General features: G+C 45.4%; 1 protein-coding gene and 1 non-coding gene across 3 annotated transcripts; both read right to left on the bottom strand.

Annotated features, from left to right (window-relative positions):
* Window positions 1–5513: 5513 nt before the first annotated feature.
* LOC135388686 (ras-specific guanine nucleotide-releasing factor 2-like) lies at window positions 5514–463046 on the bottom strand. Of its 2 annotated transcripts, none has more exons than XM_064618396.1 (31): window positions 462575–463046; window positions 145853–145894; window positions 113587–113693; window positions 110299–110446; window positions 109080–109163; window positions 107584–107687; window positions 84128–84277; window positions 80675–80754; window positions 60868–61061; window positions 57256–57366; window positions 45727–45844; window positions 44408–44568; window positions 41051–41132; window positions 33107–33318; window positions 29032–29114; window positions 28889–28964; window positions 27808–28007; window positions 27269–27546; window positions 26861–27074; window positions 26327–26551; window positions 25218–25477; window positions 23475–23837; window positions 22428–22567; window positions 22178–22357; window positions 21617–21714; window positions 21456–21540; window positions 19788–19985; window positions 19635–19714; window positions 19447–19564; window positions 16634–16702; window positions 5514–15369 (listed from the first exon to the last, which is right to left on the bottom strand). In XM_064618396.1, exons 1-31 carry the CDS (start codon window positions 462839–462841, stop codon window positions 15211–15213), a joined length of 4686 nt encoding a protein of 1561 aa, XP_064474466.1. In that variant the 5' UTR covers window positions 462842–463046; the 3' UTR covers window positions 5514–15210. The 2 variants fall into 2 exon arrangements, with proteins under 2 accessions (XP_064474466.1, XP_064474467.1); XM_064618397.1 differs by having other exon boundaries at window positions 26327–26548.
* Trnat-ggu (transfer RNA threonine (anticodon GGU)) lies at window positions 124396–124468 on the bottom strand. The gene has a single exon. It is a non-coding gene; the product is annotated as a tRNA-Thr (tRNA).
* Window positions 463047–488859: the final 25813 nt, after the last annotated feature.

Raw genomic sequence — 488859 nt, 5'->3', positions numbered from 1 at the left:
TCTGCGTTATATTATTGCAACTTAGGCAGTGAAAGCTCCTTGCAATTACTAGCGCTCAATATCAAAAGGCGCTTGCATACTGCACTGTACCCTTTTGCTTTTTAGCTCCGCCTTGCGCTCTAACTTTACGTCATTTTGACGCAGTGCTTTCCTCACTAATTACGATCAAGGGTTCCACATATGATTTTACTTGCAGAAATGGACTAGACGAATGTGAGTCTTCTTCTATTCAAAATCTAAACAGTTACAAGCTCAAACTGGACAAGAAATGCGTTCAATTTAGATATCACACGCGCGCTACGTTTGCCGCGCAGTAGCATGCAGCACACCGCGAGCGCGAATGAATATCTGGCGCTACAGTTCCGGAATCTGGGGTGCGCGACAGGTCATCTTCATCATCTTCGAATGGTTCCGACGACTGGGCTGCCGTACTTTGGTTTGAGCCACGCGGCATCGCGTCACCAGCTCGCGTGGCACAGTGGTCAGCGTGCTGGCCACGTCACGTCACGTGATTGGGAGGTACCCGGGTTTGAATCGCGTCGTTGATAGCAGCCCAGTTGTTGACGTTTGCGCCAGCCGAAGATGTTGGAGATGTCATGACGCTGAATTTCGGAACCATGGAGCACAATATGTAGTTCCACACACACATATGGAGCACTCTGCCTCACAGCTGATAATGAAGCCTGTCCATTGGCTGGTAATTTGAAACGTCATGTTTGGAGCTCGGGCCCCCTGATTGGATGGCGAAAGGCTATGTTGCCATGTGACGTATGCGTGGTGGAGAGAGGCGTGCTGGTTACTCATCTCTGAGAGCATTTATATGGGTCACTGAGCTGGCACGAGCCAAACTAAGTGTATATTTGGATATTATGGCCTGCGTGCTTTCATGGGGTACCATTATTTGTGAAATGGTTGGTGGCCTGTTTACGGCCCCTTTCAAGGGGCACTAAAATGCAAAAGCAGCTTGCTCTCAAATGAAAGTCTGTGTTTCAATTAGTACAAATAAAACAAAATTAGTTCACACAATGCTACCATTTAGAAGAAAAACGCCATGAAAACAGATCAGTCTTTGGCGGCAACGAATGGGATCCCCAGGAGGCAAAGATTGGCGGCATCCAATGAGACAGCAGAAGAAGCGCGTGTGGATTTGGAACTGGTCCGGTCGTAGTGTTCCGTATATGCGCGGCATGATGCACACCAGAGAGTCGAACCGAAACATTTATCGTTTCGGGTTTAGGTTCGACGATAAGATTTCAGTTCCGGTTCGGCTTCGGAAGGCAACTATAATGGTTGAAACCGTTTTTTTTTTTTCAAACGGGTGGGAATAAAGCACAACAGGCAGGTTAAATCACACTTCCGTGTGTGTGGTATAGTGCTTGAAGTGGACAGGAAGGTGTCAACAGTCTTTCAAGATTTTGAAAGATTTCGTGCGATATGAAAGACATTAGTAGTGGTTACGATAGGAGCATAGCCATGAATTACTGGTTTGGGTTGACTGCTACAGTACATAGCTCGTGCCGCGGTGGTTAACTAACCCACTGGGTTGTTTGCAGAATCTCGGCAGGAATATAACAGTCAATTAACCAAGCCTGCTACCTTAGCCTGTCTTTTAAGTCATTGAAATTATTGATTAGCAGTCAGTAGACGCGAATGCACGTTAAGCAGCAAATGACGCTTCATGACGTTTCATGACAGCCGGCTACTTTCGGTAGTCGTTACTTCATGACGCGACGTTTCATTCTTTCGACGCTTCATGGCAGTTGGATTGGCTCCTTTTAGCACCCCGGCATGGGGTGGACGTTTTTCTAATTAAGTTGGATTGAAAGGATGCGATTCTGAGCCCGGGGTCTTTATGTAAAAGGTGCGTTATAGTGTTATCACTGACTGCCGCTGTGCTGCCATGTCGCCGTAGAGTGAATAGTCTGTGGAACAAAGACAGAGCACGGGCAAGAGTACTGTAGAAGTGGTTTTTTTCGCGCGGAATTATTTTTGGTGTTTTTCGCGCACCACTCCGACGTCGCGAATTCAAGTTCCCGCGAATAATTTTTGACATATGAGTGCGGAAATCGTGCGGCATTCGACGCTGTGCCGCGACTCCCTTGGTACCCTTTCTACTCTATACAACGTCGGTAGTTTAAGCAAGTGCTAGAAGACTGTTTTAACACATGAGGCAAGACTTAGAGAATTGAAAATTGATCATGTTTTTATTACTCATATAGAACTGCACCAGTCATACGTACCACTACCACAAAGCCGCAACATGCCTTTCGATACCCGCCTTCTCAAAACCAGCTTGTATGACAGCCGGTCGCAGCTCAAGTGATTTGTAAACTTCCATCAGCCATGAGGCGTGCAGGGGCTTCAGAACACTTGCACGAATGTCCAACTTGGCTGTACTGGAGCTCGGCTGTTCCATCGCGTGCTGCACAGACCTGGCATACCAGCGTATGATACAGTCCATCTCTCTTTTGAACACACCATTGAACACCAGGTCATTTGGCTGGAGATCTCCTGTGCAGCTTGCTGGAACGAACACGTATTTTACATTGTGGGATGTCAGTTTCTGCAGCAAGCTCTTCGTCCGATACGCGGCGAAGACGTCAAAGATGCGAATTGCGGCTCGTCCAGCATCTCCTATTTTCCTCCGGCACTTTTCAACGTAAGGCACGATGACACTGTCCACAAACCGGAGCATCGTTTCCTCGTTACTCCAATGATTCGGGCTGTGGAAGATATCCCAGTCCGCAGGGAAGTCACACTTGGGATGGCATTTGTCAGTCTTTCCGGGATAAATGACTTGTGGAGGAAGAAGGTTCCCGGAGAGCGTCGTTGAAACCATGACTGTTATCTCTCTCTTGTCTTCCAAGCCAACTACGTCAACTTGCTTGGCACCGCTCGTTTCCATAGTCCACTGTCCCACATGAACAAGTTTGACTCCTGTCTGGTCCCAGTTGATCACCAGTTCATCAGGCACATTCAAATCCCTTCTCTTTCGTGTAATGTCCTCTAGGAACACTGATTTCAACTGCTCGAAATCCGTTGGAAGTTTGCGTGCGGCTCGTGTTGCCTTTCGTTTCACAAAACCCATGCGTCTAAGAAAGGACTTTGCCCAACTTCTGTCAATTTCCCAAGTACCACCATGTTCCTTTAGCAAATATGGCTTTCTTGCTCGAACAATCCCAAGTGCTGCGGCGATGCATATGGGGCCATTTACGATTCCTCCTGCCCTCCGAAGTTCATTAACGTACAACTGCACATCTTTGTCTAAATCGCCGAGAAGAAATTTTGCACCTCTTCGTTTCTTCGGTAACGAACAAAGGCTCTGCGATGGTTGCTCTTCCCGCGTCAACGACTCTAGGTACGATCGCTTCATTCCTCGCACGGTGCTTTCGTTGATCTGTCGTCCAAGTTCAGTAGAAAATTTCAACGCTGCTGGTCGATTTCCATTTTCGGTGGCGTACTTGACCTACTTGACGTACTTGACTTGACTTGACTTGACTTGACTTGACGTACCTTTACAGACTTCCAGCATCTCATGCTGACAAGCTCAAATCCTAATGCCCAAAGACAACAAACACACATTACAGTGCTTCTAGAATTTTCCTCAGCAGAATGGCACATCATCATTATTCAAAGGTTGTGTTCATAACATCAACGTAGCTGTAAAGTGTTAGGTCATAAGTAGTATGAGTTCATAGGGGTAATGGGAAAATAAAGCAATACACCGTGGGTCTGAAAAGCAAGGTCCGCTTGCGCTAGCATTCAGGCAATTCCTCAGTGCTGCCCTCGGTAGCTTCAGAAGTGCTTTCTGCACACGGTACTGTCCTCAATGCTTCTCTTATAGCACTGGCAAAGCTACCGAGGGCAGCACCGAGGAATCGCCTCAACATTCGTGCAAGTGGGCCCTGGTGCTTTAGTAACAAGAAACATGTTAAGAGGTATTTTCCCAACAACATACCTAGAGCTGCTGAGACTGCTAGTATCCTCCCTGAAGGTAATTTCTGCACCTGCTGCTGGCAAGATGGTGGTACTGCACCGTACTAATTGCATACGCTTTAGCCCCGTTCATATCTTGATGCCTTTCTGCCACCATGGTTCACACGCATCCTCATTATGGGATCTTAGATTACAAAGTCCATGAAAGTGACCTAGCTGTTCAGTGTTCACAGCAGTACGGGAATACAGCTGTCTGAAGCACACATATAAATGTATGGCTGCAAGTGTACCAATTTAGTGAGGGCGTTCAAATTAGCACATTGTACTTACGCAAATAATTCAAAGGTACATCACATGTACAGATCTAACAGCTCAAAAGGTCAGGCTGCAAAATTTGAGGCATGTGCCGAATGCCTCCGGGAAAGTGAGCCGGGAAAGCTGACTCCCATGCTCGAGAAAGTGATGATGACGACGGGTCTTCATGACCACTCGAGATATGATGTTGACATTTTGTCGCTTTAAAAGCTACAATATGTAGCTTTTATTTTCTTCAATTCCTACAGTGCTTTATTTTCTTCAACCACCATCATTCGCTTGAAACGCTGCCGTGCTACCATCCAGATTCATTGAACGCTTTTTAGGATTCTGGCTAAAAAATCCTTGGTCGTCGACTGGTGCACGTACGCAGCAATGGTTGCGCTAAGTAGGCACCCCTCTTTTGGCGCACTCAAATCAGGAGTACGAGACACTCGGAGTGGCCACTAAACGCGAAAAGCAACTTTTGAGCGCTACACTGCTCGCTCGCTGATGCCGCTTCCTGTTGTCTGCTCAAGCAGTGCACAGACGGAGGACACGTTGGCTGAGTTTGAACCTATATCAACGTTGGATGAGACGACGGTGGTTGTGAAGACTTCTCCTTGCAACAGCGAATGAAATGGAAAAGAGACAAATTTGTAACAGACTCCATGGAGCTGTTTACTGTGAAGATGACTGCATGGTGCGAAGGTGTCTGCATTAAAGCACTGCATTTCCTGCGAATAACCGCCGATATCCGTGTGGAAGTTGTACACTAATACAAAAGGATGGTAACAGTTATAAAAATACTACAGTTTTCTGAAATCAGAGCATTGGGTAACACAGAAGTCCGTACTTTGCTTCCAAGCCCAGACTTTCGAAGGTCGTCCTGCCGGCGCTCAACAGGAAGTAGGTCACGGAAAATCTCAAGCACTCGGGCACTTGTCGTCTGCTTCAAAGCCCCAATTTCAAAAGGGGTGCGCGGGGAGTGGCTCGGAGTCTCGCACTCCCAGGTGCGCGAGTGGTGCTTGTGTCGTGTTAAGTGAGTGGGGTCTGAAACAATCGCGCTCCTGGGCGCCTACTCAACGCAACCAATGTGATTGAAAGGTGCAACGATTGCTGGATGACCACACCACTTTCCTTCAGACACAGAAAAAATAGCAGCAATATAGTTTCCTACGATACTCATACGGTGCAGCGTGGAGTGTACTGCTACGTCATCTTCATAGAGATTTCTATTGGAATCTGGACGAAGAAAGTAGCCTCGAGCCAAGAACTGTACACTGGAGATGCTTTATTTTGTAGACATACATGCTGCATTATCGCAGGCATATCTACATGTCAACAAATCAGGTTCATGGGAAAACACACGAAAAGTAACGTCATAGCTTTGGAACCCACAGAGCTGGTGCCTGTACATTTTGTGAGACAAGATTATTGTCACCATTAGTTCAGAGAAACAGACACACAACTCTACTTGTACAGAGGACTGTTCAACTTTTATGGACCCTGGCTTTGGAAAACACAAAATATCTCAGCACTGCAATGTGAGTACACACGAGGTTCAAAGGAAGCCAATAGAAATGTTTGCAGTTGTGGTAGAGGAAGTTAAAGCAAGGGGTTGAAACTTCGCTACAGCTAACTTTGATACATCAGAAGCTTTGTTGCAACAGCAGGAACTCCAGCGACCCATCCCATTAATTACATTTTTGGGGTACCACCAAGGTTGTTGAAGTTACTTCCACAATGTGAATAATGTGATGCTTATTTGCCTTCATACATAAAAGGTTATGTAGAGACCGAAGTGACTCTCACGCAAAAAAGGTAATAGGAGAGCTAGTTTCGTCTGCGAGGGTGCACGTCCAAATATTTTTGTAGCTTCGCTCTCTTTGGTCCTTTTAAATGGAAGTCATTTCCATTAACTATGCTATAACTATTTATAACTATAGTCCACAGTGAAACCTCCCTATCTTGGACACCTGCACTGCAGCCGAAGTGTGTCCTACTTTTGGGAGGTGTCCCAGTTACAGAATACGAGGGAAACAAAAAATGGGAAAGATCACAGCCATGTTGCCAGAAATTTCCCCCTTCTTCAATTCATGGTCATTAGTGGTACCCGGTACCTCTCTACCCACTCTTCACTGATAATTATTACTGATTTTGGTAGATTCAATTCCGTGCAGATTACACTCAACGACATTACTTTTATAGCTTTTCGAGCAGCGTGCTGCCTGCTTGATAATTTAAACCCACTTGGAATTAAGCTCAAGGACTTGTCTCTGAACCGTCAGCCCACTTTTCATTGCCTTGGTGCAGTGCGAGTTCAAAGGCTCTAGACAAACCGAAGACAAATGCTCACACAAGGAATAGTTACGATGTAGACTGACAACACCCGTTTTTGGACTCGGAAAAACTAAAATAACAAAATGCTGAGACCAGCATAGGGGGAAAAAAGGGCAAAAGTCAAGGGCACTGGCTCAGCTTGGGTCTTTTAGGTGCAAAGATGAGCTGAGATTGAGGTGATTTGGCCAGGGTTTTGTCCGACTTAGCAGGGAAAACCCTGTCCTACTTCCGGGATGGGGAGGTGACTGACATAGAGAATTTTGTCCCCATGTAGTTTCAATCGGAGCCTGCCGGTGCAATTAAATCTTGTCCAACACGGGGAGGTGTCCGAGGTAGGGAGGTGTCAGACTTTGGAGGTTTTAATGTAGTTACTATAACGAGAATGACACAATAGAAGCATAATATATTTGGTATTATATCTTGTGTAGTTCTGATCAAACTGTGTTTGCGCTGTCTACTAGATAACTGTTCAAACGTTGTGCAAAGTTACGTCACATGCCTTGGTGCTTGTTCGTGGAAGTATGGAATGACCATGTCGATTAGGTAGTAAGCTCACTGAAAGTTCTGGGCCATATTAGCGTCGCAAGGCAAATCCTTCATAACGGCAGTCCAGCACTACTAGTTACAAAGCATGTTTCGTATGAAGAGTTCTCTCTAACCGTGTGCCCCGGTAGGGGCACTGGCAGGAATCCTGTGACTCAGCACACCTTGCATCGAACGGTTGGCCACAAGCCTTGCAGGACTGCTGCTACGACAAACAGCGACCCTGCTTTGTTGAAGTATATCTTTTGCGCTTGCGACATATCGTGTGCAGGGTTCCTTCATGCAACAGAGCTTCTTTAACCTTCTTTGTAGCGAGGTTTCATGTGTGACTTGAGCCTCAAGTCGTTTGAGTAGACAGATGACATATGCAACAGTTGAAAGAACCTGATTCAACTTTTAGGGTAGATTCTCAAAGAAAGGGGGGGTTTCATGCAATCTCCAGGCATATAAAACAAGCCAAACTCTCAGTGAAGGATATGGCAGTTGGGAAGTGGAATGATCACAATGGGAGCAGAGGGCATCGAGGGTCTGAAAACGGCGCAAGTGTTACAGAAGTGTATCAAAACGGCATCGAAGTAGTTTGAAATGCTATAGGTGGGGAAGTGGTGACCACACAGACTCTGCGTCAAGAAACACGGGAGACGAAAAAACTGCACCAAAAACAAAAACTCTTGGTGTGCATTTGGTTCACATACTTTACACATATGTATATATCGTATCATACACGTACGAAAAGGAGTCTTTCACGCAAACTGTGAGGAAGAGAAAAATATGCCATTTAGCTTGCCTGCCAATGCAAGCGATGCCGTGTTGCTCTGCTTCGATTATTTGTAGTCTGCTTACCATTTCGCTTTGTGAATCTGTGTACATATCTATACATCTGTGTAATGTGTAGTGTCTGTCCCCTTGTGTAGCGGTGCAGCATCAGGTAGCACTTATTGGCTTTGGGTACTTGGGGGGGGGGGGGAAACCTAGTGACTTTTAGGGCACGGGTATTTTGGGAGTAAATAAGTAAAAGTCGGTGGTAAAGCGAAACAGATGGAGCTTGCATTGGTTTTGCAACCGATTGAGCACAAAGGGTGTTAGAAATAGCGATATCTTCTAGCCATACGTAGGCAATAGGGAGTGACATGTGCGAGACATTTTGTTGATGATACCTTATCGTGTGAACCATCCTGCTAAAGAGAATTGAGGGGTGACTTCACGGAAAGAAAAAAAAGTAGCAGAAGCTCTTATGCTCACGTCATAAAATTATGGGGAACTCTCCAAGAAGAGAGCTTATGGTCATGTTATGAGACTGAGGTCATGGTTATTTGATTCATTTAAACATTACATAGCTTTGTTATTTAGTGCATACTCTGATATATTCTTTGTTTCTTTTCGTCCATGTTGGTGTTAATCACTCGAAGAATTTGTCTGGAAGAGACTATGAGAGATTTAATACTGCTTTCCGCGAGAATGCAAAGCCTTCTCTCACTAAGATCACCCTGTATAAAATATGTTTCTCACAATTCATGTGCATCCGTGTTGCTGTCTCTTGGTGCTTAATGGAGCGTTTTGGTTGTCCCCGTTAAAACGGGAGAAGCTGCAGGTGTATGTCGTCGTCACCCACTGCACTTTTCATCGGTCATAACAGGACGTATTTTATCAGATCAGGTATAACAAGAGATCACTTCCTGTGACAACTTCACTTTCAAAGATCTCTTCAAAATATGTGTCCTACAATGGGCTTTCCACAATTTGATGACTGCAGTAACCCAACAGTAGCCACAGCTTGTGGACTGGGCTTGCTGGCTACGTGCAGCATCGCAAAATACATGTCCTTTGGGAAATTTTATCAGTACTGTAGACAACTGTCTTGTGGTAGAAGTGTAGTGTAGTGTATCCAATTTTATGGGGATGCTTTCTGCAGAGAACAAAGAGGAATTTGAGTGCAAGAGGTTCAGTATTGGGAGATATTCTTTGAGTGAGCAAAGTAATCTGCATTTGGAGCAGTAAAATAGCATTAAAAACAGTAAAGAAAAAAAAAAACATTTGTTATTGCTACAGATCTTAGGCCAAGGAAGTCAAACTTGGGATACCTACAGTACAACCCAGTGCTAGGCAGACTAGAAATATGCAGATTATGTAATAAACTTGCTGTGCATGCTGGCAAGTTTTTGTGCTTTAAGCTGTATTGTTTAGTTGTACTTGATGGGAAGGGTGGTAATCTATAACTATGGTAGATATGCTGAATTCATTTTATATAACTGGCGGGTTAGCTTAAACTAAAGGTGACATGGTGAATACTAAACATTTATCAATGGGATCAAACGTTATTGAAGATAATACTGTTTCTGGTTGCTGTCGAGATGTCATCGTGATGTGCGACCCATCTGGTAACAAGAAAGCTCTTTATAGTTTTCGTTTAGTTGTGTGATTACAAGCCTAATTAAAACCAATTTTTGTATTATTTGAACTACAATGCAAGTAAACTTAGAAGTTTGTTTCATGTATATGAAACAGTGAATAACACTAATAATCTTCTAGCACAGACTGAGGTTTTCGGGTATGATCCTTTCCCCTAGGCCATGCCATTAACTACCTGCTTCTGTTTTCTGGTAAACACATAATGAATCCGAGGCTTGGCAATCCTGAGGGCCATTGATACCTTATATCCTGCTGATTGCCATGACGTGGCATTTTTAATCGATTTTAAAATTGAAATTCTATTTGAACTTAATTCGTGCAAGCACAGCAATCTGGTTACAAGGAGTCACGTAGCCACCTGCACAATCAAGTTCCGACGAGATAGACAATTTTCCTTGAATGCACGAACATTGTTTTGCCAACCGAACTTACAGTACGTTAGGTTACAAAATTTATTTTTCAGACCGTCCCAAAAACCACAGGCTTTTTGATATGCAGCATGATATGCAGCACAGTGGAATTAAGGACCAAATACCAGTTGTGCAGGTTCTAGGGGATATGCAATATACAAGCAAGTGCTGATATACTAGCGGCTGTCATCTAGAGTATGCTGTGACAAAGTTTGTTTCAACAATTTCCTGTGATGCCTTGTGCTTATTACTAGTATATACCTTTGACACGAAGAAATTTCTCTGCAGACTGTATAACATTACAATGTGCCCAACGGAAACATGGCAATCATATGATTACATTTTTGTTGCCTCAATAATACTTCTGCATTCTGAATAGCAGAATCCAACATATAATATGATGAGGCGGAATAACATCATAACTACATTAAAGGCACAATTTCATTTTGCTGGAATATGATTAGAGCCTGACGTTATCGGGAAATATTTTTTTTATTACATTTGGGGGGGGGGGGGTAAAAAATGGGAAAATGAAAATGTGGCTCAGTTACCCAAACTAACTGTACTGGTTTGGTACAAACAGTGATGTAACTACATTTGCTGCCAAACAAGTTAGTGTGCATTCCTACAGACGTTTCTGTGAGGACAATTTGCTGGGTAAAAATTGGGTTTCATCCTAAACAGGCAACCTTCAATTCAGGGTGCAAATTTTGGGAAGAATTGGGTTAAACCCGAAAACTTCAGGCTCTAAATATGATGTGTGATGTGAGTTACATAACAGCTTACGTATTCCTTCTTGCGGGTCATAAAGGTAGTTGACATAAAAAATTTGAATTCTATACCCCATGCTGTATGGTAAAGCTGATGAGCTTTTTTCTACAGTGCACCAGCTTGTTTGCACAGTTCTAATTTGTTCTTCTGGGCTTTTGGAAAAACCATCATATGTATTCTACTCTTTCCAGAATGTAATAGCCCGTCTTGGTTGTATTTCTTTTTAGCTAGCAAACAACAATAAGTCCCTACCACCTCACCACCTAATGGTGGCGATTTCACTCTCCCAGTTAAATACTTCCTGGTTGAATATTTCTGACTTGAAGTATGCTATACCCTGGTATCATATTACCACAGAGGACCATATCACTTTGTGGTAAGTCGGCTTCCTGGCTTTGAAATTTGTGGCTAGGCTTGTGAAGTAAAAGGACAGATTACGTGTGTTTTCGAACTTGTGAACTTAAAACGTGCAAACTTTTAAAGCTGAGTACTTTTAAGCACGGTTACGTCAGTGTAAAGTGTCCGTTGTCAAACACGAATCGCCTGTCATAGGCAATAGTGTGCCTCTTGTTTAGCAATTACCACAGTGAAGTAGATAGTCCAGTAATATGTTGGTACATACAAAATATCTGCTGCATATCAGGGAATTTTTATTAAATCTGTTCTTTTGTTGTTGTTTTTTTCGTTATGAAATTTTTTTGTGTAGCACATTCCTTAGTCTGCCATCCCCAGTTCAGGTCTGCGTTTCGATGGCAGTGAACACTTAGAATGATTCTACACATTAGGAAATAAGGACTTGTACAGCATGTGCAAGCATTTGCATTTCAGGCACTATTGCTCTACATGACGGGTCACCAGTTTGAGGAGCTGTTTTCCCATTATCTATTTCTTTGCATTGCAGATGAAAAAGGTGGTAATACTGCTGAAAAATAATACATTTTGTAATTGTAGCTAGCCTCAAAGGAACTTGAACCAAAACACATATTGGTACAGGGGTATGCAGAAGAAAGAAGCAGCAGGGACAGTTACTCGTAGCCATTTTGTAAGATATAATTGAGCTGGGCCTGCCATGTTTATGTACATGTTGTGGAGGGGAGGCGGCAGAGACAAAACGTTGCATTTAGTGAAAACGTCAGAGTTCACTTGGCTTTCACTGGATGAGGTGAAATGGAATGGGGATGAAGGTGTCAGATTAAATTAGTAATATGTACATATATACTATATGTTTCCGTTCAAACGCAACACAGTGTACGTTTGCCTGTGTGACTTAAAGAGGGAACAACAGTGTCCTGTGAGAATGAAAGTAAACGAGCAAAGAGAAACTGTGGTGTAGTAAGCGCTTGATTTGTGTTGAGCTTTGTGTCCTTACCGTGTCTAGTACAATGTACAGTACCTGTGGATTGTTTCAACTTGTTGTTTGTGTATACTGCAAAACGTTAGGTACCTGCATCGGAGAGTGTATTATGGCATTCGTCGTTTCATCCTAACACTTTAAGCTTTGTCCAGAGCTTTGAAAGGAGGGTAAGCACTTCGCTACCGGTGCTTCGATGCTTTAGGCAAAGCGTTTATCTGCGTAGTGTTTGAACAACAAAGCTGTGAGTCGGTGTAAAGCATCGTACAGTACAGTACACTGTGAGGTTGCGGTAGTGTCTACCACACTGTAAAATCACTCGGGGTGGGGTTTTCTGTGGTGGAATACATTGCTCTCGCGTTGTTTGTAGTCTTGAAAGAACAGAGAATGCTACAAAACTTGAGGATCTGTCAAGACAAGGTTACAGAGACCAACGATATTATATCAGCATGGTGTGCTCTAAGAGGGTTTAAGCTCTTTACTGGGTGTGTATTGTTTGTCGAGAGCCTTCAGAGTGAAATGAGGGTAACGATTATGACAAAGTATATATATACTGGCCGCTATACAGGTCGGCAGCTAGTTAGAAGCGAATCAAAGACGACGTTTAAAAATTACTCTTCGGTAGGATTTCTGACATTTAATGTGTGGCAGAACAGAAATGCAATTCCCTGTCGTAAGAAAAATGTGAGGGAGCACAAAATTTTTGCACGAGGAATGTCGTCGTTGTTGCAACCAGATGGGGCAGTAACATTTACTTATTTGTTTGCAGCCTATTCCAATCAAAGTCACCTCACTTCACAATAAGCTGTGTCTTGCAACTTCCGTGTCAGTGCATCACACTAAGTGAGGTGAACGGTAATCAACCCATACTTGTTTTAAGAACCTGGGATGTCGGATAACTTTATAATATGTTCCTACCTGCAGTCAAATAGCTTTTGAGAAGTAATTATCACCTGAATCAATCATGTGTACTTCGTATCAACAATGTGCTTTTGTTCGGGAAAAAAAAAATGCACCAGCAATGCCTGGTTTGTACGTGGCTTTGCTATCGGAGACGCCATAAGGTTTCCGTTCTATATTGTTGCAGCGTGTTGGGAGACACCCTGCCCTGTACTCAATTAGGTAAGCACAAATGAGGAAACACAAATCGGACTAGAATGGAAAGAGATATATATAATAAAGTATGCTCACTTTGAACATAAAGCCCGGTCAATGTAATTATAGGTTCAGAGAGAGACTTCGTGGGGCAGTTTGCAGAGTTGTAGTCCCAGTTTTGTGCACAATTGTTTTTCTTTCTTTCTTTCTTATTTTGCTTGGTCATTGTGGCGCATCTTAGAAAACGGGACAATTAGGCAAACTTCACAAATGAGTGTAGTAAACTTTGTATGCACCATGCATTGCCTCTTTGAGGCGGATTTGAACGTGCCACACGTCGTAACTAGCTCATGCTGCGTAGCTTGTCAACCGTGGGTCGTCACTACTTTGGCGCTTCTTCTCGCCTTCTCCGTACTAGGACTGGGATGAACTTTCAGGAGGTTCACGTAAAATCAGGTCAAAGGGAAATTTTGGGATGGGTGTTTGGATCCTGCAGCTGTTCAGCTGTTATGGGGGTTTCGTGAAGTCATGGGAACATGACGTTACCGTGGATTTCTTTTTGTAATGAACCTGACCTTCTGCATTCTGTGTGGGTTGGGACTTGACATGAATCTTTTGCTTAGACAGTTTTACACTTGGAAGTTGCGATTAAGGGGCTTTTTCCTATTTTCTGCCAGGTTTTTATGGCCAATTTTATTTGTAGTTTGTCTATCGTCCGTATTTGTTCTGGGGTAAGATCAGACAAATGCGACCGTAAGAGGGTGCACAGTGTTTTCTAATTCCTCTGGTGAAAAGTGCAAAGTATGTATCGCTACAAATTTGTCTGCACTCTCAATCTTTCTGTGGTTTGTCTCATATTGGTTTGATCAGTCAGTCAATAGTCCAATCTGACAGAGATAATACTGTGATTTTTTTTTTCTTTGCACAACGGTATCATCCATTGGTAACTTAGTTACCATGTGCTCTTTTTCCTGAGCAGACTGGTTCAGTCCTAACATACATGTGGTATATTGCACACTGTAGAACGTCAAACAATTTTGCCTCCTGCTATTACCAGATAGTATGCCAAACGTGACATATTAACCAAACACGTTTTCTTGTGTTATCTGCGCTAGCTAACAATCTTTACCTTTACACCACCATTCTGTCACCATTTTGAGCAATGTTGAGATTCTATCCTTCTAGTCGTGGGGCTTTTGGAAGGGGCGAGTTTGTCAGTGTTGTTTGCGTAGTTCACGGAGGGTACTCTTTCGGCTAGTGCCCAAAAGAGGAAACTAGGATGTGGCATTTGTCTCGTGTTGTACAATGTACCTTTTGTAGGATGGATATGTGGTATGGTGACGATGCAACTGGGTTGAGGTGGATGTGAATGTAGGTGAGGTCATTTTTTAATGTCAGGAGGAATGATGAGACCTCAGCATGCGTGACTGAGTTTCTGCATTGCAAGGCAGGGTACAATTCTCATAAGGGCTTTGTCCCTGCATTTGCGTGCCTGTCCTGTAAAACATGTTCATGGTGCATGAGCATGCGTCTCGTTCAATACTGCTGGAACTGAGAAGAAATAATGTTTTTGGACAGTCTTTAGGAATGGCAAGTTTGATGCAAACAATGCACTCAGTGTAATTTGCCAAACCATTTCTCATTATTGTTTCCTGTATTTTGTTTATATATTTATTTTTCTAGAGCAGTCATTCCAATATTTTAGAAGCGGGTACTTCTATGGGTACGTTTTAATGTAACTGTGCACCTGCGTTACTATCTAAAAAAAGAAATTATTTTTTCTCTGTGCAGTAGGAGGACTGATACGCGGTTATCCTCTGCTGCTTGTCGGGTCTCACCATTCCTGCAGTGAAACCTGTTGGACACTTCTTCCTGCCCCTGTAGCGGTTGCCAACAGTTGAAACGGGAATGTATCTCGCGGGAGCCGTTGTGAACAGCGAGTAGACGAGGCCGAAAGGGAGGCAGGGTCCCCTCGTATCTGCAGGTTCCACTGTACTAGCCACCCCACTGCAGATGCAGAGTCCAGTATTAGAGTTCCAGGTGAATGGGGGGGCGCTCTCACGAGGACGAAGTGGTGGCTGAGGCATATGTGGGGGCGAAGGGGGGTGCCGTGACCTTGGTGCCCAGCCGAGATAGCCGAGGCTCCAGGCACAGACTGAGCCGGTACAGTTCTTCGTCCGGCATTAGTCTTCCAGGGTCGAGAAGGTAGTTGAACACCTGCGTACGAGCAGACTATAAGCCCTCTGAATCGGGGATTTTGAGCAGGATTTTCATCTTGGGAGCGGCGTACGAATTCCATAGGGCGTGTGACACCTGGATCGACTGGTTATTCAAGCATTTTTGGCGTCCCCGGCAAGTATTTTGGGGGGTGCCATACGACCTTCGGGGAGGGAGGGAGGGAGGTGTGTGTGTGTGTGTGAGAGAGAAAGAGAGGGGAGGGAGGGAGGTGTGTGTGTGTGAGAGAGAAAGAGAGGGAGGGAGGGAGGTGTATGTGTGTGAGAGAGAAAGAGAGGGGAGGGAGGGAGGTGTGTGTGTGAGAGAGAGAAAGAGAGGGGAGGGGGAGGTGTGTGTGTGTGAGAGATAAAGAGAGGGAGGGAGCTGGGAAAAAGTGGCTGCTCTGTAGTTAGCATTTTACTTTTGTCCTTCAGACACTGATTGGCATTAATTTAGAGACACTGACAGGAAAAGAGAACAGAGAAGAGCTGAAATAATAACTCGTCCTCCCTCCAAGGAGATTCAGAAGAAAGGAACATCATATTTATTTGTCTAGGACATAGCAGTAAAGGGCATGCGGGGCAGTATAGGAAAATGTTTACGAGGTGCGATTGGATTGGTCCAACAAAATTGGTAAACAGGAGTGAGTCTCGAAGGATTCATCAGAGGTGGACTTGGAGGAGAGATTTGGATTAGGAGGAGTTGGACGATTAGTCAACAACAACAATAATAAAGAAAAAGCAAACATATTGTTTTAAATTAGGGAGGCACTGGGTGGGCGAGGGGGTGCTGCTAATGGCACGTTGAAATTCTGGAATGCCACCAAATAGGTGCATGCATTGATAAACGCACCGATAATTGCAAGTTAAGAAATATTTAAACAATATTTCACAATGCTAGTGGTCTGCTTTGTAGTACACATGCACACAACATGTGACATGTGTTGCACCTGCAATAGACATGCAGTGTAATCATGGTAAAAAGTATTGAACGTTATGTGCAAATTTTAGGAGCCGCATTCAGCGCGACTTGAAAAAAAAAAAAAAAAAGGAAACCGAATGTTGAATCCCCAGTTACTGGATGTCGGAACTTGCTCCATTTTTCTTGCATACCTAGTTACTTTAATTATTTTACGTCATTGCTCCTTGTATCTCACTGTTTCTTCATTTGCATTCACGACATCTTCCTTTTACATTTGTACATGTGCCGCACTACCATTCAGGCAAGGATTAACACCATTGTGCATAACTGTATGTGGCACACCTACCTTTGGGTTCATCTCAATCTTGTACGGAGTTTGCTGAAAGTGCCGTATCTCTCGAATCACGTGAGCAATCTGTGGAATAACAAGGTACGGTTGCAATTGGTATGCGTACGAGGCTTCTGCAACAATTATTTCCTCATTTCGATTAAGGGTTGTGACCAGTGTTGGGATCCGGAACATACAGAAAATGCCGGCAGTTTTCGACGTCCCAAAATCCCCGGATGGTAGAGCCCTGGACCGGTAATCCAGAAGGTGTAGGTTCGAGTCCTACAGCTGGCTAACCTTTTCAGCGACTCCCATCTTTCATCCGCGGATGTTTTTTTTCGAAAAAAGTACCCGTGATAGGAAACCTACCGTCGACGCAGGGGCGACGCAGAAATGTGGAGTAATGGACCTTTTTCACATATACGCGTCGCTATCTAGCGGCTCTCCAACGAACCCAGAACAAACCCAGAGCCGTATATTAAAAGGGAGTCCGGCCATTGGGAGGAGTCACAAAAAGAGGCTCGGCCTGTCAATCACAGTTTCGCTCCTCTGATTGGTTTGCTTTTTACCAAGGGGGTCGCCATGACACCATACTGCCACCCAAAATGGCGACGAAAACAAACCCTGTGAAGCGGGGATTTCGTTACAAAAAAATTTCACAGATTAACCTGATTTTACGCTGCAAATGTACATCCTAATATAAGTTTCTCGGAAATCAGTTTCATCTTATGCTCATCCACTGATATCTAACTGAAAATAATACGTTTTGTCGATGTGTTAGGCTTAGTGAACACGGCGATCACAATGAAACCATAACAAAAACGGCGCTGTGCTCTATAATCTTATATTTAATTGCTGGATTTCATGGATATAAACACTCTTGCCTTTTATATTCAAACTATTCATGTAGATTTGTTTAAAAAACATACCGACGACAGAATCTGTCCCAGGAGGTGGTTCTGCCGGCAGTGGTACAACGACGGAAGCAGACGACAGCTCCCGATGACGCTCCCTTGGTGGCGCACATCAAATTTGCACCAAAAATCCACTAGTTTTGCAGATTGCGAGAGGTATCCATTTCAATCCCATCCAATCCACTTGCCACCCAAAATGGCGCTGCCCATGTTGGATACGGGGACAAATAGTGAGGATACGTTGATTGATAGCGCCCCATATTTCAGAACTCTATTGGTCGCAAAGCTGAAAATGTGGGTGGAGCTTCAGGTATAGGTATGACCCATTAATGACCAGACTGCCTTTTAATATACGGCTCTGAACGAACCATGCTCGGTGCGCCATCTATAGTGAAGACGGAGATAATCCTCTCCGGCGCCTCAAAGTCATACGCATAGGTCATTGTGAAAAAGGTCCATTATAGTGACTGTTTAATCTGTAGTGCTGCTTTGGAATGATCTAGAACTCTTTGTCCTATATGCCGCCTGCAAAGCACCGTAATACTATTCGCATATTTGCTTCCTTGTGCGGTACCGGTAAATGGTGGGCTTCGAAATTCGATTGTTGACTTCTATTGCTACGTTCAGCAGTTGCAGGGCATCGAATGATCTTTGCGGGGAGGGAGGGGGATGATGATGATGAGGGAAGGTGCAGTCAGCCTGCTCAGGGATGGCGGCTCGGTGCACCCAGGGAGGGGAAAGATGCTGGATGATGGTGGCACTGGAGAGGGAGGAGTGTGCAGTACCTCTTGCTCTGGGATTTGGGTAGTCCAAGAGAGCTAGCTACCACAGGCAACATGCGAGCATCCCTCAGTAATCTTCATTGGGATGCTCCCTGTACCACCCAGGATGATTGGCTAAGTACGGCGAACGCGAGTTTGATACAGCACCCGCCGCGAAGCTGGAGGGTGTCGTGGAGCCACTCATCGACTTTGAACTCCGCACAGTATCGAGGCGTACCTTCTTGTCTTTAGAAAACATCGATTGCAATGTGGCAACATTCCCTCGCGAAAAATGCCAAGTCCGGCTTGACTGTAAAATACATTTCTCTGTTTACGTACAATACATTTGTATATTAGAAACAACACAGTTGAAAACTGTAGTACCATAGCGCAAAATTAGATAAACTGCGAAGGTAGCTAGACCAGAAATACACACTTATGGCGAATTCGGGTGGTCATTTCGTGGCAACTATTTTTGTCAGATCCCGTGCAGTCATGTTCGCTTGGTCAAAAGTTGGTCGTTTAAATATGTAGCAATCTCGCATGTTCGCGTGGCACTTTCCGGACCAGAATTTGCTAGCTAGCACATTTTTCGCCCGGTCTCGAAACACCCAAGCAGTGGGTTGTCCAACTATATCCGTTGTCGTCACATCAGCACTGCAACGGTGGCGAGTGCCCTCATTGGCCCGCACGTCGAAGTTCACGTGGTTTAGCAGACGTCGGAACCCGAAGACGGGCGACCGCGATGCCCCTAGCGTGATCCAAGCGGCTAAAACCGCTCTGGCACTCGTACTCGGGTGGCAACGGTCGCGTGATCCAGCTCGGGCGGCAACCGACAGCGCCACCAATTTGGTGAAGTTGAACTACACCCGAAGCTAGGGGGCGAACAATGTCGCGCCCGAAAGCCGCGGTCTTCAGGGGCTTACGATGGTCCTTGAAAGGGACCCGACCTTCGGTCCTACTTTTCTTTCAATAGGAGGCAGCGAACAAGTGCCCATTCGTGGAACCCAGCCCTCCCCTTCCGATTTGTTTCGGTTTCAGTCTGTCTACCAACGTCATAATGACGTTTCTCGGGTAGAGCTCTATTTCCGAGCGCTAGTCCGTGTTTCCATGAGATATGACAACCCGAATTCGCCATTAGGCGGTAGTGCCTCACCATTCTCATTTTTGAAAAGTTGAGCAGGCCTTCCTCTGTGAAGTTGGGCGTTCCCTCTTCAATGAACGACAAGTCCGTCAGGTACATACCCAGGTACGGGATGCACGGAGGGTCACACCTGGGAGAAAGAAGCAACATAGCTTTATTGATAAGAACGCTTTTAAATACCCGTATCTCTTCATACGTACCTGTGAAGGGCATCTCTCATATTGCGAAACCTCCCGTCTGCTGACACAAGCGCTTGTAGCTTGTCAATCGTTTGCTTCGTCTGCAACGGACGTCTTATATTCAGTTCACCATTGACAAGACATTGCATCACTTGGACGAGTGGTTATACGCACCGTTTTGGAGACCTTCTCCCAGGTTTTTTTGAGCCGAAACACGGAACTGTTCATGAAGGCGGCGCAGATTTGAAGGACTCCATTGAAGTTGTGCAAGCAACGGCAAATGTCGGCCACCGCGGCCCATTTCTCAATGATGGTCACTCGCTTGGACATCTCCGGACACCGCATAATCTCGGACACCACTATCCGGCTAACCTGCGTAGTGCACAGCCAGGCGAAAGAACAATTAGTTGCAGTACTATCAACAATTTGCAGATTTTTGTTTTCACGGGTAGTGCATTCCCTGACTCATCGAATCCCTACTACTTCGCTTTGAAGTGATCGTTCGCTCTTGACGGATCAGATCGTATGTTTTTGTTCGAAAGGGTAGTGCATTTCATACTTAATCAATGTCCTGCTTTATCTACGTGAAGTTGTATGGTACAATTTTATATCGGCATCGCAAAACACTGAAATTCACGCGATTTGAAACTACCGCGCATACGTCTCTACGTCATGTGACAACACTGTGACGTTAAGAGGCGTTCCCACTTGTGGCGAACAGACCTATCCCTGTTTGTAAAAAATGACGTCATAGTGTTTGACAGCGCCACCAATTTGGTAGACTTGAACTACGCCCGAAGCTAGGGGGCGAACAAGGTCGCGCCCAAAAGCCACGACCTTGAGGGGATAATGATAGCCCCTCAAAGGGACGTGACCTTCGGTCCTACTTTTCTTTCAATCGGAGGCAGCGAACAAGTGCCCACTCGTGGAACCCAGCCCTCCCCTTCCTATTTGTTTCGGTTTCAGTCTGTCTACCAACGTGCACTAAGAAAGAAACTCGTGCCCTTCAGGCTCCAGAAGATGGAAGAGCACGGTAGCCATCTTTAGAAAGGGCTACCGAAAGGATAGGGCTACCGGTAGAATGGAGCGGAACAAGGCCATACAGCTAATAATATGTAAGGAACTTAAAAAAAATCGAAAAACAAACAAACTCACAATATGAGAAGCCACATTTAAACGTGGCTCTCTTGTGACTTATCGATTTTTTGATATAGTAGTTCCAGTCTACCAAGTTGGCGGCGCTGCTGTACGATCTGACGTCATTTGTTTGTAAACAGAGAGAGGTCTATTGCTCATCTCGCGGCGTGCATCCAGGCGCAGCCAAACGCCGCCACGCCATCTGGCGGCGTATGGCGACACGTCATATGCGGTAAACATGTTCATCCGTGTCGCTGGAAAGCAAAGGGTTGGCGCTGCCGCAGACGATCTCACAGATAAAAAAAAAACGAAGAAAAATAAATAAGATATGATTCACGTTTGATATGACAACGTTTACCTTGTGATACGGGTAGCACTACTCAATTCTGCACGCACCCGAAAGGGTCGTACGTACTCAAGGCAATTGCACTGCTTGCCACGCTTCCTTTCACTAGACGTCGTTCCCTCCATTGGCCTGTTTCGCCGTTTGTTATACCACGTGACTGCGCAGGGTTGGTAACAAAGGGAGCAGCTGCGCTGTAGTTAGGAGGCAGGAATTCGTCTACTAACACTGTGCATGACCAACGGATTGGCTGCTCCGGGCGGTAACACTTGGGGACAGGATAATCCCATTGACGGCGCGCCAAGTCCGTTCTCTAGACCCCTCCTATATTAACTCTATTCATTGGCCAGTGGTTGACTCACGTCATTAAATCTCCTGGTCATCAGTAGAATGTGCGGTGCCTTGGTAGCCTTTTCGGGCTTCATCCAAGCTTGGCCCAAGAACTCCCTGAAAAAGGAAATACCTTAGGTGATGCTGGAACGCAAGAGCGGTAATAAAGAAGAAGGAGATGGTATGAACTCACTCGCTGCGTATTGCGATGAAAATCTTGTGATCCAAATATGTCATACCTTCCGCGATCTCTAGGGCCGACAGCGATTCGATCGTCTCCTTGCTAGGATTCTGTAGGGCATAAACCACTTTCTTGTTCAAATATGGTGCCTCAGCACAAGGAACTTCGCTCGAAACACCTCATCCCATAGCCATTCATGTAGTAGTTGTTACGTTCGACAAGCGCACCCCCATGCCTTTATTTTATTATTCCACTATCTTCTCTATGTTGCAGAAAGGTGTATGGAATGAGTTTAGTCACAAATGAAGTGAATTAAGTTCATTCAAATAGAGCTAGCCTTTATGAAATTGTAGGATAGTCAGTCAGAAATTTCTTGATGTGTAACTTTTCGACGGTGAATGAAAATATCTGTTAGCGATCGTCCTGCAACAATAACAGTATCCTGTATCAAGAGATACTGCGTGATACACCTACTATGATAAAAAAAAACAACAAAAAAACACACACATGCATTGGTGGGACCGCATAATCACATTCTGGGCGTTGAATACAATGAACAAGAGATGAACATACAATAGGTGGAGCCAGCAGAATGTCTAGGTCCACTTTGGTCTTGTCTTCGTCCTGCTTGGAGATCATATGCAGCAACTGCGCGGCTGCCTTGTGTTCAGTCGGCAAGAGACTGGTGTTGTGCACCAGCTCTTCTAGAAACTCCGTTGTTAATTGCAGCAACTTCGGGTCGTTCTCGAAGTCCTAGATGGAAGCAATAGGCCACAGAGCGTAAGCCAATGATTTACTATGGGGAGGAAGGAAAGTGCGGCACCTGTGAATGTTTGGAGACCCAGTGTCGAAGTACGTTGAGCACACGCATTGTAGCTGCTGTGCTGATCATGGACTCCCGTTTGGAGCGCAGTCCGGAAGGACCTGGTCCACCTGGCGGTCCACCAGCACCGCCAACGTTTCCTGTGACGTAGACAATATCCGTAAGCTACTGTCTCGATAGGCCTCTGGTTAATCAGTTAACTACTTCCTAAGCATGTGCGGAACATTCAGCATCGGCAGAAAGTTATACAACTGTAGTCAGAACACCATACAGACACGGACCAGTGGACATTATCTGGGCTTAGATGTGACCACTCAATAACTAGCAGCTTGCCAGCAGTTTTAGTCTACATAGCTGTGGACCATGACTACGAATATGAGGTCGGTCACCGATAGCATGGTCCGACCGGACCCAGATATCTGCATGGCAGAGAGAGGGGCATGGGAGATATAGGCATGGTTTCACCAACCCTGATTAACATTTGTCACTGAAACATTCATCACTTCACTAACTAACATTGCTAAAAAAGAACTGGGTGTTAACTTCAAGTTTTAGTTACCCTTGGTCTCGGTTCAAAGTTAACCAGCGTTGGTGAAACCGGGCCGTACGACCGTATCGAACAGTTCTGGAGCCGACACTTCCTAATGTTATCACTTTGTATTGCGTTCTGGACGAGGTAGGATCAATGGTTTAGCAAGAATGCCAAGCACGGAGGGGTGTTGGAAAAAATGGGGGGAGGTCATTATTGTATTTATGTTATTGCAGCTTAACAGATCATTACCGACATGTGTCTAAAGCTGAAATCGCAAGGGCACCCCCTGTAGGGGGTACACTGGTGAAAAAGTTAGAGGGGTGTCACTGAACATTTGGGGGGTGTTAGGGGTGTAGGGGGGTCTGGATAAATCACTGTGTAAGATTTGTTACTAATCGGGTCCTTGAGACATGCCATCACAGCCAATGACCACAGAATGAGCAACGTGATACAAACAGCGTTGCGCGAACTACATTTTTGTACTTGACGGGGACGATGAGGGTGCGGTTACTTACCGGGGATCTTGAGATCTGCTCCGACGGCGCTGGGAAGCCTGCTCCCAGCACGACTGGGCGGTTGAGATGTACCGGGGGCTCCGGGTGGCAAGTTGGGGACCTGCGCTAGGGGTTCAGGCGGGTTGGAGGATCCCGCCGTGGCAGCGGCAAAGGCCGCCGCGGCGCTGGCCGTCGAGGAACGCCGCGTAGAAGCCCTCGAGGAAGTGACGACAACGCCAGCCTTGCTGCTGTGCTGCGGGGAGTCGGGGTACTGGAAGCTGGACCTGGGCGTTGACAGAATGGTCGACTCTGTCTGGAAGCTGGATCTCGGGGTCACTGACACGCTGGAGCTTTCCGTATCGCTGCTGCCGCGTTTTCCCTGGGCTAGTGTACACAAAAGGGAGTGCATGTAAGCACTTGATAAACACCACAAACCCCTCCCTGTTTTTATGGTTTCATAAAGAAGGAAAAGAAAAACCAATCAGCAAACTATGAGTACTGAAGCATTTGCGGACACACTTAAAGTTGTGACAAATTGATGTCGGGCATGTGACACTTACTGGCACTTACAGTAGTTTTCAAATTGCACGATAGAAACTCTGCCGGTGTGACCCTTACCACGTGATTCATTGCTAGAAGCAAGCAAAAAAAAAAAAAAAAAAAAGAGGATGTCTCGAAGGCAAACAAGAAGGATTCTTGAAGACATAAGCTATACGTCTTCCTGTACCCTGACTACAACGCGAACCCTATCTTCTGTTCGTTCACACGTTTACAAGCCGGTGGTACATAGGGAACACGCTATATGATAACGATGACATAGTTGGACACACGAGGTTTGCTGTTTTGTATATATACAGGGTGCGTCACGTAACGTGTCATTTGACCTTTGTAAAAAAACGGCTCAACAGAAAAATATGGGGTAAGCGGCTACCTTCCGGGCATTCAATTTGCCACCTACTAAAATTACTTTCGACGACTTTTAATTGAAATAAATTAAATTTCTTGAATTGAAGTCGGAATTTGCCTAGTCAATGGAACGTTTTTCTTGCTAAATCAGATAGACCGTGGTTGACTTAGCCAAACCCACCGCAAAATACGTTACGTAGTACGGCGGTTATGTCCAGAAAAGTCCTCCGAAAATTGAGGTTTAGTTGCGCATATTTCAGCGACGCATTAAGTCTGCCGCATAATAGCGCCGTGAGGGGGTATACCACTCTCCACTTGATAGACAGAGCAGCTGAAAAATAAGGGAAGGGTAGCGACAATGTAGTTTGCTGCTGTCAACGGATATCACACATGGAGGTCACCGCCCTCATTATCGCTCTGTCAGGTGGCAAGTGATATTCCCTCCTCACGCCACTGTTCTGCGGCTGACTTCGTCGCTGACAAATATGCAACTAAACCTCAATTTTCGGGCGACTTTTCTGGACATAGCCACCGTACTACATAACGTATTTTGCAGTGGGTTTGGCTAATTCAACCACGGTCTATCTGATTTAGCAGGAAAAACGTCACATGGACTAGGCAAATTTCCGAGTTCAATTCGAAAAATTTAATATATTGCAATTAAAAGTCGACGAAAGTAATTTTAGTAGGTGGCAAATTGAATTCCCAGAAGGTAGCCGCTTACCCCATATTTTTTAGTTGAGCCGTTTTTTTACAAAGGCCAAATGACACGTTACGTGACGGTCTCTGTATATTCAAACTCAAAACGCTGTTCTCTTTCAGACCGTACAAGAAAGTACCGCGTGAGTGGTGGCATACCTCCGCGCACCCGCAGGTAGTTCATGACATTGGGCGCAGATTGGCTTGATGTCATGGGCGGCGGGAGTGCTCGAGTCACGGGTCGGCTCTCCTGGGTCGGTGGGACCTTTGCTGGGGATGCGGTCATTGGTTGGCCCTGTGGTGCCTGACTTGGTGCTAAGGGAGGGCTGATTGCAGCAGCGGGAGGCGTTGGCGGAGGTGTGTCCTCTTGGGTATTCTGCACGCTGTCCTGCGTTGGCAGCTTCGCGGGGACGGTTTTCCTGCGTATTAAACCGTCATTGTTAGTGATGTTTCACTACATGGACCACCCCACAGTCTTAGAGCCATCAGCACCCATGGTTAGAATCACGAAAACCGTCGATACTGTCCCCGTTTGATGTACCGCGTCAATCACAACCAATCGCAGCACAGTGTGACCCATGATCTGGTATGCTGACTGGCTGCTTCTGAAGTGGTACTTCGTCGGTGACGCTATGGATGATTGTTGTGTAATAGCGCAACGTATACATTAGCGAAATGCAGGGGTTCTCGAAACTTTTGCGGGCCCAGTGAATTACAAAACATTTGTTGGCATAACGAGTTCCATGCACACCTAGGGCATTTTGATTTGTTGTAGTGTTCGGGTTCCTCAAAGCTGCTTAGAGTCGCTAAAGGAGAGTTGAAGAAAAAGGACAAGTACGAACTCGCTTCGGGTGCGGTACGTGTACGTCCAGCGTGATAGGACGGTCACTTGAGCTGGTCAGACCCGCTGTTAACGTCACATGCATTGCGCGCGGCCATTGTGGAGGCAAAGGCAACGGGACTAGGGTGCCTCAATACTAGCTCCCTCAGAGGGAGCTAGTTGAGGGAGCTAGTATTCAGGCACCCTACACGGGACTGTTTCGTCAAATGGCGTCTTCTTCGTCATCATGCTAAATCACCAACTACCCTGACTTTGTACCTTAGTGAAGTGTCGCACACGTCAACATTAGTGAAATTGACAAAAAAAATTTCTGAAGCGCGAAAGGCCATTTGAAGGGCCATGAAGGGCCATTTGTTGGAAAACTGAAAACGGCGTACAGTGGCCTCTCTCTTGTCTAGGAAACTCTAGCCGGAAGTGACAGCAGTACCTGCTCGGACTGGATTTTGGGGATTCAGCGCTTCCTACGAGCGTAGACGAAGAGGCGGTGGAACTGAGCTGGGTGGGCGTCGGGGGTCCGCTCGCCTCAGCCATCTGGGTGTCCAAAGCCTTGGACGTCTTGGGAGAAGTTCCTAGGTGATTGACGTCTTCTACTGTCGCCGTCGGTGGGGCCATTGTGGGTTCAACCACCGCTGACGTCGTTGCTGTCATCCTGCTGCGTGAATGTAACGGGGACAGCATTTTAACTAAATATAATGGATTTATCTGTCTGTCTTTGTGCACTGTTTCGGTATCATGGTAAACAAAAAATCACTAATGTGCATGTGTGTGTGTTGGCAAACATTCAGTAGTTTATCCAGAACCAGAGCACGGGGGGGGGGGGGGGTTGGAAAAAGATGGAGGTCATTATTACAGTTACACTGTAGCAGGAGTACACAGGAAAAAGTTAGGGGGCAATGCCAAAGATTTGGGGGGTGTTTGTGGGGAGGTCTGGATAAACTACTGAACACACTGCGTATCTTACATGGCTGCAGCTTCGGAGGGCACTTGCAGTGCGGATGTGTAGGAAGGGCCTGCATGAACAAAACCTTCCTCTGCCGGGAGGATGTGGATGAGACCCCCGGTGGCAGGTTCGGGCGTCGGAGGCGGTGGGACCAGGATGGGCTCAGGGCTCGGGGACGCAGGGAGAACTTCGCGCAGTCGCTTTAGGCTTTGCTCCTTCAGCTGGTCCTCTTCAACTGTAAACAAATATTTTACACAGGTTATCATGCTGCTGTTTGGCGGGAACTTCCGGTTGACAAATTATAGCGACACATCTGGAACTCCTTGAAGAGAATTTCGTGGAAATCTACCTGCGCAGCCGTACAGACAATGTGAACCAAGGATACTATGCACACTATGGTATTAGCTAATTAGAGAGCAAAGCACGCACACTTCCTGTAGCTGAGCCGCCAGTGTTGTTGGTTTCTGGCTTGCGCAGCCTGCTGTGCCAGATGCAGGTGCTGCAGGGGCGATCCCTCGGCTCCCTGCTGCTGGCCTTCGCCGGCTTCTGAGAGCATACTGGCCGTGCTGATTCGTCGTGAATAGTCGTAATCGACGGCCAGGATGCTCAGGTCGGCACCGCCACCGCCTCCGCCGACACCGACGGTGCTGACGCCTCCACCGCCGCCGCCGCCGCCCATACCATCCATACCCACCGCGTCTAAGGACCTATAATATGGACCATATAATGTGTAATATCCTGTTCTGGGCATGTGTGTGTGGGGGGGGGGGGAGTAAGCAATGAAAACTGAACTGCCATGCTGATTGCACATGTCATGTCAAGAGGATGGCTGCGTGCAGGGCTGTCGGAAAGCGCTGAATTCAAGAGGTAGGATTGGGGAGAAGGATGTCACGTGATATTTATACGCTAATATGGAGGCAATTTCAGCACGAGTACCTGTTTTTCCTTCTATTGAATGCGAAACGTACCCTGTGGAGTCCTGTAGGGCGGACCCCATGGCGTTGATCTGTAGGTCCGGATTGTAGTGAACCTTCTTAAGTGCCTCGAGCACTTTGACTCCATCGGTAAACACGCGGTAAGTGAGCAAGAACGTGTTCAGGAAATCGATGCTCAAGAATCGCAGGTCCGTTAGACGCTCGAACAGCCGTTCTGGACTAGCATACCGGATCTGGAACACAGAGGAACGGGCTGCCTTCAAACCACCTTAGGCGATTAACCACGCTCAAGTCTTGCCCTTTAAAAGCAAAGTCTGTTGGTAACCTCTCTCCCATGCATCCTGGGTCGACTTCGTAGGGAATTGTGTCGACATGAAGTCGATCCAGGAGGCGCAGTGAAGAAATAACGCTTGGAATATTCTCTCACGGTGTGACTGACGGCAAACTTGCAAACTCTTAAAGCTAGTAGAATGGAGCAAGTGGCCTAACACGGACATGACGAAGCTAGGGAATGTCTGCCTTGTCATTTTGAACTACCCGGTTTCGCTGGAAAATCTGATCACGGTGGCGATTATTTAATGGGAAGTACAGTCGACGGATATGGAACATTTCATCTGAACCCCCGGAAGTCCTTGGAGGTGTCAATTGAGATGTAACCACATGCGGCAGTTTTATGTATTATGAATGAGACAATTTCATTGAATATAATGAATGGAATCTTAACGACAAAGAAACACGGCTGTTATCATGTTGTGTCCAGAGGTTGGCTGTCTTGGTTTTCAAGCTTTTTTGCTGTTCAAGCCTTTTCTTTCTTTTTTTTTTTTTTGTTGATGCGTACTCTCCCAGACAACACGTATTAGAGTGACCAATCCTGACGCCGTCGGGACTCATTATTTTATTTTTTTTTCGTTTTGTATCTAAACTAAACTAAACATGATCCCGTGCAGCTCAGAGCCCATACTAAACAAACCAGCGAACATGACATGAGGGCCGATGTTAATACCCCAATATTTTACAAATTTTATCACAATTCTCCAATAATATGCACACTGACAAGGACCCAAATAATCACGGCATGCAATTTACAGAAAAGAACGAGTAAGGTCCCTTTTACCTGAGGAAGTTTACAGGAATTGAGGGTGCGACTAAACCGTATGTCTACGTCATCTTTGAAGAGACGAGGATCATTTCTGCAGAAAACAAAAAAACGAACAAGTGTTTTTAATAGTACGAATCTGTTTACAAAAGTCGTCATACCTTATGGAATGTGGCATAGTAACCGAGGAAGCGTCACTCATGGTCCCGTGGAACAAATCGTTGAAATGAACATTGTCTATACACTGAAAGAGGGACGCATGATTCAGAAACCACATTGAGAAAAACTTTGGATGGCGACTTTGCATGGAGAATGCGGGGAGAATCTACAAGAACCGCGTGTCGAGGCTAAATCCACAATCGTTCGGTGTTTTCTAAAGGTTGGCGATATTTTTTTCAGCGTGATACCAGGTATCAAAAAACATAACACATTAGCAACACACATCGTAACACACATTCATTAGTTCCTGAAATGAAATTGAATTAGCCAACCTGACCCGTAACCATAACGTATAGTTCAAGACTATTGGGTAGAAATCCAGCGAACCGGTAGAGATGTAGGAAGGGAGTTGCCTCAGGACAGAAGCCGGCAGAGGCGGCTTCTGTCCTGAGGCAACTCCCTTCCTAGTTCAAGACTATTGGCTTTTTAATTGGAGCATGTTATACGCCTTAATGATGGACACGCGTCTCTGATCCTTTACCTGTTAGCAGGGTTTCGGAGAAGCATTGCATGTATTTGGCCATGACGAATATGACAAGTCACCTGTAAGCTGAGAAATTAACTGCCGCTTGTTCCTCTTCGACCTAACAGGTACAGTAGGCCGATTATACAAACCAGCATTCTATAACTGTACTCATCTTTATACAGGGTGTTCAAAATTAAGCTTTCACTAGCACTTTATAAATAGGCGAACAAAAGAAAACTGGTGCTATTTTTCACGTTCCTTGAGTAAGAAACAGGTGCTACATAATCAGCAGCGCCCGTTTCTTACACAAGTAGCGTAAAGTTATCATCCGGTTTCCTGTCATCGCTGTGTTTGCGTAGCGCTCGTGAAAGCTTAATTTTGAACACTCCATATAAGCTTTCTTCATACTCTCGAAGAGAATTCTGCAATAACTTATCGAGCACGGAAAGAGTTCGAGTATAAAAGCAAGTGTACATATAAGAAGTTGTGTTATAGTATTATGGTTCATTCTGATTTAGTTCGATTCACAATAATGGATTCGGACTGGTGGAGTTTTGGCAGATTCAAGAGAACTTTAAAAACACTTCGATCACATACAGGGTGCCCCAGAAAACGTGTCATTGAATTCTAATAAAAAAAAACTACGCCACCTAGAATCATGCGGCCAACGGCATTTGTTCTTACTAGGTTTTTGCCACCCCCTAATGTGCATGCCATGTAACCTAAGTTTAATTATGTAAATTTTTGCGAAGTGAACTCGGAAATTTGCCGAGTAAATGTCACTTTTTTACCCCACCAACATGAATAGCGTGCCGAATTTACTCCAATTCATGTAATTGACAGTGATATTCAGCATCTATCCTATCGGAAAAAATACCCGAACATATGCTTCTCGGGGCGCTTGAGTATAACGCGCAAGGACTTTTTGAGCGCAATCGCTGTCAGTCCGACGAAAGGAGGTTGGGAACCCAGCCCACAGAGTGATAGTAGAAAATGTGACAATTCCTGAAACTCGGAGAGGGAAGGTATGGTCCCAGCCGAAGCCGGACGCGATAAGCTATGTCTGTGTTATGTCTTCCTACCATGCCGGTGCGGGCTGGGTTTCCAAACCTCCTTTCGTCGGACTGACAATGATGAACCTCATATGAACCTCTTTGGAATGGGGTAGGGTCCTGCACTCAACGCAGGGAAACATCCCACATCATCATAATCCATTCATCTATGTTGTTGTTGTTGTTGTTGACAATGATTTCGCTGAAAAATTCGTCGCGCGCTATCCTCTGCGAGCTCCGTAGAGCACGATTTTTGGCTATTTTTTCCGATGCGATAGCTCCTCAATATTCCTGTCAATTATAATTAATTTGAGTAAATTCGGCACGCTCTTCACATCGGTGAGGTAAAAAAAGTGACATTTATTTGGCAAATATCCGAGTTCAGTTCGGAAAAATTTACATAACTAAAATTAGGTTACATGACATGCACATCAGGAGGTGGCAAAAACCTAGTAAGAACAAATGCCGTTGACCGCATGATTCTATGTGGCGTAGTTTTTTAATTAAAATTCAATGACACGTTTTCTGGGACACCCTGTATACTGTTCTAACAACGACTGAATTAAAATAATAAACAAGTAGAGTGTTGCAGAGGGTGTAGGGGCGAAAGCGGGAGACCTAAGCGCTTTTGGGGTTACCCACCAGACCTAGCAGAATGCTTTCTCCGCATAATTTATCTTCATGTGGTGAAGTACCCCTCCTGGCGGAACACCAGGCTATGAAGAATGCTTTCACCTCACATCTTCTCTGCACTCTGCATGTGGTGAAGTAGCCCCTATGGCTCCCAACCAGATTATGAAGAACGCGTTCACCTCACGGCTCCTGTGTGTGCGGTGAAGTACCCTTCGTGGCTACCCACGAGACTATAAAGAATGTTTTCTCCTCATAGTTTTTCTGCATGTGGTGAAGTATCCCTCTTGGCGACCCACCACACTATAAGGAATGTCTTTACCTCACAGCTTCTCGACATCTGGTGGAGTACCACATGTGGTTACCCACCTGACTATGAAGGATGCTCTCTCCTGATAGTTTATCTGCATGAAGTGAAGAACTCCTCGTGACTACCCATCAGAATATGAATAATGCTTTCACCTCACAGCTCATCGGCATGTGGTGGAATACCCCTTGTGCACTCTAAAAAGGGAACTTCACCGCATAGCACACTGTGCGAAAACCATTGCCACGAATGATATGGTTATCACTTCTGATTCCAAGAGAGAGGTGGGCGTACCCCTTTTTGTGTCAAATTGGATATATGAAAATTGCTATGCGGTGAAGTTCTGTTTTTGCAGTGTGGATACCTACCACAGATTCTGAAGAATGCGTTCACCCCACAGCTCCTCTGTGTGCGGTGAAGTATCCTTCGTGGCTACCCACCACAGTCTGAAGAATGTTTTCTCCTCATAGTGTCGCTGCATGTGGTGAGTACCCCTCGTGCATACGCAGCCGACAATGACGGATGCATTCACCTCACAACTTTTCTGCGTGTGGTGAGGTACCTGTTGGGGCTGCCCCTCACCTCCAGGGGTATTCAGAATGCTTTCACCTGATATTTCCTATTATGTGGCAAAGTACCCTATATACAGGCTGTAATCAGTTTTTGTATTTAGACAATAGGGCGCATGAACAGCTCACATCCTATGAAGTGATTCTAGGAAGTGGACTGTTCGAACATTTTAAGCATTATCCGTCATGTTTAACAGCCAATCCAATATGCCCTTATGCAGATCTAACTATAAAAAAGTGACATATACTCTTCTCTTTCCCAAATGGAACTTCGATATGAATTCAAGTACCTCATCCTGTGCTATACTGCAGAGAGGTGTCAAAAATAAAGTCACTTCCTCAATGGCGCACGCACAGTGAATATAGAACCACGAAGTTTTCTATGTTCATATTGCGCAAGCCTCTATGTATAGCGGTCTAAGCACCTTAACAAATATGGACCGCAATGTGAATGTTTGTGCATCATAAACATAGAAAGCTTCATTGTTTTATGATCCTTGCACTATATTCGCATATTTCTTTACTTACCGATGCCGGGAAATCTCGCCACGTCGCTCATCTTCACAGAGAAAACTTACTCTGCTCGCACGAAAAAAATACACGTCACAATAAACGGGCGACGTAAACAAAAAAGCGAAACCAAAACCCAAAAGCAGCTCACGACAGGTAGCACGCCAACTTGGATGCTCCTCCGCTAAGCGCTATGCTTTCACCTTTTTGCTTTTTTATTCTCATTTTCGCGCTCCTCAGGCAAACCCAACAGTATCATCCGGCGAATACTTGCATGCTCGTTCTAAATGAGCCGCTGTCACGACTGCCGGTTGCACGGAGGAACCGCAAAAACGAACGTCAAAACACGTCCGTCCTTCAGGAAGGCTTTTTCGACCGGCTGCCGTGCCGCCCGGGCAAGCCTAACCTCCGCGCTCAACGCTCGCTGAAGCTGAGAAATTCGAACGGGTGAGGTGACACGGGTTGGGGGGTGGGTGGCTGTACCTGGCTGATATCACTGGTCCAGGCGGCTTTTTCTTGCATGGTGGGTGCCACGAGGTGTATGGTGACAGGGGGCGCAGTCTTGAAGTCGACGATAATCTTGAAGTCTAGGCCGCCATAGTCCTTCTGCTGCCCGGATCCGCCGCCAGATGTCGCCGCTGTGTCGGCGCTGCCAACTCCGCTCGATTGACTCGATACGGAGCTCACGGAGCCTTCTGTGGATGGATGGGGGAGAAATGAAACATGAAGTGATGCTGTAGATTGTGGAGTGATGGAGGAAAAGGGTGGGTAGCAGCGAACATCCGTTTCGTTCCCTTCGCGCAAAGTAGGAGCAATTGTTACGCAGATTATTTTACAGCTCACTTCTTAAATACTCTCTTCTTCCACTTCACATACCCCGAGACACACTCGTTATCACTCCGGAAAGCGCGAAGCCTACGCCCCTGTTTGTGACGGCTAAAATAACTGCATAAGTGTCTCAAAAAGACGTATACGCCTCCCGTTTTCAACAAGTCATGGGAGAGAACGATCTCATGTGGTGCTGAAGGACTGGCTCACCCGACTCATATGCGACATGAGAACCACACTCTAAAAACAGAACTTCACCGCATAGCACGCTGTGCGCCAACCATTGCCGAGAGTGATAGAGTTATCGCTTCTGATTCGAAGAGAGAGAGAGGGGGCGTACGCCTTTTTGTGACAATTTTCATATATCCAAATGGCCACAAAAAGGCGTACGCCCACCTGTCTCTTCGAATCAGAAGCGATACCCCTATCATTCGTGGCTATGGTTGGCGCACAGCGTGCTATGCGGTGAAGTTCTGTCTCCCCTCGCTCCACCTCGGTCACGCTAGCGGACATCCTTTACCCCGCTGGTTCTTCTGCCGAACGCTCCGCAAGAAACCTCATTCTCTTCCTGCTGAAGACAGGCCTTGCTCATCGCCCCATCGAATACTCTACTCTCCCCGATGAACTCGTGCACCCTCACCGCATCCCCATATTTCAACCTCCTCTATCCTCCATCCGTCCGTCCTTCCTTTGCGTTTTGTTTTGCTTTGCGTTCTTTTTCTTTCTTTTTTTTTTGCTATAGTCGTGACGACGCCCACTTCTGTGTGGCCAACAACTGCGAGCCAATCCTGTCATTACCGCCCCCCCCTCAGTTTTTAGAGTGCAGATAGAATGGAGATAAGGTAAACAGACAACAGTAAGACATGCTAAAAAGAAATGTCCATCTTTGCGCCTGGGTTTCCCCCGTAATGGGTGTCTCTCCTGTCGTTTGCTTCCACTTCCCGCTTCTTCTACCCCTTCTGCTTTCGCCCTTTACACGTACACTCTTAGAAATAAACTTCACCGCATAGCACGCTCCTAGCCAACCATGATCTCGAATGATATCGTTATCTGCCCAGATTTGTTGAAAACGGGAGGCGTACGCCTTTTTGTTTTTGTTTTTGACAATTATGAACAGCATAAGTGTCACAAAAAAGGTGTACGCCTACCGTTTGCAACAAATCAGGGCAGATAACGATATCATTCGCAATCGTGGTTGGCTAGGGGCGTGCTGTGCGGTGAAGTTCATTTTTACGAGTATACTCTCTGGAGACGTTAGCCCTTAATGCACAAGCTGAGTTTTCTGTATCGTGCAGTCGGTCCACATAAACGAGTGATTTTTATGATGTTACGGTATTTATACTGTTTAGGGCAGGCTGCAAATACGTTATTGGGCGGAAGTGACCTACAGTTTGCAGTGACCTGTTCCGCTAGAGTACGGCTAGGCGAAAACTTGAGATTATTGGAGTTGGAGTTGGACGGACTAAAAATAATACGGAGAGGCTGAAATTGTCACGTGACAAGTTCTGCTACTCCGAGAAAACAAAACAAAAAGCAAAAAAAAAAAAAGAGAGAGAGAGAGAGAGAGAGAGATGACTAGGCTAGGCTGTACGGTGCAAACTTGAGATTATTCTTCCCTTATACCTGCATAGCGATATCAATATTGACTAGTTAGCAATTTAACTGAACGTCATGAATTAGACTACTTTTGCCTTTTAGTTGGACAATATGTTTCGTTCTGCTTGCTATATTTCCTTCTTGCTTATTTTTTTTATTTCTCCGCCTACGCGAGAACTTTAAACTTTTTTTCCCTTTGTCTATTGTTTCGATGGCACTGCCAAGTATAGCTAAATATGCTACACCTTAACAACGGGAACATAGCCTTGCGCTGCGGGAAAACGTAAACAAATGAATAAGAAACATAAATAAAAATAAATAACGCTTCCAAAAAGCCAAGGGAAAACAAAAAAATGAGTTCACTTTTGCAAAGCCACGGAATAGACGGCTCTAATTCCTTTCTTCTTCCTTTCCCTATTTTCTTTTACGCGGTGTACTGCCCATGCAATGACAGTACAGAAAATAAGCGAGACGAGGCTGCAATCAAGACGATAAAAGGCGACAGAAAAAAAAAAAAAAGAACTGGTAAGAGAAGGATAGAGTGGAAGCCCCGTCGGGAGAAGATATATGTAAAAAAAATAGAAAAAAAACACAGAAGAATTGCACAGAGGGGCAAACGATTAGAAAGGGAGCAGCTCCAACACGATCACTAAACGTTGTTGTGCAATGATCGTTGCCTCATCGACTCACTGCTCGTCGGCGCCAACTTCTACTAGATTCAGTTTACTTTAGAAAGAAGGTTACACTCACTTACGCATGCAACTCACTTACGCATTCTCAACTAAATTACTGTCACTTGGTTTGGGGAACTGATAGTAATCTAAATAGTTTATTGCGTGCACAGAAAAAGATACTTCGCATCATAGAAAACCTTCCATATTGTCATACTACCAGGGGACTGTTTAAGAAGCATAGGATTATTAATATCTGTATGCTATATGCACTCTTAAAAATCAATTTCACCGCATAGCACGTTCTTAGCCAACCATAATCTCGAATGATATCGTTATGTGCCCTGATTTGTCGAAAACGGGAGGCGTACGCCTTTTCTGTGACAATTATGAACAGCATAAGTGTCACAGAAAAGGCGTACGCCTACCGTTTTCAACAAATGAGGGCAGATAACGATATCATTCGAGATAATGGTTGGACAGGAGCGTGCTATGCGGTGAAGTTCATTTTTAAGAGTGTGGCTATAAGCTGTCTACTACATATCGAATAGCTGTTAAAGAAAATAATAAAACGTTCTTGTGACTATTCAAACTTTTACCCTCAGCGCCTCACTATCCGCTCCGGCTTGGTCCTAGCTGGGTTACGCCTCGCGTACGTACAAATTATGGCAAACAGACCTTAGACGTTACATTGTCTCGACTGTTAAATTGTACCGAAAATAAGATTGACATTGTTTGTGTAGGAAAAAAGATGTTCTGGAATATTTCATAAGTGATTGAACATGTGCGCACGGTGTGGTGATTTGTGCTTTGAAAGGGGCGTTACCATCCTTTTGTGTTTGAAAGTACTGTTCAGTGATGAAATTCTTTACCTTGTTAATGTGTATGCCTTTGCTGTTGTACTGTTGTAGCAGACGAGTCTCGTCAAGCTTCAAAGTGAAGCTTTTTGCTCGCTCCTTTTTACATCTTTGTGAATAAAGATATTATTATTATTATCGCTGCGGTGAGGGGGGGGGGGGCAGGGAATGGAATAGCAACTGTAGAAGAGCCAATCTGTTACAAAGGCAGGTTTTCTTAGATTTCTCCGCTTGTTATCTTTTCGAGCGCTTTACTTGACTTGCGTCGATCGCTCGTAAATTCAAAGGAAGAGCATAGTTGAGAGAAAATAATTCACGCGTCTTGGTCCTATACTGATCAGACCCGATGGACGTAGAATATACCTCAGCATGTCTACGTGTGGATTGCTGCATTGTTTCCGTGTTGGAATGTGAATTGAACTGTTGTATTGTATTATCAGGATATGATGGACGCAGGCGAATTCGACGTTCATTTGAATTTTTCAGTGCCATCACAAAATGGAAAGTGCATGACACTATCGCTGAGGCAATTGGGGAGCTTTCGTGAACCGTTTCCGCTCAAACGCTTCGGGAACGGTACTGCGAGTACACAAATGAGTGACAAACTACACACAAGTGACTCTTAACGCAGTCCAGTTCCTGGGCAGCAGCAAAGCCGCTGTCGAAACGTCTGAGTGAAAACGACTCGCTAAAACATCGTATTACCTTCGGAACGCCACAGAATTTGTGAACGTAGACGGGTAGAAATCCAGCGAACCGGTAGAGAAGTACGAAGGGAGTTGCCTCAGGACAGGAGGAGCCGATTTGCGAACAGTCTTTGTTCGAAATATCGCCGTTCCTGTCCTGAGGCAACTCCCTTCGTACAGAATTTGTGAATGTTACATAAAATGACGTGGCGTTCACAACAACCGAATCTTGCCAACGGCGGCCTAATGCTGTGAAACGTATTGTTCGCGCGTGTTGTTTTTCGTGAACTCTGAGGACACGCTGAAAATTTCGATCAACAATAGACCTTATATTACCACTAGACTTTGGATTGCCAACGGTAGGATGGGACAAGCGTGAGCTTGCCCACATCACGCTTCAGAAATAAAGCGCTACCTACGGCACGCAAGGGCTAATGGTGACGTATAGCGCCTCATATCGTTACGAGACAGCCAGAGGCAGAAGAAGAACAACGTCAACATTCCCGGTGTGCGCAGCAGCGGCGTCAGCCGGGGTAAACCATAACTGAAGCAGACGACGGAGCAGTGGCGCTCAAAGCTCTAATGCTGCTTTGCGCCGCGCGCTTGGCGGCGTGCGCATCTTTGTAAACTCGTCTATTGATACATCGAAAAAATGATAGAGTCGCAGACTTTACTTTGTCACTTGGTTGCTATTAAGCATTTGAGCTGATTCGTCGGACAGCGACGTGCAAAGTCCTTTAGTTAAATATAGTAAGGGCAATCTGAGGCGCTCCACAAAGTGAAGCAGATCAAGTCACGAGCTTTAGCATTCGCGAGATTTAGTGGCTGCGGATAAGTACATATACCATGTGTCCGATTCGCGGAAAATTGGGGTCGCGGAGCTAAAGGGTTTTACAGTTTGCGGTAGTCGGTGTCCTTTACAATTAACGTACCAGGTTTCGTGGGTCTGAGTTAAACAGCAGGTGATAAATCACAGTATATATCGTTTGGAGTTTTCCGTCGTGTGCATACTGGTGCAAACGTGAACGCCACTCTCGTTCGGTGAGGTACTTTAAAAGGGGGGTGCTAATGGAATAGCTATTTGGCAACATTGCTTCAGAAAATGAGGAAAACGAAACGTGGAAGTGCATTATTTGTTCCGAAAATGCGCTTCAGCCTATAGGCATCTGGAAACCGGCTGGTACGTCAATCTACGCGTGTTCTTTTGCGAGCGATGTGTAACGAAAGAAACGCAACGGTTGCATTACCTACGTAGTTGTTGCCATATCGCCAGCTCTACCCATGTGACACAAAGTACAAATGCTTCCGATACTGCTATTTGCATTGGCTTATGTGTTTGTGCCTTCCCTGAATCGGAGCTTGCGCCTCGGCAAGTTATCGTTGTGTATCAGTAATGTTTTCGTTTTTATGTCGAAGATCGTGCCCGCCCTCGGTGGCTCAGGCGGTAGCGTGTCGGTAGCGCCAAGTTGCTTAGACGCGAGTCTTCCGCGAGGGACGTTAAAATACGGGGTGCCATAGGGTGAGCTTTCATCGCACGTTAAAGAACCCTCAGATGGGCAAAAGCAATCCACCGCTGTGGATCACTCAGTCAGTTGTCAGTTGCGACGTAAACCCCCAATTACTGTTATTAAGATCGTGTCCTTGCGATTACTTTACTCGATATGAAACCTGCGCCCTTGACGTTTGTAACAGATTTAGTTTGATGTACAACGTCATAAGTTGTCAACATCGCAACGGACCTACTCCTTAGTTGTTTTAGCCAGGGTGTCGAACCGAACCCGAACCGAAAACCGTACCCGAACCGTTATTTTTGCCGGATCCGAACCCGAACCGAAATTTTAATGACAATGTTGAACCAGAACCGGACCAGAACCGTAAAATATAATAGCGGTAACCGGGTCGCAACGAAACGGTTCGGACATAAAATAAGTCAGCATAAGAGTTCTTCTCTATCCCCGCACGAAGACACATTGGAATCATCATCACGCGTCCATATCATAGATTTCGGAAATTTTCACCTAGCAGCGAGGACGTATAGTAAGTATACTTTATTCAGCGTCTTTTTAACACGTTGAAGCGCAGTTGTCCTGGTGAGCGCCGCGGCTAGCGTCCCATGCACGCGCTGTGGCGTCTATTCTTCAGAGACAAGGCGCCACGCAGACGAATGAAACAGGAATGGAGTAGGCCAGTTATGTAGCTCTATAGGACGAATATGTAATTAAGCAAGCGCCCAACATTTCCCTTTACACGTGAGCAGTAAAAATTAAACAAGTCAGAAATATGAGAAGTGGAGAAGGAGCGTACGCAGAACCGTGCCTGTTTGATTGGTCGTGGTTTGAAAAGTAAATGCAGTTCTCCTTATTGTAGCGCAGTTCTGTGCCTTTGTGTTGTGGATTAACTAGTAGACCGCTGTGAGCTCGGACAGACTAAAGCTGGCAGGCTTAGTTTCGACATGCTTCAGTACGGTTTCAGATAGATTCACGCTGCGAATGCAGTGTTCCGGCAAGTACTGTCGTCTATGGAACGCTGTCCATCTTATTAGGCTTCCTTTAAGTGTATCTTGCTGGCACTGTGCTTGTGAAAAAAGAGATTTTCGGAACAGAAAGTAGTAGGACTACACCGCTTCATCAACGTCGACTCTATTTGCAATAAGTGTTCATCCATTTCCCCTTTCTCTCGCTAAAGGGAGTACCTGACCGCTAAAAACGTCAATGCAGACAACAACAGTAAGCTATTAGCCACGCATGTCCTGATAAAAGCAGTCTTATGGAACATTTAATATGGAAGCGTTGAACCTGTTCGCTAACCGGACCGGGGCTGCGAACCGGTTCTATTTTGCGTGGCCGAACCGGAAATGAACTGGAACGAAATCAAAGCAACGCGAACCCGAACCCGAACCCGAACCGAACCCGTATTTTTTGCGGTGCGGCACCCTGGTTTTAGCATTCGTTCGTTCCGCCATTCTTAGCGAACTTTAAAAGAAAGAAAACCGCTCTCGCTCGTATAAAGTTTCATTAAAGACAGATTGCGAGGACAAAAAAAAGAAAAAAAAGAAAAGAAAAATGGAATAAGAAAAGAAAGGGACGCGGGCTCGCTCTCACATTCGACGCGCAAAATTAACTGTCCCAAGTAGCACAATGTACTGAAAACCGAGTGCAATAGGGGTGGACGGTATGTGTTTTATCAGTGTTCTTTACTTTCACGAACCTGTTCAAGGCCTTCCACCTACCCGTTCACCCCTGTTGCACTCGACTTTCAGTACATTGTGCTGCTTGGGGTAGGCCGCAAGAACACTAGGTTGTTTCGCATTCATAGCACTGCACGGGCTCGGGCTTGCACGATAGCCCGAGCCCGGCAAGGCCCGACGTGTAGGCCGGGTGAAGCATTCTCTTTGCGGGCTTGGGCTTGGCTCGAGTTTGACCATTATGGGCCCGGGCCCGTACATTGCCGGGGCTCGGTCGGGCTCGAGCCCGTGTTACCCCACTGTTAGTTAGCCACGGTCAACTTTTACAGCCCGCTACACTAGGCCGGGCTGGGCCAGGCAGCCTATAAATTCCTCGAGCTCGGGCCGGACCTGAGCCAGAAAACCTAGAAACTCTTGGGGCTTGGGCAGGGCCTGGGTCTAAGAATGTGGCCTGTGCAGTGGTCTACACGCATTATCTAGGGGTACATACGTCAGCTAACATCGTAATGCACTTTTCTTGCAGTTGTTCAATTGCTTTAAAGCTATACATTAGGAACCAGATGCTTCTGTACAGAAAAACACGAGCGAAAGAGTTGGGCACTTACCTCCATCGTCGACAATGAACTGGAACTGCTCGTTGGGGTCCTCAATGAGAGTGGCATCAGCGAGGGGAATTTTCCCGATGGCCTGCAGTGTGAGCGGAAGATGGGAAAACATGTAGCAAAGGCTCATGTGGCCTTCTGGTTGATAAGCAGCATAGCTAGCATAAAAATACTGTTAGTTAGTGATCACAGAGTACAATGGGCAACAGGACGAGAACAGTAGATCATGATCCCTTGCAATTCTAAGCATAGAAGCACCTTGAGGCTTAAAGGGGCTATGAACTCTACCAAGCTAGCCCGCAGACTGTGTCGGCTCCAAACGGCGATGTTAACTTGTTGGCTGTGACACCTTTTGTATAGATGAATCTGATAGGTCCGCATCTTCACCACATATAGCACGCTGTTAGCAAACCATCATCCCCAATGACGACGTTCTCGCTCCTGATTTGTTGATAACGGGAAGCGGAGCTATTATGCTCCATTATGTACTGTATTATGGCTACAAAATAGGCTCCACCTCTCGTTTTCAACAAATCAGGGACGAGGACATTGTCATTCGGGATGATGGTTGGCTAGGAGCGTGCTATGTGATGAAGTTCAGAAGACTGTAGAGCAGAACGTTTTGTGTACCTCCGCATTTGCGTCTGATTGGGTGCTACAATTATTCAAATGACGTAACAACAGGTAGATGTATCTGAATGGCGGTACGTCTACTGGCTCGTATCCGAAAAAAAAGTGCTTTTTTGTATTAATGCTGCACACGTTACGAACAAGAAGTGTTGAACGATAAATTGTAAATATGATTACGAAGCGTAGAAGAACAATATTACACCTATTACACCCGTAACCAAATACCTGCAGATAGGAGCTCTTACCTCCTTTAAGCCTCAAGGTTCCCTGTGAACATGAAAGAGAAGTTTCATAGTTGATCAGACAGGACGCGCACTCACGAGTGGCAACCAACTGTCTCACCAACGACCCAAAGGATCACAGTACTATTAGTTACTGTAGCGGCATTTTTGCTCCGAATGATTTGGAATATTACGCTGGAATAAGTGCAGGGAAGAACGCGTCTGTGTCGACGTGGCTGAGGATATACAGGGTGGTCCACCAACCATGATAGAAATTCGTAGTAAAAAACGTAGGCCCCGGAGAGACATACGGTCAAGGGATTTTTTTCTGCCAATAACTTTTGTCACACATTGGTCACATTATTCTTTCATTTCAATTGACGGAAAGTTAATTTCTTGAATTGAACTCCGAAATTTCCCAAGGCATCATAACGTTTTCTTTGCGGAAATGGGTTCCACGTGGTCAGTTTACTCAGTCTAGCCATAATCCCACTCGTAATGCAATGGCAATTGCTGAAATAAATTCGCCGAAAATCCGTGGAAACGAGCCCTTGGCTCCGCCTCTTTTGGACGGCTCGTAGTTTGAGCGCAAAGATGCGAAGAAGGGAGGTTACATTGACTCGCCACACGAGGGGGGAAAGGGTTACAAGCCGTCGGGTGACCTCATTTTTGATAAAATAGCTCTGATTCCCGCACTCACCGCGGGTGTTTGTTCGGTGGGTAAGGCTTGTAACCCTTTCCCCCCTCGTGTGGCGTGTCAATGTAACCTCCTTTCTTCGCAGCTTTGCGCTCAAACTACGAGCCGTCAAAAAAGAGGCGGTGCCAAGAGCTCATTTCCACGGACTTTCGGCGAATTTATTTCGGCAATTGCCATTGCATTACGAGTGGGATTATGTGCTATACTGAGTAAAATGACCACGGGGAACCCATTTCCGCAAAGAAAACGTTAGTTTGCCTTGGGAAATTTCGGAGTTCAATTCAAGAAATTAACTTTCCGTCAACTGAAATGAAATAAAAATGTGACCAATATGTGGCAAAAGTTATTGGCAGAAAAAAATCCCTTGACCGCATGTCTCTCCGGGGCCTACGTTTTTTACTATGAATTTCTATCATGGTTGGTGGACCCACCCTGTAGTACACCTCTTTTCACATCAAGTACACTATCACTATCGTACACTATCTGCATAACTGAAGTTTTGATTCTCTCCGCAATTTCCGGCCGATAACGCACGCGTTATGAACCGGAATTTATTGTTTGCCCCCCCTGCGCGCTATACGCCGGTGCATGTTATACGCGGTAGTTTTATCGGAACAGCAAAATCTGGGGCTACAAGGGAACATACACAGAAAGTGCCCACAACCAGACCGGTTTGGACGTCCCACTTTCGGGTCAGTCACGTCAGCGCTGACCTTTTAGCAGCGATTATCAGGTCCGGGTAAGTTGTGACTCACATTTCATTGCCTTGTTCCCACTTTTGACAGCTTGAGGGCTCAGGTCATTGGGCATTCATTACCAGCTCTGCTCTGTTGCGTTTTGCATGTTCGCGGCAGCAAGTCGACACGTAAAAGTTACACTGCCGAGTTTAAGTCGACGGTTGGGGATTGGTCGAAGCTTATTGGAAATGGAGCAGCTGCACGACTTTCGACATTGTCGGTGGACCATCCTGGTGCTTCCGCTTTATGCAGCGACACGACCTACGCCTGCGTCGCCAGACCACTGTTTGCGATGACCTGGCGCAGCACTTCCACAGTGATGACGTGGAGTCAGACTTGGAAGATTTTCAGCTAGGTATTTCCTCTGTTCTGGCGGTGCTTCTAGCTTGTTTAATAAATCTGCTCACGTAAATTCACTTTGCATAGTTGTCTCATTGTTTTTTCAACGCTAAGCGGCCGCGTGTTATACGCCGGTGCGTGTTGTACGTGGTATTTTAATTCTTAGATCGGAATTTTTAGTAGGTGCGCGTTATCAGCCGAAAATTACGTACTTCATTTGGTAATGAATAAATAAAAAGGTCTGTATCTTTGGGCATTATGCCAACAACAACGGATAGATGGATGATTATGAATGGGCAAATTCGCCACACGATGTGCGGCCCGCTACCCCAAGACACGATGGACGGAATAAGATGTGTCCTGATGATGAGACAATGAACGACGCTGAAGTGAGTGGTCGACACGCCAAACACGTTTAAATGCTGCAGCTACATAGGTTCAGTGCCATTGCAACTTCTTTCTTCTCTACTTGCCTCTCCGTAGCTGTTACAGGCAGATTCACACGACTGTCGACGTTGGTGGGCTCCATAAAACTATCGATTGAAAAGTCTGTCTTTTATGCACTACTTTAAAACGAGCATGCCTTTCTCGAACGCTCTCCTAACGGCTTATGAGAGAAACAAAATGTATCGAAAATATTAAACGCGATACAGGAGAGTGGAGAGAGAGCATTGGCTTCCTTCTCTATCGTGTGTTGTGGTCAGGGGAGTGCCGGTATAGGGGAGGTACACAATACCTCAACTAGGTGCAGTTTCCCGGCCGAAGTTCGGTTGCAGAGCAGCATGTGGTTCGTAAAGAGATAGCACTGGCGCACCACTTCTTTTTCTCCTTTCAGATTGGCAATCCGAGAGCGCTGAGACTTGGCCTTCTCTGATCCCATCACATGGATCACGCTGCCTACGCCCGTCCCACACACACAAAAAACAATGGATCAGTTGTGTACGAGCTGTGTAATGAATAATGATAGACGTCTGTCAGAAGACACAAAAGGTAGTTTGTACCACATTGAAAAGACGTAAACTACAGGGCGGCAGGTTACTGCGGAGCAACACGAGCATCAGAAAGTAACAACGCAATGTTCTGTAGGTCACTCAAACGCTGCTGCACATAAAGGATATTAGAATAATAAAAGCAAACAAAAAAAGATATATTTTTGTGATATGCCTGTATCAGTTATATGTTAAACAAAACAACAACAACAACAACAACAACAAAAAGATATCATTTCATGCGTCCCTGAGTCCTTTATTTGAGCCAAAACAATTTCCAGCGTTATGTCTGCTCGCTAAGAAAGACATATTGCTCGGTTGCTTCTCCTGCGTACACTGTAGCAATGCAGAAAAAGCACGCTTTACAGGAAACCACAAGGACCGGACGCAGGATTTTTCTGACATCAACCTCTGTTTGCTGGATGCACTCTGCTATTAGAGAATCCACTTGATCTGGAAGAAACTTTAAGCGAGAGGCTTTCGGGCGAAAGTGAGATAGCGGATTGGGAGACAATCCTGGTTGAGAAGCATTCTTTTTTTCTGTATCATGAAACGAGTACGTACGTTGGAATTCGTTTTTTCTCTTTCTTTTTCTTAATAAACATATCCCCCACATCGCCGAAGTTTGCTAACCAAATGAGCCAAAGCCGACACTGCGCCATTCTGGAGCGCAGGAAAAACAGTCCACTCATTTCATGTCAGAGGCCCACGTGCTTTGGAACCGGAAAGCTCCTCATTAATTAATTAGTTACATATCTCTTCGATAGAGTGTCCGCCTCGCCGTATCACACAACTGTAAAAACGCTATTTAAAGGTTATATAGGTTAAAAAGGTTATAGTTTTTCAACGCCAAGTATACACCAACACGCTTGCATATTACTCTTATAGTCATCGTAAACTTCTATATCTTATCGCGAGCGACAACTCCTAGCCATGGACGCACAAGATGAAGCGAACACAAGGGCTTAGAAATAAAACTGCTGTACAAACTTCTCCGATTTTTTTGTTGCTTATTCTGGACCTCACTTCACGCGTGAAAGGTACACCGTTTATAAATGCATGTTACCTTGCCGGACGAACACTTGGTTAACGTCAAGCAGAATATCGCAGCCCCCTATGATCATTCTTTCTATGGCCAAGTTCTTCCGGATGTTTTCGGTTTCGCTCACTTCGTCGTGCATTTGCTGTGGGGAAATAGAAAGAACACCAATTAGGACGTTACCGCACTTTGAAATAAGCACTGTTCTTGGAGCTGCCTTGTGTATATCTGAGGACAATTACCTCTTACAACTTCTATGCACGATTTTACATCCCATAAGAGAAAAGTTTTTTTTCCTCCGTACGTGTAGGACTTTATACTGAAACTGTCGCTATTTTTAACACCGAATCAACAAAGTTAAAAAATATCGCTATGCTGTAAATATTATAGAATTAGAATAACGTGAAAGGTATAAAAACACGGTAAAAAAAGAGATTACAACGTATTTGTAATGAAACCAAGCAACACTCCCGCATGCTGAACAGTGAACAAGACATAGGAAAGGTGGTAATTACCTCAGCACACGACGTTTGCATCTTTAACGTTAGACTTAAGATGACAGATGGGTGTCGCTCAAGGACACTTAGGACTCTTGATGGCAGGTAAAATGACATTTATTTGCAACTTGAGAAACACGATAAAACACTCACTTTGCAGTAATCTTGCAAGATACACAGGAGCGGTCTCATATTACATGACAAACAATTGAAGTACAGAGAAAGGACTTTCAACAAGTCTTGCGCTTCGTAACACATTGTTACATTATTTCTGCTTCTCCAAGGGTCAGAAGTAGCGTTCATCAATTAACGAAATGCAAAATTTGTCACTGCGTATCGGAAACATGTTTATACAGCGACATTCTTGAATGGAATAATATGGTCGGCAATATTTAGATGCAACTGTATTATACGATTTACATAAATAGTCATACATAATAGTTACATAGTTATAGCACGCTTGGAGTATATAGATAGATGATGATATCTGTTCCCTTAAGATTTCCCCGCCATGTACAGAGGCTAAACTATTCTGTAACTCACATGTGGGTTTTAAAGCACCGTGTCATATTGCTTTTATACAGCAATTTATTCCGTTATTTGGAAGGGAATTTTCTCCCCCGAGAACGGACCTACCTTTGTGCATAATATGTCATTGTCTTTCCTAACAGGCTCGACTGGGAACGTTGACTATAGCGATAACGAATTAAACAAATAGCGCAGTGTGTTTTCTAATCCGTTCTGCACGCGGAGAAAAATAGTCTCTTGAGAAACGGTGTAACGCCAGCACCAGAGACAAGAGGAGGGATTTGCAAACCTCCACTGTAAGTCTTCGCTCCTGAAAAGTTTGGATAGACGATGTTGGCGTAAAGTTCCTGCATACTGTCAACCCTCGGTTTATAAATGGTTGTCGTTCGTTAAAAATCCTTCATAAATTGAGGGATTCATAAATTGAGTATTGGAATGAGGACGGGGAAGTGCCTTGTCCCAGAGGGTGTCGTTTAAAAAGGTAAGGTATAAATCGAGGGTTCACCGTATGTAAACTACTACTTTTACCAGCTTCTACAGTTGCCTACGTCCGGATCTATTCTGAAATCATTGTTTTAATTCTGTCACGCAATGCAGTGTGCATTATTATGCACTCTTAAAAAAAGGGTGTACTTTAACTCCTTTTTTTGCCACATATATAACACCCTTTTGGAGAGTACAATTACGCTCAAAAGGGTGTCTCCTCACTCCCTCAAGGGAGTAGCATAACACCTTTCTCCCTACTGGAGAGTAATATTACTCCCCGGCAGGGAGAAGGTGTTATGCTATTCCCTTGAGGGAGTGAGGAGACACTCTTTTGAGCGTAATTGTACTCTCCAAAAGGGTGTTATATATGTGGCAAGGAAAGGAGTTAAAGTACACCCTTTTTTTTAAGAGTGTGCTTATTCGTTAACGCATTCCTTTTCCCAAGAAGAGTTACTGTGTGCGCGGAAAAAAAAAGCAAAAAAGATGATAGAAGCTGCTTGATATTAATCTCCGCAAGGACCACAGGGTTGTACAGAGGGACAGGTGCTTTTTGCCTTCCACAATCAACAATTGATTAATTTATCAATAATATAATCTGGTAACAACTTCTCGTAATGAGTGACATGACTAAAGAAACAGTAAAACCAAATATGCGTTATAGTTGTGGTACCACTACACAGTATGCGTTATAGTGGTACTAATAAGACACGTGCTTTCCTTTGGCGACAAAGCAGTCACATATAAATTTGGCAGGTGAAGGTTTAACTATTCGTAAATACGTAGCATGACTAACAAACCAATTTTCACCAATAAATAAATATGGCTGAATATAAGAACGAACATGTTATTACGAACGAGCGATATACATAACTAAAAGTAAATAAATAAATAAGAACAAACGATTACACAGCACACACAGTGCATGTCAAGTAAATGTCAAATAAATACCAAATAAATCTTCAGTATTAAAAATATATACACGTACAACGGTCAAATCTATAACTAATCGAATAAATCTCTCTCGCTACGCGCATATTTTTCCAGCGCCAATTGCCCCCCCCCCCCTTTTTTTTTTCGGCGCGCAATTATACCGGTGCCCGAGGAACACGCTTGTAACGCAAATGGAACAGCTGGAACAGCTAGTCGGCACCAGTTAGACCTACATTTTTTCTTTCTACTTCTATTCTATTCGATGCTGTAACGCAAATGGAGACATTACTCCGACTTCAACCGTGACTCAAGTCTGAGTTGACGATACTTTGAGCAATCGGATTATGCCCTATAAGGTTGGCCGTTCCTGTAATGCAGGGGCAACGACGGTTTAATGAGGTTGTGCTCAACCTAGATGGAATTACGTGCGAGCTACTAACCTAATTTTGTCGTGCGTGACTGTTTTTCTTTTATCCATGGCGCCAACGATACGTGCTTTTAGCCGTTGTTGTTCGTTTTGTTGATGTGCGCATTTGGGGGCGCTCTTTAAGTAATCCAGATGGGGGCAAGCTCGGTGATATGCGGTGGCTACTTCGTACTATATACTTCGGAGTGCTGTGCGATTCGATGGATTGTATCTTTCTGTCGCTACTAATATACAGGGTGTTTCACGAAATATGAGCTAAAGATTAAAAATGGAATGGTTCATTGCACACCAAAAAGACGAACTGCATAGTGTTACAAGCGGTGTGAGGATACTCAAACTATTTTTCGTTTTCTAATTAGTTGGTGAAATTAATTAGGCAGTTTTTAATAATAAAGATTAGAGCCGCAATGTCAATGAGAAAGTTGCAGCGGGCGATACAACGACACGAAACCCCTTGATTGCAACTTTGTACCTCTAACGGATCCTTTTTTTTCCCGGCTTCAAAAACTAATTTTCGGGTTTGCAAAAAAAAAAAAAAAAAAAGAAGAAAGTTGACGCGGGATCTCTCACAGACGCGCCAGGAGCCAATTGTCAAGCCAAAATGTCAAACTGTCAATGAGAACTGTGACTAGTTTTCGTTCAATAACAGGATGCTCGAGAGCGCGCTGTGATCCGTCACTCCTCGCGCGTGTCCGCCAGGTCCCGCGTCGATTTTTTGCAAACCCAAAAGTTAGTATTTGGAGCCGAAAAAAAAAAAAAAAGAGAGAGAGAGATTCGTTAGAGGTACAAAGTTGCAATAAACGGGTTTCGTATCGTTGTATCGCCCGCTACAACTTTCTCATTGGCATTTTGGCTCTAATCTTTAAAATTAAAAAAACTAATGAATTTCACTAATTAACTAATTAATTACAAAACAAAAATACTTTGAGTATCCTCACACCACTGGTAACACTATGGAGTCCGTCTTTTTGGTGTGCGATGAACCATTCTATTTTGAACTATGGCTCATTTTTCGTGAAACACACTGCATATACGCCGTGTGTCTCAGTTAAATAATTCGCGAACCGGTGCACCAATCGAAGAACTTTCTTTTTTACAAGTATCTGTCCGATACTTGTCCGTGCGCACAGTGTGAATGAGTGGGAGGCGCTCATTATTTAAATAAAAGTTCAAATGAGTTTCGTAAAAAAACATAACTGCTAAAGCAGGGCGCCGTCGGCATTGAAATGGGTACTACCCCTTTTGGGACCTTCAGTGGACACTTTGGACTTTTAGAGAAAAATCTGCCACCAAAGCGGGTCATTTGTTGCAGTAATTAATTGGTTTCGGTTTACATATTTCTGTCGCTGCTGGTCGCGGGGAAGCTCAAAAGGACGCTCTTCCACTCCCATGTCCACCAATGAATTACGTCCTCACACCAATGGATTACGTTTTACATACCCTGCTTTAGAAGTTATGTTTTTTTTTTCACGAAACTCCTTTGAGTTTTTATTTAAATAATGAGCGTCTCCTACTCATTCACAAGGTGCGCAGGTTGTAGGTAGTATCGGACAGATACTTGTAAAACAGAAATTTCATCTATTGGTGCACGGGTTCGCGAATTATTTAGCCCGGGGATTTAGCTGAGACACCCTGTATAAACAAACTGATCTTACCCACAAAAACATGGTTTTCCTGTTCCTCTCTGAGCGAGGGAATCTCTGGCTTCCAGCTTCCCTGTTCGTTCCGAGCAACATCGTTCTCTCCACTGATTTGTTGAAAACGAGAGCTGTACGCCTATTTGTGACACTTTCGCAGTTATGTTAATTGCCATAAAAAGGCGTACGCCCCACACTTTAGACAAATCAGGAGCGATAATGGTATCATTCTATGCAATGGTTGACCACCAACATAGCCGGGATTACGTGGACGTGACAGAAACGGGTCGAGTTAGTGTAGGTGATTGATGCAGTAAGCTGGCTTTGCTCCAGGAACGCTGGCCGGAACCAGCAGGGGTTGCATCTTGGTAAAAACAAAAACAAAAAAAAATCAGAAGAAAAGCGATGTGTTAAGCATCTACCCTGTGTAATTAAGCGTCATGTTATGCATGCCTGTTATGGGGAATGCGACATAACCAGTTTGTAGCGTACATCTTGGTTATGTCTGTTCGTGCTGCTCTTAATGCAATTCACTTGCGTTGCATTTGAAATGAACACTTGCTCTCCTCTGTAATGCCCACGGGCCCTGAGGATATGTAGATCTATAAATAAATAAACGCCGAGATAATTTCGTAGTCTTCATTTGGCTTTACGACGAGACGACGTTGGTCAATGTTATCACAGGTATGTATTTGTAGTGGATACGCATTTTACGATTTGTCTCGTTAAGTGTTGTTTCTATACAACCGCCGGAAGAAAAAAAAAAATATAATGCCGGAGATACCCGGATTCAAAATCATATGGTACGCTGTTAAAACAGAACTTCACCACATAGCACGCTCCTAACCAACCATCATACTGAATGATATCATTCTGTGTCATGATTTGTTCAAAACAGGGGGAGGCGCCTATCTGGGATAAGATAATCTGTCCCAGATTGGCGCCTCCCTCCTGTTTTGAACAAATCATGACACAGAATGATATCATTCGGTATGATGGTTGGTTAGGAGCGTGCTATGAGGTGAAGTTCTGTTTTAACAGTGTACATTGGGCGGTTGCTACAACGCCTACATTATGTGGAAAGGGACACCACTGCGGACAAATAGGAGCCTCGGATTTATTATCTGGAGCTGTAAGTATGTTGAAAATTCTGAACACTATTCGAGTTACTTCATTCTGATGCACAGGGTTGGCCAAAATACACTCTTAAAAATGAACTTCACCGCATAGCGTGCTCCTAGCCAACCATCATCTCGAATGATATCGTTATCTACTCTCATTTGTTGAAAACGGGAGGCGTACGCCTTTTTTGTGACAATTATGAACAGCATAAGTGTCACAAAAAAGGCGTACGCCTCCCGTTTTCACCAAATCATGACAGATAACGATATCATTCGAGATGATGGTTCACTCTTAAAAATGAACTTCACCGCATAGCACGCTGCTAGCCAACCATAATCTCGAATGATATCGTTATGTGACGTGATTTGTTGAAAACAGGAGGAGTACGCCTTTTTTGTGACAATTATGAACAGCATAAGTGTCACAAAAAGGCGGACGCCTCCCGTTTTCAACAAATCAGGTCACATAACGATATCATTCGAGATTATAGTTGGCTAGGAGCGTGCTATGCGGTGAAGTTCATTTTTACGAGTGTTGGCTAGGAGCGTGCTATGCGGTGAAGTTCATTTCTAAGAGTGTAGAGTAGCTTCTTGAGCTTCGTAAAATAAAGTAAAGAAAAGGAAAGCTGGCACGGCAGACGCCGCAACTTTCGTCAATCGTGTATGCATTGCTAAAAGGATCACGTGAAAATTTTTCAGCTTCCTGACCTGTTCCAGTGCATTACAAAAAATGATAAGTTGATAAGTAAATTTTAAAAATATGGATAAATTTAATTCTGCACCCGACCAATTCTGCAACTAAAAAAAGCGCTCGTTCGTATACATTGTCAATATACCCTATATTCCACCATCTTCTTGAACCGAGGCAATCTTCGGGGCTTTGCAATTAACTCAGGAAGGCATATTTACTAAAAGTGGTACAACAAAACTGCATATTACGCTTGAAAGGTGTTAAAAAATGCAAATTAAATCGTAACAAGGGTTTGGCTGCTACGAAATTACGCAAGTGCACGTACAAACAAGGCATAGCATGCGATACAGGGCATTGGGAATGTTATAAGAGGGCAGCAGTTCTTTTTTTTTTTACAGTTTTTCACAAATAATTTTAGCACATAATACGTCTTTCAATGTATAGCTCGGCTTCCAAACGTACTTTATTAATCGTTTTATCTTCATTACAAACTCCGTTCTTTTTTCTTAGCGAAAGAGTGATGTTCATTCAGAAAGATGTTACCCAGGAAAGAAAGCGCTGTGCAACGACAAGGGACAAAATGAGTTTCTATCACTATTTTAGATTGGCATTATCCCAGAAGAGGATTTCGAAATATTTATGTGGTCAGACCGCTGCTAGATATGAGGGCATTCCTCTCTGATTGCCACATAAAAAGCTCAAGACCTCAGACATGAAATTGTATTAATACAAACAAAAACAAAAACAAACAAAAAAGAGAGAAAGAGGAAGAGTTTCTATGTTGTCAGCAAAGCATGCAGATGACAGAAAAAGAGAAACTTGAACGGGAGCTCCTGGCATAAATGTGTGTTTGAAAACAGAAGTAGCAATAACACAATTACAAGAGGCAAAAATGAATACGTCAACGGAAATATAGAATTTCGAGAGAGTGCTGCGAAGTTTCTTTTTACAAAAAATAATCCGGAATGGATAATAAAACGCTCCTTCGTATAAAGCCTGTGCTCGGGACCAGAAGAGTCGACGTGGAAACGAAACTGTGCCTGTCAGTGTCCGAAGCTCATGTTTCTCAAAATATGGACTCTTCCTGTCGCCTGCAGTTTCATATAAAAAAAAAAAAAAAAAATGGAATGTAAGTAATAAGATATTTGATTCGAATGGTTTGGTGAAAAAAAGAGTAAGCTAGAGGTCGACTCGTGTTCAGAATGTTCAACATACGATCAGTCGTCTTTTTATTGCGAAGGTGGCTGTCCGTAATCTATGCAAACTGAATTGCACCCTATGGGTTGTACGGGGGCTATACACATACGGTTAAATGCATAGGTAACTACATCACTATTCTTCGATTTAACACGTCACGTTGTGTGAAGAAACTGTGCGGATGTATACTATGTGCAGACGTATCACAGCACAAAAGTACGCCATAGGCACCAGACGCGTCCTAAAGAGTGCGAAAAGCGAGTGTAAGTTATGTGCGCAAGTGTAGAAGAATTGCTATGCGGCTAAATGTTGACTGGAGAAGAAAAGTTAAGGTATACATATACAGGGTGCTTCACGAGAGGACGGTCACTCAATTCCTAACAAACAAACAACTTTATTTTTAAGATGGTGAATGGGGAGTTCCATCGCTAGGGGCGATACTCTACCCCATTGCTGATGGTGATGTGGGGAATGAAATAATGAGCCCCTTCGCAATAAGGTTCGAAGTCCTATGGTGTCCAAAAATAAAAGAGCTTCGAAGGCGTTGGTGGTCTGGATTTGGCCAGGGACCAAGCCTACCAAGCTGTTCCTCCATGATGATGAAGTAGTTTTATAATTTTTTGAAGTAAAACCTATTTTTTTTAGGAATTAAGTGACATCCTCTCGTCGAACACCCTGTATATAACGCGGGCTACACCTATATACATATATTGCAATCTGAGGTGATAGTCAAAAGATTGATTATTGTACGCAGAAAATATGTGCACGCCACAGAGGCTGTCCCAAATAACACGCACCAGGATTAAAACAAAAGACGGAACGCCTACAAATGAAACCCGCATTACAGACCACTAAATATCGTTAGCAGTCGTGCATTCTAGTCCCCAGTAGGTTTTGTCATTGTGCCTAATTAATTAATTGGATATGACTAATTAGGTATCTTTTCAGATATTGGGTCAAGGGCGGAGGTGTCAAGCTCTGAAGACGCTCGACAAACTTTTCAATTGACACATCGGCCGTTAAGCCGATGCTTTACAGTTAGCTAATCGATCGTGTCTAATTAATTAATTAGGCGCAATAAAAAATACTGATTGCAAATAATTAATATAGTTAAAAGTACTATGAAAATGAAAATACTGATTACAGATTACTGACACTGCGTAATTATCCTTAATAATTAGGCACAATGAAAGTACTAATTGATTGATTCCATTCATGAAGAGCGTTCTGTCTTCTTCAAAATCTTGATGCATTTTAGCTGTGACACCGTGGTACCATGTACCCTCTCGTTTCACGTGTACCGCCATGTTAACGTTTGTTCCTTACGCGACATCGCTTGCTTAAGTAAGCCTCGTGAGACTTACTTTCTACATACGCCCAGTAAGCAGCACATCACTTGCGTAAAAGAAATGCTGCTTTGAAGTGTCTGGACAACGGTGTGGAAGGAGCTAATTTCACAGTTTGGCACCTTACAACTGAACTGCTTTATGTCGTGGTACTTTGTGTGGTACCTTAGTACACTTCACATATTAGCTCAGTGCCTGTGATGTGCATGGCATCTCTTTTAGTCCTTGTTCACGCTTTATCTTGATGAAGTCATCCCTTTTAAGTTCTTCAATGACATGGGGTGACCACTCTGGCTGACCTCGACAGGAAGTTAATCGTAGTAGTCGTGATACATGAGTGTATTAAGATCACAAGAAATACTATCTTCGCAAAAACGCCTTCAAAGTATGCGCAAGAGCGAGCACAAGTGCGGCGATAGAAATAAGATAATTCCAACACTTTCTACATTGATGAAGCCAACATGTGGGATAACACACGAGCTATTGCCACTTTATTGTTAATTGAATCTGAGTTTAGTAAAAATCAGCGATTTAGCAATTTAATTTAATTTAATATGAAAGTAATTTAATGCAATGCAAGATCATCACACAGATTACGTGGCCGCTTCAATGCAGAAAGTGTTACGTACAGTACTTCACACTACACAGGATTGATTGATTGAAAACTACACGAGTATTCACAACACTCCACTGATTGACCAGAAGTTATAAAAATACGTAAGTGTTGCTAAAGTAAACAACGTCATTAACCGCTTCAGCGACTCTATTCGATAATTCTACAGTCATACATGATAGAAAATATTCAGGTGGTAATGGATCTACACTTAGTTTCGTGCCATTTTAGGCATGCATCTAGTCTATTCTCGTGTCGTTCAGTGGAGTGCTGTGGTTTTCACTGGACATCATTATCAGTAGAATGCCCTAGTTACACGAAAGCTGTTCTATGTGCTTTACATACAACCATACTTGTACGTACCTTGAGTACGTACTTAAAAAGAGTATTTAAAAACTTTTTCCGGTATTTTGGTACTCTACTCAACACTTCTTGCGACAAGTATTTTTTACACATTTAAAATACTTTTTTCGGTATTTCCTACTCAGTACACAAAATACTTTCCTTCCTCGTCAAGCACACTTCCCGCTGTGTCCAGATTTTCAGGTCACTGGAACTTAACACTCTTTTCTCTTTCTGTTTTCGGGAATTCGGGAATCCTCGTGTACAATAGTCTGGTCCCACACCGGGCCTTGTTGTCAATAACCAACTTTGTCAGAAAACGCTTCCTATTCATATTGCAAAGTGAATCCTCAGGGGATTAGGTACAAGAGAAATCCCGGCATTTATTTCCTTGGTCACCAAAGCAATAAACACGCGCCAGAGGTTGAAAGACCCGAGCTGACATATATGAGGGATTACGAAGCTTTGGGTCAGAACATATCAACAAAGTTTACTTGGGTTCATCAAAGTTCACCAAACATTACTTGACACCAAGACGTTGCAAATGAAAGCCATGATTAAGCATGACAGATGAAGTTTATTCCTTTCATTTGTACGGCCAAGTTCAGAATACGCGTTTCATTTACTGCTAATACTAAAGTAGTTTAAAGGGCATCTTAAATACTTCTTACAGCATTTAGTACTCTACTCAAATTACTTTCACTTTTGAGTATTTTGTACTCTATTTTAAATACTTCTGACGTGGAGTACTTAGTATCTTATTGTAAAATACTTTTGCGCTGTATTTTGTACATGTCTGCATACAACCACTTTAAAGTTGAACGAAGGGTCTATATAGGCCCTGTGCTGATAACAGTTTTCGAGCAGCAGAAATTGAGCTTGAGAGAGATGCACACACGAAGCATTTAACATTCCTCGACCAGCCTCAACACCCTTACTCCAGACACATATTTTAATTTTCATTTTATCGCTTCTTCCTCCCATTCGTATTATTCCGGTTTATTTCCCGAAGGCCATCTTTGTCCTCATGCTCAGTGTCTTCAAGGTTGAACGTTCCCACTATCGAACTTTTCCGGCGATATTATGAAGTTAGTTCAACTGCGCATTTCTGTTATTAATTTCATATGCGCGATGCGAGGGCAATGAAGCGCGTTCCGAATTTCTAGGCTGAATTTCCTTCCGCTTTCCCCTCCCCTCTTTTTATCCTCTTTTCCCACGCCCCATGACCGCGACGTCAGAAGTTTGACCAATCACGACAACCAGCATCTGATTTCTGTTTTCATAAGGAGCGACCGCGTGGAGTGGCGTCCGCTACCGGTGTCGCAGGTTCGGGGTGGCGTTGGATGCTCGTAGCGATGTGCCCCCCCCCCCCCCGTTATTTTTGTTTTGGTTGTGGTCCAATTTTTCATCACTTTTTAAGGGTTTTGAGAAACCTCCAATTAACAGGGCACATTATTTGTTACACGGTCACCACGTATGACTTGGACTTCAGGAATCGTACCTGGGACTTTAAACGTAAAAATAAAAGACTGACATCGTGTAACTAGGGCATTGCACATCAATGCGCGAGTATCATCGTCGAGCTCCGTACTTCTCCGCCGCTGTTTGAGGCAGCCCACCAATGACTGGGCGAGTTTCATTTGTCTCATCAGCCAATGTGTATGCTTACAGGTTGTACGGAGTTCGTGTCCGATACTGCGCTTTACATGGGAGGAGGGGGTACACAGAGGCGGAGACGTACGCGAGAGAGCTCCTCCAGTTTAGCTCTGGCGGTCTCCAGGCTTCTGCGTTCGACGTGGTTGTGCGGTGTGTGCGCCAAGAGCTCGTGCAGGGTGATGATGTAGCGGGGAACCTAAAAAAGAAGACACACAATCAGGCGATAGCGTCGCAAAGACGTCAAAATGCGCAGTACATTGAGGGTATTGTAAAATATATCCACGGCATTCAGGGATGTATACGAGTACTTAGCCAAGCAGCACAACAGCTTGACCCAATATTGGCAATACCGACCCAGTATCGGTATATTGGGCCGAGATGTTGTGCTGCTTGGGAAGTAGCTCTCTGTACCTTCCACAATAAAAGGTTTTAGCGAGTCGTACGCCATCGCTTTGCGTACGCATAAGATAGCGCTTTCGCCATTGCGCATGCGCAATGGTAGCGTACGCAATGACGGTGCGAGAGCGTGTACCCTATTTTTCAGTGATGACGTCCGGACGCCAAACTTTATTTGGGATCATCTCTGCATTCCGGAGAATCCTGGCTAGTATCGGCTACTCCTTGGTCCTTGGTCCTCAGCGTTTCATCCCTTAACGGGTTGCTTTGTGGGTTGCTTTGTAGTTCATTACATGAGGTAAGCACTGTACTGTGAACCACAATATTTAAGAAAAAATGTGTACGTGTCGTACTTGGCGAGATACAAATCCTTCAAAGCACGCACGCGTCAAGCTTTGACGTCAAAGGAGCACGAGGTTTCATCCAATGTATCGCCCCATAGAAGAAAGCGTGCTGGTCGAACGCAATGCATCCTGGACAGGTCTTGGTCACACGTCACAGCGGACGTCTATGCACACGAGACCTCAAAGATGGCCCCGCCAGTGATCGGCGGCCTAATCGTCTGTAAACATCGCATTTTTGTGTTTCTGTACGACGTTTTGGACGTATTTCAACCACGGTGACTATTTTTTTCCGATAATCTCAAACGCGCAGTTTTGTATATAAGGCCTCGTAGTGTTGAAGACTTCCTAAGATGGGATGACGACCCTGCGTTAAGAAACGCTGAGCCGATGCGGTATACTTAAACTGAGGGGAGATGGGCTACCATGTCGCGGAAGAAGCACCGCATAGTTTAGGCTGACAAAATACATACGTTCATCTCTTGGCTTTATGCCGACGGGAATATGTCGGCAAGCGCTAAAATGACATGTGCACAAAGTCATACGACCTGAATATGACGTTTTCTATGACGTGTGACCAGGACAAGGTGGCTGTTTTGCAAAAGGCACCCGCTTGAGGGTAGTTACAAAAATAGCGGATTTATGTCACCACTCTGCAGAGGAGCCAGAGCCATGGCAACGCTGCCTAGAAACAAAGCCTTATGGCTTAAAAGACGTGACGTAACAATTTAGATCCCGCCAATCACGACCGTGCTTCGGCAGCCGTAACAATGGAGACGAGCCGTCATCAGCTGCATAGGCAGCCACCGGTAGCCGCAGAAAGCCTGTGCTTGCAATTGTCTGTCACGATTGGTGACCGACACCACGACTTCATATGTCCACGACACTGACGTTCTATGCTGACGTTGGCTATGACCATTCTCATTGGTACTCGTAGGCACCGTAAGGTCAGCATAGGTGGGCATTTTCCTGCGACCTCACTCATCCCCACCTCACGAAGGACATACTTTATTGGCCTCACTCACCCTCACCAAATTTCCCTCAGCAGTAATGAAACCTCAGTCTCCCTCACTCTCACATTCCATTTTAAATTTTGCCCTCACAAACCCCACCTCAGGGCAGCGGGATCCCGAGAGGCCCCACCATCCTCATCCTCACATGCCTTCACCTCGTGAGGGCCCTCATCCTCACGTGTCCTTACCTCATGAGGGCCCTCATGTCCTCACGGCACCTCACGTACTTTCGCCTAATGAGGACCCACATGGCCTCACGAGTCCTCATCCTCACGTGCCCTCACCCCCACATTCCATTTTAAATTTTGCCCTCACAAACCTCGTTTGTGAGGACACGCTCTAGTTCGAGCCGAACTAGAACGTGAGGGGACGCTCATAGCCTCCCGTACCTTCTCCTCATGAGGACCCTCATGGCCTCACGACCCGTCATCCTCACGAGCCCTCGCCACGTGAATACCCTCATGGCATGATGTGTCTTCAAGTCACTAGAGGCACAAGAGCCTCAAAAAGAACTTTCCGTCATGTTCAGATAAGACGTCGGCGTTGAACTAGTGCGCCGGTAGTTGGTACTACTGATACTGCGCGGCATTAAACTGTTTATAGGGTTTCGCGCTGTGCTTGGATAAATTTGGCAACAGTTGTTAATACGAACAACGCTACCAACCAAACGCCAACGCTAACGTTAAACCTCGCTGTGACAGCTATCACAGTGAGGTTTAACGTTAGCGTTTGGCATCAGCAAAGAGGAGCCCGGACCCATCACCGCATAAGTGAGGCCCCTCATGAAAGGCCTCACGGCCTCATCTGTAAGGTTCCCCATGAAAGGCCTCACGGCCCCATCCGTGAGGTTCCCCACGAAAGGCGCCTCACGGCCTTATCCGTGAGGTTCCTCAAAAAGGGACTTACGGCCTCATCCGTGAGGCTCCTCACGGAATACGTTGTACCCTCACGTATTCATGGCCTCACGACGACTGGCTTCATGAGGGCCCTCACAGTGGGCCTCATGAGGGACAATGCCTCACGACTATCCTCGTGAGGAACATTCAACGTGGTCTGGACTCACTCACCCTCACCTCATCGTCATGAGGTGAGGGTGAGGCGTCTTCATGAGGGTCCTCATGAGTGAGGACTCCCAGCTATGAAGGTCAGTGAATACATTTCGGCCTCGCAAGTCTTGCGTTTGAGCTTTAGACGACCGCACTGCGACTCTTGCGTCGAGACCGTTCGCGGAAAGAGCTTGTGGGTGGGAACCCGGTATGGCTAAAATGTGTTTTTGCTCCGCCACTGAAACTACATTGAAGTGGCACCAGTGTGAATTCCATTTAATCCACGACACTGGCCTCAAGCATTGTCTTTGCATAATTCAATTCTGAGACCTGGGAAAATAAATGACGTGAGAGAAACCTTGGCTTCCCAGTCTCAAGGCTTCTTAGCTTTTATGGGGCATTATGCGGCTATAATCCACCTTTTCACACCTCGACCTGTAATTCAGGATTCATTTCATAAACATTTTTATTAGGTTTATTTTCTCTTGTTCTTTTTTTGTGTATTGCGCACTTCGAATAAACTATAGCCCGACCAATTCACATACGTTTGACAATTTGAAATCGAACGCGCTGTATCAACGTCACCTATGACTAAAGAAGGCCTCCACGTCTCCCTGCTTCGCTACGTTGTCATATAGGGTCGCGTCGTCGTCTGGTTCAGTCAATTATACGCTGACGACTTTAAAGACGAAACAATCTGACCACGAATGGATGCCTACACGGCTGAGTGTTCGTTGCCAGGACTGCGGCCGCTAAACGCTTGACTGCGATTGGCCGGACGCCCACTGACTACGTCACGTCGGTTCTGATAGGGCCTTCTTTATTCCAGGTGGCGTCGTTGACCATATTTGTAATAGAAAATCAAGTCAGACTAACAGCAAGATGCCATGGAAGGCGTTACCTGATGCATGGGGTATGTGAGGAAGGTCTCGAGTGTCCGACCCTGCAGCAAGGTCTTCTCTTCGAGCCTTTGAAGGATGGCGGCGAATTTCTCTCGCTGCTTGCACTCGGCCAATACTTGGAGACTGTAGTGATGGTTGCGAACGTATTCCTGGTAGATGGTCAGCATCGGAAGGAGCATATCGAAGAGATCTCCTGTGCGAATGAATGGCCAAGGGGGGACCCCGCATGTCTTGCACCCAATCTGTTCTCCTTGTACATATACTATGCTATCTGCTAAGACTCCCCTAAAATAAGAACTGCAGTTCCAAATCGTACAGGTAGACCTTTTTTTTTTCTTTCTGTTTAACAACGTCACCTCGTCATCTAATCAGCTTCGTATTAAAGGGATCTAGGTGCAGCGGTTCTCAACTTGAAAGGACAAAACTCGCTTGCACGGCAGAAGAGACTTGGAGGGACATTTACAGCGGACGGACGCATGCTTTTTCCGACTTCACTCCCTATATAATATGCACCCTAGCCTGGAAACATCAATCGTGGAAGCATCATGGCCAGGAGAATATCAATAGAACGTGAGGTAAGTCTGACGTAAGCAGAAGGCGACGCTATACCGTCCCAGTTTTTGCCATCATGTTTTATTCGCATATGTGCGAATAGTGTGCGTTTGCACAAGGCACTATGCTTTTAATATACCCCGTTAGAGAGCGAAATTAAACGATAAAATCATCGCATATACCGATCGGAAGAGATTTTCTTTCGTGGACCAGTCGACGGTGTTTACGGATGGTCTCAAGCCACACAGAGACATTTTTTCCCCTTTAGCCTCGGTAACAATGTGTGTTCCGCTTTACCCTTACTAGTTACCCCTCCTGCAATGATCGTGCTGACACTCTAGCTCGGCATGCCCACGAGACTGAGCAGCCAACTGCTCTTCCCCTTACGCTCTCTATATGCGCCATCTGAAAATTCGCCGCTTCATTGCCAAGTGCACGCAGCTCTTTCGGCAATAAGCCTTACGCACCAATACCTTCCTACGATCCACTGACCCGCTAATGGCAGATGCTGTGCATGGCCGCATCCCGCGCATCGATGCGGTATGCGGCTGAATGTGGCATGAACTCCACTCCTCCTGTGCAAGATGTGCCAACTGCCTTCACCTCTTTTCCCCATGTGTCATGTAGAAGCAGACGTGCAACACATCCTCCATGGCTGCCAGCGGCACGAAGGTCATCGATCCAGTCTCGGGCGCCGTCTCGCTCATCTGGGCTACCGAGAGCTTTCCCTGGCGGTGCTACTTGGCCCTACTGAGCACGCTGAAGTCACGTCTACGCTGATACGATTCCTTCGGGAAGCTGAACTCTTGGGCACACTCTTGGGGAATTCGCGCACATTTTTTTTAATTTTTTTGCGAGATTCCGAACAACGGTGTTCGCTTGGTCAATATGTAGCAACCTCGTGTGTTCTCGTGGCGCTTTTCGTGCGCCAGGAATTTGCCGGCTAGCACCTTTTCGGCCCGGTCTCGAAACGACTGGGCAGCGGATTCCCCAGCTATATCCAGTGTCGTCACATTCGCACTGCGAAGGTAGCGAGGGCCCTCATTGGCCCGCACGTCGAAGTGCACATGGGTTAGCAGAGGACGGAACCTGAAGACGAGCGATCGCGATGTCCCTAACGTGATCAAAGCGACCAAAACCGCTAGATACCTGGCGCTCATGTTCTGGTGGCAACGGTCACGTGATCCAGCGCGCGCGCCGACCTAGCAATTTCCGAGCGCTAGGCGGTGTTGCCAGTCCTCCTCAGGTAACCGAGGATGCGGCTGTAGAGTATGTACCACTACGCCAATCTACAATGTTGCAAGCTCATTGGCCTAGACTGTGCGCGCGCTCCGATTGGTCGACAATGTTTTGAAATCGCATTTTCTTCGCGCGCATCTGCGTGCAGCGTCCCGGCGGCAGTTTCAAGTTTCAGCATAGTTTCGAAATAGCTCGCATCGGCTGGCACGGCGTCCATCGTCTTGTGCTCCGTGTTTCGGTGATGTCAATCGGCAGAACAGTTTGTGATTCTACGCGTGTTGTGCTGTTCCTGGACACGACTATTACCCCACGTACAGTTTATCAACTGCTGGAATGCTTCGTGGGTTGGCGCGGTTGGAGAGTGAAGAACGCGTTCGGGCGCCGTTGGATTTTGAGGGCTGACAACAAAGACAGGATTACGATTACGTGCCATACAAGTGCCTTCTGCTCTGCAAGCAACGAAAGAAGATGCTCATTGGCCGGCACGGCGTCCTCTTGTGTTCCGTGTTTCAGTGATGTCAATCGGCAGAACAGTTTGTAGAAGTGTTCGCTGGTTTATTCATGCGTCGTTGTGACTCAACGTGTGTTCTGCTGTTCCTGGACACGACTATTATCCCACGAACAGTCTATCAACTTCGGAACTGGAATGCTTCGTGAGTTGGAACGGTTGGAGAGTGAAGAACACGCTCGGGCCATGTCGCATTTCGAAGGCTGTTCGTTTTGTTTCAAGTTCGAACTTAGTTACAGTGCGTCAACAACGCAGTGGAATTTGTATTCACAGTGCACCCATGTATTAGATCTTTGACTCAGTGCTTTGTGTCAAATAAATATTTCTTTTAGCCAAAAGAAGCTTCAGTTATTTTGAATATCGGGTAACGGCGGTAGGCGTGAAATCCGGTAGAAGTCGATGGTAGCCAGAACCGGCCGTAAGCTCAGCCAAAGTTAAGACCCCTGATTGGCCGACTGGCATTGCATAATTTCTACAACGTTGCACTCTCATTGGTCGTGTGCCCAGTGTTGTGTGAATTATCTCAAACTATGACGGCAAGCCCTTTCAACATCACCACCACCACCACCATCTCAAACTATGGGCTCTATGGGGAGCTGTTGGAGCCTGGTGTTGCCACGAAATCACGAAATGACCACCTGAACTCGCCATCTGATACCTCCTTCATGACTATCTGCACAGCGACTAGTGAAGGAGCTGTCTTTTTATGTCTTTCTTTATACTTTTTTTTGTGTCTCAGTTTCTTCTTCTTCCTTTCCTTTATGGAATAGCAAGCCTCCTTTTCCTTCATTTTTTTATCATCATTAAACATATCCTGCCCCTAGTAGTTACAAAGTGGTTCAGTCAGGTGCTCGTAATTCGCCCTCCCCATCTTTACTAGAATCTTTGTCACATCCTGCGCTTTCATAACACGGCATAGTGGCGACGTGGCAGTTATTGAAGCTGCATAGCCCGGGTCAGTGCTTTCTGCGGCTTCTTTATTTCATTTACGTTGCATTGACCGCCGTCTCTCTCACACACGCCTGAACACGAAAAAGGAGCGGCGCTGGTTAGTGGAACACAGGAAGACAAATCGCCCTCGAGCGTCGCAACTTGAACTAACGAACCGAAGCTGCAAACGCATTCGACCGTCGTTGAGAACCGCTGCCGTGATCCACTATGTAAAGCTATTCCCCACTGTCCAGTCAGCCGGAAGTACCGACCTGACAGCGTCAGCGTTAAGCCTTTTTTTCCCATCCCTCTTATTATTATTTTTTTTTTTTACACGAGCTTCGACACGACCGTACCAGCGCACTACACTTTCTTGCATCAGCCAATTCATCGTTCAAGACAACTTTTTTTTAAAGGGAGTTCCTGTCGCTTTCAAAGCATGCGTATTTTCTCTTCCTTTTTCTTTCTCCTTTTTTTTTTTTTTTTTTGTTCGCTCAGGTGGAATTTTCCTTCTTCGTTTTCTGCTGGAGAAGGTACCGGGGTACGCGTGACGAAAAGGAATATACCGCCTACTTTCGGGGAAGTCCAGGTGCCGAAGGGTTCCGCTTTGTAAGTACGTTCCAAAAGCGCAGTGAATAAATGGCCTTCCGCTGTGGTCCGACGGAAGGCCTTCGGGATAAGCACTACTTCCGCTGTCAAAACGACAATGTGGGAGTAAAAAGAAAAAAAGATGTCGAAAAAAAAAAAGATCCGTCCGGAAACGATCAGGTCAGTGTCACCATCGGTGTGTCGCGAATTTTAAATGAAAGACTGCGCATCGACAGTAAGGTAATTAAAAGGAGAAGAGCACTAGAGCATCGATACTACCAGAGTGCTTCCCTGCGGGACAAACATACGCACGAGGACCATACTTTCCAACGCCAATAAAAAAAAAAAAGTGAAACAGAATTAGTTCATACTGGAATAGGGAGCAAAATTTTTCTCGCTGATGGTGGCATACGTGGCATGGAACGTGGCATACCTGGATGACTTCAAAGTTCAAAGATGCCGAAACACAAGTGGACGATCTGCCGGATAAGATGACCATAAAAATTCGTTTTTGTCTAAAATTATATTCACTTAGTTGGAAAGTCGGCGAGTGGTTAGAAACTATTCTTTCCGAAATTTGGCATATTTAAATTTTGAAAATTGAGTAAGACGACTCTTAGTGAACTGAGTTACACTCGTATTTCATCCTAATTCAATTACTGTTACATTATAATTCAAATTTCCGTAGAAAATGAGTAATGTTGGTAAACTTGAGAAGGATCACGCAGGAGTATACTGTTGACTTCGAATGTTGCCTTATCTACGCATATTGTTGAATTCGACAGGAGCGGACGCTGTACTGCGTCGTCTTTAGCTTTCTTGCTTGGTGGCTTCGCTGTCTGTCATCCACATTGATGATTGATCACACTAGGCTAGTGGTATCACTACAGCTTCATTCCTTTTTTTGTTATCTTTGCTTTTCTGAAAATCTGGATACGCATTGGTGCCTTGAGAAGCTGCTTCCTAAGGAAATGTATTTATTCATCAAGAATACGATTCGTGACGTCATTTCCATACTTTCCTCTTCCATATACCACTACTGCTACTTCTTAGCATAATTTATCTTCTGCCCCCATTCGTATCCTTTATGCGTGGCGGTAGAGGTGCAGGCAGCAGGTCGGGTCGTGTCGTAAAAGCCTTTTACAACCGGCGTCGAGGCCACCGCGGCAGTGGCACCCATTGTTTGCGACCCCGTTGCGACAGTTTAAGGCCCTTTAAACTTTCATGCACCCTTTGGTGGTATCAATTTATGTGGAACCACAGTAAAAAGGGCACCACCACACTAAACAATGCAAAAACGAAGATGCGCATTCAGAAGCGCACAGCAGCTCACCGATGCTCTTCTCCAAAATGATACCCACGCTGCAGGTTCGCGTGAATAATTTGCGACTTCTGCGCGTTGCTCTGCTGATTATGTTCGCGGGAGGAAACATTTGGTCCACCGCAAGAAAAAAAGAAAGAAGTCTCGTCGTAGGATATAGGCGCTTAAAGCGGTAGGAATCAACTTAGCAACAAGATGAAAGGAGCAGCTACTAAATAGCCTAAGGGAAGGAGGACTTGATATTCTTTTTCTTAAGTTAAATTGTTAAAAGAACAAGGACTTCTGATTCTTTTCTTGCTATGCTGCATACACTGATTCTCGTCTGACCACTATTCGTTCTTTTTTTTTTTTTTTTGTAAACATAAGGTGTTCCACAATATAGAGACGACATGCCTGCATGCATTTGGGTTACAGCTATGACTTATAAGAAAACTGACTGTACATAGTTTTAAACTTAGGCCCAAAGAAATGCAACAGGGGTAATCGCTGATGGTGCTACTAGCCGTGGCATTTACTCTACTAAGGTAGGTTCTCATAACAATTAATAAATAAAGCATGGCTCTCCGGTGCCAGGCAACTATGATTCAATCTGAGATAGTGTGCCAGTTATACAGCTGTATGAAAGCGCACATATTGATCCCTAAGGTGGGAGGAAGAGCTGTTGCAGTCGCTGGCCTTTGGGCTAAGTTTCCAGACGGACCAAATCCATCAGAGATGCACATATTCATCATACTTCTTCATACTTCCTTTCTGGGTCTTATCCTCATTATGCTCACGCTGATAACGGATATTGAAAAGACTCCCATATTTCCAACCCTTCGCTTCGAGGCGCACATTCTGTCAACCTGCTTGCCTCCCATTTCGTAAACTTGCCCAAAACTTGCCCGGTCGACAACGATACATCAGAAGGGCTTTAAAGTTTAGTGCGAGGCCCACGAAGGAGATATCTGGTGAGAAATATCTGGGAAGAAAACGAAAAGTTGGCTTGAGTGTGATAGATTACAGGTGTAGCTGTGGAGAAGATGCGCTCTGCGTGCAGCAGACTGGGTCGATAGCAGATCCAGGCATCTCCTACTATCGCGCAGAAAAGAAAAAAAAAAAAAAAGACAGAAAAAATAAAGAGTTTGGGAGGAAAGCCACTGAAAATTGCGAGATGCTTCGACTCAAGGTTATTTTCAGCTCGCACTCACGCGGAGTTGCTGCTTCGGTATTGCTGCTTTCCTTTCCTCTTTTTCTCCTGTAACGGTCTCGCGGTGGTCATCCCGGCGATGGCCTTACACTTTATAAAAGAAAGGAGTAACTTTAGTACTTTTGGATGAATAGATGCATTGACACAATGGTTAGTCCCTGCCGGGACTAAATGCACGGAAGTTAATGCGAAATCTATGGGTGCAAGGCTACGGAGTAAATTTCAGGATCCATGGACCGAAATGGAGTGTAACTGCAATCTGGGGTACTCGAAGCCGTAACTGCTCCCCGAGTTTTTTTTTTTTTTTTGCAGTGTTCTTCAGTGTACGTTTACTAGCATTGAAGCAAAAAAACAGCACAACATCCCTACACGTACTAAAACGATGCACTCCTACCTACATTGGGAAGCTAATAAAAGAACTAATTTCCGACTTTGCAAAATGCGTTTGTTTACAGGTTGCAAGTAATTTCAAGTATTAGACCTAAGATTTAAAAAAAAATGTAGGAAGGGGATTCGAAATTCAGCGTTATTGGATGCTGTAAATGTACTTGCATAGCGCAATCAGTTCAAACTTACCGGCGGATTTGAATTTCTTCCGTAACAAACCCTGAATGATAAACCAGTCTGTGCATCTTAAACCTATCAAACCACTGAAATCGATCAAAACCAATGTACAAAAATTCCTTCTCTGTCCTACTTCAAGTTCATTACAGCCGACATTCTCTTCTTTAAAAACAAGCTAAACGTAATAGCCCCCTAACATCACGCAGGCAGGCATTTCCTACCTGCCCCATCTGAATAAGTGCTCCCGCAAAGCGCCGGACCAGCAATATTAAGTGAGCCTCACGGCATGTGCGAGGCAAGCGCTGACGCCTCTGCACTGGAGCGCCTGCCAGCAATAAGGCTTATGTTACAGCTCGCAGGACCTCGGCTTTGAATCTAATAAATGACAGTACATCTAATAAAGCTAATAAGCCGTTCTCGACGGCGACGCTGGGCGTAGAGGCACAGATGCCCACGTGTTCTTGCCTGCGTGGCTTCTGCGGAGCGATTGGTTGTGTTGTGTCGGCGCTGCGTTATTGATTCAGAAGGTCTGGGTTCGTCTGCCAAGATATTGACGTATTCTGCGCTGTGTCGTTTTGTCAGCGGGTGTGCGCTCTCCTGTTTGTCCTTGCCCACTGTTGGCAGACGAGGGATTTCATCTTCGTCGAATGATGGATACTTTTAGTTTCGCTTCTGCTTCTATAATGTAGATACTTTGTACAGAGAGCCGGACGAAATTGTGATTTTGGGCTTTCTTTTTACCTTCCTTCTGTATCGACTCGACCGCATCTGGACTGAATTGTTTCTTTGTTTTCTCTGAAGATATCAGACTCAGAAAACAACGCTGAAGCTTCCCGAGTTTAATATGTACAAGCTTTCGTGTGGTGGACCACGCCTTTCATTAGGTACAAGGGTACGGCCCAAACAGGTACAACATATACGTACCTGATGAAGCGTGGCCAGTGGTTTATCCAGAATGCCCAGCATGGAGGGGTGTTGAAACAAATTTGGGGGGGGGGGGGTCATTATTATAGTTACATCATTACAGCTTAATATATCATTACCGACATGTGTCTAAAGCTGAAATTGCAAGGGCACCCCTTGTAGGGGCTGCACAGGTGAACAAATTAGGGGGGAGGTGTTAGGGGTGTGTAGGGGGTCTGGATAAATTACTGAACGTCGTTATTACTGAACGTTATTGTTCTTGGATGACAATGACCTTGTCCTTTCCTTTACTGAATAAAAAACATTACGCGTCCTGGTCGTATGAAATCCTGTAATGTGTCTTGGGCCCAGCAGCAACACTTCTAACAGCAAAATTGTTGTAATACAGAGACCGTTGCTCTTCCATATTTATTATATTAGAATTTTTTTCCTATATTAAATATTAAACAGTGCTGATGTTATATAATTATACTCCAGGTCGATAATCCTTAGACCACGACGTCATTATCACCCTTAGCATTTTTTTTTCTTTTTGCTGCTATAAGCAAGTACCGTTTCATACTCACGAAGCCAAAGAAAAAAGAAAAAAAAGCGCACTTCAGTTCCGGGGGTTCGTTAACTTTGAAGGGCAACTTCAAAGGAGGATGAATAGCATACTCATACTTCGGGGTCACTTACAGAGGCCTCTCGAAGAAGGCTTTATGAGTGATAAAATCACGTCCGGGACAAAAAATGACTTCAATCTGTGCAGACTTTAATTAACTTGCGAACCGAGGTGGAAACTTCTGAAAATTTGTTGCCAAGAGACTGAGACCGAGACGATATAAACGACCTGCAGCTAATTGTTTGCGGCCCGCAGAACATTTTAGAATCTCATTCGTAACCGTCGCAGAACCCTCCTTTTGAGTCGAGCCACTGTTTTCTTTTTTCGACATCTTCAAGTTGCAAGGTTTGTTCAATCAGTCGCTTGTTTAGGAACCGCCGGTACTTGAAAATGACGGCGTAATCATGCTTTTTCTATTTTTTTTAATAAATAGGGTTGTTTTCCGTTCTTCGAGAGCATCTTTTTCATAAACTGCGGTGCCTGTATCGGACGTGCCGGCCAAGCGTGCAAAAGATGTGATTAATTCGGAAATTTGTCGTTTCCTTCTTTAAGATTACTTTCAATATTTGCGTATTCTATTTCCTGTACTTGCTGCGAATGATTATGCAGCAAACGTTCGTCGTACTCGTGTCACACGGAAACGCAAAATGACGTCAGGTGCTTAATGCAGCAAGTTTTGATGTCATTCGTGGAGTGTCACACGGGTAGTTTTAATAACATTTGTCTCAATGACATTTTCTGCTTAATGTGTTCGTCACAGCTCATTGGCCCATGTAATGCCTACACTAGCCGCATTTTCTGCATAGAGTCACCATTTTAGCTTCTATGAAACCACTTTGCCCTGTATATGACGCGAAGTAATTTCTTAAATTTTAGCACACTCGGGTATCTTTTCGGGAATGAAACATTGGAGCTGTTTTTTTCACCGAAATTTTCACCGACAACGACAAACACGTACGAAAACGCCAAAGGCTGAGGCAATCGTTTTGTGAACTGGCAACCTGTGTTGAAAGCCCTTGGTTACCAAAAGGTACCATACGCGAACCACCTGAGGCGCAATCTCATAAAATGAGTTCGTTCAATAGCGTAAGCCCTCAGGACTCTAACATCACAATTTTTTAGTACCAATCACACGCATCGTTTTCTTCTTCTTTTTTTTTAGAAAATAAAACTGAAGATTGAAACTGAACTGAAACTGAACTGAATTGAAACTGAAGAACTGAAACGAAAAATGATGGATACATGAGTGATAGTGTTGCCCGCTAGAGGGTTGTCTGGCACCAGAGGGTTTATCGCAATTTTGACCACATGTTAAAAAAAAAAGAAAAAACTGAAAAAAAAATAGAGCGACATGCCACGGGTGTGGTACTCTGCGAGCTACTTGTCAACAACAAGCTGTTAAATGGCTGCTTTCTTGTTACCCCCCCCCCCCCCCCATTGTGGTACCTTTAAGCCCTTTAAGACATATTAAAACAGGTCCATAAGAAAGTCATTTATTTTACTATTGTGAGCGGGCCATATCATCTCTATGACGTCTAATGTCACCAAGAAGGAACGTGTGGAACGAATCTCGTAAATAATGGCTTCGGATATCCGAGTGACAGTAGACGATAACGTCATTCATCTGCCTGTGTGGCACGGGCGTTAGTGATGCTGCAAGGCTAGTGGGCATACTCTACTCTCGAAACATTACGGAAAAAATCGACACGTTTATAATGAAGAGAAGCTCTCAACTATTCCGCGTTATTTATTTACGGCTGTATAATTTCTTTATTTGTCTATCTATTTGTTCATATTTATCTATTTAACTGTCTATTTTGCGATGTCAGGCGAATTGCTAACTCTATCTTAAACACCGTGCCAATGATGAGGACGGTGCAAAAATGAAGAACATACTTTGTTCAAAATATCGGCGGCACTCGTCCTGAGGTTCTTTCCTTAAAGGGGCACTGAAGAGTGCAGAACTTTATCTTTGCGCAATGAAAGATGGCGTTACCTTGACATCAATATAAAAGGAACGACATTCGTCCGTTGCGTCGTTCGTGATTTGTGGTGAGTGAAAGAAACCGCCACTTTAAACTTTTCCTTTCTCTCTCTCTCCTTCGTACGAAGCGCGACAATGCGGAGAAGCCTCCGATTGGTCTCAAATGATCTCCAACGATGATTGGACAAATAGTATGTGGAGGCCAATGAGAGCGCGCTCCGCACTGTCGACCTTCTTGAGAGGGAGAGGGAAAGCGGTTAGCTCTTCATGTCTCTGTTACTTTCATTTAAGTTTATCTGCTACGCATATACAAACGCCACAAAAAATCCTCGGCCTGATACGGCATTATGATATTTTTCATTTTCTGATTCATTATTTAAGTTTATGCGAGTCAATTTAATAGAATCTAGCGGGTTACGAGACAGCTAAACGCGAACGCGTTTGCCGCTCCACTTTCAAATATCGTCCTCCTTTCCTCAGTTTTCACTTACGAAATTATTTTTCCTCGAGAGCAACGGAAGAATTAGGATATTGCCGTGGCGCTAAACATCGCCAAGACGTGTTTCCGTCAAATGTCGGATGAAATTAAGGAAACGCAGCCCCGTCGACCGTAAAGGTTGTGTAATAATATGCAACGAAACAAACTTAGCCCAACATTAAAATTAAATTATTACCACGCTGCGTTTTCTCTCTCCCAAAACAATTATCAAACGGAGAATGAAACTCAATTCCGTCGCCGTTGTCTGCCAGTGGGTATCAAGTAGAGAAGAGCGTCGGCGGTAGTCGACGGTTTCTGGCTTTCGGTACTTGGACAGAATTCGACCAAGAAAATTAAACTTCAGCGAATCGAATGTGGTGTCGTCGAAGTTATAATAAAGATCGTTTTGCGTTCCAGATTTTGGTTGCTCCAACACCTCGTGCTGCGAGGACTTAGTTAACATTCCCTCGATATCACAACGAACATAAGACAATTAAGATACCTACTATTTTTTTGTTGAACGTTTCTCACAGTACGCGCTTACAGTAAAATTGCGTGTAAATTCAACAGACACCGGGGCAGTATTACATCTTTGTTTTATTGCTTCTGCAACGCCATAACGGCGACGCGTCTATACAGTCTTTCGGGACACAGGGCACGACACTGGACATGTCGATATCCGGCATTTACCTGCCTGCAGAAAGTTACAAGTTCATCGGGTCACATCCAAACATTAAAGATCACAAGACCCTTCACCTAAAAGCCGTCAATACTTTACGCAGATAATATTACGCGTGCTTTTTGTTGGCAATTTTCTGTTGGTATACCGAAAACCAGATCATCCACATCAAGACAGAACGTTATGCTGGACACGCGCTGGATAAAACACCACGGCAAGCGTTCATGCATGTATGCAACACTGTGTGTGTGTAGGCAGGCGGCATGAGCAGACACGATTCTGTTGGCAATGCGATGCGACAGTCATGCAAGCCAGCTAGGCGGAGGCGCGAGAAACGAAGGAAAAATAATAAAGTGTTTGGAGGTGGGAATGTGTTCTTGAAAGGATGGGCACAAAACGAAGAAAGGTGGTCAACACAAAAGAAAGGCAATGCTACTACTTCCTATAGCGGCAAAAAGCAACGTAGTGATTGCCACGAATACCGTTCCCTGAAGCGGTGGTCACGTCTCGAAGATTCTGCCGGGGAAGTGTTTTGTGTGTGTGTGTGTGTGCGTGTGTGTCTGGTGGTTCTATTTTGTACGACGTTAGGAAGGAACTGGTGTTAGTAGTTGTTAGGGCCTGTAGAGACGGCGCAAATTGAATTGCTGCATACATCGGCGGTGTAATATGGTTTACAACGTCGTGGTTCCTGCATTGTGGATGATGCCATATATGGGGCGCTTCTCAAGGTGATAGGGGGTGACACAGGGGCGTTTGAGTTTTTATCGGGCAGTACCAAAAGACTGCCTGATGAGCAACGGTGTTCAGTCACCGTTCCGTTACCGCCACACTGAACTATGGCACCGAGAAGTTACGTTGTAGGACCTTCATGTCGTTTGGAAGATTGAGCCAGTAGTGTAAAGCAAGAACAAGAACGTTCGACAAACTACAGAATGTCCTAAATAGCATTTGTGCTTTGAACGTACTTTTACATTCTGCATACAATGCACTTATATACTATAGTGTGACGATCACAAAGCATGCTCGCTAACACTTGGAAGTCCCGCCGGCACAAAATAATGTATCGCAATAAATGAAGAGGGGCATCTCGTTATACCCTATGCGGATGTATTAGGTTTGGGTTAACACCTCAATTTTTTTTAATACTTAGTTTAGCCAAATTTCGTGCGGCAATAAGCATTCGTTACAAGTTTGCCCATCTTTCGACGTTCGCATCAGTGTATTTCCAGTGTATTTAAATCTATCCCGGATATAGCGAAGTTCAGAGCGTGGCAGGAACATCAGTGTCTCGCTGTTGCTGAACTGTGGACTGAAAGTGGAGCTTGACGAAGCTGCAACCGAACGCTCAGTGGTGCGTTGTAATAGAATATCGTTGTAAGTGGACCCTACGTGTGTGACCTGTACAGCGGCCCCACTGTGTGTGTTGAGACTTTCCCGGCAACCTCTTGAGACGCGACGTCTTTTGCACACTCAACATGAAGACACTGGTACGGCGACACCGAACGAAAGCAGCCCGTTTCTTAGGAATACTGCACACTAAATAGCCTGCTAGGCTGTGGCTGCCGAGGGAGGCACCTGTGTTGAGGCCTGCGTGTTGTTTGTCGGTGTTGTGTCTCAGGTGTCGCCAGTGTATGTTCGTCAACAGAATATGTAGCGTGTGTATTTTACTATAAATGTGTAGCAATCGCTCCCTTTCTTTTTAATGCGTTGAAAATATATGTGTAAAGTACTGAACAAGACTTTCATTGATGAGCAGAAGCGGTTGGTAACACATCTCGTAGTTGACAATAAATCAGTCATCAATATCACGGGATGCTATTTTATTCGACTTAGTGAGATGGGAGGTTTCGGTAGGACGGCTGCGTACAACTTGATGCCGATTGAAATTCATGGTGATGAAAAGAACGTATCTGGGGTTCTGTCGTTCTTAATCACGTACCAGCTCGGCTGGGCCCTTGCCCTTTTGGCTCTGTGTCGAACTTCTCTCAATTCAGAACCACCGCCAGAACTTTTAGTCGCACTGAAATTTTCTACGATTTTTTTTGTATACTTGGGCATTGTGAAGAGAGCGCCGAATAAACATGATTGTATAAATAAAGGATCCGGCTTTGATATTACCCTTTTGTTCGGAGGCCTCCTCTTGAGGCACTATATCTCAAAATAGATGATGAAACGATTTCTTAGGCAACTTGAGGCCTTGTATGTGATTGTCCCTTGTATGTTGTTCCAGCCTCAGAACATCAGTTCTCTCATGTTCAAAATAGACGCAAGGAATGATGAAAGAGCTAAACGCTGCAGTATACTCCTGAGAAATGCAAAACGACAAACTGAAGGCTTAAAAAAAAGCCAGGGCAGGCAAGCTCTTGTCCTTACATTACCAGTCGAGAGCGTTCCATTACAAGAAAAGCTCATCGCACTTTAACGTACTTTACTTTCGATCGAAGGAAAAGAAAAGACGAATAACAACGCTGTTCCTCTGTCAAGACAGTTCATATCCAATACGTGCTTTCACGAGAATATTGAACACTTTCATTCGTTTGGAAAACCATAGAATTGCGCAGGAAGATGGCTACGTCGGAAATTTGAGCAATATTGATTTTTTGTCTATTTCGTTTGGTAGAAGAAAAGAACAACGTCTGTGAGAATGCGGGAAAATATGACGAAAAAAGTAGTCGCCGTGTTTGGAGACACGTTTCCGCAGCAATCACTGTGGATGTCAGATTACCTGTAAGTATAGTGTTTTCGAACGTCCCTGGAGTGAAGAAAAGATTATTCTGCTTATCGAGTGCAGAGTACCTACTGCCAGAGAGGAAATCGCTACGTAACGAAAAATAGGAAAAACACCGAAAGATTAGGCAGATGCATCGTCTCTAATCCATCCTGTTAGCTGTTGCGTACTGTTGTCTTTTTCCCCGCAGTTCTTAGTCTCCTAATCATTCTATTGCTTGCGTTTTTGGTCTCTCTGACTCTGGCGTGAAGACCTGGCCGTGTTGTATTAAGGATATCATTCCGCTAGTCTGAATCATTCTGGCACGAGAGAGGAGTTTCTTTTGTGTCTTTCTGGTCCCTTCTTTCCTTCTTCGGATTGTTTCTGTCGTGCGCATTGAAGCACGAAAAGATGAAGTTCGGTAGTGCCAGGATAACCATTATTATTTTCTTCACTTGGTGCGTGCGCTTTCTAGCCAACCAGAAAATCACTAGGAGGCTGGCTCCATGTTTTGTTCTGTTTTTAAACGAAGGTTAAATGATAGCAAAGTTTATCTTGACTGTCAATCTAGTAGAAAGCTTCGCATTCTCTTAAGGGCCGTGCTTATCACAAAGTGCCATCTTCATAATCGCGGCGATTTGAATTGTGTGCGAGGAGCCCCAATAAAATGTGTACTTTTGACGATGCATCTCCACGACAAGATTAGCGCTTCCTGTCTCTTATTATGCAGATATTATTGAATAGGAAAAGTCGATGTTTGTGTTTCAGATAAACATAAAGTTCTGTGTGGGTTCGAAACTTTCACCCTGTCCATTTTTCTGCTTTCCTCCTGCTTTCTATGTTTTTTATTCTCATTTTCTTTCAGTCTGGGTGACCAAAACCCAAGCAGCACAATGTACTGAAAGTCGAGTGCAATAGGGGTGGACGGGTAGGTGGAAGACCTTGAACAGACTCGTGATACTCAAGAACATTGATAAGACACATACCGTCCACCCCTATTGCACTCGACTTTCAGTACATTTTGCTGCTTGGGAACGGTCACCATGATCATAATCACCTCAAGCTCTTCGTTAATCTAGTGGAGGTATCACGGCCAATCTTGGTAACTCACATCCCCATTTTTTTTTCTTATCATCCTATGAACCTTGAGCCTGTCCTTTCCTTGAACCGATGACCATCATTATTCCGATGTCATCATTCCGATTTCATGTAACCGATGTCATCATTATTGTCATCATTCATTGAACGAGGGCGTCTTTCACGAACCACTGCTGCTCATACCATAGTATGCAGTTTCATGAGCTGCTGATCATAATGTTCTGCCTTGTGTCCATGTAGTGTGATCCTAAAGAGTATACGCTCCACAAGGCCGTTTAATACTATGAAAGCAGGGGTGGGCAGTAATGGTAATACTTTGTAGTATAACACTATTCCTGTAATACTTTTGAATATTTGTATTATGTACCATAATACTCATTTTTATGTATTTCTATCTGTAATACAATACTCAAATTGAAGTATTACATGCATTATAATACGGTAAAAGGTCTAATACTTGTTCAGAAATCTCGAATACCGGGTGAATAATCAAATTCAAACTCAAACTCTCTTTTGTAATCCGCAACAGTGTGTGTGCATCTACATAGAGTCACTAAATATTCCCCTGTTTAGTGACTCTATGTGCATCCAGTCAGTCGTGTAGGTCGTCGCACGAGTTTGAGCGGCCTATTTTTTGTCGTCCAAACTGGACCGAATATAGACAACGCCAGACAGAGAGCAAAGTGTCAATTGTGCTCGAAATTCATCGGCGCATCGAGACCCTCCACATCAAATTTGAAACTTCACCTCAAAGTATGGAACAATAAGTCGACGCCTGTTTTTACTTAGTTGGTGAACAATACAAGCATGACACCGTAAATGATCACCGTTGCCGGTCGTTGATGCATTATTGTGCACCAGCTATGACTGAGTGCATGAGCATCATTCCAACAGCGCTTTCTAGAGCACACTTGCAGGCCTTGCACTTCGTCCGTTTTTGTTAAGCCTATTGCAATATTCCAGAGAATGCACCTTTCTGCTCATCTGGAGTATGAAAGAAGCAGACGCGCACTGAAGGACGAGAAGATGCTCCCGTGAAGACGCACCTGTCTCCAATAAACAATGATTAAAGAAGACAATGAACGCCTCAAGTGGGCCGCAAGTTGTGTATATTTCCGCCTTTTCTTTCTTGTTATTCCGCATCTAAGGGTTGGGTTTGTAGAGCAGATATAAAATAGAAGACGCAGTCAAGAAGATAACCGGTGAAATGAAATATAGTAGAAGGTGTAGAATATACAAGGTTTCTGGCTGACCTTTCCTGTCAAAATAAATAGACCCCTCCCCTCCCCCGCCCCCTACGCTTCTTCATGAATATCTAAAGAAGCGTAGGGATAGCATTACCAGTATTACTCGTGTAATACACAGAACTATTAGTATTATGCATTATAATACCTTAGAATCAAAGTATTATATTATAATACTCACTTCTGGCAGTATTATGTATCTGTATTATAATACAAAACATGAGTATTACTGCCCACCCCTGCTATGAAAGCTGGATGAAAAGCTACGCCAAACAAAATTTGATGTAAATTTCTCTTCTTTAAGGCGTTCCAATCAAGAGCCTACTGGTTCTGCATTTGAAACGGATCCCTTCAATCACGTAATATATAAGAGTGTGAATCAGTACCTCACAATGTCTGCATAGGAGTGCTTGTCAATAAGTGCCTTCACCTCAGACTTGAGTAGGTCTAACGAGGGTCATCTTGTTACGTTGTGATATTTTATCAATGGCATATGCTTGGAAAGACGGGTGTGATCGCAGGTGATCTTCCGTGTCAGTGTTTTCTGTGTGGTATACAGTGTGGTATAGTACCTTCTCCGCTGTTTTTGCCACAATAAGCTCACAGAACACAGGAGGCAGCAGAAACGGGATTTCTTACCTGTACCTTCAAGAAAATGTGGAAGGGGATGGAGATAGGAATTACCAAAGACAAAGCGCAAGGTATCCACAACCTTTTGCCATCTTTTTCTTTTCTTTTTTTTTTTACTTTTGTGTGTCTCTAATCGGAACGAAACGTTCTACCAAGGACACCGAAACGTTGAAAGAAGTGCTGGAATCAAAGAAAACCAAAATGCTAAAAATAACAAAACGATAATGGAGGTGGGGATTGATCTGAAATAGTTGGGACAAAAGAAAAAAGAAGAAAAGGACAAACCTAAAATAAGAAGGACAACATCAAGTAATGTTCGTGTGTGTGAGGGTTGTAATAAATCAGGCTGAAATTAATCATGAATGTGGGAGTAGCGCTAACGCAGGACAAGGACAACACTCAGGACAGACAGAGAGACTAGCGCCTGCCTCGTCTGTGTTGCTGTCCTTGTCCCGCGTTAGCGCAACTCGTACATTCGTGGAATACCCACTAGGTCAAAGATCTACTCTTTTGAAATATATCTTCTCGCTCACAAGAAGCATGGGGTCTGTTAAAAAAGCCTTGCATCTTCCTTTTTGTTTTGCTTTTGGGAATAGCAAGTCTACATCATGCCTAACCTTTCCCTTCTTATTTTTTTCATCAGCATTAAACATATCCCTCCTTTACATTACGCGCGGCTGTTTTTACAGGTACTGCATCTATGATATATAATGAAACAGACAAGTTTAAGAAATTTCGCTCCACCGTGTTCACTAACGCAAAAGACTCTAGTAAACTAAGCCCCAGCTACATTGCTAATATGAGATCTCAAGAATATATTTTCTTCAGGTACATAGCAGGGATGATTGTGCAATAGAAACGCAGTGTGAGTCCCTGTGTTGTGAAAGAAAACTCAAAAACGCGAACTCAGGCGAGAAGAAACAAAACGCAGAACAACGAAATGAAACGGAATAAACGGCATGCTGCATTTTAGGGAAGGGAAATCTTTAGAACACGTTTAGATCATTGTTTATGAAACAAGCATTGTCTCATTTCAACACAGACCAAAGATACACGTATGAAAATATTTTAGCACAGTTTTTAGCATATTTTGGAACAGATAAAGATCAAGAGAGAAAAAGAAAGAAATGCATAGCATTGCCTTGTTTAGTGGACAAAAGTAGAAGTAGAGAAAGAGATGCAATGACCCACAAAAGTGGTCAAGAGTTTTTTTTTTTGTTTTCTTGGAGGAATTCAAAAAGGTATAGAAGTGAAAAATATATACACACGCACAGAAAAATGATCAGTGCTGAGAGAAAAAAGCTACATGTGCTGCACTACGGGATCTAAGTCCGAAAAAAAAAAGGTGCTGTGAAAGGCAGCGGTGAAATGGAGAATGTGCACTGGCATCGTGAAAGGGAGAGAGAAAAAAAAAAACAGCGAGCGTTGTGCTGTGGAAAACGTGCTGCCTCGCTTTCTCCCAAAAGAGTATGTCTTTCAAAAAACTGTTTTCACGTAACGGTGTAAACTTTCTGAAAACTTTTGAAAAATCAATGCGTGTGTATACGTTCGTCTTCGGCCGAACTTCAAGCCCCCCCCCCCCCCCCCGAAAAATAAAATAAGAACGATTGAGGATGACAATATTCCGACCTAGAAAACAAATTGACCAGAGAGAAGCAACACTCGCTGGTCGAACCGTTCTTAGTTTATCGATTCACGGTTAGAACGCTTAATGTGTAGTCATTGCCTGTTTTGATCAGTGCTTGCAGATCGCGACATTTCTTATTCTTAAATAAGGTTCAAATCCGTGCGGGTTGGTAGAACATTCTAAAATCGTTAAAACCTTATTATCTTAATCTTACCCCGACTGTTGTATTACCAACCCCCGCTTATAATATTCGCGGCTACTATCGATTAGCTATCGACTAACTATCGATTACGTTAACGATGTAAGTATGAATATTATTTAGTTACTATGCAAATATGTAGTTGCTTATTACCTAGCAGATCTTTTCCAATTTTATCTACGAGCCTACGAATAGGAATGTTCCCATGTGGGGAACATTACATTATACAAGTTACGTTATGGTGTGCAGCCAAACACACCATAAGCAGTTGTAGCCTGAAATTCCGCTTCGTTGCGTTTGAGCCAGTTCAAGCCATATACGCGTAGAACAGATTGAATGCTCTATGTATGCAATTCTTCAGAACGTTTGCTCTTACAAGAACTCTTATGCAATCAATCATGTGAATTCTATGCCACCTAGACCTCAAACGAAGGCGACTGCATATGCTAAAATACTTAAAGACCGGGACTACTCATTACCATTTCCATCCATTTTCCATTTCCGTTTCCATCTTTTTTCTTTCTATTTCTAATCTAATCTAATCAAATCATTACAGCAGCGTGAAACTCGGCCGAAGAACTACGACCACCACAAGAGAACAAAAAGTTCGAAATCTATCTGAGTGACGCCATCGGGGATAACGATGCGTCACAGTTAGTTTGACCAATGACAAGAAAAGGAATGCAAATACAGAGATGAGAAAGGCAGAAGAAAAAAAAAAGTGCAAAGGAAGACGCTTACCCAGAACTAACGTTGGCCAGCTCTCCATTCTGGCTGTGAGACCTTTCAGAAAGATTTGGTGGAGGAACATGAGAGTCTCACTGAAAAAGGAAAGAAGATGGTTGATGGATGCTGTTGTATAGGGAAGCCTCTTAGAGTAGATGAACGGTGTCGGTAAAGCGTTCTTTTTGTTAACATTCTCACTTTCCTGTTCTCATTTCGTGGTGTAGGCTATACTGGAAGCAATTTGCTCGACGGGCATCGAAATGCTAAGTAGACGCTGCAGATTACTTGTGCGGATGAATTTAATAATAATGGTGATTATGTCCACAGTTTGATCGTCCCATGCTTGGGAATACGTGCACATAGAAAGCACACAAAATAGATCAAAGCACTGAAATTACGAGCGAAGTATTTGCGAGTGAAGAATCGAGATCAGATTCCTTTTACTGAAAGGTTTAAAGGAACTGTAAAGTGAGTGGGAAACCTGTAGAGACTGTATGCTTTTTCGAGAGCTTGAACTTTGGACGCTTCAGACACGTAATAGTTCTACTGTATAGTGAGCATTTTTTTCGGCAATCGAATTTCAAATATTGATGCGCAAAGCGAAGCTTGCGGACTCCAGACGCGCGCCAACCCTGAGGCGACTCCCGCGCCATCTATTGAGAACGCAAGCAACTAGACTAGAAATGAGCTCATATCGGCTCACTGCAGCAATAGACGCGGACGCAGCAGCTGCAGTAAGCCGATATGAACTTGTACCAACTACCCCGCTTTGTCCCTCTTCTCTTCCCTTCCCTTCTCTCTTTTTTTTTTTTGCTTTGCATTAAACATATCCCCTCCCCCCCCCCCCTCTTGTGCACTAGACATGAGGCCAGATCGTGCGTTTCTCGCGAGTGCAGTACGCATTTCATTGTCGAAGGTGCACGGATTGTGTAACCCGGAACACAAGAACGCAAACCAGACATCGTATAAATAACTTGGATGCGCAAACAGTAGCGATACAGCGAGCGGACGCCACTTGAGACATGGAGAGAGGGCAAGGCCAAAAGATGGCGCATATCGCACAGATTTTTCTCACACGCACGGAAATCGAACGTTAGAGCCGTTAACAGTTTATAAACCGAACTTCTCAAGAGTACCTGTTGTTCTTAAAAAAAGTGTAACGGTAATTAGTAAGCTGTCTTAAATGCGTTACGTTGTGCTTCAATGTCACGTGATGCCAATCCGGGGCAGACGCCGACTTTGTCCTTTGCGAACGTCCAGGGTCGCCTCCTTTCCGTTTCTAAAAGTGTCTAAAATTAATTAGTGCGAAAAGTAGGAAGACCTGAGAAGTGATGAGTGGTGTGTGTGTGTGTGTGACCACACAGCCGAGTTCTACGTGACGGTTTCTTGAAACATTTTAGTTCTATTTCACTTCACAGTTCCTATAACCACCGATTCTCCTATATCTAAGCACCTCTATACATAACGTCAAAGCAGTTGTGTCACCTTCATATGCGTGGTTCACGTTATACCTTCCAGGCATCGTACTGCACCACTGGGGTGCGCAGTACTCGGGGTAAGAATTATTTTTCCGTGTGCTGCAGGAGGCAAGATACAAGCCCTTCAACAAACTCCGACGTCGGACCGAGAGGCGGCGCAGGGGAAACGGGAGTTTCAGTCATTCCTACCGGTTCCCGTAAGAACGTGACTCTCCCGAGACTGCATCACAGGTGGAGATGGCTGCCGTTATGGCACAGCTGAATGAGTTCTGGAACTCAAATTTCGAAGCGCCTATTACTCCCTCTGCAGTAAAACTTGCAATGAAGGTTCACATCAATGCAAGCAAGCGCCGTTACGTTTATCTGGCGTAACACGCGTTACGCGAGTCAGATGGTGTGCAGGTCACGTTTAGCCAGCCACCCCAGTGACATGTTCGTTTCAGTACGCTCTGTCTTGGTTCACTATTACAACGCAATTACAAATTGGTTCACTACCACGATGGGCAGTTAAGTGTGGCAACTAGAGATGTAACCGCTTGGAAAAAAAAGAAAAGAAAAATGAGGAGACTGCAACATTGGGGAAAAGACCTGTTTATTTATTTTCTTCAATGAGCTCAAAGTGGAAAGACACCTGCAAATATTTTCGGACGGCATTTTTTGCGATATCATGATGGTCACTGTTAGCTTCGGTTTTGTTTTCTGAAGGCAATAATGTAGCTTGCGGCAACGTTAACTTCAACGAGGCGGCGGCTGGCCGGGCAGTGGGAGGGCCACCATATCGGCGCTAAACATAACTATATAGGGAAAGAGCATTGTCGGCTGTCCCACTGGTGCTTGGGGGTGTCTGTCGAGAAGCCTCCTCCTCACAATAACCCTCCTCCGCGTATTCGAAGCGGAGCGTCTTCTTCTCGACGAACACCCACCAAGCGTGAGTGAGATAGCCCACAACGCTCTCTCCATATACTTCTATTTAGCTCAGGTAGGATGGCTCTCCAACCGTTAAAATTAACGCTCCGCCGTGTTCAAGTTAACATTGCAGCAAGCTGTACCTCAGGGCGCAGCAGCCAAACATAACCATCACCATTTTCGGATGGCACTTATGTGTGTGTGTGTGTGTGCGCGCGCTTTTCGCACTTTCCATGTGATTATAACGAACTTTTGCAAATCGAATCGTCCACAGGGCACTATAGGACAATTGGAAAGATTTCACCATGTGGCAAACATTAACTCCAGGCAAAAGGCGAGCGCTTTTCCATATCCCCCGAGCAATATGCTGCCAGCATAGGCAGGTAGACCGCTCGTCTACCCAACGTTACACCCCACCCCCACCCCCCCATGCCGGACTACGCAACTTGGTCGCTGGGGAGGCGGGCGAAGACTATAGGGCACGCGCATCCCAAACTCAATCAGGGAAAACCAGCGAACGATTTACATTGGGAAACGTCTCCTCGCCTAGTGGTGCGCACTCAGAGTGACACAGCGCTTCGAGCCGGTGCCGCTGGATGCGAGGTGCTATATCCCTGTCCTGAAAATTTTGCAGCAGCTCAGCTCTTTCGTTTTCGTTGTTTCAATGACCTGCAACGTTACGGGGTAGATGTACGAACAAAGTAAAAGAGTGCACGGGAATGCAAGCTGGCCGGTGCAGACCAGAGCAAGGCAATATTTCCTTGAGTCTGAGAAGACAGGGATGGCCAGCACACGCTCAACACCGGAATGGACCATTCAATCGTTGCTAGTTTTCAGACTGTCACCTCAAATTCCAGGAAATGCTGCTTTTCTGACAAGAATAAGTGTGCCTGACGGCACGTTTTGTGTTTTCCCCAAATTAATTTTTTTTCTAAAAAAACGCGAAGAAAACAATTTTTTCTTCAAGCCTTCGAAAATTTCTGGAAATTTTACATCTCTAGTCAAAACCCTTAAATTTTTTTTTCTCGGGTGCAAGATGCTGGAAGCTTCATTATTGAATACAAGTATAGGTAGGTCATTTTACCTGTTCAGGAATATAGAGTTGACTTCGTCATGTGTGCAGGGAGGCTTCTGAGAACTTGCAGCCATCTTAAATGGCCTTAGGAAGCAGGACACTAGCAGCTGGAGTTGCTCCACGTATTCCTCTTCAGCCTCCACCATTCGGAATACAAGACTGCATTACAAAGACAATGTAGCCATTATTATACGAGTGTACTTTCACGTCGCTATATCGATTAGCCGTTATCACTTCTGTTGACTTTGGTTCCGATCGATCGAGGAGGAAGGAAGCAATAAAGGTTAATCGGAATCATGCAAATCCTGTCATGCAATCCAAATGCTGCTCTGAGCTAGTGGATCATAATATGCGTAGCACGCCGTACTAAGGGCGTAATCGAGATAAATACCCACCCGGTGGCTCATAAAAAGCAGCAATGTATTTACGTTTTTCATGAGCACCCTCTAAGCACATTGCATTAGGGAAGTACAATACCTGCGACGCTAAAAAATCCCGTTACGCAAACTTATCCTAGCACAGGCGCAAGGTGAACAAGTATCGAAGACAGCGAAATCGTGAACAACAACAACAACAACAACAAACACATTATGAAGGTGCCTGAGCTATGGACATTTTAACGTTCAAAAACAACAACAGCAAATATATGTGGTGACAATAATTGAGAAAATTTAACACTTTCATTTGTGACTCATTACAATTTGGTCACTATGAAACGATGAGGTCATAGGTGGACACTGAGACTACATCCAATACCTTGGTATGATAACACCTGTCCATGCACGTGATTCTCAAGACTACATACGCCGCGAAACATCCACAGCACATGTAACGTTTTCTTCAACTGCCACCATTCAATCCATAGCATATTCTTCTTTTATTTATTTTTCTTTTTTCTTTGCGGAATAGCAAGACGACGTACCGTTTGGCTGACATTTCCTCCCGTTTTTTCTTTGTTGTTCTAATAAATATGTCCCCCCCCCCCCCCATAGCACAGCCCTAACAGTCAACACATTACTGACGCTAAGCATCTCGTGACCAGATAATACCATGTCACTGTACGAAGGCATGAAAGTCCATAAAAGTCATAAGTCCAGTTCAGCCAGACCCAGTTCAAAAGTGCTTGATAGTGAGTATTCTTCACGACTCAGATAATTTAAATTTGAAACCCGACAAGCGTGTGCATGAAAGGCAGGAACCACCTGTGTCACATCAAAGTTATTTCGAAAAAAGTTGCTTTAATCAATGATATCGATCAGCGCGCATACTCCACGGGCAATAGCACGATTATGGCGATGCCAGATAACAGAAAGCTTGGAAGCTCTTATCACGTTTCCAGGAACAGTTACATTTCATCACCAACGGACGTAAACGCTATGGAAACTAAGGTAAGGTGGGGCAAGATGAGACAGAGATTTTCACTTGATTATGAGACTTTTATTTTTCGCGTTTTTCAAAAATCTAGCCACTCGCACATTCTCAGGGATCTAGAGCTTCTGACCTGTAAATGCAGAACGGACGTAGCCGGTCTAAAATAAGCACAGAACAAGAGATTCAAAAATACAGATTGTCTCATCTTGCCCCATCCCTCGGGGCAAGATGAGACACGCCGTGCTAATGTACTATACAAATAAATTTTTGCAATCCAAGCAGAAAAAGTAAAGCCCGTTGGTCCCTACGCAACTCCCATGAGTCCACCGCCCACGTGGTGTGCATGCAATAAAACCACACAGAACCCGGTACGAACAAGACACCGCCAGTCTGATGTGTCGCTGGTCGCTCGCTTTTGCGTGCGCTGGAAATATCCTCGGAAACAGGAAAATTTGCTGGAAAATCCCAAGCAATATGCAAAAAAGAAATTTCTGAGGGACTAGCATAAAGCCACCTAATAGTTGACTTATCAGTTTCTAAATTGCATTACATTTAATTACATTAAATTGTCGCGTCTTCCCCCGTGCATATCGTCGGATGCATTATTTTTTCTGTTCAACACCGGATAACCAAGAGTGCCCATATTTTGCATATATCTAGCAGAATGAATAAATAAATAGGATGTGGGCTTACATTGACAAGAAAAAGGACTACAGAAAATCGCGCCTTTTTTGCGGGTATTTACATTCCAGGCGGAAGAAACCGATTTTCTTTTTCTCTTCAACGCACCCACCAATTCCCATAATTCTCACATGCAATAAAGCAGACATGCAGGACCACCCATGAGAAAAGTTTCAAGCGCATGAAGCAACGCGTCTCTGAGACAGGCGGCGTAGAGGAAAAAATGTCGCACCTTATCCTATATGGGTCTATGAAAAGTGCCTCTCCTGAGCTGCTGTTGTTCCTTTCAGGGTACCAAGCCCAAATTTTGTTACGATTTATGCCCCAACTATCCCCGGTCAACGCGAACGTCAACCGGTCACGTGCCGCGCGCTTTACCATAACAAATACTTTCCGCTTAACGGCGTCAGCAGAATGCTTTCAATGTACATGCCTACTGCAGGGAAGCGATAACAAATCCTTGTTGCCTACATTATGGCTAACCTTTCCCTCCCCTATTTTTTTATCAGCATTAAACATATTCCCCTTATTGCCTGCCGGCTGGCGCGTGGCATTAGAGCTCACACCGAAGAGGGGTTCCATGTTAACCCTGTTTGAGTTTGCATCAGTGAAACGTACACGCCTCTGCCGCCGCAAATGGCGTTAGTGGAATTGTCGATTCCTTCTTGATTCCTGCGAACCCCGTTCCAGGTCTGTGTACCTTTCGAAATATCTTTCGCGTCCGCCGGCAGAAATCCACCATCGTGTAAATATTCGGGCTTACTGTTTACGGAGGGAACATTGTAAGCATACGTCTTTCGGCACGGAGAATTTTCGCCGTGCGGCTCTATCTGTAGACGAGGCTCTCAATTCTTTTCCAGCGGAAGCGAGGCTCAGTGAAACCCATTTCGCACTATCGAAATAGTTTCTCCGTCAGGATGAGCTGGCGCGATGTTCTCTTTTGGAGCCACCTTTCCTCCCTTTCTTTAAAAAAAAAAAGACATATCCTCCCCCTTCTGAGACCGTATGTTATGCGCGAACCGATTCAAAGCTCGGTCTCTGATCTGTTGGATATTTGGTTTGCGTCTGTTCCCGTGCCATCAGCTTGTTTACCATTCCTATACGTGCACGTTCTCCGCGTATGAGCCGGATTTGTGTACGAACGTGTGATGTTTCGCACGACAGGGGCTGGTACGAACCGGTACAATCTAAGGAAATGTACACGGGCAACACCACCTAAATAGAGAAAGCCTGCGCATTACCTCCTCTCCCTCCTTCGCTACCGTGGACATATACAGGGTGCTTCAGGAAAATCCCCCGGCTGAATAATTCGTGAACAGGTGGCGCCATTCAAGAAATTTCTTTTTGGTAAAGATCCTTGGGACATGAGCTATGAACTGAGTAGTGAACGGCTCATTTGCATACACTCTTAAAAATGATGATGGTGGTGGTGGTGGTGGTGATAGGGCTTAAAAATGAACTTCACCACATAGCATGCTCCTAGCCAACCATCACCCCGAATGACAACGTTCTCGCCCCAGATTTGTTGAAAACGGGAGGAGGAGCCTATTTTGTGCCGTGCATAATGAGCACAAAATAGGCTCCTCCTCCCGTTTTCAACAAATCAGGGTCGAGAACGTTGTCATTCGGGGTGATGGTTGGCTAGGAGCGTGCTATGTGGTGAAGTTCATTTCTAAGAGTGTACGCTCACTAATTAAATAAACATCATAACTTTTAAATTTTACTTCGCACGCTTACGGAACCTCTGTTTTACGCATCGGGACCTTCAGAGAAAAATACTGCGAGAAAAAAACCGCGTCGACACTTAGTAATTTTTCCGAGTAATTAATTGGTTTCGGTTTACATATTTCTTGCGAGGAGCAGTGCACCAATGCGCTCTTTGAATCGGCTATCCGGCTGTCAATTTCGTGTTCATCCGCCTGGTTGACACACAGGGGTGACGGAAGATAAGGAACAGCCGCAAGACCGCAGGAGACTGTTTTTGTGTTCCTTCTCCTTCTCTACAGGCTCCACCTCCCGTTTTCAACAAATTGGGCGAGAACGTTGTCATTCGGGATGATGGTTGGCTAGGAGCGTGCTATGTGGTGTAGTTAATTTTTAAGAGTGTACCCCACTAGTTCACAGTGCTCGCGGCGCATTCGTCATCATCCATGATACGAGCACGATATCTCACCCATACGGAACGACAGAACCGCCAGGGCTGTTTACCAGTCGCTTGATAAGGAATATTAAAGCATCTCTTGCGGCTCTTCCTAGTCTTCCATCAACCCCGTGCGTGAAACAGGCGGACAAACAGGAAATTGACAGCCGGGTAGCTCATCTAAAGAGCGCATTGGTGCACTGCTCCGCGCAAGAAATATGTAAACCGAAACCGATTAATTACTCTGAAAAATCACTAAGTGTCGATGCGTTTTTTTTTTTCCTCGCAATATTTGAATATTTGAATATCTGAAGGTCCCGATGCGTAAAACAGAGGTTCCGTAAGCGTGCGAAGTAAAATTTAAAAGTTAGGATGTTTTTTTAATTAGTCAGCGTATGCAAATGAGACGCTCACTATTCAGTTCATAGCCGATGTCCCAAGGATCTTTACCAAAAATAAATTTCTTCGATGGCGCCATCTGTTCACGAATTATTCAGCCAGGGGATTTTTGTGAAACACCCGGTATAGTCAGAATTCGTCTGCTACTGCGATTCACGGTTCTGCGAATTCAAGAACCCGCAAATGATTGCAGCTCACCCGGAACCTGCAGACCTAAATATTTAGACAAAAAGTGCAATACACTTTCCAGAAAATCGCTTTGGAGAAAGATTGAGACCGTTTTGCGCTTTATTTCCAAATTTTTCCCATTTAGTACGCGGGGACGTTCAATCACAACTCGCAGACGACGGTAGTTCTTCTCCATGGCCACGACCGCTGAAAGCACGTTCGTGATTGGCTACGGCCGTTGAAAAGACGATCTTGATTGGCTGACTCTTAATTGCTACGTCAAGTCGACGAGCGCGCGAGTCCCGATGCCGGCTGTGCTGTCTGGGGTTTTTCCTGGGTTTTCCTCAGACGCTTTCAGACATATGTCGGCACAGTTCCCCTAGAAGTCGGCCCAGGACGCGCATTTCCCCAGGGCGTCAGTCGTGACGTTGCCCATATACGTGAGGCCGACAACGGCAAGCCCTTTCACCACCACCACCACCACCACCACCACCGACGAGCGCGCAGACTTTCTGTATCTAGGTGGTGTGACACGGGGCGGTCTGCACACGTTTAGAAGTCAAACAAGTTAAAGGGACTATAGCATCCGTCGCGGTCGATTCCGAAACTACAGTGCCATTTTACCCCCTCGTTCATCACCGACAATAACGCCAAAAATCCGACGCGAATTAATGGAGTTGTTTCTGGGCAATTTGGTGCAATGCATGTCAAGAGCAGCGGATGTTGAGAGTATTCCGGAATTCCCTGTCTGCAAAACGTAATTGGGGCAAGGCTAATCAGTGAGCACCCTTTGGCGCGGACAAGGTCCAGGGAGCGGCAGAGAGACCTTGCCGTCCGACGGCCGGGCGGGAGTGATGGTGTCTGTATGTCGAGCAGAAGTTTGAGATCGGCTCGTGGAATGCTGTTTCTGGTTAGCGTCGTACGTGTTTGTACAGCCAGGTGGGGGAATGTGTGCGCTGGGGCTTCACTGAGCGGGATCTTCTTGTGCTCCACAAAACTCTGGTTCGCGGCTCACTGCTATACAGCTTGCCCGTATTGCACGGTATATCAACCACGTCTGAACACAAGCTTCGGTGTACACTGGCGCGCAGCATGCGGACGTGCCTTGGTGTCCCGCGCAGCACTGAGACGCTGATGGTGATCGCCGACGCCGAAGAAATACCTATCGATGTCCTCAGCCGAAGAGAAGCCATTCGACTGTTGCTCGCTCACCACCGGCTCCACCCTCCGGTTCAAAAGCTACGGAGGCGGAAGAACAGTAAACTCTCGCTATGTGTTACAGCGGCATCTGGCAACTTCCTTGGTTTTACTGTTGCCCCGACCGCCCCTTCAGTGTCACCATGGACACTGCCGAGCACATCCGTCTCGACATACATCCCTGGCCTCCTGGGGCCGAAGAGTCGGATTCGCGTTCCGGTTCTCAAGGATTCAATTTTGGAAATGATGAATACAAAGTACAGACGCCGCACGGATGTGTTCACAGATGGTTCGTCTACGTCGGGTGGCTGCTTCGCTGCTTTTGTCATACCGGACGAGTCAACATCATGTGGGTTTTGCTTGGCTCATCGCACTTCGTCGACCTCTGCAGAGCTGTATGCCATCTTGCTACTTCTAAAGTCTGTCTTGAACTGCCCTCCTCGCTCCTGGATGATATGCACTGACTCAATATCAGCCCTGCAATGTATAGGAAGCATGAGAATCCGCGGCTCTTTGGTCCCGTGGTAGTGAGTATCCTGACGACGCTCAAGGTTCTTGGGAAGCAGGGACACCGGTTGACCCCACAGTGGGTCTCCGGCCACAGTGGCATTCAGGGCGACGAGGAGGCAGACTTGGCGGCTGTTGCGGCCCACCGTATCTTCAGTGCTGTGCCCATTATCCTCGCCAAGAAGAGATAGATGCTTCTACTTGTCTGCGTTGATGTCAGCCTTGGCCCGCCAGCAGTGACGCCACGACATCATTCAATGATCACTCATCCAGGCAGTGGACCGTCATTCTCATTCGAGATGCCAGGTGGCTTCCCTCGCAGCTTAACGTCACTTCTGCGGAGTCTACGATTCAGCGACGCCTTCACCCCTGTGTTCCGGGTTAAGCCGGGTTACAGTAACACGGCGCTGTGCCCAACTTGACACACCACAATACTTCATATCACCGAGGAATGTGACCGGTACACGTGTGAAAGCCGGGTGCTTCGACGCCAACTTGAGATCCTTTATCATAGACCATACAGCTTGTCCAAATTAACGATGAAAGAAGAAAGTCGCTGAAAAGGTTAGCCAGCTGTAGGACTCGAACCCACATCTTCTGGATTGCCGGTCCAGGTCTCTACCAATTGAGCTAAGCTAACACACCTCCTCAGCAACTTCCAAGGGTGCGTCATCTGAAGGGACAAACCAGCCACTCTCTCTCACTCATCCTCCTTTCACTCTTACATTTTTGCTCACTCATACACACATTCATACGACGGGATCGACGCAAGCAGCAACTGTTGAACATCAGTTCTCTCATGTTGTTCAAATTAAATAAGATAAGATAAGTTTAACTGGATTGTGGTATATTGGAGCTAGGTGGCTGTCCTAAGGGCGCCTGCAGCTCCAGTTCTTACGCGTTAAAATATAATAATTGGGAGTGATGGAATTTAGAAGCGGTCTTTTATACCGCTGTCTTTTAAGAAAGCGCAGAGCGCTTTCAGTGCTTTGGATTGTTGATGCCTTGTGGGCCACCTTCCGATAATCTTGCAAAAGGAGAAAGGCCTGTTGTCCAGTGCCTCTAGTGTCTGCTGGAGTTTAAGTCTGGCGTGGCTATACTCTGGGCAGTGCATGATTATGTGGTGTGTATCCTCTGGTGTGTATTACTTGGTCCGTCCATGGAGCTCCCCTGCGCATCGGTGCCGGGTTCTTCGCTCCCTTTTTGCTTTCATGCAAGCCACTGGACTCCTCGAACAGCTCTAAACAGAACTCCGACCTGCCCTCACTTCGCGTTCACCATAATTCATCCTCTCATATTGACCTCTGTCAAGTGGGGCATAGGGTCCTCTGGCTACCACGGGGAAACATCCCATGACATCATCACTTCTCCTTCATTTATTGTTGTTGTTGTTGTTGTACAGCAAGGAGCGTAACACCGTGTTCCACGGAACATGGTGACGTCAGCACTGACATCGGTATGCGAAAGTCGGCGTATTTACCGAAGTCTTTTCACTTAGTATATATATCGGTGCGAACGTCAAGCAGACGACCTCGGAGACAATCACATGCGCTGCGCTCCCATTCGTGTGCCCGGCTTACGTCATTCTGGCTTAGCTGCGGAGGGAGTGCGAATCTTTAAAAGTCGTTTATTTAATACGTAAGCTGTTTTCGGAAGAGAAACTTGGTCAAGTAGATTGTGGAACCATGCCGAACATTACCGTATCCGTATCATACACACCTTTCCGGATGCGATAGTCCCTTTAAAGCTCTGTGCAACGTTACTTCGGTATCTGATAAATTGGAAGGATGTCTACGAAGGTTAATTCCCGCGGTACATGTAAATGACCTTGAAACGATTTGAAAGAAACGGCTGTTATACAGAGAATTTGTAACAAATAATGCGCATTGTGTGGTTACATGCAGGGTGCCCGTACAAATCTAGAATTTCATAGGGGAATGCATATTTCTTTTCTTTTAGCAATTAGAATATGCCGCCATCTATCCTCGGTCACGTGGGCCTCCTTATGGCAGCACTAGCAACCTCTTGGGGCGTTGTCCTGCTTTTTAATTATGAAAGATAAACGTTCGGTGCAGCGGCAGCATTTCCTTGTTATTGGCGCGTTGATGCCGTTGGCGCTTTCAGAAAAAAAAAAAAAAGAAAAACTAGAAGAAGACTCTCGAGCCTGTATACCGCGAGGAAAATGGCCCCCGAAAATATGGCAGATTTGGAGGCCACTTTTGGCGCTCCGCTAGAAGGGCACTCTCTGCGTGTACGAGCTAAAGGCGTATTAGCTAAAAAACAGTAACAGACGTCTTAGCTAAATCAAAATGGAACAGAAATAAAATCACTCTTTCAAGGCAGAATCCATACAACCACGGAAGATCGCCGTGTACCTACGACTGATAGCAGAACATTTCACATTTACAGGAAGCCATTTCTCCAGTCACAATCCGCTAATTAGTTCTTATTATCCGGAACGCAGGCAGAAGTTCATTAGTGACGAATCACGGCCATCGTATCGCAAAGTAAAGAGGCCAGTGTGGCAACAACACAGCGTTCCTCCAGATGTAACAGATGCTGCCAGGTCCCTTTATTTGTTACAGCTCTAGACCTTAGGGTGACCGTCGACCGTCCTTCTTCTGATCGCAAACAGACAGGCGAAAGAAAAAGACATGTCGTCTATTGCGAATTAGAAAGAAGAACAGGAGGAACAGCGTAGTACATTAACTTCACTCTGGGCGGGGGAAACGGTATATAAAGATGAAAGGGCAAGGGGGAGATGGTGCTGCGTTTGTCTTGCTTCCTCGGGTTATATCTTTCCAGGGATGGGCATAAATACATTTTTTGAGTATTTAAATATAAATACAAAATACTTTGTTGACAGGGGCATTTAAATACTCTTCATAAATAGTTTTCAACATGAGTATTTAAATACAAAATATAAATACTGTATTTAAATACCGTAACTACTACCATAAATACTGTGAGGAAGATGTCACCTGGAATTATAGAAATAATTATGATCATAAGGACAAATCAGCAAGAAAGAATAGCATTTATTTGTTAGATTATCATGGCGATTTTAATATTAGAAATTTCTCGAAGACTGCTTCTTTTAGGCATCTTCTGTTCGGCCGTACAATCAGATTCGCAAAGGAGAACAGCATCTCCACAGGTGCCGATGAACAAATGCTTGTATTAAATTTGACGACGATGCTTCGTAGAACAATGTAATCGGGTAGTCACGACCGTTGTCCGCAACAACAGTGAAAAACGCGCCATCTAAAATGGTTTGTCGCATGCGCATGCTAGCGCAAACCCGGCATAATTGCGCCCTAAACTTGCCCTTCTTCCCGAAAGGTCAAATGCGGGCAAAGATATGAGTCAGTATATTCTGTATTTAAGAGTATTTATAAAGTATTTAAAAGAATAAATACCCGAAAATTGGTATTTAAATATCATTATAAATACATTTTTCAAGTCTGTATTTAAATACAAAATATGAATACATGTATTTATATTTTAAAATGTATTTTAATTACAATGTATTTAAATACTGCCCATCCCTGCTTTCAACACAATGGTGAATATCTGTTGCTGGTCTAGGGCCATGCCGTGCATATAGATGTCGTCATAGTTTATCGCTATACAAATGAGAAATGTAGGAATTGTATGTGTAGTTACTGTCAGCTCACGGTTACAGTTCTACGTCATCTACTGCTGCGGAGCTCCATGCAATGGCACTGGTTGCTGAGCTTCATAGAAGCTTTCGCTAGTGCCAGATCACGGATAATGTGTAGTGATTCTAAGAGTGGCTTAAAAGCTGTACAAAGTATGTCCGTGTCCGACTCTTTCCGCATCTGTGCAGGACGTGATTGTAACTGGCAACTCTTGCGTCTCGTTCAGGCATAACGTTATGGCGTCGCCCACTTGTTCGGACTGTGGTGTACTTGAAGACACAGAAGGTGTTCTCATCTCGTATGCGCGGTTTTGTGTCGCACTGGTGCATTCAGACATCTCTCGCGGCTCTGGATAACCGCCCTGTCAACATTTTCACTGTTCTGGGCAACGTGTGCTGCACGCCCTGGTGTCTTTTATGAGGGATAAGGGGGGGCGAAGCGGAGAACCTCGGGCCCAGATCTTCAACTTGCCCTTATCCCATAACGCGCGTTAAATGCATCACTTCGGCCCGTGATTCGCCACGAGCTCTTGCGTGAGCCTACCAAAGCGGCTTTGGAGCGCGCGAACTTTAAATATAACGATAACGATTACTATCGCGGCCCAGGTTTTGACTGATTCACAGTGGGTGATGACTATTGTCTATATTGATTTTACTCCTCTTCGTGCCTGGGTACCTTTTCGTACGTTTTTTGTCACCGTTCAGCGACATGTGAGCTATGATTTTCGTATGCGGTGTGGAGTAAATAATGGTACCGTGATGTTACACGTAGGGTTTGTCTGCGCAGTGTGGCGACATGGTTGCACGTGCCGCAGGGTGTGGAGTAGCCGGTGTCCACATTGGTGGAGCCAACTTCTCCATCAAATTTCCCCCTTCTTTTATCATCATCATCATCATCTTCGACTTAAAAAGAAGAATGAAAGAAGTATATCGACGAACATTATAGCGTTTACCACACAGCTCGTAGCGTCTCAAGAACCGGCCACTACGAGTGCGTCTGAGGTCAGATGCCACTAAGCCGTGCTGTGTCATGAAGCAATCAATTACGCAACGTGAAGTGCACCGCATTTTGACACTGCAAATACAAAAAAAAAGCTTTGTTTTGTGAGGCAGAAACATCAGTTACGGACGTGCCGTTATCCGTAAGTGAACTCGGCGTATTTGTTGCGTGCGTCCTTGCCATTCTTCACTGTCGATCGGCTAAGCTGATTGATTGCGTAGCCCTTCGCTGCTTCCGGGCTCAATCTACTATTTTTGTGGACGGGGGAAGTGTATGGCGCCATTACTGACAACGCAAAGGGAAGTAATGCATGGCAACAGTAATAAATCGGACAACGATTCTCCAGTGGCACTCCGAATCGAAAATAATCTTTGTGCAGCTTTGTCACTATGCATGTTCCGAACGTCTTATTTTCGGCTTCTTCTTCGATTGCTCTTTTCTGGGAAAAATATGATACATACAGAGGAACAGGCAATTGAAACTGAAGTTAAACTTAGCCGTCAAAGAGAACGAATGATGTAAGCGAATGAAGGGTCCGTGGACACTGAGTCCGCTCGTTCACGGCCGCGTTAGGGTGTTAACCAAATTAATGCAATACACCTCACCAATTAAAGGAAATGTGGCGTGCAACACCCTAAGAAGAAAATTCACTGCATCTCTGTATCAAACTGTGGTAGCCGAGCTGCTGCAGGTAACGTTAACTTGTACTCAGCCTCCGTCCCACCAGTATCGCTCATCCTGCCTTTGGCTCACTTTGAAATCGTCAACTCTCTTCTCCCCCCCTTATTATTTTTTTTGTTTTTGTTTGCAATAGTCGTGACGATGCCCACTTGAGTGTGGCCAACAACGGCAAGCTACTTCGACAACCCCCGCTTTGTAGATGTTGTGTTGTGGATGGGTCCCATTTAGAGGAGCAACACCGTAACCTCTCTTGTTGTTGTATTATAAGTGACTGTTCAGGAAATTAAAGGTGAAAAAAAAAAGAAAAAGAAAACTGTGGTAGCTCATTCGGTAACGTGTTGGCTTGCTGAGCTCAAGATCGCGGGTTCGATTCCGGCCGAGGACGGTAGCAACGTGGGGGAGGTAAACATTGCTGTGTGTCGGTGATTTCCGGCGCACGTCGAAAGAACCCCAGGTGGTCCAAATTACCCGCAGTGCAGCATGTAGCAACACAAATAGGCTGACTCACCTTACGTGTAAATCTATTCCCAATTACACATACTTGTTATACTATATTTGTACCAAACTTGTGTCAAACACGACGCAATGACTCACTCAAACTCACGTTTGAATGCGATAGCTTTCTAGGGCCATCGTTTGCGGTTAATCTTCGCAAATGCAGCTAGTCTCCACACCCTAAAAACAGAACTTCACCACATAGCACGCTCTTAGCCAATCACCATCCCGAATTACATCGTTCTGCCCCCTGATTGGTTAAAAACGGGAGGCGTACGCCCCACGCTTTTCATAAACCGGGAGCGATAAAGGTATCATTCTGTACAGTGGTTGGCCTTCACCGTGCTATGTGGTCAAGTTCTGTTTTTAGAGTGCAGAAGACCTAAAATCACTTTTTTTTCTTGCCGTGCACAGCAGCCGTACGATATTATTGATGCGTTGATTGACAGCCAAGTTGCGAAGTTCTCAGTAAGCCGTGTCATGGAGCACACGACCGCTACATAATACACACAGACTGTAGCCGAGGAGTACATACTTCGTTTTTGGCATCTTGGATGAGGCTGTTCTCCTTCAGCGTAAGTCTTCGATGCCCGGTACACAATGAACACCAAGCGCTCGACACGAAACGCGTCGCACTTGTGTTGAAAAATCACTTGGTAAAATATGCGTGTGGCAGTCTAATTAACCGGTACCGTTCCAGGCATGCTAGTCCTTTCTTTACGTAAAATTTACGTCTTTCCGACCCTGGCTGACGCTGACGAAATTCCATGTAGCATTCTGGAGTTAGGAAACATAGCGTGGCGGAGAGCACAGAACCAGAAAATCTGCAGAGCCACCCTTTGGTGTCGATAACACAGCATTAAAGCTTCCACCTGGTTGGTACAACGGATGACTTAAAATCGCTAAAAGAGTTCAGGACATTTCGCAGCCCACGTGCGAAGAAGTAACAACGATAGCTATGTCGTGCACGCGCAGTAAGGGCGAGATGAGGCTCACGATTGTATTGCGCACGCACATGTAGACAAGTTTTTTTTTTCCGTGAAGTTTTTCACACATTCTGCCGTGAACTCCCTGGCCAACGGTTGGCGGTGTTGCGCGTGTGCGGGCGCCACGTCGGTGCGAAACCACAGCCCATCACAAACGTCACAAACATGTCCAAACCAGTTCTTGAAAAACTTCTCTGCAAAATCCGCGTCGGCCTGTGCAAACTCCGACGGACGCGCACTCATTTCACGTGCACACGTCTGGGACAGTTTACGACAGTGCGTTCCCTCACTGCTGGGTCATGGGGTGGTGGTGGTGGTGGTGGGGTCATAAAGTGGGAAGGTGCGGTCAGCCTGCTCTGGAGTGTCGGCTCGGTGCACCCAGGGGAGGGAGAAGAGCGGAGGGTGAAAGAGGAGGGGAGAGACGACGGTGGCACAGGAGAGGGAGAGGTGTGCTAACCCTCTTGCTCTGGGATTTGGGTAGTCCAAGAGAACTACACACCACAGAAAACATGCGAGCATCCCTCAGTAGCCTTCATTGAGATGCTCCCTGTACCACGGTATCTACGAGGATTATTGGCAAAGTTACCCCATTGCCCGACCACTGCTGTGTCATGTCGTCGTGCAACCAATGCGCGCCTGGTTGCTTGTCCCCTTGTTGTGCTACACCGTTTGCGTTCTACAGCGGCGTGTCGAGCTCTTGTATCTGTGTGTGTGTTTGTCTTCCCTAAGCGCTTCTAGTATACTAGTCATGTTTTACCAACAGGCCCAGGCGGACGTGTTAAGCACCAAGCAACGGGAGTCAACGTAGTCTGCGAGAAGCTCTCCAGCTGTTTCTGAAATGTCAGCTGGTGCTGCGACTTACCATTCAATGTCATGAACTCATTAAGACAGTCATCGCCACGAATGTCACGAAAGTAAATCTACGACCACAACCTCGCGGACCCCTCTAACGGAGAGAGCCCCCATTTTTTTAAATAATCAATCACATTTTCTTCTTTCGATCATTTCTCCCAAGCATCACCCGACCGGTGAGGTCCAGTGGTACTATACCTGGCTTACACCCTTGAAGCACGAGTAGAGCCCTACCCGGCCCGGCACGAGTAGAGCCCTACCATCGAAAAATGACACGGCCCGGCCCTGGCCGGGAACCAGACGTGTGAGCCTTCCCCTTCCCCCCTTTCATCCCTTCCCCGAGCAATGTGCCGCCAATGTAGGCAGACAGACCGCTCGAATCCTCCCGTCCCCCCCCCCCCGGGCCCGGGCATTCCAGTTCTTGAGCCGCCCTGCCCGGTCCGGTGGCCCAGTGAGTAGAGCACGGCCTGGCATCTCCAGCTATGACTTACGCCTTTCTAGCGATAACCAAACAAATTTATTAGTAAATTTATCAGAAGAGAACATACTACAACAAAATATATCCTTCTGTGTCACTGTACTCTCAAAAAAAAACAAAAACAAAAAAAACACACACACACACACACAGTGTACCCAACTCTTGTGCAGTTCCAATGTCTTGCAATTCCTGAACAAATTTTCGAAATGGGAAGACTACGAAAGGAAATCTCGGAAGGGTAAGTTAGATCAATGAGGTGTAAGAGACGAGTATATACGAAAAGAGATGCTTAGGAGAGTAGCGGTTCCTGTCTCTTTATCTTTACGCTGGCTATCATTTACGCCCTTTGATGTATACGGTCTAACCAGAATCTTAGCAGGGCAAACTCAGTCTCGGAAGAGTAAGGCGAGATGATCGGAGTAGAAACCAGCAGAAAAGAGTAGAGAGAGAGGGAGAATAAAAGTCGTTGTTACACTTCATTTACTCTTTTTTCTTAGAGTGTGCACGCCTGTGGCTCCTACATAACTCGGACGATGCGCTGCCACTATGTCTACTCTTTCGCCCACTAGCAGAACCAGCAGGTTTTAGTCGCCCGCTTCTCGGAAGCATTAGCTCTATAGTGATGGTCATTCTCACAGGTAATGCGCGTACTGTAATTAAATCGCCCAATTCCGCACACTGTGCCCAGGGGTGAACAACAACGAACATTTCAACATCCCCCGTCCGAAAGCATCCTCTCTTTCAAGAGTCGAAAATGGCACACAATGCCGAATCACTCACGATAACAACAAGCAAGCACCACTCCCCGGATGCTTTCACACTTGCGGAGCGTGGAAGCGCCATAACAACTGCCCAGCCCAACTTTACGACCCCATAACGTGCGCAAGTTAACCTCGCATTAACACGTGTACATCCCTCCTGCTAGGACAACACCATTGCCTCTACAGGCCATCTTCAGTCTCACATTGCCATACACACATAATCTTCAAAAGTAGCGAGTTGTAACGGGGCACGCTGCTTAATCTCTTTATAGGATCCCATGTCCTCCAGGTTGCGTGGGTTAGAGCTTAACGCACGAACCTTACGGGGGGGAGGGGGGGGGGAGAGGTCTCGCGTGCCTTGGATCCCTTTGAACGTTATAATCCTATTTTGTAACGTCGTCTCGCACGGTACTGGAACGGTACTTGGTCTCATTTATGGAGGCAGACTCGGATAATTGGGTAATGCAATATTTGAGTCGGACGATGCAATAAGGGGAGGAGCATTTTTCCGTTTGCGCGGCATTTGCAACCCTGTTGAAGTGAGTTAAGGCAGGAAACCCAAACGTTTTGATGGAAGGGGATTAAGGATTATTCATGAGAGGTGGGAAGGTATTAACATAGTTTGCTGGCAGCCCTGTTGAAGTAAGTGTTCATTGGATAGGATGATCCAGACGGCGGCGTCACACTTCGAGGGTTTGGCACAAAATACGTTAACGTAATGGATGTAATTGGTGATAAAGTCGATGAGTGTCGACATCAATGGCCGATCATGGACAGTCCAGCTTGGGACAAAAGTGTACAATAGACCGGAGTCTGGCATTTCTCCATTGGAGCGACCCCCTGGTAGCAAGCAGGAGTGAACACACACACTAAGAGATGAATGGAATAGCCGGTCATCCGTTTCTTATCCCATCTGCTCCCAATAGCTAAGCAGGCTGCAGCTCTGATGAAGAAATACGCCAGCGCCGCATTCCATAACCTTTTATCCCAAGCCGTACAATCGGGGCAGGCCTCCTGTATGTGACCACATTCCTGATCTTCTGAAGAAAAACTCTGTACCTCCCGTTGTTGCTCACCAACTTACACTGGAGCACCTTAACTCCGCGTACTATCAACGACTCCCTGTGTACACTGATGGATGAGTGTCTCAAGGCGGATCTACTGCAGCCTTTTATAAGCCACATGAAAACCTTGAAGTGGCGCACAAGCTCCCCTACGAAACGTCATCTACGGAGTCCGAGCTCTTCGCCATACTGACCGCGTTGAACCACATAGCGGTATCACCGCCTGGCGCTTGGGTTGTGTTCACGGACAGTAAGGTGGCGCTAGAATTTCTAGCAAATTATTGTTCCAGAACAATCGGCGGCCTAGACACCATGATAGTCGCAATATACAACCGACTTCTATCCTTTGGTCATAGCCTGTGTTTCCAATGGGTACCCAGTCACACCGGCCTGCACGGAAACACACGCGCAGACGCCTTAGCACGTCGGGCACATGGGGACGGCACCTTCAATAACTGTCTCCTACCACTTTCATCCTCATCGTGTCGGTTACAGAAACTGCGACTCCGTCATAACGGCACTTGGCAGTTTCAAGAGGACGCTGTCTGACTGAACGACCATCTCCGGTCTATCGACCCGTCGATGGATTTCGTTGCCAAACACCACTGCTCGCGTCAAGAAACGTCCATTCTACGCCGACTACGCCTTAATGCCGCCAGGACACCTCTACTCCTCTGTAAAATGGGCCTTCTCCAGACGCCCAAATGCCCCACTTGCGCTGTTGAAGCTGATGTTCCACACCTTCTCCTCGACTGTCACAGATTCGACACCCCTCGAGCCACGCTGAGACGACGCCTACTCGAGCCGCGTTGCACGCGCTTTTCTCTGGCCACTCTGCTCGGCCCAGTACGAGATCACACACAGCGGTCTGTGACCAAAGCAGTTCTGACTTTCTTGAGAGATTCAGGTCTTATGAACAGCCTGTGAACTCAGTCGTGCAATCTCATTCTTCTGTGCCCCACTCTCACCCTCAACGCATTAACCTCATGCTTTCCTTATAAAGTCATCTTCTGTGATCCATCTCATCATTCTTTCGCCGTTTGTTAGTCATCTTTTTTTTTTGTTGTTGCCATCTTTGTCTTTAATCTACCTCATCCTTCTTTCATCATTTGTTAGTTTATCCTTTATTTGCTAATTCTTTTTCTTTTTATTTATTTCCTCTGTCTTAATTTTATTTATTTATTTATTTCTTATTCCTTCCTATTTCTTTCTTTAATTCTTTTCTTTCCTTTTTATTTATTTATTATTTATTAATTCTCTTCCTGTATTTATTTATTTCTGGAATAGCAAGCCGACGTCTCGTTTGGCTGCCTTTCCCCCGTTTTTTTTTTCCTTTTCGTCTAATAAACATATCCCCCCCCCCCGTACAATCGGGTTTCATTGCAAAAAGTGCTAACTATGCTGAGATCGGGCGATATCGGGTGAAAAAGTAGATTTTGGAGTGAAAAATAAAGTTTCTCGCATGTCACATCAGGACGAGATGCCGAGCGGCTACGCTCAATGCGGCGTGCTCAGCGTTCTCCAGTGTCCATATTGGTGGCTAGATATGCTACGTGGCAAGTCCCTTTTCGGGGTTTCTCGGTTTTAACCGAATGATGCATATTATTACCCTGTACCTTACTCGATGATGCATACCAGACGGTGTTTGAAGCGTCAGTATTGCTGTTTCTCCTGGAAGGGTATGCGATGTCTGTTGGCGTGTCCCCAGAAAGGATGCAGATTGCTAGAGTATCAGATTTGCACACAGGCGGGTGGATATCGAATTATCGCCCTATATCTATGCTCGCGGTATTTTCCAAAGCGTCGGAAAGGGTGGTACATAATAGGCTATTATCATTCTTCGAACTTCATTTATCGTAAATTCGCACTATGGTTTTCGTAAACATAGATCCACAGAACTTTCTCTGTTGAAATATAAGGAAATAATTATTAATGATTTTGAGAATCAGAAACTTACAGTTATGACTGACAGTTCAAACTGACAGTTCATTCGTTGACTTCACAAGGGCTTCTGATTCATTGATTCGTAATATGACGCAATCAATAAAAAAAAAAGAAGAGGAGGAGAAGAAGAAGAACACGTAAGATTCATAATATTCTGAAAGCGAAAATGACCTACACTCTCAGAAAAAAGGGTAGAGCAGTTATTTCCAGGAGGTAATATTTGTCGTATATGTTGTGCCTAAAAGGTTGCAAAGTTCCACCTGTTACCTCACTCTCTGCCATGAGTGATAGGGTTACCACTTCTGATTCGGTGAGAGAGAGAGAGAGAGGGGGGGGGGCGTACGCCATTTTGTAGCTTTTACCACCCTGTTACACCCTTTCTCAGACGCTATGTTGATCTAGACAGTACAGACTTTCCACACACTTTTTTCCTACAGGGATTACGGTGTGCCGCGATGTTCTTCTTTCTCTTATCAGCTCGTATCTTGGACACCGAAAATAGTGTATAGTGATAAATAATATTTGCAGTGATGGCCACTAACTACTTCTACAGTAGTTTAACCATAACTACTAACTACTTTGTGATTGAGTAGTTTAACTAGTAGTTCAACTACTTTTCAGGGGAGTAGTTAAAACTACTTTTTTAACTACTGCAATGTAGTTTAACTACATTCATAACTACTTAACGTTGTCCACCAACACCAATCCCATGTAGTGTTCTTGGACACCTAAATATGAATCACAAGCAATAATAAACTTTGGCTAAAGCCATTGCTACGGTCGTCAAATACAAAGCTTGCAGCGGGATTCCTTCTGTGCCTACGCGATAAATTAAGTTGCAGAATTATTTCACAGCAAATGATGCTTCACTAGACAAGCATTAAATACACATGCACGACACAATTGCTCTGCACCTCCGTTCTCATCAAACAAGTAGCTCAAGGTAAAGGTCGGAAGCACAATCGTGCCGTAAAGCTTGCGGCAAAATCGGAAGTAGTTGGCGCCTTCAGTAACCTAACTACTGTAGTTAACTACTTAAAATAGTAGTTTAACTAGTAGTTGCCACTACATTTCTGCAAGTAGTTGATAACTACTTTTTAACTACAAGCAGGTAGTTTAACTAGTAGTTTAACTACATGTAGTTAACTACTGTTCTTAAGTTTAATAAATTTTCCTTTAACAACTACTGGCCATCACTGAATATTTGTTCTTCACTGAAAGACATCAAGCGTGGTGTGCCTCAAGGGTGTATATCGGTATCCTTACTGTTCATTATGTGCATTAATGACATTGCTAGCTTAAGTCCGGAAACGAAATTGGCAACTTAGGCTGACGATACCATGTTCTTCACTGGTACAACTGGCACGAGATTGTTCACTAATGCGAACATTGTAGTGCGAAGACTTTTTGTGTGGTCTGTCAGCGATCTGTTAAAAATTAATGTACGTAAAATTATAGACGATTTATTCCAACAAAAAAAAAAAAACATAAACATAAACATGTTCCAATATTTGTTCCAATTTACCTGCGGCATGAGAAAGTGGAGATCGTTGACACTGTTAAATCGTTAGGTGTTAATTTTTCTGCAACGATGACTCTGAGTAACCACATTTGTTCAGCACGGTCCAAAATATCAACTGCAACGCGTATAATATAGAGGAACAAGGACAACTTACCAGTGAAAGTGTGACATTTCTGTTCACGCTTTATTATGTATTCGTACTATCTCACATAAATTCTTGTTTCCATGTACTGGGTACAGCGGCAAAGAGTGCTTTTGATAATATTCTTGTAGCTCAAAGAAGAAAAGAAAGCTCTTCCGTCTCGTGGAGGGTTTACCGTATAATCATACAACTACAGTACTCTTTAATAAGTATAACTTCATTCCCATCCATCACATATACCAATATAGCTTATCACTGATCTATAGAAAAGCCACTTTTGTAAAATAGCACACTGTTCCTTGAGATAGCCAGCCACGATCTTGTTACACATATTTTCATCGTCACGCGCAATCCTGTATTATCACAAAATGTAGAACAACATATGGTGAACAAATCGTGAAATATACACTCCGTACTTTGCTCATATTGCTTTGATATAGATGTACTGAAATCATCCAAAAGATTAGTTACAGAATTCTTCTAAATTAAAATTGTTTTCAATTGCCCTGCCTAAGTGCTATGAGCAACGCTACAATGGCCGGTCCGTGGATTAATTTCTACAATAACATTCTCAATATTGACACTTCTGTTACCACGAGGATTCAAAACTTTCTTAGCAGCCGCAAGCAACACGTTGAGGCCAATTCCACTTGGCAAAAAAAGAAAAGAGATTGATTTTTTAATTTTTTTAAATCAATCAATCATTTAATCTTCATTTGTACCCGTTTCTTCAGGCATTCCCAAAGGACAGTCAACAAGGCTCGTTTTTGGGCTAGTTTGTGTAGCATCATGGATTGTACTGCGCTAGCTGGAGAAGGACAAGACAGACGAACACAGTCCTCCAAGACTGTCCTCCACTCTAACTTTCGTTGGTCTTGTCCTTCTCCCACCTAGCGCAGTACAATCCATGAAGACTCAAGGATAGGTCCGCTTCTCTTTTTAATTTTCATTAACGAACCGCCTGATGGCTTATCTTCTTGTACGCGAGTGTTCGCAGACGACTGTGTCGTCTATCGCACTATCCGTAATTATTCCGCTCTATCACGCTCTTCAAAACGACTTGATATGAAACTGGTGCTCGACACGGCAGCTACCGATTAATATAGATAAGACCACGTTCTCCTGCGAGTACTATCATACAAATATCTTGGTTTACACTTTTCACACGAATATGTGTTGGTCTAAGCACCTCTCGTAAGCCATCTCCAATATACACTCTGGGATCCTTACGCCGTATGTTTGGTCAATGTCCACTAACTGTTAAAATGACCGCCTACACCGCTCTGGTAAGACAACGGTTGGAATATGTCTCGGCTTTATGGGACCCGTACCATGTCACCTATAGGAACGCCATTGACGCTGTTCGGAATCGGGCTGTTCCTCATATTTTGAACAATTACTTTTACAATTGAAAGCATTTCAGCTTTGAAGGGTCGGCACTCCTTACACACCCTAGACCTGCGCCGTAGGATATCCGGTCTTTGCCTTTTTCACGGCATTTTTCACAACTCTGAGCTCTCAAGAACTCTCTCAACAAGCTCCTAGTTCCAAACCTACATCTTAGCATGTAGTAGGTTTATGTGCAATATTTTTCTTTCTTTCTTTTTCTATTATAATGTTGATCATCTGTTCTGTATTGGGCATGTGTATTTAGTGTGTTCTGCTTTCAAGCCCGCCACAATGTCTCGGTGTGCGACTTTGATAGAGTTAGTTAGGTTGTTACATGCTCTATCCTGTGCACATTTTTTTCCTGCACAGGTGGCTTGTGCCCTCTTCGTTATGTAGTGCCCTCACGGGCTTTTGACGTAAAAAATAATAATTTGACCCACATGCATAGGTGGGGAAGTTACTTTTATTTTGTAGTGCACTACCGTTACTCACTACTTTTTCGAAAAGTAACGTGTTACGTTATTCGTTACTGTTGCGGTAGTAGGTAACGCGTTACTAACGCCGTTACTTCTGATAAGTAATGCCGTTACTTTTGCATTACTTCACCAGTTGTCCTTGTAATATGTACAATTTTTGGTTGAGTCACATAAGTGCATTCCGCAAATCAATACAAGCAATGTTGGGCACAAACAAGGGTCACGCATGTACACAACTTACATGTACGATTTACTGCAACGCAGAAGTAGTTGATGTTCAAAATTTTCATCGGTGAGCTTCGCCCGTTGGGCTGAGAGGACGCCTAATGACCAGTGAGTGCTCCTTGTCAAGGTTGATAGAGACAGTGACCTTTTATCTCATACAGTACAAATCCAAACAGCCAATTCCTTGGTACTTTGTTACTTGTTCAGAGGGTAGAGGCTATTTTTCTGCCGCTTTTGCCCCATTCATCCGAAAAATACCAGAGGGAGTGAAAAACAGAGGTGGTAAACAAAGGTGACACCTACCAGGGTAGGTCAACAACCCTTCTTTTGCGTTCTTCGTGGGTGTCGATGTGTCCTTCTTGTCATTGTTGAAGGTGAATAGAAAAAATCGGGGACTTTCCCGGATTCTGCAGGCACGGTCCTCGCTCAAGCTTTCAAGTTCCCGAACACGCAGTAACGCATAACGCCGTTACGCGTTAGTTGTTAAAAATGTAATGACGTTACGTTACTCATTACTTTTCTCCCAAATGTCATGCGTTACCATATTTCAGTACTCGAATGTAACGCGTTACCGGTAACGCACTACTTTGTAACGCGTTACTCCCCACCTATGCCCACATGACGGTTCGCCAACGCGCGCCGAAATCTCAGCACACGATACACGGTGTTTAACGTTCTTCGCGGAAGCCTGCCACCAAGTTACTGGCGTCCCCAGCTGGGATCGAACCTGCATCCTCGGGATCGAACCCGCATCCTCGGGGTCAATACGTGGACACGCTAACAACTTATCCTTCGAGGCTGATTTCAGAAAAGAAAAAAGAAAGGAAAGAACGGAAGGTCGACCCCAAGAAAAACGATTTTGATTAAAAAGAAACGAACGGAGTAGCCCTTGAAACTGGTACAATTACCGTGGCATGTTTTTCGTTGCCAGACAACGCTTTTTCAGTGGTTATGCGGCGTGCAATTATTGTGATTTGATTCGATTTGACGAAAGGAAAAATAAAATGTTGACCCAATTATGCTGGTCCATTAAACATACGTTCCTTTGCCGCTGTGTTGCCTCTTGTATTGGTCAAGATAATTCTCCAACTTCAAATTTTCGTTTGTTGTTTCAAATTTATTGTTTCTAGTTTTCCTGTCATAATGCACATTCAAACCATTTTTCAAACAATACAACAAGGATATGAAAAGGAGGGGGGCATGATTGGCGAACCCACTGATGTTTTGTGACGGCGCCATTTATTAAGTGGCGCCATCGTAGCGGTTAAGCGGCGGTAGTACAGGTGAAGACAGGAAAAGGCTGAACTAGATGTTGAATGCACTTGCCTGTTTCTTTTCCTCATGTTCTCTGCGTGTGGAGAGCTGATGTATTCGGCTACGATTTGCTTCCATCGGCGTCGACAGAGCCACCCGCGGAAGAAGCTTTGCACCTTTAGGATGAAAACAATGGCGCAAGTAAAAGGCATGCTCTAAGCTTTGCGCTGCTTTTTCACATCGCCTATAAGCTGTCTGCAACATCATCTGATTACATCAGCCTCAACCTCACACGTGAACAAGTGTGGGTACACTTGTGAGAAACGACGTATACTTCGAGCAGGTCTGCCTGCTTTTAAAGCTATCACATTAAATATTCGCGTACAACATGTAAACAACTGCAAACACGTAACTATCAGCCAGCAACACAAAATGCATTTGCGTTAACAAAACATGTCAATATAGGCTCCCCCGCCAGTCTTGCGTTCGCCGCGTTCTCGCATGCCCCACTCCCAACGTGCGGACTACATTATCCCCTGGCGGAGATAGACCTCTGTGATTGTAGCTCTTATCTTCCCTAGAAATATAGTACGGCGAACATCGCGCGTCTAGCATGTCAGTAAACCTATTGTCACTGAGAAACATCGAATCATCCGTAGATGTATTTAAAATGGCAGCCACTATTGGTACTTCGAGGCAGGGGATCAGATAGTACACCACAGGAATTGATGGTAAATACAGTGTCCCCGCAGATAACACAGTATCGCCTGTGCCTTCTCAACTGCTTTAAGTTCCTACAAGGGGCCCCGTCAAAGTTTTATTTTATCGGTCCCTCTATTAATTTTCATTGTGAAATCTAAACCAATAAAAGGGCCATTCTGCCTGCGGTTCACTCTCTATAAAATAGACGCGAACTTACATTCGTAGTGGTTCTCTCACTTTCTTCGGGTACATATTTCCAAATTTGCAATAATACTTTCAGTGTTTTACGAAGCTCGTTTGCCGGTCGGAACAGCCCTTACGACCCCCAGGGGCTATTATTAAAGCGCTTTCACCGTCTCCGCCGTTCCCGCACTTTACATTAAGCAGGTTGCTGGCTGCACAAAACCAGGCTCACTCGTTCAATACAGCGCAAGCTGCAGCTACGTGCGTTACCAACAGCGAGAATCAAGAGGGAGAAGAAAAAGGGGACGAGTCTGGCACCGGGGCCGAGCAAAGACGGAAAAAAAGGTAGCTTCTGCCTTGCACATGGACTTGAAGAACTAAAAGACAGAACGCAGCGTATAGCAGGGATAATGCGATAATAAGAATGAAGAAGAAGCGTAGGTTAGAAAGACAGCAGAGAAAAAGAAAGAATGCTGGAAGCCAACGATCGAGCAGGCAGGCAGAGAGAAACAGAAACAAAGGCATAGAGAGAAATAAAATAAGAAAGGGGGAAAGAAACTGGGAGGACTCACAAAAAGGTAACGCGCGCGTTTCCCGCTGACCGCTATAAATATAGATAGCTAGATAATGGCAAAAAGGAAGAGAAAGAACGAAAGAAAAAAAAAAGTACAAGCCCTACGTACCTTTTTTATTTTCTTTATTTCTTCGCTATCTTCGTCTTCGCTGCGGTTCGGGGTCAGCCTCCATTCTTTCTTGAGAGCGCACAGCTGCGAAGAAAGAGACAAAATGAAAGATTCCGAATGACTTCTTTTTCCGTGCGCTTTTCTACGTTTGGCGTAAGTACTGAATTCTGTAGCAGCCCATTTTCAAAGTTTGTTTCGAGCCCTCTTGTTGTTCGGAAACGTCGGGTCGAAAAAGAAAAATAGTAAAACAGACAAATCCGTAATTTAAGGTTGGAGAAGGTCCCCAGTGGATCCGAAATTTTAAAGCGGGCACCATTGGAAACAATATAGAGCAAATAGAGAGCAGATCCAGGCGTGCCGCATCGTTCGTGAAAAGTTTGCTAGTTCCGTAAATTGTCTTATCAAAGAGGGAGTCGTGGAAGGTGTATGATAGCGGGAGAGCGCAAGGGTGCAATATTTTGGTTACTTTTATTTTAGTTAAGCCCAATTTTAAATCGAAGGCGTAGCAATTGCGCATGCCGATGTCGGCCGCGTCTCGATGTTATGTAGATTGCGTCAGTTTTTGATAATATGCAAGAAACGAAGCAGAACTTTTTAAAGCGTCATGAAGCAAGAGAATGTGCTGCGTATTCGCTGAAATTTGCGTAAAAAATGAACGAAAGTTCTGTAATGATCAAGTACCGGTTCTCAAGTTCAGAGTTTTGCTCCGTTTCCTCAAACAAATGAAAAGTGTCTGCCCTGCTACATTTTGAGTGAGATGTTCTAAGGTAGCGTTCGGCTATATGCAAGGGGAGAGGTGCATCTATCTTTTTTTTTTCTTTACGTGAGTCATTGACACAATGCTGCTCACGGACCGGCCTCGCTAGCTCCGTCGGTAACGTGTTGGCTTGCTGGGTGCAAGATCGCGGGTTCGATCACAGCCGAGGACAGCATGAATGTAGGGAGGACAAACATTGCTTCCAGCACCGTGTGTCGCCATTATCTGGAGTCCTAGCCTGCGGCGCGTACAGCGTGTCGCCACACTAGGCTGACACACCTTGCGTGTAAATACACCCTTGTGCTCCTGCCAATGATGATAATAATAACAATAATAAAAAAAAACAGAAAAAGAAAACGTTTGTTGTACGTTTTATTGGAGACTAGCTGGTCGACATCGCTTTCACTGCTCCGTACGTCCATGTTCTATGACAAGTGGATAGCTCTGGATAATCTCACATACCTCGGCTCGGAGCTTCTTAATTTCGATGGTGAGTTCCTCGCACTGCTGAGTGTACTGCCATTTCGCTGTTTTCTCGCTTTCCACGATTTGCACCAGGTGCAAATGCTTCTGTTCTAGTTCTTCTTTCTGCAGTACCATTTTGCTGAAGCTGGAACAACAAGACAATGGCCTAGATATAGCTTGGATCGTTAAGTGTTCAACGTTTACACAGGGAGGGAAAAGCGACGGCGGTAACCGGGTCGCAGGTTTATATTCCAAGCTGCCATGCACCGTGGCAGCGAAACGAAGACATGACATATATGGCACTCAAGACCTGCATTAACTCATTCCACGCGCCGAAGGATTTTAATTTAACGGTGCGTTCCTGCAAAGCAGGGATGCAGTGCCCCGTGTGACAGGTCGGTATGTCATCACTGAATATTTTGCATAAGGATAAGTAGGTCAAAGAAACGTTTGTCTTATAGGAGAAGGAATGAATATGCTTCACGCCTACACGGCACGTGGAAGACGCTCTTCGCGATACACACACTCTATTGGGCCTTAGGCAGGGCGCTTCACAGATGTCAGAGCTTAATGCGGAAGCAAGCGTTTCTACCTCCCCAACCATGACAGTTTGAAGAATCAGTTCTGTTTTCCTGGACGCTCTGCCGTGCAATACGATTGCGTGCATGATGTAACGAAGCGCATCTATCAAACTCACACAACCAATTTAAAATACGCAAGGAAACACTGCCCGCACACATCAGTCATTTCTTCCGTACCGTTTCGACCGCTTCTGTTCGCAGAAGACGTAACTCCTTCTTCGCCAGTGCAACACTATATCACCACACTCGGGAACAAGGAGGGTACGAGATCGACTTTAATTAGCCTCCAAGACCTCCGACAGTGGACATCCTTCTGCTTCCTATCCCCTGGACGTCCACACGCTAGACGGACACGTGTGGCGGCTGCAACTGACAGCTTGCTGTCGCGAAGTTCTTTCACCGGAGTTCTCTCGCCCGCCCAGCGTAGTGTCCACACGATTGAATTTTGATACCTTCTTTGTACGTGCGCTGGGATGAAGACGGGTTTTCTTTTTCGGTTGAAAGTTAAGGTGTAGTTTGGGAACTGTCTTTGGTCGGCACGATTTATCAGGTGGAATTGTTTTGGAGCATGTTAGAATAGACTGTAGAATAATAGCAAGCAGTGAGTTGTTGCGTGCAGTCGATTGTGGAGACGGTAAGTTCAGAGATTTGTGATGTGGAGCACGTTTACGTACACGAGAGATAAGTACGGCTTTTCTCCCTTCCATGATTTCAAAATCGGAACTTGTTGATTTAAGAAACCTTACTACAGAGACGCCGCTCGTGTACAGCTATAATTTTGATCATTTCATATTCCATATTATTATGTCAGACATTACTGCTTTGAGTTGAACGTTTTTCCCTAATTCGAGCAGCAAGCATTAGATGTTACTTATCGTAGGTGTTGTTGGGGACGAGGCGACTAAACATAGAAGTACAACACAAACAGCCCTCGCAACGCCAAGTTGAATACTTCAAGGAGCGGGATGAAGTCAGGTGCGACCACGTGCAGATGCATCATGCATAATGTCAATGTGCATTCATGCGCTATCGGGGTGACGGATGTTCTCAGTCTTCATTACGCACATTTACGAAAATGTTTGTTTTGAGCGATGTTTATATTTTCCAACGTATGATATCTTACAGTGACAGCAGGTTTTCTTTCAAACGCGTCATGTCAGCATGTTGGCGAACTAACTACTACTACTGATGGTTTTGTACTTACGAGGTGCCCTGGTCGTTGAAAGAAAATTCCGGAAATAATCAAGTCGAACAGGCGTTTTTGTTGCAACTATCATCAGCGTTTTGGTGCTTATTTGTGGGTGTCAGACAATAGCAAATTGCCTCCATGTATCCGTCCCCATTTCTCAACGTGGAGATGCCATCATCACAGAGACAAAGACACTGGGTGGAGCCCCGGAGCGGCGCGTCAACGGAACCAGGGTGGGTGATTAATAGCCGCGTTGCACGAGATTATAAGAGCCCTCGACAACACTATCTCCGTGACTTCTGTTCTTTCTCCTGCCACTGCAGAGGTTGTACACGAACACCTAGAAAGCAACATAACTATGGCTAGCTCAAGAATGACAAACGCAAAACTTCCTTCATGTGTATAGTGCAATCGATGAGAATACGCGAAATGCTTCGAGCGCTCTTCAGCCGTACGTGTGCGTTTGTGATCCGCGTTTCCCTGCCAAACTTTTATGTAGAAAGCGTGTCTATTTGAGTGTGCGTGTGCATACGGCAGCTAAGGGAAAAGGACAGAACCGGAGTCGTAGTCCCGGAGGGAACGCGTGGATCGGTCCGGCCGCAAGTCCTTCGATTACTGCCTCAGCGGCAACAGCAACGCAACGGCAACACATCGGCGAGGTCGTTGCGTTAGGTAGGAATTGCCGCCACTGGAACGTCTCGGCACTCTTTTGTGCCCTTTCACTCTCTCACATTGGGGTTGAAGGAAAGAGGGGTCTCTGAAAATGCGCAATGAACAAAACAAAAAAAAGTGTTCCTTCACGAATTTTTTGCGGACGATGTACTGAACGGATTTTTGTTCTGAAAACGGCTACGATATCAGATATCCGAAAGGAGCAGATGTTCTCATTGGGACAACTTCGTAGCTTTTATAAATAAAAAGTTAATTAACGATTTTTAGGTAATTAGTCATTTGAGGGTCGAGGAACATATGGCCAAGAACGTCCGCCGGCCCAGAGATGATGGAAGTGAAAACATGATGTCTATAGCCCTTATAGTTTTTAAATAAAAAATTCGTATCGAAAAAAAATATACCCTGTATTAAGCACACACAGAAAAAATATTGAACGTCATAACCTAAACATAACAAGTACTTGGCAACTTTTCGAGTCGTGAAACATATGCTACCGCTTCTGAGAACTGCCGCAAACATTTTGGAATATTCTGAACCAAAGTTCGAATTTCGCGAACTTTTGCGAACTCGAAACTCGAAAGGTTCGCTACATCACTGGTCATGAGGCATATTGATTGGTCGTTTCACCTGCCTACATAGTGCCGGTGCAGTGAAAGCACGCTTTACAGGGGACCGCCACGGACGAAGAGACATGCTCTTTCTTTGTCTTCATTCCCTATATTCGTGGAACGCACCCTGCATTAACACGTTTCCCTTTTGCGCTGCCGTATTATACAACATGGATGCGTCGTTACGCGTAGCAATAGTGTCATTCATTTTATGCCCAACGTAAAACCCGCTCACCTGGCGGTGTCGATGGCCTGGACCCAGTTGTTGCATTCGGCTTCGGTTTCGGCTTTGAGCTCGTACTGCCGGGCCCCTTCCCGCCGGTAGCTGATCGTAAAGCTGTACTGTGGGAGATGAAACGTTAACATTGAGAGAAGTTTACGTACGTAATTTCTAACGGCTGATCGATAAAGAAACAAAAATCAAGAATGCACGAAACCTTATTTTTTCTTTCTAGTGAAAGAATATACGTAACAGAAGCAGCACCGCAAAATTCGTCCGGATTATAGCTGGTGACAATCGTAAAATCATCTCTAAATACCACCACACGTCTGATTTCTTTATTACCTGCACATGTTCTCAATTGGACACATAGAACTATAGACGATTCGCAGCAGAATATTGCTTGTTTGAATATTACAAATCGTACTGGTAAACACTGATGTGTTAACAAGCGCACATGTGATTTATAATTGAATAATTGCGCAGGATTCCCATTCCGTGTAATAGCATCAAAGTAGCTTTAATGTCGTTCATCAACAAGACTACTTAGAGCGCTGAGAATTAAAGTGAGACGACAATGGACAGCAGTGTACCGCGAGGCGAACATTCTCACGAAAAGCGCACGTAGCTACTATACAGGGTGTTTTTTACCCTTTACAGATAAGAAAAAAGAAAAAGGCTGTGACAGCAGCACTGACGCTATTTTTCGGGCAGGTTGAATTGGGGAAATAATCCCTAATTCATCAAGGAACAGTGATCTATGCACACGAGTTATCCGGAATGATTTGCTGTTTTTGATGGCGACGTTGCCGACGCGTAGCCGACACGTCTCTTATAAAAATGACTGTTGTTTTTCTCTTAGCATCGTATGCATTTTCTATGTACTCTATCGTCTTCGTATTCTTATTTACTTGCATACCATAGAGGTTCAATAAGGACACAATAATCGTGTTGCAACGCAGGCTTAATATAAAATCTATAGACCCTGTCGCAATAAAAGCTCTACAAGAAATCAGTGGCCAATTCGCAACATATTTTTTACGGGATGTTGATACAGGGCGTATAAATTTCTTATTGATTGCATGAAAGCTTCGTGTTGATTGTATATAGAGGTTCTCCAACCATTTGTTTGTAGATTTTCCACGATAAGGGCTCAATAATAAATCAGTGACCAATTCCCAAAAGACTTGCTGAGGAGGTCCATACAGCACTTATAAATTCTTTATTGGATTCGTCTTTATTTATCGTACAGCTATTGCTACAGCTATGGGCTACAGCTATTGCTACAGCTATGGGCGAATGTCAATAGACATTTTATACAGTAGCGATACATTTTTTTATACGGATCATAGCCAAATGTTATTTGTTTGTTTTTTTAATTTTGCGCCCAGTGTTACGCGCGTGGAATGTAATTTTTGCGCCAAACTTGAGAACTAACGCGTCTTTGGTGGGAACTTCGGCACAGCGTTTCCCGTATTTTTCCAAGTGCATTTGGGACGAAAATTGACGTTCTCAGATTGCACATCTGCTGTTTTCCGTACCTTTAAAAACCCGCGCCTGCAGCCCATAATTTTCGACACCGTTCATTCGCGCATCCTGCCCAGTACACTGACGTGAACACCGTCGTAACACCGGTCAAATTTTCTTCCTTCCTTCCTTCCTTTGCTCTTCTTGGTCTTTCCTCTTTATCTGACACGTCAAAGTCTCGCTCCTTCCTGAGACACGACCGCCTAGTCTTCCTCCATCATCCCCAATTTAGATAGTGCCATCTCTCCAAGTTAAGACTTGGCTCTATGCAACCATAAAGGTGCCTGTCCCTTCCGCTTTTGCCGCGAGGAATCTATACAAACCAGCCGCGCTCTTCCATGTGTATAACTATCGACCGTCATCTTGATCCCATGTACGTTGTTTCCGCGCAAAGCCGATTACAGAGCCCGTCGAGAGTATGTAGTGCAGCCTTTTACCAACTCCTTCTCCTGATTCCCCTGCGCACTTCCCCTTTTTCAGGTTCGGTTCTTTGTCTCGCTTGCCACGAAAGAACAGAGCTCTGTTATTGTTCCCACGACGTTCTTTTTTCGTCTTCTTGTTCTTACTTCGTCTTTGTCTCTGAAAGTTATAACGGCTTTGAACCATACCTAGTCCGCTCCGGTACGCATTATTTCGGCAGGATAGAATAGAGTTTTTTATAGCTTGCATAGGTTTTGTTATGCACGCTTTTATTTTTGTTCGCTTTTATTTTGCGTGGATTCCTGGTTCAGGAGATGTCTTGCTGTTAGCGGCTTTCAAACGTCGTCGCGGTCGGATACGTTTCTCTCTGACGTTGTTGTCGTTCTTGGGCTTAACGGCATCGGCTGGGGCAAACGGCTTGGGCATCGTAGTGTTGAAATAACTCGTGAGATGGTGCGAGAAAATATCATCTATATCACCTTCGTCTAATCGCACGGGAGCGAGAACATGGAGACACGGTAGACAGTTTGCAAGGATGTATTAAAGACACATTCTCGTGAAATATTTTATATGAAACGCCGGAGGAGCTTTCATGCTGCTAGCGTCGCCATCGCAACCTGCGCCGGCGGGGCTGCTAAATTTACGTCTCGGAAGTGACGTCACGATAGCCATCCATTGCGACTGGATGTCTTCGCGGTAAGAGCCAAATGATGGCAGCAGCTCCCCTTGAAGTCGGTCCAGGGCCCACACTCTTAAAAATTGACTTCACCGCATAGCACGCTTTTAGCCAACCATAATCTCAAATGATATCGTTATCTGCTCCGATTTGTTGAAAACGGGAGGCGTACGCCTTTTTTGTGACACTTATGCTGTTCATAATTGTCACAAGAAGAAAAAAAAGGGAGGGGGGCGGCGCACACCTCCAGTTTTCAACAAATCAGGGCAGATAACGATATCATTTGAGATTATGGTTGGCTAAAAGCGTGCTATGCGGTGAAGTCCATTTTTAAGCGTGCAGAACCCGTAAAAGTCGCATCATGTGAATATACCCTTACGGCGCATTCCATTGGCAGAGCTGGGTGACCAGCTCGTGGTCCAGCGTGGACCAGCGTGGATGAGTGGTTGGCGTGCTGACCATGTCACGTCGAGACTGGGAGGTACCCGGGTACGAATCCCGACACCGGCTGTGCTGTGTGGGGTATTTCCTGGGTTTTCCTCAGACGTTATCAGGCATATGTCGGCACGGTTCCCTCAGAAGTCGGGCCTGGACGCACATTCCCCCAGAGCGTTAGTCGTGACGTTGCCCACCTCTGTGAGGCCGACAACGGCGAGCTCTTTCATTAGCACCAGCGCAGAGTTGGGCGAATATGTTTCGCCCTGGGAAGGGGCAAAAACTGTTCTATTGGCGGAATCGGAGCACGCCTTGCATTGGCGCATTGGCGGAGCGGGGGCAAAAACTTTGCTCTAAGGAGCAATGGTTTTTGAGTAATTTCCTTGGGGCAAAGCAAATTTCAAAAGCTCGCGAAATGTTTTCTACTAACTTTATTAAAACATGCGTTCATTAAGAGCGCTCGATGCTGTGCGTGTCTTGTGTTTGTCCTCTTTTTAGCGCTTTTACGTTATGGAAGTTTTCTACTAAATATCACTGTAAGAGGAAAACGAGGAAAACAGGGAACAATTACGGTTTCTAGTCCCCTGTAGACCGAAATTACTAACTTGCTATTTTAGTCGCAATACTCTGGTATTTTGTCATAGGAAAATTTAATGAGACAGGTATGAGACAGGTATGGTCACATGTTCAGGGGCTGCAGGATGACGCAACGATTATGTACAACGGTTATTTACAACATGGTGATCGATGAAATGATATGATATAGTTCACGGCGGCGTGCCCTTGATCGTAACGCAGCCACCTCGGGCTGAAAGCGACGGATGGAAGCGCCATCGACGAAGAAACCTGTCATCTCCAATAGCGAACAGTTCCCGCTGCAACTCAGTAGTGAGCAGTATGCGCGCTCTCCGCACCAAACAAAAAATGGGCACATCTCGACGACGTTGCGCGACTGCCTTACAACGAGCCTCCCAAAGCACAACCGCGCCGCAAGCTGTGAGAAGTACACTAAGGCGGTGTGGGTGACGTTGGTTAAAGCGCACTGGGCATACTATGTTCGTGCTTCGTCGGACAAGGTTCCAAAAGACGCGAGCAATGCGGCAGGCAAACAACACGTGCATGTTTGTCTCACGTTCACTGCAGTAAGGGCACAAATCTGTCGCTGTTACGTGCCACGAGTACAGGCGGTCCCGTGTGGGTTGCACGCCCCACGCGAAAGACCACATGGTGTCCCGCAGAAATCCAGGGAGCCATGTAAACACCGTCCATGCTATGTTTGACGCCTGCTCAACACGCACTCGAAGGCTCTCGCTCGCTGACACGGAGTCCAGCAACAGCGCACCAGCCATCGAAGAGGGGGAAGCCGCAACGAGGCTGCCATCAGGAACAAGGGGCGAGAGCTGTTGGTAGTACGTATGAACCGCGGCGTGAAACCCCAATGGTGCTACCGCCCGTGAACCACTGACAGGGTTTGGCCCGAGGAGTTCCACCCAGTAGGTGAGCAGCACTTTCGCCGGCGAGTCTTCCTCAGCGTGCACAATTCGCAACGTGGTGCTGAGAGCGATGCCCCGATTCATAAGCCCGATATCTGGAAGGCTCATCCCGCCCTTAGAATTCGTAAATGCCAGCATGGTCCGTAGGACAGGGCCTCTCCGCTTTCTCCAGAACAATGACAAGAGGCAAGAGTGCACCCGAACGACGACTGCACGTGGGGCAATAGAAACGTGACTAAGATGCCACAAGCGTCCCGGTAAGACAGTACGTGCGAGGAACGATCGTTCACAGTACGACAGGTCAAATGCCTGTGTCGCATCACACTTCGTCTGGAGCTCCTCCAGCGCCCTGAACCAGTTATCGACCTTTGGGCCGCGGCAGTCGAACACAATGCCCAGTATTTTTAGTGACGCGCTGAACTGGAAAGGCAGTGATGAATACGGAGAAAAGCTCCCGAGTGGCATCAACTTGGTCTTGGCGAAGTTGAGCATCCCACCGGAAAGTGCAGCATAGGACTCGTAGACTCGAAGGACCTCAGACGCAGAGCTTGCATCCCGCAGAAGAACCGTGATGTCATCAGCGTACGCACTGACCTTCCATTCCCCGGATCTGGGAAGCGGAAAACCGCGAATGCACGGGTTGGTCTCAATGTTCCATAACAGGGGATCAATTGCCAAGGTGAACAGAGCTGGAGAGAGTGGGCAGCCTTGCCGTACGCCCCTGGAGACTGGGAACTCTCTAGACAACTGCTGCATCATGTACAGGCTGCTGCGATGATTGCGGTACAGCTTGGCGATGGCACTGATGAGCCATCCAGGGAACCCGTACTCTCTGAGGACAGCGAACATGTAACTATGCACCACACGGTCGAATGCTTTCTTCTGGTCAAGTGAAAGTAAGCAACCATCCGGTACACGTGGAGTGGCGTAGCTCAGTGCGTCTCTCAGCCCTGACAGCGCGGTGTACATCGTGCGGCCTGGCACTGAACAAGTCTGAGAATGGTGGATTACTGCCGGGAGAGCATTTTGGATTCTATTGGTCAATACGGAAGTCACTATCTTGTAATCGCTGTTCAGCAGCGTTATTGGCCTCCAGTGTTCGGGACTACCAAGGTCGCCGCTTGTCTTCGGGAGCAAGACTATATGTCCATAACCAAACGACTCCGGGAAGTCGGCACCTTCGAAAGCCCTTCGAACAACGTCGAAGAGGAACTCCCGAATGCAAGGCCAAAACGTAGCATAGAATTCGGAAGAAAGCCCATCAGGTCCTGGACTCTTGCCAACTGCCGCACATCGGACCGCCATGTCCAGCTCTTCCAAACGCAGAGGATGTTCTAAAGCGTCGTGGTCGATCCGGGGAAGGACCGGAAGGCCCTCGAAGAATGAGCTTCGCGAACTGCTGACAGACTCGTCAGTGTACAAGTTCCGAAAAAAGTTTTCAAAGCCGGCGAGCACCTCCCCGGGGTCTTCAGTCACACTGCCGTCTGGTCTTCGGAAACGAGGAAGCTCACGCTGTTCGGTGCGGCGCACGGAATCCAGGTACCGGACCACGCCAGGGCCAGCAAGCGCCTGAGACCTGAAGTAATTTTGTCGCGCCCGTCCAGAAGAATCTTGAAGCAGTAGACGGTAGCGGTGCTGCAGCGTCGCGAGATACTCCTCCATCATGGGTGTCAACGGCGCTCCTCTGCTCACAATACGTATTTTGGCAGCTAAACGCGCAAGCATGGCTGTTCGCGCCCGCGCTTTCCGGCGTCCCCACGTCTGAAAGAGGTCGCGCACCCAGACTTTGAACTTTTGAACTCATCCCACTCTGCTGGAGTTGGCGACCGACTTGCTAGGTACTCTGCGATTTTACCCTTGATCTCCGAAACAACATAGTCGTCATGGAGAAGCGAAGAGTCGAGACGCCAACGCACTGCTGCCGGGCTGCCGGGACGGACTGCTGCCGGGAAGAACCAGTGCTGCCGGGAAGCTGTGAAACATCTAGAATCAAGATCACAGCATGATGATCACTAACATGAGCGCCGAGCTGGGCAGTGCTGATTACGCTGCAGCCAGTAACGTACGGCTGAAGGTCCCCAGGTATGTAGAAACGGTCCAGACGGGACGCAGAGCCTGCACGTGACCACATTGCCACGAATGTATCCCCATGCACCATCGTCCAGGCGTCGCGCAGACGGTGCTCTTGCAGCAACCGACGGAGCTCACGCGCGTTCCAAGTTGGGCGTCCGCGCCCGGGGCCACGAACGTCACAGTCAGAATCCACCACACAGTTAAAGTCACCACACAGGACGGCACCACTAGGTGGTATGAAACTCGTACGGAGGTGATAAAAGAAGGTGTTGGTGTCACTTGTGCGGGATGGAGCATACACGGTGATGAACGATAGCTTCTTCCCCTGGATAATGAAGTCGAAGCGAAGGGCGCGACCTTCCGCATCATGCCTCGCAAAGCAATGAGATTCTAGGCTCGGGTTGAGAACCACAACGCCCACACCACTCCGATGTACAGTCCCGAAGCTGAAAAACGCGCGGACGTTGCACCTCGCAGTAAAGCCAAAGACGTCAGCATACCTTGTGAAGTGCGTTTCTTGCAAGAAAAGTAGATCGCAGCTCAGGCTGCGAGCGAACTGAATAACGGAGACCTGTTTGGCGGGCGACCGGAACCCTTGGACATTTAAGGACATGACGCGGAGAGCCATAACAGTGAGGATGAAAGAGCTGGATACACTCATCATGATTCGCCGTCAGACGCAGGCGGCATGTGGACGCTAGGCGGGGAGCCCGTACGTGACTTCGTCCGACCACACTTCTTACGCTTCGGCATGGGAGCAGCAGCCGCGTCCCCAGACGAAGACAAATGCTGATGTTTTGCGGCTCGAGGCTCAGAGGAGTTCTCATCGACGTCCGAACTCGCGATGGAGTAGAGGGACGTTGAAGAATCATCCATCCCGTCATCATCAAGCACTGGCCAGGCCTCTGGGCCCAACAGATTGCAGTTTTCTTCCGTGCCTGCTTCAGAGCCACTGAGCTGGGGAAGACCGCCAGCCGCAATTACTGGCACTGTGATGTCGGGCAGCTTGTGAGTGCATGACGTGTCCAAGCCCACAGAATCAGGTACCGACTTAGGAGAAACAGCATTGTCCGTCACCCCAGCCGCCGATGCCAAAGCCGGGAAGTCGGAAACGCTATCCACAAAAGTAGGGGTAGCTGTAGCAGCAGTATCGTGGGCATGATCTCCGGTATCAGGCACTGCCGGTTCCAAAACTGGGAAGCCAGCAACACTGTCCACAAGAGCACGGGCACGACCTCTATTATCGGGAGACGGGGTCTTGGGCCTTGAGTGTTCCCCTTTCGCTGCTGAGGAATAGGACCGACGCAGAACGCAGTCGACTGTGGCATGGCTCTCACCACATCGAAGACAGGGGGCTCGGCAGCCCACAGTTGGATGACCAAAGACTCCGCATCTCTCACAGCGTGATACCTTACAGTCGCCTCGGAAGTGGCCTTCCGGGCCACACCTACCGCACACTTTCTTTAACCCTTTGTAGTCTACCATAGCACGGTCCAACCCAACCAGAAGGAAGTTTGGGACCGGCTTCCTCATATCGAACTTGACTACTCGGATTCCGTTGCGTATAGTTGGGCGGTCTTTGTAGACCGGGAACGAAAGATCCTTCACTATTCCATACGGTGCAAGGGCCCGCACAAGTGCGTCATCCGACACGTATTCTGGTAACCTTTTGACTGTCAAATACGTGATCCTTGAGCTTGAAACTGGGTCAAGAGAGACTTCCTTGTCTTCATACACCACCTTTGCGGCTTCGAGAAGAGTATCACGGGCTCGCCTATTTTTGGCAAGAACTTGGAAAGACAGACCACCCTGGTGTTGAATGGAGTGTACATTGTCGTGACCTACCAGGTCACAGACGGCATCCATGACGCCATCTACGGAAGCCTCGTCGGGCACGGTGAAGTTGAAAGCATGGTCCTTTGGGGGCCTTACGGTGCTTAGCGCGCAGGACAGTGCGGCGGACATCGTGAAGAACCCTGGGGTGGACTACAAGAAGTCAAACCCCAGGCAAGCGAAGTTAGGCTTAGTATAGCAGCAGGAGCAGAATGAGCGAACGTCTGTACAGATCAACGTCGTCGTCGTCGTTTACTGGTATTTACTCCCCAAGCAAAGCAAATAGTCGCTAAACTCTGCATAAATCGGCGTCATTAGTTTCGAGGGGGGGGGGGGTAGCCAGTTTGACTTCGTCGAAACTCACATCCCCATTTTTTTCTTCATTCACATCACATTACATCACGCGGGGGGGGGGGGAGGATATGTTTAATGTTCGGAAAAAAGGAAAGAGAAAGGTAAGCCATACAAGGAGATTGCTACTCAAAAAAAGAAAAAGAAAACGACAAGAGAAAAAAAAATAAAAAACACACACACAGAAAACTATACAGAAATATAGGGGGCTAATGGCTGTGGACACGCATTTAGTCCTCCTTTTCAATTTTCAGTTTTATCTTTAGAGTGTAGGTTGGAGAAGAGAGTATCGGGAACGAAGGGAATAGAGCTTGAGAAGGAAAGCCTGGCGATAATGAATGTTACCAGACCTTTCCCTACAATCCGAAGTCGATGCATATAGGTCTGCACTGGTATTACGAAACGCTTCCGTTCAGTCACAACATAGTGTCGACTTCAATACCAATACCAATATACTGAGTCGCGTATAAGACGTCATAGTGCCTCGTTAGCTTGCGCTTTATTGAAGAGCATCCGCTTATTACTTGATCCACAGGCAATATCTGTTCGGAGGCAACTATAGGAGGCAGACAAATTGAATGTGGAGGAATGAGTGTTATGTTCCGAAATGAACACCATACTGGGGTGGGATTTGTTGTCTCTACATATGGAAACTTGCGACTTAAATATCTATACAGTACTTATCACACACTCTTAGAAATGAACTTCACCGCAAAGCACACTCCTAGCCAACCATGATCTCTAATGATACCGTTATCTGCCCTGATTTGTTTAAAGCGGGAAGCGTACACCTTTTTTTTGTGACAATTATGAACAGCATAAGCGTCACAGAAAAGGCGTACGCCTCCCGTTTTCAACAAATCAGGGCAGATAACGATATCATTTGAGATTATGGTTGGCTAGGAGCGTGCTATACGGTGAAGTTGATTTTTAAGTGTGCAGTCAAACTGCCCCTTAGATCGTTCCAAATATTTATTTCCACCTGCCATGCGTATCATCTAGGATAGATCACATGAAGAAAATTTCTGAATGTAGAACAAGGACCGAGGTATTTAAATATTCATTTTCCCCGTGGGCAATATCTCAGTGGTACCCCCTGTAAGCTCTGCACTGTACCATGGGATGGAGCTTTCTCGCTCCACTGGTGTGTGACGTCCTCAGGTCTGCCATCACACAGGGTCATACCATCAATTTGCAGTGGATCCCAGGTCACTGTCGCGCCCCAGGGAATGAAGATGCCGACCTAGTTGCAAGACCGGCTATGTGGCGCATGGTGTACCGACGCGTACGACGTAGTTTACCCAAGGACGAGAAAATGTCAATCTGTGCACTTACAAGACGTGTGCAGCGAACACTGGTGAACAAGTGTCCCTGCTACGTCATTCCTGCGCCAGGTGGACTCAGATCTCCGCTTTTATATGCCGTCAGCGGTTCCTCGACCCATCACATCGCTGATCTACAGGCTACGCCTCAACGTGCCATACAGCGGCCGACTATTGTTTAAGCTCGGCAGGGTTTGTTCCCGTTGTTCCGTGTTGCTTTTATGTTCAACGATTTCCCTAATACATGTTTTCGATATTTGGAAACATTGATAATTTATCGGTACGTGCAGCGGGATTAATATCCATATTTTATCGATTCGTGTATTGATATAAATGTGCATTCACACGATACCGATATTCGTTTACACGAATCTCGATAGCTACATAAAAATATTGATAAAATATCGTTATTTTATACAACTTTCTCGCGAATATTGTTATATAGCTAGCGCATATCGTTATTCTAATCCATATTTTTCATTGTCTTGTTTCAGCGATATTTATTGATATTCAAAGTTCTGGTGCTGTTGCAGTTCTGTGAGCGAATATAGCATGCTATGCAGACAATGATATCTATTGAACACGAGAAATTGATGATCTGAGGCTGGGGGAACACATAGAAAGAACAAATACATACAAAGCCTCAAAGTGCCTAAGAAATTAATGATGAAAGATGGCAGTCACTGAAAAGGTTAGCCAGCTGTAGGACTCGAACCCACATCATCTGGATTACCGGTCCAGGGCTCTACCAATTGAGCTAAGCTAACACACCTCCCCAGCGACTTCCAACGGCGCGTCATCTGATGGGACAGACCAACCACTGTCTCACTCATCCCCCTTTCACTCTTACATTTTTCTCACTCATACACACATTCATACGACGGGAACGACGCAAGCGGCATCTGTTGAACATGAGAAAGTGATGTTCTGGGGCTGGGGGGGGGGGGGGAACACATAGAAAGGACAAATACATACAAAGCCTCAAAATGCCTAAGAAATTAATGATGATTGGTAGAGCCCTGGACCGGTAATCCAGAAGATGTGGGTTCGAGTCCTACAGCCTGGCTAACCTTTTCAGTGACTTCCATCTTTCATCAATGATATCTATGTCACGCATTTAACTCGATATTTATTGACATTCAAAGTTCCGATACTGTTGCACCTCTAACAGCGAGTTATGCTGACACGTGCATTTACGCTACGTTCTACGCAGATTTGAATGGAGGTTCGCGCGAGAACCAAGTTTGTGCCGTTACGTTGTGCTTCCGGGACATAGTCGTGTGTATCTGAAACTGAGATGGTTCGGAGGAGAAGCATGTTCGTGACGTGACTGACTAACTGTCGGATGTGGACGATACATTCGTCCTCGGAAACGCTATTATATTTAACGAGGTATATTATGCACAAGTGGCCCTGGAACGATAAATACACGAATGGCACGGATAGCGCTTCCAGAAATGGCATGTCCGTCAAGTGTAGTAGGGCAAGGACGACAACTTTCGCATCGAACCTCATGAACAGCTTCAGAACACTATGCCATTCTATTCTTTCTATAGTGCATAGTCGATTTTAGCCCGCGAGAATGGACGGTGTGCACCGACTCAAAATCTGCGCTGCAAGCTATTGAGAACGCAGGCGTAGGGGCTCGTCCGCACATTTTGACGGATGTGTTCGTGACTTACCAGCATGTGTACGAAGCGCGACACAGACTGGTTCTCTAGTGGATTCCATCCCATTGTGGTGTCGTTGAGAATGAACAGGCTGACAGCGCCGCAGAAGCAACTCTCTCATCTAGGAGACGAACGAGTAATGCACTGCTGAGAGGAGACCGTCATACAACTCTTCGACGTCTAGTAGCACCCCTGGCTTCCCGCCAATGGACAACTGACATTTCCAAGAGTTGATCAACGCTCGCTTTCTGGACGCTACGAAACGCCCCTCGTCACGACTCTACATTAATGCATCGGATGCGACTGAATGTGGCTTTTACAGCTCAGCGGCGTTACCGCTTGCGACGAGTTGACTCTCCAAGATGCCGTCACTGCGGTGCTCTAGGAGGTCTGGAGCACATTCTTCTCCATTACCCGCACTATCAACCTTTCAGAACCACACTTTCAGTGTCTCTAAATCAGTTGGACTCTCGCCCTCTCACTATCTCGAAATTGCTGGGTCCATGACCAAATCCAGCCCACCAACGCTCTGCTATAAGAGCACTTCTAAACTTTTTCGACACCGTAGAACTTCGGTCCGCACTGAGAGACGTTACATAATTTCATTTCACCACATTACCGCCAGCAATAGGGTAGAGCATCGCCCATGGCGATGAAACTCCCCAACCATCATAGTTAAAATAAAATTGTTGTTGTTGTTGTTATAAACTTTGCCGTTACCATACTTGTGTGTGTCAATAGGGAGACTCTTTTTGACTCCGACTCGTTATCACCACGAGCCAATCAGAGCGCAACGGGTTGAAGGATACAGACGTACGACTACGGTAGCTAAAGCGGGTTCCTTTTACCGACTCCTTAATCAAATGTAATGCCGCCTCGAGTGTAGAGGCTTTGCAGGAAAGCTTCTTCTATGTAAAAATACGAAGCGATTTTTTCGCTTCTTTCCTGATCGTTTCAAGATCTTTTCACTGTCTTTTTTAGAATATCAAGCAGCTGTTTCGATTATATCGAACTCATGCTGCAATTAAAGGTGCTTGCTCGTTTATATTCAATTAAGACTACAGGATTATGTTATGCATTAATTGCTCCGTCTGTCCACGAACCGATGAGATCGATACTACTGGCTTCATGTATAGAAGCAAAATCGTTAGCGAAACTCTAGTTAGATGGAAAGCAAGCTTCTGCCACGGTCTTTTGTTAAGAAGGTAGAAAAAAAGCAATTTCCCGTTAACCAAATAGAAACATCTGAAAGCTCTCGACCAAATACTTTGGCGCGGTGGGAGGAATATAACTTGGGTGCTTCTCCTGCCTACACTGTTTCAGTGCAGTGAAAGCACACCCTACAGGAGACCGCAAACGAACACACGGACACAGGCTTTGTCTGATTTCACTCCGTATGCATACTACATTAAATACATAAACAGTAGGCATGACAGTCACACATGATATAACAAGCAGAGTATCAGTAACCAGATCAAGCTGTATTGAATATCATCCATGTTCCAACAGCAGAGTCTCCGTATGAAGTCACTGTCGTAGAGTAATCCTGTTTGGTTGGTTGGTTGGCATAAAAAACAAAAATATTGAGACGTTGCTGGAGATGGAGTAATCCTAATGCAGCTTCTTCTGATAGCTAGTTCAGGTAAACGTGACCGACAATTTTTTATCTAGAATAGAATAGAACAGAAGTAGAAATAAAAAAATGGGAACGTAGGACGCACTGGTGAGACCAGCTGTTCCATGATGCTTGATGTGTGAAAGCAATGAAAGACATAACTTTTACCTACGCAACAACGATATAATTCCTTTATGCCATTATAATTATAACAGCGAACGTTTTCTTGCCCCAGCAACTTGCAACCAACCTAAGCGTGTGCGTAGCGATTCAATTATACATTCTTGCGCGTGCTACACAGCAACGAGTGACGTCACAAGACATCGATCTTTAAATTGGCCACTGGTTGGCTGTCGCTATGCCGTGCGCCCAAGTGCTACAAATCGCGACGAAACTTTACGGAACACCAGCGGAACACCAGAGAATGGGAGTGCACGGAACACACTTACTGAGAGGTGCACGGAATACCCAGTCACCTGCCTGTAACTCTATATCTACTCCCGTTTGCTGCAAGGTATCGCTTCGATGACGATATGCATCACTCCGGTGTTCCGTAGGCTTTTGTCAGGACCTGTACAAAACTATTGGCGTCCTGGGTAGATTTCGGACTCGCATCATCCTCGTCGATTAATAGCTTATCAATATCGACCATGAGCTGAACTTTTTACTTATACCTAACGTACGTGACCAATGTAAACGGTTTTAACGTGCCGTCGCGTGACGTTTGGAGCATTCCAACCAACAAATAAAAAAATAAAGGATTGGCAGCATCATTTTGCATTGCGCCAAACGACGTTTCAAGGCGGCAGTTTTATTTGGCGATATACAGGGTGTTTCTTTTATCTGCAACAAATTTTAATAAAAATAGGAGTTGCCTTAGGAGGCTCTTACTTTGTCATTGGATTACTCGACAGGGCTGCTACTAGGAAACCATATTTGTTCTCAATTAGGGGACTAATTAACAGATATATTTTCATCAACTTTTTAATTATTGACTTTAGGGGGCATATTGCAATTGCGATATTAAAGCCTGATGTGCGCATGATGTGCTCGAGGCACTGATGAAGCACAAAAGTAATCGCAGCGCGCGCTGCGGACCTAAGTATTTGACCACTGTCGTCTACTGTAAACCGCAAGTGGTCGACAAAAGAGCGCCAGGGATGTTGATATCTCCGCCCTCACTCAAGGTCACAGGAACGTCATACGCGATGTAGGGAACCCTTATCGACGTATGTTTCACTATCTTTGGTTTGTATTTCTTTTTTTTTCTTTTCTTCCTTCATGTGTTCTGAGTCGCTCGCCGTATCACTCCTTCCTTTTCTTTTTCGTTTCCCCCCTTTTTTCTTTCCTACTTTTTTGTTTCCCCCTTTTCCTGTTTCATTTCCCTTTCCTTCCTTGTCTCCCCATCTTTTTGGAATAGCAAGCGGGCTCTCTGCCTGGCTAACCTTTCCTTTCTTTTTTTCATAATAAACATATACCCCTCCTCCTCTCATTCTCACACGGCTCTCACCCTTCCCCGATACGATATGCGCTGATACGTAGCGGTGATGAACAAAGCTCCTTACAGGCAAAAAAAAAAAAAAAAAAAAAAATGAAACAAGAAAACAAAGATCGTGAAACATACCACGAAAAGGGTTTCCCTGGATTGCGTGTGACGTCTTTCTGTGACGTAATGTGAGGGCGGAGATATCGACCTCACTGTCGCTCTTTTGCAGACTACTTGCGGTACGTGCCAGACAACGGAAGTAAAATACTTAGGTCTGTAGCACGCGCGCTGTGATTACTTTTGTGCATCATAAGTGCTTCGAGCGCATCATGTGGAGGTCAGGCTTTAATATCGCAATTGCAATGTGCTCCCTAAAGTCCATAATTAAAAAGTTTATCAAAATATTTTCGTTAATTAGTCCCTTCATTGAGAAAAAATACGGTTTCCTAGTAGCAGCCCCGTCGACTAATCCAATGAGAAAAAGTAAAAGCGTCCTGAGGCAACTCCCCTTTTATGAAAACTCGTTGCAGCTAAAAAGAAACACCCTGTATAGCTCATGCGGTGGATATAATTACAATGGTCGCAGTTTCAGCGATGACGTGGTGCTGGCACCGTCACGTGGTGTCACGTAGCCCTAACGTTAGCAACGGACGGAGCTACACGGTTTTGAGCTATCCGATTTCAGATAGTGACGATAACGCTCACCGTACGGAATTTCATGCTTCGGGCCCCATAGCGCGATCAAAGACCGCCGCCATGGAATAATAATTATATCAAACTCCAAATGTATATTTTTTTACAAGCACTGCAATCCCCCCCCCCCCCCCCCCAGCACTGCACAACACTGACGCGCCACTTCTCCCTTAATCCCACCTTTCCGAACCCGCGTCATCTCATGTATATCTTCCCCTTCCACGTATCTGCATCAACGACCCGTTCCATACTCGGATCTTCGTCGGTGACAACGACGTTTCGTTAATAACGCTTCACTACCTTCGACGTAATTAGCACGCTCATCCGTTAGAAGAACTGATGTAGCCACCACACGAAATCTCGCTACCGTTTCAATAGGCGCTCTCTCTCTCTCTCTCTCCTTTTTCCCCCCTGTTCGCCTTTTGGGCGTGCATATTTTTCGGCGGTCGAAGCAGAGTTGGAAAAGGGGCTGGAGGTATGGTGGGTCGAGATACGGAGATGTCAGGGCGTTCCTAGCGCTAATTTGCGCGAGCGAGCACTTGTTTGGCGTACCATCTCATTAGCTAGGCCTTACCCGCAATTACGCGGTGCTCTGCGCATACGCTACATGAAGGCTACATTGTTTTCACTGTAGACGGATAAAGCGACAAGTCGAGCAGAGAGAAAAGAGAAGGAAAACGCGGGCTTCGTTTGATAGGTCGATCGTATCTATAATAACTTGGCGTGACAAGTGAGGGATGATGATGATGATGATGATGATGGTAGGAGAAAAAAAATGGAGATGTGAGCCCGCTCGCCGCCGGAAAAGCTACTCCAGATCTAGTAGAGAAAAAAGAAGAGAATAAAAAAAAAACGTCTGAAAAGACGAGAGCTCTGCTATGCTCTTAACGAAGGTAATTATGAGTGAGCGCCGTGCTCCCCGACGATGAATCGCAGGCCATTCGCCCAGCACTTTCACGACGTCAAAGGGTCGGCCATCAAGACGGTCCAGGGACCTCTGAAGTTGCGAACGGGCAGTGTGAAACCGCGCATATTCGATAAGAATATGTTCCGAATCTTCACGAACACCACATGCTGAACACAATTACGAAGGTTGAGAGCCTATATTGAACAGAAATGCGTTGGTCAATGGGACATTGAGTCGAAGGCTGCGAAGCAAAGTTTACGAGTGGCCAAAGGGAAACGACCCATATGATTTGTTGCAGTAATTTGATAACATCGTCCACAGTTTGGCCCCCGGCTAAAATTCGAGTAGTCACGAAGAGGCAAAAGCTCATGAAACGCCGCGACTTGTACTCCTGTCAGACGGGCAGTCTTCAATGATGATTGAAACAATGGCCATTGAAAATGGGCGCAACGCCACCAAGCGTGTAACGTGTCAACTTCCCAAAGAGCATTGAATCCAATCCTTCCTGACTGGTTGACAGGCTGACGCTTGGTGGCGCTACGCGTTTGTTCAATATAGGGTGCTTGAATACTAGCTCCCTCTGTGTAGGCTGGAGTCACCCTTTGTGGAAACGAATGCCGCAAAGCCGCTTTGTTGACGCCCACGCTTACCATGCATGAATGCTGTGTACCGAATTCATCCACCCTCCCCTGCTATGTATTTACTCAACTTCAAAGGGTAGTCTGTCGCTAACTTTACAGCTACACTTTTCTGAACGAGCGGACTACGCAGTTGTCTTCGCCCTATGCAGAGGGAGCTAGTATCGAAACACCTTAGTTCAATGGCAATTGGTTTCAATGAATGATCATTGAAGACTGCCCGCCTGACAGTCTTAATCATCATTGAACCAAGTGCAACGTGCGCAGCGCCACCAAGAGTAACGTGTGAGACTCTCTAATGAAGGATTGAGGCATACACTGGCTTAACATAACATAAGGACACGTTTACTGTGACGTTTCAACGCCCATGCGGGCACCATCATCAGACGAAGAACAAACGGTAAGCAATCCGAGACTTCTTGGTCCGATTCCAGTTTGCTATGGCGAGGGGAAAGAAGGATTTTTTAAAATAATTTGTGCGGAACCTATACTGCTTATAGAATGCCTGGAATGATTCAGTCGAGGGCTGGCCCGTTCCGATGAATGGATGAAGTTTCCTGTGTGAAGGCAGCTTTTGTTATTGATGATCAGCCAAAATAATTTAAAGGAGCTATAAACTCTACCAAGCTAGCCCGACGACTGTGTCGGCTCCAAACGGCGATCTTAACTTGTTTGCTGTGACACCTTTTGTACTGATGACCATGGTCATGATTTAGTTGTTGTTGTTGTTGTTGTTTTGTACTGATGAATCCTATAGGTCAGTATCTTCACCACATATAGCACGCTCCTAGGCAACCATCATCCCGAATGACAGCGTTCTCGCCCATGGTGCTGGTGGTGGTGGTGACGAAAAACCGGCTTGCCGTTGTTGGCCTCACGTATGTGGGCTGCGTCACCACTGTAGCCAGGATGAGATGAGATGGTGTGATAACAGATGAACGAATGATTTGTTTATAACATCAGGCGGAGGCCATTATGTACCATTATGTACTGCTACAAAATGGGCTCCTCCTCCTCCTGTTTTCAACAAATCAGGGACGAGAACGTTGTCATTCAGCATGATGGCTGGCTAGGAGCGTGCTATGTGGTGATGTTCATTTTTAAGAGTGTAGAGCAGGACGTTATGTGTACCTCCGCGTTGGCGTTTGATTGGGTGCCACAATTCTTCAAATGACGTAACAGTGGATAGAGGTATCTGGATGACGGTACGTCTACTCGCCCGTATCCGAAAAAAAAATGCGTTTCTGTATTAACGCTGCACATCTAATGAAGGAGAAATATTGAACAATACATTGGGTAAATAGAATTACGAAGCGTAGAACAACAATATTACACCTATTACACCCGTAAATAAATACCTGCAGATAGGAGTTCTTACCTCCTTTAAGTCACTGCACCCTATTTCTAAGGCTAAGCTGAGGAAGGCCACTTTGCAAGAGAAGTTCTGATGGAGACTCGTACCGAGAATATTTGTTGTGGACGAAACGTAGATGATAGAAGGTCGAAAAAAAAGTGGTCGGGAAAAAAGAGGCGGAATCTTTTTTTTTCTTTTTGTCGCTTATCAACGTATGGTGGAATGTCACCCGCCTTGTTATTTGCGCGTCTTGTGCTGCACGCCGGTCCGGCGATAAATTGTTCTAGCTTCATGGGGGTAGAGCATGTCCTCCTCTTCGCGCATCTTTGCGACTAATTTGGTGCGCCGTTGAATACCCGAAACTTTGAAGCCTCAATTTCGGGACTTTTTTTGGGGCAGTTCCATTTGCAATATCGAGCGGATTTCTTGGTGGATCTGACTAAGTTCGCTAGGGGCGCTCTAATTCTGTTAAAAAAACGGTAGGTTGACTTGGGAAATTTTGGAGTTCAATTACAGAAATTCAATTTCTTTTAATTAAAATAAAATGAAAATATTTTTGCAAGGTGGCAAATTTAGTTGCCACACAAATGCCGTTTACCCCGTATTTTTCCGTCGCCCCATTTTTTTTATAAAGTCCGAATGACACGTTTTGTGAAACACCCGGAGCGAAGCTGGCGGAGGCTATCTGCCTGAGCGAGCTGTACAGGAGACTCTTTAGTCTACATTCATTTACTCCTCTAGGTTGTAGAAAGGGAGCCGTAGCAAAAACTCATGCATAGAGTTCAGACCCGCCTCGTGGACTGAGTTCAAAAGCTGTGAGAGGGTCAAGCCCGGTTCGGGGGGCATCCCGGACCGCTGGGCAACGGGCCAGCATGCCCCATGTCACCCTTTTAATTGCATATTGCAGGAAAGATATCGACCATCGTGGAGGACAGTACCAGTCGCTCAGTGCAACATGGGTCCTGCAGGCACCTGTGGTGCAGGTCAAAGCGCTTGGCCACCACTCGAAGATGTCTGCCACACTACTTGTCCTTCCATGATAGTGATAATCTGGGCTTTTTGGTGGCGATCCATGATTAAAAGTGGTAAAAACTTATACAGTGCAGTAGTAAAAACAGAAGAATACGAAGGGGACGAACACCCAGAGCTGTGTGCGGTGTTCGTCCCCTTCGTTTTCTTCTGTTTTTATGTTGATGTTCATGAAGAAAAAATACTAGAAATACGTACAAGAAAAATACTAGAAAAATACTGTTTTTAGTACTGCACTGTAAAGGTTTTTACCGCTTTTAATCATGACTCGTCCTTCGTTCGCTCAGTCTGGATAAGCTTCATTGCACTGAGGGGAAAACAGACATCTAGCACACATATATACATTCTGGCTCCACTTGCTCTTGGTAGTCCCAGACACGTCGATCGAAATACGTCGGCAATTTGTGGCGTTTTTGGCCTTCCTGGCCTGTACTTTTTTCTGGAGGGGGGCGGGGGTACTTGCAAGATTTTTGGGGTTTTTGGGGGTGCGGGGGGGGCGCTGGGAAAATCCCTGCTTGTCGTGGAATTACCCACATGTAATCGGTAGGATCTTGCTGTAATTGCAGTGAACCGGCTTACGTACCGACCTTCGTTACTAGTTAGATTAGCACGTTATACTCCACGAGCAGCAAAAGGTAAACTGGTATTCAGCCAGTACATGCCCAGAGGTGCTTTAATATGATGTTGATATTAGAGAAAAAAATTTAAAGAGAATACTGAGAGAGGTGCTTTGGTTTAGTTCGATGGCAACAGAACGTAAGTTTTGCGAAACGAATCTTCCGCAAAACGCACGTGAACCCTCACCTCAACCGTACCTCACCTTGAACCCTTCAACTCTCTTCTCCCCCCACCCCCTTTTTTTGTGGCTATTGTCGTGACGACGCCCACTCGTGTGCGGCCAACAACGGCAAGCTATTTCGGCACCCCCTCCCCCTACTCACGTGACTGCATTGCACAGGGTTTAACGGGTTTCCTAGCGCTACTGGCGAGAAAATTAAAAACTGATTTTCTCGGTAATTACAAGTTATCCTCACACCAAAACTCAGAAGGCGGAACAAGTATGTGTTACAAACAAGCCATGCTATTTGGAATGGAGTCTACAATAAAATATAAATAGAAGTACATTTTAACCCATAATACCCTGTCCTTTTAAATGTACTGCCAGTGATGAGGACTTTGCCCATAGAAGAACAGTACCTGTTCGAAATATCGGCATCTCCCGAGGGCTTTGTTGCAGTCTCCTTTCACCGAATAGCTGGTGCTTTCACTTTTCAATATCCTTCAAGAGTGTCTCAAGTACTGCGTCCCCATTCACCATCATCCTTATATTTGTTGTTGTTGTTGTTATTAAGTACTGCGAGCATCATCCAGCTTTGAAGGCGTCGTTGGACTGCCACGATTCCAAGTCTTTCAACATAAAAAAGTGCAATTGGTTTGGTTTGGTTGGGCTGGGTTGGATTTGGGCTGTGCATCACCAACTGCCTGCCATGAATGCAGACGTGCATCTAATCTCACTGATATCTTGTGACCTTATTTCCATCACTGCTTTTGCGCAGCAACTGACCATAAGTTGTCATAAGTTGCGTGTTGGCGTCGGATATCAACAGATGGGTCTCCCCCCCCCCCCCCCCCACCTTCCCTCATCCGATTATGTCGTCAGAACTCCTCCTTTCAATTTTTAAGGCATTGACAGTTGTTTGTTCTTGAGTCTAGATTACCGTGTCGAAGTGTGCTGTTCAAGTTGTTTTTCTTTTTTTCTTGTTGTTGTTTTTCTTTTTGTTGTCGGTGCCGCAGCATATCTTTCTAGACTAGCAGTTCTGGGGTAGGCATTATTGACGGCGTCGGGACTCACGACTCCGCAGTTTTCCCTTTAAACTAAACTGACGAGAACAGTGTTTTGACCGTACATAGCCGGCAGCAATGGGGATGTGTGTCACCCGTGGCGAAGAAACTCCACAATCATCGCCATTAAATTAAAGTTGTTCTTTGCTTGATATATCACGAGTGCTGAGAGCGAGCAGTAAAGAAGGTAGAAGATCTGTCTTGTTTGCGCGACAGTATCATGTGATACGAAGCGCAGAACTTGTGACAACAGACAGAAGAACAGGGTGTGGGATATGTTTATTAAGAAAAAGATAGGAAAGGTCAGCCAGACGGAGGCCGGCTTGCTATTCCAAAAAGAAGAAAAGGAAAGGAAAAGAAAAAGAAAAACAGAACATGCAGGTGCTTATGCGTATATTGCTGTTCTTTGCCTACTGTCATAAATTCTGAATCTCGTGAATCTCTGAGTGCAGTCATTTTCAATCTCACCCTAAAGGCCACCATTGCACAAGGCCGTTGTGCACAACGAAACTAATACCCTAGCCACAATGCAAACTTAGTACATTAAACGGAATTACATTTACTTCATCTCCTAACCATCATCTCTAATGACATCGTCCTCTCCCCCGATTTGATGAAAACAGGGGGCGTACGCCTTTTTTTTTTTGTGAGAACTATGCACAACATAATTGCGACAGAAAAGGCGTACGCCACCTGTTTTCAACATACCAGGGGAGAGGACGATGTCATTCGAGATGATGGTTGGCTAGGAGGTGAAGTAAATGCCATTACGTTTAATCCATTAAGCTTGCCGTGTGGCTAGAGTTATAAACCGACGCATACAGAAGTAGAATTTTGCTGTGAAACACGTCTGTCGTGTTCACATTTTGCTGCGTTCTGCAGCGTTTGCTGAGGCAGCAACCATCGAACAACTTATCGCACAGGTGCAGGAGGTTATAAGGCCGTGCAGAAGTGACAGCTTAATGGAAGTTTACTTTCATGGTTCCCCCGAGCGCAGGGCCAGGCAATGGTTCCTGTTTTATTTGCATTGCGAGGACCAGGAGTTGGAAAAAGCTCGGTCTCTTGGTCCGTATGGTAGTATAAATAAGGGAATTAGTCACTTTACTGCGTTCTCTCATGTAGAGAAGTTCCTTTCTGCTGAACTGTTTAAGTGTGCTATTTGCGCAACTGATTGCGCTTCCTGTCCATGTGGTGGCGACGGTATGTGTATTTGGGTCTTCGTCGTTAGGTGGATCTTTTCCTATTCCGATTTCTGAGTCGAAGCCGACAACTGAGTCGTTCTGTCGCTGACTGCGGCGGTCGTAATTCTATACAATGTCTTACATTGTAACTCCTGTAAAGTTTGCTTTTCAACAATAGCCAGCCTTCATGAGGGGAAGCCATTGTCTAAACAAATGTAGGAGTAGTGTTAGAAGAGCCGGAAGAAAGACGAGCAGAATCAGACCTTCATCTACATGTACCTGCTGGTACATGTACATCATACCTGCATTTGTTGGTATATTACTTGGTCTGTTTGTCCCGTGTTTTTATTTAGCGCTGCCAACGCTTCCGTGGTCATTGCCTACAATCAGCGTTGTTATAACGCACTAATATTGTTCTTTGCAACGCTCCCCTCCCTCTGTCATATATGTGCGCTGTGACAAAACAATGTTGTACTACAGCTTATGTTCGAAATATCGAGATGAAACCATCGTATCATATATCGCTCGAGTTCTCTCGATGCAGGTAATATCCTCTGTTATGAACCAACGTCTACTCGCAACGTTGGCTATGAACATATAACTGGCGGTAACGTTGTTCAGGGTCTATGGATACCCCCAGACTCAAGGAAATGTTAGCATGAAATAGCTTACGCTTAGCTTGCTTGCTTGCATTCCGGTATGTCCTACGCGCCACGGAATAGAATGTCTCAGTTAACTGTATAGCGTTTGGAGAAAGTTTGAATTCGTTGTTAAAATTGAGTTCTGTTCAGAATATATTTAATGCATTATGCACATACAAGCATCTGCGTGTACACATGTGTATTGAGGTCTATTCGTACATTTCTGCACCAAGCTCACATTTTGTCCCATATCGCTCGGTGTTTTGAAGCAGCCTTACCAATACTAGAATGCATAATCAAAGGCCATTTGTCAAAAATGCTTAGGTAGTTCTTAAATCGATATATCTTGTTACGTTCAAAGGCAATAAGAGTCCCTTATTAACAGTAAAAGATCCAGAAAGTTAGCAACTACTGTCTTTATACTGTGCTGCAAGTACATAATAGCAAACGATTACTGTACTATAATATTAAGACATGTAATGTACTCAACATTTGAAGACATGGTATACGTCATTTTTGAGGCACTATAAGAACAGAACTTCACAGCATAACATGCTCTGCTCCAACCATTGCGCCGAATGATACCGTTATTGATTGTGCTTTGAGGAGAGAGCGGTGCATAAGCCTTCTTGTGGGGATTACGGCAAGCTAGCATCGTAGCAGTAGCCAGCTGTAGCAAGCCATTTACATGTCACAAGTCGGCATCGTCACCACCACTTTGCCTTGTCGCGGCGAACACGTAGCCCACTTACCGCAAAAAGGCGTATGGCAACCACAACCACACACACACACACAAAAAAAGGAAAAGAAGACCAGGAAAGAGGACAATATTATTTCGTACGGCTATCGGATTTGATTGGAGGCAAACATAATACGCAGATCGTGGCTCCACGAGTGTGGATCCAGGTACCTCAGCTCACGTTTATCACTAACGGGTGATTTGTATAGCACACACCTCCAATGATTGCTAGGGTTAATGATTATGTTACGACACAACAACAACAATAAATGAATGAAAGAAAACTGATGATGATCAAATAACCGAAAATTCAGCTCCATCTGAGTCCTCGGCTAAACACTAGGGTGGATTAATCCCACACGCATCTGCACCACGTGTGCGCGGATGTGCTGTCTCCGCTCACTTTGCAATTACCTTGCAGAGGTATTAAGGGTCTTCCATTGTCGTCACTAAATCGCCTCAGGAAATTGAAGACGTTGAACGGACATTTTGATATTGTAATGTGTTGACGCACTGGAAGAGCCGACGACGAGGGTTCGGAGCCTATCCGGGGAGCTCGTATCGAACGCGATCCGCGCTTGCTATTCCGGTTGCACTCCGCGCTTCCAGGTAATCGATTTCTGGAGAGCAAGCAAGTAACAGCACCCTCTTTCAGAGCCGCTCAATCAGCCCTCTGTGGCCAGATGCATCTCTAGCCCTTTTTAAGTTGTATTGATTAGCGACCATGTGGTCGTTAGTTCCTATTAAGGGAAGTCAATTTTAGGGCACATTGGTGAGCTCCGCGTATGCGTTATCGATGTAAAGTTTGTGCTTCTCAGAAACTTCGGGATATCTGCGTAAATTACATTTGCGCGCTCTAAACCTTTGTTTATGGTCCTCGGAACCGGAGGATTATCTCCAAATGACAGTGACGGGAACACTGTCGCCTACTCCAGAAACCCGTGAGAGGCGCCAAGTGACTGGTTACCCCATCTTCCTTTCTACACTCGTAGGTCGTGCTGAAGACTGGGAGGTGCTCCATTCAAATTCTACCACCGGCTGTGCTGTTTGAGACTTTCGCTGGGTTTTCGGGTAGACATTCCAGACGAATGACAGCACAGTTTCTCCTGAGGTCGGCCCAGGACGCATGCTAACCACTTCTTCCGTACTCCTTCCTGCTGTCCTCTTTCCATCTGCCCACATCTCTACACCGCTCATAGCCATAGTTGCTTCGCAGCGCTAACACGAAATCACAAAAAAAAATCTACGCTCTTAGAAAAGAATTTTACCGCATACAGCGCTGAAGGCCAATGATTGCACAGAATGACATCCTTATCCCCCCCCCCCCCCCCGATTTGCAGAAAGCGAAGGGCTCGAGCCTTTTTTGTGTGCGGCGCACGTTTTGTGCGCACGTGTCTTCCCGTACACTGCTAATCGTGGGGAATACCCTGTGACACAGCCACAAGACATTCTGCGGCAGACGACAGGAAGCGACGCAGACGGTGTCATCTGCTAAGTTTCGTCTGCTAAGTGTCATCTGGTAAGTGTTGGCTGCTAAGTGCGCAGTACGCCATTTCCGATATTCCGGCACCGTGTGAATGCTGAACATTACACGGGACGCAACTTCGGCTCTGTGAACAGTGATTTCGCTTTTAAATGCGATGGCATTTCCTTAACGCACTTTTGGGCGTCGGAAGTGTGAAGTGAAGTGAATGAAAAAAGAAAAAAATTGAGAAAATTGGCACCACCAACGCGTCGGAAGTGTAGCGTCATTGTAGAGGGACACTTTCACTCTTGCGATGCGTTATCTCCCCCTTCGTTTGTTTCTTTATTGGCCTCGGCTGATAACAAACACTTCGGCGGGCGGGGATTTAGGAGATTGGAAGGACTCTTCATGATAGCGGTTCCTAAAACACGATAAGCCCTTATTTCTTTGAAGCGGCTGGCACCATCTTAAGGATTTTTGTTTTGACAGCTAACTTTATTTTATCGTTTTCGTATACTGCTTGGCGACCTGCTGAAACTCCCTGACTGCGTGACTTCGCTGTGTCATCAATATCGCCCGACACCACGGAGTTACAGTGCAAACGACGTGACAACGGCAAATGTGGATGTGCAAGACGGCATCGTTATTCGTTCGATGGGGACTCTCAAAATCACCGAAAACGATGGAGTAGGTCGTATCGTCCGTCTATGGCTCCGGTGTGTTGGCGTCGTAACGGGTCGCACCGCTAAAATCAAGGCCGCCTCGCTACGTGCCATCAACCCTTGTCTCAGTACGGACGGGGTTCCCATCAACCTGAGGACGGTCACCATCGTAATGTAAAAAAAAAGAAGAAAAATTAAAAATAAAAAGAACGCCTGCAACCGTATTCACTTCCCTCCCGTCTAGGCCAACACCATGACCATTCATAAACTGCAAGGTGCTATCTACAACAAGGTAGTGCACACCTATAGCAAGTCACAACTGCAACACCTCGTCTAAGTTGCTTTGTCACAAGTGTCTAGCATTGATGTCCTGTACATCATTAATGTTTACGGAGACTTCATGTTCTATCACGCCTTGCGCAACGCAGACAAGCATCTACACGACGAGTTTCGAAGACTGGAGCGCCAGAGGCTCGATACCGTCACGCGATGCGCAGAGAAGAAGTTCCTCGAGTCGGTCGAAGATGCCGAAAACAAGCTCTCCTGGCATGATCGTCACTCTGAGCATGGCCGTAGCGAACGTTCAGATTTTGTGGGCACGCATAATGGACGTTCAGGGTAATGCAATTCTTACGAAGGTGCGCGTGCTGGGGTTGACGGAAACGTGGACTGATGATTCGTGTGAGATAGGCGGATGCGGGTGCGTGTCGTTCCGCATCCGCCAAGAGAGCAGAGCGGCTGGTGTCGTACTTTACGGGAAGCAAGGGAACAGTGCGGTCACTCCATGGCATCTCCCCATCAAAACGAATGGAGAAGCGGGAGACGTGTGCACAATCGAGAGCACTATCAATGGTCGTAAAACCACCATTGTCGCTGTCTGCCTCTCGCCAAACGTTTCACGAGACGACATCAAATTCTTCCTCACTTGGAATCTCCTGCCGCGAGCTCCTAAAACGCAACTAAACTTTACCGAGGTAAAAACGGTGCACCGTACCGACGTGACGCTCATTGTGCGTGGAGACTTTAACATTAACGTCAGGGACGACAACAATGGGTTGGATATCGACTATATGAAGGAGACGTTCAACTTGGACATCGTGGGTGATGTGAATGTGCCGACCACACGCAACGGCGCAACGACAGACCGCGTGTTCGCGAGAAGTACATGCTAGTTTGCGCTAGATGGACTACATATCCTACTGCAGTATCTACGAACCCATCATCTGCATTGCTAGACTTGAAATCACCCAGACGACGAGGAATCGTCCGAGTGATCGTGTAATGGTGGTGCGTTCAGGTTCTTATGGCCTGAGGAATGAATACCGAGTTTTAGCAGGTGGGAAGTTCTCACGTTAACGCTTGGGAAAATATGATAAGTCAATCGATTTACATTGCGTTGCTGATCTTTGATTTGACAGCTTCATTTGTCGTGTCGTTTCCATAGAGTGTTCAACATGAAAGAATTGATGTTCTGAGGCTGCAACAACATAGAAGGGACAAATACATACAGAGACTCAATCTGCCTAGGAAATTAACGATGAAAGATGAAAGTCACTGAAAAGGTTAGCTAGCTGTAGGACTCGAACCCACATCTTCTGGATTGCCGGTCCAGGGATCTACCAATTGAGCTATGCTAACACGCCTTCTCATCGACTTCCAGGGTGCGTCATCTGAAGGGACAAACCAGCCACTCTTAGCTCAATTGGTAGAGCCCTGGACCGGCAATGCAGAAGATGTGGGTTTGAGTCCTACAGCTAGCTAACCTTTTCAGTGACTTTCATCTTTCACCATAGACTGTTGCCGATCTGCTAAAGCTCCCGAAAGTATGCTTCTTTCGTATCCAAACTGAATTCGCCTTCCTTCATCTGCTGCAATGCTATAGTACTGGCGTTTGGCAGTGCGCCAAAGAGCAGCCACGTTTTTCCTCCACTAGAACCGGCCTCGATGGCTCAGTCGGTAGCGTGTTCGCCAACTGATTCCGAGATCGCAGGTTCGAACCCGGCCGAGGACGCCAGCAACTTGGTGGCAGGGTACAAGTTGCTTAGACACGCCGTCTTCCGCGAGGAACGTTAAATACGGGGTGCCGTGTGATGAGCTTTCATCGCACGTTAAAGAACCCTCAGGTGGGCAAAAGCAATCCACAGCCCGACCGCTGTGGCGTCGCTCATGATCTCAGTTGTCTCACGACGGAAACTCCAAATTCTTTCTTTCTTTCTTCCACTAGAATCTGAAGAAGAACGCAACGCAAGGCTCACGAAGCCTTATATGCCTTCGGTACCAGCGAAAATAATGAATCCCACGACAGTTGGACAGTCGACTCTGGAGCAAGTAGTCACAGGACAGGACCCCTGAACGTGCTTTGGAATTACAACGAGCAGAGTAAAGTCGCACTCGCAGACGGACGACTAATGGAAACACTGGGGGTCGGCGACGTTAAAGTCGAAGTCACGATTGGAAGGAGAGTGAACTCCTTGACAGCGAGGAGCGTGCTCCATGTACCAGGGATGGCTGATAACCTTATCTCTGTGTCCAAACTGGCGCAATATGGGTTTACGGGTCCCTTTCGCGACGGCCTGCGCAAAGTCTATTGCGAAGAGCAGCTTCTTTTCAGCGCTGAAGACAGATACGGCATTTACAAGTTGCACGCGAAGGTTATCGCGGCCCGGAGCATGCCCGCACATGTAAAGAAGGCTTGAAGAATTTGTCGCACAAGCGTATGGGACACGTCAACTACTCGACGTTGAGTGAGATGCAACGCATGAATACTGTTAGGGGACTCCCAAACATGACTGGAGATATCATTCCCTGCATCAATTGCCTCCACGGAAAACAACCGCGCAGCTCATTCTCGAACGTAGGAGATCGACGAGACGAGACGCTGGAACTTGTTCACATGGATATTTGCGGTCCTTTTCACGAAGCTTCTATAGGTGGGAACAGATTTTTTCTCACAATCGTCGACGACCACAGCCGAAAAATATTTGTTCGTTTTCTCAAGCACAAGGACGAGGCAGCTGAAGAGATATAAGCCTTAGTCGCACCAGTGCGTCCTACGTTTCCATTTTTGTTCTTTCTATTTCTATTCTATTCTATTCTAAGTCTTGGTACGCATGGCAGAACCCCAAACTGGGCACAAGGCCAAATGAATACGAACAGATAGGGCGGAGAATTCATAGGCAAGCAATTACAATAGTTCTTCAGGAAGGAAGGCATTGTGCATGAAAGGACCGTTACCTATTCTCCAAAACAAAATGGTGTTGCTTAGCTGGCTGAACCGTTCTTGAAACGGGACGGACGCTACTACGTCACTCAAACTCGCCCGAAAAATTCTGGGCTGAAGCAATGAAGTGTCCGTTAAAAATCGTTGCGCTAAGCAAATACTAAATGGCATGGTACCCGAGGAAATTTGGTCCGGGCCAAAACAGTTTTTGAGTTACTTCAAAGGCTTCGGTTGTATCGCCAACGCATCGGTGCCCTCACAGCTGCGATGCAGGATTCACGAAGCAAGTCCTGCATCTTTATAGGCTACAGTGATGACCGACAGGGCTCTTTTGTATCGCTTAGATACAAAAGAACACAGCCAAAGACGAGGGACGAAGACTTGACGCTACAACTGCTTACTGACAACTGACAGAAAGCCTGAGGGAATAATACCTATTCGAGTTTCTTGCATCCACAGGCTCGGGTACAATTTAAAATAGGTTGCAACAAGATACGAGGTACCAGTTGTGTTTACAGCGCCTACATAAAACTCGTCTTCCTCTACGCAACAACAACAGATAAACTAATGATGATGAAAGGGGAAATACGCCACATGAGGTGCGGCCCACTACCCCAAGGCACAATGGGCAGGATGAGATGTGTGTGCGCAAAAGTGAACCAGGACTGCGAAAAGAGAGGGTGTAATGTTAACCACAAGAACAATTATGTTGACTGCAAGGAGGCTGTGGTTTATAACGTTCCGCTATCGTGCGATAGGACATATGTTGGTCAGACAGGTAGATGCGTAAAGGACCGCCTTCGCGAACACGCTCGCTTAGTGAAGAACACTACACCCGTGGACACTTGGCAATACATTGTAAAACCTGTGGGTTCTCTCCCATGTTTCAGAGAACAACTATAGAAGCAATGTTTGCGAAACAAAGTACGCGTGAGATAGTCGAGGCTTGCATGATATCAACACTTGGGAAGGCGTGAGCCAACCTTCAATTGACTTATCGCCACAAGAGATTAGCTCTGTGTGCTACACGCGCTGTTAGACCGCCCTAAGAAGTCAAGGAGTGAGTTTTCTTGTCACCTCTCCTTGTGTGTGTGTGTTTTTTCCCTGCCCTTTCGCATTAAAATTTCTGTCAGTTGCCAGTAAGCAGTTGTAGCATCAAGTCTTCGTCCCTCGTCTTCGGCTGTGTTCGTTTGTATCTAATATATACCAACTACCCCACATGAGCACGTCAGTGGGGTATAGCTCTCAAAAGTCAAAGTGTTCTTCAGAAGAAAACCTTTCTTTTGGGAAGACAGACGAGGATTAGAACTTCGGCAACAAAGTGTCGTTGAGGATTCGAATACGATTCCATTGACAATATGCCACGAAGAACTACAAACTGTCACCCGGAAGAAAACCGCATTTCAAACGGAGTACTATCTCCAGGGCAATCGAATAGATAAAGTAGACCGCTATAAATACTTGGGTGTTGTTATCTCTAGCGACCTTAGGTGGAATCACCATGTACAACATGTCACTACAAAAGCTAGAAACAAACTGTTTTACCTAAGGAGGTCACAGAGTCTTGCGACGGCTGAAGTGCGTTTATTGTCTTATAGGACACTTGTTTTGCCTGTGTTATTGTACGCAAAAGTCATCTGGGATCCCCATTTAGTAACCTTAAAACAAGAGCTAGAAAAAATACAGCGCCTTGCTGCTCGGTTCATTTTTAACAGATATAGAAGAGCAGAATCTCCAACAATTATGTGCCAACAGGCAAAGTTAGAGTCAATTGAGATCCGTAGCTCAAAGGAGAGGCTAAAGTTCTTATATTTAATACTTCGTAATGAAGTTCAAAGCTCTTTGAAATCCAAAATTCAGCTTCAAGACCCATTCTCGCTTCGTGACCGGCATCCTTTGACATTGAAAGAGATCAGATGCAGAACTGACACATTTAAGTTCTCCTTTTTACCAAACACGATAGCTGACTGGAATAAATTGCCAGCTGACATTTGTAACGCGGATAAATATGATAAGTTCGCAAACATGTTAGATCATTACTTTAAAAGTGACTAATACATCCCAGCTGGCTCTGCAACTTTTCATCTATTTCTCTACTGCCTTTGATGTTGTGTTATTATGCGTCTAGTTCTCTATATATTGTTGCACAGGTGTGTAGTTTTCTTTTATTCTAGTGTGTGTTCTAATTCAAGTGTGTAGTGTTTTTATGATTGTGCGAAATTTATTACACCTACTCTGAGCACCGTAAAATTGCGTACTTGTATCCCACTCCTGCTATGGCGCCTGGTGGCGCCCGCAGTATTCAGAAATAAATAAATAAATAAATAAACCGCATCCGAATGCGACATCAGGGACCCGTAAAACGACATTGAGGGTCGAAAGTCCAAGAACCTGCGTAAAAAATCAGACCGGTTGGCCATAGATCCAATAAAGCCGGACTACTGTCGCCAAGCTAACGAAACCCCAAATGAACCGCAGCGTTTCGTAGAGGCCGTATCCTCACCAGACCGCAAGAAATGACAACGAGCCATTGAATGAAGAGTTAAGCTACCATGAAGAAATGTGCACATGGGAAAGAGTTCCCAGAAAAGAAGGGATGAAAGTGGTGAAAAGCAAATGGGTCTTTCGTATAAAGAACGAAAGTAACGGAAGTAAAAGGTATAAGGCCAGACTAGTAGTACATGGATTTACCCGAGAACAAGTTCTTCTTTTCTAGTTTATCTAGTTACATTCTGGTGAAAATACACCGCAAGGGAACTAAATGCAAATGTAGGAACTTTCATCACGTGTATTCCCAGATATCGTCTACCATTTACCTTCTTGTATTCAGTGTTTCTGTAGAATTAGATGTAACATGAGAGAAAAATCTACAATTTGATTTTTTTTTTTTTGTATTCTTCATTCGAGTCGCCGTTACCTCCGTTCATTATACCGTATAAGGCGACTGTGAACGGAGTCTCATTGGGGGGGGGGGGGGGGGGGGGGTTGTGAGCGAGTGAAGAGACTTACCTTGACTCGTTCTGGCGTGGAAGCTCCTCCTCCCCGCAGCGGCTTTCATCCAAAAGAAGGAAAAAGAAGAGAAGTGTTACAAACCAATACAAATGACACACAACCAATGCACTAAATACCCCTTCATGCTTGGAGAGTAGGCATACCACACAGAACCACAGAGAAAACAGAACTACAGTTCTTTGTGTCCATTATGGGGTGTTCCACCTAACGTGATAAAAAATCGTATTAAATATCTACTTGTCTGAACATGAAGGGGTCAACGCTATTTGTGCCAGGGAGATTTCGCCATTACTTCTCAAAATTTAATTCGCGAGAATTTCAATTTTCCTAGTATAACTCCGAAATTTGCCAAGCCAACCTCACGTTTTTTTGACGGAAGCAGAGAGAGCATGCCGGATTTACCCCATTCTAGATTAGATTAGAAGTAGAAAAAAAAAATGGAAACGCAGATGGCACTGGTGCGACCAGCTGTTGCATGACGCTTGATGTGTGAAAGCATCGAGTGATTTGAAAGATTACTTCAGCACGTATGTCCTTGAGGTAGTTCGCCAGGGTGCACAGCGCAGGTTGTTGGTGCTGTTTTGGCCAGCTCCCCAGTACCTTCTCAACACTAAAAGGTCGGTCGTCAAATTTAGCAAGGGTGTTCTTCAGTCTTTGCCGACTAGAGTCGAAGCGTCGGCAGGCGACCAGCACGTGCTCCGTGTTCCCCACGGTTCCGCAAGTTGGACAGTTCGGCGATCCAACGACACCTATCTTATGAAGTAACCCTACTGCTAGCGGGACGTTGAGTTGCAGGGGATGGATGACGGACTCTAAGGGCATTTGCATCTTCGATGGGAGACAGTGGGTGCAGCTGGGGTCGATTCGCACGAGGAACGAGTGATTCATGACGTGGCCTGTCCACATGGTCTTAGAGAAGCGTTACGTAGGGTGGCAAGTAAGTAATTTGCGTCAGATTGCGTGAAGTAGATTTCATGAGCCTTTCTGTTATGGTGAGCAATTCGAGCAGCCTGGCCCGCCTTCTCATTTCCACCGATACCGCAGTGCCCTGGGATTCACTGGATGATCGACTTTTTGTTTCTGCAGAATTGTGTGCTGTGACAACACAGTAGACGACATGCGCAAGTGAGGATTTCGTTGAACCTTGCATTGTTTTGAGGCCAGAGTCAGAGAAAACAACCCCTGAAGTCGGGGTTTCTTTTGATGCTATGTATAGGAGAGCTTCCTCGATGGCGTAGAGCTGTGACGCAGTTAAGGACGTCCTGTGAGAGAGATGGATCACACGGTGATCTCCCGAGGACGGAACGACGAATGCGCAAGGCGACAACTCTTGTGATGTGGACGCATCTGTAAATATATGTTGGAGTACGGAGTACTGAGCTACCACCATCCCGTGCGAGCTGAATTACAACAGGCGCTGTAGTGTCCTTCTTTGACTTGGGAATGGGAGATGTAGGCAGAGGCTTGAACAGAGGTATTTCATGGAAGTAGGGCCTCAGAGCTTGGTGAATGCTCGACCTTGATCGCGTACGAATTCAGCGGGCCAGCGGGTGCTTGACATGTCGAGACAGCAAACGTGTATAATGCCTGAGGGATTCGGTCATCCACTACACAGATATAGGTGGCTCTCTAGCTTCAGCAATAGCTGCGAGGTTGGAGGTTGCCGGCGGGACGCCGAGGCAGAGCTGAACACTTTTCGCTGCTGCAAAATACATATTTTGCTGCAAAAAACACTATTACAATGATAATATTTAAAAGCAATTGCGAAAACCGTCGTTTCGTGGCGCGCAAATAGACGATTTCAGGAAATCCCAGCGCTCCTTGCGCACGCGTTGCTTCCTGGGAGATTACTGTCATTAGGAAGGGAGAACAGTCCTTTACGTTTCACCAAGGTAGAAATTTGGGGTAGTTGGTACATAGCCACGAGTAAAAACTTGCAGCCAAAGAGAGGACGGAAACACAACAGTTCCGACACAACACTGCAGTTCCCGCTGTTGTGTTGTTGTGTCTCCGCCCTCTCTTTGGCTGCAAGTTTTTACTCATGGCTTTACGTTCCGTTTTTGCTGATCTTGACACCTCGTGGATAATGGGCCGACAGAGGAGAAATCGAAATCGTTGGGAAACCTTCCCTTCCTTTCTGATATGCAAGTTCCCATAGTTCAAGGCGGCGCTAAGCTCTCTGGGATTTTCTGAAGTCGTCTATTTGCAGCCGCGCCCAGATCTCGAGAAGCGATGCGAGGAGGCCATGTACCTGCCCTCACACTTTCCCCTTTTGCCCACTTTCCCTTTTCCCAGCAGCGTGGTTGCAACGCAAAGTTATTTGAAAGAAGAGCGAGAGGGAAACAGGAAGGGGCGGGTGACCGTTTTGCCTCCGCCGCATGTTGCATTAACTTGACGGGGAACTGAGCTTGCTCGACAATTTCCGCGCCTCGAAACGATATTTCCCCCCCCCCCTTTTTTTAGCTATTACCAAAGTAGCAGGAAATATATTTCGCAATGCAATGGGGTAAATCCGAAGTGTGCTTCCGATTTCTGTAATAAAAAAAAAGAAAAAAAAAAAGAAACGTGAGGTTGTCATGGCAAATTTCGGAGATCAATTGGGGCAACTCAGTTTAACGCGAATTAAATTTGATAAAGGTAACGAGAAGTCAGGGCAAAATTTCCCCCGAGATAATTAGCTTTTACCCCATAACGTTCAGACAAGTAGATATTTTAATACGATTTTTTATCACGTAAAGTGAAACGTCCTGTTTATCATAATTGCATCCGAATGTATCTATGTGCATTTATTCAAAGCGGTGGTTGATCACCGAGGAAGGTGCTTGCTCCTACCAGTACTTAGGTATAAGCAGCTCTGACTTAGTGTTGAGCACTATGTGCAATGGAGAAGCCTGTTGTAATGCACCTTCTTTTGATTTACACATACTTCTACACGCAATATTTTGCAAGACAAGTTAATGCTCCCTAACAGCTAATACATCATCTCGCGTTTTTATTGCTTTCATTGTGTTCCATTTTGATGTGTATTCGCTAATGTACCTGCCGTTGAAAAGCTAATCTGTGACCCGCTGTACAAGTCGCTTTCTCCTGGTATAATGCCAAGCGGCGCTGTAGGGTATTCAAACAGATAAATTACCTTTACCAAGCACCTTGTTTTTGCCTCCGTATAGCATGCAGAACATTGGGCTCTTACACATCGAATATATTATAATATCGCTCAGTGGATGCAGCGAACGAAAAAAAAGAAAAGAAAATGAAAGACAGCACTTTCTCTTGAGATTCCTACCTCTTTTGACGTAGAACTTGCGTCTTTCCGATCGTTCATGTAGGTTTAAACTAATGAAGTCAACGCAATTAACCTATATTTTTATTACTAGTTCAGTAATATTTGACTGGTAAACTAAAACAAGTAAATTAGATTACGTTCAATGTAATCAAAGTTAGATTCTACACCCAAAACCTCCTTGACCTCTACACCGGAGAGATCCCCCTAAGTTTTTTTCTCGTGTTTTAAGACCGTTACGAGGGCATCCCTCCTCCCATTGCCGCTTGCAGAACATAATTCTCTGACTGTTGTCTCCAAAGTCGAAGTTTGTGAAACGGAAATTGTCCCTTGATGACCCATTTGATACACAACAGTCTACGTGCTTTTGTCTCGTGCCTGTCACACAGAAGCGAAGCAGGTGTATAACGCTCTCCTTTCTGATCATGGTCAAGCGTAGCTCGTGAAGCTAACTCTGAAGTCGGAACAATGGTTACTCTAAACCAGGAGTTATACAGCGCTGTTTTCTTTATCTCGACAGAAGGTGGGGGGAATATGTTTATTAAAAAAGGAGGAAAGGTTAGTCAGGCGTAGGCCGACTTGCTATTCCTTCAAGAACAAAGAAAAGAAAGAAAGAAAAGAACACACACACACACGCACACACACACACACACACACAAAAAGCCTTAGAGGCTGGTCGAGAGGTCGGTGGCACGAAGAAAGCTCAAGAGGGTAGTCGTAACGGCCCCCTGGTTGTGCAGTACCGGGCCGAGCAGGGTGGCCAAAGTGACGTTAGGGTAGCCAAGTTGTCGCAAGTGGTGTTGGAGGATGAGTCTTTGTGAGCGGTACTGGTTGCAGGATAATAGGGAATGCCGCACTGCCATAGTCGTGTACACCTTGTTTTTGTTATTAATATTGCGCATGTCCCTATTACTTCGGAGACGTAAGAAACTTTCTCGGGTAAGTCTTGATATTCCTTGCAGAGCCCGGCAGGTCTTACCCGAATTGTCAGGGCTCACCGTACATCGCCTTGTCAATTACGACGGGCTACTCCATCTTTCCTTCCGTGCTAAACGCGAAGAAAAGAAGAGAAAAAGAAGAGAGAGAGAGAGGAACGTTTTGCGGCAGCGCTACAATTTTTTAAAGAGAATCTTGTGCATCGCGGCTGCTACAGGCTAGGATACATTAAATTCCCATTAAAGTCTCTCGTCGGTGGCTTCTGCCTCCTCATTTTTCATCAGATTTCATATACTCTTACAGCTGCCAGTCCGCATTTATTACAGTGGATACCATATCAGCGACTAGACGGGCGTAGAAGCCATTTTCGGGCCTTTAAAAAGGGACCGGAAAGTTTTTACGTGTGTTTGCAAATGGCGCATATTTTTTTAGCAAATCGGCGAAAGTAATAAAAGGAATAGCTCGCAACGGCCTGTTGAAGGAGCCGTCAGTGAGAGGATTTCTTCCACGGTGTGCCCTTACCACGCATCGGTCGGTAGACGATAGCGTACCAGACGAACTCGATGCTGGACAGGTGCTTATAACACGTCATTGCAAACGTCGACATGCACGTGACCATAACCAGCGGCATGTCCGAGCGGATTAAGGCATCCCGCTCGTCCGTGGTAGCCAATGTTGTGCTGAAGAGGCAGGTGGTGTGTTCGAATCCTACCACCGGCTGTGTTGTCTGGGGTTTTCCCTGGGTTTTCCAAAGACCTTCAAGACGAATGTCGGCACAATTCCCCTTAAAGTCGGCCCAGGACGCAAACTAACCCCTTCTGCCCCCCTCTCACTCCTTTCTGCTGTCCTCTCTCCATCTCTGCATATCTGTACGCCGCTCATAGCCACAGTTGCTTCGCGGCGCTAACACGGAATAAAAAAAGTGACCATAAGATCTGCGGCGTCCATGATCAGCAATCAGACCTTCTCTAAACAGCGGAATTGCTGTTTCTGGGCGTCGTTTTGTAACTTATTTCGACTGGAGTACTTCGTTGGATCCGATATTCTCGCAGTAAAACACGTAGATTTGAGAATGACGCGTACATCCTACCGCTGGCCACTCTCGAAGGTGTTCATAACGACGCTGATGCTAAGGATCATTGATGATGATGATGATGATTGAAAGAAAAAAAATGAGGATCATTCAGTCGATGCGAATGCACTCATATATCAGTGGAATACAATAGGCTGCCATGTCACGTAAGAATAACTCCATAAATTACATTGGTAAAATACGTTCCACTGTTGACTTTATGCCGAATGGAACATGTCAGAAAGCGCTAAAACGAAATATAAGAAAAATCGCATATCGCCCTATGGCATGTAACCTCGGACAAGATGTTGATTTTGCCACAACCGATCGCTTGAGGGTAGCCACAACAGTGGCTGGTATAGGGGATACCTGTGGCGTTCATTTGCATCGCTGAAAACATGAACCAATTGTGTGTTGAGTTCATTGTGCGGTTCCTCCCACGTTCTAATGACTCGGTGCTTTCCCGCATTGTTTCGTCCACTGCAGCACGCAGCACAGAACGTTCTAACCGGTCCTAACGTTAAGTGGATGCCGCCGTTTTTGCTTGGAAACGAGTTCGATCATCCATGTTTACGATGCGAAGATTTGCATGCACGCAAAGTACGCACATGAACACTGCTAGCGACATACTTCGCTCAAATCACAGTGTTCAACCCACGCTATTTTGTCGCGACGTACGAACGTCACATGTAAATGACATGGTTGTGAATTGTCAATATACATCTAGACACATCGTAGACGTCTCTGCAGCAAAAAGAGCGTCGGTAGCGGGTAAAAATATGTAGGATTCCATGAGTATGTGTCGGGAAGAGTCGGTTCCGTAGTAGGACACCCGAGAAATGGAGATTAGTGGGCGTATTTTTCTATTGAAGACTAGAGGATGGGCGAACGGGCAATGCTCAAACATATTGCGCATTAATATTCCAGTTAATATTATAACATTAACTCTCTCTGTCTTTTTTAGTTCATAAATCATTCCGATTACAGTAATCACTTCTTGTAAACCCAGATGATTTGACGAAGGTGTTCCCGCATATTTCGTCGGGTACAAGACAAAGAAAGAATATGAGTGGGAAAACACACCCAAAAAAAGGAAAAGCGTAAAAGAAACCAAGAGAGGTGGACGTGCGAAGAGTAGCCTATATGAGACACGACATGGGCGTAGTATTCGATCTGGCATCATGATTCCTTCGTGCAAACTGCAGATGTTCTCTGGGAATCAAGAAGTCGTTCTTCTATCATCGGGCTTTCTCTCTCTTGCATAATACGCGGACGAAGGTTATTTTTATTAGGTTTATCCGGAATATTTTGTTCCACGTGGCGACAGGGACACGCGACGAACGAAAGAGCCCTCTTTCATTCCGAGCTGCAGTTTATCAGGTAATCCGGGCGTGTTTTCATGAGAATGCGTTATGGGATGTTCTTTGACGTAATCCGGGGGAAGGGGGGGGGGGGGGCAGTAGTGCGCATCTTATCTGTTGTCGCGCAGGCAGACCTCGCGCTTTCTTCAGTACGACCCCCCCCCCCTTCCCCCGTTATCTGTTGTATTGGTCGAGAAGAACTTCGTATTACCAGAAAGCGTTCCGTTTACCGATGCTGATATCGAAAAAAGGACTCACGTGAAGGTCGACATGGTGTATCGGTGAGCTCGACCATGCCGTATATTAGTGCACTCACCGGATAACATCACACTTGTAAACAGAGCGGGTGTGATGCTATCTGGTCAATACGCTAATGTGCGGCATGATCGAACTCTCCGAGAACGCGCCTTATCAGATGATTGTGATCGTGAGTTTCGAAGGCACGAAACGCCGAGCTATGCCTGACATTCCGTCTAAAATGAGCAGGCCTTTTGCTTTTCTGAGATGCTGCGGGACTTATTGCATTTGTATCGACGTCTGTGTTGTGATATTACAGCGTAAGCTGTTAAGGGCAGATCCGCCCGAGATCGCGGGGTCGGCGTCCGCAGGAAACGTGCGTCACGTGACCCCAGCAATGTGTTATCGTCGCCTCTCCAACTAGCTGCTCGCCACCTGGCGGGCCCCAGCGCAATCAATGAATGATAGTAATAGAACACGACAGGTATATTTCGCGCTGATCCGAAACTGCCGCAACTTGCCTTCGTATGCGATGGAGTTTCCCGGCTTACAGAACTCAAACAACAACAGCACGCCTCAATTCCACAGCGCAAAACTACGGCGGAGAAGAATATTCAGTGTCGAGAAGGGGAAGATGAAAAATATACTATCACAGGAGCGGCGTGAATGAAAATAACGAAGACAGCGGGAAGCCACGCGCGAATTATGTTATTTGTACAATTCTTGAAGCGTGTGTCGTGGAAGGAGGCATGAAGCGGGTTAATTTATTCGCCGGCAATCATTCTTTTCTCCGCCATCTTGAGGACGACGCAAGCGCCTCTACAGATAGTTGGAGAGGAGTTTCTTAAGATTTATCGCTTTTATCGCTTTTAGAGGAGTTTCTCGCTGACTTCTTGCTGTAGGCAGAGGCCAACTTGGTACGCTGATAAAATATGCTCCTGGCTCTGGCCTCGTCGACCGGCATGGACGCGCTACGTTTAAAATTGTGAACGGCACCCCGTTCTATGTAACGTCCATAAAATCTTGGCCGTGAAGCGGCCACAAATGCTATCTTGTCGTCGAACGATAGAAAATTTATTCCTCTGCCATGTATTAAAATATCACGTGCGTATCCCAATTTACGCGGGAGCTATCGTTCGAAATCTGGACGCGGGTGACATTTTACAGCGTCAGCTGAAACCGCGCATCACGTGACCCCCGCCAAGTGCAATCCAACCAGCAATACAAAGCGGTTTAACTCGCACTCGTATGGTAAAGCACTTGGGAAAAGAACAGGTACGCCCATCATACCCCGTGTGCCAAAACATATGAGCTGAAAGACCGGAAAGTGCAGAGAGACCCTATTGGTGGCAAGACAGCGTATTGTGCGCGGGGTGACATTACGAAGGCTCGACCGAGTGGGCCTATAGACATCACACGATGATGAATGATTTCAACCATTGTATTGTAAGAACCATTAGGCGTTGATTCACACACAGCTGACGCTGAAAATCGCGTTACAATTGCGTATCCCGCCCTTTCAATTTTTTAATGAACAGCTTGTACCAACGATTCAACAACAATAGCATTTAACCACTCAACTCGTACATAATAATATTGAATGTTACATGAGACATACTTACATTACATCCACACGTTGTGCACGTTACTCGAAAAAAGTAATTGATTACAATTACTTTTACTACTGCGCGAAAAGTAATTCTTTACCGTTACAAATTACTTCGTCCAAAATGTAATACGTTACCGATTAAAAATGTAACGCGTTACTTTTCCCGTTACTTTTAAATTGTGGGCCATAGCAAAGCCAACAAGCCCGCAGTGAATGCAACCATGCAGCTCTTGTTGCAAATTCTAATATGAGACACCAACATACATGATAAGTGAAATTCACAAATACATTTGAAAGCAACATAGAAAACATATACACGCGTTTATTACAGATTTATATACACATTTAAAACAACATCGAAACATCCGCTCCGTTTTGTTACTGTTGTTATTTTTTGCCCGCGCAATTTATCAATACAGTCACCTATCTTACTTTTGCTCTAGTGGGTCGCGGTTGCAAGAGATTATCGTTACTGTGGTGTGCATGGAACACGTGTGGACTAGAGACGGCCGTCACAGTGACCTCTGCGTCATTGCTTCAGTCGAACTCGTGGTGGAACAGAACAGATTTGCTAGCTGAAAAGGGTTGCCATTGTTGACAGAAGGTTAAAAAAGTAATCGATTACACAGTAATTGATTACCGAAAATGATAGTCACATTACTTGGAAAATTACTTGTTCACAAAATTAATTGATTACGTTAAAAAATTACTGAAAAAAGTAATTGATTACTAGTAACGCGTTACGTACAACTCTGATTACATCTTATCACATACATTGGTTCTCGTTAAAGGTAAACACAGTCATTTTTATCCTCGTGTTTCATTTTTACATTGAATGTGATGCGCGAAGAGCCTTATTCCCCCCCCCCCCCCTAATCGGGTCTCTAGTGTCTCATCCATTCCGTGGTCAATGTTTCTTATCACTAACAGAGGCAGCGACGTGACTCAAAGCTTCATCCAGACGGCCGGCGGGACTTACACCGTACACCATGTAAATAACAATATTCGCGGATGATATCTGCTTTCCCAGAAGTCAAGAGAACAAGAAGAGAATCCTTGACTCCGTGGAAATTGTGCTTCTTGCAATGAAGAACACCTTGTCTTCAGGAGGGCTGAAGCTAACACCTGGATATCCCTTGTTTGTATCCCCCAAGGAAAACACGTTGGAAGGCTTTCGAAAGCTTAGCCTCAATGGCATTCCAATCCCAAACGGATACGGCCGATTGCAGTTGACAGGAGTGGAAGAAGTGAAATAAACTTTTAGGTTGAACGGCATCTCGAGGGCAAAGACATTAGCCACTCTAAACGTAGTTAGTGATACAGCCTGAGGATTCCACTACACAGATGGCACTCTCGCATTGGGCACCGCACAGCGACCATATTCAATCTAGGATCAGGACATGGTGGATAACCGACACTCCTATCTGCTACACGCCTTTGCTAACAATTAATACAAGATGGAAAGTGTAAAACAAAAACAAAAAGGAAGAAGAAGGCCGCCTCCCATTTTCGAGCGAACGCCAGGGACACTTCTTTATTATTATTGTTATTATTATTATTATTAAACCCCACATTACTTCCCCACATTATTATTACTAAACGTCATCCCCCTTCCCCCAAGAGCGAACCTACCAGAACAAGTGGAGAGAGAACTTGGCTAGAAGCGCGTTATGTGGTGAAGTTTACATTCTAAGGGTACATTTATGCTGCAGCATCGCTGCTCGCTGCTCGCTGCAGCTTCAAGCACATCGCTGCTCGCATAACCGCTAGGGTGCGTTTACCCTGCAGATTGCTCAAGATGCTGCTCGCTTTCGCTATATCAGTCGCCTAGCAGCGTTCACTGTGGAAGGATGGAAACGAGGAAAAGTGGGAAGGAGGAAACCGACTTCATCACAACCAATCGCAGGTCAGATTTCAAGACGCCAGTCATCAATGATACCAGGAAGACAAACATGTTTACATTCCTAGGTGCAGCGAGCAGAGCGGCAAGCAGCGGCGAGGATAAGCGAGCAGCCAGGCTGCAGGGTAAATGCACCAACAGAAAGCTCTGTGCTTGACCTGTCATCGCCAGAAGTCAGGTAGTCCCCGGGCATGTTCAAACATGTTTGGCAGCATTGTTGTGGCGATGATCATGGCGTGCATCTTTGGCAAGCAGCGATGCTGCAGCATGAACGCGCCCACAGAGATACATGTGTTTGTTTCGTCATCGCCAAACAGCGATGTGCCATGTGCCAGCAGCGATGCTGCAGCATAAATGTACCCTAAGAGTGCAAAGATACAAAGAGTGCACAGCTCCTGGATCAAAGTCTGCAGATGAATCTACCATCAATCACACATTGTGGAACTTTTAACGGGACACTTGCAATTTGCACGTCTGCGGAAAATGTAATAAAGTCCTTAAAACATGAGAATACAGAAGTACACTCCGACACACTGCGCACGAGACATAGGTTAAAGCTAGTGGCGATATCGGTAAGGAATCCTGTGCGCGGCGCACTGAAAACCCAACATTTGTAAGATTTCCTCAAGTTTTATAATCGTTTAGACGTGATGGTTTGCTTAGAGAAAGAGAGAGAGAAAGAGAGAGAGAAAAAAAAAGGATAGACAAGCGATACCTTATATGTTTTTTTCTTTATTTTTGGTACTCCAAAGTAAAACGCACGCGAACTTTCTTGTCTTCCTTGTCTTTGCATTTCTTCCGACTTGCCTGTTCTAATCAAAGTTGAACATCCCTGCCTCCTAATACGCGCACGCTGTTCAACAGTGTCTCCCTACTAGCGCTAAATGAGGAGCCTACACTGTTGATTGCTTTGAACAAGGAAGGGTGACTTATTCATCTGCATGCCGAAACGATTTTTATTTTTCTCCGACCAACACAGAAGTGCGCCGTTTTATTGAACCTCATTGTCAATACAAGACTTGAAAGAAAACTCTAAAAGGACACTCATACAGTAATGATACGGAAGAGCCAGATTAAACATGAAAACGTTTGACAACATCTCTGCTCTATTAATTTCAACAGGCGCTAATATCATGTTGTGCCTTTTGGTATTTTTTTTTTCGAAGATGTGCTTCACAGTGATTAGGAGAAACATCAAAAGAAAAGATCAAAGGATAGCGAAACAAACTGTGTATCTTACTTTCGGAAGTTCTATAGGCAGTTGGGATTCAAAGCCGGGTGAAATTAGCACAGAAGGAAAGTTCAGGCTATAGATTAAAAAGTAACTCTTATGCGGATTTTTGACAGAGAACCTTACTGCGTAACTCCACACAGACTGAAAGCGGCGTGTTTTAATCTTCTCGACAAAGATAATTGGAGAATTCATCTTTGCGGGCCTGGTTATAGCACCAGTGTGTTTCTCTGTGTCACAATCGGTAGGCGCTGACTGTACGCGCCAAAGTTCACTAGTTGATTGAACTAAGAGGATATGACACGGGGCATGCGAGAGCTCTTACCCATACCGCTCTCTCTACTTCTGTCGCATTCGGTGCACTTTGCGGAGGAAACTCTATACGTAACGGCGGATTGCCGGTGGAATTCGGAGTGATGTCTCAAAATACAGTAAACAATCTAAAACCAACAAGAAAACGAAATCCATATTTCTACGTCGGCGCTGACAAAGCAACGGCAACCTAGACACGCTAGCGGAGAATCTACAGCGAATGCTTTGCGGGACATAGGAAACATAGGATAAGCAACTGGAAGTTTCCTCCTGACGAGCAAACAGGAAAGAGCGAAGGACGGAGCGGTGACCCGCATCCCGTAAAAAAAAATAAAAATAAGAATTAGCTGGACTAGTTTAGTTCTATCGTTATGTGTAGCAAACGTGGGGCACACATTCTTCTCTGTTTTTGTATTTTACGTCAGAAGTAACTGTAACTAAGTTGTACAGAAAAAAAAAAGACTTCACGCACGAACAGAAATAAATGTAGGGACTAAGAGCTCGCTGCGCACAATAAACTTAAAACAAAACACGCGTACGACTGAAAAACTGAGCGTTGCTAGCTGAACACGAAAAGCGAGGAGCTTGCAATCTCCCACGCCATTAACAACAGCAGCGACAACTACTACTTGTGAATGATGTGCCAAGCACAAGCGCCTTTAACAGGTGTTCCCTTGTAAGTTGTAAAGTAAACGATAAAGCTCTGCTCCTCCAATGCATCTTTCTAGCAAGTACTACCCAATATAAAAACGTTTCAACGAGCCTCTTTAGTCATCAGAGTACACACTATCATAAATAGACAAAAATAAAAACACACTCAAACCAACAAAGAAGGTAGAACGAATTGAGTTCAAACGGTTAGGACCTTGTAGTTTTTTTGATGAGCTTTTGTGCAGCTTTATCACTGCGCTCCACCAGTGATGAAGTGCAGACTTTGTACGAAAGTTCGTCAATAAAACGAGATGCTCCCAACCCTCTGAACTCTATTCTGACAATAGTATCATACATTACTGCGATTATTTTTTTTCTACGACAGCAAACAAACTACCAAACGAGAAAATGTTAACCAGGCGTATAATTTTGCAGTTTCATTTTGTGCCTGTAAAACTGCAGTAAGGATTAAAGAATCGACCGAAACAACCGAAATACCTGAGCACACCATTGCCATGACCTCATCTGTCATAATATTGGTGCTTCAAAAGAGCGGTCGATCCATCAAGCCACGGGCTCAGAAGGGAAGACGTCAAAAACAGCAAGACGTCAGTTACCACACTCTACACTGCAACGGCGAGTAAGGGTACATAAACACTCGATGCGTTAGCTGCAACGACGAGAAAGAAAAAGAGCAGGCTGACTCAATGAAGCTATACAGAGCATACATGCATGATGATGATGGTGTAGGACTGTCAAGAGGCTATACAGAAAGGTTTCAAGTCAGTACGCGCTAGCTGGAATAGAAGTGCAGGGCCAATTTCTTTCTTACACCCTATAAAAGAAAAACGGAACAACAGAAAGCATGGGAAATCGCTGCAAGCGTTACGTTGGGGACCGTAACATCTTTTTTAATGCATTAACCTTAGAAATATTAACATTTTCCTCCTCCTTACACTTCGTCGAGGACATTATAAAAAAACTGAAAAAGTCTGTAGTTTTACGCCATTTCTGTCCTATACTCAGGACATTCGAATATCCAGCCTTAGAGTTATGATGTGGGTTACCCATATTCTACCAGTGCTTTCCTTCGATCCAACCGAAACACGACCGATTCTTTCTTGGAGTCAGCGAACGTGCGGGGCATCGCATAATGTGTTCTGGCGTCGTATAATAGATCAGCGGAGCTAAGCATTCCAGCGCGCATCATTCCTCTGCCGGCCGCGCTCTTTATATGGTACGGCCAACCCTTCTGCATTCTTTGCCGCATTCGGAGGCGCAAAAGCACCGTATTATACTGCGTATTTCAGCATGCCATTCAGACTTTCGGACAGCTATAGTTTTCTACCGAAGTTCGCTAACAGCTTGTGCTGACTGATTATTTTAAAGGAGCTCGGAAAGCACTTTAAACACTACATTTTTTTTTTAACCACGCGGTTCGTAAGCTTATTAAAACGCACCGTGCGAAGTAATTCTATCAACAGGTGCACAAATATCGCAGAATTCGATTTTGAAAATCGCGACCGTCCGCAACGGTGGCGATGCCCGGAACGAGCTGTCGAGCCGCTTGCGTCATTTTGACGTCGGAAAAGTGGAGCTGCTGATTGGTATCAAAGAACGTCGTCTGCTATTTTTCACTCGGAACCCCGCTGCAACGGTGGAAGCAGTTTCTTTTTGCTTTTTCTTTGGTTTATCAGATACAGTAAACGAAGATTCCCCTGCAGACACTGTTCAAGGTTAGGCCGTGAGATTGTAGTGGCCATCCTCATTGAACTCCCCGAGCAAGGTCAACCAAAAATCGGTCAACATCTCCCCTCTCGACATTGCTTTCCCTAAAGCGACCTTCCGGAGTAGGTGGATTATGAAAATAAACTTCAGGTGCTAGTTGAACGCTGTTCTGTCCGTGTCTGTGTCTTGTATGCTGTTCGTTATCGTGGTGACTGTTTGTTGTTGTGTTGTAGGTGGCAATATGTATAAACACAGTGCAGCACTAAGCGCTGCTTCAGTTCACGCCTCAAAATGATCGCTGCATCGCTATGATCACTAATTCCGTTCGCAATGTCACTATATCAATATTCGCTATATCACTAATTCGCTATGATCACTAGTGCCCGTCACTTCGACTAGCAACTTTGTTAGCCATTCAGTTAATTCCTTATTCAGCTGGAGGAGTGTTCTTGCCCATACGTTGTCAGATACAATCCAGTTAAATTTGTCGCAATATGCCGTCGCCGGCACATCGTGGCATCAGGAGTTGAACATTCATTGCCTGAGTTAAACACCAAGCAGTGTCATAAGACCACCACAACCTATGGTCAACTTACCAATCATCGAGCTAAACGAGAATTGGCCGATGCAGACTGCAAATGTGGACGACGCAGACACGCAAGTTTGGGTTCACCCGTGCTCGGCGCTATTTGTTTTGTCACCATATAGTGCATCAGTTTTATCCATCATATAGTGACCGACAACGCCGGTTAAAACAACACGTGACTAGCGTAAATTTTAGCTGACTATAAAATGCACATGTCGCGCGCGGAAAACTGCCAACGGCAAACTGTGACTAACCCAGCCATAATATTGCAAGCACACAACTAACTAACCAACATGACGCCCTGCTAAGCCAAATTGCTGCTAAAATGTGTCTTTCGTTCGCTAAGACGACTTGGACACATATAGAAAACCCCTGAATTCGAGTGGTTAAATAGTGATATTATTTTCTTAATCGCGGCATATCATCTTACGAAGGAGCATTTCCCCTGGTTTTCCTACACTCTTAGAAATGAACTTCACCACATAGCACGTTCCTAGCCAACCATCACCCCGAATGACAACGTTCTCGCCCTAGATTTGTTGAAAACGTGGTCATTCGGGATGATGGTTGGCTAGGAGCGTGCTATGTGGTGAAGTTCATTTCTAAGAGTGTAGTTTCCAGAACATGAATTTCGAGAACGGGGGTTTCACGACCAGGAATATCGAGGTCCTCCCTTATTCATCGCTTGACACGGAGAAAGCAGGGGGAAAGAAAACGGAAAGAAAGAAAAGAAAACCACCCTTTAAAAACAGAACTTCACCGCATAGCACGCTGAGCTCCAACCATTGCCAAGAATGATAGGGTTGACTAGAGTAGCTTGATGGGCTTGTTGGTACATGACTCGGAGAACAAGGAGCAGTCAAAAACAGGGACAACGACACAAGAAGACACACAAACAGAGGCTCCACTATCAACAAGTTTTTACTGAACTACACAAGCACATTTATAACCAATGGTGTAGAGGGGAAAAAAGGGGGCAAAAACGGAACACACGTGGGGGCCATAAAAACACGAGGAACAACCGGATCTAACTACTCAACTCCAGCTTTTAGTCTGCATTCCAAGAACCCAAACTCTTCCCTTGTTAGCGATATCGACGGCTCACTAACACATTTATCAGACCCATACTTCATTATCAAAAAGGCCTCGAAAATTTCCCTTTCATTCTTGGATTTGAATCGTCCTCTAATCTTTGTTCTCGGAAACTCTGGAACGCAACCGCAGACCCTAACGTGTTCATGCAGGGTACCCCCACCCGTTTTATTTACACAATTCTTATGTTCCATTAAACGTTCATTTAGGCACCGGCCAGATTGGCCGACATAAACCTTATCACACGAAAGTGGGATTTCATAAACAATAGACCTTTTACATTCCACAAGAGGACACCTATGCTTCTTCTCGCACTCTAGTGATACCTGTTCTTGATTCGTTAACCTAACGAGAGAAGATAGCCTAGAAAAAGACTTAAAAACTACAGGTACACCGAACCTTCCTGCCAATTTTTTTAAATGATGCGACGTTTTATGAATATATGGAATCACCCCCGGTCTACCTTCCAATCTTACATGGGACCTCTTTAGACCCTTAACCTCTGTAAGCAACCTATGGAGGATCATCAGCAGTACCTGCCGAGGAAAACCAGCTTCTTCAAGGCGGTTCAACTGTAGCACAACGCTTTCAGACATGGTATGCACACAAGATTTCTGGAGGGCCTTCCTGACACAGGTCAATCCTATCCCATTTTTTCCTACTTTTGAATGGTTCGACCCAAAGGGTAACACAGGTTTCCTTGACCTTTGTTTGTACAGCCAACAAGTATGTTCTGAACCTTCAGAAATACATAGGTCAAGAAACTGGAGTTTGCCACCCACAGGTTTCTCATGTGTAAATTCCAAACCCTGTCCAAAAGAGTAAAACACATTCAGAACTGCATTCTCTTCCAACTCACTATCAAAAAACAGAAGAAAATCATCTACAAATCTAAAAACCTTCTTTACACCTAAATTCTGCAAAGATTCATTAATGCTAACATCAAATTGCCCCAAAAAAATATCTGACAGAAGCGGAGCAATGCTGGAACCAATACACACCCCTGATTTCTGAGTATAAATCTGCTCGCCAAAAGAGACCCTTAACGACTTTAAGTACAGCATGAGTAACTCTACAAAGTCATCAACACTAACGCCGCACTCATTTTGAAAGCCGACAACACCACTCTGTTCAATGCAAAGCTTTACACAGTGCTTCAAACCTTCAGTAGGAAGGGAGTAATATAAGTCCTTTACATCAACCGACATAAATTTGAAAGCGACCCCTTCATTTTCCTTCAAAAATTTCGCAACTTCCATGGAGTCACGTACTCTAAACGGATCCACAATCTGTAAACTACGTAGCCCTTTCTGAATGTAAGCACCAAGCTCCTTCTGCCAGGTCCCTCTTTCAGAGACTATAGGTCTGAACGGAACGAGAGGCTTATGAATCTTAGCAGTGAAAAACACGTCCAAAACATCCTTCTTTACATTACCAATTGTTTTTGCTAGAGAAAACAACGTTAGGTCCTTGCATCTATGTATAACGGTTTTTCTAACCCCTTCTTCCTTAGATACTTTAAAGTTTGGTACTAAAGCCTGACCTGCTTTTTCCTGATACATCCCTGTAGTCAATAAGACAAAGCAACCATCCTTATCCGCTTCCAACAATCTCAGGTCGTCTTGCCTCAGCTTTTCCGGAATACTTCTGAAGTCCACTTTCATTCCAGTCCTCCTTTTGTCCTCAGTCTTCACTAGGCACGCAACACCCTCTTTTACGAACCTGGTCCTCTCAAGGTCTGGTACCGAGAGGCATAGCTCCCTGATCATAGACACTTTCTTGACAGCCGGCACACTGGGGACAAAACTTAGGCCCTAAGCCCAACTGTTCCACGATGTCATCTGAAACAGACGCTCCTTCCATACATCTAACACCTACATGCGTAGTCTCCCGCTTCCTTCCGCCTTTTGGAAGATATGGGACCACTTGACCCCACATGATCTCAGTGACACATTTAGTCAACTTGCTTAAATTTTCTTCTGTTTTTTGATAGTGAGTTGGAAGAGAATGCAGTTCTGAATGTGTTTTACTCTTTTGGACAGGGTTTGGAATTTACACATGAGAAACCTGTGGGTGGCAAACTCCAGTTTCTTGACCTATGTATTTCTGAAGGTTCAGAACATACTTGTTGGCAGTACAAACAAAGGTCAAGAAAACCTGTGTTACCCTTTGGGTCGAACCATTCAAAAGTAGTAAAAAATGGGATAGGATTGACCTGTGTCAGGAAGGCCCTCCAGAAATCTTGTGTGCATACCATGTCTGAAAGCGTTGTGCTACAGTTGAACCGCCTTGAAGAAGCTGGTTTTCCTCGGCAGGTACTGCTGATGATCCTCCATAGGTTGCTTACAGAGGTTAAGGGTCTAAAGAGGTCCCATGTAAGATTGGAAGGTAGACCGGGGGTGATTCCATATATTCATAAAACGTCGCATCATTTAAAAAATTGGCAGGAAGGTTCGGTGTACCTGTAGTTTTTAAGTCTTTTTCTAGGCTATCTTCTCTCGTTAGGTTAACGAATCAAGAACAGGTATCACTAGAGTGCGAGAAGAAGCATAGGTGTCCTCTTGTGGAATGTAAAAGGTCATTGTTTATGAAATCCCACTTTCGTGTGATAAGGTTTATGTCGGCCAATCTGGCCGGTGCCTAAATGAACGTTTAATGGAACATAAGAATTGTGTAAATAAAACGGGTGGGGGTACCCTGCATGAACACGTTAGGGTCTGCGGTTGCGTTCCAGAGTTTCCGAGAACAAAGATTAGAGGACGATTCAAATCCAAGAATGAAAGGGAAATTTTCGAGGCCTTTTTGATAATGAAGTATGGGTCTGATAAATGTGTTAGTGAGCCGTCGATATCGCTAACAAGGGAAGAGTTTGGGTTCTTGGAATGCAGACTAAAAGCTGGAGTTGAGTAGTTAGATCCGGTTGTTCCTCGTGTTTTTATGGCCCCCACGTGTGTTCCGTTTTTGCCCCCCTTTTTCCCCTCTACACCATTGGTTATAAATGTGCTTGTGTAGTTCAGTAAAAACTTGTTGATAGTGGAGCCTCTGTTTGTGTGTCTTCTTGTGTCGTTGTCCCTGTTTTTGACTGCTCCTTGTTCTGCGAGAGAATGATAGGGTTATCGCTTCTGTTTCGAAGAGAGAGGGGGGCGTACGCCTTTTTGTGGCAATTTTCATATCCAAATTGCCACAAAAAGACGTACGCCCACATTTGTCTTCGAATCAGAAGCGATGACCATATAATTCGTGGCAATGGTTGGCGCACAGCGTGCTATACGTTGAAGTTGAACAACGGCAAGCTACCTCGACCCCCCCCCCCCCCCCCTCTGTTTTTAGAGTGCAGTCAGCAGTGACCTGGATAGAAGCGCGGTCGCCGCTTTCAACTTTTATTACGTCACCAATGATGTTTTTTTCATTCTCCTCCTCGTTTGACCCGGAGGAGCGAGTCGAGTGGGAACACGCGCGGCGATGTTCAAGTGTCGTTTTTTCTAGGAAAAACATCGCCTACAGAGAGAATTTTCGTGTTCATCATCAAGTTGAGTTACCTGCTTCCACAACGCTTTCGGAACGGAAAATTTTTGAGATAGCTTTCAGAGCTCCTTTAAATATCAGCCCATCTCTCTTTGACGTCAGCGAGGTCTTCGACGTCGAAGTAGTTTTGAAATCTGTTCACTAACTGACAACGGGATGCTGGGCCAATCAAACTATTGGAGATGACAACGTCAATGTGTACTGATTCGAAAAGTCGTATCTATGCCAATATGATTGATTTGCGTGTCACTAAAAAAGGAGGGAAGGAATTGGATTCCTGATCCTCCCGAGCGACATAACGCTACCTCTGCAGGCAGACCATACGGCGATAATACTCGTATAGCAAAAACCAACCAACCTATGGGGAACGACGCGAGAGAACTGTCAGTTTCTACCGAATATTTCGAACCTATCTATCAGTGAACCAATGAAATAAGTAATCACTGCACAGGAGAAACCTGCCTAATTCGGACCACGGCATAAAATTGATTGATGCTATTTATCGACAACCCTGCGCGATTATATATAGCGCCAGGTAATAAAAGTAATTGGAGTATAGATTTACGCGTAAAGTGGGTCCGCCTATTTGTGTGCCAACATGCTGCACGTGCCGGAGCGTAGGACTACGGGTAATTTCGACCTCCTGCGGTTCTTTTGACGTGCGCCGGAAATCTCCGACACATATGGTGCTCGAAGTTTACCTCCTGGACATGATTGAGAACGTGGAGGGACAAATACGAAGCACACACGGAGGCGTTCAAATAGCAACTGATTTTATTTGGACACACAACTCTAGTCAGGAAAGCCCCTGGCAACAAAGGTGACCTCTAGCGGTGACAGGTTGACTGACCTCTGACTCACGTTGTTGGAAGACTATAGGGCTGCCACCAGGCCGGTATTATACCGGCAAGGCCGGTTATTTGCTCACTCTGCCGGTTGCCGGTAGGAAGGTGATTACCGGCAGCCTTTTGCCGGTATTTGTGGCTCAAGACCTTTCACAGGGGCTTTTGCAAAGTTTTCGCTTCAACATTCCACTACAGCTTGAATAAATCAGAAGCAAAGTCCCAACTCCGCAGTCAACAGTCGTTTTCTTAGTTATTCATCATCATTATTATTATCATTGTTATTGTCATCATTATTATTATTATCATCATTGTTATCCACCAAGTCTTGTGTTCGGAGGGGACAAGATCAGTGGCTGTGCCAATCTATTAGTGGTTGTGTGGAGCCATATAGAACTTATGCCGTATACAACCATCATGAGATCTCCTCCTGCAAAGAAGTGTTTGTTTGCATCAATGCGTTTTTCAGAGTAAATAACAATCCGGATGCTCCAATATGATCCAGTGTACCGTTCATGCCTGTTTATAGCAGTTTCTAACATCAATGATTCAGCCACACACAGGAACTTATTTTTCCTCGTATTATCTCTCTGTCTCTGTGTGTCTTCATCCACCCCTCACATACTTTCCCTTTCCCGCGAGCATTTCCCCTTTCCCTCTATACCACCTCCTCTCCCTCAGCCGGTATTTTTCACTACGAAAGGTGGCAACCCTATGGAAGACTGATGTATGAGGTCGCTTCTAATATCTCGCGTCCAAGCCTAGAATGGTGTCTGTGAAGAACAGAGGCACTGTGGTAGAGAGGAGTGCATGTAGGGCAGGAGCGTAGGCGGTCTTCTAGCCTTAAAGGCATGTCATGTGACTGAGCTCGAATTTTCGCCCTGTGTGGGAGGAGCCGAACATTTAGACATTGTGACGATTGGCAGATATATTGTGCCCTGCAGGATAGCGGGAGGGAGTATATGACACCTCTTTTGCATGGAACAAATCTGTTGCCGTGATTGGAGTTGGAGTTGGACGGACTAAAAATCATACTGCCGTGATTAACTTGACATTCTGCATTGGTTCTTGGTCTATTTACCGCGGGGATCATTCCGGCCAGTTTAATGGCGCAGCGAAAAACAATTTGTACGGGAAAGGACTTTTTTTTAACCCTGTGAGCAAATCTATGGGAGTAGGGAATGCTCACAACCCGCTTCTTTTCCTCAGGAGAAAGCAAGGCCCTATACCCACCGAAAGAAAAAAAACGCTTTGGCCCTCCGCGTTCTCAATCATGTTCAGTCTCGTCCAACACGCTCAACACATTCTCGCCCTCATGTTTACCTCTCCCACATTGCTGCCGCCCTCTGTCGGGATCGAAGCCGCGATCTTGAACTCAGCAAGCCAACACGTTACGGAATGAGTTGCCGAGGCCGGTCCATATAGCAGCTGCTGTCACCACGTAGATGAGGTTCAGGAGCAGTGGTGGGGTTGGGCGCCGGCGCGTTAAGTCCCGCGGGGCACACTTGAGTTGACCACTGAGCCACGCGAGCTGGCCATGTCACGTCGAGGCTGGGAGGTAGCCGGGTTTGAATCCCGGTGCCGACTGTGCTGTCTGGGGTTTTTCCTGGGTTTTCCTCAGACGCTTTCAGACATATATCGGCACAGTTCCCTTAGAAGTCGGCCCAAGACGCACATTCCCGCAGAGCGTCAGTCGTGACGTTGCCCACCTTATGTGAGGCCGACAACGGCGAGCCCTTTCAGACCAGCACCACCACCACCACCGCACACGTGAGTTGAGTTTTCTTTCTGTTACTCCTGCACGTAATTTTCTGCCTTGTCATCTAATGTATTCTGCGTTCTGTGATGCTGGTGTTTACACTGGGATGTCCACTGCTGGGAAGTATACATAGTACATCAAGAGTAGTTACACATATGGGTGTACCAGCGTGCAGGGGCGCACTCATGTACGTTTTACGTTAGTGTTAGCAAACGAGAGTGTTTGCTAATGTTGGTCCATTACGCGTGTCTTATATTGCAACGCGATGCTTTTGCTACATGCAAACAGGACATGTAGACCACTTATATCCAGTGCACGTGAAAGTTGGTACAGCTCAGAGAACGTTGCCTAACTTTGACCACCACATCCTCACTGACTTGACGACACGTATTGCGCACTGCTCTGCGACCTCACCCCTTATGTGTTATTTTTTTTTTCCTGTGCCCAAGTGATATACTCCGCCACAGAAGTTTCAATATATATATTTTCAGATTTAGGCCACTTCTCGTGACAGTCGGCGAACCTTTGAGTCGTAATGTAAGAAGAAGAGGAAGAAGAAGGAAAAAAAGACGTCTTCTCTGTAGAAAGTCCAATTTAGGGACGTCAAGGTTCCAGTTTTGGAAGCGGCTTTCTTTATTGGACAACTAAGCCAAATCTTGAAAAAGAAGAAGAAGAAGAAGAAGAAAATACAAGAGCACCTATCCATAGTACATTTAACGAGGTATCAGAGACCTATGTCGTTCTGATCTGGGGCTTAACCTTTCAGGCTGCACCCCAGGTTTTCCTTAGGGGTTCCAATTTAGGCAAGCGTACCCTATGCCACGCGGTTGTAGTATTTTTTCTAACGCCCAGGAGAAGTTGGTATGGTAACTGCACAGGTAGGGTTGCTGATGTTGTTTCTCGTAGTCAGCATATATGTGCGGTTTTGTGACTATGGGAGGCAGTGCCACTCACGATTAAAATGGTTACATCATTTTCCTTTCAAGGATTCATGCTTCATAAACTTTATCCGCGATTTTCATCTCCAGTTCAAAAGATCCAGATAACCATTCAGCGATAAGAAATTGCCGATACAGAGAGTCTAAAAGACAAAGGAAAGCTTGCAAGGTTTACTTACGCGCACAGTAGGATATGAAAGCGCCATTTCACGTGAACCCCCAAATTAATAACTCACCATACTTTGTACAGGTCATGTTTTCTTTAATTACGAACAAAGATTATCGTTCCCTGATTTCTTGGGCGATAGAACTTTTCAATCTGAATCCAGCGCTTTTTTTTTTTGTCTTTCTTTCAATAGAATACATCGCAAGCTTAGTTTCCTTACTTACGTTTCGTCTCATATTGCAGAGATAATGAAAATTTCAATGAATATGCAACTCGTTTCTTTTCTTATGTTCTTGTGGTATCGTTTTCCTTTTTTTCTTTTGCGTCTTCTTTTTCATGCTAACAGAAGACGTACAAGGAAATGAGTATAATATTCCATGTACGCGGTTCTTCACTCGTTAGCTACGTGGAAACCTGATTGCCGAAGTAAATCATTATGTTCCCATAATAGTTTCGTAAAACAACATAGGAGGCGCTGAACAAACTTCCTTTACGCAAAAGTTCTACAAGTGCTGTCCGGTTGCTCTTGTGGTTCACATGACTCTCAACATCTTTTCCTCTTCGATAACCTTACTGTGCTTGCTGTTACACAAGAAATGTATAGCAGATAATATACTAGACCTGAATGCAATTGAATACAATTGAATACAATTTGATCAACGGCATCTGTTAGCGCACAATAATGGTCTGTTATCATCATCATCATCATCCCTCCGTTGTTTCGTATTTCGTAGTTCGCCGAAAGTTGTCGACACCTGACAACTTCGTTTAGTGACGACCTGAGTTTGATCCTCCAGGTTCAAGGGCGTGAAAGAAGAGACAGCCTTCAAGCAAGCTCGTTTAGTGAATAGAGGAGTAGCAAGAGTTTTGAGTCAGCAGGGTCGGCGACTACTTTTCGCCTTTGGCGGGACACGTGATAAATTAGCGCCCCCCCCCCCCCCGTATTCTTGCTGCCCGAAAGATGTCGTTTTGGCGCCCCTTTAGGTGGGCTCGGGGGGAGGGGTGCAACCGCCTCCCCCTTTCGTAGACACTGGCCCTATGAGGAAGGTTAATGGCGGAAGGCAAGACAACACATGGGCGCATAGGTCACTCACTGCTTGGGTCTGCGGAACATCATAGAGAGGGATTGCGAGTTCAAAGCCTCACGAACAGTAACCGATTAATTACTAGTAGTGGTAGTAGTAAACGATTTACAAACCAGAATAAATGTCGCCTGGTGTGATCAAGACAGAACGGTCCGCGGTGCATATACCTTTCTTAATTATTATTATTATTTGCATTTTCTTCCTGCAGGGGCTAAGTACAAGGGGTCTATCATTATAAGCAGTCGTCGTGCCTTCACTGTGCCTGTTTCAAGGCTTTCGGTTTGCAAGGCCACCTGCACAAAATGATAAACGAAATCTGATTTGTCCCGAACGGTCGTGCCCGTTGTGCTGTCGAGCATCGACAGGATGTTAACTCCTGTCTACGATGGTTCAGTCATTCGCTCGGCAGCAATGGTGTCGGGACATCGCAGAAGGATCTCTCATGGGCACTCGGTGGATCCGACTTTGTCATTTTCCGTTCGAGACCGTTTACGGCGCAAGCACATGGTCAGATGCCAGATGCGGCGAATGTTGATCACGTCCTCCTAGAACGGGAGCTACACGAAACGTACAGGCGGATACCTCGTGCTTAGTTGTATAGTACAAGCGGGAAACCATTCCACACGGCTGCAGCCACGGGATCTTGCGAGAAACCCTTGCAAACACCGCCGGGGTCTTTAAATATTTATGGAGTTTCTGACGATCACCGGCTTGCTCCAGACGCTTTCTTTCCACGTTCATTCGTTCTGTTTCATTCTTTTGGTATTTCTATATTTATCGTGATCTGTTTTCTAATGACCTTTGGTGCTGCTCATTTTTCGTTTCCTCCTCTTACTGTTCTGTACTGCACCTGAGGACGTCTCGGTTGTCCTGTGAAACTGCCCAACTATGTTCTACTTGATTCCCATATCTCTCATGTAACGTCTCTCCAGAAATAGGGTAGTATGCCGCACTCCTGCGGTGGAACACCCCATGTGGCCTTCATCATATATTGCACGTTGTTGTTCATTTACGTTCTCCGTGTTTTTTTGTCGTTGTTGTTTTGGTTGCGTAAATATGTTCGATTTTTCTTCGTTGTCGCATCGGCAAATTAAAATGACCGGTCCTTTTGTAGCACTGAGCATCAAAGTACCATACTAAAAAACATCTCTGCTGCGTCCGGTTACATTTGGTTATCGTAATTTGATGATGCATTCTTTATTTAAAGTTTAATTTCGCTGAATCAAATAAAAAAACTGGCTTGCATTCACTTGCTTTGTGCACTGGCACAGAAGTATTTCCCTAAGGGATCTAATTTTTTGCGGATGCCATTCAAGGACTCCGCCCCGTAAACTTGAGGGAGTGTCAAACATAAATTAGGACGTTCAAACTTCGTATTTGATTGATTGATTGACTGAAAAATAAAAATATGGAGACGTCATATTTGAAACTGTGGAAGGAGTGAGCAAAATTTCGTGTCACTTTACGTACCGCAATAAAATGGAGAAGAAGCTGACCGCAGCCACCGCTAACGTTTGACAACTACGGCTTCTTCAACTTTCCACGAAAAGTGCGAATAATTCTGCATATCCCATTTGCTCAGCCACGCAGCATGACTACTCTGTTTGAGGGTTCCTGCACAGTAGCTACGACAAATTTCAAAATCGCTGACAGTAAGCCCCACCGCGATTCGTCCAATTTTACCCGTTTGCCCCTCATCTCACTACAAATCAGACGTCCCATTTCATTATGAAGGAAAACGACGGCATAAATTTGAATTATCACATCGCGGCAGCACATAAGAATGCTAATGCGCTTCCCCCGGATGTTACGCCCGTTGGTGGCTGTCTGCTCGCGTGCGCCGAAGGTATTTTTGAAACGCTTGTCGAATTCGCGCTATTACGTCGCTGCCATCGCATGGTACCGCCAACGGCACTGTTCTGTCATCTGCTTGTTCACAAAAAAAAAAAAAAAAGATAGAGGCACATATCTTTTCTGAAACACTTTACAGGTACGCAGTGTTACAAAATTGGCGTACACTGTTAAAGCAGAACTTCACCACATAGCACGCTCCTATCCAACAATCATTCCGAATGATATCATTCTGTGTCCTGGTTTGTTCAAAACAGGAGGGAGGCGCCTATCTGGGACAAACATAATGTGTGTGTCTCAGATAGGCGCCTCCTCCCATTTTCAGGAAATCAGTGCACAGAATAATATCGTTCGGAATGATGGTTGGCTAGGAGCGTGCTATCAGGTGAAGTTCTGTTTTAACAGTGTACGGCACTTCGTCCTCAGTAAATCAGGGGATTGAGCGATAAAGCTCGTTGGTTTTTAGAGCATTATACCTAGGGCCGACGAGAGAAAATACGGGCCCCGAGGATGAGTCCTGCCCGAGCCCCTTTCCTCATGTCTCGATAACATAGTCGAAGTTTGTTTGTAGTTTGTTTGTAACGAAAAAAAAAGCGAAAAAAAATAGTCGAAGTATTTCTTCTTCATATGATCCTTAACCATTTTACCAACTCCAAGAGGATATGCAAGCAGCGTATTCCTTGAGTACGAGGAGAAATAGGAAACGTGTTGCGTTTTCTTGGTGTTGCGTTTTCTGTTTCCTCTCGTACCCAAGAAATATGTTGCCTACAAGTTCGTTACACCAGCTTGCTTATGTCCTACTGCTGTGTTAGTGCTGTGGCTATCTATGGCTGGGTTTCTGATGACTTGACGAGTTATGCCATCTGCACCTGGCTCGAAATGGCACCTGTAACCATAGGTGACTGTTTCCAGTTCACCTATTGTAAACTCTGCATTCAGGGACTCCTCAACTGCTCAAGCGTTTGAAGGCAGGGTTGTTAGTACGAATCCATGTTGTGTAGACAGCAAAACGACGCGGAAGGAAAGAACGACGACACAGACGACTATTAACTCTCAACTGATAGACTTTATTGGACGAAACGAGTTTAAATACACGTGAAACATCAGTTTGTATACAAATAATTGATAGCGATCAACCTTGGAGCCCGTCACTGCTCTACACAAGCCCGTCACTGTTCTGCAGAAGACATTGTGTAGAACAGTGACAGGCTGTTGTGTCCGCTATCAATTCTTTGTATACAAACTGATGTGTCACGTGTATTTAAACTCGTTTCGTCCAATAAAGTCTATCAGTTGAGAGTTAGCAGTCGTACGTGTCGTCGTTCTTCTGTCCGCCTCTTTTTGGTGTCTGCATACCACACTCTCAGAAAAAAGGGTGGAGCAGTTACACCTTTTAGGAGGTAGTTGTCGCATATGTTGTGCCTAAAAGGTTGCAAAGTTCTACCTGCTACCTCACCCTCTGCCACGAATGATAGGGTTACCGCTTCTGATTCGGTGAGCGAGGGGGGCGTACGCCTTTTTGTAGCAATTTGGGTATATGATCATTGAATTTGCCACCCTGTTACACCCTTTATCAGACGCTATGTTGACCTAGGTGGGAACTATAGAAGTTACCCCCTTTTCACACCCTTTTTTCTTAGAGTGCATGGATCCTCAACTGCTGCCAGGCGGAAGTCAACTGTAGCTGCCTTGCGGAGCTCGCTTCGGCTGTTGTGGTCGCCATAGCCAATGCACCCAAAGCATCAGACGGATGAAGTTTCGTTCATGTGAGCCTCTCTTCGTGATTTGGTATAATTTCCTTACGAAATGTTCTTTGATTTGTTTTGGTTTCGCAAACGTAGTGGAACGATTGACTCGCTGTCTCTTTAAATAGTAATGCTACAGAAGAGGCTTGTGACAGCAAATATTTCACCTTTTCGCGGACCGGCAACCGTTTCTGATTTCTTTCGGTTCAGCAGTACAAAATATAATTTCGTTGTAGTTCCAGTTGAACCAAAATTAACGGTTGATACCGGTCTTCTGTTCCGGTCCCTGCTCACGAATGAGCGTCGTTTGCTGTGGACACCCAACTCCAACGTATCGTTTCCCGTGTTCCACGAAAGCGTCGTGCATGTTTGAGTCTCTCAGCTACATATCCCTTCCATCGCATCACTGTCCTCGCTGTGTTTCTCGAGGCCTGCATCCTATAACCTCATCAGAAGACGCAAGTCGATAACGCTGTTACTGACAGGAGGAGCCGTCGTGCTCTCGGCGTTGGGTATTAAATCTTGTCAGTCAGGTGATACATGAAGCAGCGTGATGCCACTGCTGTGTCTTTGTATCCATGTCGGCGGCGACACATTTGACACCATGTGCGCACGTGTCGTGATTGAATCTTGTGAGCTACTCTCGTGTCAACCATACGGGAGAAGGAACATGTGGCAGGCTTGCAAGAAGACGTATCGCAACATCGCAAGCGGATATAGTGTGAGTAGCTCCAGTTTTCTTGTTGATCTTTTATGCGGAATTGGTAACGCATGATGAACGCAGCTGATAACAATGTGCATAAGAGTTGGTGAGAGCAGTGTCCTTCTGGTGTCGCGGTGTCCATGGACGCTTAGCAACCTCTTGTAGCTCTCCTCGGAAGATGCGAGGGACGCTATGTCGCTTGTCTCGGGAACTCTCCTCCTGGTTTTAACTATACTGTGGTACGAGTAGCACGGAAGTCAAGCTTTATGCTGCTCGTCTCTTCGATGAAAGGCAGATAAGCACCAGCTACGTCTTCCACGAGGAGGACTTTGATGTGCCCACGGTCTGCCAAATACAGCCGAAAGTTGCTTATATACTAACCGTGTTGACGCCAGAATTCATCCAAAAGTGTTAATATTATTCAGCAGAAAACTCACCAGCTCGTTTTGCTTGGTTGCGAAAGAACTGCGTTCGAAATGATATGTGAGCAATCTCCTCGACGAATGCCACGAGATGTTGCCGTCAGTAAGCTTCGCGTGCTTGCGTTCACATACGCAATAAATGTGGAACTATTTAACACCCTGCCCTCTCCGTGTTTTAAAATTCCATGGAGACGATTTGTCTCAGAGAAAGCCGATTTTCCGCCGCATGATGCGACGAAGTTGGAAGCTTAGTCTCCGCGACATCTCGGTTTTTAAATATTCACCGTTAAGTTCGGACCTGACTGCAAGCATTTTCGAGTCTAGTGCCCCCGCGGAGACAGTTGCATACGCTTACATGGCCAGTCGATATCGCACTTTCAGAGCACATTATTCTCTAATTCGATCAGCCATATAGATAAACTTATTCCATGTGTATATCTTTCTTTTTTTTACTCCGATTTCTCCAGCGAAAGTGCGTCACCGGTTTCCCAGGGGAAACATCGATCCTCGGAAAGTCGTGCTGGGGATATCGTGATGAATAAGTGATGCAGAATTCGACAGACGGACCAGGCAGAATCTTCTTTAGGGGCTGTTGGATAGTTCATGCTTTCGAAGTTCTACCTTAGGTGGTTTTTCAACATTCGATATCTCATAATTAGCACATGGTGAGCTTACGACGGTGGTTCAATAAATAACATAAGATAATTTATTGACCAACAATGAAGATGATTTTTCTGGGAAGCAGTGTATCATTTTTCTACGTAGTACCCTCGCTTTTCGCCGTATAGGTGCGGCATCGTTTTGGAAGCGCCTGTAGTCCAGCAGAGAAAAAGTCTTTTGTATTGGGGGAGGAGGGGGGGGCGAAATGATGTGAAATACTAATAAAAAAGACAGAGGTGTAAGGTCTGCCGGCTCAGTCAAGGCGGCAAGCGGGCGTGTAGCGCTTCTGTCGTAAACTTAACGACCACCAAGATCATCCTTGAGACGGCCAAATTTGTGGTAGTCCGATGGTACAATGGCAGGCGAATATGGGGAATGTGGAAGGAAATCAATTCGAAGATCGCATATGGCTGAAATATATAGTCATACTAGACCTGTGCGGGCGGGCAACGGCGTGTTGGAGAAGAACACATTGCTGAGCAGTCCACGGCGCTTTGTTCCTATATAGCGGGCTTCAGATGCGTCCCTAGCAGAGCTCAACACGTTTTGGCGTTCACCGTAATGCTCCCTATGGGCATATGATACTCAACACTCAACGCTACTGGGCCCCCTGCCACGCCCCCTTCAGTGGCGCGTCGGAAGGGAACTCGTGCGCCTTCTGACTGACACAGGGCTCGCGCTGAGCCTGTGACTGCGCCTCTTTTCTTTCGTTTTTCTTTTTTTTTTACGCGGGAATAGCAAGTCGGCTTTTGGAGCCAGGCTAACCTTTCCCCTCGTTCTTTGTTTTTTCTTTGCAATAAACCTATATTCCCCCCACCCCAACCCCACCCCACCCTCCACTCAACGCTTCTTGCACTCGCCAGACTTCGAAACTTCTTCAGATACGGTGACGAGCTGCGACGCTATTCTGTGGCTGCTCTTTTGGGCTATAGTTGAAAGTAATAGATGCACTTTTTGCACATAGCTGATTATTCGGCTCAAAAATTGCCCCCCCCCCCCCTTCATCCTCGTATAGCATCTGAGAAGCGATGTACGTGGGTCGACACGGCGTTCCTTCAGTTCATGTGAAACACTCCTGGGAACCTATCTTGCGGACACTTTTGCATACTACGTCTTCCCCTGCATGATGAAATTGGCTGATCCAACACTCACACTCAATAACTCGGCCAGCTCTGTGACAGTGAACACTCTGTCTTGACGAATAAGGTCATCTGCGGTACCAACAGTTTTGGCTGTTACAGTAGTGTGTGGACGGACATGTCGTGGTGATTCGAGCACGTTTGTTTCTCCCTTGACAACTTACAAGCCCATTCATACGTTTGTTGTAGTGATATGCAGGCACTACCGCATTGTGCTTTCATTCGATGATGGGTGCCGATGGGTTTCTTTTTACGCATAAGACAACGGATGTCCGATGGTGGTGCTAGTGAAGGAGCTCGCCGTTGTCGGCCTCCCAGATGTGGGCAACGTCACGAGTAACGCTCTGGGGGAATGTGCGTCCTGGGGCCAACTTCTAAGGGACCTGTGCGACATGTGTCTGAGAGCGTCTGAGGAAAACCGAGAAGAACCTCAGACAGCACAGCCGGCACCGGGACTCGAACCAGGGTACCTCCCAGTCTCGACGTGACATGGCCGACCGACAGTTGTTCCTCCCCGGTGCAAACAGCGGACCAATCACTTTTGATCAGTTGTCGCGTGGTTGTACATGCCAGGATGATGCCCCATACCACGACATACGAGTACAGAGTAGAAGATTGCACTACCACCCGCAGCAAGAATATTAAGCATGAGATAGATTTCGAAATGTTAAGGTTATTTCTCGAACCATCCTCCTAACTTCGAGAACAGAGCTTCTTAGACATATCCAGAATTTCGACGCGAGACAAACAACAACTTTATTGTGAGATGATAAATGGGGAGTTAGATCGCAAGGGACGACATTGCTGGTGGTGATGTGGGGAATGAAATAATCAGCCCATTCACAATAAGGATCGAAGTTCTATGGCGTCCAAAAGGGTCAAAAGAGCTTTGAGGGCAGAGCGTTGGTGGGCTGGGTTTGGACAGGGACCAAGCAATTTTGAGAGTGAGGGTGGTGGACGAGAGTCCAGCTGATGAAGAGATCCGGGGAGTGCGGTTCGGGAAGGTTGGTAGTGCGGGCAACGAAGAAGAATGTGCTCTAGATCTTCTAGAGCACCACAGTGACAGAATCCGCATGGGAGAGTAAACTTGTCTCAAGCGGTAACGCCACTGAGCTGTAAAAGCCACATCGAGTCGCATTCGATGAACTAATGCAGCATCTTGACGAGAGGTGTTTCGTGGCATGCGGAAAGCGAGCGTTGGATCAACTCTTCTCAGCATAGATGGGGGGAGAATGTCAGTTGTCCATTGGCGGGAAGCCAGGGGAGACACGAGGCGTCGACGGAACGACGGTCTCCTCTCAGCAGCGCAATACTCTTCCGTCTCCGAGACGAGAGAGAGCTGCTTCCGCGGCGCTGTCGGTCCGTTCATTACCCACGACACCACAATGGGCTGGAACCCACTGGAGAACCAGCCTGTGTCCTGCTTCGTAGACAAGGTGGTAAGCCATTAACACATCCATCACTAGGGTGCGGATGAGCCACGTATGCCAGAATTTTCAATAGCTTGCAGTACAGATTTTGAGTCAGTGAACACTGCCCATTCCCGCGGGGTAAAATCAACGATGTGCTGCAGAAAGAAAAGTATGGCATAGATTCCGCAGCTGTTGATGAGGTGTGATGCGAAATGCGTCGTCCCTGTACTACGGCTTCGGATGGTATGACGAATGCCGAGGCAGACTTGCCATTTCTGGATACGCCATCTGTATATGCTGCTGCAGACGTAGAAAACTTGTCGTCTACCATAGGACGTCTGCAAAGAGTGCCACTCCTGCCGCTGGGTCTACCGGTCTGCCGAGGTGTGCCCAGGATAAGCCACAGGACCGGGATCTCGACGGCTCGTTTCCACAGTAAGGTTTGTGTTTACAACCCTATAGGACATTTGCAAAAGTTCGAGGGAGCAGCGCGGATGCCGGGAAATGCTGTGCAAAACGACAGCGACGGCGCATGCGCCAGTACGGCGACGACGACGATCGGAGACGGTAGCAAATCGCTGTCGTTTTGCACAGCATTTCCCGGCACGCCCTGCCAGAGCGCGCTGCTCCCTGGAACTTTTTCAAATGGCCTATTCGTCTCCGTCCCATACTATCTTCTGTCTGACTAACACTGAGGGCTCTGGCGTCCCCGTCCAGTGTAGGCACTGTGAACCGACCCGCTGTCGCGTAGGTTGACTCACAGATCGCTGCATCACAAATTTCGACGCGATATTTCAAGAACGGTGTTTATTTCGTCGACTACACACCACTCTGATCTTTTCCCTTGGTATCGCCTCATTGTGGTACTTTCGTTGCAGTACCTGGAATGCCCAACTGATAGTTCGTCTCTTGGTGATGCGTGCGAAATTAGTGAGCCTGAAAATGTTCGCGTTAGCCGTGGGCGCGGTCAATGAGTCAAAGTATTCTGGAGGCCAGCATCGCGAAAGTGACCATCTGTCTTCGCGTTCGTTCGGAGTGTGGGAGATGTGCATGTAAAAGGAGTATAGTGAGCCTGCTAGAAATCGCCGCCTTCGTGCACCAGAAGGATGGGACGTTCCAAAGCATGAGGAGTTTGACAAGCGCACGAGCGCTATTAAAAGTGGCAAATCTCTTGTACAAAATAAAATGAAAAAGTACGATATAATTTGACATTATATGTAGGGTAAAGGAAGCCTATTTTTACGCTTTCTGGCATAGAACCAGACGCTTATGTGGACTTAGTATGTGGAAGTGACCAGAGGGAAATTTGAAGGGTTTAGATGTTATTTACCGATCATCTAGCACACATGTATTGGAACTGAAATTACGTTAGTTGAATTATTCGAAATGTGGACCGAAATTATGAGTCCATGTTCTGCCACTTTCTACTGTGAGTCTGTATGCTGTGAATTTCTCCAAGAAATCGCAATTCTACCGCGGACTCACGCTACACAAATATTGGGACGCGCAAAAATACCACAGCAGCACCACCGCCAACAAGTACACTGATGGTGATGAATGGGGAAATTCGCCACCTGAGTTGTGACCACTACCCTAGTGCCGACGGGACTGCATGAGATGTAAAATGACAATGAGGTGATGGACAGAGACGGTAGGAAGGCTGCACATCAGCATCTGCGGAGTAAGGCCCCCGTAAAGGAAGGAATTCACAGAAGGTGGAGAGGCGTACTAAAAGACACAAAGGAGACCGGTGCCCTGCAGAAAATCCAGGAAAATCTGCAGAGCGCGACGGTACCACAGCATGCATATTGAGAAGACATTGTTTTATGTTGTCAGATCAACGCCCGCGCGGTTGTGATGCTAGAAGATTGGCAAAGAAATTGATCCACATTATAATGCAAGTAGAAATATACTAGATATGATAGGGCAGTGTTACTCGACAAGTTGCAGAGCACTCCCCTGGAGGAGTGTTGAGGGGTTCGCGTGTGCCAACAGGTCCACCAACAGCCCCTCATCGACAAAGAGAGAGAGAGAGAGTTTGACTTGTGAGGCATGTCCCACCGTACACCCCAAGAAAAATGTAACAGTTAAGAGTAATAATAAAGCGTTTTAATAAGAGTATACTTAGTACATTTGTGGACTAAGTGCATTACCACAACCAGTAGCCCTTTTCTGAATGTGCACAGAAGTTTATGCCACGTTAAAAGGACAGTCTACAGTGATGGGGAGTAAATTTCAGGGTAGGGGACTAAAATTTGGAGTATTTGCAACTATGGGACTACTTGCTGCCCAATATCCCCTTTATGTGCTGGAGTGCAGTCGGACATTTTGCATCGGAGAAGCTAGCTTCTGCTGCTGAAGTGCTTTTATTCAGACATGCAGTGCTTTAGTCTGCAGGGTTTCTTCCGTGCTGTATCTAACGTCTTCAACGTACATGTTTACTCGCATACCTCCAGGAAAATAAGAAGAATAAGAAAAAAAAATGCAAAAGACAAAGAGGCACGGATACGCCTCGTGCCACACAGGTTGTGCTTCTGATGTACCGTTTCGACTGTTCTAGGGTTTTAACGGGTCCCTCTGGTTTCCTATTATCTTTCGCGCCAAGGGCACAGACAGACAAAAAACTTATTTACGTCTGTACGGGATTAAGGGATTTGATGAAGCACGAACTCCAGGAAGCATACAAAAACGCAGATAAACCCTCAACTGATTCTTGGAAATGGAACTCACAGTCAGAATACAGAGAGAGCGAGTCAGGTAATCCATCCAAATATAGTCATGATATAATTTCTCTACGCAGAAGAGATGTCCTCTAGGCAAATTAAATTCTATCCTGCAGCGCATGCCCAATCAGCTTATTGTCTGTTTTTTTATACGTGGGTCGAATTAAAGGATTGACAACGGCTGAATCTGGGGACTTGGAAGTTCCAAACTTAGCAACAGTGCATTCAAGGTACATTGTTCGTGGGCCTACGCGAAGTCATTCGCTGGCCCTGTGATCCTTCTACTGTTGACCGTACAATACGGCGGGTCACAGATTGAAATGTCAAAGCTCCAGCGCTGCAGGGAAGGATTTTGTATTCTACTTGCGTGTGTTACGCGAATTTAGCGCACCTGAAATTAGCCTAGCCCGGAGCACAGCCCGTGTTGTTTGTATTGGAGGACAGCGTAGACTTACTTTCGTCGATTTTGTTTCTCTCTTTGTGAGTTGAGGTTAAGGTTACGAAAATACACACTGATAACAAGCTAATGAAGTTACTGCGCACTTACTTGTGTAATTAGATAGTTATGTTAATAAAATATTCTGAACAGCTGATGAAGAGAGTAACCGAACGAGTGAAAGATGATTATTCGTATATATCAATATACAATTATCCTTGCGGTGCCATTAGATGACAATGGGGGAATGTGAAAACTTTGAGTGAAATATGGTCAACACAAGTGATAAAGAGATAAAGACACTGAGATCAGTGTTTATTAGCGTACAAGCTTTCACGCAGTGGACTACATATCATCAGGCACAAGAGGATATTAATAAACAGTAGCGTCGGTGTCTTTACCTTCTTATCACTTGGTCACTCTAAACTTGGTTCCATTAAACTTGGTTCCATTAGATACAGTCAAAAAGCAGAACTCCACCGCATAACACTCTAAAAGCAAAGGAGCCTTCAGAAATATATCGCTCTGTCTCTGAGTCTCTCTGAGTCTCTCTCTCTCTGTCTCTCGAACCGAGTCTCGGGGCTTCAAAATGGAACTTCAGCGCAAATCACGCTCAGAATCAAACCGCATTTCACAAAGATGTCGTTCTCTTTCCTGACCTGTTAAAAAATGGGAGGCGTACGCCTTTTTGTGGTTTTGGTGTGTACAGCGCTTTCTGATCTACTAAATCTCCCCTATTATTCGTCTTCCCTGTTGCCCACATCATGCATAATTCACTGGCGCATAAACACGAAGCCTTTTATCTAGCCCAGTCTTCTTTTGTGGCCGCCTCAGCAACCACCTCCACACCACGGCCAGATCAATTACCATCATTGCCTACAGCGTATTTACTCCCGATCTGGAGCCCAGCAACAGCGAAGGCCTCACCACAATCGCTGTATACTATACCGTTGCAACCCTGAAAAAAGAAGCAAACACGCACAAGTGCACAGCCTCATAGTTCCCTGAAGGAAGAAACCAACCTTAGTGCACCCCCCATTGATTCGCACCTTCCTGCCTTCCGCGGATGCTGTTAAGATAACGAGGACTTGTCTGCTGCAGCTGCAACAGGAGGAGCGGAGATGAGGAGGGAGGGGCGGCACTCCAGTGCTGGCGTCTGGCACTGCCGTTGAGAAATCGTGTCGCGTTTTGGTGTCGGCGTAGGGGAAGAGGCGAGAACGAAAAGAGGCACAGAAACGATCAGTGATGATGTCTCGACTGTCTACGTGCTCCGGGATTAAAGAGCTGGAAATGAGATAGATTGTGATTGGATGTCGTCGGGGGTCCTCGTTACGATCAATGCAGAGCTGTGATTCGTGTGTGTGCGCACAGTAGCTTGTACAGTATAGTAGCTTATTTCACAACGATGGAGTAGTAAGAAAAAAAAAAAAAGTCGAATAAAGAGTGTTTGGAGGATGTTCAGGCGTGGAGGAGAAGAAACAGAAAAAAATTACGGACGAAATTTGCGGAGCTCCTGGACGCCACTGAAGCAGAAATAATAATAATAATAAAAGAGAGAAAAAAAAACGTTGTTAAAAAAAACAATGTCCCGTACTGTTAATAAAACTGTTTCGCCTTTTTTCAAGGAACATTTGATTGGCAGGAAAATGAACTCTTCGTGAGCTGTTTGTATCCGCCCCTTTAGAGAGTCCCAGCTATCTTAGTGTTTATCTACATCTCAGTGGCATAAATAGCTAGCAGTGTGCCCACCTTCTTGTCCTCAGGACGAGGGAAACTGTACGTCACTATTTACGCGTTATAGCTCATCACCGCCGTCACCCATTGGTAGCAAAAGTTTATTGGCGCAAGCCGAGCAACCCATACAAAATCATTGCGGAAGCAAAGCCTAAATTGACCCGTTTGTAGTAAAGCCAACAGTGTCTTCGTCTTCCCCGTGGTCTCTGTCACTGCCCTCGATCCCCACCGGCATTCCGGGACTCAACGTTAAAAAAAATAACAAATAAAATCAAGTGCCACCGTCAGTCCTTTGCCAGATGTCATTGACATGATGTTAAGCGTTTACGCTGAGCACACTGCCATCTACACCAACGGGTCCTCTACACCTGTAAGTTTCTTCTTGTAAGCCTTCGTTATTCCATCGCGGGTATCGCGTCTCACGGGTATCGCCTGGCGCACTGCACTTCCTCTACATCCGCAGAGCTTTACGACATCTTGTCGTTCCTGCGGTATGCTCTGCACGAGGCTCCGCGAATGTGGTTTGTTGTTGCGTAATGTTATTCGCAGTGCATAAAGGAATGTATGGTCAGTCCTTCGCCAGATGTCATTGGACATTATGTTAATCGTCTACCCTGAGCACACTGCCGTCTACACCGACGGGTCCTTTACACCTGTAAGTTCATCGGCCGCCTTCGTTATTCCATCGGTCCAGGTGTCTCACGCGTATCGCCTGGCATTCAACACGTCCTCATCGACTGCCCTCAATACAGCTCCGAGAGAGCAATGCTCCAGTCCCCACTGACCCGTATCAACGACAAGCCGCTCAGCCTTGCAGCAATCTCCGGTCCTCGTTCTAACCCTGTGCAGCACCGTCAATGCCTGCACTCATTCTATCTGTTCTTGACATCTACTAGCCTGCTTGAACTCCTATGACCTGAGAGCTGTTGCCATGAATGCGGAGATGTGTTCTTCACAGCATTTCATCTCCGGTAGCCGACCGGATGAACTACTATCCCATCAGTTACGGTGCACCCACGTGTGTGATATCTCATTTGCGTATGCCATGTGTGTGTGCGAGTGTGTATGCTTCATCGTCATCGCACTCGTATATTAACCCACATGCACTGAGGTATGGTACTGCAATTGTTGAGGAAATCACCTCATCTCATTGTCATTCACGTAGTTGTTCACGTTGTCGTTGTTCTTGTTATTTTGATTTCGTCACTGGCTATATTATCTCCCATACTGCAGCCATTCAAGTCTTCTTTGCCTCCTGAAGACGGAATCAGTACTGGTGCTATAACGTCGGCTTATTAGGGAATCCTTCATAAAAAAGACTTTCTTTAACGTGTAAAAGAACCTGCTTATGTATGTCCTTCTAAGACCCAGTTAGTCAGTCTCTTACACATTGTATATTAAATGCGCAAGACTAATGCGTGTATTTCATGCGTAATATTACCTATAACAGAAGGGCAAGAAGGTGTAGAGCGTGTTGGTTGTTGGCGTGTCCGTCAGAAGCATCAGAAAGGCGCTTTTATGAGTACACAATAGCACTTTTTAAATGCAACGTCTATACTGCGGCGGTGTGGCCAACTCAATCTGACAAGATGACTTTCCTAGGGAGCTCCGGAAATAAGCCCAGTTACAAAAGGATAAAGAACGTGACTTTAAAAAAATAGGAAGGGCTTATTGACAGAGTTTTCAAAAGAAAAAGAAAGAATTCGATCTAGTCACGTCGCTGCACTAATATTTTGTTAACGAAGCACCTCGTAGAATGACGCAGTTTATGATATTGCACGACAGGTCCACAAACACTGAAAAAAAAGAAAAGGAAAGAAAAAGGTGGCTTGTAGAAACCTAATTTCCTCTGTTTCGTTTTTGTTTTCTTTCCTAGAAGGCGTACCAAGCGGTTCATTACGAAGGCAAACGATTAACGCCATGCATTAACGGCATGATTCTGCATGTTAGCAGAGAAGGTCATTTTATTTTTTAGGCTAAGGGTTTCAGGACTCGCGTCTCATTAGCGTCGTGTTTATAATTATTGTTTGCTTATTCAAGTTAGGACGCGCGTACGCTAGCTGAAACAAAACACAATAATTAAATCATGAATGATTATATATAGCTTAGCTTATCAGAGTGGGGCAGTTGGGAAAAGAAATGAGTGGACCATGAAACGAATCGGGGCTGCGCGATACCATAGTGCAATCTGGCGGAAAATAACGTGTCATTAATGCGTTAAGCAAATCAAGCTGTAGTAACAACTGCGCGAAAGTGTGTAGAAAACAACAACAAAAAGCAAACCCGAGACAGTTTCCTACGGGTATCTTTTACCTGTGCCGTTGTCCTCACGGCATTGTGCGGTGGGTGTGATTCCCCCCCCCCCCCCCCATCGTTAGCCAGTTCATTTACCACGGAGCTTCCGTCTCTAAGAATTGCACTGATATACGAATCGCTATGTGTGGGTCATGTGTATATTCTCAACGACGTGCAGTGTTCGCTCCCCAACACAGAGGGATACTTAGTGCCCGCATTTACCGCTCACTCTTAAAACGGCCACCTCTAATAGAGGTGAAAAATATATATGCGTTTTTACCTAACTAGAGTAACCGAGGATTGACCCCATTGCACAACGTCGCGTAATACCGGGACGTGTTTGACTTCGAAAGTATATGCCGAAAACACACTGCAATTAATTCTCAAATCTGCTCTTTCTCTGCACAGAGGTTTTATGAAATAGGGTGTGACTATTTCGTCTTGTGGCAGAAGCCTGAAAGTATTCCGCTGACACAGTGCACACAGAACCGTCAAAAGCATTACCTGTTTACGAGTAACAGTTTGTTTACGGGTTACATCGAGCGCATTGTGATCGTGTAAGCCCTGCGCGTGATCCTAACGCTGCCTGTAACCTCTGGCCACCAGAGAGTTTCGTCTAAGTTCGTTACCGATTATATAACTTCTACAGCAGGAGTTTTCCGTTCTCAGAGGTAACGTGAGAACTGACCGTTTTAAGAGTGCACCTTTTACTTTTAGAGGTAAAAACGCATATACATTTTTTACCTCTATTAGAAGTGACCGTTTTAAGAGTGTACAGATAGAGTACGAACGGCACGAGCAATATAGCGAAATGATCAAACGATTGGGAACCGTCTCCACCAACTAAAGGAAATAACAAAAACTTGACGTTGAACGTTAAGAAAAGAAGGAAATTCAAGGAAAGTCCTTGAAGGCCGCTTTTCGGGTCTAGTGCATGTCATTATGGGACGTTGTCATCGTCGCATATGCCACTTAATTCAAGAAGATGAAGATGGATAACGGTAAAGTAATCTCCGAGGCCCAACGACACCAGAAGGGAAAGGGAAAAAAATAAAGGGGATCATTTATCCCGACTCAAATTAAAAATGATCATTTACTGAGCAATATAGCCGCTCAGCCCGATGTCATTTAAAAACGCGTGGCTCGAGTGCATTTCTGCGTCCTCCCTTAATTGGTACGACCGGTCGCTGTTTTCGTTCACCTCGCCAGGATAGTTTCTTAATTGATCCGTCTCGTCGAGACCTTAATGCTTTTACGCGTTTCTTCCGTTCCTGCAGCTGTCAGCAAGTGGGACAGGCTTTCTCGCCGTGTATTTATTTCTCGCGCTGGAATCTTCGTGTTTGAAAACGGCACCATTGACAGGCTTCATTGGCGGTTTTATTTGATGTTTGAAGCGTGCTAATTGCTCGCGACTGAGGGCCGATCGAGGATCTATAGGGCGTATCTGTGGCCATGTCGTGATTTCGCCGCGGCCTTTTCTCATTGAAAGGTTTTCCGTGGTTTTACGTGCCAGGGTTGTGGAATGGGGTCACCCGTTCCACTCAAATTCCATTCCTTTGAATTCCTCGGAATGAAATGGTATGACCAATTTCCACTCCTGAAATGGCTTGGCAACCCCATTCCATTCATTTAATTCCATCATGAAAGAAAGGGGGCCGGTAACCGTACGGGCTAGCCCAGCAGCGCTAAAGGAGATTGGCATTACCCAGCAAGGAAAAAGCACAAAAGACTAGGTTATTTCGCTCTTGAACGTGTGCAGGTGTGGTGCGTGTTTGCAAAGGGCGCGACGGAAGAAACCGGCGGGTTGAAACCAAAACTGCCACCGAGGCACCCCGGACCATTCCATTCCAATTCCATTCCGGCGAAAAAATGTATAATTTCATTCCTGTTCCATTCCTAGGATAGTTTCCGTCGTTCCATTCCCATTCCGGATTCTGCTAAACAACTCTGGAGTGGCAACTTCCCAACCCTGTGAGAGGCACACTCTTAAAACAGAACACTGAAGGCCATCATTGCACAGAAGGACACCGTTGTTACTCCGGATTTGTGGAAAGCTCGGGGCGTACGCCTTTTTGTAGACGGCATCACTTATCGGGCCATCCGAAATCCTTGCGATTCGGGTATTTCCTGTCTGCTCCATGTCTACAACACCACATGGAGAAACGGGGAAGTGCCGGCGAGCTGCAAAGATGCGTTAGTTGTCCCTCTGTTAAAGCCGAGCAAGCAACCTTCTGATCTCTCCTCCTTTCGTCCTGTTAGCCTGACAAGTTGTCTCGGTAAAGTTTTGGAGCGAATGGCGCTACATAGGCTAGCATGGTGGCTTGAGGGACATGGAGCTTTTCCTGCAGAGATGAATGTGTGAATAGGCATATACCCCCGTCGCCATTTGCCATGGATTCGGTTCTGGACCTTGTCACCTCCGTCGAACAAGCCAAGAGCCAGAAGAAAATTGTCATGGCGGTTTTCCTGGACCCAGCCGTACGCCGTCGTCTTCAGCTTTCGCTGGATAGGATTTAACGGTATCTCACTGAAGCAGGGCATGGATATCTCGGCTGAAAAAACAGCAGCGCTAGCCTTTACTAAGAAGGATATTTGCCAGTGCCAGCTTTCCATTGGTAATACGTCGCTCAGACAAGTTAAACACCACAGATTTCTGGGCGTCATACTGGACTCCAACCTGTCCTGGAAGAAGCATGTCGACCACTTAGACACCAAGGCCCACCGGTGGATATCTGTCATCCGTCACTTTACCGGAGCTAAGTGGGGAATGGATGAGAAGTCCCTTCTGGCCCTCCATAACGCTTTAGTTCGTGGCACACTTCTGTACAGCCTCCCTGTCCTGCATGGCGTTTCCCATACTCAAGAACAGCGACTTCAGCTTTCATTATGCCGGGGCATTAATATCAACCCGACGATCTGTGAATGGATACGTGCATTTTTGAGTAACCGGACCCAGCCAGTCATTGTTAACACTGTACCCTCCCTTCCAGCCTCTGTAAAGTCCGGTGTGCCGCAAACGTCCGTCCTTAGTCCCGCCTTCTTTTTCATTTACATAAATGATTTGCACCGGTCCATTCTTTCACACGTCAGGTTATATGCTGACGACTGCGTCATATACCATAAGATCCGACACTCAGAGGACTGTGCTCTGCTCCAAGAAGACCTAAATAAGTTACATACGTGGTGCTTCAACTGGCAGATGAAAGTTAACACTGAAAAAACAAAGTGCATGTCCTTCACAACGTTAAAGTCCCCAGTATCGTTTGTCTATGAGATAAATTCAACACCATTAGAGAAGTTTTTTTCCTCATTTCCTCGTTTCAGTACCTGGGTGTTATCCTTCGCGCTAACCAGTCTTGGAAGGAACACATTGAAAAACTAAGTAGTACCAAGCCCAACAAAACCCTAGGGTTCCTACGCCGCCACCTCCGCCTAGCACCGCCAGATATAAAAAAGCTCGCGTATTCCACTCTTGTCCGTCCGCAGCTGGAGTATGCCAGCATCATCTGGAACCCGCAACAACAGTACCTAATTGGTAAACTTGAGTCTGTACAAAACAAAGCCGCTCGCTTCATCGCCAGGGAATACTCGCCGTACTGCAGCATAACTCAACTAAAACAGGAACTTCATCTCTCTAATCTCGACGCTCGCAGAAAGGTTGCCTGCATGTCATTCTTTCACAAGCTTGTCTACTCACCTACTGCATCTCATCGTACACTGTACTGTTCCACACCAGGCCGTCAAACCCTGCGTCACACTCAATCATGTAAATTTTTTGCTTCACATGTCCGCACTAACAGATTCCTACATTAACGGCATCAACGCATGATCACGTTGTGGAATAGCTTACCGTGCGATATCACGTGCACCGGGGACGCAAACGATTTCACACGAAAATGTAACATGTACTTAGCTCCTTCTTGAAATCATTGGTCCTTCATAAGTGATGTATTTCTACCCATGTTGTACTGTCCATCAAAGTGTCTCTCTGTTTTGTTTATTTTGTAAGTATTGTACCCCCCACCTTATGTAATGCCCTGCACCGGGGCCTTTAAGGTTAAATAAAATGAAATGAAAACGAAATATATCCCTGCAGTGGATTCCAGGTCACTGCGGTCTAAGAGGCAATGAGGAGGCTGACAGAGTAGCCACGGCTACCCACGAGTCCCCGACAGCCATGCCCATTGTGCTGTCGAGAGGTGACAGATGGACCCTACTAACTGCGTGGTTTCAACCCTTGGCTCTGCAGCAATGGCTCCGGGACATCACGGCTCCATCTCTCATGTATTCGGTAGACCCAAATTTGTCGTTTTCTTTCCCTGCCCGTCTATTACGCCATTTTACCTCCCTCCTGCGTAGACTCCGGCTCAATGTGGCTTTTACCCCGCAATTCAAGTGCATGATCAGATGCTGTGACACAAGCTGTCTTAAATTGTCTTAAATTCTCGGGCCATGGTCGGACCCCTCACATCTGATGCAAGGCCTACGAACTGTTGCTGAGTTCCTCTCCAGCACTGGACTAATGGACGAACTCTAATAGGACACCTTTCCATCATCATCACTTTCTCATCCTTTCCACAAGCGCAATCGGGCAGTGTACCGCCATAACGGCGGAGGATGACCCACCACATCATCATCCTATGTATGTATGTATGTATGTATGTATGTATGTATGTATGTATGTATGTATGTATGTATGTATGTATGTATGTATGTATGTATGTATGTATGTATGTATGTATGTATGTATGTATGTATGTATGTATGTATGTATGTATGTATGTATGTATGTATGTATGTATGTATGTATGTATGTATGTATGTATGTATGTATGTATGTATGTATGTATGTATGTATGTATGTATGTATGTATGTATGTATGTATGTATGTATGTATGTATGTATGTATGTATGTATGTATGTATGTATGTATGTATGTATGTATGTATGTATGTATGTATGTATGTATGTATGTATGTATGTATGTATGTATGTATGTATGTATGTATGTATGTATGTATGTATGTATGTATGTATGTATGTATGTATGTATGTATGTATGTATGTATGTATGTATGTATGTATGTATGTATGTATGTATGTATGTATGTATGTATGTATGTGCGTGTGTGTGTGTGTGTGCGCGCGCGTGTGCGTGTGCGTGTGTGTGTGTGTGTGTGTGCGCGCGCGCGGCACAAGCCTCTGTTCCACCTGCAGTGCAAGTGCAGTGCAAGTGTGTCGCGCGCGACACAAGCCTCTGTTCCACCTGCAGTGTCGTGGCAACCGCCCAGCACATTCTTATGCACTCTACTGCCCGCAAAGGCGGATATTGTGTGATGAGCTTGCCCGTATCAGTAAGATGCCGCTCACCTAAGCTGCACTCATTGGCCGCTATGAAGATCCTGTGCACCATCGTAGGGTTCTTCACCTGTTTATGGACTTTCTGTCGTCCTCTGGATTGCTCCAGACGCTTTAGTTCTTTCTTGTATTGTCATCCTTCCTTCATCATTTTCACATAATGTTCCACGTGCAATGGGGTAGGGTACCGCACCACCGCAGTGAAACACCCCATCGCATGTCATCATTTATTGTTGTTGTTGTTCCCTTTTCGCAACAATTCCCATAGTAGCTCCACGAGTGTCAGAAAAACGCGTATACCTCCGGTTTTAAATAGAATAGTACAGATAAGATGTCATTCGGGATGATGGTTGACTTCGAGCGTGTCAAGAGTGCGATAGGATATCATCGTGATAAACAAGTAAAATAAATATTCTATTCAGATATGATCATGAGCGTCCCCGAGTGGTTGGTCTGTAGATTAATTCTGCCCACCTGAGGGCTCTTTAACTGGCACTGAAATTTCAACACACGGCACACCGTATTTAACGCTCCTCGCGGAGGACGGCGTATCTAAGCAACTTGTACGTATCCACCAAGTTGCTGGCGTCCTCCGCGGAGATCCAACCCGCAACCTCGGGATCAGTAGGCGGACAGGCTACCAACTGACCACCGAGGCCGGTAAAGAGTGTGATAGATAAGGAGCGCGTTACGCGGTGAAGGTTTAAGAGTGCGGGTCTCGCGTGGTGTATAGTGTGCGTAAAACTCAAGTACCCCATGTCGTGTCAGTACTGTCTTAAACGCTCGAAATGATTTCTGCCGTCGAATTCACGTTTGGGTGGGTTGACAACAAGCTGGTTGGGAGCTGATCTTTGTTTGGACTTTGTCTTGCTGGAGCTAGAGTTTGTGTGCATCCTGAAGATAGGTGGTGATGGTGAAAGGGATCGCCGTTGTCGGCCTCACAGAAGTGGGCAACGTCACGACTGACGCCCCGGGGGAATGTGTGTCCTGGGCCGACTTCTGAGGGAACTGTGACGACATATGTCTGAAAGCGTCTCAGGGAAACCCCGGGAAAAAGACAGAGCTTCACCACATAACACAGTCCCAACCAACAACAACAACACTGACGTGAATGGGAGGGGTACGAATTTTTTTGAGACACTTTATGAAAGTTACGATTATGAACCCCACTCATCATCATATAAATAAAGTTGTATTATGGTTATGGAGCGCCACCACCACCATCTGCTTTCAGAGTGCGCCCTTTAGTTTCTGTCTTGGTGAATAGCATAGTTGTTGTACAACGACACATAAAGCACTCTATGAGCATTCCTCTGTTATTTTTTTTTTTTTCCTATGGTTCTTAATTTATGATAATGGCCACAGTCATAAGCGCTGTGTCCGCTGTGGTCTTTCTTTACCGCTGCTCCCTTGCAAAACCTTAAATTATGAGACTTTCAGTTCTTTTTTTCTTTTTTCCTTGGCCTCATTTATGTTTCATTTGTCCTCTAGGTTCCTTTATCTGGGATCTCCCAAGTTTTTATTCTTATTTTTGCACTTACTGCGTTTTCCCATCCTTCAAGTGTAGGACTAATGTGTCCGTATTCTTCATCCTGATGTAATCTAATCTAGTCTAATCTTGCAGTGTCTTTACTAAATTCCTATCGAAGTCAAAACAATAGCGCAGGACGTCCGAGAGAATGGTGCCCAGAGCTGGGTACCATCAAGCCTGCAGCATTATTCGGACCCTCCTTTCGACGTCACGTGACACACATCCCACAACCACACACACACACACGTCCCTTATGGGCACCGGACAGAAAATAAAGAAACTTATAATTACTCTGCATCCTTCTTTCCAGCTTTATTTAGAACGAGTATGTTACCTGTCCTGCTCGAGCCCGTCCGCTCCCGAAAAACGTACGGTGTTTACTCAAAGCATGATCCCTGTTACATATAGCATCACAGAGCAGGAAAAGTTTATGGATGAAGCAATATTATGGCGTTATTTATGACTGCAGGAGCCCTCTCCGTTACTAATCCTGCATTCGCCGAACTTCTTGGCAAAGTGATACGCGAACGTTCATGTTCGGCATACGTTAACAATTTATTACCGCCCTCCTACACTCCGTATGTTGATATTCCGAACGGAGTAAAGCTTGCTCGCACCGCTGATGACGTAAAGGCTCTGATGACTGATTTTCTTATTTCATTTCCCGTTTTATTACGTCGACGACGTCCCGAAGAGGAACTTGCACGACGATGTGGCTTAAGTTTCGCGATCGAAGAGATGAAGCTGGTGAATCCCGCGTTTACGAGGAAGTTTAGAGTAGCAATGAGAGTGGGAACATGGCGATGTATTGTGCAGTTCTGGCACCAGCAGCATTTTTTTTTTTTGTGCACGAAAGAAAAATAATACGAATGAGAACGCGCTACAAATCGCCTTCGTGAATGAAAGACATTGAACTATATCACCGAACAATCTTAGGCATGTCGTTTAACGTAGAGATCTGCAGGGCCAACACACACTCTTAAAATAGTGGGAGCGTGGGGATGTCGATATCGGATCGCCGCTGGGCGTCGCGACTGGGCGTCGTCACGACTATTAGCCAGGATGGAGAAACCACACACGCGTCTTGGAGTAGCCGGTCCTGACTGAGTCGGGACTTACCTCTCCATATTTTTATTTTATATCCAATCCAATTAAATAAACATCGGAGTAATTTTCCGAATAACGTATCGGCTTCGGTTTACATATTTCTTGCGCGGAGCAGTGCACCAATGCGCTCTTTGGATCGCTGTCAATTTCGTGTTCATCCGCCTGATTCACGCACGAGGGCGACGGAAGGTCACATTCTTAGAAATGGACTTCACAGCATAGCACGCTCCTAGTCAACCATCATCTCGAATCATATCGTTATCTGCACTGATTTGTTGAAAACGGGAGGCGTACGCCTTTTTGTTGTTTGAGAAAATTTATTCAACGATTCACATTATAGAGCACACTACGCCTTTTTGGTAACACTTATGCTGTTCATAATTGTCACAAAAAAGCCGTACGTCTTCCGTTTTCAACACATTAGGGCAGATAACGATATCATTCGAGATGACGGTTGGCTAGTATCGTGCTATGCGGTGAAGTTCATTTTTAAGAGTGTAGGAGCACCCGCAAGAGATGTGGTATTCCTTCTCAAAGCGACTGGTGAGCAGCGCTGGCGGTTTTGTCGTTCCGTAGCTGAGATAGCGTGAGAAAGACGGGACAACAGACAGCACAAGACATCTGCTGCGCAAGCAGATGTGTTGTGCTGTCTGTCGTCCCGGCTCTGGCTGCTTGAACATCGTTATGACTACGCGATACCAACAACCCCATTTTAACACAATTGCATACAGTATGTATACGCGATAAATTCATACCAATCAGAATATGAAGCAGCGCTCGCTTTTAGCTTTCCTTTATTTTTATATATATATATATTTTTGCCCACTCTTGCGGTCATACGGGTGCAGTTTCGGAACCATTCGAATACGTATACTCGGCTGTGAAGAAACATCGATTCGATTCGAAACTCGAACATAGAAGTCTGTACGGAAACTTCTAATATTGCCGCACATGCCTAAACCTCCTTTCTCTGCTCTGTTTGTCAGCGTAAGACGTTTTGCCTTAGTTATTCCTTACAGGTACAGAAGTTGGACCATCAGCAACGCATCAGTTTATCCACGGGTTTCCCCGGGGGCGAAACACATTTGGTGCTTCCTTTTCCAGCACGAGAAGATAAAAAAACAAAAACAAAATTCCTGTTCGACGTAACAAGGAAGTATGGTGACACCCGTAATGAGAAAGAAACCCGTTATTTGCCCGGACACGAGGCGAGAGGATGCTTCTTCATCGGACATATGCTGTTCAGATTACAGAACCTGTCACATTTCTGTAACGACCCTCGGCCCGTTTTGATTCAGCCCTGATAATGTGCTCCGTTAAAAGTTCCTTGCCCAGCGGTAGCAATACTTTGATGCTAGTTAGAGGCACGCATTTAGCTGCGTGTGCAGGGAGAAAGTTTTGGGATGATATTGGCGAAAAAGAAATAAAAGAGAGAAATGGGGACTTATTAGCAGAAAAAGAAAGATAAAAGGGAAATGACAGCCATGCAGCTATTCCCTAAAAAAAAGGAAAGTTTTAGCAGTTACGACTGTGTCACATTGATTGGTTGAAAGGTGAAGAAGGGTGTTTCGGCTTAGGGATCCTGTCTTAGGAACGCTGTGAGTATACTTATGTCGTGATGAAGATATGCAACTTGGTACTCGTGAAATACAACAACAACAATAAATGGAGAAGTGATGATGACACGGGATGTTTTCCCAAGAGACACTCGTGAAATAACAAAGCATGCATTCATAAAAAAAATCGCTCCTTTGGGACAAATGACCAATCGTCTTGCGTATACATACTGATTCTGTGAGCATGTATACGACAAAGCTGTCGACGCGAGCCAAAGGAATTTGGCAGTGAACTATGGAGAGCGGGAACACAATGTGAGTTCGCCATAGGCGTGCATCCGTCGAGCTGTGACGTCGCCGAACATCTGGCCAATGACGTTACCGCACGAAGGAGGGCGAGCGCAAGGTGGAGCGGTTAATCGAGAGAGAAAAGCTGAGAGTGATGTGAAAGCTAATGGCTCCCTCGTGTTAGGCCTGCTGCGCTACAGCCTCCCGGTGTTGCACGGCCTGAGTAGGACTGGCGAGCATGAGCTCCTAAATATCCAGGCCCGCAGCCTTCGAGTGTGTCTGGGCTTGCCTAAGACGACCGAAACATACTCAGTCCTCGCGGAGGCACGTGAACCACCTGCAAACATCCTGCGTGACAGGGAGACCCTTCGAGTCTACACGCGGATCCTAACGCAGCACCCCTTCCACTATCTCCGACTCATAGGAAGTGACTGCCCCGACTCTGCCTTTGGTGGCGCTGTCGACCGCCTGCGGGTGGTTGTACCCCAGCCCTCTTCTACCGTGTCCTTTGCCCCTCCTCTGTGGGCCCTCGACCGGCCCTTCGTGTGCTCCACTATCCCCGGCCTTGGGCGAAAGAATGACACTCCTTCCGTTGTCGCACGTCAGCTTGCCCTGGAGCACCTCTCCACGCTACATGACCAGCGGCTAGCAGTTTACACCGACGGGTCGGTCGTACCTGACAGAGCGAGCGCAGCATTTTATGTGCCCCACGAGGACATCGAGCGCACCTTTAAACTTGCAAACGAGACGTCATCCACGGAGGCTGAACTCTTTGCCGTGTACGCGGCGCTTGAGCACATTTCCATCTCGCCACAGGGAAACTGGTCCATCTTTACAGATAGTAAGGCAGCGTTGGAGGTCATCAGCTCACACGGATCCCAGACGATCAACGACCTCCACGCAATGACTATCTCGTCATACAACTCCGTTCTCGCCTCCGGTCATACCGTCTGGCTCCAGTGGGTTCCCAGCCACATAGGCCTCCCTGGGAATACCCGTGCCGACGCTGCTGCAAGGCGCGCACATAGCTGTGACAGCCCCATCGCAAACCTACCGCTCACGGCATCAGCTTGTCACCTTAAAATCCGTCGATGGTCTGCCTCTGAAACCCGCCACTTCATTGCAGACGCTATTCGATGCAACACATTTCTCCGAGCCATCGACCCCGCGATGCAACTTTACCCCTCCCAACACCTTACCAGGGCCGAGGAAACCCTCCTTCATCGCCTCCGCCTTAACGTCGCCTACACTCCGTCACTCCTGCACAAGATGGGCAGACGCGGCAACGCAAACTGCGATGCCTGCGGCGCCATCGCTGACGTAGCCCACCTCCTGCTAACGTGCCCGACGTTCTCGGCGCCCCGTGCCGCCCTCGCCCGACGCCTCCAAGCCTTGGGCCACCACCCCCTCTCGCTCGCTACACTCCTCGGGCCTGTCCCGCGCCCTGGGCAACGGGATGTTACCAAGGCACTCTTCGAGTACCTCAAGGCCACAGAAATGATGACCGCCCTCTGAAGCACAGGCGGCAAGCCTCACCGCCCGCAGCACATCGTTCCCATCGCGGCTTCTCCCGCACCTGTTTTTTCCTCTTTCTCTTTCCTTTTTTTTAAGGAGTAGCAAGCCGGCACTTGCCTGGCTGACATCTCCCCTGTGTGAATAAACATATACCCCCCCCCCCCCCTAATGGCTTCATTAGAGAAGAATGTAATAAATGCATGTGACGTATAGGCCTGGGCAACACCATCCATGGTCATTGTGTCGTGTGTAGATTGGTGTGCTTAATGGTACTGTGCGTGGGTCAAGCAAGTAGAGATTCTTTCATTTACTTATTCTTGGCCCATTATAGCTATATGCTTTTCAAACTGAACTTCGCCAGGTAACACGCTCGATTCCAAGCATTTGGACAGAATGATACCGTTACCACTCTGGATTTGAGGTGAGAGCAGGCGGCACGCCTTCTTTTTTTTCGTCACAATTAGAGGGGTTGCAACACGACATTCCAGAATATTCTAGATAAGCGTAAAAGACGGTTCTGTGCACCGATGCGAGTCCAAGTTTTGCAGCGAAGAGGGCCATAGAAGCTTAGAAAATTGGAACCGCGAATACCGAGATTCCCTCTGCTCTGACATCACAGTGGCCGTCGCTGCCAGTGAGGCGGCGCGAAGGAGGTCACGTGCTTCCGGCTACCAATAGGAGCTCAGAGGTCTCTGACGTATGTGCTGTACTCGTGCGTGTGTTCGACGGTTTGTATCTCGCTATGTACGGCACGTAGAAGAATAATCCTTTTTTCCTCAGTACTCTGGAGTGTAGAGTACGACGCGTGCATGATTTATTGAACCATATCTATCGAAGCGTCACAACCCCTTTAACGTAACTGCAAAGTGTCACGAATAGGCGTACGTCTTTCATTTAGTACAAATTAGGCGATGTTTTATGGAATGATGGTTGGGTATAGGAGCTTCAATATATAGGAGTATCAAAACTCGAATAAACATTTATTAGTGGTCGACTTGCTTTACGTTCCACCTCCCCCACTTTGTAATGCTTTTTGGCTTTTAAAGGAGAAATAAATGAAAAGCGGAATGAAATGCTATTCCCTGCAGTAACCGAGCCGGTTGGTATTTTAATATCCACAAGCGACAACGTAAAACTCTGACATAAGGCAGAGAACGCAGAAACAAAGATATCAACCGACGCACCGCTTGCTCCGAATTGCGCCAGGATATTCTGTAGGGCCTTTGCTAACCGCTCCCTTTCGGGCAAGTACCCAGACTCGGTATCAGATTCAGTATCAGATTCGGTGGAAATCTAATGCATATAATACAATCGGGTAAGCTTGTTTGTCGGACGCCGAATACAAGCGCCATACCGTTTATGCGAAACAACGTTCTCGTGTTCTTGAAAAATCTTTCTCGACGTCTTCCAAAACGGATGATGTTGCAGGTACGCTTGTCATACAAAATCACACTATCTCCTCGAGCAAACTGATTTATATCCTCACAGAACCCCTTACGTCAGATTGGTGCACGCGCAAGAGGTGTATAGGAAACAGACGCACAACAGAAAGAAGTGACAAGGAAAGAAAACCACGATAAAATTCGCGAAAAGAAACGGAGGGGGTAAAAAAAAGGGACAAGCGTCATGTCAGGTACATCATTCTATATCGCGATCAAAATGCATACAGAAAGCACAGAAGCCATGTCGTTTTCCGAACGTTGCATAAAATGCTCAAAATGCTTCGTTACTTCTAAAGGCCTGGTGGTTCTTAAAATAACACAGGTCTCTGTTTACATAAAGCTTCCCACGGAACGTAAAATAATAAAAAAAATCGCTTTATAGACTACACTGTGCGCGAACGCAAACAAGTTGCATGAAAAAAAAAAAGGAAAAGAGAATCGCTGATAAGTATTGCTTCAAACACACAACGCAAAGACGTACTCGACGAGCTCGAATATCGTTTCGAAAAGGGGACTTTCACAGAAACACGCAGCTGGATGAACCCCGAAGGAACAAAAGAAAAACAAGAGACTGGCATCGCCAGAAATTCCCTACATTTTGGATGGGAAGGCAATAAGAATGCAACGATGAACGGGAATTCGGTCGTTCCGAGTACACAAATCGGCTGCCGTATTAATTCTCTAGCAGAAGAAAAGCGGTTTCTAAGAGACCTGGAGTATGCTGCATAATCTTTTCTTTTGTTTCTTTCAACATCGTTATAGATTGATATCGTCGGCCGTTAAATTCAAGCAAAAGGCGAAGGTACTTTCGAAATATCCACACAATTCGTCTTGGAACCAAGAGAAAGCATATGGTTGACTGATCATACGTACGCGTTCGAGTATTCATCGCCCTGCGGCTGCTGTGCTGTCCAGGTGTTTTCGCTGGGTTTTCCTCAGACGCTTTAGGACATATGTCGGCAAAGTTCCCTGTGAAGTCGACCCAGGACGCATGTCCCCCCCCCCTTCCCGCGGCAGTCGTGACGTTGCCTGCATAAGCGTGGCCGACTACGGCAAGCAGTGCCATCACCACCACCACTATACCACCATAGGAGATATCTCAGCTTGTACTAACTTAAGGCAAGGTACTCCATTGCCTATTCGGCATTTCATACGTGAATATTCCTATGCTTGCACATCCATCATCATCAGTGCGAGCGGAAGTTATCCCCATATCATCGTCATCATGTATTTCTCTCTCTCTCATCATCAGTGTATTTTTTTGTTGCTGTTGTTGTTGTTGTTGTGACGCAGTCTGCATGGCGGAGAAAGGGTACCGTTTTACCGTGCAGAAACAGTCGGTATCCTTTGATCCCACGTTATCACTAACCCCATCAAGCCCTTATGATCGTTGTACAGTCTGGCGATGAAATTCCCCACTCATCACGATTCAAATGATGTGTGGTGGTACAGTCGAGTGTAAGCGTTCTGGAGCCAACACATTCGCGGAACCACAATCTCTATATACATATCCCATATCTCATTTGTTGCCACGGGGTCTGAAGAGGATAGATCTCACATACTTTAGTATTCACTGATGGCTCTATTGACGACCGTACCAAAAGTGATACTTGTGCGTTCTATATCCCATCAGTGAACGTGGCCTGGCAAGGGAGAACATCGCGTTACCCGATATCTTCTACGACTGCTGAACTCCTGGCTCTCCTGCACGCAGCTGCCGCGGTCCAGGTGCGAGGGTTCGCCAGGGCAGCCCTATTCACACACTCGAGAATCACCCTATGGGACGTTATGAACCACATGTGTTACAACATCTTAGCGCGAAGCATCAGAAGATCGTGCGCTCAGCATAAACAAACCGGAGGCGATATCGTCTTCCAATGGATCCCGTCCCACGTCGGTATCGGCGGCAACGAAAGGGCGGATCAGCTGACGTCCTCGGCACACCTTGGCTGCAGCAATAGTTTACCAACTCCGGACAACACCGACAGGTAAATGGGCGTTTAGCAGCTTGTTGAACTGCGCCACCTTCGGATACGGGACATCATGCACCATCGTCGCCCACTTCTTCCCATGAAAAACCTTCCTCGAGGCATACAGACCATGCTCCATAGGCTCCGCACTGGATCTGCGTTCACCAACTCTCAACTATTCAAGATCGGTTCTAGGGGTGACGCCTGCTGTGGCCACTGTCAACTAGAGTCACTAAATAAGCTACGCTTCAGAGTATCGACACTGAGCCGCCATGTTGTTTCGGATGACCTCCAGCCCCACCTCTATTTTGGCAGTAGAAATGGAAGAAGGTGAAGTTCAGCAGTGGAAGAAGACAACACTTCGAAGAGCGCTAAATGGATGGCGCTGGAGGTCATCCGAAACAACATGGCGGCTCAGTGTCGATACTCTGAAGCGTAGCTTATTTAGTGACTCTACTGTCAACAACCCAAAACAATCGAGCACATCCTGCGAGACTGCCAAGCATACCATTCTGCGCGCGAAGCCCAGCTCCCTCACTGCAGCACGGGCACGCTAGCGGACATCCTCTACCCCGGTGGCTCTTCTGCCGAACATTCTGCTCAAGCAAGAAACCTTGTTCTCTTTCTGCAGAGGGGGGGGTCTTGCTCAACGACCCCTCTAACACTCTGCTCTCCCCGACGAACTCATGCGCCCTCTACGCATCCCCACCCTTCATCCTCTATCCTCCATCCGTCTCTTTTTTTTTTTTTTTTTTGCTATAGTCGTGACGACGCCCACTTCGTGTGTGGCCAACAACGACGAGCCGATCCTGCCATTCCCCCCTCCCCCCCTTTCAAATCAATCCAAAATGTCGACATGCTGTGCCTGTACGCAAAAACAATGACCGCGCAATTGAAATTATCTGCTCAAGATATTAAGTACGCACAAGAGAAAGAAGAGAGCAACATTTCAGCTACGCTCAAGCAGTCCAGTGCAGAGTATGTGTTTCACAGTTCTCTTGACAAAACAGGTAAAACCGATCAAAGCGGTAATGTGGTGAAACAGGACTTGAGGGCAACACCATGCAAGGGAGTCGCCTCCTCTGTCTTGAAGCGACTCCGGGGATGCCTCGGGCGAAGGGCATCACCTAGCACTCTACACTATGGGACATTAGGGTGTGCTGATGGCGAGATTGCATCCTTGAGTTTGCTATTGACATCGGCACGTCTTAAAACTGGGGTCTGTAGCTTGTATAGCTACCAAAAATAATAACGCATACTAATGATATGCCTTCCTATGATACGTATGAAACTAATACATAAGTTGATCTTTTTCATCGTCATCCCACTCATATGTTAACCCACATCCACTGAGGTATGGTACCGCAATTGTTGCGGTGAATCACCTCATCCCATCGTCATCCATGTAGTAGCTGTTGTTTGATAAATAAAGCATTTATAGTTTATGTACGTATCTCAATTAGCCATAATAAACAATAATAACCCTACTAGCAATAAAAACTAATAATAAACCACTGATGAACAAAAATAGCGGCCGAAAAAATACGAGAAAAAAAATGCCACGTGGAAGATTAAGCTCCAATTCTACAGGAGCCCCGTCACTGCCCTATTTTACGTTAAACGCTCAAGAACAAGCCTTGAGGTAAAGCCGGACGATATCGGGATTGAAAAGACAGGTCGGTCGAACAATGGGGCAGAATAAATTCGGCGCGACGTCCGAAAGGAGGCGAGAGGAAGGAACGACGAAGGATTCCCATGTCTTGGTACCATAGCAACACTGTTCGCAAATGGAGCAGGAGGGAAGCGGTCATTTGGCTGCAAGGCTGACCTGGCGTCTTTTGATCGTCGGCGCAGGACGGTGCTTCCAAGCAAGAAGAGATGGGATCCGCGCTTTCCCATCCACGAAGCCATTTGTCGAAGTCGTTTCATCTGCTTATTCGGCTTCATTCTATCCTTCGAGAAAGAGTTCAACGAAACGTTCACCTCAAAGGAAGTTCGCGTCGATTTACATAGACGAGCTCTCCCTTCGTTTAGATTGGCTGAATGTGCAAAGTCGGCGTAAAAGTTCACATTTTTTTCTATATCAGGTGCGCGTGTAGGCCATATATTTGTTTACGTTCGATTTCTTACGGGAATTGGGAGAGCCGTTTTCTCGCGGGGGCGCTCTTTTCTTGCAACGAAATGCTGACTCACAGAGATTAGATTAGGGAGAAAATGGAAAATATGGAAGCGTTATAATCCCGAACACGACGGGTCGAGCTACACTGATACTTGTGGAAAAAAGGAAAATACACTGATTACGATAAATGCAGAAGAAAAAAAAAAAGTTGTAACGCATCTTGAACGAATATTGCGAAATCCGAACAAATGACACATCAATGAGGTGAATGCCTAATAGAAAAAAGAACAATGAAGACAAGGAAGGAATACACAATGTGCGAGAGATTAGCCTGAGCAAATATCGCAACATAATCGAAAGTGCAAGGGACTAACATGGTATGTCCAACGCAAACAATATCAGTGGGAATAGGGTCACGGAATATCGATAATCGTTGATGACTTGAGGAACGGCACGAGTGCAACCACCCAAGGACCTCTTTTATGCTGAGTACTCTAAGTGAACCAACGATGACTGCGAGGCTTCACGATAGTCGTTGTATCGTTGTATGCTAGTCCCACCGAGTGACTCCGAGTTTATGTTACTACGTTGCCCTCATCAATGTGCTGCGTATTCTCTGGCTGCGCATGGGCTGATTCTCGACTGGTTTGGATCTGGATGGCAGCTGGATTCGGCATTTGGAGTCCTACCGTTGGTACGATCGCATCCCTCCGCGGGTTGTGTAGTCTCACGTTTTTTCCTGGGTTTTCCGGCCCACTTTCTGCACAGACATCGGCAAGGTTCCCCGTGAATGAGAACTCATATACTTAACCGGCTGCCCTCTTTCCTCCCCCACTGATGCCGGTGATCTCCATCGCACTTATGGGCAAGGGAAAAGCGCGTTTCTAGGGGAGCGACAAAAGTGGCCTAAAAAATCTGCCCATTTTCCGGGGCCATTTCCTCACGCTATACAGGGTGTTCAAAATTAAGCTTTCACTAGCACTTTATAAATAGGCGAACAAAAGAAAACTGGTGCTACTTTTTCTGTTCCTTGAGTAAGAAACGGGTGCTACATAATTAGCAGCACCTGTTTCTTACACAAGTAGCGTAAAGTTATCATCCGGTTTCCTGTCATCGCTGTGTTTGCGTAGCGCTCGTGAAAAGTTAATTTTGAACACCCTGCATACCTATATATATATATGCTCGATCATTTTTCTCAAAACGGCGTCAGAGCACCGAAGGGAAGAGGTATTGTCATTGGCCCGAACTTCTATCTTTCATTATTAAAAAGTTCGTTAGTGAAAATTAGGGCAACGCTCCAGGAGGTCGCTAGTGTTGCCATAACGAGGCCCACTTATAGTATAAGAATATATCGCCAATTATTGTAAAAGAAAAAAAAAGGTGTTTCGCCGTTAAAAAAAAGTATTGTGGCCACAGTTAGTGCGGGCACCCTGTATCTTGGGACGTCATCATGCACCGAGTATGGCGACTGTCTCCACACTATGCTTCATGTTGAGTGGCAAGGGCTTCGGTCTCATCGGTTCAACCTTAATCACAAAATGAAGTTGTCGCTGCTCATCCATGCGTTGAATGCGAGTTCAATATGCTTTCGATGTCAGATGATCCCTCGTGCATGTCGACTGCTTTCTATAACAGAGAGCTACTGCAACACCACCTACATATACTAAGCCCGAATAATGCATCCTCTCGCTCCTTTGCCACGTGGACATGTAGAGTCGCGATGTCGTCTGCTTAAGCTAATTATTGCAGACGATTTGAGGCACATACAGTTTACGTGGTGCGCCGCATTGCTGCTCGTCTTCATCATCACATCTACCGTAAGCACATCGTCATTGGTGGACACTTAATGATTACGTCACGTCGGTTAGATGATCCGTCCCATCAGTATCGGTCATCCTGCCTCTACATCACTTTGAAGTCCTCAACTCTCCTCTCCCACTTTCTTTTTTTTTTGGCTATAGTCGTGACGATGCCCACTTGAGTGCGGCCAACAACGGCAAGCTACCTCGACCCCCCCGGTTAGATGATCGGTTTAATCTATGTGGCGTTTGCTACGGTACTCCTTTTTTCACCGTGTTCAGGGCGGAAATATCGGTTAGAAAAAAGGCAATATATATGCACATTACAAATGTCACCACTTGGGAATACGAACGTATTTTTCTTTCAGCTTCTAGTGTTATTTGTTGTCTGCAGTTTGGCGTCGTTTATAAACACGACGCACCAGACTGTCAGCACCGAAAAGTTTTCCTGTTTTATGAACATTTTATCTCCATGCGAATACCTTATACGCCAAACCTTTTTTCGGGTTCTAATCCTCACCGGATTCATGTTACAGTTGCTTCTGGTACTCTAAATTCATGAATCGCTTTCCGGGCTTCCATTCGCGTCTGGTTTCGCGGCTTGTATGGGATAAATCTTTCCTTTTTTTTTTTTTTTTCGTAAATCAAACATTCGGTGTCGTATCCCGTTTCAAAAATAAATTCCATTCCTAACGGCGGTTTCTGATTTCCACTCCTGCTTCGGACAAAAATGTTCCTAGCCTCTTCCCCCTTTTGCTGTATCTGGACTGCCACGTTTTCGTTTCTTTTTCTCCCAACCAGAAAACAAGGCATTCCTGAGGACAAAATTCCAATCGTGCCACACAGCGACGCTCTTTGTTTGCCCGGGATGGCGATCCGCACTGAAAGTTTGTGCGCGTGTCGCAAACTGCCCCCATCTTTATGGTTCATAAAAAAAAGAAGAAAAGAGAAACAGTAAGGCAAGTGGATCGTCCATGTCGTGTACTTCATCGCATTTAGTAGTCAACGCTTGACAAGTCGCGCAAGAGCGAAAGCATCCGTTTAAGAGCTATACCCTCATACAAGCTGCTTTTGTTGCGCGCGTGCCATCCCACAGTGTCGATAACGCGAACCCGCTTCCAGCGCGATAAATAATCCGGGCGACACAAACCTCTCTTTAAACCTCTTTTTCACCTCTGGCCGGATACTCTCCTCGAAAGAAATGGACCGCCGTAAGGGTCGTCCACTATGGGTGCTTGGCTATCGGGCCACGACCAGCATCTATTCTGTACATATAAGCGAAAAAACGAAAAAAGAAAAAAAAAAAAGCAAATGGAAAAGCTGGCGAGTGGATAGAGGCAGCTCAGCATCGTTTCCGTGCTTTGGCTCTTTCTTTTTCTCTCTCTCTCTCTCTCTCTCTCTCTCCTTGTGCATGATTTCGTTTTTTTGTTGCGGGCATGTTTCAAACATTCGCCCTTTTTTCTTTCTTCCTCTCTCTTCGGCATTCGAATGGCAAAGCGAGAGTGTGAAAATGAAAGAGAAGCACAAACAGGTTGAAATTTAGGTGGGTTGTTCGTTTCCTGTCTGGATTCATGATAAAATGACAACAAATGCATGCTGCGAGTATGAGTGAGGAAATTTGACTTTCACTACGTGAAAACGAGAAGCAACAAGTATCTAACTTGATTGAAGCAGGAATGTGAAGTGGGCGGCTCCCGACCTTTTGAACAGACTTTCTTTTCCTGAAGCCTGAGGCTTCCGACTTCAATCTGCTTTCTCTGGATCTTCCACTTCTCAAAGACGAACTTGAGAATGTTTCACGGGATTGGAATAGCTTGAATGAAATTTGTTTCGTGAATTTGTGCGTTTAAGAAAAAAGAACAGTTGTTGTCCAGGAACGCGCGCGCGTCCCTTAAAAAAACGAAAGTACACAAATATTGTCGATAAATAAATAAATAAAAAAGGCCAGCGCTGTACCTTTCAACATCTGTTGCTGTTGGAAACCTTCCTGCACGATGTTACGCAGACCCAAATTAATTGATTTCCTGCTTATTTTTGGCGTACGAGCGCTAGCACGCTCAGCATGGAAAGAGAAGCCTCCAGAAATGGCAAATGCGTTGCTGCTATCAAGTGCAGATGACATGGTTATGCAGCTGTTTGTTTCTTGCCGTCTAACGACAAAGAAAGCGCAACTTGAAAACAGAAACATACACGCATAAGTACAAAATAAACAAATAAATAAAGAGAGAAGAAGAAGAAGAAGCAGAAACAACGCAGGCAGCGAGAAGTTTCATCATAACGGCGCAGGATTAATCATCACTAATAGCGGGAACGTTACCATTTCCAACCAAAGCAATGCATCTTGTTCGTCTGAATGAATTCAGTAATTGATAGACAAACTGAAGCAGAAACCTCAGTTCAGTAACCGGCGATATTTGAAAGAGTTTAAAGGAGTACAGATGTCCATCCAAAGAATTTTCAGATTAAGTCCTCTGATAAAAGTGTGTGTGTCAATTTACCGAATAGCACGAAAGGTTTTTATGTGTGCAATTCGTTTCGCAGAAAGTTTCGTTTCACCCTTAACTCGCCACTCCGAGTATAACGAGAAGACGAAGCATGATGCCACGTCAACGATGAGGTTACACAGTCCGCGCGTTCACGTTCGCTGGGCAATGAAGGTCGGCGCACTTTAAATTAAATTTCTGCGTTAATGATGACTCTCTGCTGTGAACTCGTACTTCTCATAGGGCGTGTTACTGGCCTGCTTAACAGTTATATAGAAAGAAAATAGGGCGTTAAAAATGACTTCCATGCTACTTTAAGCCTAGCTGAAGAACAGTCACTGCTCAAAATATCCTGCCTTCGTTAAGTAGTTGGAGTTTCCCCTTTTCGACGATCCAGAGGTGGGTGTCCAAAAATAATTTTCGTTTACTAATACCATCTGGGGCCGCGTGAATACATCCCCGAACATTACTTTACATACATGTTGCAGTTATGCGAGTATTTGAAGAGACAGCCGTCACACACTCGGAACAGGCGTGCATCGTGCAACGCTATATCTTTTGCGTCATTGCCAACTTATTGCCCCATAGGTGCGCAGGCCTTTACCTTTACCGACTGCTTCCCACTAAAAGAACATTAATTGTGCTTTGCGAAAGTCTTTATTTGACACCTTATTAGTTATTGACGCGGTTTCAACGATGTAATCTGCATTTATAGCACCAAATTCCCATAACTCGCTTGAGCAAGATATAAACAATCAACAAATATAAACAATGCGACATCCTGTGGAAATACTGATGTCATTACCTGCTATTCGCAGCTCTGGAAACTCAACGATCTGACTGAACTGTCTGTAGACATACAGGCATTTTAGATAGGATGGTTTTTGAACAAAAGAAGGATCGAGTAAGTTCAATTTTGTTTAGAATATTTCGTCAGTGAGCGCTAGACTACAGTGCTTGTGCACTGCTTCCTGTGTGACCTATGGTTGTCAGAATACCACCCAACTTCAGTTTACAATGATATACATAGTAGCCACATGTAAAACCTGCGCTCTATAACAGTTTGCAAGGACTGATTTTGAAATTCGAGCAGTATTCCACACAGGGATATTCCCAGGACTTTCGTCTCGTAGGAAGTTTATGTCCAACAGAGGGGAGGGGAGGGGGGGCTGACATCCATATTTGCAGCTTTTCTACCGTTTTTCGCATTTCTGGCAGACAATGTTTTGGGGGAGGGAGGGGGTTTGCACGTTTTTGGTGGATGTTAGGGGGTCTAGGGGATGCTTGGAAAATCCCTGATTCCATATGCTAAATTTCATCTGCTGGAGTGTCGTAGAGTTTGAGGTGAAGAAGAAGAATGAACAACATTTTCACGTCTGATTTCAGTTCTACCGTGACGTATAACCATAATTTACTGCACATTGACGGACGTCACAAGCGTGTGTAAAATAGCCCTTTTGCACGGACAGCCTTCGACGGCCATTGTAGCCAACGGCCTTGAAAAACGCACGTAGCGCAGCAAGCGCAACTTCTAAACGTGCATTGAATCCAATGCAGCTTGACAGGTTCACGACCTACTCTATACTAGAGACCTGGACAGCTGGCGATCCCCTATGGGAGAGACGGGTCACGGGTTAGTTACGCTAGTGACCGCTGCAAGCGCCACATAGCATTATTGGGGAGAGGAAATCACCCTTGCCACCGCCTTTATTCTGCTACGCGGGGACACACAGGCTGTTGCTAAGCACGCGCTATTATCTCTCTTATACTGCTTCGTCGTCGTCAACACAGCCTACCATACATCGCCGCGGTTTCGACAAGTCACGTGGTAACGAATAGTGCGAGCTAGCGCCAAATCCCATAGCCAAGCGGCGATTGCCAGGACTACTACCCAGGTGCTGGGGGCATTGCGGATGTCCAGGTCTCTAGTATAGTAGTAGGTCATGGACAGGTTAACACGATGCACGCTTGCTGGCGCTATGCGTGTTTTTCAAGACTGTTGGCTTCAACGGTCGTCGAAGGCTGCCAGGGGTATAAATGAGGTATAGGTGATTAAGGACTCTCTTGAGCTATTCTAAAAAGTATTGAGCAAGTTTTGCCTCGTATGGGTGGCTTGATTGCTTCAGGAAAAAACTTGCCCGCATCTATTGGCATTTCAGTGGTGTACCTCTGTCGGGCCGTCACGTGGTCATGGTGTGCCACGTGGTGCTTGGCCCTGTAAAGCCACCAAACGGGCCTACACCGCGGTGGACCCTATGAAGCTATCACTTCAAAAGTATTAGCAGGACAGAGGCTAGCATGAGACAGAGGGCGTTTTTTTTTCATTCTGTGTTAGCGCCGCGAAGCAACTGTGGCTACGAGTAGCGTACAGATGTGGGCAGATGGAGAGAGGCCACCAGAAAGGATGGGGAGACAGGGGAGGGTTCTAATGCGCCCTGGGCCGACTTCAGAGTGAACTATGCTGACATCTGTCTGGAAAGTCTGCCAGAAAACGCGCCCAAAGCATTAAACAGCACAGCCGTTGGTAGGATTCGAACCAGCCACCTGCCTGGAGGAATCACCAACAAGCGGATGATTTTATCCACTCGGGCCAGCCGTTGGTGCGCAAAGAGATAATAATTGAACCTCTGTATGCAATAAGGGGATAAGTAAATTTATCCCCTTTTTGCTGTTTTTGCTGCAATGGCATCTACATACCAGTATGTACCTGCTAAAGAAAATTTAGGAGCCTATTGCAATTTATTGGCCCACTACAAGAGGATAAGAAATGGGAAATGCATGTATGCCAATGGGACGCACAATCAGATCAGGCCCCTTTTCTCAGTTTGGGATTTTTCGACTTATCCCCCTAATTGCATACAGAGGTTCAATTAAGGTTGTATGTGAAGCTATACTGTTCATATGGACTGGGAGCTCGATCCCGCGGGTGGCGCCCGAACGTAGAGCCCAGAGCTAGAAGCAAGGGCATGCCCCAGCCGCGAAAACCAGAGGTAGCACCCAAGGACCCAGTCCCAGCGGCATGAATCTGAAATGAAAGCTATACTCTTAAAAATGGTGGTGGTGGTAGTGCTTCTGAAAGATCTCGCCGTTGTCAACCTCACAGAGGTGGGCAACGTCACGGCTAACGCTCTGGGGGAATGTGCGTCCTGGGCTGACTTCTAAGAAAAGTGTGCCGACATATGTCTGACAGCGTCTGAGGAAACCCCCAGGAAAAACTTCCCCACATAGCATGCTTCTAGCCGACCAATATCCCGAGTGGCATCGTTCTTTCCACTTATGTGCTGAAAACGGGGCCGTACCTCACTTTTGTGGCAATTATGAACTGCATGATACCACAAAAAAGGCGTACGCCCCCCTGTTTTCAGCAAATCAGGGGAGAGAACGTTGTCATTCGGGATGATGGTTGGCTAGGAGCGTGCTATGCGGTGAAGCTCTGTTTTTAGAGTGTAGTGTCAGAGAGGCTGACCAGCCGCAGGAAACAGAACTCGAAACCAAGTGTCGGGACCAGATGATGATACCGTGCATGTACGGATGCTGATGCCATTTTCCCAACACACGTATAACAGACCGTCACCGCATAACACACTGAATGCCAGATGTCACGCTGAAGGCCATGGCACAGAGTGATACCGCTATCACTCCTGATTTGTGTAAAGCACGAGGCATACGTCTTTCTCTGACAATTAAGATAACTGCGTAGGCCTGACAAAGAGGCCGTTCGTCTCTCTTGTTTTCAACAAATCAGGGAGAGGACGATGTCAAGCGGGATGATGGTTGGCTGGGAGAGTGTTATGCGGTGAAGTTTCCTTAGAAGTCGGCCCAGGACGCACATTCCCCCCAGAGCGTTAGTCATGACGTTGCCAACCTCTGTGAGGCCGACAACGGCGAGCTCATTCTGCACCACCACCACCACCCTCTATTTTAAGGGTCCTCCATCCCACGGGCTCCCTCACTCCGAGATACTCCAAAAATCACAGCCTGCACTCTTAAAAATGAACTTCACCTCATAGCACGGTCCTATCCAACCATCATCTCGAAAGACACGGTTATCTGCCCTGATTTGTTGAAAACGGGAGGCGTATGCCTTTTTTGTGACACTTATGCTGTTCATAATTGTCACAAAAATGGGGTACGCCTCCCGTTTTCAACAAATCAGGGCAGATAACGACATCATTTGAGATCATGGTTGGCTAGGAGCATGCTATGCAGTGAAGTTCATTTTTAAGAGTGCGGGCTGCTTCTTCCAGGAAACGGGACACACCCAAGGACTATGACCCACACTTCTTAGAAATGAACTTCACCGCGTAGAACGCTCCTGGTCAACGATCATCTCGTTATCTGCACTGGTTTGTTGAAAACGGGAGGCGCACGCCTTTTTTGTGACAATTACGAACAGCATCAGAGTCACATAAAAAGGCGTACGCCCCCCGTTTTCAACAAATCAGAGCATATAACGATATCATACGAGATGATGGTTGGCTAGAAGCTTGCTACGCGGTGAAGTTCATTTTTAAGAGCGCAGAGTCTACCTGCTCACGGAACTTCTCGCCAGTCCTAGCAGTGACCGGCCTACAACTTACCCTTCGGCCGTCATCATTTCAACGTCTCATATATCATATCATCGCATCTCATCCTGGCTACAGTCGTGACGCTGCCCACATCAACGAGGCCGGCAACGGTAAGCCGAATTCGTCACAACCACCACGACCGTCTCGTTTTAAGAGTGGACGCCCGCACTCTTTTTCTGTACGCGCCATTTTCTCCCGTGCACCTTTTCCTGGGGGCTTCTCTTTCTTTTCACCCTTTTCACACTTTCCACCTGAGGTAGTAGAGCAGTTTCGGAAGTTCTACGGAGATCCTGCTGACATCCGAACGCAGAGGACAGTGGCCTCTGAGTGAGGCAAGAAAATTCTGTACTGGCCTTCCACAAGTGCCAGAAGATCTGAAAGAGGTTCTTACTAGCAGAGTAACGTTAGTTGAGGTCCATGAGGCTGTAAACGCTATGAAGGTGGGCTCGGCTCCTGGCCCTGACGGGCTCTGAGTAGAGTTTTTCGAGCTGTTCTGGTCAGTGCTTGGCCATGAACTAGTGTCGTTGTTTAATGAAATACTAATGACAGAGAGAACCTCTGCCTCGTTTAAAAAAGGTCGTATCATGGAGACCGATAACGCTCTTAAACGCGGACGGGAAGATACTACGCACCATTTTGTCTCGTCGTCTACGCAATGTGTTGCCATATATTATCAGTTCATTGACCACATGCTCTGTACCCAGTCGCAGCATCTTCCACTCCTTGACGTTATTTAAGGATTTGCTGGCGTACACCCTCACACGGGGCTTCTCGGGGGCAGTTTTGTCACTGGACGAATCCAAAGCATTCATAAGGACAGAACATGATTACCTGTTTTTTGTCATGGAGTGCTTTGGATTTCCGCTACAATTTGTTGATTGGTTCAAATGCCTTTATTGTAACTTAGAATCGGGACTCCGCATCAATGGCGAGGTTACACGCACTTTCCCAGTTTCAAGAGGGGTAAGGCAAGGGTGTCCTCTTTCCCCAATGTTCTTTGTGATTGCACTTGATCCCTTTACTCGGCAAATTGTACATAATGTAAATATTGTTGGTTTTCCTGTTCCTGGGGGGCTCCAGGTGATGTTAAGGTTTCAGCGTATGCTCATGACATTGTTCTCTTTTTACGTGGTGCAGAAAGTGTAACAGCAGCTTAAGACACTTTCAAAACTTATGGTGAACTTTCTGGAGCGGCTTTGAATGCGAACAAATCCAAAGCATTGCCAGTGAACGGTTTCTCAGAGCAACTCCCACAAGATATTGGCTACACAGACGTAGTCAATATACTCGGTATAAAGTTCACTCAGGCAGGTGCTGCCCTGGGGAACTGGACAACTGCTGTGGAAACACTGGAACGCCAGACGGAAACTGCGAGTAATTTTGAGCTCTCTTATCATGGCCGTGCTATCTAATTAAATGCGTATTTTGCAGTGAACTGTGGTATGCTGCAAGGATAATAACTCCTCCAGCGAAGATCGTTGCGAAGGTGAACACGTTAATCTTTAACTTCTTCTGGAAGGATCAGAAACACCTATTATCGCGCGATGTGTTGAGGAGGCCAAAAGCAGAGGGTGGCTGGAGCCTTCCATGTGTGAAGACATACATATGTGTACATATGTGTACATACGAATGGTAGATTGTACATATTTTTAGCAGTGTGACATTCTTGTAACGATAGTTCGCACGCAGAACATCGACGTTGTTATGGTGTTAGTTACAAGCAAAGTGTAACCTGAGAAGTTACTTGTGTCTTAGATAATTAGGTTAAATAAAATACTCTGAACAGTCACGATTTATTTGTTGTTTTTGTTGTTGTTTTCACCCTGTGGTGACCGCCACTAATGGCAGTAATAAATAAGGGTCCGGACAATCGATTTAAGTGCATTGCTGTAACACACGCTTCTCTGTGTCCTCATTTCTCATTTAACCACACGTTGGCTTCGTCGTCGATAGCGCACTTAATTATTCGGCTTTCCTATGTTGCAATAATGCCTTGTTCCTTATCAGATTTCCATTTGTATTTTTTTACTCACAATCGTCATCGCTATCTAAAAATTCTAATACATCTTCCGACTTGTTTTTGTACGAGTCCCATACGTCCCGCCTGCGATAAATAACGAGTACCCCATTAAGCATTTACCTCTCAGCATCCTCATCAGCGTGAAATTGTGCCGTGTCTGCGCCAAAAACACCCCAAGGGGGACGGTAGCCTGGTCTCAGACGGCACTTGCCGTTCCAGAAAACCGTCCGTTGGATTATTCACACAAGAAGCGCACGTCCTGTCTCGAGCACAAGCTGCGTACATGTATTATGCACATCTCGCAGTCTCATAAGCCGTACCTGCCACGGCTCCAGCTGAGAGTGCGCGCAGAAGGACTTGTAGCATATTCTAGAACCTCGGCTGCGAACACAGCGTACGAGGTGCGGTGAAGTGCCTACTAATAAATTGAACAAAACGGCTCCTCGTGCCGGAAGGTATATCTCGGGAAGCAAGCAAAAGCAGCAAGGTGGCCATGTTAGCGAGATCTAAGGCAGTCATAAAATATTATAACTCGCCAATGCTCCCAAAGGTACGCCGTTCCTAGTTCCTTTCAGCGTCGCACGGAGGACATCGCTAGTGGGTGCTCTCGGAGGGATAGAATATGCATGTGTAGCTACATGTGTATAAATGCATTAAATATATTCTGATCAGAATAATTAGGCTTCTGTTGCAAACGGATGATTGCGCGTCTGTGTTATTCACCTTTGGAGCGTGCAGAGTACGGCGAGTAAATATTTTGTCAGACCAGTCTAATAGAGCACCTTAGGTTTAGAGAGCGCAAAATACTGTAAGAGGTAAAGCATAGGGCAGTATATGTTATGCACTTGGACAGGTTCTGGTGACCGTTAATTTTGCGTTCGCCAAAGCGTGTACGTAAAGAATACGACGATGTTACGCTGTAGCCTCGAGTAAGTCCCGTAAGTTTTTCGCCAGAGAATATGGGTTTCGCCGAAGCTCGCTGACTTGGTGGTCGAAAATAACCACAAGATGCTCTTCGTTCATCAAGGGAACGTTTGGGATAACAATGGTGAAGAGTCCGAGTACTCGTGAGCGTGTGTAGGCAGGTCATGTTTAGACGTTGACACTCTGACTGTACGAAAGAATCGATCGTTTTTACACTGCGATGGCACGAGAGTAATCGTATTACTTACAGATATCCAAAGACATGAATTCATTCAGACGAACGATATTCGTACGACAAGCCACGAAAGTGCAGCTCAGTCAGAATATAAATAATTATGCCTCCTCGTCCACGAGTGAAGCGCCGGAGACCATTATTACATATTCAAGATGACCGGGCACTTGATATTTTAGCATTGTCGAAAGCGTTGAAGACGAAAGCATTACCATGCTCGAGGGAAAGCGCCACGGGCCTTAATAATGTTGATAGCCCCTGGTAGCAGTACTCCCGTAAGTTATATAAAGATGGGGGATAGTGACATGTTGTGGCAGAGTCCATTGGTGCGTTCGTTTGAGCCAGAATACATCCTGCTAATGAGCTGAAGAGTCAGACAAAGCGCCCTTCCATCCGTGGCGGTCTCCCGTAAAGCTTGCTTTCACTGCATTAGCGTAATGTAGGCAGGAAAAACAACCGAGTCGGTAGGCAGCGTGGTAGTATGCATTCGCAGATTTGGTCGCAATGACGAAAGGACCTTTGGAAATTTGTTTGGCTCGATTTTTTGCTTGTTTTCCTTGTCGCACAGGGCACTCTTACCTTTGTATGAACACGTGCAGCGTTTACGCAGCTTTATTGACAGTGTGTTCGATATTGCGTAATGTTATTCGCCCTGCATAAAAAAAATGTATGGTGGACTGTATGAGCTGTTAACCCTCAGAGGTACAGTGCCTCCCACGGGCAGTGTCCCACTTGGCATACGTAACGTTCTTTCTTCACGTTTTTAGCATTGTACAGGTTTTCTTCTTCGTGAGTTGCACGTTCCTGATAGTTTCAGTGGTTCATTGTATGTAACGTTCTTCACTGTTTCACTGTATGTACTGTTCTTCACTATCTCATTTTACCTACCATTGTTATTCATTGTATGTTAGTAACTGGTTTCACTGTATATACCACTGTTATTCACTGCTTACACTGTACATATTATCAGGTTAATGTAATAAATTTTCTTTATACAGGGTGCGTCACGTGAGACTGACCAGAATTTTTATTAAAAAGCGATGGGAGCAGCATAGATGTTGTTTTTGCAGTTGAGTTCTACGGCCAGGCGGACATCCTCTGGAAGAGAGTATGTAGCTACCAGATGACTAATTACCTGAAATTCATTTATTAAAATTTTAATTAAGGAATTTCGGGCAAGGAATTGAGAGACTATCCTCGTTGAACACCATTCCACGTTTAAAAAATCCTGAAACACGCACGTGCGCTAAAATATCCATCCCCGAGTTCTTGTATGCAAATGAGCTGAAACCGAGAAAGCGCGCCTCAGAAGCGAATCACCCACGCCGACGGAGGTTTATCTGGACGGGAAAACGGTTTATCTGGCCAGCTGAGCGGCACCTACTCCAATTATCTTCACCGCTCCAAATCACGTGGCCCTCTGATGTGAAATGAGCGCTGTACTCCTGTTCCCGGTCACCGGTTTCGGTTTCGGCTCATTTGCATATCAAAATTCGGGAATTTATATTTTAACGCACGTGCGGGTTTCAGTATTTGTTACACGTGGAATGGCTTGCAACCAGGATACTCCCTCAATCTGCTATCTCACTTTTGCCCGAAATCCCCTAATTAAAAAGTCAATTAACGAATTTTAGTTAATTAGTCATCTCGTCGTTGCACACTTTCTTCGAGAGGATGTCCGCCTGGTCGTAGAACTCAACTGCAAAAACAGCATCTATGCTGCTCTCATAGGGTATTTATAAAAATTCTGGTCAGTCTTACGTGACGCACCTATTATATAGGGTGTGTCGCGTAAAGTCGTCATTTGACATTTGTAAAAAAACGGCTCAACAGAAAAATATGGGGTAAGCGGCTACCTTCCGGCCATTCAATTTCTACCTACTAAAATTACTTTCGACGACTTTTAATTGAAATAAATTATTATTTTTGAATTGAACTCCGAAATTTGCCTAGTCAATGTAACGTTTTTCTTGCTAAATCAGATAGACCGTGGTTGAATTAGCCAAACCCAGCTCAAAATACGTTATGTAGTACGGCGGTGATGTCCAGAAAAGTCGTCCGAAAATTGAGGTATAGTTGCGCATATTTCAGCAACGCACTAAGTCGGCTGCAAAACAGCGCCGTGAGGGGTATACCACTCTCCACCTGACAGAGCGATAACGAGGGCGGTGACCTCTATGTGTGATATCCGTTGACAGCAGCAAACTACATTGTCGCTACCCTTCCCTTATTTTTCAGCTGCTCCGTCTATCAGGTGGAGACTGGTATACCCCTCACGGCGCGGTTTTGCGGGCGCGGTTTTGCGTCGCTGAAATATGCGCTCAATTTTCGGACGACTTTTCTGGACATAACCGTTGTACTACGTAACCTATTTTGCGGTGGGTTTGGTTAATTCAACCGCGGTCTATCTGATTTAGCAGGAAAAACGTTACATTGACTAGGCAAATTTCCCAGTTAAATTCAAAAATTTAATTTAGTTGAATTAAAAGTCGTCGAAAGTAATTTTAGTAGGTGGCAAATTGAATGGCTGGAAGGTAGCCGCTTACTCCATATTTTTCTGTTGAGCCGTTTTTTTTTTTTTACAAAGGTCAGATTACACGTTACGTGACGCACCCTGTATATGCGTAACGTCATTATTGGGTGCGTGCGTTTCTCATCCCCTTGGTTCCAATCACAATAATAGTAGCCCACATGACGTAGTAACAAGAAGGGAAGAAGAAGTCAGGTCCTCCTACACTCTAAAAACTGAACTTCACCGCATAGCACGCTCTGCGCCAACCATTGCGACGAATGATAGGTTTATGACTTCTGATTCGACAAGAGAGGGGGCGTACGCCTTTTTGTGTCAATCTGGATACATGATAATTCACACAAAAAGGCGTACGCCTCCCTTTCTCCTCCAATAAGATGTGATAAGCCTATCATTCGTGGCAATGGCTGGCAAAGCGCGTGCTAAGCGGTAACGTTTAGTTTTTAGAGTGTAGATCAAACAACACTCAAAACAGTAGACAGTGAGGCTGTCTACATTTATTTACGGTAGTAGCTTTCGCGTACTGCTTCTGTTGTCTGTTCTGCTGTCTACTGCTTTGGAGTGTTGTTTAACCCATGACCTGAGGTAGGGTATACTTTATATCCCGTCCACACGGCAAACTTAATGCATTAAACGTAATGGCAGTAACTTCATCTCTTCACCAACCATAATCGCGAATGACATCGTTGTGGCGTACGCCTTTTCTGTCACAAGTACGTCCGGCATAATTGTCACAAAAAAAGGCGTACACCTCCTGTTTTAAACAAGGCGAGAGAACGGGGTCGTTCGAGATTACTGTTGGTTAGGAGATGAATACTGCCATTCCGTTTAATGCATTAAGTTTGCCGTGTGGCCACATTCTAAAAACAGAGCTTCACCGCATAGCACGCTGCGCGCCAACCATTGCCACGAATGATGGTGTTATCGCTGGTGACTGACAGAGGGGGGCGTACGCCTCTTTGTGGCAATTTTCATATATCCAATTTGCCACAAAAAGGCGTACGCCCCCCTCTGTTTTCGAATCAAAAGCGATAACCCAATCATTCGTGGCAATGGTTGGTGCACAGCGTGCTATGTGGTGAAGTTCTGTTTTTAGAGTATAGGGTATTACTTCCTCCGTTGAAATACCTCATCCCATCGTCACGCATATAGCTGTTGTTTGTTGTTGTTGTTATTGCATAAAAGAGCATTTACAGCATCGAAGACGGCTGCTTTTTATTGGCCGATCTCCGCCACATCAACACCGTTAACGCCTCTACCGCAAACATTCAAACTTCGCTCTCAAACAAGTTCGCGCAAAACAAGTCTGACGTTCTCGATATTTGGTCTAACTCGGAAGACCGTGGAAGATGTACGACTTGGTAAGTGCGCTGCTCAGAATGAAAAACACCAACCAACGATGCACTTTCCGCGTCCGCTTTATGGAAGCAATCTTCACCGAAATTCTGCCTTGCGCAAACACTGGTAAAGAGCCGGGGGGGGGGGGGGGATTCGAGCGGTCGGCAAGCCTAGATTGGCGGCACGATGCTCGGGGGAGGGATGAAAGGGGGTGGGGGAAAGGGGAGGAGAAGGGGAAAGCTCACACGTCTGATTCTGCAGTCTCCTGCACTACAACGGACCGTGAGGGTCCACTGCCGTAAAGAGCGCGCCTACGTAAACACGGGCACGAGGTGACACCACGACCCATTTTGCTGGAAAGACGGTAAGGAAGCAAAAAAAAATCGTTCGAAATGCACGATGGGACTTAGATGCAAATCTTATACAGGGTGTCCCAGAAAACGTGTCATTGAATTATAATTAAAAAACTACACCATCTAGAGTCATGCGGTCAATGGCATTTGGTCTTACTGGGTTTTTGCCACCTCCTCATGTGAATGTCGTGTAACGTAAGATTAATTATGTAAATTTTTGAGAGCTTAAGTCGGAAATTTGCCTAGTAAAGGTCACTTTTTTACCCCACAAATGTGAAGAGCGTGTCTAGTTTACTCAAATTAATGACAATTGACAGGGATATTCAGGAGCTATCCCATCGGAAAAAATAGCCGAACATCATGCTCTACGGAGGTCGCACAGAATAGCGCACGATGAATTTTTCAGCGCAATCTGTGTCAGTCCGACGAAAGGAGGTTGGAAACCCAGCCCACCCCGGCATCGCAGAAAGAGAAAACGCAGGCATGGCTTATCACGTCCGACTTTCGCTAGGATAATGCGTTCCCTCTCCCAATTTAAGGAACTGTTACTTTTTCTACTATCACTCTGTGGGCTGGCTTCGGAACCTCCTTTCGTCGGACTGCGAGCGATTGCGCTCAGAAAGACATCGCGCGTTATGGTCCGGTGCTCCGAAAAGCATGATATTCGGCTATTTTTTCCGATGGGATAGCTCGTGAATATCACTGTCAATTATCATGAATTTGAGTGAATTTGGCACGCTCTTCATATTGGTGGGGTAAAAAAGTGACATTCCCTTGGCAAATTTCTGAGTTCAGTTCGCAAATATTTGCATAATTAAACTTGGGGTACATGACATTAACTTTACAAGGTGGAAAAAACCTAATAAGAACAAATGCCGTTTACCGCATGATTCTAGGTGGCGTAGTTTTTTTATTATAATTCAATGACACGTTTTCTGGGACACCCTGTATATGCAGTACCACCAGCTCACATAACCTTAGCAAAATACTACTTCTGCAGAAGAGAGCTGTCAGGATCATAGAGGGAGGGTCATTCTCTGCCCATACTACATCAATATTTAAAGAATTACATACCAAAGGAATAAATTCCTTACCAGATTACGTGTTAGTTAGATCGTATCTAAGATCTGTTCGCGAAAATAACAGTACATGGTTATCATTGTGTAATTTACACAGATAAGCCGTGCGACCTACCAGGCAGAGCAATTTATAGCAAGTTCCGTTTCATAGGACGAATTATGGAACACAGCCTTTGAGTTACAGAATGGCGAAAGCTCTCAACCGTTTCTTGCTTGCGAATATTAACATTTACTCTGCTTCTCCCGGGAGCCTTAGCGATATGTACTGAGTTCTAGAAAGATATTTTTGTAATGTGTTTCCGTCATATGTTGCGTTGCATACCACTGTACAACGTGTTGTAACCACTGTATATATCTCTGTTAACATCAGGTCTTCTTTTTTTACCATTGTACAGCACTGAAACTTAATGCAATTCTTTACCTTGCTGCTGCGGACGCCAAACGTATGGGGTACTGCCCTAGTCAAGCAGCGTTTGCTGCTTTTTGGCGTACCTTCTCCAATTGTTCTGTAGCGCAAAAGGAAATAAATAGAAATGCAATGAAATATAGTGCCACCCATGGACGAATTACTGGTGCAGCATGGCGTACAGTTTGAGTGAGGCGTAACTGTATTCAAGTGCCGGTACAAAATAAGAAGGGCAACGTACCAAGAGTAACTCCGGATCCCAAAACGAACTGGAGACCCTCGCGTAGCTCGAATTTCTTTATCTGCTAAGTCGTGAAGATTAACTTTTCCTTTTGATTTGTTACTTGAGCTGCGGCTCCAAACTTCTCGCCCGTTTCTCTCTCTCTCTGTTTTTTTTTTTCCTCTTTATGTGTACGTTTTTCTAGAGCCGCTCGCTTCATACGTTATTTTATTTGAAGTGATTAATATGCTCCCATTAACCTTTGCGCTGCATATATCTTGGCCAGAATGCCAAAAGAGCTAAGGAAGCATCGGTTTAGCTATGGACTTCAGCTTTAATGATGCATGTTTGGTGGAAATCTAAAAATAAGCGTTTATAGTGTCCAATTGATGTCTTTTGGAATAAACACGAAGAGCACCTGGTTGAAACAACTAGCACTACAATCAAACTTCTTTATATCGATCACCTTTTTAACGAAAATACCTTTACTGCGAATTTTTTTTTGCTGTCCCCTGAGTTTCGTTGTAAAGGAGTTTGACTGTATACGTTTTTGCAGCCCGTTCCTCCCACCCTTTGCATTGAATGTGAAGCCCTCTAAAAGACACTCTAAAAACAGAAAGTCACCACATAGCACGGTGAAGGCCAACCATTGCACAGAATGACGCCTTTATCACTCCCGATTTGTGGAAAGCGCCGGGCGTACGCCTTTTTTTAACTGCACATGTGTTTCAAAATAGGCGTACGTCTCCCGTTTTTAACCAATCAGGGGACAGAACGATGTCATTCGGGATGGTGATTAGCTAAGAGCATGCTATGTGGTGAAGCTCTGTGTTTAGAGTGTATATAGGGAAATAGAGAAACCGACACTGAAGTTTTTAGTTTAAGTTGAATTTGTACAATCTTTCGCGTGGAGGTCCACGCTTCCTGAGGTACAAAGTGAAGTGCTGACACACATAAGTATATGTAGTATAGACATATACACGACTAAACACACTGCTGTACAAACAAAGGGAAGTGGAAAGGAGATATGATGCCATATGTCTGTGTACAATGAATTGCTGGGCAGACGGATAAGTGACCTCTAACAGTTTAAGAACAGTAAAATGTGTTATTGTGAACAAAAAGGCTCGCCAACCCAGTTTCGCGGAAGGGGGGTCAGGAGTATGGGAAACGAGTGGCCCAGAATGGACAAAAGGGAAGGTTACGGATTATCTAACGGAGTACCAGACGATAACCGAAAGGGTAGCAGATCATATCCTCCAAACGCCCATTTCCACCGACGTCCCAATTCAACCAAAAGCTCATTTCCTCCAGAAAAATATTCGGAGGTTCTGGGCTTTCGGTTGATCTGGGCATGCGGGTGGCAGGGACCCATATCCTCGAAATGATCTTTTCATCCAAGCGCCCAGAACCACCGAAAGCGGGATACTTCAAAGGACCCGCTTCACCTGTTTAACACGGAGAGGAGGAAGGGTGAGCGGTTCCCAAGTATGCAGGAATCCGATGTACACCTCGAGGCAGAATTAACTGGAACGCCATTTCGACTGGCGGAGCTAAACTCGGGGAGAGAACAACCCTAGCGGCTCTTACGAGAAATAAAGGCAAATAGTGTTCCGACTGTCCACTGTTGCTGTGTTGCTGTGGAGGTGTAAGCCTTGCCATGAGCTATTGACTCGGCATTGCCCTTAGCTGTGGTTATAGTCGCGATGTTTGTTTGTGTTTGCGGCGATTATGTGAAGGTGTATGCCGGCTGATATCGCACGGATACGTTGCCTTTATCTCATTGATACACGCGAAAGTGGTCGCGTTCGCTCAGTGGGGCATTTTCAGATTTGTGATAAAACAAATGAGGACCCAAGCAGAACAATGTACTGAAAGTCGAGTGCAATAGGGGTGGACGGGTAGGTGGAAGGCCTTGAACAGACTCTTGAAACTAAGGAACATTGATAAGACACATACCGTCCACCCATATTGCACTCGACTTTCAGTACATTTTGCTGCTTGGGGATGCACGGGGTACAGTGGAAAATTTATTGGAGTTGCTGTCCACCTTTGCGCGTATCAATGAGATAACAGCACCGTATCCGCGTGATATCGGCCAGCATACACCTTTACATAAACGTCTCAAACCCAAACAAACATCGCGATGATAACCACCGTTGAGAGTAATGCCGAGTCAACAACTCATGCCGAGGCGGACACCCTCGCAGCATCATGGCGAGTGGTGGTCATCAGGTGGAAACTTCTTTTTTTTTTTTTTTTTTTTTGCCAGATCCCGAGCAGTCAAGCAATCTTGCATGTTCGCGTGGCACTTTCCGTGCGCCCGGAATTTACTTTTTTCGTCCGGTCTCGAAACGATGGAGCAGCGGGTTGCCCAACTATAACCGGTGTCGTCAAATCCGCACTGCAACGGTGGCGAGTGCTCTCATTGGACTGCACGTCGAACTTCACGTGATTTAGCAGACGACGGAACCCGAAGACCGGCGACCGCGGTGGCCCTAGCGTGATCCAAGTGTACGAACTCTTCCCCGATTCAAAAGGGATGAGGCGAGCCTGATCCTGATCCTAAAACCGCCAGATCCCTGGCACTCATGTTCGGGTGGCAACTGTCACATGATCCAGCTCCGGAGCCGACCTAGCAATTTCCGAGCGCCAGGCAGTGTTGTAATTAAATGACCACCCCAATTCGCTATAAGTAGGACAGTGGAAACACTATTTCCCTGTACTTCTCCTAAGCGCCGCTTGGGTGATTCTCTTCCCGATTCAGCGCTCGAAGTGGCGTTCCAGTTAACTCTGCTTCGAGTTGTACTTTCGTCAACCCGCCAGAGAGGGTCACGTGGGTTCCTGACTGCTGCTCATCCGGTGCTCGAAATGTTTTGTAGCGTGAGGTATGCGGTCCGTTGATTTGCACGGCTTCCTTTGTTCCCCTGGTTACTAATAATTCTCCTTAGAGATGTAACATATATGATTAATATAAATATGAGAGCTGATGCACGAGATCTATATTAAAGAGGCTTGAGCGTAGTTGGATAGAAATGACACGACACTCGGTGTGTACAAATGAGATCGCGTTCAAGAAGTGATCTGAACGGAGAGCCGAATATGAATTTTATTGGTATGCACGTTGCTGACGGGAGAAGCACTATCTTCGGTAGGTCATGGAAGTTCGCGTCATGATTCACGGATAAAGAGCATGGTGGGAGTGGTATGTTCTGTGGCTGGAACATTTAGCGGGACGGTGGAAAACACACAAACCTCAAGCGCCTTCAGAGGAGATCGACAGTTCAGACGATATGTTGGTTTCATGCATTCATACTGTTTGCAAGCTTTTTCTAGGGGTTGTTTCAGCCGGTTACTAGCGTGTTTTCTGAACGTCTGAACTGTATTAACAGAACGCATAAAAGAAAAGTGAAGGAGGAGGTCCTTTTTGTAAGCTTCTTCGAGACCTGCGAAGTGGGCGTTTTGTTGCTATTTGCTTTCCACTATGATGACCTACACAGTGCCTGGAGCCCGTTCACTCACATGGAAAATATCTCTTTGTTCGGATCGGATCATTTCTTGAACGCGATCGACATTAATAATACCTTTCAAACTTCACTTCTGACTCAGTTGCAGGATTGGATTCCCGCACACTCAAAAACCGCTCAGCCTTCCTCCTCTCCCTGACAAACAGAGGAATCGTGTCCTTTCAAGTATCCCGCTTTCGGTGTTTCTGGGCGCTCGGATGAAAAGAGCTTTTGGGGGATATGGGTCACTGCCACCCGCGTGCCCAGATCAACCGAAAGCCCAGAACCTCCGAACATTTTTTCGGATGAAATGAGCTTTTGGTTGATTTGGGACGTCGGTGGAAATTGGCATTTGGAGGATATGAGGCCTAACCCTGAATCTTAGTCATGGCTCGTTATATTCGCTTATGTAAATTTAATAGTTATATATCTATATTTATTTGTGCACAAGTCTTGAATCCCCACTTTCAGTCGGTTCAGTCGGATTCAAGACTTGTGCACAAATAAATATAGATATATAACTATTAAATTTACATAAGCGAATATAACGAGCCATGACTAAGATTCAGATCTACAGGACTTGACTCCCCTCTTCGTATACGCTAGTGTATACAGGGTGCCCCAGAAAACGTGTCATTGAATTATAACAAAAAAAAACTACACCACCTAGAGTCATGCGGTCAATGGCATTTGTTCTTATTGGGTTTTTGCCACCTCCTCGTGTGAATGTCGTGTAACGTAAGTTTAATTATGTAAATTTTTGCGAGCTTAAGTCGGAAATTTGCGTAGTAAAGGTCACTTTTTTACCCCACCAATGTGAAGAGCGTGACGCTATTTTGTCAAATTAATGCTAATTGACAGGGATATTCAGGAGCTATCCCATCGGAAAAAATAGCCGAACATCATGCACTACGGAGGTCGCACAGAATAGCGCACGATGAATTTTTCAGCGCAATCTTTGTCAGTCCGACGAAAGGAGGTTGGAAACCCAGCCCTCCCTGACGTCGCAGAAAGAGATAAAACAGGCATGGCTTATCACGTCCGACTTTCGCTTGGATAATGCTTTCCGTCTCCCAATTTTAGGAACTGTTACTTTTTCTACTATCACTCAGTGGGCTGGCTTCGGAACCTCCTTTCGTCGCACTGAGAGCGATTGCGCTCAAAAAGTCATCGCGCGTTATGGTCCGGTGCTTCGAAAAGCATGATATTCGGCTATTTTGTCCGATGGGATAGCTCGTGAATATCACTGTGAATTTTCATGAATTTGAGTGAATTCGGCACGCTCTTCATATTGGTGGGGTAAAAAAGTGACCTTTACTTGGCAAGTTTCCGAGTTCAGTTCGCAAATATTTACATAATTAAACTTGGAGTACATGACATTCACATTAGGAGGTGGCAACCTAATAAGAACAAATGCTGTTGACCGCGTGATTCTAGGTGGCGTAGTTTTTTTTTATTATAATTCAATGACACGTTTTCTGGGACACCCTGTATATAGGGCGAACACGGAGGGACACAAGACAAACACCAAGCCCCCCGCGTACGGCCAAGCTCAGGCTTCATCTTCATTGCATTTCGTCTACCGGCTTCTCTGCATCACGACCCAGTACTATACTAGAGACCTGGACATGCGCAAGGCTCCTGGCACCAGGGTAGTAGTTCTGGCAGTCGCCGCTTCGCTATGTGATTTGGGACTAGCTAGCACTATTCGTCATCACGTGACCTACCGAAACCGCGGCAATGTATGGTGGGCTGTGTTCATGACGGCGAAGAGATACGGAAGAGAGTAGTGCGTGCAAAACAACAGGCTGTGTATTATTTCCTCTCCCTAATACGCCCTGCAAGTAACCGAGCGTTCTGCGCATATCTCCTCTCCCGGTTACTCCACTCGGGAAGCCCCATTGGCTAAGGCGGCGCCCTCCCTCTTCCCTCTCACTGCCTCCTCTCATGCGCAGAGACGCACTTGCACAGCGTATAATGCTATGTGCCGCTTGCAGCGGCCACTAGCCTAACTATTCCAAGACCCTGCTCTCCCATAGAGGATTGCCATATGACTTGGTCTCTAGTATAGTGTAGGTCGTGGTCTACATCTATGCCATTTTATCAGTCACTCCTACACTCTTAAAAATGAACTTCACCACATAGCACGCTCTTGCGAAGCTCGGAGCGGCCCCGCCTCCGGCAGGAATCTTCCCTTTTCCACATCTGTGTCCAACCCAAAAGCAAAAGTCGAAGTTAATCAGTCAGAAGACACCTGTCCGCTACACGTCGCCACCGTCAATTCGACACTCGTCTGCCATCGACTTTCTTGATGACGCTTCCCTTTCCAGTTTCCTCTTTCTCTCTCTCTCTCTTGTGCTTCTTTTTCGCGAACCTTCAATTCTGAAGCACGCACGTATGAAAGAAAAGGTTCGCCCTGTCTTCTCCTGTCAGCGGGGTGGCAAGTAATTGGAGGATTCGACTGAAGAGGACCAATGAAGGGAAAGGAGAGAAAAATACATACACAGTTGCCAGCCTAGAAAGGTAAGCGACAACGACGGGGCTCAGGATACAAGAAATCACCGACTGGTCAACTTCAAAGACGAGCACAAGAACACAAGAATGACAATAAGAGGAAGATGAAGAAAAAGGACGGTTCGAAGTGAGGAGTCGTGTTCCTTCTTTATGCTTTCTTTTCACACTTACAAGCTGGAAAAGCTTTCGAAGTGCTAACCAAAGAGAGGTAACGGTAAACCAAGCGCAGTAAACCTAACTGCAGAAAGGAAGAGTTGGGAATGCGCATATGTCATTGAAACATTGTTATAAAAACTGTGAACTGTGGACAGCGACAATTACGCACCACGGGATTGACTTGACTCGGTTTTTTTGTGTGTGTGTGCTTTCTGTGCATTTTGAACTCCACTGGCTAGAACAAATCTTGTGTCATACTGGTCGTACAAAAAACACGTTATTTTTTAGGAGATACTCCGACAAATAGCGAAAATATAGACAACTAACTCTAACTGTGTGCCGAGGCTCGGACATAGCGTTACAACAAGTGGGGGAGTATGATACCGAGAGCCTACAACGAATTAATGGATGCAACGTCAACTTGGAACATGTAGCAGAGTTCGAGGCGTCTGCTGACGGCAGCGCGCCGCAGGATAGGCAAGCCGTCAACAACATCGCTCCCATTTAGCAGTACCATATCAGGAACGTCGCGATCGACAAACGAATTCGGTCTTTTCTTGCTCTGCCTTAGAAAACTTACTTCGTATTCCCTCGCGGCATTCTCTCATGTCAGAAACCCGGCTTTATGTAGAAGCCGAACCATTCACTATCATGGAGTAGATACACTGCATCAGTGTGCCTGTGGAGGTGGTGGTGGTGGTGGTGGTGAAAGGGTGCGCCGTTGCCGGCCTCACAGAAGTGGGCAACGTAACGGCTGACACCTTGGGGGAATGTGCGTCCTGGGCCGACTTCCAAGGGAACTGTGCCGACATATGTCTGAAAGCGTGCACCATTACACAGCTACTGAGATGCGCGCATCAGCAGAGACGTGGCTGAGCGCGAGCAAAAAAGCATGCCATTTTTAGACTCTAATTCTGAGTGATTGCCATAACGCGTAGGATTCAAGTCACTGTTGTTGTATACCACAAAAAAAAAAAAAAAAAATCATCACATTTTTCTTTGCCGAAATACGTCCGCCAATACGACTTGCCTAGCGATTGCTTGCCGATTTGCATGAATTGATGACGATGTCGCACTGTTTGACGGACACAGTTACAGTTTCGCTTTTCCAAGGTTCCCGAATGAGGCGGATATAGGCAATGTAACACTCTGTGCCATGCCTCACTGTGCCTCACGTTGTCCTATGTATGTTTAATTGCTGTCTGTCACCATCTAGAAAGGATTCAAACAAATATGTATCTTTTTATGATTTTGAAAGAGCCGATGACATCGCGAGCATTGATCGTGATGCGATCATTGATCACCTCGCCTTAGAATTTGATAGGTTTTCCGCAATGGTACCCGAGGTTGACAGCGATGGGGTTTGGTCGATGTTCATTGACATTGTAATGTCCTGTTTGCGATCCCATGTTCCTTTGTGGAAGAAACGAGCAGGAAGAAGGAGGCCATGGATTACGCGTGAAGTTATCCACATTAAGCGCCGCATAAATAGGTTAACTAAAAGGGGTCGCTCTGATACCGAAGGTGTATGAGAACTGAGGAGAAAGCTTCGTGACGCTATACGCAATATTAAACACACATTCTATAGTAACACCCTGCGTGACTTCATGGTTAGTTCTCCACAAAAGTTCTGGCGGCATATTAATCCTAATAGGCGAGGGACTGATTTAATGCCCTCGAGTGCGAGTCACACTGCAGATTCGTTTAATGATCATTTCGTCTTGGTTTACTCTGTTGATGAGCGTACGAGCCTACCTTATAGTGTTGGCAAGGTAATTCCTCCAATCCCCGATGTGGTATTCAGCTCTCCTGGCATTTTATCTCTTTTACTTAGCATAAACGTAAAAAACAGTGAAGCACCTGATGGGATTCCAAACGGTTTCTTGAGGCGCTACGCAAGGTGGATTTCACTTTACTTACAGTTGATATATCAGAAAGTATACTAATCAGGGCGGATTCCTCGTGCTTGGAAAATTGCGAAAGTTATTCCAATTCCGAAAAAAAACCCAGGCGTCATCCGTCAAAGATTATCGACCTATTTCATTGCTCTCAAGTTGTTCTAAGATTTTCGAGCACATAGTTTACTGTCACCTGCCTAGTTTCCTTGAAGAACATTCTGTGATAAGTGGGCTCCAGTACGGCTTTCGAAAGCGTTCCTCTACCACATACAAACTTATTGAGTTTGTACATGATCTTGCCGTATCCATTAATGCTGGCAAAGAGGCATGGATTTTTCTAGATCTTGAAAAAGCTTTTGAAAGGGTGTCTCACTCAAAGCTACTCTTAAAACTTCGTTCAATTTTTAATAATGACAAACTTCTGTCTTGTCTCGAATCCTACCTTAGTGAAAGGCAACAGTTTGCGCACCTTGATGGCATAAACTCACGTATTTCGAATGTAAGCTTTGGAGTTCCACAAGGATCAGTGCTTGGCCCTTTGTTCTTCCTACTCTATATAAATGATATGCCAAATGCAGTTATCTCTAGTATCAAATTGTTTGCTGATGACTGCGTGTTGTACAGGGAAGTAGGGTCACGCTAAGACCAGGAATGTTTGCAAACATGCCTTGACTCCGTCAAAAGTTGGTGCGACTCTTGGCAGATGTCTATTAATATGCAAAAAAGTGTGCACATGAAAATAACAACTAAAAAGAAAAATGTTCTTCCTTTACTCCGTTTACTTACGTTCCCTTTACTTCAGTAAATACCTAGGTCTTACATTTAGCGAGGATTTGAAGTGGGATCAACATATGAACGATATTATCAGCAGGGCCAGTAGAAAACTGTGTATGTTGAGGAGGAGTCTTTGCGATGTCGATAAACACGTGAAGCTAATTGCTTATGAAACCTTAGTACGTTCGGTAATTGATTATGGGTCTCTCGTTTGGTTTCCGGAAGCTACAACGAGAATAAAAGAGCTTGAAATGATTCAAAGACGAGCCATTCGTTTCGTGTACAACAAATTTTCCCGTTTTGACTCACCAACCCAAATGCTCCAGTCGGCAGGGCTTCTGAATCTTCATGTCAGAAACAAAATTATGTGCCTAAAAACTTCTTTGGTATATACTTAACGGCGAAACTTGCATTCCCAAGACCAAGTACTTGAAACTTTCCGACACTGGTAGTCGTCGCAGAAAGCACACCAAACATTTAATGCAATATCGCTTCAAAACAAACTGCTTACGGTACTCCTTTTTCCCTAAAACCATTGAAGAATGGAATAAGTTACACCAGACGGCCATTGATTGCGACACCCTCCCTTCTTTTGTCTCCTGTATTACTGAACTTTATCGTGACTCATAACTGTGTTTCCTTTATATATGTGTATGTATGTGTGTATATATGCATATGTATAGCTAATTGAGTACAGCTTCATATTTGCTGGCATAGCGTTTTCGTTTTTTTATTATTTTTTTTAATTTTATTATTATTATCATTGTTGTTGCCGTTATATTGGTAGTGGAATAAGCGCACTATGTATGTCCCTCCTTCCATGGCGAGTCAAACGCCAGAAGTATTTCAAATAAATAAATAAATGTAAGCCTAAGGTCAATCTTGGATTCTCAGTGAGTAGCTATGTAAATACCGGATAATAATAAGAAAATTTACAATAACTTATCGCACTTTTCTTTTCTGTTTCTTGTAATAAGCAGTGTTTATATTCCTGTTTATTTATGTTTTTCTATTTAGTGTTCGCGCTTTTTTTACACGAATAAATATTTTATACACACTAAAAACAGAGGGGGGTATCTTACACCCTAGTCACACTGCAAAATTAATGCATTAAACAGAATGGCATTTACTTCACCTCCTAACCAACCACCATCCCTTCTGACATCGTTCTCTCCCCTGATGTGTTGAAAATAGGTGGCGTACGCCTTTTGTGTTACAATTATGTGTATTCTAAATAATTGTCACAAAAAAGGCGTACGCCCCCCCCCCCCCAGCAAATCAGGGGAGAGAACGATGTCATTCGAGATGGTGGTTGGATAAGAGGTGAAGAAATGCCATTCCGTTTAATGCAGTAAGTTTGCCATGTGGCTAGCGTATTATTCGGCTCGCCACTGTTGGACACACAAGAGAGAATACGGCGTCGAAAACAGATCTTCACCGCATGCCTGTGTGCCAACCACTGCCACGAATGACAGGATTATCGCATCTGGTCCGAAAGACAGGAGGGCGTACGCCTTTTTGTGGCTGTTATCATACACTCTTAAAAATGAACTTCACCGCATAGCAAGCTCCAAGACAACCATCATCCCGAGTGACATCGTTCTCTCACATGATTTGTGGAAAACGGGAGGCGTACGCCTTTTTGTGACAATTAACATTTCTGCATACGTGTCGCAAAAAGGCGTACGCCTCCCGTTTTCAACAAATCAAGGAAGGGAACGATATCACCCGGGATGATGGTTGGCTAGGAGCGTGCTATGTGGCGAAGTTCATTTTTAAGAGTGTATATCCGAATTTCCACAAAAAGGCTTACGCCTCACGCTCTCTTCGATTCAGAAGAGATGAGCCTTTCATTCGTGGCAATTGTTGGACCAGAGCGTGCTATGCGGTGAAGTCCTGTTTTTAGGGGGATGGTTTCCAGCTGGGATGAATAAGATCGTGCGAGAATCGTAAACAAATAAGTAATAAGAAAAGAAATGTTCAAACCAGTACTGCTTATGACAGTAGAAAACAAAAAACAAACAACTAATACGTGATGGTCCTATAACTGCAGCAGAGCTGGATGACTTCAGGCTCACATTATTCGAGTGCGCACGATGTATTCGCCTCATTCGTTTCGTTTAGATCACGTTCTAAAAGGAAATGCTCAGTATTCGCCACGCGGCGGCCAGCTAAAATATAGAATACATATAATATATTATAATATTTTAGCTGCCCATTAGCAGCCTATAGGTCTTTTTAATATAACCTTGCATCACAGTATGGGGTATTATTCTTGGCTTATAGCGCAAAAACTACAGCGAGGCAAAGTCGGTGGAGAGTCGAGCCAAAATAGCGTGGTAAACGGTCTGGACCAGAGAATGAGAAATTTGGATCTGTCTCAGTTATAAGATTAACCAATGAAAAATGGAGAGGCAGTTGGTAAAAGCTCATTTCTGAAACTGCAGCACCGGACATGACACCACTTCGTTCCTGACTCTGTTTTGTCTTGTCCAGTGTGCAGATTCAGAAATGAACATTTATAAGAGAACTGTCGGTCACCATTGCTGCAGAGCCAGTGGCTGGATCAGCGCAGATAAGAGTGACGTCTTGTTACCCTTCGACAGCACAACATTGGCGAACGTCCGGCGATGGTGCGTTGCCGCTGCCACTCTGTCGTCCTCTTGATTCCCGCCCTAGCCACAGTGCCCCCGGGGCCCACAGTGGGGATATAAGGAGGGCTTCGTCACTCAGACGCTGAACTTGGAGGGCCGATCATTTATTTCAGGTATTGATTTTTATTCAGGAAAACTATATTACGCTGCGGAATGCAACAATGCAGGACACGTGACACCCCTGTGTGCACGTGCAAAACGGAAGCCCCTATGGAGCTCCCTCTGATCGAACGTCTACCTGCAGTGTGCTTCGCATTTCACGATGAAAGCAACAGTTCAGCAGCGCGTGTGCATCGATTTCTGTTTCCGTCTCGCGAGAAGCGGAGCTGCAACGTACAAAATGCCGCAAGCAGCTCTCCGAGATCCCTGCCTAATTCAATCGAAGACATTTCAGTGGTACCCCCGCATAAAAGTTGACGCAGATCCCTTGAAGACGATCACCTCCTGGCTACCTACCACTTCCCTGCTCTCCATACATTTGCCCTGCGGGATCGAGAGGTTTTGGAATTGGGTTTCAAGGGCGCAATCAGACGGTTTGCTCCCAAATCCGTATTCGTAAATTTTATCTTTGTTTGCGGCCACATATGACACAATAGTTGCCCTTCGAAGTAAAAGAATGAGGAGACGCTATCGGAAACCGATTCATCCAAACTTCCACCTTGACTATCTTGTTGGACATACTGCTGTTCTTGTGTCCTCGTGCATAGCGACATTGACTAGAGTCCAAATAAGCTTACGTAGCCGCTACAAGGAGCTTCTCGAGTTCATGCTGATATCCAGACCAAGTCATTTGAGTCTGAGAGCAATTTCTTGATCCTTGAGCCAACTCACCGTTGGAGCATTTGACCATTGAAGCTCTTGGACATCTTCTTGTGGACATTGTCACACCATCAACTTTCCCGAACCGTACTCCCCGGATACCTTAAAGAGCTGGACTCTCGCCCCCTCTCTCTCACAAAATTGCTTGGTCCCCGCCCCCCCCCCCCCCCGGCCACATCCAGCCCACCAACGCTCTGCCCTCAAAGCTCTCTTCGCCTTTCTGGATAACATAGGACTTCGATCCATATTGTGAAGGGGCTCATTATTTCATTCACCGCATCACCACCAGCTATGGAGTAGAGTATCGCCCCTGGCGATGAAACTCCCCATTGGTTTAGTTTGATTTTATGACAAACCATCTCATTCATCATCTCGAAATAAAGTTGTTGTTGTTTGTTCTTGTGGACAGAGGTCTGGGCTCCCATCTTTAACCGTGTCATATAAACATGTCAGGGCTGGTGTGGTGTACTTGGGGTACCGTACCAACTAGACCCCTATTTGTAACGAAAAAAAAAAAAAGAGAGGAGAAATTGAACTAGACCCCTGTTTTCATTTTGGTACAATATGGTTTCATTTGCTAGCAGCTCCATGAATTCATGAAGAAAGAGTAGCAGGTCCAATTTTTTTTTATCATATCATGATATGACACTGAGTATAATGTTTTCGTTGCATGCCCATTTTGATCTGATCGTGTGTTCAATAACCTCTGGTCATAATTTTTCCTGATTTAATTTCCGGTTACGTAAGAGCAAAAGTGTTATTTTGTTGCATATACACGTTCTTCTATAGGAAACCCAGCACAGTCCAGCACGAAATTTTTGGTAAATATCGGGCGGAACTGAGAAGCGACAACTCGTCTTGCATATTGTGACTTGTATTGTGAAAGGATTAGAGGCATAGTTTATTCGAAATCAGGGCGGACAGCAGGGTGTTCTGCATAGCAGTCATTAAGGGTGTTGAACTGAACAAAATGCAGCTAACTACGTAGGCACACTAGCTTTTCGAATGTTTATGAAAACTAATAGCTGATGGCAAGCTCAGTCAACCACCGGGTTCCTGCTACTTCAAATGGTATTAAAAATCTGTATTCTCTCATCAGCGCAAATGTATATTTAAAAAAAAAAATCTTGTGCTTTTCCCCAAAGTAATTAAAGGAACGTTCTTGAGCAAGATATTTCATTGCACCTTTTATACTTTTTCTCATCCTCCGGGCAGCCGTGTCATTGTCTTCGTTTCAGTGCATATCAACTTTACGCTCCCGGAAACAAATTTTCATTCTGGGCAGCGTAACAGTAGCAGTGATGGATTTTCATTTCTTTCTTTTTTCTTCGTTTTGATTTGTGTGGCTTGGAGGAAAGGGGTCTCCGCTGCGTTAATTCAATTTCCTTCACCACCCTCACCCATCGCCCGGGGCGATTCTCTGCGGGATTTTAATTCCGACGCGTGCGACTGGAAAAGGGGATCTTTTCTACCGTGACTCTCGTATTCTGTGTTCTGTGCGACAAATAAAAGGACGTTCCTCGTGCGTGAACGAAATCTCTTCTCTCTCACCGCTGCGACGCGGAAAAGGTGCGCTCGCGAATCTATGGAAAAAAAGTTTCTTCATATCCGACACCCTGGGCTACGCGATGGTTCGTCTTACTAGGGAATGTTCCACTCATTTTGTCTTGTCTAACGCCGGTTCTCGGAAGAATGTCTGAAGGGATAAAACGATGCCTTCGCGTTTCTACCGTGATTTGGTAAATCTGTTTAAGCAGGTGAAGGACCAAGCGCCAAACGTCGCGATCGAGACCACTGCTGTGTCGCGGATTTGTGAGTTGCTCAATGTTGTCGAAGAACGTAGCAATCATTTGTTTCAGTTGGATTTAACCTGGAGAGACGTTGGTTCAGTTTGTCTTCCGGAGATGGTGCGTGCATTTTTATGAAAAGCCGCGTGTGGGAGTACTCCCTACAAAGGACTGCCTAGGGCGTTGGGGTATGACCAGCAGCTCCTTGTGTCGCAGCTGCCGCTCTGTGGAAACGACCCTGCACGTTGTTGAACAGTGCGTCGTTGCTAAGACATTTTGGTCCTTAGTTTGTCGTGTTTTCGTCTTTTGGCGCCGCACGGAGAGGCACGTCTCCGACAGGTTCTTGTTGTTAGTGATATGTTTTTCCCGCTTCGTGTTGTGGTGCAACAGGTCGTCGCACAGAGTCCCAGCATACGTGTGATGTTCCCTTCTAATCTGGTCGTTACACAAGTATATTGTGGTGCACTCAGAGGCGCAGTTCATGGTGCTAGTGAAGTAGAGTTCTTGCGCCGCTGGTCTACTCGTTATATTTCTCCGAGGAACAGTCGTGCGGTCGTGCATGTGTACTGGGTTCCCTAGGTTTATCCGATCGTGAGTGTCTTAGTCTAGTATCTACCTGCGTAATAAACGAGATCCTCACCAAAACAATGAACCAAGACAGGAAATGTGAGCGGTGTTATATTATGCATGATTGATTGATTGATTATGCATATTACTAAGATGGTGCATTGTTGTTTCGGGAAGCCAAAAGAAAAGTAATTGAGGAAGTGGTTGCGTAACCGAAGAGTGTATGTCTGTACCTATCGGAACAGAATCGATAACTTTACCGGAGGAAAGAAAGGAATAAAAGCGTGTTGTTTGGGAAATAACTTTTTAATTTCCGTGTTAGCGCCACGAAGCAACTGTGGATGAGCGGCGTACAGACGTGGACAGATGGAGAGAGGACAGCAGGAAGGAGTTGGGGACAGGCGGTTAGTATGCGTCCTGGGCCGACGTGAATTGTGCCGACATTCGTCTGGACAGTCTACTGGAAAACCCAGGGAAAACCTCAGACAGCATAGCCGGTGCCAGGACTCGAACCCGTGTCACCTCCAAGTCTCGCCCTAGAAAGCGATCATCCTAACAACTACGCCACGGGAGCTGGTATTACAAAATATTTGATTGTTAGTTCAGTGCTGTGCGCGTGCGTTGTGCACTGGGGGGTTCTGTGTGTGTATGTTCTTTTTATCGATTTTAATAGTGTACCACCAACCGGCCCAACTTCTAACTATTTTTATTGTTATAATATTATGCGTCTGGCGTTGTGTACAGGGTAGTCCTAGAGAGAGCTGCGCGCGACATCTTCGTTCAAGCACAGAAACAAGACGGTTTGAAATTCGCGCGGATCAAATTCGGATAAAACTCCGCAGCTCTGCGGTGCTCGCAGATACGGCATTTTGTCGACAAATACGCATTAGTGTCTCTACAGACATCCCCTATGAAGAACTATAGCTGAGAGCACGCAGTGAACCCACAATGGTGTCGAAGATTGGCATCCCTCCAGTACCTTTCCATTTAACTGCAATTATTGGACAAGTGGGAGTAACATAACGTTCCTGAGAGAATTTGTATGCTGAAAAGTAAACGTAACGTTTACGTCACGAGCTTTGTTTCACGTACAAATGCAATGACTGCTGACGTGCGGATATTCTGAATATCCGTGCGGATGTGGTACAGCTATCTCAATTAGCGCGGTTGCGGTCGCGGATGCCGCACGGAAGCGGACACTGCCCATCTTATCCACGTTCACCTCTACTGTTATTGCTACTAAAAGTATAGGTTTTCGAAATAGAATAGAGATTGACGAAGACGAAATTTAGTACGTGGTAAGTCTGCACGCTACTGTAAGTCGCACAAGGCTGGAGCAAACAGGTATCTCAGAGTGTAGGCTTCCCGAGTGTTATTGGTCTCGGAAGAAGTACGTAATATACATAAACTTCGTTCGTAAGGGAGCAAACACACACACATACAGCACAAAAAAATGTGTTGACTGAGGGAAGGCGAATGGAAAAGAATGTTTCTGTCATCCAGCCAACTGTCTACCCTCTATTTCTGCATCTTCCGGTTCACGGCAGGAAAGCATATGCCGCACAACATCCGGTCTGATATCCTGTGTCTAAGGAAGGAAGTCGTACTTATGTTATCGTTTGACAGTTCTTCAATGTATTACCGATAAATGCGACGGGGCCGTCAACGGTCTGGATGCCCTGTTGACTATGTTATTTGTTTTGCATCAAAGTGTCCATTCGATTCCGCCCACTCTTGCAAGTAAAAAAAAAAAAAAAAAAGACGAAGAAGAAAACAAATGAATGAACCGCCTTCTACAAGACAAAACCCTGCATACTAGAAATAGGACATGTAGGTGCACAAAAAATGCACGGCTCCATGGGTTCAGGGGATGTGTATAGTAACACAGAATGCACCCTAAAAATAGTCAATCTGAGTAAAGTGAAACACGGCGCATGTTCGTCCGTACGTGTAGGGTTTCTGTAAAGCGTGCTTTCACTGCACTGGATCAGTGTATGCGGGAGAAGCAACCAAACAATATGTCTCTCTTCGGCTGTTTTAGCCAGTAGACGTGATATTGCTGAGTCATTGCTTTTGTTTCTGTGTCAGCACCGCGAAACAACCGTCACTATGAGCTGTGTACAGCTGGTGTGAACACAGTAGGAAGGAGGGGAAGGCAGGGATCCAGCATCCGTCTGCATAATGTATACAAGAAAACACAAGGAAAACCTCAGAGAGTACACCGAGTTGCAGTATCTGAATTCATCACCTCCCATTCTTTAGCACGACTTTGAAGCTAGTACCAACGAGCACGTCTGTGGCACTTTCGCAGTTGTAAACTACAGCACAGGGTCTGTTACCGAAAATAACAACGTTTCAGTTTCTGTTGCTGGTACATGAAAAATTCGACTTTTGTTTCCGTTTCCGACCACTTTCGGGACCGGTTTCCATTTTCGTTTCTGATTTCGTTTCCAAGCTATTTTCGATACGGGATGTGGCGTGTGCTGTGCAGTTGCGGATTCATGCGAATTGAATTAGATTGGATTGCTTAGTAATCCGCTTAGATTGCGTGGAATACTTGCGAAGCTCTACAGCTCATAAAGATATCAGCATTTATATTCACCATTTTGTTTCCAGAACTCTGAACGAGATATGGGAAAGGCATAGACATGCATAACCACAATCTCTGCTCATCACATGGTAACTTATCGATACAGAGCCAGCTGCATGCCTCGCTAACTAAATTAACAGAATATCCAAACAACGAGACACATCTTGCGTGTATTTTTCGCAGTCGCACCCGCTTTCTTCGTCTTCTTTTTTCTTTTCTTTCTTTTTATCAAAGAGTGATATTAAACGGTAGGTTGATTTACTCACCACCGACAACTTGACATCGCCTATTTTTCTGCCTTCGTATCTTTCTTTTTATCTGTGAAGCACAATTTGTGCGCCACAATTGCACGTCTGCTGCATAAGTTCCTAATGCTGACCCGTGTAAAGTTTCGCTGGATCAGGCAAGCCCGCGACAAGTACTAGCCGCCAAATGTGTGACGACCTCCACCAGTACGAATTCGGTGAAGCACGAATTTATGAATTCGGTTTCTGTTATCGTTAACGCGATGGGATATCATTTCCGTTTTGGTTTCTGGTAATGGAAACGAAAAGAGTTTCGTCTCTGTTTTCGTTTCCCTCGGAATCAGGGTAGTTAATGTTTTCCATCTCCATTACCTTTTGTGGTAAGAAACCCTAGTTATAATAAAACACCATGACCGTGGAGCCGGCTTCTTCAGGTTTGTTTTGTTCCACAAATAGGCAATTTCTCAGGGGGAGTAGGTAATCTCAACGCAGACTCGTGACTGTATAGCCAGGGGACTTTCCAATCATCTCTGCGGTGTGCGACGCGGTTCTATGAGGGCTTTGCCGGAATGTTAGTCTGTCTGGGTGTTCTGGACGAGGTTTCCAACCGAGACAGTCTTGGCAAATGACGCGACTGAAGCGCGCGCGGAAGCATACTGAAAAATGGCAACACACTGACGATCCTGCGGAATTAGTGTTGCGAAACTGCTGCATCTGGGTGTGTTATGGAAGGATAAGAACGTCTTGTGGAAATATCCAGAGCGTTGCGCCAGTGCAAGCTTCTAAGCCAATTTTTATGTTAGAACTAGTTTAAAATATCACGCGTTATCCTCATTGGTTGTACTTACATCCAAAGCTTTCTTTAAATGCGCGCGCTATGTCCTTGATACACATTTGACATCGGTAACAACAGTCTGTTCGGAGCAGACTTAATAAAGAGGGGCTGCGACAGGTCATCCCAGGTTATCCCAGATAAACGTAAAACCGATGTGAATCTGCATTTAAAGCGGAAAAAATGGGCACCGCGAATACCGAAACTCATGCGGCTCTGACATCACAGCACCTCGCCGCCGCCAGTGAGGCAGCGCACAAGAACAAGAAGTCACGTGCTTATGGCTGCCAATGGGAATGGACTCAACTCTGAGCTCTGTGACGTCTGCGCTTTGCTCGGGAGTGTGTTCTACAGCTTGCATCTCACTAAGTACGACACGTAGAGAAATAATCATTTTTTTTTCCTAGGTATGCTGGCGTGCAGTACGTCTATGATGTAATGAATCACGTCTATGAAAGTGTCCCAACTCCACAGCAGAAACTAACATATTACAATAGTCGTACGATTTTTTGTCACACGTAAACCCATGCAATAGATGACCTCAAAAAATATTAGAAAGCATAGCGCCGCTTTGAATTGTGGGGACATTTTGGTGAGAAGGGAAGAGAAAGTCTCCAAACACTTCCAGTTTCTCCCTTCTTGTCCCATAGAAAAATAATAACCAAAGAATGAAGCACGATGTCAGAGTAACTATTTAATATGTGAGACACCCTAACCTCATTATTTTGGTGTGACAACATGTCACTGTCCAACCAATGGGTGCGCAAGTAATTTTTTCACGTCATTCACATTAGCTGTAAGCAAGTTGTATTTAATCGTTTTCTTCTTTTTCAACGGACACGCACGGCCGGCAGAAATTCAAAGGGAAAAAGTGGGGTATGTTTCTTCCAACGGCATTGGCGTCAGATATCTATCCAATGTATAGCCTTCTCATTTGTTCTTTGTGATTTCATCCTTGCGTTGCTTCTCTCTTATCCTTTGGTTCCTCCTCTCACCGATCCCACTCCTTATATAAGCGATGTTTTAACTGCTTCTTTTGTCTGGAGAAGGGCAGGCTCTGCCCGAAAGCAGGCTCTGCTCACGTATTAAATAGTTACTCTGACTTCGTGCTTCATTTTTTCATTATTATTTTCCTTGACGACGTTTCAACAAGCTGGACTGTGTGTTATTTTACTTGACTGATTGTATGATTTTACTGACTCGTGATCTTGTCCCATACCAGGAATGCTGATGCGGAGTGGCGTTCACGCGTTGAAAGGCCGTTGCCGTATCTATCTGCAAGACTTAGACGTTGGGAAGAGATCATGTCCTTACAAATCATCTGCCTTCCTCTATTCTTCTATCTTCCAGCCTTTTCTTCCAGCCTGTCTCCTTATGATTTTATATCTCCAAGACACTTGCAATGGAAATCACGCGTTCCGTGGATCAGGAAGAAAATAAGCAGGACTGTATTTGCGCTGTACAAGTTGCGAGGCTATGCCCCGTTAAATATTTCCTTAGATGTTTATTACTCATTGATTCCCTTTCATCTGATATATGCAATTGAGGTGTATGGTCTCACTTATACTTCAGCATTGAAATCGCTGTATTTACTTCAAAAGCGTGCATTGTGAATCATGCTGTTACTCGCAAATCACTACTTATCCATTTCGTTTGCGTTTCGTGGAACCAAAGAAATCACAACGACACTACGATAGCCGCAATGAGGACGTTTTGCTATCAATACCACGATCTAGAAGAAACAATAGCCTACATTCTTTTTGAAACACTGGCTCAAAACTGTGGAACCAGCTTCCGGCGGAAGTTGAATGTTATAAAAGTGTAAGGATATTCAAAAAGCTGGTTAGGACCCACCCCAGCTCAAATCCACTAGTGTTAAGACTTTCCGTAAGAAAATAAAGAAAGAAATCAAACATTCGGCATAAGGTCTGCGCGTGGTTTCAACATGAATAAGCTTTGTAATTGTCTATGTTCGAGGGCCCTGTTTGTAAATATTAATGTGATGTATTGTGTACTTCAAAGGAGGGGATATGCCTAATAGAAAAAAAGAGAGAAGAGGAAATGTCAACCAGGCTGATGCGGGCTTGCTATTCAACAAAAAAATAAAAATATAAAAAAATGAAAAAGAAAGAAACAGAAAGTAAAGCATTGTTTCTGTTCCTGTATGGATTTTCTTTTTCCCTTTTCTTTTTCTTTGTTATTTTATTGCATGATGTTTCAGTTGAGTTTGAGTTTGAAAGTAAAAAAAAAGGGGGGAAATTGAATTCGTCACCCGCTGAATTCTGCTACTCCCATAATGAATGATGTGTTGGTGCGGAGGTCGCTATTTCTATAGAAAAACAAACTGGTATAAATTGCGGCATCGACTGCCACATTGGCACAGCCCCGTAGTCCCCCGGTTACAGTGTGTACAAAATGGTGTAGATAAAATTTATTTTGATTAGATTTGATTCGAATTTTATGCTGTCCAGGGAGAGTAAGTGTCCAGGACAAGACGTGTGCGTAAGGGGCACTGGAATTTTTTGAAATCGTCTTTTAGTCTATTAGAGTGATATGACAGCGATTTGGACGAAAGACAACGTCCATCTCTAGCCACCTTTGGGTTACAGTCTAAATATTATATTGCGAGTCTTTTCTCAAGTTCCCGCCATAGCGCCCAAAACACACACAAAAAAAGTATGTCACACGCAGAGTCATTTACAACGTGAGATGGTGGCGTTGCACAGATCCCCTAAGAAAGCAGGGGCACGGCTGTCTGGAAAGCGTAAAAGAAAGGCGTATAGGACCCACGTCTTCAACAAGAATTAAGAATAATAATTATTTTTAACAAAGATAGAACTGGGCGGGTTGCCCTCCGAAGTTCTGCTCTTAACATACACCGCTCCTAAGATATACTTGCAGTATGTCCATATCTCTAGTACACTCTTAAAAAGAGGGTGGAGCAGTTACACATTTTAGAAGGTAAGAGTTGTCACATATGTTGTGCCTAAAAGGTTGCAAAGTTCTACCTGCTACCTCACCCTCAAAACATAACTTCACCGCATAGCACGTTGTCCGTCAACCATTGCCACGAATAATAGGGTTATCGCTTCTGATTCGGTGAGCGAGGGGGCGTACGCCTTTTTGTAGCAATTTGGATATAAGATAATTTATTTTACCAGCCTCTTACACCCCTTATCAGACGCTATGATGACCTACACGCTTAAAAATGAACTTCACCGCATAGCACGCTCCTAGCCAACCATAATCTCGAATGATATCGTTATCTGCCCTGATTTGTTGAAAACGGGAGGCGTACGCCTTTTTTGTGACACTTATGCTGTTCATAACTGTCACAAAAAGGCGTACGCCTCCCGTTTTCAGCAAATCGGGGCAGATAACGATATCATTAGAGATTATGGTTGGCTAGGAGCGTGCTATGCGGTGAAGTTCATTTCTAAGAGTGTAGGTGGCAACTACAGAAGTTACCACCTTTTCACACCCTTTTTTCTTAGTGTGTAGTGGGCCATGCTCGTATAGTGCCTCCGACCCAAATTCGAAGCGTGTGGATTCGAAACCCACTGCTGGTGCCTTTTTAATCGATCAGATGCCCTTCTTTAAATTAGGTATGTGACTGGACGTTGTGAGACTGAAGCCTTGTGTTCGTCCTCCTTGTGTTTCGCTACCTCAGTCACTACGTTAGGCGCACTATTTTCAGACCGTTACACGACTCGCCTCGCTACGTCCCCTATACGTACGCGGTTGCTCTTGTGGTCTATACCCAAACCGCATCCCTGTTTCGCGTTATACTGGGTGCATCTTTTTTTTTTTTTTTTAGCTGCACTAGATATCCGGTAGACAAAAAGATATGAGAGCAGCATATAGATGCTTTTTTGAATTTCAATTTTACGGCCAGGAGGACGTCCTGTCGATGCACGGTTTCCGTTCCGGTTCATTTGCATAGCAAAATTCAGCAGTGGGTATTTCAACGTATACGTGTTCGTTTCAGTATTAAAAAAGAAAAGTAAAAATATAGTGGCTTTGAACGAGGACTGTCTCCCATCCTGCTCTCTCGCTTTTGCCCGAAAGCCCTTGATTAAAGAGTTAATTAATGAGTTTTAGGTTATTAGTCGTCTAGTAGTTACGTATTATCTTCGAGAGAATGTTCGCCTGGCCGTGTAACCCACCTGCGCAAAACGGTATCTACGGTTTCGGTGCTGCTGTCATAGCTCTAGGGAGAGAGAGAGAGAGAGAGAAAAAAACTGGTGCAGCTAACATAAGAAAACAAAACATCACGTGTACACGCGTTGTTCCCGGCTGTGCAAGGGCGCACGCCACTAGGAAAGAACCGACGTTCACTTATTTAATTCGCAGCGATATCTGCGGCAAGGCGTGCCCACATCTGGTGTCGTTAACCAGCTGGTAAGTACGTCTTCTTCTTTTGTACGAAATACTGTATAATATATGAGCAGCTCAGCTGTTACAGACAGAACTGTTTCGGTGCGAATGCATAATTGAATAATCTTTCATGCAGCGCGGATCCCCAAACTCAGACGAAGAGGAGGTTTCTCTATGGCGGGCTAGAAGGACTGGTGTGCCAAGCGCCTAATCTAATGCATGGGGAGCGCGTGGTCACGACCGTGGACAAGATGGCGGCGAAATGCACGAGCTTTTGCGCTGTCGCTCGCAGCGCGCCACGCGGAAAGGCACATTTTTGTGGGGCTCACAAACGCTCTTCTGTTGCGAGCCGACCACGTGCTGTTCCTGCAGCACAGATTCGCGCCGGCTGAAAAGTTGTACAGCCCATCTGCGCCAAAAGTCGCGAGCGCTCGCGCAAGGTCTTCTCTCTGGTTGTTTATTTAGTTTTCATGTGCAAATATAGGTCGTCCGGGACTTTGAACGATTGCTGCGTAAGGCATTCTGTGAGTTGGCAATACAAAAAGGCATTCCGTGAGATGAGACGCACTAAAGCAAATATTCCCTTGCCGCAGTAGCAACACTGTGAAACGTAAAATTTTTAGGAATGCCCAATATGGGTCGGCTAGCTACCAATGCATACACCCATAGACATTGATTAACACCCCCTGGCATGGGGGCCGCTAGGATTTTCTCCAGGGGGGAAGGGGTGCAAACCAATGCCGACCGAGGTGGCGGTGGGGGGGGGGGGGGGGTCGTTATGGGTGCCGCGAGTGCAGGGCGGGTGTGGAGGTGTTCGGGCTGGTGCTCAAGGTACGGGATGTTCCTCTAGTTCTGAGTGTCGAATGCGCCCGCAACTATACTGTTTTGGGTCAGTAACCCTATGCTTCGGAATTTTTACGTTCTGCCGTTTCTCGGCAACGCAATCCCTTGTCCGTGCAAAGGCTCGTTCCTGATTTTCTGTGTCATAGTACGTTTGCCGTCGCCACTCCTGCTGCCCTTTCCGTCAGCGATTATCTCATTTCTGTTGATTTCGCAAAAACGAGAACACACGGTGAAACAGCCGTGTCTACTTGTGACAAGTTGACAATACCAAGTGGTGGCTTATTCAGCAGATATGGACGTCAGTATCAGTATAGACGATAATTCTCTGCCCTCACTCCCTATGTCCCTCACTCTTTAGACAGAAACTGTAGGCGCCTTTGCTTTTCTCGCGCAAAAGAGTTGATAGCTTTTTCCACAAATGTGTTGTCGCCACCCACTTTTTCGCGATGAACCGTTCATCATGCACAGCGCGTTTACCCACTCCTCAGTCATTGTGGAACGAAACCAGGTTCTTACCCTCCGCAGGGTGCTGAAAAACTGTTCCACGGTACATGTTGTAGCAGGCAAACACCATGAAAGAAAAGCGTGCTGCTCCCAATACGAGCTGACCCCAGATGGACATTGTTCATCGTCGTTAAATGTGTTGGGGAATAAGGGATAAAATGCTTTGTTTGCAAGGTGCTGACCCGTGTTTACGCTGTCTGGCGAATTAGATATCGACGTTCCCACGACAGGATTTATCTGATGTATCCTTGGAGGCCGGAATCGTCATAACAATCCGAGACGGACATAGTGTCTGAAGAGACAATAGACAAGGAGGCTAAACCTTGTACTAATTGGATAGGAATGCTGGATAATGCGTACTCAGGAAAATAAATATCCTCAGTCAGCATAATGTACAGCAGGCCATGCCAGTCATATTAACGATGAACAGAAAGTTCGTTACGCACTGCACCAAGCTAACCACGTAAAAAAAACAAAAGAAAGGAAACGTGATTGTGTTCAAACGACCATGTTAGATGGGCCAGGAAGCCTAGGGGCGGGGGGGGGGGGACAACTGCCCCCTTGCTTCCCCCCTGACGCCCTCCCAACCAGAGTTGTACGTAACTCGTTACCCAGTAACCAGTTACTTTTTTCGGTAACGAAGTAACGACTGAGTTACTTTTCTAAAAATTGTAACTAATAACGTATTCAGTTATAAAAATCGGTAACTCGTTACTCACCTTACTCGTTCCTTTCCTTCGTTCGCGCTCGGGTTTAACATGGACGACATGGTCAGTTAGTATGTGGAAATTCCCGAAATCTCGTACGCTTCTAACCACGAGGTGACCTGACCTGGATGTTCAGCTCCTGGGAGCCTCTGGTCGGCAGTCATTCTTTTGTTGAGCCCTAAGGTGACCGGCATGACGAATGCCGCAACACTTCCCGGCCGTATCATTGACCATGAAAGCATTCTTGGAAAAATACCCTGGATTTGTTTGTGGGTGTTGTTGTCTCCCGGCAGTTGCCAATGGATATACTAGAATAACTAAGCTCGCCGAAACTTGGATTCTGGGATGGCATTGTCATTTTCTGCTTATTCGCCGTGTTGTTGTAAAGTGGGTCCACCCAACGTGGACCACAGAATCCCCGGTTTATTATATGCAGCTCGCCCGTGTCATTGGCCTAGCCGCGTATCCCGGGAAGAAACCTTAGTCCCTGTATTTTCGCTCCCACCTCCACACTTGTGGGCTCCAGTGAGGATCACTCGTTGGATTATACGATGGCACAGACGATAATCACGTGAGTGTGGCCTGTGTTGGACGAGACGTTCAGGGTTAAGGCGGCAAAAGGTGACGGGAATGTAGTATTTTAGTGTCTTCTTTCCCTTCCCAAACTAAAATGACCGAGTGCATCCTGCTCGTCGCATTCGAATTTGGAGAAGCGTGCTCAGGTAAGCGTCTTCAATATTTTAGTTAGCTGTAGCAGTTACCGTATCGAGGATTATACGTTAAAGGCACTGCTTTCCACGAATGAATCGAACACCTCGTGGAGCTAATGTCGTGTTGTGAGGAGGTAGCCCGAGAACGTTGGCTGCTTTGATGGTTTACAACGGGGGCTTGGGGGTGGGCGGTTATGTTTAGTAAAAGGAAGGAAAGGTTAGCCATGCAAAGAGCCAGTTTATACAACGGCTTGTAGACGTTGGTGTAGCATTTATCAGTTTACGTAAACGAACAATATCGCGCTGACGTCGTGTAGCCTCCTAACAGTGGAGCCAAAATAAGGGATTAAAAGCAGCTGTTGACCTTGAATTCACAGGAAAAAAAAAAAAAAAACACGAAGGAGAGTCGGTCTCGCTACTACTTAGGCGCATCCAACACATGCATCGAACAAAGGTGGCTGTATTTGATGCAACCATGCCTTTCCACAGCAATTTTTCAGTCTTGCCACAAGGGCTCTCTCGAGCAAACGCACCAAAAATGACCGATGCCCATTTCGAGCACCAACTATTCTTCAAAGCGAATTCCATGGAATTGTCGGACCAAATGAAGCACGTGCCAATTTAGGCATGGTCGCGGCTCTGTAATAGCGTGGTAACGTAAAAGTAACTCGTTACTATCGAGTAACGGGAACGCGTTCCTTTTGTTACTTTGGTAACGGGTAACGTATTTAGTTCCTTTTTTCTTCATGGTAACGAGTAACGGTATTTAGTTCCTTTTTTTTTTTCGGTAACGTGTACAGGTCTGCTCCCAACCCCCCTCAAAGGTCGATTACTGGGAAAACTACTACGGCGCGCGTAATACACAGCGTTTGAGATGCAAACGTTATGCCCGCTAAGTTGTGCTTTTGCTCTTGCGCGGCTCCGAAGGTCCTGTGGGAGCACATGAAAACTATGGTTTGCGACTGTGGGGCTTCTGCACTCAAAGCTATGCCGAGGGTCACGCTTGCGCATACACATCCAAGCCTGTGTGATAAAATGTGGGTGAACCTAGCCGTCCAGATCCGAAGCGACCTTAACGGCCTCACGCTGTCCAAGCCTGGCATCCCCCGAAGCAAGAGTTCGTCAAGCTCATGCTCACCATTACCGAACCGTTTCCTTTCGTACGCTTTGTGATGTACTGCATGGGATACATTTCATTACCCAGTAGTTTGACAGCTCGCGTTGGTTTCGTCATCCACCAATATGCTCTACCAAAAACTGTGTTCGAAACACAACAATATGCCTCATGATGGCTTTTTATTTGGGATACGCATCTTTTCCTCAGCTGCAAATGCAAGACCGCCCATCACAGTACACATCGATACTAACTCACTTAATTGATACGCCGCATATTTTTTTATGTGTAAAAAGCCGTGCGTCAGTCTAAAGTTTCTATTTGTGTGCTTCACCAGTCGTGCAAATGATGTTCGCACATTACTGTTTCTGTTAATGTTTGCCATATACGTGTTGAAGGAAATACGATTTGTCTTTGAGAGTGCATTTGTTGCAGCTGCCGAGACCGACAGCACGTGCGTATAAGACCGCTATGAGCACGCGCACGCTTCGCTTTTATTTATTTTGTATTTTCGGTAGATTCCATCTATTTTTCTCATGCGCTGCACTCCGGAGCGCGCTCAGATGCTGTTCACATACCCTATCACGTGAGGGAGAGGGCGCTGGAAACGACAGCGCAAGCAGCCCGTGGTAGCCACCTGTCGGCAGGCCCGTCGTCCGGACCCGACTTCATCCTTCGCTCAGCACACCATTCATTCTAGCCCGCCATAGTTTCTCTGCTTCGCCGCGTTCTGTTTCTTTGTCCATGTCTTTGTCGACCGGATGTGGCTTGTGTTTTTATATCTTCTGGGGTACGCGTTAACATGTGTGTGTTTATGCTGTGTACCGTACCGTGTTTCTCGCTACATGTAGGTAATAATTATCATTAATAACTTTGCAATATAATGAATAATTATCAGTGTTATGTGCATGCACAAAGTAAATGAGTTTCGTGTTGAGATATACTAGCAAATCAAACACATTTCCTACACTCTAAAAATAGAGCTTCACCGCATATCATGCTTTGCGCCAACCACTGCCACGAATAATAGGGTTATCTCCTCTGATTCGAGGAAAGACAGGGGCGTACGCCTGTTTGTGGCAATTTGGATGTACGGTAATAGCCACAAAAAGGCGTACACCTCCCTCTCTCCTTAAATCAAAAGCCACAACCCTATCATTCGCTGCAGTGGTTGGCGCACAGCGTGCTATGCGGCAAAGTGCTCTTTTTAGAGTGTAGCCTTATGGCGAGACGTTGCTTCATCACCTAATTTATTGCAAGAGCTTCGCTTAAACACAAAAAAAGGCACATCACCTCCAGGCACAAAAACTGATAAAATAAAACAGTCGTTAACCCCAAACAAGAAAATGCACAGAGCGCCTAATGAAGATTAAGTGCACGCATTAAAACACATGTAAACGCCAGACCGACGACGTACTTTCAATAATCCAAGTACGTGACGTCACTTCGCATGCTCCTTATTCGCGGTCCAGTAACTTCTTCGTAGCGAAGGGTGCGATGCAACAGGTGCAAACCGTGAGTCGTGACCCTAGCTCGCTTGCATATTCATGAGGCAGGCTTTGAGGAATTAGCCGGAGGCGTTTTGTCGATATCCGATGTATGTAAATGACCTCCGATGGCACGGGAGGTTCGTCGTATAAATGAGCAAAAGCAAGGTTTATCTCCACCTAATGAGGTTCCGCTCTCCTTGGACACTTCGTTAAGTGCGTCCTGCATTAAGTTTTGGATCTCGTTTTGAGAAACTATGGGAAGCACAGGTGGTGCTGCGTTATTCATTATTCGTTCCTTAACGACACTGCACAGATGATGAGTTTGTTCTTGGTGTGTGACCTTATTCGTGGCTATATATGAGTTTAATTACTGCTGTAGCTCCCAGGACTGCAGCAAAAATCTTCTTGTTCTGCGTAAACTTCGGCAACTGAGCATGGGTACTCTAAAAGCGTTCTCCAGAACGATCAAAGGAAACGGGACAAACAGAAAAAGCAAGAGTGACTCACTTTGAACTTGCGCTTAGTATTTGCATAAAGCTCGTAGGATCGTCGTAATTTACTAACACTACAAGACATCGATTGGACGTTTTGTACTTCATTACTGCTGGAAACTTCAGGTTATTTCATGTACGCTTCACTTCTCAAGTATTGAGGAGAACACTGCCAGCATGCGAATCTTTTTAACGCTGATCAATCCAATCACTGTCTCATTAATCGTACAGATACGTGTCGCCCGCCTACGTGACCTCCGCCCGCTAGACACAAAGTTTGGGAAAAAAAGTACGTGCTTGGGGCCAAAGGCTTACCATGATCATTGCCCCTTCTCGTACGGAATGACCAGGAAAACCGACCACATAATTGCCGTCATCTTTCGCGATTAAGCAATATTTCCTCACATAAGATTCTGCCATGCAAATTCTACGAAAGGAAACAACGTATACCTATCTCTGGTGTAAGTAACTTTTTTTTTACCATCAGCTTTGCGAAGCCGCCATCTTATTCGACTTACAATCCATTACATTGACTTAAGCATAAGCTTACTAGTAGTGAATTTCCAGAGAATTCGACTTTTAACCTCGACTCATTAACTGCGACTAGTTTGGTTTTCAATTCTAATGTAGCTAGGCATCACTCGTAACAGCGCCGATAGTGAAGACTAACGATGAAAAAGAAAGTCTATTGAGAGCGCCTCAGAAGAACCGTGCAACGAAAACTCTTATTCCTACGTCCACCCGTCATTTATCGTTACTTAAGCCAGTAAAAAAAAGGCAGCTCTGGGTTCTGCCGCTAACACTATCGAAACGTTTTCCCTCGCAAAGCCCCATGAAGTACACCGGTTGAAAGTCCACTTTGCGGACGTTACAGCGGCATCAATTATAAACGTGGAACTCTTTGCGAGCTCAACAGACTCGTGCTTGGTCCCCCCGTAGCTCTTGTTGCAGCATGCATGCATGGCTGAGTGCGCCCCTATGAAGACAAATGGTACGGAGTTCGTACTACCGGCCGAGTTAAGTGAAACAAATGTGTACGCTTTGCGTTCCGACGTGATGGGCTTGGATGGCAAGCCCTTCTGCCTTTGTCGGTCGCGCACTCTCTCGTGTTTGACCTCGGAGCTCGACAGCAACAAAGGTATTACATACCGTTCCGCCGCAATACCTCAAGGCTCTTTATGTGCAGCCGCGCCGCCAGTCTCTCGTGATAATATTGACGCGACATGACGTAGGTATCGTGTGTGACCTGGGGATATTCTGGAATTTAAAAAACTTCCGAGGACGGTACACTTTTCGGATAGAACGGCCACCGCATAGCACGCTCCTACACTCTTAGAAATGAACTTCACCGCATAGCACGCTCCTAGCCAACCATCATCCCATGAGAGGCGGAGCCTATTCTGTGCCGTGCATAATGGCACAAAATAGACTCCGCCTCCCGTTTTCAACAAATCTAGGGCGAGAACGTTGTAATTCGGGACGATGGTTGGCTAGGAGCGTGCTATGTGGTGAAGTTCATTTTTTAGTCGTGACGATGCCCACTTGAGTGCGGCCAACAACGGCAAGCTACCTCGACCCCCCCCCCCCCTCATTTTTTAGAGTGTAGCAAACCATTCACCCCGAATGAAGTCTTTCTCTTCCCTGATTTGCTGAAAAGGTGAAGCGTGTATGTCTTTTTGTGACAAAATGTGGTGAAGTTATGTTTTACGATTGCAGGATATCGAATGGCAACTACATAACAACGCCGAAGGCCAACCATCACACAGAGAGATACCGTTATCACTCCTTATTTTCAGAAACCGTTGTGCATACGCCTCTTTGTGACAATTAACATGCATCTATAATCTACCGCACCCAATCAACGAATACGATTCTGAGTCACGCACGCTACCATTGGGTCCTGTATAGGTTCGATAAGTTCACGTTGACGTTAGCAACGGTCTACTGATACCGCACGGCAAACGACTTCCGCGAACATCTCCCCGTTTGTCTTCCAACGCGGCAACCTCTGATCCTTCGTACCCCAAGTGGACCGAAAGGGCCATTCACGCTGGAAAGACGATACAAGCTGCTGCATGACTACGGCATCTGTTGCTCCGACCCTCTTCAGCCGCCTAAGACGTCCTTTCTTAATGCAAGGCGCGCAACCGGAGAGAAAATATCCTATTTCCGTGTACGTCCAATGTCAGGGAAAGACGCACCTGGCCCATGGTCTCGGCGAATGACTCGCCCCATGCGCATCTGCGTGCTCAATACCGTGGCGTGAAGTGCAATCAATTTCCTCTCGCCAGTTGTCCGCTGCACACGACGCCCAGGGTCAAGCGTGTTCGCACAGCGTTGAGGGTACTCGGTTGCGTCGCCGTAGGGTAGCGGCTCTCGAAACGAGAATCGTGGTATAGGTAGCGATTTTGGTTCCTCGGGTATTGGTTTGAAAATGGGGAGGGACCCCAGGTAACGAAGACGCGCTCTTGAAGCATTGGTGGTACTGCTCTAAGATGTATGTGTGTGTGTGTGTGTTTTGTATCGAGAGAGATTTAGTGAAGCAGGGCAAGGGGCGCTTAACAAACCTCGGTGTAGTTTGAAGTGTGGTTCGTACTGTACGCATGCCTCGGGGAGACTGAAGGAGGAGGGAAGCAGGGAGGAGGGCATCAAGCCTTGCTCCGTATATTGTGCAGCGGTCTAACGAAGCGTGCTGTACTTACGTTCATTGGGATTGAGAACAGTTCTGCTTACCTGAAAGCAAAGAAAAAACAAACTTGAGTATCACACATTATTTCGAGTATGATATGGCAGTGAAGTTTTGTAATGCAAAAGCAACAGGTACCTGCAGCGTGATTAAGTGACAGCGGTATCGTCAACCGATATTAAACCATACTGACACTGATATGAAAATGAGAAGCTGAAGGGAACCGTCACGCTCATATCAGAGAGTCGCTTACGCGTTGAAGTCACCTATTCGCAACTAGACGTATAATCTTAAAACGAATGCGGCAGCAGGTGTCTACCAGGGAAACCACTTCGCTACAGAAACCATACATATACTAGAAGAAGAAGAATTTCTCGAAATGGATGGCTCTAACTATTGTGTAGGCGGACGCGGCATTACTGACACGTACGAAATAGAATTGCTGACACTGATCGTGCTGAAGCTGTGATCATGAGAGCTATAGATTTCGTAGAGTATTTTTTGCTATCCTCAGTGTCCGTTAGCGTGACGTCGTTAACGCTGACCATCTCAACACACGGCACACAAAACATACGTTCATCGCGGTAGTGAAACTTGGAACAGTTTTGAAAGTTCGTGACATCCACTTCATGTGACAAGCACATCATAGTGTCATAAGCATCATTGTTCTTTACTACGCCTTTAGAGAAACTGTTTAGGGTAAGGTGGTCTATGTTGAAGACAGTTGAACTATTTTGTTAATAGCACTCAGAATGATCGCCTAAATTGTACCATAATTCGTTAACTGAATCCCCAACCTCTGAGAAATGATGCGCAAATTACTGTGGTGCTAAACCAGATATTTATTTCGTACGAGCCAAAAACCACAGGCTACATGTTTTCATCAACTTACCCCACCCTATGGGTAAGGTGAAGACATAAAAAAATTAATGCCGAGTTTCAATTTTGACTTTTGTTTGGGCCAGCCGAAACGGTCAGCCACGAGTAGCGCACATGGAAACACAGGGCAGTGACGCAGCATCATAACGGAGAGGTCATATTTTATTAGGCGAGGAGCAGAAATGAGCAAATTGGAAGTCAGTGCTCGCGAAAGTTACAGATGGGACAAAAAAAGGCCCCTCTTACCTCGACCACATCTGCAAAACAGCGTCTCACGTCTTTCTAAAAAGCCACGCGCAGAACGTCAACACCCAGACAACGACTGTGCTCACACTGGTGTCAGTGACGAGGAAACAAATATTGCTAAGGAAATGGCACGCGAAAAAGGCAAACTGTCCTCAACTTGCCCCCGTCTTTCAAGTAGCCACACTTTACCCTATTTTGGTGGTGGTGATGGTGTGTGTGTTTGTGTTTGGGGGGGGGGGGTTATGTTTATTATATAAAAAATAGAAGGGAAAGGTTAGCCACCGCTATGGCGGCTTGCTATTCCCAGCAAAAAGAAAATAGAAAGACAAACAAAAAGAAAACAAGCAAACTAATTTTGGTGGCTCTTATAGATACGGTCACCTCAATAAACGCCCGGAACAGACGAAGTAAAACAAAACGAGGGTGAGGTTTTTGCCTTTTCCTGCAGTCCAAGTTTACGTCTTTGAATTTAAAGTCAACGAAGTTCTGTCAACGAAGTCAACTAATTTGAAGTTCTGGAAGTCAAAGCGTTGTCGCTGATCCAACTGATGTATTTGGAAGGCACGTCGGATGCGAACAGACATGACGATGTCGCAGCGTCTCATCTCAAAACCGAAGGATCCTGGTTCGAGTCCCGCACGAAAATATATTAAAAACGTATTTCAAGTTAGCATTTGGATAGTGCTCCAAATATCAACATTAAATCATCTTTGATATTCTGTATCGAATGACAATTACGAAGTGGATGCCGCGCACGATAGAAGGATAAAAACGTGCGAACACACAAAAAAAGTAAAATAAAAAAAAAATAAACCGGAACAAGAAGCGACAAGTCACCGTCGAGTTTAGGTCGGTGTACGTTGGTGAAGCCAATATGAAATAAAATCAGAAATGCTTCCCCGAACTTCGAGGTTGACAAAGGTACCTGGACTTGAACTGTACTGTACCATTACTAGTGTTCTCCGCAATATTTTTATGTAGCGTTGTGTTGTTAATTTTCCGAAATCATCAATCATAAAATGATGCATCAACATTACATGCTACAACGTTCCATCAATCATACCCACACATCATGACTCAAATAAACATAAATTTTCTGTACATAATTGAATATAATGAATTGACGTCGAGAGAATGCAAGGCTATATTCCGCATTGTGAAAAAGAATAAGAGTAAGCCGCATTCATATAGAAAAAACAAAAAAAAACAAAAAACACGCAGTTGGAGATAAGTAAGAGTTGGAGTAAGAGATAAAGTCACAGAATATCGCTCAAGACACGAGCCGAGGCGAAACTGGGCGATTTCCTATAGAATCATCACTCCTTATCCCGGTAAAGACTAGGCCGGTCCCTAATTGCTAGGAAGATTGATACCTGGAACGGGGGTGGGGAAATGAAAGGTATTTTATGGGACAAGCAGCTATCGAGCACTATCCTTCATTAACTCTCTGGAGTGAGGAACGCGACACCTGATCCGCGGCTCAGACGTGTGCCATCAATCTTCGAGCGGTTGGAGCTAACTGCTTTGTGGTAACTCGGACGATCATATAAATACTTTAATTTCACAGAAAAGACCTACAATAGCCTCGTTTTCAACTATCAGTGGCAGAACGATATCATCGTGAGTGAGAGCTGACCATAAGCGTGGAGTAGCTCTGTCTTAATGCACTGTCAACAAAAAAGGAGCAAACTGGGGAGCAATTACAGCTCTTAGTCCCCTAGGTTGCAGTTACTCACCACTTTGGTCCCCTCATCCTGAAATTTACTCATCATTGCAAACTTGGCAGTGACTTCCCCGCAATGAACTCCCGGAAGGAATGGTTGCGGCAATGCATCTAGTTCCTAAAGCAACTAAAGCTACTACTTCTTCTTAGACTTTTCTCAGAGTAGAGAGAACATACCGCACATTTCCTCGCACGAATTGAGAGCGTTGCGCAGCACAAAAGCTGACGAGTCAATTTCATAAAACGAACTCCCACTATGTTGTCGTTAACACCGGTTACATCTTTCGCGGAGACCGGAGAAGAGAAATGCGAACGAAGGCAAAGAAAATGAAGGCCACCCCTAATGGCAGCCGTAACACGTTCCCTCTGAAGCTATCTGTATCGAAAAGAGAGAACATCTCTCTCTTTATGTGCCACGAGAACGCGTAAAAAAGAGTGTCCTCCAGGAAAAGAGTATAGGAAACGCGACACACAAAAGCGTCCAGTGTGTTCTCGGCCGTGTATACACCTTGGACCTGCGCAGGCTCCAATAAAACTCGGCTGCAAGTGGCTCCAATGGGAGCAACAAGTTTTACGACCCTGAGACGCGAAAATGTGGCTCCATTGCATGTCGCTCACACGGGGAAACTCTTCTGTGTGATTGGGTGGTCGTCGTTTCCTTCGGCTCTATATGTTGACTTCTGTTGTCTGCTAGGGGGAACAAAAGAACTGCAAAACGTGCAGTGTCGACAGTTTTTGTCTCTTTTTTTTTTCTTCTATCTCTCTCACGCTCGCACCGTCTCCGCACCTGAGAGCCTTTAGGGACGAGATGTATGTATTTACTAAATGGAATGGGGAAGATACAGATTGCTGCGCAAAAGTTATAGAAGACGGGTCGTGATGGTTAGATTGTCCGGGGTGATTGTTCTGGTGTCGCGAACGCGAACAGTGCTGATACTTTTTTTCGTTCAGTATTATGCACCTAAACGTACTCAAAAATTGTGCGTACACCCCTTATACACTCTTGCACATCCTATGAGTTCTACTTATCTTAAGTATCTAGCTATCCAGTAATTCCGTCCAACAACAAATCCATCTAGTGACGATGAGTAGAGGTGCACGCGGGATTTGCATGCACCCCACTCAGTTTTGTGATTTGCGTGTAGAAATTCAATGTCGCTGCGGGGTGTACGCGCAGTGGGCGTCCGCGGATAGTGCGGGTAAACCCGCATCCCATAAACTAACATTTTGCAACCCTAACTTATTCATTAATTTTGGCATTTTTCCCATTTTCATGGAGATGAATACCAGACAGCGTAAACTTTATTCACTTAACCCTCTGTGAGTTGACTTTTCACCGGACTATATACATGTGGCTTTCACTTAAATGACTGACAAATTCCCCACCGAACATTCAGCGAAACAGCACGCGTTCGTGAAAATGCATTCTCTTTTCTGATTTGTTTCGGTGTTCTTTTATTTGCGAGTAGAAATTCAGTGTCGCGGCAGGTTTGCGGGCAATTGCGGGTGTGCCCGCACTGCGTCAACGGGTATCGCAAGTATACACGAATCAGACGCCGCGGGTTGCGGGTGCGGTGTGCACACCTCTAACGATGAGATACCTATGCTACTTCATTTGCTGCGCACTACCCTACGGTACACTCGTTGGTATGAGATGACGATGTCTGTCTGATTCCATACGAGTTACAAGACTTTCTCTCTCTCTCTCTCCCTCTGTTGATGTTACCATAAGCGCAAAGTATGTTCTGGAAATTGCGAACACATATATGTGTTGGCATCATCGTGGAAGACCAGCCATATATATATTGCGAACACATGCGTCGCCTGTGGAAGCATCCATACAAGTTCAGTTCCACTCTGCTACGGGGGGCGAAGCATAAAGTCAATTTATTTAAAAGACGCATCAATGTGAGGGTGTGAGGGTGAGGGACGCACAAGCGCCTCCTTTATGGACGAGGCAGCGTTTTTTCAATCGCTACAGTCGAGTTGCGCTACAGCTTCAGTGTCAAACTGGCGGAACAAAGGGCCTCGCGTTTTTTTTTTTTTTTTAGCTTGCTTATCCACTTTTTGTTTGGTTACAGTTCCACCATCGGAGTTTTGTTCCGATTCAGCTCCAAAAGAGTATCATGAGTTCCGTTTTGGTCCCGCTTCGGCTTGACGAACGTCAAGCCGAGGTCGGGAAAGTCTCTTTTCCTGACTGGAAAAGTCAGTCAGGAAAAGGAAGTCAAACCTTCGGTTTGACTTCCCTCTCGGTCTCAGATTGTCTTTCAGGAACGAGCTAAGTTTTTATCCATGATTATACCTTTTAAGTGTGCTGTGTCGATATCTTATAGTTTCAGAAGAGAAAATAGCGTTATAAAACAGTCACCAGTCTTACTTCTTTGTGAGATGTACTTAGGTCCTGATATGGGGTAGTTGGCATCGACGCATAACGAGGGAAATATACACAGGACACTTTGCTACGCTCAACTAACAACCAGGTCAACACGTGTCCAGTTAGTTCTAAGTGGAATAGTGTCTGGTGTGTGCTTCCTGCGTCCGTCCGTGTCTGACTGGGATCAACCTCTCCTTATGCTTCTTTGTGAATATCGAAATATGTTCCATAAGATAAACAATTTGACTCTCTAACCTCATCTTACACATACTAAAAGGCAAAAACATACCAAGCAACACGTACACTCTAAATATTTTCACACCTTTAAAGGTGTAAAATTGGTGTATTCTCATGTATTACACCTATTTTACACCCTAGAACCTTGGCTTGAAAATTTTCGAGGGTGTAACTATGGTGAATTACACCCTTTTATGAGACATTGACAGGAGGGTGTGATGAGGGTGCTACAGAGGGTGTATTTGGAGGTGGGACAGGCTCCATTACACAGGCTAAATGTATTCCTGTTCCTGTGCAGTGTTGGAGTGCTTGTGGTACTCAGAACTTAAGCTTGTGATACAAGTTGTGATATAAAGACCAAATGCACAGTTACTCAACATTTGGTACACTGTCATCTAACCCCTCAAGGTTAGATGACTGGAAAATATAAAATTACTACTATGTGATAAAGCTGTATTAAGTGATACGTTTGAATACCTTCATGCCTACGTAATGTAGGATATGTATGCTGCATGGCATAATGTCAACCTAATAAAAGCATAACTATTCAGTCCCTGTGATTGTGTCATATATGTATTATGCCCGCATATACCCACATCAATCACCTATAACATGTGTGTGCTGTGCAACATATGTCTGCAATGTCTTATTTTTGACTTCACACAGGGTACAGCTGAGTAGTATACCTGGGAAGTATTACAAGTTCAGTGTGAGAAAAGTATATTCTTGGCGTTTTAAAGAATATTTTGCATGGCTGTGATCGAAGAGTGATGCCAAGATAGCCACAATGACACTCCAAAGTATGCGCATTTTGTAAAAACTAGAAACAGTATACTTTCTCAATGAAGCTGTAATTTCAACTTTCCTTTCTTTTTTCTTAATAAACATATTCCCCCCTGTGGTAATTTCCAGCTGCCTCTTCTATGGTTTGCAGGTTACCCCCCCCCCCCCCATTACACCCTTCCACACAATTACACCCTTGATGTCTTGAGGGTGTTCCATTACACCTTAAAAGGTGCGCGCCATGCATTTGTTCTTTCACACCCTTTAAGGTGTAAAATTATTTAGAGTGTACGTTCCTGTTAAAAACCATCAACCCTTTTTTAATTAAAGACCGTTTCAACTTACAAAGATGGCGGTGGTCCTAGATAAAAAGCTACTAATCTGCAGCTTGAAGACATCCGCGGACCGCAAACTGGCATTGGTAAGCAGCCGAAAGTATTCACCCTAAAAAAATTACAGCTTTGATATTACAGCATCATATTTACATCACAGGGCCACAAAATTATATCTCTTGCAATAACAGTTCGAAAGAATACTTCTTTGTGTTAAGAAACGGAAAATCTAGTGATCATTTAAAGGAAGACTGAAGCAAACGCATTAGATCCAGTAGAAGAACAGTTGGTGTTCAAAATATCGGCGGCTCCCGACCTGAGGCTTTTGCTTCAGTCTTCTTAGTTCGTGTGTACACGAAAAATGATACCATTTCTTTGTTTAACACACAAAGCAAGTATAATGAAGCAAAAGCTTCAAGCCCAGTAGAAGAACGGTCTCTGCTCGAAATATCCGCTGCACTCGACATGAGTCTTTTTCTTCAATCTGCTTACTTCAGGCGTACATTAAAAATGATAATTAATTATCTCATTGTTACCCTTACTTCCTACAGTGTACAGGACACCCGTTATGGGTCGCGAATTTTTAAGCAACTGAGTTCATCTCTATTTGCTTAAGAGATCTATAGCTCAAAATTAATCGCCCAGAACGAAAGCTTTTCAGCGGCATTAAGGAATGTCCTTTCCGCACCTCTTGTAAGGGGCAACTTGAGACCCTTTTTTGAAATCATTCAGAACGGAGCAACGAGGACATCTTTTTTTTTTTATCTTTTTTTCATTCAGAGACGTTTAATCTGGTTGGAACGGTAGTTAATCCCCTCTTTGTCTGGATTAAGTGTTCAAAGCCGCTTTAACGCCGCGCCGCCTTTGCGTCTCTTAAAGTGGACTGCCACTTCATAAAACTTCATCCCCTAGTCCTTTTAATAGATGGGAGCATTTTCTTCTTCCCATTTCTTTGCCCCTCTCCTAGCTTAGCCTCGTTTCATGGGTCCCGTTCTCCCTGAAAGCATGATAAACGCGACGTGTATTTGTCTCCTGCGCATTTCACGCCTCTCTTTTTGTATGGGGCGCCTGTATATAGCAGCGTGGGCATGCATAAAATTTCCATACTCGTGTTCAACGTATGGGCGACATCCCCGTTACTGGAAACATCATCTCATAGTATTTCTTTATCGCATTTCCTCATGCAAATTATACCTGTGAAGGGTAGGCTTAACCGACCTAGATTTCGCGTAGCACATTTATTTAAATGTCTAGTTTTTCAATTGCTAAATAGTTGACTAACCGAAGCATGACTGGAATGCCGTTTTTAGGTTCAACACGACTATAGTCTGCTTTCCCGTGAGTCTGAAGGGAACTTGGACTATACACTCTTAAAAATGAACTTCACCACAGAGCACGCTCCTAGCCAACCATCATCCCGAATGACAACGTTCTCGCCCCTGATTTGCTGAAAACGGGAGGAGGAGCCTATTTTGTGCCATTATGCACGGCACAAAATAGGCTCCTCCTCACGTTTTCAACAAATCTATGGCGAGAACGTTGTCATTCGGGGTGATGGTTGGCTAGGAGCGTGCTATGTGGCGAAGTTCATTTTTAAGAGTGTACATGCGAAAACGAAGTGTCTGTTACCTCTGCCAAGAGATGTCCTGCCCTGCCTCCTTTCACTCCTTCACACGTAGACATCAGTCAGCCAATCGCAGAAGCCAGCCATGATGCCAGCCAATCGTCGTAGACGATTTTAAAACACAGGCTTTCTGTCGCTACCAGTGGCCGCCAATGCGACTGATGGTGGATCGTTCCCATAGCTGCGGCCGCTGAAAGCACGGTTGTGATTGACTGACTCTCAGTTGCTACGTCACGTCGCTCAAGCGATCAGGCTTTGTATCCAAGTACAGCGTTGCCTCTGCGCCTTCCGTCATGTGACGTAAAATAACGCGCTTTGATACAGGCTCCTCCCAATGGCCAGACTCTCCCAATAGACGACTCTACTTGAACATTCGCGTAGCGCCACCAATCGTGTAACGCGTCAACTTCGCAAAGAGGATTGGATCCAACGCTTCCTGACAAGTTGACGTGTTGAGCGCATGGTGGCGCTATGCATATTTACAATGCCCATTGGTTTGAATAATAATTGAAGACTGCACGTGGGTGTAACGGGGGTAACATGTTGTCCACTTCGTTTTTTGTGTGTCTCGTCCAAGTTCTTTGTGTGCCTCAGATGACTGGTTACGTGGTTATTGCGGAACGGTCTGCCTGCTGTGGGGATTTCTCAAGGGCAATAACCCAATATTCATCCTGGCTGGAACACTAACCCCAGACCATTCACCCAAGAGCACAGCGACACAAGTTTTACCGGAGCCATCAGCACGACAGCGACACCACGCCTCCCGCACACCTTTTTCCGAATTGTTTGGGAGTTACATACGGGATGGCTAGCGGTCCGCCATCTCTTCGGGGCCTGGCACCCCTGGGAAACTACTTAATCTTGGCGAGAGCACTTAACCGCACCCTAAACTTCCGTGCACAGTCTCAGAAACGCTACGAACAATGAGAGCGCGCGCTAGTGGCCTCTGCTATTGCGGCGCCGTAAACTTCTCACTCAGGTTCCATTGGAGGAAATTCAATTACACGCAGAAATAGGTCACCACAAAATGATGTTTTCAAGGATGAATGTGCGCATCTCCTTTCCTGAACAGTATTAGAAAAGACGGGTTGCGTCGTCGGGCGTCCGTTATAATATGATACATTTTTCTAGAGTGCTCCGCAGAAGTTAGGCATGAATATTCTCCCTCCGAAGAAAAACCGACAACGCCGGATCCATTACAGAATTTTATCAGAAGTTATTGAAGTGTGCTTTATTGCTGTACGGTACAGCGCAATGCAGTGCCTTCAAAATATCCGAGATTATACCTTCAGAGTGTACATATACCACACTAAGGGAGATATTGGAGAGCAGCGAGATAACAAGTGTTGTCGACACCAGCTGTTTGGAAAGCATTTGTCCTACAATTGTTTTCTTCTGCTTAAGAATGCCGCAAGCCAGCGGTATAGAAGTTACATTTGCAGGAAGTAGGTGCTATCCTAGTATTAGCATTCGAAATTTTTTGAGTACTGTAAATATTCGGTCTATTTCGAGTACTTAAAGGAGCTATGAACTGTACGAAGCGAGCCCGCCGACTGTGTCGGATCCAAACGGCGATTTTAACGTGGTGTCTGTGACACCTTTTGTATAGGTGAATTTGATAGGTGCGTATCCTCAGCGCATAGCACGCTCTTAGTCAACTATCTTCCCGAATGACAACGTTCTCGCCCATGATTTGTTGATAACGACAGGCGGAGCCTATTATGTATCTATTATGCGCGGCTACAAAATGGACTAGTCTCCCGTTTTCAACAAATCAGAGACGAGAACGTTGTCATTCGGGATGATGGTTGGCTTGGAGCGTGCCATGTAGTGAAATTCGTCGTGAAGAGGGTAAAGCAGAACGTTATATATACCTCCGGCGTTGGCGTCTGATTGGGTGCTACAATTCTTCGGATGACGTAACGATGGATAGAGGTATCTGGACGGCGGTGCGTCTACTCGTCCGAATACGAAAGAGAGTGCGTTTTTGTATTTACGCTGCACAAGTTATGAAGGAGAAGAATTGAACAATAAATTGTAAATAGAATTACGAAGCTTAGAAGAACAATATTACATCTATTAAACCCGTAACTAAATACATGCAGATAGGAGTTCTTACCTCCTTTAAGCAAAAGAGAGTTCGCCTTTTGGTTTCTAAAACACACATGAAGATTTACCGGTTACAGTACACAGCTTTCAATGTCTTTTTTATTTTATTGCGTTTGGTGTGAACAATGCCGAGTGGAGGAAATAGCTTTCCGATACCTGCACAGAGCAAAATAGCGGAAGACGAATGTGCACTGCGCAACTAACGCACCAGATAGGTCATATGAGTGAGCGCCCGTTAAACGTCTCGACCATTCAGGCCACGATAACACCAAATGAACACTCTCTAAACGTAACTTCGCCACATACCACACTCTTACGCTCTTAAAAATGAACTTCTCCGCATAGCACGCTCCTAGCCAACCATCATCTCGAATGATATCGTTATCTATATGATATATATATATAAAGAGGGGGTAAAAGCCATTAAAAAAATAATAAGTAAATGATGCTAGACGTGTTTGAAATTCAAACTTACAGATTAAAATGGCTTCTAGGCAATATATATAGGCAATATATATACATATATATATATATGAAAACGGGAAGGCGTACGCGTTTGTTGTGACAATTATGTACAGCATCGCAGAAAAGGCGGCTGCCGCCATCATTTCTAAGAGTGTAGCCAAACACCATTTCTACTGTCGCCGTTCTCTCCACTGATTTGTTGCGAACAGCAGGTGTACGCCATTTTGTGACAATTAAGAGATAGGCAATAATAACGAGTGAGAACAATAAGTGTTACAAAAATGCGCACGCCTCGCGTTTTCAACAAATCTGCGAGAGTACGGTGTCGTTGGGGACGATGGGTTGCGCTTTCCACAAATCGGGAGTGATAACGATACCATATGCAATGGTTGCTCTTGAGCGCGTTATTCTTGAAGTTCTGTCTTAAAGCTGTGCGGCAAACTTGTCTTTTAACTGTGTAGGACAATGCGACAGCGAAACTCCTACCTACACTCTTAAAAATGAACTTCACCACATAGCACGTTCCTAGCCAACCATCCCATCGAATGACAACGTTCTCACCCCTGATTTGTTGAAAACGGGAGGCGGAGCGTATTTTGTGCCATTATGCCGTACATACCATTATGTACAAAACAGGCTCCGCCTCCGGTTTTCAACAAATCAGGGGTGAGAACGTTGTCATTCGGGATGATGGTTAGGGTCGGGATGATGACGTTGTCATTCGGGAGCGTTCTATCTGGTGAAGTTCATTTTTAACAGTGTAGGTGACAACGTACATTCATTCTGAGCTCGGTTTTCCCCCTGCATTTGTTATTTTTTTAAATTCCGTGTTAGCGCCGCGACGCAACTGTGCACTTTTAAAAATGAACTTCACCGCATAGCACGCTCGTAGCCAACCGTTATCTCGGATGATATCGTTATCTGCCCTGATTTATTGAAAACGGGAGGCGTACGCCTTTTTTGTGACAGTTATGAACAGCGTAAGTGTCACAAAAAAGGCGTACGCCTCCCGTTCATTTCTAAGAGTGTGGCTATACGAGCGGCGTACAGATGGGGAGAGGACAGGAGGCAGGAGTGGGGGACAGGAGGGTTAGTATGCGTCCTAGGCCGACTTCAAGGGGAACTGTGCAGACATTCTCTGGAAAGTCTTCGGAAAGCCCAGGAAAAACCTCAGACAGCGCAGCCGGTGGTAGGATTCGAACCCACCACCTTCCAGCCTTAAGCACGATCTCACCAACGACCGGGGCGCCTTAACCCGCTCGGCCGTGCCGCTGGTCTGCATTCTTTATGAAATCTTAATTGTCTTGTCGGAATAAGCTCCATAACATTAGATGAACCACCACACGCAGTTTCTATGTCTGCTGCGATAATACGGTGTGCAGGATTTGGGTTACTGAGTTAGTAATGCCCCACGAAACGCACTTAATGGCACTGGAGGGCGCCAAACACAGAGCGAAGCTTCCTTTCATTCATCGGGTACAGTGCATTACTGGCGAGATGGGCAAGTGTGCGCGCCGGTAAATCTCTTGGAACTACGCTTTCGTAATGTTCTATATCCGCCTCGTCGTCTCGCCCGTCGGTTGTAAAGGGGACTGTGTGATAGCATAGCACGTGCAAGACGGATTATAGTTCGTATACTTTTTATCGCTTGTATATTTCAAGCAACAATGAATTCCAACAATGGGTTCCAAGTATATGTGGTGTTGATGCTCTCGTTTGGCTGCAGGCGTCCTTTTCTGGTCATCTACACTCACGATGTTAAAAATGGCGGACAGGTGAGTTCGACAAAAATACAACTTAGGAGCCATGAATATAGACAATGAAGAAAATAAGACACTGAAGACCGTAGCTGTGTGTCACGTGAACAACCTCTCAACATTAGCACAGCTAGTGCATTCCGCAAATTAGAATGTCGGATGTGCGTTTTGAGGACGTAACATTGTGGCAAATTGTGAAATGCGTCCTGAGAGAAAGCAGTGTAATAATGCTGTTTCTTCTTCTTCTTCTTCTTTTTGCAATATCCATGTGAGTGTCGAAGATGCTCTCTAGGGTAGCAAAGAGTTATTGGTTGCTCATGAATGTATCTCGATTCTAAAATAATAGGTGGAGCGAAACTCACAGGAAAGGCAGAGGTTGAGTTAAAGGAGGTAAGAACTCCTATCTGCATGTATTTAGTTACGTGTTGAATAGATGTAATATTGTTCTTCTACGCTGCGTAATTCTATTTACAATTTATTGTTAAATTCTTCTCCGTCATAACTTGTGCAGCGTCAATACAAAAACGCACTCTTTTTCGTATTCGGGCGAGTAGACGTACTGTCGTCCCGATACCTCTATCCATCGTTACGTCATCTGAAGAATTGTAGCACCCAATCAGACGACAACGCGGAGGTATACATAACGTTCGGCTTTACCCTCTTCAAGACGAACTTCACTACATGGCACGCTCCTAGCCAACCATCATCCCGAATGACAACGTTCTCGTCTCTGATTTCTTGAAAACTGGAGGCGTAGCCCATTTTGTAGCCCTGCATAATAGATAGATAATAGGCTCCGCCTCTCGTTATCAATAAATCATTGGCGAGAACATTGTCCTTCGGGAAGATGGTTGGCTATCAGCGTGCTATGTGCCGAAGATACGCTCCTATCAAATTCAGCTATACAAAAGGTGTCACAGACAACACGTTGAAATCGCCGTTTGGAGCCGACACAGTCGGCGGCCTCGCTTGGTACAGTTTACAGCTCCTTTAAGTACGATAGCCCCTGGTGATCTGGGTTCGAATCCGCTCGCCAGCTTGATGTCTGGGTGTCTCTTCTGTCTCTTTTTTTTACATGCTTTGAGACAAAGTCTCTGTCTGTCTGCACAGTTCCCTGTGAAGTCGGCCCAAGACGCACGTTTCCCCTTGCTATAGTCGTGACGTTGGCCACTTGAGCATGGCTGACTACGGCAGGCAGCTTATTCACCAACGCCACCACCACCCCCGTATGCTATACACGCGGAACAACAAGAACGAGCTGTACCTCAGCGATCACAAGCGATAATAAGCGGCTTGCACACCATGACACTTCAAAAATTTAATCAACTCTTAGCCACTGGCTACAACATCACGTTTCAATGGGTCCCTGGCCATGTAAGCATGTATGGAAATATCCGAGCAGACGCACTAGCGAGACGCGCTGGGTCTGATGACACTTCGGCCATGGCACCTCTGCCGCTTACAGCCTCCACATGCCGTCTACACATTCGCCGACAGTGTGCCACATGTGCTCAGCAGTTCCGGGCCGAAACTACGACTTACAACCCATTCCTACGGTTTATCGACCCATTGATGGAGTTTGTCATCACTTGCCACCGCAGTCGCAAAGAAGAACCCCTGTCCACCGCCTACGACTCAACGTTGCCCGTACACCCTCACTTCTCTTCAAAATGGGTCGACTAAATTCACCAAACTGCAATGTCTGTGGCGTGGAAGCTGACATCCCACACCAGCTCCGGCATTGTCAGCAGCACCTTCAAGATAGGGACACCATCCGTTGCCGTCTGCGCCAGATTGTCTGTAACGGTTTTTCGTTGGTCGCTCTCCTTGGCCCCGTCCTGCATCCCAACCAGTGGGCTGTCACTGCCGCTCTCCACGGTTTTCTACCAATCTGAGGACTCGTGAACTGCATGTAACGTTGTACTAGTGTTTATTTTCTTCTTTCTTTCTTTCCTTTTCCTTTCTTTCTTGTTTTCCCCTTTTTCCTTTCTTTTTCGTTTTGCCCTTTTTCTTTCCTTCCTTTCGTTTCGTTTTCCCCTTTTTCCTTTGTTCATTTCTCTTTCCTTCCTTTTCTTTCCCCCTTTTTTTCAGAATAGCAAGCCGGCCCTTTGCCTGGCTAACCTTTCCCTTCTTTTTTCATAATAAACATATACCCCCCCTGTACATCAGTGCGATACTTTCTTTAAGTTTTCTTGAGTTGGAGGTAGAGATGCAAATTTTTCTGAAATTTCGAATGACCGAAGACAACGTTTTTTTTTCTTTATTTAAGAAAAATTCGAAAAAAAAAGCACGAAGCGTGCCCTCAAGCATGTTACTTGTTATGAGAAAGGGAACATCTCCTGAAGTTTTGAAGTGACATACTGAAAACCACGAAAAACGTGTCTTCATTGCTGGTAATGAGTGTGAGTGTGTGCTGTACTTCCGTGTCTCCTCAGACTCAAGGAAATATTGTCCTTCTCACGTGTGCACAAGGCAGCTTGCATTCTCCTACATTCTCCTACGGCGTTCGTCCATTTATTCCGTAACCTTGCAAGGTTATAAAACCAAAAGAAAAAAAGAAAACTAAGCTCCTTCATACTGTTTCATACTTGATAACATTCCGCGTTCAGTGACACCCACTGCAAGCGCTGTGTCACTCTGAGTGGATACCACTGGATGAGGAAATGTTGTGACTGGCTCGATGCTTTTCGCAGAATGAGATTGGGACGCACATACCCTACTCTTCGCCCGCGTTCCTGCGCGACCACATTGCGTAGTTTGGTATGCACAGTTCTAAATTGAGACGGATTCGTCGCATGACGCGGATGCCTGCATGGATAGCGGATGGAGGCGTCAGGCATGAAGAAAGTCGTGCGATACTTTACAGTACTTGCAGACTGCTCGTCTTTTGCATGGGTGCTATGATTCGCACATGGCGAAATGTTCCCACATGTCCACGTGTGGCGCGGACGAACCGCTATGAAAGAGCTGGCTCACAGGAAAGATGCGCAAAAACATGTACGTGCAATTCGAAAAGAACGACTACTTCGCTGCTTCGCTCTCAAGTACCTTATCGCCTTCTGGACACAAAACGAAGACTGACAGCGAAGAATTGAAATGATACTGCAAAACATGCCGTCCGTTGCTAATGCACCGCGCACTACTTAATAAATACCATTGTTTCGGCATTTCACGGGCCTCTTCCTGCACCATCTTTACTCTTTTTTCAGCCTGTAATGCATCCTATTTGTCCGTCAGCAAGGCTAGAAGCTTAATTTGATAGATTCGCTAGCCGCTTAGCTTTGCTGCTACCTATTCAAATTGTTAGCCTTGGTCAAGAAGGCTCCTTCGTGATCCAGAACCAAACGCGTGTAATGAAAACCCCCTCCCTGAAAATATAAAAACAATTCCTTTGTGTTTGACATACATCTTATTGTTTGCTTCTAGCTCTCACTTTCATTTTGTCATACAAGCTGCGCATAGCTAAACCTAATCTTTACAATACCTTTACATTTCCTCACGCTATCAGAAAACATCCAACTCTGCCAATAAGGATGTAGCAGAGAGCGACGCGGAACACAACGGAAGTAAACTTCATAATGAGTTTAGGACGCTGGCGGAAGATCAACATCGCGGGAGGAAGACAAAAATATAACCTCATCCCTTATCTTTGTTTTCCCCCTCCCGCGTAAAAATTGGGACTAGCATGCACTATCGCTTCGTGGTGTTTATGCAAATATGCGAGCGCACCTTTGTTACCTGGCCCTCTCTAGCACTCTCATGAGGGCTCCAAAAGAGAGGAGGAAGACGTATCCCCAGCGGAGTTGGAAAAGGGTCATAAAGGCATCGATTGACAGGTTTGCCATGGCAACCAGAGGACGCGCAGTACGACGGAAACACCACCGACTTTGCGTGGCGGGCTGCGGACTTATCTAATTTGCGTTGCTCGCTTGAAGCGAGCGGGTGGAGGGTGCCAATGACTTGGAACGTGTGATTTGTTTGAGTTTGCTTTTCGAATGCATTCGCGCGCCATGTAGGATGAAGAGCGAGGTAATGAGGGAATCGAGTTAACTTGCTGTGTAGACGGGGATTTGTTACTTTTAGGCTGTTCCTGTAGGGAGAGCTGTTTGTGTTCCCGAACTTGCGTCGACGAAGCAAGCAGAAGTGGCCATGTTGTTGTAACAGCAACACGGTGTACATTTGAAGCTGCGCACGCGTTTCGATTTCCTTCTTTTCTACATTTCGAGTGATTCCCTAATTGAAAAAAGAAAACTATCACTCGGTAGGTAGCCCAGAGAGGACATATTCAAGATAATTAACATTGGCAGTAGACTCGCATAAAGATATATTACCTCCCCCCCCCCTTATAACAACAACGAACACATGACGTGGTGATGAATGAAGGGGGAATGTGCAATTTAACTTGTGACTTACCACCGCATGGCAGGTTGGTTAGCATGAGGTGATTGCATGATGGATAATTAATAATATTACATCCTTGTCTTTGGTATCACATAATGCCAATGCACAAAAGCATAAAAGCCAATAAGTTCAGATGCCAACGTGAACGGTGCCTCAGAGATTTTATTCATCCTGCCTCGTACCCTAAGAGACGCATTGAGTTGATTCTTCACTATGGATATGTTTTCCAATGTTGCGCCTCTGAGAGCAAATGTAGAAAAATGAAACACAAGGGCTCACCATCACATGTCATTATTATAAGAAATCATCAGGATCATTATAAGAAAATGAATTTTCACTGATGTGTGCGAAATTTGGTTTATATTTTTGCATTCTTCACTGAACCCTATTGCCAAGTTACTGCGTTCGAACGCCAATAACAAGTCATCCATTACTTTTGACTTCTTGCAAGAGGTTTCTGGGATCGTTATGAATGGGAAATCACAACGTAAAGCGCGTATAAACCGTGATGCACAACGGCAGTGAAATAGGAATGTTCAAAATTGATAATTTAATTCAATTATTTCAGGGTTACTCAGTTTATTCATTAATTTTGGTATCGCACTACTTCTCACTTGCTGTTTTCATAACAAACTTGGTAATTAAACTTGCTTTCACGACACATTCATGGTACGGTAAGCCCAATTTAATTATCGTCATTTCCTTCTCTCTCTCTCTCTCTTGTTTTCTTACGAGACTAAGGAAGTGCGTATGTTCTGACGAAGTCCGATGCATAACACAAGTACTATGCGACCGGGTTTGTTCACGTTTACACGCAGCAACACCCCTCGAGATAGCTAGTGTCTCCACCTGGTGGTCGTCACATATCGTAATACTTCTAAAAACAAACAAATTTTTGCAAAAGCGCGTGTGACGTTTTTACGACAGGCCACATAACCTACCTATGGCTTATTGTGGTTACGCTCAGGGTGTCGAACCGCTAAAAATACGGGTTCGGTTCGGGTTCGGGTTCGTGTTGCTTAGATTTCGTTCCGGTTCGGCCACGCCAAAAATCGAACCGGTTCACAAACCGGTTCGCGAACCGGTCCAACGCTACCATTTTATATCTCCCATAAAAATGCTTTTATCAGGAAATGGGTGGCTGATAGCTTACCGCGTTGTCTGCATTGACGTTTTTAGTGGTTAGGTACTTTCTTTAGCGAGAGAAAGGAGAAATGGATGAACACTTGTAAATAGCGTCCACGTTGATGAAGCGGTGTAGTCCTGCTACTTTCTGTTCCCAAAATCTCTTTTTTCACACGCACAATGCCAGCAAGAAACACTTAAAGGAAGCCGAATAAGATGGACAGCATTTTATAAAGACAACGGTACTTGCCGGCACACTGCATTCGCAGCGTGTATCTATCTGAAACCGTACTGAAGCGTGTCGAAAATGAGTCTGCCAGCCTTGCTCTGTCCGAGCTCACAGCAGTGTACCAGCTAATCCACAATACAAAGACAATATGTCACGACACAGTTGCACTACCAGTAAACAGAACTACATTTACTTTTCAAACCACGACCAATCAAAAAGGCACGGTTCTGCGTTCGCTCCTTCTCCACTTCTAATGTTTCTGACTTGTTTAATTTTTACTGCTCACGTGTAAAGGGAAATGTTGGGCGCTTGCTTAATTACATATTCGTCCTATAGAGCTACGCAAGTGGCCTACCCGATTACTGCTCCATTCGTCCGCGTGGCGCGTCCTCTCGGAAGAGCAGATGCCGCAGCACGTGCGTGGGGCGCTAGCCGCGGCTGTCACAAGGACAACTGCGCTTCAACGTGTTAACAAAGACTCTGAAAGCATACCTACTATACGTCCTCGTTTGACTGCTAGGTGAAAATTTGCGAAATCCGTGATATGGAGACCAATGTGTCCTCGTTCGGGGATTGATAGGCACTTGAACTCTTATGCTGACTTCTTTTATGTCCGAACCGTTTTGTTGCGAACCGGTTACCGCTATTATTTTTTCCGGTTCTGCTCCGGTTCGGGTTCAACAGTGTCATGAAAATTGCGGTTCCGGTTCGGTTCCGGCAAAAATAGCGGTTCGGGTACGGTTTTCGGTTCGGGTTCGGGTTCAGTTCGACACCCTGGTTACACTACGTTTTTTTGTGTATGTGTGTGTGTGATCAGCGCACACCTGCAAGAAAAACACCAAACAAAACGCATATAACAATTTCCTACACCTTCCAGCTAGCAGCACGAGATAAATCCGCACAAACGAGCGTTTTCCACTCCTTTTTCAGCCTGTCCCGTCCACGCACTAACTATACCCTGAAGTTGCAAAGTCTCGCTGTCTCATTTTTCCTTTCTCGGCGCTTTCACGAAACCCATCGTTACACCGATACGGTTTCATTCCTTTCAACGTCTATTTGGAAAAAAATGATCGGTGAAAAAGAAAGAAAGGACAAACCAAAAACAAAGTGAACCAAAAAACATTTTCCGCGCAACGACGCAGCTGAGATGCAAATCCTTTCGGGACTCGGCAGTTGGAGGTTTAGCTGCTTTAACGGTAGCAAAACCAAGAAAATAATTTTTCACTTCCAAAGAGGCACGATGTACGGTGAAATAAAATGGAACACAGAGTTACGTGGATTTAAACGGGTGGTCGCGCACGCAATTCTCTGGTTCTGTTTAGATGCTGTCGCTGTAGTCAACCCTCAGATTAGTTGAAAAGTGTTCATACTTTTCGTGCTGTTAATGCGAATTTCAATGAGGACTGCTTGAGTGAGTACTGTTCCGAGGTCAGAACGAAGTACTGCGCTGGGAAGTAGTGAAGCAAAGGGGGAAAACGAAACAGACGGTGCTGCAACCGCGTCCGAGCTTTTATATATGGCCTTCTGTCGCTTCTGTTTCCGCAGTTTTGGGCTATGACTCTATGTGACGCCTTCTGATGTCGCGACGTACTTGTGTTCTCAACAACCATTATGTGGGCGATTTGTCTTGCACTGTTTCATACGATATACTTGCACTACCAACGTGAAATTTCAAAGGCACCGCTCTTTGATCCCCTTTTGTACTCGTCGTGACAATGAATCCATGAATGTTTGGAGGGCGCTGCGAGACACTGATTACGCTAGGTTGACATGGCTTTCTCTGAAATGCCTCTTCCTGTTTCACTTGCCCCTAAACAGCACGTAGTAATGACATTATAGATTATGTGGGTGTCAGGTCGTACTGAAAGGCTCTCACAAAAAGAACTGCGTGTTCTAAGCAATCCTGCGTTACAAAGCGAGCCATGACCATTGCTTGGCTGCGTGCGCAAGCATGTATATGACAAACAAAATGAATAACAGCACTTAAACTGTGTGGGTTCTTCGGTAGCATTCTCCCTGAGCTTTAGTGCGTGCACGAAAGACGGAATACGAAGCAGACTGGACGAGGCTGTCTACTTCAATGATGATGATGATGATGATAATTGGATATCTTGTGATGGCGCACAAGAAGCGAAGGCTACAGTGCGGCAAAGCGTGATGAAAAGTGTTGTTTCGTGTTCCGTCATTTGTCTGCGTGTATAGCAGCCTCAAAAATGGTCAAAAATTGGACTGTTCGATAGTGTATACATTAAAAGTGATAAAAACCCCCGTGCCCGTAAACAAACAAAAAGGGTGTGGGTGTAAAAGGGTAACCTTGCAGAAGAGGGCGTTGCTGGCTCAGGTTATTTAACAAGCAGGTCTGTCAATAAAATCTTGTTCGTCAGTCTGTGCTGTGTGTTTTCTCGTCTTTTTGTTCGTTTCCCGGCATGGGGGTTTTTATCGCTTTTAAAGTATAGCCTCAACCTCAGGAACATGCAACGGACGACGACTTGCGTGGCTGTTTCAGCAAATTAAGGGAACTGCAGCACAGTTATCACACGGAAAAGAGAAATGCTCGAAAGAAGAAAGAGAAGAAATGCTCAGGCGGGAGTTTAAGGTATTTCACGGCCCTCTTTTCGGATGACCCCGCATAGCACTGCGAATAGCAGTGGTCCCAAGATTGCGCGAGCCGAGAGTATATTAATGCTGCTCTGTTTCGGGGTGCGCCTTCTTTGCAGCGTTATGGAGACTGCACGCAATCTTCCTCGATGTGGACATGATTCTCGAGCCCCATTATTCTCACAATTTCCCCGCGCACAAAAGGTAGGTAAGTACGCCTGGGAACGAGGCTACTTTTAAGCACATTCCACGTTTTCCTTTTTTCGCCTTTCATCCAGCCGCAGCAAATGGCTGCCCATTCCGTGTTCCAAAACAGGAGCTTAAAATGACCCCCGTTTGTTTCAGAAGGCCGTAAACGCGTCAACGAAAACTACTTTGTGTGTTAAGAGCGTCGGCAGTTTCTTCAGGTTTCACCCTTTCTCTCTTCATATGAAATCTCTCCATACTCAGTTTCATCGAGTCTTGAATCCACTAAGGAACAGCTGCTCTCTCGCTCTATAGGGTTACTGGGCGGTGCTTATTTTCTACAATGGGGTTTTATATTCTGTGATTTATTAGCATTGAAGGCACCGTGTACATTAAGGCTTAGAACAGTGTTTTAAAGGGTTTGGGATATTCTCTCCGGGACTCGCGCCATTTATTTTAGTGATATCATAATCGCACTCTTCCGTTTCCCCAAACGCTCATTTCCAATTCGTATCCTTCAACGATTACGTATCGGTCGTATGTAGATAAAGTCTCTTCCATTTAGTAGCTCTAAGAATATGCGAACCTCGACTCCACCGCAACATGCGCCCCCGAGACTATTTAAAGCTAGTTTTCATGGCTCATATGCTTATGTAGTCTGGCAACTATGTTGTTCCAAAACATTTCCACGTTTTTAAAGAGTGTCAGCTACATATTTCGCCTATTTTAGATTGAGAATTAAAACTTAGCCAGTATTAAGACACATCGCACTACGGAATTTTCTAGAGGTCTGATTTCCATCGTGTCGTACGGTACATGTGTCTGAGGCACTGGGAAGCAACTCCAAACATTTCAAATGAATTAACGTGGGTGGCTTCCCAGTGTCCACTGCTTGTGCGCTTTCTGTTGTATAATGTATGGTGGCCCCTTTATACGTCTATCGGAGTTACACTGCGTTCATTATTGTTCGCACACTTCATCCATGAGGTCCAGTAGGTGAGCGATTTTTTCCCCTCTCCTTCGTACGTTTGGGTTTCATAACGTGCGAATCCGCGCGGCCCAGCCTGTATGTTTTACTGATGTATATATTTAAGTTCAGTTTTGAAGTCCAACCGTTATTTTCCCATTCGCCGATGAGCTTTATAATTTCATTCGTAATTTAATACTGTAATTTGTAATTTCGAGCGCTCTATCAGGTTAGATATATTTTATAACAATTCCACATCAGCACGGGAGTCCGTTCAGATGTTTTACCGCTTTTAAGCAAGTATGTAGCATGCAGCCAAAATTTGAACCCTCTTCAATGTTCAGTTGAAGGCTGACAAAGCAAAAGCTGATGTTGATGGTAAAAAAAAGAACGAAAAATAGAAAGAAGTTCCGAGTGCTCTAACAGGAAAAAAAAAAGATCTCTTAAAGGGATCGACTGCCCCAAGTTTTTAGATAATATTCTCATTTTAGTGGACACATTACTGGCGAGCACTAACCAGGCTTTCTTTGCTATCTTTTCGAAGCTGTCTAATGCTACATCGAAACGAAAAGGATTACGGTCGACTCTTTAAGACTCCCTCCAATCGTGCCATGTCCATTATTTACATAAGCGCGCTAGCGACAGTTTCTCCTCCGTCTTTCTCACAACCGTACTTAAGGCATGGTCTAGAACCGAAATGAGGCTTTTAGGGGCTTACGGCGAACGCAAATAAAAACGCCGAGCGATGAAATAAAACTCGCATTAAACAGATCTTGGGATCTTGGGATCACTACTACTCTTGCGCTGCCTAAGTTCTATCACACGCATGCTCACGAAGAAGAAATGCGATGCATTGCCTCGTCTTAGTTTTCTGCTCGCAACGCAAGACAAATAAGGTGGAAAAGACAAATCCAGAGGTACCTCGAAAATGAAGTAGGAGTTACGAGCATTGGAGCACAAGGGCGTCTGTGACGAGAACGTAAAGCGTGCTTTGCCGCATAAAGCCTAGTTGTGTGGCAGAGCCTTACGCCCAGGGTGTCAGACGTGGAAGCGTAGGATGGTGACAGTCGTGTTAGTACACGCGCTGTTCGTGCATCGGTATTTTGTTTTTGCTGCGTCACTGTGCAGAACAATTTATCCACCTACGGCGTTGACATCGTCGAGTTTCTAGTCGGGATGGGGGGGTATATTTCTTAGAACAAAGAAAAAAAAGGGAGGAAACGTCAGCCAAACGGGACGTCGGCTCGCTATTCCGGGGTAGGTTGACATGGGATGCGGTTCGTGGCGGAAAAATTGCAGCTCCCTGGTAATATTTCGCTGATAATGTGTCGCGTATCGTCAGGTGTATTGTCAACGAGACAAATTTCTCTTCAATATGTGTGCGTAGATCTAAATCCGATAGATGGATATCTGTGTCATCAAGGATTTCATCGCTTTGGCTGCTGTAATTTTTTTAGACAGCTTTTCGAGAGATAAATTTTGCTTAAATAATTTGTACCCTAGCATTTTTCATCGTTGTTCCGCATACACGTAGAAACCAGGAAAACATTTGTTGCCCATACAAGATCTGTTATCATTTAAAATAGTCTTGATCAGAAAAATCCAAAAGCGACAACAAATGTAACCGAAATTTTCCCAAATTATAAAAGATACAAGGCATGGTCTAATTCGAATTTTCTTCACTGATGCTTATTTTATCTGTATCATATTTCTTTTTTATGGAACTTGGTATGCATCTCTTGTGAAGGTTGATCTTCTAGGTTCAGATTACATTTTTATACAGTACAGTACTCCATTGCATGCCTTGTCATTTTTTTTCATGTGGACTGAACTACGTATTCGTTGGTGTCACCCCCCACATGTCAAACTGTGAGACCATATACAGGGTGTTTCAAAAAACGTGTCATTCGGACTTTATAAAAAAACGGGGCGACGGAAAAATACGGAGTAAACGGCGTTTGTGTGGCAACTGAATTTGCCACCTTGTAAAATTATTTTCATTTAATTTTAATTAAAAGAAATTGAATTTCTTTAATTGAACTCCAAAATTTCCCAAGTCAACCTACCGTTTTTTTACAGAATTAGAGAGCCCGTAGCGAACTTAGTTAGATCGAACAAGAAATCCGCTCGATATTGCAAATCAAACTGCCCAAAAAAAGTCCCGAAATTGAGGCTTCAGAGTTTCGGGTATTCAACGGCGCACCAAGTCAGTCGCAAAGATGCGCAGAGAACAGCACATGCTCCTGCTCCCATGAAAGATGGAAGGTCGAAAAAAAGAGGGCGGGAAAAAAGAGGCGGAATCATTTTTGTTTCCCGCTTATCAACGTATGGTGGAATGTCACCCGCCTTGTTATCGGCGCGTCTTGTGCTGCACGACGGTACGACGATAAACTGTTCTAGCTTCATGGGGGCAGGAGCATGTCCTGCCCTTCGCGCATCTTTGCGACTGATTTGGTGCGCTGTTGAATACCCGAAACTCTGAAGCCTCAATTTCGGGAATTTTTTTGGGCAGTTCCATTTGCAATATCGCGCGCATTTCTTGGTGGATCTGACTAAGTTCGCTACAGGCTCTCTAATTCTTTAAAAAAAAACGTTAGGTTGACTTGGCAAATTTTGGAGTTCAATTAAAGAAATTAAATTTATTTTAATTACAATCAAATGAAAATATTTTTGCAAGATGCCAAATTCAGTTGCCACACAAACGCCGTTTACTCCGTATTTTTCCGTCGCCGCGTTTTTTTATAAAGTCCGAATGACACGTTTTTTGAAACACCCTGTATATATACATATACTTAAATTTTCAGCAGCAACTTCGTTAATGCATTCAGCTTCGAGCCGACTTCCGGCGCTTTGAATAGAACGGTCACATGAACGAAACTGAATCTTACAGATTTCCAAACATCGCAGCAAGTGTCATTCTTGAAACGACGCTCGTAATTTTACAAAATCACACTAGAAACAACAAGAGAGAAGTAACTAACTTTCCGGATGAGTTTCACGGTCCCAGTTTTACTCAGGTAGACCTGAAATTCCGCAGCTTCATAATTCAATTCGCTGCGCACAGCGAAGCCCATTCATGAGCGTACCTTATTTGCCGGAACCGTGAAAATTCACTCTATGAATTTGCGAGGTATACTTAAACAAGTGCAGAAGCAGAGAGGCCGCGAGCAGCCATGCACGACGTTTGCGCCACCCGCATGCTCTTTCGGCAAACAATCTCGCCTATGTACAGGGAACCTCTGCGTTCATTCCGCGGTATATCTATTGACGTGGTTGGCAGTTAATTCGTTATTAAAGCAACAGGCCAGTCGTTGTGTAGCAGGAACATTCATTTCGTCAATATTGGCAAGGAAATATGCCAGATTACGGCTCCCGATAATATTTATGTACGTGGTTCTTGCTGTACGAAGTTGGAAGGCTGGGTTTCGATTATACGTTAAGAGATTCCTCTTATGCGATGGAAGGCTGCGCAAACACCGTTAGCGGTTGCAATTCTCGTATAGCGGTCACGGTTGCCCACGTAGACTGCGTTCTCAATGAGCTTTCTAAAAGCAACGTTTATAGGAGAGCACGACCTCAATTATGCAGTGTTCATGGAATGATGCGCTGTTATGATCATTTTTTTCTTCCTCTGCTCTTGAGTGTATTTGAAAAAGGAAAGGACAAAAGCTCCTGTTCATGTGTAAAAACTATGGGCACTACCAGATGCTATTGATGTTGATGTAGATGAAGATGGAGATGAAGTACTCACTACCAGCGTCATCTCTTTTCCGCTTCAACGCAATAACCTAGAGTTGTTGCATCATACTTCTGTGTTTGTCACAGTTACCGCGATGAGTACTCTAAACTAAATAAACTCCCGCCATAGTCTCATGTGTAACAACGCACGCACAGTTTCATTTTAGTGCTTTTCTTTTTTAATGAACCTATACGTGAATCCAGTCAAGACTTCCCGACGACAGAACTTAGCACCAATTTTTGTTCGAATATTACACTTTATCTTTCTTTATTTCTTTCTACCGACCTACTACACTCTTAGAAAAAAGGGTGGAGCAGTTACACCTTTTAGGAGGTAATAGTTTTGGCATATGTTGTGCCTAAAAGGTTACAAAGTTATACCTGCTACCTACCAATTACATTAATTATTACGAATTACGTGTTATCGCTTGTGATTCGAAGAGCGAGGGGGCCGTACGCCTTTTTGTAGCAATTTGGATATATGATAATTGTTTTTAACACCCTTTCACACCCTTTATAAGACGCTACCTAGGTGGTAACTATAGAAGTTACCACCTTTTTACACCCTTTTTTCTTAGAGTGTAGGTGGTTTTCAGGGTAGGTTTGCCCAGCTATACATTTTGCTAGTTTCATTTGAACTTCTCCAGCCATTGCCTTCCATTGCTATTAGCGTCCACGCGTGCAACAGTTCTATTATTGCTAATTGCATAATATGATGCGAAGTCCACAACGGTTATTGCTGACTGCCATCGGCCCAGTGACACAAGCTCTTGGGCTTAGGCTGGAAAATTCCGATGCTACTTTCCTCAGTCTTGATCTATAATAAATTGTTCATTTCTAAAAATTTCAATTCTAAAAACGGGACCTACCAGACATGTATCCAGACTATACTCAATACACGTACCCGTGCTGAAATTTACCTCTATATAGCGTAAAAAAAAAGAGAGCAAACCGGAGCGCACACTGCAGGTTTAACCATTTTTTCGTGAAAACAACATGGCGCGCTGTTACCAAGAATGCACCAACTTTCCAGCACCGAATCCCGCAAGATGGAAGACATTTTAAAACGACAAGAGCACATCTGAAGCACCCACCACAGAAGACACCTCCTACCATGCCAGAAGTTTTTTTTTTTATTTCTTCTACCCAAGGGGTCCTTCAAGCCGTTGTCTCTCTGAGGGAGTACTTCCTTCCCCATTTCTTCTTCTTTTTTTCTCTGTTCAAGCGAGACACGGGGAAAGACATCAGTGCTATCGTAAGTCCTCCGTCTATATCTCTCAGCAGCGGCGGGCAACTGAGGTGAAAAAGAAAGGAGAGATAACCAAAGCAGGGCCCGAGACTGCCTTTCTGAGACAAACCTCGAGAAAATCCTAGATGTGTCAAGCCTCCGCGCATGGGAAAAGGGGGGGGGGGGGGGGGTATGAGCGATGAGTTGAAAAATGCATCTGCGAAACACAATTTGTGGCAGCGTCGGAGAAAAGAAGAAAAAAATAGAAGCAATAAAGTATGTGGTGCTGCGTGTGGAGTCCCTTCCGCAAGCATATCTCCCTCGTGTTATTTCGTCACGCTTGTTTACCTTGTCTTTTCTTCTCTTCTTTTTTTTTTCTTTTTTCGAGCCAAGTTATGCCAAAGAGATGTGGTTTCCCGACGATGTGTTGTCTTCGCGTGATGTCAACTTTTTAGTCGAAGAGCTCGGGTTCCTGTTTCGACGCGCGGGTTATTCCGTTTTGTGTCTGTTTAGAGTAATTCTTGGAAGATCGTTGAAAAAAAGAAAAAGTCATTCATGCCTTCTTTCGGTGCACCTGGTGCTGGCTTTGACTTTGTAGTTACACTTGTTGTTGTTGTTGTTAAGTGGTGAGAGAGGTCCGCCAATATTTGGCTTGCTACTCTTCAAAAAAAAAAAAAAAGACAGAGAGAAGAGTTCACCCGGACTAAAAGATAGAAAGAAAAAAATGTTCACACACACTCACACACACACACACAAATCACAGACACAGGGACTCTTGTGAATACGGTGGTTATGACTTCAATGTGATCGCGATGATCATGGACACTGACACGAATTCGTGCAGAAAGCACATAGTAGTCTTACTATAAATACTGCTAAAAAGTTTGAAATTTGAAAGAATATATAAGCAGGTTCCAGGCTCGCTAAAAAGAAAAGCGTCCGCATTATGTCTGCACCGCTCGTGTGACAAAGTTAGGCCTGTAAAAAGCGCATACAATAACGACTGATTTAATTTGGTGACGTTTACGCAACGTCTCAACATTACTGGAAAACACATTTAATCTTGACTTTAAAGGAAACACTTTAACTGATGTGCACGCTATACGTACAGGTGTGTGTAATGTACAACCATGCGCGTGTTGAATGTCTTACCCGCACTATGTTCATGTTCCCACGTCATTGTGTTTCCCACTGGAAAGGCAACATCTGTAACACGCATCAATTATGAACATCGGCTTTAAGAATGTTTTGGAAGAAATGGGAATAGAGTAACCTTCCGCGTTAACTTCCTGGGTGTACCAGTATTTTGCGAAGTAATCAATCCTTTACTGCATATGACCCATGTACGTCACCTTCTGCTTGATATATTGGCTAAAGTGAAAAGACCACAAATAAAGTGAATGAGAGCACATGAAACATCTGAGGGATGAGACGGCGGGTTTCTGGTGACCGTTTAATTGTGTTGAACTAACTTTATGCGCGTCATAGCAGTGCAAGGGCTGTAATGAGCACAACTTAACAGTACTGAAAACTATTTAGAGTGAGGAAACACAGTACCTAATATACGTGATATGGAAGCTGTGTACCTCTACTGCATAGGGCTGTTGAAGGGAAGTTTAAGTCGAGCGCAGCGCCATCTCGGGCCCAAGCGGCCACGGATCCAATAGTACGTAGTTTCATCAGCGGGTTCTGTATGGTATTTAAAGCTGTATGGCACCAAGGAAAGCTACAAAACCTGTAGGAAATCCATAGTTAAAGCGGTGCATCTTGCCAAGTGCGAATAACTCGAGACCATGCATTCGAAAGTGCCGCCGTCGTCTGCTAAACTACCCCGCGTTGCATATTTCGGAGCGCTGACGTTGCTGATCAATCGCCCGCCACCTGGCCAACAAGAACAGGTCTATTCATATCGTCTTACCAAACCCTCCTGATTTGCGCCTGATATGGCAGTGAAGCCGACAAAAATATTTCGCCCGAACCCTCTCACTGACTGATGTTAGTCACTGGCTCCAGTTTTTGTATGCCTTTGCCAGTTGGGAAGTTAGGCAAACTTCCTGCTCTTTATTACGCGGGCGTATTTGCATTGTTGTATGACCCTCACATACAGTTTCATCTTCATAACTCGGCGTCAGAACTTTGCAACAGAGTTTAAGGAATGGGAAAGCAACAAAGGCTTCCTTGGAGCGCAAAGAGGGTGCCGCAGGTGCTCTCCCAGGAGACTGGGCTTCAGACACACATCGTCGGAGTGCGCTGCCGTAATTTCAAGATATCGCAATGTTTCGTGACGTAACATGCAAGGGAAGCAGTGTTACACTCTGGATTAAAAAGTACAGTGCATGTTAGCTGCTTCTCAATCAAGTAAATAAGAGGCAGCTCTGAAGTGTATGTATGCACGCTGTACAGTTTTTTTTTCCCCCAAACTTTATCCATATCTGATTCATGTTCTTCTATACTGTACGATGTACCTATATTTATTGTTCGCTGCAGGTGTTATGGTGTTACCAGCCTCACAAGATAATACACTGTTTCACATGACAACTTACACAGTAAGGCATGCACCGTATAGAATATCATTTTCTCTTTCCGTAATATTTAAATCCTGCGGTAAACGGTCACGGGAGACCTCTCCTACTCCTTAAGTATCTCGCGACCCGATCTGTTCGATACAACAACCCGAAACAACTCCAATAAACCCGTGAAACGATGTTTTTTTTTTTTCAAAGCATATTTTTATTTTACAATATTTGCCGCTTCACTGAATGGAATCCACCAGTGGACAACCAGCACAGGTGACGTCACGAATTTGACGCACGAGATGGGGTTTCACGCGTGCGCCATTTAAAGGTACCGTAAAGCGGCAGGAAAGCTGTCAATATTGGCATCGGCATTTGAAAACTTATTCCGAAATCAACCCACACTGAAAATTTAACACGCGACAGAAAACTCTAAGTATTTTTAAATCGCGACTAAAATTGCGGTGAAAAGACGCGGGGCGACACCTGGTGGGAAACAATCGCCTATTTGTCGAGCAACAGTGTTGCATGTCGCCAGCCCTCAATCGGCTAGGTTATGGGCTTTACTTGAACTTTATTTGAAAAATTCGTTCAAACGAGATAGTTGCGTACATATATTCTCTCAAAATGCATGGACATCGGTACATCGTGGAAATGAGTAACAAACTGCCAGCAGAATCACAGTGAGAGTCACCTGCGCAAAAAAAGCACCACGTCTGGCAAGCCGGCGTGATAGTAGTAGTAGCCATGTCCCATCCGTTTTGAGTCAGGGTGGGCTATGCTCGACTTCTTGTAGAAGGTTCGCCATAGCCTCTGGGACTAAATAAAATACATGATGATGGTAGCGGTCCACAGATGTCGCTGTACGCTCCCATTGTTATTGGCATGTTTCTGTTCGCCGCCCTACATGGCGGGAACTGCGGAGTTCATGTCGGGTCTTAGACACATGGTTGCACGTAATATTAAATATGAATTTTCTATAAAAAAACTGCAAGGTGGATTTGAACAAAATTTGTGGCGTTTGTATACTGAGCACCCCGGCTGTGAAATGAGACAGCAGTATAAAACTATATGCCTCCTGCTTTACGGTACCTTTAAAATGCATGCGCTAGACTTTGTTTGGTCGTCGCTAATCTCATGACGTCACCAGTGTGGTGGAAGATAAAGCAAGAAGCGTGGCAAGATGGATCGGGTAGTGGATGAAATGTTTCAGTTGCGCCCCCCGTTCTGCATAACAATTTCGCCTTTCTCAGGTGGATTTATTAGATATTCAGAAGATGAGCAGCATAACAGAGACAATTTCTTTAAATAAAGGAGGATTGCTAGAATAAGGAGTGGAGTTTAAATTGAGGTGGGCTCATTTCCCTGCAATCGTTGCTTATGCGGTTTAGCTCTTCTGTCGTTTGGAAAACTCATACCGCCATCTATTCCTCCCGCCTTCGGTGGTGCCGTTGCGCAGAGCAATATTGTACCCTGAATAGAAGAAGCGGAAGAACATATCTGGAATTGAAAGCGCAAAAAATTCGAGCCTTTCCGCACCCATGTGTGGAGAAGCGATAGCGATAGCTGCATCGTCTACTGGGCAAAGTTTTCGGAATGGTTGTTTGTTTGTTTGTAAAAAGAAAGAGGAGAAATTGAACTCGTCTCCCGACTTGCTCTGCTACTCCTAACATAAATTATCACTCCCCCACCCCCCCAAAAAAAAGCTCTCTAGCTCTAGCTACAAAAAGCTCTACTCGCAAGGGTTGCATATAACACGTATCTGTTAGTCCGCGAGACTGTGGGCACTTTGTTGCGCTGCAGGGAGTTACTGCACGTGACGCATACTTAAAGTTTTCCACAGGCTCGTCCGTGAACTCCGTGGACAACAGTTCGCGGTGTTGCTCGCGTACGGGCCTCACGTCGGTCCGAAACCACAGGCTATCGCAAACGTCACAAACGTGTCCAAACTCGCTATTCAGAAACTTCTCCGCCGACTCCGCGTTGGCCGGCGCAAACTCCGGCGCACGCTCACTCGTTTCAAGTACATCCATCTGCGACCGTTTAAGTTTTTTGGTCGCGGTTTCGCGCTCTCGTGCTTCTTCGTTCTCCCGACGTGGCATCGGCCACGGGTCGCATTGACCACGACTTAGCGTTGCCTAACTTTCGGATTTCTCGGCTCCGTCTCATCGCAACCGCTTTGATTTCTCTCACTGTGGGGTCATGTTGTCTACGAGCGGCCAATGCGCGTTGGGCTGCTTGTTCGCTCGATGTGCTATACCGCGTGCAGCAGTGGCGCGGCGAGCAGGAACTGAAACTGGAACTGAACCAGAAACCGAAAACTGCTTGGAATAATTTTTTTTTTGGGGGGGGGGGACCGCAACATAATTTAATATTTCTAGCGTCCATTAACAGAAACCGTAATCCGAACCTCAAAACATAATATACAGTTTTAGCAAGCCGTTGGTAAGGTCATCGTGCCTATCGGAGCACGACTCAGAATCGACTCGACAATATCGACTCAGAATCCTATCAACTGATTGATTCCGATTGATACGGTTCGACGCAAGCAACGTTATCAACGGTTTCCTAAAATTCTCTAATACCTCTTACCGGTTCGTAACGATCGGTGCAAACGTGGGGTGACGCGTGAAAATGAAGTGCAGCAAAGACGAGGTGAAGATTCTTGAAGAAAGAACTCCCATACAAACGTTTTCAAAACTCTCATCCGGCGTTCACTGAGTAACTTGTGAAGTTGTACAGTTTTTTTCCTTCGCTTTTAGTGTCATGTACTGTATAGCTGTATGTTTGTACTGTATGTGATCAATGTGAATATCTTCCTGTTATGTTCTTGTTCCTGAATATGTTAGGTTTTGCTTAATCTGTATCTGTATGTATATATGTTTGTAAGTACTGTATTGTCTACGTGCGCCAATGCCAGGGCTTTTGCCGTTCTTGGGCACGCTAATAAAGATTATTATTATTATTACAACTATTATTAATATTGTTGTTGTTGCTTTATGCTGAGTATATGGCTTCCGCGATTTTTCTACAGCTTTCGCACGCATAAATGCGCCCGCCACCGGAAGCTCGTCAGCTAAGTAGACAAAAAGTTACATGTGCAAATGTTACTTAGGCTTATCTGCATCCTCCCTGCACCCACACATGAAGGGAGGGACATTCGTGGAGCTATGTCCGAAAAATATACTGCAAATTTTCTCGCTGTGTCGTTCACGGACTGCACGAACCTCATCTGCAGGGCGTACATTATGCTGCTCACGTGTAGGGGCGTCATGACATACAATAGAGAGTTTTAGTATAGCAACTAGACGCTTGCGTACGCTTTGCGCTAACGCTGAGTGCAAAGCTGTACAATGTCTACTTTGAAGAACGAAGTAAGCCAAGTACTGCCAAGATAGGCCACCAATCCAACGCCATTGGTGTCGTGTCTTTCTTCGCGTATGGGTGTTGTAAACTGCAGGTTTTGATATGTATCGCGTGCACCGAGAGCGGAACGCAAGCAGCCCCGTGCACCCACACTAAATTCCAGAAATAGCGTACGTACGCTGGGCGCAAAAAGTTGCGTGACGTTCGAAGTATGCGCAGCGTCAACAACGCTACTTTTTAATGCGATAGCATTATTGCGCTACCTCCTGGACACTCCTGTGGCCTGCGTGCAAAATTCAGGTCGGACGATAGATGGCGCCACGGGAACCGTGGTGACAGAGCCGTTTATGAGGAGAGATTTGGCATTCTGTGATCTTATGCCGCCCGGAGATGGGGAGCCGCCGTGACGTCAGAGCCGTCATCGCTCCGCCCACTTGACCGGGATGAAAGGCGAGCCGCGGCACCACTGGCGGATTTAAAGAACGTGCCTTTGATTTCAAGCGATAGCTCTGATTCAAAATGGTGCCATTGGCCTTGGAGCCGCCTATCGTGTGACGTCAAATGACGCGCTCTGGGAGAGGCTCCTCCCAATGGCCAAACTCTCCGAATAAACGGCTCCGCGTAGTGCGGCAGCGTTTAATGCAGACTGCCAAACTTCGTCATGGCTTGGCCCTGCCGGCATGAACAAACGGTCGTTCTCGAACTTCCCATGTCGGTGCATAGGCACCGACGGCGTGGGAGATTGGGGGCCTGAACTCCCCCCCCCTCCACAACACACACACACGGGAACTTTCCAGGGGTGGCCAGGCCCCCTCCGAGAAGTCTATCCAGCTGACACTCAAGATAAACGTTTCGAGGGATATCCTAAGAACCGCGTATTTCATGCGAGTGACATGAGAATCCTGTAAAAATTCGCCTCACAACGTCACAACACGGAATCCCCGACACCCTGCCCGACCTATCTGTATGAAAGGGGAAAGGGGCATTGTGCCCCAGCCCCTCTGACAGATTGAAACTCTCCGCCTACTTGTGGGGAGAGGGGGTTATTTATTTTGGCAGGAAATGTCAGCCAGAAAGGGCGGCTTGCTCTTCCTTGGTAAACAATTCCTCGGTGGAATTTGTCTACGCGCTGCAGTAAATCCAGTTCGGCATGTCGTCATCCCCGCGGGATTCATGTGAATGCTTCAGATCATTACAGTCAACGGCTCTAACAGCAAAATAATTTAGTGCGCATCATTCAATCGAGGTGCCTGCCACCGGCAACGGCACGACAAGCGACTTTGAGTTTGATTGTGAACTTGTCACGCTGAAGCGTACCGATTTTGCAAAGCGTATCGGCACTTATTTTTATGCAAGAGTATTACTCTGGCACGAGCACAGGTCCTCCTGGCCACTGTAAGACGAACGAAGAAAGGAAAAAAAAAAAAACATCAGTAGTCGCATGTTGACCACGGGATCCGCGCGGAAAGCTCGTTTATGGCCCCCTAAAAGGGTATATTCAGGCGGAGGGCAGAGTTGTGTTGTGCTACCTTCAAACTCGTCAAAGGACCAACTGCGGGCTCGCGGTGCCTTCCTTTCACATCAGGCGACTACGTTGCGAGATGGTTATGTGTGCTACTTAAGGCACCGTGCTATGCGGTTTGAGGATCGTGCTATGCGGTGAAGTTCATTTTTAAGAGTGCAGGATGATACATTTATCACTTCCGATTTGTAGAAAGCGCGGGGCATACGCCTTTTTGGAACTTCGTAAGTGTTCCAACAAAGGCGTACGTCTCCCGTTTTTAACCAGTCAGGGGGCAGAACGATGTCATACGCGATGGTGATTGCCTAAGGGCGTAATATGCAGTAAAGCTCTGTTTTTAGGGTGTATAGTGAGCGGAACACATGATTACCAAGCCTACGCAAGATAGTTGTCGAATTACTTTTTCAGCCACTTGAGATAATAAAGGACCCCTAGAGCGATGAGTCAAGTGAGGAGGGGAGGACCTCGATATTCCCGCGGTTGCGGAATCTATGATCTCGAAATTTACGTTCTCGGAACAAGGAATCAAGGAGAATGCGCGATTGCTTCGTAAGATGATATGCCGTGTTTAAAAACACGACATCACTATTTAACCACTCAAATTCACGGGTTTTCCACGTGTGTCCAAGTGGTTTTAGCGAACGAAAGCCACATTTTAGCTGCCCTTACGTTTAGCACCACAGACACGACAGAGCAGACTGTTGGTTAGTCTATTATTAGGTTAGTCCAAGTTCGGTGCTTGCATTTCTATGTCCATGTTAATCGAAGTTCGCCGTTGGCAGTTTCACGCGCGCGAGGGTGCGTTTTGCCACTACCCACTCAGATAAGATGTATCTACAGTACAGTTTATTTTGCAGCGGAGATTTCGATCACTTTATTTCGAGGTACACCCGTGAAGAGTGAGGATCTACGTTTCGCCGCGCAGCAGTCACGACCTCCATTCTCCATGTATGATCGAGCTTCTCCGGCCCATCCTTTGAAACCGCATTTCCCCAAAAAACGCTTCGCTGAGAATCAATATCGCCCTTCCTAGGCAGTGGCTGCGTGTTTTCAGCGGCGCAGCTGAAGGAAGATTTGCAGTAATCACTGCGGCATGTTATCCTTTCCCCGATGCACGCTCATCTTCTTTCCCATTTTCATAACATACTTTGCGGTTAGTTCTGTTGGCAAAGGAGAGGTTTTCGCAGCGCAGTTTCGAAAACGTGTACCGGTTGTATAATCGATGACTATACGAATAGTGAGAAGAGTGGCATTTTAATGCCGACGAGTCTTTATAAACCGTAATTTGTCAGGATTTCGAACGAGACAAAGCTCAAGGAACTCGCCAGCGCGTGAACTAAGTAACTTGCTGTTCAAAGGAATAAGTAACGTGACTAAGGTGGAGCGAGAGAGACACACAACAGGACCACAAGAGAAGAGCTTGGTCTGGTTGTGTTGTGTATATGTCTCTCGCTCTTAGTCATGTCAAGTTACCAATCATGTCAATGTCACCAGTGTCATGTCACCAACGTCATGTTAGTCATGTCATCTTTCAAATGAATGGATTAATTAAGCTGCAAACAATTTAGCATAATCACGAGTAAACTAACGACCAACTAATAACTACCAAAGGAGCTAAGAAGAGAACTAAAAAAAAAAAAACGTACAGCGGATAGAACAAGCACACAACCTAACAAATCTCACTCGTGGTGCTAAAAGCGAGAAAAAGGCTAACTAGCTTCCAGACAATATATGGGCGACAAAACTAGGACGCAACCAAACGACGAAGGAATAAAAGTAAGGAGCCTTCGCAGTTTCCCAATATGTTAACTTTCGCCTTTTTTTGTATTTTAATTTTATATTTGTATATCATATTTTTCTTTAATCACTGTGTAGTAAGGACGTGCTGGGGTACACAATTCCGACCTTGTCTCTTTTTTTTTTATTGTTCACATCAATCGACAAAGAGTACGAGTTCAATAACCAGATGATTCTGAAGAAACAAAACATAATGCGTATATATAGTGGCGCTGGCACGCGCCGAGGACAAGAACGGACTACACAGCAACGACGTTCAACTGCAACTGACATTTATTAATAGTAGTATAGTAACGTCAGTTGCAGTTAAGCGCCGTTTCTGTGTAGCTCGCCCTTGTGTTCGCCGTGTTCTCTAAGCAAGTCTCAATCTCAACAAACAAGGAGCCTAAACGCTGTCTTAGTCTGTAAAATTGATTATGATGATGATTGGAGTTTTTATGGCGTACACTCAGCTAAGCTGCTCCTCCACTCTGTGCAATTAGGATTGTTTACGTTCCCAGCTGAAAAAGAAGTGTGCTTTTTTTTTCTTGGTTGTATCTTCAAGAAGGAAGGGTAATTAACAAAAAATACAATAAATGATGCATATATTTACGACATTTTAAAAAACGCTGCCCTCCCTCACGTTCCCATCTGCATCAAGGATCAGTATAAGGCATTCCCCTTCGTTTCCCAGTTCCCCAATCTTTCCATGCCTCGGGGCTGTGCCCTACCACCGCCCTCCTCCTTCAGATATATCTCCTCGGGAGGAAGAGCTTTTCTCTGTATCCCCCAAGCGAACGCGTCTTCCTCGAGGCCATCGCGCGAGATATTTATGACCAACGAGATGTTCATGAGCAAGAGGAATGCACAACTAATTAAAACTTAGTATCCGCGCAGAGTGAAAATGGTTGTTCTAATATGAAGAATTACGCGGCACAGTACTCGCGCTGCCCTGTTTCTTTCCGAGTAAATGAACGGGCGGCTCAAGAATAGTGGGAATCGGCATGTGTGCGGCTGAAAGCTTCGCGGTAATGATTAAGGAACGGCGCTCATCGTCTGGGCTTGGAATAATTCTCGCGGTAATCTCATGATCTACTGCGCATGGACGTGGGACTGCTCAGAAAATTTGTTCCGTGCGAGCACCCATTCTTTCACTTTTCTGTGTGTGTGTGTGTGTGTGTGTGTGCGCCTCGCGGTAAGCGTAATCAGGGCGATGTGCCAGGTATATTTACTGCTGAATAGCTATGGCATATTTTGTAATAAATATGTTGATGAGACTGGCGCTCAAGTTGAGGCTCTTGCATGCATACAGAACAGCGCGGAAAGAAAAAAAAGAAAGAAAAACGAAAACAGAATACGTTGGATGGTTTCGCCTATGAAAGAGCATATTGTTTCACGTATGGGCCCATACTGCCTTAATGGTTGTCATTGATGAACTTGTATTAGTCGCCACTGTCTCCCTTCTCGGTCGGGTGTCCGACCCAAGCTAACCTAACCTAACGCAACTAACCCACTGCACGTCATAGGTTATGTATATGTGCATCGCGTAGCCGCCGTGTTTACGTATTCCAGTCATCTTTCTCATTTATCTCGGTTCCGTAATTAACCTGTCCCGCTTTTGAAGAACTGCTATAAAACTTTCGTCACTACCTTCTGCTTGCGACTTTCTGAAGAACCTATGAAGGATTCGTACGCAAAAATGAACGTTCCTCCTTACTTTTTTAAACATGTTTTTTAGAACGTATAAACGGCTTTGCGAAATCGGCTCAGCACGGATTATGCTAACATTCAGGACGTCCTCCCCAGTTTACGCCTCATTACTCATTAGACATCGAATTTTTGCGGTGAAATTGAACTAATCGATACGTATATCTTCGCAGCACGGTATAAGAGACAACACCTGAGTTATTGAAAAAGCTGGCTGTTTCGAAGTTTTACTTTTTACGAAGGCAGAAAAATAGGCGATGTCAAGTTGCCGGTGATGAGTAGATCAAAGAGTGATATTGAACGGTAAACTTTTTACCTTATTTCTAGACTTTTTTTTAGTTAAAGCGCTAACAGCTGTTTAGTGCTATAATTTGCTGCTAGAGTGCTTCCTGTTATTCTGATGGTTACACCTAAGTTCGTTTGCAGTAGTGTTTATTACATACACATGATTTACTTGACAGCTTGAAGTAAGAGAAGCAGGGTTGGTTACCATAACTAATTCCGATCCTGTTTCCGTTCCCAGACAATTTTCGGTAGCGGATTTTGTTTCAGTTTTTGTCTCTGTAGCAGAATTCAGTTCCGTTTTCTGTTTTCGACCTACTTCGATACCGGTTTCTGTTTCTGTTTACTTGACATCGTTCCGTCTGTTCTCTGCGTAAAAGTGTTCACTCTGTCGGGCCCCGGATCTTGTAGCAGCGCGGTGCAGACAGGGATCTAACACATGGTTGCTATAGATTGCTGACAATATAACGGAAACACGTGCCTTTGACCTTTAAAAATCGCCGCTTGTTCGCAAAAACGTCACGTCATCCAACACCTTCGCATCCCTCTTGCTTGTTTCCAATTTCCGGTAACCAACCCTCCGTTTCCGTAACCAACGCACCGTCCCTCGTGTTTCCGGTAACCAACCCCGAAGAAAGCCTATCCATCAATGGTTGGCTCGATCGCAACGAGTCATCACATGGGGTCTCATCAGAAGGGCAGAAAAATGCTTCATACTTCATTCGCCACATGCAAGTCTTTCAAGGCAACTCGTCACCGCCCACATAAAGCCTTACCGTTTCCAGAGATGGGCAGTATTTAAATACATTGTAATTAAAATAGTATTTAAAATACGAGGTGTGTTCAAGCCAAACCGGTACTTTTCATTTTTCGCGAAAGTAAAATATGCTTACAGGCGAGAAATTAGTTTTATTTTTCAACGTAATCTCCAGCTGCACAAATGCACTTGTCCCAGCGTTTCACGAGGGCTTGGATGCCAGCAGCGTAGAAATCCTTACCTGCGCGTAGCAGCCATGATCGGACCGCATTCGTGACCTCGTCGTCGCAGCTGCAGTGGCGGCCCCCAAGGAACGCCTTCAGTGGCCCGAAGACATGGAAATCGCTGGGGGCGAGGTCTGGACTGTAAGGGGGATGTGGCAGCAACTCCCAGCCAAGTTCCTGTAAGGAGCGTGTCGTGAGATGTGCGGTATGCGGGCGTGCATTGTCCTGTAGGAGGAGGACTCCTTTGGTGATGAGGCCCGGCCGCTTTTGCTTCAGCGCCTTATGCACATCCATGAGAACCTGGCAGTAGTATGCACTGTTGATGGTGGTACTTGTGGCAAAAAATCAACATGAACCACGCCAGCCTTGTCCCAGAAAACCGCGGCAATGACCTCACCCGCAGACGGGGTGCTTCGGAGCTTCTTGGGAGCTGGCGAGCCCGGATGCTTCCACTTTTTTGATGCGCGTTTAGACTCAGGAGTGAAATGGCGCGCCCACGTTTGATCGCACGTGATGATCCGATCAAGGAACGGCTGTCCTTCAGTGCCGAAACGGTACATTAGCTCTTCGGAGATTTCCAGTCTTCTCTGCCGGTCAAACACGGAGAGCTGCCTCGGGACCCAACGAGCACTAACTTTCCGAAACTCGAGGTGTTCATGAATGATAGTGTTCAGCGTTCCCACAGAAAGGTCCGCCTTTCGAGCCAGTTCGAGACATGTTATCCGTCGGTCCTTGAGGATCAGGCGCTCCACAGGTTGGATGTTCTCAGGAACTCTGACACTGGGCTCTGAGCCGCCCCGGCCGGGATCGTCCTGCCCTGATGTACGGCCGTCTCGGAACCGATTGCACCACTCAAACGCTTTGCTGCGGCTAAGTGTATCGTGGCCATACTGAGCTTGAAGTCTTCTGTGAATTTCAGATTACCTTACGCCTTCATTCACGAGTACCTTCATAACAATTCGCTGTTCGATGTGCGCGCTCACCTCGTTGTCGGCCATCTTGTCCAGCACGTGTCTTCTGTTTTGCACAAACTTTGGACCACTTTGGAGGCCTGTCGCGTGTGAAAATGACGAAAAACAAGTAGCGCGAGCCATTTGTACACTCAGGAGACAGAAAGTCCCGGTTTGACTTGAACACCCCTCGTATAAATACATGTATTTATATTTGTATTTAAATGCAGACTTGAAAAAGTTATTTATAATTATATTTACATAGCAATTTTTCTGTGTTTGTTATTATAAATACTCCTAAATACGCAAAATACTGACTCATATCTTAAAGTTACCCTGCATTTGACCTTTCGGTAAGAAGGGCAAAACAAACTTCGGAGAGTCGCGCAGTTATGCCATGTTTTCGCAAGCACGCACATGAGGCAAACGATTTTAGGTGGCCAGTTTTTCACTGTTGTTGTGGACAAAGTTCGGAACTACCTACGACGAAGTACGACGACCTACCTAGTACGAAGGACGTTCGTCAAATTTAATACAAGCCTTTCTTCATCTGCTCCTGTGGACAGGTGTTCTCTTTTGCGAATCTTATTCTACGCCCGAACAGAAGACGCCTGGAATATGCAGCCTTCGACAAACTCCTAACATTAAAATCGCCACGATAATCTGACAAATACAACAACAACAACAAATAAATCGTGACTATGACATGGGGTAACAAATAAATGCTACTGTTCTTTGCTGATTTGTCGTTATGATCATCATTATTTCTGCAATTCCAGACGACATCTTCCTCACAGTATTTATGGTAGTAGTTATGGTACTTTAAATACTGTATTTTTATTTGGTATTTAAACACTCATATTGAAAAGTATTTATGCAGAGTATTCAAATACGTCTTTCGACAAAGTATTTTGTATTTATATTTAAATACTCAAAAAATATATTTATGCCCATCGCTGACCGTTTCGTACAGCATGTGAATGTTTCTTCCCTGGTCTTTTTGCAGCTCCACATACAGGGACGCACCTGGCATTGATATACTTCTCAAACTGACAACCATATTTCTATCGAAACACTCATGTTGATGGTGCGTGGTTGCCCTGCACAGAAAATGACGTAGACAGAATACTGACCAGAGTAATGCTCTCATCACAAGAGCATCTCTCCATGTCCCGTCGTGTTATGGTGTTTCGGGATATTGAGGCTGTTGGGATCTGCAGGGCACGTAGCAGAATCGTGTAAATGACGCTATAGGGACTAGGCGCACTGATGGTCGTCATTGGATGAGCTGCGATAGTAAATGCGTGCCTGCCTGTGGCCACGGATTAGCTAACGTTGTATTCGGGGTAACCTTTCGTTTATGGGCTTTGCTTGATTGGATTTGTGTTTTAGAAAACGCGGGCGAGAAGTTGTTGTTGTCGTTGAGTGTTGTTGTTGTATGTTGTTGGGTTATGTTCCGAGAAGGATTACCCCTCCTACTCTCCACCCTCTTTTTCTTTCTTTTTTTGACTAAGAATACCAGTTGCTAGAGTCGGTTAGTGTTCCAGAAAGGGGTTTAGCTTTCGCAGAGAAGTGCAACATGTGCACTAAATCTTGTTGGTACCTGTCGGTAGTTTATGCCATCCTCTGTTTCGGGATGGGAACGTGGAGTGCAGTGACGCATGCGCGCGAGGCATAACTGCATACACTTTCCTCGCTATTAGGTGCAGAGCGTCGGTCTTGGAGTTAGGTTATGAACAGTATAACATTATCAACAACAATGTGAGTAGGAGATTCCAAGCCAAGAACATATTCTACGTCCATCTGGATTTGTCTTTGAGACTAAGCTGCGTTTATTACTGTACCTGGGATGGTTACCTCGTCAGCATTCCAGTGTACGTGCGATTATTGAAGGTCAATTATATGTAGCCTATTGAGAAAGCTGCTTTTCTCAACGTGCAAACATGGAATGCATTGTAAGGTCACACAGTTATAACAGCAAGTCTGCTACAGTTTCTTAGGATGCCCTATTAGCTCTTAGTATTTCTTAATGGTGCACTACGCTGGAACATGTTTCTATTCATAGATATCTAGGCATTTACATATCTTCGAATATGTCCTGGAAACCGCACATTAAAAATAACAATAGTGAGATTTAGTGATTCGTACACTATCGCCTTTGCGTACGTAAGGGATAGCGTGGTGGGTGTTGCGCACTGCGCGAAGCACTCCTTATGCTTTGCGCGTGCGCATAACTATCAACGCTATCCCGTACGTACGGAAAGGCGATAGCGTACGAAGCACTAAAACTCTCTAATAACCCCCCACGCGCTTTCGGGGTACATTCGCCGCAATCTCGGCCCTGCTCCACTAAACCTAAAACTTGTGTTATACCGAACCCTCGTGCTTCCGAAACTTGAACAGGCTGCTTCTGTGTGGGTCCCAGAACAGGATTCGTTCGTTGGTCATGCGGAATAAGGCGTCCAAAACCTCGCGCACGCGTCACGTTTCGTAATTTTACCTGCACAGCCAGTGTCGCCTCGATGAAAGCTAGACTTAACCTAACACATTTTTCGCTTCGACGCAGTGTCTTCCCGGCTCTATTTCAACCGCTTATCGTCCTTCGTTATTTCAAGAAGCTCTGTGCGATCATCTTCACGTGGCATACAGGGATTGTTTGCTATTTGGAGCGCCTTTTTGTGCACGTTTGCTGTTTATTGTACGTCCACTTATATTTATATTTCTACTTGTTATTACTGCCCCTCCCCTTTCTAGTTCTCTGAAGGTATCAGAAATAACTAAATAATAATAAATTGCCCTTTTATAACGGTAATTCCTCCTTTCAAAATTGCACAAATAGCAGCAATAAGTTTGTTTCTAGACATCCTGTACGATACAAACGCATATGACAAAATCGTCTTCTTTGACAGGAGCTCCTATGTAGCAGACAATATAAAAATGTTTATGCATATCTTTTAAAGATTATCGATTGTGATAAAGTAATCCTCTTTTATAACTTTTTGCATGTCCTTTTCTTTTTTGTATTGCAACGGTTCTCTAAATGCGATTTAAAACTGACAGGTACGTTCATGCAGGAACGTAAAACGGCACACATCTCGGGCATATTTGTCTCTAAAAATATCTCATATTAATCTCGTACGCGCAGGGTTCTCTTCGTATTGACTCTCCGGACGATATAACGCGCCACTTCAATTTCAGAAGATCTACGGATCACCATGTAAGCCCAGTTCAGCCCTTTTTTGCATAAAGAATCTTCAAGGGCTTCGTACTCGAACTATACAAAAAGGAAACACGCACACAAAAGCACTGCTTATAAGAAGGACCCGTCGGTATCGATTCCACAATAGCCCAGAGTGCACTTGGTTTTAAACCATTCGTGGGATAGCGAATACAACTATCCGCTTGAGTCTTTGTTTATTTGATTCTTTCTTTTTTGCACTCATATAATCTCGTTTACAGTCACGCACGTCACGGTAATAAGACAAGCCTTTGTGCCGTGACCTCTTTTTTTTTCTCTCTTTTTTTCTGTCACGCTCTCATCCAACAATACTTCTTAATCTCCGCGATGCCTGCAACATAAATATAGAAATTCCCTGCACACACACCTTCCTTGGTATATGCTTTCATGCATTTCCTATGCAGAGATAGTGCTCTCCCCCACCATTGACGTCAATTTCCTCCTCTCCCTCCGTGATCCTTTCCTCTTCTTTGCGATCGCTCCACCTGTTCCGTGGGCTCCCAACCAACAGGTAGGATGACTGTTGCACGTGAAGACGGTTGCTATGGCAACCGCACCCTCAGAGAGTGAGCGAGAACCAGAGGAACTTTTTCCCCTCAGTTTCTTTTGAGAGTGAAGACTAAATGAGGGCGCATGCGTTGTTTGCAGCGCCCTCCTTCACGTCAGCGGCCAGGGCGTGAAGCTCGATCAGACCGCTTGGTGGTATTGTTCTCTTCCTTTTCCATAATAGGCTGATGGAGAATTGCTGAAGGATGAAAAAGGCTGGGAAAGAGAGGTATCGCACAACGAAGCTTCCTTTTTTGACTCCAGTCCCCGTTGAAAAAAAGAGACTTTCTTTCATTCTATACGCAAAAAAGCGACTTGTTGGGGTTTTGCTTTTCCTACGGGTAAATCACGTGCTCCAATTTTCGGAGCAGCGCACGGTTTCGTTTTGCAATAAACAACGCGAAGCGAGGTTGCAACCTAGGCCGTGCAAACAGGAAGATAATTAGGGTAGGAAAATCGACTGGCTGCCGTATTTGCCCCTGTCGTTCTTTCGCTCCACACTCAGTTTTCTTTCTGCGTTTAGTTTCCCAACCTCATCTAGTGAACATTTTGTTGCATCTGGTGTGCTATGTTCCCATTTGGCCGTTGCATTGAAGCCCCATAAAGGAGGGCTACAAAGAGGCCCGAGCTTTTTGCTTGTGTTTCCCTGTTCGTGCTGCACTTTTTTTTTGTATATTGTATGAGTCTATAACAGAGTTGATGCGTTTTTGTACACTCTTTTCTTTCTTCTTTTTACCGTCCCATCTGATGGTGGTACTCTTGTACCGCCTGGATGGTTTGCTGCTGTTACAGGATGAAAAAAGGATAGAAGATCAAGAAAAAAAAAGAGACCTCACACTAATTTTGGGCGTATTTTTACTTTTTTGCCGTAAGCACTTGAGCGTTCCTTTTTTTTTTTTCCCCTGTTGGATGTCGCGATAAAGCATTGTGCTCGTCGTCATCAAAATGAAGTGTTGCTGCTGTCGTCGTTGTTTGCGACGCCAACTATGCAGTGTCCCTGTGCACGCTTCAAGTGTGTAGTGTTTTCTGCTACATTGTACAAGTGGCACTATACAGATCATTTTATTTCGTCATCATTCATCTTCTTTCATATTATTAATTTCTTTCTTTCCGATCAAAATATATGTAATATGCACATACGTATGCACGACGTTGCTGTCTTGGTTTTACAGAACATTATGCATTACACAGCTTTCCTATTTTCGTGGCAGAACGCAGTTACGCGTAGTACAATGTCGTCCATCCCAATCGCTGTTCTCTCCGAGGATCAGTCACGTGGATGTTGGAGTTGGATGGACTAAAAATAATACAGCGAGGACGCGGACGTGTTATACGATGCGGTAGCAGCAAAATATATTAAATGTCGTAAAGTATCAGCGTGGTAGGTAGGAAGGCAGGTGGCATACCTCAACTGGAAGCACGGAACGTGAATGAGAAAGGAATGTACGCTCAGTTATCCCGCCCTAAAGCTCGGATCATATTTCCGTATTTGAAGAGCATTGGTCAGATGTCATAGCGAAGCTAAAGTGTGTAAGCTATCAATTATCACTCAGCTGTTTTTTTTTATCGACGTATGTTTGTAACCTCACCTGGATGAGAAACAGAAGAAATGGTTCCCCAAGCAGCACGACATCTTGGCCCAATATCGGCAATACCGACCCAGTATTGGGTCTGAGCTTGGTCTGTAACAACTGAGCGGACATGTGTATTTGCTGGTTTGAGATCTCCGCGCAGGACCAAAAAGGGCGACTGCTGCGACCCCACCTCTGCTGGCGTGACGTACAAAGCAGACGTGACGTCAGAAGCACGTCATCATCCCCATTGGCGGACTGCGTTATAATGAAGCAAGGCAGTAAATGAAGCCAGTGACGTCACGCCGCTTGTAAGGAGAGCGGGGGGGGGGGGGGGGTTCGGGCGGCCGCTCGTCGCTATTTTTGTGCGTGAACTACGCTGGCGAGGAACGTAATAGGGCAAATATTGCGGACATTTGAAACAAAAGTCATTCTAAGAATTTGCGGGAATGTCTTCGTGGTACTTTTTTAGATGCTGAATTTGATTTTAGATAAGACATTGCTAAATCATTTCCCATTGTTGTATTTATCCCTTTTTTTCTTCTTTTTTTTTCGCTTTGGGTACTCGTATCTTCTCAATAGGGAGTTCTAGGAAATTGTAAGCGCTCTACGATTCCGTATCGCTGTCAGCCATTTATCAGCAACGTGACGTCACTCACTCCAAAAGGATCAGGCAAATGGCTTATTATGTTTTCGGAAACTTTATCGTGAAACTTGTACGTTTTCCTAAGACACCTTGCTGTGAAATCTGAACATCGACGGGACATCGAAACAGAAAATTTTCTATTCTCTAGTTTTAAAAGGAAGCAAAGGAAGCAAAAAAAAAAAAAAAAGGGAAAGGAATCAGAAGACTGAAATGCACCGCGCGCATGTAATTCCGTGACAAATGCACAAATACCACGTAAGGGTCGATATCACACGATGGAACTTTAGAGGGGCGCAACGAAGCTGCGCAGCTAGGTTGCATCGTGTGAACGGGTTGCGCAACCTGGTTGCTAGAGTTGCAGCACGGATCACCCCACGAGCGATTCTTCTCGCAAACTTGAGGCGCAAGCTGTTCATCACTTGGCTCCTCTTCCGTAGACATCCAATCGCAATGGCTGGATCTAGGTGGCGTCACTTCCGATACGTTAATTCCGCAGCCCATTCGGCGCGGGTTGAGAAGGCGACGCCAGCAGCACGCATCTTCCCCGGCGGTTCACGTAAAATATTTCACAAGTATGTGGTCTTGAATGCGTCCTTGCAAACTGTCAACCGTATTTTCAGTTCTCGCTCTCGTGCGACTAGACGAATGTGATGATGATGCCATTTTCTCGCGCCATCGACGAGTTTGTTGAACACTACGATGCGGCGAGTTAGAGCTCTGCACGGGCCGACTTTATTGAGCGCAACCCGGCTCGGTCGCATCGAAAAATGGCCCGGTCCAGCCCGGGCCTTGCTGTTTTTACGCGGCCCAGTCCGGTGGCCCAGTGAGTAGAGCCCGGCCTGGCATCTCCAGCTATGACTTCCGCATAAGAGAACATAGGTTACAAAGTCCAGAACGCAGGCGGGCAAGCGCGTTATCGTTGCACTACAAGTTTTTGTGGAAGCCGAGGATGTTGTGGACGGGCTCCTTCTTCCAATCTCTACCCTTCTAACCAAGCTTTGCGAGCATGATGGTGGAAGATGTGAGCACTCACGGGCAATACGAAGTGGCGTTAGGAAGGTTCTAGAGGGTCGAACCATGCGCATAATGCAGCGCCGTTTGTTTGTTCTTGAAAATATGCTATGCACAGGAATCACACAAGCACGTGATCATATGAACTAATAGTCCTGAACTATATGGAATTACCTTCTTAACCCGGTTTTTCCGGGTTCATGGACACATGTTTGTCGACCCGGCCCGGCCCGGAGCAGTAAAGAAGAAGCGCAGTCAGGGCCCGTGCCCGTGCACAGCTCTACGGCGAGTTGCTCACCGCGTGGAACGAGCCTGCTTTCTGCAATATCAATTGCGCGCAACTGTTTCTGGAACGAAGTTGCAGCAAAAGTTGCATCGTATGAATCGAGACTGCGGTTACATATCAACCTTACCTGCTGTTGCGAAATTCCGTTCCACGAGGCGCACGTCACACGATACCGACTTTCTTTTTTTATTATTATTATTCGACGGAGCTTGTTTTACATCCGTCAACATCTCTCCATCAAACAATTTCGCCGACGTCTGCTCGTTAAGGCGCATACCGAGTCACTTGAGCATTTTTTGTGCTGTCGCGGCAATCACGCGAATTGCTCCATGAAATTCCAGAACGCAATGAGGCACCCACACAGGCTGCTCCAATTTCAATGTTTCCCAGGAAACCCGGTACGAGATGTAACGAAGCACCTTTCGCAGAAATGACATTCGACACCGGAATTTCACGACGATCAAGATGATTGCGCGCGTTTCTTACTTTGAATTACTTACTTTTCTTTGAATTACTTTGTCTTCCCATATTTCATCTTGTTTCATTATTATTGCTTGTACATTTTCTGCGCCAATCGTTCCTTGATGAAACGTTGATTATTCTCGATGGGATACAGGGGTGGAATATGTTTCGCAATTTGCGACAAATTATTGGAATACTCAACCTTGGTTCAAAGCATCGGGGAAAGGAGGTCGAGGAGGAGGCCATGTTTCAGACATTTATAAGTACAAGCCGATGAGGAATCATTATAAATTACCAACTGAGTAACGCGACTCGAATTTCATATCATGATTCTTGAAGAACGCAATTGTACATGTCGATGAACATATCGAGAGATCTTAACGAAAAATAAGAGCCCTTAGGGGAACAAAGAGAGAGGAAAGCTCTTTGAAGTACCGTGAGTCCCGCTGATTGGGTCGGATTTTCTCAGAGATTATTGCTACTCGCTAATGAAGAAACATAATGGGATGGTGAAGTCTTAGCAACAGGAGGAGACCTGCACCCTCACCGTACAAAAGCATGGAATGATTAAACAATTGACTCAGTGCAGCGCCATGATTTGGCAGACGATTTCCCACCGTTTGAAGTCAGTTCGAAAAGTGAATTTGTGTTAACAAATCCTCTGCATCAGCTCTCGTGGCGGAGTGGTTATGATGATCTCTTTCCACGCTGAGACTGGGAGTTGACGCGCGTTTTAATCCCGGCACAGGTTGAGGCGGGGACATGAGACACACTTAATCAACTTGCTTGAATCAGCACAATGCCATTCACCTTACCAGTTTTGATAAATTGCAATCACCTCGTGTCGTATTTGTTACTTTAATAAATTTCATAAATAATAATAATTGTGCCTTCAACCATGGTGTTAGCCGCGGGACAAATCAATACCTTTTATCATTTTTATGCACATCAGTCGAATTGGAATGAAGATCCATTAGTAAGACTGTTTCTGTTCAACAAGCTTTACGGATTATCACTAACTTCATGCCCGTCTATTTCGGAAAGCTCCTCGTGCAATGACTTGGAGGTGCAGTCAACCTCAGTATGGATTAGAGCACTGTGTTGCTCGCCACGGGCAGGCGAGCCATTTCAGAACCGCGGGTAGGTCAGACTGAGAGGGGGTTGCCTCATCTCCATCAATTTTTGCGGCGACTACATCATTATACAGGGAAAGCCAATGGGGTAGGGTATCGCCCCTGATGATTAAATTCCCCACTCATCATCGTAAAGTTGTTGTTGTTGTTGTTACAGGGAAGACGTAAATGAAATGTAAAAGACACGAATGAAAACAGAATCGGTGATACTTAATCGACAAGGAGCTCGTGTCCTCCTTTTCTCACTGCCTGTCCACGTGACGTTCGACCTGTATTGATCCACATATCATCGCTGATAATGCTGTCGCTTAATTCCTAACAAGATCGATACGGTTGCTGAGATTCGAGAATCACAACGCGCACCAGCGCACCTTAATTTTATTCCCGCGTGATTTATTACTCTAATTTGTGAGAAAGAACAATTTAAAACCGGAAACTATGGAAAGCAGCGCTCATTTCTTTTTCGTTTTTTCGCGGGGCTTAACGGAAAAAAGAATAATGGTTCTCAGCTCAACGGTGAGCTAGCAGGAGCGATATCTCGATTCTTTTGTCTGCTTGGCGATATGCGAAGGTGCAGAGAGAGCAATTTGTCTTGATGACGGAATGCGCGATAAAAAAATATGGAGAGGGAGGTAGAAAGAAAAGGCTTTCGTTCCACAAATATATCTATCGCTTTCTTCACGTTCGGATAAGCATGAATCGGACCGCCGTTTGTGTAGCTCTACAAACTTCTCAATCGCCGGTATCATTTGTCATTTGTCTAATATATCGGCGCAGACTTCTTTCTCTTTCAGTCCCGACGCACTATAGTGGCATGAATGAGAATATGTATTGGGAAGAGACATCGCTGCGGGGAATATACATCATTTGTTGGCTGCAGTCTGCAATAAATTGAGTATCATTTTTGTTATTATCAGCGGTTCGTCTCGCAAATTATTTGTTAGTGAAAGCGCCACAAATAATAATTTGTTGCCACAGGAACAACAACAAGAACAAATAAATCGTGACTATGAGCTGGGGTGATTCACCAAAGGAAAGCAGTACACTACCCCATTGCACGCGAAACATTAGATGTGAGATATGAGAATGAAGTTAAGTTATGTGCAAGTACTACAATCCAACAATCCACTGTCTGTGCCACACCAGAAAAAGGAAGTCATCCTGACTCAAACAGAAAGAAGGATGGTGGTGGGGAACTGCTTGCCACAGTCGGCCACGCTTAAAACAAAAAACGGCACGCAAACAAACAAAAACAAAAGACGGGCAACGTCACGACTATCGCAGGGGGGGGGGGACCGTTCGTCCTGGGTCGACTTCACAGGGAACTGTGCCGACATTTCTATAAACGACTAAGGGAAGTATGACTAAAGGAAAGGAAGGATTCTAGATTAAAGCGCTTACAAACAGATATTTTGTGGTTCTAAGCGTTGTCCAATGCGCGGAAAGCTGCACTGTAACAAACTCTAACCTCAAGGAAACTGCCTGCCTCTGTTTGTTCATCTCTGTGTGAACGCTAGAGTGCGTGCAAGCAAATGTTAGAGCGAATGTGGCGAGAGGTAAATGTGTCCGCGTCTTTCTGAACAGGGTCTCGGTATGTTAACGGGAGAACCGATGCCGAAGTACTTTCAAAAACAAAAACTTCACTGCCACCACGTAACACATAACTAGACGCTGAGACTTCGTGTTTGTGTCTGTTTTTTCGTGTTCCCTAGTCTCGGGGTTTTACATTATACATAACTAGGGTTCCGCGCTTTCAGTTTTTATTTTAGGGCGGATTCGGCGTATGGTTTTGCGGTGTTTATTTATTTTCATGAAATCGGAGTTTTCCTGCGATTTTCCTGGCGTGTACGTGGTTTACCCCACAGTTTTTTTTATTCCGTGTTAGCACCGCGAAGCAACTCTGGCTATGAACGGCGTACAGATGTGGACAGATGGAGAGGACAGCAGGAAGGAATGGGTCGCAGAGAGGATTAGTATCCGTCCTGGGCCAACTTCAGGGGGAAGTGTGCCGACATTCGTCTGGAAAGTCTTCGGAAAACCCAGCGAAGACCTCAGACAGCACAGCCGGTGGTAGGATTCGAACCCACCACCTCAGAGTCTTTAGCACGACCTTGGCTACGGCCAACGAGCGGGACGCCTTAACCAGCTCGGCCATGCCGCTGGTTTATCCCGCAGTTATCGGCGAATATAAATCGGAACGTAATTTCAAACTGTGCGTCCCAGCGCAGCCTTAAACCAAAGACCAATACAACGTTAGCCCCTGTTGAGGCTTCACAAAAGGAACACTTTATTGATCCACGGAACAAGCACAAGCGGACCCGTTTCGTTAAATTTAACGTGTGCAGCGATTAGTTCCCCTAATCTTTCCGCGGACGTTCATTTGTATTGGGGTTTCTTTTTTTTTTTTTTTTTTACTAAAACCGAATGATGATAAATTTACCGGCTGCGGTTTTTGGTGTTTTTCGGTTAAGACGGAAAACACGGAACCTTACACACATAACTACGTACGTGAGTGTTAGAAAAATGCGTGCGCCTTCCAGTCTCAACAAAGAATGGGAAGGAAGGGATGATCGTTGTGGCATGTTGTGCGATGAAGTCCTGTTGCTAGTGTGCAGTGTAACGGTAGCACACCTGACTGGCAGTCCGAGATGTGTCGGTTCGATTCTTGCCACCGCTTTCCTTGAAGGCTTTCCTTTGGCGTTGGTGAGGCTTAAATGTTGTGTTCGTCCTAATCGTCGTTTCAGCATCTTCAGCTTACTTTACGAACTATGGTTTCTCCGATTTAGAGGTGTGAGCATGACTACGTGGTCGCTCATGATGAGGAAATAGGCCTAGCGACACCTTCATCTTGTTCATATCAACACCATCATCATCATCATCATTCGTCCACTGAGAGTATTTCGCATGATAGACGTGCGTGTACTGTGTGCGTGTGTGTATTAATCTGCCTTAATGTACGATTTTACTTGCAGCAAAGGGTGACATTGAGATGTGATATATTTGAAAACTGATAATTACTTCCTTCCATACAAACTTATCTTGCTAATGCGATATTTGGAAGCCTGTACAGGCCATGTATGGCAAGCACATCGCCTCATCCCGTACAACTGTGATTGAATGTTGAACGACTGACAAACACTATCGCGTACGCTTGTCGTTTTGGATTGACTGATGCAGCCCCGCAACATCCCCAAAGTAACCCATAACCTACCCATACCCCAAGAAGTAGTCTGCATACTGGACAATGTATCGCTTACTTCCTCTTGTCAACGCATATCATTCCTAAGCTGAACGATGTAGGTTGAATGCCCAATATAGTGCACGCGGTACCTATCTCTCCACGTATATTCGTCTCCCCCTCGTTCCCCCCTAGATCCCCTCATTCTTCACCGATGCCATAGTTCACCTTGCATGGTCACCTTGTGCCATAGGTTGTGAAAGCTGAACAAACAATGATTTCTTTCTGTCTCCATTTCTTCGTTTCTCATCTTCATTTTCTTCGTTTAATAAGTATTCTCTGATCTTGCGAAGTGCACATGCATTTTGAAAACATCGGATTTCACCGGCACTGAAGTATTGTTTACATCGAATGACACCCACAGAAGACAGGTTGTGGACACCACGCGACAAGGGCAAAGTTGTGCTAGCACACCCACCGTCCAGCAAGCAGATGGCATTGGTTGCCAGAGGTACGCGGTTCGGGTAGTGCAGGGGGAGGGGTTCCTTATGTCTGTACTGTTGTCGCTGTGCGTCTTTCTTACGCCCTTATCGGTTTCTTTTCTGGGTATCAGATGTATAAGGAGGGAGGATTTCAGTCTTCTGTCGTGAAGTTGGTTGAAAGTGCGACAGTTAGATGTGTCCTGTATTTATTGTTCACCGTCCTCTCGTAGTGTAAAGTCGCCAACTGTCAGTCAGTACACCTTTGTACTGCTTCTTTCGCTATAGGAACAGCCTAAGCCAATAAAATAGAGTGACGTCATTTGCGACTACCGACGTAAAAAGGACCAATCTTCCTTCTTGCTGGAGTTACCTTACGTACAAGACCTCGGTCTGATCAGTATCACCCACGCAAATCAAATGACAGTTTAAAAGGAGCCGTACGTCTCACCCTTCTCCTTGCCCATTACACACTTTCTTCCTCACTGCTTGGATTGGTCAACTCAAAGTGTGTTTACTCAGTGTGGAAACCCTTATTGGCTACTTCTGTCTATCTGCCCACCACGTTTTGTTTCGTATATCTTTACTGTACTCTCCTTTAGAAAGGATCTCCGAGCTGCTTGTATTCTCGGATAAGACAGTTCCCAGCGAGATGGCCGATTCAATTGCGCGAAAGAGTGTTTTTGGTCCAGGGTACTTGCTCCAATACAACTGATATATTTTCGACTGCTCTGTAGGTCTCTCGTCTTTTTGGGATCTGCGGGTCCATGCCGTCGTGTGTTTTCATACATTGTCCATGTATTCCCTTCACGATGCTTCTCCCTTTTCCTTTCCCTAGTGGTCTCAAACTATCAACTCTTTTTCCTTTTTGAGGCTAGAAAAAAATACGCATGATTGTAGACATATAGACGCATATGCAGATTGTTGACAGTGCCGGTGAACAGAAAAGAAAGTAGAACAACCAACCTCAAGCTGACCAAGAGGCATTAAAAAGAAGACGAAGACGACGAAAAACCACACAAAAATGAAACAAAACAGAACAATATGCATGATTTTCGAGGCATTCACATTCCTGTTCAGGATATGTGATGTGCCAAAGTACACTGTAGTACAATTTCGATACAAATGCAATACAATTTAGAATGCACTAAATGCTCACGCGACACGCTTCAAACAAGCTAAACAGCGCACAATATTAGTCGTGTACAAAGAACCGAGAGGGAAACCCGCAAAAAAGGACACAACTCAGGGAATCCAGTGGCAATGTAAGGAGACACGCCCGCGGAGCACAGTAATGTAGCGCGTCGACCACCATCGGAGGAACTCCTATCTCTCCAAGCGTAACGAGCTGGGTCTCCAAGAACCCACCAAGAAGCCACTGCAACAAGCACAAGAACAAACCTGTCCCTGATACGGGACCCTGACATCCCTTAGCTCAATGCATGATCGGCAGAGTAGAGGCAGCATGGAATAGAATTTTCGCCGTCTGACACCGTAATGACAGCGCACGTGCACAGGAATACAGGTATCTATTTTCAGGTAGAGAAAGATGATACGAAAGAATGAGAGGTATCTTCGAAAATGTGTTTACGCGAGTGATACTGGAGAAGAACAATAGTGTGTTTCAGTTAGTTTTTGCGTGGTGGTTCTGCGCAATACGCAAAGCTGTGCTTGTGTCTCGCGCGTGCGCAGAACTACCCCGTAAGCAAAGGCGATAGCGTACGATATACTAAAACTCACTATTGTGCGCTGTCATCTTGCTTTGAGAATGCTTTGTTTACTGTGCACAGCGATAGGCTGCTCCTACAAAATGAAAAAAGGAGAGAGCGGCCCAAGAGGTCCAATGAGGGTGTATTTTCGTTTTCCGATCTGCACAAGAGAGAGTTTGAGTAGTTCGTACGCTATCGCGTTTGCGTATGTAAGAAACGCATTGATGGTTCTGCGCACGCCCATAACATAAAGAGAACTTCGCGCAGTGCGTAGAACCACTAACGCTATCCCTTACGTACGCAAAGGCAATAGCGTACGATGTACTAAAACTCTCTATTGTTTCATCTGCGCGGTAAGGCATTGCGAAAGAGCTAACGATACGATCGAGGTGAGTTTTAGTGTATTGTACGCAATCATCTTTGCATCCCCTTTGCGCACATAAGAGTTTGCGTCGATGGTTATGCGCACGCGCAAAACATAAAGAGAGCTTGCGCAGAAGCACCACGCCATTCCTTACGTATGCAAAGGCGACAGCGTACGTAAGGGAGTTCTGCACACAGCGCAAAGCTCTCTTTATGATTTGCGCGTGCGCAGAACGGCCAACGCTATCCCTTACGTACGCAAAGGCAATAGCGTACGATGCACTAAATCTTTCTAACGTTGCCACCGACAGCGCGTTTTAGCAGCCCGCGGAAGGTGTTCACGACAAGGCCGGTTTCACGCTATACTGTGTCCGTCGTCTGTTTGCTTAAAAAGTATGACCTAAAGGCAATCGAGCTCTGTAGATTCCAATAGGTCCGTTCTAGCTCCATTAAAAACACGGTCGAGAAAAACGTTAGCGTGAAACCGGCCTAACGGTTCGGAAAACACGGTAAGCCAATCGTCTTACTCCTTTGAACCTGCTCATATACATCTGGCAGGCGTAACAGAGTTGTCCAAAGCGAAGGTTGTATAGTTGTCGCGTATTATTTGCGAAGTTCCGGCGTGTTTGATCACCCACACTTCGTGAAGGTGAATTTCACATTTACCGGTTGCGAGGCCGAAATAGCAAGCAGCGAGTGTCCTGCGCTCCAGGAATGTCAGAGACATGCAAGCACACGACAGCTGTGCTGCTGCTTTCTTACGGGTAAGGTCTTCTAAGTGTGTAGCGCGTGTACGAATGTAGTTTAGAATGTAGAGGGTAATGTTGCGACACCCGTACGTCACTGGTGCGCATGTTTTTGGGAAGCCTTAACGAAACGTCGTATTCTTTCTGCGTTCTTTCCCAAGTGATTGGACGCGCTGATTCAAATGCACAGTTACCAAACTGACTTGGTACACGTTTTCGCACAATCCTTTGCGCTTTCTTACACATAATGGCTACTCAAGTTTGGAACAAAATTGTTCTGTTTTACCTACACAAGGTCTTGCTTCCCTTCCTGACGTGAGCTGCACAGATCTTGAGTGTGCTTGTGTAAAAAAAAGTTCATCGGATGGTCCGTTTGCATACAAGTTGAGCACGAGTCTCAATTCGCTGCGAGATCGACCTATAGGGGGCGAAACTGTCACCCTTCTAGTGTGGATAGCACGTGGGCCGATGTTAGGAGTTGATAGTTCTTTTCCGTAATTCTAGTATACATTCACCGGAAGATCACTGGTACGATACTGTCCGGTTCTCCAATGCTCTACCTACTGCAGTAAACACTGAATAAACGTGTAAAAGCAGAAGGCGCGTCCACACAATGGTAGTTCATCGTTTCTCCGCAGCGCGCCGACACTGCTCGATCTCGGAGCGAATAGCTTCGGTAGCGCTTCCCGCACGAGCAGCGAGCGCGTGCTCAATGCACTGCCAAGGCTATTGATTTTGAGTCTGAGACTCATACTCAACTTTTATGCAAACGGGCCATGTAGGTAGTACCGCTCCAAGAGTTCTGCCCCCCCCTCCCCCCCCACACACAATCATTGCTGATGTAAAGACCGGCCCGCATGGTGCGTTTTTTTTTTTTTTTCGTAAAAGCTGAGTTTTCACGCCCAGCGCGAAATCTTGTACGTCGCAGCTGCTCGTAGCGTGTGATTCACTGCATCAGAGCACTTAATCGCTTCATCGTCGTTACGGTCGTTACAAGCTAACGAGTGGCGGGAAATTCAAAAAGGCGGGCACGTGACAAAACACGTGCACGGCGCTCTTCGCACGATACGTGAAGGCCATGGTACACGTCACGCCCAATGTGTCACGTGCCCACCTTATTGAATTTCCCGCCATTCGTTAGATTGTAACGACCGCAACGACGATGAAGTGATTAAGCCCCCTGCAGGGTTGTTTTTGTGTGCATTCCTTTGTAATTGGTTTGCATTTGGTAAAATAGAAGAGCGAAAGTTGTTGTACTTGGAGATGTCCTTCTGCAGCTTTTTCGTAAGAGCGGCCATTGCTAAAAAGGAAGTAGAATGCTGGACCGGAACCAGGAAATGACTTGCTGCTCCGTGATTGGTTGCTATGGACGATTGGGGCTCAATCTTCATCTGCGCATAGCGATCGTTATAGCTATTTTTCAAAATTTGCGTGCTCAATCCGCCACGCGCATTGGCCGTCAACTTTGAAGCACGAGCGTTTAGCAAGCGTTACGGGATAGCGAAAAGTTCAAAATCTAGCCCCAGGACGGAACTGGAAGCAGAGGAGAATGTTGCCAACACTTTGTACAAACTGCTGTCCCTTCGGCGCGCAGAGTCGCATTGTGGCTCAGAACAAAAGTCGTTTGGTTTAGATTGCTGGTCGTTCTCTCCACTGTTTCCTTCATCCATGAGCTGAACAGCAAAATACAGGTGCAGCTCAGCGACCCATGCGAAAAGCAGCAATTTCTCATCAAGTGAACGCGGCGTCGGTCGTGTAAACCTGGATCGGCTTGTTCCATTTTTGGCCGCTGCGCAGTGTCGCCCCACGGACGCCGTAGCATATGTCTGTCAACTTGTTTACAGAGTTCGCCTCGTCCTGCACTTTTGCGGGATCACGGTAGGGGTTGCATTGCTGATCACCGCCATCTTGTCTGCCATATGCAAAGCGCATGCGCGGCGCTCGAGTCGATCGTTCGTTCGCAGGAAATTCGCGATTCCAACGAGGCCGTGGATACCTGGCGGCGTTTTCGAAAAGCTGCGAGTAGAGATCCGAGAGCGCGTCCGGACAGGGAAGCGGTACGGCTGTACACGTTTCTCTTCCCTATGGACAGAATGCCGGCAACAAAGAATGTACCGAAATCGAAAAGAGGAATGTTGCACTACCAATTTCTTGTCAGCCTGTTGGAAGTACTGCACGCTTTCTTTTATTAGTTTCCTAATCAAAAGGAAACTAACAGGCAAAAATGGGAGAAGTCTAGCACTCGCAAGTGAATAGAATAAGTATTTAAAGAGATTGAAACATTTATTTTACTGAAGAACAAGCTTTCGGACGGAGTCCGTCCTTCATCAGGTGCGATACATTGCAGAAGACCGTTGTAATATTTCTTCCAGCGGTCTTCTTTACGATGGTCGCTCACCTGAGATCTCTCAACGGTTTTGGTCTCCGGTAACGCTCCGACTGTACATCGCTCTCTTTTATATTTTCGTTTTCGCGCCCTCAGTCCTCTCTAATGAGAATTTGTATCTCCTCCTCACCACCTTCGCTGTCCCCTTTCTCTGATGTACATTAGTATATATATCCCTATCAAGTGTTCAATGTATCGCACCTGATGAAGGACGGACTCCGTCCGAAAGCTAGTTCTTCAGTAAAATAAATGTTTCAATCTCTTTAAATACTTATTTTAGTTTCCTAATCAAGAAGAACGGAACGGAAGTCCCATGAGTCGACCCATCGCACGAGTTTCCCGATCAACTCTGTCACCACGATTTTATCTTAATATCAATCTCAACGAGGAACCGGCATTTCTTTGTCGTGTTGGCATGGATGCATTTTCAGACCTCAGGCAAAGTAAACAATATCACCGTACTAACGCGACGTAGACAAGCATCCACCACGGATGGTCTCTGGGAGAGAAAGCTTCTGTCTGGTGCCGCACACGTATCAACGAATGACTCGCAAAGATAAAAATATCACACCAGGCTGTATGTGCGTACCAAGAGCAGTGCAGAAAACGAATACTTCACTTTGCCAGAGCATCTCTTGCAGCGCTCAGATGTTCGCAGCACAGCGTATGGTATATTATATAGTTGCACATGTATGGTGTTAGGTCAAGACAAGGTGTCAGATATACGCGTGTGTTCGAAGGGTTCTCAAAATATGTATTGTTCACGTATACCTTTGACATACAGTCACAGAGTCCTGCAAACCTCGGGGTCAGAGTTAACGTCATATCAGCGCGTTTTGTCAAGTGTTCTCTTGAGCTCTTGCAAATGCCCATGTGAACGTTAACTTGTGCATTACAATTTTTTTATGATTACTTGTGCCTGAAAGCTCCGATAAAAAGTATCTATTTCCTAGAGACACTACACTTCCAACAGAGCTGTTGTTCCCTTGCAACACTCACATGTAAATACTACTGCACTATCGGAGGAGAAATCCAAACATTGACACATGTGACACTCTTTGGTTTTAGTGCCTTGAGACTTCGCTTTTGGTGACAAGCTCGGTGATGATGTTCTCATTTATTCTTTCAAAGCGTTTCAAAGCGTCGAGGTTAGTGTAGTTTCCCTTTCTTTTATTAATAACGCGTCCTGGAGTAGCCAGTCCCGAGTGGCTCGAGACTACCATCTCCATTTTTTCTTTTAAAATCAATCAATCAATCAATCAGAAATCCAAACATGGTATTGTCTTGCAGACTACTAATCCACATTCCCAAACTCATGCTATGTCACTCTTTTTAGTAACTACATCCGTGCCTCCTTTGTGCGCTCGACTCCCGACGTATGTAAACGAACTCCAACGACGGAAACTTTTTGCCCACTTCTCGGAGGTGAACTGTACAGTATGAGATGACCGGCAGACAAAATGAATTCCGTTTTCATGAAACATGTGAATTTGTGGGTATAAAAAACAGAAACAGATGAACGTAATTCGGTCGACACCGCATTCCCTACGCTCGCTTTGCTCGGGAGACCTCCATACGTCCGCCATCTTGGAAGTTCGGGGCGCCACCTGTAGTTCATTGGGATCGCGAATAGACGCTCTGACTAATGCGCTTGAGCGCACTTCTTCTGGATTCTGTCCGTGTTCTAAGGCGTTGTCCACTCGCTTCCCCTCTGGGAACTTCTGTTGGTTCATTGTTCGCGCGTATTTCACTGGACTCAACTTACGAGTTACCTTGCTAAAAATAATTTCATTAGGAGTGAATCTCTCTTGTTCAAACAATCAATAAGTGCACACAGTTGCTGACAAATCCTCATGTCATAGGAAGTACTTGGAACATTTGACGTTTAGCTATAGGGTATACAGAACAAGATCGGATTAGAGTAAACCAGTTTCTACAAAAAGTAAGGGGTTATGCGTGAAGTATTGTACCATGGAATGATGTTAGAGGGAGCTGGTAAGCCATACTTTTGCGAAAGTATTCCTTATCGGACACAGGGCAAGGGCGGAGGTGAGCTGCCACGTATTGATTACACGGAAGAATCGGAGACAGGGAAGAAAGAAGACGGCACACACACGATCTCAAAAGTCTGGCAACATGCAGCTTTCTACACTGCTTCACGAACCGCTGTCCTTTCCGATTATGTATACCTTATGCGACACAGCTCTTTTGCTTCAACGTCTTTCTTTCTCTTTTTTTTTTTCCACTTCAATTTTCTGAGACGGTGTTTAGAAAGGTTGGCTCGTCGCACAAACCTTGCAAACATTCATCAGTAACGTCAACCGGTATACCTACAATGAACAAAACAACAACGCCAGTGGTTGACGCATCCCTCAGGGTCCGCTGTGCATACGCGACGATGATAACGTGCGCGCATGACCTCACAACCTATCATGTTATTCGGAGTGCGCACATGAGTGCATATCTGAGTGCGTACATGATGGGTGCAAGTTATGTAAAGCTGTTATTATTCCTGCAGCGCGTTCAAGAAAGCCTCGGGTATTGTTGGCTATAGCGGCATTTCACTATTTTCGAGAGAAATAAAATTTTGGGTGGCGGACCGCATGTGAATGTTTCACACGCATCCCATTCAAAGTGTGTTAGCATCTTCAATGTTAGCGGAAGAGCCTCAGCAAGAAAGCCGCTGATATTTCGAACGGAGACTGTTCTTCTTCTAATATAGGGTAAAGTGGGGCAAGATGAGACACGGGGAAGATGCGACATTTTTCGCTGGACGCCGCCTGTCTCAGAGACGCGTTGCTTCATGCGCATGAAACTTTACTCATACGTTGTTCTGCATGTCTGCTTTATTGCACGTGAGAATTGTCCGGATTGGTGTATGCGTCGAAGAGAAAAAAATATCGGTTACTTCTGCTTGGAATGTATTTTCTGTAGTCCCTTTTCTTGTCATCTGTGCACCAGCGTTTCACAGGTTTATTCTGTCAATGTAAGTCCCCGTCCTGTTTCTTTATTCATTCATCTAGATATGTCCAAAATATGGACACCTTGGTTATACGGTGTTGAACAGAAAAAAAATAATGCATACGATGATATGCACGGAGACGCGACAATTTAATATAACTTAATTTTAATGCAATTTAGAAACAGGTAAGTCAAATATTAGGTGGCTTTATGCTTGTTCCTCAGAGATTTCGTTTTTGCATATTGCCAGCATTTTACAGCAAATTTTCCTGTTTCCTACGATATTTCCAGGAAAGCAGAAGCGCACGCAAAAGCGAGCGACCAGCGACACATCAGACTGGCGGAGCCTTGTTTGCTAAGGACGGTGGAGAGCAAAATAGCACCGGGTTCTGTGTGGTTTTATTGCACATCATGTGGGCTGTCCGCTCAAGGGGGTTGTGTAGGGGCACACGGGCTTTACTTGGTCTGCTTGGATTGCAAAAACTAATTTGTATAGCGGCGTGTCTTATCTTGCCCCACACGACGCCTCGTCTTGCCCCGAGGGTTGGGGCAAGATGGGACAATCTGCATTTTCTAATTTCTTGTTCTGTGTTTATTTTAGACCGGTAACGTCCGTTCTGCATTTACAGATCAGAAGCTCTAGCCCCATGAGACTGTGCCTATAGCTTTGTTTTTTAACACGAAAAATAAAAATTTCATATTGAATTGCAAATTTCTGTCTCATTTTTCCCCACCTTGCCCTATAACCGTCTGCGTTCGAATTGTCGGCGGCTCTCGTCCTGATGTGTCTTCCCTCAACATGGAATTGGAATTCGAAATGAAATAAAAATATGGAGATCTTAGTCCCGACTCAGTAAGGACTGGCTATACTCCAAAACGCGTTTGTGGGTGGAACAATAGAGGCAGAAAAAAGAGACAAAACAAACAAACAAACAAACAGGAAAGAGGTATAGAGTCAACATCTCCTCACCGGTTCGCTGGATTTTCTACATGTTCTACGTGTTCTACCGGTTCTACGGATTTTCTTCATGTTCTATTTACAGCGCATGGCACAAAGAATAATAAGCCCACAGCCCAGTCTCTCAACAAGAAGCGTATCCCCAAAAACAGCGCAGGAAGAAGACCAGAAGAAAGCCACGACTAAGGACGCGTTGCTTACAGTGAGAATTGTGCTCTTTTTTCCCTCTTTTTATCACTCATTCGTTTTCCTTCCTGCCAGATCATCATTAACCCCACTGACCCCCTAGTGATAAACAACAACAACAACAACCCTAGTGGTAGTTGCGCAGTCAACCCCGCATTCTCTGGCGCACAAGGATCGTCTCCCATATAATGCACTGAAACTGGGAAATACATCGCCCTGTCCATTACTCCTTGACATCACGCCCTATATATTGCCCAATGCGAGCCCAGAGTCTCTCCCTTAGCCCAGAAGTTCCAGGAAGTCTAAATCGCTCAAGTTCGGCCCTTGCGCGCCGATAATTATCGTAGTCATGCAGTTACTTGATTCACCATTCAGCTGCTGCCGGCGACCGTTCCGCGGCGTAACTGGATCCACGCAGCAGCTAATGAAGCTAATGTCCACCGGGGACCGCTGTTAATGATACAAGCGCATATTTTCCATCTCGCTTTCAAAGTGCGCCTTCGGAAGTTGCGTTTTCTGCAGGGCCATCGACGTATGCACTGGGGAACGAATTAGCATCTGCCGCCGCGAATATTCAGTGCGGTTCAGCGAGCCAAGCGAGGGGTCGTGTCGCGAGTAGTGTTGAGAGCGAACCTGGGGCGGATACATGATTTTTTTTCTGAGGGGGGGGGGGGGTGTATATAAGTTTAATAAACAGGAGGTGGCGTCCACGCAAGGAGAAGTCAGCCAGACCTATGTCGGCTTGCTACGCCCTGGTGGAGCAAAAAAAAAGAAAGAAAAACGGCCGGTTTCTTTGCAGTGGGGGCGAGTGCCCAGGGCCGCCGTTCTCAGTTCACAACGTAACACTCAGTTGGGGGGGGGGGGGGGTCCTGCCTTCGACAGCATACTACCACGCTCTATTGAAACTGTATGTAACGACAGAAATTGATGGGGTCAGGACATCCGCATTCCCCCCCCCCCCCCTTAGATCCGCGCCTGGAGCGAGCGCACTAGTTTCTGCTTCCGAATAATACTGGCATGTCATCTCTCTTCCTGTATGATTAGGGTTTCGCGTTTTCGGTTTTAATCGAAAAACACCGAAAACCATACGCCGGTTAAGTTTTCCTTCATCCGGTTTTAATCGAAAAAACATCGAATACAGAGGGACATTCCAGGAACGATGACAGAGATAAATTTCTGCACATGCCCAGCAATTTATTGATGGAGATAAAAAAAACATACAAAAATATGATGGTTGTGAAAAGCGTCCGTTTACTTTTTCTTTCTTCTTTTCTGAATACCGCGTCCTGGAGTAGCCAGCCCCGATTTTTTCTTTTACAAATCAATCAATCAATCAATCCGTTTACTTTTACCGTTGACGCCATGTTGAATGAGCGTCGTGCGCAAATGACGTTGTGATTTCTATTTGCCGAGAACTGTCGGGTAAAGCATGTTCACGCCAGGGAAAACATCGGAAAACGCCGATTTCGGGAAAATCAATAAACATCGAAAAACGTACGCCGAATCCGCCGAAAAATAAAAACCGAAAACGCGGAACTCTATGTATAATGCAGTCAACGCGATCAACATCAGCGCATCCTGTCTTCCTCTAAAATTTCACGCTGATATTTTCAGAACATTTATAGACGAAGTTGTCCGATAAATCGCCTTTCAACATGTATGGACAGATATCACACATTTTTCAACGCCATTAGTTTTGTTGTTGTTGTTGGTTGGTTAAATGACAAGGGGAGGTTGAATTCGCGCAAGCGAATTCTGCTACCCCCCCCCCCCCCAAAAAAAAAAGAAATAAGAAACGGTACGAACGCACCGCAAAAGTTCACCGGGGCCGTCACGACCGCGACCCCGTTCACGTCAAGGATCAAGCAATGGCCACGCACCGTCTAGTATAGGGTTTCTAGTCCAGATTTCACAATGAAATTGACAAGAGCATTGAAGGCCGCGTCCCTATGCTTAGCGTCCCATACACCTAAGACTTTCTCTATGCTGAAGTCCCTGCTGTCGAGATGGCCAAGGGTCTGCCTCAAGATGCCTCTTTGTGCAGCATGTTTTGGACAATGCATGAGAATATGTTCGGTGTTTTCCACTGTCCCGCACAGCAAACAGTTGGGCGAGTCCACCTTGCGAACTTTATGCAAAAACTGGCGACCATAGGGCACATTCAAGCGCAGACGATGCAGGAGAGTCTCCATGTGTCTGGGCGTTCTTCAAGGTATGGTAAAATTCAGCTCCGGGTCTAGCGTGCGCAGCGGTGACGGACCACTGTCGGCTTGGTGCCATTTTGTCCTGCGGATGTCATCAGTCATAGGTTTTAGGAGAGATTTGATGTCCTGCTTAGAAAACGTGGCTAGATGTTCTGTCGATGACAGGTGTGCGATGTTCGCCATTTCGTCCACCTTTTCGTTACCATATGCCAGTAAGGCCAGGTATCCACAGAAGAATGACGTCGTGACCGATGTCTGTGCACTTGCGATACACTAACAGGAGGTCTCGTACTGTTGACGCCGTACGGCCTTTTTCCAAGAACGATGAGATAGCTTCAAGGCTTCAAGGCTTGGTAGAGTAAAAAGTGACCTTTACTTGGCAAATGTCCGAGTTCAGTTCGCAAAAAAATAGATAATCAAACTTACGTTACATAAAATTCAGACCAGGAGGTGGCAGAAACCTAGTAAGAACAAATGCAGTTGATCGCATGATACTACACTCTTAAAAATTAAAAAGAAAATGGCTGTACTCTTTGGCGCACTGCCAAACGCGTATGCAATGGGATAGCATTACTAGCATTGCAGCAGATGAAGGTCGGCGACGTCATTCTGGATACGAAAGAAGCATACTTTCTGGAGTTTTAACATATCGGCAACACTCTATGGAAACGACACGATAAATGAAGCTGTCAGATCAAAGATCAGCGACGTGATGTAAGTCGATTGACTTATCATATTTTCCCACCGTTATCGTCGAAAATTTCTGATCTGCCAAAACTCGGTATTCATTCCTAAGGCCATAAGATCTTGAACGTGCCACCATACACGATCACTCGGACGATTCCTCGTCGCCTGGGTGATCTTCAATTCTAGCAATGCAGATAATGGGTTCGTGGATACTGCAGCAACTGCAGTAGGATATGTAGTCCATGTAGCGAAAACTAGCATGTACTTACCGCGAACACGCAGTCTATTGTTGTGCCGTCTCGTGCGGTCGGCGCATTCACACAGTTGAACGTGTCCTTCATATAGTCGATATCGAACTCATTGTTGCTGTCCCTTACGTTAATGTTAAAGTCTCCACTCACAATGAGCGGCACGTCGGTACAGGGCACCGCTTTTACCTCAAGAAACTTTTAGTTGCGTTTTAGGAGTTCGCCGCATGCGATTCCAAGTTAGGAAGAATTTGATGTCGTCTCGTGGAGCGTTTGGCGGGAGGCAGACAGCGACAATGATGGTTCTACAACCATTGATTGTGCCCTCGATTGCGCACTTGTCTCCCGCTTCTCGCTTCGTTTTGATGGGCAGATGCCATGGAGTGACCGCACTTTTCCCTATTTTGTCGTAAAGTGTGTGTGTGTGTGTGTGTGTGTGTGTGTGTGTGTGTGCGCGTGTGTGTGTGTGTGTGTGTGTGTGTGTGTGTGTGTGTGTGTGATCGCCGACGCCGGGGAAATACCCATCGATGTCCTCCGCCGAAGAGAAACCATCCGACACTACCTACGGTTGCTCGCTCACCACCGACGTCATCCTCTGGTTCAAAAGCTACGTAGGCGGAAGAACAGTAAACTCTCGCTATGTGTTACAGCAACATCTGGAAACATCCCTGGCTTCACTGTTGCCCCGACCGCCCCTTCATTGGCACCATGGACACTGCCGAGCCCATCCCTCTCGACACACATCCCTGGCCTCCTGGGGCCGCCAGATCCCCGTTTCGGTTCTCAAGCAGTGTACTTTGGAAATGATGGATACAAACTACAGAGGCCGCACGGCTGTGTTCACAGATGGTTCGTCTACGTCGGATGGCTCCTCCGCTGCCTTTGTCATACCGGAGGAGTCACTATCATGTGGGTTCCGCCTGTCACATCGCACTTCGTCGACCTCTGCGGAGCTGTATGCCATCTTGTTATCTCTAAAGTCCGTCTCAAAGTACCCTCCCTGTTTCTGGGTGATATACACCGACTCAAAATCAGCCCTGCAATGTGTAGGAACCATGGGCATCCGCGGCTCGTTGGCCCCGGTGGTTGTTAGTATCCTGACGGCGCTCAAGGTTCTCGGCGAACAGGGACACCGGGTGACCCTACAGTGGGTCCCCGGCCACACCGGCATTCAGGGCAACGAAGAGGCAGATTTGGCGGCTGCTGCGGCCCACCGTATCTCCAGAGCCCTGCCCATTATCCTCTCCAACGGGGATAGGCGCTCCTACTTGTCTGCGTTGGTGTCACCCTTGGCCCGCCAGCAATGGCTGCATGACATCACTCAATGGTCGCTCCTCCATGCAGTGGACCCGTCATTATCATTTAGGATGCCAGGTGGCTTCCCTCGCAGCTTTACGACACTCCTGCGGCGTCTACGACTCAACGTCGCCTTCACCCCTGCGTTCCGTGCTAAGCTGGGTTACAGTAACACGGCGCTGTGCCTAGCTTGCCGCACCCCAGCTACGATCCCCCATATCATCGAGGACTGTGAGCGGTACACGTGTGAACGCCGGGTACTTCGACGCCAACTTGAACTCCTCGACCATAGACCATTCAGCTTGTCCAAAGTACTTGGCCCATGGAGCTCCCCTGAACATCAGTGCCGGGCTCTTCGCTCCCTTTTTGTTTTCATGCAGGCCACTGGACTCCTTGAAGAGCTCTAAACAGAACTCCGACCTGTTGTTGCTTCATTCTCACCATAATTCATCCTCTCATATTAACCACTGTGAAATGGGGTAGTGTCCTGTGGCTACCACGGGGAAACATCCCATGTCATCATCACTTCTTCATTTATTGTTGTTGTTGTTGTGACACCAGCCGCTCTGCTCTCTTGGCGCATGCAGAACGACATGCACCCGCATCCGCCTATCTCACACGAATCATCAGTCCACATTTCCGTTAACCCGATCACGTGCGCCTTCGTAAGAATTGCATCACCCTGAACGTCCATTCTGCGTGCCCACAAAATCTGAACTTTCGCAACGGCCATGCTCAGAGTTACGATCATGCCCAGAAGCGCTTCTTTCCTCATCTTCGACCGACTCGAGAAACTTCTCTGGGCGTCGCGTAACGGTATCGAGCCTCTAGGCGCTCGAGTCTTCGAGACTGGTCGTGTAGGGTAAGGTGGGGCAAGTTGAGACACGGGGCAAGATGCGACATTTTTTGCTCGAAGCCGCCTGTCGCAGAGACGCGTTGCTCCATGCACTTGAAACTTTACTCTCACAAGTGGCTCTGCACGTCCGCTTTATTTCACGTGATAATTGTCCGTATTGGTGCTTGCGTCGAAGAGATAAAAAAAATTGGTTGCGTCTGCCTGGAATGTAAAGACCCGAAAAAAAGGCGCGATTTTCTGTAGTCCTCTTTCTTGTCCGGTGTGCAGCAGCGTGTCGCAGGCTTATTCTGTCAGTGTAAGGCTACATGCTATTTCTTTATTCATTCATCTTGATATATGCGAAGTATGGGCACTCTTCGTTATACGGTGTTTAACTGAAAAATTAATGAATCCGATGATATGCACGGGGCAAGACGAGACAACTTAATGTAATTTAAATTTAATGTAATTTAGAAACCGATAAGTCAACTATTAGGTGGCTTTATGCTTGTTCCTCAGAGGTTCTGGCGAGGCAAGGCGTCTTTGGAGCTCCTGTCCACATACCACCCGAGTGTTGTGGGCGATCTGCGTACCATGGTACTTCAGGAGTACGCCCAACTCTCCTCGGTCGGCCACCGTATCTGCCTTCAGTGGGTACCCGGGCATACAGGGCTACACGGAAACACATGTGCTGACGCGGCTGCGAGACGCGCCGCGCTTGATGCGGCCACGCCGGTGCCCCTACTACCGCTCCCGTTGTCTGCGTGCCGCCTGCTTATACGGCGTCTCTGCGGCGACGGCACCCGCCAGTTTCTTGTAGACGCTATCCGACCTAATGCGTTCCTGCAGTCCATCGACCCCTCACTGGAGTTTATCATCGGCTGCCGCTGTACCCGCGAGGGGGAGACCCTTCTACATCGTCTCCGGCTGAACGTTGCCCTCACCCGTTCACTCCTGTTCAAAATGGGCCGCGTCTCATCTCCCACTTGCCCCTGCTGCGGTGTAGAAGACGATATTTCTCATCAGCTCCTCCACTGTCAGCGTCACCACCATCATCGGGCCGTGCTCTGGCAACATCTCTCAGAGCTTGGGTGCACGGACGGACGGACAGCCGTTTCTCTCGCAACACTCCTTGGCCCTGTGCAGCGAGCTAACCAGTGGAGAGTCACAAAAGCGGTGCTCCGCTTTCTGCGTAACACGGGTCTCCTGGGCTCCCTGTGAGCCCTGTGTTTCTCTCTCGGCCCAGTGGGCAGTCACCACAGCGCTCCTCCTTCGAACCTTGTCAACGCCTTGTGATTGTGTGACTGTGTGTGACTTTTCAGTTTTAGTTTTGTATTTCAGTACAGTTTTTCTTTTCCTTTTCTTTTCTTCTTTTTCTTTCTTCTTTTCCTTTTCTTCTCTTCGTTTTCTTTCTTCTTTTCCTTTTCTTCTCTTCTTTCTCTTTCTTCTTTTCCTTTTCTTTTCATTTCTTCTCCTTTCCTTTTCCTTTGCTTTGTTCTCCTCCTTTTCTTCCCGTTTCTTTCTTTTCTTATTTTTCTTTTCATCCCCTTTTCTCCTTCTTTCTTCCCCTTTTCTTTTCTTATTTTTCTTTCCTTCCCCTTCCCTTTTTGTTTGGAATAGCAAGCCGACCCTCGTCTGGCTGACCTTTCCTTTCTTTTTCTTAATAAACATATCCCCCCCCCCTCAGAGGTTCCTTTTTTTTGCATATTGCCTAGGATTTTCCAGCAAATGTTCCTGTATCCTAGGATATTTCCAGCAAAGCAGAAGCGCACTCCAAAGCGAGCGACCAGCGACACATCAGACCGGCGTTGCCTTGTTTGCAAAGGACGGTGGAGGGAAATAGCACCGGGTTCTGTGTGGTTGTATTGCACATCATGTGGCCGGTGGGCTCAAGGGAACTGTGTAGATGCTTAGATTGCAACAACTAATTTGTATAGTTCATTACCACGGCGTGTCTCATCTTGCCCCACACGATGTCTCGTCTTGCCCCCAAGGGTTGAATCAATACGAGACAATCTGCTAGAAATTACGTGTTTTCTCCGTAAAGACGTCTGTGTCATATCGTTTAAAGGGATACCGTACCATAACTGACCTGTGGAGATATCCATGTACCATATCAGCAAATCTACCATCCTTTCAGGACCACGCTTGCACTGTCATTATGTCATTATTATCTTTAAACTTATTTTTTTAAACTTATTAAAATTATTTGTTAGTATATTTTAATCAAGTTACTGCAAACCGTGAGGTAGAGTATCGCCTGTCGCGATGAAGCACCTCATCATCATCATCATCATCATCATCATCATCATCGCAATAAAGTGTCGTTGTTGTTGAAAATAAATCACATGAGAATTCTGTGTCGAACTGTAGCTATTTTGAATGGTGATGATGCAAGAGCGTAGCATGCTCCTCGAACACATGTGGAGCCAATTGATTTACAAAGGGGTATGCAAAACAGTACTGTGCATTTCATAGAAAGTGCCCACTTGCCACAGGCCGAAAAGAAGTGTGAAAACAAGGTTAGCCATTCATAGAATTGTTCGTGGTAGATGTACATGCAGAAACGGCAAGAATAAAAATGATGCGAGAAGGAATTTCGCCGAACAAGGTAGATCCTTCTGCATGCTGGGTTAAAACAGAAAAAGAGTAGCACATCCTGAAACGCGTTTACGGCACACGCAAAACAAATGCATGCCTGGATGCCAAACAAGATAAAATCCTGCTCGACAACATTTCCAAAATAACGCGCCCATTTGTTATATCATTTTATTTTATTTTTTAATAACAGGTTTGCGTATTGGTTACGCATATATGATGACTGCCAGCTTCTAAGTTGCTCCCTGTACTTTTTCGCAGAACAAAACAAATACCAAACGTTTTAATATTTCATTTATGCAGGCGAGAACGAATGACATGTCACTATAAGGATCGAGCATTACGACCAGTTAAAAAATGTGGCAACTTATCGAAGCGTAAACCCGTAGAGTAAACCCTCTATCCGCAAGTTTAACCCTGTCAAATTAAAGATCTCAAAATGTGCTGTCATCGGTACTAAAAATGAATAAGGAATAACCCTCCATCGCGGCCCTTCTTTGAAACGACCGTGATCTGGGCGCATATTCACGTTTTGTCGCGAGTACCTCCTCATTTATTCAGTGTTCGCCGCAAACAAACTAAGCCGTATATGACTCCTACGACACTGGTAAGCCCCCTTACATGGTGGATTACAATATTCTCACTGGCATAAAAGGTTCGCAACACGGTCGCTTGATGGCAGCACTTCTCTCCCCCCCCCCCACCTCTCTCTTTCTTGATCTGCAAGAACGCAGGAACAACGCTTCCATATTGTTTTCATATTCAGCAGTATTATGCAAGAAACTGGGCGTACAAACGTCTCTATCGAGCAATAGCGCAATTTGCAGGCTTCGTGTGACATCTGGAACGAAAATATGTTTTTAATATAATAGCTCCTTGTAAATTTTCATTCAGGACTGGTCATTTCAGGTCCGGGCTTTTACGTAACACACATACACACACACAACAACAACAACATAGATGAATGGATGATGATGATGATGTGGACACACACACACAAGCAAATGGCGTTACTCCTAACTTAAACCTAACTTTAAAAAAAAAGTCTGGCGTATTGTAGATCGTGCAGGAACAAAACCGTCGGCATATTTTTGGCAATCAGCTTGCGCAAGTTAGGATGTTTTTGTATTGCCGCCTCATTAATTAACGCACTAAGATTAATTACGGAATCCATTAGGGCAAATATACGAAATATCGATTTCAGAGCGGGATCTCAATTGGAAGGTTGTATATCTACTTCAGGAAACACGAATTCATTTGTTTACAGTCAAGTAGTCTTTTCCCAGGCTCCAGAGGAATTAAGCCCTCGAAATTTCAAAAGAAAAACCAGAGTCCAACCGAACGAAAAATAAATATTGCCGTTTTTTTCCCGAACCGGAACTGAACCTAACCGATAACCACATCCAGATTCATTTACTCATGTATATGTAGACTTGCATTTTACATGAAGAGGTTAACTAGGGAGTGACTTCTCCCCGAATTTCAGTCACTATGAAATCCTGAAGTGACGTTTCCAACAAAGGTCGCCACGTGTAACACATGTGAGAATGGGTCACTTACGTTCCCAGCAATACACCTATGTGTTCATGTGTATCAACACTTTCTTATCGGGGATTACCGCTGGAAGGTCACGATCCCGCAAAAAAAAAAAAAAAAAGTGAGATTAGGAAATGACTTAATAGACAAGAGGAGAAACAAAGACACCCGATAACACCCGAAGGCACAATTATCGCCCGATTTCTCCCCGAATTACAGATTTAAAAATAGCGCCCGATTTTTACCCCCCAAATCTGAGAAAGGCATTTAACCCAAAAAAGTCACACCCTACCTATAACCCAATAATATATAATAATAACATAATATATATAATATATAATGAAGAGGTCCTATAGTTAGAAACTAGCGATAGGGAACAAGAGAGAACTGGATATCGCAGCCGCCATCTTGGATCTGAACCGAAACTGAACCAATGGAAGAACTTTAGGTTTAAATATCGGTTCAGAAACACTGAAATTGTCTATCTGGGGTCCTCTGATCTTTAACATTTTTCTATGTTATCCAGAGCTGATTTTTACGACTCCCTCTCCTGTGATGCACAAGTAGCAGTCCTATCTACGCAAGTAAGCGAAGAACAATGTTTTGTCTTTCTTCATTTTTCTTTTTTCAGAGTCGAATGCACATTGTCTCCGTAAAGTAACCATTTACCAGTGATGGCCACTAACTACTTCTACAGTAGTTTAACTATAACTACTAACTGCTTTGTGATTGAGTAGTTTAACTAGTAGTTCAACTACTTTTCAGGGGAGTAGTTAAAACTACTTTTTTAACTAGTGCAATGTAGTTTAACTACATCTATAACTACTTAACATTGTCCAACAACACCAATCCCTTGTAGTTCATGGACACCTAAATATGAATCACAAGCAATTATAAACTTTGGCTCAAGCCATTGCTACGATCGTGAAATACAAAGCTTGCGGCAGGATTCTTTCTGTGCCTACGCGATAAACTAAGTTGCAGAATTATTTCACAATAAATGAGGCTTCACTAGACAAGCATTAAAAGTGAAGATTTAGCACACATGCATCTCCGTTCTCATCAAACAAGTAGCTCAAGGTAAAAGTCGGAAGCACAATCGTGCCGTAAAGCTTGCGGCAAAATCAGAAGTAGTTGGCGCCTTCAGTAACCTAACTACTGTAGTTAACTACTTAAACTAGTAGTTTAACTAGTAGTTGCCACTACATTTCTGCAAGTAGTTGATAACTACTTTTTAACTACAATCAGGTAGTTTAACTAGTAGTTTAACTACATGTAGTTAACTACTGGCCATCACTGCCATTTACACGATGTTATTTCACTGCGTTCGTTCGTAAAGCATCAGGTTTATGTTATTTATGTTACACGCTTTCCATTATGTTCATTCCTACCTCTAATAAAATATGAAAAGGTAAAGAAAGCCTATCGTTGTCGTTGTTGCAGGTATTGCAATACGCCAGATGTCTTTTTAGATCGTATCTACAGTATCATGGCACACAACAAACGTATTTCGAACCGGTTCATCTTTCCGCGAACCGATTCGAATCGATACATATGTCACCTTGGTGCTGAATTGAAGCCGAATATGTATGTCCTAACCCGAACCTGAGGCGAACCGTTATTTTTCGGGTCGCCACTCTGAAGAACACCCGAATCTGGGAACTGGGAACTCTGAAGAACGCCGCACTTTCGGGGAGCTCGTGCGCCCCGAAGCGCGTCGTCAGTGAACGAAATGAGATCCTGCTTTGGCATCTCCGTAGGAACAAGTTGAGATTAACAGCCATCACTAAGCTTCCTGTAGGAATGTCCCTCCCCCTCTTTACTCATATCCGCCGAAATTCCGATTTATTTATATATTGTATCACTATTCTATCACACTTTGACAGCGCAGAACCCAGAACAAAAAGCTGCACAAAGCAGCTTAACAAGGTCCTGAGGGCAGAACAACGACAAAGCACACAGCAAGGCAGGAAACTCCAATAGATAGAATAGAATAGAATAACAGGGGCATGTTATCAGGGTTCATTGTAATAGCTGCACGTTTACGCGGTTGTACAATGTCATTATAAAGATTAATAATAATTATTTTTAATAAATATTAATAATATAATAATATTAAAATATATTATTCTAGAATAGAATATTAAAATATAATAATTATTAAATAATTACTATTAATAAACTGTCGTTACAATTTTCCATGTACATCGCCACTATGGTATACCATACCCGACACTTGATCAAAAAACTTTGGAAATTACGACGAAGGACGCAGTCTACGTCATTCCAATATTAGAATCTCCTCCGCGGCAACTTCGCATATTTCCTACAAAATACTACAGCTATATACTACATATCTAACTAAAATTAACATGTGGGTTTTTTTTTTTAGCGCAGTTTTTTTGTTCCTCTTTGACGGATGCATGCGGGGAGATTCTGTGTACTGCCATGGTTAGCCGAAAGAGCTATTCTGTCGTCACAGCTGGAAACCTGTACTTTTTGCACGTGCGTCACACAGAGAGAAATACGAACTTCGAGAAACGGAAAAGAAAAAGTTTAATCTCCCATTTTTTGAATAGGATCTCGGAGAAAATGGTGGCCAACTCGAAATTGGTTTCTGCCTTTGAAAGGGCGACGCCACCGCAACACAAAGCCGTTCTCCGAGATTAGCCTGGACTCGATGTTATTACCTTGGACTACGAAAGTACTCAGGTTTGCGAGACTTCTACGACGTATCTCTGTTTTTGTAGCTATAGACCGCATAGAGTAGTGGCTCTGTCGCGCAATGTTCTGTTTCTGTTTACATATATCGCTTACGGGCGGTTGATGCGTTTACTTTTCGTATTTCCTTCGTCTTTGCGACGACTTTTCGACCCATGCGACTTTGTAAACGCCTGGTAGCATTGGCAGGAAAGGGGGAGCTCCAGGAAGACTCATATTGTCACTTTTATACCTTCGCGCATCGACAATATAGTGGCCATGAGAGTTTCATGTCATATCATCAGGTTAATGTAATAAATTTTCTTTATATATATCAAGGACGTGGACGTATATATATACGTAGTATCATTATTCATTCATCGTTCCACAACCTCATCATTTCACATTTCATAGTAACCAATGTTTCCTGGGGAAACGCGACACAAATTAAGTGACAAATTCCCTCAATAGTGGTCATTAGAGGCAGTTGTTGTTCTGTTTTCAAACTGAGCGTGAGCGCACCACGCATGCACCACACGCACGCAGCATTGTCCTACACTCTCCGGAAAAAGGATGGGAAAAGTGTGGTAACTTCTATAGTTACCACCTAAGTCACTATAATGTCTGACGAAAAGGTGTGAAAGGGCGGTAACCTTGCCAGTTACCCCCCCCCCCCCCCCTTTGCTGGTGCAGCACAAAATGTGTAAGAGATGCTATTACAGCCACAAAAGCAATGCATTTCCAGGGAGTGTTGCTTTCCCATCATTGACAGTGCAGTGGACATTGAGCACATTGTGTACAACGGAGTTTGCAACTAAAATTTGTTTTGGGATTTGCGCTAATCTGTAGTGCCGACTGCAACCAGGTAGCAGGTAGAACTTTGCAATCTTTTAGGCACAACATATGCGACAACTATTACCTCTTATAGAAGGCGCAACTGCTCAACCCTTTTTTCTACGAGTGTATAGTTATTATTCGCATGTTAGTTACATTGAAAGCATATCATGTGCATGTCCTCTGACTGTCGTATTAAACGCATTGTACAAAATATGTTGCTAAACGAAGTAGGCAAATCAAAACTAGTTCGCAGTAAATTACCACGTATAGGTTCACGTGGTTGGCCGTCACTGTAGCTGTAAACACTCAACACCGCACTCTTAAAAATGAACTTCACCGCATAGCACGCTCCTAGCCAACCATTATCTCGAATGATATCGTTATCTACCCAAATTTGTTGAAAATGGGAGGCGTACGCCTTTTCTGTGACACTTAAGCTGTTCATAATTGTCCCAGAAAAGGCGTACGCCTCCCGTTTTCACAAATCAGGGCAGATAACGATGTCATTCGAGATAATGGTTGGCTAGGAGCGTGCTATGCGGTGAAGTTCATCTTTAAGAGTGCACATTCTGCGTTTGTTCTGTTCAGTGCTTTGATACACTCCATTGTGGCAATGTTTTTGGAGGTAAATCTTATGACTTTGTAGGGGCAGCTACCACATCGTTGTCCTTATTGTCCGCTCCACAGCTTCTTCCAGATATCAGATTCAGCTGAACGTAGACGACATGTAGTGCATATTGCGATCAAGTAAGCATTGACACGGAAAGTATAGAAGCTCCCCTTGCGTCTTCGCTTTCTTACCATCGCGTCATGGTCAACACAGTATGCTCTGCATGTGTCGATTTCGCTCAGAACTAGAGTGTACTGGGGTGGCTGCCATATTAGAACACCGTCATCAACATACTGTTTCCGTCGTACTGTTTCTCTGGCTCACAGAGATAAGATTGAAAAATATAATGGTGGGTCGTCATCGCAGAATTGACGACAAGAGCATTGTCTGAATAGTTGACTGCCTACTTTCTGTGAGAAAGTAGTGCTGAATACTACCGGAAGGTTTCTATACCCTTGTTGAACACAAGAACGGCACGGAATATAGTCCGGAGAAGTTACACTACAAGCTATTAGGCTCCTTCAGTTTCGTTGTTGGTGCACTAGTTGTCACGACGAGCCGTGGCGCGGCTAGCTATTGGAAGAACAAGCGTATGTCGGGGCGGGGCGGGGTGGGGCGTTCTTTGACTGAACACGACTATACAGGGTGTTTCAGTTAAATCCCCGGGCTAAATAATTCGCGAACCGGTGCACCAATCGAATAACTTTCTATTTTACAAGTATCTGTCCAATACCGCCTACAAGATGCGCACCGCGTGAATGAGCGGGAGGCGCTCATTATTTAAATAAAAATGGAAATGAGTTTCGTAAAAAAGCGTAACTTCTAAAGCAGGGCGCTGTCGGTATTAAAATGGGTACTACCCCTTTTGGGACCTTCAGTGGACACCTTTCAGAGAAAAATCTGCCACCGAAGCGGGTCATTTGTTGCAGTAATTAATTGGTTTCGGTTTACGTATTTTTGTCGCGGCTGGTCGCGGCGAAGCGCAAAAGGACGTAATTCATTGGTGTAATTCATTGGTGTAAGGACGTAATTCATTGATGGATAAGGGAGTGAAAGAGCGTCTTTTTGCGCTTCGCCGCGACCAGCCGCGACAAAAATACGTAAACCGAAACCAATTAATTACTGCACCAAATGACCCGCTTCGGTGGCAGATTTTTCTCTGAAAGGTGTCCACTGAAGGTCCCAAAAGGGGTAGTACCCATTTTAATACCAACAGCGCCCTGCTTTAGAAGATATGCTTTTTTACGAAACTCATTTGCATTTTTATTTAAATAATGAGCGCCTCCCGCTCATTCACGCGGTGCGCATCTTGTAGGCGGTATTGGACAGATACTTGTAAAAAAGAAAGTTATTCGATTGGTGCACCGGTTCGCGAATTATTTAGCCCGGGGATTTAACTGAAACACCCTGTATACGAGGGGTGTTCAAGTGAATCCGGGACTTTCTGTCTCCTTAGTGTACAAATGACTCGCGCTACTTCTTTTTCGTCATTTTCACACGCGACAGGCCTCCGCGTTCACCACGTCGTGGTCCAAAGTTTGTGGAAAACAGAAGACACGTGCTGGACAAGATGGCCGACAACGAGGTGAGCGCGCAATCGAACAGCGAATTGTCATGAAATTTCTCGTGAATGAAGGCGTAAAGTCATCTGAAATTCACAGAGACTTCAGGCTCAGTATGGCCACGATACACTTAGCCGCAGCAAAGCGTTTGAGTGGTGCAATCGGTTCCGAGACGGTCGTACATCAGTGCAGGACGATCCCGGCCGGGGTGGTTCAGAGCCCAGTGTCAGAGTTCCTGAGAACATCCAACTTGTGGAGCTCCTGATCCTCAAGGACCGACGGATAACATGTCTCGAACTGGCTCGAAAGACAGACCTTTCTGTGGGGAGGTTGAACACTATCATTCATCAACACCTCCAGTTTCGGAAAGCCGGGCCTCCTCACTAAAGGAGTCCTCCTCCTACAGGACAATGCACGCCCGCATACCGTGCACCTCACGACACGGACCTTACAGGAAGTTGGCTGGGAGTTGCTGCCACATCCCCCTTACAGTCCAGACCTCGCCCCCAGCGATTTCCATCTCTTCGGGCCACTGAATTAAGGCGTTTCTTGGGGGCCGCCACTTCAGCTGCGACGACGAAGTCAAGAATGCGGTCCGATCATGGCTGCTACGCGCCGGTAAGGATTTCTACGCTGCTGGCATCCAAGACCGCGTGAAACGCTGGGACAAGTGCATTAGTGGAGCTGGAGGTTACGTTGAAAAAGAAAACTAATTTCTCGCCTGCAAGTTCATTTTACTTTTGCGAAAAATGAAAAGTCCCGGTTTGACTTGAACGCCCCTCGAAGACTCGTACCGGGTGGTGTATTTCGTAGGTCCTGTTTTTTTTCTGTTTTTTTTTGTGTGTGTATGTTTTTTTTTTTTTCGCAGGACTCTCTATGACGTCGACATACGTATAGTCCGTCCATTCGTTACGTTCACAATGCTCAGAAATGTTCAGACTCACCTTCGGTGCAGTGTAGATATAGGAAATTTGGCTCACCTGCAAAAGCAAAATCATACGAACATGAGCATAGATCGTTCCAGATTGAAAACAGTGTTGTTTTGACACTACGAAAAAACGTTTATGTGTAATCAAACGTCACACACTCTAAAAACTGAACTTCACCGCATAGCACGCTCTCCACGAATGATGTGGTTATCGCTTCTGATTCGAGGAGAGAGGGAGGCGTACGCCTTTTTGTGTCAATCATCGTATATTCAAATTGACACAGAAAGGCATACGCCCCACTTTCTTTTCGAATCAAAAGAGATAACCCTATCATTCGTGGCAATGGTTGGCGTAGAGTGTGCTATGCACTGAAGCTCAGTTTTTAGAGTGCATGCATCGTTCGCTACATGAATCCTACGCGAGAACTACACTCTTAAAAATGAACTTCACCGCAGAGCACGCTCCTAGCCAACCATAGTTTCGAATGATATCGTTATCTGCCCTGAGTTGTTGAAAACGGGGGGGGGGGGGGCGTACGCCTTTTTTGTGTCAATTATGAACAGCATAAGTGTCACAAAAATGGTGTACGCCCCCCGTTTTCAGCATATCAGGGCAGATAGCGATATCATTCCAGATCATGGTTGGCTAGGAGCGTGCTATGCGGTGGAGTTCATTTTTAATAGTGTAGGCTATACAACAACAACAACAACAAATAAATCATGACTATGACATGGGGTGATTCACCGCTGGAGAGCAGTACACTACCCCATTACACGCGAAACGTTAGATGTGAGATATGAGCATGGAGTTGGAGATGGAGAGCATGGATTGGATGAGATGGAGAGCAACTATAGTCCACTATAACTGCGCTACGCCGATTAAAAGGAAGAGTAAAAAAAAAAAAGCACGAATGGCAGAGTATGATACTACAGCGTCTGGAGCAGATCGATACACACAACGTTGCCCCCCCCCCCCCCCACACACACACACACCCGAGAAGACATCGACAGTGTTGTACGTGGTTCTAACCTGGGCCAATAATTGCAGCCCAGGTTGAATGTCTGTCTGCTAGCAGTATTCAACTCAGCACAGCTAGAGTTGCTGCCTTTCAGTTCCGTAGTGCTCACATTCTGTTAGGACGTGCGCTACAAATACAATATCCGCGGTCACAGTACAAGCTGCAATTACAAAAGCCTGTAACAGTGACACGGTGAGGGACGATATGTTCACTCAAAGAAAATAGAGCAGGATAATGTGCGCTGCTGTGTATATCATTCGTAGAATTTCCTGCCCTAAACGTGTGACAGAGCATGTGTCATTTTTACATGCTAGAATCAGTCACTTAGAGCGTTTCGGCCACTTCCTATAAACGCTACCTGTATTTGTAATGCGATAGCTTCACAGGAAACGGTGACACTGACCACGTGACTAAAAGCTCTATGTAGTGCCATAGCGCATTCAAATGCAGTTTATAGTGACAGAATAGTTATGAAGCAAGCGAGCTCTTTTCGGTGTCCCTCGTCTGGGGGTTCTTCAGTATGCCAGTTGAATTGAGTTTGAGAAAGTGGAAAAAAAATCGAATTCGTCAGCTGGCGAATTCTGCCACTCCCATAAAGAACCCCTAAATGGATGAACCTCACAGAAAGGAAAAAGAAAGATGAAATGATAAAGAGGGAAAACATCACTCCTTCCGGTCACCGAACTGTATGCGCACATACGTGGCTGCATCCCCTAGAAGTGAGAGGAATTGCGAGAAACTAAGTAAACGTATTTTTATTCGCGATGTATTAATTTTCGCGAATCGCGCAATCTGTCATTTGCGAAGTTTTTCACGAGTATGTAATTTCGCGATTCCGGGGCTCTTTCCTTCCGCGCGATGAACGTCAAGCTGTGCTCGCTGTGTACAATTTTTCGGGATATTTTAGCGACCGCGAAATTCACGAAAATGAACACAACGCGAATAAAAATACGTTTATAGTATAACAGGAACGAGGAACTCGATGGCACATACCTAGAACGCGGTCCTGAATGCAGATTCGGTATCACTACGCACTATGAAGTTGACAAGTGCTGAAGAGAGATGCAGCGTTACCAGCATTTAAATGCGTTATCCACAATGCATAACGCTGCAGGAACATTTATTCTCATCAGTTGAGCGTTTCGGCGCAATGAGGTCTGGTTCAAAACGGTTCGCAAAACGGCTTCAATTGCTCTGATAAAAGACCATCTTTGTAGCATCCAAGGTGTTTTGTTTTTAATTTCGGGTTAGCGCCGCGAAGCAACCGTGGCTATGAGCGGCGTACAGACGTGGATAGATGGAGAGAGCACAGCAGGAAGGAATGGGGGACAAGGGGGTTAGTATGCGTCCTGGACCGACTTCAGGGGGAACTGTGCTGACATTCGTCTGGAAAGTCTTCGGAAAACTCAGGGAAAACCTCAGACAGCACAGCCGGTGACAGGCATCCAAGGTGTAACTATTAAAATGGATCTGAACCAGTTTGCTCTTCTCTCAAGACCCGAATCTGCCTGTAAGGCATAATTCCAAATCCACTCCCACACAGTAAGCTGCGCGTATTGGTTACATGTAGAGGTTATATTTTTTGTTGGCTACCGAAATGCAGGGATAAACGTGTATTGGTTTTTTATGCGATCGATGACAACAATTATACATCGAAAGTCACCGGAATGAGCACTTCAAATTACTTGTTATTGTTTCCTGTCGTTCCATGTTGAACTGCACTAAATTGTTGCAGAGCAGTGTTGCAGCGAAACGAACGGTGTACGACGTTGCCTGCACCCCCCTTTTTTTTACTAGAAGTCCAGGGTTTTAGCAGGTGCCACTCTCACGAAAAGATGTAAACACAGCTTTAAGTCCACTGTATGCACAGAAAACGTCGGTTTCGTTTATTGCCAACTGCCACCGAGTGTCTTCAACGTTAAAATATTACCACAGAAGTGCGGCCACCTATTTGTGGTGAGCCAATTTGACACTGATTTATGTTTTCACACCGAATTTCTTAAAAATTAAACACTGGAAACTCTAGTTACATGTAGACCCAGCCAGAATCAGTCTTGTCCGTTCGACAACTGCATATTGCGAAAGCACATATGCGTGAGTAAGCGTCTGGTGTCATGGCAGTTTGTCTTTTACTCTGTTTATGCTGGTCGTGCACCAAGGAATATATAACGCTACGACCAGATGCGTTGAAGAGTGGCACCATCTGCGACAGCCTACATCGCATTTCTTCTAGCCCGATCTCCCCCTGGTACAATATTGGACATTTTGCTTGTCCCTCGTCGAAGAGCATGGAGCAACAGCGAAAGGGAAGGAGCTTTCTGTTAGTTCTGCCTCGCGAATTGCCCAGTTTCGTAATCAATCTCCTCCTTTATGAAACAAGACAAGTTCCCCATTTCCTTAGTGTGCAGCACTGTCAGCAGCATGATGCCTTGTAAAGAGAAGATGAATTTTGTAGTTTTTACGTTGACTGATTGACAAAGAAATCTATGGACATTAGAGTGAGGACATTATGGACAGAGAGCTACTCGAGATTTTTGTATTTGTATTTTTATAAATGGTAACATACTAATAAGATGATAAAAAACGAAGGCAATGTGACTAATAGACTAATGAACACATTTTAATGTCATTTCTTATCGTATTAAGTTAGTTTTATTAGCGAATCTTACACACGAGCCACACGGGTACAAAAAATTACATTATCGTCTAATGACATTCGGTTCTCGAGTGACATTAGTTAGGGAGCTCGCGCCGCACGACATTTTTTAATGACACTATAGAACACTGTTCAAGCTCTCCTTCGAGCTCACTTACTATAGTCTGTCACATTCAAGGGTTTTAGCGCCTGTATATGCTCTAGTTCGTGTATGCTCTAGTCATATAAATATGGTAATTTTGCGGAGTCCGTTATGTTTGCTGTTGTCTTTCTTTTCTGCTTTTCATTTGTGACAGATGATTGTAAAAGTTATTTCGACACACGGGCTCTTTCACCTTCCTGGCGTTCGCTCGTGGATCTCTTTTATGACCACCTATCAACGGCAACCAACGAAGGTAGTGTTTCTTCGCAATTAAAACCATTTGTATAATGCCTGCTGGTGTTTACTGTCGCCACAGAAACTGACTGAACGGTTATGATGTCATATCAGCGTGCGGCGTGTGTGTCAAGGAAGGAAAGACGGAGAGAGAGAGAGAGAATGAAAAGTAAAAATGGAGACGTGAAGAATTCTGAATTAGACCCTGAATTACGGACACATAGTTTCCCCCTGTGCTTTTCTTAAGATTAACAAATTCAAATGTAGTCGACGTTGACCTCAGACGTCTTGAAAAAAGAAAAAGAAAGTACCAAGCAACGAAGTCATCAGAGCTGGAGCTAACGATATCATGGTGATGATGATACAACAAAGAAAAGCGTGGATATGTCGGACCCTACGCGGCCTATATTGGTGACACTACATAATTATTTCTCCGCAAACCATGCATGCATTTTTCTAAATTGCGCTATAGATTTCATTATACCTTTCTTATGGGAAAATTTTAAGGCTCGTGGATAATTCTGAGCGCTACTTATGGTATTTCAGAACGCAATTTTCGGCACGCACCTTTTAAAATGGCGATCCCCCGATTTTTTTTTTTTTTTTTAGTTTTTCGCTGCGACGACGTGACGTAGTGGGATTCCACAGCACGTGCCTTGTGACGTACACACTCTAAAAACTTAAACTCACCGCATAGCACGTTCTGCGCCAACCATTGGCACGAATGATAAGGTTATCGCTTCTGATTCGAAGAGAGAAGGAGGCGTACGCTTTTTTGTGTCAATTTGGATGTATGATAATTGACACAAAAAGGCGTACGCCTCCCTCTCTGCCCGAATCAGAACCGATAGCCCTATCATTCGTGCCAATGGTTGGCAGAGAGCGTGCTATGCGGTGAAGTTCAGTTTTTAGAGTGCAGCAGCACAGCTCAAACATGCGCAAGCGGCGCGTGAGCTGAGAAGAAAGAAACAAAGAAAAAAAAAACGCACGACGACCATTCCACGTCACGTGAGAGTCGTTTCTGCTGTCCGCGGCCGCTTTCTCCGACTGTTTTTGTAAATTTGATTGCGCAGCTATAACACACCGTAGAGCGAAAAACACTTTGCATGGTGAGTCCTAATGAATAGCTTGACAGATGAGGCATGGTTTCGAGCCACACTAAATGTTACCTCATTGCTCCCTTAAGCGTTCGTCGTACGCCACTTTCATTCGATACGAGCTGGAATTCACTTTCTGTATAATGACACCATTACCAATCCTTTCTATCAGAAGCGAATAAGCCTTTTCAAAACCTTGCAGTTTGCTTTATTGCCCGCGATTACTCCTTTACCACTAGTGATATAGCTCTTGAATCCGCCCTTGACTCGAAAACCTTAGAACACCACAAAACGTCGCAAACTCTTTTCTTGTTCCATGGACTCCATCATTCTGTCGCACCGCATGCAGAACACATCTGCCCGGTACATTATGCGTGCCACTGTTTGGATCACTCTCATAAGTGCGAGCCGATCTCACTATACGTACTCACACATTTCTCTTCTGTTTCCTCACGCGTGCCATCAAATCATGGGACTCATTGCCCGTATGTGTGATTTTGTCTTTGCTTTCTGTTTCGCACTGACTTTGCATGGTTATGTTGATTGTTTCTAATTCCCCTGTTGTGTGTGAGAGAGGGGTGGGCTATGAAAGTTTATTAAATGAAAGAGGAAAAGTCAGCCAGACAAAGGTCTGGTCTGCTGTTGTGATTGTGCCCTGTTCCCAGCCACATCAACTTACACTGCTATTAGTATATGTGGGCATTTAGTTACTACAGTCCTGTTTTGCTTTTCGTTCTATTTTTGTAAGTGTCCACCCCCGCATGTAACGAGACGTGGCCGATGGGTTTTCGACAATAAATAAATAAATTTATCACACTCTACGGGGCCGCCCTTATATAGGGAGATTACTTTGCGTTTCGCTATTATCACTCCGTATCTCTATGTTGCAATCAAGGCAACCTGCGTAACTTAGGCTCGGTTTCACTAACGCTGGTTAACTATGAACCGAGATCAAGCGTTGCTAAAACTTGACGCTAACGCTCAATTCTGTTTTGCAAACGCTGGTTGGTGACGTTATGATGACGTTTCAGTAACAATACTCCCTTTTGTAAAGCACAGTGAAGAGTTCAAGTCTAATTAAGGGACCGTTGATCTCGGTTGAAGTGTTCATAGGTGTGAAACCGTGCCTTAGCGAAGCTTACACAACGCTAGAATTTTCGCACTGTTTCCGCTTGTGGACGGATTCGAAACGCGTTTGTTTCACGTAACACACAGCTTCAGTTGCCTTTATATCCCCCCCGCGAACCTTATGTACTCGTTATTGCTTTTCCAAACGTCCAGATTTTCGGTCTCTTGTGTAAAGAGAGGGGAAAAAAAAAAAAGAACGAGACGTTGAGAAAAGAATTGCACCTTGCTATATGGGGAAAATGTTTCAATTTCGGAGGCTTCTCGGTGGTTTCGAGGAAGAGCTTTTATTTTCTTTGCCCTTCGGTATAGATCCTCGGGGTGGAAAAAGCGGCTTTCGAAAATCCGGCTGCCGAAGAGGTGATAGCGTAAAATAGAGAGAGAGAGAGACAGAGAAATTCCTGGCTTGCCGAAGGATCTACACATTTAACCTCCATTTGCATTCCCCAGTTTGCCCTTCATAGGGTAACGCGTTAAAGTGTGTTTTTGCGCTCGTTGCTCTTAAGGGAAGACGGAAGACTTTTCTGGTTGGAAAGAAGAAACGAGAAGGATAAGATTTTCGCGCATTAGTGGTATTCGCACGAAGTTATTATTTGTTTTTTCTGTCATACATATAGCTTATTTTCGTGGAGCTTTTTATACAATGGTATTAAGCAAACGGCAGCGTAGTATTTCATCGTGCGGACCACACACTAGCGAGTTTTCAAAAGCTGTCGGAAGCGCATGAAAACCTTCGTCATGAAAGTTGGAAATAGTGGATTGTGAAACTGTATTAGCGGCGTCGTGACAAATAACTGCATCTTCGCAGGCCCGACAACAGAGCCGCACGACCACTGATGAAAAATGGAATGCAAAGACCACGCTCAAAGATGTCTCCACGATTGCTTTTATTGGGGCATAATTATACTATGCTGTTATTCGGCGCTTTGAACTTAGTATTCTCTGAGTACCCGTAGTACAGATACTTTCCTAACGACCCCTTGCGTACAAAGCTGCTCAAGTGGAAGATATCTCCCTGCTAGCAACATGATGTGATGACGTCAGACCCCGCGAGCATCAGCCATTGTGAGGAAATTTATCAAACGACGCCTGTACGTGACGCCGCGCCACGTACAGGCATCGCCACGCTTAACCGTAGCGCCTGAGCGCGTGGCCTTTTGCATGCCAGCGCCGCCTTACGTCGATGCTGGGGTGGAGACTCTAGGGCATGCTCTGGGGCCATTGCACATGAGCGCCTCCTTTCGACGGAATGAGCTTCTGGGGAATCGGGGTAGTAGGATGGATAAGCTGCTGTGTAGTATCACCTAACGCTCTCGCCCAACAGCGAACACCAACCGCGCGTGTGCGTTATCTACCATGCTATATCTAAATGCGGGTTTGCAGAAGGGCGAGCTTGAGGGCCACAATACTATAAAGAATTTTGAGCCCTATGCAAACACTGTAGGCTCACCCATGTTTGCCCTGAACGTTCTGTTCGCTATGAGATGTGTTATCACAGAAATTTTTGTTTCACGCTTCATGCTCTGCAGTGTTATCTCAGTGCCACCAAGCATCACTTCGTTGCCGGTACGCGCCTTGGGGGACAGGGTTGTGCACGCAGAATAGGTAGCTGATTAGGTGGTCCGTGCGTGGTTGCAGAGTCCCCGTCGTGAGAAGGCGATCTTGTACCAGGGCCCCCGAGTCTCCACCCCAGCTCGCCCCAGCATCGACATCGGCGGCGCTAGAATGCAAGCAGGCCACGCGCTCCCGCGCTACGGTTAAGCGTGGCGACGCCTGTACACAGCTATACGCACATTGCATAGCGTCCGTAAAGGACAGCTTGAACAGTTGTAATGCACACTGTCCTGTCGCAACAGTCCCTGTTCGGATACAATTTCGCTGACTGTTATAATCCTTGCTGTCTAGTAAATGCCACGAAATGAAGTCTGTTTTGAGCCACACCCCCTTATCCATATCCATTTAAAATAATGACGCAAACGTTGCACAACCTATAGCCATCCTTCCTCATGAAAACAGAGCATCGCATTTCAAGTCAAAGATCGCCTAGAAACACATCCTAGTTGGTAAAACTTGGAAAGACTCTCCTCTTAATCGAAGCACATACGTACTGCTCTCTCAGCGAAACTCCGACTGAAGGCTCGGTTTACGGCGGCATCTCTCAATCGCGACGCAGATATTCTTCCTGTTTATTCCTTTCTGTCGATCACTGTGTTTACTCTGTAATCCGAACACATCTTTTTTGGAGAGGCTTCAAGGTTCAAATTTCCCCCCTTCCCCCCCACGCGTCCGACTAATGGGGTATCATTTTTCCCCATCATAGTTCCCCTAATTTGAATGCTCCTGATGCACGCAAACAACATCCCGAATTCGCTAACGCAGTGAAATAATGCCGAGCGCATGTAACGTTGCGTGGATCAAAATGTTTGTCTTCTACCCCTATCATGCGGTGCGAGCTGTGGAGCGGATAACATGCGCGGATAATGAGCGCATTTCGAAACCCGTCTTTTCGAAGAGATTTCACATCGCGTGTTTTTACCAGAGTCAACTCGGAACAACGCATCCAAAAGCATCACACGAACGTGAGCATCTTTCAAACAGGAGAAAGAGTTGCCCGATCAGTATGTAGAGAAATAAAGGGCGGGTTGGTGATCCATTCTAAAAGCGATAAAAACCTCCGGCGCGACGGGACAACGAAAGGGATAAAGGACGAGAGAAACACAGCACAGTGCTGTGTTTGTCTCGTCCTTTGTCCCTTTCGTTTTCCCCACGCACTGTTTTTTTTTTTTTTTTTTTTGCGCTATCAGTAATTAGAGTTTGTGTTCGAAGGTGAACGGAGGGACCATGTACACAAATATTTTTGTCAAACTTTCGTCACGCGTGCCAATTTGGAGTAGCCCGCTCCTGTGTTGTTGGAGGCAGCAGCTCCACATTTCCCCTTTATCCCTAACCTGACCTGACCTGACCTAACTTAACCGAACTACTGACCATCCGTGAACATTCTTACATGAACTCATTATCGTTTCAACTTGCTCCTTGCGGCATTCACTGATGGTTGTTGAACTCTGCACCAGGACAGCGGCAGCCAAGTATAATTAGAAGCATGACTGAGCCGAAGTATCAAGCTCTCCGCATGAAATGAAATAAAACGCAAACAAACACAGAGGTTCAAGAATATTGGCCCCAAGTTAATCGATGTCACCACCTAGAAAATCTCAGGACACATTTTGGACGCGGTAGAGCATATTGTTAGTGTGTTAGTATCGAACCATTACAATCAGCAAGATGATTTTTTACAGAGAGATACTTCGGATATATTGTGGAGCCTATGTCTGGACGTTGCGCAGGATCCCAGTTATTGCTACCCCCGCCCCCCTCCCCAGCTACATGTGTCGCGTTATACAGGCTGTTTTTTCCCTGAAAAGCGTTTTTTTTTTAAAGATATTCAATTCAATTTATATTTCTATGGTACCCATGAGCAACAACAACACCAACAACAATAAATGATGGAGGAGTGGCGATGACATGTGATAAGAACCGTGTACAGTCATGTCTCGATTATCCGGACACCTCGGAAGTGGTCCGGTTTCGTCCGGATAACGAATTTCCGGATAACCGAACCAAGCAAACTTCCGGGGAAACCTGAAAATTTGGGAGACCTCTTAATAGCTCCAGACAAGGAAACAAGTAAAAGATCGTTACTTCAGAAATTCATGCGAAGTGAGATGCTTGAAATTAGTAGGCACGCGTGTGACAGAATCTTGGTAACAACCACGGGGGGGGGGGGGGGATCACACGCTGCATCACCCTGCTGTTCAAAGAAGAGTAATGTAATGTCAACGAAGTAATGTCAGCAGAAAGTTGGTCCAGCATACATGTTTTTGTCTTTTTGCAAATATCTCTGGCATAGGCCAAAAGACGATGCTTTCCTTGCAAACAAACAAACAAACAAACGATGCTTTCGGACTGCATGGACATCGACGTTCACATGTGGATTGCTTGCGCCCGGTTGGAACAGGGCACCTCTTCCGCTTATCGTGTGTCCGCACACACCAAAAAGGGAGTGATCTCTGAAGAAAGGGAAGTCAAACAGTATACAGAATGCCACGGTGAGATGTGACCCTTTTCCGGAGTAGTGAGAATACAGCACATGCCAGGGACAGAGGAGGTTGACACTTCTCCGGATAAGCGAATCAGAAAGACCTTTGTCCTGGAAGGATCGTTCCCCGTACTTGCTGTCCGGATACGGATAATGAATCCCGGATAACCGAGGAAAAATCCAATGGCAGCAGGTTCATTCCCGGTGATATAGTCCGGATAACGAGTTTTCCGGATATCTGAACTCCGGATAAGCGAGACATGACTGTATATAGTCCGAATAAATGATGAGAGTTATGAGAGCATCATGGATGCCGTTTCTGCAGCTGAGTTATACGGTATAAAGCCGACATCATGTCGAAGAAAGTATGAAACTGCTGGATGATTAATTACATAAAAATCATTTCGCAACTTCCCAATTAGGGGGCTTTCGTGCAAAAGTGAAAGAACAGAATGGGAGATAATTCTCGTTCAAAGACATTCCATTTTATAATATCCTGAAGCTAGCACGCGCGTTCAAAATATCCGTCGTCGGATTTTGATATGGAAATGAGCCGAAACCGAGAGCGCATTGCAAAATTCGGCGATGGGTATTTCAACGCACGTGACCATTTCAGGATAAGAAAAAAATGAATTGCTCTCTACGATGACTGTATCCCAGTCTACTGTCTTACTTATTCCCGAAACCCTAATGCAAGAGTTAAATATTGAATTTCAGGTATTTAGTCGTGTAGTAGTTACACACATCCTTCGAGAGCATCATAGTTTCTAGAAGTCTAAAAAAAGTCGAAGTCTAAAAAAAATTCGCCCTCTATATCCTGCTTGATATTGGTCGATCTAGATTGGGAGATAGAACTGGTTGTACTATGTATCGGATGGGTGCATCAATATGAAGGTGGCCACTGAATACACAGAGAGACGAAATTCGTCGAGATAGTAGCGATTACCACACTGTCCAGCAACGCTCTAGCAAGAAGAAAAAAGAGTAATTTCGGTCCGTTCGGAGAGTATAGAAACACTGCCACAAGAACCATTACTCCCTTTCGGGGCTAAATGCATGGAAGTTTATGCGAAGTTCGATTACTATCTTAAATGCAGGGGAGTAATTGCAATCGAGGGAATGGAAGCTGTAATTGTTTCTTTCTTACTCAATTTACTCTGTCTATTCATTTTGTTCCTCTCTCTCCCTTTTCCTTTAATTCAGTGGTGTACAGACAACGCGACAATGCTATCAGGCGGTTCTCAGTGGTCTTGCTACCTTCTGCGTATTTCTGACAGAGACGTTGGAAAATGATACCCGCGTTCTTTTATAGAAGAAAGTATCACAGAGTTGTAGGCCAAATGACACGTTACCTTCAGTATTCGTACAAATAAGATAAAACGCATATAAAAGCTTGAAACAGAGTTCACTAGCCTGAGGCTTCGACTTCACGCTCGCTGTACGTGGAGTCCGTCGGTTGTAGCCCTCAAGTCGACCTAGATGCTAGTATTTTCCTATTATTGGTCAGACACAGGTTTTACAGCTGTGCTCTCATATTTTGGATATCGATGAACCGTATCTTCAGCAGAAGCGGAGTTGTAAGGGGAATGAAACAACAAAAACAAATAAATCGTGACTGTGACATCGGATGATTCACCGCTGGTGAGCAGTACACTACCCCATTACACGTGAGACATTATTGATGTAAGATGTGAGAAAGAAGTTAAATGAGCTACGTACAAGAGGTTTTGAAACAATGCATGGAAGGGCGTACAGCTTCTAGTATATTGTCCATAAACATGTACGCTTAAAAGATGCCGGGGACAATTGTAAAACCCGTGTCTGAACAACAGTACAAAAATACTGGCATCCAGGTGTGCAGCGAATTATATCGCTTATTCTGGTCCTCATTGAACTTGCACATTTTATTGTCCATTAACACATGAAAAAAAAAGACTATGTCTTCCAATTTGAATAAATCGGAAGGGCGAATGATAATACTCGGTCGGCAGTGATGTGTTTCATGGGCTATCCGGAAGCACGTCCCTATATTTCTGGGAGCGCAGGAGCCTGCGGGACCATTTGTTCCGGCCACGCAACCAGAGACCATTTGTTCCGTGACCATATTTCCCGTGACCATTTTTTTTCTGTTTGTGACCAAAAAGAAAACCGTTGCACACCGGTTCACTTCGTGCTGTATAGGCAAATGCAAAACGGTCAGCTCGTATGCTCACGCGATTCGTTCTCGTTAACATTTTTACCTCGCGCCTCTTTCTTCATGAAGATTCCTTCTAAAGGCTAAAGCAACTTGAGAGAATCGACTAGCTGGGTGCGTAGAGTTCTTCCGGCATTTGGTTTTCGCGTTTTAGAGGCACCCACATTTTCTCCTTCGTAAATCCTCACGAGAGGCGCGTCTGCAACCATATCTTCGTTGGGCGTGCCCCCACTTGAGCCCCACTTGAGAATCACACACGCGTTCAAAATGGTGTCTTTTTCTTCACTTTTTGTTTACTGACATCATTTTTTTCAAATGCGATGGCATTTATTTGCGAACCCTTCCAGATTTCTTGAGGCTAGGTATGTCGCAACGTAAGCCCTGCACACACCGGTTGCCGCTTTGGGATCATGTGTTCAAACACGCGGCTACAAAACTGCCGTAAACACATCAGCTCCACGCAGCAGATAAACGAATAGCAAGAAACATATAGCAAGAAAAACAGAACACGCATGATGGTGTCGTCCTCGAAGCAGTGCAATTCGCTCTATTGTGCTTTAATTGTGTCCGGGCACAGTGTAAACATTGTAAAGTTGCAAATAATGTTTCTTCGCTTGAAAAAAAAAGAAAGCTCCCGAGACCCACTGGCTACGGTTCCGGTATTTCACGCCGAGACTCGGGTCTGAATCCGGGGCGGCGGCTGTTTTTTCATGGATTTACTTCAGAATTTTCGTGTCGGCACAGTTCACTGTGAAGTCGGCTCAGGACGCACGATCCCCCCTGCATAGCCGTGACGTTGCCCGCATGATCGTGGCAGACTACGGCAAGCGGTTTCACCACCGACGCCGTAAACATTAGCTCCCGTAGCCTTGTGGCTACGATTACGGCGTTCCACGCAGAGACCGGGATGTGACACGGGTTCGAATACGGGCGCCGGCTGTGCTGCCTGGATGTTTTCTCTGAGTTGTTCTGAGACGCGCTTTAAGACAAATGTCGACATAGTTCCCTGTGAAGTCGATCCAGGACTCATGATCCCGCCCTGCCGCCATAAACCGTGACGTTGCCAGCTTGAGCGTGGCCCACTACGGGAAGTAGTTCCATCACTTCCATCGCCGCCGCGAGAGAGGGCGAACTTCAGATGTCACACCGTGTAGGCAACGGCGGAAGGAGGAACTTCTCCAGGTTAGGTGTAGCGTGTCGAGGCACGACAACAATTGCATGCGAGTGCAAGAGAGACTCAGAGCAACGCGAAGCACATTTCTGTAAGATGCGACAAGCTAAGCGGGCGAGAATGCCTCGCCAAAAAAACGAAGAGCACCAACTCCATCTACAATGAAACTGGATACGCGCTAGACAAACAAACAAAAGGCAGCTCACTATACTCTCGAGATTTCCGAAAATATGGTACAACGTGCCAGGGTCTGGTGACGGCTGTCTGAGAGCCCCATCATCATCCCCTCATCCTTTCGCAATGCACAATAGGCTAGTGTACCGCCTCAGCGGCGGTGAATCGCCCACCCCATCATCATCCAATGTATGAGTGTGTGTGTGCCAGGGAGAACGACAACATAGTCATAGGGGCCCTTAACGTGCTGAGTCTCAACGTACACTTTAATACCGACATAGCGACTGGCACGGTACAGGCCAAGGGCAACATCCTCGCCCTCTCGGAGACCTTGACCAACGTACCGCTACATATGGAAGGCTGCTGATACGTTTCTCATGCCAAGAGATAAGTCGACTGAAGTGCGGGTGCCGCCATCTACTCAAGAAATGAAAAAACTATCTTAGCGATCAATATAGTTGCTATCAAAGTAGACGAGGTAGAACACGCCCTAGCCGCCGCAGATGAAGTTGCTGCCATACGCATCGTAGGGAGGGGAAGGGGGATTATGTTTAGGGAAAGTGCGGTCAGCCTGCTGGGTGGCGGCGGTCCGGAGCAGTCTGGGTAGGAGCAAGGGTGAAAGAGAGACGGGAAAAGTGATGGTGGTACAGGAGAGGGAGAAGTGTGCAGTCCCTCTTGTTCTGGGAATCAGGTTGTCGTTGAGAACCACCCACTACGGAAAACACACGAGCGCCCCTCAGTAGCCTTCATTCTGTACTACGGTAACTGTCAGGATGATTAGCGACGTTACCCGCACCTATGCGTCGTAGAAGTGTACTAAAGGATGCCCCGCCCTCATCGTGCTTGTATACCGTACACCGTGATACCCTAAAAGGCAGAGTTCGAGGTAACTCGTTACAAGTAACTCGTTACTGTAACTAAGTTCCTTTTTTTGGTAACTTGTAACTTAACTCGGTACTTTTGCGCCGTGGTAACTTTCAGGGGAACTCGTTCCTTTTTCGGGTAACTTTGCCAAAGTAAGTTAAGTTCCAAGTTACTTTTAACTCGCTTTTCACTCACGTCCACATATTTTCTTGCTACTTCCATTTATGTCGTTTGCGTTTGCGTTTTTGTTTTCGCTAACTGGAACTGACTAGAGTCCCTCTCACATATTTCTTTCTCCAATTACGTTTACGTTTCTATTATTTTTACTTAGTCACCCTAGCATGAAGCATTAAGCGCTATGACGTAGCCGACATCCGTATTGACGGGAACCATACCACTCTGTTTTTCTTTTCTCTTCCTTTTTTTTTCTAGTATACAGAAAAGTATGGCGTCGTGTGCGCTTTTGATTTGGTAAAATGTGTTTTTCGTTTCTTAAGCAACCCGTCTTCCGTCCGTCTTTTCGTTTTATCCTGGATGTAACGCTTATTAACCGTTCTACGACTGACACCATATCCCTGTTACGAGGAAATTAATTAAACGCTTATGAGCACGCATATACACACGCATTGTACGGCACCGTTTGTGCATGGACACCATTTACAATTCTCATGTGATTCTCAATCATGTGATTATATGTGCAATGTATAATAACGATGTGCACGCAACGCGTCTTTTGGCAAGGTGCATGGTTATTAACGACAACAAAGAGAATATGCACGCTTGTTATTAGCAACATCTAGCCAACTACACGAAACGAATGCGCCCCGACTTCACGGATCAACACGCCATCCCTGCACCTGCCACATTTTGCTGCGGATTCGTCAAGTCTCAACCCTTCACAACATTTCCGCACTGCCACTACATTTGTATATATCGACTTGCTGCACACCGACAGTCACCAGGGAGACATGAGTCCAAACACACGTTTCAAAACAAACCAAGCACTTCGCCAGCAAACAGGCACAGGGGCAACAACAGAGGGGGAAGCGCTTCCTCGGAATTAGTTCGATCCATTAAATTCAACGCGCAAAGGGAAAAGCGAAGGCGCCTCAGTTTACTTTGGGAAGGAACACAAACTGAAACTACCTAGGGTGGGTGCAACTTAACGCGGACGCCGCCCGCCAAGCCATCGACTAGGGATTTGCGCCCTAATTTCGAGGAGTTTGTCTTCGCTGTGCCTTAAGCATGTTAGTAGGGCTTTTCCGCAATAGCAGGCAATGAAGGGTACAGTTTATACGCGCAGGAAGAAATTGAAGCAGGTGTCTGGTGTGGAAAACCAGTTTGTTTTTGGTCCAATGAGTTGTAAAAGGCGCTCTGCGGTTTGCTGGGGCGCTGTTGGAAGTTTAGGCTTTGCTTCCTCAAGCCAGGTTAGGAGAAGCGCTTTGCTTTGTGATGTATTCTGTAGGGAATAAGCGTCGAAAAGTATATACCGTTGCGATGGAGCCGGTTAAAGTGATATCGCGTAATAAAAGTCAGGTTCGCCTCAGCGGCGGTGAACCGCCCACCTCATTATCATCCAATGTGTGTGTATGTGTGTGTCAGGTTCGCCTCCGTGAAAGTTGTATTTCTGCTACAGGCGAATACAGTCCCTTTCTTATCGAGTGGAATGTCTTGTGATTGTGTTGGTGAAAATGATTCAGGATAAGACAACGAAATCTGAACCGTTGATTTCCTTCGTTTGTGTCTCTTCCCAAGCAGCACAATGTACCGAAAGTCGAGTGCAATGGGGGTGGACGGGTAGGTGGAAGGCCTTGAACCGACTCGTGAGACTAAAGAACATTGATAAGACACATACCGTCCACCCCTATTGCACTCGACTTTCAGTGCATTGTGCTGCTTGGGTTATAGCGAATTCAGCTGGTCGTTTCCGCTCATCATCCATGATAACAGCACGCTATCTCACTTATAGGGACCGACAGAACTCCCGGCGCTGTTTACCAGTCGCCTTGAGAAGGAATACAGAAGCGACTGTTCCTAATCTTCCGTCGGCCCCGTGCGTGAATCAGGCAGGATGAACACGAAAGATCTGATCAAAAGCCACTGATAAAACCGATCCAAAGAGCGCTCTGGTGCACCGCTCCGCGCAAGAAATATGTAAACCGAAACAGTTTCGGGTAAACCGAAACTGATTAATTACTCGAAATAAACCACTAAGTGTCGACACGTTTTTTTTTAATATTTATCGCAGAAGGTCCCGATACATAAAACAGAGGTTACGTAAGCGTGCGACATAAAATTTAACAGTTAGGATGTTTATTTAATTAATGAGCGTATGCAAATGAGCCGCTCACTACTCAGTTCATGGCCGATGTCCCAAGGACATTTACCAAAAAGAAATTTCTTCGATAGCGCCACCTGTCCACGAATTATTCAGCCGGGTGACCTTTGTGAAACACCTGGTATACGTTTCGCTATGATACGTAGGCTTACTTATCCAACGTAATATGCTTCTTTCAGCTTTCTAAAAAACCTCTACGAGTATCTATCACGTGTAGCGCAGGTGTGACGTCCAGTTAGAAGCGATATACTTCCCTTCCCAGATACTCTTCCCTTCAACATGTTATTTGGCAAATGTAAGAACGGTGTCTTCCAATCCCGCAATATGATAAATACGGTTCAGCTCATTCATAAATTGTACTTTGTGGCTTTTTCAGGTTGGCTCTGTGTTCGGACGACCTGTACACCCTTCCACGTCTGCGAAAGCCGAAAGACCGCTAACAGAGAAATCCATCTGTCACACACTTTCATTTCTGTCACTTAATCCCCCCCCCCCCCCGGAGCTGTCTGTCGAAATTACTCATAGTGTGGTTGGTGGGGATGCAACTGCTCGCCGTAGTCTTACCACTCTCAGACGGGCAACATCACGACTATCGCAGGGGGATCGTGCGTCCTAGGCTGACCTCGCAGAGAACTGTGCCGACATTTGTCTCAAAGTGTCTGAAGGTGCCAGGGAAAACACCCATAGAGTACAGCCGGCACCCGAATTCGAACCGTGGTCAAACTTCTCATACTCCGCAATGAAAAAAAAAAAAAAAAAAATCAACGAATAAAGGATTCGAGCAAGTCTGAGCAGGTGATTCCAAGTTTTCATAGCGCGCATTTGAATATTTATGAGCCATATAAATTGTACAGGTTTAATGAGCTGTACGTATTAGCGAGTTCTAGTAGATCGGAGCAGTGTTCACGACAGCGGTACCGAAAACATTATAAGCCAATCACTTTAATCCTTTTAGTTGGCTAATGTCACACTGCCTCTTCTTTGACTTGAGCGCGCCCTTTCTCTTATCGTTTTCGGAGAGAGCTACGTTGGGGTTGGGGGGAGAGAGCTACGTTGGGGTTGAGCTACTAGAGAGGGTTACGTTGGGTAGACAAGCGGTCTGCCTGCCTATATGATGTTGGCATGTTGCTCGGCCGCGGGGGAGGGGGAAAAGGGAGGGAGGGGAAGGGGAGTGCTTCGGCCCCACTAAAAGTCGCTGCAGTTTTCGTGAACCGTTTGTAATATCACCAGAACGTCACCTACTAAAACCTCTTGCAGCATGCGTTACTCAGAATCCTATCCGCTGATTGGGTGCGACCAGATACGATACTTGGACGGTCACGTTATTAACCGTCTACTCTGTCTATTAAGTTAAACGTGAGCGGGAACAGTGCTTACGGCTGTCCAATGAATCGAACGCAAACCATAGAGGTCCTTCTTGTGGGTCAGCTGTCCGTTGCATCTGAATAATATTCGCGCATCCAGCGTGTGCTGCGCACGCAAGCCAACAACAACAAAAAAAAAAATCACAACCAAGACCAAGGAAAAAAAAAAACTGACAACTTCATGTATACCATAACGTTGTACACGATGAAACACGCTCGAGATACACTGTCAAAAAAAGCAGGGGTGATTTTAGTCCTTTTAGAAACTGCATTACCGCAACCATTCGTCTCTTTCGGCACTAAATGTACGGAAGTTTACGCGACGTTTACGGGCTCCTCTCTCGTACACTGAAGCAAACGAAACTTGCCAAACAAGAATGTCACCACGAAGGAGAATAAAGCATACTGGAGAGCAAGACAAACTCACTAGACCGTCGTTGTTTTCTATCGACGCAAGGTGATACGAAAAGTGCTGCCTAGACGGCGCAGTGTTTCGCGTAACAAGAACCAGCAGCTTATTTTCGCTAATCTTGTTACGAACATCGGGGACAAGTTGGGCGTTAAGCACAAAGCCGGAGGCTGCGACGCAGGGGGTTCACGCCGCGGGTATAATGCGTGATACCAAAGTTTGTAGATGCCCTCCCGTCAATTGGAGACGTTTTTATGCTTTCGTAAATGGCTCTTCTACAGATACATTTTTCCAGGCGTGGAAACTTTCATAAGGAAATATCGAAATATCGATGAATTGATTACACCTTTTACACAACGACGTGTAATTGAATATATTTATGTCTAGCACGTGTAAGAACAAGGAAATCAATGTCAGTGTCATATTTTTATCCGCGTACCTCTCCATCTAAAAAACAGTCAAAATGCCGGGAACAGTCCTAAATACTACGTAAAATACACACCGGAACACACAACATTTAAAACACTTTAAAATGACGTTTCGGAATTCCTTCGGATTCCATCATCAGAATGGCATTCGAGCGCCTGCCCCAGCCTATTAAGTACTTAGGGGGCGCAGCAATCAGGCAGTGGTCCGGGGTGTTTGTTGATAGCTCCCTGTTTTTTTTTGTTTTGTTTTTTCATGTACCAGGATGCTAGTACATAAAAAAAAAGCACACAGGGCACAGGTCATTTTTAAGTGTTTCCAGTGTTGTGTGTGCTGGTGCGTATTTTAAGTAATAAATACCACTCGATCACTCGATAGAAATAGAGTAGGAACCTCTCCGACCTCCCTCTGATGTACGTCCCTTACATGTACCTGCTTTTTTGTCTGGCTGTTCTACAACGCCGCGTCCTCTCGTTTTAGCACCACACGGGTCTTGAGTTGCTTAATTTGCTTAATTCTGGCTGATATATCTCTCTTTTAAAATTTTATTACATACAAAGTATGGCGAAGCATAGACAACAAAGCCAAGAAGGCTTGATAAGCCCCTAGATCCTCAACATATTACACAACAATGCCAGATTACAACCGTACATAGTAAAGCGAACATGACAGCAAGAAGATATACCATACCCAACACTAGGAGAGCGAGAGAGAGAGTTTGTTGATGCTGCTATTTGTGAGGCCCAGAACGTTCATATCGTTGCACGCTATATCATTTAATAAGCAAGGTAGCTGATAAGAACCTTATCGAAATCAAACAAAGTTGTAAAGGGATACATGCTCACGTTTAAAAAAAAAATAAAAAATAGAGAGAGAAGAAATTTCTGTCTTAACAATTTCCAGTCAGATAGCCGAGGCGAAAGACTTGCGAGCGCTACGTTCTACGCATTCCGTTTCCCCCTCTGCTTTTCTACGTACTTCACTCTTCACGGGAACACCGCTGTTCCGGCTCCGCAAATTGCAACAAAGCCAGTGAAGAAAAGCGGGGGAATCTGTAACAAAAGCGATTTTTCTCATAGGAAATCGTTCGACGATGAATGCGAGCACTTAACAGTGTTCTTGAGCCGCGGGCTTCAATTTACGAAGAAAACACTCCATCCACGCATGACGAAGCACTAACGCAACGAGGCACGCTTCCGCCGCCAGTGCGGTTCTCCGACAATTTGCATACGGGATGCAACGATGCGTGTAAGAAGTTTATATGCATAATTGCAACGCAAACAAAATTACTGACTTTCAAACTGTTTTCCCTGTTGAAATGTGTTTTAATAGCTCCCAGCAGCTCACGCAACAGGAGCAACGGCAGCATATTCGCTTCTTTACCTTAGCATATGCAGCTTTAATGGGCAGCCAAACAGCTCGACGAACGCTCCCCAAGAACCCGTGGATGCAGTAAGGGGATAAGTGGACATATCCCCTTTTTAGTATTTTACTTTCACACGATTAAAAATCACCGAATCTACCATCAAGATAATTATTATTGCGATTCGGCGTTCCCCTGCTTTGATACTCGCCAAAAGCAGCGCCTATAGACATGCAGTTACAACAATTTCCGCTAGAAGGCGCCACCGATGCCAACTAAGAGCACACATCGAGATACATTTTGCATTCCTGCTTTAGCGGCAGTTCTGTGTTTAAAAAAAGAATATTGCTCGTAAAAAGGTGACAATTCCGTTACTGTTTTTCTTCTAAGCTTGTATTTCACGGTGCCTTTTCACACATGAAACGGACAAGCGCTCGTGTCGTCTACTTTGCGATGTTATCGTCTGTCTTGTAACACGCGCAGCGCTCACTTGTACTTCGTTGTCGTGATGGCAGAAGAAGACTTAGCCCGCCATAATGGAAGCGACTTTTTATTTTTGGTTTATCACAGCGTAGTGCCTATGACACTCGAAATGTTGTAACCAAGGGTCGTAAACCAAAGAGACACGTGAGCGTGCGGAAAAGAAACGCGAGAAAACTTCAAAGAAACAAGATACGCCTCTCAAATAACGAAAAACAAAAACAAAGTGGGAAAAGATGCACATGTTTCTTTTCGCGCGTGATATATTTTTATCTAGCACATTTCCCGGGGAGAAACGCAGGGTTTCTAAGTGTTATATATAAAAAAAGGAGATAAGTCTACATTTCGTTTGTTGCCCATTACCTCTAAAACCTATAATCCAGGTGCGATATCGTGCAACAGAAATTTAATACAGATAGATATACGTTTGGTCCTTCATTTAATCTTCTAAATCCCAGTTATGTGCACACGGCGTAGTGAAAACAAGAAAACATGGTTTGGCGTTTCTTCAACTCATCGATTATTGAATAAAAGAACATGGCTCACGATATCCAAATATGTCATTCTCTGATTTCTAGCGAGCGTATTTACCCATGATTATTCAAAAAGAGCATAATCCTCGCGACACTCTCCTTCGTTCTCGGAGAGCAGCTACATCACTCAACGTAGACATTCTCTACATTAGATCACATGTCTCGCACGTCTATCAAAGCTGCATACAGGGCACTGGATATAGGTGGAATTTCAGACTCGTAGTCAATGGCGGACCCCGTTAAAAGGTCCATGAAGAGATTTAAAAAATATATATGAGATCTCAGTGAAGAACGACTATGTTTGCCATATTGCATTCAACGCAGGCACAGTTCACAAAAAGTTAAAAAAAGAAAGGCAAAATAAATAAAAAGAAAGAAAATGCGTCGAGCGGTCGCCCCGCACCCCCTTCAAACGGTCTGACGTCACTTACACCCTTCGCTCACTCCAAGGTTGCACCAATCTAACCCGCCAGTGGCCAAGGTCGCCTGCTTTTGACGTCACAGCCAGTTTCTCAGTCGTGCGGTGGCAGTGGAGCAGTCGCCTCTTTTGGTCGTGTTGTTTAGTTAATATCGCCATTAATTTAACCAATGTTGGGGTGATATTCCACATCGTGACTGGATTAGCGGCTAGGAATGCATTATATATGCTTGCAGCGGTACGTGAGGGGAGAGATGGGTCGTTTACACAAAGAAAAAAAGACGGTCTGCCTGCTGGTGGGGTGCAGCGGGTTTGGGAACGTTGCGTTGACCTCGCGGAGCAATACATCACTTGAAAACATAGCGCGCATAGTCAGCAGTGGAATATTGCGGACTTCAGGTACGGTTTGGACTTGCTATCTTAGGGGATTTAATGAGGGCACGAAATGCATAAACAAGTTCACCTCAAATTACGTTACACGCTACATTATTTTCGTACTGATAATAATTCGAAACTTTGATTTAATTACGAAGCTACAACCAAAATTATACCGAACTCTTTCTTGCTTCCGCGCTAAGCAGAGAACGACAATTCAGCTCGTGCATCGGTGCTTGCAGTCCATGCTGCGCGTGCACGCGCGTGCCACGTCATGGAGCAGTCCCGGTGTAAAACGTAGTGCGCGTTGCGAAACGGATTGGTGTCGCTGTCCGAAGGGCGTGAAGATAAGTGTTGTCAGTGGAACATTCGCGAGAACTGTTTTGGGCTATATTTCAGTGAATCGGTATTGAAAAATTCAGCAGTGCGCATCATGCCGCGCATATACCCACTACGCACTATGATCGGACCCGTTCCAAATCCACAAGCCCACGATAGGCAGAGCCGTATATTAAAATGGAGTCTGGCCATTGGGAGGAGTCACAGACGACAATTCAGACGGCAGACGACAATTCCCGGCGTGCCTTACGCTCCCTAGGTGGCGCGTATCAAATTTGCACCAACAATTCACTATTTTTGCAGATTGCGAGTGGTATCCATTTCAATCCCATCCAATCCACTTGCCACCCAAAATGGCGCTGCCCATGTTGGATAGGGGGCAAAAAAAGTGAGGATAGGCTGATTGATAGCGCCCCATATTTCAAGACTTCATTGGTCGGAAAGCTGAAAAAGTGGGTGGAGCTTCAGGTATAGGCATGACCCATTAATGGCCAGACTCCCTTTTAATATACGGCTCTGACGATAGGTATGCGCGCGCTCCTCCTGCTGTCTCATTGTCGCCAACCTTTGCCTCCTGGGGACCCCATTGGTTGCCGCAAAAGACGGCTCTGTTCTCATACGTTGTTCTTCTAAACAAGAGCGTTGTGTGAACTAATTTCGTTTGAATTGCACCAATAGACCTCCCCATGTTATGTAAACATTTCAGCGGCTGAAGCGTCACAGTGGTGGGCGTCGGTCGCACGTAGAACTATTCGCGTGTGCTGGCGTATATTAATCACGTGTGTTTGTTTTGCCACCAGTAGGCAGATCACGTCACAATGACGTAGTTCTCGGGGAACTCTATTGAAACACGGACTTTCATTTGAGAGCAAGTTATTTTTGCATTTTACTGCCCCTTTAAGTGGAAAGATGCTTCCTATTTGCCTCACTTCCTCATATACTAATAAATTAATGTAAAAACGTCTCGCATTTTGACTGGTCCATGCGGCGCCACGTCCCAATGACGCGTGGCTATTGTCGGCAGAGCGGGGCATCAGCACGAAAGAGTGCTGCGAATATCGTGTCACTTTGGAGCCACTATGTACTTTCTTGCGCCAATAATTTTTGGGAAACGCTCCCCGTCGGCATCGTAGCACAGTGAAAAAAAAAAAAAAAAAAAGAGCGTGCGCGAGAGAGATGTTGATGTTGTTGATGAAGCAAAATAGAAGACAGAGAAATGTGCATCTTGTATGCCTGTTTAATGCAGTTTTAAGCGGCGTATGGAGTAGCTGGCATGTCGACCGAACCTACTTCCCCATTTGTTTCTTTCTTCTTTCATTCCTGCAGGGAGAGTTGATGAGGCCAAATGGACTTACAGTCCACGCTCTGCAGTGTAGTCGAACAAACCACGAGAAGCTAGAATTGCTGCATGCACATTTCTGTGTTTGGCGACTCCCTTCGACTTTCTTTGCTCAGCTAAACTTTGGTGCCCTTGAAGTTGTTTTGGTAGGTCGTTAAGGAATAGTGTAGTAGTGCGCACAAAAGTATTTTGTTGTTATGGGGAAATTTATTAAACACATAAGGGCACATATCTGAACACATTACAGTGATTCTACGACACTATTGTAGAATCAACGTGAATACTGCTTATAACTGTCTGCGTACATCTCGTTGAAGACAGGCGTCCTCAACGCAACTGCAGAATCGCGGATATAAGTTTTTAAAATCCTATATATTAATGCCGTGTCCTGCTGACTTTCAATTCGAGAACAAACAGAAGAGTACGGTCTCATGGTAGAACTGTTCGGATAATCGAGGTATTGCGTTTCTCAGCCGGATCCTACTGTTTCCTTCGTTTCCATATTTCTCTGCCATGACTCGCAGGCAAGGAAATCAAAGAAGTCGCAGTATGGAAATATGTCGCTTTACAACCAACCCCGAAGCAGTGTGGTGTGGACATATTTCAACTTTATTTTTTATCTCTTTCGTTTCGATTTCTCTCGCAGACTATTTCTTGCGGTGCAGATAGATGGGAAAATTAGGCACTCAATGGTGAAATGTCTTCGGGCATGACAACTTTTGCTATTTTTTCTTTTCGATACCTAAGTCAAGATAAATTCTCGGCACTGGAACATGCACTGGAGGGTATAGAGTCGACGCTCAAAGGCTCAGGTATGCGACTCCACTGTTCCTGGTCTTTTTCTTTCCGCGAAATATGTGTTCGCTTTATGCGAGGAGTCCGTCGGCGATTTCCATAAACGCATAAATAGAGTCGCGGACTGACATTCGTTGAGATGTGGAGGTATTTGGCCGCGTTTCCGTCTGATATTCTTTGGTGTCGGCTTGTTACAGTAAGGTGTTTTCGGAACAGAGCAGTGTTCTTCTGTTGTGCGTTATTATTGGGCTTCCGTGTTTTCGGCATTTATTCCTGGGGAGATTTGGCGGGTGTTTTGGGGCATTTTTGTGTGTTTTGTCAAATTCGGATGTTTTCGGCACTTTAAAAACGTTTGCGCCAAAAATAAATGCCGAAAAACGACAGCTATAATCACCAGGGTGAAGGACAATGGAGGGAGAACAGCTTGATAGAAGGAATTTCCTTTCCTTTGTTGGAGGATTCCACATGTACAGCTCCCGTCAACCTTAATAACAAGACGAAAAAAAAAATATGGTGTCGTTCCCGAGCGCGCGATTACAGCAACCCTTGGGGTCATGAGGAAATCTTAGTTGAACAAAATTATTCTGACACTTTAACGGGGGGATTTTGTTTATTTAACATTCCCCCAGTGCCCCGAGGGTGGCTATTATCGCGCTCGAAAATGAGACCGAATTTTTTCCAGCGTTATTATTAAGGTTGACGGGAGCTGTACTTGAACCCTCTTGACCGCCTAATCAAAGTGTTACAGAGGTCGTTTTGCCCCGAAACTAGAGGCTAGCAGCTCCGCAGAACGGTATTGCCCGTATTCCAACTGGAAACGAGGTGGAGGAGAAACGAAACTGTGATGAGGAAAAGTGCAACCGGGTACCGGCATTTTCGGCATGTAGCACCATATGCAAGAGTACAATTCGGAGCTTTTCCGAACATGCCGCATTTGGAAAAAAGGAAAATATTCGGTGGCTGTTTTCCGGCGTTCTCCCGCAAATTCCGAAAACGCGGTTAGTATGTATTATTTTGATGTGACACTAGCGCTCAATACATTGTGCATCTGTCATGCTATCTGCAGTTGCAGCAGTTTACACAGTCTTTGCAATACAAAGAAGTAAACAAGGCAAGTTTCTTTGCAATACAAAGAAGTAAACAAGGCAAGTTTTTGACGATGATGCGTGATAACAAATCTTGAGATAGGAGTCATCAAAACGAAGAAAATCGCAGGCAGTCAGGCTACGAGATATGCACGACCAATACGGTTTACTTTGCAGCTAGGTGTGTGATTGAACCCAACACAGCAAAAAATGCACACCCTAAGAAGAAGAGGACTAAGCTTACTCCCTTTGGGAACATCGATGTATTGCCACAACAATTAGTTCCTTTAGGGAATAAATGCATGCGAGACTACATGAATATAACACATATATAACGTAACACTTAAAAGTTGTCAGATACAAGTTGTCAAGAAGGAACCGCTGACTATTTCTTACTCTGCAGGCAGGAAATTGCTTAATTATATTGCGCTTTTCCATCAGAATCCCACAGAGCACAGCTACATCCTGCTCAATTCAGGGGACCTGTTGCCAACCTGGGAACTATTTGAAGTGGCGGGGAGAAAATTTGAGGGTCGGGGGACGAAAATGCGGAGTGATTGCAACCTAGGTGTCTAGAATGTGTAATTTATCCCCACTTGACTCCTTTCCTGTTAGAGCGTATCTTGGCCGGCGCGTGTCGCCGTACCTTCTCCGTCAATGTCATCGATGGCTCCAGCTGACAGCCCTATCGTTGTGTCTGTGGTCGGGGAGCCACACCGTAGCGTCACACGCAACCCATTGGACCTAACCTAACCTAATGGCAAATTCGGGTGGTCGGGACCTAGATCTTAACTTTCGGCCGTCATCATTCCTTCATCTGTTATCACATCATCTCATCTCATCCTCGCTACAGCCGTGACGCTGCCTACATAAGTGAGGCCAACAACGGCAAGCCGGATTTCGTCACCAGCACCACCAGCAGCGGATGGTCATCTCCTGGCAACATGGCCTAGCGCTCGGAAATTGCTAGGTCGGCACCTAGGTAGGTGCCAGGAACCTAGCGGTTTGTGTCACTTGGATCACGCTATGGGCATCGCGGTCGCTCGCCTTCGGGTTCCGTCGTTTGCTAACCCATGTGAACTTCGACCTTGCGGGCCAATCAGGGCCCTCGCCACCTTCGCGGTCCCGATGTGACGACACCGGACGTAGTTGGGCATTCCGCTGCCCGGTCGCTTCGAGGCCGGGCGGAGAAGTATACTAGCTGACATAATTCCTTGAGCTCGGAAAGCGCCACGAGAACACGAGAGATTGCTACGTTTTGACGAAGTGAACGTGATTGCTCGAAATCTGGCAACAAAATATGCCAGGAAATGACCATGCGAATTCGACATCAGTTACTTCCAAAGCATATCTGTTTTCGTCGCATCCTGCACACCACTTCTTTTGTGTGTGTGTGCGTGTGTGTTGAAAAGGGAGCGAGAGAAGTAGCGTTAGACCGTACGTCCCCCAGCACGAGTGCACCTGTCCGCCATGTCGCGCTCATAACTATTTTAGCAAACGTGAATGTCATCTGGCAGCGTTGCGTATAGGGCTGTTCTCCAGAACTTTTTAAGAACGTCAATTCATAGCGGGAAGTGACTACCGGAGTTTCAAGTGCCCTTGTCTGTGATGTGGTTGCGGTTAGTATTATTCGAGCCACTAATTCCAACCTCTCCGCGTATACTCATTTACATATCTCCCCTTTCTTTAGCCACAATAACTCTCTTCGCAATCACCTACACGTGGCTGTATGAATGTCAGGTGTGCATTGCGCGCCATTCGTATGTTTAAACTGTTATGAATACAGAATAACAGCAACCACGTGGTTAAATATTCCGCAGTTGTTTACGATATAAAAATAAAGCAGACAATGCAAGCTGTAAGCACCGTCGCCTGTTTAGGGAGCAACATGTTTGTGATACACGTCGGAATAGCATGTTTACTGTGATCCGGAACCGCGGAGACGTACTTTATGAATATTCATTCGGAAAATAACTGGCGTAAGGTGCACCACATCTCATCACCACTGCACATGCGCAGTTCATGGAAATGAATATATGACAGAAATCATAGTCCCGCTCTCCTTCTGTGTTATGCACGGTTATTGCTGAATAATTTAATAATATTTGGCCAGTGTCACTTTCGTATAGGAGCTCGTTCAAATGTGTTGAAAGGGAAACATCCCATGTCATCACCACTTCTACTTCATTTATTGTTGTTGTTGTTGCATGGAAAGGATATATCATTGTGCACAACAATACACTTTAGCGACAGATTCTAACGGAGCATTTCGGTAAACTTGTCCATCAATGAATATTCTTCTCAGCAACGCACTGGCCGTCTCAAACCGTGTACCGTGTGCAGTAGGTAACAACGCACGTTGCAGTTCGGAACGCAAAAATAATAGGCAAGCGAGCTGATGTGTACTTGACATCAGACGTGGACATCCTCACGAGGGCAGATGATGGCGAAGAGGCCCTCACCTCACCTCACGCACGTAGAGGTGAGGCGAAGAAATCTCCCGGAGCAATAAAGTGAGGTGAGGTGAGACGAGGAAAATTTTCGAAAAGGAGGTTGAGGTGAGTTGAGGTGAGGAATTTTTTAGAAGGACGTTGATGTGAGATGAGGTGAGGTGAGCAAAATGTTTCGACAAGGACGTTTAGGTGAGGTTAGGTGAGGAAAATTTTCGACAAGGAGGTTGAGGGGAGGTGAAGTGAGGAAAGTTTTTCGACAATGACGTTGAGGTGAGGTGAGGAACCATTGCTACTGACTGTACGTGTAGTGGATACTTGACAAAAGGGGCAAGGTAATGAATCTGAATAGTGGGTACTTGATGGGAATTGACGTTCCGAGGCTGGAACACATACAAAGGACAGGTACATCCAAGCCTCAAATGCCTAAGAAATGAATGGTGAAAGAAGGAAGTCACTGAAAGGGTTAGCCAGCTGTAGCAGCCACCTGTCCTACAGCTGGCTAACCTTTTCAGTTACTTCCTTCTTTCATCATTAGTGGGTACTTGTAACTTTTTGTCAGTAATCAACCAACGAAGCAGTAAAAAGCTGACTATGATAGGTTACCTACACCTACCCACTCCTAATAGACAGCGCAATAATTTGTGAAGTGAGAACTTTTTACCGAAACATGTTAAGGTGAGACAAGGCAAAAAATTATGAGACAAGTATGTTGAGATGAGATGAGGTGAAGATAATATAGACAGGTTGAGGTCAGGTGAGGAAAAATTGTTCTGGAAAATGTTGAGGTGAAGTGAGGTGAGGAAAGTAGTTTAAAAAAGAGGTTGAAGTGAGGTGACGAAAATTTTTCTGGAATATGGTGAGGTGAGGCAAGGAAAAACATCTGGGAAGAAAATTGAGGTGAGGGCAAAGATCGTGAAGGGCATTTGCCCACCTCTGCTTGAAGTTGGCAACATAGCCTAGGCTTGAGTAAAAAAAGGGGGAATGCCTTTTCTGTCTTGTGTGATTCGGTCTGTGTTCTGCCTCCATCTATTCGTCTTTTTACCCAATGTCGGGGATATGTAGCCAAAGTAGTCAGCATGATGAACTTTGATCAACCCTATTTATATCTGTACACCCCGAATACCGAATCGGAATAACGGCACCCAGAGCGTTAAAAAAAATATCTACGCAAACAAATAAAATGTTCACGTCGGGTGTGGATTAGTCGGTACGTGCCGAGTACATAGTAAGTCAGATGGACTCCAAATCCCACAATAATTGCGCAGCTTAAGCGTGCCTTACGAGGCACGGATTAGGCCTTTCCCTAAGGTGCACGAACGTGCGGCGACTATTTGCTCTCTTCCCCAGCACCTTTAGCTTTCTTTGTAATCACTACCGTTTTCTGGAGGACATAAGCCGCCCACTAATCCCTATATTTCGTGCAGGTGATTGTTGACCCGTTTGCGGATGTCGGAGAATATGGCGGGTATTTCGAAACGTTTACGTTCTCATCTTCCTGCCTTTAGCAATGCTCATGTCGTACGCCCGGTTACTAGGATGTGCGACGTAGCCACCCTAGCTATATTAGGGAGCTTTACGTGATCGTGAGTACACTACGTTTCCTTTGCCGATTCAGGTTTCCGTAACGTGGCGACATAAAAAGGGTTTTAGGAGAACAACGATGGTTTCACGCGCTGTGACTCCGTATCATGAGCATCACGTGATAGTAGTAAAAGACTTGGGGGAGCGATCAATTAAATTCATACGAGTTAAATGCCTCAGCATTAAGCACTCTCTTCAGGACATTTTTGGGCACCTTTATTCTGTTCTATTTCAGTTATATCAATACTCACTATTAACGATAATAGACATTTAGCATTTAACATTAGACATTTAACGTTATAGACTTTTTCTAACTAACTAACCGTTTTCCAAGGATATTTCGCACACTGCTTCACGTAGAAGGTATAAGTCGAAGTAAGAATGAATATTCTGTTCGGGGATATGCCGCTCATTCCTGGGACCCATCGCCCCTCATTGCTGTCAGCAGACATTACACTCGATGGAAGGGTAGCGAAAGGAGAGAAAAGGAACCCGTTTCAGCCTTGTGAGTCCGACGCTTTGTCTCTCTCGGACGCTGCTCTCTGATCGGCTGGTGGCGATAGGGAGTTTGGGTTGGGAAGCTTCTCTGGTTCCATAATACACCCAATTGTCATGGATGCATTCGCGCTCAGGATGTGCGGTGCATGTGTTTATTTTCACTTTCCCAATGTATTTGCTGGATCATAATTTCATCCGGTCAGCTAGTTAGTTAGTTAGTTGTACCCTGACATGCCGAGCGATCTGACTGAAGCGATATCGGGGCTCTTGGACGATAATAAGATAAAATGCCAGGAGATGTTTAAATAACGCTCGAAACTTGTGACCGAAGAATAACGAGGCAACTGGCAGTGATTTCAGTATAGTAAGTAAGTAGTATAGTGATGATTTATACTAGCGCTAAGAAGACATCTAAGTAGAAAATACCTGTGTTACTGTTGTGGGTGCAAGCAGTGACCTCTGACAAGCAACCCCTACAGTCGAACTAATCTCCTGCCAGAGCCTACACTGTTAAAACAGAACTTCACCGCATAGCACGCTCTTAGCCAACCATAATTCCGAATGATATCATTCTGTGCCTTGATTTGCTGAAAATGGGAGGAGGCGCCTATCTGGGACAGATTATCTTGTCCCAGATAGGCGCCTTCCCCCTGTTTTGAACAAACCATGACACTGAATGATATCACCCGGAATTATGGTTGGCTAGGAGCGTGCTATGCGGTGAAGCTCTGTTTTGACAGTGTACAAGATAGGTTCAGCTGTGAGGTGAAACGCCTGACGCGTACTGAATGAATGATGTACCTTCCTCACATAACAGCACACTGCATGCTCTATCGGTTCGACTGTGCCGATACCCATGGTGGTGAATGAAAACTTCTGGTATAGATGAATGGCACAGACCGCTCCTGTGCTTCCTTTCATGAACTATCGCCTCACGGAAGCGCATAGCCCTCGGCTGAAGGAAGGTGGGCATGAAGGGAAGGACGTTATCATCGACGATGTTTAGAAAAGTTCTCGCGTTCAAATGTTGACGTACTGATAACTACGGGGAAACAGTCCCCGTACTAAACACTATACCACCACCGGCGTCCAATGTTGACGTCACGCAGAATATGTTTCCCCACGGCTTCCTGTAGCTCGCTGCATATCCTGTCCTTTTCGTCTAACTGCATCATGAATCGTCATTTGTTCGAAAGAGCTGCCCTTTTCCAATGTTCGACTGCAGACTGTCCCTGAGGGCGTACATATGTCAGCATAGTCGTCCTTTCCTTTTCTCTGTTCGCTTTTCGTTTCATTCTCGACACGCTAACGTGACGTCGCAGGAACTCGTAATGGGTGTCTACTTCTATAGCCCATACGTGGGTAGCATTGGGTCTCAATACGCCTACATGCGCTGCTCTGCCTGCAGTTTATGTATACTTGACGATGGCCTCCTGCATCTCTTGCCTGTTGGCTTGCGTCACTAGGATTCACTCACCAGTCGGCGAATGTTACCATTCACATGCTCAGCACCCAGTAGTACTAGTTCTATGCCACGCTCTGTACGGTTTGAGACTGGCGGACGGGAGAGGTCTACAGGGTAGCTGTCGCAGAAATGAATGACGACTACAGCCCCTCGGTGAACTGCGAAAATAATATCCATTTCAAAGTGATAGTTTCTTGTTTTGTCAGTTCTGCCCAAATTGCGAGCATAACAATGCAGTCGGTCTCGCATTCCAACGCGAACACCAAGTAACTTAATTACAAGAAAAGAACCGATTGTTTCGGTATTCGAGGACGCGAAATGACTTTTCTTTATGAAACGCTCGCAAAAGGATTCCAACATTCACTAGTCGTTGCATTTACGTTTATATATATATATATATCGCGCACTCCATAAGGTTTCGTTACATCGAATGAAGGAATCCGACCGTTAATATCCTTCAATTTAGCAAATAACAGAGGGCTCGATTCGCCTCACAAAGAATGCGATGAGGCGGCAGCAAGGCAATGGAAAACGAGGAATGTAGATGCCATAAAAAGTGTACTAGTCGTCTAGTGCAAGAGGGGTGAAATTGCCCAGATTTAGAGACTCTTTGACATTCACTAAGGCACACGGGGGTGGTGTACAGAGGTAGAAGAAGTGACACGTAGCTCAGTCACCTCGAGCCTATTGAATGTTTCCCCACGCATTTATCGTGTGCTGGAAAATCGCAGTAATTATTTCTGTTCCCGCTCTTCTCCCACGTACTCTAAGGGGGAAAAAACGAAACAAAAATAACGCGGATGCAGAGCCTTAGCTCAAGGCAGGTGTCTTCGCATTCAGTACCCTCTCCTCATGTCGCTCTACAAGAAGGTAGTTTGTTTGTTTGTTTGTAAGGAAAGAAAAAGAGGTGGAATTGAACTCGTCTCCCGACTTCTTCTGCTACTCCTAGCATCAATTATCACCCTTCCCCCCTCCCCCAAAACTACTTCTCAGGTTCACTCACTCACAAGTTGGCTATCCACTATTCACACGTTCACTAGAAGACCACAATTATCCACTGTTCTCAATTATCCCAAGATGATGCACAGAGAGCAGCAGAAAGCAGGTAGTTGTTTTCTTGGAGACCCAGCTTGTTACGCTTGGAAAGATAGAGTTCCCCTGACGGTGATCGACGCGCTACATTACTGCTCACCGCGGCCGTGTCTCCTTGCACTGCCACTGTGCCACTGGGGGGGGAGGGGTATATAAGTTTAATGAACAGAAGGTGGCGTCCAGGGAGGGGAAGGGTTTCCCTCTCGGGTCTTTGTACATGACTAATATAGCGCGCTGTTTAGCTTGTTTGAAGCGCATCGCGTAAGCATTTCGTGCATTCTATTCGTGTTACATTGTATTGGAATTGTATTGAATCAGCCTTGTGAATTCGCAAGTGTACTTTGGCACATTACATATCCTAAACAGGAAAAAAAAAAAGAGTCATTTTAACCCTCTCGGGGAATATATGCATCGCTATAGGCATTAAGGCTGATTCACACTGCTGCGTTTTACGTCCGCTGACAGCGAATCGTTGCAAGGGAGCATCCTTCCGGAAGACGCTGTACGCAGTCGTAACCGCAGAAATGTGAATCAGCCTTTAGAACCTTTCGGGACTAAATGCATGGAAGTTGACGGGAAGTTTAGGGAAAACTGGGGAGTAATTTTCAAGGTCAGAGGCCTAAATTAGGAATAATTGAAATTGAGGGGACTAGAAGCTGCGCAGTTACTCCCCAATTGACTCATTTTCCCCCTTTGAAAATATAAATGTGAGTACGCTGTTAAAAAAAAACAATGACCAAAAGAAGCCACGTGTGCTGTCTTTTCCGTTTAAATACCAGACATTGAATTTGATGAAGCCATCTAGGCTTAAAATACTGCAGAAAGATGGAAGTCACTGAAAAGGTTAGCCAGCTGTAGGACTCGAACCCACATCTTCTGGATTACCGGTCCAGGGCTCTACCAAGTGAGCGAAGCTAACACTTTTTTATTTTATTTTATCCGTTTTATTTCACACTGTTACAGTTCAAGACGTAGATTTCATTTACAATGCAAGATGCGGTATGTGGTTGAGCGGTATGTGGTAGCTAAGCTAACACGCCTCCCGAGCGCCTTCCAAGGGCGCGTCCATCTGAAGAGACAAACCAGCCACACTCTGTCACCCCACCCCCCTTTCACTCTTACATTTTTTTCACTCATACCCACATTCATACGACGGGATCGACGCAAGCGGCAGCTGTTGAACATGAGAACGTCGATGAGAACATGAGAACCTGAGAACAACATGAGAACCTCAGAACATCGATTTCTCATGCTTAAAATAATGCAGCCGTTGTGACAGGGCGTGGTGCCCTATCTTATGCTATCCGGGCACGGTTTGTCTAAATGCGGTGAGGACAAGGTGCTCTCCTTGTCTCATTTAATTAATACGTAGATTTGCTGGAACAAGACTGAAGTATTCGGGGTCACGCATCGAACGTCAGATTGGCTAATGTCCGTCTTCTCTTCTGGCTGTCAAATGCAGGTGACGCTCAGGACGACGCAAGACTGCGTCGGTACCACCCCTACGACCATAACGCCGCAATCAGAAACGATCTTGTCGCTATTGTCGCTACACTAAAAACAAGATGGTTCAGAAGCAGCATCGTGTCGTATCATAGGCAGGACGCTTGCATTTTATCTTTCGAGCTGTCTTTGACTCCTATAGCTGTGCTACACGGTCTCGGGTACTTACAGTACATAGACTACGTTCATTACATCCCAGCTGTTCTTTGTAAAGCGAAGACAATTGCGTGTGACTTGATCTACCACTTCGAATGCGGCTTATCTCCACTAATCACCACCTTTTACATCCACAGAGGACCATTTACTCTCCAACCAGTTCGCCACAAGGAAGCTGTTAATGACGCACTTCTAAACGCTTCGTCTCTTCCATTCACTGGAAAGATTAATCGTTGTCGCGTTGCGATCACTTCTGCCAAACATCATCAGCGCTTCTTTACCCTGTCCCGTGACTCTGGGACAGCGTTCAAAAATCGAAGGAGTATTTGGGGAAGAATAGCGTACCTTTGTTCCCGGGTATTCGCGAAGAGCCTGACTGGCTTTTGTGTCTCCCTGAATGATAACTGGGATAAGGATGTACTAGGTCTTTGTTCTGAATTTCCGTAAACACGAGATGTTCCATGCACGTGTACTGCACAAAGGGGCCAAAAAGCGTATTGTCGACGAGGTCTATGTAGCACTATTGCGAAAAGTGCATTGTTGCTGAAAGCAGAGCGCGTACGAGGCAGTCACTTTGGGGGACAATGGGAGAGTTGTAAGGCATTGAACATGCATAATTATGTCCGCATGTTCCGAAAAATAACGGTAATCTAACGAAGATCAATAAATTGAACACGGCTGCTAACGGTCTCCAAGAACAATGGTTGCTTCTGTATCAAGTTTCGTCCGTTTTCAAGTGATTTACAGACCGGGTTTATGTTCTTCCCTCCCCGTTTCCCATTAAAAGTAAAAGAGAGTAAGAATCCCTGAGGAGTATAACGTAGAACGTAGGCGAACGGGCAAAATAACGTGATTTGTCGTTTGCGTGTGTATCTTTGCACGTATGAGGGGTACTCTGAGTACCTCTGGAAAGGGGGCTACGGACGTCCAGGGTTGGGTAGTAGTATACTACAGGCGTTTACACTATAGTAGTAGTTACCAGTAGTAGTTAAAGCTATTCGTGGTAACGTAGTTACTCTTAATTTTTACTTTACAAATTTTACTTAACTAAAATACGTAACTTAATCCTGCTGTGGCACGGAACTACTTCCTATTTTTATCTTTACTTTCAGCTAGCTCATTCGACAGCTGTCTCACTGATTCACTGACACTAATAATTTGGCAGTCCCCTCAGGAACATATAAAGTCATTAGAAACTCTTTAAGGGAATAGACGATGACTTGCATACTCCAACTTTGAAAGATCCACAGATACTGAACGGGTGGCCTGCGACATCCAAAACAGGATAGAACACACTTCGTTTCAACAGCGCGTTTCCCCTATTGTCAATTGTGTGCACTTATGCGGATAATTTATGGGACGACCTCTTCTGGTCATCAGAGTATCCTGAAGCCCCGGATATGAGCTAAGTAATTAGCCAGCTGTGCAGGACTGTGTCAGTAAAGTTGGCTTATAGTGTAGAAGAGATTCTCAGGAAACCGTTACTTTTAGTGTTACTCCGTTTGTCGCTCCGGATGAAGCTCGGAGCTGTTTATGCGCACATGACCCGCTTAGGAGCAAAGAAATATACTGCAAGAAGGGACAGCTTTAAAATCAGTTAAAACGTTTGAACTATACTTTTCCTACTCACAAAAGTAGTCTCAACTGCTGCAGCAACGATGTAGTTCAACTACAAATTAAAGTGCAATTTTCGAATGTAGTTGGTGATTGTATTTGAACCACAAATAAAGTAGTTACTGCACGTCTCTTCGCTTTTTCACGCAGAAACAAATGTGACGACGCGCAGCAAACCAGGTCATGTAATCATCCTAATGCGTGAGCATGCTCTTTCTCAGATTAAACTAGGTGTCCTTTTTTTTTATTCTTCTTTCGATTTGGGTTGTTTGAGGAAATTTATTGAACATCTGTTTAGAGTAACGTTGAATGGGTTTTGCAAACAGGGAGCAATGGGTTTTGCAAAGCGCGTTTGTCCACCAGTCCGTGGTAGTCTCCTGTAAAGCGTGCTTTCACTGCACTGTCGCTGTGTATGCAAGAGAAGACACTAGGCACCATACCCTACCAAACACCATCACCGCCATCCAAACCGCGCAAACTGTTGTTTTTAAATTAATTCCATGCACACTGGCATCGTCTTGCGTAACCGAACCTCGTGCGTGCAGGACGGTAGAATGCATTCTGCATATGCCCATAGCGTCGGGATGTCCAAAAAGACTCTCCATTTTTTTTTTTTTTTTCATCACTGTCGGTGTATTTTCTCGCAGCTTGCATGCACACGCTTGTCAAGAGCAAGTGATTGGCAACCATTTAAGCCGTATAATCAAACTAAAATAATACAAAAAATACAAACTCGAGGTGGCCCTAACCTGGCAGCTGCGCAAGTGTTGCCTATGGATACACTTCGTATATTGCCACACGAAAGCACCCTATTCTTCTCCGAATCGGATGCGTCTCGTACTCAATCACCCCAGACAGAAAAAAAAAGAAAAAAGAACGTAAAGCGGCCGTTCCTCCAACTGCCCATAGCCATATTCGGACAAACAGTCCCAACCACAACCTCCGCCTATTTATATACTCCGAACATATGTATCCGTCTGTTACATACAGGCGTTCTCTAATATATATTCTCTCCTCCTTCATAACGGGTAATGCAGCCGATCGCAGTCAGTACATAGCGCATAAAAGAGCTTCCACTGGCTCTCCCGAGGTCCTCATATTGTTCTCATTCCGTTCACGCAGCCGTCATTTATCACGTCCCCGTGCCGGCTCCAAACGCGGAGCTCAACACACGAATTCTCCCGAAAAAAAAAGAAGAAAAGTCTTCACGTCAAGGCTCGACAATCCAGAAGGCGAAGAGCAAACGCCATTTGTAAACGTAGAAACTTCATATACCGTGTATGTATCTCAGTGAGAACAGATCTCCAAGCTTTACTTGCATCGTATTCAAGCGTGCTTCCCCCGCGAACGTTCAAGAGCGCTGCTGCTGTTATTTATGATATGGTTTTCCTCGTTTTTTGTTGTCACCCTCTTTGGACTGGTTTCGGAAAAAGAGGCTTCAGTGCATTTCTCTCTCTCTCTCTTTCTTTCTTGAAGTTCCTTGAGAGTTACAAGTGGGCAAGGAATTTTTTTCTTCTGCTGTCGAAGTAGCATTCCACGATCTTCAAGTTTCCTCTTCTCAATCTTAACCGAAGCGAGCGAAAAAGAAAGAGAACCATGCTTTAAACATATTACATTGTAAGAAGTTGGATGCTTTCTTCCTTCGTCATTGACTGTAATTCTGTTGCGCGTCTTACGTGAAAGTGGACTGTGCTGGCGGCAGAGTGCTAGGCTTAAGAGTGTTTCGTTTGATCCATCTGTCATACAAATGTCCAGAGAGTTGAATTCGATTTCAGAATCCGTACAGTTTGTGCAGTGCTCCGGATGCACTCATACGTACATAGTTTCAGTTTATTATCTACCACGCTGTATATGTTGACTTTTGACTTGCACGGTTGTTTCTATGTTGCAGTTGTGTAAAAAAATAGTTACTTCGCCGGTGGAACATGTAGTAATAAATAATAGTATCGATAGGAGCTGGCAAAATATAGTTAATCGCTTTTATTCATTCAGGTGACTTGCCGCAAGGTCCCTTTTTCATGGAATGATTATATGACAATATCGGGGGGAGGGAAGATATGTTTAATGCTTATTTAAAAAAATCACAAGAGAAAGGTTAGACATGATGTAGGCTTGCTATTCCCAAAACCAAAACAGAAAAGAAGATGTAGCAGCAGAGACACAGAAAATTTCGGGGAAAGGAGGAGATATATTTATTATTACAAAGAAAAAAATGGGGGCAACGTCAGCCAAACGGGACGTTGGCTTGCTATTCCGCAAAGAAAAAATAAAAATGAATAGAACAAGAATAAAACTAATAAAAAAAAGAAAAGAATTAAGAAATCAATTATAAACTAATAAACGGCGAAAGAAGGGTGAGATAGATTAAAGACAAAGATGTCTTTAAAAATAAAGTTTCGGGTTCAGCTCTGAAACACTGAATATCATCACCATCGTGTACTTGTTGCAACGACACAGAAGTATATGGAGCGCGCAACCGGCCGGCGTTTACCCTCGAACTTTGAAGCCTTAAGGGGACCCTCTCCTTTCTCTCTCGCATTCCTTCGCTCAGGGCAAAACGCATTAGAAGTTTAAAGCTCTATAAAGGACACACGATTTCTTGCAGTGCTATGCAGTGAAAAAAATGCCACTGAAACTACGAATGCTTGTATTACGGCCTTATCAGACAGAGCCAAAGACGACGGGGTGCTGACACCAAGAGGTTCCAAATTCCGCTATCTTTTCAGCCTCGATGATATCTCTAGTGGTCTTATTAGTGCATCTCCGTATCATAGAGCAGCCGTGGAATGCAGATTTACACCCGCACTCTTGCAATGCAGCGAAACTGTTTGTTGTGTGAGACTATCAAAGTATCAAAGTAAGCTTAGGAAAAATTGTTGGCGGCATTACGGAACTAACAAATGCTACGGAATTTCGAAGCGTATGCGCGCAAAGGCGCTCACAGCATGAGTCCCCGATGACCGCCATATGCAAACGAGGCAAGATGAGATCAACATGGCGCCATCCTGGGTGGCTTCAAATATAGCTGCCTGTCTATCCCTCTATATTGACCTCTCTATCTCGTTGATTTGTTGGTCCTGATGTTGTTTTGGGTTCTATTTCATTTAAAGGGACAGTTGCATCCGTTCCAGTCGATTTCTAAACTATAGTGTTATTTTATTCCTCCTAGACCACTGACCACGGTATCGAAAATCCCACGCGAAAGAGTTGCGTAGTTTCAGTGTTATTCGGCGGAATATATGACAAGAGCAGACTCCGGATGTTGAGAGTATTCCGGAATTCCCTCTCTGGAAATGCGAGAAAACCTCACTCCCTAAGAACCAATGAGGGCGCGATCTTGTGAAAAGGAATGCCGCGGCCGTGCGGCCGTCCCATACAGTTACGGCGAGTCTGGACGGCGCCTTTCCTCCTCTGAGCACTGCACTCTCACTCCTCCGCTTAGAGAGTGACGTCACGCCGCCGGGGGTTCTGCAGCCGAGGAAGCAGCGCTGGTCGTTCACATTCGTTTTTTAATAGCTAAGCACTTTTCGGACAAAAACATAGACAGATTGTCGGCCGATGCCAGGCATAGTGTTATTGATTTCATAGATGAATTTTCAGGATGCTACCGTCGTTTAAGATACTCAGGAATTACCGACATTACTTCATTAAGACAACATTGCCCCTGCTGATCCAGATGGCTAATATGTAAACAACAACGACGGTTATTGGCGTAGCGTAGGTAGACAGGTAGCTAAAAAGGAAATACGTAAGATCTTAATGACTGCAGTTGCGTCAACCATATGTACGACTCTGAACCGCTCCTAGTCGACACGAAATAATCACATAAAGAAGGAAAACCGGAGCAAGACAGTGAGGATTGGCTCCAGTGTGAATGCAATCTCTGTTCCACCTCCTTTCCTCCGACATCGCGGAGATGAGAGTGCGATTTTTTTGTTTGCAATACGAGGCATCCATATCACGATTGTTTTCCCTGAAGCACCCTTTAGTAATATCCGCCATTTACATATTTGTCTTGTTCCTTTCGGGCTCTCTCTCTCTCGTTTTTTTTTTGTATAATCTGTTCTTTAAAATAAGCTGTGCTGCGCTTCGGTGGGCAACGCATCATTATTCGACCCTGCCAATCTCATCCGATCCTCATACGAGACGCTGCGCAGGGTGCACTTAGGAGAATTGAGACAATATGTGTGTACGCAAACAACGACCCTCATGATCATGACCTTTTCAATCATGTGTTCCTCGGAGCTTCTTCGGGATGAAGTATTGTTATACTGCTGTCACACGGGCGTTTCAATGGTCCTCGAAACGGATGAAGATGGAACCGAATGGTAATCGGATACTGCTACGCGGCCACTTCGAATTACCATTAGCCTGGATCCTCCTTGATCTCATGGAGGTCCGTGAAACGCCACCGAAGGGCTGTCGAGGGTACTCGAAAACTTCCGCCTGCAGCCGCGGACGAGCAAGCGCCAAAGTAAGAGGATACACAACAAACCTACAAGCAGTGCTAAGAAAATTAATTAATTAATTAATTAATTAATCTTCCGTATAACAGTTATTACGGTTATTGCACCTAGCTCGAATCCGCAAATTTACGTTTCTAACCCTCGGCATCACACGGTAGCACGACGTCGCCCGGTGTCTCCACAACGCACGGTTATACGATTATGCATGTTGAATTAGTGGTCACATATAATGAACGGTTCGAACATTATTTTTAAAAAATCCAAAATCGCTTTTTGCTGGACGTGTTTGGTCGTTATAGAGGCCTTTTGACCAGTAAAATGTATGCAGATCGGCACGTGTAGCGCCATCCACCGTGTAACATGTGAACCTCTCAAGGAACATACGATCGGTCTGTGCGGCTGTGCCACAGCGTCGATGGTGCTCGAAATGTTCAATGGTCATTCAAATGCCCGTGTGAAAGGAGTCTTATACTCGACTCGTGAAGTCATTCAGTGTCATTATTTATCTTCAATGGCGATGCAAAAGTAAAACAAGCTCGAAGCCACACAACACAAGCAGATATCACCACGGTGCTTTCCTTCGGTACTTTGGAACGACGCTACGTCGCTAAAAGAAATCTGTTCTTGCAGATCAATTTGTGCTGCGTACCTGTGTGCTGTGTGTGCGCTTTTGTGTGCTGCGGTTTTGCCTACCGTTCTGATGTCCTACTGACTCCACTGATTATGGACCCTATTTAGCATCGTTCATCATCTCATCATCAGGACACATCTCATCCTGCCCCATTGTGCCTTGGGGTAGTTGGCCGCACCGTGCGTGGCGTATTTCCCCATTCATCATCATTAACTTATTTGTTGTTGTTGTTGGCTGAAAACTCATTGTCGAGACAACATAAATGAACATAGTGTGAAGGTAAAACAAAAAACAATCATGCAACTCCAGTGCAAATTATCGTGCATTTGACGCTGGTTGACGTTTTGCAGCTTGCATCTTGTCCATTTAAGCGAACGTGAGCAGTGTCTGCGAGCAGTGTACTGTCGTTTGATACAATGACCTGTGGCATACGGTACGAGGCGTAGAACCTTATCTATCCGCGACACCTCGGCAATAAGATTCACGCACGGCTTCGAAGCTTGTACCTATTGGAACAAGCGAATACGTAGCGTGAAATCGCGTGACCTTATTTCTTGCCGAAAACGCTTTCGACTAGCTGGTTGTCAGCATTCCTGGCCTGGGCTCGAGCGGAAGCAGGGACTTGGCAGGAGAACAGGAACGGGCCAACCCGCTTTGCCTTCATTTCCGCTCCGAAGCGTCCCATGGGGTACAGGTCGAGCGAAAGCGGATGTGACGCAAGGCGCGCAGGAAGTTCATTTTGGCTCTCCAAGTTTCCGGCGGATGAATCTGGCGAGCTCGCGAATGGAGATTGAATCCGCGTTCCCTAGAGCCCGGATTACCTGCCGGTTCACGGTACGTTGAGAAAGCAGGCCGTTTGGACGGTTTGCCTTTTCATTAGTGCTGGCAGTGATCCGTTTCAGGTCCGCAATTATGGGGGAGGATGTTCAAAGAGAACGTACGTTGATCTTCGCATCGCAGTAAAGTTCCCTCGTAGAAAGCGACCCATCTCTACAGATTCGGTCCTGAGGAAAGATCTTATACCCTCTTACCTTAATTATCTACCGAGGAATGTAGAAATGTGTGCGGTCAACACAAGTGATAAAAAGCAGAAAAACACTGAAACTAGTGTTTATTAACATACAAGCCCTACAAGCAACGTACAAGCTTTCTTGCAGTGGTCTGTATTGCGTCAGGTACAAAAGTGATAAAAATCTAATATAACATACGAAGTGGTCACGTGAAAACAGAGAGGCGGGGACAAAAGAAAAAAAAGAGAAGAGAGAGAGAGAGATAAAAAGGAGAGAGGAAGAAAAAGGACGTACGCTCTGTGCTTAGCCAAGGTCAAGACAGGGGTCAGGACATTCCCTTGTCTTGACCTTGGCCGGTATTCCTTGTACTTCCACTGAGGAACTTCTGTGTTTCGTTTCCCGTCCCAGAGCGTACGGAACAAGAAAAAAGGGAGAAAAAGCGCAACGTGCTATTTCTCCCTTTCTCCTCTCTCTCTCTTTTTTTTTGTTTGTAGTCCCCGCCTCTCTCTTTTCACGTGACCGCTTCGTACGTTATTTCAATTCATTTAATAAGACCCTTAAAGGTCCGAGGGCATTACATAAAGGGTATAGAGATAACAGAACAACATAAATAAACAGAAAACAAAAAGAAAAGAAATTGATACTGTGAAGCAAATACGAAAAATTAATGAAGCCATAAAAGGAACTCAACAGATAGATAAATGAGCCATCGTGAAATATAAAAACTGCTGAGCAAAAAGGTATTACAAAAAAAAAGTGATCAAATATGTTATATAGAGATGTCAGCTCTTTATCGCTTTTGCACCTTACAGAATGCAGACTACTGCAAGAAAGCTTGTACCTTAATAACCAGTAGTTTCAGTATTTTTATCATTTTATCGCTTGATTATCTACCTTAGAAACGCGTTTCAGTCATTATATTTACGTGGGTGTACTTACGTACATGCGTGAGTGCGCGCGTAATTTTCTAGTAGCCCTTTGCCATAGGCCTTCCTTTTCCTCCACCCCCGCACGCATCTGTCCTTCTTAGGTCTATTGCAATAAAGTTTCATTATTAGTTTCAGTCTTGTCCTGTGTTGCCCGTTTATTTATTCCTCCCCTTGTCTTCTTTTTTTTTATTCCTTCTTATTTTTTTAATCTTTATTCCGTTGAGTCTGAGTTGGAATGTAAAAAAAAAAAAGAAGCACTTAAATTCGTCACCTGAGGAGTTCTGCTACTCCCATAAAGAATCCCTAAATGGATGAACCACACAGAAGAGGAAAAGAAAAATGAAAATATGACGAGATAAAAAGAGAAAAACGTCATCCCTCGCGGTCATCGAACTGTACGTGTCCGTGTTAGCGCCGCGAAGCAACTGTGGCTGTGTGCGGCGAACAGACATGCACAGATGGAGAGAGGAAGCAAGAAGGTGTGAGGAACAGGGGGGGAGGGTTAGTATGCATCTTGGGCTGATTTCATGGGCAAATCCCGCAGGTCCCTTGTCTTGACTCCTCTTTCTTTTTTGCCTGCCTTTTTTTTTTTCGTTATAAACATATCCCCCCCCCCCTTCCCAAACTCAGGGACGTGCTGCCTTCGTCTTGTTTTCGCGAGCTCGTTCGCATAATTATTTCACGTCCTAGTTTGTAGGAATCGACGTACATTTAACAAAAAGGACACGTTTTCTCTCTCTCTCTCTCTCCCTCCTTGGGGGAGCACTTTGTATGATTCGTCTGGTGGCGTCCGTCCGTAACACAGCCACATCCTCGCTCCAAAGCGCTCTCTCGGGCTCTAAAGGGGACCAGCGCCATCGCACTGGCCGCGTTTTCCACACATCGCCTATACAACACATTCCCGTCACAGTTCTTATGGCATTGGTGATGGCAACGTGCACTGTGAGTCAATTGTCAACGTATAAACATGTGTGTGTGTGTATTCACGCGCTGTTTGAGTCAACAGAAGTGCTGTCAAGAAGAGCAGGACCTAGTACATGCCACAGTTAGTGTATAGAGTTTGTGTTTGTGACATAATGTAGCAAACCATGCGTGAGATACACCTGCAAGCGAGCCCTTAGAGTTGCTGGTATGATCGCAGTGAAGGTAAAAAATAAAAGGGCACGGACCGTTCCTATGCCCTGAAATATCGAAACGGGGAGATTAAGATTACCTAGTCACTGACGTCGAAAGGTAAAACTTTTCATAGGTAGTTCTCCTAACCACCTCATCTCACCTAACCTTTCCCTTTTTTACCATTAAACATATCCCCCCCCCCTCCTCACCTTCGATGGGTGCCCGTTCGATCATTGGAACAAGTCCATGCTGAATTGCCTTGGTTTCTCACCCTGCAAGTTGATGTTGATGAAGAAAAATACTAGTAGGGAGAGGTTGAATTCAAAATCGGCTACTCCCATAAACAGACCCCCACCCCAAAGGTGAAAAAAAATATAAAAGACCCTGCAAGTTGAAGTCAACTATTCCGTCGCCTTATGTGTGATTCGTACTAGCTACTTGGACATGCTCAGTTTATAAGACAACGGTGATAGAGTTCGCTTCCCTGCGACTTTGTACATAGACTTTGTACTCATTTCAGATGACGTAAATAAACCTCGTCTTATTCATTAACGTTTATCGACGCCGCACAAGAAAGGCATTCCTGACACTTTCAAGCAGCTCTGTCCGCGTTGGGTCGGCGATATCCCTCGGGTAGGGGGCAAACCGGGATTTTCCCAGTACCCTGCACGCTCCCTTAACGCCCCCCAAAGAGCTTACAACACCTTCAAAACACTTACCAAAAAGAGCAGTACAGTAGTCGGAAAAGACAGCTGATGCGGATGTCACACCTCCTCCTGGATTCCAATACCCCCTAAGATGAAAATCCCGCGAAAATCTTTGGGGTGAGGAAATGCCGCTTCTTCCGTCTATACAAAAAAAGGACTCCTCCTCCAGAGTCTCCAGGGACGAAATCTTAAGGGTAAGTGCCTCCTGCGTTGCGTTGACGGAAAAGCGTATCGGCTAAACGCCTTCAGAGTGTAGTGAGTCGCCACAGGTGGCCCCCACGTACTCTATCCAAAGCCGCCAGATTCACTATAGCTGGTATTTTGCGACATATTTGGGGAGTCGTTTTTGTAGTTGATTATTTTTGGGGATTTCGGAGTTTTTCGTATAGTATTTTTTGCAACGCAGTTAATATCCGAAATCTGGAGAACAAGCGACAGTTGTGAAACAACGTGCTCAGAAAAAGAACGAGGAAGCTGCCCCTTCCGAAGCGGCTAACTGTTGCAGACGACATCTGCATCACTATCACCTGACGAGGTGAGCATCCCTACCATTACAGATTCAAGAAGAGAATTTGTATGTCATATCTGTGGGACAGGAAAACTCTAGTCGCGGGACATTTTCCCAGTATATATACCGGGTGTTTCAGTTAAATCCCCGGGCTAAATAATTCGCGAACCGGTGCACCAATGGAATAACTTTCTTTTTTACAAGTATCTGTCCAGTACCGCCTACAAGATGCGCACCGCGTGAACGAGCGGGAGGCGCTCATTATTTAAATAAAAATTCAAATGAGTTTCGTGAAAAAAGCTAATTTCTAAAGCAGGGCGCCGTCGGCATTAAAATGGGTACTACTCCTTTTGGGACCTTCAGTGGACACCTTTTAGAGAAAAATCTGCCACCGAAGCGGGTCATTTATTGCAGTAATTAATTGGTTTCGGTTTACGTATTTTTGTCGCGGCTGGTCGCGGCGAAGCGCAAAAGGACGTAATTCATTGGTGTAAGGATGTAATTCATTGGTGGACATGGGAGTGAAAGAGCGTCCTTTTGCGCTTCACCGCGACCAGCCGCGACAAAAATATGTAAACCGAAACCAATTAATTACTGCAACAAATGACCCGCTTCGGTTGCAGATTTTTCTCTAAAAGGTATCTACTGAAGGTCCCAGAAGGGGTAGTGCCCATTTTAATGCCGACGGCGCCCTGCTTTAGAAGTTATCTTTTTTCGCGAAACTCATTTGAATTTTTATTTAAATAATGAGCGCCTCCCGCTCATTCACGCGGTGCGCATCTTGTAGGCGGTATTGAACAGATACTTGTAATAAAAAGAAAAGTTATTCGGTTGGTGCACCGGTTCGCGAATTATTTAGCCCGGGGATTTAACTGAAACACCCGGTATATCTATATATAGACCTCGAAAAATGGCCGAAATAACCTTAGAATGCCCTAATGTCCAATAGAGTCACTAGATAATATACCCTGTTCAGTGACGCCAATGTCGAGATGACTCCGGGCGAGGATGACGTACACCCGCTGTACCTTGCTAACTGAAAGTCTGCTGCACGGTGGATTTAGTGCGAAAGCCACCCTTCCGTGTTGCGAAGGCTGCTAAGCCTCAAATGGGACTCTAGGTTACTGAGACTAGCGGAGGTTCTCGGAGAAATACGAATGGCTTTAAATTTCACCGTCGTACGTTTTTACAGATAAATCCGAAAATGCGAAACCCATAAGTATAACAGTCAGTAGCTCTAAAGTAATTCTTATATGCTCTTTGTCGAAATACGCTGCTGCGAAATTCATTCGCATGTCGCATAGAAATATGCGAGCATAAATGAGGGGAGAGCAAACGAAAAAGAACGCGGTGTGTGTCTGGGGGGGATGGCAGGATCGGCTCGGCGTTGTTGGCCACAAAGAAGTGGACGTCGTCGCGACTATAGCAAAAAAAAAGAAAAAAATAAGAAGAAGAAATGAAAGAAGGACGGATGGATAGAGGATGAAGGGTGGAGATGCGTAGAGGGTGCATGAGTTCGTCGGGGGGGGGGGTACATAAACAGCAATAATCCAATCGCCGCCATTGCTCTATACACTCTAAAACAAGAACTTCATCACATAGCACGCTCTGCGCCAACCATTGCTACGAATGATAGCGTTATCGCTTCTGATTCGAAGAGACAGGGAGGCGTACGCCTTTTTGAGTCAATTATCATATATCCAAATTGACACAAAAAGGCGTATGCACCACTCTCTCTTTCTAATCAGAAGCGATAACCCTATCATTTGTGGTAATTGTTGGTGCAGAGTGTGCTGTGCGGTGAAGTTCTGTTTTTGGAGTGTATACCTGGAAAGATAAGAACGACCTCCCCTTCATTCTCCCTTAATCCACAGATCCTAACAAGGCATCATCAATACGTTCTTAAAAATGAACTTCACCACATGGGGGGGGGGGTCTATTTATGGGAGTAGCCGAATTTGTCGTGTGACTCATTCAACCTCTCCCTAGTATTTTCAACATCAACACCAACACCACCAACTTCACCACATCGCACGCTCCTAGCCAACCATCATCCCGAGTGACATCGCTCTCTCCTCTTATTTGTTGAAAACGGCAGGCGTACGCCTTTCTGTGACACTTACGCAGAAGTGTTAACTGTCACCAAAACGCGTACGACCCGCGCTTTCCACAAATTAAGAGCAATGGAGGTACCACCCCGTACAGCGACTGACCTTCAGCGTGCTATGTGGTGAAGCTCTGTTTTAAGAGTGTAGGCTGCAAACTGGAACAATATCCTCCTACGTTGTACCTGCCGTCTCCCAATCCCCATAACCTGCCTTCACCGCAAGCAAGACGAACACTGTTCAAGCGGACAGCAACATTAAGGCACGTACGCACTCCATCCATACTTATCATGTCCACCTTGACTAATGAGTTTGTCCAGTCACCCCTCCCCTAAAGCCTCCCCCCTGTTGACACGCAACGTAACCTCAGCGGCATTAGCAGAACAAATACGTCGCCTTTCTCTTTTTTTTTTGCTCGGCCAATGGGGCGCCGTGTGGGTTCTGGGATTACGCGTGTCTACGTAATTCGGCAGAACCTCGATGTTTAAGAAGAGAGGGTGGTGTCGGGGGACCTGGCTTTCGTTATTCATGAGCCAGTCGTAATTACCGCCAGATGGACCTCCACTGTGGGGGAATTATTGATGAAGTGAATGCGGGTTACCGTTGATCTGACTGTTCATTGCAGTCCCTCTTAATCAGGCGGTGCGACCTACGGTGTTCAAAGGTGGGTTAATTGGTAAAGGTGAAGCGGGTTTTTCCGGTGCGCTCGTGGGATGTTAGTGGTTTATAGCTTGATGCACGTAGCAATAAAAGGGTGGAGCGACTTTGTTAAAGTGGGACTCTGCAACAAAATCGCCGCAAGGGTTTTAGCATATTCGTAAAGTTTGGGATGTCAGGAACGCAAGTACGAAATATTTCGTTCCAAAATTGCGCAGATTTTATTCACACAAATTTATTACGAAGAGCGCTTCGCCGCTATGAAGCGAGACGGCACTTACTGAAAGCAACCCACTGCTGACATCATCCGGCATCCGCCAAGAGAGAATGCAGGCTTCGTAGCAGACGACAATGTTGGGTGACGTCACGGTATCCTCGGGGCGCGGCGCCGTACTATGGAGCTCTGTTTTTTGCTCTTCGAATTTCGGTTTCGGTTTGCTATTGTCATCATTTACCCATTAAACACTCGTGCAAAATGAATTCGAATGTTGTATTTGGTATCGAGGGGGCGGTTCGTATTCGACATAATGCTCACCTAATTTTTTTTTGAATCCTTGCGAAGTCTCCTTTTAAGAGTACTCAGCATGGTAATTTTGCTTTTTTTTGCATTTTGTTTAATCGAAATACAGACATTTGGTTGTCACAATATGCTGAATGTGTTACGCCTCGTTCTGTGGTGATTTTGTGGGTGTGGAAGCATCCAGTGCTAGGATGCATATTTCTCAAAAATGGTGACTCGATGAAACGACTTGAAACGACTTGAATGAAACTTTACAAGTTCTCATTGCAGAACGGTACAAAAGGATTATCTAGCAGAATTTCGCGTTCGTTGAATTCGTCAAGAACTACAAAAATCACTTTCGTGAGATGCATAGTAATATTCAATAGCAATCGTCAAGCCCGTCCGGGCTACCACATTCGATATTTTGATTCAATTCAAATTGCCTCGCTCGCCTCTGCAGGATGTAAGGCTCCCCGAAAACATCGTATTTCAGGTAGCCTTACATCCTGCTCCTACTTTTATTGGGGGAAGGGGGCTACGGGGATATTTTATGAAGATATATATTTTTTTAATGAAAAGTCAGCCAGACAGTGGTCTATTCCAAAAAGAAGAAAAGCAAGAAAAACAAAAAGAAGGAAGAGTGAAAAAAAAGAGAAAACAAAGATAAATCACACACACGATCACTGGTCGGTAACTTGGAGAAAGCAAACGAGGACAGTGGTGACGGCCCAATGGGCAGGCGGTGGTGGTGGTCGTGGTGATGGTGAAAGGGCTTGCCGTTGTCGGCCTCACGTACGTATGTGGGCAACGTCACGACTGACGCCCTGGGGAAATGTGCGTCCTGGGCCGACTTCTAGGGGAACTGTGCCGACATATGTCTGAAAGCGTCTGAGGAAAACCCAGGAAAAACCAATGGGCAGGCTGAGGAACGGACCCAGTAGCGTAGCCAATGAGAGAGTGCTGTAGCCAAGTTGGGATACACGGCGACGGAGGACGTCACGGCGGAGAAGGTGGAGAAGGTGAAGGTGTGCTTTTACTAGGGTATACTACTTTGGGGCCCTGAGCAGAATCAAACGTCAAAAATTAATACGCATATTAACTGCTTCCACACCGTAAGGGCTGCTCACAGGGAACCTACCAATGATGACTCCCAAGAACGCACAGGCAAAAAAAACTGCTTCCATACGGTGACCCGCATGGTGTTCTCGGCTTCCACAACCCACTCACCGACGAGCGCGCACGCAGTATACACGAAATAAATGTTCCTGAATAGCTGACGTTCCGAGCGGTTGGACGGTGGAAACAATAAAAACGAGTTGAGCAAACTGCGTGAATTCCACAGCAGCGTCCCAAGTACTACGAGGCGCATTCTTTCGGGTTCTCTTCTCATAACAGGCGAAGCTTGTGGCCGCAGCAATCATTGCTGGTATTTCCGTCTGTTGCTGTTGTTCCCCAAGAAACCGACGTTTCTGCCAGACTACACCGATATCAACTTCGAGGTCTAGTCCGGCGAAACGCTGGTTACCTGGGGCACACGTCTCCTCCGTTGTCTTCTTTCGGCCATCTGTACTTTCTGCATTCTGTATCCCGGTCACGGCGCTGTGTTATAAGGGAATTTTTTCTTCTTCCCTACTTCAAAGTCTTGTTCTGTACTAAACAATCTTCTTTCCGGTCCGGAAATAGGCGTGGTTTAGTTGGTTTTTGGTGGAAGAAAACACAAAATGACGAGCGTGGTGATCCCGGAAAGTTTTTGCAATTGAAAGACGAAAGAAATAAATGAAAGAACGCGAAAAAAAAAAGGCGGTGGACACAGGGACCACAGAAATCACATTCTTTGCCACACCAAATTAAACACACAAGTGCCTGCGGGACTTGAACCCTGGCTAGGTTAGTCGCAGGCCAGTGATCCAGGATTTTCGTCACGTGAAAAAGTGTGCTATCTAGCCGGGCCAGGTCTGCCTGCAGATGCTGTCGATGCTGATGATATCGCTGGCACGACGGCAGGACATGTTCTGCGTCTCGAACAGACCCACGCATTCGGCCAGCCAGGAAAGCCCGTCTTCACAGGCTTTTGTATAGTAGTCGTTGCCGTAGGGCACGTTTACGAGAAATAGGCTTCACTCCGTGTGATTCTTCATTATGGTTCTACTTATGACTGGGCCGAAACTATTTTTGGAATACAACCCGTAGCTACCGATCAACCATTTTTCGTTTGTCTCGTTTAGAGCGCAACATGCAACGATAACACCATATAACATGCACATTGCGGCTCCAGAAGCAATGGGGTAGAGTATCGCCTGTGGCGATGAAACTCCCCACTCTCCAAGGTCGAAAATAAAGTTGTTGTTGTTGCGGCTCCAGAACCACCTGATATTACATTTAACTTCGCTTTCGCATAACCCGGAGGTAAAGTTGTCGCCCTTTGAACACCATAGATTGGCACATTAAGGCATAGTTGCTTTTCAGTCACTAAAATGTTAATCGTCATCAACATTGCGTGCGACTAGCTACCGAGTTCCTCGCTAGCCAGTAGGTCGTCGTGATGCTATCTCGCACGATAAAGTTACGTGTTATCTATCTCTGTCCTGTACCTGATCTGCCCTTCTAATCTTTTCTGTCCAAGTTATTTCCAATCACTGATTGATCACAGGCTAAAAAGAATGAGAAAGTGCGAGAAATCACTTTTTAGCGGGAGCGAGCGACGGGATGTGTGTCTGTAGGGGGTGTTTATCATAAAAAAAAGGAGGGAAAGATTAGCCTGCGCTACGGCGGCTAGCTATTCCCGGGTACTACACTGCCAGTACCTGGGATACACCAGTGTTGAAACTATGAAACTTCCGTTTTACTGTGCATGCTCCCGTTATCTTATCTCTTATCGTTCCTTTTTATCGCAAACCATACACGCTTTTTTATTGTTGTCAGTTTACACCCATGCAAGAACGACGATGACGTGGGGAAATATCCTTGTAGCCCACCCAGGATACCCATACTTCCTATTTCACCACGTTTCCTGCTCTCCTCTCATATTCTCTTTACGGAATCAAAAAGCTATCCATCGGCACTCGCACATTTCTCCCGTGGTCTTTCACTGCGAAACGTGGACAGTACCACGAAACCAACTCGCTCGCATCACTGCTCTCTCGGATTATGGAAGGAGAATTCTGAAACAGTCACGCAAACAGTCGAACAGCAAAACCTGCAGAGCACAAAACGCTCATAGTCTCAAAACTTGTTGTCTGCGTAAATGTCCCGGAAAAATTTCACCACGGCGGAGAACGCCCGGTGCCTGACACTGCGATGTCAGGGCCCAAGTACTTTTGAAGCACGGAGCGGAGGGCCGTCCACTGCTGCCAACTCCGACTGTAGAAGACTACGTGCTCCGGTGTACCGCATTATACGGCACGCAGGACATCAAAATGTGCTCGACATCCTCCAAAACACCGCACATGGAGCAGTTTGGTGAGGCTGCTTTACCGATCATATGTAAAAAGCGACGACAATACGGCATTTTCGTTCCAGTTGTGCTACTTCTCCGTTAATTACCCCGCGGCAAGTCCTATTTCGAGACACATCCACAAGAGAGGGAAAAGGTAGGGAGAGAGTAATGCCTCCCGTGCAACTGATAGAATTGGATGGAGCAGCAAGGCACCATTATGTTGAACATGAGACAATTGGTGTTCTGAGGCTGGAACACATATCGAAGGACAAATACATACAAAGCCTCAAATGCCTAAGAAATTAATGATGAAAAATGGAAGTCACTGAAAAGGTTAGCCAGCTGTAGGGAGGTGTGTTAGCCTAGTTTTTTATTTATTTATTTATGCGAATACCTCAAATGCCCGCGAGGGGCGTTACATGAGGGGGGTGTGAACGAATAATACAATAAGAACTATACATCACATAATGAATATATTAATATAAACTAGCACGCGAGGTTACATAGGTTCAGTAACACCCAAACAAAATAATACAAGTAAATGAGACACACTTTATAATTCAAAAAAGGAACACAACTGTCTACGAAATGTAGAAACATCAGAGATGGTGGCGATGGATTGGGGAAGGTCATTCCAAATGTCAATAGCATGTGGAAAGAAGGAATGGAGAAACTGGGATGAACGACAATGGATGTGCTCAACTTTGCATGTGTCCGACCATCATCCGATGATCAGTCCGGGCGGAGACGTAGTGTGCTGGTGCAATGAAAGAGGGTCGGATGGCTTGATTGAAGTAAAACTTGTGAAAGAGACACAAACAAAAGTATCTTCTACGGAATGCAAGAGGGGGGAGATCGATGGATGATTTTAACAAGGTAATACTAGACGGATACGAATAGTTAGACAGAATAGGGTTGCACGATTTTGAATGGACTCGAGAAGATCCGTAAGAGTTGAGTGGTAGGGATCCCATATGCTGCAGGCATACTCTAGTTTGGGCCTAATTAGGGTTAGGTAAGCAAGACGTTTGACGTCCGGGGGAGCAGGCCTAAAGTTACGACGTGTGAAGCCAAGTTTACGATTTGCATCCTTTACAATGGTATGAACGTGATCTGACCAGGAAAGATTTGATGCGAAATGAAGCCCTAAATACCTGTAGTTATCAGAAGTGTTGACAACCCACTCGTCAATGTGGTATTGATAGGTGAAGGGGGACCTAGAGCGAGAAAATAGTTGAATTGGTGCAGCCATGGACCGGTAATCCAGAAGATGTGGGTTCGGGTCCTACAGCTGGCTGACCTTTTCAGTGACTTCCATCTTTCATCATTAATTTCTTAGGCATTTGAGGCTTTCTATGTATTTGTTCTTCTATATGTGTTCCAGCCTCAGAACATCAATTGTCTCATGTTCAACTGATGCCGCTTGCATCGATCCCGTGATATGAATGTGTGTATGAGTGAAAAAAATGTAAGAGTGAAAGGGGGATGAGTGAGAGAGTGGTTGATTTGTCCCTTCCGATGACGCGCCCTTGGAAGTCGCTGGGGAGGTGTGTTAGCTTAGCTCAATTAGTAGAGCCCTGGACCGGTAATCCAGAAGATGTGGGTTCGGGTCCTACAGCTGGCTAACCTTTTCAGTGACTTCCATCATTATGTTGACGGAAGTGAGCTGTGCGGAGTGCTTTACATACGTTAAATATAGACTTGTCTGGAAAATATTGAGCCAGTGACATTTATCTTCAACGAACTTCTCTCGCGTACTACAACTCATTTTATAGAATCATAATTGGGATATACTTAAGTTTGCTAGCTGAACACTGAAATTTATCTAGTTTCATTTTTGTCAGGGCTCTCCAGGACCGTTTTTCAAGACGTTGTGCTCTCACCGATGATGGACATATCGCTCGTAGCACGCCAAGACTTTGCGTCGATCAAGACTAACTGGCAACCGGTGTAGGTTGGGCACCACTGAAACGTTTATAACGCGAGTCATCCGATACCTTGGAGATTACCTGTTCTTTTTCTCCACTTTTTTTATGTTTTTTCTTGGTTTTCTGTATTATGCGCCGTACGGTAAATTTAATGCCCCGTTTAGAGGGGCGTTTTACAAGCAAGAAAACAACAACAAATAGACACCCTTCTGTACAGTGTGCAACTTACACCACAAAGGTGTTGCTTGCACCAGAAGGGTGTAAAAAAATATACTGTGCAGTGTGCATCAATTTAAAGTATACGTTAAGCGCTTCGAGCCTAGCAAAACACTATGTGAGGATTAAACGTGCCAAATGAAACACACTTCAACATTTTTTTTTGTTTACTGTGCTAGCACCATCCCCCCATGGTGTTCCCATCCTTTGACTGAAGAGCGCATAGACCATCAATAATGTTCGTCTACTCATCTTCGCCAACTAATAAAGCGGAAACCGAGAGCGTCATTTCCGATGCCCTGAGAATAAGGCTCCTCTGAAAGCCAGACATACACAGGTTGCCCAGCCAGAAATGCACACACATAGAGAGAGAAGCAGTCGTGTGTTCTTTACCCCCTTCATATATATCAGCTCCTAAACTGATGATCATGAAGACCAGTGCTTTGTGCGGCGTACATTCCTGGCTTTCTGCCCATCGATTTTTCATCAGTCCCCCCCGTCCCCTAGGTACCCGCACAAAGGAACCAGAGGGGGAAAAAATGACAGGAAGAAAGAGGACGAGTGGTTGACGGAAGTCGGATGAACCGGAACCGGAAAATTACGTCGTGCGCCGAGAAAGTGTGGTAATTTTGCGCGGAAGTGACGCGAGAAGACACTGGCGGTGCTGGCAAGATTGAAAGCTGTTGCTGAGCCACCATGTTGAATGGCCATAGAAGCAGGTGGGGCGGGAAAAGACGTCGGAAGCTGGGAGTCACTAAATAGGCGAGATAATGTCTCGTCATTTGTTGCAGGCTTCGAACCTGCTGTCCCACTGATTAACAGGATGACACGGTTTACTGGAGCGAGCAGAGAAGAGTTGGTTCGTATTCCAGGTCGAGCATTGGAACGACGCTAGAGGTCGCTGTATATGGGACGCGTTTGTTGCGGCCAAGAAATTACACATCACTCGCAAGAAGGTACACATTACTCGAAGTAAGAAAACACACACACACACACAAAAGAAAAAAAACAAGCCTACACCTTTGGGGATTGTGGCAAACGCCATTCTTGAAAACACTATTAAACTATCATTGAAAGCTTTTCGAAGTTTTGTGCAACCGTTTGGCTTTTTTGCATTTTGACTGAAGTGTTTACACAATTTCACCGTCTCGCGAACACAGTCTGAAGATTTGTTCCAAACGTTGTAGTATCATAGTCCGTATCCCAATGACCATCGGTGCTAATTTGGTGTTTCTTGTTTTCTTTTGTGTTTTTCTCTTCTTCTTTTCTTTCTTCCTCCTCCTTTTGATCGGCGTAGCGCAGCCAGTGGAGAGACAGCTCAGTTTTTGCGCTTGTACATAAGTTAACCTCACTCTCATATCTCACATCTAATGTTTCGCGTGTAATAGGGTAGTGTACTGTCTCCGGTGGTGAATCACCCCATGTCATGTTCAAGATTTATTTGTTGTTGTTGTTGCTGGAGGTCACGTGATGCCATGTGGTCATAAAGCCATGGATCTATAAGGAACCTACACGGTGGTTCACCATATAAAGCTGTCGCTTTAGAATGACAGATGGTGAAAGAGACAGCTCCTAGAAGGTACATTTGTGCGCTTAGAATGACGGTGCAACAATGCAAGCAGTCGAATACGCCTTGCAGGATTCAAATAAGTACTCTACATCAGAGGTTCCACACTGTGTTCTGTTGACGCTTCAGGTACCAATCTTCTTGCTGAATATTTTTTGTTATTGGTACCACTGGATTTCTTTGTAAGTCTATAGGCGCGCTCTGAGAGAGTTTTGTGTCTCTATGTGATAACAGCTAAAAACTATTTATTACTTGAGAAGTCGTTCTTATTTAAAAAAAAATATGATAAAAAAATGGGGTCGTCGTAGGTTGGCTCAGTGGACTTGTGCTGTGCTAGTGGTATCTCACTGTTTTTTCTCAACCCCTTAAACCTTCGCTCAATGATTTCGTTTCATGTTCAAAGCCGTCGTCCTCTGAGGAGAAGAGCGATTGACGAGTGCTGACACCTACACTCTTCTTCGGAAATGATATTCTTTTGCACCAACGCTGGTTAACTTTGAACCGAGATCAAGAGTTGCTAAAACTTGAAGTTAACACTCAATTCTTTTTCTATAAACGTTAGTTTCCGACCTGATGAAGGTTTCAGTGACAATAACTCCCTATAGTGAAGCAGAGTTAAGCGTTAAATTCAAGTTAGGGGGTCGCTGATCTCGGTTCAAATGTTAACGGGCGTTGGTGAAACCGGACCATAGTATCGCGACGATAGGTGTGCCGGGTAGCACATACAAAGAAAGACGACGATCGCGCACCAAAAGGCCACGCACTTTGGAGAACGAGCCTCTTTGTGCGGGATATTTGCGCAGACAGATATCAGACCTGTAAGGAATCCAGACTTTTTCTCCTGACTCACCTTACATGTAAACCTATTCCCAATTTGAATTTTGACTCTTTTTTCTGGTAGCGTGTCCCTCCTAGCACATGCAAAGAAATGTCGCATTCAATTGCACTCTCTGCTATCACGCATTTCCTACCTCTGCAAAATTGTCGAAGTGCACGCTCAAGGGTACGGGAGCCAATGAGAACTATGACACTTCCGTGGCTATTCCATTAGCTCCTTCTAAGGGTTGGTAGCATTGATTACACCTATAAAGGCATCGGAGAAGCGCTAGGGCTCACTGACATCCGAATTGCATAAATTTGTTGTAATTCCTGAACGGAGTGTTGCAGCGACGTGGCGTTTGCAGTTTTACACTTTTATGACTTGTGGAAGCTTAATAAATACATTTTAAAAATATTGAGCCGTGCGTTCCATGAATGCCCGTTAAAGAGTTTTAACTATGCACATGATCTTTTCTATGCAAGTGAGTGTTGCCACTGCGTTAAGTTCCGGTGCCACTAGCATCGCAGTCCACAAAGAGTTTCTCTCTCCGTCTCTCTCTCTCTCATTTTGTGACGGTTGTGTAAGATTCTTATTCAGGATTAAGGGTAACAGGGGAGGGGGGGGATATATATTTATTGAAAGGAAAGGTCTGCCAGACCAAGGTCGGCATGCTATTCCATAAAAAAAAAAAAAACGAAAAGAAAACGAAGAATAAACAGAAAGAAAATGAAGACTTGTTCTGTGATATAGGCGATATCTAGAAAGCGGCCTAGTCAGGTATCCCAGTGCTCCTGATAAAAGATCACCCGTCACAATTCGTCATGTCCGTCATTAGCTCTTGCGATACATGTAGGGTTCTCGGTTTTCGGTGCTGAATTTTTCGGACATTCGGAGGGAAAAATGGGTGGCTATTTCGTCCGCTAGGAATCGGCGGCTTTCGGTGGTAGTATTTTGAAATTTAAAAACACCCGGTGGAAACCGGCTAGAAACGATATGGGAGTTTTCAGTGCACTTGAACCAACACTTTATTTCCACTTGTTTTTCACTAAAGCACTGTTAAAACTAATAAAACCCTAACTTGTTATAAAAAATTGCGAGGTACATGTCAAGCGATGCAGGTGACATGGCGCAGCGCTCTTTTCGCTCTAGGAACGCTAAATTCGAAAACGCTCGCTATAGACGAAATATTTGCCCTTTCAAGAATGACCTCATGTACCCTCTTCCTTGCCAAGCAGTTCAGCACCAAGGGACAGCAAATGATATCTACACATTTGAATCCCTCATTCTGATGACTGTCGGCCAATAATTATTTCCACCGAACGAGTAAAAATATTACCAGCGTGCGTTTATCGGTGCTTTTCGAAATACCGAAAACCAGAAACCCTAGACACATGCAACCTTCCTCACGACTCCTGAGCGCCGCCTACAGCTCGTAAATGAGGGATACCTTTGGTTCACATGCTCTGAGCCACGTGAAGGGTAAAACTATGGTTACGATTAAGTACTGCATAAAACCAGAAGGATGCATCGTGAAACTGGTTGAAAAATGTTGCTACACAAACGCATACACGCGCAACAAAAAAGAAAAGAATTCCTCGAAGTGACCATAGATACTCTCGTCGCGGCATTAATTTTCTCGCAACCGTATTTATATTTCGTAAGCAGTCGTATAAGACCCGAGAAAGTCTCATGTCCAGACAGACTGCCATGCGCGGATCCATAACTCATTCGTGTTGAAGCCCAGCCGCGATAAACTTCGCCGCGCGTTTTACATATTCTCCTCATTTCGAAGGAAGAACGAGCTTCATATTCGTCGATCATCTTTTAAACAGAATTAAGGAGAGAGTGTCGAGGAGAAAAAAAACCCTGCCCCTCGAGTTCCATTTTTTGGCTCCTTTTCTTCGTAAAAACTACACTAAGCCCCACGGGGCGAGATCGGAAGTCTGCCGCAAATAATTCACTGAGAACCGCGCCGTCTGCGACTCATTTGCAAGTCCGTTTCCTCCTTTAAGTAATCCCAGTTCCTTCGAACGTCTCCTCATTGTTTCTTGATCGCTTGCATTCGCCTGATTCCAAAAGATCAATGTTTCAATAATATACGTATATAGTCGGTGTCTTTCGAGGGCTTCCTATGTATAAGTTACGACACCTCTCTGGGGAGGTATGATGAGGATTGGAAAGAGAGAAAAGTGGGAAATAGAAGTTCAGAATTATTAATGTTGGTGGTTGTCTTAAAATCTTCTCTATCTCCCCCACGAGGGACATACCCACGGAATGTTCTGATGGAAGAAAAAGCAAAAATCTGCTCAGAGTGCAAAATTACCGCCGCATGTTATGTGGATGATTAGCACGGTGTCGAAATATAAATATCGGGAGTGACGCACTCTTCACTTAGCAGACGACAGCGTCTAGAGACGATTAGCAGTGCACGAAAAGAGATGACGTTGAGCACTCGCCTTTACTTGGCAGCAGAAAGCTAAGACGTTTTTCGCATCTTCCGCTGCCGTATTCTGGAGTATGTTATAGGAAAATTTATTGAACACGCAAAGCGACTGATCAAACAACCAAGAAAACCAACTGTTATGTGCTACACTAAATGATGCGTATATGATCGGTATGTTGCTCCTATGACTACACGGTGTATTACATCTAGCCGGCGGATAAGGGCACGCTCACTTCAGTTTGTGCACCTTAATTGCTAATTTGAGATTGAATTCCTCTTAATGAGATGCATTGTCAAATAGACGCAGTGTTCTACACAGACGCATCCTCGGTGCATTATACCGAAGAACTCATAAAACAAAGCCGTCTCTCAACGTGTAAGCTGTGAATGCACTCACGAGTGCATTCACTCTCCGGTTTGTATTCTGGGCAAATACATTTACGCCGTACGTCAGTTGCTTCATAAATTTGGTATTCAGCTGGGGTGTGCGCTTTTCTGTCTTTGTTGTGTCATCCCGACGCGTTTGTTGCTTTCTCCCTGCATGTCCCGCATTTCAATAGAGAAAATGCCAGCGCCTAACATCCGCGTTGGGACATCTGCCACAATTTTGCCACATAGAAATTCATTTTTGGAGTGAAATCTTACTCTGTACCTTCGCAATCGTTGCGGAATCGACGATGGAAGGCAGCTCTTTCGACAGGGGCACCCCGTGAGCAATCTGAAATGCAGTTATGCCTATATGTGGTTTGCATATATGCGTTGCCTTCGTAACGTTTGCGGACGTAACGTTTTTTTCGAGTGCATTTTGCAAACGTCCAAAACGAGACTGAAAAGAAATTGACATGTCGATGGCTTAGTACAACGAAGAATGACGTCTCCAATTGGATCTTTGTATGTTGTTTTGCACTGTCTACTACAGTGACTTTACTCCCGAGCTGCACTACAGTCTTTCTATGTATTACGGTTGATACACAGTCTTTCTATGCCGCGAACACACATGGATTTGTAGGCCTGTCGTGATATCAGGGCACTACACTCTTAAAAATGAACTTCACCACATAGAACGCTCCTAGCCAACTATCACCCCGAATGACAACGTTCTCGCCCTAGATTTGTTGAAAACGGGAGGAGGAGCCTATTTTGTGGCTATTATGCACGGCACAAAATAGGCTCCTCCTCCCGTTTTCAACAAATCTAGGGCGAGGACGTTGTCATTCGGGGTGATAGTTGGCTAGGAGCGTGCTATGTGGTGAAGTTCATTTTTAAGAGTGTAGAGTGCATAAACTCCCTCGCACGGGATGAAAGATGACCTTGACAGCAGCACAAAGGAAAAGGAATTCATGTGTTGACGCAACGATTCGTGATTTGTGATTTTTGATTTTCCGTGATTCGTGAAACGGAAACTCGGTGGCCCGATTGTGAGATTGCGGGTTCGATCCCAGCCTGGGACGTCAGGCAAAAATGCTTGGACACCTCATCTTCCTCCAGCCACGTTCAATATCGCGCGCCGTTTGTTGTTTGTTGTTATTGTTAAAGAATCCTCAGGCGTACAGTTCTCATAGAAGTAGGCCCTGGACGAACGTTCCCCCCCAGAGGCACGAATTATCGCTCGAAGATAAATCTGCTAAATCTGCCACAGCGCCGATCGTCGCCGGAAAATTTTCGGTACCATCTAAAGTTACTGTCGCGAATATCTTCGCCGGTACACCGCTTCACGAGGTTTCGTTGACCAGCCAAGTTGAGCATTCCTAGAGCTCCGCTGCATGTCGGCCTTTGTACCCATCACGGCTATAACAAAGTGTTCGTAAGTGTTCGACAACCCGTCTTCTTGCTTCAACCGTGCCAATACTTGCGGCGCAGCCTCCTTTATGTTTCTTCATTAAGACGCCGAGTTGTTACATGGATCACGTTAATCGCATTAAAGGCTCTAGCCCGCGAGAATGGCAAAGTTTCGCGAACACTGATGTTGTCTAAAAAAAGAAAACTACCTTCCTCGCTTCCTGCCGTATATCTCGAAAACATTGCTCCGTGTGCAATTATCGATTGAAGGAAGCTCACGGTGCGAGCGATGCGCTGTGCTTGGCTTAAAATCGAAACCGTTGGCGTCAGGAACAATGGGAAGTCGATAATTATTGGCGACGACAGTCTTGGGCGTGCGTTGCGGCTAGACAAGCGTAACGTCGTTAATGGGTCGTTTCGCACACGACCTTTCAGTCAAAAATGCCGAAACACCTAAAGCACAGGGAGCGGTGGGGAACTGCTGGCTACCACGCAAGCTGTCTGGACACGATCGCAGACGTCTCGTAAAGGTAACTGTAAGTACTCTGCAATGCTGGAAAATATCCCTTTTCTGTATTTCGATGCCACACATCGCAGACAGGTAGTCGAATTTTACAGACACAGGTAGTGGTAGATGTGGTGATAGATGGAGAAGACACTACAACAAACAGCGGCCTCTCGTCAACCTTCCGAAGTCAAACGTGTCAATGCGCACGCTATCCAGCACCTATTGGCGTGGACAAGGTTAAATAGAAAATCGCTCCAAGCACAGCCTCAGCGTAAAGGCCGGCCCGCATGGTGCGTATTTCATGCGTGAAAGCTGCGTTTTTACGCACGTCGCAAAATTCCGTACGTCACAGCTGCTCGTAACGCGTGATTCGGTGCATCAGAGCAGATTTGATATTTCACTATGGTGAGCTAGCCCACCATAATTAATTTTACGCAACAGTCAGTTCGTGGACGTCGATAGCAACAAGTCAGAGTGCAGAAAGACATTTCTGCCTCCGGTATAACAAAGTGTTCGTAAGTGTTCGACAACCCGTCCTTTTTTAGCAATGGCTGCTTCTCACGAAAAAGCTGCAGGACACGCAGGAAAACGAGAAAATAATAGTTTCTGAGGTGGAGAAGAGACCCATTTTGTGGGATATCCATCGTTCTGACTACAAATATGTACATTCGAAGGCCATGCTCTAGGAAGATGTGCGGTTCTGGTAAGCACGCTGTGTATACGCAGCTTGCGCCTCATGCTGTTTGACACGCGTATTTCGACAATGTGCGTGGCCTGGCAACATTTTGCGTAGCGCGTTTTTTGCTGAAATACGCACCTTGCATGCCAGTCTTAAACAGTTGTGACTCCCGCGAAATCCAGGTATATTCTAAGAGCAAAAATGAACACTCTTGGTCATAAAAGTAGGACGCGAGCGAGCTGGTGATACCCTGGAGATGATGCCATTCCTTGAGATTGAGAAATTGAAATTGTCGTTGCTTCTTGTTCGTCGTTGTCTTCCCTCACTTTTAGTTCGTTTGGGGATTAGATGCACTGCCACAACCAGAGCCATAGCGATGGGGGTGCGAGGGGGGTAGCCCTCGCGAGAGAGGGTGCCGAACGGCAGGCCCTGGCAGGTTTGTTGGACAGGACAAAGTGGGAACGAAGAAAATATGAATTTGCGATCTCGGCAGTGCAAAAAAGCGTTGTCATTTCTTTGTTTACAGGGCTTCTGACGGCAGTGGGTGACGGGGGGGGGGGGGGGTTCAGATTTAATCTGGCCTGGGCGGAAACTTGCCTCGCTACGGCTTTGGCCACCACAATTAATCCCTTCCGAGACTAAATACACGGAAGTTTATGCAAATTTTACAGACTCCTTGCTGTGCTAGGGAATAAATTTTAGAGTCAGGGGACTAAAATGGGGAGCAATCAGGGGGGGGGGGCGAACTAGTGACCTAGACCATATAATTACTCCTCAATTTACTCCTTTTTGTCCTGGAGTGCAGTTGGATATTTTGCATTGGGAAGCGAGCTTTGCACGCTCTATTTTTATCCAGACAGGCAGTCTTTTTAAGTCTTCTAGGTTTCTTGCGTGCTATATCCAAAGTATCCGAGAGGCAGGTTTTTACCTACAGGGAAAAAAGAAAAAGGAAAGGGGGAGCAAAAAAAAAGTTTGAGAGTACATTGTGGGGTGTGCTATATTCCTAATTAACGCGTTCAAAATAGAACTAATAGCTCGCCGCGGGTCCTACAACACTGACAAAAGAGAGAGAGAGAGAGAGAGAGAGCTCAAGTTAACACAGGAAGGTGCGACAGACATCCCCTATATCTTCCCCTCCTCTGACTTCATTTTGCTTTCCCGTATCGCTTCTTCACGCCTTTTGCGTTTAGAATTGACACCACAGTGGTGTGGCCGAGGGGGTGAACGGATCCCCATCGTTGGTAGTAGCCAAGGCAGTGCTGGAGACCGGGAGGTGGTGGGTTCCAATCCTAACACCGGTTGTGCTGTCTAGGTTTTCCGGCGGCGTTTCCGGACGAATGTCGGCCCAGGACGCACACTAACCCCCCTCCCCCCCATGTCCCGTCCCCTATTCCTTTCTGCCGTCCCTTCTCCATCTGCCCACGTCTGTACGCCGCTTATAGCCACGGTTGTTTCGCGGCGCTAACACAGAATCCAAAAACAAATTCCGAGTAGTTGTGCAACCTTTCGTACTCGCAGCTGAAATACAGGGACAAGCTGTTTCGCTACGCATTGTGGTCAGACTTTAACAGGATTATTTCGCTGTGTATGAGATTTCCTAATATATAATATGTTACTATTTCGAAATCATCTCTTACAAATGCATTGCAACTCGAACCCTGTTTTGGGAATATTTACAATCTTTTCTCAACGATTTCGTTTTGCAAGTATGCAGGACAAGGGAGGCGAGGTACAATCGCTGATCAGACGAAAGTCAAATGCACTTTGTGATTACTGTAGTATATGTAGCCATGGGTACAGTGGTGAGAGTGGTATCCACGTTTCGGCCCAGAACGTAGTCGATACAAGATCCCGTCCTGCATGCCGGTTGTGTGATTGAAGAGACAACACTAGTCCATTTTTTCGCAAGCCACTGCGCCAACACAATACACCCTGTGCCGCCGGCTAAAGGCCTGGCGTCTCGTGCTTTCCACACTCGCAACCTGCATCACAACACTTCACGTGATAGCCAAGGTCGCATCACACCACCTTCGCAGCGCGCTGCTTACGTGACTCACCGCGCCGCGATATCTGCGACGGACAGCGCACGCACGCCGTCAGATGCTCAACTCCACATATACAGCTGTTCCTGTAAAAATTAGCACGATTCAGAAAACGCTCCCTACGACAGCCGCCTATCAAAAACCAACCGCCCCTGGAAGCACACAGCGATATCAGAATGATGCTTCCCTCTTTAAAGCTACCAAACGTCTTTTGTCCCTCGCGCGTATTAATAGCATCATAAAAGGAAAATAATCTCCGACGAGCGCGTATTGAAACGATAATCGATTTACGAACAGACGTTTCAGGGAGTGAATGCCCATGGCACCCTTCTAAATCGAACACCGTGCTAGTAACACAATGAAGCGACGCCAACATTATGTCGATAATAGCACGGCGACACAGTTCTTCGGGGATTCGCCACTCGACGACGCCATTGTATGTGGGAAAACAATAGTAGCAGAAGACCGTTGTCTTCTGCTCATGGAGGGGAACACTTTTTCATCTGCGGCAAAGCCTGACGTCATAAGCGATACCGAGAGAGAGGAACGTTACTTCGATTGATGCCCAAGTGTTCGTGATGTGGACGGGGGAATTGACTTGCGGGCAGAAGGTATGAAGAGTCAGTTAGCGGTTGGTTCGGGGGCCGCTTTGCCGATACTGTTGTTGGGATGGCGTTCACGCGGCGATGAAGCTTAGTGCCCATTTCGATTGCAGGCTTGAGTGTTCGAATAAGTTGTTGAATATGGGAGAGATCGTCCCCCCCCCCAAAAAAAAGGGGGTTATTAGGTCCCAGGCCGCAGAAACTTGTCGGGGTCTCAAGGACACACGCGTCATCTAGCGGTGTGCCAAGGCAAACGATCAGAGTCATACACGTCCAACGACATGTTCTCGTCCTCCCGAAAACGATGAAGAGACTTCGTAACCCCTCCATCTAGAACCTTTATATTCCTCAACTTCATGCGCAGTCTGAACAACAAAATATCAGAGCAAAAGTAAAAGGGAAGACTGAGGGACTTGCGCTCGACGCAAAAGAACTGTGCGGTTCAAGAAAACTTAACCGTTACTTATTTTCCATTCTACACGCCTAAACCAGAACTTCACCACCTAACGGGCTTCTAGCCGGTCATCCTCCCAAATGACATCGTACCATCCCTTGATTTGTTGAAAACCGGAGGCGTACGGCTTCCTTTTGTGACACTTATGCAGCTTTGTGTCACAAAAGCGCGTACGCCCAGCGCTTTCAACAAATCAGGAGCGATACCGGTACCATATTGCGAAAAGTTTCGGTCTTCGCAATACTCTATGGTGAATTTCTGCTTTTAAGGGTGTAGCAAGCTCAGTCATAGAGTGACTTCTGCACCAAACCGCCCACTTACATTGACTTCACTTCATTGATATGAGTCAGGAGGAAAATCAGCGAGGAAAAACACGTGGTATCACGGCGGGAGCAAATCGTGTCCGTCACCTTCTTTGATCCGTTGTGTAGTGCAGCCTGCCAAGATGCCATTACTACAATATAGCAGCATGGACACGATCACTGAAACGAAGTTAATCAATTGTCATACGTGCTCCGCCAAGAGGATTAGGGGGACAACTATTGTCGTGCAGGTGCAATCTTTCACGGTGCACTTTATTACATCAGAGGAAGCTCCACAGCAGACTGTAATGGAAAGTAGTGCTTGGAAGTTTTTCGACGTTGCGAGCGAATGCCTTGTATCCCCAATGTGACGCAGACCCAGATCTGACAGTTTGCGCACGTGCATGCAGTATTATGAACTGTAACGAGCCGTCCTGCAAAATTCAAGTTATCGTTTTGGATAACGATCAGGCTAGAAAGAATGCCATTCTCGCATCTGAACAGGATTAAGTTGAAACTCGCGTATGAGCGAAACATGTTTCGCAACTGTGCTTGTTAGAGCTCTCACGTGCCAACCAGTTTATTGTTCTTTGTAGGCGAGACAAGAGGGAGAACGATTTATTTAGACTGACTTGTGGGCCTCTTGCTGTCTGGATAATCACGCCATTACAAACTGCATTTTCTTTTACTAATTTACTAGCTAACTACGAATTGTATCTAGTTTATATGGCCCATGTGTAAACACCCCCGCATTTGAACTGCAGAAAAGGGTTACAACTTAGCCGTTGGAGAGAACCGTATGGCTGTGGTTCCCAAACTCGGCCCATAAAAACATAGACGACCCGGTCGAGACCCACCCATTTTCTCTCCTCGCTATATGCCGGGCACATTCCGATCTCAGCTCCATGAGCCATTGGTTTCATCATTGGCTTCATTGGCATTGGTTTCATCATTGGTTTCCCGGACTCCCCCTTCCTCCGTACGTCACGGAGCAGCGCAGCACTTACGCGCTCCGGCCTACCAGCTGGAGCGTGAGAGTTCATCGAGAGCGCAACGCTCCGGAAAACGAGTAACGCCGTTTAGTAAAACGGAGTGCATGCGCTCCCGGCGCTTTGGAGCCGCTGCTTAACGTGCCCTTGCGCAACGGCACGAGCGCCATCTCTGACGCTGCGCTAGTGCTTTCCGACTCCAAAGATGATTTTCGTTTGACAGCGGGTCAGAAGTCGTTCCATTATTAAACAGCTGGACGCACGCAAAACTCCGAAACCACAAGCAACGAACGCCTACTACTGAGCAAATACGGCGCCGTGATCTGCTATACTACTCTAAGAAGAAAAAAAAAAGAGTAAAATAGGGAGTAATTGCAGCTTCTAGTCCCCTAGATCAGAGTTTCCCAAAGTGTGGTCCGCGAACCCCTGGGGGTCCGCGAGAGTGTCCGTGGGGGTCCGCGACCGTCTCTCACATTTCAGTGAGGATTTTCGTCCCCACAAACACGCGCTCGTACATGCTGCCCGATTTCCAAACACCCAGAACTTCCAAAATGCTACAAGCATGCTTCAACGGGTAGCTTCTAATTTCTGATAGAAAAGACCTGCAACGCACGTTTGTCCGCGTCATACACAGACAAACAAGAAGAAGAAACCAGTCCAGAATCGTTTCTGAAGCTGTATCGAAAGCACACAGCAACTGACGAGGTTGCTGGTTATGCACTGGCTGTGAGGGTGTGTGTGTGTGGGGGGGGGGGGGGGGCGTGATTTGGTTCTCATCGCTTCCGGGGATCCGTCACCGCCAAAAGTTTGGGAAACACTGCCCTAGATTGCCCCCCCCCCCAATTACTTCCTATTTTAGTCCCCTAACCCCGACATTTAGTCCCCAGGACTGCAAATTGTCACTGAACTTCGTAAATGCTCTTCCGAATGCAACATGGCATAACGCTGTATAACTCGGCCAACTTAGAAATTTTCCACCCACACAGAGTAAGAAATAGTTAGGGCTAATTTCTTCGCAAATTGTGCCTTATGTGTGTCCCTAGATTTTATATCACTCGATATATCACTGCTGACGGTTTGATTCGAAGCATTTTCATGCATACACGCGAATTATATACCTGGAACTGTTAGAACGGAGTGTGAAATGCAGTCTCCACTCTGTAGTATTTATTTACTCCCGTGCATTTACTCACGAAAGAAGCTATTTTTTGTTGCAATGCATTTAGTCCCCCAAAGGAGTAAAATTACTCTCTTTTTTTTTTTTTTTCTTAGAGTGTAGACTGCATGCTTCGTTCACCGACAACGCACGCGAAACTATTTTCTCGCGGTTTTGGCGTCCGCTCTAGTTCGAGAAGACGCCACTGCGCGGTGCATCGTAAAGGCGGGACCTCCGTGTGTGCCGCGATAGATGCAGACGCTGTAGCCTTTACTGTGAGTGAGTGGACCTCACGACATAGATTTTGAGCTTCGTGCACAAGTGAAAGAAGGCGCGAAAGCGAAGCTGTGTGATGCAGGTGTGATGCTTTTATGAGAAACGTCTGGCTCTGCTGCCAGGGGCTTCCTGGTAACGCAGAATAGCGGGCACGGCTTAACATTTTCATTTATTTTTGGGGCGCTTTGCGGCCCCCATAGGTGTCGCTACCCACAGTCTGGGAACCACTGCCGCGCGGTTTTACAGTATCGGACGCAGTGGCATCTTCGGGCCTGCTTTTCAAAATCTCCATTGAACTCTCATTGGAAAAATATACTTGTCTGGACAGTATAGGGTAAACGCCAATTATCTCCGGGGAGATTTTGCCATTACTTCTGTGTTTACTTTCATCAAATTTTATTCGCGAGAAATTGAATTTTTTAATTGATATCCGAAAGTTGCCAAGTCGACCTCACGGTCGTCTGCTTCTTTTCTTTTTTTGCAGAAACACAAAGCGCGCGTCGGGATTACCCCACTGCATTGCAAAGTGCATTCCCTGCGGTGATAGCTGAAAAAAAAAAAAACACAAAAACGCGAAAATCGATGTTTTGAGGCGCGCAAATAGACCTTGTATCGCCAACTGTAGGATGGGACAAGCGTTAGCTTGCCCACATCACGGTTCAAAAATAGACCACAAAACAGCAACCGCCTGAGATCCCTCAGAAGCCTTCATTGGAATCGCAAGCGCCACCTGTGGCACGCAAGGGCTCGTGGGAACTTGAAGCGCCGTGAAATATTACGAGGCGGATAAAGGCGGAGGTAGAAGAAGAATAACAACATACCCGGTGTGCGTAGCAGCAACGTCAGCCGGGGTAAACCATACCCGAAGCAGACGACGGAGCTGTGTCGCTCAAAGTTCCCATGCTGCTTTTCGCCGCGCGTTTGGTGGCGCGCGCATATTTTAAAAATCCTCTATTGTCGGCTGAGCTCCTGCAAGCTGCGGCGGAAGAAAAACGGTCACCCGCCCCCTTCCTGTTTCCTTCTCGTACTTATTTCAGATAGCCTTGCGTTGCAACCATATGCTACCGTTATCAGCGGAAGGTTGGAAACGGAAAAGTGAAAGGGTAAGTACATGGCCTCCTCGCATCGCTTCTTTCGGAGGTCTGAGCGCGACGGTCAATTTGCGCGCCTCGGAAAGGCTGTTTTCACAATTCAAACAAACGCGAGGTTGGCTCTGCAAATTGCGGACCTCAGTCGGGAAAATTCAATTTCGCGCCAATTAAATTCGATAAAAGTCCTCGGAAGTGATGGCAAAATCTCCCCCGAGATGAATGACGCTGACAGGATAATGTTCGGACAACTAGATTTTTTAATTCTATTCTTTATCACGTTAGGTGAAACTCCCTGTATAAGCATACTCGAAATTGTAAAAATTGTTACGCTTGTTATAAGTGACTTCTAAAAGTGATATCTCACTTTAATTGCGTGAAGTACACAACCGGTTTCTCATTTGAAAGTAATTTGGTTCCTCTAGCCGATGCCTAATTGCAACAACGATTTAGAGGAGGAACACCCTTTAAAGAAACGGTGTAATTGACAGAAGAAGGACAACAACAACAACAACAAAAACATGATGGTGACATAAAAAATGTTTCACCGCTGGTGCTGCTGTACCCTACGCCATTACATGGTGAGGTTTTTGGTGGATCAGTTGTTATGATATGGTTAGATTATGTGAGAGGTTAGGTAAGATTTCGTGATGGAACGAGCGAACAGGATCACAGATCGAATGCAGTGTCCCAGGAAGATATTCAGCATAACAATAAAAGGTATTCTGGCCGTCTCGACCAAATATCATACGCAGTTTACATCCAACATCGATTCGGCCATCGTGGTAACCTTTCCCCGAACGGTTCGCATGACGAAGTACCCTTGCATTCGGATGTGTTGAAACTCTTGTGTAGCCTCATTACATGCGTCTAGGAGTTTTTGAACTTGCAATGAAAAAAGAAAGAAAAAAGATTGGCGGGCGATGGCTAAAGTAAGCAGTGTTGTGTAGACAGGCTGACAGGTGTCTCATTTAGCTGCTGCCCTCTCGCTCGCCCAGATTAGATCTTCTTCATTTTCAATTGCAAGGTGTTGCTGGCTTCCCGAGATGTGCACCTGAGCAAACATTCACTTTACCAAGCAAACCGCCTACCTATCATCACACTCCATTACAGCAGATCAGCTCTACATTACGTCCGCTCGTTGAGAGAGCCCGGGAGAGATATGCTGTTTGGTTGCTTCTCCTGCGTACACGGTAACAACGCGGCGAAAGTACGCTTTACAGGAGCCCAATAGAGGAGACGGACACGGACACCGCATAACAGGCTCCCAGCCAACCATCAGCCTGCATGACATCGTTCTCTCCCCTGATTTGCTGAAAACGAGAGGCGTACACCTTTTTGTGACGCTGATGCAGTTAGGTTAATTATGAGAACGGGGTGCTGGAGGTGGTGATGATAATAAAACAGAAGACCATTATGAAGAAGATATGGTATCACTTTGTGCAGTGGACGGCCTTCGGTGTGTTGTGATGGTGAAGTTCTTTTTTAAAGGTGCACGCTTTGTCTCACTTCATTTCCTATTTATACTAGATTACATTCCGCATTAAACAGAAGAAGAAGAAGAAGAGCACAGATAATAGTAATAATAGCACATATCACGGGGCGCGACTAAGACCCCGGGAGAAAGCTGGTGATAGTCAAGTAATTGAAAGAAGACTGCTGTCAAGTACGTGGCAATCTTACTTCTTACTTACTTACTTAAACTTCGTCGCGACATCTTTCTACACTCTTAGAGAAAAGGGTGGAGCAGTTACACCTTTCAGGAGGCAATAGTTGTCGCATATGTTGTGCCTAAAAGGTTGCAAAGTTCTACCTGCTACACCACTCTCACAACAGAACTTCGCCGCATAGCACGATGTCCGCCAACCCCTGCCACGAATGATAAGGTTACCTGTTCCTTATTCGGTGAGCGAGGGAGACGTACCCCTTCTTGTAGAAATATGGATATACGACAATTGCTTTTAACACGCTTTTACACCCCTTATCAGACGCTATATTGACCTACGCTCTTAAAAATGAACTTCACCGCATAGCACAGTCCTAGCCAACCATCATCTCGAATGATATCGTTATCTGCCCTAATCTGTTGAAAACGGAAGGCGCACGCCTTTTTTGTGGCACTTATGTTGTTCATAATTGTCACACACACAAAAAAAGGCGTGCACCTCCCGTTTTCAACAAATCAGGACAGACCACGATATCATTCGAGATGATGGTTGGCTAGGAGCGTGCTATGCGGTGAAGTTCATTTCTAAGAGTGTAGGTGTCAACTATAGAATTTACCACCTTTCCACACCCTTTTTTCATAGAGTGTAGAACCATCGTCTTGCGGTGCATCTTTAATTTGCTACGCTTACGTCAATGGAACACATCCTACAGAGACATATTCGTGGTACACAATTGCGTACTATCTACATTTTTGCACCTTATTATTTCCAAGCATTACCAAGGATGTCTTTCACAGACTCGATGAATACGCACATTACTCTCCCCAAGTACTGCCCGTGCGTCCTACATAACAATCCAACCGGCTGTGCTGTCCGAGGTTTTCCCATGGGTTTTCCGAAGACTTTCCAGACGAATGTTGGCACATTTCCGCCTGAACTCGGCCCTGGACGCGTACTAATCCCGCTGTCCCCATTCCTTCCTGCTGGCCTCTCTGCATCTGTCCATGTACGACACTCATAGCCACAGTTGCTTCGCAGCGCTAACACGGAGATTAAAAAAACATAACAACTAGCTTATAGATGTCCCAAAATACAGCAGTCATTCAATGATACTCTCCACCATAGCTGTGCACATTCTCGACAATAGTCTGCGAGCAGCCAGACAGAGAATCCCAATTTCCATCCGATAGGTGTGTTTACTGACGACACGGAATGGGGTCTACCAGTGCTTCCGTTCGCGCTCAACGCGGCGTAAGTGCCGTCGATGAGTCCTAGACTCCCGGGGAAAGAGTATCGAATGCATTTGTCGCCACGGGGAAGGCTTTATGACCCACGCGGGTTGCGTGCCAACCAGCGTTAGCGGTATTCGACTGTGGCCACTGCTGGAATGTGACCTGGATAAAGGACACGTGGAATGTGAGCTACTATGATGTGTTATCTCTGCAGGAAGGCGTTTGCGAAGGGGACTTACGAGATGGTATGAACGGAGACCGATCCTTGTTCATAAGCGTCTCGCGCAAATGTTTACTCTGTAGTCCACTTGAATGTTGCGGCATATCTGAGGAACAAGAGTAAACGTACTCACTCCGAGCAGTTCGGTCCAGCGTCCCTGGCTTATATTGAACATGAAACGGTTAAACTACTACTCTGTAAGTTCGACTGCAAACACAAATGCTTGCCGGGCCATCGAACTGCATTCATTAAGTTGCGTAGGCTTCTGCAAGGAGTTCTTACCGAGGCAGTACGTGCATGGTGTCAAATGTCATTGAAGTGTTACTACGGACTGAGCGCCTTCAATATTCTACCTATTTTTTGTCGTTGCTGTGCAGTGTCCCCCATTGTATTCTGCCAAAATATTTTTCTCCGTGTGTGCCGAAAGTATATTTTTTTTATTCCGTGTAAGCGCCGCGAAGCAACTGTGGCTATGAGCGGCATACAGACGTGGACAGATGGAGAGACAACAGCAGGAAGGAGTGGGGGGAAGGGGGGATAGTATACGTCCTGGGTCGACTTCAAGGGGAACTGCATGTGCCGACATTCGTCTTGAAAGTCGTTCGCAAAAACTCGGGGAAAACCTCTGTCATAAAATTAATTTCGAGTTTTGAGATGCATGACGTCACAAAGTGCGCATTCCGCCATCGGTCTCGTAACATTGCTTCTCGGAGGTCTGTTTCCGTCTTTTCATTAGAACAGCAGGTAGTCTTCCAACGATGGGGGCGGGGGAGCGCTGAACGGGAAGGTACATGCGCACTCACATTTTGGGTACAGAGGCTTTGAGCCAGGTGATTTAGGATACGAAATTAAATAAATAAGTCTTTGTTTAAAGTTCGGAGTGGCGTTTTAACCCCAGCACGTACAGTGTTTCAGACGCGAAAGGCTGAGGCGAAGCTTATGCTTCACACCTCCCGCCATTTCTTCCCGTCGTCCTCGACTACTTCCAAAGACAAGCTTCTACCACCATAGTCGTCCATCAAACCGGCCCATCAACCATATAGCACAGTCCTTATCTCTCCTCCCCGTCACAAATGTACCCACACAGGCGTCATCGCCATGAAAGCCTCGTTTGAAAGCCCGGCTTTGGGAACGCATAACAATGGGGTATAGGTTGTCCCATTCCAGAGCAGAGGACTGCGTGCCCTGCCGCAATTAATGATTGAATCGCAGAATCGATTTTCCGAAGACCTGTTGCGCCTCCGCTAACGGTTGGTGTTCGCTGCGAGATTGAGTGTAGGGTTCGGCTGGGCTTCTGGACATGCCAAACGCAGGAGAGTACGGCTGCTCATAATTGGTTGCAGATAATTACGACGTTCTGATCGTAATTACTGTACGGAATGGCGTTTTGAAGTACGAATTGTTTAAATAAACGCGCGCGGAAAAGTCAATCTGCAAGATATGCGGCGCTCAGTTAAGGTGCTTGATGCAGCCCCTATTTGTCTGCTCCTGATCGGGTGTTTACAAGACATAACCACAGCGGAAGCCATAATGAGGAGAGAAGGGACATGCGCTTCCTCGGGGTCATTCAGAGTACTCACAAAGGAAGTACGGCTTGATACAAGATAATAAATATTTTCTTTAAACACGAGCGACATGAGCACACAATAAACGTATGCAGAAGTAAAATTCGTAGAGATAAATTGCGAATTGGCGACTTGGCACTTTTTTTTTTCATAAAAGAGTGGTTTGTAAAATGAAAGACAATTAATTACAAGGTCCTAGACATTCCATCGCGCGGGCAACGAGAGATGAGCATTACTGCTCTTCTACGTCCTGCAGGACCAAGTGCGAGCAAAGATGCTTCCCTAGCTTACATGTTTTGAATTTTGGTGCTGAACGCTATTCGCCTACGGTAAAACGCTTGAAGTGGCACTAAAATAAAAAGCAAGTTAACTACAAATTACGTTATACGCTATGTAAATTTCGTACTTGTTATCATAATTCAAAACTTTGATTCCATTTCAAAGCTACAATCAGAATTATACCTGACTCTTTCTTGCTTCGGCGCTAAGCAGTGAACAACGCTTCAGCTCGTGCATCGGTGTTTTCAGTCGAAGATGCGAGTGCACGCGCTTGCCACGCCATGGAGCAGTCCGGGTTAAAAACATAGTGCGCGTTGGAAAGCGGACTGGCGGCGCTGTCCGAAGGACGTGAAGGTAAATGTTGTCAGTGGAACATTCGCGAGAACTGTTGTTGGATACAATTCTTTGAATCGATATTGAAAAATGCAGCAGTGTGCATCATGTCGCGCATATACGGAACATTACGATCGGACCTGTTCCAAATCCACACACGCACGATAGGTATGCGCGCGTTTCTCCTGCTGTCTCATTGGATGCCGCCATTCTTTGCCGCCTGTTTGCATTGCGTTTTTCTTCTAAACAGTTGCGTTGTATGAACTAATTTTGTTTGAATTGTACTAACTATTGCATTTTAGTGCCCCTTTAAGTAAAGATCTAATGGCTTTCATGTGTCTCTGCTGCTTCATCTTCCTTTTTGGTTTGCTTTTTGGGAATTGCAAGCCTACATCATGGCTAACCTTTCCTTTTTTTGTTATCAGCATTAAACATATCCCCCCCCCCCCAACACTCTAAAAAAAGGAGTGTGAAAAGGTGGTAACTTCGATAGTTAACACCGAAGTCAACATAGCGTCTGATAGAGGGTATAAAAGGGCGGTAAACGCAATTATCATATATCCAAATTGCTACAAAAAGGCGTACGCCACACTCACTCGCCGAATCAGAAGCGGTAACCCTATCATTCGTAGGTAGCAGGTACAACTTTGTAACCTTTTTGGCCCAACATATGCGACAATAATTACCCACCTAAAAGGGGTAACTGCTCTCACCCTTTTTTGTAAGAGTGAATAGTCCATCAGTGTACTGCTGTAAATAAATTCAATTCATTTCTGCGTCAGCCTTATCGTCGACTGGTTGTTCTCTTCGTATTTCAAAATTTTCAGTCCGGTATGTTTTTGAAATGCACTTCTCCAAATCTTCAACTCTTGATCCATTTCCACTCCGTTTAACTCCTGTTTTATCTGTACGCACTTCTCTCCATTTGACGATGAGACTGCTGGTCATCTTCGATCGCCTTCTTGCATGGAGGGAAGCGCATAGCTTCATCGTAGCTACGCGACTCTGAGTATACCACTTCTGCCACAGTTGCGAGTTTGCTGATTGCGCCTCTGCTTGGCATACAAAATCCGCAATCTTGTCCCCAGCTCCCTTCTTGTGTGTCACAAAACACACACTTAGGCCCGGTTTCACATACGCCGATTAACATTCGGACCGAGATCAGCGGTCCCTTAACTTGAAGGTAACGATTAACTCTGCGTCACAAAAAGGGAGCCATTGTCACTGAAACATTCATCACGTCACCAGCTAACGTTTGTAAAAAAAGAATTGAGTGTTGGCTTCAAGTATTTGCAACACTTAATCTCGGTTCAAAGTTAACCGGCGTTCGTGAAACTGCGCCTTACTATCCTCCTGCAGTCACCAACGATGACGACAGTGTACCGTACTTTTTTTTAAATTTCGTGTTAGCGCCTCGAAGCAACTGCGGCTATGAGCAGCGTACAGACGTGGACAGAGGGGGAGAGGACAGCAGGAAGGAGTGGGGGGCAGGAAGGTTGGTGTGCGCCGACTTTTGAGGGAATTGTGCGACATTCGTCTGGAGCGTCTGCCGGAAAACCAGGGAAAGCCTCAGACAGCACAGCAGGTGGTAGGATTCGAACCCACAACCTCCCAGTCTACAGCACTGCCTTGGCTACCAACGTGCCTATGCTTCTACCCACTTTCTACCCCTTTCCCTTTTTTTTATCAGCATTAAACATATCCCCCCACACACACGCACACACACTTCCTACCCAGCGCCGCTGGTGTACCGAAGCTGCTCCCAACTATTCGTGAGACTCAGAGCTATACCTACAAGGATTTACGCGTGCCTACTCTAATACACTATCTCTTGGTTCAAGGTTTAAAGACTTGAAAGGTATAACGCGTCTTCGCCCAGACTATTTTCACGTCGTAATGGCAGTAATCCTCGGACTGCAGGCACGTGACTCATGGGGATTAGCGAGTGGAAGTTTAGGTGGCATCCAGTGGCAGATAACGCAGTCGTTCCATTTTAGCGTACTACGCTCTTCCAGCGACGGGGTGCTACGTCACCACGCAGTCAGTATATTCCTGATTCTTTGAAGCCCAATCAAGAAAGCCAATCCCAATGGAGAAGTGAGCTTTCTCTGCCTCTACGCTGTGCGGCTGTGCCCGGTGAATGTTACCACGATTTCGCTGTTATGCAGATTCGAAATCAAAATCAGATTTTCCTCATTATTCCAGGCACATCTAGGACCGTCAGTGTGTTGACGACATTCTCTTTTCTGTCTTTGGAGGTCACGGTTTGCAGTTTTGCAGGTGTTTACAGCCTTCCTGCCAACACGACATTTCTGGGCGCCCCCTGCTTAAAAAGTCGTCATTCTATTTTTTTCCCTTCTTTCTTGTTTTTTTTACAGGCATCTAGTTGCTGACTCCTGAGTCGATTGACCACACATCTCGGCATCTATGCTCGCGAAGGTTGTCAGCACTAAAAGCGAAGTGCTCCTCATCCGAGCCTCTGTACCACGCAAGGAGAGAGGTTACTCTCACTCCTTGCCTTGGCCTTTCAAGTCTCATGTCCTGTAGCCTTGATTTTACCACTCCAGGCTCTGTGAATATTCTTGATGTTGACTTCTTGAAGTGACAGTCTTGAGCCATATTCCCAGTTTTCCAGCACTGGTGACATCTGAAGGAGACTTTTTTCTTTTCTTTTTTTTTCCGGTCCGTGGCCACACAGTAGAAGGCTTAGCACCGGAAGGCTCCCCCGCTGAAGAAGTATTTTGACGTCCTCCTTCCTGCAGCAAGGCACATTTTACTTCCTCCGGAGTAATATCCGTCATAAAAATGGCGTCGAAGCTTCTTACTGCTCCGTGGTATGTTCGCGGCAAGCCTTTCGGCGCATTAGAAGTTATCTTGGCGTCCTAAAATGAATGTGCTCAAGTGCGTGATTCTTCTGAAACGAGCTCCACACGATGCACATACTAGGTTGCGCTTTCAACTGTTTTCCATTTTATTGCCGTTCAGCTTCCACCTCAAACTATGTCATCTCTCTAACATTCTTCCTTGACTGACTTCTATAGTTCTCTCCAGACACCACTTCCAGAAGTCTCGTTGATAGCATACGCTGTCTAAGGCCTCCATAGGATTTGCATGAGTGCGATGAGAGCATCTCGGTCATCTCTATCCCAAGAGACTCTCGCTTCCTCAGCCTTCGGCAGCTCACTTTCGATGACGGTCCGCAGGTCTTGTTTTTCAAATCAAGTGCGTCATCATTTTGAACTTCCAGTTCCAAATTCTCAACGTGTCTTGGTGACGTTGTCGACGCTTCATCCAATGCTATATCTTCAGTAGCGGCTGTACTTCCCTGGTATTCATTTCTATTTCGCAGCAATGCGATGCTATCTTGAACTGTAATAGCGATGCCTGGGCCCATAGTCAGTGCTGAAATCAAGGACAACCTATTACAAGAGCCGACTGGTTACCGACACCGTTCTTCTTCGTCCTGCAGAAGCAAGCGGGAGCAAGGATGCTCGCTCTCCTCAGGATCTCATAGTTTTCCTTAGCTACGCTGGTAGGCCTCAGATAGCATGCATAGTGAGGTGACCAAGGCATTTCTTTGGTTCCTGCGGGTCTGTGGCCTTCTCGGTGGACTGTGGCGAATTACGTGTATTTATTTCCTTTGTTTTTGCTGGGAATAGTGAGCCACTGTAGCGCAGGCTAACCTTTCCCTTCTTCTCCTGTTTTTTCATAAACACACATCCCCCTCGCCTTATGCGCATGTTATGAAAAGGAAGCCAAGCGGAGAATATTTGCGATCGAGGTTGAAAATGTGAAGTCCGACATTCTTAAAGGGACAATAAAATGCAAAAACAACTTGCTCTCAAATGAAAGTCCGTGCTTCAATTTGCACAATTCAAACAAAATTAGTTCACACAACGCTACTGTTTAGAAGAAAACGCACTGAAAACGTTGCCGTCTTATACACTAGTCAGACGGAAAACCGTTAGCGGAACGACCGTTACTTCAGCTGTAGTCCAATCATCAGTTCGAATGACATCGTCTCGGCCCTGATTTGTTGGAAATAGGAGGCGTACACGTTTTTTTGCGACAATAATGCAGTCATAATTCCACAAAAAAGGCGTACGCCCCCTGTTTTGAACAAATCAGGGTAGAGAACGATGTCATTCGAAATGATGGTTGAACTACACTCTTAAAAATGAACTTCACCACATTGCACTCTCCTAGCCAACCATCATCCCGAATGACAACGTTCTCGCCCCTGATTTGCTGAAAACGGGAGGAGGAGCCTATTTTGTACCATTATGCACGGCACAAAATAGGCTCCTCCTCCCGTTTTCAGCAAATCAGGGGCGAGAACGTTGTCATTCGGGATGATGGTTGGCTAGGAGCGTGCTATGTGGTGAAGTTCATTTATAAGAGTGTACAGGTGAAGAAACCGCCGTTCTGCTAATGGCCTTAGGTTTGCCGTCTGACTAGGGTATTAGATACACTCTTAGAAATGAACTTCGCCACATAGCACGCTCCTAGCCAACCATCATCCCGAATGACAACGTTCTCGGCCCTGATTTGTTGAAAACGGGAGGAGCCTATTTAGTGCCGTGCATAATGGCACAAAATAGGCTCCTCCTCCCGTTTTCAACAAATCTACAGCGAGAACGTTGTCATTCGGGGTGATGGTTGGCTAGGAGCGTGCTATGTGGTGAAGTTCATTTTTAAGAGTGTAGCAACGAATGTGACTCCCAGAAGGCAAAGATTGGTGGCGTCCAATGAGACAGCAGGAGAAGTGGATTTGGAACGGATCCGGTCGTAGCGTTCCGTATATGCGCGGCATGGTGCGCATGCACAGCTGCACTTTTTAATGCCGATTCACTGAGTTGTAGCCCACAACGGTTCTCGCGAATGTTCCACAGAGAGCATTTATCTTCACGTCCTTCGGACAGCGACGCCAGTCCGTTTCGCAACGCGCACTATATTTTGGACCGGGACTGCTCCAAGCTGCACGCGCGTGCACGCGCAGCTTGGACTAAAAATACCGATGCGCGAGTTGAAACGACGTTTACTGCTTAACGGCGAAGCAAGAACGAATGAATGAATACTCTTGCAAAAACATGAAGGCGAAAAAGAAAAAAAGAAAAAGCGGAAGCGTTGGCAGAAACTGCCATCTTCACTAAGAGCTAAACTAGAAGTCGATTTCGACTTCCAGTGCGATGTTGTTTCCACCACTTGTGTACTCGCCATGTACCATGCAGATGATATAGAGTAGGATATATGGTAAGACTGTGTGTAAAAAAAGAAAAAAGAACTCAAGCAATATTGTAAATTGGGACTCAGTCTTTGTTTCTTCATCTTCCCCCCATACAATTGAGTCGACCGCCTCTCGAACAACAGTACCATCGTACGTAATACATAATATCAAATTCACCAGAGCAAACAAGTCGATACCCCCCCCCCCCCACACACACACTAATGTATTCTTCTTCACACACAAAAAGCAAGCTAGAGACATAATTTCATCCGGCTCATGCTCTTGGCTCATACCAGACGTCACTGGTTCCAACTTCTTTACTATACACCACCTCCCCCCTCTCTCTCACACACACTCTCTCTCTCTTCTCTTCTTCTTCTTCCCTGTAACACACGCTCTGTTTTCTTCTGACACGATGACAATACGCGTTTATAAAGACGGGAGGAACTGTGTGAGCATTCCGGTGGACAATACCAAGGCCGTGGAGGCGAATATTGAGCTTGCTTGTCCCACTGTTTCCTTAGGCAGTTGCCATTAAGCAGTGTATCGGAGGCCCTTTGTTGTTATTCGACCGGAAATCTTGCCGTATGGGGAACAATCTCGGCTGCACCAATTGCCCGACTTTGTCGTGGATGGCTTGCGATGGATTCCCTTATGGGACCGGCGCGTGTGAAAAGTGCCGAACGAAAGGGGGCGAGAAAGCTCGTACATTGATAAACTTGATAATCAATGCGTCTTGGAGGCGCCGTTGATGCCGTGTAACACATCGTATTTACCGCGTTTTTAATGATGTACGCCTGTGCTTATTTTTCCTTAACGCTGAGATTTAACGGTACAACGTGAGAATTTTTAAACATGGGATGCATATTGTATGAAACATATTAATGTTGGTGAACGTCCGCGAGCTTTTATTTTATAATGTCTGTATCGTTTATGTGTGCGTGCAATTATGACGTAAGTATGCGTAGTAGTCTACATGCGCTTTATCCGTGAAATTGATGTGGTGGTAGATAATGCAGGAAACATAAGTTGGATTATCGTTATTTGTGGTTTAATCTGCACAAAGCATTATTTATGTAACGAAAAAATACGGAGTATAATTTATGAGAAGTATTCTCATTATTATGAAGCCGACTATTAAACGAAAGGGCATAGAAATTTTCAAGAACATTCCAGGTGTAGTGCATTCCAAAGAGCCCGTTCAAGGACGTCGAGGACAGACAAGGAAACGAGGACAGAGAGGGAAGAGGACAAACACTGCGCTAGCACCTGTCCGCTCCTCTGTCTGCCCTCGTTTGCAGTGCTAGTTTACCTTGATGCATTCATACCAGCTTGCCCGGTTCACCACCATTATTCCGTTCAAGTAGTCTGGGTGCACTTATCATAGTAAGTTTTCATGAGTCGACTTTCAGCCGTTTTACGTGCATCGTTAAATTCACAATATGGATGTGGATAAAATGAAAATGTAGCGGACAGTAATTAGACCGAATGACATTTGAGCAGTCGACGTCCAATCTTGCCTCACTATTACACACGGACTGCGCAGTCTACACTTTTTCCTGCACAACTTTACATTGTTCCAGCGCAGCGTAGTGGTTAGCTCACTTCATCGGCAATCGAGATGTGCGTGATTCCATTCTCGCCACTGTTAGATTTTTCGGCGACTGCAACATTTAAATTTTCTGTTCTTGGTAGAGATGGGACAAATCCGTATCCGAATCCGAATCCAATGTAAGTAATCCAGTAAGTAATCATGTAAGTAATCCAGTGTCTTTCATCAGTGTAAGTGTCTGTGAATCCACGAACCTTAACGAATCTCTAACCTTTCGAATCCTTTCTTTAAAAAAAGCAAAATAAAAAAGAAGAGTTTGAAAAGCTAGGGGAAAAAACACTTCTACTGAAAACTGTTTTGAAGCAGAATATATCTTTGTTTAATGAAAAACAACTTTCAGGATAGGACATACCCATATACTTCTCAAATGTAATTTACTTAAAAGGTTGTTAATCGACTACAGTCCTGAAGTACTCGGTCTGAAATTCTGGAGTCTGAATTGTTTCCATAAACAATCACAAGCAAAACCATGCTATACACTTAAACTTATAATGTAAGCGTTCCTGCATGAACTCTTTAAGTCCAGAGCAATGGAAACAAACAAACAAGAAAACATCCGCCGGCCAATCAGGCTTTCGGCGGACTCCGCAAGCGCCAATTAAAAAAAAAACTGACATTCTGGGCACTGACAAAAACTGACATTTGGGCACTGACATTCGGATTCCCGAACCTCGAATCCCTGCCTGTAGGATTCGAGGATTCGCGGATTCGGTTGGCGCATCCCTAGTTCTTAGGCACTCCGAGGTTTGTGCTTTGTTCGTCCGTCTGTGTGTTACAGCCTCGAAATTGTTACTTTCCATCATGTGCATTGCTCCGCTATATTCAACGAGATAACGAGATATAAGGGCCAGCAGATTCGGATGGAAACGCCCCGCAGCTGTTTACTTTTCATTCGTTTACTCCGCGTGTGATTTCAGGAACCTCGGTAATCTTAATGGGCGATCTGTATGCGGAACATATCCTGTTAGGAAGAAACCATCATTTAACGGGCGTGGCCGAAGGCTATGTACTCTACTCGCTCGGCAAGTGTGTACATTTCTCGTCTCTCTGTGTGCGCATATTGACACTCAATTTGCTATCTACGTACACAACGGAAGAATATGGCTCAAGGCGCCATGCGGACTTAGAGCTTAGAATATGAGACTGCGTTGTATCAGGTGCACGGTTACTCTCTGAACGTGGAATTTTTTCACCATTCCCGTTGACATGTTTCACCTAGTAAGTTGTACACTCTTAAAAATGAACTTCACCGCATGGCACGCTCCTATCCAACCATCATCACGAATGATATCGTTATCGGTCCTGATTCGTCGAAAACGGGAGGCGTACGCCTTTTTTGTGACACTTATGCTGTTCATAATTGTCGCCAAAATGGCGTACGCCTCTCGTTTTCAACAAGCCAGTGCAGATAATGATATCATTCGAGATTATGGTTGGCTAGGAGCGTGCTATGCGGTGAAGTTCATTTCTAAGAGTGTAGGATTCCACAGGGTTCCTCAGCTTCAAAAAAAGAAAGAAGTCTATACTTCGCCTTATGTGATGTGATGTGATAGAAAAAAACAAAAAAAAAACAATGGGGATTTAAGTCACGACAAGGACAGACTGGCTACCCCAGACCACTTAGCCGCAGTTAGTTGAAATAAATAAAAAAAAAAAAAGGAGAAAACCCAGTAGCTGGGGGGTCGGGAGACAGACATCCCGAACTAATGGGAACACTTGTCATAAACTTGCGATGAAACTCCCCACTCTCCAAGACCGAAAATAAAGTTGTTGTTGTTGTTGTCATAAACGAGGGACCAGAAAGTGTCTTATGTTTTTCCATCTCCCCACCTTCTTCAAGGTCTAACTACATACAATCCTTGGGATCGCTTGGGTAATAGCACGGGCAGTCTTCGTTGGTCGTTGGGACTAATGGCCACTTAACACAAGCGTATAGCCACCGAGTGTGTCACGTGTCAACCTGTGAGGGAACACCTACGTGATGGGTATATGTTGAGAGCGCAAAAGTCTGCACGCCATCATCGTGTCAGCTACCCGTCCCCTTTCACGTTTTCAATTGCGTTCCCGTATATACGTGCTGCCGCCGTACATTTGCAAAGGCGTTGCTGCGGGACGCGACAAGAACTAGAATCTGTTTCGCGTGAGCGCACTCTCATGTACGTCTGACTATAGTGACACACGTGTCATCCTCGAATTGAACCAAAAATTTGTATTTCGCGTGCGGCATCTTCTCCGTCTAATTTTTCCTGGTCACATCGGAACGATATTCGTGCTTCCTCCAGACTGGCGATACCGGTAATGTTTGAAGATGCTGTTAAGAGGATAAAAAAATTAACAATAAAACGATAGCGTTGTGATTTCCAAGGAACACCATACGGTGAACGTACCTTGTTTACCCCTTTTCAATAGAGAAAAATCCATTTTCAGAGCAACCCGACAGGATGGTCATGCGAAACGGCCAGTGCAGCTCACAGCCTGTCATGGATAACAGCTGTATTTTGACGGACATGGAACAAACTGGCCTTATATTGCGATGGCTGAGCCAGGTACCGGAGACTTTATGGAGACCAAAATTTCGGAAGCGCTTTTACGGGAAGATTATGTGTCTACACAAGCGTCAAGTCCCAAGATTCATCAAATATATCCTATAGAGATATGTGTCTTAACTTTCACGTGGTAACCTTTCATTCCCTCATCTATATCAATTCACTTTGTAACTCACTTTTCCAGACACGCCCATTGAGTAAAGAAGCTGAAAACTTTGCACAAGCACCGTTTCCCGAAAAAACAAAACAAAAAAAACGTGCAATATTCGAGGAACCCGTAGGGTATATGCCTTTTCAAATTGCGCGGGATTCTTCCTTGGGGATGGCAGAGTGGAGCCGACATTTCTTTCTGCTGCCTGCCATCCATCTATATCGCAACATTTCTTCAGAGAAATATTGCGATTGCGAAGCCTAACGTGGCGGCTCGCAACTTTTCCCCCCAAGAGGAAACCCAATGCGAAACGGTATACGAATGACAGCTTTCCTGCCGTCCAATCAGAATGCCTGAGTCATTTTTGAAGAAAAATTTCCTCGTCTGTCCTTTTGTGCGCAGTGATGGCGCTACTTACCTGTACTTTCAAACATTCACGAAGCATAAATTTACACGGCGGGTGGAAGTCGCACTCCCCGGAGACGTCCTCACTGTGGCACTAGCCGCCATTGTCGCGTGTTGCTAGTAGCAACGGTGACATTATTTTACCTTTAGACTGCACGCGCATCACGCATCTCTCTCTCTCTCTCTCTTCGTTTTCTTTATTACGCTTATCGCAGTTCTTGGAATATTTCTAAGAATCGCTTCTCCTAGCAACCAGATTCAAAGTGACTCTTCCTCTTTGTTTCTTTTCTGAAATTTACTTCATGCTGGTACCGGTTAGAACGCCCGCTCCGAGTTTGTTGTGGAAAAGGAAAAACATTTCCTTATCGCACCTTCTTATGGGTCGCTTTGTTAAAAATTCACGAGACATCCGGGAAAAAAGGAATAACGGCGTCCGAAATGCGTGTGAGCGAATGGTGCCGAATGAAAGGCTCCTCTCCGTATAAAAAGGCGGTAATGACAAATGTGTACAATTTGGGAGTATCCCAATGTTCCCCGCACTCTGCCGTTCAGCGCTATTGGTCGCTGTCGTTCAAGACAGAAACGTTGTCGTTGCGAAAGCAGGCGCTCACACAAGCGCCATTTTCTTTTTTCCTCTGTCCTCTCTTTCCGAGCCTCATCATTTTTTTTTCTTTATTCGTCTTTGCCTCGCTTCTTTTTTCTTTTCTTTTTCGTGCGCATGCGCGTGGAGGAAAGCAACACCAGCTGGTGATTCAAATATACAGAATATTGATTCGATTTTACCCGTAATTTCACGCGTATTAGCCGCGGCTTATGCGCGATTTTTTTTTCTCACGTGCGCTCTACGGCTTATCCACTGGTGGTGCGGCCTATCTAATGACTATTTTTCCCTGGCACCTTCCCCATACGCCGGTTTTAACCATAGGGTGGACAGCGTCTCTGGAACAGCACAGCCCTGCCAACGCACTAACAATACCTAACAGGTGCGCGTCCACATTCCAGTAGACTGACCCTCCTGGTGTCTTCCCCTAAACAGCTTGAATGAAAGTGGTGACAGTGATTCTTGTTTTCTGGAAGGCCACTGACCCGTCGATGCATGAAAAACACACAACAAGGGCGCAATCCGATCTTGGTAGAACACTAGAACTGACCTCCTTTGTCGTATACCATGCCGACCCCGGAGTATGGACCACAGGGTTTATGACCTTCTCTATGGTCTACTTTGTCACACAAATCAGTAGTGTCGTATCTGCCCGAAAATTTTCAAACGTTCAACGAGTCCTGGGGCTTATGAGCGGCGCGGCTTATACGCGTGAAATTACGGTGTTAGAAATTAGAAACTAACATGACGGCTGAGCGCCAGAGGCTAAGTGTCGGATGCTGAATAATGCGGATGGCAACATAATATATAACGTGTTCAACGCTATCAAACAACTCCGGAAAAAAGGTGTTGACGCCGGAGTTCGACCCCGGGCCTTCTGATCCTGGCGTCAGCAGTTTTCTCCTGAGTTGTTTAAGTCCATTGGTTCTTGGGCCTTTGGAGGCCTACGTGTTCGTGTTTTTCGTTACATGTAGCCTCCCTCGGCTAATTCTCGTTGTTTATGTTCCACCTATAGGTGAACATTTCAAACACCCCATACTGAACACCCCGTATATTGAAATGTTCAATAAGCGCTTCCATAGCTGAGGGGACTGAACTGCTGGTCGGCGATCAACGAGCTCTCTTACATGAAGATGCTACTGATGGGCTACTGTGATGACCTGATGAAAACAAGAGGAAAACAAGAATGAAAAAAGAAAAGTAGAATCGCAGTTCAGGAGCACCGTGGTAGCCCCATATCTCCACGGTGTCTCCCATCACCTTATGAAATTGGCAAGGAAGTGTCAAGTTCGCGTTGTTTGCGGCGGAAGTGGGAAGCTATCGTCCACAATACAAAGAGTGAATAGTGTTAAGCATGAGAGTGCAGCCGTCGAATGCACAACCGGCATCGTCTCATCGTCGACATTCGGCTCAGTTGTGAAAGATCTTATGTGGGACAATCCGGAATGTGCATTAACATACACTCGGATCAAAGAACACAAAGCCAACTTTAAAAAAACTTCACTGGGAACATAGGATCGCTTGTTAGAGAATGTGAGAATGAGAGATGTGAGAGTCCTTGTTGATTTATAGTATAGGGCTGTTGCAGCGAAGTTTGCAAAGTCGAGCGCAGCGCCATTTCTGGCCCAAGTGGTCACGTATCCAACATATAGGCATTTTCATCTTCCAAAGTGCGAACAACGCGAGACAATGAATTTGAAAGTGCCGCCGTCGTCTGCTAAACTACCGGGCGTTGCATATTTTGGGGCGTAGACGTTGCTGCTCGCTCGCACCACATGGTCCACTGAAACAGGTCTATAAAGGGGGTACCCACATGCCGTTTCTGGCCTTGACCGACAAAGAACTGTTTTTCTTCTTCTTTGTTTTAATATCGGAGCTCATGTCAGTAAAAGCGTTGTTGAAAGTAGCACCTGTGTAAGTGTTCGTCTTCTTGTGTCCTTCGCATATATTTGTGCTACCAAGGAAGGTTGATATGTACGAAAACCAAAACGCCCAAATCAAAGTCATAAATGGAGATGCTATTGGCTCTCCGGAACGGCGTCGGCAAGAAAGCGATTTCAAGGTGGTTGCATTTCTTTGCTTGTTCTTTATGAATCCCAATTGTCAGCAGCAAGTACCGTACGAAGTAAACGCAAATTACACGAGGAGGATAACATGACCTTCAGTCTGAGGGCACCGATGAGGACAAGACGGGATGGAACGATGGTACACAATCGACTCAATAGCGAGTCGACCGTGTCTGTTCTTCCTGTCCTCGTCTGTCCTCATCGTTGCCCTCAGACTCAAGCCCATGCTACCCCCATCATGCTTACACCAGCTTGCTTGCACCCTTCTGCTGAGTTCGGCAAATTACATTTCACGTGATGGCGACAATGATCGCGAGCAGAAGTGACCGACGTCACTAGGACGCCTCAATACTAGCTCCCTCTGCAGGGGGAGCTGGTATTCATGCACCCTAGACGTGACTTGCTGCCAACGCGCCAAGCACCGCAAACCATATCAAAATTGCGCAACCTAATCTTCTTTTGTTGGCGATGCAGGCTCCATTGTGTTTCCTCCGCGCCGTCTCAAACAATTAGGCTCACGCACACATACTCTCTGTGCACATACACGCTGTGCCTTCTTACGAGGAAATTGATGTCCATCTCTACATTCTCTTTCGTTTGTTGCACGTACATCGTGTTACTTGGATCTTCCTATGTTTCACGTGTCTGCCTACACTGTCATTTCCCTTTGGCTCCCCGCCGACGCACTTTCCCATGCCCACACAGCGCATATTTAACGCGATTAAATTATCGACAGCACCCGGAGCTACCATTTCTCTCTCACCACCGACCGTCTGGCTCATTGTTCGTGTCCCCGCCCGGGTTGACGGTGAACCTGCACGTTAGTGCACGGGTTGGACAGGTAAAGCCCTTGTTATGCCTAAAGCGTTGTCTGGTACACACGGCCGTGCGAGCTAATTAAGCCAGAGATCGGAACTGAAAAGTTTTTGCAGTCTCAGCTGTTTCTTCACCGCGCCCGAAGTGAACGAACGAAACGTTTCCATGGGGGAGACGTGATATTCACGTCTCTGGGAACATGCTGGGAGAGCTCTGCACGGCGAAGCCTGGTATGCACTCAATACGTAATTCACGAAAAAGCTAATGAGCGCGAGCGCCAGGGGATGAACCTGGACCCTCCTGATTATACAGGTCAGGAATGCTACTTTACACCCCTGGCGCTGGCACTCATTGGCCTTTCAGTGAATTACTTGTTGAATGGTCCCTGAGGCTCATGAAGTCTATATGTGCAGTGTTTGTCACCAGATGGAGCTCGCCTCGGCTCGTTTGCGTGGTCCGGTATGCATTTTGTTTTATCACACCTTCAAGGGGCACTAAAATGCAAAAACAACTTGCTCTCAAATGAAACTCCGTGTTTCAATTGGTGCAATTAAAACAAAATTAGTTCACATAAGGCTACCGTTTAGAAGAAAAATGCAATGAAAACAGAGCCGTCTTTGGCGGCAACGAATGGGATCCCCACACTCTTAGAAATGAACTTCACCACATAGCACGCTCCTAGCCAACCATCATCCCGAATGACAACGTTCTCGCCCCTGATTTGTTGAAAACGGGAGGAGGAGCCTATTTTGTGCCATGCATAATGGCACAAAATAGGCTCCTCCTCCCGTTTTCAGCAAATCAGGGGCGAGAACGTTGTCATTCGGGATGATGGTTGGCTAGGAGCGTGCTATGTGGTGAAGTTCATTTTTAAGAGTGCAGGAGGCAAAGATTGGCGGCATCCAATGAGACAGCAGGAGAAACGCGCGCTACCTATCGTGCCTGTGTGGATTTGGAACGGGTCCGATCGTGCTTCTCCGTATATGCGCGGCATGATGCGCACTGCTGTAGTTTTCAATATCGATTCACTGAACTGTAGCCCACAACAGTTTTTGCGAATATTCCGCTGACAACATTTATTGAGCAACGCCAGTCCGCTTCGCAACGCGCACTATATTTTTGGCTGGGGCAGCTCCATGGCGTGGCACGGGCGTGTACGCGCAGCTTGAACTAAAAACACGGATGCAGGAGCTGAAGCGTCGTTCACTGCTTAGTGCGGAAGCAAGAAAGAGTCCGGTATAATTTTGATTGTAGATTCGTAACGGTATCAAAGCTTTCAATTACGATAGCAAGTACGAAATTAATATAGCGTGTAACGTAATTTGGAGTCAAGTTGTTTTTGCGTTATAGTGCCCCTTTAAAAGAAGTATGTCCTGAGAGTTCAGAGAGGGCTTCTCCGAGAGAGAGAACGGCGGCTCTCTGACTTCCACAAAGTTGACATATATTATTTTGACGACCTTACCTACACTCAAAGAACAAGAAATGAGTAATTTTCCTCCTTTCGGGGACTACATGCGTTGCCGCAACCATTAGTCGCTTATGAGACTAAATGATGAGTTGATGCGCAGTTCAGGGACCGTTTGGGGTGCTGGGGAGTAAGTTTCCGATCCAAGGACTAAAATGGGGAGTAATTGCAATGTCGGAGTCTACAGAAGCTGGAATTACTCCCTAATTCTCTCTTTCGCTCTCTCTCTCTCTCTCTCTCTCTCTCTCTTTATTTATTTATTTACTTATTTTTATTTTATTTCTTTATTTAGTTTTTTAAGTTTTTTTTTTTTTTGCAGTGGGCTTACGAGGGCTCTTTTTCGTTTCGTTGGTTTGGGAGGGGGGGGGGACGTGGGAATGCGAGCGGTCTGCCTGCCTAGATTAGCGGCACGTTGCTCGGGGAAAGGAAGAAAGTGGGTTGGGGGAAGGGCGTAGGTGAAGAGGAAGGCTCACACGTCTGGTTCTACACCTCCCTGCACTACAGCCGACCTTGAGGGTCCACTGCCTTCAGAAAGCTCTGCAGGGTTTCTGTACGAATTTGCGGCGCTGGAGGTTGCCGCGCGGATGAACGATCTCCTCAATCTGTAGCTCTGATGTTCCAGTGTGCTGCACTGCTTTCTGGAGTTCCCCTCAGCCTTGGAGAGGCCACTCGTTGCACAGGGTGCGGGTGCAGACCCGTCTCCTGTTCGTGTATCAGGATGTAGGTGAGGGCTTGGTGAGGTGAAAATAAAATAAAGAGAGCTGGCTACTCCAGTTCGATTAAGTAAGCACTAAAGTAATTCTCCTTTCGTAAACTGAACTAAGCTCTTCGTCTTTTCCTTTCGCGAAATACCCCTAATGTACGAGGTAGAATTTGACAGGTTCGCCATCAATCTTCTCAAACCTTTGCTACACTAATCCTTACGTACAAAGGGTGTCCCAACCAATATAAACCAATAATTTAAAGAAAAATAAACGCAGAGCCCTCTGAACGAAAAAATACTGCCAACAAAGATACACTGTGTATCTTTGTTGGCAGTATTTTTTCGTTGTCTTTAATTACCTAGCGAAATAAGAATAATCAGCTAACTTTTAAAATATTCGTGTAGGGTCGAGGTGTTTCCTACGAGATCGACTTTGTGTGGCTCGTCTTTTTTTTTTTTTTTTTTACTGTAGAGCTTTTTATTCGGGGAAAGACACTTAACGAAATTGAACCTCCAATTCCCAATCCCTATGGCAAGGAATATCTATGGTACTCGCACTATACAACATTTTGGGATCCGAATTTGGAACGATTTGCCAATTACGGTGAAAACAGCTCATCAGTTTGAAAGTGCATTCGATGAATAGATTAGAAATGTTTCTGTAGCTGTACGGTAAGCGTATAACATCTATAGTGGTGTCTTATTAGAGTACAGTGTAGTATTAGTAGTGTAATAGCACTAGTAATGTAATGTAGTGTAGTTTGTAGTATCAGCGTAGTGTAGTAGAGTGGTGACTCATTGATGTATTTCCTTGAACCGTGTGATAAACTATACATTGTTATGCCTTAGCACTTGAAACTTACATGATGTGCCAGTCTTTGCTGCCGAATGTATCAATGCATTTTTGTAGGGGACCCACCACATAGCCTTGGCTACGGGACCACACAATGTTTTTCAAATGTTAATTTGGCATGAATTTTGAATAAAATATGAAATATGAAATTATTGTCCTGAACATCACCGTCTTCCTCTACTACTTCAAGTCACCGAAAAATAACCTCAGTGAAGCTGCGTTCGACTTTAAGTTCATTATCCGCGGCATTCAATGCTGTCTTTGTATTGGCTTTCAAGTATACTATTCCCGTTCCATGTTGTCGTTTTCAAAGAACCACGCTACGGAATAGCTGCGCCTGAGTTCGAGGCTCTGAACGTTGCTTCTTCCTGGATGGCAAATCGAGCATTCGGTTTCTATCCCGTCAAACAATAATAGGAAAAAAAAAAAAAAAAACTATGTCGGTTACGTTTTACCACGTCTCAAAACGGTCCTCAGTCACCTTTACCTCGGTCGCTCGGTTTACCTTTCCGCTCACTTTTACCTCGGTACCTTTAGCTATACCCTTGTGACGTCAGAGAAGGTGTTTACGTCATCGTGAAACCGAAACTGGACGTGGACAACCAGTTCTTCATTCGCTTGTTGTGTGTGTGTCACATCGTGACTCTTGTTTATCTAAAGAACTAGGACAATCGAGCTGGATGAAATTTTGTAATTTTGCATCCACACGTAACCGCCTGTCGAATATCACTCTATTCTCAAGCTCTGTCGACGGCTCCATAGAGTAACTATAAGCCGTGTTGAAAAAAAAAATAAATTAAACACGAGCACATAAATCCAGCTACTTCTGTAAAAGTGCTTTGCTTAACACACGAGGAATCTTGACAGAGTACAAGATGGTAAAAGTGCTCGAGTGCAGGCGAGCTGGTACATTGTTAAACGTCGTACAAGGAGCAAAAAGGAACACACACAACACGATCTCAAACGCAGCAAACCCGTTTTATGACACAAACACTCCAAATAACATCCTGACGGGTAGAAAGGGGGAAACAGAGGAACGCTAACACAGGTAGCTAAAACTCTCCCAACCGTGTCACGCACCTTTTCCAAAACAACGGCCTCTTCGAATAGCGGGATACAATGGGGACATTCTTTCAAGTGTTTAAGCAATTCATAATTCTCTGAAAGGCTGTCTGCATTCCATTTATGTTCTATAGGAGCCTAATGTTTAAGCATCTGCCCGATTGTCCCACGTAGCAAAAGCCACAACCAAAGGGAAGATAATACACAACTCCAATGGCGCACTCAACAATGCGGGTCCTGTGTGAAACATTGCAACCTGCCTTATTAGAATGAAAGGACGAGTACAAGATGCAGAGTACACACATACAGAGTACTGTACAGTACATACAGAGATATACAGTGCTAGAGAGTTTTAACTCCACCAACAAATCTAAGGACGTCCGTGATTTTCTCACTCGGGCGCATGAGGTCTCTGAATCAGAACCCAAGACCTAGATATGGAAAGCCTGCTTACTCGTCGACGTGACGCAACAACTACGAGTCAGCCAATCAGGACTGTGGTTTCTACGGCCGTAGCCAATCACGAACGTGCTTTCAGCATTCGTAGCCATGGAGACAAGCCCACCGTCAGCCACATGGGCAGCCACTGTCGTCTGCGAGTAGTGAACGAACGAACCGCGTACTAGATGGGAAACCAAAATAATGCACAATACGATCCCATGTATGTATGTTTACGTATGTTTATGTATGTTTATGTATGTGTATATTTTCTGGAAAGCGTGCTGCACTTTTAGTCTACAGGTTTAAATTTAATGAAGTTAGCTCCAATCATCTGCGAGTTCTTGAATTTGCAGAACGGCGAATCGCTGTAGCGGCCGAATTCGGACTTTATGTGACCACATTGCGAAGGAGGGAGAGGAGGCACTGAGCAGGCCTTCTCTATCCCGCCCGCCAGCATGCTCCAAGCAGTTGCTTGTGCAGTAACGACGTTGCGAAAACACCCGTTGGAGACGACGTAATTGGAGCACATTCGCGTGCTTGAAAAGCATACACGGAAACTATTTACAAGACATGCGAATCGGTTTCTCTTTCTGCCTGGAGTCCACCACCTTCTCGTATATACCCCGTCATGCCGTACCCGCTTGCTGCGAATATATCACATATGGATACTTTATATTCACGTTTTCTGTTGAGTTCGGTCTTTTTGAAGATGCCATTCCTTGCCATTCCTTATTTACCCGCCTACTCGAAAGTACGCAACGCTGTAGAGTTCTCTTTGTCACATCAAGAGTACTAATACTGCGATGGAGCACTCTTTACACGAACCCTCACCCTCACACTCATCGTCAGCCGGACATTACGTCTGAAAAGTGTCCGTATCGTACCGAAGAACACGGGAGAAAAACTTCTTCACTGGAAACCTTGTTGGATAACGATTTTATGTTAGTGTTGTACGCGCTATCAAAACAGAGTAACGTAATACCGCTACTCGCTACTCCACGAAAAAAGTAGCGACTAGCGTCGTTGCAAATTTGAAAAAGTAACGCCATAACGCTAACGCTCCCAATTAAAGGTAACGTAAATACTATGCCGTTACCTTTCCGCTACCATACCCTTCTCTAAGCAACCATTATCGTGTAGACACCTCTTTGCAGAATGTGTCTAAAGACTGTGCAGTATTTATGCAGCTTGAAGCACGTCGTTACTTACAGTCATGACATAGTATTTGACTTTGAGCTTATGATAGTGTTTTGTTCGAGATATCGGCGAATCCCAACTTTAAAATTTTCCGGCAGCGTATACTCCTGGCGGATTGAGTAGCTCTACAGTAGTTCTACAGAACGATCAAGGCTTGAGAGCACGCTCGCTAAGCTGGATGATCGACCTCTCTCTTTCGTGAAGATCTCTGGATCCTGGCAGAATGAAATTCATCAGACGGCCGCATTAACAGCATTCTGTAACTATATAAAAGCCTCCCGTATTATCACCCGTTACTAACACGTATGTAAATTAAATCACAACAGCACCGGGATGTACCTCACATCCCAAGTCATGTACATATTTATTGCGTGTGTGTCTGTTGTCGCATGTGTCTTCTGTTCTGTATGCATATTATTTTATTCACGCGTTATTGAAACGCTTTCAAGAAATGGAGCGGCAGAGCCCTGATGGGTGTCACTCAGCTCCAATGTTTGTAAATAAACAGGTATTCTCTCTCTCTCTCTCTTGTGGTCAACTGGTGCAACTTCCATCATGAGTGAACTCTCATGGAGTCATCAAGAACTATATCTATGTGGCAAAAAGATCAAATGAAAGGCGCAGTGTTTGCGCATGCTTTCGCAAGGGAAAAACGCCTCCAAGAGAGTAGACAGCCTTCTGAGTGCTCTTGGCATGCTGCACCAAAGCTTATGTCTCGTAGGAATTAGGAGCTACTGTTAGTGCTACTGTTGCAATTCTTCGAGCCACACGACGGGGGGGGGGGGGGAGATATGTTTATTAAAGATAAAGAAAGAGAGAAAGGTCAGACAGGCCAAGGCCGACTTGCTATTCCCAAAAGAGAAAAAGAAAAAAAGGAAGAAAGAAAGAAAAGAAGAGATAAAAGAAGCAGAAAAGAAAAAGTGAAAGTGGCAGGGGCCGATGGGTGGCTCAAGGCTCAAAGGCTGCTGAGCAGCCCAGTGTCCTTCAGGTAACACAGGAGGGCTCGGGTGACTGCCCACTGTCTGGAGTGCCGGACAGGTCCCAGCAGCGTCGCCAGGGAAAGTTCCCTGTGGCCTAGGGAAGTGAGATTTGTGGCGAGGACGGCTCGGGGGCCGGCGTACCGCCCGCAGTGCAACAAAAGATGGCGTATGTCGGCGGCTGCAGCACAGCAGGGACACATCGGGGACGTCCGTCTATCCACCTTAGAGAGGAGCACGACGGGTTCTCTTACAAAGCGTTTCATTATGCCACGTTTAATGTTTAATTGCCACGAGTACAAACCGCGTCCAGTACGCTTTTCCTGGAAGCATGAGTTCCTCAGGAGAAGTCTACCCGTGTGAGATTAGTACATCCATAATGTTGCATTAAAAAAAAAATCATGTAAATTTATTAAACATGTCAAACAATGTGAACAACCACTTTATTTAAAGTTAATCCCTTGTCTACCGCCACGGTCACAGCCCAATCTGCCGAATCTCAGTTGGCCGAATGGAGATAAGCGGATTATCTGCGAGGGGGAAGGTCAAGAACGTTCGGCGAGCTGGGAAGGAAAGCACGAGAGCTTAGGCGAGATGGGAGTAGTGCTAACTGACCTATATGTGTATAGGGAAGGATGAGGTCAGAAAGTTAAGTCACAAAGGGCATTGTTTGCCACAACCGCCACACTCGGTTTTTCACCCCAAGACCTTAGTTCGGGTGAGGATGGCAAACACGCAGCACATAGAGTTCCTTGATACCGAACGAGGCGGCAAACACTTGCTGTTTGATGGCTACATTTATCGCATATCAAAGAAAGTTAATATGTCAAGTTATTACAAATGCCTCAGAGGATGTCGTGCCACCGTTGTGCTATTTGATGGCGTGTACAGCAGCCACCGCGGAGACCACGATCATGCGCCGGAAGAAGCACGAGCCGCGTCTTACCGTCATACAGCCTCTTTGAAAGACGCTGTTCGGCGGCAACCAACGACGCCCGTTCTGCAGCTCTACAGGTAAGACATTCTTTCTGTTCTAATGCTCTGTTGGTTCGTTAGTGCCACGGCCCATTTGTATTTCCGGGTGGATACTCATTCCGCACTTAATATTTTAGAGAGGAGACGTCAAGGTTCGTCGACAATATCCAAGCCGCCGCAGGAATGCCATCCTTTACTGCGGTAAGGTCGGTGCTTTACCGCACGCGCAACAAATATCTACCTGCTTTGCCGCCATCTCGGAGCGAGGTGAATCTTCAGGACCGCTGGAGAAGAACATTAGACGACGCGAATTTTCTTCTCGTCGATGATGGTACCGAAGATAAAATACTGGTAAGTCTTTACATACGTTGAACAACGACGATTACAATGTATCATCGCGTTGACGAATTGCGTTTCCATACTTCAGATATTCTCAACGCAAGCCAACCTGCAGAAACTCTGCCGCACGAATACCATCTTCATTGATGGGACCTTCAAGGTAACACCACGGCTCTTCGCACAGCTGTATACCGTACACGCCGAGTACCTGGGCGCGATCTTCCCATTTGTTTACGCACTACTGCCAGACAAGTCCCGGTTATCGTACAGGAGGCTTTTTTGGCATATTAAGCACGCGGCTGGCGTCTATGGCTACGAATTTAACCCGGAGCGAGTCGTGTGTGACTACGAAGCGGCGGCTATTCGAGCAGTGAACGACGTGTTTCCGCGGGCAGAAGTAAAAGGATGTTTCTTCCACTACTCTCAATGTATCTGGAGAAAGGTGCAAAGTCTGGGCTTGGTGGCCTCGTACAAGGAAAGTGCACAAGCCCGAGAGTGGATAAGAAGGTGTGCGGCACTACCCTTCATTCCGTTGCCATTCGTCGATGAAGTCTACATGTGGATACAGGAACAGTCACCTGAACTGCCACAAGCCCAAGCCTTCCACGACTATATGGTTGACACCTGGGTAGACGAGGGCGCAATGTTCACAAGGTAATACTAGCTACATGTTAACTGACCCCTACTTAAGATGGTGCTGATATTTTTTTAATGTTTCAGAGCCATTTGGAACCACTTCGACAACGGCAGCAGAAGAACAATCAATGACGTGGAAGGATGGCATTATCGGCTGAACAGCGCTTCCCATATCCGTCACGGGAACATCTACAAGCTTGTGGAACTGATCCAGAAAGATCAACAAGTGAATGAACGGGAGCAGCTCATGTTGCAGGCAGGTCATGTGGTTCCACCTCCGAGGAGGAGGTACAGGGTCCTCAACAGCAGGATAAACGTCCTGAAGGCGCAACTGACAGACGGTCTGCGAACCGTTCATCAATACATTGATGCTATTGCGTATGCTGTCCATCTTGAATAAATATACACATAATGACGTTTCAGAAATCACAGCACATGTTTCCTTTGCTGCCCTTATTTAGTTCGCACTGGCCCCGCAATAACCCAAACCTCACACAAGAGTGTCATCTTAGTGGCTTCTCCCAAAGCGGAATAAGCACATGAACTACGATGCAGCTGGTATAAATTAATATGTGTAGCCTTGTTAAATATTCCCAGCGCCCTGTCGCTCATCATTGATGAACGGAGCGCCGAAACGCAGTAATGTGAATGGTGGGGGAACGCAGCAGGTCTTTAGAGCTTTAACATTTTACCAAAATGAAGCACTGCTCACTAAGGAACAAAGAAAAGGGGATTATCCCATGAAAGATATCAGCCTTCTCGGCGAACTGGGAAAGCAGGTTCGGGGTCATTCGGCCGGTTGGGGACCCAACTTTCAAGGTCAAAGGACTTAGTGGCTTGACCGGCTTTCAAAGGATTCGGCCAACTGAGATTCGGCAGATTGGGAAGACACGACCGCCACGAAGATAGTGTGCAAAGAGCATTAGCAATATCAAATTTGCATATGTATACTGAATAGAATAGAATACAGGCAGAAAGAAAAATATGGAAACGTAGGTCGCACTGGTCCGACCATGGTTCCATGACACTTGATGTGTGATAGCACTGAATGATACACACTGACTGCCGAATGATGTTATTACTTCTTCATTTTGTTTGGCTTATATATTTACAGTATAACGTATTTAATGTGAGAAGTTAACTAGATCGCGTTTGCTAACCTGTTAAGCTAAGGTAATTCTATCTTGCAAGAAATGCTTCACCTGTAGCACAAACATCTTAAAACGAAGTTGGAGATACGTTTGGAGTGCGATGACTATATGACGATATCGCGTTACGTCTCCGATATATTTTCGTATTCCTGCTTCAGACGAAGCGACGAACAATAAAGTCGCAAAATACAATTTGGAATGTGATATCAACACGCTCACACTAGTCTTCACTCTTCCCCTCTACTTCACTCTAGTAGTCACTTTACCCCTTTCCTGTTTCCTGTTTTTGGTGGTTTGTTTGTTTGTTCTTCTCTTTTTCCTAGCTCATATTTTTTTTTCACCCACAAACGCGTTTTGGAGTAGCCAGTCCTGACTGGGTCGGGACTAACCTCTTCATATTTTTCTTTCTTTTTCCAATCCAATCCAATCCAAACTAGTCTTCCAACTGACTGTATGACAGGAACTATCATCGTAGCCCGCATTATGTGGTACGTTAATAATGTTATTCATACGCCTGTTCGTGTTTCGCAAATGTGAGCCAAAAAGTTAGAAAATGCACAGAATAACACGAATTGTATTCTTAAATATTCGACTGCGCTTAGATTATGAGAGTCAGTGAAACTGAGGAAGATCGTAACAGCAGTCTGTCTGATTAAGGGGGGGGATATGTTTATTAAAGATAAAGAAAGGGGGAAAGGTCAGACAGGCCAAGGCCGACTTGCTATTCCCAAGAGGAATTCTGATTAAGGAATAGCAACAAAAACATTCTGCTTCGCCATTCTCTCATTTTTGTTCCGTCTTCCACGTCTCTCATATTATGAAACGTAGCGGTAACGGCAGCGGAGAAAGAGTGCGCCGCTGCTCACATTTGTAACGAAAATACTTTTCCTGTTACTAATTTAAAATGTAGCGATATTGCTACTCCGATACTGAAAAAGGTAGCGAAAACGGTATCGGCGCAACTAGTAGCGCCACTATGTACAATACTCTATGTTACAGTATAATCTACAGAGAGCGAGATAGAGAGAAAGAGAAAGAACAGCACCATACAGTTTATGGTTCTGACGAAATAATCTATATCAGGATATTCTCAAAGCTCGAGTTTGCAAACGTCACTACGGGACGTCACTTCGTTTAGACGTACTATCCCCCTATTCATCCAGACATTCTAAAGATAAGAGGTAATGGCCGGACCCTCGTCCTTATCGAACGATAACAGGGGCTTAGTCTACGTTGCCACTTCTGCAATGAAAGTGGGAAAGGCGCCAATATTTTCTGGGCAATCGCTTCCAGTACTTCAACAAAGTCGATAAGCCCGGGTGTGCAAGATCCTTCCTTTTTTCTTTTTTTTCGGGAACCTGATGTCGACAATCCCTACCACTTATTGGTTCAGTGTTTCTCGGCAATATCAAAGCGCAAAAGTGGCCGGAAAGCGAAAGTTTTGTTCAGTTAATGGAGGGAACTAACCTTGGGTTCGCTAAAACTAATCAATACATGCTCGACCGATGTCGACCGTGTAACAATCTGATATCTAATTCGTTTTGGCCCGTCACCTGCTAGCAGCTCATAGAATTTTCCAATATATATATATATATATATATATATATATATGGTGAATGGTTAATGGGGTTAAATATATATATATATATACACACGTATATATAGACACGTATATTCTTTGCTGCAGGTGCTCGGTGTGTCCCGATTAGTTGCGCTATTAAATTATGCTTCAACTAAACCAGTGTATATTTGTTTTGCGTATCTCTGAGATATTACGTAAATTGGTTTACCGCACGTCTGACATCTTACGTTATGAAAAAAAAAAAACAGGTAATATGTTTTCCGATTGCGTTTTTTTTTAAATTCCGTGTTAGCGCCACGAAGCAACTGTGGCTGTGAGCGGCGTACAGTGGTGGACACATGGAGAGAGGACAGCAGGAAAGAAGGCGTGGGTACCGATTGCGAACACCTAATCGTTACGTTTAACCATACGCATCCTCCTCTTCTGGTTTCTGGTGGTTCTGCTGTTTATTTTTTTCTTCGTTTTAAAGGAATAGCAAGTCGACCTACGCCTGACTAACATTCCCTCCCTTTCTTTTTTCAATAAATATATATCCCCCCACCCTATACACACAAGGAAACAAACAAAGAGAAAACGTTCAATATGCCCAGAGGCTGTAACACACAACCACTTCTCCGAAGTTTGAATGAGTTCTCCAAATAGACTCGCTGCCGCGAAACTAATTAAAGCAACGCGTAACCAATAGAGCTTTCATTGAGGCCATCGCAACCCTACCACGAATATTTGTTGAAACACCAACCCATATCGCGCTAGAGCACCGCCTCAAATGGACGACGCTAGAGCCACCACGTTCGTCGGGGTATAGCTGCTCACCCAGTTGTGTAAGCCTCAAAGGTTTATGGGGAAGAGAACACTAACTTCTCTTTGCCAAACTGCATTTGCTATGCGGGCAGAACCGTCATCAAGACCGGACGTGTGGTTTGAGGTTTTGCGTGGCCATGTGTGTTTTCCCACCTCGACGGGTGTAGAAAGCCACACTGATAGCACGTCCTGCGGCACTTGTATGTGGCAGCGTGGCGTTTTAGTACGGTGTCTTGTCATTACTGGAATTCAACGAACATTCCGACGCACTCTGAGGGGGGAATGTCAATCAAGTTGCGGTTGCTGCACATCGTGATAGGACGTAATGAAGCTCGTACTTTTGCGTTCGTGCCATCTGTATAGCGGTATGGCGCGGACTGTTTTGTGAAGTTTCAACGGTACGGTGGTGTATAGCTGCTGTTGTATTACTACGAGAGTCTAACGTTTGTTGTTACAGCGAACTCAATTACAGTAAGTGTAAGTAGATTCTTAGAACATATCCGAAACTTCGTCTGGACAACCATAACTTTAGTACTCGTCCTGCAGCATATTCGAAAATTCCATCTACGCGTCGGTAACGTATCACAGGACATTATGGTTTCCCTCCTTTTATTGTTTGCTGTAAAAAAAAAAAAAAGGAATGAATACTTTTCACGCAATGTAACTACGTTACCCTCATAGAATTCCCGGCCATTTACGAAAGGTATTTCGTATTGTCGCTACGCTAACGCGTGCGACAACGATGACGAAACAAATATATCGGTTTCTGGCAACAAACAGAGTCAATGAATTTAAGCTTCGACTTGAATTATTGCTAAATGTCTCCACCGTTTCGTTGCGTGCGGGACGTATCAGCTTGCGCTGCTGGCGCTATTTCGCAGTGAGCCGAAGACATGCCTGTGAAAGCGCTACTGTATAGGTGCATGGTGCTGGAACAGCGCAGATATGAAATGGCATCGATTGCTTAGCCACGTACTGCTTGCGACACGGTTGTCTGGAATCGCCTGTCAGTAGTTCTGCAGCCCATATTTACTTGGTTGTCATCGGAACCGCTGTTCCAATATTGTATTTAAAGAAAGGCCATATGCTTCACCCGTTTGTAACTTGAAATAAATGGTCTTGCAACTCCTGGTGATTTGAGATGAGATAAACCACGAGGAGCTGATTCTAGACAACCGTGTCCCAAGCAGTACATCCGTGATGCTCTAACTATACGGGGCGTTGCACGAGAGAGTGACCCGTAATTATTAAAAAAAATTGCGTCAGATAAAAATGGGAAACCTTCTGCATGACACTTCTGAAGGTTTTTGCCACCTAAACAAGCGGTTTGCATGAGTGTACTTCATTAATTAGGCTAATTGGCTTAATTGAACTCAACATCTTGTCAAGGCAAGGTAACCTTTTTTGTGTGTTAATTAGAAAGTCCGTGGACACAACATGCGACTCCCAATCGTAATTTAAAGTTTCTTCAACTATTCCCCAATTATTTGACACCCGAAAACGCGCTTGCAGAGATGGCAAGCTTTCGGGTGTCAAATCTGTGCTTCTGTGTCAAATCTGTGTTTCATCAGTGCTGGCAGTATCGGCAAGGCCCGAAGGCACTGCCACTGCGCATAGAAACAGCATGAGAAAAATAGAATTTAAAAAAAAAGGGAAGGCGGGGATCGGCCCAATCACGCATTTTGTCTTCGCAAGCTTATCTGTTTGCAGACATCAGTTACTTATGTAACAAGAAACTCCTCTTGTTGCTTGTGTAATCAAGAAGAAACCTTACACGACGTATTTTACGAATGCCCGGTTTCAAAATGTTTCTGGTCGCGAACTGCGCACTGTTTTTCGTTGCGGTGCCAGTTAGGGTGGGGTGCCCTCCGTGTCGCACCGCGATCGGTAACGCATCGGCTATGCCGCTTGGTTACGTTTTTAAGGTTTCATGTTCTGTGGAGGGCCCGTAACAGGGCGGTGGTGAGACGTGCGAGGTTCCTCCCGGTCCTGGCAGCAGTAGCATCCCTTCGTGGTGAGGTGCGAAACTTATTGACCCGTGAGTTGCACCACTTGGACCTCTCTGTTTTCTCATTGACGTGGCTAGCGTTTCCACCGTGAAAAATTCCTTAATATTTGTCACGCACTGTTGAGTTGACACCTCCATACAGTGTTAAAACATTAAATGAAAGCTGTCTTAGCTTTCCTTCTTAGTTCTCTCTTCACGATTTTAGTACTGTACAGGTTTCCTTCTTTGTGAGTCGTAGATTCCTCATAGTTTCACTGGTTCATTGTATGTAATGTTCTTCACCGTTTCATTGTACGTACTGTTCTTCACTATCTCATTTTATCTACCACTGTTATTCATTGTATGTTATTAACTGGTTTCTCTGTATATACCACTGTTATTCACTGCTTACACCGTACATATCATCAGGTTAATGTACTAAATTTTCGTTATATATAGTTACTGATAATCACTGACATCGGATGTTCTGTGCTGTTTCCTGTGTTGTCCTTTCCTCCTCCCTACACTTTAGCTTATACTTTATACTTTACTTTATACTTTACCTTATAACTTGGATGAGCGCACCTTGATGAGCGACGGTTTTCCTGGCGGTTGTTACCTGTTTTCGGGTGTCAAATTTTTCTGGAAACATTGCGAAAGATCTTGTATTTGAGACTGAAATAGTGTGTTGTGGCCATGGACTTTCTAATTAACGCGAGAAAACGTTACCTTTACTTGGGAAATTCTTGGCAAAGTGTCGTGCACAATGTCTCCAACTTTTATCTAACGTAGATTTTTCTTAATAACTAAGGGTCACTCTCTCGTGCAACACCCTGTATAGTTTCTAATTTGGTGAACAGCGTTATGAGAACACTTTGTGTCATATCGCGAACCACTCGTGACTTTTGCACACTTTCCTGTTTTTTTCCTGCTTTGTCCTGTTTTATTCAATGAGCGGAAGTCATCCCCATATCATCGTCATCATGTATCTCTTTCTCTCTCTCTCTCAGCTTTATCGTGCACTCGTTCGACCTAGGATTGAGTTTGCATCGATTGTCTGGAACTCTGCTTCAGAGACAAAGTTAATTACTAGTGAACTAGAAAAGGTGCAGAAGAAGTTTGTGTCAATGTATCACGATAGGTATGTTCATCGTAGACTTTATTACTCTTATGACAGAACACTTCAAACTTTGCGTTCTAGGAGATCTATTTCCGACCTTTTATTTCTATACAAACTGTTAAATGGTGTCATTAACTGCCCCGACCTTCTCCGGGACATTACTTTTAGGTGTCCCAGTTATTGTAACCGTCAGTCCTTACTATTTAGCCTAGTCGTAAGTTGTCCCTTTCTCCCGTTATGCAAATGCAAAACCTGTACAACAAATTGTATGCTGTTAACGATGCACTGGATATCTTCTCTAAACGTTACGACTTCACTCAACTCATATGCGAAATGATTTGTTAGTCTAACTTGTATTTGTGAACCACGCCTGTTCATTTGTTTGTTTGTTTGTAGGGGGAAAAAAGAGATGAAATTGAACTCGTCTCCCGCCTTGTTCTGTATTTGCCTGTTCATGTGTTTTGTGTATATTGTATTCATTAATTGTCGCGGGTGCACTGTACGCCGATAATAGGCACCTCAGTTAACAGTAAATTGCCTTTTTAAACGACAGCTGTATATATAATCGCTATTAACTCAAGCAACCTGAGGTCTCCATAAGCACAGTCCCGCACAACCCGGGGGCGGTTACGACTTCCCTCTTGAGCTTTCTTGATGCCTCCAGCCTCTCGACCAGCCTCTAAGGCCCCCTTTTGCATGTGTGCGTGTGTTTTTCCTTTTCTCCCCTCTTTTTTTTTTTTTAAAGGAATAGCAAGTCGGCCTACGCCTCACTAACCTTTCCTCGCTTTCTTTGTTCAATAAACATATCCCCCTCCCCCCCCCCCCCTACAAAAGAATTGGAGATGCAGGCGCCCGATGGGACAGCCACCCTGCTCCAGCACCCGATCCAGCTCATGTACTACTAACAATAAAGGAGAATCGAATTGAATTTAGTTACTTGGCGGGTGAAGGTAAGCGAGACGCAAAGCCTCAGTCCTGTCATCTGACACGTATAGACAGAATGATAATAACGCCCATACTTTATTTCTTTCGAAGACCGAATGACGTTCGAACTCGTTGAGGCTGCTCCTTAATTTATTTCGCGATGCCTCGTGCGCTTGCTCACTGTCACAGGCGTCGCCACCTGGGCAGATCGAGGAAGCTATTCCCTCATCTGGATGCAAATTGAGGTTCGTTGCCGACGCGCTGACTCTTTGTTTGCAGACAGGCGTCTTCCAGGTCCTGCATACGGAGGCATACGCATATTGGACCCCGAATACACAAAACTCTGCAAATCGACGCAATCGTTTCCTCCGCTAGATATACGTGTATAGGAAGGAAGGAGACGGATATTCGGCGAGTTGTTCAAGGTTTCTCTCGAGGATCCAGACAGCGTAGTCACGCAAACATTACATGGGGAGCTTTCGTTCAATTTATCAAAACATGTTCGAATACCGTGCGGGTTGGGGGTGAAGTGGTGAAGATGTATGTCAGCACAAAAGGAGCGAGAAAATGCTGAGGATGGTAGAGCAAGGAGTTCGTGTGCTGTAAGACCAACCATTGCGCAAAATTATATCGTTATCACTGGTGATTTGTGGAGAACGCGGGAGCGTACACCTTTTTGTGACAATTAACATAATTGCATAAGTGTAACAGGTGTACGCCTTCCGTTTTCAACAGATGGGGGGGGGGGAGAACGATGTCATTCGGGACGGTTGTTGAATTGGAGCGTGTTCTGCAGTGACGTTGTGCTTTAAGTGTGCTGCTCACAAAGCCACCCGGAAGTGATGCACAATGCAGTGGCTCCAGAACGCTGTCTTACGTCGCTCGTACAAGGGGTGGAAAGCTACCAGCGCAACTCACGTTAAGTACGGTTCTCACGCTGTGATCCAATCACGCGCTATTAGCATTATGTTACCGTAACGCTTTTTTTTGCATGTGGCAAGTGGAAAGACAGCGCCAGATTTTGAGGGCTATTTTCTAGCGTTATAAAGCGAAGCGCTGTATGTGGGAAGTGCCCTTTATGGCATAGCATCACCGCGGCAAGATTGTGGTGACGGTGGTCCTTAAAGGGACGGTCGCATCCGAAAGTCCATCTATGCATGACACTCCCGGGTAAACATAAACAAGCCCCAGCCACACCTTCCTGCGCCGCGAAGACTTCCGTTCCTTCCGCGACTGAGGACGCGCGGAACCAGCCGCCATGCAGAATTATTTATTTATTTATTTATTTCAGAATACCTCCAAAGGTCCCTTGGGGACATTACCTTACCATTACATTATATCTTTCGCTTTCCTGATTTGTTGAGAACGGGAGCCGTACGCCTTTTTGTGGCAATTTGAACTGCCACAAAAAGGTGTATACGACCTTCTCTCTCCTCAAATCAGAAGCGAGAACTGTATCAATCGGCACAGTGGTTGGCGCAGAGCGTGTTTGCTGTGAAACCGGATGTCGTTTTGGCACCAAACCGGAAGCGGTAAAAACGGCATGTATGAATCCGATACCACTATGTTCGGCATCGTGCCGACGATCTACCGGCTGCTTTTTTCGTCCGAGGAGTATTGCGATATTAAATAAACGAATTTTAAAGATCAGCGCTGCACCCGCGGCCGCAGAAGCTCCGGCGGCGTGACGTCACTCCCTAAGCGGAGGAGTGAGAGGGCGGCGCTCAGAGGAGGAAAGGAGCCGACCAAACGCCCCGTAACTCTATGAGATGCCCGCACGGCCGCAGCATTCCTTTTATCAGGTCGCGCCCTCATTGGTTCTTAGGGAGGAACGTCTTCTCGTTTTTTTACGGAGAGGGAATTCCGGCATACTCTCAACATCCGGCGTCTGCTCTTGTAATGTATTCTAATAACAGCCAAACTGGTCACTATTTCGCGTGGGATTTTCGATATAGTGGTCAGTGCTCTAGGGGGAATAAATTGACACTATAGTTTCGAAATCGACTGAAGCGGATGCGATCTTCCCTTTTTCCCCCTCCCCCTTTTTCCCCTCCCCCTCCCTCCGTCACACTTCTCCTATTCTCCTTTATCTTCGCCTTTTCTTTTCTTCTTCTTTTCTTCCCCTTTTTCCTTTTCTTGAATAGCAAGCCGACCTCCGTCTGGCTGACCTTCCCTCCCTTTTTTCTTAATAAACATATTCCCCCTTCCCTTCAAAGAGACTCTTGCCGGTGCAGAAGCCACGGATCTAGCACGTCGCGTTGTTTCATAAAATCAAAGCTCAGCAATGACCCCCTACCCAGGAAACGTCACAGTGATGTAATCATGACGTTGATATGAAGTGAAACCGAAGCAACGCACCCGGGGAACGTCACCGCTTCACGAACCCTAATTCCTCCACGTACGTCACGGATCGCTTCTCTGTGTTAATGGTACACAAACATGTGTCTAAACTATCTGATGTCTTCACGAGCGTGCTCTTCTTGTTCCCACTCCATCATGGGAAGAAATGAAGGCTCCTAACCGAGGGTTGTCTCGCCTAAGTCCATCGCGCAATCTATGGCGCAGTCCCGTGCGAAACGCGGTTTGTTAGTATGGCATAGTTCGGTGTTAGATTTGTGGACATACACCACGCGTACTCAGAGGGACACGTGGTCTCCTCAGGCCCATGCACATCGAGAAACCCGACGGCCACCTCTAGAACAAGTCTCCGAAAAGATAAGGCTACCAGTAGACAGGATCAGAACATGCGCATACAACTCATAATATGCACGAAATCACACCAAATTCTTAAAATATAAAATGGTATACGCTTTAATGTGGCCTTCCCGTATTTTATCAATTTTCTTTTTCACTTTTACAATTCAAATCTACCAAGTTGGCGGCGCTGTGGCACCATCTTACGTCATTTATTTTGTGAACAGTGAGAGATCTTATTGGCTGAAGCATATTGCAGATCACACTTGACCCTAAAGACCAGAACTGCTAACTTCATAGCGAACTCAAGAATATGCTTTCCGAATATGTAAGAAGCACTTTTGCAGTAATAAGCCCCAATCGCATGCCGCGGCCCTCCTTTTTAATTTAAGAGCTGGGACTAGAGTGAAAGACAGTAATTAAAAACTTTTCAGTTTTCCACATTGATAATCGACAACACCGTTTATTTCTTTCACCTGCCTCATCCATGCGTCGTTGCTTTGGAGAATCTCCGTTTTCTGTTTACAATTACCCCACGTGAACAATTCGTCTGCTAATAAAATGCCGATCAAATTACTCGCGCCTCTGTTGCGGCAGTTCAAGCGAAACTTGTTGTTCCGGGTAAACAATAAAACGCCGTTAATAAAAAGGAAGGCTCGTAAAATCATGTTTCTCTATTTGGGTTGTTAGCGTCGGGAACATAGTTTGTGTGCCTTAGGATCAGGTAACAGTGCGCTGAGGCGACGCCTGACGCCGACGTTGTAAAGCTTGTAAAAGGCTTGTAAAAAGGGAGTTTTAGCGCGCTTGAAGGCGAGCAGGTGACTGCGTTTCAAGATACTTCGTCCGTCAGAAGCCTTTGTTTTGTAATGCATGTTTTGGAATAAGAACATTGCCGTCAACGTTCCTCAAAGTGAAAATTCTCTATCGACATAACGCTCTTCTTGAGCGGTTCGCTTCCGTAGCGGATGTTTTGCAGAGAAGCACAATGGATGTCAGCGCACGAAATGTATATCAAGGGCTGTCAACTCCGGATGCCACCATTTCGGAAGGTTGCGACATTTCGCAAGCTGTACCGTTTGACGGTACAAACACGCGCGATGCTTTAGTGCAGCATCCTGAGGTTTATAAGATTTGTGGGAGGAAGGAGTGGGGGAGAGGTTAGTACGCGTCCTGGGCAGACTTCAGGGAGAACTGTGCCGCCATTCGTCCAGAAAGTCTTCGGAAAATCGAGGGAAAACCTCAGACAGCACAGCCGGTGGTAGGATTCGAACCCATCACTTCCCAGTCTTCAGCATAACCTTGGCTGCCACCAACGACCGGGACGTCTTAACCCGCTCGTTCATGACACTGGTAGCATCAGTGCACGTGCACCCCTTGCCTATCCCCGTTACCGAGCTCCTGCGTAGTTACCCGAAACACTGAGATAAAAATTAATGAAAGTGATCAACCGTTTCTTCTTCTTCTTCTTGTTTCTTTTTTTTTTTACATGCATTTTCTCCGCGACATATACTACGCGTACAGAGGGCGAGGAAAAGAGGGAAGGCGTAACCATGGCACACCTTTCATCAAGCGACTGAACTTAAAACCTCACCCGCGAAATCAATTACGTCAACGCGGTGATCGGAAAACGAAAAAAGAAGCTAACAGCCTTTCTCGGCACAAAGGCCGCCTCTAGAGCCGAGAAAGGTATAGTAGAATGCCTACTTTCAGGTCTCCGCCGCACTAATTGACGAAGGCTGGAACTGTTTGAAGTGTGCCCTCCATTCAACGCAGAGAAAAGGCTCACTTTTAAGGCCGTAACGCCAACACGCATGTGCTTCATGAGTTATGTTGCTAATGACATCTGAGTGCCAAGTTACTACACGGAAATTTCATTAGGAGTCGACACGGACATCTGCCATCACTGCAAAACACCTTTGCTCTGCATGTGGACTTCTTGCCACTCGAAATGAAATAAGCTTGGTTTGCGAACGCATTAGTACGGTACCCTAGGATTATTTTGCTGTACCCATATGTACAGATATCAAAGAGATCTTTTTCTCGCTTTTATCGCTCTATCTTACATATGTACCTCCAAAGCTGTTTTTCGTTTGGATGACATCGTTTTCTTGAAACCATAAAGGCATGCGTTGCCTAATCTGTTCCACCCTATGCACGTCAAAGGCAAACACAGAAATATTTGAATAGAAATTCGTCCATATTAAAAGACTGCTAAATGATAACATCCTTCTACATCTGCAGTACGATGAATAACGTTGCTTTGATGTCAGTGCTGCATGATGCGTGTAATGGAGTCGTTAGGTCTGATGGCCGGAATTATTTCGACAGCTTTTCTGCCTGTTGGTTGTTTTATGAGCATGCATTTCGAATATCTACGTCATACAAAATTTGCGAAATCGCGACACAGAGGAGAAAGGATAGTGTCCCGTTTGATTTTAACAATCCTGAGACCTTGTGCAACAACAACAGTGAGCAATGTTCTCTCCTTCACTTTCTGCGCATTTCTGTCGTTGTGTATTTCATCACCTTATAGGCCTTCGCGCATGAGATATCATTTCTGCGCTTCGCTGCCTCTTCGTTAAACCTAAATGGGGTAAATTAGACATTATATTTTTTGTTCACCTGCTCTTGTATTACACGGACACGTTTTATTGGAAGGGATCGCTGGGCATAAATAAAATAGGTTGTTAGCTGAAGATAACCGTTAACAGAGATCACGTTAGGATATCGTCGTGAAGAAGGTAGGGGGATATGTTTAATGCTAAAAGGAAAAAAAAAAATAAGAAGGGAAAGGTTAGAATAAGGTAGGTATTAGAAGCGAGCTTTGTATTTTCTCATATTTCGCTTGGTCGCATTAAACATCGTCAGTGTCGTATAAAATGTGTCGCACGTGTACAATAAAAAGCTGCGTGGCATCGCTCCTGAATATTCTGGCCTTCATGTCTCTTCCACGCTTCTTCAAAGCAAGCTCAAAAACAGAAAACTTGTCATGAAATGTACGACAATCTAAATGACGCTACGAAAACTGAAACTTATTTTGTGTTATGTCAAGTGTTTACGTTACGTACAGCCGTATAGTGTCTTCAAGTGAGTACGTGCCATTGAGTATCTGGTGTCCATGTATGTGAAGTCAACTTTATCTTTTTTTCTCTTCTTTTTCATAATCAATCAATGAATGAAATGTCGCGCACGCGGCCATGCCCGACAGGTAGCTGGTGGGTCAACTTCGGGTTCGGTCCATGACCCACTCACGAATCTCTTATGGCTCTCGTTGGCCCTTCCGATGAGATCGATATCCCATGACACGCGACTTCTTTCCAGACTGAGACATGTTCCAGGTACCGGATATTCTTTCTGGATCCAGAGGGATTGAACCACACAAACATACACACACGGATGCACACACACACATATATAGACACAAAGATTGTGCATGGGACTTCTCGAATAAATTTAACAATATATTGACGGGGCCAAGAGGATCCCGATAGCGCATCCTTCCTTTCGTCTTCAGCAAAGGGAGTGAAATGTCCCCTGAATGAATGTCCTCAACGCTATAACTGTAGTCTGAGTGTCTTCATCGTAAGTTGATAAAGTCATATTGGAGTCAATAATGCATATAAAGAAGCAAAGGCGCGCTGTCACATACACATGTTGTCAAAGTATTTACGCATAATTTGAAGTTTACACACGATGTCATCTCACGGCCCTACCAATGTCTCCCTAAAGTCGTACTACCAGCTGATAGACTTTTTGGCCCTCGCTCTGTACGTTTCGTGATCGCTATACTCGTTGGTGGCTGAGACTATACTAGGAGCAAATATTATTCAAAAATCATTGTATAAAAGGGATTTATCAGAGATTTTCGTGTTTTGAAGGGGCATGATGGCAAACACGATCTCTCTGCAGCCTCTTATTATAATACCTCATCTCATCGTCATTCATGTAGTAGTTGTTGTTGTTCTTATTATTATAATGGCATACAAACATTTACCAGTTTTTTTTTTCATCCTTCTAGTGTGCTGTGAACAAAGGAGATTGCTGGGATTAAGGGAGTTTTTTAGATAACGCGTTTTTCGTAAGTATCTATGAAAAAATCAGAGTTTCACTCCTGCGTTCTAATTCTAGTGGGACATTTCCTCACGAATAATGATTACTTTTCGATGTTCTTAGTTCAATGCGTGCTACATTCATCTGCAAATACGCCCGCCAAGTATATTACAACATAACTATAATATTTTTCGAGAAATTGCGTTTGCCGTACATGAAGAGATGCAAAATTTTAAAACTGAGAAAAACGCATCAAAACATTTTATCTGCGTTCACTGGAAATTATCTGCAACCTCTGCATTTTTCTGTGATATTAATAGGTGCGCGCGAGTCTCGGGCACGAGTCTGCATTCATAATACTAACGGTGCCGTGATGCTACACGTAAGGTTAGTCTGTATTGATTGCTTGATTTGTAAAAGAAAAAAAAATTGAGATGATAGTCTGTATTTTTGAGCTAGATTGTATTGTCTTTTGTATTTCATTTGCGGCGTGGAGGTTAACCGTCATACAGATTGCAATTTTCGTGCTGCCGAGCGCGCATATTAAACACTTTGACCAGAATGTATTCTGTTTACTGTGTCCTCATACATACTGTCCTCGTACCGATATGAGTGGAAAATCTCGCCCCGAACTTGCTGAGTCGCTGAACTTCCATTTTGTCATTTATCCCCAGCGTCGCGATGGATGATCACTATATAAAGACAATTCGCCTCCCATGAAGGCAACTTCATAAGCAGAGAGTGCGCAGGCGATCTCCCCCCCCCCCCAAGAAAAAGAGCTGTCTTAGGGATGGAGGGGGGGGGGTATGTTTATTATATATAAAAAAGTAGGAGGGAAAGGTTAGGTCTTATGGATGGCTTATTAGCGAACGCAACATAATATTCCCTAGGCTTGATCGTGGAAACATGTGGCCGGAAGAGGGCAACGTGGGAGTAGAAAACCCTTGTTTTGCCACTTTTTTTTCCATTTGGGGAGGGTTCCTGTCAAAAACGGGACAAAACACCGTCTCCAAGTAGGCTGTGGGACAGCGAGACCACGGCCGCAAAAGCGGGATTGTCCCGCTTAAATCGGGACGTCTCGTCACATTGAGCTAGGGGCGACATATCTTACTCGCCTCTGCTATTCTATTCAAGTGTATCAAGTGTATCCCTGCGTCTCATACAGTCGAATCGCAGAGAAGAAATTTTCTTTCCTTAGGTCTATCTGAGCCTTGTTTCATAGACCCAACACAGAAATTCCCCCTTATAGATTAGCAGGAAACACAAATCGAAAGAACAAACAATCCGAAACGTGGAACGCTATTCATGAATGTAGTGATAGGTAAACAGACCGCCTTGTTTACGACTTGGAACTACCTAGAGGCAAAAGAATGTTGAAAGGTGGAGTTCAATTTTATCAAGGTACTCTGTGCCAGAAGTTTCAGAGTATTCAAAAACACAGCCCCCGGTGCTACTTCAGGAAATTTAAATACCTACCAGGTCATAAAAAAACAGGGTATAAAACAAGAACGGCTTGGTCGATTGTAACTAGAGTTGCGTCAAACGATAGAGGAAGGATGGGCCTTTGGGAATGGGAAAGAAAGTTCATTTCGACATTTATAACAAAAATTGAGTTTTTTTAACAGCTCGTATACCTGAAAGGGATAGTTCGCTCTCTCCCGAAACTAAAACATAAAACAAAAAACGTGCTGGACATGTCCAAAAAACAATGAAGAACTCCCCGTCAGTGCCTTTCGTTTTAAACCGATGTACGGCATTTTCCGAGTTTTCAGTGGTTTCCTGTGGGCACCGGCAGCGCGGCTGGGCGCCGGGGGAGGAGTATATTACGCGTGACGTTTCGTGACGTTGTTTCGAGGCCGGCGATAGGAAGCCGCAGCTCTGCCAGGGAAACGGGACCGCCCTCTTGTCGTCACATTGTTGTCAGACGTTTTTCGCAATTTTTTTTCTTGTCATCTATTACCAGAGTAGTAGAGAATGTATCTTGCAATGCAGTGGAGCGAATCGCGCAAGCGTTTTCTAGGTTCTTGTAAAAATAAAAATTAAGGTGAAGTTGACTTGGCAAGTTTTGGTGTTCAATTAGGAAAATTCAGTTTCTCGCGAATAAAACTTGGTAAAAGTGATCAGGAGTAATCGGAAAATCTTCCTTGGGATAAATCGCGTTGACCCCATAATTTTCGGACAAGTAGGTTTTGTAATGCGGTTTTTAACACGTGTGGTGAAACACGCTGTATACAGGGTGCTTGCTTTTATTCGTTACGTAATTGTTATTAAAAACTTACAACAACAAATCAATCATGACTATGACATGGTGAGATTCACCACTATTAAAAACTAGAAGAGCAAAATGGATGCCGTTTTTGCAGTTGAGTTCTATGGCCAGGCGAACATTCCTCCATTTCTCCAAGAAAGTATGTAACTCCATGTAAGATAGTATGAACTATCTAGTTAGGGGATTTCGCGCAAAATCGAGGTAACAGAACGAAAAATATTCCTCGTTGGAAGCCATTCCACGTTTAAGAAACCCTTAAATGCGCACGTGTGTTGAAATATCCATCGCGTTCTGTGATATCTCAGAGTATGTGTACTTGCTTTCTGTCGGAATCACCACCACCACTAATCATCATCACCAGCATCAACATCGCCATCATCCTGCTCACCTTCATTGGCATCATCATTCCAGGAGTTTTCCACCAAAGTAACTGGTGCAACTGATCTGGGGTTGCGGGCCTCACATTAGTGAAGCAAACATCTCCATCTTATTTGTTCCTTAAAACCAAACCAAACCAAACCAATCCATCGCTGAATTTCGCTATGCAAATGAGCCTAAACAAGAACTAGGCACTTTTCGAGCGCCTAAAGAGCGACAGGCAATCCACGTGTGAGGGACACGTGCTTTGGAGAGATGGAGCTGATTGGTGTAGGAGGTCATCAGTTGGTCAGATAGACCGCTCTGCGACCCAGATAAGGCGAAGGTCGCGTCATTTCTGCGCTCAGAAAGTGCTTAGTTCTTGTTTCGGCCCATTTGCATAACGAAATCCAGCGATTGATATTTCAACACGTGTGCGCGCTTAATGGTTTTTTAAACATGGAATGGCTTTCAACGAGGAATATCTCGCGTTCTGTTTCGTCGCTTTTGCGCGAAATCCCGTAATTAAAGAGTTAAGTAATGAATTTTAGGTAATTAGTGACCTCGTAGTTACAAAATTTCTTCGAAAGAATGCTCGCCTGGCCATATAACTCAACTGCAAAAACGGCATCAATTTTCCTCTGCTAGTTTTTTCTTATAAGAATTCTGTAATGAATAAAAATAAACACCCTGTATATACGTTTGTTCGAGTTACCTTCCACGCGCCTTTAAAAACGTACGACAAACTCCGTTTCGCTTATTGTGATCGTCCGTGTCCTCTGCCTTGTTTATAGAGTGGATTTTTTCTTGTTTCAGTTGTCGTATATTTCTCTGGAATCGTTACTCGAATGTAGGTCAGGGAGCAATCGACCCTGTCATTTCCAGATGTCACAGAGTCGAAATTTCAATGAATTCACGCTTCTGTGTCAGCCGCCTTCTTTCTTCCCTTTCTGTCATTTACTTTCGCATTTCATACTGTGTGCTGGGCACAAAATAGCACCGCGACGAGTTAAATTAGCGTTTGCTTTTTCCTCTGATTGTTCCTCGAGGTTCGGTAAAGATCGATACAAATTCCCCCTCGTAAGCAACTTTATTTAATTTATTTTTTTTAATCATCCGCTCTTTTTTTTTTTCTAGCGGTGCGTTATTTTATATCGCTTTACTCGTTTTCAGGCCAATGCAATTCACTTAATTTATGATTGTAATTTGTCTATTTTCTGCCAGTGAGATATGGCGCCTGAAACTTATTGACAAAGAAAAATAAAAACCGGAGGAAGAGAAATTACTACAAAATCCAGTAGCGCTTCGAATGCGAAGCATAAGGTAGCTGCGACCAGTCACTCCACCTTCACATACATCCCTCCCTTCACCAGCGCAAAGTGCTTTCAAAGTTTTAATCTCGTCGTCCGTGTTACCGGGCTCATGATACCAATGGAAAAGTGCCAACTATTCAAATACTACCTCTTTTCAATGGAGTTTCAATGGCAGCGATCTCAGTTAGTACTTCAGCCCTGCGACCGTTTATAATGATTCAGAGTCCGCTAATACTAATACTACGTGCGGTGTGCCTCACTTCAGAGAAGTTTTTGTTTTCATTTGGTGCTTCTTTCTCTCTTTATTTGCATATTTCATCTTTTGCTCGCAATTCTGCTTTCTTCAGAGTTGTCAGTACAGCTTAGTATCATTCCGGTTCACCTCCTTGATTATCTCGGCAACCGGCTCTGCAAGGTACAAGAGGGATAAAGAAAAAGCCCCGGCAATATTAAGCCGAACGTACAGCCGTGATAGATTAAAACGTGTTGAATATTCCAACGTGTCTCGGTGAACATTGCAAGCGTATATGCAACGGTTCCTCAAAATCGATGAAAGCCAGAGGCGTTATTAACATGGTACGTTATCCTCCTTTTCTTTTGCCATCTCCATTTTTTTCTTTCACCAATCAATGAATCAGTCTTTTACCAAATTATTCGTTGCTCTTTTGTATTCCATCATTTTCTTTGGCTGTGTACAATCACGCTGTCCTTAAGCTCACAGTACCGTTCATCAGAAGCATGCATATCAGTTTATTCTCCGCTGAACCTAAGCAACACAGCACCCGCGTATGTTAGTGTTAGGGTCAGTGTTAAACCTGTTACCGTTAGGATCTCTTCCATTGCTTGTACTGTAAACATTGCACCGTCAACGCGTAGAAAAAACCAGACGAGGTAGGAACTTTTAAACAACTCTGAAACCCAACGCCACCCCTCTGAAGCACTGCAGGACAGCCGAAGACATTTAAAGGAAGTGGAAAGAACCTACGATAACAAAGCTTGACTGAAAGCATCCGGTGACACATGATGGACATTTTGCGTTATCATGATGATTGATTCCTTCAGATGGATGGTAGGGTTCGCTCGCGCAAAATTTCCCACGGTTTTTTAAAATCTCTTCTCGTCGAGTGTAATATAACGAAGTATGCAAAGAGAAACACAATTATAATATTTTATAGTCTAATCTAATTATAGTCTTTTATGGACAATGGTTGTTTCCATGATTGTGTAGTGCAGTAATTGTTGTAGTGTTATGTACATGTTCATTCCTCGTTTTGTACCCCCGCTACTCTATGCCCCAAGGCGATGTAGCGTAATAAGCATAAATAAATAAATACGCTATAATTGCCTTCGTACATTCAAAGTCTCTTGAATAACCGTCGGCAGGCATTCTTAACGATGCTTCATACATGACTACAGACACACAGATACCTTTCTACGACCATGTTTGTTCGACCTTCCTCCGTGTCTTTCAGTTTTCTGCCCAAAGAACTGCGTCGAAATTACGATTCACCCTGCTGCGGGTGGAGCTCATTAGCGGAAAATTACCCTCATTGCCTTTCAACATCACCAGGGAATCACTGGTGTGCCTTTACAGCCTGTCTTGTGCGTTTAATGCGTTTAATTACGCTGGTTTCCTCAATTACAGCGGACACCTATGCAGACGTTGTCGTTCTACTTCTTCCTGGCAACACTGACGTACGCCCGGCATAAATTGGTGTAATTAGCACCTGGTGGTGTGTAAGTAATGCGTAATAAGTCCTTTCGAGTGGGTCAATTACGATGCACTTTTACGTGGAATAAAGTATAGAGAGGGGACCACGTTCCATTCCGCTTCTTTGTCAAGAGCTATTTGCGATGAATTGAAATACGCGAAGTCACAAAGTGGCCTGCACACTGAATTTTATCACACCTTTCGGGTGTACGTGTTTTGTCCCATGGCACACACATTTCTGGTGTAGGTTTCACACCGTGCAGAATTGAGTTTCTGAAACGCTATTGCAAATGGCACATTATAGACACAACACCATTTCATGGGGGGTGTATACTCTGTCTAAAACACTGCTTTAGATGGGTGTTCTGCAAACACTTTTTCCAACAATATTACTACACCTTTCGGCTGAGTCTACAGAACAAAAAAAGAAGGTGTTTATTTGCAATGAACACTGATGTTTGGGCTTGTTGGTGTGTATCCACTACGTAGTAGAGCGCCAAAAGAAATGCGGGAATGCGGGTGCAAAGGCATCTTCGAAGGAACTGAAGTGAAAGGCAGATATGCCAACCGAATGGAGCGTGATATCTTGGAGCCTTATCTCATTGGGGAGCTAGGGTCGGAGTGTGTTCATTGTGAAAGTAAGTCACTATCTGATGGGGAGAGGGAATACTTGGATACTTAAGCTGACAGTTGCCTTGTAATAAATATTGTTCAAAGTTAGCGCTTCGTTTGTAATGTACCTCAGTCTTCCTTGTGTTCGTTTTCTTTTGGCAAGCCGAATTTGCACCGAATTTGCGTGCAAAAAAGTGCTTAAAAAATTATTGCATGCCCCAGAGTGCGGAATACGGCCGCATTCGTTAGAAAATGTTTGGACATTCTGGTGACAGAAAACGTTCTCGGGTGACTTTAACTTAACTACACATGTGGAGTTTCTTTTGCTTGCACAAAGCCGTGTTTTTCTCGAACTTGTTCCCTGAGTTCGGCGATTCTTACATCCACGATCCCATCAACTCAAATATGTGTCAGTATAGCACTTAGTAACCGGTGCTGCGTGACCACCGTACGACCCCACACAGACACCCACGCAAACGCCATACCATACAATTGTCCCGCTTGCCTTTATGAGGGTTGCTGCCTTTGCGGCACTTGTGAGATTTGTTCAGAGCTGTGGGGATGGACACAACATTTTAGGATTCTCTGTGCATGATCTTGGGATAAATGTGAATAGTGAATAATACTGAATAGTGGACTTCTAGTGAACATATGAATAGTGAATACAGCGAACTTGCGAGTAGAGCACGTGAGAAGTATTTTTTTTTGGGGGGTGGGGGGTGGGGGTGGAGTAGAAGAACAAGTCGGGAGACAATTTCAATTTCTCCTCTCTTTTTTTTCCTTACAAACAAATAAACATCATATTCCATGATACATTACCCTGGTATATAGGCTATTTCATTGCATGCTTTGATGCACGCTTTGGCATATCGAAGTACTGAAACACTGCATCATGCAAAACATTATGCTGGACATGAAACGTAGTACTGATTGATTGTATAGCATTTAATTTAAGTAGGCTGGTCACTATTACAAAGAAGGAGACGTGGAAAAGTCTCATTTGCGCTTAAATGTCTCTGACTTCCTTGTCCTTCTGTGTGTCTGTCGTTTACACATGAATAATGTACAATTCTTCAGTCGTTTAATCAATTGTGAAAAGTGCGAATTCAAATTGATACCCTATCACATAGTACGATACACATTATTTGTCATTTACAAACTCTATAATGTCACGCACTATCATTGCCAAGAGGCGTGAGACCTCGCCTGAAGGTGTATACAAGAAGATGTATGCAGGTGAGCAAACCATCCAAACCCCCTGCTCAGGACACGTAGGGTGACGCTCTATGTTTACCCGCCTAATATTTTTATTACTCTATTGCGGTTCCAAAGCAATATCCATCGGGAAGCAAAATACATTGGACAGCTCTACAGAAGAAATCATCGTTTTATTTTTCCCTACACCAAACCAAATCATCATTTGTAGGATAGACTTTGTTACCGTCTTCAAGCTACTCTCTTCCTTTCTGGTTCTGGCGACATCAGCTTATCGAGGCTACTTTTATTGATTTTTCTTAAAAATTCGTTTGGGACTGATGTAAGGATTTCAAATATCTTGCGTGGGTCAACGCTGTTATGTAAACCTAGCCGAAGCGCAGAAGCACTGAATGCAATCCTTTTCTGTTCCATTAGGATTAACCGGGTATTTTTTTAGCGACCCACGTAGAAAAGACTCGGCATATACAATATCCCATTTCACTGAAAACGTACGGCGAAACATCTCATATCCTTCACCTGCATTTCTTCCGGAACGTGGAAGCAAATTTCCTGCACCATCCATTGCCAACGCTATTTGTTTGCTCGTCCGTGTGCTTGAGCCCAGCATGTTGAATAATTACCGAGTCATGGCTGCCAGCGCCGAATGCTAACTAGGTTTCCTGTCTCGTGGGGTCTGTCCTAAATTTCCCATTCGCTGGATTACGGCATTAAGGCTTGAAATACTGATGGAAGGAGCCACTGCTTTTTAGGTTCGTTTTCCGGATGGAAGTTCGTTTTTATTTATTTATTTATAGAGTGCCTGTCAACAGAGGGTTCATGATGAACATGCAACGGGGAGGGGGGGGGAAGGAACATACCAAAAAGTAACAAATGCGAAATCATGCATCCGATAGCGCATCCCGACGGGCGCACCTAAAATTTTGTCTATTGGCGCCGAAAAGTTTGGGAGTCGCCCCCTGGTGTTCACTGAACGAACCGTGTCGTGGGGATGTCCCCGGGCAGTATTCGCACATTGCATTGGGTATGAAGGCATTCCACGTGTAAGAGGCTGTCCAGCGTTGATATTTTCTGGTGATTCATAACGAAACCGACATATGTGTTCCAAGTAAATCGCATTTTCATTCCAATATGACTGTTTTTACTGTAAGTAACAGGAACGAAACCGAAACGAGGACCCCCACCAAGAGGCGGCACAGTGGCGTCCCTAGTGAGGGCCTCGCCGCCATATTGGAGGAGAAAGCCGTGGGCCTCTATTCAGGAGATAAACTGATGTTCTGAGGCTGGAACAACATAGAAGGGACAGATACCTTTTCAGTGACTTTGATCATTCATCCTCTATTCAGTTCCGTGTACAGTGAACCCTCGTTAATATGACCACCACCGTTCCTTCAGATTTTGGTCATAAAGCGAATTTTCATACTAACGTGAAACGCACCCTCCTCTGCAGGCGGAGACCGCTTCGTTCCGGCCATTCTTAAGTGCGCGACAGCAGCAGCATAGTGTGACATGGTCCCGTGTTCACTTCCTTTTTAAGCAGTCCAAAGCACTACAGTGCTTTGGCGGTACAGCGCTATGAGGATTCCACGTCAAGAGATCCAACGGGTCAAGAGATCCATCGAGTCAAGAGATCCACCGATGGATCTCTTGACTCGGAGGATCTTTTGACCCGTTGGATCTCTTGACCCGGTTGGATCTCTTGACTCGTCTGAGGGTTCGCCAGGCTCGGATCTTTTGACCCCGTTGTGTTACGTCGTGAACTCTAACATCGCTACGCAGAAATTATTCGTATCGAAACACGAGGGACTCGTTTTACGTGCGGTATAAATAGAATACAAATGCAGGTGGCAAATCAACATATCATTTTTATTGGCTTAGTTACTTACTTTGTAACACATAGCGCAGTCAAAGAAAAGCCGACAGTTCTTTTATGTCATTTGTGTTAAAAAGAGGTGGCTGCATTGTAAGATCAACCTGTTTGTAACACAGGATTGATTGGAGTGCGGTCATCTTTTATCTTTTTTTTTTTACAGCGCTTTGTGTTAGATTATTTCTACAGTTAGCGTAGGCTACGTACACTCACGTTGGGTGGGCCGGCCGCTGTTTCAAACACGTTGATTATTTAAACACTTCTCGTATCACAGCGGGCTCGTAGTCGAAGAGCCAAGTCGCTGTTCTGGACAGACGTTCGACATGGCGGATCATGGACTCTCTCAGGGTACGAAACATAGCTTCATATGCCCGAACATCTTTTTTTTTTTTTTGTGTGTGTGTGTGTGTTTTTCTGTGTCAGGTTTTCCCTTAATTTTTCTCGCCGTCCACAAAAGGACAAAGACAAAGCACTTTGCGGCTGGGCCCGTTATTATTGGTAACAAACTTCAGTTCTGGCATAACGTGGGGACGGCTGCGCCAATTGACACAAAACTACAAAGACAACTCTGAGTCCAGCAATATATCCTGCATTTTGGGGTTGAGGTCAATGAACGTGACAGGTCAATGTTGATTGGAAAGCGCAGTCGGACAGTATTTTCCCGCACGGTCAGTAAAAGAATAGAATAACATGATATGGGTGGAGGCCAATGAAAAGAACGCGACAAGGATAAGTTTTAAGCCCTGCAGCCTACGATGCTTTGTAAGTTGAGCTCCATATTCTTGGTAACAAGCATCCGTTCTGGCATAGCGTGTTATGGCAATGGGCTAGGGGCAATGGACGCAAAGGCAAAAGGGGGACTCGCCGCCGTAACCTACAGCACAACCTCAGGATTTTCTCGCTTACTTTTTTTTTGTGCGTGTGCGTGTGTGGTAAGAAGAGAGAAAACACCGAAAAGTCTTCACTGTTACCGGGCATATTACTTCCTAACTTAATACTACATACAGCGCAATCGTTCTGCAATGAACATGGTAAGGGGTAGACTTTCTTTTCTGTCGGGAATCCTGACCAGTATGACGCTTTGACTGGTTGGATCTCTTGACTCGCATGTCACGTGACCGGTTGGATCTCCTGACTCGATGGATCTCTTGACCGGGTTGGAACTCTTGACGCTTTGGATCTTTTGACTCGCCTGTCACGTGACCGGTTGGATCTCCTGACTCGATGGATCTCTTGACTCGTTGGATCTCTTGACCGGAAGCGCGCTATGATTAATTCCGAGGCCAGCAACATCATGAGTCATCCCAAACATTGTTGCCCTACTTTAACACGTGTCACCCACTGCCTGACGTATGTGGTAACCTCTCCCTGGGGCTACTCTTCGGGTCATGTGACACGATCATAATAACTACACTCTTAGAAATGAACTTCACTGCATAGCACGCTCCTAGCCAACCATCACCTCGAATGATATTGTTATCTGCTCTGATTTGTTGAAAACGGGAGGCGTACGCCTTTTTTGAGACAGTTATGAACAGCATAAGTGTCACAACAACAACAACAAATAAATAATGACTATAAGTGTCACAAAAAAGGTGTACGCCTCCCGTTTTAAACAAATCGGCGCAGATAACGATATCATTTGAGATGATGGTTGGCTATGAGCGTGCTATGCGGTGAAGTTCATTTTTAAGAGTGTACTTGTGACAAAAATCTCGGTCATAGTCGGATAAGCGAATTGTCATACCAATGCTGTGGATTTACATGGCGGCGGAACGGTTCCCAAGAAAAACTGTCATAAAGCGAGTGTGTCAGATTATCAGGGGTCATATTAACGAGTGTTCACTGGGGCCTGTTGCACTAAAGTTTCGACCGCAGCGCCAATTCCATCCTGATGTGCAGAGCGCCTTTATTAGACGGTCGTATCCGGCTTGTTACTTGCCTTACTGCTGTACCGCGAACGTAACCTGTTTTGTGGAAATCATTGCGCCACGATTTTTCAGAGCCGCAATGTAGGAGATACATACCTCCATCTACACGACCACGATTGGCGCTTCAGAATGCGCTTCGGAGCGTCCCCAAATGTCGTGCTCTTTCTCTTTGCACCGATGCACGTGAATAGATCAAGGAGATATCAATAGCGCACCTTAAAGCAGCATGAAAGTAAAATGAATTCGTCAATGTTGAACCTAGACAGCGTTTTTCGAAAACCACGTTCCTTCGGTACGCGTATCTGCATGTATCTGCCTTTGGTCCCTATTTCTCGATCGTGCTTTCGCTATAGGAATTGACCCAATGCTCCTCCGTGACGGCCGACAATTTCACGCTACGCTTCCGAAGGAGCCAAGGCGACTTCTTCCGCCTCCTCGCATGTGGCTGTCGCATGGCAACGGCGACGCATCTGTTATGTCAGAGATGTCATTCACTGCACGGCCTGGAGTGTTTCCATTTCCACATGAACTCAGATCCGCGTGAGCACGTCGCTCACACAACTTTGTCTGTGCTCTGAAACAATACCGACTTTCCTGGATACAACAAGCGCTCGAAGAAGAATTTACGGAGTGGTAAATGATTCCATGAGAGTTTAGTAGAGTTGAAAGAGAGAATAAGAAAATGGAGAATGATTCCATGAAAATAATCTTCAATGGGTTGGAAACATTGCGCGAAGCGGTAATTGCGTCAGCTCTCCTAGGAGACACTCCCCAGACGTATATACATTCTGGGCATTGATTGCGTTTTTAATAGCGACCTTTTCAATCGTCATTGATTATGGAACAGTGCTTTGCGAGATGGCAGAAACAGTCGCGACATGCGTAGATATTTCTCCAGGAAATGCTTTTGTTTTACGGCTCTCCTATACCATTTCCGCGCTCTGATATGAAATTATTTATGTGTCATACATTGCGCTCAATGGGCCCTGAACGCAAATAAAATAAATAAATGTTGTGTCTTAAAACAGGGGGGGGGGGGAGGGATTGCCGAAATAGCTCACCAAACAACTTCACCACATAATGCGCTGAAGGCCAACCAGTGCACAGAATAATACGTCTATCACTCCTCATTTGTTGGAAGTGCCTACGCCTTTTTGTGACGTTTAACGTACCTGTATTAACATAACTGCACAACTGTCCCAGGGCGGAACTGCTTCCCGTTGCCGGCCACACTCAGGCGGACAACGTCACTACTATTGCGAGGTTCGATCGTGCGTCCTGGGCAGACTTCACAGGGCAATGTGCCGACATTTCTCAAAAAGCGTCTGAGGAAAACCCAGGGAAAACACCCAGACAGCACAGCCGGCGCCCGGATTCGATCCCAAGTGGAAATTGTCGACTGCCGACCATCGACCAGTGATGGGTTTTTGGTCGGCAAACGACATCGTCGGCCACTGCACGTTGAATCAACGTCGGTCTATTGTCGCTCATCGTGCTGACTTAGCAAACGGCGTTGGGTCCAGAAGTTGTGTGCACGAGTTGCGCGCGTGCTATGGAGAGTTCGGCATAATAGAGGCGGGCCAACGTCGGCCCTGCACTGCAAACAAACTTGAAAACAACGCAGCTGCACTCGAAACAAACAAACAAACAAAAAACGGTCTTTGTTGTTCTCCGAATTCAATGTACCCGAGTCAATTACTTCTTCCGCTTGCAATATTATTTTGCGACGAGATGAAGATTAACTTCCGATCGCTCTTGTACGTAGCGGCATGAACCATAATAAACGCGAAAAAAAAAATCGCCCTTGGTAGCTTAGTCGGTAGCGTGCTAACTTGCGGAGCTCAAGATCGCGGGTTCGATCCAGGTTGAGGACGGCAGCAATGTGGGCCTTCGTTTCGAAGACCTCGTGTCAATGGTTTCGGTTGCACGTTAAAAAATCACAGGTGGTTGCAGCCCAACCCTCCTGCACGTGCCGCATGTAGCTACACAAGTGTCGGTTAGCCCACCTTACTTGTGAATTTACTTCCAGTTGTTAGCAATAGTAACTCAGTTAATTGAGAGCCAAAGCGTGTTGTTTTTTTAATTCTCGTGTAGCGATTTTATGCCTCTATGACTGACACTGAGGGAACGCAATAGAATGGCATCGGTAGCTGCATGGTACCGTACTGCAATGGGATCAGAGTACTGCATAAGCATGAGCCCTGCTCCTTACTATAAGCGGTCCAAAGTTCGTCTAACGTTTCTTTGAATCCATGGGCCGCTGTCTAGTCTACTAATGGCCGGCTATTGCCAAGACTTGACTCTACACTGGCCTTTGTTGGCCCAACGTCTTATAGGTCGGTCTGATACATTGGCGCAAGGTTGGCGGTATTAAGTCTGCCGTGTAAGGCAAATGTCAATCCCGAAGCTTGGCCCAATTTATTTTTGCAGGCACGACCCAACAACGTTTAGGTCGGATGCATACGTCGGCCCGGCACTTTGCCGACGTTGTTTTTCCCCTTGGGGGGGGGGGGGGTCACCTCCCAGTCTTGGCGTTGAAGCACAACTGTCCTAAAAAGACGTACGCGCCATATGTTTTCAACAAATCAAGGGAGAGAACGATGCCATTCGAGATGATAGTTGGTTAGGAGCGCCGTGTTCGGTTCTGAGAGTGAAGTTCTGTTTTGAGAGCGTACTTCAGAGAGAACACTCCATTTGACGTTCTGAAACTGTACTTCTCAAACCTTCCATCAACTGCGAATCGTCAACATTAGCCCCCCCGGAAACGCATTTTACAGAACCGCCCGTCTCTAATAACGCACTCTTTTCCTTCCACCAGGGGAAGCTCCGATTTGTGGGTGGCATACGCATGCACGTTATCGTTCGCGACATTTTTGCATTCGGTAATGAAGATTGCGGCCTGTCCGAAAAACTTTCGCGGCACTTGCAGCTCGCTTCCGCGCGATTAGGCGCGGAGCCTGGCTAAAATTTCCATTACGTGTTCCGCTTTAGTCTCTCCCATATCGTGCCAACGTTCAGGCGACCACGAAAATTTTGCCCACTTTCGCCTCGAGGCAACACGTGCGCTAAGGCGGTAATCGAGTGACTGTTTTTATACCTCATTTTTTTACGCACGCTTTCGACATCACTAGGTTCCAACGATATGCGAGGCTTCCATCTTTCTGGCGCTTTCTTTTAGGTGTACTCCACGATGCAAAGTATTTTTGTGGTTCTAGGGACTGCAAATCGCAGGACAGAGTGGGAAATGATTATTTGTCGAAATCTCGGTAACAAAACATGATTGGCTACGTAAAACGTGTACAAACAATTGTTTTCAATTCACCACAAGTTAATGTTAACCCCAACGGAGACTGACGAGTATTGCGCTGGTGAGAGGAGACCGTCGTTCCATTCTTCGACGCCTCGTGACACCCCTGCCTTTCGGCCAATGGATAACTACATTCTTCGCTCCCCCCCCCTCCATCTATGCTGTTGAGTTTGTAGAGGACGGTGGTCTTCCTCTACATGAGCCCCGACCGGCGATGATGGTATGCCACGGAGAGGCGATGACGGTGGCCTGTCTCCATGGCCGCGCCGGTGGAACTGAAGCCGGTGCTCCACGCGCGTGGCCATCGTTGTCGTCGTTGTCGTCGTCCGCTACAGGGGTCCCCCGGCCGTCAGATGCGTTGCGGACGCATCGCAAGAGCTGGAGTTAACGGGCGACCGTGGTAGGCGTATAGACGTGGTGACGCGTGGTCGAACAGGGGCACGGCACACGTTGGCGGCGTTTCAGAGGGGATGAGGACGGGAACAGCATCCGTGTGTAGGTAGTCATCCTTGTGGTAGGTGTGGACGGGAACAGCGATCCGTCGCAGAGAGAGTGAGGCGCTCGGTGTCGTGGTCCTGGGGTGCCGCGACCGGCACGGGAGCCGAAGCTCGATAGTCCCAGGTGGAGTGAGTGAGGTGCCGAGACGGGCTTAAGTGTGCCGAGGCGTCGGCTGCCGCGACTGCCGCAACCGGCAGGTGAGCGCAAGGCTCGAGTGTCGCGGCCGGCAGTGAGAAGCGTGAGAAGACTTGAGCGAAGAGAGAAGCGTAGGTGAGAGAGCGAAGAGTGCGGTAGGAGTGAAGGTGGGCCGTGTGTGCCGGAGGTAGTGCTGCTCGATGGCGTGGTCAGAAATTTGGGATGGTGAAGGGCCGAATTGCTCCGGACGTGATGTTCTTTGTCCGGGTCACCAAATGTAGAGGACGGTGGTCTTCCTCTACATGAGCCCCGACCGGCGATGATGGTATGCCACGGAGAGGCGATGACGGTGGCCTGTCTCCATGGCCGCGCCGGTGGAACTGAAGCCGGTGCTCCACGCGCGTGGCCATCGTTGTCGTCGTTGTCGTCGTCCGCTACAAGTTGATGATGAGTGAGTATGCTGAAGAGCTGATCCAAGGATCTCTTTCCGCATGCCACGAAACACCTCTCGTCAAGATGCTGTGATTCATCTAATGCGACTCGATGTGGCTTTTTTACAGCTGAGTGGCCTTACCGCTCGAGACAAGTTGACTCTCGCAGATACTGTCACTGCGGTGCTCTAGAAGATCTAGAGCACATTCTTCTTCATTGCCCGCACTACCAACCTTCCCGAACAGCACTCTCCGCGTCTCTTAATCACCTGGACTCCCCCCCCCCCCCCCCACACACACATACCTTCTCTCTAAAAATTGCTGGGTCCCTGACCCAATCCAGCATACCAACGCTCTGCTCTCGAAGCTCTATTGACCTTTTTGGACACCATAGGACTTCGATTCTTATTGCGAAGGGTCTCATTATTTCATTCCCCACATCACCAGCAGCAATGGGGTAGAGTATCGTCCCTGGCGATGAAACTCCCCATTCATCATCTCAAAATAAAGTGGTTATTGTTGTTGTTAACCCCAAATATTTGTTGGGTGTTAATTAGTTTCGCAAGATGACCGACACTAGTAATAATTACAAACTCCATCCAACGTGCATGTTTGGACTGTTATTTTCTATCCAACGTGGTTTTAACGTCCGCACTTGCGGAGATACAAACGTTGCATACGTTCTCTCAAGTGTGATTGATCGATTGGTTCGCGAAAGCAAAAGGGAGATTTAACAACTCCAACCGCACCTGTGACAGCTGTGTCTCTTTGTACTTCGCACGGAAGTAAAGAGTGTCCATAAACAATGCCCGCAATTGTGCACATCAGGGGCGAGAAGCTTTCTCCCCTGTATTTTCCAGTGCACGTGGCAACTGTGAAGCAGACGGCACCGAATTCTGTCCTCTTTGTCTACCACAGTTCCAAGCAGTACGCAAGGATAACCACCTTGCTCGTAGCCTGTGAATGGCATTATCTACTTCATGCCCTATACAGCGTTCTGTCACTGCGTAAGATAGTTGAACCCTCACGACTTCTAACTTGCATTCAAATGCACGTCCTACTTTCACCCACTGACCTCAATATTGCGTGGACTGCGCGTTGCTGGGTTTGCGCGACATCAACCCAATCGACGGAAGTACGAGTGCGTGGGCTTCGGGTAGAGCAGTTGCGGAGGAAGTGCAGAGACACGACACTTCAGCGGCGTAGAGTCGAAGACATCTACAACACAGACGCTCTTTACGGCAGATGAGTTGAACGAAAATACCAAATCGAGAAATCCAACCATTCTTATCATCGGAAGTGTTGCTGCCGAATATCGAGGCTCCTTCCTAGCTAGGTTCAGCCGCCGCGAAAATAGAGCAGAAGATACATATCTATACCAGGGATGTGACGTAGATATCTTGTCGACCAATTGGAAGAACCTTCCGCGACTAGGAAACGGCTTCACTCCCCTCCTCCGAGGAGAGTGCTGCGTGGGCAAGTAAACGTGGGATCACTAGTTTTATCGTCACAAGCACGACGTTTCATATCGGATACTACTGGACATGCTATCTGTCCTGTCAGCATTATGAAAACATAATGACAGCGTCACCGAACAATTATAGAACACCGCTTTGATAACGAACATCATTAATATTCGTGTCGCGCACCGTATATTTTTATCTCCATAGTTTCTCAGAAGTTAATTGTAGCTCATTACGTAACGGCGTTGTACTCTGTTCAATGTTACAATGGTTCCTGGACGTAATGACCACGCAGCTTAGGGTCGCGCTAATGGGATAACCATCGTTAGAGAAAGTATTTCGAACACATTAGGAAATAAATGTGTCATTACGGAACACAGTACGAAGTTGTCATTATCATGCGATCATTGCTTAGTCTTCATTTAACTACGCAAGCACTTTATATATTCTGCCGTCATTGTAACAACTCAGCATTGTATGTGTGCTTGAATGTCTAAATTCGTGCATCTCTTTGATAATTTCACTTTATAATCGCATTTTATAATTTTATAATAATGTGCTTCTTTTCGTAACGCGATCCTCCGTTTAGCGTACAATGTGGGTAATGAAATTACAAAGCAGCATACTGTTAATAGTTCAAGTATACTTATCCGTAACGGCAGAGAGAAAAATACTTTCCCTTTCTTCTTTTGTATTCGCGGAAAGCTCGGGTGCGCGAGTTGCGTAAAATAATAAGCCGACAGCATTCATCACGTGAACTCATACATTAGTTATTTTTCTCTTCGCGCGAATAAATGGCCAGATATCGCTGCAAAAAGTAAACTATCTGTCCGTAGCGCACTCGTTTTCCGCAGTCCCTCTTGCGCTATTGAACTCTCGGCGTCGAAGTGAATTAAATTGAATTGGCAGAAAGTTTAAAAACTGGGAAGAATGGGCAGGCTTTCCAGACGAATGTCTGCACAGTTCCCCGTGAAGACGGCCCAGGAAGCATACTAATCCCCCTGTCCCTCACTCCTTCCCGCTGTCCTCTCCCCATGTGTCCATATCTGTACGCCACTCATAGCCACAGTTAATTTAATTAATTAAATAATTTAAGAAAATGAACCCGTCACCCGGCGAATTCAGCGAACTTTCAACATTCGTGCTTTCTGTCCCAGTTGTTCAGCGGCACTAATTCCTATCTCTATATAAATAAATATAAATATATCCCCCTCCCCCCTCTAAGAACAGTCTTTTTTTCCCCCTTTGTTTCTTGAATCCTCTGCGCACTTGAAGTTCGCATAGCATTATCGCCCACTATTTTTGCTCTTCTCGATTGTCAAAAAAAAAAAAATAATGATGACTCTATACTGTACTGTACCCGGTCATCAACGGGTCTGCAAGTTTCACTGTATTTAGCGCTGCCACCATGTTCTACGTTTAACGCTGGGTCACTTTTCCTTTGCTGCCAGTGTTCCCTCGCTACGCTTTCCCTTATAAAGTTGAACTGCTCATGCCCACCGAGTGACTATTTGTAGAGTGTGCGCTTTGGGGGATGGGAGAACCGCGTTCTGCGCTGCTGTTTTCATCGATAGAAGGGAAACGTAATATCCGTTTTATTGCCCCCTAACGGTCGTTTCGAGTGTTGCTTCCAAGGAAAACGCCCTGTACTGCAGCGAGAGACCGTATTTCGTTTCACACACAAGAAATGTCCTATTCTGGTATCGTAGCACTTTCTCAATTAGAAGCTGCTCGGCGACACTGGTCATCAATGTCGTAAAAAAAGAATATAAAACTGTGCATTAAACCTTGCGTTATTACACTGTATATTTTAAGTGTAGAAAGATTACATGAATGCGTGTGGCATACATCAGATCTAGTTTCAAGTGGTTCTTAAAGTACATCAATGAAATATGCATATAATCCGAGAAGTTGCTGCAAAGGCTGCATTAAGTGGTAATTCGTGGAAATGGTAATTCGTTGATACGTCTGGAGCTACGCAAAGGGATGACCTCGAGCATGGAAGACGCCTCTGTCCTGTCGGTGATAAAAATGATAATGATGATGATTATGATGGTAGGCACAAGAAAGAAAAAGAAAGAAAGAATGGGGACAGTCATGTCAGTCTTCCCTTTAACCTTCTGATACAAGGGCTGCCTAATGCACGAAACCGCAATTTAATTAACGGACGCTACATTTACGCTACATTTTATGTACTTTATTGTCGACCCCCTTCGTTATCCGGCTGCACAAGCTTCGACTGCTGGAGACTACAATCCGCCTTTCAAAGCGCAACGCGATAAAACATTTACAGAAATAATCTGGGTCTGGACTCTAAGTCGGTTATAAACTCCATTTCTTCCCGTGGCCGTCTCTTTTTGCTCCCTGTATCGAAAAATTCCTTTTTTTTTCCCCCTTCTTCGTTGACAGATTCCAGGAAGCGAATGGATCCGGAGTACACAAACGTACATCAGTGCACGTCGGAATCGCAATGTAATGAACCGAAAATGTCTCGGGAGAACTTCTTGTTTGTGTGCTTAGTAAAGCCGTGCTTTATTCGACACCTCTCTCTTTTCGAGTTCTTTTTTTTTTTTTTTTTTTTTTTTGTAACGTCACGTGAGCAACGGGAGTGCATCAGGCAACTGTTTCGTTAATCCTGCATGGACTCTGGCGATTAAAGCATGTTGTTGTATGCACTGTGTTGCACATTGTATTCAGACACCGTACCGTACAGAAACACATAATGGTTTGGTTTCTTCTCCTCCGTACACTGAGCCAATGCAGTGAAAGCACGCTCTACAGGAGAGGGAATGCAACCGCATAGCACGCTCCCATCGTTCACGCCGAATACAAACGTCCCCTCACTTATGATTCTACCTGCGGGATACCTGCCTTCTCTGCAGCCTGTGACATCGTAATTGGGGCGGCGTAAGACCTCTGACATCAGATCCCACATCCCCTGACTCTGACTACCCCAGGTACTTGACTACACAGTAAGGAATTATTTACGGAATAGCAAGCCGTCCTTTCTGGCTGACTTTTCCTGCCAAATAAATCGGTCCCCCCCTCCCCCCATGTTTCTCGTGCTCTCGATCGTCAGCATATGAAAACCGTGTGAACCCCGTTGAGGCGAGTATTACATCGTGTTAACGCTTATTTGACGTGTAACGCCGTACTGCCTTTAATAATATTTATTTACTCAGTACTTACTAGCTAGCACCTGCCATATGTGTGAACAGCAGTAGCACAGGCAGTGATAAAAATACTGTCTGCTGTAAGTGTATATTGTCTTATCTGTAATCACTCATTAACATAAAACCATTAACAAATTGTTCTCAATCACAAAACATGAATTGTAATATGATGAATGACGTGCTGCACGTTTTCCCTTCCCACATATCCGTAAGCCCGCCGATATAGTGTATGAGTTCCGGATTGACCGAGTCCCTCTGCCGCCCGCACCGTCTCAGGTTTTTCTCCTGGTTTCCCCAAAAGTCGGACCAAGACGCACACTATTCTCCCTTTCTCCATCTCTCGCCGCCTGGACAGTGCGCATATAGTCACAGTTATATATATATATATATTTCTCAAGTGTGTGTGTGTGTGTGTGTGTATACATTTCTTAAGTGCGCAAGCAAAGGCGCAGCCATCGCTCCATTAATTAGACGTTTTTTCGTACGGGTGATTTTTTTAAAGAGTAGCAAGCCATATATTGGCTGACCTCTATCACCACTTAAAAAGGAGAAGAATCGGACTACCGTCTGTCTCTGTGGAAATGGCAGATTTGTCTGTCGTTACCTGTTGCTTCTTGATGCATTTTAGAGGTTTACGCAGTCATCACACATCAGCGAGAATCTCAAGCTGGCAAGGCAGGGCGAGGGTAGCATATACGTCACTTCCAAGTCAAGAGTATTGACACTAAACATTCGTCACCTACTTTGGGCGATAGGAAAAGCTATAACGCACGGAAAAAGCATTTATCGATATAGTGCAGCTTAAAGTAGGCGCAACTCTACATCCCAAACCACGCAGCAATTGTTTCCTGTACCTGCATTAACAGTTTAAATATTTCGGAAAGGTCGCCTCTAGTAAAATTCGCATTGTGCCGTCACCAGCTGCGTTACCTGCTGCAGCGCAGTCACTTTACAGAGCTTCATTGTCCGCAATCAATTTAACGACGGAGAGGAGTTCACCCATAACAACTTCTTCCGAAGGGAAAGCACGAAGACGAAGAGATGACGAAGACTGTGTCATGCAGTGACTTATGTAGTTCGCTTCCTGGTGTGCATTACAAACGATGAAATAATTCGCGCTGCGCAGAAATTTTCATTACTCCTTTAGCGTGTAAAAGCGGTGATTTCGTAAGCAAACACCTTTAAATGGAATGCAACCGACCCGAAATGATGTTTCCTGTTGAGTATGCCCTCTGAAATTGTGCTTCTTGTAGAACGTGCAATTTAGAAACTTGTACCTTGCGAAACTTGCACAACAATAGTGTATGCTACATAGGTTTACTCCCGAAAAGTGTAAAAAATTTCACTGCGCGGTGTGCAGCGTCCCTGATCGTTTTCGCCCCGTATTGAAGCCGTCCCGCCACGCGCTCCGAGCAATACCGCGCATAGCTCTATTGTTATTACTAGAGGCCAGATGTTTATACACTAAACAACAAAGAGCTCGTAGTCAACGTCTAGAAAGTCCTCTAAAATCTATCTTCTGGGGACATGTTAGCAAAATCAATGCAGATTACGACAGCGGTTTTGAGATATAAATTCTAAAATAAGCCCCTCCTATGTCGATTGATTCATTTTGTTGTTTTTACGTACTTCATTGAAACGAGGGAGATACTGTTAAAGATTACGACCGTTTTAAAGCTGTCCCACACCGCACCTATAGGTTTGCGGACAAAAATGGGAAGTATTATGAAGGGTACCTTTAGAGCGCCCACAATTCGTGCCTATATGTCAAATACGCATCAAAGAGGACGCAAAGAAAAATTAGGCATTCTGCCTAAAGATCCGGTCTCTATAGTTATGACATTCCACAGACATGCATGTGGAGTACGCACACAGACAGACAGAGAGGTAGACAGACAGGCTAACGCACCTGTGCGTTTCCGGTGTTCTTTCCGGTAACGGGCGTGAGGAGCCGCTCGCAGTAGGAGCCCTCGAGAAAGACGACTCCGGAGGGCCGGGCCGTGGAATCGTTTTCGTAGTAAAAGAGCAGGTTCTGGTAGAGTACGAACCAGCGCAGCTGCCAGCGTCCGCTGTCCGCGGTGCGTTTGCACAGGTAGCCTCTCAAGCAGTTGTCGTGCATGGCTTTCTCGGACAGCGACAGCAGCTGCCCGTCGTTCATACGAAGAGCGCGCTGCATCGCGGCGGCAGCGAGCTCACGCAGCGTCGACGGCACGACGCCACCACGCGCCGCCGCCGCTAGACGTCTTCCGCTCTACCGTTGATGACGACGACGTCTGCTCCATGGTCGACGCCGCGGAGTCTGCCGCTGTTCAACGTCCACCTTCTCTGAGCCTTCTCTTGCTGCCACCGGCGCGCGCGCGCCGTCTGATGGGAGACGACGCTAAGGCCCCGCCTTCCTCTGGCGCTGCTGACGGTGAATGCGCCGGTGCAAGAATCCGTCAGGTTGTGGAGAGGAAGAAACAGGTGCATGTAGAGGAGGGTTGGATCGCTTTGGACGAAGGGTTTGCCACTGAAAGGGCTTGTCGAGATTTGGATGACAAGATGGTTCCGGTGATGGGGGGATTGGGAGAGTGTGAGCAATAAGTTCCGTACAAGATGTTGCGTTTACCTATGGGGATTTGCAGAGCAGGGCCGGGGTATATTGATCTCGGAATGAGACGGTAAAAAATAAGATAAAAATAACGGCGTGATGTGCCGACAGGATAGTGTGGAGAAAATAAGAGGATTTGAGTCTTCGTCGCGGGCTTTGGTGCTATGCGGCAACAGGTGAATTTTGTGATGTCACTCGAAGGCAATCTCCCGTTCAAGGGCCTACGAACCTTTCACTGACTTGACCGCAAAATGGGATATACTTTACAACACCCTGCCCTTCCACCCTGAGCAGCAACACACGAACAGTCATTTCGACATTCGGCTTCATTCACAGACACCTGCGAACCCCGAGTGTACAACGACAACAACACAAACAACATAGATGAAGGGATGATGATGATGATGTGGGATGTTTCCCTACGTTGAGTGCAGGACCCTACCCCACTCCAAAAAGGTTCACATGAAAGGATGAAGAGGGAAGGAAACGAATGTACAAGAACGTACAGCAAAGATTGGACGAGCATACACATTCGAGCTAGAGATTGACATAGGCCGGTCCAGCCCGAGGCCCGCCGGCTCGGGCCGGGTTCGGGGCACCTATACTCGCTCGGCTCCGTGCCTGGGACAGCCCGGGCCTGGATTGTTCGGTGCATTGTGAATATTCTTTATTCCGAAAACAAGAGGCACACCGGCATCACAACAAATAAAATCCATGATTAGGAATGAAAAGGCCTGACAATCAGCCGTTCGTTATTTATTGAAAAGAAGGGCTTAGCAGTCCAGAGCGTAACAGTGTTTGAACTGTTTCAAACTGTTTTTATTTGTAGTGATGTCGGTGTGCCTATTGTTTTCGGAATAATGAATGTCCACTCCCATCGTTTGGACCTCTTTTAGCACTCTGAATATTGAAAAGCGTCGACGACATCCTTTTCTTCCGCAATAATCTTTGAACAGTCAATAAAGGTCGTTGTGTGTTGGTCTGTGTGTGCTTGGACGGTGTCCCTGCATATTCCGGAGTGATTTTTCCGGAAGCTCCTAGCGGGCGGGCCCGGTCATTCGCTGTCGAACTTAGACTCTAAAACTCTCTCTGAAATTCTCAAAAACTAATTGCGCCATAAAGCCCACTATATAACCTACTCGGAAGCAAGCTGCGAGCACCATTGTTTCACTGTTGCCGCAGCACTGTGTTTTTGAGGTACACTCTTTAAAAAAAAATGTGTACTTAACTCCTTTTCCTTGCCAGATATATGACTCCCTCTTGGAGAGTACAATTACTCTCAGAAAGGAGTCTCCTCACTCCCTACAGGGAGTGCGGAGACCCTTTAACTCTCTACTGGAGAGTAATTGCACACTCCAAAGGGAGTGATACATGTGTCAAGGGTGTACTCCCGAAAAAGGAGTTACTGTACACGCTTTTTTATTAAGAGTGTAAAGTAGCAAAGAAAAAACAAAAGAAAAGAGAGGATTACTCTTGGCAGAGTTTACGTTGCGCCATCTACAAACCATTCATTTCCTTGTGATTCTTACTTCAAAACGTGACAGCATCTCAGCGGACTATAGTATTGGTCGACGACAGCCGAGTATGTAATTTCGTTTTGCTCGTGATTGAAGTTTTGCATTCTTTTCTTGCTGCTAAGGGCTTTGGAAATGCGCATATTTTGCAACCGGGGCTGTAGGAGGGTTGCGTTTTATGCTGGCGCCCTGTTTAGACGATATTCGGTAGGCTGTATTGTAGTAATTTTGAGATCTGCTCTATCCTAGCTTCCCTCTCTAGCCCCATCTACAATCTAGCATTAAAGGGACCGAAAAGTGAATATAAACCTATCGAAACTTTATGTTCAGCGAAAAGCTTGAACATTCTAAAGTTCAAATATCAAAGAACTCCGCTGAAATCGCTGTAGTTTTTCTTCAATCAAATTTTCCACGGTTTCATGTCCAGTGACCTAGTAGGAAACAGACAGTCTGTCAACAATTGCATAACACCGCGCCATCTGTCGAGGGCACATGTAATACGCGCGCTTCCATCCGCGCTTGCTAGTCCGGCGAAAACGAAAATGGCAGTGGGCATCTGTAACCACTTTCTACGTCGAGAATGTCGCGCCTCCTGAACCTGAGTGCGCTAAAATTCTGCATTCGAGAACTTTTGCTCGCACAGAACTTCTGTTCGAAAGATAGCATGCCGGAAAGTGTGTGCGTCGCAGCACAAGATTCCTCGTTCACAGATTTACCGCTGCCACCGCAGTCCTCACCAGTAGCTGACCGTGCCGGGAACACGGACTGGTCTGTGGAATTTACATGTCTCCGGGAGAAGCACGTGTGTAAGCCGAAACAAGCGCTGTCTTTTTGTCGTGCAGGTGTTCATGGGGGAAATGCAAGCCGATGGATACTGCGGACGAGTGTTTGTGCTGCCGAGAGGTAGAGAATGCGTGTGAAAAGCAGACAGACAATTGCATCACAAACAACGAATCTTTCGAAATACTGTGCCTTGGCACCGAAGTCCTGCAAGTCGCTTTTACATACATCCGAGAAACCGAAGAGCATGACAACATACGCGGCAGCACCGTTTGGCCTTTACACGTGTGGTGGCCCGTGGACGACGACGACGACGACGCGCCTCTGCTGCCGCGCGCTATACTGCGCCTGGCAGTCAGTTCTACCGGCACCGTCCAAGCGTTAGGCCACGTCCGTCTGCCCGCTGGGACATTCCATCATCGCCGGTCTGGACTCATGTAGAGGAACACCACCTCCTCTACACACGCTACTTGAACGGCAAACTGGACGGAAAACCCTTATTTCTGCAGGAAATTCCGCTATATCGCCTATCGGCAATTCACAAGATGGATATGGGGTGCTCTGAGAAAGCACAATAGAAACATTCTTCCTGCCGGCGTCGTGCATGCTATTAGGGATGCTTTCCCGTCAGATGTCTATAAGGGCTTCTTTGTACCTGCGGACTTGTAGAAATGTATATATTAATGCCAGCAAATCTTCATTTCTTGCTTGCTGCAAGTTTTTCTCGTTGCTTTTTCTTTTAAGTCACAGAATATTATAATCATTAGTTTGTTCCTGGATGGTTAAGTAACCTGGGGGCATATCTGTATTTGTAGATATACTCATGTCTTATGTATGTATATGTATATATGAGGAGTAAATAATATAATTTTCATCAGTGTAGTACAGCCGAACTGTGTTCATAACCTTTTATATACTTGCTATTGACCAGGTTTCCAATGGTTTCCAGGTTTCCAATGGTTTCCAGGTTTTGCCAATTAAAGTTTGAACCGAGATTGGGATTTGACACCGACTACCATTTGTAAAGAAAGACTTGAGGGCTGACTTCAAGTATTAGCAACGCTTGATCTCGGATCAAAGTTAACAATCCAGCATTGGTGTGGGCAATAGTACTCCAAAATGACTAAGTAATTTATTGCGTAAATTTGAGATGTACTTCTGTAAACTAATTTTGACAGCCCTCCAAATTGAAACTGGGTTCAGTGTACATAACAGACGCATAGTAACATTTAATTCAAATATAATATAAGAGCAGAAGCAAAATTTTGTCACAACTCAAACTATATTTTTCTTTTTTATTGTCCAGGGATTTAGCTGACAGAGGAGGACCTTCTGCCCTCTGATGTTTTGACGTACTTGATAGGGTTGTAAAACCTGAAACAAGATAAGTATAAACAGTTTTGTCTTTCCCTTTTGAATTTAACAAACAAGTTATATTTTACCATTTGTGTGATTTTGTATTCTCTGTTGATGAAAAGAGTACAGGAATAATAATGCAGCACATAGATCCAACAATGACCTGTCGTCTTGATAAAGATGAGAACTTTTCTGTAAGTGCGCCAATTGTGACAAAAGAAAAGTACAATGAAGGTTGTACAAAAACAGCAAATCTCCGATAACTAAAATTTTAGACATGCGGATGTTAACGCATCGTGTAGTTTCCGTCCAAAAGTAGGACTACCCGCCACTTTTCACTCATGACAGGGTGTAGAGGAAAACTCTTTGAGGTTATGATCTGTGGCAACAAAAAAAAATTGGCATGTTGACAACGTCATAGCACATAAACATAGATGAGGGGCAAACACAGTCAACAGCATGATGGCTGCAAACTCACAATTGAAGATTTATTCAACAGAACAAGCAACGGAAAACATGAGTAGAAAAAGGCAGTGCCAATGCAACGCGTAGAGAGTCACATTAATCTCTGAGAAGGTAGGATCGGGAGAGCAATAAAGAGAAATGACTGTTGTGTCCGAAATAGGGGGAACTCTGCAAATTTAGGACCAATATGATGTGGTAACCTTGCATGGCTCACTGTAGCAGCGACACACTTTGAACAATTCCAGTAGTGAGGCTTCAAAGACAATGAACTTTCGCTGTTTCACTGTGCATTCAGGTGTAGAGGATGCATCTCTAGAAAATTAATTAGCGTTCCTTAGTCATAACTATACCTCAACAGGAATTATTCCTGTACTTTTCAAAGAAGCAAGTAGTTCTCATCGGTTTCTTCTCGTACTGTAGGCGTCATACTAATGTTCTGCACCTGTCCAAGGACTTCTAAAATGTAACAAAGTCTGCAACACGTAACAAATCTAGTGCTTTTACCTGTGGACTTTGCATACCTGCTTTCAGCTATTTCTGTCATGTCAACTTGAGTGGGGGAATCACACACACAAAAAAAGTAGTAATAAGAAATGCAGAGGATGTTGTGGATTAATCCTCTATACATTTCGTACATGCAAACTTTATAGTGGTCGTAGAGACAGTGCTGCAGTATGCATGGCGGAGCTCGAGTACAGTTGTTGTTTCCTGCGAAGTAGGAAAGCTCGTGATTACAAAATATCCCTGGTTCTCAATTCCTGCTGTGCAGATCTAGACAATAGTCCGGAAACCTGGAAGATTTTACACACGCTTTGGGGTCCAGCCTCTCTATGGCAAGCAAGCAAATCTCTGTACCGCCAATGCACTCCTTTGTCGATATTGAATTTGAACGCCTCAGAGCAATACGACGTCGAGCAGAGCGACGGTTCCGCAAAACTGGATGTCCTCGAGACTACAAGGACGTCTGTAAATTACGATGCCTTATACGAAAACACCTTCAGCGCCTTGGTCGAAAGACCTGGAGGACGTTCTGTTCCTCCCTTTCCCCTTATACGCCGACCTCAAGAATTTGGCAGGTGATCAAGACCCTCAGCTGCCCTGCTGTTGCACAGGAGACGCCCTTCCGAGCACTGGCGCTTCACCAGGACGTACCGGAATTAACTGTTGGTGACGATTTCTGCCGTCTCCTCACTCGCTCATCCTGTGCCTCCTTAGATGACGCTCACAAGCAGTCTGCCCATGATGCTCTCAAGGTAGTCGACTTCCATTGCGGTGCTCGCGAGCCTCTGATGGACCTAGATTTCTCCTTAAACGAACTACAGTCTGCAATTTCTGTCGCAAAGAAAGGCTCGTCGCCAGGCCCCGACGGGATCTCATACCAAGCCTTACTCTCTTTGGGACCTGAGACGCTTGGTAAGCTGCTGTGTCTCATAAATGAATCTTGGAGGGACGGAGTCGTACCTGACATGTGGAAGACTGCCCGCGTAATCCCGGTGCTGAAACCAGGAAAGTCACCAAGAGAACTGGCATCGTTTCGGCCCATCAGCCTCACTAGCTGTCTCTGCAAACTTGTTGAAAGGTTAATCCTGAACCGCCTCGACTGGTTCCTAGAATCCCGAAGCCTTCTGGATCCAGCACAGGCTGGCTTTAGACGGGGACGTAGCACGATGGACTGCGTGATTAATGTGGTATCCCACGTGGAACAGGCTAGTGCTGACGACCTCCTGAGTGTTGCCGTTTTTCTGGATGTCAAGCGAGCCTATGACACCACAAGTCACAATCACGTGCTGCATGGGCTTTTTACTATGGACGTCACGGGGAGAGCCCTTAGGTGGATCTCTGACTTCTTGCGAGACAGGACCGTATACGTGAAAACCTCAGAAGGCGAAACCCTTCATCACGGTACAGCAGCTGGTGTCCCACAGGGAAGCGTCCTTAGCCCGCTCCTGCTCAACGTTGTCATGGCCGCACTACCCTCTCTCCTGCCACGGGGCGTCAATGTTAGCTTGTACGCTGACGATATTTGTATCTGGTCTTCTGGAAAGCAGTGGCCAGCACTACAGCGCCGCCTGCAAAGCGCGCTGGACATTGTAGTCTCCTTCCTGGCAGAGAGAGGTATGGACCTGTCCCATGAAAAGACTGTGTTTTTGCCTTTCACACGCCGCCATTTGAGAAACCTTCAGCTCTACATAAGTGGGCACCCAGTGAGGCGCGTTACGCACCACCAGTTCCTTGGTCTCATCCTCGACCGCAGCTTATCGTGGAGAGCAGAAGTTCGCTGCTTGAAAGACAGAGCAGAGTCCCGACTGAATGTTCTGCGCTACCTCTGTGGTACCCGGTGGGGGCTCACTTCTAGGGCTCTTTTCGGTCTTCACCGGTCCCTTGTACGTCAGGTATTGACTTACCACCTTCCAGTACTGCATCATCTCTGCCCCACATCTGAGCAACTGCTGGAGACCATTCTTGCGAAGAGCATCAAGACGTGCCTCGGCGTCCACAAGTCCACATCAACTGCTCTAGTCTTCGCGGAAGCCAAGGAGCCACCTGTACCCATCATGAGGCTCGATCAGTCTCTTAGCCACTATCTGAGGCTGGCAACTCGCCACCATCGACACCCCTTAGTGCGCGCTTTGATTCGTCGTCCAGCGTCTGGGTACAGCCAAGCCGTTCTTGCCCACCGAAGCATCATCCCCAAGCACAAATCTCTGCCGAAGCACCCTGACCCACTATGGGCCCTGCCCACACCCCCTCTCCATGTCGAGGTACCTGGAGTGTCCTCGAAGAAAGCTGCGTCGACGGTTGTTCTACGGCAGCTCACCTTGGCCGTACTTGACAGCGATAGAGGGAAGATTCAGGTTTTCACCGACGCATCAACGACGCGTTCCGGCTCTGCTTGCGCCTATGTGATCCCACAGTTGTCAGCTGAAGGATGTGCAAGACTCTCACACCGCACGTCGGCGGCGGCGGCGGAACTGCACGCGATTTGTATGGCGCTTGTCTTCATTGCATCCTCTCCATCCCCAGCTCAGTGGTCCATCTACACCGACTCCAAAGCCGCCTTACAAGTCCTTCTCCACTCTACAGGATCGGGATGTCTGTCTCCAATGGTGCATGACGTCCTTGAAGTGTACACTTCTGCCGTATCCCGGGGACATGACATCCAGTTGCAGTGGGTCCCTGGCCATTGCGGTGTCCCCGGAAATGAGGCTGCGGATGCAGCTGCCAGGCGTGCCCATCTAGCGCGTGGCGTTCGCACGCACCCCGTCTACTTCACAAGAGGGGATGCAAAGAGCACGATAAACGCAGTAGTGAAACGTCTGAGCGGGGAACACTGGCGTCGATGCGTTCCAGTTAACTCACTGCTGCACAAAGTGGATCCAGACCTGCAGTTTTTAATGCCCCCAGCGCTCCCCCGGGCCGTTACCTCCATCATTCACCGGCTACGTCTCAATGTGCCATATACCGGCCGCCTCCTCTTTAAACTTGGGAAGGTTTCCACACCGAATTGTTCCGAGTGCGGGCTATTGGAGGACACAGAGCATGTTATAGAAGCCTGCCCTCGATACAGAGAGCCTCGTCTTTCCCTTGAGGCGGCACTAGCCCGCCTCGACAATCGCCCTTTCTCCGTTGGGAAGGTTCTAGGCTGCTGGCCCGCCCAACACCAGGTGCCGGCATTGCGCGCTCTTGTGGACTTTCTTATCGCTTCGGACTTGCTGGACACTCTGTGAAAACTTCGGTGACATTGTGTTCGCACTATATCTGACATTGTGCAGTGAGTGATTCTCGGCGTCGAACGTCTCCCCCTTTCCTTTCCCCCGTCTTCCTTTATGCTTTATCCTGCTTGGTTGTTTGTTTGTTTGTCCTATTTTTCGTAGCTGACCTTTTTCTTTCTTTTTGTTTACCAACAAACGCGTTTTGGAGTAGCCAGTTCTGACAGGGTCGGGACTAACCTCTCCATATTTTTCTTTCTTTTCCAATCCAATCCAATAGTCATTTTATTGCGCACTTCACAAACATGTCCGTCGACGTGGACAATGTGCCGGCATCATTAGTGTTATCCGATACAGTGACTTCTACGCACAAGTCTATGAAATCATTGCAGTCGACTTGAAACAGCTTTAAAGCCATTTCAAAAGAGAAATTTTCAAAAGATTATCAAATGATGAGATCTCTGCATACTACAAAGCAGTCTGGCGTCATTTCAACACTGGAAGGTCCCTAAAATTAAATTTGTTCATGTTGACAATGTTCAGTACACGACAAGTAAGATAACATAAGTTAAACGGAATACGTCATCGCTATGTTATAATTTATACAGGGTGTTTCACGAAAATCCCCCGGCTGAATAATTCGTGTACAGGTGGCGCCATCGAAGAAATTTCTTTTTGGTAAAGATCCTTGGGATATCGGCTATGAACTGAGTAGTGAGCGGCTCATTTGCATACGCTCACTAATTGAATAAATATCCCAACTTTTAAATTTTAAATATTTTAAATATCATTTAGCTGTAACGATAATGTACGTCAACTTTGTTCTCTACAAAATTAACTCTCACGTGGTACGAGTTGACCAATCCCTGGAAGCACTGGACCCGAAACCCAAGTTGGTCTTTTTTGGCGTTCATTGGCAGCACCGTCCATGCTCCGGCAATCTTCAAAACATTTATACGTAAAAAAAAAAAAAAATATGCCGAATTGAGAGGTAATGCTTTCTGTGCCTTATCAAACAATGATGTGCACGAGAGTGGGTAAAAATGTGGGGGTTATTTTTCACTTTACAGTCCCTTTAACATGCCATAAAAAATGACATGTAAGAAACGTAAGAAAAAGCATCGAAGATTTTACCTCTTGATGGCACTCGAAATTATATGTCACTTATGTTATTTAGATGCACAGTAGTGAGCGGGGGCGACTTTTGGGATAAAGAGATAATGCGGAACATCAGCTATGATGTGTAAAGATGGCTTGGGAGGGGAAGGATAAGACTAAGGTTTTAAAAAATCATAAAACAATGGCTCTGTAAACGTTAATTGCTCTGTGGTTGAAGGGGTTATCAAAGGTTAGTTACATGAAATTGAAATTAAAACATGTGACAGATACCTAACCGAGAGATTGGGTGTATTGCAGTCCTAGGGTGGGTTAAATGGGAAGCCCAAAAGCATTGGCACACTTCTGAAGCACATGCCAGCACTACACACGCTAAGAAGAAAAGGTAAAATTCTCGGTAACACATCTCGGTAGAGCTGTATTGCAACCACATTTCTAGTGAAACCAATTTTACCTTTTGGGTACAACTGTAGAGTAGAAACAAACTACAGAACAGAAACTGTCGTTCTACCAGCTTGGGTAGGAAATTCTAGACTTTTTGTCTTAGAGCAAACGACGTGAGAGAGAGGAGCGATGGGGAAAGGGACGCTGCCGCTTATACCCGCGGAGGAGAAGGCACGCGTGGATGATGCCCAAGATTCGCGGACACGTCTCCCTAAAGTGCGCTTAGCCTAATAGCACGTGTTGTGTAAGTAAGACAACTTTACGTTTGTACACGTGTATAGGTGAGAGGAGGCATGAAACCCGTAAGGAAGGAGGAGGTCATGAGAGAGCGAACCCTTATCACGGGTCACTTCCTTTTCATTGGTGATAACGGGCGGCGTGTGACGAGCTTGATAAGGATTCTTCAAACTGCTTCGTCGCTTTCAAATGCGAGATTTCGGATGGCATTCCCAATGCCATCATACCTCCGACACTTTCTGTTTTAACTATTATTGAAGGGCGTTTCCTTTAAAATGAGTCAAACATTTTTTTTTATCAAAAATGGTGCATTGCACTTGAACGAGACTTAGTGCGTAATGTTAGAAAGGGCGCAGAGATACTCAGTCTATTTTTTGTTTCCTCGTAAATTACATAATTCGTTAATTAAAATTATTTGGTGATCCTTTTAACTGCAGGGACTATAGCAAAATTGTCAATGGCGGAGTTGTAGAGGGGTAAGGGGGTCTTCGATTCTCTTACCCGTGATTATGTACCTCCTCTCAGTTCAGTTTCTTTTTTTCCCCGGTTTCAAGAAAAGTTCGTGATCTGTTCGTTCAAACAAGAGGCGCCATCAGCGCATGCGGTGAGTTGGTGTGGGGAAAAACCAACACCTCCTAGGTAGCATCAGGCCTGCTCCCACGTGACAGGGCTTCACACGGAGGGCCTGCTGTGGATGCTGCTATGATGTCGATGAAAGAGCGAACGAGAAGAAAACTTGAAGCAGCCCAAGCAGCAAAATGTACTGAAAGTCGAGTGCAACAGGGGTGGACGGTAAGTGTCTTATCAATGTTCTTTAGTTTCACGAGTCTGTTCAAGGCCTTCCACCTACCCGACCACCCCTATTGCACTTGACTTTCAGTACATTGTGCTGCCTTGGAGGTCGCAAAGCCAGGCAGGTCACCGTGGGGTGACGTAAGCGCGCAGGCCTGATGCTATCTAGGAGGTGCTTGGAAAAATAAAATGAACGCAGCCGTGCGAATGCTTTTCGCAGGTGCGAAATCGGCTGTGTTGCACTGCTACACCGCTCTCGACTGTCTCCTTCCACGATACCAGTATAATTTAGAGCTATGAAGGAATCAGACAAGTGTCGCAACAAGACCAAGTTGTTTATCAACGGTATACAACGTGACGATCTCTTTGTGCTACACATCGACAACTCGACAGCCCAGCCACAAAACATGCCGCCGATCACTGTAGTTTATCTAATATTTTCGCCGAGCCGGTTCATAGCTGATATTGTGAAAGCGTACAAGTCACTGGAAGCACGCAATTACTTCACCTTAAGTGACCTGTTTGATCAGGGCGTTTCTGGAAACAGCGCTGATTTGGTACGGTGCACCGGTTCACGTTAGCGTCGTTTTTTTCTTTTTGTACACAGGTATCGTGAGGGAATCTCACAAATGCGATGTCAGGGAATCCTGATCAAAACGACTCCAATCAAACGATTTCTTCTTTCTGCGTTGCGCAGAAACTTATGAAAAGTTATTTCAACCTCTAATCATGTGATAAAAAGTTGAAAGTTCGATATTTCCTGTCTGCCTCTGGTGTTGCTTTCGACGTCTTGGCTAATGACTCTCTAAACCTGTCTCAGCGTCAGATTTTTGGTCGATTAGTATTACTAGTACACTCCTACCAAACTTCTGAGCAGACCCTGCACGGCCGATTTGTAATATTAGTGCCTTGAAAGCTACTAGACACGGACCGGTAGGCTTGGTGATCTCCCGAGTGAATTTGATCATCTACAGGGTGTCCCAGAAAGCGGCAGAATTCGACACGCTCTTCATGTTGGTGTGGTAAAAAAGTGACCTTTACATGGCAAATTTCCGAGTTCACTTCGCAAAAATTTGCATAATTAAACTTAGGTTACATGACATGCACATTAGGAGGTGGCAAAAATCAAGTAAGAACAAATGCCGTTGACCGCATGATTCTAGGTGGCGTAGTCTCTTTATTAGAATGCAATGACACATTTTCTGGGACACCCTGTATACCAGATGCAGGCTACCCCAAAGCAGTCGTATGCAGCCCGCGTAGTTCCTCCAAAGTTCAATGCGGCCCGCAGACGCAAATGCGTTCGGCACCCCTGGTGTACACTAAAAAAAAAAAAAAAGTTATCGCCATGGTGATCGGAATATTGGGGTAACGTTGTCTCAGGCTATTGACAGTACTTTGTCGAAGGCGAAGTACAACGTCACCTCGAGTGTTTGCAAAGATCGCCCAGGGTGCACTATTTCACGCGCAAAACATGCCGCTAAAAGAAGCAGGCAACTGCACGGAATGATGCACGTCTGCGAGCACTTGCTTAATGGAAGGATCAAAAAGCGCTTCTGGCAATGTGTTAAGTTTCTGCACAGGTACGCCGCCATGATCGGCTTGATGTCAAGAAAACATTGACACAACACGATTATATGCGCTAGGTGTCAGTTGTATTCGACGCATTTAAGTGAGTTGAACATAGACATACACATTTTGTTCGTGAATGACGCCTCAGCACAGCGCAGGCGCAACGGCTCGGCCATGCACAGTTTAAGCACGCTGTCGCCGAGACATGTGTATGCATGAAAAAAAGACAAAGAAAAATTGCCTTGCCTTCGCTTCTCCTAAATAGAGTTATATAACGTCGTTCGACAAAATATACGATTTTACAGCCATTAAGGTACCCATCAAATTTCATACTGGTGGCAACCAACCTTCCCCGTGGTGCTGCGAGGAAAAATTAAGAAAGAGTGTGAAACATAAAAGTAAGCATACATTGTATACATACAAAAAACATGACGGTCACAGATAAGGTAAACACTAAAAGGAAATCATCTGCAGATCACGATGCAATAACTGTACACTAGAGTCACAAGAATTTTTGTACATCTTTTTAACGCCATAAGTACAATGTCAGAAAGAGTTTAAGAAACTGATACTACGAAGAATAGAGCGTTCGATTTCCCAAAACGCGAACATCAGGGGAACGCACTATCTGCAGCCTTGTCTTTTCTGTTGTTAAAGCAGAAGTCACCAGAAATGTTCTTCAGCCTCTTTGGCCGTGAAAGCACACCTTTATTTTGTAGATGTTTTTATCAAACCCGTCTTGCGGTGCTGGTTATCAGAGGAGAATGCGCGCCGAACTCTGATAATTCCCCTCCCTTTCGAGTTTCATTCCTCCTCCCATTTACACGTGCTCAAATGCGCAGTCGGCTTTCGTACATGCGGAAGTGTCGATAGGCTAAGCCCTCTTTAAGTGTGATGTCTCACATTTTAGTCGCACTTTGATGCCCTCGGGAACAAGATTGGCTTGCTACAAAAACCAGACATCCACTTTAGGTTCCAAACACGGTCCCCCTAATGGTGAAACTGCAGTGGAAAATTACCTAAAGCGGATATATTTTGATGTATAAGACAGTGAAATCACGATGGATCGCGAGGGGGGGAGGGGGAATATGTTTGTTAAGAAAATGGAGCGCGAATTCTACTTCTGTCCCATTGAGTACAATGTGTAAGATTTCAAACGCCGAGGGAACAAAAGCATTTATAGATACACGGATAATTCCTTTTCGGCATAATTCCTTGGATATAGATCTCACAGGATCCAGTGGCGAACCAGTGAAAAGTGTCGGCCTTCTCCGTCAAAATGAAATTATACGTTTATTATGCATTGCGTCTATGGGAGTAATGCAGGCGAAGCACGCTTTAAGTTTTTGTCCGCGAATCTTGGGCATGTGGCCAAAAATGGGAGAAGTACTGTCGTTCTACCAGCTTGGGTAGGGAATTATACCTTTTTTTTTCCCTTAGAGTGCACAAGCACTGAAGGAAAGTTCCAGAACTGGCCTCAGTTATAGGTGGTGACTCATCTAACCTCATATGGCCGCCTGGTGTGAACTGCGATCAATTTCGTGTTTGTTTTCCTTTTTGTTTGATTGTTTTTCTTTTTGTTTGTCTTGCTTTTTCTCTCCTTTCCTTCCTGGGAATAGCAAGCCGCTGTAGCGCAGGCTAACCTTCCCCTCATATTTTTTTATATAATAAACATATCCCACTCCCCTCATATTAACTTCATCTCCTATTAACCTCTGTGAAGTGGGGTAGGGTCCTATGGCTATCACGGGAAAACATCGCATGTCATCATCACTTCTCCTTCATTTAGTTTTATTGTTGTTGTTGTTGACCCATCTAATGAGTCAACAATGTAAAAATGTTGGCTGCATCATTTGCATTGTGCTATTCGCGTTAAAATGTGGTAGCTTTATATAGAGACATCGTTGGCGGTAAATTCTTGGTCACATTGTCGCTGTCACTGCGTCCTAGAAAGCTACGGGTCGGACCAGTGGCGTCGAAAACCTAACCTAGCTGTGGGGCTTCGAGTGTTTCACTAACTTAACCAACTTTCTAACCCTAACATAAAAGTAGGTACATTGCATTCGTAATCCCTGAGCTGTCGATTGAAAGAAGCGCAAGGCTGCCGCACCCAACGTCGGCTGCTGTGGCCGAGCTGCATTTCATTCTTATGGCGCTTTCCTTCATTGTGTCCCGTCAACCACCGATGCACTGGACCATATACAATGACTCCAGAACCGCCCCTCAAGCTCTGCAGTGCACCATGCGCTCGAGCTCCCTCACTCCACTGGTGTGTGACGTCCTCAGGGAGTATTCGTGTGCTGTCACACAGACACATAACATCACCTTGCAGTGGATCCCAGGTCATTGTGGCGTCTCTGGGAATGAGGCTGCCGACCAACTTGCGAGACGGGCTCATGTGGCACGTGGCGTACCACGCACCCTACGTATTTCACCCAAGCGGACGCTGTGCAGTGAACACTGGCGAAGAAGAGTCCCTTCTACGTCGTTCCTGCGCAAGGTAGACCCAGATCTCTGTTTTTATATGCCGTCAGCGCTTCCTCGACCCATCACGTCGCTCATCTGCAGGCTTCGCCTCAACGTGCCATACAGTGGACGACTTTTGTTTAAGCTCGGCATGGTCCCGTCCCCCAACTGCGGTCTGTGTGATGTAGTTGAGGACGTGGATCATATACTCCAAGACTGCACGAGGTACAGTGCACACCGTTGTACCCTTGTGACATCGCTGACCCGCCTGGATAATCGGCCATACTCCACCGAAAAGGTTCTTAGGTGCTGGCCCGCAAATCAGCTCATACCTGCCATGCGCGCCCTTGTGGAATTTCTCGTCTCGACGGACCTCTTTGACACTTTGTGACGCTCTTTGTTTTTTGGGCATTGAGATTTCGCAAGTGCACTCTCCTACACTGTTACTTTTGGTGCCACGTTTTATGATAATGTTTTGATCCATTCCGTTTCCATTCCGTGTCAAAGTGTATAGATTTGTGTAGTTTCCCTTTCTTTCCTGAATAACGCGTCCTGGAGTAGCCAGTCCTGTGTGGCTTTTTCTTTTCTTCTCCCCCTTTTCTTTTCTTCTCCTTTTCTTTTCTTCGCCCATTTTCCATTTTTTTGGAATGGCAAGCCGACCTCCGTCTGGCTTTCTTTTTTCTTAATAAACATATCCCCCCCCCCCCCGAGTGGCTCGAGACTAACATCTCAATTTTTTTCTTTTACACATCAATCAACCAGGTACAGCAAAAGTTTAGCACGAGCGCCATACTGATCAAATAGCGCATTACGTGTTTAGCGCCACGATTACTGTGGACCAAGCAACACTAAACTCGAGGTGCTGTCCCCTGTTGTATTTATAGACCTGCTGTGACCGGTTTCGGGCGTATAGTCATCACAACAGATGTTTCCCTCCAAGCGTCATGTGGTGTGGAAAAGCTGCGACCACTGCGTGATACAGGGGATTAAGCACATCAATTATTGTCATTGTACAAGTGAGGTAGTAATTCCAAAGGGAGGGATACTCAAATTTCAAAGTGAAAGGGAGTCATTTTAGTGCTTTGGGGCAGTAGGTGCATTTCCACAACCCTTAGTCTCTCTCGGAACTAAATGCACAGAAATTTATGCAAAGTTTAGGGGCTATTTCCACTGCTGAGGAGTAAGTTCCATGGTCAGGGAACTAAAATGGGGACTATATAGTAATAATCTGGAGGACTAGAGAGAGGCTGCAATTGCTCCGAGATTTACTCCTGTTTTTTTTTTTTTTTTCTCAAAGTGTGTCTCGACGATCCAGAAGTTGTCTATTTTCGTACGATAGATTTTCAGATTTGCAAATGCCTATGCAGAGTATTCCTTTGTACGGAATTAATAGCTTCCAATAAAGTACAATGTAAGTTGTTGAATACAAATAAACGAATGTTGAGTTATATATCTGGCGTCAGACCGCCGTAAGAATCAATAACATTTGTATACGCTGTTAACTGCGAGCCTTTGAAGTGTTAAAGCTCAGCTACGCCGATTTCCGAGTGTTACAGAACAGAATGGTACTCAAACGACGTGTTAATTAGGGAACGATGATGATGTGTGCGAAGTAGTTATCCCGAACTCTTCGCGGTTCTTTGGAACAGTGCTTTTTCTTTTTTTCTTTTTTCACACTGACATTACGACTTGCTGCCCGCAAACTCTGTGTCGACGTCCCACTTGACGTCGGGGATGTTCGGCTTGGCATGACATTTGGCTTGGCTTGGTTTCTTCCGCCGAGCCGGGATGTATGCTGCGCAGATTGAGATTGAGGCAGTGATGTAGCAGTGATGCCCTATTAGTCAGCGATTGTATTTCTGTGGCTTCATTGAACCGACGACGAGCGTAAGTTTTGCTTGCTTCGGTTGCAAAGCATTTGCTAGGCCAGTCCAAGAGGCTTACTGGTGCATTACGTGTTTCGTGCTGAGTATCGAAAATGCGTGAGTGCTTCGCTCCCAGCTGCAAGAACAATTCAGCGTGCAGTTCCAACGTTCCGAACCAGAAGTTTCCGATTGGGTGCCACATTCGAAAGTAGCGATTTGCTCCGATCATTTCGCTCCTGAATGTTACGGAAGCAACGCGCCAACTCGAAGAACAATTCGGAGTTCTCACACGAGGCCGATGGTATCTCAACAGGGATGCTGTGCCAACGATATTTGCATCTGGAGATTGTGGAGGTAGGAGAAGACAGCGGATGGAGGTAAGTCGCGTAATGTTCGCATGACAAGTATAACGACACGTCATGCAGTGCAAATGCCATCACATTCTAAGAAAAGAAGAAACGTGCCAGTTACTGCCTCATCATTGATTAACGAAGTGCTCATCCATTTGTCGAATTGCTACAGGCACAAGTTGAAGGTGGGAGTGAAGCTGAGAGGCCTCCGTTGCGGGAAGAAAGTGAGGCTCGGCCCCAACGGGTACGTTTCCGTGTTTTATTTTCATTACTGATTTGGAATATACCTCATTTGTTAAATAACGTGCAGGCAGCCTGGCACAGTAAGATAATTTCTCCTCCACGTCACAACTACACCTCTTGTGATTCAAGCTTGTGGGCACTAGCCACTGCGGCCAGGCGCTCCCTCAAAGTTCGGTTGCTCTTGTCGACAAAACCGTGACACTAGCAGCTGGCACTGAGACATTTCAATTTTGAATTAACCAGGTAAATTGCATCACTTATGTTGCGTATCTTTTATTTGTATACCCTTGCTGTTGTAAGCCGCCGTAGCGTAGGCTATCCCCTCTTTTTATATAAAAACATATCCCCCCCCCCTTGCTGTTGCTCACTATAGCTTCGGAAAACCATGTCTGAAGTGTTCTTACTCTAGCTTTCAGAGCGTACATTTAAGCAGCATCCTGTGTATACAGCACACCTTGTGTGTTTTGAGTAAGGTATAAATCTAAGTCTTAGTTCAGCAGTTCTACTCTGGTTACAGATAAGGTGCTCTTCCACAGCCCCCAAGGGTTACATTCAAGCAGCGTCATGCGTGCCACAGCACATTATTTTTCTCAGTTTAAACTAAGGTAAACCTAAATCTGTCAGCTGTTGTGTTTTGGTCACAAATGAGTTGTTCTTCTTGCACAGGCTTCAAGGGTTTCAATCAAATGGTATCTTGCGTACAACAGAGTGTTTTATGCCTTGCTGTTCTAATATTGTGAGAACAACGACATTCCTGCGGAACGTTTTTTGTGTGCTATTGTTGGTACGATCTGCAGCAGTATACGTATAATGTTAATTATCGAATTATTTTAGCTAACATTTGCGTTCTTACTTCACGTCACGTCTCTTCGTCATGCGGGTACCGTCTTTATTGGTGTCTTTAGTTCAAGTTTACAGTGCAAGAATCCACTTGCATTATTTTTCAACCGACAATTATATTACTATCACAAGGCATCCCATCTCATCGTCATCATCTATTGTTGTTGTTGTATCACAACACACCACATACAGCATGTCTAAGGTGCATGTACAATGAATCAAACTTATTCTCATGTGCAGAAGGGCAAATGCACAGGCGAGCTTGGTATATGATTACAACATGAAACTGGCAAAATGGCACCAAGCCGACAGTGGTCCGTCACTGCTGCGCACGCTAGACCCGGAGCTAAATTTTACCATACTTTCAAAAACGCCCAGACACATAGAGACTCTCCTGCATCGTCTACGCCTGAATGTGCCCTATGGTCGCCAGTTTTTGCATAAAGTGGGCAAGGTGGACTCGCCCAACTGTTTACTGTGCGGGACAGTAGAAAACACTGAACATATCATCATGCATTGTCCAAAGCATGCTGCACAAAGAGGCATCTTGAGGCAGACCCTTGGCCATCTCGACAGCAGGGACTTTAGCATAGAGAAAGTCTTAGGCGTATGGGACGCTAAGTACAGGGATGCGGCCTTCAATGCTCTTGTCAATTTCATTGTGCAACCTGGACTAGAAACCCTATACTAGACGGTGCGTGGACATTACTATGATCCTTGATGTGAACGGCGCGCTCGGTCCTGCGTGGTCGCGGTCGAGACGCTCACCCCGGTGAACTTTTGCGGTGCGCTCGCACCTTCTGTGGTGCGATCGTACCGTTTGGGGGTAGCTTTTTTGGGGGGTAGCAGAATTCGCTTGACCGAATTCAACCTCCCCTTGTTGTTCTTTAACCAACCGACCGACCAACCAACCAACAACAACATGAAACTCCAGACACGGAAATCGTGTAGTCTTGTCTTTTCCTCTGTGTCATCATCACTTCTCCATTTATTGTTGTTGTTGTTGTCTGTGTCTCGGGTTTCATGTTTGAGTTTGAGTTTGATTATAGAAAAAAAAAATATTCTCGTGTTTAACTCATTTTGCCCGTGCTGGCAGCATGGGCAAAAACAGATACCACTGTTTTTGATACCACTGTTTTTCTTGAAGGAATAGCAGGTCCGCCTACGCCTGACTAACCTTTCCTCCTTTTCTTTTTTCAATAAACATATCCCCCCTCCCTCCGTCACGTGCACACCGCGTTGATTCTGGGCACATTGCGGTACAGCCTGCCTATTCTACACGGCCTCAGCGTATCCGGACAGCGTGAGCTTCTCAATATTCAGGCCCGAAGCCTCCGCGTTTGTTACGTCATGTAGTTGTTGTTGTCATGTTGTCGTCATGTAGTTACGTCATGTAGTTGAAGTCGGAAGACACAAGTTGGGACGGGGTGGTGTGGGAGCCTTGATTAGCCACGCCTTTTTTTCCGTTTCGGGTTCGTTCCAGCCAAAAGCGTGACGAAACGCCGTCTCACAAGCAAGCTCGTGGGACAGCGGGATCACGACCGTAAAAGCGTCTGGTCACCCAGTGTTGTACCTGCTACCAAAAATAAGTAACGAAATACCGCTCCTCGCTATTCCACAGAACAGTAGCGCAATACAAATTTGAAAAAGTAACGCGATACTGCTACTCATAGATTGAGAAGTTACCCGTCAAAAAGAACTCGTTACAAGTTAAGTTACCGTGTGCAAGGTAACTAAGTTAATAACGAAGTTCCTCAGCCTCAAATGCACTCGCAGTTACTGAGTTACTTTACAAAAAGAACGAGTTATTTCCAAGTTACTTCGGGCTAGGGTTGTCAATCCCGAGCCATTTTTGCAGTCCCGGGATTTCAGGATTTTTTGCTGTCAATCCCGGGATCCTGTGACGGGATTTCAGGATTGTGACAGTTCAGATGGTGCTTCCAAGTATAGTCCTGCGCGGGCCAGAATTATCTAACCCGGCATTATCTAACCAAGTCCATTTATCTCAAGTGACTATATCGGCGTGTTGTGCGCAGTTCATGTGCGCTCTGTCAATTCTACCTTTTCCTGAAGGAAGGTATTCGAAAATTCGCAGTGTAACCCCATTGGTAAAATGGTGCCGACGAAATGCTTACATTTCATTTATTTATTTATTTTTCTGCTATGACAATGCGACTCCTTTTCTATTCATGTGCATTTCACTGTTGCACGTGAAAAGAAGGCGGGTTCCGCAACACTTGAGGTCACAGGAAATATTCCTTAATAATTTCTTCAAACTGTCTAATATTCCACTGTGTAACAGCAACAAAAAAGACTAATGGAAAGAAACGAAACACCAAACAGTTTACAACACCGTCGCTGCGTGCTTATCACATTGTACAATGATTGACACACGACCTGAGAAAGCACAGAGCGTCGAGGGTGGTGTCTCCCAGTTCGGAGCGAAATTTTGTGAAAATACTGGCTGCCAAACTGAAGGTCCCTTCAGCTTCTGCGCTAGAAGAAACGACAGTCAGCAGATATCTATACCCACGCGTAGGCAGCAGTCCTCTGCCTCTCAAGTCATAAAAAGTGATATTTCCTTACTAAGGGGTGAGTCTGTGCCTGATGGCCTGCAGGTGTTTGGTCTTTGATTCATATTTGCTCTCACGAAAATCCCGGGATATTCCGGAAGAGATCGCGGGACTTCGGGACGTCAAAAATTGGGCGGGATCCCGGGATTTCGGAATTCGGGATATCCCGATTGACAACCCTACTTCGGATACAAAATAGCATTACGCAGGTGCAGCGCGCCTGAGCAGTTGAGGTACACCTTGAGTTGCCTGCGGAGGAGTGCAACACGCTTACCTCGTTTTCGTTTATGTCCAACAATAGACATCTCCCTGTTTGTAAACAAATGGCGTCATAGTGTTCGACAGCGCCACAAATTTGGTAGAATTGAACTACGCTCGAAGCTAGAGGTGAACAAGGTCGCGCCCGAAAGCCACGGTCTTGAGGGGATTACGATATGGTCCTTTAAAGGGACGCGACCCTCGGTCCTGCTTTTCTTTCAGTGGGAGGCAGCGAACAAGTGCCCGTTCATGGAAGCAAGCCCTCTCCTTCCGATATGTTTCGGTTTCATCTGTCTATCAATGCCATGATGACGTTTCTCTGGTAGAGGTCTATTCGAACGCTTTGCATCTTGCTCCCTGTGGGCGCACAATGGTTCAGCTTAATTTCAATGGCAGCGGCTCTTACTTCCTGAATAAAATACTGTCATTGATTGAATATCAGGTTTTATGGCAAAAAATGCCACGAAGGAACGGGAGCGAAAGCAAGAAAATATGTGGACGTGAGTGAAAAGCGAGTTAAAAGTAACTTGGAACTTAACATAAGTTACTCTGGCAAAGTTACCTGAAAAAGGAATGAGTTCCTCTGAAAGTTACCGCGGCGCAAAAGTACCGAGTTAAGTTACAAGCTACCAAAAAAAAGGAACTTAGTTACAGTAACGAGTTACTTGTAACGAGTCACCTCGAACTCTGCTGCTACCGCTACCAAGTAAAAGTAACGTAAATACTATTCCGCTACTTATCCATAGGGTTCTTTGGTTTCGGGTTTTATGACTTTTCAAATTCGGGAGGAGGCAATCGGTTCTATTCCACACGAGAACTCGGGGAGAAATCGGGCGCTACGATCGCTGTTTGATACGTCATCGGGGAATTTGTGAAACGAAAGGCACATGAAACAAGTCACTGCTGTGACACTGGGACGAGAAAAAAGAATCTTGATATTTCCGCTCGGAACTGGGGCAGTGAATGACCGCGGTATTCAGCCAATTGTCCGAGCTCCACAAAAGCTTGTCTTTTTTCTCCTGCAGGGGGAGGGGGGGATTATAAAAGGAGGGCAAATAGGTTGTCACAAATATCCGGGGTTGAAAAAAATCCGGATATTTTTAAAAAGATCCTCTCCAGTGGACTTTTTTGGATAAAACCGTATATTTTTTGATATTTTTGGATAATATATACGAGGCTAGAAATGTGACACAGAGTAAAAACAAATGTGCTTTGTTGTTCTTGATTTCGGGTGACCTCTCATAGTTTCTGTTTACGGAACTGCCTGTCCCAGCAACGCTGTATCAGTTTCTATCGTTTTCCGAAAAGTGGAGTTCTCGGCAGACAGACCGCCCTCTCTTTCTTATTTTTTTATTTCTTTAGATAAACGATACCCACCCCCACCCCCAGGCACGCGTGGTTGAATGGTCTGGATCCTACACGCCTGGATTAGCTGTCGTGTTTCGACGCACTTCAGTTACCAGTGCCTTTAGGAGGCGGAATAAACTCTCCCTGAATGGGCAGAAGTTGAAGAAAGCGGGAAAAAGTTAAATCTGAAAAGTTATAAGTTAAAAAAGTAAAGTTAAAAAGTTAACAACTAATGTGCGCGTACCTGGGCTTTTGCAAACAGCCAACACTACAAGAAAATAAACCGGGAGTTTTCTGTGTGACGTTGAATTCAGATTGTCTTTCACATCAAATCTGAAGAAAATCTCTAAAAAATCCGGATAAAATTGTGTAGATAAAATCCAAAAAAATCCACCGGATAAAATCCATGTGGATTAAATCCAAATGACCCTGCAAATAGCTGTCTTTGCTGATATTATGATTGACCTTTCCGACGGTTTACCTATACAACGACAAGTTGAGGGACCGCAAGGATTTCGGGTAGAGATCGGGTTTTACCAGAATTCATGAAAACTTGTTCGGGAGGTAACTATCGTGAAAAATCGGGTTTAACCGGAAAACGAACAACACTACTTATCCGCTACTGTACTACTCTATGCAATACATTACCGTATATAGGCATATCGATGTCAAAAGTGTCTAAAGACGGTGCATTATTTAAGTTCCTTCACATACAGTATAAAACATACCACTGCTTAAGCCAATATATATTATTCCACATTGATCGTGACCTTGAGATTATGCGTATTTAAGACATAATTTACTTCGCATAGCGCACGTGTGCATTTGATAATATTTGCTGTCAGAATGTTTGAAAACAAGGCGGTTTTCCTGCAATGACAGTATTTTGTCCCAGATATCCGCGGATCTCAACCTTAAACTCTGCCGTCTGCTTCCTGTCGACGGATTCATCAGTTATCCCTGTTATCACGTGGCGCAACTGCCATCATAAATGACCATTGGTCGAGCCCTCAATAAGTGACTACCAGGAGGTGAAAAGATCAAACTAATGGCATATTGTTTGCTCTCGGCAGTGCCAACGTAGTGCTGTTGGCATACTGCACCAAAACTTAGGTCTCACAGAAATTACGACTTAGGCTCGGTTTCACCGAGGCTTTCTCAAGGCGGTGCTACTTGGCCCAACTGAGCACACTGAGCTCACGTCTGTGCTGACACGATTCCTTCGGGAAGCTAAACTCTTGGGTACACTCTGATACCTCCTACATGACTGTCTGAACAACGATTAATGAAGGAGCTGTCTTTTCCTGTATTTCTTCTTAATTTTCTGTGTCTCTGCTGCGTCATCTTCCTATTGTTTTTCTTTTGGGAATAGCAAGCCTACATCATGGTTAACCCTTCCCTTCTTTTTTTCTATTTTGATCAGCATTAAAGATATCCCCCCCCCCCGGTTCACGAAAACTGGTTAATTTTAAACCGCGATCAAGGGTTGCTAAAACTTGAAGTTAACACTCAAGTCCTTCTTAAACATTAGTTGGTGACATAAGACCGCTTCAGTGACAATAACTCCCTTTAGTGAAGCAGAGTTAACCGTTAAATTCAAGTTAGTTGATCTCGGTTCAAATATTAATCGGCGTTGGTGAAACCGGGCCTTAATGTTGTTGCCTACCCCCAGTTTCCCTTACGCACGACGGCTTCTCTTACAAAGCGTTTGACTATACGAAAATCTGCGTTTCATGGGCTTTTTCCGGGAGCATGAGTTCCTCAGGAAGAATCACCCGTGTGAGATTAGCTCCATAAAGAAACCTTTAGAGAGAGGAAAAAAACATAATGTAGCTTTTCCTTGAACATGTCAAACGCTGTCAACAATCAATTGCTTGGAAGGGTAATCGCCTATTTAGCGCCACCAAGTAAGTGTGCAGAGAGCATTGATAAGCATGTTGGCGTACACAGACTCCAGAATAATATTACATTATTCATTTTGTGTGGCTCATATACCCACAGTGTAACGTATGGAATGTGAGAAAATAACTGGACCGCATTCGGTAATCTGTGCAAGCTTAGAGAATTATATCTCGCCAAAAGCGCTTCACCTGGGGCACAACACCTTAAAGGAGTACAGAGGGCCATCCAAAAAAATTTCAGATTAAGACATCTGATGAAAGTGTTTGTGTCATTATACCGAATAGCGCGAAAGGTATTGATGTGTGCAATTTGTTTCCCAGAAAAAAACTCACATAAACACTCCGCGCCTTCACCCTTAACTCGCCACTCCAGCTATAACGAGGATGAGGAGGTATGATGGCACGTCACCGATGACGGCATAAGGAGACTCGTTCTGGTTTGCTGGTCAGTGGGGGTCAGCGCATTGTCCCTTTGCCGCCGTAAACCTGTTTTGCCAGTTTTCCCGGAGAATTTGGGATAGAAGGAGCGGCCGAAGCATTACCGAGCAAGGGGAAAGGCTTTATCAGAACCCCGAACAGCCGAGTAGCAGACGACAGCGGAGTAGCAGACAAGTTTCTCTAGGCCAATCAGCGAGCGTTCTCCTTATAGCGTCAGCGCGAGGTTCCAGGCAGATCACATGCTGGCACTGCTCTTCACCACCGTTGCGCACGGTCGCTTTTTGCGGCGTATTTTAAATTCAATTTCTGCGATAATTATGACTCTGTGGTGTAAATTACTTCGCATGGTGCATCTTACTGGCAAACTTAACAGTTTTATAGGAAGAAAACTGGGTGTTAAAAATGACTTCTGTGCTACTTTAAACCAAAGTTGGTGGTACGTTTCGAGTGCAATGAATGGTTATAGCGATATGTCATTGTGTTTCAGGTATATTTCTGCACTCCTTTTCCAAAAGAAACAATGCTTTGTTTATCTGCTCCGAGCAGTAAAACACAGTTTTAAATGGGCTATCAACACGGTCACACTAGTTCTGCAACTGATTACATGACAGAAACTAGCTTCGTGGCCAATATTATACAGTACGTTATACATACCTGTTTGTGTTTCGCAAATGTGAGCTAAAAAGTTAGAAAACGTACAGAATAACCCAAATTACATTCCTAACTATTCAATTGCCTTTAGCTTATGAAAGGTAGTGAAATTGAGGAAGATTGTCACATCAGTTTGCTGATCAGTAACCAAAAGGAATAACAAGAAACACTGCGTCATCGTTATCTCACTTTTTCTCTGTGTTCCACGCCTTCCATATTACGAAAAGTGGCGGTAGCGGAAGCGGAGAAAGTGTCCGTCACTACCCGTATTTGTATCGGATATACGCTTTCCGTTCCCAATTTAAAATGTAGCGCGATCGCTACTCCGCTACCGAAAAAAAGTAGCGAATACGGTAATGTACAACACTGCATTAGAGTAGTTAGGCTAGTACTTAAGAGGGGATACGACCTCCGGCGGCCCCATGTATTCTCTATGGGCGAAACAATGCGATCTTTTGCAGCTAATACTGTACCGATTTGGACCAAAATGGCCTTGTTCGATAGATTTTAGAATTTCAAAAAATTCGCATTGGAGACATTTGCAATTTTTTTTCCAGAAGTTTTTAAAAACCTTACGAAAGCTGCAAAAAAATTATAAGTTCGGTCTCTCGCTTTTGGAAGTTCGTAGCTCGTTTACTGTAGCACATATGTGAAATGTAATCAGTAGCATTTACGCGGAATTCTTT

The sequence above is a fragment of the Ornithodoros turicata genome, chromosome 3, assembly GCF_037126465.1.
Source record: "Ornithodoros turicata isolate Travis chromosome 3, ASM3712646v1, whole genome shotgun sequence".
Lineage (NCBI taxonomy): Eukaryota > Metazoa > Arthropoda > Arachnida > Ixodida > Argasidae > Ornithodoros > Ornithodoros turicata.
This window is presented reverse-complemented; position numbering and strand designations above follow the sequence as displayed.

Bases quoted from the DNA above. Each gene is read 5' to 3' on its own strand.
- LOC135388686 (XM_064618396.1), bottom strand. From the start codon at position 462,841: ATGCAGCGCGCTCTTCGTATGAACGACGGGCAGCTGCTGTCGCTGTCC. The intron at 145,895-462,574 runs GTGCGTTAGCCT...TTTGGATGAAAG, and splicing joins AGAACACCGGAAACGCACAG to CCGCTGCGGGGAGGAGGAGC. The intron at 19,715-19,787 runs GTGCGTATAACC...CGTCCGTTGCAG, and splicing joins GGGAGAAGGTCTCCAAAACG to ACGAAGCAAACGATTGACAA.